General features: G+C 42.1%; 4 protein-coding genes and 3 long non-coding RNA genes across 16 annotated transcripts; 3 read left to right on the plus strand and 4 right to left on the minus strand.

Moving 5' to 3' along the window:
- The first annotated feature begins 12,817 nt into the window (after window positions 1-12,817).
- On the plus strand, window positions 12,818-31,846 carry LOC128838486 (histone PARylation factor 1). Its single transcript, XM_054030707.1, has 8 exons — window positions 12,818-12,899; window positions 13,490-13,649; window positions 15,138-15,324; window positions 16,122-16,220; window positions 24,675-24,825; window positions 28,371-28,458; window positions 29,164-29,336; window positions 31,572-31,846. Exons 1-8 carry the CDS (start codon window positions 12,858-12,860, stop codon window positions 31,701-31,703), a joined length of 1,032 nt encoding a protein of 343 aa, XP_053886682.1. The 5' UTR covers window positions 12,818-12,857; the 3' UTR covers window positions 31,704-31,846.
- Window positions 31,847-35,696: 3,850 nt separating this feature from the next.
- CLCN3 (chloride voltage-gated channel 3) lies at window positions 35,697-156,753 on the minus strand. 4 transcript variants are annotated; one of them, XM_054030866.1, is made up of 14 exons: window positions 156,595-156,753; window positions 116,249-116,424; window positions 71,897-72,054; window positions 68,214-68,313; window positions 67,009-67,196; window positions 65,606-65,728; window positions 63,047-63,253; window positions 60,901-60,981; window positions 58,213-58,755; window positions 52,159-52,345; window positions 47,990-48,388; window positions 44,375-44,591; window positions 40,582-40,657; window positions 35,697-38,871 (listed from the first exon to the last, which is right to left on the minus strand). In XM_054030866.1, exons 2-14 carry the CDS (start codon window positions 116,406-116,408, stop codon window positions 38,713-38,715), a joined length of 2,598 nt encoding a protein of 865 aa, XP_053886841.1. In that variant the 5' UTR covers window positions 116,409-116,424; window positions 156,595-156,753; the 3' UTR covers window positions 35,697-38,712. The 4 variants fall into 4 exon arrangements, with proteins under 4 accessions (XP_053886841.1, XP_053886843.1, XP_053886842.1 ...); XM_054030868.1 differs by lacking the exon at window positions 40,582-40,657; XM_054030867.1 differs by lacking the exons at window positions 116,249-116,424; window positions 156,595-156,753 and adding an exon at window positions 83,874-84,079.
- A 7,901-nt stretch (window positions 156,754-164,654) lies between these two features.
- Window positions 164,655-293,483, plus strand: NEK1 (NIMA related kinase 1). Of its 5 annotated transcripts, XM_054030468.1 has the most exons (36): window positions 164,655-164,822; window positions 167,226-167,254; window positions 168,847-168,983; window positions 169,083-169,179; window positions 172,622-172,719; window positions 174,380-174,463; window positions 176,101-176,168; window positions 176,297-176,383; window positions 177,639-177,693; window positions 180,077-180,277; window positions 182,721-182,781; window positions 187,734-187,891; window positions 195,931-195,990; window positions 196,306-196,365; window positions 196,494-196,541; window positions 196,646-196,720; window positions 210,408-210,586; window positions 210,667-210,798; window positions 222,583-222,685; window positions 226,342-226,425; window positions 226,987-227,070; window positions 229,049-229,126; window positions 231,397-231,492; window positions 233,166-233,339; window positions 234,618-234,683; window positions 234,779-235,007; window positions 251,800-251,952; window positions 254,685-254,870; window positions 255,359-255,482; window positions 255,969-256,072; window positions 259,017-259,228; window positions 272,965-273,119; window positions 281,050-281,261; window positions 284,488-284,621; window positions 284,888-285,020; window positions 290,689-293,483. In XM_054030468.1, the coding sequence occupies exons 2-36, from the start codon at window positions 167,245-167,247 to the stop codon at window positions 290,700-290,702; spliced, it is 3,951 nt and encodes a 1,316-aa protein (XP_053886443.1). In that variant the 5' UTR covers window positions 164,655-164,822; window positions 167,226-167,244; the 3' UTR covers window positions 290,703-293,483. The 5 variants fall into 5 exon arrangements, with proteins under 5 accessions (XP_053886443.1, XP_053886444.1, XP_053886445.1 ...); XM_054030469.1 differs by lacking the exon at window positions 226,342-226,425; XM_054030470.1 differs by lacking the exon at window positions 210,667-210,798.
- LOC128838352 (uncharacterized) lies at window positions 279,078-289,066 on the minus strand. The gene is made up of 2 exons (XR_008445164.1): window positions 288,966-289,066; window positions 279,078-280,780 (listed from the first exon to the last, which is right to left on the minus strand). It is a non-coding gene; the product is annotated as an uncharacterized LOC128838352 (long non-coding RNA).
- A 16,281-nt stretch (window positions 293,484-309,764) lies between the features above and the next one.
- On the minus strand, window positions 309,765-323,582 carry LOC128838350 (uncharacterized). 2 transcript variants are annotated; one of them, XR_008445163.1, is made up of 4 exons: window positions 323,380-323,582; window positions 313,114-314,235; window positions 312,795-312,925; window positions 309,765-312,127 (listed from the first exon to the last, which is right to left on the minus strand). It is a non-coding gene; the product is annotated as an uncharacterized LOC128838350 (long non-coding RNA). The 2 variants fall into 2 exon arrangements; XR_008445162.1 differs by lacking the exon at window positions 312,795-312,925.
- A 110-nt stretch (window positions 323,583-323,692) lies between these two features.
- On the plus strand, window positions 323,693-478,042 carry SH3RF1 (SH3 domain containing ring finger 1). 2 transcript variants are annotated; one of them, XM_054030354.1, is made up of 12 exons: window positions 323,693-323,800; window positions 326,108-326,593; window positions 407,883-408,158; window positions 409,634-409,729; window positions 423,252-423,554; window positions 425,407-425,517; window positions 438,828-438,982; window positions 441,543-441,713; window positions 441,908-442,167; window positions 452,864-453,222; window positions 460,356-460,696; window positions 475,508-478,042. In XM_054030354.1, exons 2-12 carry the CDS (start codon window positions 326,207-326,209, stop codon window positions 475,674-475,676), a joined length of 2,628 nt encoding a protein of 875 aa, XP_053886329.1. In that variant the 5' UTR covers window positions 323,693-323,800; window positions 326,108-326,206; the 3' UTR covers window positions 475,677-478,042. The 2 variants fall into 2 exon arrangements, with proteins under 2 accessions (XP_053886329.1, XP_053886331.1); XM_054030356.1 differs by having other exon boundaries at window positions 452,864-453,129.
- LOC128838296 (uncharacterized) lies at window positions 468,189-486,284 on the minus strand. Its single transcript, XR_008445150.1, has 3 exons — window positions 486,203-486,284; window positions 482,139-482,354; window positions 468,189-468,868 (listed from the first exon to the last, which is right to left on the minus strand). It is a non-coding gene; the product is annotated as an uncharacterized LOC128838296 (long non-coding RNA).
- Between the last annotated feature and the right edge of the window lie 9,054 nt (window positions 486,285-495,338).

Consider the following 495,338-nt stretch of genomic DNA (forward strand, 5'->3'; position numbering starts at 1 on the left):
GGGAAAAACAAGTTAATGGTCAATCCCAGACAGGGAATTTATTATTTAATCAATGGCATAACACAAAAACTAATAGGCCTGTGTACATGCCTCTTATTTCCACAAAGTAAACGCCATACTGACCTGGTTGAGTGAGGGATGGGGGCAGTCTGGCACAATGTGTCACACAAGTGACTCCCCACTTGCTCTGTGGTCTTACAATCAGAGAGTTTAAGGCCAGAAGGGACCACCAGATCATCTAGTCTGACCTCCTGTCTATCACAGGCCACCAACGCCACCCAGCATCCACATGCTAAACCCAACAACCAAAATTGGAGTAAAGTATTGCAGCTCACAGGAGACTAAATTATTATATGCAACAGGGAGAGAATTGATGCTCCTAGCACGTGACCCATACCCCATGCTGCAGAGGAAGGCAAAAAACTCCCAAGGTCACTGCCAATCTGACCTGGGGTATATTCTTTCCGGACCCCACATGTGGCAATCAGACATTGAGCATGTGAACAAGAACCAGCCAGCTAAGCACTGAGAAAGTGAAAGCTGGGTACCACCGCAGAGCACTGGCCCACCCCATCCAAGGTCCCAGCTACAGAACTGGTCATCACTGATGCTTTAGAGAAAGGAGACCAAAAAAAAACTTGGGGAAGGGGAATCCCTTCCTCAGTGGCTGAAGCCCTGAAGCATGAGATTTTAGGAACATAAGACATAAACTGGAAGGGCCTCCCAGGGCTGCTGAGCCCTGCCCCCAACGATCACAAGCAACCCTGTCATACAGTCGCACTCATAAATTTGTCCAGCTCTCTCCTAAAACGAATTGTTTGCCCTCACAACTCCCATTGGGAGGCTGTTCTAGAACCTTCTTCTAATTTCCAGCTTGAATTTGTTCACAGCCAGTTTATCCCCATTTGTTCTTGTGCCAATGTTGTCTCTTAGCTTAAATAACTCTTCCCCCTCCCCCGATTGTTTGGCTCTGTGCCCGCTTGGTGTTTGTGTCAGAATTTGGGCCCCTATGAAAAGTAAGTATGAGTCAAATACACCAGTGTCAAAAGTCCTTATAACATTAGAACAGGGGTGGGCAAACTATGGCCCACCAGCCGATTTACTCCAGCCCTCGAGCTCCTGCTGGGAAGCGGGGTCTGGGGCTTGCCCCACTCCCACACTCCAGCCGGGACACGGGATCGGGCGATGTGCCACGTGCATGTGCTGTGGCTCCGCGCGGCTCCCAGAAGCAGTGGCATGTCCCCCCTCCGGCTCCTATGCATGGGGCAGCCAGGGGGTTCTGTGTGCTGTCCCCGCCCCAAGCGCCATCACCGCAGCTCCTATTGGCCAGGAACTCCAGCCAATGAGAGCTGCAGGGCGGCACCTGCGTACGGGGCAACTCGTAGAGCCGCCTGGCCACGCCTCCAGGTAGGAGCCAGAGAGGAGACATGCCACTGCTTCCTGGAGCTGCATGAGGTAAGCGCTGCCCGGAGCCTGCACCCCCTCCTGTGCCCCAACCCCCTGCCCCAGCCCTGATCCCCCTCCCAAACTCTGAACCCCTCAGTCCCAGACTTCAACACCCTCCTACACCCCAAACCCCTCATCCCTAGCCCTTACCCCCCCCGCACCCTAACCCCCTTCTCCAGCCCCCTCCTGCACCCTGAACTCCTCATTTCTGGCCCTACCCCAGAGCCTGCACCCCCAGCCAGAGCCCTCCCCATTCCTGGATTCCAACCCCAATTTCATTAACATTCATGGCCCACCATACAATTTCCATACCCAGATGTGGTTCTCGGGCAAAAAAGTTTGCCCACCCCTGCATTAGAAGGACTAATCTGTGAGATCTATTAGAAGCAGTTCTTTCTGAGGCAGCCAGTACACTCATCCCAACGGCTTATGATTCCATTTGAGGGAATAGGATAAACTTCCAAATGTGCAGGGTGTTTTTTTCTGTATCAAGAACTACACAGATGAGCCATTGCCATTTATTGGTGCCTTCCACTATGTGTTACTCCCATAGAAACACATCATGCAAGAACTGACCCCACCTCAGAAGAGATGACAGTTAAGACTGTTGTAGGCACTTCTACAATAGCCATACAGCTTTGTGCGGTATTTGTCAGCCCTCACAGCATAAGTAGGAGCAGGCTAGGGCAGCATTTGTATGGAAGCCCTCCTAGGAAGACCTATTATACATCCTGCAGGAAGTGGCAAGTCAGTAGAAGGCACTTTTCTCTTTACTTCATTATGAACCAATGCCTAGAATGGTGCTAGAGAGCACTGTGCTGCTGGATGGGCTATTTTGGGGACGAACAGGAGCGCCGCCAGCTTTTCTGCCGCTCTAGGCGGCGGAAGGTCCCGCCCCGAAATGCCGCCCCACAGAGGCGGCGGAAGGTCCCGCAGCCGAAATACCGCCGTGGTCGCCGCCCCCCAAATTGTAGCACCCTAGGCAACCGCCTAAGTCGCCTAATGGGTTGCGCCAGCCTTGGGGATGAATCATAAAACTCAGGGTCTGTCCACACTGCACACCAGGCTCTGACTCAGGTTGAGCCCCAACCACCCTTCCATCCACATGAAAATCAGGCTGACTCAGGTCAGGAAGCACTCAGGACTCAGGTCCTAGGACCCACAACGGGGGTGGGTCAGAGCCTGAGTCCCACTGTGACTTGGGGCTAAGCCACGTTATTTTATAGTGTGAATGCACGTCAAGCTGCAGATCCTAGTCAGAAAGTCTGCGTAGTGCAGTATGGACATGTTAGCACATCTGTAAGTCCCAGGTCTGTTAGGAATTATCTGCCATTTTTGTTCTGTTGTTTGCCATCCTCCATATTGTCTCACCTTCTTGTTGCTTGGGTTGGCACTCTTTCTTCATTCCTTATTTTTGATTGAGCGTGCTTAAAAGAGTTCTGCCTAGTAACAGAAACAGAGGCTGGAAAACTTGGGAAAGGCAGGAAAGGTCATCTGACCATGGGAGAAAATCTGCCTGGCAACAGTAGATTATATATGGGTTCAGCACAATATACTGGTTGCTGTCTGTCCGAGAGGCAGCCAGTGCTCATTCGCAGTAACATCAGAAGAAGACGCCTACCTGTTCCTGTCATCGAGAGGTTCTGGAACAATCCCACGGTCACCTGATCCAGTGGTGGCGTGTTCTCCTGAGGCTCCTGGTTCCTGAAAGGTTCCTGGGTTTGCTGATCTTGTCTGGTCTTGGTTGTCTCCTGCAACAGATTGAGTAATGTAAAAAATTTTATGATATCTGAAACCCATTTATCTTTGGTTGGGACGTGCCTATTTGCCTATTTGCATGTACCAAACCACCGAGCTATTTTGTTAATAAACCTCAGTTGTTTTATTCCTTAAAATGACTAGTGTAATTCTTAGTATGGCCATAGGTGATGGATACTAATTCAGGATAAACGGGCCTGTCTGGGAGGGGGTCCTTTATAAAGATATCTCACATCCTAAGTTTTCTGGTAACAGGTCCAGTAATTGTAAGGTTTACAGTATGGATGCTCAAGCACAGGCTTGGAAACACCAGGTCCACAAGTCCAGGTCCCAGAGACCCAGGCTTAGTGTGCAGAACAGACAGACCATAATGTGCTCAGTCCTGATCTCATTGAAGGAAATGAGAACTTCCACTGAAGATAGTAAGAGGAGAACCAAGCCCAAAATTCAGACTATTTGTGGTCCATAGCATTTTTTGCAAGAGGACGAGTGTTCTGGCCAAATTTAACTTCTGTGATAAATGTAACTTTTTACTATATTTGATAAAATAGTAAAAAGATATGAGCTTGGGCGAGTATTACACTTTCCAAGTACACACAGTATTTTTGTGTGTATTTTGCTGTGTGCAGAGTGTTTAGTTTTATTTTCAATGTACTTCACATACAGAATATTGTTGGTACTATAAAAAAGTGCTGGAGGTCTCGTAAGGGTACCAGTTTGTTCACAAAGAGCCTGATCCTGAAAGGTACTGTGTACTTGGAATTCCCTCTTGAAGTAGTTTGTTTTAAGAGCTCTCCACACCGTACAGTATCAGCTCAAAATGTATTACGAGCTGAAATATATGCATCTTGGAAGAAGTGTTCTGCATTTTGCAGAATTGAGTCCTTAGTGCTTAGGGATTCCAAATAAAAACATAGTAAATTTTAGAATATATTTGAAATATACTGGATTACTTTCATAAGGCATATTATCTATTAAAACACTGAAATCCAGGTATATTAGTTCATAAGCACTTAGCATATGTCATTCAACAACAGAGTTTCTGTGATTCCTACATCCTAGCCACATACTATGTTTGTTGTGCTCAATGCTTCCCTCACTTTATTTTCCTTAATTCATTCTTCAGAGCTAGCTGAATCACAGAATCAATAAGAGTTGTGTGTCCAACTTCTGTTAGGCCAGCATTGCCTCTTTTTAGTCAGAAAGTAAAGACTCACTAGCTCTCTGGCCACAACAGATTTTCCATGACTATTATTGTTACACTAGCCCTCTAGTCTGGGAAGGAACCTATCCATAATTGAAGAAATCTCTGCAGAAGCAGTTAAATTCTCTTTTTCTTCTTACTTACAGACAGCATGAAAGAGAACAAGAAAGTGAGAGAGAAAAGGAGAGAGTAAGGGACAGAGGTGAAAGTTGGAGAAGGAAAAAAGAGGCCATGGTGAGGTATACTGTCTATCTGGGTACTGGGAAGTCTGTGGGAAGTAGTATCTCAGGTGGATCCAAATTCCCAAATCTCATTTTTCCCATCACATCTGCTGGGGTTGTGAACCTGACATAAAGGGGTTAAATTACTGGGGAACAGGTGCAGCTTGGACTCATTAATCTCCCAGCTGCAGCTGACACCCATAACATAGGGAAAACATGAGGCTAAACTGCATTTAGCTCCATCTCTGAGGGGGGAAAGATGTCTTTCTGAGACTGCTAGCCAAGGAAGACTTTTTATGTGGCAGAATGGTGAGATCTTTAAGCTGGAGTTTGTATCCAGGAGATGGGGATGTTTCATTTAGAGTTTATGCCTGGAAAGGGGATGAACCTTCTTGGGTTCTGTTTTGTGGGGGCTGCTTGTACAAAGGGGAAATTCAATCCTGTGATAGGAATCAATATAGAGAATGTTATTTTCCTGTTTCTGGGAAAGCTGTACCTAAAAAGCCACAAAAGGATATGATGTTTTGGTTATTTTCAGATCAAATGTTGGGGCCTGAATATTTGATTAACTTCCCAGTTATCATTCCTATCTGAGAGAGGGCTAATATTTGGGGGAGAAAGGGAGGTGAGGACCAGGACAGGCAAAACTAGGAGGAAAGTGGGTCTGGTTTACATAACCAAAACCACAGGCAGTCTGGATCTATGTCTCATTGTTACCCAACTAGACAAAGCATAAAGTTATCTGATAAATGGGTTCTAGCTTTGATCCATCTCTAGTAAAAATATCTTGTTTTGAGCTCTGACTCTTCCAATGTGTCCACATTGAAAAATTCTGCCCTCTAATTCTCCATTGGTATAGTTCAGGTGTTTTTTATCCCCACTCAATTAACTACTGTGAGCAAAGATAGGCAAGTGACAAACTGGTAACAATACCTAAGTGTTGTCTAAACTACTGCTTCCACTGGGTTCTAATGTAGACAAACTCATAGTGTGCATCTGTATTAGCAGATTGTAATCTCTTTGGGGCAAGGTTATGTGTTTGTACAATAACTAGCAAAATAGGGCCCAACCTTGCCTTCAGGTGCTACTGCAATATAAATGTTGATGATTTATCATTATTATTGGTATTTCAGAAACGGCTAGCACTGGCACAAATGTACAGTTGCTGACACCCACTACTATCTGGAAAAGCTTGCGTATTTTTACCATCGGGTCACGCAAACCTGCTCAAAATCTGTGCCTCCTCTATGTTAGCATTTACAAAGCTGCTGGCAATTGCTGCAGAACAGTTACTGACCACTTACAAATCCCACTGACTCTAGTAAGAGCTGTGGATTCTCAGCACTTTTGAAAAAACAGGTGATATTGGCACAGACAGCACAGTTTATTTAATAAGACCTTGCTGGTGAACTCTGGATTCCTTCTTCATTGTCTTGAAGAAGTAATACTAGTAAGAGAAGGAAACATTTGTTTTGAAAACTGTAACATTTTTAAAACAAATGTAGAAGAGTGTAAGCAATCAGTGTGTGTTCTAAAACTTCTATTTTTAGATATTTCCATGTAGAAAATTGTGGATTAGGCGAGTTATACCAGGGACAAATTTGGCCTTGGAAGTCTAGCAGACATGTCCTTTCTTCCAGCTTCTAAGGGTGTGCTTTTCAAAAATGTTCACTGACTTCAATGGGACCAGAGTTAAGACAATGTGAGTGTGTTTCTTACTATGTTAGAAACAATTTAGGGTGGAACTTTGAAAGCATGGTTTCCATCATCACTTTGCACTTCTGTTCACGTGTAAAGGTAAGATTACACTTTAGTGCTGTGGATGGGAGTTATTCAAAATCCAGCTTAGCATTTCTTTTCCTTGTTACTTTCAATTCACTTTGCACTCATGGGGGCAGGTAAGAAGTGTTGGCAGGAATGTGATTCTTATGGAGGTTGCTACTCGTAATTGGATTGCTTACGCTAAACTAGATAGTAAATCTGTTGGAATTTAGGGAGCCTTTCAATCAATAAGTATGTCAACAATTCTTACTGTGAGTGGTTTAACTAAAATTGTAGACTTTCTGAGTCTCGGAGTTTACTAAATTCATGTGTGTATTTAAACAAGCTCTTGAATGAGTACAAGGTCATAGAAAATCTCTGGAGCGGTGGATGGCTCAGGAGATTGGTAATGAGGTTCAGACCAATTCCTGCTTCATTTAGTCACTTGACTTGACCCATGTAGACTGCAGTAGAATTACTTGACTGAATAAAATTTGTGGAATTAGATGCATGTAATCTTTGACCTTTATGTCACTGACTCAATCCAGCCCAGGTTGGAAATGACAGTCATGGCCCTTCAATGGATGTTGGGTGATCTCATCTGTGTAAAACAAATCGGCATTTTCAATTCGGTTCCTAGTAGATAGTGCCCATTGCAAGAGAGACACCTAACTTTCACCCTAACGGGGTGTGACAGCAGAGAGTCCAATGATCTACTGTGCATAGAAACTGAATTATCCCCTCACTCTACAGGTGGTCCCTCCAGAACGTGGTTGAGCTAGGGGCATGAAAATGAGAGGAAGCAGGCATTGTTGCTGTCCATGCTACATCTGTTTTATGCAGAGGATTTCAGACTCTAATGCTGTTAATCCAGCACAATTTGTGCTGGTTTTTGAGGTGACAGTACTATCAAGTGTCTGAAATATGCTACCTGACAATCCATGAAGTTACGAGAATAACCCATTAATGGTAAAAATATTCTAGCCAGACGAACTTCTGTGTAAAATGTAGGTTCAATATCTTGGTTTTATCACTTGCTTTCTTGGCTTGCACCTATGCCTGAGTTCTGGTTTATGCATGGAATCACAAAGGCTATATTTCAGTTTGTGCATATATAAAGTGCTTTGTCCAATCTAGTTTTTAAAAGCTGTCATGATGGGGTGCCCACCACTTTGCTTGGGAAAACTATTCAACAATCTAAAATCTCACTGTTATGTCACTTTACTACTTGGATTGAAATTACTCTTGTTAATCCATTTGTACCACCCTATATAAATACTCTTCCTTCTCCAAGTACTTGATCCTCTTGCATGGAGGGAAGAGTGTAGGTTGGGAAGAAGCTAAGGATGAAGAAAGAGGTACAACGCACATAAATGAGCAAAGAACAGTTCATGAATGAAAAATGCATCCTGTGCCAAATTGCCAGGCACAGAGATTTCTAATTATCCCATTAGAAATGAAGATGTGTGAGACTTGCATGTAATTTTTCAAGTGTTACTTTTCTTGGGGGGGAGGAGGAGAATGCAGCCTCTGCTTCCATGCCAAAAAACTGGCTACAGAAAAGAAAACTGTCTCAGGAGCAGAATCTTACACACATAACTTGATATCCTTCATGTGAGATTTTAGGCTTTGTCTAAACTACTAGAGTAAGTTGACTTAAGTTATGCTACTCCAGCTAGGTGAACATAGCTGAAGTCAACGTATCTTAGGTCGACTTACTGTGCTATCTAAACCATGCTGCATCGACAGGTGCTCTCCCGTCGACTTTCCTTACTCTTCTCGTTCCGATGAAATACCGAGTTGACCAGAGAGCACTGTGCAGTCGATTTAGTGGGTCTTCACTAGATCTGCTAAATGGATCCCCGGGGCATCGATCGCAGCAGCTGATCCCCCGGTAAGTGTACATGGCCCTAGACACCTGGTTGAACTGGTCTTGACTAGTGCCTTTAGTGTATTGTATACAGGCCTGCTTTCTAGTAACGTTAGTCATATATGCATGGTGGTGTGCTCTGTATTAGCATTTGTAAGCATCTCCCCCAGCAGCAACTGGTAAATGGCTTCACTTAATGGCAATTCTCAAAAGCCTCAGGAGTCAAAGACCCTTTTAAACAGAGTCGTGAATTTAGAAGAACAAAGTAGCTGTAGGAGTAGGCTATTCAGAGACTTACTTTTTTTGGTGTGATCAAAATGGTATATTTCTCTATTTGGATCAGAGCAGAGGCAAGACTTTGGTTTGGGAGTGGATTTATACCTTAATATGACTTTCTCCCAGCTTAAAATGAGAACCTTCAACATCCTAAAATAATAGGACTTCAGACCACACTTTCCCATATGATTTGGCTTTACTCCAGTACCTTGATTTAAATAACAGCGTAGCTCTTTTTGGATCAGAATGCTGAACCTATAGGAAATATACAAGTAATTCTGAACTGTGAGTTAACTGCTCTTGAGTAATACACTTGGTACAGACTAGTAATTACAGGAGTTGCCAAAATGGATGCTAAACTTATACCAACTGGTACACATAACTCAGAGCAAAGTATGCAAACCTTCACAATGAAAGATGAACCTATTTCCTCACATCTCCATTTGAGTTCTTCTATTTAAATATCTAAAATAAGGCAATCTGAAATGTCAGCTTGAGTCTTAAATTTTTCCAAGGGCAAATGTCTTGCAGTATCCTGATGAGTTGTCTTTTGGGATGACATCATTTTTTATTTTTTCCCCCCTCCTCTGTGCTTGCTTTCTTTATTCAGATGGAATTATACAGTCTGCTGCAGAGGAGGCTGGGCAGAGTTCCAAAATGATAGGTCAGTGTGAGAAGCAGTGATGTGGTGACTCAGCAGAAGCTCTGTGCCTTTGCAGTTTCACTGCAGTGCTGTTCACTCACGATCATCCAGGATACCAGTCTAGTCTATGACAATGGCTATCTCTAAGTCCCTCCTTTATTCTTATATTGATATTAGACCAGGGCAGTGGAAGGGAGTGGAAGAACTCCATTGAAACTGGAAATGTGAAATTGCCCTGCAAAGATAAAAATTATTTTGGTAAATAACAACCCTAGTAGCAGAGTTTACCTACTTCATACAGTTTTTGATTACCAGGCAGGTCTTCATTTGAAACAATATTGTATTTCAAGACCTCTTATTTCATTTTGCGTGTTTGTAAATACATATTCTGGCAGTACAATGAAAGCTAACTAAACAAATTTTATTTTAAAAAAACCTCAATAGCGTTAGTTCTAGTGGCACTTTTTAAAATCTATCATTTCATAGTCATATGCTTAGGCAATTTAATCTATTTTGGTTTAAAGGCAATAGGAAACATACTGAATGCTTCAAATGGAAACCCATCTGCCTGTCTAAACACCTGTCAAAATGCCTTTTTGTATTCAGGTCTTAAACTTTTTAATTTGCTAATCCCTTACAAGAATTGAAATGGCTCCCTCTTGTGGCAAAAGAAAAGCAGCAAAGGCACTTCATATTTCTTTGAACAGATGTGTTCCTTAGCCATAAAAATCTGATCCAGATTTGGATCGGACACTTCATCTCCGTCCAAGATTCAAGGGTTTGGGGTTTGGCAATGGTAGAGGGACAGGCCACACTCCCTATACCCATGTGCAGAGGGAAGTTCCCTGTTTGGTTCTGTCATTCCCCACATGGAATGTGGGAAGGTTATACCCCTCCATGTCCCTGTTCCCCATGGTCCTCAGTAAGTCTGGAGGCCTGCGTGTTGGGAGGAAGAGGGATAGAGGATACATATAATGAAATCCAAACACTTTTGGTAAGTCCACCCAAGAGCTAATGAAGCTCTAGTTCTACTACACCTTGCAGAGAGCCCACTCCACATTGGGGAGTCTCCTCTTAAATGTGTGTCCCTGGGACCAGCCACAAGTACAGAACTTCCTGGCAATAAAACTACAGTTGAGTTATGATACCAGGGAGCCATGTGACTTGGTGCTTCTTCCCAAACTACACTCAAACATCATGGCCGAAGAGTTCAGAGGAAACTTGGTGAAAGAAATCTGAGGTCGTGGATGATCCAAGTCAAAGATAGTAGGCAGATACACAATTCAGATCAGAGTTTGGATTACAAATCCTGCCCCCACTACCCCAGATCTACCAAATTCAATTAACAGCCATAGGCAAAGGTTTGATTCAGGCCCCTCTCAACTCTTGAAAGGTTTCTCCAGAGAACCTGCTGTAATGATCTTCAGGGAAAGGCAGAATTGTAGCATAGAATTATGTTAACTCGCATCCAAAGTATCACACCCCAATGCTGTGTACTATGAAAATTCTCCTGGTGTGTGTGTGTGTGGTGTGTTTGTGGTTTTTTTGTTTGTTTGTTTGTTTGTTTTTCCTCAGCACATATCACTGACCTCTGCCAAGATGCCAATGAAAAGAAACAGATTCCTAGTTAATATTTTTAATAAGAATGACTGACTGTTCAAAATAGCCTTTAGGAAATGTACCTTTTTGTTTCTGTATCTTCACATCTCCTGTGAATGTGACTTGTCCCTCACTGGAATCTCTTAGTGTACTGCAAATTTGTTCATGAAGTTGATGGATACTCCATACGGCTAAATGCAGTGCCTTGCATAATGACAAGATACAGACTAACACGGCTGCTACTCTGAAACCTGTCTTAGTGTACTGATACTCCATAGCAAAAACTCCAGACTGGCCATTCAGAGTAGGATTGAGTACAAAGGTTTTCAATATTGCTATAAGATCAATTATCTTGCCAATAATCATTTCTGAATCAGAATGAATAAATAAAAAATGCAAATTTCATTCTCTTAAATCTTGCTACATCAGATTATTATGGATGGCATTTTCTTAGATTGTGAACCTTTTTTAACTGTACTTAAGAAATTTTAAAATGTTTTTGTGACTTATCCTCATGAACAAGATCTAATATTAAAGTTTACAACAGATTCATCTTTACTAATCTCTCATCAGCCTCAGTGGGTCAAAGACATAATCTCATTGTTACTTCTCCCCAGATTCTATCCATATAAAATTGGTATTCGTCTTAGAAACTAGGATTCTAGAGATGAGAGCATTTTGATTGATACAGATGGCACTAACACTTGTTGTTGACTTGCTGCCCAAAAAACAAACTGCTTTCCAGAGATCGTGCTGAATGATCATTCAGTACAGCCCATTTGATCTATTTTAGATACTTATTACCATAGTCATCTCGATGTTTTTAATGTATTTATCCTGGCCTCATTCCTGTGAGGTAGGGGAAGTACTACTATCTCTAGTTGACAGGTGGGAAGCTGAGGCACAGAGATCCTAGGTGACTCAGCTAAAGTGACTGGTCATACAAGAGCCTTTTGGCAATGCAGGGAAATGAACCTGGATCTCCCAAGTTCTAGACTAGACTTTAAGAACATAAGAATGGCCATACTGGGTCAGAACAAAGGTCCATCTAGCTCAGTATCCTGTCTGCCAATGCTAGGTGTTTTGTCTCTCTCTCATTCTGTTGCCATATACTGATTGGAAAATGTAATGCATAGGAATTGTACTTTTCCTTTTCTTTATAAGGAGGCAGTGTGGTACAGTGGACATGGGCCTGGCCTTGGAGATGGGGGATTCTATTCTTGCTCAGCCACTGACATGCTGTGTATCCTTCATTTTTCCACTTAGACAATGGGGACAATGACTCTATGGAAAGCATTTTAAGACTTGCCACTTGTATGGCATGTTTTGCCTAAGTGTTATCCATATGCAAATAAACACTTGTGCCTTACATCTTGTGTAACTACTATAACCAAAACAGAGGAAATAACTAACAGAAGAGGGCTTTAGTGAAGACCAAAACTTTGAATTTTTTGACATCAGTGGAACTAAGATCTCTCAGCTTCTAATATGCTAGGAAAATACATTCTAAAAGGTATAGGACAGATTGTGGTTAGCTTAGGCATGGCCTACAGCAGAACTCAGGAAGGTGCAAAGATGGTATATTTCCCCTAAAACTAGCAATGCAGAATTGGGGGGGGGGGGTCAGAAGTGCAGTGAGCACATTCTAATGTAAATAATGCCCATCTTTTCATTTGAAAGTGGAATAAGAGGGGACATGATAAAAGTCCTGGAGATAACATGACTGGTACAGCTGTCCCTGACCTGTAACATAAGAATGGGGGGTGGAAGGAGGCGGGTGCAGCTGAATTAAATTATAGGTGGAAAATCCAAAACTGGTAAAGAAATAATGTTTTCAAACCTGGACCTAGGCTGTGGGACTCCTAGACCCTAAAGCTGTAGGGCTGGAAGGGACCGTGAGCGATAATCAAGTCCAGCCTGAGCCCCCTAGCGCCGCCTGGCGGAGACCAAAGGCAGGGCCGGGCTCGCTCGCACTCCGCAAGCAAGGGGCGGTGTCCTCGCGCTCTGACGCGGTGACGTCATCCGGTCATGCCCTCGGAAGTGCCCGGCGGGGCGGGGCGGGATGCTGCCGGCAGAAACATGACAGGAGGCGGGAAGCGGCGACCCCGCGCCGGGGAGCAGGTACCGGCCGCGGGCGGCGAGCTGGGGCAGCCCTGCCACGGGACGCGTGGGAGCCGGGCCTGCTCCAGGGCACAGCCCAGGGAGAGCGGCCCGCGGGCGCTGTCACTGGCCGGGCCGTAGACGGGGCTCCTCGGTCCTCGCCATGGCGCTGTCGCTGCTCGGAGCAGGTCTCGGTGCCGCCGGCGGGGCGGGAAAAGGGGCACGGCGGTGGGGTGGGCTGATCTGCAAGGCCGCTGCTCCAGGCTGTGCCGTGCAGCCCCGCGCCTGCTACCTGCTGGCCTCTTCCCAGGGTCTTCCGCGCCCTGTCAGCGGCTCTTATGAGGTTGTAAAGGTGGGACGAGAATTTCCCGGAGTCCATTAGACCTACTTCTGCAGGTCCTCGGGAGCCTTTACGTCAGCGTGGCCTTGACCCCCTCTGTGTGCGTCTGGAAACTTGCACCCAACCTAAAACCTGTGAAATGCCTAACCTGTGCGTACAACGCCTTTTGAATCCCCAAAGAACTCACTCGCCTACGCTCCGAATTCGTAGAGTCCTGTTAACTCACTCCCCTGAGTTAACGCGTGTGCATTTCGTTGCTGTTTACTTGCAGTGTGAAAAAACTAAAGACGTTAAGAAGAGACGGTCCAACCAGGCAGATGTTCCTGATCAGCTGCGTCAAGAAGTAGAAAGTTGCTATCGGCTCAGGATGCCTGAAGACTTTTATCAGTTCTGGAAGTTCTGTGAGGAGCTGAAGCCTGACAAGCCAAGTGGTGGGTTCTAAAAAAGAAAACTTCTGCATGCTGTATGGCTTAACTTGAGTTTTCAAAAGCATTCTGAAGGCAGTTTAGTGACAAAGGCAAATGAGAAGCTTTTGGAATGATTTTTCCAGTTTAGAGACAGGCTCGTGTTTCCCCAACTTTGGTATAACTTTAGGCTGGGCAAAAGGTGTATTGGACTACAGAACACATCTCTATTTAAAGCTGTGTGTGCACATGTGTTTGTCTGCTTCAATTTGCGGATTGTTAAGAAACTGACCTATTTGAGTGTGAAGAAGTTAAGATTAATTCAGGAACGCTCTTAATAATCTGACCTTGAAAAGAATGAGTAAACTTATTTTTAATGTTTAGGATATACTTGTTAGCTTTCAGACATGCAGCCTTTTCATAATTTTTTTTTTTTTTTTTTTTCAGGTTGGCTAGGGACTGTTTGGGTATGGGGGGAAAATCTGTCTCCTAAAACAGACTGTTTCTAGATGTTTTGGTCTAGACATGGTGTGCCAAGTTCACTGTAATTTAAGGTTTCCCGTGCCAGTAATACATTTTAACGTTTGTAGAAGGTCTCTCTCTGTCTATATTATATAAATAAACTATTGTTGTATTTAAAGAAGGTTTTTAAAATATTTAAGAAGCTTCATTTGAAATAAAATTAAAATGCAGATCTGATCAATTTAGTGTGATCCTTGCCTGGGATCCTTGTCTGTGGTTCCAGCCGGCGGGGGGCTGAGCTGGGCTGGAACCCCAGACAAGGATCTCAGCCCTCTACTGGTCTGGGCTGAGCGGGGCCGGTGGCAGGGACCCCAGACTGGCAGCAGGCTGAGCCGCTCAGCCCGCTGGCAGTCTGGGGTTCTGTCCGCCAGCTTCTGCCAGCCGGGATCCCGGCCACCAGCCCCCCCTAAGCCTGCTACCACCCTGGGGTTCTGCTCACCCGGGAGGCTGAGCGGGGCTGGCAGCCAGAACCCCAGGCTGGCAGCTGGCTGAGCGGCTCAGCCCGCCGCTGCTCTGGGGTTCCGGCTGTCAGCTCCTGCCAGCCGGGGTCTCAGCTGCCGGTCTGCTCAGCCCGCTGCCAGCCTGGGGTTCCTTGGGGGCGCTGAGTGGGGCCGGTGGCTGGGACCCCGGCTGGCAATGGGGCAGCAGCCGGAACCCCAGAGCAGCGGCGGGCTGAGCGGTTCAGCTTGCCGCCACGTGCCATCAAAAATCGGCTCGCGTGCCATCTTTGGCACACGTGCCGTAGGTTGCCAACCCTTGGGTTAGAGTATCTTGTATGAGGGAGAATAAACATGAGGTTGGAGTCTGATTATTTGGCTTTTACACTTGCTGTGTGATATCTAAGCAATGTGAATTTGAAATGTGCTATAATAAGCACAGCTTCAGTTTTGTTCATGTCAGCTTTCCATTTGGAAATGGAAATGCCTTATGGCTGAGATCTTGCTTCCTGCTTGCACAAGAAAATGTCAGACAGTTGATGATTTTGTTTTGCAGAAGCACTCCTATCAAGTATTGGACTTCAGCTAGTTGGACCATATGATATTCTTGCTGGAAAACACAAAAAAACAAAATCAGCAGATCTGAACTTCAACCTTCACTGGAGGTTTTTTTATGATCCTCCTGAATTTCAGACTATAATTGCTGGGGATAGCAAAACTCAGTATCACATGGGATATTTCAGGTATTGCATTTTATATATGGTCCTTCTATAATAAATGTGTATTATCTTTTTCTCCATTTCCATTGATGTATGTAATGTAAGAACTCTGCACCATTGTCATATGATAGAACCTCTACTTATTACCTCACTCCATCAGATAGATGACACTTCAGTTGTTGTTTTTTAGTAGTTAACATTATAGGGCAAAATGTATTGAAAGGACTGGTGATGAGGGTTAAAGACTATCTTACAAACCCAGTTTTAATCATAATGTTTTTAACTACTGCCTTGATGTCCTGGAGCAAATGGTTATCTGCTCCTGGGGTTGGACAATGGGGAAGAGAACTGTGTGTGGGTTTTTTTTGTTTTTCCTTTTCTATACTTGAGTCTACCTGTCAACACTGGAAATATATGCTTCTGCCTTATTTCTTCTGTACAGAGCCACTTCTTGTCAAGATCTCTTTGCTGCTCCAGCTAAAGAAGTGGCTCTGGTATAATTATTCTGTATTCAAATACTTAAAGTTGCATGTGATTCTAGTGTGATTCAATACTGAATTTAAGCTCTTGGTGGTCTCTGCTGTTTATAGTGAAGAATTAATCATTATTCTAACTGGCATTCTCTGAGAGGCAAAGGATTGGAGGCTGAAGTGTGTGGGGGTGCCTAGAAAGGCCCATGGAAGTAAGGGGAGGTTACATTTATCACTGGACAATTAAAATGTAAGACTTCAGACTCCAGTGCTCCATTCAGCATCTCTTGTGCATGCTAACTTCACTTTAAAGAGAAAAACCCTACAGTTTGTATACATTTTGTTTTATAGGGATGTGCCAGATGAACTTCCAACATGGGTTGGTGCAAACGAAGCAAGGAAAAGCTGTGTAATTTCTCAAATTGGTGACAATGTATTTGCTGCAGTCAAGTAAGGTTTACAACTTCTGTTTCCTAACTACACCTCAACCCCGATATAACGCTGTCTCAGGAGCCAAAAAATCTTAACGTGTTATACGTGAAACCGCGTTATATTAAACTTGCTTTAATCCACCAGAGTGCGCAGCCCCGCCCCCCCTGGAGCGCTGCTTTACTGCGTTCTGTACGAATTCGTGTTATATTGGGTCGTGTTATATCGGGGTAGAAGTGTAAATACAATTAGTTTTCCTCTAAGCCACAAAAAAGTACTAATGTGAAATATCTTAACTACCGTATTTTCCGGCGTATAAGACGACTGGGCGTATAAGACGACCCCCAACTTTTCCAGTTAAAAGATAGAGTTTGGGATATACTCGCCGTATAAGACTACCCCTCTTCCAATGCACACCAAATAAAAATTAAAAAAAACATCAGATTTGATTTCAATATGGTAATTTTAATTCAAATGCTTATGACATGCAGGTACTTAGCAGGAAAACTGTCACTTATAAACATAAGGCTGTTTGTCATCAAACATGTAAACATAAAACAGTGCAAGTGGATTAAACTTTTCCTAATTCACTCTAAAGCTGAAAGGAAGGATAAGACAATAAACACATGGGAGCTGCCATGCTGTTTGTTTTCTAAGCTGTCAACCAAACTGGAACTGATGATGATAGGAGGAAGATAACAAACAATAGAGAGAGAGCAAGTGCCGGGCAAGTCCCTGGCGAGTTAGCAACGCCCATCATAACTGCAAGCTACGGTATTTTTACAGGGTTTGCTGGCGTGACAGTTTCCCTTTAAAAGCCTTCAAAATCCTCCTGTTCGTCATCTGATATCCTAAGTACATCAATGACATCTTGTGATACATTTGTGAGGCAGTCATCGTATGGATCGAATTCCGTATCAGATGGTGTGGTCTCAGCTTCGGCTTCCTCTTCATCTTGCCACAAGTAGTCGTCCTCCATACCATCTAATGAATTTGATATGCCACACTTCTTGAAAGACTTGATTACTGTTTCTGCATCAATATCATTCCAGGCTTTTATGACAAACTTGCACAAAACATCCAACTGTGGAGCACGCATGTTTCCTCCTTTTGTGAATGACTTTTCGCCGCTAACCATCCATTCACTCCACTGTTCTCGAATGCGATCTTTAAATGGCTTGTTTAGGCACACATCCAGTGGCTGTACCAACGATGTCAATCCTGCAGGAATAACTGCCACATCTGTGTTTAGTCTTGCAAGCCTTTGCTTGGTGCTGGGAGTTAAATGAGCCCTGAACATATCCCACACCAGTAGACTACGTTTTTGAATAAGTCCACCTGGTCGCCTGCTCCATACATTATCAAGCCATAGCTTTACCCCTTCTTCATCCATCCAGCCTTTTTCATTCACATGTACAAAACAACCAACAGGGAACTTGAGTTTCGGCATTGTTTTTCTTTTAAAAATAATCATTGGTCTCAGTTTGCCGCCATCAGCTGTGCATCCTAGTACCACTGTAAAACTGGACTTCTCATGTCCTGTTGTTTTAATTAAAATTGTTTTTTCACCTTTTTGATGGACAGTTTTATTTCCAAACGTATCAAAATTCATTGGAGTTTCATCCATATTTCCAATACTACTTAACGCATAGCCATGTTTAGTGCGCTGTTTTATTATGTATCGATGGAAACTATTTACTTTGCTATCAAGATCTGCAGGTAATTTTTGGGCAATTTTCGTCTTTTGCCTCAGTACCATATTATGCCTTTCCATGAATCTAGTACACCAGGATACAGTGGCCTTAAATCTGTTGCTGTGATCTGGGTTAGATTTGGCCCACTGAAGTGCAAACAAACGTATTTTATTTCGTGTCACTACATAACCATTTTGGCGATGCTCATTCACCATGTCTGCTACATGTTTTTCGAGTTCTGGCCAATGTGGGGTGCCTCTTCTTAATGCACACTTACCCCTTGGCATACTCTTTAATGCTTTTTCATTTGCTTTCCAGTCCCGAACCATCTTTTCTGTTACTCCATATTGTCTTGCAGCAGCGCAGTTATTATGTTCCATGGCAAAGTTTACAACTTTAAGTTTGAAACTGGCTTCATATTTCTTTCTTCTTGCTGGTGGAGCCATGATGGGGTTTTGACTGTTGGACATTTGTATACTGTACTGTATGTTCTGGTGTTGTACTGTATGAACAGGTACAGATACTGGTGCTGTACTGTATGTGGGACCCAGTATACAACAACCAGCCAATCACGGCAAGCGATGTACCTTAACGGCGATTGGCTGGTTGTTGTATACAAAGCCTGCTTGGATTGGTCAGCATTGCATCCCCTTCCTGTCAGTTCTTTCTCTGCTTCCACACAGCTCTCCCTGCCTGCCCAGCCCTCCCTGTCTCCAAGACCATCAGAGCAGTAGACAAACACGCCTCTTTCACCCGTCTGGCCCGCCCTTGTATCCTATTACCTCCTTCTCTGCCTCTCAGATCTCGCACATGCTCGCCAGGAGCGAGATCTGAGAAAGTAAAAACAGTAGTTTCCAGGCAAGCTTATCTCGGCTAATAGGAAATAAATATAGGCTTGGCATAGCACATTAGGGCTTTGCTATGAGGAAGAAAATCTGTTTGAACAGGGAAGCATGTCTGATGCACACTTTTTTTGCAAGTGTTGTAGCTGTGTGGACCCCAGGCTATTAGCGAGGTAGTATCTTTCATTGGACCAACAGGGTGTAAGAGACAAGTTTTGGCGCATACGCAGGGCGCTTCTTTAGCTCTGGGTTTATTCCCAGAATCATTTATTCCCGGCCCTGGCTGCGCGCTCTCATCCATTAAAAGGCGGGATTCCCGCCTCTCTGCTCTCATTTAGCGCAGCGCTTCCCTGGGGCCACCCTGCGGCACTTCCCATAAGACTCCCAGCCCTGTGCTTCCGCAGAGCTGTAACAGTCGGCTCCAAATCAAGCCAGTCCGCCCCTTGGTTACCTACAAGCAGAGCCAGCCGCTCGGGCTGCCCTGCCCAGGACGTGCACCAGAAGAGACGCGCTGGCTACTTAGGAGCCCTGGAAGCGAGCGGGCTGCGCTGCACGAGCTCTGGCCATGGGCTTGGACTTCAGTAACGTGCCCGGCTAATTCCCCCCCGCCCCGCGCTTCGCCGCAGGGTCGGTGCCGTGCCAGCCTGCACATTACACACAGACAAGAGCAGCACCCCCTCCCCCCATGGTGCGGTGTCCAGTGCGATTGGGCACGTGGCAGTGCCCTCCCTCCCCCCATGTGGGGCTGGTTCGCAGCCCTCTGGGCCCCGCGGGCTGGGGCTGCAGGGGACCCGGCTTGCCTGGCTTCCCGCACAACACGGCGTCCGGCGCACTGGCTCGGCAGCTGATAGGGCTCAGCGCTGTCTCTGGAGCCGGGACTGTGTTCGCTCAGCGTGTCAAGCGAGGCTTGCTGAGGGCTCGCTTTGATAAGCGGAGATCAAAGGCGCCGGGGACCCCAGGTCTTAATCAGCTGAGCCTCGATGGCTCCCGGCTCGCTCACTTTCTCTGTCCGGGAGCCGTCACCCCTTGGGGCAAGATGCCCTCCCGCCCTCCGCTGTTCGCCCCGATCCGCCCCTGGCCTGCTCCCGTGCAGATCGTGGCTCCCTTTCCCCGTAGGGATCCCCCCGCCCGGGCACTCCGCGGCAGCCGCAGCTGGTTCCCACGCTCCTGTCAGGGCGGGAGGGAGCGGAGGCAGCCGCAGCAGCCCGGGAGACATATGTGGTGCCGCAGATTCAGCTCGGAGGTTTCAGCACCCGGCGTATAAGACGACCCCCGATTTCGGAGAAGATTTTCCTGGGTTAAAATGTCGTCTTATACGCCGGAAAATACGGTACTTGTTTAAGTACATTTCTGATTGACTGTTTCAACTCTCTCCTCATTTCTGCCCCCTTCCAATTTTCAACGATTTGGAAAGGGTCAGTATTCTAACCTTCCTCTGCTTTTGAAGGTTGGTGAGTTGTAGCAGCTGGCACTGTTCTTTCTCTCTCTCTCTCTCTCACTCACTCACTCCTCCTCCTCTCCCCCCCTCCCCCCCATAGGTTTTTGACTTTGAAAATAATACTAGAGAAACCTCTACAAATATGGATACTTTTCATAAGATTACTAGACCCAGAGTACATTGGCTGACCAGTCTTGAACTTTGTGGTTGTATTAAAATAGCCAGGGTTGCTTTCTTTATAAAGGCCATTTCAGCAGAAAATGATAGAGGCATTAACAGAAGCATGATTTAAAAAAAAAAAAAATTCATCAGAATGATTGCAGGTTGCATTTTGAAATGAACTTTTGAAGGGGCATGAAACACAATGGTGAAAAGAATTCATATGCAGAACATTTTACTAAACCAAGAGTGTCCATCTCTATCTTATACAAGTGACTTTTTTACATGTTGGCAAGGACATTTGTCATCCTAAAACATAACTAACAAATAAAAACTATCACTACTAAGCTGGGACAGGATAGCTTTCTTTTGCAATTAATAGGAGATCCACAAGGTTTTAATTGCTCTAGCATAATATCCACAAGATGGAACTGTAGATACCTTTTGACCTTCCTGAAATAAAAGTTAGGGAAAACTAGGTAAAATTAAAACTTAAAGCTTTATAGGCAGTGGTGCACATCGGCAAGAAGTATGGGTGTGTACTGAAAGGACACTGTTCCTCAGACACCTAAACAGAACACTTAGTTTATGCAACAGATGGTTGGGCAGGGATGTATCCAAACGAAGATGTGTTTTGTGTTCTGGCCACACTTCCTCCAAAGTCTTGGTAGGTTCCCGCTCTTGGGTTAGGAGCTTACTTTGCTTCAGAGCTCTGAGCCTTTGAGATTACCTTTAGTTTTTCAAATGTACTATGCTTGGACTATAAACAGCTTAGTCATGGTCCTCCCTTCAGATATGTTTCAGACATCCATGTTCTTGTTAGTTATTCTGTTTGTAACTGATTACAGTGAGTTCTTCAGCTGTAAACGATTATTGCAGTGTCGGTTTATTTGTGCATTGTTCTATTTTCACTTAATTGAATGATGACTTGTTTACTCATGCTCATTAACTTTAAATACCTTTTTAATGGCAACATTTATTCTAGATGTTAAACACCATGACTTATTAATTAATAATGCTTAAAAATAATAGCCAGTCTTTTTTTAGAGAGCAGATGCAGTGGTAAGAATCCACATATGTAAAGCATCCTGAAAATTTAAGATCTCTTTTTAAATTAAAAATATATTTTATACTTCTGTAGATACCTGTCTTTTTATATTTTCTTTTCTGTGGGGTTAAAAATGGTATGACATGGCTTGAAGAAAGCAGGGCACTCTTTCAACCACCTTTAATTTTTCTCACTAGAAGCCTTTCTTTGCTGATACCCGTGCTCATGGAATAAGTTAGAAATGCTACCAGTATATTGTGTCTCTGAAAAGGAAGAGACTCCTTTAGGTCACCACATCAGAGATGGCCATCGCTGGAGATGGGACACTGAATGGAGTGTAGCAGTGCTCTGAAGTGGAACCAATCAATTTTTTTTTTTTTCCTCGTGCATGGCTGGCTGGGTCTTGCTCACATGATCAGAGTCTGATTTCCCTATGTGGGGTTTGGGAAGGAACCAGATTAGCAGTGGCCTTGGGTTGGTTTTTTTCCGCCTTCCAATGGAGTGTGGGTCACTTGACAGGATTATCTGGGTATATCTCACTTAACCAATATGTCACTGCAGGGGACTCAGGCATTGGTGCATCTCAGTTCCTCCTAGTCTCTCTGTGTGACACATGATAGATTAGTCTCCTGTGAGTTGTAATACTTCAGTTCTTGGGGTTTATTGTGCAGGGGCTAGGTGGTGGTGGTGGTGGTGGCCTGTTTTATATACAGGAGGTCAGACTAGATGATCTGGGGGTTCCTTGAGCTTATATTTTTATATAATAATGAAATAATGTACTTGAAGCAACACACGGGGACAATAATGGCTAAAATGTTATAGGGAAAGCCAGCAGTGATCCCTGTGTTTTGTTGCCTAACACTTTCTATTAAATGATCTTGTGACCTTTTGCAGCAGGGCTCCTGTCTTTGACAGGGGACAATGCCATGAATTACTGTTCAGATTTGGCTGACCAACTGTTGAAAAATCTCCATTTCTGTGCTATGTCTTACATTGTTACGGTGTAATTTTAGCAGCATACCAAAACCCTTAAACATTTTAAGGTTGGGTGGCTATTTTGGCAGCAGCATATGCTGCACTGGAACTCCCCAATGCAGAGACTCCGCTAGCTGCTGCCAAAGCAACTGCATGGGTGGGGTGGGGAGAGGTGAGGCTTCTCTGCCCACATCACCTTAGTCTATTGGGTTACCGGATGGAACAGAGGCCCCTTAGCTGCTCAGAGCTAAATGAGACCTTTCGAAGAGAGAGACAAATGTCCTGGTTCTCAGTTAGCATGAATGCTAGAGTAATTTCTGTTACTGGTGTCAAGTCTTCACCTGTTACAACTTTTTTGTTAAAATCAGCACCTCATACCTCAGAGAGTTACATATTCTGAAACTAGAATCCCGTTCTCTACTATAGCAGACCCAAATTCTATCAATTTAGATGTATTGCCTCTCAATCTCCTGTCTTTTGTCCTTGACTATGATTTATTTTAAATGAAGCTACTTATGCAAAAATAACCCACTGTTTCATTGTCATGCATGTTCTTCCTAATGGCAGGTTCACTGAAAATAGCCTTGTCCTGCTGTCAGCTAATAAAGTCCTGTAGCTCAAGTGGTAGAAGTCTGTGCTGAACATCCCTGGTTCAAACCTTAGTGGCAATGCATGATGGCAGCATTTTTACAGTTGTGCATGACAGAATTTGCATTTCATTTCCTTTTAAAGGAAGATACATTAAAGAACTTTTTTTTAATGTATCTTTTTGAGTTTGTACAATCAAGCACTCAGGGGAAATAATGCCAAAATGAAGTTGCATTCACAACCTTTATTTGGCCCCTTTGTGTGCATCATGATACTGTCTCTATATGATCATGTATTACCTGTATTTTTTTTCCCCACGAAAATTCTGCCTTGCTCAGTGCACAGGATAGCTGGAGCTCAGGGACTGCCTCATTTACTCTAGAAGTTAGAAAATGTACAGAGGATGAGGCAGAGGACTGCAGGAAGAGACAGGATAGTTTTGTTGGCTGAGCAAAATGAGAGGTCAATGGTTTTTGGCTGTAGTGTGTTTAACTTGTGAATGCCACATCTGATCAATTCTGAAACTTCAGGGAATGTTTTATGTATTGATGAGCAGAACCCTACTAAAGTGGGAAGCTGAAAGGGAAAATGGGGGACATCTGGTTAGCAGACCCAGCAGCTTCAACCACCTTTGTGTCTATAGATAAACCCATTGGTGGCATCCATTAACACCTTCCAGCATAAGAATACCCCATCTCAGCTTGCTTTTCCTGCCAATGCAGTTATAAAATGGTGACCCCTTGAATGACTTGTCTGTCCGACACAGAAAAATAAGAATGGTGGTGGGAGGGGAATGGATGGTAGAGTCAGAACCTCTGGCATGGAGGGAGAAAGGGGACACAACCCCCAGCATGTGGCAGAGAAGGGATTGGGGAAGAAAACGGGGGACAGAGCCGCTGGCATGTGGGGAAGGGTGAGGGGGTTACAGAGAGAAGGGAGTTGGAGGAATGGAAGGAGCCTCTGGGGTGTGCAATGTGCTCCGCCTCCAGAAGCAACAAAATATGCCACCCTCTGGTGGCTAAGGCAGGTGAATGCAGCATAAGAAAATTCAGTTCTGGCCTTGCATCTGACATCAACTTCATATGATGAGCAAGTCACTTACATAAAAAATTTTGTCAGGTTACACACCAGTTGTGTGTTCTTCATTTTCTGGCTAATCAGCCTGAGACACTTAGGGCCTCATTTTCAGGAGCACTCACAACTGCAAGGGATGTCAGCACCTCTGGGAGAGAAGGAAAAAAAGTTAATGTTTGTGAAGCACTCTGAGCCAGTGATAAGCATCATAGAAAAGACCAGAAGAAAATGCTTAACTTTGTATTCCAGACAGGGTTTGGATTATATGTAGCAAATAAGGCATGAAGCCACTCATTGAATGATTACAATAAAAAAAAAAAATCACAGCCGCCTCAGTTGATATGCACTCTCCGGCCCCTGTGAACCTATAGGAACAGGTCCTGTAGAAATAGTATGAGAATATAACTGAAGACTGCATCATAATACATGTGCACAAAACTATACAGGCAACGTTAATTCTAGCATTTCCTAATTTTTGAGTGCTTGAATGTAACCGATAGCATGTTAAAGCTATCTTTTGTGTGAAATGGTCATACACAATCTTTGATTAGCAAATCTTTTGGCTAAGGGATTAGGGGACTAGATTTTTATTTATTTAATTTAAAAAACAAAACTTTCTAGATCCTGCTGTGTAATGAGTCTTCCTTTGTGTTTCAGATTGTTTTTGTCAAAAAAGCTTAAGGAATTGACAGATAAAAAGAAAAGTGGTATTTTGAAAGACATAGATGAAAACCTTACAAGAACAGCAAAAGAATTGGGTTATTCGCTGGAACAGAAAACCATGAAGATGAAACAAAGAGATAAGAAAGTATGGCTTTTTTTTTTTTTTCCTTTTTTCTGACCAACTAGATAAAGTTGCTCTCTCTAAACTAATTCACTTTCTCTCCTGTTCAGCTAAGACACAATCTCCAGAGCATTGACTAAGGGGTGATATTGTCTGAAGAGTTGCTCCCCTTGTTCCTTCCTGTGCCTGAAAGGTGGAGGCTGTTGGCTGAAGTTTTCAACAGTACAGGAAATCAACTCAATCCACTTCTAATACTACACATAGTGGCTCACTGCTACAAGATTGCTAAGACAGCATGTAAATGTCCTCCTGTGGACATCATATGATGTCCGCATTATTCTAAAATGGTGGTTTGGTATACACTTATTTTGGAGGAGAGTTCTAGCATTCCAGTATGGCTGGTTTGGTCACTGAGTCCTAAATCAGTGATTTATTTATTCTAGTTGGGCTGCATAGATGGCAACCTTTCCTATGAAATGTTATGCCATGTAGTGTTACAGGAACCTCTCTGTATCATGGTGGCTGCTTACTGCCTCCTAAGCACCCTGTCCTGACCAAGAGTGCTACTGCAGCTCCCCACTCCAGTTTTCTCCTTCACAAGGTGCCTTAAACTCTACACAGTCCAAAGATTAAACTGGATCCCAGCTGGGGAATGTTTTATTCAGTCCTCCAGTAGACACTGGCCCTTCAGGCCACAACTCCAGTTCAGTGTCTCTCTCCCCTTAGTTAAGGGGGTTCCCAGCCTTGTTTCCTAGAGCTGGCTCACAGTTGAATTTTTCCTGCAGGAGCCAGTCTTACTCTCTGCAGCAGCTTCTTCAGCCAGCTACAGGCTTTTTCAGGCTTCTGTCTTCTGAGCATTTCCCAGTTCACTGTCATGCCTGTTGGCTCTGACAGTATCAGCTCCTTCTCTCAATCACACACCTACTTCCTGCTGCATTTTAAGTTGGACTCATCTGATTCCTCTCAGATAAGCCTCATCTTTAGAGCCCTGCAAATCTGCAAATGTCGCTGTGGACCATGTTTGTGGATTGGATGCGGATACAAACTTTGTACTCGTGCAGGGCTCTACTCATCTTGTAATCCGCGCTGGTTTAGCCCCAGGCTCTCTAGCCCAAAGACAAGCCAACCTGTTACATATTCCAGCCTCCATACTACCAAAATAACAAACCCAAATTCCCTGTGCAATCTACCACTAGCTCAAGGAGGAGTAGTGCTGAGGTCATTCTTCATCTGATGTCTACTGGATGGCAGGATCTGACCTATCTAAGTAAGCCAGCCAACTGCCCACCTTTTTTTGTTCTTTAAGAACTATATAAACTTCCAGTGTTGGGGAAACAATGCTGAGAGAGTACCTGCTGCTTAAACAGCCCCAGCACCTCCATGTGTAGTTCCTCTGTCAGTGAAAGGAGGATCATATTACAATTTAAACTTGCCATTTTTAAAAGCACACATTAACTTTTAACTGGTATTTACTGAAGGTTGCACTAAGAAAATAAAGTGTAGAATTACTGAAGTACAACAGCAATTCTTAATATGTATATCTTCAATAGGCCAATGATGAAGAGCTACTAACATGAGTAGAGAACTTCTAACCGATACCTGCTATCTGTATGGGGGAAGGGATAATCTCAAATTTGATCAATTTTCCAAGTACTACAGATGAACTAAATAATATAAAATCATGTCTGTTACATGTGTAAACTTGAAATAGAAAGTATATCCACCAGTGTGTTAACTGAAAATAGGTGAACACTATAAAGCCACTGGTCAGCAGTCCCTCAGCTTTTAGACAAAGTCAAATCAACCTCCATTATTTAACAAGAAAATTCTTAAACCTCTCTTTATTTTGAGAGGCAAACTGCCTTAAGGCACATGCTGTGAGAATACTTGGAAAAGTTGGTTTGACTAAGGATGTTTAGGGCCAGAAATTAGGTCTAGATTAAAAACTCTTCAAGTTGGAAACAAGCTTAAAATTAGCATACCTGATGGGTCAGTTTTTGGACCAAGAGGGTAATAGTAATTTGAGGATACTGCAAGTGAGATGTCAAGTTTGCAAAAGACACTAGAAGTGGAGGCAGACCAAATGAAGAACAATGCACATGGATTTTGATTATTTAGACTGAGTCAGCACTGTATAGCAGTGCAAATGTGGAATGATGCAAAACAGCCTGGTTTCTTGCTTCTATTCTAATGGAGACAAGAAGTTCTAAATTGTGCTCTTTAGCTCACTGAAAAGAAAAGGCGAGGGAGTCAGGATGTTTGTACATGGTGATGGGGTAACTGATATTCAGCCATGGCTGTAGAAAAAAGGGTTAAATTGGATACCTGGTAGTTAGGAGAGAACCTACAAAACAAGTGGTGGTATTACTTGAACTTGCTAAGCCTTCTGGAATAGCATGAAGTACCGGTCTCTATTTACCCAGGGTCAGATATTCTTCCCTTAGAGCAGTGGTTCTCAAACTCTTTTTTTGTGGACCACTTGAAAATTGCTGATGGTCTCGGCAGACCACTTAATGATCTTTCCAAATGTTGTTTGTACCATTAGTTAACTATTGTAAAGCACTTTAGATAAAAGCACTATATTTAAAAAAAAAAAAAAAAAAAAAAAAAAACTTAATAGTACACGTTTATTTTGGTCTATAAAATATGAGCTGTGTGCTTTTATTTCATCAGTATTACCTTTCTAATGCGATAGATGTGCCATCTCCCCCCTGCCGCAGCATCCCCTGAGCTGGGGCTGGGAAGGGGGTGGGGGTGTCTCTCCCCTGCCACGATAGCTCCTGAGCTGGGGCTGGAAAGGAGGGGGATCTCTTCCCCCGCCACAGAGCTGAGGAGGGGAAGGAGGGACGTGTCTCTCTCTGGCAGCTGCAGCCCTGGAGCTGGGGCAAGTTGCCTCTTTCTCTGGCTTCCACAGCCCTGCACATCCCAAATACCCCCCCCCTTTCTTCTCACCCCACTGCCCCCTCCCAATGATAGGCTTCATAAAGTCAGTACTGCTCAGTCTTTCTCCTGACACACCCCTCCTCACCTAATAAAGGTTTAAGAGCTAGGGTGCACAATCAAGAAACTGGGGTAACCAAGTAAATTGAGATACTGGAAAAAAATTAACAAATGCATACATAGACCTGGTGGTCATTTTTCTTTTAACAAAACGGAAAATGCCTATAAGGGGATAAGAGCCAGTAGCAGTGTGGCTTGTATAGCCTGTCAAAAGGAACAAATTGTTGTAGCATGCATTTAGATTAGCATTGCCTTCCTTTAGTGATTGTAAGAATCCCTCCCTGCTCACCCCGCCCCAGTCCACCAATTAGAATGTTCCATCACTGTAGGATTTACAGTTGGGTAGATGTAAAATGCTGCAGGGGTTGTAATTATTAGATCTGGAGGCAAGAGTGAATGCTATGTGACTTAGTATCTGGAAATTCAGGCTCCAGGACACAAAGTTAGTTTATCTTCTGGTTGACGATTGGGGGTGATGTGCCAATGGTATAGCAGGAGCAAGGTGGTATCTTATGTAGCTGATGTTGCTATGTTCTTACCGTGATGTACCATTTTTTTCCTTTATTCAGGTAGTGACTAAGACATTTCATGGAGCAGGTCTGGTTGTGCCTGTAGATAAAAATGATGTTGGGTACAGAGAGCTCCCTGAAACAAATGGTAAACTGTTTTTTAATTATATATGTATATATTTTTTAAAGTAAAAGCATCCTTGTTCAGATCCTTCTTCTGTTTTAGTCAAGTTGCACTCAAACACTGCTGCCTGATGCAAAATCTAGACTGCATTTATACTAGGTAAGAGTATTAACAGTATTGTGGGGAACAGAAAACAGATGATCTTTTATTGTCATAACACTTGAATATGTAACTTTGGTTTGAATCAACGTTTTGTTTAAATTGGATGAAAACCATAGTCCAGTGAATACTGAGAACTCTCCTGAAACAAGCAATTGAAGCTGACTGCATCATAAATGTATTGCTGAAGAAACCATTTAATTTCATCTGATAATAAACAAGAGCAGGTTTAAGTGTCATAAGACTTCTTTATGACACAAAATTTCACTCAACATGTATACTGAATCTTCAGGAGGCAGCACCTTGCAGTATTGCTCTAACTTCTGAGAATAACCTGAAGTACCCCTGTTCCAGAGCGAGTAAGTTCTCAATTGTTTCCACCCACAACTCCAAAACCAGACTCTCTTCCTATAACCCCGTATTCTAGGATTCATTGTGCTGCTTGAGTGAAAAAGATCATTGTGCTTTCTATGGCTGAAGTTGGTACATACCTAATTCAGATGCAATGATTGAGTTCACATTTTAAATAACATCAGTGTGGAATTTACTTTTCTTTATTTATAATTACAGCTAATCTTAAAAGAATTTGTAAGGCCATTGTGGATGCTCCTAGCGATGACCAGAGACTGAAAGCCTTTGCACCCATTCAGGAAATGATCACTTTTGTTCAGTTTGCTAATGATGAATGTGATTACGGAATGGGGTATGAACTGGGAATGGACCTCTTTTGCTATGGGTCACATGTAAGTACTAAAACGTACACTTAAAAGTTGTGTTTTGGGGTAGAACAGGACTTAATTTGGGGGGCTTTATTCTTGCCAAAAAACCTCAAGTTGACATCATCGGTTGCTATGTTACAGAAGATACAATAGGCCCTCAGTTTGTAGTTGCTTAATGGCTTATTCCTATTCAATGAGGCTGTCTGGTGTTTATAAAGTTGTTTGAAAGAGTGTTCTCTGTGTCCAATATCACTAACTTAGCAAATGTAGTACATGTGACTTGGCAATATATACAGTCATTGTGCAGATAGACACCTAAAAATGCAGATAGATGGGATTTACAAAAGCACCTACATCTTTAGGCACCTGAATGCCTTTGTAAATCTAGCCCACTATTAACACCAAAATTAGTATTTCTTCTTAATTGACTTTTTTCCCTAGCACTAAGACAGTGGTGTCCAAATATGTGTGTGTGTGTGTGACACCCATCCCTTACCAGTAATGGAATCTATCTGCCTCCTGTCCCCTGCCCGTCCATTACAGCACAGTTGGCTCAGCAGAAGAGCCTGGGTTGAAGGTGGAGCTGGGGGCAAAATTGGGGATGGCGGAGGAGCTGGGGCTAGAGGCAGGTTCCTGGCAGCTGCAGTTCCCAGCATACCCTGAGGCAAGGAGAGGATGGCGTACAGGAAACTCTCTGTGCAAGCCTGGGACAGAGGATCAGGCTTTCTCCCTCTGGATCTCTGAGCTGTGCCTGTCTGGGAAAGGAGGGGGCTACATAGCTGGGCTCTGGAGGAGATGGGGTGCAGGTATCTGGCCTGGAGGGATCGGGAGGGGTTGTGGGTGTCTGGTCTGGGGGGAGGGGACAAAGAACCAGGAACTGGGTTGTCATAAGCATTTCTTTACCTCTAGGGGAATTTGTCTCTCTGTTAGACATACTTGCTGACAGGTATTCTGGTAATTTATTTCAAAATAATTGAAACTGGCATGATTATGTAGTGTTTGCAGAATTTTTCATTTTTTAGGGCAGAATGCCCACAGGAGTTGTCAAGGCTGCTCCCCCACTTTGAACTTTAGGGTACAAATGTGGGGGCCTGCATGAAGACTTCTAAGCTTAACTACCAGCTTAGATCTGGTCTGCTGCCACCACTCCCAAAATGCTAATTCCCTTCCCCGGGTAGCCTTGAGAGACTCTTCACCAATTCCCTGGTGAATACAGATCCAAACCCCTTGGATCTTAAAACAAGGAGAAATTAACCATCCTTCCTCCCACCAACTCCTGGTGGATCAACATCCAACCCCCTTGGATCTAAACACAAGGAAAAATCAATCAGGTTCTTAAAAAGAAGGCTTTTAATTAAAGAAAAAGGTAAAAATCATCTCTGTAAAATCAGGATGGAAAAATAACTTTACAGGGTAATCAAACTTAAAGAGCTCAGAGGATCCCCCTCTAGCCTTAGGTTCAAAGTTACAGCAAACAGAGATAAACACTCTAGCAAAAGGTACATTTACAAGTTGAGAAAACAAAGATAAACTAACATGCCTTGCCTGGCTGTTTATTTACAAGTTTGAAATATGAGCCACTTGTTCAGAAAGATTGGGAGAACCTGGATTGATGTCTGGTCCCTCTCAGTCCCAAGAGCCAATAACTTCCCAAACAAAGAGCACAAACAAAAGCCTCCCCCCCCCCCCGCCCCCCCTCAAGATTTGAAAGTATCTTGTCCCCTTATTGGTCCTTTGGGTCAGGTGTCAGCCAGGTTACCTGAGCTTCTTAACCCTTTACAGGTAAAAGGATTTTGGAGTCTCTGGCCAGGAGGGATTTTATAGTACTGTACACAGAAGAGCTGTTACCCTTCCCTTTATAGTTATGACAGGAGTAAACTGTGTTGAAGTGTGTTGTCCTTGCCAAAGGGAAACATCTAATACCCCTTTGCTAGAGTGAAGTTCCAACTGTATGGACAGAAATAACAATGCTTGTGAACAATAGTGTGAAGTCATAGTTTAGATTTTGCCACTTTAAGTGTCACTTTGAACAAGGGCGGGGGGGTAGACAGGAGCAACCTTAACCATAGTTCCTTAGCTTGTATTCAATCCTGCCTGATCTAGAGGAAAGCTACAGGGCTCTCATTGTGTATGACAAGGTTAATAGTTCTTGAAGATGATAGATTAGGGCCTGTGTTCAGTCAGAAGAGGAGATGATCATTGCTGTTCTGTCTGCCAAACTCTGCTCACTCACTCACTTTCCCCCCCTATAATTTGCAGTATTTTCACAAGGTTGTTGGTCAGCTGTTACCCCTTGCATACAACCTGTTGAGAAGGAACCTCTATGCTGAGATTGTTGAATCACATTTAGCTAACAGAAGTGAAGAGAATGTGGACCAACTAGCAGCATGATCCAAAGAGAAGAGGGCTTAAGTATAATGTTTCAAGTATTAGTGATGTTAAAATTGTTTTTGGCATTAAACTGATGTAGGGGTTTTTCCAATAGTAATATAAAGTAATGTTTGTGTGGTAAATAAAATGTTTTTTAAAATAAACTAGGCTAGCTTTCTTTATGTATCCAAAGAAAATAACAGCATTTTTAGCTCTGGCAGAGTTAAAACAGCAATTCTTAAACTTCACTCAAGCCTGAGCCATGCTATGGAAAGTAAAAAAAAAAAAAAAAAAAAAAAAAAAGTACCCATGTCCAACCTGACTTCTCCATTAGATGGGGGTATAATGCGCACATCATAACAACAGGGGACTGTTTTCCATCATGTAACAAGTGTTTTAACCCTTTTCTTTCAAAACAATGTTGAATGTTTTGTGATAGTCTAAGAACAGTATCTACATCTTGTAGCAGAAAATTGTTACTCTTAGTATTCATTCACTTATTACTACCATCAGCAAGGGAGCTGGGTTTGTCCACTCAGTAGAAGTGACATGCTATCCAAGAAGGAGTGGGTACTGTAAGTTTGTGTACATAAGCAATTTGATTCTTCAGCCCTAGTTACTGCATAGCCATAGCCCAGAAAACAACACTCTTCTCCTTCAAAGACCCAGACCCTTTCCCTATGAGGTCTGAATGTTTCCCCATGCTGTCAGTGATTCCCTGCTTTCATCTGCTTCTCTCCTTCATCTGAGGGCAGTTTTAGGAAACAAGACTCATGGGAGAGCTATTGGGGATTTGCTATGGCACTGCGTGCCGGCTGTTGCTGCCTTTTCTGAGCACAGCACCCTGGCCCCTTTAAAGTTAGTTTTTCCTAACACCATGACTCACTAAAGGCAGGGGTAGGTTTATCTACCAGTCAATGAGGAAAGCTTTCTTTCTGATAATTTGCCACAACATGATGGGGGGTTGTTTCCCTTTGTAGAGGTGTATGCCTGGCCTAAATTGCGGTGACTCTACCCTGGTGTTGCTTACCAGGGAAGGTGCTGAACTCACTCTAACCCCACCTTGTGAAACTCATTGTAGTAGCAAGAGTTTGTGCAGGAGCAGAAAGTGTAAAATAAAATAGCACTAAGTCAGACATTCATCCAGAATAGTATCTACAGTTAAACCATCCATTTCAACAGAGATTCTGTTAGTGCTGGTTTAGAACTGCTTCTCAAATATAGCCACCAGGGCTTTCCCTGTAGCCAGGGCAGTTTCATGGGGGGGAGAGAGAGAGGGAGAAGAGCATCAGCTCCTCCCCTTCTGCTGTTGCTCTTACATAAGCCACCTCACTGGAGACACAAGTGGGACACAACCTTTAAGGAGCAAGGTTAACTGCAAGAAGGAGGGTGAGATGAGGAGGCAAGAGGATTGGGGCCTGGCAGAGGAGCAAGGAGGCAACTGGTGAGCCAGCAGCAGGAGAGAGGCTGGCTGCAAGCAGGGGGGAATCCCTGGCAGAAGAGTAAGGCAGGACGGGGGGGAGGGTCAGGCTAAAAGCAGGGGACTGAGGAAGTGAGCAGTGAGCCACCAGCAAGTGGGAGTTCTCACTGCAGGCCTCAGGGTACCTGTGGCAGGGGAGAGAGGAGACAAGCAGCAGGTGGCAGGCTGTGGAGGGAGCCAGAAGATGGGCAGGGAATGAGGTGGTGAGTGGCAGACACATGGGCAGAGCCCCTCTTTGTGGAGGCTAGCCCCCACCTCCACTCCTTCTGCCTGTATGTTCCCCCAAGCAGCCAGAGCCCCAAGATCCTCTGTACCTGGAGCCCCCTGCCCAGAGAAGCCCTGAATCTCCCCCCCCACACACACACCAGCCCAGTGGCGCTCTGGGCTGGCTGAAACCTAGAGTGCACCCCCACATCCAGAAGAGCTACAGACCTCCCTTCCCCAGACCCAAGCCACCCAGATGTTTTTCATTATTTGGATTTATGTCAAAGCATTTTTAAATTTACTTCAGAATTGTTGTACAGACAACCATTTTTACCAAAAAAGCAAAAAAACAAAAGACAAGAAGGTGCAAAGCATCTTAGTTATGTTTCTGTGCTGTTAGGTTAAATCAAGAATAGAGAACTGCATTATTTTTGAGTCTGCAAAAAAAAAAAAAACCCTGGCATACATAAATTACAATGATTTGGATGTATAGATGTGTATATTACTTTAACTTTAGGAAAAAGTGTCAGTGGAAAAAGCACTCGGAGGCCACCAAAAATGTATTGTGAGAACCGCTGGTTTGAACCAACACTTAACATTTTTACAATTCCAATGTCTGGAACATTTCTTTTCCTTTGAAATATCCAAGTCAAATGTCCAGCCCTTTCTTCTGTGAAATATGTAGTTCCACCCACTCCTTTCTTCCAAAACCCAGTGATCTGCTAAAGGCACATGCACAGTATGGTTACTACCGTACAAATGTGAGGTGGTTGTCTTTTCCAGTAATTGGACTGGGTAACCCTCCAGAGAGACAGATATCAATCCAGCAATCAGAGCCACTTCTGTGGATCCTCACTTCATTGATTATGCAGGTGCACAAATGTGATGAATTAACTTTTGCCTCATCTGCTAATATGGTAGGATTCCACTATTGTAAATAAGCTGAAACCTTTTAAAAAGGAACACAAATAAAAGAATAATTATGTTTGAAATAGATTTTACTGGTAAACTTGTGCTTTCTCTGTTGCCATTGCCAAATACTGTAGATTCAAACACACTGCTGGGGTCAATGCTAAAGCCACACTACAACTTTAGTTAAGAAGTAGCCCCAGTTTTCCAAAACCTATTATAAAGTTCTCTAATTAGTTAAGTTGTGACTAAAAAGTTTGTACTCTTCTTACCTGTGTCAAACCAATGCAGCTATGAGGGAGTGAGAAGGATACTAGTGCAGCTTGCACATCATTGATAGAATCTGTAATTAGAAAATTACTTAGTACCATGATAATGTGCTAGTCAGCAAAAGCAGCTCAACTTTCAGATTGCAAGATGAGTTTTGTGCACTAGGAAATGTAACTGTTTCTTTCCTAAAAGTGAGAATTTTATATGGAAATCACTAAGAGTGAACATGGAACATCAATTTTTTTATGGTCACTTGTCAACATATAAATATACATCTTAAGTGTTCATGGGCTTCTGCATAGGGTAAGAATTGTTCATTTTGTGCACACACAGATGATTTAAAACAGGCAGACTTCGGCTGACTTTTCAGAAAGGTACATTTCAGGCTCCAATTCTGAAAAAGATTTACTCAGATGCTTAACTTTACATACTGTTCAGTGGGACTACACAGTGTGTAAAGTTAAGCATGTGCTTAAGTCTTTGCAGGAGTGGGCCTTAATATACATTTTCCTATTTTCTTTAGGGTAAAATTAATTAATAGCCCTAAATGTTTGTTGTACAATAAAGTATATTGACAAAAGCTTTGCCCTCAAGAGGAATAAGAAACATCTATAAAGTTGAACCAATAAATTAAAATTGAAGAGAAGTAATAGTTGGTTAGCATGGCTTAATAGCAGAGGCCCCAGTTTCTGCCACATGATGAATACTGTAATTATCGTAGTTTAAAAGTGAAGTATTGAAGCTGCAGTTATTGAAATACAGAATTGTGGCTTTAAGCCATCAGTTAAAATTAGATGGTTGCATAGTAAAGCAACAATCAGGAACCAATACATTCTACCACTTAAAAGTAGAAATTACTTTTTAAAAAATGAAAATTTTGAAGAAAATCCATTAGTGTTTAATTGTTTGCTAGCTGAATCATAAGCAATTCTCAAAGTGCAACAAGCTCAGCTGAACTGTGCTGCTGAAATCTTATTTTTGTGGCCTTTTTGTTTACAAATTAGTTGATGCTTGTCTATAGGTAAAATTGCTTGCTGCTAATTTTCCTTTGGTGCAGAGGTAGACTCCCTACATAGTCACGTAAATTTCAGAGGGGAAAAGCAATGTGAATAATAGTTGCTAGCACATGGAATTAAAAGTCAAACAAAAAATGGTCATACAGAAATTTTTAATATGTTTGATTGAATCATCACAGTAATCAGTTTTTACTGTAATGATATGCAACTCTACCACACTATTATAAATAAAAACATTAAGATCAATATTAAATACAGCTCTAAGCAACATCACAGATTAACAAACTATGCATTCTTCATGAACCAGTAACTGAACAGTTTAAAAACAAAAAGATGCTGACACCCTCACCCCATCTACTACATCTGCTCAAATTAGTAACTGTAATAAGGCGCTGGAAATTTTACATTAGAAAACAAACCATTTTGTTGAACAGCACAGGCACACTTAGTCAATATCAGAATTTCTAATGTAGGATGACTAGATAAGTGTCAAATATCAATGAAGAAAGCATAGGAGGTGTGAACAGAGGTGCATGAGATCAGCACAATACAAATGTTGCACTTGGATCTACAGTTAAAACAAAAAGACAGCAGGGGCATGAATTATATGGTTTCACTTCATGCAGTGTGAAAGCAGAACTAGGTCTGAATTTATACAATACACACACTGGTGTGTCTTATCGTAAAGTTAGCAGCAGGGGTGGGAGTGGGGTTTCAAAGTGATTAAAAAACTTGGGTTGTTTTTTTTAAATCATGTTATGTTTATATCCTTCAACTACAAGATAGACCAACAAGTTTTAGCTGGATGATGAAAGGCAGCATCAGAGGCATCCTCCTGAACTGCCTTCTACAGGCAAGCCAAATCCTGCGCTCAGATCAGTTGAAATCAGGACTAGCCAGAGAAAACTAGTACACTGCTTCAGACTCATGTAATGGTTCAACAGCTGTAATACAGCATAATTTGACCCATTACATATTTGCTTCAATTAGAAAATTAAAGTTAGTTAGTTGCAAAACTGCCGTTTCAATAGTAGCTTGGTTCCCTGCTTTAGTTCCAAACCAACTTTTAAAAAGGGGCTGACCAGAGTGAGCACACAATAGGCACTGCAGAAAAGTAGTATGTTTTCTACTGGGACCGAATTTAAACATTCATTACAGTTTTATAATCAGTCCTGATTCAGAGAAGCACGTAAACACATGCATTACTTTTAAGCATGCTACTAGTCCTATAGGCTTCAGTGGGATTACTTATGCTAAAATTAAGCACTTATTTAGTGCTTTTCTGAATCAGTGCCCTCAAGACAACAAGTGCTAAAAGTAGCTAAGTTTGACAGACATTTTTTTAACCCGTTATTTCGTAGTTTTAGGGGAATATTAACATTAGGAGATCATTGTCCCTAATTTCAAGTTATAAATGTAATGAACATACCAAAACATGAATTTAATCTACCCACCAGATTTTAACTGCCCCATGATTACTTTATAGTTTTCCTTTTGGGGACAATACTTTCTTGGGATGTTGCCTTTTCTTTGAGTGTGGTATTTTTTTTTTTAAACCTGATAGATAAACATGTTCATCTAATGATTAAGATAGGTTTTCTCAAAAGAAAAAAAAAATGTTCTGAATCTGTCAGCCTGCTAAAGTGTGTGTTGCTGCTGGAGTTTAAAACCCACTCAACATTTCAAGTAAGTTTTTGTTTTGTTTTCTAAAAAGCTACATTTCAGCTGACGTTTCAGCCAGCACATTTCTAGATTCTTAAACAAGAGTCAGTCACAACAGCCCTAATAATTAATTCTATTATTGTTAAAACCCTGCAGTGTTTAAAAAGAGTATTTGTAGTTTTATTCTGTTTTGTAATAATAAACAAACGGACACCTCAAGGTTATGGCAGTGAAAGGGAGGCTTGAAAATGCTATTATGCGTGTGTTGGATCATGAAGAAGTCATTACTTTTTTTAAACTCTTCATCAAGTTGTAAACTTCTTCCCAACCCTCCATTATGTGTAGAGGATTTTGAATTACTCTATAAAAATCAATGGAAAGGTAGAATTAGTTACGTAAGATATTAACTGATTTGTATTTAATATATTTTAATCCATAAAAATATAAATAAAGAATGGTAAAATTTCAAGAAAAAAATATACATTTAGTGCAAGTTATGAATTACATTTCTTTCTTCAGTGTCAGCAGTGGAACATCTTTTTGTGGAAAAAAACCCTAAAGATGATTGATTTTAATTTAATGTAAAAAATATGTCCAGTGTTTCCGCATGCAATTACCATCAGATGGTACAGAATTGTTCCTGTTCTTAGTTATCAGAGTAGCAGTATTTTTTCCTTATTCTGCACAACGTTGGTATATGTCAGTGTTTTCAATAATACAAAAATTGCATAAGACCAGGTCACATTATTGATATATTCTGCAGCAAAAAATTTTCCTAGAAACTCGAGTTTCATCTATTTTTAATTTTTCTGAAATCGCAGCACCTAAGGCTGCAAAATTCACACATGCTTCCTACAAGGTATTACCTGTTCAATCTGCTTTTGCTGAAGCAGATCCATACTGCCCCAAGCATTTCGTGATGTACAAACTATATGTTTAATGGCACAAAACAACTCCCTTCTTGTGATCAAACCTTGGTAAGTCACAGTACATCTCAATATGAGAAACTACTGCTTCCGAAGGGCACACCAATTTTAAAGAGGCTTTGTTACAGCTCAGGAGAGAGAGGGAGAGAGAGAAATAAAAGCTCTTCTGGAATGTAGAAAGGTGATGTGTAATAACTATATATTTCATGAGTTAATACAACAGTTTACAATGGTAAAAAGGGCAAGACCTTGCAGTCTTCAAAAGATGGCTCAATTCAAGTGATCCCTCTGGAAACAGGGACTAACAATGCATCTCTTCAATACTAGGCTAGGGGTTGGAGAATTCGGTCTTCTGATCCAGCTTTCGCATTGCACTATCATGGCAGATCTGTCATCATGGAACGCATCCAGTGCAGGATAGCGGAGGTTCACTCTCCCCGTGTTACAGTGAGGAACATCACTTTTCCTCCTCTTCATACTCCCCCAGACCAACTCTTGAATGCCAACAGCACTGTTATGCAAAAATCCAGCTCTCATTTCCAACCACAGAAGAATCCCTCAGGCTAAAGCGTTGTACTGTTCAACAAATGAACCTCCTCTTCAGTTTCCTCTCTCTCCTCAGCTATGGGGTTCAGTTGAACATTATTGACGCGGGGTCTTGGTTTGCCGTCTGGGCCATATGACGGAGGATATCTTTTTTTGTTATAATGCCAAGGAGGCGCCTGAAAAGGATAAATAGAAAATGGCTATTACTCTAAAAGAGAAAAGAAATAGAACTAAATCTGTAGCCAAGTCCTTTTTGTTGACAGGAATAGACCAAATAGCCTGATTTTCTTGTTTAAATGAAAACATTTTATGAATAAAAATATCAAGTAACCATCATTTTGTTAAAAGAGAGCAGTGTGGAGGCACCAAATAGGATGGTCACTAAGCTGTAATCCATTTTTCATGATATGCAAGTAATGCAAGCAGAGTCCAAGCCCATTTATATTTAATTTTTGTTTCTACATAATGAAATTTTGATTAACATATGCCAACAAAAAAGTAACAAAGAACGAAAGAGGTATGAATAGGAAGTGATATTGATCCCACTTCAAAAAGAAAATATGCTCCAAACTAGCCACCAAAAGTCACAAATTGCTTGATGGCCAAAAACCAAGACACCAAATCAAACTATTTAAAAAAATTAAATTTAGAGGATCTTTCCAGGCTAACAATATTGGCTTAGTCTGGTATCTTCATAAGAGCACAAACAGTTGAGAGCAGAATTTAAGCAAAATAATCAACAGATGTTCTGTTTTCCAGTTTAGAACCTTACAAAGTAAACTGATAAAGAAACTACCAATTTTAATAGACTGTACACATTTTAAAATTTAAATGTTGTGCTTTTATGAAAAGGTCTTAATAGTGATTAAGAATAGAACTGTGTGTTATATCAAAAAGAGTGAAGCTGCCCTAAAGGATAATATCACAGGAGAAGCAGAAAGCAGAAAGCATGAGCTGCTGATCTTGTTAATCTGTTAGTACTTTTTGTTTTGTTGTTTTAAAGGAGGCATGAAATACTTGTGAAATATTAAAATAAAATGTGAAAACAATTAACATGTTTTGCACATAAGCAGCTACATTTGGAGGGCAGGTTTAGTACAGATACAACAACTGCAGAGCAACCAACGTTCAAATTAAGATATTTTCTAAGTTATAACTAACATTAGATCACAACATCTTAGTGTAATACTATATTTAGATTAGGAAGCCACTAGTAAAAATATTAACAAGCCATTCAGCGGCTTAGGACATAACTAGACATCTTAGGAAGGGACACTGATTGCTACAGATAGCAGCAGCAAGACATACAGTGCATAACAAAAATAAAGGACTGCTCTTTAAAAGCATGCAGACACATGGGGCATAGCAGAGGAAGGTCTAATGCTACACTAAGTACAAATTACATTCTGGTTTGGTTGTCAGAAAACTAAATAGATGTTTTTGGCTTGATCAACTACTTAAAGCTGCCAAGATCTGACAAAGAAATATTTTAAGTTTTAATACAAAAGCATCTTAATATGTATTAACAAAAAAGGAAAAGGAAAGAGTTTCCGAGCTTGGCCTTTTCCCATCTGGCATAATATAATCATTTCCCATCCTTTCAAAAATATCAAATAAAGTTTCTGATATTTGATCTCTCTAACTTTCTTTTAATGTTGTGATGAACAGCAAATTTTTAGCTGGTGTAGCAGTATGTCTGTATTAACAGCTTAGTTTTTACAAATGTTTTACATTAAAATCTCCTTAATACAAATTATTGTATTTGATGTACAGGAAGATTTTTGTTGTTCAGCTGATGTCATTGTAAGAGAACACTGAACAGTTCACAAGTTTCATGCTTCCTGACTTCTAACATGTCTAATTAGGAGATCTGATATATCAATCACCAAGGGTTCGACGTGCTGCTTTAGTTGCTCGAGATGCTCTAATATGTTCTTCTTTGTGATGATCCCCAAGACAATCCTGAAACAGATCATGTTATGCTAATAACTGTGTGAATCAAATGAAAAAAAACTTCCAATCATAATGAGAAAGGTTTAGAGTCGAGTAAAATGAAAAAACATGGACTGCAAGAATGCTAATAACGAAGTAGTTAAATGAAGAGTGATTTGACAATCAGTACCCTTTCAAAGAAATTGTTAGTTCATTTTCTACATGGCACAAAAAACGCATCTTTAACCTTAGAGTAATATATTCAAATATGGATGTAAGTTTACCATTATCACATTCACCTGCCTGAATATCCATTCATACGTCTCCCAGTTATAAAAAATATTGGAACTGAAATTTACTTTAACTTCCTTCTTTCAGCAGTTATTTCTAAGCTTGTATAAACATTGGGAGCTAAAATTTTAGCCTGTCACAGTAGATGACCAAGACTAAAATCAAACTATGGATTTTAGAAAGTCAAAGAAATAGTGCGTTTGAAGCTACCCTATGCAGTAAAATCATTCTGAGCTGTAGCACAGGCCATAGTGGGCCTAATTCTCCACTCAAATCAATTTTTAATCAGGAGTGGCTCATTGAATCAACACATTAGTGTAAATCAACAAGTTAAACCTACTCTCTATGCACCCCAATAGTCCTTAATTTACTATCACAATTATCAATTAATGCAAGCTTACTAGTCCAAACTGTAACATGCAACAGAGAGTCCTGTGGCACCTTATAGACTAATAGATGTATTGGAGCATAAAGCTTTCATGGGTGAACCCACCCAATACATCTGTTAGTCTATAAAGTGCCACAGGACTCTTTGTTGCTTTTTATAGATCCAGACTAACACGGCTACCCCTCTGAAACTGTAACATGTTATTGTTGCACAAATTAGTTTTAATAAAATTGTTTTGGTATAGTCGTTAATTATAAAGCAAGGTTAACCAAGCAAAACTAAAGGCTGCCTTTTGAGACCATATTTGATTTACAGATTCTGTTACCAGTTTTCCTTTTGCCAAAATTTAGAGTACATTAGCCCTTTCTGTCTACCTGACAGTTTGCTACTGCCATTACCCGAAGCATCACGAACTAGGTTTAAAATTTGACCTGTAGTGAACACTGAGCTCACAAAGTAAAAAGTTTACAAGCTGAAGCAAGAGGACAAAAATGGTTATTGTTACAACGCAGCTGATTAGTGAAGCATTCCACATTTTCCACTAATTTATGCTGAAAGCAACAGTTTAAAATTCATAATAGTGTTTGACTTTAGTTTTGCTTGGTTAACCTTGCTTTATAATTAACGACTATACCAAAACAATTATTAGGTTCCTGTATTTGAGCTCTAAGCTGCAGTAGAAGCTACTTATAGTACTGAACAGCTCAATATAAATATTTCTCCCAGAAATTTTAGCATTACAGATTTCTTTCCCCAAATTGGGTTCCAGGAATGTAATTAGACACATACACTGACTTAAAATTGATAGTGAGAGTCCCTTACCCTGAAATAGAAAGGCTTTTAGGAAGCTATTTAAGTTTCAGAAAGTTCCCACTATTCTTTCAGTACATGCATGTATTAAAGAACAAATTTGAAGCAAATGCATTTTAATCATGCTTCCAAGTTGGCATCATTTGAATAATGCAATTTAAAAATAAATAATTCATAGCAGCAGTCCATTTGCCAACAACAAAACAAATAAACCCTCCACCCAAATATTTTAGTTCTCAAGTTTATCCTCCCACAGTCATTCATGCTAAACAACATGAAATTAGTAAGGAATACTCCACTTCTTAGGTGTCTACTAAATGTATACTAAAGGGAAAGCATGACAACTGTGTCAGAGATCGCTACATTTAATTATATTTCATATATTTCACATGGAAGGTACGTGAAAGCAAAGTGTAAAGTAAATGAACAGTCCCTCAGAAAGAGGAGCAGTTTATTTTAGAAAGTAGGCAATTATAACAAGCCTTTAAACAGTGCAAAAGGAAAAGTTTATTATTTATTTATTTAGCTGGCAGATCACGATATGATGACAAGCCCCCATAGTCCCACTCATATATACAGTCTCATTCTTAAAGTTATATTTTTGAAGTATGTTTTGAAATTCAGAAAACAAAAATGGTTCTGGCTTGAACTTTTAAAACTAAGTAATAGCAACCTGGCTCCTAATATGCCAGAACCAACGCTCTGAGGATATTTTAAACCACAGGCTTTTAATCTCCACTGTGAAACGTGCAGATATTGATGATAAATGGGCACATTTTCTCTTAAAAGTTTGAGAGCCTTTTTTTTCCCCATGCATTTGCACATATCTACAGCTGAAGCATTCAGCACAATGTGAACACAAAAATACAAAACTGAAAATCTGGGCCTCCTATTGTGCCTCACAGAAGACCAAATTTGTTCTAGACAAATTCTGTCTCTTGCAAATGCAATTGAATTAACTGTGTGTGCAGAACTGGGGGCACTGATTGAGAGACTATTTAAAAAAATGTGTCTATTAATACCTGGTATGTCAACGTTGCAATTAAAAACCCATGGCTGGCCCATGCCAGATGACTGGAGCTTGGGTTAAGGGCTATCTAATTGCAATATAGACACTGGGGCTCAGGATGGAGCGCTGGACCCTGTGAGATGGGAAGGTTCCAGAGCTTGTGCTGCAGCCCGAGCTAAATGTCTATACTGCAATTAAACAGCCCCGTATCCTGAGTCAGCTGGCCTGTCCAATTGCAGCCTAGACATACACTTGGGACATGAGGAAGAGAAAAACCTATAATGAAAGTGACAGAACTCAGACCCTCGGTGGCTTATGGGTATTGCCCTTATTGGCAGTGCCAGAGGGATCAGTTCTAATCCCATGGAAGTCCCTGGTCCTGGGAAATATTCCATGGCCTGTGTTACACAGGAGGTCAGACTAGATTATCATAATGCTTCCTTTTTTGGCCTTAAAATCTGAAAAAATATCCTATAACCATTTTGTATTTTCTTTAAAACAAAGCATAATTTATAAATGGATTTATAGTGTTTATGGAACAGAATATAGATATTTTTACATGGATGGCATTTACTTATTGGTTCACAGTAGAAAGAGGAAGATACTGTCGCTCATTACAAGCTTTCAGTGTAGTAAGTTAGGTATTCCCATCCCCTGCCTCACGAGGAAACCAGTGGGAATAAAAGAAAACATCACATTATCATGCATTTTATACCTATTACTTCAAAATAGAAAAATAAGGCTGTATAAAGGTAAAATAAACCAGTTTGATTCTTCCCCCCCCCCCCCACTATGCTTTTGCTCTCCGCAGCCCATTTTTGACTGGTCGCAAATGGACAATGTCAGAACAGGGGTACAGAGAAGGGGGGCGGGGGAGGAAGTGAGATGAAATGAGCTTTTCCCTTGAATTTGCATGCAATTTTAATTCTTAATGGTTATTTGTCAAACTATTTACTATTTCATTCTGATAGAATTTTTTGTTTCAAAGTCGTTCTTGTTGGAACAATTGTAGTGAGTTGCAGCTTTTTAACTGGCATTTCCAGTCTCTCACCAGCAACTGAAATTGACCAGAAAAGTTCAACTTCTGGCTCAGCTACAGGCTGTCCATTGCAGAGGTCAGACTGCAACGAGGTCATTAAATGTGATAGGCCTGAATCACATAGGAATTAAATTTAAGTTGTCAGCATGTTACACTAGACACCAGTATTACATCTGACCAAACGAACAGTGTTTCTGCTGCTGTACTCACCCATTGTGTGTTACAAGGCATTGCCTCAGACCCAGCTTGCGGAAAATATCCACCACTATCTCCATTGGTGTGTGATCTGTCACGGTGAACGGGCTCATATCAAGAATGCTTCTAAGTTTCAAAGGCCGAGGACTTTCTGCTGGAAGTGATGGAGTATGCTGGGCAAAACAGACTCTGGAACTGCCAACAATACCTTCCTGCTTCTTTCTAGCACTTTCTATAATAAAAAGAGAAAAAAATCATTCTTGGATTTAAAGGATTTAGTGCAACTTGCAAGTTCAGTGAATGGCTCTTTTCTCTCCAATACATGCACTTCACAGAGACCAGCAGAAGAGACATCAGACTATATGACTTTCAGTCATACTCTGTCTTTAATGTAATATAGTGAAGATCTCAAACGTGCATGTTGGCATGCAGTGGAACAAATCTTTACCACCATTTGGGCAATATACATGCTATTTAATAATGTCTTAGGCAGTAGGCAGCCACTATCTGTGTAGTGCACAGAAACAGATGGGTTTCATAAGAGTGAGAGGACTGTCTCAATAGTGTGCACTCTCATTGATGGTCTTATTGTTACCACATCCCTCCGCTGCTGAAGCCAAAGCACATTCCTATGAGGGTGCCAAGGAGATTGAATGAGGTGCTCATATGACACATGAGGAAATTTCATTTCAGTATTCCAAGGAACAAACTATTCATATGGAAAGTCATAAAACACCATCAACTGAGCTTCAAATCTGGAGTAGGTAGGGCACATTGAAAGTTTAGAACATTCTCCTTCCCTGTCACTCCGAGAGAACTTTTGGAAGCCTAAGGAGACTTAATATACAGTAAGTGCCATTAAAAAAAGTAAACAAATATGACTGATTTCCTATTGCTTGTTTACTACACTGATATATTTGTGCCATACCATGGGAATGGTTTTTTGTTTTGTTTTTAAATAGTGGCTGCTGTATACATTGCGTGGGATTTCCCTCAGTACAATAAATAACTTTCGTTTACAATAAAAGGGAGGAGGAGAAGATCTATTGTGGAAGAAGCACATGTCTGACCACTGCATGGAAGAAACTGCACTCACGTAGTGACGCTGCCAAGGTTTGTCATGTAATGTTGGGTATAACAGGGGTTTTAGAGAGCATGTCCCCTTTAAATATATTTCCCGGGGCGGGGGGAGAGAAGTGCTGATTGTTGCAGAAGGAGGAAGTGCTATTGGTGGTAGGGGGAGAAGGAGAGGGGAGAGCAACAGGGTGTGCGTGTCTGGCGCTCCAGACAGAAGGGCTGCAGCAAGCAGACTCTCACAGAGGGAAGCAGTCAAGAACCTCCTGAAGCATGGGAGGGACACAGCTGCCGATCGGGGACACTCCATGACAGGAGCCAGGAGGAGCACTGTGCCAGGGAGGAATCGCCCGACAAGGACAAATCAGAGCTCTTCCTGTGTATGTATGGTCACTCTGGGGGGTTTGGAACAGGTGCGCGGAGGGTGGAAGGGACTTTCCCTGCATGCGCCTTCTCTTGGTCAGATCTATCTGCAGAGCAGACTCCATCTTGACCACGAGGGCACTAAAGTTACACACGTTAAAACTGATCAAATGTTCTCTATTTGTTCCTATGAATCTGTGTAATTTGCTTATTTGTGCCAAATCTTCCTTCCCTTTTCAGTCTTCCCTCATTTTTGGACATAAGCTTCCCTACTCACATCATTTCCAAGAATGGTTCTTTTGATATACAAATTTAAGACTGAATAATTTCCACTGTGTAATTTAGATGGTAAAATGAATCTTGCCTGAAAAAAATACTCGTATAAAGATAAATATCTTTGCCTGTAATCTAGTATTAGGTATTCCAAAACGTAAATGAAAGACAATAGTTTGAAATTAAACTTTCTTTTACATTTTGAGGTACCTAGTCCTAGATTACCGGCATCTTGATAAGAATCAAATATATATAGACTTTGAATTCTGCCCCCTGCACAGATGAATTTCACTTAAAGTGAACAAATTGAAAAAAATGTTTAAAATAACTTATTTTCCTCTAGTCTTTCAGTTACAGGGAGTATTTGGTGTTGACTATAATAATAATAGGTACAACATTTTCAGGCATAAGTGTTATGTCTCTTTAAATGAATAATTTTGCTATGTTCCAATTTACGGCATGTACATTCAAAAATATTACACATCAAATCACTATATTTAAGCGGGTTCAAGCCGAGTGTGGTGTTCTGACATGAAACTGACTAGAAAAATCAATTACAGTATTAGACATTTACTGACAGTACACCTTGTTATTGTAAAAAAACCTACCTGTTTGACATGGCTGTAATGCCAAAACTGGTCTAACCTTTCTAACTTTTGAATCAAAATTCATAAAACAGCCCAAGGGTTTATAGTAACGTATAAAATTTTATATTAAGTTTGAAGTCAGATTCAGGTGGCCTTAGAGGGGTGACTCAGGCAATATTTCCCAGAGAACTCTGCAGCATGAAAATGATGATAATGGGGCTGTGACGAAGCAGAGAAACCGCCAGCCAGCACAGCAGGGGTTCAAGAAAGCCTTTGGGCCCAGTTAGCCCCGCCCCACTATACCTGCAGCCAATGCCAGGCCTGAGGGGATAAAAGAAAGAAGCCTGGCTCAGTTAGGGGCTGACTGATGAAGTGGCAGGAGCTAGCTATCTTTCTGCCTGAAGGGATGGAGGACTGGTTTCCCGGCCAAGGGAGACTGCAGTGGAAATCCCCAGTACGGGAGGTAACTGACTGAGTGAACCACAAAGACAATTGTGGGACTTGCCCTCACCAGCTTGTGGCTGCTCCACCGAAGGAGCCTGGGACCACAGCAAGGTGCGATCTGGACCCCAGAGGGAATCCTGGGGGATGCAAGCTGCCCAGTAGACAGACTAGAGGGGCCACACCCCAAACTGAACCGACTGGTAGGAAGTACCCCAGGAGAGAGGATTCTGACTCCCTGCCAGGAGGGACACCAATCCCCCTGTTCAAGGGTCCTCCCTGGGCTGGGACCTGGGGGAGAAGGTCCCCTGCCTCCCACCCCAGCCTTAAAGGCTGAGGCCATTCAGCCAGCAGGGGCTGAGAGCCAGGCGATCTCACCACTAAGCCACGCAGCCACCCAAGCCCCTGTTACAGGGGTACTGAAGACATGTTCTACCAGTTTCATCTCAGATGAGGACATGTTGGCACAAAGCCACAAAAACTATGGGAGTGGCAATAAATGACATCTTTCTTCCGTCCATGGTACTATATTGCACAATTAGGTCCATTGTTTCATAATTTCTTCTGAAGCATCCAGCACTGGCCATTGCTGAAAATAGAGTATTGAACTAGATGGTTTATTGGTCTGTTCCAGTGTGGCAACTGCCATAGTTTGTATGGAAGTGTGCCCTGTTTCAGAACCTATTATTGCAAGACACCCTTGTAAAAAGAAGTTCTAAGCCTCCTGATCAAGGTGATAGGAGAGGAATAAACAGTCTGTGCTACATATCTGGGCTATAAAACACACAAAACATTCAGGTACAAAATTAAGACATACATAATAAATTCTGTTTTAAAGTATTAATGCATTTGAATGAGAACGTATGATCTTATAGAATTGTAAAATAATTACCTATTGCAATAGTTAAGTCTCTCCTTAAAGCAAATCCCACTAGCCTCTGAGACTCTTTTGACATTATAACAGGAAAACCATTATAGCTGGTTTCATTGATCAGGTTTTCTATATCTTCCACCGTCATGTTATCCTGTGTCAGCACTGCCAAGGGTGGATCACTTCTTCGAGGTCTCATAACGTCAGCAGCCAGTGTTGTGTGAGTGAATTCTTCTTTAGCATCCAAGAAAGGATAGCCATTCAGCCGGATGTGTGCTTCATAGATGCCTTCCCTACCAAAGGCGTCACCCACCCACTTACTGGTCATTACTGCAGCCATGAGAGGTACAATGTACTCCAGCCCACCTGTGAGCTCAAATACAATGACCACTAGGGAGACAGTCATCCTTGTCACACCACCTGCAAGAAAAAAGGAGCCTATCAACATGTTAGTATGAGAGAATATCCCAACTAAGGAATTTGCTGATCTCCTGTCAACTGCCAAGTACTGACCTGTCAATAAAGACATCAACAAATGATTAGTCTGTTAATGGCAACGGGTATAGCAATCAATGCATGCTAAATCTCAAGAAATAACTGAGGACATTTGAGAGACCCCTGAAAAACTGAACATAGATTTTCTTAAGAAAGAAAACATATGCCTGATTTTGTCATATAAATTAACTAATAACCCAATACCTTAAAATAATACTTATAATGATGGATTTATTTTTGCCAAGACACTTTACTGAGTTTTTTAAAGAAAATAATGAAGTAGAAGGTTAAGGAAGCCCACAAAGTTCAACATTTGGCAAAAACACTAAAACTGTTTATAAAAAGGCAACCCATGGTAAGCAATATAAGAGCTGCACATTTAAAGGGATTACTAACTGAATTTTTTTTTTCCAAGTGAAAACTCTAAAGAGAACCCTGAACTGACTAAAATTACCTACTCTCTGAACAACCAGTGAAGATGCAGTAAATAGCAATTTTTCCTCTCTTGTAAATCATGAGGGTCCTGCTGGATAACAGCATCAACAGTATATACATTTATGAGAACATCTGAAATATTCCCTTCCACCTAAAAATTAACTGATAAGATTTTTGCTTCCGCATCCCTGTGGTAGCTAATATTTCTTCATTTGATAGAACGCATTCAGGAAGAACTGGAATTATATCAGATTCTTTCTACAGATACAAGTAAAGAGGTTCAAAGTAAATTTTGGATTTTTTAAAATAAGATTACGATGAGGTTGTTGTCAGCCTGTGAGTTTTGTTACACCCTGCTCATCTGATTATTTACTGGTATGATTTTTTTTTTTAAAGAAACTGTACAAATGGCTTTTCAAAAGTTTAATTAAAGCCAATCTGTTCAAAGTCTGTACTTATTGTGGGTGCCCAACTTGAGGTACTGTACCATCAAAGGGTCTTATTTTCAGAAGGTGGTTGATCAGCATTTCCTGAAAATGAGCTCCTTAATAGCATCTCAAGTTGGACCCTTCAAATCACTAGACCCTCTTGAAACTCTTTGCCTACCTTATTATGTATTCTCAAGAAAACATTTTAGTAACAAATACAGAAACAGCAGCAGGTACAAATCTAATACTTCTAAATAATTCCAACAGCTCTTAATTTACAAACCTGTAACTATGGGGCAAATTACATACCATTCTGAGTAAGGGCTCAGTAACATCTCAATGCCCCAAAGAAAAAGTGGACAGCAGTATTTAAAGTCTTATATTTCACAGCATATAATTAATCTATATATTAAAAGCGATTTAAACTTTGCATTTAAATCCAAATCAGACTGCAAAGAGTTACAAAAGGATCTCACAAAACTGGGTAACAAAATTCCAGATGAAATTCCATGTTGATAAATGCGAAGTTATACACGTGGGAAAGCATAATCCCAACTATGCATACAAAATAATGAAGTCGAAGCTGTTGCCACTCAAGAAAGAGATCTTGGAGTCACTGTGAATAGTTCTCAGAAAACATCCACTCAGTGTGCAGCGGCAGTCAAAAAGAGCTAACAAAATGTTAGGAACCATTAGCAAAGGGATAGATAAGATAGAAAATATTATAGTGCCACTATATAAATCCATGGTACGCCCACACCTTTAATATTGCATGCAATTATAGTCACTCTATTTAAAAAAAGATATATTAGACCAGAAAAAGGTAAAGACAATGGCAACAAAAATAAGGGTATGGAACAGCTTCCATATGAATAGAGATTAGTAAGACTGGCACTGTACAGCTAAGAAAACAAACGACTAAGGGAAGATATGACAGAGGTCCGTAAAATCATGAATGGTGCGGAGAAAGTGAACAGGAAAGTGTTATTTACCCCTTCAAACAACACATGAACCAGAGGTCACCCAATGAAATTAATAGTCAGCAGCAAATGCTTTTTCACACAGTGCACAATCAACAGGGACATGATTCAGGTTCAGGTAAGGGCTTTAATCTCGGAGACTTGCCTTGCTGAAGAGAGAGCCACAAGGAAAGCAACTTTCCCCAGCAGATGTGAAAGAACAGGAGGCTAGAAGCTCAAAGGGAGGGCCAGGGAGCCTCAAGAGGACTAAGTTGAGGTCCCATTGGGGCACTGGGTCCTGTACCGTCGGAAAAAGTCTTTCAAGGCCCTTAAGAAACCTGATTTTGATTTCATGCGAGAATACTGACCTGCCCTGGATGCGGGAATAGAAGGCCGAAATGGCTGCCAGGCACACCTTGATCGAGGAGAAGGCCAGGCCTTGATGTTTTAAGTGAAGCAAGTAGTCCAGAATGCAGAGAAGACTGGGTCAGGGAGATGGTCCTTGTCCCTGTAGAACCTCCAGGTGCCAGGCACCTCTGCCACTACCCGGGATGGTTGGTGGGTCCCTAAGATTGCCGGATAGCCAAGTGGTGATGGAGGTGTCTGGCTGAGCTCTGGAGACATGCTGCCCCACGCACGCCTATGCTCCTCTCTGGACTTTCCCTTCCCAGTATGAGATGTGGGGGAGCACCCTCTCCTGGTGTGCTTTCTCTGCTTTTTAGCAAATACTGGAGACAGGGACCGGCGTCAGGGGCCAGTGCTAGCGGCGCACTTTGCACCAATGCCATGGTGCTTGGTGCGGAGTCCAATCTCAGCAGCTCAGAGATCGGCGCGAGGGCCGACTCCACGAGGAGAGCTCTGAGTCTTATGTCCCACTCTTTTTTAGTTCTTGGCTTGAAGCTTTTGCAGATGTGACACTTATTGCTAATGTAGGTTTCCCCAAAACACTTCCACATCTTTGATGAGGGTCGCTGACTGGCATAGGCTTTTTGCAGCAATCACAAGGCTTGAAGCCCAGGGACTGGGGCATGCCCCATCCCTGGGCTAAATCCCTTAGGGGACTATCTAACTTTTCTACAGTACTGTTAAGCTAACTATTAAGAGAACAATGAAATCTAAGAACTATTTACACAATGAGAGATAGGAAAAAAAATAAACACTGGGTAGAGAATGCTTGCCGAAGCAAGGAGACATTCCAGCACTGTCACTGGCGGTAAGAAGGAACCGAGGGAGGGGGGAGCGGGCAGCGTCCCTTACATCAGCGCATATGCGTGCCACTCCATATAATGCCAGAGCTGGTCACCTACTAAGCCCACTGAGACATAGAAGACCACTGAAGGAAAAACTTCCGGCACTGGTGAATGTGGCAAGCACACACACTTAACATGGAATGGACATGAGCAAGCACTCGAAGAAGAACTAGGTAAATTCATGGAGGATAGGCCTACCCATGGCTATTAGCCAAGATGTTCAGGGATGCAACCCATGCTCTGGGTGTCCCTAAGCTTCTGCCTCCCAGATGCTGGGGCTGCACATAGGATGGATCGCTCGATGATTGCCCTATTCTGTTCATTTCCTTTGAAGCATTTGGCCACTGTTGGAAGACACAATTCTGGGCTAGATGAACCATTGGTCTGACCCTATATGGCTGTTCTTATGTTCTTTTATAGTATTCAGCTCATAATGATTTCCTGTAAAGATATGCACATTTTCCTATTAAAACAAAACATATGTATGCTTCTATGTAAGAAGCTCCTCTAATATTGTACTTGGCCTTCAGTAAGTACAACTTTTTTCCTTCACCCCTAAACTTATCTAGTTCAATAACAGAAAAGAAATCAGGCTCTTATTTGTTGTGTTATAATTTAGTTACCTAAGCATGCAGCAGCACCAACCATGGCATATAGGCCCGGCGTGATACAGTCAGCTCCAACTTCACACCACTCCTTGAAGATAAACCAGTCATGGTGATAATAAGCCAACTGCTCCACTGCAATTCCCACAATCCTTCCTGCTATTGCTCCAATTGCCATACTAGGTATGAACAAACCTGATGGAACCTACAACAGAAACAAAAGAACTGCTAGCATGGTAAAGATTTAAAATACATGGGACTTGTTAGAGTCTTATTATTGGAGAGCTACTTCACACAAGACAAGTACATGGAAAAAGAACTTATATATGTTTGGAAAAGTAAAGCTGACCGGAAGTTTGAAAATGAAACAGACAGAAACATTCCAATTGCTACCTATGGGGTAGTCGGTACATGAACTCCCATTGTAAAGCTAGTAGAATTTAACATAAAAAGATACCCAAATACTCATAATTGAAGGGTCAGTATGTTTATCTTTCCTTTACATTTTATGTATTTTTTATTTAAGGCTCAATCTGTCCTTAAGGTAGAACCATAAACTTGGTTCTCCAGGCAAACACCACAGTCCATCCTATAGTCACAAACCTATTGTGATTTTTGTTGCTTCCTTCATTTAAGCGCCGATTTTCCTATTCGTTACCAGGACCTAGAGATGCAGGTTTGTCTGGCACTGTGTGATTCACAAAAGAAGCAGAGAAAAACCTTACTTATGCCAGCAGCATTAAGAACTGTGATGATTCAGCAGCGTAACTGCTGTTGTTCATCTTTTCTCCTCTCCAAGGAGCAAATGTTCTCTCTGAAAAGACATACTTGTGTCTAAATGTCTCATTAAACTCTGGAAATACACTGCTACTGCTCCTTAAGGCAGTCAGCAATGCTGGAAATGTTACACATATTGGCTGAACTACAAATCTTACTAATCATATATCCCTCCCCTCTTGGCTAAAATAGGATATATTAATGTAATTGAACCCTCCTAATCCTCTGGGGTCTATCTGACCCCAACACACAAACAAAAGTGTAAATACAAATTTTCATGCCAAACCTGGGCCTCTTCATACATTAAGTAGTCTCAAAGATAGTTGAGTTGAGTTGAGACTCAAGATAGTTAAGTCTCAGGCAGACTGCGAAGAGCTACAAAAGGATCTCTCAAAACAGGGTGACTGGGCAACAAAATGGCAGATGAAATTCAATGTTGATAAATGCAAAGTAATGCAAACGTAATCCCAACTATACATATAAAATGATGGCATCTAAATTAGCTGTTACCACTCAAGAAAGAGACCTTGGAGTCATTGTGGATAGTTCTCTGAAAACATCCACTCAATGTGCAGCAGCAGTCAAAAAAGCGACCTGAATATTGGGAACCATTAAGAAAAGGATAGATAATAAGACAGAAAATATCATATTTTATCTATATAAATCCATAGTACGCCCACATCTTGAATACTGTGTGCACATGTGGTCGCCCCATCTCAGAAAAGATATATTGGAATTGGAAAAGGTTTAGATAAGGGCAACAAAAATGATTAGGGGTAGGGAATGGTTGCCATATGAGGGGAGATTAATAAGACTGGGACTTTTCAGCTTGAAAAGAGATGACCAAGGGGGGATATAATAGAGGTCTATACTATACTAATCATTACTAGTGTGGAGAAAGTAAATAAGAAAGTGTTATTTACTCCTTCTCATAGCACAAGAATTAGGGGTCACCAAATGAAATTAATAGGCAACAGGTTTAAAACAAAAGGAAGTATTTTTTCACACAATGCGCATCAACCTGTGGAACTCCTTGCCAGAGGATGTTGTGAAGGCCAAAACTATAGCAGGTTTCAAAAAAGAACTAGATAAATTCATGGAAGGTAGGTCCATCAATGGCTATTAGCCAGGATGGGCAGGGATGGTGTTTGTCAGAAGCTGGAAATGAGTGACAAGGAATGGATCACTTGATGATCACTGGATGTTCTGTTCATTCCCTCTGGGGCAGCTGGCATTGGCCACTGTCAGAAGACAGGATTCTGGGCTAGATGGAGTTTTGGTCTGACCCCGTATGGCTGTTCTTATGTTCAAACTAGGATGAGGTCAATCTATCCGCAGTGGTTTTATCATCCCACTGGTTGTGGTTTTTATATAGCAGAAGAGTCACTAAAAAGGTAATGGTGTCACAGTTAGACCCCTCAATGTTAGTCACTGGGGAAAATGAAAGGTACTTCTCTTCTAAGGTGGGGTCTCTTGGACCCTAAACACACACAAAAAATTAAATAAAAAACATGATAGGCAAACCACCACTGCTTCTTTCTTTAAGTATTCTCATACTGATGACAGGACAACCTGATATCGCCTGGCTAAAGGAGAGAAGATATTTCAGATAGTTTTAATTAGCCACAACTTTATTATTAGATGTGTGGGCCTATCCGACAGATAGAAGTGTACAGCACAGGTAACCCCATGTTCATTCAATGTGTACCTGGGAGTTTCCACCAGCCCCCCTCTTTTTCCATCCAGGTCTTCCAGACAACCCATTGCTTGGACCTTACTATCACCCCTCTTGAATGAGGGTTAAGGTGGGCTATAAGGAAGGGGGGTTGGCTTGCTGCTATGCCAGTCAAGGAGCCCCAAGCCTCCCCACCCCCGATTCCACTCCTTTAACAAACACCTCCTTTTTAAGTCCTTTACCAAGGAATCAGAATACTCAAAAACCAGTGGGAGAACACTTTAACCTGTCTGGTCATTCAATGACAGACCTGTGGGTGGCTATGTTACAACAAAAAAACTTCAAAAACAGACTCCAATGAGAGACTGCTGAGCTGGAATTGATATGCAAACTAGATACAATCAATTTAGGATTGAATAAGGACTAGGAATGGCTGAGCCATTACAAACATTGAATCTATCTCCCCTTGTAAGTATTCTCACACTTCTTATCAAACTGTCTGTACTGGGCTATCTTGATTATTACTTCAAAAGTTTTTTTCCCCCTCTTACTTAATTGGCCTCTCAGAGTTGGTAAGACAACTCCTACCTGTTCATGCTCTCTGTATGTGTGTATATAGATCTCCTCAATATATGTTCCATTCTATATGCATCCGAAGAAGTGGGCTGTAGCCCACGAAAGCTTATGCTCTAATAAATCTGTTAGTCTCTAAGGTGACACAAGTACTCCTGTTCTTTTTATCTGGTCACTGTATCCCTTTACTATGGAGTACCTGCACTGGACATTCGCCCCACACTTACATCATGAGTTGTGACATCATAGCTTAACTTCCTTCCCTATTCACCCTAGCAAATCCCTGTCTGAGGAGAAGGCGGGGGGGAAATAAAAAAAAATAAAAAACTACCTTGGTAGGCAGGCAATCTGGTAGGCAGGGAAAAATTCCTTCCCAGCCCCCCTAGAAAGGAATGTCTAGTGTGATGCCCACAGCAGGTCCTGTCTAAACCTGGCATTTTGCCACCTCGAGGGGAGGGAGGGTGGGTGCTATTTTGGCTGGTCCAGGGAAAAGAGGCTTCCTTCCACTAGGGTTGCCCCTTTTCAACTCCCCAGCCCTTCTGGACCCTCCCCCTTTTGCAGCAACCTCTGAGCCTCTTCCCCCGCACTGCCCATAAAGCGCTATTGCCCTTCCCCTGGAAAGCTGGAGATTGCCCCCCTGCCCTGCTGAAGGTGTGGTGTGGTCATTGGCTTTGTCTGTATACCTATTGTAGTGTTAGTGTAGTGAAAACATCACTTAGAAGGTATTGGAGTCAGTGAGAACCCAAATTAATTGTGCAGGTATTCCTGCATGAGATTATATTCTAACTGCTGCATCAAAATAAAAACAATTATATTAATCTTTCACCATTATTTCTATCATCGTAGTTTCAATAGTTTTTGTTTTTCATTAAAATGCACTGAAAAGGTCTTGAGAGACTGAGATCCCAGATAACATTGGTCTCATAATCACAGTTGTCCAGGAAATTGACTTTCTTTGAAGATGACAGTGACAAATTGATTTTCTGGGATGCCTACAACACTTGCAAGTTGCTAAGAAGAGTTTCTAGGGAAGCCATGTTTGTCAGATAAATTTTTTGGCAAGAACAAACTTGGCAGATGCTGTTGCTGGGGCAAAGACTCTGCTTTGCGTTGCATTACATGTGCACATTGCATGTCTGATTGCAGATATCTGGAGCTTGTTGAATCCCGCATGCCATAATAAATCTTTGAGTAAGAGATGGATGTTTCTCAGTGATCTAGGTACAGAAATGGTGAAACCACTGGTGCGGGAAAGAAACATTGCTGCCTTGCCTCAGGCCTGTAGGGATCAGTATCCGGCAGCAACTTGCCGGATACTGACCCAGAGCCTAGGAAAGTAGAACTATGTAATATCTTTCCTCAGAATGAGAAAAACACATAAAAATGTGCGAAGTCTAAACACTTTGTATGTTCAGAACATATATCACCTATTTGCTCCATTTGTTCAAAGTAGTAGGCCATTTACTGCCACTTTGTTGCATTTGTGCCTTTTATATTGTTACTGTTGATCTGTTGCTATCTATTTTCATTATATAAACCTAGGGTCAGTTAGACCCCAACACAAGCACGGGGTAGCATGCTTTTGAATCTAGGAAAATTTTAAATTGTTCATAGTTTTAGAGTTCACGGGTGACAAAGTCAGTTTTAAATGCATCCAATGTGTTTTTTTCCAATTCTGACATACTCCAAAAACAGGTAGGTGATTTTCGGTCCAATACAAGGTTTAAAAGAAATAAGTAACAAGATTTGTATGTAATAAAACATATCACTTGATTTTTTACCATGGCATATTGAGAGCTCTGTATATCATATGACTGCACAGCCACTAACTTCGCTGCGAAATCTAATTCCTGATACAGAACTCTCTCTCAGAATTTATTTGTTTATTTTAAAGTTATATTTACAACTATAAATGTTGACAATGTAACTTTTGAAAACGTAAACTGAAGGCAAATCAATTCATCAAGCTCTGTCTGAGTCTGCAAACGGCCAGAAACCAAAGCTTTTAGAGAGGTGTTTATTGTTCCATTCATCTCAAAGTATTGTCAACTTTGAAACCTACCCCAATGATTTAACTGCTGTTAGCTATTCACTGCTTATCATTTTAGCAGCAACATCCAGTTAAAGTGCTTGTCCCACAGTGCAAACTGTCTCCCATCACCCTCCTGAGTCCCCAGCCTAGCTGTTAAAACCTCTAGCTTCCCCCCGACATAATTCTTTCCAAGACACAGCTATGGATTGTTATTAAAAACTGGCAGCATATTGAAAAAATTGAGAATCAAATATAATAAAGAAAAACCCTTTGAAGTTGCCACAGAAATTTCCAGTCTGTTGCACCAGTGTGCTGCAGAAACCCTGGGGTCTTGCCACTGAAGATGGGAAACTGATTTAGAAAAAAAGCTGAAAAACATGTTTTTTGGTAACTGTAGATGGAACATTTTACACACACACACACACACAGTCCAGTTCCTATTTATGTCTTTCAGTATAGAAAATGCCAGAAAAGCAAACAGCTTGAAAAATCACTGACTGCTCCCTATTGATTTAATTAGTCAGCTTCTAGTTGTTACATGTATTTGGTAAATTAATCTAAGATTTCTGATACATTTAGAAGGACCAGGCAGGGAATGTGGGGGGGGGGGGGGCAGGTGCAGGAGTGCATAAAGGCAGACCGTTAGCATCACATAATGGAGTTGGTGGACATGATTCTTTTCATTTTCCTGAAATGGGCTGAGCTCAGTAATTTGGGAACACCACCAGTAGTTTGGCACACACCAAAGATCAATCTCTGGTTTCTGCACTACATAAAACGCAATGTACATTTCAACATACCTCTCAGCTGTATGAGCAAAATGGTAGTTTAAAGGTAAAATCAAAGCAGTGTTCTAGGAGGTTTGTTTCAATAATCCTCAAGAGAAATACAGAAAACATTACTTTTGAAATAGTATATTTATAAATAAAAAATTGTTTTTTGGGGTGAAAGACGGAGAGGCAGAAGAGCAGTAATTAAACTATCACAGCTAGAAATCCATTACATTAAAACTTACCTTGATACCAAAGGTGAAGACTGTCATAATTATTTTAAATATAAGTGCTAAACACAGCTGCCATATAGCTGAATAAACTCCAGTGCCTGCTGGACGATCAGGAATATCTACTATCTTACTGGCATTCATGTCATTTCTGTAGTCACAAAGAGAGGAAGATTCTAACGGCCCACAGTCTGTGAAGAGCTCTTTAATAAGCTCACTGGTGTTGAGCCTTGTGTATGGATTAGGAAAGGCAATGACAGCTGTAATTGCTGCAACAATGATGACCTCCAGGACAGGATATTTCCCAAATTTTGTTGATTTGCGTCGGCGACACCAGGCGATGTTTGCACGGATGAAAAATGCTCCCCACAGCCCGCCAAACACCCCCAGAAGAATGAATGGAAATAGTTCAAAAAGGTACCAAGGGGTGTGGTATTCCACATAAAAAAGGACAAGACGGCTGTTACCAAAAGGATTGATGGATCTCAAAACGAATGCAGCCACTAAAGCAGCAAAAAAGGACCTCCATAAAGTTTTCAGTGGGAAATAATAACTGACCTGCAATGGGGACAAGTTAGAATTACTGGCAATTCATTTTAAAAACACTTCAAACTATTTTAAAATGAACCAAAAATACTAGTATATTCCATTGTTGCTCAGGGGTTTATGCTAAATATGTGCACATTGTGTTTTCAATCAATTGTAATAATGGCATTTATGTTCATCACTTTACATTTTTAAAGTGCTTTAAAACATTTCATACTCCTATTGTGTCACCCTCATTGAACATTGCAAAAGCAACACTGAAACCGCCAGCATTTTAAGACTGAGTTGGGCAAAATTCCCAGTAACTGTTAAAACAGTTTTAAAGTTGCTGTGTTTTAAAGTATTTTAACAACCAGAACAATGGTCTCTATGCTCTCAGCTTTGGTCTTGGGCATGCACAATACTCGACTATGCGTCCACTAGTCTTTCTTCTCTATAATTTACTGCTATTGCTAACACTGGTTCAGCCCCACTGGAGGTAGCAAGAGTGGAAACGCTAATGTAGAGAGGTCTTCAGGTAGCTGCTGACATTTTGAGCACTATGGCCAAGATTTTCAAAAATGGATACCTAACATTTGCCTTGTAAACCCATATTTAGGCATTTAAGTAAGTAGCCTGATTTTCAAAAGCGTTCATTACCCAAAACCTGCCAAGTTGATCTTTTTTTCTTTTTTAAGACTAGAGAAGTTCTTAGAATCTTTTAGCAACAAGGCAGAAAGATCTCTTGGCTTCTTCTGTCCTTCAGGTCAAAGGTTCTCAGAGTTTTCAGTAAAATACTACAGCAGCATTCAGACTCTGGCTATGTCTTCATTTGAAATGCTACAGTGGGACAGCTGCAGTGAACTGAACTACTGTAGCACTTTATTGTAGACACTCACTACAGTGACAGGGAGGGGGGCTTGCCTGTCAGCATAGTTAATCCACCTCCCTGAGAGGCGGTAGTTAGGTCAATGGAAGAATTCTTTCGTCAACCTAGCACTGTCTACACTAGGGGTTAGGTCGGCTTAACTATGTCACTCATGAGAATGGATTTTTCACATGCCTGAGTGACGTAGCTGGGTTGAGCTAACTTTTGAGTGAAGACTTGGCCACAGGTTCTTTAAATTAGATGTAAGCAGATAATCAGAAAGATAATAATGATCTAAATAATGCTCCTGCATTTCCCAAATACATATTTCTAGATTGGTATTCATGGTTTGTATTCTTGAGAAAGAGAGAATTTCATTGGCGTGGCGGTTAGTTTTATAGCATACTTGGTTTGTGATTATAATGTACTCCACTGTATGGAGGCTTTAAAATCAAATTGAACATTTAAAGCTTGTTTTAACTAAATTGGCAAATGAGTTTTTAAATGGTCTGTTGGCCCAAGGTAAGCAAAATAAGTAGAAGGAACCAAACCATTATTCCCCCCTCCCTTTTCTTTTAAATTAAACATGATCTGTTCCCAGTGTTAGGAAACAAGAACATCAGAAAGACATTAATAGGAAAGGCATAATTGATGCTAATCTGCACTATCTATAACAGACTAAATCAAAAAGGCTCTCACATCAGCAGATTTTTTTAATGTAAACTGTAGAGGGGGAAAAGCAGGAAAGCAACTGCATGAAAAACCTAGTCAATTTCAAGTCCATATAGGTACTTTTTTTTTTTTTTTTTTTTCTTTCTTTCTTCCTTGGGAGGGGGGGAAGGAAGAACCTGACTTCTGAATTGTCAACAATAACATTTAGTTTAACTCTATTCATTTGTGAGCTATAAAGCTGCAATAAAGGAATCTGCCTTTCTCCAGAAAAAATAAAACAGTAATGAAGAAATGTTGGCCTACAACAGTCACCTGAAACAAAATGCTTTGCCCAAGCCAGAACTCATAATACTGAATCGACTTAATCGAGGCAATACATTTGATGAAGAAAAATTTCCAGAATGACCAATGCAGATTAGTATCCAGACCATAGTGTAAAAAAGTACTTATCAAACTGTGGGCCAAGAAGCTCTCCTTAAGGTGCTGAGAAAGTGGCTTCATGAAGAGCTCACTGCAGTATCAGGCCCACAAGAGGAGCTTCTGTTACAAAAGGCTCCACAGAAGAAAAAGTTTGAGACTACAGGTGTTAAAACATTCATTTTTAAATATATTTCCTTCTGTGCTGTCTCTTTACATACCTCCTCCAAACTAAAAAGGACGCCACCAATTGGCGCACCAAAGGCTACTGATACTCCTGCTGCTGAAGCAGCCGATAACACCTAGAAAAGAAGAATGGTGTAGTTTTATTTTTGTGTTTGTGATGCATTTTTAAAACAAAAAATAGAAATGTATTCTTATGATATACCACTAACTACAGTCAACAGATTTATATGACACTAAAGACCTAAGAATCCTAATATATGGACTGATTACTTTCTTCCCATCTTCCTCTCAAGGACCCATATGCTGCTTCTCTCTTCTTCACAGTTGTACTTCCTCCCAACTTTTCATGAGACCACAGGTATCTGTATTGCCTATCTGCACTGCCTGTGGGAGTGGAACCAGAGATGAAAAAAAGCCACAGAGAGTTGCAATCATATGAGCAACTGTGAAAGGTAGGTAGGTTCTGAATGTAATAAATGTACACTAGAAAATCTAGCCAGTGTATAGCCATAATTATGGAAGTACAACTATTTTAATTAATAGCTCTTGACATAATGATTGGCTAACCGAAATTAACAGACACCCAAGATGGAGGAAGTTGACTGCTCAGGTCTCGGAGTCCAGCAGCAAAGTTCAGGAATGGAACAATGAGCAAGCCCTAGTATTAAAATAAATTCAGAATAAAATGTGGGAGGGAGAGAATAGTAGTAACAGAATTCGCTGGTAGTAAATCTATATGAGATTTTGGAGATGGCAGAGGTTCTCTGATACATTTGAAACATTAATGTTTCATTATTCTAGAAGATACCCTCCCTTCTCTTTCAATTTGGTCAGATCAGTTAGACCTTTTCCATCAATCCTGCACTTCTGGATGCCTGAATATTTTGTCCCTTCAATCTACTAGACAAGATGCTGATAAAATACAGTGTATTTCCTTCATTTTTCTTTCTTCTGTCTACTTTTTTTTCCTGACTTCTGTTTTCTCTCCTTTTTCTTCTTATGCAGTTTCTCTTCTCTATTTCACTTCACCTGTTTTCTTTCCCCTTCCTCTCCAGTCCCACCACAATCTCCTCCAACCTATTTCCACCCTTCCCTTATTGCCCATTCTTTCAACCTAACTCTCTCTGACAAACTGGTCCCCCTCTCCCACACTTCACTGTTCACTACCTCATTGTGTCCCCACAAAACTAAAGTCAACAATGCAGCCCATTAACCCTCCACATCTCTGGCCCTTCCCTACTCCCAATCCTGACTCTACTTCCCCTTTTCCAATTCTTGTACATTACCAGGTCTGCTTTAAAAGGTCTGTAATACTTACAGTATAATTAGACAAAACAGACAAAGAGCGGGACAATTATGCCCATTTTTACAGATGAACTGAACCATGGAGAGATTAAGTGACTTGCCCAGGGTTACAGAGGCACTCTGGGTTAGAGCTGGGAATTGAAGCCAGATCTCCTGAGTTCCAGACCAGTGCCTACTCCACAAGACTAACCTCCTCCAGTGGTATGGGAGCTAAACATACAGAACTACAGCATGGGTGGGCAGAATTTAGAGAATTTTTTCCTGTTAAAATATGGGAGATTCTATTGAAAAGTAGGATTATGCTGCCAAAAAAAAAAAATTATATCGGGATATCTGGCTACCTTCTGACAGTGAACTTGCTTCTGTTAATATGGCATTAGCTGCAATGCAAATTGGTTTCTCTCATTTGTTCCATGGCCAGCAGGGACCGGAAGGGGTGCACAGGACTGTGGTCACCAGAGCAAAGGGGGGACAAGTCCTGAGTAATTTCATCTACTCCTCTGCCTCAGCAGTTTGTTAGCGAGTTCAGAGGTAAATCCATTGTGCTCCTCATTGTCTAAAAGAATAGTTGTTATAATGTGGGGGTCTAGAAGATGGAGTGTAAAGCAACACTAAATGTGGATGAGAGAGAAGAGAAGGATTTTTCAGGGCTCTGACAAAAATGTAGAAAACTTTTGGTGGGGTGTGGTGATCCCTGATCTGAGAATATGATTAATAATCCAAACCTATACAACAGCTAAAAGAACACATGACATGTTTTAGGCTTTGTTTTAATCAAAGGATTTTCATGCTTTACCAATCTTTTGATTATGGGAATTTATTGTAAAAGTGTATCCTTTTTTATGCAATAGGTAAAAGATTTTAAGAGGAACTTACCTCCCTTTTTTTAGCTTCATTTGTACTGTACTTTGGAAAGAGGTAGGAAAAAATATTCCCACAGCAACAGGCAACATGTACCAGAGGACCCTCCTTTCCTAAACTCAAACCTGATGCTACAGCCAAGACTAAAGTGATGGTTTTTATCATCAAGGTCCATTTGCCCAAGTAACCTCGGATGATGAAGCCACTCAAAATAGTTTTAATCTAGAAGGAAAAAATACTCCATGTTAGACTTAATTTTTCTTAAAATACATGCTACTTTTATGTTTATAAGCTATTATCTATAATTTTAGAATCACAACTTAAAAATTACTTGATTGGAAAGAGGACTTTTACCTGCAGAACTTTAAAACTTTAAAACACTTTAAACTTTTGAGTGCTATTTGCACTCAGTTTGTTTGCCAGAAGCATACCATTCACATTGCATACAGTACAGGTACACTATACTGTAAGGAGATAGATCTATACCTAATTCAGCAAAATATAACAACGGTATTCATTATACTGAACAGAAAATAAACCTGCAGTAAATTACAAGACTGCATTAATTAAAGAGTTTTGTTATGTAACCTGACAAATGCAGATCATAAAATTCCTACAACAGAAACAAACTCACTGTGAAAACTATACTCAGAGATACCAGTTAAATATTTACAGATGTTTTAATTACAATAATATAATGTCACCCTTCCCTATATTGTCCCCTATGTTTTATTCTAATTGCACACAATATCTAAGAGCAATGGCTTGATATACTGATAATGAGGAAGACCAGCTGTTTTCACTAGAAAAGAGTATATATTTTTCTAATATATTACTTTGCCTAATTGCTTTGTCATCATACCTAAAATATATATATATATGTCTATTCATCACAGTAAAGAAGAATACATATATGACTGAGCACTGCAAAAAATTCTGGTCAGTTGTGCATATAAAGTAAAGGTTTGTAGAGTAAATTTAGAGACTGATTTGGAATTTGGCTTTTGGACCTCAGACACATACATATTTGAGGAAATACAGAACACTTAGAAACAAACAAGTACAAATTCTCTTAGAATTACTAGAAGGGTCATGCTACTGACCAATTTTTATAATTTTGAAGTTAGAATGGCAAAGAATAGTTGTAAAAAGAACAAGATTTCACTATTTTTGACCAAACATTTTTACCTTATGACATGACTTTATGTCAGTTTATGTTACTAAAGATAGGGTTACCATATCTAATAAATAAAAAAAGAGGACCCTCCACGGGCCCTGGCCCCACCCATTTCCCCACCCCAACTCCGCCCCCTCCTCCCTCCCACTCCCAGCCACGCGGAAAGGGCTGCACAGCTGGAGCCCGGGAGGGGACACACCCAGCCGGGGGCGCAGGGCCTGGAGGCTGCCCGGCAAACCGTGAAGCCGGTAGCGCTTGGGCTTTGGGCAGCCCCCTTGCCTCCGGACCCTGCGCCCCCAGCCGGGCACTTCCCCTCCCGGGCTCCAGCGGCGCAGGGTCCGGAGGCATGGGGGCTGCCCGAAGCCGGTAGCGCTCAGGCAGCCCGGCTCTTAAACAGAGCCGAAGAGTCAGGGAGGAGCAGAGCCGCGACTCCCTGACTCTTCGGCTCTGTTTAAGAGCCGGGCTGCCCGAGCGCTACTGGCTTCGGGCAGCCCCCAGACCCTGCGCCCCCGGACGGGCACTTCCCCTCCCGGGCTCCGGCGGCGCAGGATCTGGAGGTATGGGGGCTGCCCAAAGCCTGTAGCGCTCGGCTCTTAAACAGAGCCGAAGAGTCGGGGAGGAGCAGAGCCGCCGTGGCCGGAGGCTCTGCTCCTCCCCTGACTCTTCGGCTCTGTTTAAGAGCTGAGCTGCCCCAGCGCTACCGGCTTCGGGCAGCCCCCATGCCTCCGGACCCTGCGCCGCCGGAGCCTGGGAGGGGAAGTGCCCGGCCGGCGGCTGGGGTCCGGAGGCAAGGGGGCTGCCTGAAGCCCACAGTGCTCGGGCAGCTTGGCTCTTAAACAGAGCCGAAGAGTCAGGGGAGGAGCAGAGCCGCCATTTTCCCGGACATGTTCGGCTTTTTGGCAATTCCCCCCGGACGGGGGTTTGAGTGCCGAAAAGCCGGACATGTCCGGGAAAAGGAGGACGTAAGGTAACCCTACTAAAGAAGATTATGGCCATGCAACAAAAGATGAACTACTGCATCAAAGGACGTCAGACTCTGACAATTAATTATTGTTCTATCATTGCTAAATTGACAAATGGAAAATAAAATAAAAAAAAAAACCAACAATCACTCTTCAGAGGTTTTCAAAAGAAACCAAAGGTTTCCTGTAAAACTAGGCCAACCAGAAACTGATGGCAAAACCTGAGAATTCAAGCAATATTCTGAAACCTTTAATATCTATTTCAGTAGTACTTAATAATGTCAATATTATTTCAATTTTAATTCTTATATTAGCATAATGCATCATAGATACAGTATTCATTCTTGGCTTCCCCTTTGCCCAGAATGATAAGGCAACAAGACTTTTTATATTAGCCTTAAACTTCCATTATGATACAAAGTCTTCAGACCCTACCTCTGGAATCCCAGAGCCACAGGCATAGGGAGCAAACACTTTCACCAGAGAAACTGCTAGGAAGGCAAAGCTCAAGGCCCAGAAAATGTACATGATGTAGTTCATAATGTATGAACCTGGACCCTAAAAGTAAACAAATAAAAAGCACAATATAATTTGATTAACATATAAACTAAATGTATTAGACATTTCTAAACAAAAGTAATCTGGAAATACTCTTGCTGCAAAAACTCTTACATATATATTCTCACACTAACACAAGCAAAATGTTACTATGGCAAGCAAATATTAGTTTTGTTTGAAATTCCCAGAAGTCATTACATTAAGTAAACTGTACTAAAGCCTGAGCTATACAAGTTTTGGCTGTTATAACAGTCTGTATCAAAATCAAACTATGAGTGCAACAATTAAATCTAGAAGCCACAACACAGGAGGTTTTTGCAACTCAAATGCTAAAATCTAATGAATACAGTATATAAAAATCTATTTTTGTAAGAGGTATGCTGCTAGAAAAGATTAACAAAACCAACTCAATTTTAACTTTATTAATATAATACAAGTCTTATTTTTGTTTATTTTCAATAAAAAGAAAACACGGCTAAAAATTTAGCTTTTTATATATATATATATATATATATATATATATATATATTATATATATAAACACAATCAGAAATACAAATTCTCATGCTCTCATTTAGAAGATGAGCCTTTTATTTCTTTATTAAGAGAAATTTCTATTGTGCTTATAGTATCCGAGCAGTTCACAAGTATTAATTAAGCATCATAACTCCCATGTCAGTTGATTAAGTATTATCCCAATTTTACTGATAAGGAAAATGAGGCAGAAGGAGGTTGAGACCTTGATCCTGTAAGCTGCTCTGCACAGGAAGACCAGACCCCCTACGCTCATGTGCAGCCCCACAGAAGAATACTTGCATAGAGCAGCTTGCATTTGGCCATGTTTAGACTAAAGAGATTTTGCTGGTAAAGCTAGATCAGCAAAAATCACCTACTGCAGATACAGCTATACTGATATAAAAGTGATTTTGCCAATATAACTTATTCTGGTTTGCTGAGTGAAATACCCTGTACTGGCAAAAGCACTTTTATGCCAGTATAACTACACTGGGACGTCTGTCAGCACTATGCTGCAATAAATAAATAAATCAATCAATCACAACTTTACCCAACACACTGATGTCAGCAAAAGTTCAGTGTAGATCTGCCCTAAATGATTTGCCCCAGTTTACACAGAAAGATTGTGACAGAACCAATAAAAGAACCCAGATCTCCAGATTCTCAGTTTAGTGCCTTACCTTAAGACCACCCACCTTTCCTCCCTGTCTCTTAATACTCACCAAAACAACTAAACAATGCCTTCACTAAATGGTTGTACTTACTTCTGCTTGACCAATTATTAGTTCTGCCCATGTTTTCCACTGTGGACATTTGTCTCTCTCTTCAAATGTTGTCTCATTTGATCCCCAACAACACTGTTCATGGTTAAACCACAAAGCACTAAGGCAAATGCCTTCCTTTAAGTCAGTCATCCAATCAGCAGCAATGTCTATCAACCCTGCCAATGCCCCTGTTGAACAAACAGTTATGTATTAGCTTCTAGAAATTTTAAAAATTCAAGAAAAACAGTGACCTCCATTGACATACCCTAAAAGAACAGGCAAACAAAGTAACAGAAATGAGGGAAAATAGAAATACAGACAATTTGCTGTCAAATACAGTTGTTAACGGAGTTTGTGTAGAGATCCAGTTTGCAATGAGGATAAGCTAACTTTTGCTCTAGAATCCAGTATCAGATAAATTACAAATACTCAAATTAAACAAATAATTTCCGATGATTTAAGGCACAGTTTTTCAACAGTCCAAAACATTAAGGATGTAAAGAGACAGATGGGACTGATGTATTTTTCTGATCAAATATTTTATCTTGTGAACTGAACCGTTTTGTATCTCAACTGAATCATAACAGCAACCACAAATATCCACATCACTTGACTCAGCTATGAGGCTCACTGCCACAGGACTTTTTTTTTTTTTGCTGTGTAGGTGAACCCATTGTGAATACTGACACTTGGTTGGGAATCTCAAGGAAGGGAGCTAGAACTGAATGGACAGGAATAATGAACTACCATATCACCCCAAAAAAGTAAGGCTCTTCCAGGCCAGGACTGAGGTACATAGTTCACTGTGAGGGAAGTTTCACCCTGGATGAAATCCTGAACCCACTGAAATAAATGACAAAACCCTCACTGACTTCACTGGGCCCAGAATTTCCTGTTGTGTGGACTAAAAAAGTCTCTAAATCTCTGAAAGCCCATCATTCTGGAACTTTTCACAAGAATTATATTACTCAATTGATTTTTAACCTTGCTCCCCTAAAATGAGATTACACTATTAGCCTGATCCTGTTCTACTGTTATATGAAAATAATTTTCTCCTCATTTATGCATTTACAATAATGGGGTTTTGGACAGATATCAGAACAATATAATGGTAAATGTTAGTACAGGGACACATGTACTATGGAAACTCAGGAATGATCAGAAAAGATTGGAAAAGTTATGAAATTGTATTCTATTGTCTTTACCTGATGCCAAACCAGTTAGTGTGACTACTAGCCATCCTGACCATGCATCATACAAACTTTTTGTCATCTCCCAGGCTGATTCTTTTTTCTTGCTGTTAATCTGCAAATAGAAATCATCATGTCTGTATCATTTTCTTCCCCTGTTCTTGTGGAATTTTCACATTGCAAAAGGAGTGAGAAAAATGTGTTATAAACAGAAAATATAATTGTAAAAGCCCAAAAATATAAAAGCCCTAAAATTATTTTGACTATAGTTTTAAACATAGATTTCAAATTAACAAGATTCCTTTAAAATGAAAGAAACAGCATACATTTTGGCACCCTCATAATAGACATTCAAAGTGTCCTATAAACTAGTCTTTTACCGTTTTTTTTCCCCCCTTCTAAACAAACGCTTACACAATTTATGGTAGCTATATAAATTCCACAGTTGTTCAGTGACTATAAACTCAGTACCCTCTGCTCTAGCTTCTCAAGTCCCTACCACTGAACCTAAAGAAACAACTTTTAGTTATCAGCAATATTAGTTTCAATCCTCTAGACCAGGGGTAGGCAACCTATGGCACGCGTGCCAAAGGTGGCACGTGAGCGGATTTTCAGTGGCACTCACACTGCACGGGTCCTGGCCACCAATGGGGCTCTGCATTTTAATTTAATTTTAAATGAAGCTTCTTAAACATTTAAAAAACCTTATTTATTTTACATACAATAGTTTAGTTATATATAATAGACTTATAGAAAGAGACCTTCCAAAAATGTTAAAATATATTACTGGCACGCGAAACCTTAAATTAGAGTGAATAAATAAAGACTCGGCACACCGCTTCTGAAAGGTTGCTGACCCCTGCTCTAGACCAACTACTACTGTGAGATCATCTTGCAGTTGAGCAGGTCTGGTACTCCATCAATTGGCACGTACTAGCCAGTACATCTTCAATAAAAAGATGACGTTGTGTTAACTATCCACAGAAACAGATAACCCCCATGCAACTCACACAATTAGATTGCACACATGTTCTCAGATCCATTGCAAACACACCTGTTTATCTGAGGGGGCACTAGATACTACAGTTATGGTTTGGTTGTTTTTTTTTTTTAAAAGCAATGTAGGATTTGCAGAAACAGATCAAATCAGTCTACACAGTCTATCTTGTTTCCAAAGCCAACAAATACGTAGTGCTTCAGAGAAAGGACTAGACAACCGTTCAGTGTTGAACACAGAAGGAATTTCTTCCTGACTCCTGAAAGCAGGCAGTTTAGCAGACTGATGTTTAAGATTTAGTTACCCTTAGTTTTTGAACTAAGAAACCTTTAATTTCTTTAGATCAGTTTAAAAAAAAAAAAAGATTTCACATCTTCAAAATGCTTCCTTTTACAGGTACATTAATGGGGGTCTCCCAAAAGCACAGCAATGATCTTTAAAACAGCTTACTTTATTTTAGAGGATACAGTTTTGCCTTATTTAGAATAAAATGATACCTCAGATTAATGGCAGTATCTAATATGTCACTGAGTAATGGGCACTGCGATCCCAATTCATGAAAGCATCTGTAAGCAAAAAACTTAAGTCCCAGGGTTTAAGTAAGTGCTTATGTGCTTTCCTGATGAGGCGCCTGAAGAATTAAGATTTTCAGAAGAGCCCAGTACGAAAAGAGAAAAGATAGGTTTGTGGGATGGGGCAGATTTGGAAGAGGGAAGTGGCAGAGACACTTTCCATTTAAACTAAGGCCTAGTCTACGCAATTTTTATATTGATAACTATTTTGGTTAAGTGTGTGATTTTTTTTAATCGAAATAAGTATACCAGTACAACTCCTAGTGTGCATGTAGTTATACCAGTGCCTTAGGGTATGTTTACACTACAAAATTAGGTTGATTTTATAGAAGTTGATTTTATACAGTTGATTACGTATGTCCACACTAAGCGCATTAAGTCAGCAGTGTGCGTCCTCACTACCGTGTCTAGCATCAACTTACAGAGAGGTGCACTGTGGGTAACTATCCCACAGTCTCCGCTGCCCATTGGAATTCTGGGTTAAGCTCCCAATGCTTGATGGGGCAAAAACATTATCGCGGATGGTTTTGGGTACATGTCATCAGTCGCCCCTCCCTCCGTGAAAGCAGCGGCAGACAATCGTTTCGTGCCAGACACCAGGGCAATTAGAAGAGCATAGCAAGGCGCGCTGCGCATCAGAGAGGCTTTAAAAACCAGTTTCATGACTGGTCAGGCTTCGGTGTGACAGTTGTGTGTGTTTCTCCTTGATGCAAACCCACCTCCTTTGTTGATTTTAATTTCCTGTAAGCCAACCACCCTCTCCACTTCGAAATAAAGTAACGATTGTTTTGAAACATGCATTCTTTCTTTATTAATTAAAAAAAAAAAAAAAAAGAGAGATAACGGACAAGATAGCCCGGGTGGGGTGGGGGAGGAGGGAAGGACAAGGCCACATTGCTTATTGTAGCCACACTAAAAATCAAACTGTTTGAATGACAGCCTTCTGTTGCTTGGGTCATCCTCTCCAGTGGAGTGGGTGGGTGCCCGGAGCCTCCCCCCACCCACGTTCTTGAGCATCTGGGTGAGGTGGCTATGGAACACAAGGAGGAGGGTAGGCAATTATACAGTGGATGCAGCGGGGGTCCGTACTCTTGTTGGCTCCTGCAGCTCCAACAGATGCTTCATCATGTCCGTTTGCTCCCCCATTAGCCTCAGCATCGCGTCCTGCCTCCCTCCGCTCTGTGTGCTCACTTAATTCTTTCCTGGCCTCTGCCACTGAATGCCTCCATGCATTGAGCTGTGCCCTATCAATGCGGGAGGACTGCATGAGCTTGGAAAACAGGTCATTGCGAGTGCGTTATTTTCGCCTTCTAATCTGCGGTAACCTCAGGGACGGAGATAAGGGGATCGTAGAAACATTCTACGTTCTACAATTCTGGGGGGACTGCATGGTTACCTATGCTGCTGAGTTCGCCACGCTGACCAAACAGGAAATGAAATTCAAAGGTTCCCGGGGCTTTTCCTGTGTACCTGGCTAGTGGATCGGAGTTCAAAGTGCTGTCCAGAGTGGTCACAATGGAGCACTCTGGGATAGCTCCCGGAGGCCAATACCATCGATTTGCATCCGCACTACCCCAAATTCAACCCAGCAAATTTGATTTTAGTGCTACTCCCCTTGTCGGGGAGGAGTACAGAAGTTGATTTTAAGAGGCCTTTAGGTCGATGGAGCGGAGTTGGTTGTGTGTACGCATTCATCTTTAAATCGACCTAACGCGACTAAATTCGACCTAACCCCATAGTGTAGACCAGGCCTTATACAAGTATAGTTTATTTCCCTTAGTGTATGGGAAGGAGCTATACTAGTATAAAAGTGTATATACTGGTACAAATGCATCCATGTTTGGAGGCTGAAGGGGGGTTGTTGTGGAGATGGCCTCTGTTTTCACTGCCTTAAATTACTGTCTGCCTTCTGAAGATATAATGCTATCACAGAAATATGATATTTCATTGACTGAGACTCCAATCCAGCAACACACGTAAGCACGTGGGTGAGTTTCAAGCATGTGACTGAAGCCAATGGAACTATTCACGGTTAAAGTTATGCACATGGTTATGTGTTGCTGGATCAGGCCTTAATCCCAATACACAACATTAAGTAAATTCCAATGAGTGTTATTGATCTCAAGTACCCGTCTGTGCCTTTCTCTGTCTTTGCACTTCTCTCGCACCCAGTCAATGGTGTGGAAGTCATCGTATGTTCCAACTCCAGGAATGGGTTCATCCAAGAGGTCCAGTAAGTGTGTTGAACTATTAATGCTTCCTCCATTTGTCATTGTATAATGAGTTCCTGTGGCAGAGAAAGGATAAGAAATTATTACAGTCTGCAATAGAATAATTGTCTGTGTAAACCTTTCCCTGTAAGTGCTTTAATTATCAAAAATTTGTGTATATACAATCTCCATTTGGGAAATTTCTACATATTAAAGTTTTTGATTTGGGGTGGGGGGTATTTCTCCCTCCCCAAATCACCACTATCTTTCTAGACATTTTTTCAAATTAGTAGCTTGTTCGAATATGTTAGTGTAAAAGACTAAGGAAACAGAAAATAATCAATAACTCCAGCAAGCATTTAGCTAGTTTATCATTCTAATATATTTGTACTGCAACAGCACCCAAGGCTCTAGCTCCAAATCAGGCCTCACTGTCCTGCAGCCCCTTGAAAACACTGTATATGCTGGAAGTACTTTATCCCTTCCCCAACTACAAGGAACTGACCTTTCCTCACAGCAGATCCAAGACAAAAGAGAATAGTGGAAATTCCTACAATTGTATTGCTTGCCATGCCACATCAAGACATGGAGAACGGTTTCTACCCCACCTACATGTTTGTGACATCATCAGCACAAACATGTGTGCACCCAGCACTTGCGTGTCTTGCCACAATTCCATTAAATTTGACCTGTGCGGAGATCAGTAAAAGTCTTTATTATTTACAACTCAGTTGAAAAATGTAATAAAATCCCTGCACAAAGCATAATTAAAGGGACAAGAAAAATCAACCTAGCCTTAAAGTAGGAACACAATGCATCCTTGAGCTTGTGTCCCTGACTAATTTTAACCTTTAGCAGAGGCAGTCAATTTGGCTGTTCAGAAAGTCTCACAACCTTTGCCTCCCACCCACCTATGAGGCTCTTTCCCTTTCTCTCATAAATGTGCAAAACGCTGCAAGCACCTATCACATGAGGCAGCTATTCCTCAGCAGCCTCCAGTCATGAGGTACCCCCATCTTCCCTGCAGTCTTCCAAATGTACACACCACTGTCATTCTGCAGCTAGTTAAATAGGTCCTTTCTCCTAACCAAGTGTCAGTAAAAGGCTTCATAGGTCAGGGAAGCAGAGGATAAGACGAGTCTCCAGAATGACAATAGAAATCACAACACAATTAATGTCCACAGTGGTCCTGGGAGCAAAAGTTCTATTCTCATTGCAGAAAACAGGCTTGAGTGGCTAAAGATACTGGTACCAGTCCTTTCCAAACCACCCCACATTAATATTAATGAACCTGCCATGGTGACCAGCCAGGCCTTGCAGCACCATGGAGAAATACCCCTTTCTGTTGATGAACACTGAGGCCTGGTATAGGAGGCAAAGATAGGCACCTGGTTCCCACCAATGGCGCCAATACAATTTGAGAACCCCAACAATACAAACCTCTCAATAACCTCCTGTCCATTACCAAGCTTTATCAATCATCATCCTCTGTTGTCCTTTCACAGCTCAGTACAGTTAAAAATTGCCATCATGAGGTTTGGAAAGCATCCGTGGACCATTTCTAGATTATGGAAATAGGTTATTTAAAAAAAAAAAGTCAGCGCTAATAAGTTTTAACTTATGGGATAAGCCCTCAGTGAAGGAAACTTGTGGGCTCCTGCCCATGAATGCCAGGATGTGAAGGATGCAATTCTAAGGAAGGGTAGAAGGGAGAACAGCAAAATAGAGACAATGGATTTCAGGAAGGCAGATTTTGGGAAGCTCAGAGAGCTGATAGGTAAGGTCCCATGGGAATCAAGACTGAGGGGAAAAACAACAGAGGAGAGTTGGCAGTTTTTCAAAGGGACACTATTAAGGGCCCAAAAGCAAGCTATTCCGCTGGTTAGGAAAGATAGAAAATGTGGCAAAAGACCACCTTGGCTTAACCACGAGATCTTGCACGATCTAAAAAATAAAAAGGAGTCATATAAAAAATGGAAACTAGGACAGATTACAAAGGATGAATATAGGCAAACAACACAGGAATGCAGGGGCAAGATTAGAAAGGCAAAGGCACAAAATGAGCTCAAACTAGCTACGGGAATAAAAGGAAACAAGAAGACTTTTTATCAATACATTAGAAGCAAGAGGAAGACCAAAGACAGGGTAGGCCCACTGCTTAGTGAAGAGGGAGAAACAGTAACAGGAAACTTGGAAATGGCGGAGATGCTTAATAACTTCTTTATTTCGGTCTTCACCGAGAAGTCTGAAGGAATGTCTAACATAGTGAATACTAATGGGAAGGGGGTAGGTTTAGCGGATAAAATAAAAAAAGAACAAGTTAAAAATCACTTAGAAAAGTTAGATGCCTGCAAGTCACCTGGGCCTGATGAAATGCATCCTAGAATACTCAAGGAGCTAATAGAGGAGGTATCTGAGCCTCTAGCTATTATCTTTGGAAAGTCATGGGAGACGGGAGAGATTCCAGAAGACTGGAAAAGGGCAAATATAGTGCCCATCTATAAAAAGGGAAATAAAAACAACCCAGGTAACTACAGACCAGTTAGTTTAACTTCTGTGCCAGGGAAGATAATGGAGCAAGTAATTAAGGAAATCATCTGCAAACACTTGGAAGGTGGTAAGGTGATAGGGAACAGCCAGCATGGATTTGTGAAGAACAAATCATGTCAAACCAATCTGATAACTTTCTTTGATAGGATAACGAGCCTTGTGGATAAGGGTGAAGCGGTGGATGTGGTATACCTAGACTTTAGTAAGGCATTTGATACGGTCTCGCATGATATTCTTATCGATAAACTAGGCAAATACAAATTAGATGGGGCTACTATAAGGTGGGTGCATAACTGGCTGGATAACCGTACTCAGAGAGTTGTTATTAATGGTTCCCAATCCTGCTGGAAAGGCGTAACGAGTGGGGTTCCGCAGGGGTCTGTATTGGGACCGGCTCTGTTCAATATCTTCATCAACGACTTAGATATTGGCATAGAAAGTACGCTTATTAAGTTTGCGGATGATACCAAACTGGGAGGGATTGCAACTGCTTTGGAGGACAGGGTCATAATTCAAAATGATCTGGACAAATTGGAGAAATGGGCTGAGGTAAACAGGATGAAGTTTAACAAAGACAAATGCAAAGTGCTCCACTTAGGAAGGAAAAATCAATTTCACACATACAGAATGGGAAAAGACTGTCTAGGAAGGAGTACGGCAGAAAGGGATCTAGGGGTTATAGTGGACCACAAGCTAAATATGAGTCAACAGTGTGATGCTGTTGCAAAAAAAGCAAACATGATTCTGGGATGCATTAACAGGTGTGTTGTGAGCAAGACACGAGAAGTCATTCTTCCGCTCTACTCTGCTCTGGTTAGGCCTCAGCTGGAGTATTGTGTCCAGTTCTGGGCACCGCATTTTAAAAAAGATGTGGAGAAATTGGAAAGGGTCCAAAGAAGAGCAACAAGAATGATTAAAGGTCTTGAGAACATGACCTATGAAGGAAGGCTGAAAGAACTGGGTTTGTTTAGTTTGGAAAAGAGAAGACTGAGAGGGGACATGATAGCAGTTTTCAGGTATCTAAAAGGGTGTCATAAGTAGGAGGGAGAGAACTTGTTCACCTTAGCCTCTAAGGATAGAACCAGAAACAATGGGTTTAAACTGCAGCAAGGGAGGTCTAGGTTGGACATTAGGAAAAAGTTCCTAACTGTCAGGGTGGTTAAACACTGGAACAAATTGCCTAGGGAGGTTGTGAAATCTCCGTCTCTGGAGATATTTAAGAGTAGGTTAGATAAATGTCTATCAGGGATGGTCTAGACAGTATTTGGTCCTGCCATGCGGGCAGGGGACTGGACTCGATGACCTCTCGAGGTCCCTTCCAGTCCTATAATCTATGAATCTATGAATAAGGCTTCAAGGGAACTGCTGTCCAGTGGTTTTTTTTGGGGAGGGGGGGAAGGGGAGGACATGGCAGGTTCCTGCCCCCACATTCCATGACATGAAATCCCACAGAAGGCACCAATGCATTCTGTTTAAATTGATTTACAAGTCTGAGCCGGGGGAAAAAGGTTTGCACACATTTCAGTAAATATTATTTTAAGCAGAAGAAAGTATTTTTATAACATACTTGCCACTCCCAATCGCCACACCACAAGCATTGCAACACTCCTTCCTTGCTTGCCATATTCTTTCTTGGCTCAGATTACAATGGTGAGCAGAGGGAGGCTAACACCTAGGACACATGCAGTATTCTCTTTAATCAATCAATGGAAACTATCAATTTATCTAGGTGTTTGTAACATTACCCATCACTGTTGTATCTGAGCAGCTACCCAAAAATATCACTTATGTGCATCACTTACAGGTACTGAAAGATACCCCTCTTATTACCCAATAAGGTTCAGTAAAAACCTACTTGTTTTCTGCCCTTGCAGCTCCACGATGGGTGGACAAAACTTAAGGCTGGTGGTCTACACAGGAAAGTTAGGTGGACCCAGCAACATCACTCATGGGTGTGAAAAATTCATAGTCCTGGGAGACATAACCCAACCTAAGCTCCGGCATAGACAGCACTAGGTTCTTCTTCTATTGACCTAGCTACTGCCTCTTGGAAAACTGGATTTACTACAGTGACAGATTTACCACACAGTGGAAGAAGCCACTATACTAAGTATCTATGCTGCAGCATTTCTAGCGTAGACATAACCTCAGGCAAGTGTGGCCTGTGGAGTAAACAAGGTCCAGGGAATTCAATAATGAAGCCCAAGGTCACCTCATTTTTAAAACTGATGTATAACCTCTGATGACCACACATACCAGAATGACTCGGTCCATCTCAGTCTTAACGTATGCAAACTGGATATATCACTCAAACTGTCAATGCATCTCTCAGCTGGACAAAGTTTGTACACACCTATACCAGTCACAGGCACAGTCAGACAGGAATGATACTAATAATGTTTAGCACTTATATATTCACAGATCTCCAAACTTTCAAGAAGTGGATGTGTTATATCCATTTAGAGATGGGGAAACTAAAGAATGGACAACGTCACACAGTGAGTCAATGGTAGAGCAAGGAAAAGGTCTCCTAAGGTCTCCTAAGCAAAAGTCCAGTTACTGGACACACTATCTCTTATAGTAAGGACATGCTTTAAGAATCTACCATGATACAGTTATCACTGCTCAGAAAATATCCCTATTTTTCAGGGACAATCTCTAATGGGAGTACTCTGTCCTGCAAAATGGCTAGTTACTACTGTTCCAGCTGTTAGCATTGAGTGGCCAACAATGCTAGCCCTCTCCTCGTGAAAAAGGAAAATATTTTGACTGCGTGACTTGCTGGCCATTAAAAATCAAGCTAAGAAGTCTACACTGGAGGCAGGGATTAGCCCTCCCTAACATCATCATCAAAACCTGCTGAGTGCTAAAATCAGAAGGAAGAGGGGCTTTTCAGAGGCAGTATACTAACCCCAGGCCTTGCTTCATCTTTGTGTCCCTTGTCAGCAAGTGACAGAGGGGGGTCTCCTGAAGTACAGTGCACATGGTTCCGGGTCATTTAAAATAGAAAAAAAGTCCACAAAAAATAGCAATTCATTTGTGCCCTTACATATGCGTATTTCTATATCAATCCAACAAGATAGCGTTAAGCTTCTGATTAAAGCAGAGAAAAGTTTATTTAAATTTAAGAAATAGCAGTAATGAAGCACTTAAAAACAAAATCTTTGTGGTATGTACACAGGTTGTCATTCTACTTGAGAAAGAGTACCTAGTAAGCCTGATTCACTGGGACAAGGCTTGGAGAATAGGAAAAGCCAGAAGTACACATGTGACAAACACCCACACACACCAGAACAAAAGAAAAACAAAAAACCTAGAGTAAAAAAAAAAAAAAATTCAAGGGCAGTAGGACTAAAAAGAGGTGAATGGCAGCGTAACAAACCAAAAGCCTTTGGGAGAATCACATCCTCTGTCTGTAAGACTGCAACTACATACCCAGAGGCTGTGCCCTCCATTTACCTCCAGTGAGTCCATACAACCTACTCCAACGGGATGCCTAGAGGTGAACATAAGGAGATGAGGAAAGAAGGGGTCAATACTGGAAAGGTTAGTCAAAAAAAACCCTGCTGTACATGGTAGAGTACAAAAATGTAAACCAGGATTATTCAATGTTTGATATTTAGGTGAGGGAAAACACTCACTTATACTGTCATTTTGATGCACTAGAAAATAATTGTTTGTTTTATTTTTCAAACATGGGGGGAAATGTTTATCTGAAGGGTAAATACATGATTAGGAAGGGAATAACTATTCATCTAGTTCTCACACTGTGCTCAGTACCTCACATGCATATATGAGAAGCCATATATGGGTCACCACTCTGAAGAGTTTATGGTCTAAATAGACAAAATGCAGACTATGGATTGGGGGAAACAAAGGAAGATGTAAATAGTACGGAAAAGATTTCACAGATTTATATATTCCAAGGCCACTGTGATCATCTACTCTTCCCTCCAATATAACACCATCCGTTGAACTTCCCCAGAATAATTCCTACAGCATATCTTTTAAAAACACATAAAATAAATTTAAAAAATGTCAGCGATGGGGAACCCACCATGACCAGGTTTCAAAGCGTCACATGCCACATACATATAGCCTACTACACAGTACATATTTATTTACTGTCTTGCAGGGCCAAAGGCAGGACCCAACAGAGGAAAGATCTATAAATGAGCTTATGGCAGTCATGACATTTGACTACATGTCCAGGCCAGATATACCTTTTGAGTATGGGGATACCTATTATAAATGCTAAACATAAAACATTACCAATCAAATAGGCAAAGCATCCAGATAAACTATAACTAAATACTAAAAGAATTCTGGCTAATGGATTCTGTCAATTGACAAAGTCAAATTTGATGAACTTATAGCATAAGAGCCTCACCCCCATTTTGTATCCTGGCAAAGGAGGGGGCATGTTGGGGCTGAGAGCAAGGCCATAGCACAAAGCGGTTGGGTCCAGAGGGCAGCCCAAGAAAACTGACCATTCAAAATTTAAGCCAGACCAGTCCCCCAAGATCTGTAAATTACACTGGAGACCTCTTCAGTCACAGCCTCTCACCACTCATCCTGGCTCTGAATTTGTCATTTCATCCATGGTCAGCCTAAACAACTCTTTTTATAACTCTTCTTCCATTATAGATAAAATCATCCAGGGACAAATTCTAACTTTGGATGGGTGTGTGCACATATCTCCTACACACATGAATATGGAAAGTCACAATGTGGCCTTAAAGCTCTGTGGTAGCTAGCTTCCAGCCCACCCACTCTGCACCAGACATTAGATGTGCCTATAATCAAGAGCCCCATGCCAGGGTAGAGCCTAGCACACATAAGTAGATCTTGTGTACAAAACCTCAGAACAGAATATGTATGAAGAATGTGACTGAAGTTCTTAGATAATAATATCCTCTATCGGATATCTAACTGGGGGTCGGTCAGGGGGTCGAGAGGTTATTACATGGGGGGTTGCAAACTGTCAGCCTTCACCCCAAGCCCCGCTTTGTCTCCAGCATTTATAATGGTGTTAAATAGCTACAAAAGTGTTTTTAATTTATAAGGGGGTGCACTCAGAGGCTTGCTATGTGAAAGGGATCACCAGTACAAAAGTTTGAGAACCACTGCAATAGGAGAATTTGTTGGTTTTGCTCCCTTTATGTGAATGCTGACCATACAATTAAAGCCATGTAAAATATACTTAGGTACCACGGTGAAGGATGCCTCAAATATACATAGTAAATAATAATGCTATCAGTTACTTTGCTGTCTCTCATTGGAAAAAAGTTTCCCTAGATTTATAAAAACACTGACGTCATAGGTCAAATTTGAGACCTTACAGTAAGACAGACACTTTTAACATACACAGTATTCAAGCAGGTACCATAGCTAGTAAATAAGTCACACAAGTCAAACACTAGATCTCTTAAACAGTTTTGTTTGAGAACTTCAAAACACATTTTAAATAAGTTGCTGCACATGTGTTATGTGCATACAGAGCCTGATCCAATGCTTACTTAAGTCAATCTGAGTTTTTCACTGATTTCAGTGATCAGGCCCATTACGTGCATTGCCTTTGTTTTTTAAAATTAGGAATCTGAGTAAATGGTAAAGATGCACACTCCCCTTCGGAACCACTTGGAAACATCAAACTCGGTGAGCACATCTGCGACAAGCTGGCAGGCAAGAGAACTCCTGATACTTTGGAAATATCGAAAGAGTCTGATTCCAAAAATGGTGCAAAACTGAGCTCAAGAGAAAAAAGTGATGTAAATTACCAATAAAAATCTTCATGTTGGATAGTCTCAGTATCATCTTATAATTCAGTACTGTAGTACTTCATGTAAAGCTCCATTATTAGTTTCCCCCCTAGCTGTCATATGCAATTAACAGTAGTCAAGTACTTAAAGGGATAGCTTTCCTAAGAAATAAACCAAACACACTGTAGTCTGAATTTTTTTAAAAACATATTACAGATGAAAGTAACACCTAAGATTATTAAAACTGAAAGATTAGATAAAAGAAAGATTTTTACTTGTGCACTTGACAGTACTTTGCATAGTCAGTTGGTCATGATCCATCAAACACATATGCACTTTACTTCACACACAAGAGCGGTCCCATTTCAGCATCTAAAACCCATTTTCCTGACTGCAGTATTTTTAACCCTTTTTTTGAAATTGGCTGGATTTCAAATTGACAACGTCTCTTTAATGTTAGATTAGCACAACAGGGAGCATAAGAAGAATTGCGGATGAGTCAGGCATAGTGTATGAAGAGTACAGCCTAAAGCGAAGTTAAAGGAAGTTCAGACCATATATTCACTTTAACATTTATATTTACTATAAAGCACATTTGTTCTGAATGAAGAAGGTTGTGGACCACAATCAGCAATTGAAAGATAAATCATAATATAATAAATGGGTTTTTTTATTTGATATATGTCACATGATATATTTGGATTGAAATAACCAAAGCTGATAGGCTCTTTTACAATAGCAAGGACTAAGGAAAATTATTGGGTCTGATTATACTAATAATGATAATACTTGATATCTCATTTCATCAGGAAATGTCAGTAAAGACCTTTGTTGAACTAACTAAGCCTCACAAGACCCCACTAAATTAAATCATCACTTTATAATTGCTCAAGTGCAGACACTTTTGGGGTGAGCCAATGAAGCTGGTTTAACAGTACATAGCAACACTACAAAGCAATTTTGCAATGTGGATATTAATTTTGTTTCCATATGCACATATAGGCAATCTTTTTGAATTGTCACTAAATCGTTTTTTATCTTGTATGTTAGTTATGAAAAAGTCCTCCCCCGCAACACATCATTTAAGAAACTTACTCTCTGTATCAATAAGTACTTTTTATTAATTTGTTAAGAGTTTATACCATTAAAAACCATGCAGGGTAAGTTTCCTGGTACTTTCCCCAGAGATATAGTTAATATAAAAATGTAAGTTTGGTGTATGTTTCCATTTTTGCTGTTAGCATTTCATGCCTCATTTTTATCTCAAGATAACAAAAACATGAAATGTATCTTTTGTACTGAATCTCAAGAGAAAGGAAGCATATTTTTGCCAACTGTGTGCCAACTTTACATTTGAGGCAAGAATTTTCTACTGACTGTTTTTAGGTAGCATGAATTAACCAAATGAAGATTTGCAAGAAGTATGATCTCTTATTCAATGGTAAGCCGATCTTTCAATCTAAAGTCACTCCAACAAACTGAAGTATCATGAATATTGTTCAAGATAATTTGATCAAAAGTTATAAAATGACTTGAATCACACTTGGAGCTTTCTGGTTGGCTGCAAGTGATGTCACCATCTTGTCAATACTCAGTACAGTCCCGGATGGTTTTCTTTAGAGTGTGTGCAAATAGTGTTTTGTAAGAGCAATAACGACATACCAGACAGAACATTTTACAGGATTACTGCCCTCAGTGGGTGCTGCAAGTTCCTCTGCCTTTGGCTTTATGCCCTATACCATCATCCTAAATGTGTAAATTACCTAGAAAACTACAGCCTATTCTGTTAAAATGCTTAATTAAAATGCACAAAGGTAAAACAAATTATACTGAGTGTCTTGAAGCTTTCATCTTTATTTCCTCTTTACAGAATTATTGCAAAACTACATTCTGTGATGTCAGGCAACCAAAAAAGCCAAACAACAAAATATTGTCAGCAAATTTTCACAATTGATTTCTATAAACCAGCCTGCAAAATTATCCAGCACAAAGGCAATTTGGTCAGAGAACACTTGTGTTCAAAAAGTAATAGTTAAGACAAGCACATTTTAATTTCTCCAGACACACACTGTACAAGAGGAAAGGCAACTAGTTCTAATGTAGCTTATTGCACATTATCTAAGGAATCACAAAAGCTGCTCATAACAAGCACTGAAATACAAGCTGCAAATGCTGAATAAGCAAATGCACGGCCTAATTACTTCTCTGTAGAAATAAAAGCTTGAGTGGAAAGATTAAAGAACTTAGAATTTCCATACCATCCAGAAAAACAATTCATTTTATGTAAATCAAGCTATTATTCTCAAGCTATCTGTTCTCAAATTCCATCACAAAACATGGTTTTCTAAAGCAACAAATATTGATAACATTTCAATGTTACGTTAACCAACTTCAAGAGGAATCTAAATTGAGAAAGGCTTACAGTACTTAATTAGCAGAGACCTTTTTGAGCAGAAAAGTTCAACCTGACAGACCTAAGAGAGAACCAATCAAAGGAGCCTTTTTTCCTGACTTGGAAGGTATGATTTTATTCTATTTCCACTGTAATATAATCTACTTCTCTCCTCAATACTACACCAAATCTGTCACATATTTTGCTTTAACACCTACAATGTATTCTAAGAAATAAAAGGCTGTGCCCAGGCACATAAAAAGATATTTTTATCAATGTTGGGAATGACATTACATTCATTTTAAAATCCTGATATCCTGTGAGCAAGAGAATCATAGAAATGTAGGACTAGAAGGGACCTCGATAGATTTAGTTTAGTCCCTTGCACTGAGGCAGGACTAAGCATTATCTAGACCATCCCCAACAGGTGCATGTCTAACCTAGTCTTAAAAACCCCCAATAACAAATATTCTACAACCTCCATAGGTAAGTTGTTCCAGTGTTTAACTACTCTTACAGTCAGGAATTTTTTCCTAGCGTCTAACCTAAATCTCCCTTCTACACAAAGTCCATTACTTCTTATCCTGTCCTCAGTGGATATGGGTAACAATTCACTACCATCCTCTTTATAACAACCTTTTACGTACTTGAAGTGCAAATATTGAAAGCATCAACTGCACAACCATGTATTTCTTTAAAAAACCACTGACGTTGATTTAATTAATATATTGCATTTTGATACTGTTTCTTTTAAATCTCAAACATGCCAGGAAGGAGTTAATTCTGAAAGCATGTACAGAAACTTCCAAGCCCAAGATAATCAGTATTCCCTTTAAGTTATCTAAAAGGATGAAATTGCTTCCTTCACAAATTTCTACCAGTCTGATCATGGTAAGCTACAAAAAAATTGATACATTTATTTTCTTGGTGAAATGGAAAAGAAGTTTAAAAAGGCTATCGCATACTGAAAATGGAGTCACTAGCTGATGTGATGTGAAGCAGGACTAATCTGCCCACAGAGAAAACAATCAAGGACAGTACAAGGATCAGTAAGGGCTGGATTCTTTTCCTACAAGAACAAGCTAAACAAAGTAATGCAGCAATTAAAAGCTCTGCTTCAAATTTGAAAACAACCTACCACACAGACATGCAAACACACAAGAAATTGAATCATACCATAAATTCATTATACCTCTTTTATGCAATTCTCTTAGTGGAATGTTGTCTCCTCCCCCATCGTATGGTAAATAAGGATCAGAAGATACATCCATGAGCGTAACAAACAAAAAGAGTGTTTGTTAGTTTAGAACAACCGAACCATTTCTTACACAACAGCAGCAAGCTGCGAAGCTGCCATATTTGATCAGGATTTGGACTGTGTGCTGGCTTGTTGCAGCAACTGGGTTCTTCCACAGTCGATGATGTCATCAAAGGGAAATTATTGCAGCCTGGTTGCTAGTGGCTACAATCTAGCAGTGCTTAAAGGCGGAACAGCAGACTTAATCAACGCAGCCTGCTATGCCTGAAGGTGACTAAGCTTAAAGTAAAACAGAATGAACTGGTTTTAAGAATATAAAATGCACCAGGCCACACAAGTTAACACTGAAGATACACTGCAACTCTACAGAAAAGGCAGCCATTTCTGCCCTGGGGCTTGCTTTCTACAGTAAAATCCAAACAATACCCCCTAATTGCTTAGAATAAAGAAATGCTTACAGTTCATTTAAGTTATAAAAAAGACATACACAGTGACAGAGAAATCCAACTTCATTCCTAGTTCATCAAATGTGCCTTTTGAATACTAGGATTTAAATATAAACACCAATATGAACTGTAATAATGGCACAAATGTCTGAATGACAGCTCAAAGGCACTTCCAAATTTTAAGACTCAAAAAATATGAGCTTCTCTCACAAAGACAAGTTTACATTTCAAAGTATAAAACACAGGACAAAACAGATACCATCTTGCAGCTTTTGTACTTGTTTCATCCACATTTCTACTGACATCCCAGCGAAGGTGTTTAAACAATCAGACATTTAGATACAAACCAAGGAGGTGCCTAAAAACTCTTGAAGATCTGGGCCTAAATCAATAAATTGTAGCAGAAAACAGAAACTGAGGTCCTGCCCTCCATTATTTTATTATTTATTATTGTTATTATTTTGTGGCATCCAAATTTAGTTCTTTGGCCAAGTTGTTTCAGGAAGAACAATGTAGCTTGGTAGAAATTGGAGAAACAGTTCTGTCCCAAGATCCAATGGATCATCTTTTCAGTCTTAATCCACATTTGCACCCTTAGAGCTTGTTTACACAAAAAAGTTGCACCAGTGTAATTTAAATTGTTAAACTTGTGCAAAACATGATGTAGACAACATTATTATGGTTTTATTTAAACAGATAATGACTTAAGTTAAACTTAAGCTAAAGTCAGTGTCTGTCATTTAGACCTGGCCAATGCAAAGTTTTCTAGGAATAACTACAGTGGTCAGAAGTGTGAAAAACCCATACCCCTACCTGACACAGCTATGCCAGTAAAACCCTGAACAGCTCTTCCTAAGTGGCTGCTCCTAGATTGGTTGCCAAATAGAGTCCTTTCGTTGAATAGCTTTAGAAACCTGTATGCTCATTTTTCTTCTCAATTATGAGTGATTTTTGCATTCCCATTGTTTATAATTGCTCTGTACATTCCCTTCCCTGCCCTCCAACACGATGAAAGTGTTTTTTAAAAGAGCAAGATACAATGCATGCCAACCTGACATAAATATGGACAGGCACAGTACTTTTCTTTTCTCATAAGAGTACTGTATGTGTGTGTAGGATGGGGTATTGATCATCATAACAATGGACATAAGTCTATAGATTATGCATCTGTTGTTATTGCAGACTCTGGTGCCACTTTGATTTGGTGGGTGCTGGTCTGTGGGTAGCTTGTTTCTCTATGATGAGGAGCTTGGGGAAGTGGAGGGGATGTTGTTCAAAGGTCAGAAGAGGGGTGTGCAGGAAAGATTTCTTTCAGGATGTGGTTCTCATCAATTTGCAGTTGTAATTATTTAATGTACCTAAGGGTATCATTTAGTCATGGGTATTTTTAATAAGAGTCATGGACAGGTCACGGGCAATAAACAAAAATTCATGGCCCATGACCTATCCATGAATTATACTATAAATACCCCTGACTAAATCTCGGGGGGGAGGAGGGAGAGAAGAGGGAGGTGCACTGCTGGGAGGAGATGGGAGGGGGGGGGAGTGTCAGGCGGGCGCTGCTGCTGGGAGTGGGCACCCGGGGCCGGCTACTCAGGACCCGCTGCAAGGGGCTGCCCGAGCAGCGACTGGTGTGGCAGTCCCCGGAGTCTCTCCAGCAGCAGTTGGCGTGGCTGTCCCTGGGACCACCTGAGCAGCTGACCTTGGAGCCAGCTGCTTGGGCAGCCCTGGGCTAAGCCACACTGGCTGCTGCTGAAGTCATAGAGCTCTGATACCCCCTATGGGTTCCAGTGTGGGTGGTAGGTGAGAGCCGTGGGTGTGTGCTCAGAAGAGGGTTTTTCCCAGACTGAAGCAGGTTCTATCAGGGTATTTTGGTGGCCCGTTCTAAGAAGGGTGTTTACATTATTTCTATGGTATCTATGCAATTTTGGGGTAAATTCAGAATTAGGAATCTGTATTGTTAATTTCCTAGATCAGTGGTTCTCAAAGCCGGTCCACTGCTTGTTCAGGGAAAGCCTCTGGCGGGCCGGGCCGGTTTGTTTACCTGCCCCGTCCGCAGGTTCGGCTGATCGCGGCTCCCACTGGCCCTGGTTCGCTGCTCCAGGCCAATGGGGGCTGCATCTACCGTAGGGTTAGGTTGACCTAACTACATCTCAGAGCATGTGAAATTTTTCACAGTCCTGAGAAACGTAACTAGGTTAACATAGGTGTTGACCAGGTTTCAGGTGAATAAATCTGCAGGTTTTGGAACTGTCACTACATACACCATTTAATCTTATGCATAGGTTACATTTGAAAAATTACTTCTAAAGGCGCAGTCATTTTCCTCCCTGTTGTTCTTCAAAAATGAAAAGTCTCTCCTCCTTGTTCTACAGAGAATTCCGCAAAGAACAGCAGACTTTCAAAATGACTGCCAGCTCAATTGTTCTCATTGGGACTGAAGCCACATCTGTCGTCATCTGATTTCAAGAATGAGAATGGACATGAGTATATTCACTTCCAGATACTATAGGGGGCAGCCACCATCCTACAAACAGCTTGGCTTCCCTGTCATTAACAATGAAAGACGGTGACCATTTTGAAAATTCAAACCTTGTGAGTTTCTCTGAAGATTTACTATACCAGTATGACCAAAAGCACCCCTGTATACACACCCTATACACTATTGTAATAATCTTTGTATACAATATGCCTTGTGAGCTGTGATGTTATTGACATGAACTGACCATATAGATCATCGTTGCAACCAAGGTCCTATAGTTGCACCAAATCTTGTACAAAGGAGGTCAAGTAAGGTGTCTATGAAAAGGTTGTAATTTGCTGGTTATGATTATGCTGGCTGTATGTGTGTATCATTTTTGTATTTGAAGTTATGAATATTGGCTGTGTACTTGTATCTCAATGTGTTTGATTCTAAGTAGCACCAGTGAAGCATTTGGCCAGCTTTTTGAAAAGGAACTCTTCAGATTAAGCGCCCAATCAAGAAACACTTAACTGACAATGGACCTTGGGAGACTCCAATCCACATGAGAAGCCTTCCTGAGAACGTTCAAGGTAGCATATGAGCAATGCCTGATCTACCTGACTTGCCCATGTGACTCCAAACTTCATCTTGCTGCTGTGATTTTTCCACAGTAAGAACAAAGGGGTGTCCTTCCACATGGCAGAGTATATAAAAGGCGCTGGAAACCCCTCCATTTTGTCTTCAATCCTGCTTCTTACCTCTGGTGGAACTTTGCTACACTGAAGCTCTGAACAAAGGACTGAATGACCCATCCAAATCAGTGGATGTACTCCAGAGACTTTATTTGAACATGCAGTTTATACCATCACTGCTACAAGCCTGAACAAAGAACTTTGCCATTACTGTATGTAATTGATTCGATTTAACCAATTTTAATTCTCATCTATATTTTTCTTTTTATGAATAAACCTTTAGATTTTAGATTCTAAAGGATTCGCAACAGGGTGAGTTGTGGGTAATATCTGACTTGTATATTGACATGGGTGGGCTTGCTCCTTTGGGATAGGGAGAATCTTTTTTCTTTTACTAGGGTATTGGTTTTCATAACCATTCATCCCCAGAAGGAGTGGCACTGTTGGTGATACTGGGAAACTGGAGTGTCTGAGGGAAATTGCTTGTATGACTTCTGGTTAGCCAGTGGGGCAAAGCCAAAGTCCTGTCTGTTTGGCTGGTTTGCTGTGCCTTAGAAGTGGAGGAACCCCAACCTTGGGCTGTGACTGCCGTGCTCTAAGCAATTTGTCCTGAATTCATACTCTCAGTAGTGTCCCGCCAGATGCTGCTTCATTACATGAGGCACCATTCAAAAACTAATAACCCATTGGTCAATAATATGATGAAATGTGTATAGCAACATTAAATGAACAGTTATAAACAAGCTGAAATTAGGTTTGAAATGTATTTATTAGACAAATCCACGTAAACTAGTTTCTCTAAGACAAAGGACAAGATAACACCTCTAACCAGCTGTCAAAGTTGAAGGGCAATCACCTATCCAGTGGCCATTCTTTGGCAAGGAAGGGTGGCAGGAACAAACAGATCTGCATTTTAGAAAACAACAGGATGGAACCTCTTTCACCAGACTCTTTGTCTCCATCTCCACACTGGGATGGAACTTTATATAGGGACAAACCTCAGGAAAAATGTATTTTTAAAGGGTGGCTGAACTATAAAAATGAGGGGAAAACACACTCCAATTTATCTCTCCCTAGCCCTCTCTCTCTCTTTCACCTATGAAGACAAAAGAAACAGCCTTTGGGAGCAGATCCTCATCTGAGAATTTGCTCAGCCATGTTACTGGGAACATGCGGTGAGAGATTTCACCTTGATCCAAGTCTAGTTTGTTAAGTTTTAGCACTAGAAAGCATTTTATCTTTATTTCTCTTGTAACCATTTCTGATTTGAATGCCTTATACTTGTACTGACTTAAGATCGCCCTCTCTCTCTCTCTGTAGTTAAATAAACTTTTTTTTTTTTTTTTAGTTTAATCCAGTGTTGTCTTTAAACTGAACTGAGCAGGTAACTCCATTTAAAAGCAGCAGTACACTGACCCCTTACAGGGACAATGGACCTCCAATATCTGAACTGTTCAGGAAAGGGCTGGGCAGTGCAGAACACATTTTTGGGGAGAAACCCAGAACTGAGAATGAGGTGAGGTCATTCTGCAAGTGGTAACCAAGGCAGATGGAACCCAGAGTGTGAATGGAGCATACTGACAGGCTGCTGGGGTCGGCCTTGCTGGACCAAAGCTGTGGCTTTACAGAGACATTCAGGGTGTGACCTGCATGTTGGTAAGCTAATTGCAAGTGACCCAGGTTGGAAGCTACAACAGTAAAGCACAGTGAGGTACCCAAAGTTGCAGTGTTGGGATGACAGCCAGTCAGTGATCTGGACTGCACAACAGAATGTTATAAATAGCCTCTTTTGGCTATGAAAAATTATAACAAGAAATGACTTGATTCTATATGTTTCAGAGGGGTAGCTGTATTAGTCTGTATCAGGAAAAACGAGGAGTCCTTGTGGCACCTTAGAGATTAAAATTTATTTGGGCATAAGCTATCGTGGGCTATAACCCACTTCATAAGATGCGTTGAGTGGAAAATACAGTAGGCAGGTATAAATACACAGCACATGAAAAGATGGGAGTTGCATAACCAAGTGAGGGATCAGTGCCAACGAAGCCAATTCAATTAGGGTGGATGTGGCCCATTTCCAACAGCTGACAAGAAGGGGTGAATATCAACAGAGGGAAAATTACTTTTTGTACTGCTAATGAGGCCAATTCAATCATAGTCGATGTGGCTCATTCTCAACAGTTGACAAGAAGGTGCGAGTATCAGAGGGAAAACTATTTTTTGTAGTGACCCAGCCACTCTCAGTCTTTATTCAGGCCTAATTTGATGGTGTCACGTTTGCAAATTAATTCCAATTCTGTAGCTCCTCGTTGAAGTCTGTTTTTGAAGTATTTTTGTTATTTCTTTTGAAAACTGCCCTTTTTCACCAGAACTACTCAACAGTGAGGGCAGAAAGGAGAGGAAAACTAGACTGTGTGTAAGAGAACATAGAAGGTGCAAGAGTGAGGAGAAAACTGGATATGAAAGGGGATATGGAAGACAGGAGGAAGTGGGAATTTGCCATGCATATGTAGGAGAATGTGTAAAGATGCAAGATGCAGGAGGAACTTGGAAAATAGGAAGTAGGGGGAAATGAGAGGATAGTACAAAGATGTCGCAATTACGCCACAACTAGGTTTTAAAAAAATAAAAACACCAAGAAATGCAGAGTTAAAGGTTAAATTTAACATATTAAGTTACGGAAACACAGTTAAAGAACCTCTCTCTGTTGTGTAATGATATCACAGCAGGTTGGGGAAATCTAATGTGTCTTTAAAAATCAGTTTAATCTAATCTGGGAACAAATACTAAAATGCCTTAAATCAAAATCACATATTTTTTGCCTTGTGTTACTATAGGGTAGAGTTACGGCTGTTTGAGTGTCCTAACTATGCATTTATATACCTTAAAAACACTTAGATTTCTTTTAAGTTTAACTATCATTCTAAATTCCCAAATTTACAGTGCTTCGTTTTGGAATAGTGACAACATTTCTAATATTTTTTCATATGTACTGTTAATCTTAACACTTTTTTTTTCTGGGAATAGTATAGCAGAAGCTAGTAGTGACTAACACTTCCCATGCTAAAGAGATTCTTCCCACCTTTTCTCTGAGATGCTCTCACACCTCCATAGGTTACAGCAAACCTCTGGTACTTGGCAGAGGGACAGCTCTCAGGTACTGAAGTGCATTTTCTTTGCCCAGTGAAACTTTACTTAGATTTTGCTGAAGATATAAATGATTAAAAAATCATCATTCCCTTCCCTTGATTGCATGCCTTAGGAATGTTTTGGCAAATGCCTAAACAGCAGCTTAACATATGAACATTTCTAGGCTGATCACTCACTGAAACCAAAGCAGCAGCACCCCCCCTTCCTACTGGGAACATCTGAGAGAGGCTGGAGCAGTCTCCCGCTCCCCCAACACCCAGTTTCCCACCTCTTCTTTCCCACCCCATAAAGAACAGGAGTACTTGTGGCACCTTAGAGACTAACAAATGTATTTGAGCATAAGCTTTCGTGGGCCCACGAAAGCTTATGCTCAAATAAATTTGTAACTAAGTACTCCTGTTCTTTTTGCTGATACAGACTAACACGGCTGCTACTCTGAAACCTTTCCCACCCCAAGTTTCAGTATCAGTCTCCATCCCACCCAGGCTCCTTATCTCAATTTACTCCCCCTTCTTTCACACCTCCAGCTCTTAGCTCCTCAGTAATCCAATCAGACAGCTTCTTCCGCTACACTGAAAGAAGGGTCACTAAAAGCACCGGAAAAAACAGACTCCTGGCTCTCCATTCCAGACCTAGCACATCCTAGAAGAAGCTGCAGTTGAAGAAAAAGGCCTGTTTAGCCTCCTGCAGCTGCAGGGGGAGACAATCATCGTCAGGGCCGGCCCACAACATTTTGGCACCAGAGGCGGGGAGTTCAAATGATGCCCCCATACCCCCTCGCTTGGGCCAAAACTTTGAAAGGTCTCAATTCTGCCTTCTTCCTGCTCTACTCCGATGGTACTGCTCTGCTACCTACCCCAATATAGGAGAACTAATAACTTAAAATGTCTTGTTTCAAAATTTTAAGTAACGCTTAACTTTCAAACACCTGAACAACAAATGTAGCTTTTCTTGTCTGCATAGTAAACACTGGCATTTTTATCTGTTTGAACAATCAAAGTGGTGCTTTCCCTGCCTTCCTGGTTGCAAAGATTTGAACTACTTCCTCAAGGTCCACAGTCTGGGCCAGCTCATGCTCTAGGGAGATGGTTGCAAGGCCGACCAGCCTCTCCTGTATCATTGTGGAGCGTAGATGTGTTTTTATTAACTTCAGCCTGGAGAAGCTGCATTCTCCACTGGCAACTGTTACAGGAAGTGTTAGAAGTATGCGCAGAGCAACAAAAGCATTTGGAAAGAGGGTGGGCCATCTTATTTGTGCACATATATTCCAGAACAGCCTTTGGAGTTGATCCTGCTGAAATGCATCTTGAAAGGGCTTTCAGTTCATCACCTAAATCACTCGGCTCAATATCGTGCATGTCATCATGTGTCAACACTGTCTCTAGTGCCCTGCATTGCCGGTGTAGGTCTTCTTCAGGTAGAGTGAGGAGTTTTGGAATATCATACAACATCCCAAATATACTGCTGTGTTCCTTGAGCTGCATGAAACGTTCAACTGACTGTATTGCACAATCTAGCACCTGGTTAAAGAATTCAACTTTGAATTGTTGATTTGGGTCTCTTATGGGATTATCCCATGCCTCGTAATCAAAATGTCATCTTCTTCGGTGACTCTTGTATTCTTGAATGGGTGGGAAAATAGCTTCAGTGTGAAGTTCCTCTGCCAACTTCTGTGCACTCTTCAGAATGTTTTAAAATCTCTCATCTGACCAGTAAGACTGTAGGTATGACTTTGCTTTGTCCAGTTGTTCCATTGCTCCAAATATATCAAGGTCAACACCTTAAAGTCTCTTGCTTACATTTATTTCAAACAATATGTCATGCCACAACACTAAGCCAACAGAAATTTGAAGTTATGTATGTTTCTGGTGATTCCATTTCCCTCTGCCACTGTTCTCCCACAGTTCCTGTCATAGCATTATCCTCCATAAGGGCAACTATGGCATCATCTATCTTCCAAATTTGGTGTTTGATAGGCTTTATCACTTCCACTCAACTTTCCCATCGTGTGGCACTCTGTGGTTTCAGTGTCAGAGAGGATGTTCCCAGATGTTGCTTCAAAATTTGCCATCAATGAGTTGATGCAGAGAAAAATACATAGATGCTTTGAATTACATTAAAAAATTCAGCAGCCTCACTAGAAGCTGATGCTGCGTCACTGACCACCAAGTTCAATGAATGAGAACTGTATGGGACAAAAAAAGCTTGAGGGTTTAACTCTCAGATCTGTGTCTGCACTCTGTTCTTTCCTCTCATGTTGGCACCATTATTGTAGTCCTGACCTCTCATGTCAGCTATCGCAATTCCCATATCTACCAGCTTTTTAAGAAACAGATTTGTCATACCAGCTCCTGTAGTATCATTAATGTCAATAAATTCTAGAAAATGCTCTGACAGTCACCATTGCAGGGACATTTTCACTAGGTTCTGTTGTTGTTACAAAATGCATCGTTAAAGTCATTTATTCCATATGGTTGATGTCAATTGTGCAATCCAGAACAACAGAGTAATATCTTGCTGACTTCAGATCTGCCACAATCTTGTTTGACTTTTGTTGCCAGTAACTGTATGATCTCATTTTGAATTGTTTTTCCAAGGTAGTGGAGTGTGTACATTTCTTGGGTGGTGACTCTTCATAGATGCTCCTGGAGTACAGCATCAAACTCAGCCATCAACTCCACAATTTTAAGGAAGTTTCCATTGTTTGGCACATGCAGCTGATCTGAAGTGCCACGCAGTGCTAGGTTTTGGGTAGCAAGCATTCTCACAATGGCAATGAGCCTTTTCAGAACATTTTGCCAGTAAAGAGACTCTGATGCAATCTTCTCTTGATGCTGATCATTTATGGTGGTCTTTAACCTTAGTCTCATCTCAAGCTCTTTCCACCTATGGAATGCTCTCTGGTGATTTGCTGCCTTCTCATGGCATGCCAGATTTCTAACCAGATTTTTCCAGTCCTTTGTTCCTGTAGAACCCAATGTGGCTGCAACATTAGACTGGAAGAAATTGCAACAAAAACAGTATGCAGCATTCTGGGTTTTTGAGTACATAAGCTATGGTTTCTTCACATTGTCACCATTGGGGATTTCACATCAGTAATGTGTTGGATGGAAACTTCTATTTTCATTGTCTCTGGGGAACATGAAGTTTTTCACTTGCTGTGGCCCATGCAATACAAGGAAGTCCCTCAGGCTACTGCTCAAGTGGGTCCACAGTCCTGGATCATCTAGACTTAAGGAACTAAACTCAGCAGCAGCTGTTTCTTGCACCTCCACCACACTCTTCTCTGATCTACACTTTTCTTCAGGAACGTGCATGGTGACATCCATTTGAGATGGAGATATGGATGCTGCAATAGCTGCCAGGTCACCTGCACTCTAATTGGAAGATCAGGCATCTCCTCACCACTCACATCCTCACTGGGGCCAGAAGGCTCACCGTGAACATTTGTGTCTATGTATCTCAGGAGAGCTCCTTCCTGCTTAGATAGAAAAGCTTCCTTTGCTTTCTTTCTTTTTTCTGAATGCTACCCCAGAGGAGCGTTTTCTTCTTTCACTCATGACTGCGGTTCTGTGCCAGCTATAGTAGCTCTCAACACTCAATTGAAGGGGACAAATAAGCAGGCTGGTAGAAGGGCCTGAGTGAGGGAAGATATCAGCGTCTTAAGGGCCTACTTTGGCTCCTACTACTTCAGTTACTGTCTCTTCTCCTCAAGTGGGTTCAGGGAAGCAGCAGGAAACATGAAGCTCCCTGAGAAGCTGGTGTTAATCAGTCCAGGCTCCTGGGGGGTGCTAGACAGGTACATAAGAGGCTCCTCCTCTCTCTCCCTGCAACTCCTGCTTTCTGTTATTCCCCCTCACTTTTCTCCTGCCTGCCTGTTATGTCTCTTATGCCCTCCTTCCTCCAGCACAGCACTCCATCTCTGTGCATCTAGAGCAGAGAAAATACATACGCACTACCAGCAGACAATTTTCTAAACACTGGGTCCTAGTGGTGCCCCCCCACAGTCCGGCATCTGAGGCAGCCACCTCAGTTCGCCTCATGGTAAGGCCAGCCCTGATCACGGTCAGGGGAGACAATCTTCAGAAAAACTTTAAATGGTTAACTAACAAGCCTCTACTGAGTATACGCCAACTGTGATTTTTCAAAGGCTTCTAAATCAGCCAAATTTGGGTGGGTTTTTACAGGAAAGGCAAAGGCACATCCTTGACACAAAGGCAGCCCCTTGCTAAATGTTAAGTCCCTGCTGCAAAACCAAAGTGTTAAAGCTTCTCAAAGAGAAGGTCACCAGAATTTTTAACATGGGCAAAACAATGCATGTTTCTGTAACCTCCTTGTCAAAAACAGCTGAACCATTCTAACAGAAATAATTTTAAAAAGCCTGACCCAGACACCTGGTATGGAAATTTTCAGCACAAATGGTTAAAAGTTTGGCAAAGTTATAAGCAACTGAGAGCAGGGTCTTATAGCGGGAACAAAACACAGTAGCACTAAAAACACAACTTAAAGTGGAAAATCTAATGTTTGACATTAAAGTATGTCACACTGCCAAAAGTTGTGTTCTGATATTTATTATACAAACTATAGAAGCTGATGCAAATTTGTGGCTTGGGAGGGGGAGGGGGAGGGGGAGGGGGAAGAGGGGTGTCAGGTGGAGTCATAGTAAAATTTTTATTACAGTACTTTGTTTGTATTTCTTATGTTGATTCAGTCCCCATTAACCAATCACACGGCCATTGTGCACAATCAGTGTGGCATAACAAAGAACTCTGTTTTAGGCCCAGCCTGACCTGGGTGCCCTGACCCAGGAGCCACTCAGTAGGCAGCTTCTCCTCTGCCCCAACAGTTCCTTCTTGTTTATAGGAGCCTGAATAGTAGTGACAATATAAGACTCCTCAGCAACTGTTTCTTTTGCTCCCACTGATCAGCTGTGGAAGAAAAATGAAGTCAGCTCTTAACTAGCAAGGGAGTGGGGCAGAAGAGTGTAGGAAATTCCCACATACAATTAATATTTAGACCCCAACAGGGTAGTTGCATCTTCCCTGTATTTCTCTGGACTATGGGGAAGAGGCATATTTCTCTACTGCCTATCAGAACCCTGAATACAGGGGGAGAGAAATAAGAGACAGACAAACTAACAAGGGAGAAACAAGGTGGAACAGAAAAGGTAGAGGAAAGGAGGACCATTAGGCTTCTGAGGGGCTTACTTTTACAGCTTGGCCCAGACCTTATAACTAAGGCTGCATATCTGTCACGGAGGTCACAGATTCTGTGGCTTTCCATGTCCTCCATTACTTCTGCAGTGGCCGTGCAGCTGCCCGAGCAGATCAGGTAGCCTCCGGGACAGCCGCATCAGCTGCTGCTGGGGCAGTCTCAGGCCACCGCGGCTCACCCACCCCTGCAGCTGTAGTTCGGGGCAGGGCAGGGCAGGGATTGAGTGCGGGGTAGCACGGGGCGGGTTTCCCAGAAGCAGCCATGTCCCTACAGCTCCAAGGCAGAGGGGCCAGGAGCCTCTGCGTGCTGCCCCTGCAGCTCCCATTGGGTGCAGTTCCTGGTCAACGGGAGCTGTGGAGCCGGAACTTGTGGTGGGGGCAGCGCGCGGAACCCCCCTGGCCTTCCTTCCTGCTAAGAACTGCAGGGACATGCCGGCTACTTGCGGGGAGATGCGCACAGCTGGGTAGGGAGACTGCGGGGTTTCCGGGCCGCGCGCCACCACCCACTCCCTTAGCACCTGTGGCGCCCCGGACTGCCCCCCACACAGAGCATCTGCAGCCCTCCAGCCCAAGTTTTAGTTAGGGGTATATAGTACAAGTCATGCACTGGTCACAGGCCGTGAATTTTTGTTTACTGCCCGCGGCCTGTCCATGACTTCTACTAAAAATACCCATGACTAAAAAGGTAGCCTTACTTATAACTCCTGGCTGCAGCCCTGCTTGCAATTAAATAATCAATTTTCTCTTCATTGCTGCTCTCAGGAGTTGTCCAAGTTTTTCTTCATGTCTAGCCTGGAAGAAAGAAAATCCCTGAGATTAGCTGGATACCCAGACCTATATGGCAAGTTTATATTTTTCAATTACAGAGGGTCCCCTGTATACATTGGGGTTGCGTTCTTGAAAAGGGCAATGGATACTGAAACAACGTATACAGGGGAATTTTTCCCCATAAGAAATAATGGAATAAGAGGTGAGGGGGGGATGCGTTCACAACATCACCACACTCACCTATGACAATGCTCTTTTCGCCTAAACAGTGTACCTTTTTACAATGACAGGTTATACAGTACACATTTTACACATAAAACATTATTTTATTCAATGTAGAACCCTACTAACACTGTTCAAATACAAACCATTTTAATACAGTAAAAATAGTACAATAATACAGGATAAAACAATGTCAATTATGTTAAACTTAGAGAGGGGTGGTGGGTGGGTTTTCTGTGGCTGGCTTTTTGACTGAAGAAGACTTAAAAAAGGATTTTACCAACATCTGTTCTCCCTCATGAATCTTTGAATGATAGATCTCCCTGTAGCAAGCCACTGCATCGAGAGTCCTGGAGACTTTGGCAGACTGTTCACAAAAAGGATCACTGTTCTCTATGATTTCCATCATCTCATCCAGCAATCCAAAGAAACAAGAGAGATTCTTTGCCATCAGACTCCTGGCTTCCTGCCCTATGTCATCAGCATCATCGTCCTTCCTTTCTTCGGATATCTGTTGTTGGTCCAGCTCAATCAGTCCCTCATTTGTCAGTTGCTCAGCATGAGACTCCAACAATCCCTGTACATCCTCCTCCTCAAAGCCGACATCCTTCGCCAGCTTGACAATTTTTTGCTTGAGAGCAGGAACAGCATCAAACTCCACGAAGCTGTGGACCACATCTGGCCATGCATGGCACCAAATGCCATTCATAAATTGCACAGTGACCTCCTCCCACAATGCGTCAATGTTTTCCACGCCGTTCAAGATGCTGTAAGACTACCAAAACTCTTTACACTGGGCTTTCCTTCACCTCCCATCTCCTTAATCAGCATGGAGAATGTCCTTTGTAGGTAATAAGGCTTGAATGTGACCAGCGGACGCCAGTACTGTACAATAGGAGAACATGTTCCAATTAACATTGGTCCCAATCCGTGTAAATGATGGATATGTGGATCAGGACCAACATAAATTGGAACACGTTCCCTTACTGATGATCGACGGATATCCGAAACAATGGATAAGGGGGAGATGTATATGGGAACTTCCTATAATAAAATTAAGTGAGGTTAGTTCTTATGCTATTAAAATCACTTATTTTCTCAATTTTAATTGGGTGGAGAGAATGTTCCTTTCATTTGAACCATTAAGAAAAAGTAGATATTCTGTTAATACTCGTCTCTACATACAATATACTGAGCTTGGGAGTCTCACTGGGCCATTTAGGGTATGTCTACACTGCAATAAAAAACCCAAGGCTGGCCCTGTCAGCTGACTTGCTCTTACAGGGCTTGGGCTGAAGGGTTATAAAATGACAATGTGGATGTCTGGAACTGGGCTGAAGGCTGGGCTCTGAGACTCTTCTCCATCTTGTGAGGTCCCTCCCAGAGCCCAGACACCTACACTGCAATTATATAGACCTGCCCCCAACTCAGCTGATTGCGTCAGTCGCGGGTATTTAGTGTAGATATACCCTTAGTATCTTTTTTGCTGCAACCTCCTATTCCCTGGACTTCCTACCTTTCATTTCTTCCTCCTCTTGGTCTAGCCAAAATTCTGCTATCAATATAATCTTCCTCTTTTGCTGTTCCGATTATATCCCGATCCTTCTCTGGCTTCTACATACTTTCTGCATCAAGTGCAAGCTCCTAGTCCTCACTTCAAAAAACTATACACAAATCTTCTTTCCTCCTATATCTTGCCTTCATCGTCCACTATACCTCTTCCCATTTCTGCCCAGGCTTCTGTCAAATGATCCCAATTGTCTCCTTTGCCTATATATAACTTTGTGCCTTCTTTCAGTGCCTCTTCTTGCACCTAAAACAGCTTCCCTAATAACATATTTGTTCGCCAAATGTCTTCAGTCAGCTTTTGGGCAACAAGGTTTAGATTTTTGGCCAGATAACTTTCGGAAGGAATGGGTATACATTATCACCCATTTTGTTCTATATTGCATTTTACTCACTTGTGACTTTAAAATATAAGCTCTTTTTCTTATTGTCTTCCTGATATTTACATTAGCAATGCACTAGGATTACAAGTTTTTTCGCATACCTTTGGTCTTTATATTTTATGCTGATAACTCTGGGAGCCTGCTGAGCATATGTCAAAGAAGTACCATATATACTCGTTCATAAGCCAAATTTTTTTTAGTAAAAAAGGGATGCACCAGAGAAGGGGGTCGGCTTATGAATGGGTATAGAGAGAGGTGGACACAGCCCCTCCCCCCAACAGAGGGAGCAAGGAGAGGAAGCACAGTCAGAAGAGACAGAAGGGAAGAGACGGGGCCAAAGTCTCTCTGCTTCTGGCCACGCTGCTCTCCCCACAGCCTCCAAAGCAGCTGCAGCTCTGGGGCTGGCAGGCTGTAGCTGTGCCTCTCAGCCCCGGCCCCCAGAGCAGGCTGTGGCCGCACCACCCGGCCCCCCAGAGCATGATGCGGCCGTGCCGCCTGGCTCAGCTCACTGGAACATGCTGCGGCCGCGCCACCCAGTCTGGCCCGCCGGAACATGCTGTGGCCGCGCTGCCCAGACTGCCGGAGCAGCTCCAGCCAGGCCAGAGACATCCTCCCCTGCCCTCCCCAGATAAGGAGGGAAAGGATGGGATGGGGAGTGTGGGGGTCCCGGGCTAGGGGTGGAGGTTACAGGGGTTACTCCCAACTCCCAGATTCTGCCCCCCCAAAAAATTTCCCCACCAGTTGCTGTCCTGGCCCGTCAGGGTAAGCAGCTGGCACACCGGGACACTTTGTTTATTTAGGTTTACCTCCGTGCCTGCGGATGCTCAAGGTTAACAAACCATCTCGGCTCACCAGCGGCTTATCCTGATGGCCCGGGAGCCAAAGTTTGCTGACCCCAGAATTATAGGGACGGCTTATGAATAGGTTATAAAAAATTTCCATTTTTACTTATCCATCTTGGGAAGTCGGCTTATAAGCGAACCGACTTATGATCGAGTATATACGGTAGTTTATTGTGTGTTTGTAGATAATTCATAGTGCATTTGTAACTATTCTGGAACTTATTTTGTTAAAAAAAGGCTTAGCAATACAAGATCTCAACTGCAGTACTTTATTGTGTATTTACTGAGAAGTTGGCCTTTTGTGCATGTGAATTATAGGATATATGGGTTACTGATGTGTGATTAGCAAAGTTTTGCTGGAAAATAAATACTCAGAGGCTTCACTGTAGCATTCTGTGCTGCCACCTTGGAGGGAAGTCATGCTTTCTCAATGACTGGGATTATTTATTCTCCAACTCAGTAGCTGAATCAGCTTTTGGAATGCTGTCACATCACCTATGGAATGATAGGGGGCATCAAAATGAGCACTCTAATCTGAATGTCTATCAGGCAGTTGTGCTTACAGTCCTTCACTATATAGTTGTGATACAGACAACATGGCCGCCACATTAGAAAACTGGACCAGTTCCCTATGCACGGTCTTCAATCTGTTTGCAGGGTCAATTGGTGGGACAAGATTCACACTATCAAAATCCTTTATCATTGCCTGATGTCTGGCACTCAAAGCATACTTGTGAAAGCTCAGCTGCATTGATCTGGGAATCTTGTTGAGATGGCCAACTCAAGAATACTCAAGGCCATATTTTATAGTCTGCTTCAGAAAGGTGTTCCAATGTATCAATGTGGGGGGAGAAATTAAGGATGTTATGGACCCCCTGCTAAGAAGTCACACGTATGGTTGTCCCTGAATTAGGATCTATCACCTAATTAATCTCAGTGCAAATAAGGATAAGAGACAAAATAAAGTAAACTAAAAAGGGGATTTAACATAAGGTAAATATATGGACAAATATGTCAGTTGCTTGCATGGGCATGAAGCCCAGAACCCTCCCTCTCTACAAATGAGGGACAAAGGTATTTATACTTTACAGATCAAAGTTCACCTAATCGTCTGTCTCGGCCTCTAGATGTTGGATCCGGACCTACCACTGTGCTTGGGAATGACAGGCGGCGCAGGAGGGACTCGGACCTTTGATAACTGCTGGACCAGGACTAGGACTACGACCAGGATCACTTCTCAGGTAAGTGGCTGTATCTCTCAGACATCTTCCGTCTGTTCTTGATCCAATGACGCGAACGTGAGCTGCCGCTAGGGAGAACAGCACTCTAAAGCCTGCGTGTGTGGCTTTTATATCCTCTAGTCCAGAGGTTCTTAAACTGTGGTGGTCCGCAAGCTCTATTCAGGTAGTCCGCGGATAGTTCCTTCTAAAGTGAGCACCTGTGCAGCCATACACAAGAGAATGAAGGGCTGCCCACCTAATTAGTGGAGCCACACAAGCATGGCTCCACTAATTAGGTGCCTGGACCCTAGAGAAGATGCACATGTAAGGTGAGGTGGTGGCCTTGGCGGTGGGGAGGGGGGAGATAGAGGGTCGGTGGGAGGGGGCAGTGGGGTGAGGTGGGGGAAATAGGAGGTAGGTGGGAGGGCAATAGGATGACAAGAGGAGGTAGGGGGAATTTGGGACATGCAGGGCTGCGGCAGCCAGAGAAAAAGAGGTAACTTTCTCCAGCTCCAGGGCTGCGGTTGCCAGGGAGAGAACCCCGTCCTTCCCAGCCCAGCTCAGCGGCTGCCACAGCAGAGGCAAAGAGACTACTGATATTAAAATATGAGTTGTGTGCTTTTATTTGTAGAACAAAAACACATTTATTATTTAGGATTTTTATATAGCACTTTTATCCGAAGCACTTTACAATAGCTAGCTAACGGTACAAACAACATTTGGAAAGATCATTAAGTGGTCCAAGACCCTCAGCAACTTTCAAGTGGTCCACAGAAAAAAAAAGTTTGAGAACCACTGCTCTAATCTCTATGCAGATTAATGACCACTTGACCAGTCCTTTTCCCGCCTTTCCACAAAAGAGTGCCAAACTCAAACTAAAGGGTACCAAAGTTCCAAAGAGAAGGGCAGCCAACATGGCTACCAAACAACAACTACTAGACACCATTCAAGATGGTGATTTTAACAAATTTTTGACATTACCATTTCCCAGGTAAGTAATACTGTTCTGTGGCGATGGGCGAGCGACAAAGCAACAGGTGTGGATACACTGGGAGTTGTAGCCGCAGACCTGCACATAGGCAGCTCAGGCATAATGGTCGTTCCTCACTGACCGAAGCAGCAGTGGAGCTCAGCATCTTCTTGAGCGACTGAGCAGCCCTATTCAGGATTGCACTGCTTACCTCCATAGAATGAGGAGGGAGCTAGAAAAGGTGCCCTAAACATTGCCTGCTTCACCTAACACTGGCCAGCATAAAAGCGGTAGAACAAAAACAAAAACCTTAGAGTGACACCAATCATTATCGGCACATGGAATGTGCGCACATTACTGGACAACATCACGGCAGACAGACCAGAGAGAAGAATAGCACTTGTCGCTAGAGAGCTCACACGCTACAACATTGACATTGCAGCCCTTAGCAAAACTCGCCTTGCTAATGAAGGACAGCTATCTGAGTCAAGCGGTGGCTATACATTCTTTCTGGAGTGGCCGCAGCAGTGATGAGCGTTGCGAATCTGGAGTTGGCTTCGCCATCGAGAATCATCTTGTTCGGAAACTTGCCAGTTCCCCCAAGGGTATGAATGACCGGCTCATGACAATGCAGCTTCCGCTTCAAAAAGGAAAACAAGCTACTTTGATCAGCGCATATGCTCCTACAAATGACCAACCCAGAGGATATGAAGGATAAATTCTATGAAGAACTAGATACTCTGCTATCATCAGTGCACCGCACAGACAGGCTGATTCTGCTTGGCGATTTTAACGCAAGAGTCGGATGCGATGCCGCAGCCTGGGAAGGAGTCATCCGGAAAAATGAAGTGGGGAAGTGTAACAGCAATGGTCTGTTACTGCTGCAAACTTGTGCAGCACATGACCTTCTGATCAGCAATACGGTCTTCCGCCTTCCTACCCGGAACAGGACTTTATGGATGCATCCCCATTCCAAGCACTGGCATTTGATCGATTAAGTCATCATCAGGAGAAGGGATAGACAAGATGTCAGGGTTACAAAAGCTATGTGTGGCGCTGACTATTGGACGGATAATAGGCTCATAGTGTCCAAAATGAAGCTCTGTATCATGCCGAAGAGATGACCACAAGGCTGTAAGGCTTTCAAAAGGATCAACGTGTTGAAGCTGAAGAACAGCCACATCACTGAAAATCTAGCAGAAGACTTAGAGAATGAACTTGCTGATCTTCGTATTGAGGATGACGCTGAGAAAGACTGGGAGCGATTCCACAACACTGTCCATACAGCTGCATCGAAGGCACTGGGGCCCTCCACATGCAGACGGCAAGACTGGTTTGACGAAAATGATGCAGAAATCCAGGTCTTACTTGCTGAGAAGCACCGCCTGCATCATGCATATCAAAACGATCCATCCTCAGTGGCAAAGACGACCGCCTTTATCAACGCTCACAGAACAGTACAGAACCAACTGCACAAAATGCGGGAATTGTGGCTGAGCGCCAAAGCAGATGAAATACAGGCATATGCGGACAGGAACGACTATAAGCAGTTTTATGAAGCCCTTAACACACTCTATGGTCCACAGTCTTCTGGGAGCTTTCCCCTCCTGAACTCTGATGGTACTGTGCTCCTTACAGAAAAGACGCAGATTCTCCAGAGATGGGCTTAACACTTTGAAGCAATTCTCAATCGCTCAGTATGAGGCCATTGACAAGATGCCCCAGGTTGCAGTCAATGACTCCATGGATGCTTCACCAGAAGAGGACGAAGTGAAGAAAGCTATCAATCAGCTATCAAGTGGCAAAGCCCCAGGGTCAGATGCCATACCAGCAGAGGTGTACAAAGTCGGTGGACCCGTGCTGCTACGGAAGCTCACTGAGCTGTTTCAGTCCTTCTGGAAGCAGGGAACCATTCCACAAGAATTTAGTGACGCGTCCATCTTGCACCTCTATAAGAGGAAGGGCAATCGCCAGGCATGCGACAATCACCATGGAATCTCACTGCTTTCTACAGCAGAGAAAGTTCTTGCACGGGTTCTGTTGAACCAATTGATCACTCACCTGGAGAAGGGCTTACTGCCAGAATCACAGTGTGGCTTCCGCGAGGGACGAGGGACTATTGACATGATCTTCGTTGTGCGTCAGCTACAGGAGAAATGTCAAGAGCAGAATCGTGAACTCTACACAACTTTTGTGGACCTCACGAAAGCATTTGACTCTGTCAGTTGCCAGGGCCTATGGAGGATCATGTCGAAATTTGGCTGTCCAGACAGATTTATACGAATGGTAGGTCAATTTCATCCCCGTATGATGGCTCGTGTCCTGGATGATGGTGAAACATCTGAGGCCTTCCCAGTCACCAATGGCGTCAAGCAAGGGTGTGTTTTAACACCCACTTTGTTTAGCATGATATTCTCTGCCACTTTGACTGATGCCTTTCAACTCTGCACTGAAGGAGTAGGCCTGAAGTATAGAACTGACGGGAAACTATTTAATCTGAGGCGATTGCATGCCATCACCAAGGTGAAGGAAACTGTATTTCGAGACTTTCTCTTTGCTGATGATTGTGCTCTGAATGCTAGTACAGAGCCAGAAATGCAAGCCAGTATGGACAAGTTTTCAACTGCATGCAATAACTTCGGTCTCACCATTAACATCAAGAAGACTGAGGTCATGCACCAGCCAGCTCCCCACGCTTCGTACTCAGAACCGTCCATCACTGTAAATGGACAGAGACTTCAGACAGTGGACCACTTGACGTACCTGGGCAGTACCCTTTCCCGAGCAGTGTCAATCGATGATGAAGTGAACTGCAGAATTGCTAAAGACAGCTCTGCATTTGCGCTCCAACGTTTGGGAACGTCGAGGGATCAACAAAGCTGAAGGTCTACCGAGCAGTGGTGCTTCCAACTCTGCTGTACGCCTGCGAGACGTGGACTGTCTATTGGAGTCATCCACGAAGGCTCAATCACTTCCACATTTCCGGTCTGCGAAAGCTTCTAAAAATCAGATGGCAGGACAAAGTACCCGATACTGATGTCCTTACTAGAGCCAGTCTGCCGTCAGTTTACACATTGCTGATGAGAGCCCAGACCAGGTGGGCTGGACATGTTGTGAGAATGTCAGATGAACGCATTCCTAAACAGCTCTTCTACGGAGAACTCACTCAGGGAAAGCGTTCCCATGGAGGACAAAAGAAGTGGTTCAAGGACACGCTGAAGACCTCTTTGAAGTCCTTCGAGATCAACACCGCCACATGGGAAACCTTCGCACTGAACCGTTCAGCATGGCACAGCCTCATTCACACAGGCAGTAATACCTCTGAGGCGAGGCATATTGCTGAGGCTGAAAAAAAGCATGAGCTGCGAAAGTCCAGAGCTGCTCGTACACCATTGACAGTGCCATTATATGTCTGCCCGACATGTGACAGGACGTTCCACACCCGAATCGGACTGATCAGTCATCTCCGGACACACAGAGTCCGGTCATTGAAAGAATGAGTTGTTGAGGTCTTCATCGATAACGATGGACGAACATCAATACAAGATACCACATAGACATGAATCAGAGCATGCATATTAAAACAAATACATGAATAATACTGTAAAAAAAAAAAAAAAAAAAGGCACCTGTTCTCATGGTGACCATTGCACAAACTATAAAGACACAATGAAGTCAAACTTGGACGCATATCAGGTTGACCCCAACGATAGGGAAGCAAAGCGGTGGCAGATCACACCACTCTTCAAAGCGGTTAAAGGTGTATTAACATCTGATGTGAAAAAAGTGAAAAGAGCAAAGCAAGGATACAACAGCATGCAATGGTCATGGACAATCTTGCCTATCCCACTTGGAACTGTGCTTGTGGTTCCTGCATTGGTCTGACCTTGCATATGTGTGTTCACCAACAGCGTTGCTAAATCCTCATATGTCAACATCAGCGTGAGACTCAATCATCAAAAGCACAAAAAACAGAGATGCTGATGGTCCTGGGAAAGTGCAGAACATGTGATGTAAGCCCTGTCAGCAGAGTAACATGCCAGTGAAAGGAAATGGAGTCACACAATCTATTAAGAATTACCAGTACAACAAGAAACACAGCTCAGCTTCCATTATCCAAACTTTAAACTCCCTATTAAACAAAACAAAATCATGTTTCGTGACATCTCTTACATTGAAAATTCCCTGTTACCTGCAAATCTGATTATATGAGGACATGTAGGTAAACTTGGCTGAATTGCACATAGTTTCACAATCCTCTTGCAACACGCATCTATTAGCCAAATCCATGCCAACCACTTCCAGTTGAACCAGTTATCTTCTCATTTATCTTAATCAAATTCTTCCAGAGAAAAAGCATTTATATATACACCTCTACCCCGATATAACGCGGTCCTTGGGAGCCCCCCCCAAAAATCTTACTGTGTTATAGGTGAGACTGCCTTATATTGGGGTAGGGAGAGGAACCGCTCCCCGCCCCAGCTCACCTCCACTCCCTCCCTAAGCGTGCCGCCACCGCTCCGCTTCTCCCTCTGTCGCTCCTCTTCTCCCCCCGTCCCTCCCTTCCAGGCTGCCACGCCAAACAGCTGATTAACGCGGCAAGCCTGGGATGGCAAAGAAGTGCAGCTGCAGTGCGCTTGTGGGAGGAGGCAGAGGTGGAGCGATGAGCTGGGGCAGGGGGGCCCACAGCAAGTAAGGGGGGAGCACAGAGGAACGGTTTGTGGTAACACGAATTTGGATATAATGAGGTAAAGCAGCCCCGCCCCCCGGGAGCACTGCTTTACAGTGTTATATCCGAATTCACGTTATATCGGGGTAGAGGTGTATAATTTCTTCATTAGTTGCCATGGGTCTGCATTCAGTTGTACAATTGGTGCCACTTGGATGCAAGGTGGGACAAACCAAAGGGAAACAGATCAAGGAAAAATTGTTAAATCTCTGGTGAAAAATCCATTGAGTCACCATTGCCTTGATTTGCTTTATTCACGGTTTTAAACTCGTATCTGTTTTTATACATCTGTGTGCAAACCATTAATTTTCTCTGCTTCATTCTCTCATCTTAAACTACTACTTTAAACAACATGCCCCCTTAAAATGCTTATGACTTGTGAATCCACTACATAGTATTACCTGTCAATAAGAAGTGCCTCCACCACATTGCATGATCTGTTATCTATGGAGACAAATTTTAGATAACAGACAGGAGCTGAAGCAGCAGACTGACATTTACATTGAACCAGTTGCCGGAGAAAACTGACTAGCACTGCATGATATTGTGAAGAGAAGTAAAACAAAACACCGGACCTACTAAAGCTGTAATTTTTCCCCCTGGACTTTTGTCTGTGGTTCTAGGTTCAAAGATGCAAGTTTGCCACAACCAAAGAGATGCCATACTACTAGTCTCTGCAAAATTAGAGATCATGTATGACAAGGTAGTATATTTGGAGAGAGGAGGGAAATCTTCACTAGTAAACATTCAATTTCCAGGAAAAATTTGTGAGGCATTCTACTGGCAAATGGAAGATTTACTTTTGAAAACACTATAACCAAAACAAACAGTGACTGGTGTGTACTATATTCTTTATGCAGTTTAAAAATGAACAAGTCTTCAAAAGGTCCCTACCTCCTCCTCATGGAATTTTCTTTTGGAGACCTATATTCAGAACTGTTTCAACTTTCAATAAGATCTGCACTACTATCCAGCTAGCTCAGGAACAGTTGGGTGTGTTTTCATCGCATGTTCTGGTTTAGCTGAAATTCTGGAAAAAGCCACCTGCTGAAAAAGCAAAAAATATAGATACAAAAAAGAGTGCTAGGCCTAACTAGGTAGTGGACTCTGGAAGCAGATACATCTTATTTACAGAACAACAAGTTTTTGATTCTGGACAATGTGTGCCTTTTTATGTTTGAGAAATAAATGTTTCTGAAATGAACTACATAGTATACTGTACTTTTTTGTTTCATATCATAAAAGCTTATGGGTTATCTGGGGATGGGAGGTTCATGTTGAGGAACAATCTTAGAAACCATGAACAGAAGAGGAAGAAAAGCAATTTCTATTTAAAACACCTGCAATTCACAGCTGCCCAATTGATTTAATCAAAGCATGTATTTTCCACCTAATTTTCTGTTCAGAACAAAATTACATGTTCTGATGGGACTTTTAAGTCCAGAATAGAGAAAAAGAGGCCTTCCAACTTTGCTCAGCCAGCAGCACAGCCCAGTAACTTTATTAATGTACATTTGATACACAGTAGCTCATGCTCTAGACAGAAACACCATTACCTGACTACTAATAAAACAATCACAAGGGGACAAACTTTCCTGTACTGTCACGTTGCAGAAGATCCTGTGCTCATATACATATACTGTTCACATACAGTGTGTGTAGCGCAAACTATAGTATGTGATACTAAAAAAGAAATGGGAATGACAGTCAGTTACTGACAACTTTAGTATCCAAATATAGACTAGGAGTTCTAGTTCTAGTCCCAGATGTAAATTCTGTGACTCACTTTGGGTTTTTTTTTTTTTACTTCACAATAGGGATGAGAGGCTTAGTACATTAATGTTTGTAAAAGTCTGAGATCTTCAGAAGATGGTACAGAAATGAAAGGTGTATTATACACACAAAATAACCTATTTACAGAATACAGGTAGCCTTAAAGTTATTTTATTGTTTGTATTCTAATAGAGTCTAGAAGACAGAATCAGGAATCAGATCCCCATTCTGCTACGCAATGTTATATACACAGACCTCTGCAAAAAGATGTCACAAACAGCTTATATAATTTAGTAAGAACTTGCAATCAGCAAATTGCTAAGTAAGGAAGCATACTGGAGATAAATACTAATCTTGGTTTCAAATTTTTCCAATATTTCATCTCATCTAATGTTTATTAACTTCTCTACTTCCCGGAAGCAGGACCCACAGCCCTCCTCCCCCCAACCCCAGCCCACCACCTTTTTTTTGGGTCCTATGATCACAGGGGTGTGAACAAGCCACTGCACCTTGAATCAAAGAACACTAGTACTTGTGGCGCCTTAGAGGCTAACAAATTTATTTGAGCATAAGCTTTCGTGGTCTTGAATGGTTTCTTAGGCCTTGCTACACTGGCGCTGTACAGCGCTGCAACTTGCTGCGCTCAGGGGTGTGAAAAAACACCCCCCTGAGCGCGGCGAGTACAGCGCGGTAAAGCACCAGTGTCATCAGTGCCTGCAACGCTGCACGCTCGCTCGCAGCGCTGCAAGCTACTCCCCTCGGAGAGGTGGAGTACATACAGCGCTGCGAGAGCTGCTGCGGCAGCGCTGTGAAATCCCGAGTGTAGCCAATGCCTTAGAATATGTGCTAACTACTTATGCTAAACTGTTGGATTGACTTCGTATTTAGTTGTGACATTCTGAGTACCTTTCCCAGACCTGAGGAAGAGCTCTGTGTAGCTTGAAAGCTTGTCTCTCTCATCAACAGAAGTAGGTCCAATAGAAGCTACTACCTCATCTACCTTGTCTCTCTAATATCCTGGGATCGACATGGCTACATACAACAATACTGCATACTGTTTATTAATAAACATGTGCAAAGTGTAATGTAGAACTGAGAATTTTGAAGCTCTAGTTACACTTCAGTTGAGACTGTGTAGGGCTGCAGAGTTCATATCCAACGCACTCAATTCAGGAACATACACAGTCTGATTTATTTGGGGTTTGTCCTGCTTTGAGCAGGGGGTTGGACTAGACCTCCCGAAGTCTCTTTCGACCCTAATCTTGTATGATTCTATGTTTAGAGGGCAGAAAAAAAGGCAATTTATGACTGCACTAGGAAACTGATTGCTTGAACCTTCCACTTTCATTTAAGTTTAACCTACAAACCTAAACAATCTACAATCTCGTTTGTATGCAGTGTTCTAGTACTACCTCACCCACCTTCTCACTCTACAATCTTTTTTAGAATTTATTAACTGTTGATGTAACCCAAACCTGCTTGGTGTGGTGCTCTATTCCCCTCTAGTGGCACCTAGACCATCTAGAGATTGATGCGTGCGTTATAGCCTTTGCTAAAAGCCACATAGCTTTTAACTCATGCAGTAGAGGCTCATACATTTAGCTCCAGAGGTTACAGGTTCAATCCTGCACACTGATGACCAGAGTCTGTTGGTGTTACATTTTGTGTTGGTGTCAATGTAACTGAGGCTATGTCTACACAACAGCTATGTCAGCTAAGGGTGTGATCCCTGACAGACATAGCAGTCCCATCGGTTGCCCCTAGCGTAAACACAGTTATAACAGTAAAAGTGTACTTTTACCAGTACAGCTTTCTTCATTTAAAGATGGTTGAATGAGCTATATTAGTAAAAGCACATCTCTGCTGTTATAAACTATATTCACACCAGGAGGGCTTTGCTTGTATGGAATATGTATATTAGTAAAGCACTCCTAACATAGACATGGCTTTAGTGTCCACAAGAGAATGCATCCACATCTGTGGCAGAGAAAAACCTAACAAACACAGTCTGAATCTTGTATAATCAGTTATCCTAATTTGTATGTGATTTTCTTAGTTACATAACAGCTGTGGCTGAAGAATTATTATATGACATTTTATTATTTGGAGGAGTAGAATGATCATATTTAAAAGTCACAAACTATTTTATCTATGTTACTATCACCCCGTAGGCACTGTGCCAATATAGCGCTGTAGTGCAGACTTGCCCTATGATTCACATTCAGTCAGCTGCTGTGCCAGAAACTTTGCTACAGAATTTAGGTCCAGCTGGCTGTAGAGTAAACTGAGCCTTTAGCATAGGTTTTGAGCGCGCTTGTCTTCACAAAAACTATATTTGGGGCAAAGGCTGAGAATATTATGCATTCTGTCTTCTAATTTATATTTCCCTTACTTGAGTGTTTAACAGAATAATCTTCACATTGCATCAAGTTATCAATTCTGGAGACTCCAGCTTATATTCAGAAAATTCTAATTCTTCTAGTGAAAAAAACCTAGATTTTACAAACTCTTGCAATGTAATGAAGTATTTTAGTAACATGGATACATATATTTTGCAATACAAATTAAATATGGTTTTTAAGTGGCATTGTCCATTTAACAAATAGGAGAATGCATTTCCTCCTGCATGCTTTGAGATGCTGACACAGATGGTATAATATTTTGTAGCAGCAAATGATACAGATGGTCCCCAACAGCAAATATGTCAAATTCAGAGTACATATATATTAATTCAATTTAAGCAATAACTAACTAACTAGCTAACTAAATGGGGAAAATCCCTAATGCGTCAGCCTAAAGCTATCTGCAGAAGTACTTCTATAGAAAAACGTGCATTTATAAATGTTTTCCATTCCTAAAGAGGCTAGAATATCAGAAGTACCTGCATATCAGCTTATAACATATCCTCTTACTTCTCAGCAGATATTAACTCAAACAGAAAAAAATATAGTAAATGTAATTTCTACAAATAGATAAGCTTTAACAGGCAACAAAAACCAGTTATTTTTTAATCACAGTTGACAAGCCAGTGTTGCTCCAAGGCAGATATGTGATTCAAGGCATCCAAAGCCTACACACATACAGCAACCTAACTCCTTACCCTGTTATAACAGGATTTCTGAGAGAGTTTACCAAGAACTGCCAGTGGTTTTCCTCCACTACCTGTCTCCAGGCACTCAAAAAGGATTCACAGGTTAGTGATGCTTACTGGCCTCCCTAACACCACCATCTTGCAAACCTCACTTGTACCACTAAAGTCAATGAGATTTGTGTGAACAGAATGGCCACAGCATCAGAGTGTAAAATAAATTTACCCGTGTAAGAGTTAAGATTAGTGAAAATGCCACCATATCTGGCCAGATAGTTTATATTTCACCCATCACCATGGTATCTGAACTCCTGTGATAGATGCTTTCAATTGTTAATTATAGAGACAGCAAAGAGTGACAGAATTACCTAAACAAAACTATCCCACAGTATTAGGTATAGAAAAAAGGAGAAATCCATGAGGAGCTGGAGGAATCAATTCAAACCATAAACTGAAAATCAAAAACATGAATCTCTAACACAAAGCTCACTTATACATATAGTTAATCGAAATATTAAGAAAATATCCAGGACGTCACGAAAACGATTTGTAGACAAATCCTAGCCTATGAATTCAAAATGCTTTATAGACATAGGGGTCAAATCCTACATGCCTTACTCACCTGAGCTAGAGAAGACAATATGGGTGTGGTTGGGTAAGGCAAGCAGGATGAGTCCCTTAGTGTTCCCTGTATCGTCTCTATTTTAGCATGCATTCAATACCCAATACAAAGAATTATCAAATAATGAATGTGTATCACCTATCTTATTCTTAAGTACTTAGCTGACTCAGGGATTGAGTATTGATTTCAGTGGTACTACTCATGTGACTAAGGAGAAGCATATGCTTAAAGGTTCTGCTGACTCAGGAGCCTAGTGGTTAAGGGGGCTGAGCCAGAGCTACTGAAGTCAACAGAAAAGTTTGCATTGGCTTCACTGTGGTTTGGACCAGGCTCCTGAATAAAGAAAGCACTTCCTCCCTCCCACCCCCCTGCAATATGTTTTATTTTGTAAAATGGAGGAAAAGTTAAATTCACAAATACAAGCAAACTAAACATTTCAGGCACAATTTAATTTTTTTAAACTCTTAGAAAAAAGGACTGGCTACAAGATTAAAATTGTCCTCATTTTATTTTTTCTTCCTTGTTTTCATTAATTCAGAATAATCACTTGGAAAGATACAGGGTAGCTTTAGGATGATTAGCCATAAACTATGTAATTTAATTCTGTATGGTGGATTCATCTTGCATGCCTGGATTCAATGAACACAAAAACATTTTTAAAAGTTATAATGGAGGGAAGGTAAAGGACAATCCAATTTAAATACCAGAAGCCAGTCTATAAAGGCAGCAGCAGACAAAAAAAAAAACAAAAGCAAAAAGAAAAAGATCAATGAACAAGCCACAATAATGAAGCCATGAAATCCAGCAGGAAGGCACCTGGCTTGATTTTGGCCCTGTCAGAAACAAGATTAGCATGAAGATTTAAATTCACACACCAAGGATATAGAAAGAATAGTAAATAAATACATATTTAGTGTCCCAAAATATTTTGCTGCATACTTAAAGTTTTTCAACTCTGATCAAAAATCCTCCAGGACTGCCAACGACAGCATTTTACCATAAACAAACCATAAGGTATCTATACTTTAACTTTTTGGTAGTGTGACAGGGTCAGGCCAGATGACTACAGGAGAGTGATAGAAGGCAGATATATTAGCCCCAGGTTAAGTAGGTCCCTTTTCCCTGGGTAAGATAACAGGGAAGGTTCCAGAACAATCAGGAACTTTCTGAAAACAATTAAGGCAGACAGGCTGATTAGAACACCTGCAGCCAATCAAGAAGCTGCTAGAATCAATTAAGGCAGGCTAATCAAGGCACCTGGGTTTAAAAAGGAGCTCACTTCAGTTTGTGGTGCGTGTGTGAGGAGCTGGGAGCAAGAGGCGCAAGAAGCTGAGGGTGTGCTGCTGGAGGACTGAGGAGTACAAGCATTATCAAACACCAGGAGGAAGGACCTGTGGTGAGGATAAAGAAGGGGTTTGGAGGAGGCCATGGGGAAGTAGCCCAGGAAGTTGTAACTGTCATGCAGCTGTTACAGGAGGCACTATAGACAGCTGCAATCCACAGGGCCCTGGGCTGGAACCCGGAGTAGAGGGCGGGCCCGGGTTCCCCCCAAACCTCCCAACTCCTGATCAGACACAGGAGGAGTTGACCCGGACTGTGGGTTCCACCAGAGGGGAAGATCTCTGAGGCGAGCAAATCCGCCAATAAGCGCAGGACCCACCAAGGTAGAGGAGGAACTTTGTCACAGTAGTTTATACAAAATATTTTTTTAGTTATAAATGTAAATATCCCAAGAAACTACTAATTCTAATCGAATATGATTATGATAGAAATTCTTGTTCTATTATACTGACGACCAGGATTTTGGCAGTTAAGGTTTGGGTATGTCATTGATAAAATAAACTCATTGCCAGGAAGAAGAATATCAGATACACTCGAGTGTATAAACCCGCAGATCCATTCTGGGTAATTCTTGTGAAGCACTTCGTGAAATTAGATGCTTATCTGCTCTTTAGCCCAATTTAGAGTCAAATTCTGCTATACTAATTATTGATCATGCCTGTTCCAGTGTGCCTTAAGTGAAAACCCTCCTAATCAGACCAAACCGTGGAGAAAAAATAAAATCCTTCTCTGTCTTAAACAAATGAATAAGACCAACAAATTACATTTAAGTATGTGATTAGGATCCCATTTAAACTATAATCCTCACACACAAACCCTGCAAATAAAGTGCAACCTCCAACACAAGTAAGAGCGCCACACTAAGATGCAGTAATCATAAAAAATGAGTAGACCCATTTCTATCTATAGACAAATCTTTTAATAAGATAGGCAACCTTATAAAAATACCTCTAGATGATCTAACACTTTCCATTATAAGCCCTTTGTTTTCAGTTGCTTAGGTCTTTTCCAAACTAACTATCTGGGCAGAAATTTCCATGATGGGTGTCTGCATCAGGCTAAATTTCTTTCAGGAACTTCCGGTAAAACAGTTAAACGATTTTGAAGAATGATATTAGGAAAAAACACATAAAAAAATTCTTACAACCATTTCACTGAGAAACTATTGCCTCTCCATGGACTGGAGCGAGAACTTCAAATTTGACTTGGGGCTGCCTTTCTGTCGTATGAAATTCTGCCCCAACGTGGCCAACTTATGAGCCTCTGGAAAAAAAAAATCACTGTTGGTGATCAGTAAAGACATTTTTAAAAGAGTTTGACACCAAAACTCTCAAAAGGTTTTTCTGGACTGAGCAAACTCCATCCTAAGGATGCAGAAGCTGAGCAGCACTTGGCCTGCAAGTGATGCTCTGGCTGTGGTGCCATGAATTGGAATGGATAATCGTGCTCTCAATGCTCTGCCTGCTATGCCCAGGAAGTGTAGTGGTAAGGGAGACTACCATACTAGAATACAGCGGAGGGCTGGGCACAAAACAAAAGAGAACGACGGGGACAAAGCCAGGGTGAAGGGGAAAAGGGAAGCAATAGGGGTTGGAAAATACGAATCTGTAAAATGAGGACAATAATACTTCCCTACCCCACATAAGTGTTGTGAAGATGAATTCATTCATGTTTCTGAAGACCTCACATCTAGAGTGATGAGTGGGATCACTTCAGTGCCCTTTTACTTGTGCTCATAGCTTTCTTGAGTAGCAGCTGATGGAAGATGAAAATCTCATCTGTTCCAAAGTAGTCTGAATAGAAATTGCAAAGTTCACATTTACAGTTCCCTCTGCTGTTGCTGATGGGACTCTTACAAGCAACAAAGATATTACTGTTCCCATTTTACAAATTAAAACCTGAGGCAAGCAGAGAGACCTGCTGACATTGCTGGAGATACTCGGGTAGGTACAGACACAAAAGAGATTCCTCATTTCTGCCCACAAGGAAAGGTAGAAGCACAATAAAACTTAGACACTGGTGAGTTTCACAGCTGCTGCTCAAATGGGTCAGGCAACAGTAGAACTGACCCGAATCATGGTTTTTACACTCTGTTGCTGATGGATCTCTTCCCCTTGCCAGTGTTTGCTATTCACCACCATAGAGTGCATATTTGCTCTAAATTGAGTAAGAGCTCTGTGTAGCTTGAAAGCTTGTCTATTTCACTAACAGAAGTTGGTTCAATAAAAGATATTACCTTACCCACCTTGTCGCTCTAACTTAGTCATTTAGTGACAATGTACTTTTCCTGGGATTCTTGGTAGTATGGTCACCAACTACAGAAGAATCATCATTCTATTCTGATATGGAAGGGAATAGTGCTAAGAAGCAGATTACAGTAAACAGTAGGAAAAATAGTTACACCCAATCTAATTCTACTATGTAGGATAATAAACTAACTATTCTCATGAGTTGCTGTTCAGATATGAGAGCTAACTTTGCAGCCTTCTCACTCAAAGAGCCAGATAAGAAAAGAGCAGGTAGCTTTTATCACTCTCTTCCCAAAGAGAAAAGAAACTTGACAAAGATTTTTTTCAGCTTTGTAAGCAATGATAGAAGACATAAGATTATCAGAAAAGTTAGCATTTGTCAGGCTCCACTGTAAGTCTAATATAACTGCTTAGCAAGAGAAACCTTAGTAGACACGAATATACATTTTTCAGTAACAGATTTGCTAACAAGATCTAGAAAATTGTAATTACTGCTTCAAAAACTGTTCCTTTCTAGACTCAAATGAAAGATTATAAACCAAAAAGCCATAAATAGGAATTACTAACTTACCAATTGATGCATCACCATCTAACAAATTGTCATCTTCAGAAGTTTGAAAGTCCATAATGACACCTGCTCCATCTAAAAGTTCCTCATCACTGCTTGCACTGGTTATACTGTTGTAACTATTTCGATAGTAGCCCCTATGGAACAGCTGCTCAGACTCCATTTAGCTGCTTTATAACCTAAGAGAAGGAAGAACACTGTATTAGGAAGCAGCTTTTAAGATACACAATATAGAACAGATAATTCATATTAAATAAAGCAAATACGTTTGAGCTTCGTTTGATAAAAACTCAGATCATACTATGTAGAACAATGTCTAAGTACTATATTTTAATACTTTTTATTAGTTACATATTGGTATAACAATACTTACAATGTAGGACCTCTTAAGCAAGGAAGAATTTCTTTATGGCTAATTCTCCCTCATCCCCCTTCCCAGTACCTTCCTACTTCAATTTCAATTCTCCTGTAACTATCTCACTCTGAAGAAATATAATAGTAATCCAAATAGGCTCCCTTTGGACAGATGCCTAGCCAATATTCATCTCTAAACAAGCACAAGGAAGGTCAATGGCATAAACAACACTCAGTGTTAATATTCTCAGGGTTGGGAGGTAAATGAAAAAGCAAGCTTCCTTAGCCACTAAGGCAGATCAGTGGGTCCAACTATGTTTATATAGTCTACTGTAATACCTACCTGAGTCAGAGCTCAGAGTATAAAGCAAGTTTTAAAACAGATTTTAAAAAAAATCACCTTAACTGTAGTGCATAAAAGAGTTAAGGCTGAATTTACTTAAATGGGGCTAAGTTGTAAATTACTGAAAGACTTTTATTAAGAAGTTGGAAACCAAAAATAGACATTAAGAACTGGTTCCAGTGTAATATAAGTCAATCAACATGAACTTCATTTTTTAACCACACATTCATAATCAAATAGGGTAGCAAAGTTTATCCCTTTGCTAACATGGAGGAATCTGCAAGTTGCAGTGGATCACCTTTTTGCACACTATATAATATGGCAACATTGGTTATGAAAAAGAGGGATGGACACACAAGATTTGCTTGTGTTTACTTCATATTCACGCAGGGAGAGGCTAATTAGTCTGTACTTTCGATACTGCCAAGATGTGAGCCAGTCATTTCTATAGGCCTATCTGGAGAGAAAATGCCACTGAACCTTGATGACTCTCTTCCCTGCTTCTACTCAGAAACAAACACACACACACACAGTTACTAACTTTTCTGTAACTGTTCTTTGAGCTGTGTTGCACATGTTCATTCCAATGTAGGTGTGTGTGAACCCCAAGCACAGTTGCCAGAATTCTTTCCCCTAGTGGTATCCATCGGGTTGGCTCCAGTGCCCTCTGGTGCCATGCACTCATACTGCCGGTACAAAGGGTCCTGCTGACCCCTCTCCCTTTCAGTTTCTTCTTACTGACCGCCTCTGATAAGAGGGAGCAGATGGTGGGTTTTGAAATGGCAACACATCTTGAAGAACAAGTTACGGAAACATTAGTAACAGTTTTTCTTCTTCAAGTGCTTGCACATGTCCATTCCAATATAGGGGACTCTCAAGCAGTTGTACAGGAGGTAGATTCAGAGTTCAAGGACAAGGTGACTGCAAGACTGTGCGACCGAAGCTGGCATTGTCTCTAGCTTGCTAGGTGATGGCATAGTGCATTGATTACATGTGCACGGACGACCAGGTTGCTGCTCTGCAGATGTCCTGGGTAGAGACTTGTGCTGGGAAGGCGGCAGAGGAGGCCAGAGTGGTTTAGCGCAGAATACTGGCAGGAAGATTGCTTCACTGTAGTGGAATTGTGAAACCACCTTTGGGAGGAACGACAAGTATGGGCACGGCTGGACTTTATTCCTGAAGATGACCATATATGGGGGCTCTGATGTGAAGGCCCAGATCTATGAGACTCTTCTGGCCAAAGCGATGGCCACTAAGCCCTGGTCTACACTGTGGGGAAGCAGGAGATCAAGTCTGGGTGTAGCAGAAGCTGTATTGGGGCTGCCACTGAAAGCCCTAAGAGTAGTGAACCAATGTTGTCTGGGGGTTATGAGAATGACCCATGCTTGGTCATGCTTGATTTTCATCAGAACCTTCTGAATCAGCGGGGTAGGAGAAAATGCATAATACAGGTACTTTGTCCATGACAACAGGAACGCATCTGTGACCTGGGCTGTGGCCTCACAGAGAACTGATGACATTTTCTGTTGTTGCGGGTAGCGAACAGGTATATAAGGCGAGTCCTGCACCACTGGGGGATGTCCCTTGGGATGTTCGCTCGGAGAGATCACTCATGGTTAAGGCTACGAGTCTGTCACAGAAGTCACAGATTTTGTGACTTTCTGTGATCTTTTGCAACGCCTGGTGCTGGCTCGGGGCTGCCTGAGCCGGGCAGCCCCTGAGCTAGCAGCAGCAGTTTGGGTGTGTGGGAGGGGGCTCAGGGCTATAAGCAGGGGGTTGGAGTGTGCGGGGGGAGGCTTACCTCAGGGTGGGGGATCCCTTGCAGTTACTAGGCAGGGGAGAAGCCAAGGGGGGTCTCAATGCTGCTCGCAGGCCCCGTCCCCGCTGCTCCTATTAGCTGCGGTTCCTCATCAATGGGAGCTGCAGCAACCAGTGCTTGTGGTGGGAGCCCTTGCCCTGGCCCCTGCCTCCGCCGCCTAGGAGCCGCAGGGACACGGAGCTGGGTAGGAAGCCCCGCCAATACCCCTCCCCCTGTACCAGCAGGGGTCCTGGGCCACATCCCCTAGCACCCACAGTGCCCCAGACACCTCTCCTCCCCCCCCAGAGTACCCACTGCCCCAGCTCAAGTTTTAATGAGGGTGGGTATTTTTAGTAAAAGTCACGGACAGGTCACGGGCCGTGAATTTTTGTTTATGGCCTGTGATCTGTGCATGACTTTTACTAAAAATACCTGTGTCTAAACTGTAGCCTTACTCATGATGGCTGGTTCTGCGATCCCAGAAGGTAGGACACTTCTAAACTGATGGAATGAGCTCCAACAGTTGGATTGCTTCTTGACACAGAGGGGAAGAATGCGCACTGCCCTGTTTATGTAGAACATGGCCATTATATTATCTATGAGAACCGATACAGTCCTGTTCATAGTGTGGGGTAGAAAACCTGGCAGGCAAGGCAGACTGCCCTGAGCTCCCTGATGTTGATATGTAGAGAAAGTTCTTCTTGAGACCAGAGGCCCTGAGTCCTGAGGGATTCTAGGGGGGCTCCCCAGCCGAGGGCTGTTGCTTCAGATACAAGAGACATCAGGAGTTGAGGTCTTGAGAAGGGTACACCTGCATATACCATGCGGTGGTTCAGCCACCATGTTAGTAAGTTGAGGAACTGAGCAGGCATCATGAGCACTGAGTCCAAGTGATGACGTGAGGAGGAGTATACCATGGCCAACCAGGCCTTGCTTGATGCACAATGTTTGTCCATGAAGCCATATGGCACAGAAGGCTTAGATTCTTTCATACAGTTATGATTGGATGAGCCTGGAGGGACCTTATCAGGGATGTAATCAAACAAAAACTATCGCCTGGAAGTAGAGCTCTCACATGGAGTTAAGAACTGCGCTAATGAACAATGTCCTTTGGAGCAGGATAAGGGTGGATTTCTGGTCATTTATCAGTAGACCCAACATGCTAACGGTCCATTGGATGTGAGGGAGGTTGCCTTCCACTTGAGCTCTGGACCGGCCCTTGACCAGCCAGTCGTTGAAGTACGGGAATACATGGACTCCCATTTTCCTGGGAAAGGCTGCCACCACTACCATGCATTTAATTGAAGACCATTCGGCCTGACAGCCGCACCAAAGGAAGGACCACAAACTGATTATGACCTTGGTTCGCTACAAATCTTAGGAATTGTCTGGTCTCAGAAAATTGACATGCGTCTTTTAGATCGAGGGCAGCATACCAATCCCATGGATGCAGCGAGGGAATGACAGAAGCCAAGGAGACCATGTGGAACTTAAAGTGTTTGAGATAGCAGTTGAGATGACGCAGGTCTAAAATTGGTCTGAGACCACCTTCAGCTTTCAGAATTTGGAAGTAATGGGAATAGAACTCCTTTCCTCTTAGGTGGAATGAAACCTCCTCCTCAGCTCCCAGGAGCTGAATGAGGGATTGGGCTTCCTGTTCCTACAGTTGCTCATGAAAAGGGTCCCTGAAGAAGTACAAGAAGGGGGGGGTTGGGAAGGTGCGGTAGACAAAAAATTGGATGGTGTAACTCACTTCTACTGTGCTGAGAACCCAGCAATCTGAAGTAATCTAAGTCCAGGCTCCCAGGAAGTGGGAAAAGTGGTTTGAGAACAACGGGGTTGCTGGATTCGGCGTAGAGGGGATTGCAATGTCAACCTTGAGTGTCTCTGCAAAATAAGTGCTTTAAGGTCCCCAAGTGTCTGGGGCTGGTCTGCGTAGGTCCTGCCAAGGAGGATGGTAGAGGGGGCCTACATTTGAACCCCCTGCTCTTCCTCTGTTGATCTTGCTTGGCTATTTGGGCAAAGTAGCAGCCAGTCTGTTGGGGCCTGTAGTGCTTCCTCAATACTGCTGATGGATACAGCCCCAGCAATTTCAAGGTCTCCTTTGAGTCCTTGAGACCATGCAGCTAGCATCTGTTTGCTCAGAGAAGAGCAATGATCCTTGAAAGGGAAGGTCTTATAAGGTTTATTGCACCTCACGTGGGAGCCCAGAGGACTGCAACCATGAACTCCTGTGCATAGTTACCGCTGTGGCCATTGATCTGCCCGTGGAATCAGTGACATCCAGAGCTGCCTGAAATGAGGCTCGTGCTACCGTCTTCCCTTCCTCCATTAAGAACAATAACTCCTGTCTAGAGTCCTGGGGACAAGGCCCTTAAATTTTAACACGCTCCCACATATTCAAATCATAATGGCACAGCAAAGCTTGCTGCTTCACTAGGGGGAGCTGTAGGTCCCCTGTGGAGTATGCCTTCTGACCAAACAGGTCCAATTTCTTTGGATCTTGCACCTTGGGCATAGGACCTGCTAGTCCTTGTCAATCCCTTTTGTTGGCGGCTGCTACTTGCCGGGATCTCGGGGGAGGGTGTGAAAAGAGGAATTTGTACCTTTTAGCTGGTTCAAAGTACTTGTGTTCTGTATGCTTTGCTGTAGGAGAAGGGGAGGCAGGGATTTGCTACAGGACCTTGACCGGGTCCATAATGGCTGCTACTCTAGAATGACCTGCCACCAAGAGACTGTATGTTGTCTCCTTGACCACCTCTACGTTTACTCCCAAGTTAGAGGCTATCTGCTACAACAAGTTCTGGTACACCTTGTGGTCATCTTGCGGCGGGGACATCCCTGCTGCTGTAATACTGCAGCATCTGGGGAGCAGGATGAAGAGTCTATAATGGGCTGAGGAGCCTCCATCACTTCCTCAATGTCCGCCGGGACCTGTGGGGCTTCCTCCTGAGGCTTGATGCTGGGTTCGGTACCAGAGTCCGAGGTCTCTTGATGCAGTACCAGGTGTGCCCTATTCTCTAAGGCAACAGAATATGATCAGCCCCAAGGATTCCAAAACAGTCATCGCATAGGTGCCAATCCCCACGGACCCAGTGGCCAAGAGTTTGGAGGCACCCTTGTACATGGGCCCGCAGTTGAATAGGAATGGCCCAGGGAGCAGCACAGGTAGCTGTGGTGATTGGGGCAGGGGTGGTGGAAAGAAGAGGAATAAGATTCCCACTTCCGAGTCCATAGAAAAGGATGAGCTGTGGTGTGGAGACCAAGGCAGTGCCGTTCTCTTTGATGGCCGTGATTGATGTTGTGAAGATCTTGAGGAGGTTGCCAATGGAGGTTTCCCTCTAGACAGTGGCAGTGGTACAAGGCAAAGTCCAGGTGACATCTCTGTACTGCTCAGTGGCACTGGCAGTACCAAGTCCTGACCCTCTGGGGATGCCAACAACGGTAGGGAAAAAAGGTCCCTGGCTGCTGCAAACACCTCTGGAGTTGACAGCACTGTAAACTGGCCAGTACGCTGTTGGTCCACAGGAGGTGGCTCCTGTACTGGTATCAGTAGGGCTTGCAGCTGTACTGGAGTTGCTGACACCTGATGCTACAGTGCTGGCTCAATGCAAGTCTTGCTCTATCATAGTCCACTTGTCTGCTTGCCTTCGGCACCGGGGATTGGCTCTTCTCTTGGTGTTTATGGTGCTGCTTCTTAGGCAATGGAGAAGATGATCAGTGCTAGGATTCCCGACCTGTGGGAGGAGCACTTCACACTACAGCTGAAGTGCTTGGTGCTGAGCCAAGTGTGGCTCCAAGGCAGATCTTAAGGCTGCCTGCATGAGGAGGACCTTCAGTCTTGCTGCTCGGTCCTTTTTGGTGTAGGGTTTGAAGTCCCTGCAGATTTATCAATGGTCTTTCCTATGAGATTCTCCCAAGCACTTGAGACAAATTGAGTGCAGGTCACTCAAAGGCATAGATTTATCACAGGAAGTGCAGGGCCTGGTAACCGAGGTATGCCCTGGCACCGGGATGTGGACGACTCTAACTAAACGTGAAGGGACCCAAAAACTTACTATTAAAAACTACCAACTACAATAACTATTTCCACTAAAGTAGAAGAAAAGTCACTCAGAAAAAATTGCCTAAGCAATGGGCGGGTGGGTGGGATAGCTCAGTGGTTTTGAGCATTGACTTGCTAAATCCAGAGTTGTGAGTTCAATCCTTGAGGGGGCCATTTAGGGATCTGGGGCAAAAATCTGTCTGGGACAGTACTTGATCCTGCTGTGAAGGAAGGGGACTGGACTCTATGACCTTTCAAGGTCCCTTCCAGTTCTATGAAATAGGTATATCTCCATATAATAAGAGTTCCAGCAACCATCATGAGTGGTAAGAAGCAACTGAAGGGGATTGGGTCAGCAGGGTCCTTTATACCAGGGGTATGAGAGTGTGGCACCAGAGAGTGCTGGAGCCAACCCAACAGATACCACTAGGGGAAACAATTCTGGCAACTGTGCTTGGGCACACACATGCCTACACTGGAATGGACATGTGCAAACACTTGAATGATATATACGTGCATTAGTCTCAACTATCTTATTAGGTCAACTAGCACACAGCATAGCTCACCATTAGAGATTACTATAGTAACTATACTCTGACATGCTTTACATTCAGTGGTTTTGCTCAAAAGGAGGGATGCTATTTTTGTACACCAAAGGTTAATGCAGCATACAAAACTATCTTAGCAAATAAAAATATATCTGCATAGTGGCTTATTGGCACTTCCACAGTGTAAGAGAACTGGGTTTAGAAGGCTGGTGAAACTGAAACAGCATGGAAAATTGTGTGTGTATGTATGTGTATTTTTTAAATATATAAAATACACACAATATATATATGGTGCTTATGCACATGGGGGGTGGGGCACATAGTGGGAAACTTTGGGATTCATGTAGAATTCACAGTAAAATGCCAAGGAAGTGAGAAGAGAAGCTGCAAAAAGGAAAATAGAAGAAAATTACAATGTTTTCAACCATCCTCAGACACTTCCATTTTTACATGGTACTTCTGGATACCTCAAGATAATGTTCTAAATGCCAGCTAAAGACCTAGTCTTTCTATTTAAATATAAAGATGGTCTCAGTGGAAAAAAGGACACTCTAAAATTATTACAAATGTATATAATCTGTTAAACATTTCCTCTCCACAAACTATTGTTGGTGTCTATCAGACTTGCCTTATTCCATAGTAAAACCATATTATTTGTCCATCTTTTCATGATGAATATCAGAATGAAAAAAAATACATCACATACTCTAATATCAAGTGATTTTGGTTGCCAAGATGTTTCATTGCTTCTTTTATGCCCCAAGATCAAACACTGAATTATACATACTCACATATGACAATGTCAAGGGTGGCATGGCAAAAAATGAGTTCTTTCCCTAGTAACTGCATGTTCAATTGCACATTAGAGACAACTAGGTTGTGATATTAGCTTAATATTGATCTAAATAACACAAGGAACTCTATTACACACACAAAATGACCGACTAATTTGGTGTTGATTCCTGAATGAACACATGCATCAATATGCACCCTACAATGCATTACTTTGTGCATTTGTTTTTTAAAGTTTACACCTTATTTCCACTCAATGTCTAACTTCAACTTCCAACCCCTAGATCTTGTCATACCTCTGTTAAACAGAAACCCTATCATCAATTATTCATTATGCCTATTTTTCTGTTAGACTAAAGAACCATCTATTTTCAGAAATCTCTTCCCCTCAGAGGTATGTAGACACCATGATCAAGTTATCTGTTAACATTCTCTTGGATGAACTAAACAGATTGAGCTTCTTAAGTCTCACTGAATGGCATGTTCTCCAGACCTCATATTCTTCTGTATCTGTTCTGAACCCATTCAAATTTTTCCACATCCTTTTTGATGTATGGATATCAGAACCAGCTACAGTACTCCAGAAACGTTCTTATCATATAGAGAGGTAATACCACCACCCTACCCCTAGTTTATATTCCCTTGCTTATACAGCCAAGGATATTAACCCTCTTAGCTACTGCATCGCACTGGGAGCTCATTTTCATGTGACTATCTACTGTGACTCCTAAATCCTTTTCGGTGTCAGTGCATTCTAGAATACTCCCTTCCATCTCATAAGTGACACCTACATTCTTTGTTCCCTGATGTTTTTTTTATTAGAGACAAATAAAAGGTCATACATGTTGCTCAAATGAGCCCACCTTACCAGGTGATCTAGATTGCCTGTAAAAGTAACTTGCCCCCATCATTATTTACTTCTCTACCAATTTGTATCATCTGCAAATTTTTCCAACAATGATTTTATATTTTTTCCAGATCATTGATAAAGATATTGAACAGCATTGGGCCAAGACAGATTGCCATAGGATCCCATTAGAAATACTCCCATCAGATGACAATTCACCATTCACAATTACTTCTTGTGCTGTATCAGATAACCTGTTTCTAATCCATTCAATATGGACTTCACTGATTTTTAGAGCGCTTTTTTTTTTTTTTTTAGAATGCCATACAGGAATAAGTATATAATATCCCAGTTATATTTAATAACCAACCTTGTGACCTGATCAAAAAGCTACATCAAGTCTGACATCTATTAATGATCCATTAAACCACGCTGAATGGCATTAATTAAGCTACCATTCTTTAATTTTTCACAGATTCACATATTATCCTTCCCATTATTTTATGTGGGACTGATGTCAGGCTAAGAGACCTACAGTTACCCAGGTCATTCCATTTACTCTTTTTAAATACTGAGAAATTAACTACCCCTTCCCCCACTCTTCTGGAATTTCCTCAGTGTTCCAAAATGTGTTTAAAACAAACAATAGTTGACAGAACTTCTCTGCAGTTTTTTTTTTAAATACTCTAGTGTACAAGTTACTCAAGTCCTACTGATTTAAAAATGTTTAACATCCTCCCTAGTTATTGATGGAGTTAGTGGCAGAGTAGAGACAAGAACACAGATGCTTACCTCAGAGTCCTCGTATTCACAACAATGACCACTCTCCCTCTCCCCCACCAACCATCCTCAAAAGTTTTAGGATACCATACCAGTAAAAGGTACATTTTCTAGTTTTAATGCTTCAAATTATAATTTATTCAATGGAATAATGTATAGTACAGTGATAGTCAAAATGGTTATATAAAAATGGCACTCTTATTCAGTAGGTATTTATTCAGTGCTATATCTGCATATGTTGCCAGTAAAATAAGTTTTTAGATTTATTAGCATTTCAGAGTCAATACCGATATCAGAGAGTAAGGTGGAATCTATTGTCTTTTGCAAGTCAACAAGACTGTTAAAGCCCTGCTCCTGCAAAGACTTACACAGATGCTTAACCTTAAGCATGTACTTAAAACTAAGCCCTTTTGTAAGAATCTGCAGGGTCAGGGTCTAAGTTTAAAATGTAGAATTAATCTACTGGTGATGTTTCACAAGGAAAGATAAAGTACAACTTGGCCTTCAGATTTAAGAAGAGTTTCCAAGACTGGTAATCAGAAAATTTGACTTGCACATGGAGCAAATTCAGTACAGACATCACATACAAAAAAATGGAACCCCACAATGCCATTTGTACAGTCATTTTTTCAAGTTCAATTTAAATTGAAACAATACATTATGCTACTGAAATTTAATATTGTGCTTCTACAGGAAGAAAAATGAATTACTAATGGTTTGTTTTCAGTTTCTCCTGTTGAACCAATAAAGCTGTCAAGTTTTTCCCAACGATTTACAATGTAAAAGACACTGATTTAGGGAAATTACACTTCTACCATTATATGGACTGAAGACAATGTCATACTGAAAGCTAAGAATACTCATTGATTATTTTAGTCATATTAAAATATGCCCTGTTTGAGGGTGCATTGTTATCACAAGTCAATTTCTCACAGGCTGTTTAATCTCCATTTTCCCCTAGAATGCACCTGAACATAATTGCTACAATTTATTAAGCAGCTCTACTTGAAATTCTTAAACAGGCATTATTTGTCAAATACATGATCTTGACATTCCCTGTACTAGTGCAACCACCTAGAACATTTAATTTACGAATACTGATGATGGCTTGGTTATGGGATGTTTTCTGTATGACTATGTCAGTTATACAATAGGAGACTAGAGGCAGGGATAAAGCAAAGAATGGCTCAAGATAGCCAGGACTCCGCAAATACTTGAGTGCTAAAGGGACAATGCCAGAACTACTAACTTCAAAGATTTTGCCTCCTCTGGAGGTATCCTGCAAAACTGGCTTGAATCAGGGTGGAAAAACTCCTAGAATGGAAAAGAACAAAACGCTGGCTGGAACTCTCTCAAGAGAGCTTGGGGGTTTGTTGGGGGAACTAGACAGACATGGAGGTCCGAGGGGGGTTTCTAAATAAGTTAGGCCTGCCGAGGTTACAATGAAACCATGGTAAGCCTTTAGATAAGACAGCCATGGAGGCAGACTGTTTTAAAATCCTTATTCTCTAAAGGCTTTGTTCCTACTGCTAAACAAACAATACTATTGTTATAAGAAGGCAGTTTGATCACTAAAAGAACAGGAGTACTTGTGGCACCTTAGAGACTAACAAATTTATTAGAGCATAAGCTTTCGTGGACTACAGCCCACTTCTTCGGATGCATATAGAGTGCAAATTAGACACAACCAACTCAGGATTGAATAAGGACTGGGAATGGCTGAGCCATTACAAACATTGAATCTATCTCCCCTTGTAAGTATTCCCACACTTCTTATCAAACTGTCTGTACTGAGCTATCTTGATTATCACTTCAAAAGTTTTTTTTCCTCTTACTTAATTGGCCTCTCAGAGTTGGTAAGACAATTCCCACCTGTTTATGCTCTCTGTATGTGTGTATGTATATCTCCTCAATATTTATTCCACTCTATATGCATCCGAAGAAGTGGGCTGTAGTCCACGAAAGCTTATGCTCTAATAAATTTGTTAGTCTCTAAGGTGCCACAAGTACTCCTGTTCTTTTTGCGGATACAGACTAACACGGCTGCTACTCTGAAGTTTGATCACTGTACACTGCTGGAAGTAAAGAACAGCAAGTACCTGAACTCAGTCCGACCTGTTGGGTAAGCATGGCTGATACACGGGATATTGTAGCCCAAGACAAGCGTGGATAAAAATATATTATTGAAAAAATGGATTACTTTGATTTAAATTGAATTTTTTGTCCAATTATCGAGCGATCCATCCCATCATCAAGTCCCAGCTTCTGGGAGTCAGAAGTTTAGGGACACCCACAGCATGGGGTTGTGTGCCTGACTATCTTGGCTAATAGCCATTGATGGACTTACCTTCCATGAACTTATCCCATTTCTTTTTGGAACCCAGTAATACTTTTGGCTTTCAGAACATCCATTGATAACAAATTCCACAGGTTGACTGTGCGTTGTGTGAAGCACTTCCTTATGTTTGTTTTAAAAACTGCTGCCTATTAATTTAATTGGGTGACCGCTGGTCCTTGTAGTTTACACCATCACATAACATACTTCCTTATTAATTTTCTCCATACCATTCATGATTTTACAGACCTCTATCTTATCCCGTTAGTCATCTCTTTTCTGACCTGAACAGTCCCAGTCTTTAATCTCTCCTCACATGAAAGCTGTTCCATACTCCTCTTTTTTGAAATAGGGTGACCAGAACTTCACACAGTATTCAAGGTGTAAATATACATGGATTTATATAGTGACATTATGATATTCTTTATCTTCTTGTCCCTTTCCTAATGGTTCCTAACATGGTTGGTTTTTTTGACTGCTGCTGCACACTACACAGATATTTTCAGAGAACTATCCATGATTAATCCAAAATCTGTTCCTTGAGTGGTAACAACTAATTTAGACCCCATCATTTTGTATGTACAGTTGGGATTTTGTTTTCTAATGTACATTACACTTTGTGTTTATCAACACTGAATTTCATCTGCCATTTTGTTGCCCATTCACCCAGTTTTGTGAAATCCTTTCTTCTCTCTTCAGAAGAAGCTTTGGATTTATATAGCTTGAGTAACTTGGTATCATCTGGAAACTTTGCCACCTCACTGTTTACTCCCTTTTCCAAATAATTTATGAATATGTTGAACAGTATTGGTCCCAGTACAGACCCTTGTGGGACCCTGCTATATACCACTCTCCACTGTGAAAACTGACCATTTATTCCTACCTTTTGTTTTCTATCTTTTAACCAGTTATTGATCCATGAAGGATCTTCCCTCTCATCCTGTGACTGCTTACTTTGCGACCTTGTTGAAGGCTTTCTGAAAGCCCAAGTATGCTACATCTACTGGATCATCCTTGTCCATATGCTTCTTCCCATCCTCAAAGAAAATTGTAATAGATTGGCGAAGCACGATTTTCCTTTAACAAAAGTCTGATTGACTCTTTCCCAACATACCATGTTCATCTACATTGTCTAAAATAAACAATGTTTATAATACCTCAGATATAAACCTGAAACTTTTCATTGTAATTATGTACACACACACACTTCAGTAAAATAGAGATGAATTATAGATATTTGCTGAAAATCTGGAAAGTACCAGAATTCTAAGGGAATGTCTACACTGCAATTGGAGGTGCAACTGCAGTACGTGTAGACATACCCAAGCTAGCTTTAATCTATCTAGCTCAGGTATCAATAGCAGTGAAGCTACCACAGCATGGGCCTCAGTCTGGGCTGTATAAGGATCCTGTGTATATAATCACATTCTTAATTCACCCTGAAATCTGTGGTTCTGTGCCTTCATGGTTATTGATTCCCATACTAGCTTTAATCTAGTTAGCTTGGAATGCAGTCAAACCTCCCACAACTGTGCAGACATATCCTAAAAGTTAAGATTCTTACCAGTTAAAGTGTATGTTCTTAACACCATATTTGCTTGGTAACAAATGCAGTAATTGATGTTGTCAAACAATTTCAGTTATGACCCTAGGATATTACATCATCATAACTTTGCAACAGTAAAACTAAATTTTCCATAAAAAAATCATCTAGACAGAATTCCCAACCAGTTCTACTTATCCAATCAAGGAGCTGCCTGGATTAAACAGACATCCTTTCCACTGTGTTAAATAGAGAAGGGAACAGTAGAAAAAGCTGTAATAATTTAGTACCTCATCCAAGATAGTCAATGGGAAAAAGTGGAGTAACCAACATCATACATGGGAGGTAAATAAAGCATCCTTCTTTCCCCCACCCAACACAGCGAGCTGCACCATTACTCCAGTCAGGCAATGCAGGAGCACTTACTGTTCCCCCAGCCTTTACCAGCTACCAAAAAAATGCTCCTTTAAGGCTTGACTCTGCTACCTTTACTCATGCTAAGCAGCATCAGCAATTTCAGCAGAACTGCTTGCAAAGTTAGGTTCTACTAAATGAAAAAGGGGTGGCAGAATTGCATTTGTAATTATTTCAATGTCAGAAGCACAAAGAATGTAGGACTCAGTCTGATTAAAACAAGTAAATGATCTGGCATACAGTGGTAATGCTGTGCTACTGTAATGTTAGGAGTCATATGATTTGGAGCACAACTTTCAAGGTATGCGGCAGGGCCCATGTGTTTTGCCTGACATTGAGGAGAGTTAAGGGAGGCTAGAGCATTCTCTAGTGTGTTGGGGAATTATTTGCATTCACAGCTTCTGTTTCTTGAAGGAGTGAGTTGACTGAAATTTGTATTTGATTTTATAGTTTTAAATAATTGGTAGGGCACTAAGAGTTTGTGTACAGATGCTTTTTATAGTTCAAACTAAGAGGAAAAAAAAGTTACCCTGAAAAGCCTTCTACAGACATATGAGCCATTGAAAACTCTTATGTCTCAAATTGCTCAAAAGATCAAGTAGATTATGTTAGTGGTACACAGTGTAACATCATAAGAAAACACACCACAGTTATATATGACATCCAGTAAGGAAAGGACAATAGCAATAACAATATTAAGTACCAGGGTGGATTGATTTAAATCACCAAGTGGAAAGCCACAATTTATATCACTGATTTTAATCAACTTTTCCATTTGTACATCAGTTATTTTCTAAATAAAAGTATACTCTCAATGGTTTATATAACCATTAAAACATGCTGATTTATAACTAAAGAGAACCTTTTGACTAGATTTGACTAGATTTTTGCTACCTAGGAGAGTACACTATAAACATTTATTTAAGCAATTATATAACTTAATGTTTTCTGATTCTTATTAATTGTACATTTTTAGTATGTTAGAAAGTGGTGAAAGATATACAGCTTATTAACTTTCTGCTCATGATTTGTGTCAAGCTGCATTAGGATGGTAACTTGAATTTAATTGAACACAACAGTAAATTTATTCATTGTTTAAATGTTTTAAGAGATTATAATAAGTTTAAGCCTCGACATATATAAAATTAAACCTAAATCGAATACAAAACAGGTTTATTTTTAAAATAAGTGTTTTTGGGGGAGGGATAGCTCAGTGGTTTGAGCACTAGCTTGCTAAACCCAGGGTTGTGAGTTCAATCCTTGAGGAGGCCATTTAGGGACCCGGGGCAAAAATCTGTCTGGGGATTGGTCCTGCTTTGAGCAGAGGGTTGGACTAGATGACCTCCTGAGGTCCCTTCCAACCCTGATATTCTATGATTATTAGAATTTAAGTAACAAAATAAAGTCCAATTTAAATAAATTCATTTTTTATTTTTTCAAAAAACAATGTATTTTTATCCACCCTGTTAAGTGCTGCTAATAGTAACAGGAAATTGCCATCTGTCATTTGCACTTAATGACAAAAAACACATCAAGACAAGTTTTCATACCAGTTTTAGATAGGGTGACCAGACAGCAAGTGTGAAAAATCAGGACAAGGGGTGGGAGTGATAATAGAAGCCTATATAAGAAAAAGCCCCAACTATCGGGACTGTCCCTATAAAATTGGGACATCTGGTCACCCTAGTTTTAGACCATTTGATAAAGGAGGAATACAGCTATGTTCCCCATATAATTTGACTTAACTTGTTCTAAAAAACACATCAGGCAACATGTAACATTATGAAAATATCAGGCAACTTTCAGCATAGAAGGGGAATATAGTTAGTGCTTTAAAAGTAAATTAAAAAACAACAACTTTACAGATCCTTTAAGTTCTACTTGAAAGAAATGAAATAAAAGCCTCCTGCAGAAAAAAGGGATGTACAATAAGGCAGCATTTAAGTACACACACTATAGATTGGAAAATCATTATATAGGGAAGTTCAGAAATAAAAAAGTAAAAGAGCTGGAAGTTTACCTTTGTGGTATAATGCACACAATTAAATATCCACAAAACATAAAATATAATATGGTATTTTTCACGTTATAACTTTAAGCAGAAGCTAGTATACAGACCTAAGTTATAGATTCCATATTGTTTTCTCTTAAGACTACATTTCTCTCAGACATCAAATCTACTGAACTTGAGTTAAAAAAAGGCTAAAGGACACAGAATAGTGAAAAATATTGAATGGTACATACCAATACAGAATGGGAATTTTACCTCTATATTGAACGTTCTTGTCCTCTTGAAAGCAGTTACAATTAAATACTCATCTCTGAGGGCACTTCTTATGCACTCACTCAGCATTTAAAATTCTGAAAAAGCCACTAGCCTACTTATGATGAAAACTGAACTCGTGCTCCAAATCATATGACTCCTAATGTTAGAATAGAACTGTAGTGCCATTATAGTTAAGGATAAGCTATACTTTGAAAATTTCAGAAGTGCTAAAGTTACTTAGGAGCCAAAGGTCCATTTTCAAAACTGACTTAGGCACTTGGGATTGTAAATCTCACTGAAAGTCAATAGAACTTGGTCTTGTTTACACATAAAAATTGTACTACTTTAACTATATTAGTTTAGTTAAGCAGCATAGCCCAATTAGTGTAGATAATCATCTCAGCGTAAGAGTGCTTATACCTGTATACTGAAATCCTGTACAGCAGAGGTTCCCAAACTTGGTTCATGACTTGTTCAGGATAAGACCCTGGCGGGCCACGAGATGCTCTGTTTACCTGAGCGTCCACAGGTACGGCCATTTGCAGCTCCCAGTGGCTGTGGTTCGCCGCTCCCGCAGCTCCCATTGGCCGGGAATGGCAAACCATGGTCACGAGGAGTTGTGAGCAGCTGTACCTGCGGACATGAGGGATAATACCAACACAAAAATATGTTTAGAGCTACTGATAGGCTCCTTTGGATATTCTACCTTCTCTTCCCTATCTGATATGGGAGTCAGTAGCTTTGCAGGGTCAAAATAAATGTGGTTAAAACTCAGCACACACATTCTCAGCTTGAAAATATTTGTAAACAAGAAAGTTTACACCTACTTGGCTATTTAAGTCCAGCGGGGGGAGGGGGGAATTAAGTTCCTTTGAATCCTTCATGAATAAATATGCATGAAATCTCAGTAATCAAACGTGTATGGGTTTTATGGCCTTTAAAAGTAGGATATGGGTAAAATCCACAAAGCTAAATAAGATTAGAGATGCACACAAAGCATAATCCTATGGCCTGAAATGAATCTTAAAAGGTATACTATCAAGGGGGGGAAAAAAACGTTGGAAGTTTAATATATTGTGTAAGACCCATCTACAAACTCGAAATCCTCTGCATCAGCTAGCTGGAAGTCTTTATTCAGTGTCAGGTTTAAGTAACAGACAAGGTTGGTGAGGTTATCTTTTAATTGATCAATTTCTGTTTAAGAAATGGCATACAAGCCAACAGCACTTATCTTTTTTACTTTCTTAGTTTCATAGGTACCATTGTAGAACTGATGAATGAAATTGTTTTTAATTGTTCACTTTATTAATGTAACTTCATAAGTAAAGTTTTATGAATGAAACAATATTCATTCATAAAACCGGTTACCCCAATAACTGGCTAATTAACAGTTAAGATGCTTGTTAAGAGCCATAGCTGTTCAGTCAGCTGCCTTTGTAAATTTCACTATCAATCCAATTCCTGCTTAAATCACTAAGACTTGCACTGTTTCAGTATTGTAACTTCTGTTCACCATTTATTATACTTGTCTATATTGTAACTTCTGTTCACTGTTTGCCATATTGTAATTCAAACCCCATTTTAAAACGCTTACTCCATTTTGTAAGGGCTTGCTGCAACCTTCATTTTTGCAAACCCTGCTGTAATCTTATTAGTTTAGATGTGTGAATGAGGTATGTATGGATGATGGAATCAACCTCCAGCCCCAGCCTGTCCTGATTAAATAGAGTTCAAACACCAACGGCTGAAGATGCAGACAAGAGCCCTAACAAAGTAAGAAGAATCCACCCTAAAAAGAAAAGGTACAATAGAAGGAAGATCAAAGCCCAGTCCCAGGCTGAAAGTCATGTCTGCAATTGATGGGTGATCAATCACCAAACCCAGAGGCAGCGTGACACAGCAAGACCTATAGATTCTGGATTCAAACTAAAGCCTACAAAAAGGATGGGTGAGATGGAAAACTTTGGAGGAGGGTAACATTCTGCTGCCAACATGGAAGGGCATCGGTGCATGCCCAACAGAGACCCAGCTCGTCCTTGTGCCTGGCTTTCCTGGCCAGTTAGCCGCCACAAGCTACGAACCCAAGCCACAGACTCAAGCAGGACTGGTAACTATGCAGCAGCTGCAGAACATCTGGTGTGTGTGTGTGTGTGTGTGTGTGTGTGTGTGTGTGTGTGTGTGTGTGTGTGAGAACGTGTGTGTGTTTATAAGTATTAGGTATAATGTGTGTGTATTAGGATTAAGATATTAGTTATTGGTCATAAATCAAATTGTTATCATAATAAATGTGGCATTTGTTTTGACCCCTAAAACGATCCTGTATAAGTTTGTGGGACAACACCATTAATGATGGTTGAAAATTTTTGAGAATAAGGTTAATTGGTTAATTTGTATTCCCTCTCGGCAGATGCCTATGTAGCAATGAAACTAACAGTGGCTACTTAGAAACAATATATATTTTGATAGTGAAATGTAACATTTTTAAAAGTTATTTAATTCCCACCAGATGATATTTTACAATATGTAACATGCCTTTAAAAAGAGTTATATTAGTGAATACCAACGACCCCACCCCCAAATCCTGATGTAAAAAGTAACTGCTAAATTCACCTAAACAGAAGTTAACTGCTAGAGATATACATTTGTAATGATAAAAAATGTTTAGCGATTTTGAAAGCAATGACAGAAGATTCAGACAGCTATCCAAGAGGTAAAATGAATATTTTAAAGGGACAGAATGAGAGCAGCCCAGAGATATCATGGAATGGAATTCAATGGAATGTTGTTAGAAATTATCAATTAAAAGGCTTTTGTGAGAAGACTGAAGGCAATTCTTTAAACATATGCACAAAGAATTAGTTTGTCAGGTTCTTGGTCTCTTGATATTAACACAACAATTGCAAAATTCAACTTACTCACATGCCTGTAGAATACAAATGTTTTGGTAAGAAATAAAATATTGAGATTGATGACAATTAAACAATCATGGGGAAAAATTGTCTATGTATCCGCAAGTTTTCATAACAATTTTGCAAAGTTATTGTTTCACATAATATCCGGAATTTGCGTTATGTCTGAGGAAAAAGAAAAATGTACATCTAACGACTCCCCATTATGGAAGACAACTCAACTGAAAAGTCTGTGTGAGACAATTATTAAATATTCTATTCTGTTCACAATCTGATTTTCCGATGGTAAAAATTCAGTACACTTACTCATTCTTTTAAAATTTATATCCAAAATAAATGGTAAGAGAGGCCTTCTGCAAAGCAAGCAGCAGAAGCAATAAATTTAATAAAGAAAAAAGAAATCAGAGAAAAGAGGGAGACTTCGAGAAAGAAACCCTATATTTGTTAGTTCATTTTCACTCACAGGTTCTGTAAAGTTAGTGGGAAACAAAAGGGGAAGTGATTTGACATTTACAAAAGTGACGGCCGATAAAAGAGAACCTCAAGAGAAGTGTTATAGTAAAAATAAAAAGTTCAAAGAGAAGATCTTTGTCTTTAATTAAATGAATAAAGTTAATGTCGAGACCAACAAAAAAATCTACTGAGGGAATAATGATTTTGAGAGGAACTTCCAGGAAAAGAACCTGGGTATAAGACTATCCTTTAGGGAGAATGGGTATTTGAAATAAAAATTTTAACTGGTGGTATGTCAAGACATTTGAACACCGCAATCACCGGATAATTAGTACTATTAAGGTGGTAGAAACTGTCCAAGACTAAGGCAGAGAAGTGATTTTAATTATGCAATTTTGACAGCTACTGTAGCATATCAGGGTTTTTTTAGATTAACAGCTAAAGGACAATTAAGTTTTAGACATTACCCATTCAACCTCTTATTGTTGAAAGAAATAAAACACATTACAGATGCTGCATATACAAAATGAATTTCCTGACTTGTGACTAAGGTGTCAACTATAATATGAATTAAAGTAGTATTTATAGTGAGTCAAATAAAAATTCATTTCTTCAAGTATTTCTTCCACAGAAAATTAGGTTTTCAAATATGCATAGGTTCATTTAATTATCTCGTTTTATTACACATCCACCTGCAATTTGGAAATCCACACACACGCAACAGCTTTCCAGAAATTTTAACTGACTTTTAAGGAGTTTTTTTTCAAACATAGCTCTGCCAAAGTCAGCCAATCAGACTGACGTAATTCATTTAAATGTGCTATAATTTGTTCGATAATTTAAATGAGGCTTAAAATGATCTCTACTTTCTTTTCACTGTTCCTGCTATGTACTTTTTGCACTTCTTTCAGCTTGGAGAATAAATATGGCAATGGTTTGAAAACACAGGAAACAATCATTGTTTCCATGAGAAATGGTTAAAATAGTTAATGAAAATATTTAACGGTATTATTTTTTTTTTTAAACAAAATTTGGGCAAGCGAGACCCCTTAGTGGCCCTTTAATGCATATTTGGGGTAAAGTGTACATGTGTCACCAAGAAATAAGTTTAAAAAAAATAAAGACATGTTTCTTGTGTTTCACACAAACATTCTAGGTGATTTCTACTTTATGGGTTATGTGATATTTTAAGAAGTTCTGCATAGTAGTCAGGGCCTGCATGGCCCCACACCACTTCCAGAAACAGCCAACGGCTGGCATATCTCTGCGGCCCCTGGCACAGGAAGGGGCGGGGGGGGCTCTGTGCACTGCCCCCGTCCCCAGCACCATACCCGCAGCTGCAGGGGCGGCACTGCACACGCTGTCCCCTTCCCCCCAGGGATGCACAGAGATGTGCCAGCAGCCGGCCGCTTCCGGAAGTAGTGTGGAGCTATGGCAGTAGGCAGCCTGAGCCATGCCGCTCTGCTGGCTGGGAGCCACCTGTAGTGAGTGCCTCCTGGCCAGAGCCTGCACCTTGCACCCCTTCCTGCCCCCCAACCCCCTGCCCCAGGTCAGAATCCCCTCCTATACCCAAACTCTCTCCCAGACCCCTCACCCTCTCCTGCACCCCAGCCTGGAGTCCCACCCCTGCCCCCAAACTCCCTCCCAGAAAAAAACTATTAGAACAGCTGTTCTAAGATAAGAAGTAGGCTATTTTGAATTAACAACTATATTCTACATTTTTAAGACTGAAATGTAACCACAGGATGGCTTTATTTTAATTAAAACACAAGTTTAGTATAGCATTAATAGCCTCGATGCCATAATTTTGATCATTTAGTTTTAAATTAGGAAAAAGTCTTGTGTACACGGCCCCCACAAAATCTAATAGCCCTGGGCCCACAGGAGAATTAATCCGCTCCTGATGGTAGCCCACAGCCAAACAGTTTAACTATACACTATATTTCAGATTCTTAAATATGTAAAATGTATAATATTTAAGCTGTGTGAAATGAATGAAGCCTTAACTCCAGTGGAAAAGATAGTACAGCAAAACGTTTTGGTACTCAGCTAGAATTACTGCATCTCATGACTCCTCTGTTGATGAATATCACAGACAATTTTGTTTTGTGCACGTAACTCAACAACATGAAAAGCTGAATAAAACAGTTAAAAGGAACTTCAGGAGGACTAAGGGCAGGGGTTTGAGGTATTGGAATGAAGTTGATGGCTATGTTTATTGTTTGGAATATGAATACTCCAATGCTATTGAGCTATTTTAATTAATTGTACACTTAAATGCTGTTATACCTGAATTCAAGGTACCCTATGCATTGTTTGTGTTTTTAATCAAATGTATAAATAATAAAATCTATCTTTATACTTCCCCCATTTTAGAATATAAATCTCAAAATACAACAGGAGGCAATATTCTTACTAAATTACTAAAAAATTATTTTAGAAATTATATCAAAAGACAAATATCAAATAGACAGTAATGCATAACTAACATTGAGGCATGAAACCATTTATATTTCACTTTTGTATTTTTTTTATCATACCTGCTAGTTTTTGACTACGTTTATTTAAAAAAAGATTACTCTTGTAGTAGTGTCATAATGCCATTTGTGACATTAGACCATGGAAATGCAATTCAACAAATTCAGAATTACGACTTCACTACAGGATCAAACAGAAGGGGAACTATGAAGAAATTTCAACATAACTCTTGGAAAGGGAACCATTTCCACCTACTGATTTATTTCAGTCTTGTGACAAAGCTCAATTAGTCACAACAGAACGTATAACACAACTAACACTGGTCTACAATTTTTGAGAAGTCGTCTGGCTTCAGAGATAAAATGTGCTATTTATTATGTATTTTGATGTGCTGAATTCAAATATGACAATTAAAACAACTGATTGGCTACTGCTTCTAAGCGTATGTCTACACTACGAGAGTAGTTTGATTTTACTTAAATCAAATTAGTGGAACCGATATTACAAAGTCAAACGTGTGTATCCACACTAAGAACAGTAATTCGACTTTGTAAGTCCACACTAACAGGGCAAGCGTCGACATTGGAAGCGGTGCACTGTGGGCAGCTATCCCACAGTTCCCGCAGTCCTCGCTGCCCATTGGAATTCTGGGTCGAGCCCCCAATGTCTGCTGGGGGAAAAAATATATCAAGGGTGGTTTTGGGTAACTGTCATCATTCAACCGTCACTCCCGCCCTCCCTCCCTGAAAGCACCGGCGGGCAATCAGTTCACGCACTTTTCTGGTGAGTGACAGCGCGGACGCCACAGCACTGCGAGCATGGAGCCCACTGCGACCATCGCTGCAGTTCTGGCCGTTGTCAACACCTCGCACCTTATCATCCACCTTTTTCAGAGGCAGATGCTGAGAAATCGGGTGAGGAGGCTACGGCAGCGCGGTGAGGACATTAAGTCTGAGATGGGCACAGACCTCTCACAAAGCATGGGACCCCACGCCGTGGACATCATGGTGGCAATGGGTCATGTTGATGCTGTGGAACAGCGATTCTGGGCCCGGGAAACAAGCACAGACTGGTGGGACCGCATAGTGCTGCAGGTCTGGGATGAATCACAGTGGCTGCGAAACTTTCGGATGTGGAAGGGAACTTTCCTGGAACTTTGTGTGTTGCTGTCCCCTGCCCTGAAGCGCAAAGACACCCAGATGCAAGCAGCCCTGACTGTCCAGAAGCGAGTGGCCATAGCCCTCTGGAAGCTTGCAATGCCAGACAGCTACCGGTCAGTCGCGAACCACTTTAGCATGGGCAAATCTACCGTGGGGGTTGCTGTGATGCAAGTAACCAACGCAATCGTTGAGCTACTGCTCTCAAAGGTAGTGACACTGGGAAACATGCAGGTCATCATAGATGGGATTCCCAAACTGCGGTGGGGCTATAGATGGAACTCACATCCCTATCGTGGGACCGGAGCAAAAGGCCAGCCAGTACATGAACAGAAAGGGCTACTTTTCAATGGTGCTGCAAGCACTGGTGGACCATAGGGGACGTTTTACCAACATCAATGGCCGGGCAAGGTTCATGACGCTCGTGCTTTCAGGAACTCTGGTCTGTTTAGACGGCCGCAGGAAGGTATTTACTTCCCGGACCACAAAATAACCGTTGGGGATGTGGAGATGCCTACCCGCTAATGCCCTGGCCCATGAAGCCTTATACAGGCGCCCTGGACAGTGAAAAAGAACTCTTCAACTACCGGCTGAGCAAGTGCAGAATGGTGGTGGAGTGTGCTACTGGACGTCTCAAGGAGAGATGGAGAAGCTTACTGACTCGCTCTGATCTCAGCGAAACCAATATCCCCATTGTTATTACAGCTTGTTGGGTGTTCCGCAATCTCTATGAGAGCAAGTGGGAGACGTTTATGGCAGGGTGGGAGGTTGAGGCACATCGCCTGGCTGCTGATTACGCCCAGCCAGCCAGCCGTGCGATTAGAAGAGCCCAGCGGGATGCGCTGTGCATCCGGGAGGCTTTGAAAGCTAGGTTCCACAGTGAGCAGGGTAACCTGTGACTATTAAGTTTGTTTAAAGAGAAGCTGAACCTGCCTCCGTTTCTTTACCCAGTTAATGTTGACTATCCTCTCCAGTTACATACCCCCCTCACCCCATTGCCCCCCTTCCAACACACCTTTAAAAATAAAATAAATAGAACTTTGTTCATTAACACCGTTTTCTTTATTAAGGGTTTTGTGGTAAAAGGTTGAAACTGGGACGCAGACTGTGGTGGGGAGCGGGTGTAGTGATGGAAAGGACACTTCTAAACTCGAGGAATGACAGGCTCCTGCTCCTAGAGCGGTCTGTAGTGGTGGACTGGTTGTTTCAACTGAGCCTGCCACCCCTCCTTTTCGGGACTCTGTGTGTGGGGGCTATGTGACTTTGTGGCGGGGGAGGACGGTTACAGATCCCCTGCTGCGTGGCTCTGTCATCCAGGCTAAGGACCACTGCATAAGATCTGTAACCGCCCTCCCCTGCCACAAACTCACGTAGCCCCCCCTACACAGAACATGAAAACCACCTCCCAGACTGACCAGGGTGCCTAGTGACTGCAATGTGTGTGTGACCTGCTGCTGAACCTGCCCCCGTGTCTGTACCCTGGTAAAGGTGACTGTCCTCTTCAATTACCAACCCCCTTTCCCCGCTTCAAATACTCTCCTCTAAAAGAACTTGACGGAAACAGTAATTAACAGAAACGTATTTTTTATTAACTACACAGTTAGGGGATTAAACTGAGACAGGGGCTTGGGGAAGGTGCTTTTGGAGTGAAGGAAAGGATTTATCAAAACTTTGGGAATGAGAGCCGTCTGGTACTTGAGCAGTCAGCAGGGGTGGAGTGACTGTTTTCACGGCCCCTGCCGCCCCTCCTTCTTGGGACTTTGGGTGAGGCGGGGATGGGACTTTTGTGGCGGGGTAGAGCGCTTAGAGATAGACTGCAGCAGGACTCTGTCATCCTGCCTCCGGTCCTGCAGAACATCTACAAGGCGCCAGAGCGTGTCCGTTTGCTCCCTCATTAGGCCAAGCAGCGTTTGAGTCACCTGTTGGTCTTCCTGCCGCCACCTGTCCTCCCGTTCGCTGTGTGATCGCTGGTATTGCGAAATGTTCTCCCTCCACTGGGTCTGCTGTGCCACCTTGGCTCGGGAGTAGCCCATAAGTTCGGAGAACATCTCGTCCCGTGTCCTTCTCTTTCGGCGCCTAATCTGCTCCAGCCTCTGGGAGGGGGATGCCGGGATAGGTCGGGAGACAGTCGCAGCTGTGGGATGGGAAAAAGGGAGTGAATTCCTCACAAAGAAATTTTGTGAACAATGAACATAGTCTTTCTCTGTGAACAAGACCATGCACAGCACCTATCACATGCGCACTCAGGACAAGGTCGAATTTTCGGCCTTCACATTCAGTGCCTGGGGTCTTGCAGTGGAGATCAGATAAGTGGGGCAGGACAGCGGAATTTGGGTAGCAGGCGAACACGGTAAGCCGTAGACTTTTGGCTGCTTAAAACTTAAATTATAGAAGTGCCCTCCTTTCACGTTCAAAGCAATGCTCCTAGCGTTGGCCAGTTCCTGCTGCCAGCAATCCAGCCAGCATGAACTCTGCCCCTCTCCCACCCCCCTCGCGGCTGTCCCCGGGAAAGATCCCTGTATGCTGCCCCTGTCCCGCCTCCACCGTGTGGCTGTAAACCGCTGGTTACAGTTATGTAAAGGAACAAGCAATCAGTCCGAATACTAACATTCCCCTAATTTAAAGCAGGTCACCATGAGTGATATCACTCTGATGAGGATTTCGGACCCAGAGAAAGAATGCATGCTGCGTGAATGCCAGGGCTGTATGCGGCCATGCTGTGCGAGGGACTGATCCCGGAGTACTTGCTGCTAGCCTGGCACGGAAAAGTTTCCTACCATGGAGGACGCAATAAGGCCGCTCTCCCCAGGAACCTAATGCAAAGGCTTTCAAATGATCTCCAGGAGAGCTTCATGGAGATGTCCTAGGAGGATTTCTGCTCTATCCCCGGACATATTGACAGAATTTTCCAGTAGCTGCACTGGCAAGGACTAAAAAGTAGAACGCCTAGGGCAAAGTAATCATGAAAAACCCATTGTTAATATTCCATTCCTGTTCTGATCAAAATAAATGTTTACATGTTTAAAACACTTACCGACTGATCCTTCACCTGATTTAGGGTCAGGGTTAACGCCTTGGGAGGGTTAGTAAGGGATCTCCATGAGGGTGATGAAGAGATCCTGGCTGTCGGGGAAAACAGCGTTGTATGCACTGTCGACTGCCTCGTCCTCCTCATCTCCTTCCTCCTCCGCTAACATGTCCGAGGAAGCGGCCATCGACAATATCCCATCATCAGAGTCCACGGTCAGTGGCGGGGTAGTGGTGGCGGCCGCACCTAGAATGGAATGCAGTGCCTCGTAGAAACGGCATGTCTGGGGCTGGGATCCGGAGTGTCCGTTTGCTGCTCTGGTCTTCTGGTAGCCTTGTCTCAGGTCCTTGATTTTCACGCGGCACTGCGTTGCATCCCAGCTGTATCCTCTCTCCCTCATGGCTTTGGAGATCTTCTCATAGATCTTCGGATTCCGTTTTTTCAATCGCAGCTCCAAAAGCACGGACTCATCGCCCCACACAGCGATCAGATCCAAGACTTCCTGATCAGTCCATGCTGGGGCCCTCTTTCTATTCTGAGATTGCATAGTCACCTCTGCTGGAGAGCTCTGCATCATTGCCAGTGCTGCTGAGCTCGCCACGATGTCCAAACAGGAAATGAGATTCAAACTGGCCAGACAGGAAAAGGAATTCAAATTTTCCCAGGGCTTTTCCTGTGTGGCTGGTCAGAGCATCCGACCTCAGACTGCTGTCCAGAGCGTCAGAGGTGCACTGTGGGATAGCTCCCGGAGCTATTAGCATCGAATTCCATCCACACCTACCCTAATTTGACAAGGCCATGTCGAATTTAGCACTACTCCCCTCGTCGGGGAGGAGTACAGAAATCGATTTACAGAGATCTCTGTGTCGAACTAAATAGCTTCGTTGTGTGGATGGGTGCAAGGTTAATTCGATTTAACACTGCTAAATTCAACATAACCTCCTAGTGTAGACCAGGCCTAAGATATTTAAGTTTTTACATTTTATGTCTATGTATATTGTGTAGATAGAGTTTTAATCATAAATTGTAATCCTATGTCTTTTCATGTGTTTATGGTTGCTTTACATGATAATATTTCAACTGTCCTGTTTATGTAACACTTTAAAAATCAGCAAAAGGGTTATATAAATAAAATTTATAATGAAACAAAAAGGCAAAAAAACTATTCTGTACATAGTTTAGTCCTATTCAGCGTCTACTCGGCGCTTCTTGGCTTGTCTCTTGTATTCATTAAATGGAGCATCTCTTGTCACTGTCCAGCAATAGTCTGCAAGCATTGATGGCCTCCATTTGCCCTGATAGCATTTCTCCATTGTTGTAATGTCCTGGTGAAATCGCTCGCCGTGCTCGATCATTGCTCCGCAGTTCCGTGGAAAAAAATCTAGACGAGAGTGCAAAAAATGTATCTTTAGTGACATGTTGCAACCAAGGCTTTTGTATGCCTTGAGGAGGTTTTCCACCAACAACCTGTAGTTGTCTGCCTTGTTATTGCCGAGAACATTTATTGCCACTAACTGGAAGGCTTTCCATGCTGTCTTTTCCTTGCCACGTAATGCATGGTCAAATGCATCATCTCGAAGAAGTTCACAAATCTGAGGACCAACAAAGACACCTTCCTTTATCTTAGCTTCACTTAACCTTGGAAATTTTCCACGGAGGTACTTGAAAGCTGCTTGTGTTTTGTCAATGGCCTTGACAAAGTTCTTCATCAGACCCAGCTTGATGTGTAAAGGTGGTAACAAAATCTTCCTTGATTCAACAAGTGGTGGATGCTGAACACTTTTCCTCCCAGGCTCCAATGACTGTCGGAGTGGCCAATCTTTCTTGATGTAGTGGGAATCTCTTGCACGACTATCCCATTCGCAGAGAAAACAGCAGTACTTTGTGTATCCAGTCTACAGACCAAGCAAGAGAGCAACAACCTTCAAATCGCCACAAAGCTGCCACTGATGTTGGTCATAGTTTATGCACCTCAAAAGTTGTTTCATGTTGTCATAGGTTTCCTTCCTATGGACTGCATGACCAACTGGAATTGATGGCAAAACATTGCCATCATGCAGTAAAACAGCTTTAAGACTTGTCTTCGATGAGTTAATGAACAGTCTCCACTCATCTGGATCGTGAACGATGTTGAGGGCTGCCATCACACCATCGATGATGTTGCAGGCTACAAGATCACCTTCCATGAAGAAGAATGGGACAAGATCCTTTTGACGGTCACGGAACATGGAAACCCTAACATCACCTGCCAGGAGATTCCACTGCTGTAGTCTGGAGCCCAACAGCTCTGCCTTACTCTTTGGTAGTTCCAAATCCCTGACAAGGTCATTCAGTTCACCTTGTGTTATGAGATGTGGTTCAGAGGAGGAGGATGGGAGAAAATGTGGGTCCTGTGACATTGATGGTTCAGGACCAGAAGTTTCATCCTCTTCCTCGTCTGACTCAAGTGAGAATGATTCTGGTGCATCAGGAACCGGCAGTCCTTCTCCGTGGGGTACTGGGCGTATAGCTGATGGAATGTTTGGATAATGCACAGTCCACTTTTTCTTCTTTGACACGCCTTTCCCAACTGGAGGCACCACGCAGAAGTAACAATTGCTGGTATGATCTGTTGGCTCTCTCCAAACCATTGGCCCTGCAAAAGGCATAGATTTCCTTTTCCTGTGCAACAAATCTTCACCAGTGGTTGAACAAGTGTTGCAGCATATGTGTGGGACCCACCTCTTGTCCTGATCTCCAATTTTGCAGCCAAAATAAAGGGGATAGGCTTTCTTAACCATCGTGGTTATACTGCGCTTTTGTGATGCAAAAGTCACTTCACCACAAACATAGCAGAAGTTATCTGCACTGTTCACCCAAGTACGAGGCATCTCTGCTCACTTTGGCTAAACAGAAATGTGTCCCTTTGCAAAATCAAACACTGACAAATAAGAGAGCACAACACTATGATTTCTAGAGCTGATATAGGGCAATTTGTTCAGCAGAGTGATGTAAGCTTCGTTATGATTGCATCATCCATGACTTCTAGGAATAACATGATGCAATTCATATCATGGATGACGCAATACCAGCTTCAGATTGCATCATTCATTGTTTTGCCTAAAAAGCAAGTCCTGTCCAAACCCAGTCATAGATTTATTCATAGATCCAGTCAAAGATGTATTTTAGTCATTTCTGGTTTAAATTGAGATCCCTTCCCTTTATAACTCACTCATCCTCCGCCATTCCCAAGTCAAGGGTCGTATATACTGACTCAATAGCATATCTTGAAAACTAGAGCCAATCAACAATTTTAAAGCATCATTTTCATTCTCAGTGACCCAGAATTCATAAAGTTTGACTACATTTATTTCAGAAGCATTTTGGCTGTTGAGCAGTGTAACCAGCAGTTATATTTTACAAGTCACTTAGAGTTCAAGATTTAATTTACTATATATTAAGTTGGATTTACTAAGGCATGGTCTACACTAAAAAGTTAGACCAAACCAGCTATATCACTCCAGGGTATGAAAAATCCACACCACTGGGCAACACTATATCACTAGAATTAAAGGCAACAATTCTTTTCCCACTAGCATATTCCCAGATTCCTCTCAAATCCTCTACATGAAAGTAAAACACTTAAGTAGTTTGTGATCAACCCAAAGACACTATTTATGCCACTAACCTTTCCTTGTCAGCAGCAACATGGGTCTTGTCCAATCTAGAATGTTAAAGACCAAATTAAAAATATAATCTTTGATAAAACAAAACTGAGATCAGGTATTAATGTTTGACACAGAAAATTCTCAGTCTACATTTTGCTTCTACATAAAGATGTGATACATTTAGAAAAGAAAATCTCCAAAGATTTGTGTCAGAATATTGTCTTTATACATGGGTTTCTTGGCTTAATTCATGAAGTTAAGATGTTACATCGTTTAAAAAAACTACAGTACAAATATCTTTTCAGTGTCTTGTATAATTAATATGTATTCACAAAAGTAAGATAATTGAAGTCAAATGAACGTGTAACAAACAAAAGGTTTGCAATCAAGAATATTAAATCTACTACAAAAGATTGGCTTGCAATGCATATATACAACCATAGAGCGTGGCAAGGAAGTTTAACTCCAAAATAGATAAAGACACACTATGCAAAAAGTTTACATGAATTCATTTTGAATCACAATTGAGCAGTCACTGTCCACATGGATTAAAGCCCAACATTTAGGTTACAATTTAACAAATCCCAAAAGTTAAGTATTTCCAGTGATTTTTTTTTAAATTAATTTTGTTTGAAGTTAAGTGTTCCCTAGGAGGGCCATGAACTAACACACAATTACCATTTTGTGACTGCATGAAAATCAGAAAATGAAACTGATTAGTCTAGTTCAGTGGTTCCCAAACTGGAATTTGCGAATCCCCGGGGGTTCACGAAATGTTCCAGGGGGTACTTGAGGAAAAAATTCCCTAATGGCAGACAGAGCTGTCCCTAGGATCCCCGGGCAGCATGGGGCCAGCAGCCTGGAGCCCCCGGACTGCCAAGAGCTAAGCAGATCAAAGCAAGCACATCTGTCAATTATACAATGAGTGTTTCTGTTTAGACACAATCAGTTAAGCTTCAATTTCCTTTAAGGAAGAGCCCACAAGTTGCAGAGGTTTTGGGAAGCTGAATAAGGAGTAAAGGCAGGCCAAGCAACTAGAATATTCAAGGGGAAAAAGATGACAACTGGAAGGACAGATAAGGGTAGTAACCATCTTCAAACAGTCTAAGATCCAGAGAAAGGTACAGCTCGCACTTCCATCTCTTTCTTTCCATTCATTTCCAGGTGTCTTTGCCAGATTACATACTAGACAGCAAATAGAGGGCTATATTTACTGTGTGTGTGTGTGTGTGTGTGTGTGTCATGCATAGCAGAATGGGACTCCGATTGCACTTAGGGACTCCAACCACATTACAAATGAACTGAAGGATCGCAAGTGCAATTCTCCAACACTTTCCTCTTTTAGTTCTTAACAGGTCTCAACCTGTCAGTGCTCAAGTGCAAACATCGCCTCCTATTAATTTGATAACGTAACCTTATTGGTGCCAGAATACATACCCCCACCAACTACCTACGACCCTTCCGATCAACCATAGTCAATTTACATTCTCTATTACCAGAGCCAAGTTCAAAAAAAAACTCATGGAAGAAAAAAAGACTCCTTTATATTAAGTACCTACATCAATATTTTAAAATATTTGTTTGAGTTCCAAAACAGGCTGTACGATATACATATTTATTTAAAGAGTCGTCAATTTACAACTATAACTTTATAACAATGTTTTGAAAGTAGAAAGTTTGAAAGCCAGGAAGCTTGTTCCACCAACAAGTTTAACCCCAACCCTGTAACACGCATCCTCCTCTGCCTATTCACCACCAATCTATTTATTTTCAAACCTTTCCTTAATCACTAAGAACCACCTTCTATCAACTGAAGACTCTCCTTTAGTTCATGCAAACATTATGGCCTGACACAGTCTCACCTCCTATCCATATGTAGTACAGACACGACACACTACTCTCTCCCCTTTATTATTCCACTACAACAGAGAGAAACCAAATCTAATCCATCCACTTTATATAAAGATTAAAATGATATTGCCTCTAACTCCATAGGCTTACAAGACCTTACCCTACAGGAACAGGCTTCACATGCACCCTATTCACAATATGGAAGTTGGTTGGTATAATTACATCTGCAAAATCATCTTAACATAAGGAATGCAAGTAGTATTATTTGTAGTACCACAGTGCCTACAACACAAATGCATAGGAAGCCAGCCCCATCTCCAGAGAGTTTACAGTCTAAGGCCCCAATCCTGCAAACACACCAGTGGGACTAGCCACAGGCTTAAAGTAAGCAGTAAATATTTGAAGAATCAGAGCCTACGACAATATATGAAGCATGGTAGAAAATTACAATCATAACATGTACGTTATATAAATGTTCGTATATAAATTGGATGTGTGTTGTTAGAGGAATGTACATCAGTTACAACGGACTATGCCATAGCTTATCCATTGGCCAATGTCTTATAGGCATTGAGGGAAACATTTCAAAGATAACGTTCTATGCAAAGAAAGCAGCACGGACTAAAGTGCAAAATGATTGTAGATGAAAGTCAAAAATGTAGGCAACCAATTAAAGAGTAGATGGGATGGAGGGCAATGCAACAGGTCAAGGGAAGAGTTGAGAGAAACAAAGCTGTGAATGGCTTAAATAGCATGGACAATAAATTTGAACTTGATATGGGAAAAACTGAAGGGATCAAATGGAGACAAGCGCATTCAAATCCCTCCACTAGGCTTTTACAGCGACAGATCGCTGACTTGAATCAGTTATTTCACTATACATATAAGCCTGGTTTCTGGCAGTGAAGACATAACTGAAGATGACTCCAAGGTTATGGGCTGGGTATAAAAATATCACCATCCATCCCGATCAGTTAACAGTGACAGAGAATAAGGGTATTCAGGAAGGTCTGGCAAGGAAAATAAGGAGTTCATGTAACTGACTACAAGTGAAAAAGAAACAAAGTTTCAAGCTGTTGCAATACACATGATACGTGTCCAATCCCCATTAGGTACAAATATATTAATCTTTATATTGTGGTCACACCTAATGGCAAACCAGATTGGGCCCCATTGGGCTAGGTGCTGCACAGACATAGAAAGGGGCACCTTCTTGTCCCAAGATCTTACAATCTAAAACAGGAAGCATCAGAGTTAAGGTTGTTTGCAGACCTTAACTCCAGCATTTTTTAGATTTCTATGTTTATAGAAATTAGTGCCGGCTCTAGACACCAGGGTTCCAAGCATGTGCTTGGGGCACCCTTTTCAAGGCGGGGCATTCCGGCCCTTTCCAGGCAGCACTTTTCAAGGGGCAGCACTTCGGCTTCTTTTTTTTGCGCTTGGGGCAGCAAAAACCCTGGAGCTGGCCGTGATAGAAATGTTTTCAATTAATGGATAGTTGTACTTTGTAAAACAAAATTGGAGCGGGGGGGTGGGGGGGGGGGGAGATTTGGGAATTTTATATTCGAAGCTCTACATATCTAATTCCCTCTATTACATGAAGATGCATTTTTTAATCTTTACAGTATAACACCAATGACATTCCTAGAAAACAGATACATATCAATACCACTTCTGAATTTCAAGTCTTAAAATGAATTTATCATTCCTTTAAAATCAGTGTCTATACTGAATCATACATGTTGCCTTGGGTTACATGTCATGATGCCATCATAAACATCTGCTAAAGGAGAGATAAGCATTAGCTCTAATGCACAGGTGCCCAACCTATGGCCCGCAGGCCATATATGGCCAACCATGAGGCCCGTGGCCTTTATTAACACAATATATTAGCATTTTGTCATCATGTTTACATCATATTAGTTGTGTGTTCTATATGTTTTCCCCATTTTCTATAATTCCGATACATGTTTTATGCACTGATTACTTTGTTTTTAAATAGACAATATTGTACATAGGTTGTTTCTATCTAAATATACACGAAACAGAATTTATTTGGCCCTCACAAGGTTGTGTTTAGGGTTATTGGCCCTCCTGTGTAGTAAGGTTGGACACCACAATGCAATTGAAAACTGACGCTCTGTACCTTGGGGGAACACCCTGTACCCCCATGTTCATCCTTATAATATGATTGTGTGGTATCCAATGCAAAGTTTGTCATGTCTTCAGAAGGCTCATGATGCACTGAGCATTGTTGTTATCGTAATGTTATAGATTATAATTTCATGTATATAGTTATGAGGCTGAAAATGTGTCCCCGTGGCTTAAAACAAGTCCAGGCAAAACTCTCCAGGAGCAAAGGGGCAGTTCACACCTCATCAGGGCATGTGTGGGACAAACCCAGTCCAGCCTCACAGGAACAAAAGCACTGGCCTAGGCAGCAACAAACGATCCGTTGGACCCTCGAGTGAGTTACCCCCCTTCCCTTGGTCAGGTTGGAACTACGATGAGGTAATGCTCACCTGAGTCTGAAAAGGGGGGGGAAGCCAAGAGGGAAGAAAGGACATGATAAAAGGGAGAGACGTTTGCCATGCTCTCTCTCTCTTTCACCTCCATCTAAAAGACACCACACCAAGCAACTGAAGCGCTGGTCAAAAGGGACAACCTGGCTGAAGGGCAACCAGCCAGCCTGTGGTAAGAAGCATCTAAGTTTGTAAGGGCACTGAAAGTGTTAAGATCAGCTTAGAATGTGTTTTGCTTTTATTTCATTTGACCAAACCGGACTTCTTGTGCTTAGATTTTAAGCGATTATACGTCAATCTTTTGTAGTTAATAAATGTATTTGTTTATTCTACCTGAAGCCGTGTGTTTGGTTTGAAGTGTGTCAGAGACTCTCCTTGGGATAACAAGCCTGATACATATCAATTTCTTTGTTAAATTGACAAACACATAAGCGTGCAGCATCCAGCGGGCATAACTGGAGACTGCAAGATGGAGATTCCTAGGGTTGCATCTGGGACCGGAGATATTGGCTAGTGTCATTTGGTTGCACAATCCAAGAAGCAGTTGGCCAAAAGCGTTCACTCATATAGCTGGGAGCAGCTTACATGCTAGAGACTGTGCAGGAATTATCTGGGAGTCGGGGTTCTCAGAGCAGAGCAAGGTAAGGCTGGCTCCGAGAGTCGAGGATTGGAGTGACCTATCAGATCATAGGTCCAGATAACACCAGGGGAACATCATAAAAACAAAAAGTACTAATGCAATTTGAATATGGTACCTCACCTAATGACTGTTTCCCTACTCAAAGTTTTCCCCATAAACTTCAGAGATCTCACACTTTGTAAAAAAAATTTTTTTTTTCTTTTTACTTACAGTTTTTACTTATATTATCTTGACTATTTTAAAATCATATTTGAAGTTTCTTTTCTAAAACAACTGAGTACCAGAAGCTTCAAAAACTTGAAAACGGTAAACAATATATTTGTTTGCTTTCCGCCCTGTTCTAATTTTTGGAGTTGTACCTCATGACCTAGAACTAGTACTTCACAGAAGAACTTGCGAGACCTGCTGTTTCTGGAAGAAGGGTCGGAAACTGGGAGGGACCATGGGCCATTATAGCAGGGATAAGGGAGAGATAAGAGAGAACACAGGGGGGAAATCAAATCAGTGTCTTGGATGTCTGTATACTAATGCAAGAAGTATGGGGAATAAGCGGGAAGAATTTGAAATGCTAGTTAATAAACATTACTATGACATGGTTGATATCACAGAGACTTGGTGGGGTAATACGTATTACTGGAATACTGGTAGAGATGGGTACAGCTTGCTCAGGAAGGACAGGTAGAGAAAAAAAGGGAGGAGGTGTTGCCTTATATATTAAAAATGTATACATCTGGACTGAGGTTGAGATGGAAATAGAAGACAGTTGTTGAAAGTCTCTGGTTAAGGATAAAAGGGCTAAAAAACAAGGGTGATGTCAGGGTAGGGGTCTACTACAGATCACCTAACCAGGAAGAAAAAGTGGATTAGACTTTTTTTAAACTAACAAAATCATCCAAAGCACAGGACTTGGTGGTGATGGGGTACTTCAACTACACAGACATCTGTTAGGAAAATATTACGGCAGGGCACAGATTATCCAACAAGTTCTTGGAATGTATTGGAGACAATTTTTTAGTTCAGAAGGTGGAGAACGCTACTAGGGGAGAGGCGGTTTTAGATTTGATTTTGACAAACAGGGAAGAACTGGTTGAGAATTTGAAAGTGGAAAGCAGCTTAGGTGAAAGTGATCATGAAATGGTAGAGTTCATGATTCTAAGGAATGGTAGGAAGGATAACAGCACAATAAAGATAATGGATTTCAAGAGGCAGACTTCAGCAAACTCGGATCTCCTCGGAAACAAGTCTAAAGAAAAACAGTTCAAGAGAGAGTTGGCATTTTTTACATAAAGACATGATTAAGGGCACAAAAGCAAACAATCCCACTGTGTACGAAAGATAATAAGTATAGCAAGAGACCATCCCATTTTAATCAGATCTTCAATGATCTGAAACTCAAAAAAGGAGTCCTACAAAAAGTGAAACCAAGTCAAATTACAAAGGAAAAAAAAACAAACACCACAAATATGTAGAAAGAACAAGAGTACTTGTGACACCTTAGAGATGAACAAATTTATTTGAGCATAAGCTTTCGTGGATACAGACTAACACGGCTGCTACTCAAACAAATATGTAGGTACAAAATTAGAAAGCCCAAGTCACAAAATGAGATTAAACTAGCTACACACATAAAGGGTAACAAAAAAACGTTCTATAAATACACTAGAAGGAAGAGGAAGACCCAGGACAAGGTAGGCCCATTACTCAATGAAGGGGGAAAATAGTAACAGAAAATGTGGACATGGCAGAAGTGCTAAATGACTTTTTTGTTTCGCTTTTCACCAAAAAGGTTACTAGCATTCTAACAGTGAATGCCAGTGAAAATGAGGTAGGATAAAAGGCTAAAATATGGAAAGAACAAGTTAAAAATTACCTAGGCCTTGTCTACACTACACAGTTTTGTTGGCAAAAAGCAGTTAAGGTGCACATACTATAATGTTCCTCCCGCCAACAAAACTCTCCTGCTTTGCTGACAAAATATAGCCACCTTGACAAGAGGTGCAGAGCTTTTTGCAGCAAGGTTAAATCGACAAAAAAATCAGTGTAGACACTGCATTCATTATTTCACCGTAACTGGCCTCTAGGAGGCCACAATGCTCACTGTGACTGCTCTGCTCACCGTTTTGAACTCTGCTACCCTGCATCCAGCTATACAGGCACATGCCCCTTCCCATTCAAAGCCCCAGGAAGTTTTGAAATTGCTCAGCATGGAGAGTTACTGCCCAGCTAAGCACGCTGGCTCCTCGTAGCAAACACACTCCTCCCTGGACTACAGGGGAGGAGGTGGATCTCCTTGGTCTGTGGGAGAACTCAGATGGAATCATGGAATCAAAACACTAACACAGAATCCTGCTCTCCCTGGCACTAAGACCACAGTGGCAGGCAGGGTGGGCTGCTGTTGGGGAGGGGTGGAAGGAAGACTCCTGATGTGCTGTGCAGAGCCAGGGAGGGAGGTGGGGGTTGATGTCTGAGTGTCCCTCTCCTCCAGCCCCGGTACCTGTCTCTGCTGAGTTGTGTTGAAGGGACAGGAGGACAACAGCTGTCTATGCACCAGCTTATGTCTCAGGATTGATTGCTTCCAGCTGCTGTCTGAACAAGTGTTCAGGCTGGCGAATGCTATACTTAAAGAGACAGCATGCAAACATACTCACTCCCACCCCAATACACACACACACTCTCACTGTCTCTCTCTCTCACATACACATGCACTCCCTGTCACAAACTCTCCCCCTCCCCTCCCAACCCTTCTGGGGGCTTCTTGTGTTAGTGTTCAACAACGTCACTCTGGTCATATTTCTGTGCTACTTTCAAAAGTGATTTAAAATGTGTTACTTTTCAGGCACACACAGCAATCTTTACAAGGTTCATAGCACGGTGCAAACAAACAATGCCAGGCTTAGCACACTACAGCAACACACATTACTGCGGCTCAGTATTAATTTGCTCCTTCAAGGCATCCCTCAGCGGAATAGCTCCCCATTGGGCTCCTCTTATAGCCTTGTGTTCATAACACATGGCACAATGTGAACAGCAATGCAGGATCCATGCTTTATGACAGATCACTGGGTTGCAGATTACCAGGGCAGTTGAAAAGCAGCTGGCAATCTAGCAGGATGCCCTTGGAATGATGGGATTGAGAAACCTTCATCATGTGACACTATATCTGCCCCCGTGAGGCATTGCAAACCCTTCCTTAACCACTCTGCACCCAATTGCACAGTGGGATAGAGAGCAGTGCAGTGGGAGAAGCTGCGTCAACGTAAGAGCTGCTATTATGATGCACTGCACCAACACAAGGAGCATAGTGTGGACATGCAACAGTGGTTTAATTACAGCATTGGCTGTACATCAGCATAACTTGCATGGACAAAACTCTGTAGTGTAGACATAGCCTTAGATAAGTTAGATGTTTTCAAGTCACCAGGGCCTGATGAAATACATCCTAGAATACTCAAGGAGCTGATTGAGGAAATATCTGAGCCATTAGCAATTATCTTCAAAAAGTCATGGGAGAGTTTCCAGAGGACTGGGCAAGGATATAGTGCCAAAAGGAAAATAAAAACAATCTGGGGAATTACAGACCACCTAGCTTAAATTCAGTACCCAGATACATAATGGGGGCAAACTATTAAGCAGTCAATTTATAAACATCTAGAAGATAAGGTAATAAGTAAAAGTCAGAACTAATTGTGTGAAACCAACCTAACAGCTTTCTTTGACAGGGTAACAAGCCTTGTGAATGGGGAGGAAAACAGTAGATGTGGTATAACTTGACTTTAGTAAGGCTTTTGATATACTATCTCACATGACCTTTTCATAAATAAACTAGGGATATGAAACCTAAATGGAGCTACTATAAAGTGAGTGCCTAAGTGGTTGGAAAATGATAACCAGATAGTTATCAGTTGTTCACAGTCAAGCTAGAAGGGCATATCGAGTGGGGTTCCACAGGGATCAGTTCCGGGTCCAGTTCTGTTCAATATCCTCATCAATGATTTAGACAGCAGCATAGAGTACACATATAAAATCTGCAGACAATATCAAGCTGATAGGGGTTGCAAGTGCTTTGAAGGACAGGATTAAAATTCAAGATGATCTGGACAAACTGAAGAAATGGTCTTAAGTAAATGGGATGAAATTCAATAAGGACAAATGCAAAGTACTCCACTTAGAAAGGAACAAGCAGTTGCACACAGACAAAATGGAAAATGACTGCGTAGGAAGGCGTAGTGTGGAAAGGGATCTGGGGGTCATAATGGAGCACAAGCTAAATATGAGTGAACAGTGTAACAAAAAAAGTGAACATTCTGGGGTGTATTAGCAGGAGTCTTGTGAGCAAGACACGAGAAGTAATTCTTTTGTTTTACTCCACGCTGATTAGGCATCAACTGGAATATTGGGTCCGATTCTGGGAACCACATTTCAGGAAAGATATGGACGAACTGGACAGAGTCCAGAGGAGGGCAACAAAAATGATTAAAGGTCTAGAAAACATGACCTATAAGGAAATACTGAAGAAACTGGGTTTGTTTCATCTGGAGAAGAGAAGACAGAGGGAACATAACAACTGTTTTTGAGTACATAAAAGGTTGCTAAAAGGAGGAAGGAGAAAAATTGTTCTCCTTAACCTCTGAGAATAGAACAAAAAGCAGTGGGCTTAAATTGCAGCAAGGGCGGTTTAGGTTGGACATTAAGAAAAACTTTCTGTCACCGTGGTTAAGTATTGGAATAAATTTCCTAGGGAGGTTGTGGAATCTCCATCACTGGAGATTTTCAAGAGCAGATTAGACAAACACCTGTCAAGGATGGTCTAGATAATGCTTGGTCCTTCCTTGAGTGCAGGGGACTGGACTAGAAGACCTCTTAAGGTCCCTTCCAGTCCTACAATTCTAGGTCAATTCCTGTTACCAATCTATTCCCATAAGTTATTTAAGGGGCAAATTGGCATGCTCCAAAGCAAGCGTCTCTAACCAACCTTCCTTCCTGATGTGATGTGAGCAAACACAAGCAGATGGGGTTATTCCTTGCTAAAACCGGGAGCCTGTGCACTCAAGGAACAAATATCGCAAATAATTAGACAATATTCAAGATGGGGAGTTTCTAAGGAGAAAGCCCTTTTCCTATGCATGTAGTGACGCCAGCAAAAAAACACTGTAATTTCTGAAGCAATGAAGTTAAAGCTTTAGAAGAGAAAAATCAGGAATTCAGCTACCTCACTTCAACCCACTGCACGGACGGCAGCCAACCAGCCCGGGGCCCAGGCATGCACTGGGGGGGCTCAGCGGGGAGTAACACATGCACAGTGACCCACTCCCAGCCGCACAGCGCTCCAAAGCAGGCGCAAAGGAGCCCATAGCCCCTGGCAGGCCAGGGGAGCGTGGAAACAGGCACAGCATCACTACGGCCACAGGCGCCACATCCCCGAGGCTCGGGGAACACTGACACCTCCCTCATCGTCTCTAAACCCAAGCACTACCGTCCTCCCCACCCCCGAGCGTTGACTCCCGACCAGACTCTCCCCATCTCGCAGCCCCAGGGCTCAGGCTGTAACTACCGTCATGTAGCTGCCCCGTCCCGTGTCCCTCCGCCAGGCCCGCCGTACCTGGCCGGGTAGCGCCGCCTGCTGCTCCCCGGGGAGACGCTCGCGCATCCTCCTGCTCCGAGTCCTGGGCAGGGCGGAGAAGCCTGCTCGGGGGGGGGTCCAAAAGCGATCGCGGCGGCCGCCGCCGGGCTCCCGCTTCCCCCAGCCAGCACTCGCTTAGTTGGCCCAGCCCCACGCCGCGTGTGGGCGGGGCTTCCTCCCGCACATGCGCACAGCAGCCATGACACTTCCGGCACTCTGCGGCCCAGTTCCGGTGCCTATGGCGGCTGGCGTACCAGCGCTGCCCCTCCGCACAGTGCCCTGCCTCGCCCCTCGCTCTAAGGGGGCGCCCCGCAGCAGCTTGGCCCCGGGGCAGGGAGCAGCGCAAGGTGAATAAGCCCTGGCGCCTAGTCTGGGTGGGGCTCAGTGTGGTCGCTAAGCTGCGCCGCCCCGCCCCGCCCCGCCCCGCACGCTGGGGCCACTCACCGGCCTGTAGTGCGATGGTGACCTTCCTTTCTCCCGCTCTTCGTCCCCGCACGCGCTGTGACAGCATCGCAGCTGCATAAAGCCCTGGCGCTGGCCCCGCTGGGGTGTCCTACCCGCAGCTGTGCGTCCTCGCTGCCTTATTAACTCCCGCATCGGCATTTCCCCTGGAGCCTACGCCGCCTCCAGGCCAGGTCACGTTTAAAACCCCTTCTGCCTCCAGCTGGAGACATTTCGGTGTGCATGGAAGTTGGATTAGGGATAAGACTGGAGTTATACCTAAATTAATGCTACGGGGAAAATGAGCCTTCACAGCAACAGCAGGACTAAAACTAGGGCCCTACTAATTGCAGGGTCCATTTTAGTCAATTTCATGGTCATAGGATTTTTTAAATTGTAAATTTCATTATTTCAGATATTTAAGTATGAAATTTCACAGTGCTGTAATTGTACCAAAAAGGAGTTGCAGGGATTGCCAGGTTATTGTTGGGGGGAGGGGGAGTTGTGGTATTCTACCTTTCTGCCTTCAGAAATGGGCAGCTGGAGTGTGGTGGCTGCTGGCTGGGAGCCCAGCTCTGAAGGCAGAGTCACTGCCAGCAACAGCACAGAAGTAAGGATGGTATGGTTTTGCCACGCTTACTTCTGCGCTGCTGCTGCTGGGGCACTGCCTTCAAAGCTGGGTGCCCGCCCAACAGTCCTCGCTCTCTGGCCATGCAGCTCTGAAGGCATTGCAGAAGTAAGGGTGACAATACTTTGATCCCCCTAAAATAATCTTGCAACCCCCCTGCAACTCCCTTTTGGGTCAGGACCCCCAACTTGAGAAATACTGGTCTGATGTGAAATCTGTATTGTATAGGGTGCTGGTTCTGGCTTGTTTTATTGGAAAAGATCTGCCCAAGGATGTGGGCCAGCTTCTGACCCTGCCCCCACTCGGGCCCAGTAGCCTGCATTCATGAGGGTGTCCACGCAGCATGAGCTGAGACTGCGCCTACATGGTGCAGCTATGTGCAGGCAGGCAAGAAAGCTGGGCAGGTAAACTAAGCCTGACCAAGCTGACCATCCCCATCTAAGTGGATGGGACTGAGGTGACAGGCCTGGTTGACTTAGAGTGTGATCAAATCCTCTCCAGGACCACTTGGTAGAGGACACCCTCTGCCTAATTCTATTGTGACAGATGCAGTGAACTCCTGAGGCCAGCAATATTGTTCTAAGTCCGTCCCTTATGACAGGAATTGGAAGTGCCTTGACTTATTTGGACAAAAGGCCTACTCTTCTGCTACTCTGCAATTTAGAATTGCAAACTACTAAGCCTTAAAAGCAAAATATGATTACATGAACTATACCAAACTTAATGTCTTTATTGACCATCTCCTGGGATCACAAGGGGAACAATTTTGAACCATTATCAACAAAGGGCAGTCGGTGGCCAGAACAGCAGTCCAGATGGTGCTTGACGCAGTGGCTTGGTCCATCTCAACAGTGGTTGTGATGTGGTGAGCTTCATGGTTGCATCTTTCAGGCTTCCCCAATGAGGTGCAACCAGCTGTCGAAAACCATCCCTTCTAAGGCTCTACGCTGTTTTCTAAGAAGACCAGCATGTCACTCCACATATTTAAGGACCCCAGAGCCACGCTTTGGTCACTAGTCAGAGGACTAGCAGAGGACCTCACCCTCCCTGATTGAACTAACCTCGTTATCTCCAGACTGATCCCTGCCTGCATATTTATACCGGCCTCTGGAAATTTCCATTACATGCGTCTGACGAAGTGGGTATTCACCCACGAAAGCTTATGCTCCAAATCTGTTAGTCTTAGAGGTGCCACAGGACTCTCTGTTACATTGGTCACTGGGGATCTGTACTCATGGACAAAAGAGAAAATTTAGTCCTCAGTCTTCTCACAGACTGCATACACCACAGGTCCCACCACAATGTTACTATGAGCTACAGAGAAAGGAATCCAAATTCTAGAGGCACAAACCAATAGGCCTTCAATTTTTATCATCACAATCTGCCACTTAAGTTTTGACATCCTGGTTGAGGCCCCGAGAGACTACTCCCTTTGACATCAGCTGCCACTTCCCGACCCATTGCATCCCTTTGGATGCTACCTTGCTTTGTTCTGCCATAACTGGAGACACATAACATCTGACAGATGGGTTTTGGAGTTTATCTCTAATGGGTATTCAATCCACTTCACCTCTCTCCCTCCCCCTCACCCCTGTCCCCCTCCAGCAACCCTTCTCACAAGAGACTATTATAATAGGAATTCTTGATAGGGACTCTGTGGTAGAGAAGCTACTGAGGGCAGTTTGCCTGTGCAGCACTAATTAGCCTTGAGGCAGAGCATGAGGAGGGGAGAGCACATGTGCAGGCAATGCTACCAAAGATCTCCGATCAGAAGCGCAGGGTCACATATACACCAACAGTGGACCACCCATAGGGAAACACATCTTGAAGAACCATCATTACTGCACAAGGTGAGTAACTTCTTTTCCCTCTAACCAACCTCCCAATTGACCTGCACTCTAACCCCTCCCCTCTCAGCCTGACACCTACTGCAGGTATAGCAGGGTGGGGCTGATTGAGCCCATAGTAACTCAACCCTTTCCTGGCTATTGTGGGGTTTGTATATCTTCTCCCAGTTACCAGTTGTCAGTGCTTGTCATCTTGGGCTTTGGAAACTCCACTCCATTCCTGAGGCAGTTCATTGAGAGAAATGGGAAGAGTAAGACTGACAGAGAGGAAGGGACATCTGGTGGCAATTAAGCTGAAGAGCAGTTTAAGGAGAAAAATATAAAAGCAGTTGAGAGCAAATAAGTTTGTAGACTTATTGGGAGTGATTCTAAATGATGGAAAAAGGAATAATGATACCTGTCAGTATATCAGTACAGAAGTACCTTAAAAGAAGTAGCGGTATGAACAAGTTAGCTGGAGATTCAAGGAAAAGAATAGAATAAGATTCCATGAAAAAAGGACACAATGAATATTAAAGCAGTTGTCTTTTAGATGTTAACAATTATTAGTAGATTAAAAATGTAAGTAACCCAAACCCCATCCTCCTCCTAAATCATCTCTCCAGCAGGTACAAAGGAATAGAATGAGCTCCATCTCAAATGTTTTTAGGCCAGGTTGGGGAACTTGTGGGAGTGTTGCTGAGACTTTATTTGGACCACTGTGAGTGCTGTAAAGGGAAAAGAGCTAGCCTGTAACAGTCTGGAAAGAGGTATATCAGCAGCTTGAGATAACATCAACTGCCAGGCTTTTTGTCTTGTAAAATATAAGAACATAACATAAGAACATAAGAACGGCCGTACCGGGTCAGACCAAAGGTCCATCGAGCCCAGTTTCCTGTCTACCGATAGTGGCCAATACCAGGTGCCCCAGAGGGAGTGGACCAACAGGCAGTGATCAAGTGATCTCTCTCCTGCCATCCATCTCCACCCTCTGACAGACAGAGGCTAGGGACACCATTCCTTACCCGTCCTGGCTAATAGCCATTAATGGACTTAACCACCATGAATTTAACCAGTACTCTTTTAAATGCTGTTATAGTCCTAGCCTTCACAACCTCCTCAGGTAAGGAGTTCCACAAGTTGACTGTGCGCTGTGTGAAGAAGAACTTCCTTTTATTGGTTTTAAACCTGCTGCCTATTAATTTCATTTGGTGACCCCTAGTTCTTGTATTACGGGAATAAGTAAATAACTTTTCCTTATCCACTTTCTCCACATCACTCATGATTTTATATACCTCTATCATATCCCCCCTTAGTCTCCTCTTTTCCAAGCTGAAGAGTCCTAGCCTCTTTAATCTCTCCTCATATGGGACCCGTTCCAAACCCTTAATCATTTTAGTTGCCCTTTTCTGAACCTTTTCTAGTGCCAGTATATCTTTTTTGAGATGAGGAGACCACATCTGTACGCAGTATTCGAGATGAGGGCGTACCATCGATTTATATAAGGGCAATAATATATTCTCAGTCTTATTCTCTATCCCCTTCTTAATGATTCCTAACATCCTGTTTGCTTTTTTGACCACCTCTGCACACTGCGCGGACATCTTCAGAGAACTATCCACGATGACTCCAAGATCTTTTTCCTGACTTGTTGTAGCTAAATTAGCCCCCATCATATTGTATGTATAGTTGGGGTTATTTTTTCCAATGTGCATTACTTTACATTTATCCACATTAAATTTCATTTGCCATTTTGTTGCCCAATCACTTAGTTTTGCGAGATCTTTTTGAAGTTCATCACAGTCTGCTTTGGTCTTCACTATCTTGAGCAGTTTAGTATCATCTGCAAACTTTGTCACCTCACTGTTTACCCCTTTCTCCAGATCATTTATAAATAAGTTGAATAGGATTGGTCCGAGGACTGACCCTTGGGGAACACCACTAGTTACCCCTCTCCATTCTGAGAATTTACCATTAATTCCTACCCTTTGTTCCCTGTCTTTTAACCAGTTCTCAATCCATGAAAGGACCTTCCCTTTTATCCCATGACAACTTAATTTACTTAAGAACCTTTGGTGAGGGACCTTTCAAAGGCTTTCTGGAAATCTAAGTACACTATGTCCACTGGATACCCCTTGTCCACATGTTTGTTGACCCCTTCAAAGAACTCTAATAGATTAGTAAGACACGATTTCCCTTTACAGAAACCATGTTGACTATTGCTCAACAGTTTGTTTTTCTATGTGTCTGACAATTTTATTCTTAACTATTATTTCAACTAATTTGTCCGGTACCAACGTTAGACTTACCGGTCTGTAATTGCCGGGATCACCTGTAGAGCCCTTTTTAAATATTGGCATTACATTAGCTAACTTCCAGTCATTGGGTACAGAAGCCGATTTAAAGGACAGGTTACAAACCTTAGTTAACAGTTCCGCAACTTCACATTTGAGTTCTTTCAGAACTCTTGGGTGAATGCCATCTGGTCCCGGTGACTTGTTAATGTTAAGTTTATCAATTAATTCCAAAACCTCCTCTAGTGACACTTCAATCTGTGACAGTTCCTCAGATTTGTCACCTACAAAAGCCGGCTCAGGTTTGGGAATCTCCCTAACGTCCTCAGCCGTGAAGACTGAAGCAAAGAATCCATTTAGTTTCCCCGCAATGACTTTATCGTCTTTAAGCGTTCCTTTTGTATCTTGATCATCAAGGGGCCCGACTGGTTGTTTAGCAGGCTTCCTGCTTCTGATATACTTAAAAAAACATTTTATTACCTTTGGAGTTTTTGGCTAGCCATTCTTCAAACTCCTCTTTGGCTTTTCTTATTACATTCTTGGACTTTGGGCTGGTCCACACTAAGCCCCCAGTTCGAACTAAGATACGCAACTTAAGCTATGTGAATAACGTAGCTGAAGTCGAAGTATCTTAGTTCGAACTTAAAGGTACTTACTGCGGGTCCACACGCGGCAGGCAGGCTCCCCCGTCGACTCCGCCTACTCCTCTCGCGGAGCAGGATTACCGGTGTCGATGGCGAGCACTTCTGGTATCGATTTATCGCATCTAGACAAGACACGATAAATCGATCCCAGAAGATCGATTGCTTGCCGCCGAACCAGTGGGTAAGTATAGATGTACCCTTAATTTGGCAGCGGTTATGCCTCTTTCTATTTGCCTCACTAGAATTTGACTTCCATTTTTTTAAATGAAGTCTTTTTATCTCTCACTGCTTCTTTTACATGGTTGTTAAGCCATGGTGGCTCTTTTTTAGTTCTTTTACTGTGTTTCTTAATTTAGGGTATACATTTAAGTTGGGCCTCTATTATGGTGTCCTTAAAAAGCACCCATGCAGCTTGCAGGGATTTCACTTTAGTCACTGTACTTTTTAACTTCTGTTTAACTAACCCCCTCATTTTTGCATAGTTCCCCCTTTTGAAATTAAATGCCACAGTGTTGGGCTGTTGAGATGTTCTTCCCACCACAGGGATGTTGAATGCTATTGTATTATGGTCACTATTTCCAGGCGGTCCTGTTATAGTTACCTCTTGGACCAGCTCCTGCGCTCCACTCAGGACTAAATCTAGAGTTGCTTCTCCCCTTGTGGGTTCCCATACCAGCTGCTCCATAAAGCAGTCATTTAAAGTATCAAGAAATTTTATCTCTGCATTATGTTCTGAAGTGAAATGTTCCCAGTCAATATGGGGATAATTGAAATCCCCCACTATTATTGGGTTCTTAATTTTGATAGCCTCTTTAATTTCCCTTAGCATTTCATCATCACTGTCACTGTCCTGGTCAGGTTGTCTATAATAGATCCCTAATGTTATATTCTTATTAGAGCATGACATTTCTATCCATAGAGAGTCTATGAGTTTGAAGATTTAATTTTTTCTTAAACATAAATCATTATTTTATTCCCATTAGCCCTTTGCCATTTGCTATTTCCGTATCTATTTTATCAACAGGTACAAACTGTTCTTTGATATTGGGGTTAACACTCATACCTATAGTACCAGATACACATCCACATGTAAAATCCACAGTGTATCTTACTCTGTCTTTTAGATCGCTGGATAAGCTTAGTGTAAGATAAAATGTATTAATACTACATTCAGTACTGCTAAGAAGCTCATGCGCACACACATAAATACAACTCACCATGCATCCTGTTTATACTCCGATGCATTGACACACACACTTACATGCATAAGCCCATATACAAAAAACTGTTTATATGCTGACAATAATATAACACAGCAAGCAGTTATCTGCATACATGTACAGGAACATACATATACATGCACCAATCCCCATACTTAAAGGCATCCAACACCTAGGGATTCACATGAATTGAATTACAGACACACGGGCACAGCCATGTCACACGTAAACATTTATGCACAAGCACAGAAACATGGGTGGCCACTCAGAAACAAGCATGGAAAGAGACATGGATATACATGGTCATACAGATGTAGCGATATGCGCAGAGACAGATAGCCTTACACCCTTATATGCATGTAGACAGACGCCATGCACAGATGTCCATTCAAAGGCACACATCTGCATGTATGGGAATGCATGCAGACACGTGTAAAAAGCAACAGAGGGTCCTGTGGCACCTTTAAGACTAACAGAAGTATTGGGAGCATAAGCTTTTGTGGATAAGAACCTCACTTCTTCAGATGTAAGTCACATGCTCATTCATGAACATATGTGAACAGATACATATAGAGATGTGTGCATGCACACACTTACTCTGAGGTACGGGTATGTAAACACTACATAGGGTTGCGAACTCTGAAGCTATTCAGGAAGATTTTTTTTTCCTAAATGAAGTAATGTCATTTTCTTAAAATATCCTATTAAAATCTCCCAGATTGCTTTCAATAATCACTGGGAGATGGATGCAGATTCTGAGAGACTCCAGGCCAATCCTGGAGGCTTGGCAACCGTAAATGGCTGGATGGACTCGCACGGCCATTCACAGACACCGATGCAGCACAGATATGCAAATACCCTTCTCCATCAATCATCCAGCCCCTGAGCCCCGCCTTGTCCCGCCCCTGGCCGCGTGGAACTTGCCTCTCTCCGCTCTTTGCTGTCACGTGCTTCTTTTCTCCGCGTTACCACGGTGAAGCCACAATCGCTGCCCCGCTAGCTAGGAGGCGCAGCCGAACCTGCTTGGCTCGCATCACCCAATGGGAGCCGGCGTCGGGACGCGCTCACCCCTTACGGGGCGAGAGGTGGGTCTGTAGCTAAGTTGGATTGAGCAGAGAGAGCGGTGGCTGCTGCTGCGGTAGTAGTAGGGGAAGGTGAGTTGGGGAGGGGGCGCGGCGGCGGTTGTCCGGTCCGGCTGCTGGGGAGCAGCTCGTCTCCTCTGCCGAGAAGGCGGTGGCGCGGGGTTTGGCCGGGGCAGCGCCTGTCCGCCTCTGCGGTGGGGGTCTCCGGTCTCTCCGGTGCGGTTGTGGGTGCTGCTGATCGAGGCTGGCGGGGCGGGTGTGTGAGGTGGGGGTGGTGCCGCGGGAGCCGGTTCCGGGGGCGGGCGGTTCTGCGGCTCCCTGTCCTTATGGGGGCGGTGGTCCTTGGTCCGTAGGTCACCGCGGCCGATGTGGGAGCTGTTTGTGATGTTACAGTTTCCATCTCTATTTTCCCTCCACCTAGCCGTGGTGCCAGCCGCAGTGCGATCTCTGACCCTCTCGCCCATAAGTAGCTTTGTCCCTCAGCGCTAGCTTCCATCATGCCTTTTGTGCACCCCAATGTCTTTCCTGCACAGATCGGCAAAACCATCACCCTCCCTGGTTCAGATCCCTTCTTAAGACACCTGTTTACCATGATGTCTACAAGAAACTAAGCATCTAATTAGGACCAAACTGTGGTGCTTGCCTCTGGTTGGACTGTGGTTAGCCTCGGTTTTTCTCCTCCCAAAAGCTTCTTAGTCACTAAAGGGTAGTTTATCTCATCTTGAGATAGCTCCCAGCAATAACTTTTAAGTATAGCTAATAGCTCCAGATTAGCTTGACTAAAAACAAAGCTTATTAAACTTAGATGATGAACTACAGAAAGTAATAAATGGAAATCTTTATATTGCAGTTGAAGATCACCTCTGTACTATGCTGGGTTGGTAGAAAGACTCTTTGCTGCAAGTAGTACCTAAGAAGAAAATTCTGAGTTTGAACCAGTTCCTCTTTCTGTTATACATTTTTCTCTTTCCCAGCCCTAGGTGGGTCTCCTTTCTCTTAATCTGACCACGCTTAGGCCTGGTCTACATGAGGGGAATCGATCTAAGTTAAACAACTTCAGCTATATGAATAACATAGCTGATGTCAATGTACTTAGATTGACTTACCGTGGTGTCTTCACTGCGGTGAGTCGACTGCTACCGTCCACTCCGCCTGCACCTCACACGGCAGTGGAGTACAGGAGTCGACAGAAGAGTGCTTGGGGGTCGTTTTATCACGTCTAGACTAGATGTGATAAATCGACTCGCGCTGGATCGATCGCTGCCCGCTGATCAGGCGGGTAGTGTAGACATACCCTCAGTTGGTAGATCTCAGTTACTTCCCTGTGGTAACTCTGGCTAGTTTGTCTGACTGCTTGAGTTTGATCAAATGTTCTTACTACCCTTCTGAGTTATTTTAGTCTATCTCAGGGGTGGGCAAACTTTTTGGCCCGAGGGCCACATCAGGGAATAGAAATTGTATGGTGGGCCATGAATGGTTACAAAATTGGGGTGCAGGAGAGGATGTGGGCTCTGGATTGGGGCTGGGGATGAGAGGTTTGGGATGCAGGAGAGTGCTCCGGGCTGGGATCGAGGGGTTTGGAGAGTGGGGTTGGGCCATGGGGAGAGGCTTGGGGGGTGCAGGCTCTGAGCGGCGCTTACCTCAAATGGCTCGTGGTAGCAGTGGCATGTCCCTTCTCTGGCTCCTATGTGGAGGCGTGGCCAGGCAGTTCTGCACCCTGCCCCATCCGCAGGCACCACCCCTGCAGCTCCCATTGGAGCATGTAGGAGCCGGAGCGGGGCCACGCCGTGGCTTTCAGGAGCTGCATGGTGCGGCCCCTGACCCAGTGCCCCGGCAGGAGTGGGGCTGAGCCACATGGTGTGGCCCCCGGTGGGAGTAGGCCAGCTTAAAACGGCTCCTGCCCATGGGCTGTGGTTTGCCCACCCCTGGTCTATCTCCTTTCTGTCTCCATTTCTCAGCCTAAGATTATCTTTCAAACTGGGTTCTCCTCTTCTTTATATATAATGGTAAGTGAAGAGTCTGTAAGCCAAGTCATGCTAATTTGGCCTGCAAAATCTTTATTACTGGTGATTATATGGGAGAGAAAACGAGAACTGACTTTTGGAGCCTAAAGTTGAGTGCAGGCCTGGCAGTTAATAGATTATTTCCTTACTTGTGTACTGTGCAAATTGGATATAGAGTTAACAAGAGACAATAAACATATAAAACTAAGCCTTTTTTTTTTTTTTTTTTTTTACGTACTGCAGTTCTGAAGAGTGACACAAAGTTAGATTTGTTTGTTCCACTGTTTGATCTTAACTTTTGTGAGGTAGCATTAGGTAGGGCTTAGGACTTGGAGCTCAGGTGACGTGAGTTCTGTTCCTAGCTCCAGGACTAACTTGCTTTTTGACCTTGGGTTAGTTATTTAATCTCTTGACACATCTCTGTTCCATTCTTTAAAAATTTATCTAATTACCGGTATATATTTTTTTGCAGAGCATTTTAAGAGCTGCTGATGAACATTGGTAAGTACTATTTTGATTTAAAAAAACCCGTGTGGACCCGCGGTAAGTTCGAACTAAGATAGTTTGACTTCAGCTAGGTGAATAACGTAGCTGAAGTTGCATATCTTCGTTCGAAGTGGGGGGTTAGTGTGGACCAGTTGAATCTTCCGCAGAGTGGACAATAAGGGTAGTGAGACAGGAGTGTGCAGTGAATGAAGCAGGGCTACATTCTGTGAACACTGGAAAATAATATTGAACAGCTGCCTCATGTGTTGTGTCAAAGTCAGACTCAGGACTCACAATTTGTCAGACCACATAGTTTATTAGCAAAAGTGCTCTGCTAATACACCCAGAAAATGGGAGCGCCATACAAGGCTCAAACCACCTTACTTATACAGATAAAAGGGCGCGAAATTAACAAGATTACAAAGGGAGCAGAACTGATAAGTTTACCTGGGGCTAGACACATATCTCATGTCCTTATTAACTCTCACCAATCTCCTGTTAATGTCCCACCATCAGTTTAAGTGGATCCATTTATCAATACCTTAATGTTCCTCTTCCTTTATCTCAACATTCCTCATTCCTGCTTAAAGGAACATACAGCATTTCTTTAATTCATTCTACTTCTAAAATATAATTCATTCTATTTTCACAGTTGCATGGCACCCAGCTTATATACTGAACTGTATAATGTAATAGAGTATGTTGCAATGCATGTATTCATAGGAAGAAGAGTTGAGAATTTGTAGACAATCTTAACTTTTCTACTTCCAAACTTTTTTGCGGGCTTCACTTTTCCACATATACAAAAGTACACATTAAAAGAATGTTTAACACGTTTTTTTGTCTGAGTGTTGATGGAGGAAAATCCAGTCATGGTCTCAAAGGAGTTTGCTGTCCAAATAGACAAATAATACAGTGCAAACACATATTGCCCTAGGAGACCATAAGATGACTATATAACAAAGTGGTGAAGATTTGAAAAGTACATAAATGTCACATGTCTTTTTAAAGAGGATAAGTGATTAAAAACTTCACACAAGTCTTCTGGAAGGTTTTGATGGAAGTGAAGACAGGCTAAACTTCAAGGCCCAGTGCCAGTTTATAGCTAAATAATTTTGCCTAATTTCCAGCATAGGCATTCTGGTGCTTTTCAATAAAATGTATTTAAGTATTCCCACTCTCTTCCTGAAGTGATCTTCCCCAATAATATTAAGGGAGAGGTAAAGGAAGCTAAGTGTTGTAGATCTAAGTGCTGCTCACCTGCTAGCTGAAGCAAAAAGTATGGCACTGAATACTGACTTTACTTGGAGACTGAATGGACTTACTTTATTTGGTATTTTCTGACTGTCTACCTGCATTTCATCAAGATGAAAGAGCTGAACTGTGTATGGCAATATAGTCCCCTTTCTAGACCATTCAAGTGGTGTGGGTGAGAAGTTGAGATTTGGATTCACTGACTTGCAGAGGAGAAATCAAGTTTCTTATGGAATTGGAGAGACAAATGAATTGGAAACTAAAGTGAAATGCATAACTTGATCTGGCAGACACTAAACTTTATTATTCAGTTAACCGAGTATGCTCTGTTTTTTGCCCAACCCTTGTGTAAGGATGCCTTAGAAAAAGAACCATGGAGAAATATATTAAGGTGCAGAAGATTGGTGAAGGATCCTTTGGAAAAGCAATTCTCGTCAAAGCTAAAGAAAATAGCAGACAGTATGTTATTAAGGAGATAAACATCTGTAAGGTGAGTGATATTATTAAGTATCAGTATGTTGGTTTTTTTTTGTAGTCCTGCTCTCAAGAAAAGTGTCCGTTTGTTTTTTTTTTTTTTTTCTTTTTTAAGATGTCCAATAAAGAGAGAGAAGAATCAAGGCGAGAAGTTGCTGTGTTGGCAAACATGAAACATCCAAATATTGTCCTGTATCGGGAATCATTTGAAGGTAAGATTCAAAACTACATAATGGAACCTGAACTAGTGAATGTACAGCAATATAAAAATATAAGTGGTTGTCATTTTTTTAAAATTATACATGATTTGAAAAACAAATCTTCCCAATATTTTCCCCTCATCTCCTTAACTGTCTCTCTCAGTTCCTTCTGGTCTGTACTTTTGTAAGCCACTGCTTCCCAAAAATAACCAAACCAAAACACCACCACCGGCCATATGTTTGTTTCAGGTCCTTCCCTTTACATGTCTAAACATTTGTTTTTGGATGAGGTTTAATGTAAGTGAAAAGTCCATGAGTTCTTGTTCCTGCTGGGAAGGTCCAACCAGATTTTTTTCTTCCAATATGTATGTCTATCCTAAGCTGTACATGGTTGTACTCAAACTAAAGTCAAATATGACTGACCCAACTGACTGACCTCTGCCTACAAGAAATCCATCAGTCCTCAGGACAGTAAGCTACCCTATACCATCACCACCGAGCTTGAAAGATGCATGAAGCATGTAGCTTGCCTTGATGGCTTTTGATTGGCTTGGGGATGGGAATTACTTTCAAAACCAAGGATCCTCAGGGAAGATGTGAATATCAACTGGCTTGAAAAGATTGAAGGTGTTGGTGATAAGCTGTTTTAGAGCACTGCCACAATGGGTATCACAGGAATAAGCAGTCCAGATAAGGAGCCAAACATGCTATTGTGAAACAGTGTTTGAAAGCAGGTGAAAATATGAACGTAACCTATATGCACATCTGGGGTTCCCCTATGATTTAAACAGAATAATCACACATTCCTTGTGATTGTTTGCTTTCTATATTCATTTATTTTGTAACTGTAAATGTACAATTCCATGCAACAATAACTTCATTGAAACGTAGGGCTGGAAGGGACCTTAAGAGGTCATCTAGTCCAGCCCCCTGTGTTGTGACAGGACCAAGTATACCTACATCATCTCTGACAGATGTTCTAACCTGTTCTTAAAAACCTCCAATGATGGGAATTCCACAACCTCCCTAGGAAGTCTTTTCTAGTGCTTAACTTGTCCTAGTTAGTGTGTTTCATAATATTTGACCTAAATCTCCCTTTGTGCAGATTTAAGCTGATTGCTTCTTGTCCTACCTTCAGTGGACATGGAGAACAATTGATCACTGTCTTCATTGTAACAGCCCTTGGCATATCTGAAGATGGTGTTATCAGGTCCACTCCTCAGTCTTCATTTCTCAAGACTAAACATGGCCAGTTCTTTAACCTTCCTCATAGGTCATTTTTTTTCTAAACCTCTTGTCACTTTTATTGCTCTTCTCTTGACTCTCTACAGTGTGTGAACATCCTTCTTAAAGTGTGGCACCTGGAACTAGACACAGTACTGCAGATGAGGCCTCATCAGTGCTGAGTAGAGTGGGACAATTACAGTACCTCCCATTTCTTATGCACGACCCTCCTGTTAATACAAGTTTGAGAGATCTCTTGGTACCCAGTACAGTATCCTCTTGTTACCCCTGCCTCTAGCAAGAGGGAATATTGCCTGTGGTGGCTGGTGTTGGCCTGCTAACACAACCTTCCTGTCAGTTACTCAAGCACTCTCCTCCAGGCTATGCTAGCCCTTTCTTTGCCTTGCAGGTTTACAAGAAGTGCACCTGAGTCCCTTGGAAACATTCCCCTGTTATGTCCTGCCCAACACTGGCTACTCGCAGAAATCCCAGATCCTCTGCTCCCAGAGGAACAGTGTAACCTAATTTACCAGTTTTACCTTAAATTATCACTTTGGTAAAATGCACAGAACTTATGAATAAGGCTGTGTGTTTGTCACAGAGGTCACAGATTCTGTGACTTTCTGGGACCTCCGTGACTTCTACAGCGGCTGGGGCGGCTGGCCCAGGGGCCGCCTGAGCAGCACGGGCAGCCCCTGGGCCAGTCACACCAGCTGCTGCTCAGGCAGTCTCGGGCCACCATGTCTTCCAAACTCCTGCTGCTGCTAGCGGAGTGGGTGTGGGAGGGGGCTCAGGGCTGGGCAGGGGGTTGGGCTGCAGGAGGGGTGAGGGTTCTGGACAGCGTTTACCTCAGGGGGCTCCCCAGAAGTGGCGACATGTCCCTCCCTCAGTTCCTAAGCGTAGGCGTGGCCGGGCAGCTCTGCGTGCTGCCTTCACCTGCAGACGCCGCCCCCACAGCTCCCATTGGCTGCAGTTCCTGGCCAATGGGGGTTGCGAAGCCTGTGCTCGGGACGGCGGCAGCGCATGGAGCCCCTGGCCACAGAATTGTGATCCTTCTGTAACACCAGATCTTTTCTGCAATACGACTGCCTACCGAGTTATTCACCATTTTGTAGTTGTGCATTTGATTTTTCATAAGTGTAGTATTTGTCTTTATTGAATCTCATTTAGGAAGATAACTTGAGGTATTCTGTTTATAAGATAACGTTTCTGCAGTCTTTTATAGCAGTACTAAGAAAACAGATTGTGTGGTCATCCATGAAGTAATTATTTAATGCACAGTAACAAGACACTGTACTACATCTTTCTAGTTGAAACATCTTGATTACACATACTGAACTGATTTGAGGGAATCAAACAATTTATTTAAGGGACCATTCTGCACAGTGGTGGTAACTCCCATTTCTTTTCAGCATCAGACCCTAAATGATTATAATAGTTTATATTGAGCCTAGCCCTTGGGATAGGAGACTGTAAATTCAAATGAACTTTAATGAAATTTAAATGAAATCCGATATTGTTTAAACTCTTCCATCTTGGAATGTTTTTAAAACTATTGGTAATCTAGATATGTGCTTGCAATACTTTGATGTTTTATGCCAAATTTGTGGGTATCATTGTTACATGCAGTAGAAAACTTTAATGGCACTTTTGGCTAAGCATTCATGAAGTATTAGAAAATTTTGAATATGCTTGTAATTTCTGGCCTAATACCTTCCTGCTTCTTTAATCTTTTTTATTGTACAGTAACTTAAGTACTGCATCAGGGTCATAAGCATGACATTTTATTGTATGTCATAATTCTGTAATTGTAAAGGGTGCGAATGTTTGTAAAGCATTGCATTTTATAGGTCTCAAGCCTCTTGAAGAATTATCTCCATACATGAATTTTTTATTTTATTTTTATTCTTCTACCCATCACTGAAATGGAAGGACACACTAGGATGGCCCAGTGGCCCCTAACATCATATTGAAGTGTTGGTTTGTGATATGGAGGGAAGAATGCCACCTACTGAATCATCAATGCCAAAAATGGAAACTGCAATATAAGCAGTTTGCCTGAAGCTTAGCAAATAAATAATTTATAACTGTTTCTTCACTTGTAGATTTAGTCTTTGGACTTATTGTGTCTTCGCTATAACCTACACAAAACAAAATTCATATGTTAAGATTTTCAGAAAGCTTTTACAATATTTCATGACAAATATAGATGTATCTCTTGTTTTTACAGAAAATGGCTCTCTCTATATAGTGATGGATTACTGTGAAGGAGGGGACCTGTTTAGACGAATAAATGCTCAGAAAGGGATCTTGTTCTCAGAAGACCAGGTAGTGGGAATTTTGGGCTGTAATTTACATTATACACTTTCTGAGCAGAAGAAAACTTAAATTGAGTAGTTTTGGATCAGCTTGGTGAATATGGTTATTTTAATATAGATAAAAGCCTGACTGGTACAGCTATAGAATGCTAAGAATTCATACTACTTGGAACATAGACCAAATGCATTAATGGAACTACAATAAAGGAGACAATTTAGGTGAATCAAACATTAAACCTGTTGGATTTTATGGCTCAAGATTTTCTCTTAAATATTTCGATTTTTTTTTTTGACTGGTATTATGATGTTGGGCTTCTGATACGCATTTTGTTACTTTAATTAAATCAGGGATACAAAACCAAACTTTAAGGTTTACATCATATTAAATCCATTAACTCGAAAGTTCTTCAAAATGGAAAATTTCAGTCTTGGAAATGTGTAAACAGGATCTTTTTCTTCATGTGGTCATACGCTGGGACGTTAGTCAAGGAGTTGTGAAGTCTCTGAGGATTTTGTCTTCATGCTACAAATAAGCAGAGAAGAGAATCTGGCAATACTCTTGGCTGGCAAGGGTTGGGAGTACATTGGGCTTTTGCTGGCAGTATAGAGAGAGGCAGAGATGAGAGAAAATCACGTGTCAGAAAAACACTTTTTAATTTATCTTCTAAATCAGGGGTAGGCAACCTATGGCACGCGTGCCAAAGGCGGCACATGAGCTGATTTTCAGTGGCACTCACACTGCCCGGGTCCTGGCCACTGGTCCGGGGGCTCTGCGTTTTAATTTAATTTTAAATGAAGCTTCTTAAACATTTTAAAAACCTTATTTACTTTACATACAACAATAGTTTAGTTATATGTTATAGACTTATAGAAAGAGACCTTCTAAAAACTTTAAAATGTATTACTGGCACACGAAACCTTAAATTAGAGTGAATAAATGAAGACTCGGCACCCCACTTCTGAAAGGTTGCGGACCCCTGTTCTAAATCCTTACCAGTTAATTAGGACTACTACTAGTAGAGATGCTAAATGTCGAGGTAAAAGTGATAACAGAATTATAGCACAATACTGATGTCTGTGTGTATTGGTAATTTGAAAAGATGAAGTGCTTAACTACAGTACTTTTAATTTTTTTTAAGGGTGGAAAAGTTTACCTTTTTTGTTAAAATCGGAAAAGCCATGAAATGAGAACTATCAAACTCAGTTTGGCTTGCTTGGAATCAGTCTCCTAATTTTATGCTGTTTTGTCATTTCTGTAATTAAGATCAGATTTTTTTTTTATATAAAAGTGAAGAATAGCATAATATAAAATTGATAAAAGTATAGATGCTAGTAGGAGAGCTTTAGTCTTTTTTGTTTAATTTCTTAATGGACTATAAGGACACTTTTTTATTATTATTATTATTATTATTTTGGTCTGCCGTTGAGATGCTGTGTTGATGTAACTGAGAGGTATTCCCACAAAAATAGAATTTTAAGGATGAAAGGCCATGTTCTAAAAAAATTATAACCCAATTATATGTATACACACAGCTTTATCATAACTTTTAAAGATTGTAAATAGTCTAGATCAGTAAAATTTGAGTAAGGTTAATCCTTGACTTGAAAACTGCATGTGGGTGTATAAATAAATATAGAACACTAACTCTACCTTTCTCTGTTATTTTTAGATCATGGATTGGTTCGTACAGATTTGTTTAGCACTAAAACATGTACATGACAGAAAAATTTTGCATCGAGATATAAAGTCACAGGTATGCTGGATGGTATTTTCAAGTTGAATTACAGTAGAGTGATTATACTTTATTTTATTGATTGATTGTTATCTCCCAACCAGGTAGGGGAAATAACCTGGTCTTATGTAAAACTACCCAACTCCCATTGACTTCAGCGGGCCTTGAATCAGACCCTGTTGTCTGCTGCACAAGATGTGCTGCACAAATGAACACAAACAGAATGCCACTAAGATGGAACACAAGCTAATAAAAAATATATTTTAAAGTCTAAAACAATCCTGTGGTAGTTAAGTACAGTTTGGCTAAATCCCTAGTTACATAACTTTTTAAAAAAAATAGTTTCATTCTGGAATTTTATATTAAATTCTAAGATAACCAGTAGCACCTGCTCAATGAAGATTTTTGGGACTGGATTTTAGCTTTGAGTTATTTATGACATAGCTCTTTTTCTTGATTGTAAAAAAACAATTAGGAAGACTTTCAAGCTTGGGTTGTGTGGGTTCTTCTGCTCTACAAATAGAGCTGCAATGGTACACAGTTACTACATGGCTTCTATTTGTATAGATGGGATCTTAATACAGGTTTCTTTTTGTTTTTGTCTTTGTTTTTTTAAATAAATATTAGGTATATAGGCTCTAAAAAATTAAGACTGAAACATCTTTAAAGTCTAGTCTACTATGGGTTACAAACCACCACCAACACAATGCATGTATACTTTATTGTCAGGTGTATGCTGGTAAATACACCTCTACCCCGTCATAACGCTGTCCTCGGGAGCCAAAAAATCTTACCGCGTTATATCGAACTTGTTTTGATCCGTTGGAGCGCGCAGGCCCCCGCTCCCCCCCCCCCCATCCCCCTGGAGTGCTGCTTTACCATGTTGTATCCGAATTCATGTTATATCGGGTCGCTTTATATTGGGCTAGAGGTTTACTGAAATTTTATCAGATTCCTGCTTTCTGAATCTTTCAGAGCAGGATACCTGTATATTTCTAGAAGTGCCTGCTTACAAGAATAGAGCAGGCAGAGAAGGGAAAGCATTACAAGGATGAAAACATTGGTCATGAAAAGACTGAGGCCTGGTCTACGCTGCCACTTAAGTCAATTTATATTGCTCAGGGGTGTGGAAAAAATTACCTCGGTGTCCACGCTATGCTTTGTCAGCGGGTGATACTTTCCCACTGACTTAGTTTCCGCCTCTCAAGGAGGTGGAGTACTGAAGTCAACAGGAGAGCGCTCTGCCATCAACCTACTGCTTCTTCACCAGACCTGCTAAACTGACACCGCTGCATCGAATGCAGTGAGGCCGATTTAGCATGTCAGTGTAGACAAGGTCTAAAAGACATTTGCTTATCCCCTGATGTGACTGCATTTGGAGAGTACAGTATATAGAACTGAAATGTCTTGACTCTCTTTGGTGTCAAGACATTTCAGTTCTATATACTGTATAGTACAGTGAAGCGGATGCTTAATATTAGTCATCCCTTCAAACCACCTACACCCTCCCCTCTCCCCCCAGTCAAGTAATAGTCAAAGATGTCAATTTTTATTTTTTTTACATTTCCATGTGTAACTTTTTTGTACAATTAAATACTTTTGTTCTTGCACTTGAGTTGTAACTGACTTTTCTCCCCCTCTCCCCCTCCTGTCTTTAGAATATATTTTTAACCAAAGATGGAACAATACAACTGGGAGACTTTGGAATAGCTAGAGTTCTTAACAGGTAACACTCATTCAGTGCTGCTCTATATACATTAATATGAGTAAATCAATCTAGCAAAAATGGATGCTACATGACTACATAATTTATGTAAGTTAACGTTCATTTTTAGTTTTCCTTTTTTATTCTAGTACTGTAGAGCTGGCTCGCACTTGCATAGGAACACCATACTATTTGTCACCTGAAATCTGTCAGAACAAACCTTATAACAATAAAAGGTACTGTAAAACATTTGACTTAATAATTGACTTTTTTCATTTTGATTTATTTTGTTTAGAAATGTAGAGCTATTCTGTTCATGCAATAGTAAAGAGTTCAGTCTTGATCTCCAGCATGCTGTGCACTTTACTACATGGGTTGGAAAAATCTGAGTGAATGCGCAAGCACAATAACTGACTTCATTAAACATATGAGGGTCTGTGCTGTAGCTGACTGATAGTTACTAGACTGGGTCCATTGTAGTGCTGTCTTATTCCATGGAGGCCATTTTCTCATGCCACCACTGTTAGAAGCAGTAGCTTTTAAAACTGTCTAAATAACTGAAATTAAAAAAAAAAGGAAAAAGCCCACAGTACCTTTAAAATACACCTCTACCCTGATATAACATGAATTCGGATATAACGTGGTAAAGCAGCGCTTGGGGAAGCGGGGCTGCGCACTCTGGCAGATCAAAGCAAGTTGGATATAACGCAGTTTCACCTGTAACGCGTTAAGATTTTTTTGGCTCCCGAGGACAGCATTCTATCCGGGTAGAGGTGTATTTAAATACTTTAGAAATTTCCAATTGTGTAGGACATAAAATCTGTGGTACTTGCATCTCTTAAAAAAAGATTTCTCCCACCATTCACTTATCCAATTTGTCTAAATCAGATATCATGGTGATAAGTGTGGTATTGATTCCTACATAAAGAGAGTCTGGAGCAGAAATATCTGGTGCGTCTTTGTTTGGAAGAGACACACATTTGTTTTTTAAATAGATAGGAAGCTAGTACATCTTGCAAAATGCACAAATGCTTAATTTCTATCACTTGGTTTCAAGAACATACATCTAGAGCAGTGATACTCAGACGTCAGTGGTTCAGGAGCCAAAATTGGGATCAACATTACCCCCAGAAGAGCCATAGTAGCATGAATTCATTGTTTCATTTACTTTAGTACTATTCAGATTTAAACAGTATGACCAGGGAAATATTTAGTTTTTTTTATAATATATATGTGTCTGTATGTATTCTCATGGCAAATATTAATAACTTAGTGCAAGTTGATAACTTGATTGTTTTTACTCTCTTATTAACAATTCTGATTTGGTTAATAATTAAATCACACAATGGTCTTTATATTTTGTGCTGCAAAGAGTCGCAGGAGACGCATTAGAGAGCCACTTGTGGCTCGCGCACCACAGGATCACTGTTTTAGATAATTTGGTATTTTTGGAGCAAAAACTAATTTTTCAGGTCTGTTCTCTTTGTTTAGTGACATATGGGCTCTTGGTTGTGTTCTCTATGAAATGTGCACACTTAAACATGCAGTAAGTAAAACTTTAAAATACTTTGGAATTATTACTCTGTTTTACAAACATACCTCTTTCATTATTTTGTCCATTGCCAAATTTCAGACTGATAAATTGTATTTGAGCTGATGCAGGGCTTATCATGGTATGTGATTACTTTTGAAATTAACTTTACTATTGTAACCACCTCTTCCCCACATTACTGCTGATCTTTGTTGGCCAACCTGCCTCACTTTTTTTGTTTGACTGCTGTCCTGCACATCTGTGCAGTATATTTAGCAACACATTTTTTTACCGTTCCTTTCAGTAAACTATGTTTTTAGCAACAAAAGCAGCAAGTATGATAGCAAAAGTGCATTAAGCAAAGTGTAACGTTCCTTTCCTAGCAATATTGTGAACTTTACATTTAATTAGCTATTGGTGAATTCAGTCTGTATCTCTGGTGCAGTAGCATTAATGAGCTTCCTTTGTAGCATGCAGAAATGGTACAAAGGACAGACAAGTGTCTTCTGTTTCCTAGTTTTTTGTTTTTGTTTTTTTAATATTATACCTTACTTGCAAAGCCTCTAAAGAGCAGTATCTTTTTTGCAGACTATCCTTTTCCTGTTAGTGTATATTGCTCTCTTCCTTACCTTCCCATTCCACTTCACCCCTTTATTTTAGATAAAATTGAAATTAATATGTTTGATTTTGTTTGGGTATTGTCATTAAAAAATCACACTTCTGTCTGAAACTGTTTATCTAAAATTACTGTAACAGAAAGATTAGAGGAAAAATATTTCAGTTAGCTTGTGTAATCCGTCACTGTTTCCCATGTCTAGTCAATCAGTTTTCCCTGTTTGGTGGGTCACTGACATGACAACAGTAGGGAGAGAGACATTTTTAAAAATAGGAAAATATAATTGTAAAATGACAAAATTTGGAAAGGGGCTTCAGAGGCAGATGTGGTGCTGGAAAGTATTTACCGTATATACTCGTTCATTAGCCGAATTCTTTTAGTAAAAAAGGGAAGCACCAGAGAAGGGGGTCGGCTTATGAATGGGTATAGAGAGGGAGAGGTGGGACACAGCCCCTCCCCACAACAGAGGGAGCAAGGAGAGGCAGCATAACCAGAAGAGCCAGAAGGGAAGAGGTGGGGCCAGAGTCTTTCCGCTTCTGGCCACGCTGCTCTCCCCCCACCTCCGAAGCAACTGCAGCTGCAGCTGTGCCGCTCGGCCCCGCCCCCCAGAGCAGGCTGTGGCTGCACCACCTGGCCCGCCAGAGCATACTGCAGCTGAGCTCCCCAGCCCAGCCCGCTGGAACATGCTGCGACCGCGCCGCCCGGTCTGGCCCACCAGAGCAGCTCCAGCCAGGCCAGAGACATCCTCCCCTGGCCCTCCCCAGGTAAGGTGGGAAGGGATGGGATGGGGAGAGTGTGGGGGTCCTGGGCTAGGGATGGGGTCATGTGGGGGGTGGTCACAGGGGTTACTCCCCTGACTCCCAGCTTCTCTCCCCCAAAAAATTTCCTCACCAGTTGCTGTCCTGGCCCATCAGGGTAAGCAGCTGGCATGCCGGGACACTTTACTTAGGTTTACCTCCATGCCTGCGGATGCTCGAGGTAATGGCCCGGGAGCCAAAGTTTGCTGACCTCTGAATTATAGGGTCGGCTTATGAACAGGTCATAAAAAATTTCCATTTTTACTTATCCATCTTGGGGGGGAGGGGAAGGTGGTTGGCTTATAAACGAACTGGCTTGTGATCGAGTATATACGGTGTGCATATATAATTTAATAGACTGGATTTCAAGTGATGTCCCTTTCTAACAGTTGTTCATCATAGATTGCTTCCAAACCTGGGGTCTAATTAGTATTGTTGATTAGAGTGAATTCGAGAGAGGTGCCAGAGTACCTACAGCTCATGTTGAAATCTCAACACTTCTCAGGATTGGCCTTAAGTGAACACAGACCTTTTACTATCATTTTGTTCCTAGAGGAGTTTTCATAAGAGGATTGACAATCTTGTGAACTAAAAGGAAGGAGGCTAGCAAACTATATGCATTTTACTCCAAAACATTGTTTTGCATTACCATTGACTGTTGCCCAGCTCTGGGAACAATTTTTATTGGTTAACTGTAGGTACAGAACTAGCAAAAAGCACAAAACACTTTTAGAATCCAAAAATTAGTCTTATTCTTTAGTGTGGCAGAATTGTATAACATTAAAGTATTTAGCATCAGATTACTCAATACAGAGCAAATTTGAGATCTAAAAGATCTTTTGATAAGGGCCCTTCAAATATTTAAATAGAAGTACCGTTATTTTTTATTTTGGTATGTTTATGTAAATTAAGTCCTTTGTGGCTGTGACAGTATGACAATATAAATATTAATGTATGCTAATTTCTCTCTTTCTGGTAATTATAGTTTGAAGCTGGTAACATGAAAAACCTGGTACTGAAGATAATCTCTGGATCTTTTCCTCCTGTTTCTCTGCATTATTCTTATGATTTACGTAATCTGCTTTCACAATTATTTAAAAGGAATCCTAGGGATAGACCATCAGTCAACTCCATATTGGAGAAAATCTTTATAGCCAAACGGGTGGAAAAATTTCTTACACCACAGGTATGGAAATTATTTTAAAATAGCTTAATAATTCTGCCCCTTTTATTTATTGTGCAGTATTCAGCCATGTGCACTTTTTATTATATTAAGATGCAAATTTAGAATATAAGATACTCATGAGAAATTACTTCCAAAAATACTACAATAGAAAGTAAAGAACTTGTATCTATTTTGAGGGAAAATAGTTACTACTATATTTAGCAAACAGTCACACTCACTATACCAGTAAAATGAACTACCAACAAATTTCATTTCAAGATGTTGAAGTATTGTTTCTGTTCCTGAATTTCAGTAATTCAGTTGTTTAATTTAAGTGCATCATGTCCTGTGTGAATGTATAGTTAAACTTGTAGTTAATCTTTGATTTATCTAATCATGTGGCTATCCATAACATGGGACTGACAATGAATTCAGTAACCTACTAGTAGCAAATGAACTGCTTTGTGACTATTTATTTAAGACTTAACCAGGTTAGGTGGGGGGGCGTTTTTGTTTTTAAAGCAACCAGGAATGTTTAAATCAGGGGTCTCAAACACGCGGCCCACGGGCCGCATGCGGCCCGCAGGGCTATTTCCTGCGGCCTGCCAAGCAGCCCGCCCCCGCCCCACCCGGCCTACCTCCAGGCCAGGGGTGGGCAAACTACTCGAGGCCCCCCTCAAGCCCTGCGCTGCTCCCTGAAGCGGCTGGCATCACGTCCCTGTGGACGGGGGGGAGGGGGGAAGCAGAGGGCTCCGTTTGTTGCCCTGGTTTCCAGGCACCGTCTCCCCGCAGCTCCGATTGGCGGGGAACGGGGAACTGCGGCCAATGGGAGCTTTGGGGGAGGTACCTGGAGGAGCGGCAAGCAGCGTGCGGAGCCCTGCATCCCCAGGGGCCGCAAGGACATGGTCCCAACTGCTTCGCCAGAGCCCAAAGCCCTCCTGCACCCCGCCCCCAGCTCCCTGCCCTGAGCCCTCTGCCTGCACCCCAATCCCCTGCCCTGAGTCCCACGTCCCTCCTGCACCCCAACTCCCTGCCCTGAGCCCCTGCCACACCCTGCACCTCAACTCACTGCCCTGAGTCCCCGCTACACCCCTCCTGCCCCTTCTGGGGGCAGGGAGGGGGGCAGAGTTGGGGTTGGGACTTCGGGGAAGGGGTTGGAATGGGGGCGGTGAAGGGGTGGGAAGAGGCGGGGCAGGGCCTCATGGAAGGGGTGGAGTGGGGGCAGGGCCGGGGGCAGTGAAGGGGGGGTGTCAGTGATGCAGCCCTCGGGCCAATGAACTAGTCCTCATGGCCCTCCTGGTCATTTAAGTTTGAGACCCCTGGTTTAAATGGACATAGGAGTAAGTCTAAGGAAATTGTTCAATGTGCCTCTGTCCATGTGGAATTCCATGATCGGTTTGGGTGATAATCTTTATATTGTTGTTTTAATATAATACTAACAAGAATAGCAGATGGCAAACAATACTGATTTAATTCATTTATATATTTTTGGAGATGTGTAAATCTAATTCATATATAAATTGAAATTCCAAATGAACTTTTTAAACTTGCATTCTTACAGGAGTTGAAAATTCTCGTGGAATTTCTTTTAGAGCTAAAATGGGGAATTAGATCCCCATTGGGAGCAAATATTGTAAATAGTTTTTTAAAGAACTGTTTAGGGGCTTAACTGTCTAATGTTAACACTGGCTTAAGGGTTACCCTGTTCGTTCCTGTGATCTGACTTTGCTTCCTGAGGCCAGCATAGGTTTGGAATTTTCAATGGGGGTCTGAATAGCCATGAGTTAATTAGCAGTAATTTACCATATTCTAAAGGCAGTATTTCCTCCTGAGTCCAGTGAGGGGACTGGATGATGGGACTCTTTCACTGGAAGTTGTGCAAATCAATTGAAGGGATGTTGAATTAAAAAAAAAAATCTGAAAAACTTGTACCAACACTAGTAATTACTAATATCTAAAGATCTGAATGTATATTTTTTCTCAGTTTGTAAGTTTATTTGTGTATTTGACAGCACTTTGCATAATCAGTTTAGCTGTTTTCTAATGTATAGTCGGGTTTTTTTTTCCTTCTTGAAAAGATAAGACCTGTATAAACAACAAGGAAGCAGACAGATGCCCATAATGTTTTGTTTTATTTTAGTAGTTTACGTTTAACACAGTACTGTACTGTATTTGCGGGTTTTTTTCCTTTGTCTCTGCTGCTGCCTGATTCCATCTCACAGTATATAACGTTAGGCATGTATGTAAGTTTTAACAGAGTTAAGACCAAAGTTTGCAAATAAAGTTGAATTACAACCTTTACTTTCACGTGCATTCCCTATGTTTTTTCTAAGAAGGCTTTATCCGTGTGTGTGTGTGTGTTTTCCCTCATTTATGTAAGGAAAGTGAAGACTTTTGAAACACTTTAATCTTTTGCAGGTACATGCATAAAAATTGTAGTAAAATAACTTTGCCTTTTGTTTAGCTTATTGCAGACGAATTCAGTCACAAAGTGTTCCACAAGTTTGACGCCCCTGTTGCACCAGGTAAATATGCACTAGTGCTCTGCAGTTATCTTCAGTTGCAGTAGGATAGATTGTGTTCAGATATGGAATTTATTTTGACCTGATATCAAAAACAACCTGGAAATAACTACAGATAGATTTTTAGGAAAGCATGTATGTGTAACCTAAATATTTAAACTAAAAATGAGCCTCTACTTTTAAAGGTACATTTTACTCTTGCCACGTTATTTTCAAAAGTAAGCAGATTGCTAATATTGAACATCAATCAAGGGATTAATCAGTATTTCTGCTGCATAGGTTCTCTCCTCATTCATAACAAATTGGTAATACTTTACACTTGTGAATTTTGGAGGTGGTCCAGTGTTGTTGTTGCTTGGAGGTTCCAGGTCTGAGCCTTTCAATTCAGGACCCAGAGTTTCTGCCTCTTGCAGAACAAGTTGGTGATTTAATTTCCCCCAATTGCTTTTTGTCTTAAAACTTCAATTTTTATTTGTTTTTATGCAGTAGTGACTTGACTTCATCTTGCAGCTCCCCTCTCACTCTCTCCAGATGAGAGGAATCACTGCAGCATTGAGGATCTAACCCTCTAATTTCTCTGGTACAACACTGTTACCAGAACAATGTAGGGCATCTCCCCCTTCCACGGGCCTGGTGGCCCTCCATGGGTTAGCTGAACCTTTTCCCTGTGAAAGAGCCTTCACACAGTAATACCCTTAATCTATATTTATTAGCAATTAATGAACAGAATACACATGCAAAGGATCTGATGCTCATTGCTCCCCATAAAACAGACTTCTCCCAATGGTCAGTCAGGATTGGATCGTCTGTGGTTCCAGCTTCTGCACAGTATGGTCATGCAGGGTCTCCGAGGTGTAGCAGCTTTAATCTTAGGCTGCATCCCAGAGTTAAGGTCCAACAAACTTCTCTTCTGACTCTCATTATATTGTTAAAATGGGAGTTTTTCTTTGAGGAGTGTCCTTGTGGATGCTCCACTTCAGGTGAATCTGCATCCCTGCGATCAGAGAATTTCAGTAGCAGTGCCTGGTTGGTTCGCACATGCGCTGGCCCCATCTTGTGCCATCCCTGGCTGTTACATAGCACTGTGGGACCAACCCTCACTCAGTTCCTTCTCTACTGCCCTTGGCTTGAGATGGAGCAATGGCAGTGCTTCCAAGTTTACCTTTATCTTAAGAATTAGTCTAGATTAGGAGTAAGTGGAGATCAGAGTTCCTCTGAGGCAATGAAAATCATGTGCCAGGCAAAGAAGAATCTACTGCCCTTTAAGGCAGTCCACATAAAGTAAGAGGTTAAATCATGCTTCACAGGCCCAGAAGGCCAGCTTTTTGTACTCAATAAACAGCCAAGGAACCTCTGCTGCATCTGCAGAAAGATAACAGAACATAAGAAAGGCCGTACCGGGTCAGACCAAAGGTCCATCTAGCCCAGTATCCTGTCTACCGACAGTGGCCAATGCCAGGTGCCCCAGAGGGAGTGAACCTAACAGGCAATGATCAAGTGATCTCTCTCCTGCCATCCATCTCCACCCTCTGATAAACAGAGGCTAGGGACACCATTCCTTACCCGTCCTGGCTAATAGCCATTAATGGACTTAACCACCATGAATTTATCCAGTTCTCTCTTAAACTCTGTTATAGTCCTAGCCTTCACAACCTCCTCAGGTAAGGAGTTCCACAAGTTGACTGTGCGCTGTGTGAAGAAGAACTTCCTTTTATTGGTTTTAAACCTGCTGCCTATTAATTTCATTTGGTGACCCCTAGTTTTTGTATTACGGGAATAAGTAAATAACTTTTCCTTATCCACTTTCTCCACATCACTCATGATTTTATATACCTCTATCATATCCCCCCTTAGTCTCCTCTTTTCCAAGCTGAAGAGTCCTAGCCTCTTTAATCTCTCCTCATATGGGACCCGTTCCAAACCCTTAATCATTTTAGTTGCCCTTTTCTGAACCTTTTCTAGTGCCAGTATATCTTTTTTGAGATGAGGAGACCACATCTGTACGCAGTATTCGAGATGAGGACGTACCATCGATTTATATAAGGGCAATTATATATTCTCAGTCTTATTCTCTATCCCCTTCTTAATGATTCCTAACATCCTGTTTGCTTTTTTGACCACCTCTGCACACTGCGCGGACATCTTCAGAGAACTATCCACGATGACTCCAAGATCTTTTTCCTGACTTGTTGTAGCTAAATTAGCCCCCATCATATTGTATGTATAGTTGGGGTTATTTTTTCCAGTGTGCATTACTTTACATTTATCCACATTAAATTTCATTTGCCATTTTGTTGCCCAATCACTTAGTTTTGTGAGATCTTTTTGAAGTTCTTCACAGTCTGCTTTGGACTTAACTATCTTGAGCAGTTTAGTATCATCTGCAAACTTTGCCACCACACTGTTTACCCTTTTCTCCAGATCATTTATGAATAAGTTGAATAGGATTGGTCCTAGGACAGACCCTTGGGGAACACCACTAGTTACCCCTCTCCATTCTGAGAATTTACCATTAATTCCTACCCTTTGTTCCCTGTCTTTTTAACCAGTTCTCAATCCATGAAAGGACCTTTCCTTTTATCCCATGGCAGCTTAATTTACATAAGAGCCTTTGGTGAGGGACCTTGTCAAAGGCTTTCTGGAAATCTAAGTACACTATGTCCACTGGATCCCCCTTGTCCACATGTTTGTTGGCCCCTTCAAAGAACTCTAATAGATTAGTAAGACATTATTTCCCTTTACAGAAACCATGTTGACTATTGCTCAACAGTTTGTTTTTCTATGTGTTGGACAATTTTAATAATAACAATAAGCCTTTTTGAAGCAGAGATTCCTTCATTTGCACCTGGTTCACCTATGATTAACAGCTTGGGCCTTAAAAGTGAGTGTAGTTCAGCAGGGACTCTGTTGTTCTCATTAATATACTTTGGTAATGAGACCAGCTCAATGAATGAAATTTCCTGGCTGAGTTTTGTCTCATTTTATTTTTCCTTTGAAGGGAAACAGTAAGTACTTTGGGGCATAGACTCTCTGTTAAGTTTGTACTGTGCTCAACACAGTGGCCCTGGCCTGTAATTATTACTACTACTAATTAATAACAATCAAAGTTCTGGTCATCTGAGCTATACTAGTTTCTCCAGGATGGCTGATTGGAGTCATACAACCAGTCACCCCAAAAAAACAAATACCCAGCCCTGGCAGCTTTTTATACAGGTATATTGGACTCCCCATCTTAGTATCAGATGTCAAAATTCATCAGACTAGCCAGATTAGGAAAGCCAGGTGCAGATTTATCTAGTCACCATTATCTCCAAAAGACAGGTTTGGAATTAGTTGCTTTGTCTATGTATTAACACTGTAGTTATCATGATGATAAGGTTATTTTTCTAGCTCCAGGAATCTTTCTGCACAAGGTAAGTTTTTTTTTTTTTTTTTTTCTTTACACAATTCTTGAGAAATAGTTCTCCCATCATTTGGTTCCAATCTTAAGTACTCCTTTGGGAAGGTTACACAAATGGTCATTCCTAGAGCTCTAAAGATATCTCAAGTAAGCACACATCGTTTGTATCCTGTTCATGCTGTTCCATACAAAATGCCAGTGGCTTAAGCTTTCAAAGTTGCTGTAGGCAAGATGTTAAAATACTGTGCTAGTTTGCATGTCAGGTATCTGGGTGACCATTCATAGAGGGAATTAAGGACCTTCCACATGTTTCTAATGGTATTGTGGGAAGGGACTCATCGAAGGAAGAATTGCAAAGAAGGTGTCCGCTTCTCTGTGAAGGTATTACTTGGTAGTAAGGTGCTACAGAGTTCAAGTAATTCCTTAAATTATGAGACTTTTGCTTTATATGGGAAAACTTCTATTTCTCCTTATTATTCTATTGTAGTAATTAAAATTTTGCTTTTTCCTTCCCTCACAACTTCTGTGAATCACATCTGCTACTTGACATTTGTTACGATTTGAGGGGAGAAGCTGTTTACCAGAATGAGAATTTTTGTACATGATGATTTTCATTCTGTTAGTAGTCTCTGTCCTTGTTTTAGCCCACCCTAGTAATCTGATAAATGACAGGAATACAGGGAATTCCATAGATGAGAAGCATTACCCATTTGTTATAAATGAGGAGAGAAACTGCAGGTAAGAAATTTCTTTCTGCTCGAAATTTTGTGTAGTCGAAATTTCTAAACTTGGTAGAGTTTAAGGGGCACTTTTGAGTCTGAAGAGACCTAGATAAGATCATCTCTTTTTCCCGCCAAACACATAGCAAACACAGCTCTCTTAAACTGTGTTTGGTAGGAAAAAGAGATGATATCTGGACCTCTTCAGACGCAACTCTGTGTTTTTTAAAAAAAAAAAAAAAAAAAAAAAAAAAAAAAAAAAATTTATACAGTGTTGCAATAAATGTTGAAAGAAATTATATCTCAACCAAAGCATATTTTGACTGTTGGCAAAATAGTACATGTTCTAAAATATATTCTAGTATTGGTCCTGCATGCAAGCCCAACTACTGTAGAGACCAGTGTAAATGAGTATCCTATGAGCTTCATACAGTTGCATCTAATTTATTCAAACAACTTAAATTGCTGGAGCGGGAGAGGAAGACGTGCTCCAGTAGTGTCTTTGCAAATTTGTGTCCTAGGCCGGGCGTTTTGGGTATTGGAAATTTCTCTTGCTGTGCTTCTGTGGGGAGAGGAGATGATTTTCACTTTTTGGAGGGGAAGTATCTCAACTGTGAAGAAGATGCTATTTTGGTAGTTGTCTAATGAAAGTGGGGAAGGCTTGGAGTGAAGTTGTGCCCCTTTCTCAAATGAATACTCTGAATGTAGTCTGAGACTTTTGTCTTGATAACAGGTCAGGTAACTTGAGACAGAGCATTGCAACAAATCCAAAGAAGACCAGTTATGTAAGTTTAACTATGAGACAAACAATTCATATTTCTTCCTTTGTTGTTTAGTAAAAAGACCAGCTCAAGGACAAATCTGTGCTTCAGCTGTGCCAGCTCAGAAAATTACTAAACCTGCTGCAAAATATGGAGTGCCTTTAATGATCAAGAAATCTGGTGACGCATCTAAAAAATTTCATGAGAAGAAGCCATTAGCTAAATTTAGACAGGTGAGGGCACAGGAGTGGTAATAATGAAGGTACATAATTCCAGAAGTTTGTTTTCATTAACTAATTTGATTTACCTTACTTAAGCTACTTAAAATACTAGTCCACTAATATCCTATTATAGTTGGTTTTCATTTACATCTGTTTTATTGACACACATCTACACAGGAAATAGTTGCATTTAGGTAAACCAAATATATGCCTTGTTTTATTTCTTCTTATTTTGTAAGCAGATGTTGCAGAATTTGGGAGAATACTATCAGTTGTTTGGTTTGGAACGCTACTTAAGTTTGCTGCAGCTTGAATGGTTTCAGTAACCTCATTTTGTGGTAGACCGTCTTAGGAATACAGTAACTTACAAGTGAAGTTTGCAGAGCCCCTTGAACTATTTTTAATAGTCACTATTCAGAGTATTCTCTGTGCCTCTATTTCTTCATTTGAGATCTGTTGATGGAAAAGCACTACATAAGAGCTTGGTATTATTACTTAGATATTTTTCTGGTTAATCCATTTGATGTTCAGATCTATTTCTTTCTGTTAGTAAGTTTACTTGTTCCATATTCAGCACTTTCAAACTTAAACATACAGTGTGATCCGTAGATAAGAACATAAGAACGACCTTACTGGGTCAGACCAAAGGTCCGTCTAGCCCAGTATCCTGTCTTCTGACAGTGGCTAATGCCAGGTGCCCCAGAGGGAATGAACAGAACATCAAGTGATCCATTTCCTGTTGCTCATTCCCAGCTTCTGGCAAACAGATGGCACATTTAAGCAAATTGTCTGTGTTAATACACAATACAAGTCCATAATGTACTGGGCTCTTCAGAGAATGCAGAAGTTGAACTAGACTGAGGAGAAAGGTACCTCTAAATGAGTAGATCCTCTTCTAAAGCAACTGCATTTGTATGGAGGGGGTGTAACAAAATCCTGGCAGAACAAAATTAGGAAGCTAGTTAGACTGTCCTTTCCACTGATGATTATTTAAAAGGTTCCATACGTTTTGAAGGGGGTACCACTGGACTTTGTGAACAAAACCAAATTCGGTGTATGAAATTTTAATGGAATTTGTGATCTTAATAATGGATTTGAAAAGTAGGAGGAGGATAAAAATGTGTTTCGAGAAGAAAATTGGCAATATGGTGTGGCATGGGGCCAGAATGATAGATACATCTGGCAAAGCCATAAATTAATGGAGATATCCTATCTCCTAGAACTTGTTCCTGCTTCTTTCATTGATTGACTGTGATCTTGTATAAAGTGACAGGCAAAGTATATGTTTTAAATATCTGCTTGCCTGAACAGAGGGAGCCAAGGGGACAAAATTATATCACAAAACCATGACCCTTTTCCAACAAACAGAAGAGCACATATCTCTAAATATAGTAGAATCTCAGAGTTATGAACACCTCAGGAATGGAGGGTGTTCGTAATTCTGAAATGTTTGTAACTTTGAACAAAATGTTGTTATGGTGGTTCTTTCAAAAGTTCACAACTGAACATTAACTTCATAAAGCTTTGAAACTTTGCTAAGCAGACGAAAAATGTTGCTTTTAACCATTTTAATTTAAATGAAACAAGCACAGAAACAGTTTCCTTACCTTGTGAAATCTTTTTTTAAACTCTCGTTTGTTTGTTTAACACAGTACCATACTATATTTGCGTTTACTTTTTTGTTTTTGTTTCTGCTGCTGCCTGATTGCATACTTCTTCGAGTGATTGCTCATGTGTATTCCACAATAGGTGTGCATACTTGCCATGTGCACCGGTGCCGGAAGTTCTTCCTCTAGCAGTACCCGGAGGGGAGCCCCCCTAGCAATTCCTGGAGTGGTGCCTCCATGGCGCAGTATAAAGGACGCTGCGCACTCCCCCCACCCTCAGTTCCTTCTTGCCGCCAGTGAAGGTGCTTCAGAACTGCTCTGCTCCAGCTTGTCTGAAGCTTCCCTCCAGAACTCTTGTTCATTCAATGTAGTAGTGCCTGTAGTTGAAGTAGTTAGATTAGTTTAGTTTAGTGCGCCGAAGCCGGGGCATGCCCCGTGCCTGAGGTTTTAAGTCGTGTTACACTTATAGGTGGCCGATGCCAGTGAGTGATCTGTACATGGACTTTTTACGCTGTTTGGGTGAAACCCATCTCAGCGATCGCTGCAAGATTTGCAGGTCTTTCAAGCCTTGGACCAAGAGAGAAAGAGACATTCGCCTCGGGGCTATTCTGATGGAGTCGGCATTGAAGGCTAAGAAGAGGCCTTATGGTGAGGAGCAAAACCCCAGGAGAAGCTAGACCCATGTTGGGCAGTCCTTAGTTCCCATCAGCCTCTAGGCCTCCGACTCAGGTCGAGCGGAGTAGCCTGGCCCATTCGGAGCAGACTTCCACAGATATCTGGATGCCCTCCACGCAGGAGGCCCTGCAAGTGGCCCGGGATGTTATGTCCATGCCTGTACTGGGGCACCGCCAACAGTGGCTCTGCGGTCCAGAGGCAAGCCACCACTGGGATCTCCACAGTTGCCCCTGGCTCAGTATCGTTTGCAGTCAAGGGAATGTTCCCGACGCTGTTCGCTGCTCAGCGACCATCCCGTGCATAGTCCACGCTGGTCACCATCAACCCACACCAGGTAGTTGGAACCCAGACAGACAGGGGCTCCACGCACCGCTCTGCTTCGAGGAGCAGGCCCCATTGAGACAGATGACACCGAAGGTCTTTGTCTCTGAGGGGCTACCGTAGTCATTCGCAACACGAACCTTGATGCCGTTCCCGTTGGTCATCTCGCTTCAGGACCCTGCCATGGTACTGCTCCTGCAGTCCCGGGCATTGATCGCCGTCACAGATCCGCCTGCCGGAGTCGATCACGGAGCAGTTGCTACCGGTGGTACCATTCGTCCACATCGGGATCACGGTCTCGTGGTCGGCACCGTTCCCGATGCCGCCACTCCTCCTGGTCCAGGGACAGCGGCAGGTCGTACGCCAGCCCAGCCTCCCTTCGTAGTCGTGGATCGATGGGACAGGCCAGTCAGGCTGAACAGCCTCCTCCCCAGGTGCCACAGCAGGTGCAATGGCACTGGGCTCCGTGGCCAGCACCGTGGTTCCAAAGGGCCCTGTGGCCCCTGACGCAGTCCCCGGTGGGGGCTCGCTCGGTGGCCAGAACCTCGGAACGGCCGTCGGCCTCCCTGTTCTAGCCTCTGAGAAAGGAGTCGGTGGAATGCGCATCTTTGGTGCCGTGCCCGGAGGGCGACCAAGTGGTGGGTCCTCCGGTACTGGTAGACACGCAAAGTACTGCGCCCACCTCCTCGCCCTCCTCTGATGAGGTGATTACAGCCCCTCCCCCCTCTGTTCCACAAGAGGACTCTAAAGCCCACCAGGAACTATTGAAAAGGGTGACATCAAGCCTCAACCTTCAGGCCGAGGAGGTGGGGGAGCCCTCGGACTCCCTCTTAGGCATCCTATCCACCTTGGTACCGGGCAGGGTGGCCCTTCCACTCCACGAAGGGGTGGCAAAAATTTCAAATGCCTTGTGGCAAACCCTGGCTTCCTTGCTCCCCATCTCTAAGAGGGTGCAATGCAAGTACTTTGTGCCTGCCAAGGGGCATGAATATCTGTACACCCGCTCCCAACTCCCTGGTGGTCAAGTCGGTCAACCACAGAGAATGGCAGGGCCAACCAGCCTCTACTCCAAAAAATAAAGACTCAAGGAGGCTGGACTTATTTGGGAGGAAAATTTATTTGTCCTCGAGTTGCCAGTTACAGGTGGCAAACCATCAGGCTCTCCTGGGTCGATATGAGTTCAATCTGTGGGGCTCTCTGCCCAAATTCAAGGACTCCTTCCAGGAGCGTGACAGGAAGGATTTCAAGGCTCTGGTGGAGGAGGGTACAGCAGCTGCCAGGGCAACCTTGCAGGCACCGTCGGATGCGGCAGATATGTCTGCCTCCGCAGTGTCCATGAGGAGGGCGTCGTGGCTCCTGTGCCTCACTGGACAGCCCAGACAGCAGAACTCCTTGCAGGACGTCCCATTTGATGGCAAGGCCCTGTTTGCGGAACAGACAGATGTGAAGCTGCACAGCCTGCAAGATTCCCGCACTACGCTTAAGACACTGGGCCTCTATGTTCCAGCTCCGGCTAGACCTAAGTTTAAGCCGCAGCAGGCCACCCATTCTAAATAAGAGCCGCCTTATAAAAAGTCATGTGACTATAAAAAATGCCTATAGAGGCAGTCCCGGTCTGCCCCCCCAGCCTGGGGCCTCCATGGAAAAACAGGCAAGAAAATGGCAGTTTTGACAGGATGCCCGGGGGCAACCTACCAGTTCACACCAGGGATCCACCAGCACTAAAGCTTCCCTTTTCCAACCGGTTGTGTGCTTTTCTCCCAGAGTGGTCGTGGCTGATTTCGGACAGTTGGGTCCTCAACACCCTCTCCCGGTGCTACGCCCTCCAGTTTACCTCCACCCTGTCCAACCACCCTCCGCCCCTGTCCCTCCTGGGGGACCCTTCTCACAAGGCCCTGCTCGAGCAGGAGGTGGGGTGGCTCCTTGGCTTAGGAGTGGTGGAAGTGGTACCAGCAAAGTTCAAAGGCAAGGGCTACTACTCCTGCTATTTCCTTATCCTGAAGGCCAAAGGGGGGTTCAGGCCCATGTTGGACCTGCGAGGTCTGAACCAGTACATAGTAAAGCTCAAGTTTTGTGTGGTCTCTCTGGCCTCGATCATCCCCTCCCTGGATCCCAGGGACTGGTACACCGCCCTCGATCTGCAGGACCCGTACTTCCACATTCATATATTTGAGGGGCACAGGTGTTTCCTCCATTTCATGGTTGGGCAGGAGCACTATCAATTTACGGTCCTCCCATTTGGCCTGTCCACTGCTCCCAGGGTATTCACAAAGTATTCACAAAGTGCATGTCTGTGGTGGCGGCCTACCTCAGACTGGTTGATCAAGGGCAGCTCCCAGTTGCAGGTGTGGGATCACGTCATGCTCCTCCTGTCCACGTGTGCCACCCTCGGCCTGTTAGTCCCGGTACAGTGCATAGAGTTTATCGGGGCAGTCCTGGATGCAACATCGGCTAGGGCCTCCCTCCCACCAGACATTCGAGTCCCTGAAAGGACTCATCGACACAACACAAGGTTTCCCGTGATGACAGGCAGAGCGTGTCTCCAGCTCCTGGGTCACATGTTGGCGTGCATGTATGTGGTTTGCCACGCCAGATTCAGGATGGGGCCCCTCTAGCTGTGGTTGGCCTCGATGTTTTCCCAGGCCCGGGACAGGATGGACAAGGTCCTCACAGTGCCCGAGCCAGTGCTCGCCTTCCTACAATGGTGCTCCATCCCGGGGAACGTGCTCCATGGGGTCCCGTTCAGGGGCAAGCCCCTGTTGGTGGAGCTGGTCTCCGATGCATTGGACCTGGGGTGGGGAGCCCAAATGGGGGACATTCAGACCCAAGGTCTGTGGTCCGCACAGGACCTTGCCCTGCATATAAATGTCAAGGAACTCAGGGTGGTCCGGCTGGCGTGCGTAGCCTTCCGCTCGCATCTGAATGGCAGAGTGGTCAGGGTTCTCACAGACAACATGGCCTCAATGTTTTACGTCAACAGGCAACGTGGGGCCTGCTCCTCTGCCTTCTGCCAGGAAGCCCTCAGGCCTCCGCAGCGTCCGTGAGACTTCTGTATAGCCCACAACGTTTGCCTACCACCTACAGGGCGCCCGGAACTCGTGGGCGGATCGCCTGAGCCGAGACTTGCCTCTCAGCATGTGTGGCCTCTACACCCAGAGGCAGTGCACAGGGTTTTCCAAGAGTGGGGAACTCCCCAGGTGGACCTGTTTGCGACTCGGCAGAATCACCGATATCCTCGGTTCTGCTCCAGAGGGGGCTGGGAGTGGGAGCTATCTCCGATGCCTTCCTACTATCCTGGTCAGGCCAGCTTCTCTATGCCTTCCCCCTTTTTCCGCTGATCAGCCAGGTCTTAGAAAAGATAAAGATGGACAGGGCCAGGGTCCTCCTGGTTGCCCCAGCGTGGCCCAGGCAACATTGGTACAGGACCTTCACAAACCTTATGGTCGCCCCGCTGTGGCCGTTGCTGTCCCACCCGGACCTGCTCTCCCAGGACCACCTCCTCCACCCCAACCTAGCAGCACTCTACCTCACGGCGTGGCTGCTCAATGGTTCGACCGGGAGGCAAGGATGTGCTGGAAGGGGTTCAGTGCATTCTCTTGGAAAGCAGGCAACCCTCCATGCACCGGGCCTACTTGGCAAAGTGGTCTCGGTTTTCCCAGTGGGCGGCTCAGCGGGGCATTTCCCCAGTGGCTTCCCCAATCCAGCTCGTTTTGGACTGCCTCCTTCACCTTAGAGCCCAAGGCCTGGTGCTCTCTTCCGTCAAGGTGCACTTGGCAGCCATATCAGCCTGCCGGTGCAGGGGCACACAGTATTCTCCCATGCTATGACTGGCCGATTCCTTAAAGGCTGGATTGTCTCTTCCCGTACGTTAGTCCCCCAGTCCTGCAGTGGGACCTGAACTTGGTGCCCGGTTGACGGGTCCCCGTTTTGAGCCGTTAGCTACTTGCTCCTGGTCGCGCCTCTCGTGAAAGGTTGCCTTCCTGGTGGCGATCATGTCAGTTAGACAGAGCCCCCGTACACTGTGTTTCTTAAAGATAAGATCCAGCTCTGCCCACATCCTTCATTCCTCCCAAAGGTGGTCTTTGCCTACCATGTGAGTCAGGATGTTTTCCTGCCGGTCCTGTGCCCCAAGCCACATGCATCCAGTGAAGAGCGCTGCCTCCACACGCTGGATGTGAGATGGGCTCTGGCCTTTTACCTGGAGTGGACTAGGAAGTCTTCACAGCTGTTCATCGCCTCGGCCGAACACATGAGGTGTCGGCCAGTCTCCACTGAGTGGCTCTCCAACTGGATTACCTCATGCATCTGTACCTGTTATGACCTAGCGGGAATCCCTCCGCCCTCAATTGTGAGGGCACACTCGACTAGGGTGCAAGCCTCGTCAGCTTCCTTTTTAGCCCATGTCCCCATTCAGGACATTTGCAGAGCTGCCACATGGTCTTCAGTTCACATGTTCACCTCGCATTATGCGATCGTCTCCCAGACCAGGAAAGATGCCGGGTTTGGCAGGTCTGTGCTTTGTCCTGACAATTTGTGAACTCTTACCCACCTCCAACAGTTATAGCTTGGAATCACTTATTGTGGAATACACATGAGCAATCACTCGAAGAAGAAAAGATGGTTACCTTTTCCGTAACTGGTGTTCTTTTGAGATGTGTTGCTCATGTCTATTCCACATCCCGCCCTCCTTCCCCTCTGTTGGAGTTGTTTGGCAAGAAGGAACTGAGGATGGGGGGAGTGCGCAGTGCCCCTTATACTGTGCCATGGATGCGCCACGCCAGGGGTCGCTGGGGCGCTCCCATACGGGTACAGCTAGGGGAAGAACTTCTGGCACTGGTGCATGTGGCAAGCATGCACACCTATTGTGGAATGCATATGTTCAATACATCTTGAACACCAGTTACAGAAAAGGTAACTGTCTTTTCCGGTTCCAAAGCAGGTGTGTGGTTGACCAGTCAGTTTGTAACTCTGGTGTTTGTCACTCTGAGGTTCTACTGTACATAAATACTAGTTAGCAGTGTTATTACATAAGAATAAAGTATTAACTATAGTTTGAACAAAATCTGTAGTTGGAAATTTCGAGGCCAACTTGTTTTCCCAGTGAGCACTGTGATTGACATCTCCAGGGACCTTCAACTTGTTGAGGAGGAGGGCATAGAGGATCAGTGGGCATTGATATTCTCAGGGAAGGGAAATAAACAGGAAAGATAAAATTGAGCTTTTAAAAGTATTTGCTCATTTGTTTTGACCAGCTAGAATCTCACCCTAGATCTTAACAGTATCTTCTGTTTCAGGCACGCTTCAGAATAATGAAGCTGCATTGTGAAATATTGTTCCTTTTTAAATTATTGCTCTCTTACTTCCTGACTTTCACTTTCCTGTTACTTTGGGATCTAGAAAGTACCATGCACTGACATACCTAATTTGTAGTTTTTACCTTTTATCTAGGTGCATCCAACTCCAATGAAGAAAGTGAATCCAGGAGAAGAAAGGAGGAAAATGTTTGAGGTATAAAGATGCCCATCTACCTGTTTTCAAGCTACATCAAAAACAAAACAAGAACAAAAAGATTTTTAAAATGCATAATAAAACCTCCAAACCTTTCCTCCTGATTTCTTTCCTCCAAACAACCTCTAACTTCTTAATTTTTGCCTTCCTGGGCATGCCTCTGCCACTGGAGTAGTAACTTTCTTGATCTAAATTTGCTGAAAATAGTGTTCATTGATTAAATTGAGAAATTCATTCTCTCTCTCATTTATTTATTTATTTTTATTGTATGTATGTATGTGTATATATACACACGCACACACACTTATTTTTCAGGAAGCTGCGAAAAAGAGAAGATTCGAATTACTTGAGAAGGAAAAGCGACAAAGAGACCAGGTAGACAAAATACTTTGGCTTTTTTTCTATTTATAATGATGTTTAAGTAATAAAACGTTCCCTTGTGAATTATGTCATAAATTACCTCAGAATATATACTTTAATATTCCAACTGTTCAAATTTTCAGATCAGTTTACTGAGGGCGGAGCAGATGAGAAGACTGGAAAAGGAAAGGGTAAAATATGTTTAAATTTTATTTTTAATGGTGAAATTGAATTTTTATTAGAAAAATGAATCCTTGAACTTTTATTCCCCCCCTTTTTTTTTGGTCTTCTCCAGATGGAACGGATAAACAGAGCCAGGGAACAAGGCTGGAGAAATGTGCTTAGTTCAGGTGGAAGTGGTGAAGTTAAGGTTGGTAGCAGATGCTGAAATATATAGCACAGTCTTTCTTTTCTCTCCCTTTTATTTATCTTCCATAGCATGTTGTTTTCTCCAGAACAGATAGATGCTTATCTACATGTGGGGCTACCCCCAGTACCAATCTATGAACAGTCTTAGCGATACTGAATAATGGCCCCCTTCACATACCCAACTTCTTGGCATTTGAGTACACTTTTCTGATTTCTAAGGTGTTCCATCAAATTTTTGTATCAGTCTTCACACACCCCATTTGTTTCCTTCCTTCTCCCATTGCTCCCTCTTGTCCTTTTTCTATACTGAATCTATGCATGGAACAACCACCTTCTCTTTGTTCAAATGCCTCATAATTTTCAGTCTAGGTATTTTTATGGCTCCCAACAACATATCTGAGCCCCTCCCCTATGAGAGATTTGTGTTGTTCCTTTCTGCCTTTCGAGTCCATAGGAAAAATAGCTTGCCTAATTTATCAGTAGCAAGTGTTTGTGTAAATAACGTGCTGAGAGAAAGTTGAGAGTGAAGAAAAAAGCTTTTTTCCTTTAGTTCTGAAAGAGGTGAGGTCTGTTGTATTAATTTAGATGGAATATAGGAGATTAAAGATGCCAAATAAATTTAGTTACTGTTTAACATTGAACAGTGTTTGGGGTTTGGTATGCAGAGGCTGTAGCTTGCTTCCTATTATAGCAAATGCAGTCTTAAAAATTCTTTTAACTTTTATTAAAGATACAGAAAAGAGAGAAACAGAAAAACATTTGAAATGTCAAGTATTTAGTAGGGCTTTTATTTTAATTTTTTGATACTGGAGTTTTAGAAGAGGTTTGTTTAGGGGGTTTTGGTTGAGATGAGCTGGAGCTGCTGTTTAAAATAAAACAAAATCAGACATTAGTGATGACTTAATGACTTCTTTGTTTCGGTCTTCACCGAGAAGTCTGAAGGAATGCCTAACATAGTGAATGCTAATGGGAAGGGGGTAGGTTTAGCGGATAAAATAAAAAAAGAACAAGTTAAAAATCACTTAGAAAAGTTAGATGCCTGCAAGTCACCCGGGCCTGATGAAATGCATCCTAGAATACTCAAGGAGCTAATAGAGGAGGTATCTGAGCCTCTAGCTATTATCTTTGGAAAGTCATGGGAGACGGGAGAGATTCCAGAAGACTGGAAAAGGGCAAATATAGTGCCCATCTATAAAAAGGGAACTAAAAACAACCCAGGTAACTACAGACCAGTTAGTTTAACTTCTGTGCCAGGGAAGATAATGGAGCAAGTAATTAAGGAAATCATCTGCCAACACTTGGAAGGTGGTAAGGTGATAGGGAATAGCCAGCATGGATTTGTGAAGAACAAATCATGTCAAACCAATCTGATAGCTTTCTTTGATAGGATAACGAGCCTTGTGGATAAGGGTGAAGCGGTGGATGTGGTATACCTAGACTTTAGTAAGGCATTTGATACGGTCTCGCATGATATTCTTATCGATAAACTAGGCAAATACAAATTAGATGGGGCTACTATAAGGTGGGTGCATAACTGGCTGGATAATCGTACTCAGAGAGTTGTTATTAATGGTTCCCAATCCTGCTGGAAAGGCGTAACGAGTGGGGTACCGCAGGGGTCTGTTTTGGGACCGGCTCTGTTCAATATCTTCATCAACGACTTAGATATTGGCATAGAAAGTACGCTTATTAAGTTTGCGGATGATACCAAACTGGGAGGGATTGCAACTACTTTGGAGGACAGGGTCATAATTCAAAATGATCTGGACAAATTGGAGAAATGGTCTGAGTTAAACAGGATGAAGTTTAACAAAGACAAATGCAAAGTGCTCCACTTAGGAAGGAAAAATCAATTTCACACATACAGAATGGGAAAAGACTGTCTAGGAAGGAGTACGGCAGAAAGGGATCTAGGGGTTATAGTGGACCACAAGCTAAATATGAGTCAACAGTGTGATGCTGTTGCAAAAAAAGCAAACATGATTCTGGGATGCATTAACAGGTGTGTTGTGAGCAAGACACGAGAAGTCATTCTTCCGCTCTACTCTGCTCTGGTTAGGCCTCAGCTGGAGTATTGTGTCCAGTTCTGGGCGCCGCATTTTAAAAAAGATGTGGAGAAACTGGAAAGGGTCCAAAGAAGAGCAACAAGAATGATTAAAGGTCTTGAGAACATGACCTATGAAGGAAGGCTGAAAGAATTGGGTTTGTTTAGTTTGGAAAAGAGAAGACTGAGAGGGGACATGATAGCAGTTTTCAGGTATATAAAAGGGTGTCATAAGGAGGAGGGAGAGAACTTGTTCACCTTAGCCTCTAAGGATAGAACCAGAAACAATGGGTTTAAACTGCAGCAAGGGAGGTCTAGATTGGACATTAGGAAAAAGTTCCTAACTGTCAGGGTGGTTAAACACTGGAACAAATTGCCTAGGGAGGTTGTGGAATCTCCGTCTCTGGAGATATTTAAGGGTAGGTTAGATAAATGTCTACTAGGGATGGTCTAGGCAGTATTTGGTCCTGCCATGCGGGCAGGGGACTGGACTCGATGACCTCTCGAGGTCCCTTCCAGTCCTAGAATCTATGAATCTATGAATCTATGAATCTATTAGGTGATGGTTAAGAGCTGGTAGAGTGGCCATCTTTGGATTTTTTTTTTTTTTTTTTTTTTTTTTTTTTTTTTTTTTTTTTTTTGGGCCTAGTTTGGTTAGGACACTTTTTAGGATTAGGATGAAGGTCTGGGGTTTTAGGAAATGATGGAGGAGGCTGTCATGATAGTGAAGCTTATGTTAGCGTCTGGTATTTTATTTTATTTATTTATTTTACTTTTAAAAAAAAGAGGGTGATGTTGGTGGAGTAGCTCATTTCCCTCATTATTTTGTCAACTAATTAGGCTGAGTTTTTGATGCACTCATTTTAGTTGATTAATTTTTGGAAAGTTCTTCACTCTTGCAAGAGTGACTTATGTAGTCTACATCCGGAGAAAGTTCTGTTTTGCATGCTTTTGGGGCTCTCCTAGTGGGTGGGAACATTATTGTTGTGGGAAGTCAGGCACACTCTGTGATTGTCTCTCAGTGTATAGATCAAAGTAATGGAGAGGTGTTAATGGCAATTGATGTTGCTAAACAAATGAAGGCCTGTATTTTCTACTAGTTAGAGCTTGTTCAGAACACAGAGGCTTCACTGCTAGATATGAGACAGGGGTGGATCACAGTGATCAGGTTTTGTGTGTTTTGCTTTTTACAGAACAAGAATGTGAGGAAACTGCATGGGCACATCTTCGTCCCACATGACTGTTTATTCACTATATGCAAACATGCAAGGCCTAGCTATATACATGCTGGTACTCTCATTGCTGGCCTCTTTCCAAACCTAAAAAATGGTGAGCACCGCTAGAGGGCTTACAAACTATTTAAAGCAATACTGCTGTTTTCCTTTACACTACTTATTTCTGCCCCCTTAAATGTAAAAGGACATAAAGTTACAAATCAAATATTCTTAAAATATTAAGAAATAAATGTTAAATGTACAACATGCTACAAAATAAGTCTGAGAGGTGGTTTACATCTTCTCTCTAGATAACAGCTCATAGACATTACATCAGGGTCTGGACTTGGTGATGTAACTGAATCAGAAACATCTTCCTGCTTTGTAATGCAAAGGTCACTTGTAGTAGAAACAGGGACATGAGCCTCACTGGTAACATACAAGTCGCTGTCTACCGTTGTATTGTAGGCTTGGTGCTTGCAATAGGCATCACTGGTGTAGAACATCTTGAAAGCTAGTTGACCTGTTTGGTGGCACTTCTATCCAATAAGACCGAGGACCAGTCTGTGATGTAATCACTCTGGGTTTCCATTAATTATCTCAGTAGTCTTTTAATAAGACACTTTTCCACGTGAAAACCTTGCATCTGGGTGTGCACAATTTGGTTTTTGATCATTGTTTCTTAAGAATCTCTCTCTGTAGATTGAGTTTAATGAGTCCAGATGAAACCTCAAATGACGTTCTACAAACAGTGTTTGTACTGTATGTGATTTGTAGTGGCATGCACTTCCTTTCTAGAAGCCAAGAGAAGATTTGCAATCGTATGTTGTAAACTGCTGTTATCCAGAACCATAGCATGTATCACTTGCTTGAGTATTTGGATAAACCAAAAATGTGAATTGAAATAATCCCTTTACATGTGCTAATTGTGAGGTACTTCTTATCACGGTCTTCAGTTTCCATTTGTTGTAGGTAGGGTTGGGCAATGTCTTACCACCAGTTAAGGATGCAAATGTATGGGTACTTTGAAATAATCACAGCTACTGACTGCCCTGTTTTTCCTCATTACTGGCACTATAGAGGTGCTCCATTAACTCCTTACTCTTGGATAAAATTCTAGAATACTATAAGTGCTGTAGTTATGCTTCTACTTTTGGCTGTATCACAAAAGGTACTGGCTGTGCTTTGAAAAAATTAGCAATCAGTCCCTTTTTAAAGCACAGTTTTTGTTTCCTTACCTTTTAAAGTTCTGAAACCATCCTGAAGGATATCAGCTGCCTTCTCCAACAGTTCAGCTGATTTTTTTATTTGTGCTGGAGTCTGGTTAGTTGAACATGCAGGAATTTTATACTTTGCTAGTCTAGCTGAATCTCAGACATCCTCTGTTAAATAGTGCATGATCCCCTCTCTTTATATCATTGAAGTTTGCATAAATTACAGTAGCGTTTCTGTAATAACAGCTAGGGCTGGCCTTTGGCGGCCTGCCCAAGGGGACACTGTGCACAAGGTTTGGATTCCCACCTGACCTGCTGGCGAGAGGCGGCAGCAGCAGCACGGGGGAGGGGGAAGAGACCCGAGCTGCAGGGTGCAGTTGGACGACCAGCCGTCAGATCCAGTTGACTCCCCTGGAGCAGGGGTGCCCCTCCTCCACCCTATTCCACGTGTGCAGCTGCTGCTGTTCCTGTCCCCTCACCCCCCATTCCTCCCTGTAGTTTCCCCTGGCCACTCTGGACTGGGAGCGTCCTCCTGTCTCCTGTGGGGGAGCTGATGGCAGAGTCTTCCCCTCCATCCCACCCGTGTACCCAGTTTCCACTAAGTTGGGATGACGGGACAGAGGGAATCTGTGTGTGCTGCTGCCTCTCTGGGTCCAGAGCTGCTGGCAGCTGCTTGTGTCTGAATGTGTGTGTGAGTGAGTGAGTGCACTGTTTTTAAGAAAGCACTCATGGTCAGGAGTCTGAACTACACACTCCGCTCAACACCCCTTTTCTCCCCCTCCCCCCCCAACACAGTCCTCCCAACACACACCAGTACTCCCTGCATCCAAGTCACTTCTCCAACTGGGCTGTGCTGAGGCATCTGGAGCTGCTGCTCTCCTGCCCTCCCCTTACGCAGCCCGCAGGGAAAGTGACTTGGATGCAGGAAGCCCTGACATTGCTTCTTGCTCCCCCCCACAGCCTCCTATGACTGCACTGGGCAGAGAGCAGCAGTCCAGTGGGGGAGCAAGCAGCAATGCCAGCTGCTTTGTGCATCTGGTCAGTTTCCCCACGTGGGTGCAGGAAGGGGATGTAAGGGTTAGGGGCAAAGGGGGCACAGTGCAAGAGTTAGGGGCACAGGAGGGGGCAGGTGTTGGGGTGAAGGGAGTATGCACAGTGCTGAGGTTAGGGGTGCAGGAGGGGAGTGCAGGGGTTGAGGTGAAGGGGGCATGGACAGGGCAGGAGGGAGGTGCTGGGGGTAGGAGTGAAGTGGTGCAGGGATTGGGGCACAGGAGGGAAGTGCAGAAGTTGGGGTGAAGGGGGTACAGTGCAAGGGTTGGGGGCACAGGAGGGGGGCAGAGATTGGGAGTGAAGGGGGTATAGGGATTATGGGTGCATTAGGGGGAGCAGGCATTAGGGGCAAAGGGAGCACAGTGCAGGGATTAGGGGGGAAGGGAGGGTGGGGAGCCCATGGGGGGCCGGGGCAGTGGGGGGCACCACACTCACAGGGGCCAAGGGCACCAAAATGCAAGTTTGCCCAGGGTGCCATTTTCCCTAAGGCCGGCCCTGATAACAGTCAGTTGAGCAGGTTTTCCACTGTGTGTGGCTTTTACTAGCACTGAGGTTTTCTGCAACTTCAGTTGCTTAAGTAGTCTGTGATGATGCTGTGAAATTGCAGAAACTGCAAACCTCTGACCAAACTTCATCAGTCTTTCTCCATCCACTTGTAATTAAATCCAAATAACACTTTTTTTGGTTTTTGCATACTGAAAATATATATCCTACTCATGGTGTGTGGGCACCCCAGCACTGCAATTTGGAATATTTTCACAAGCCATGTACAACAGAAGTTGCACATGTGCTTTTCATGCCCTGGCGCTCCCTCCGCAACATAAAGAACGTGGTGACCCACTTAGTTCCTTCAGACCACCTTAAGTTGAAAAGCTGAAACAACCTTAGTGTCACTTGGTTACTTTATCCTGATCTGCACTTGAAAGTAGGTCGACACTGGCAATTATAGGCTAGTGTGACCAGATGTCCCAATTTTATAGGGACAGTCCCGATATTTGGGGCTTTTTCTTATATAGGCTCCTATTACCCCTTTCTCCCCCCCCCCTCCTGATTTTTCACACTTGGTGTCTGGTCACCCTATTATAGGCCAGTAAGCCTAACTTTAGGACCCAGCAAATTGTTGAAGCTATAATAAAGAACAAAATTATCAGGCATGTAGATAAACACAAGAAGTTTGGAAAGAGTCAACATGGCTTTTGTAAAGGGAAATTACATCTCACTAATCTATTAGAATTCTTTGAGGACATCAATAAGCATATGGACAAAGTTGATCCAGTGGATATAGTGTGCTTGGATTTTTAGAAAGCCTTTGACAGGTTCCCTCACCAAAGGCTCTTAAGCAAACTAAGCAATCATCGGATAATAGTTACTTGTTGAAAGCTAAGAAACAAAGGGTAGGAATAAATGATCAGTTTTTACAATGGGGAGAGGTAAATAACAGGGTCCCTGTGATGGGGTGGATCAGCCCCTCACTGGTGCAGCAGGGGCTAACCCATCTGTCTTTGCATAGGGTTACCATACGTCCGGATTTTCCCGGACATGTCCGGCTTTTTGGGCCTCAAATCCCCGTCCGGGGGGAAATCCCAAAAAGCTGAACATGTCCGGGAAAATCGGGACATGCGGGGCCGGTGGTGCTGGGCCGGGGGCTGGGGCGGGGCCGGTGGTGCTGGGCCGGGGGCTGGGGCGGGGCCGGTGGTGCTGGGCCGGGGGCTGGGGCGGGGCGGGGGCCCGAGCCGAGCCAGGCTGGAGACGCTGGGGGGGCCAGATTGGGCCGCGCCTCCTCCCCCCACCCCCACCCTTCCAGCTTACCTGCTGCCTGCTTCAGGCTTCCCGCGAATCAAATGTTCGCGGGAAGCAGGGGAGGGGGCGGAGTTGGGGCGGGGGCGTGGGCAGGGCTGGGGGCGGGGCTCCAGCCCCGTGGAGTGTCGTCTTTTTGGACACTCAAAATATGGTAACCCTGTCTTTGCAGAGGAGGCCACGCCCCCTGGGCTCTGCTAGGCATGCTCCAGCTGGAAGCAGGATATAAAACCCAGCAATATTACTGACTTTGGCACTAGGCCACACTGCCCTGAGAGCAGGGGCCGTATTATTGACTCCGGCCGCTAGGCCACACTGCCCTGATCGCAAGGGTCATCTGACTAAAGCCACAGGGCCATGCAGCCCCGAGACCAAGGGCAACCCTACAGACGCAACTGCGGGACTGTAACGCGCCCCTACCCCCAAAAGGGTGATGGGTGTATTAGCCCCGTGACAGTGCCCCAAAGATCTGAAGTGGGACCAGTGCTCTTCAACATATTCATAAATCACAGTGAGGTGGCAAAATTTGCAGATGATACAAAATCACTAAATATAGTTAAGTCCAAAGCTAACTGTGAAGAGTTACAAAGGGATCTCACAAAACTGGGTGACAAAATGGCAGATGAAATTCCATGTTGCGAAGTGAAAATCAATGTATGCCGGAAAACATAATCCAAACTATACATCCAAAATGGTGGGGTCTGAAATAGTTGTTTCCACTCAGGCAAGCGATCTTGAAGTCCATAGGGATAGTTCTCTGAAAACATCTGCTTAATATGCAGCAGCAGGCAAAAAAGCTAGCAATGTTAGGAGCCATTAAGAAAGGGGCAGACAGGAAAAGAGAAAATATCATAATGCCATTATATAAATCCAGGATACAATTACACCTGCAATACTGCATGCAGCTCTGGATGGCTGGTGTCAAAAAAGATATATTAGTATTGGAAAAGGTGCAGAGAAGGGCAACAAGAATGATTAGAAGTATGGAAGCTGTTCCATATGAAGAGAGATAAGAAAGGCAGGGACTGTTCAACTTGGAAAAGAGATGACTAAGGGGGAACCTGATAGATGTCTCTATCATGAATGGTATGAAAGTGAATAGTAAAGTGTTGTTTAACTCTTAACATAGTACAAGAACTAGAGGTCACCTGATGAAATCAATAGGTGACAGGTTTAAAATAAACAAAAGGAAATAGTACTTCACACAGCACACAGTCAGCCTGTGGAACTCATTGCCAGGGAATGTTATGAAGGCCCAAACTATAATGGTGTTCAGAAAAGAATTAGATAAATTCATGAAGGATAGGTCCCATCAATGGCTATTAGCCAAGATGGTCAGGAATTCAAACCCATGCTATAAGTATCCCTAAACCTCCAAATGCCAGAAGCTGGGACAGGATGAAAGTGCATGGATCACTTGAAGTTGTCCTGTTCTGTTCATTCCCTCTGAACGATTTGGCAGAAGCCATTGTCAAAAGACAGGATACTGGGCTAGACGGACTATTCGTCTGACCCACTGTGGCTGGTCTTACGTTTTTATGTTTTAACGGAGTCACTGATGCCATTCAGTGTCTGAGCTTGAATGCAACATCTACATAGAAACTGGAAAGATAACTATGCTAAGCCTGTGACATGGCAGTTACTATCACAGGCTATGTTGGCACTGGTACATCAATCACGGTCTGCTCCAGCACCGTCTCGCTTGGAAGCTTTGCTTATGGCGCTGTCAGTTTCATCTTCAGTAGCACCTTCAAAGCAATTAGAGGAGGCTCCAGATCCCTCAGCCCAGATACCCTTAAACAGCTCTGAAAGAATTTTGTCTCTTCTTTGGATCTTAAGATGCCCTCAGAGCATGAGTTTCCATTATTAGAGACTTCTCCTATTTGTGTCACCAAAATCTCTGAGAGAGATCTCCGGTACCTGTACTGAAAGTTTATCTCCAGCAATGTGATAGTGAGACTGAGAACAGAAGTGTTACCCAGATATTCAGATCTCCAATTGTTACCCCATCAATGAGGGGCTTTTGTCTTCTGAGTCCAGCTCCTCCTCAGAGTCCGTCAGGAGTCCTTCACATAAGAGGAAATCAGGTCAGCAAACAAATAAAATAAAACCAGACAAGACAGTATAAATGAACCTCATTATTCTTGGTTTCCTCCGAATTGAGTGAATGTCTTAACCATTTGGTCTACAGTTTTGGCCACCATGGCCTCAATATGCACAGTATTCAGGACAAGTTTCCCCCCTACCATGTGGGGAATCATTGTAAATCACTTACTCCAAGTGTCTCATAATTCTCATGTTTTGGTTATGGAAACAGAAGAACATCAAAACTCTAGTGGTGAGAAAAGTCTGCTGCTTCAAGAAGTTTCATCTGGATTCCCATATGTTTCTCCTTCTTCACCTGATTAACACTGTTTCATCTTCTGTACCTATGGCAATGGACAACTTAAAAACCTTTTAAAAAGTATTGATAGCACAAATACTGCGAATCCCATTGAAAATGGTACAGGAGAAGGCATATAAACTTGTTTTTTGATACTTTACAACTGGCATATAACAATAGAGTTGCTCTTCCTATAAATGTGGGAATTTTAGAGCTGGTAAAGACCTTTGGGGTACTGCTGGCTTGATTGTAATTACTTCAAAACATGTTGTTGGTGGACATCAAGTGCCGGCCATAGGTTTTGAGTACTTTTATACTCATCTGACTATCTTCACTTGTCTGTGTTGCCAAAGAAAAACTGAAACAAACAGGAAAGTGAACTCCCCAAGAGAGAGAACCAGTGAGACTAGATATCTTTGGAAGAAAAAAATGTCACGCCTGTCCCCCTTCAATGGGCAGTCTGCTAATTTTAGAAAAAAACTACCCTTAGAATTTAGGAATAAGGCTAGCTCAATGTGTGAAGGTTTATTAATTGTTGAAACCTTTCGGGCTGCACTGGATGCAGCTGATACCGATGTCCATTCAATGGCTACAGCTATTGTTTTGAGATGTGCATCATGGTTGTCGGCATCAAGGTTGCTTGCCTAAGGAAGTTCAGTCAGTTATTGAAGATTATCCGTTTGATGGACAAAATGTATTCAGTGCTAAAATGGATGAGTCTCTTTATTCATTGAAAGACTCAACATTCATTCAGATCACTAAGTAGATATATACCCACTTTTAAAAAGAAGCAATTTCTTCCTCTTCTTTCTTCCTCCAGATATAGGAACACTACGTATTCCTTTGATTTATATCAACAGAGCTCTTCTGACCAATGCAAGAACGTATTAGAATATCCAAGAAGGCTGTCAGCTCCATCATGCTCTTTGGTAATATTGCAATCAGTGTAGACACAGCAGTTTCAGACTTGATATGATGGTTGAGGGTCTTGGAGGGAGACAGTGGAGTGATCCAGAGAGAGCGGTGATGTGTTCAAAATGATGGGCTAGGAAAATGATCTTTCTAGTGATATTCTGAATGGATATGAGAGGGACAAGATTGCATTTGTCAAAAACCGTGTAAAGGATGTTGCTGTAGTCAAAACATGAGGTAAGAGGTGGGATGAGCATTTTAGTTGTGTAGATGGATAGGAAAGGCCATATTTTAGACATGTCATGCAGAAAGAATCAAAAAGATTTAGACACAGCCTGGGTGAGAGGACCTAGAGAGAACTTTGTGTCAAAGATACAGTCCTGGTTAAAGGCATGAGTGATAGGCAAGAAGGTGGTGATGGTGGTGTCTGCAGTGATTGAAAAAGGAGGTAGTGGGGAAGACTTTGAAGGGGAGAGGAGATTAACAGCTCTATTTTAGCCATGTTGAGCTTGAGCTGACTGCTAGACATTCACAAGAAGATTTTTGGATTGACTGAGACTTTAATTTGGATAGGAGACAGTTCTAGAGTAGAGAGGGTAATTGGAATTTTTGTTTGCAGATGAGATTGCCAAAAGATAAGGTGAAAAGGGAACCGAGGAGAGAGCCTTGTTGAAAGTTGGGACTAGATGAGGCTCCTTATCAGAAAGAAACACTAAAGGACCAGTTAGAGAAGTAAGAGGAGAACCAGCAGAGGACAGTCACAGAAGCCAAGGGAGAAGGACATTTTAAGAGGAGTATGGTCAACTGTCAGAAGTGGCTCACAGGCCGAGGATGAGGATGGAGTACTGGTTCTGACCATTAGCTAGGTAGAGGTCATTAGAGACTTTGGCAAGAGCAGTTTCAGAGGAGTGCAAGGGACAGAAGCCATATTGGAAAGTGTCTAGGATGAAATTGGAGGAGAGGAACTCCTGACTGATTGTAGGCAGCATGTTCAGTGATCTTAGAGATGAAAGGGAGAAGAAAGATGGAGCAGTATTTGGAGAGGCAAGTGGGGTAAGGATGGGCTTTTTTAAGATTGGAGAGACTAAAGCATGCTTATATTTTGAGGGGGGGAAGAGCCAGAAGAGAGTGTGTGGTGTGGTGTTTCTCATCAGGGAGATTGTGACCGATTGGGTCACACAGCCCCCATTGGGCCTGCCACCTGATGTGCTGAAATTACCTCTAAACCCTTTTTTCCTGGCAGCTTGGGACTTCAGTATCCTGTCTTGTTGAGCCAAACACAGACCCAGGTCTGAACCACATCTCCCACAAGCTGCAGACTTAACTGAAAACAGTTTAAGAAGTGCTCCTGTCTCTAGCACCCAGACACCCAGTTCCCAATGGGATCCAAACCCCAAATAAATCCGTTTTACTCTGTATAAAGCCTATACAGGGTAAACTCATAAATTGTTCACCCTCTATAACACTGGTAGTGAGATATGCAAAGCTGTTTGCTCCCCCAGGTATTAATTACTTGCTCTGGGTCAATTAAGAAGCAAAAAGTGACTGTATTAAGTATAAAAAGTAGGATTTAAGTGGTTCCAAGTAATAACAGACAGAATAAAGTAAATTACGAAGCAAAATAAAACAAAAACATTCAAGTCTAAGCCTATTACAGTAGGAAACTAAATGCAGGTAAATCTCACCCTCAGAGATGGTCCAATAAGCTTATTTTACAGACTAGACTCCTTCCTAGTCTGGGTCCAGCAATTACTCACACCCCCATTGTTACTGTCCTTCGTTCCAATTTCTTTCAGGCATCTCTTTGGGGTGGAGAGGCTATCTTTTGAGCCAGCTGAAGACAAAATGGAGGGGTTTCCGGGGCCTTTTATATTCTTTTTCTTGTGGGTGTAAAGCAATTTGTTCTCCTGTGCAAAATCACAGCAACAAGTTGGAGTCTGTAGCCACCTGGGCAAGTCTCATCTCTGAATGATTCAGCTTTTTGCATTGTTTACATGTTAGTTTGAACGTTCCAAGGAAAGCTCAGATGTGGATTGGCATCTCCCAAAGTCCATTGTCAGTTAAGTGTTTCTTGATAGGACCATTCTCAGTAAGTGCCCATTCTCAAGAAGCTGACCAAATGCTTCACTGAGGCTACTTAGAATCAAACAAATACATAGCCAATATTCATAACTTCAAATACAAAAAGGATACACACATACAGACAGCATAATCATAACCAGCAAACTACGACCTTTCCATAGACACCCCACTTGGCCTCCTCTGTACAAGAACTTGTGCAACCATAGGACCCTGGTTGCAACAATGATCAATACGGTCACAGTTTATGTCACTAACGTCACAGAGATATCCCCATGTATTGCAAAGGAATATTGAAAACTGCTACCAGTTTTATACATGACCTGCAACTTTAAAGCTACCCATGTGTATTCTTTGAAGCAAGAACTCCAGAGATGTCTTTATAACTGGCATATTAATTGTAATATAAATGGACCCTTTTTGTCCAATAATTGCAGGAAAGAATTCACTCTGGGATTCCAGTGATTCCAGTTACTTTATCCACAATAAAATGACTCTTGCATTACACAGCCACCAAACTTTCAGAATATGCACAGGGTTAAACCACTACTGAAGACTTTAGTGAAAAACAGGGTTTATTTTAAGAAAAAGGCATATGAGAGAGGCTAATTTTTACCACTCTTTTACTTTTATAATGACAGTACTGTCCATCTTTTCTTGATGATTCAGTTCCTTCACTGTGATAAACTACTTAGCCTTTGATAGGGTAGCTTATCGATTTTGAAATGGGATGATTTCCTTTTATAGTAGAGGGTCAGCAATACTGTTATGTGATAGGTATAGCACATATAATTTAACTGCTGACAGAGGATAATAAAATATTAATGTTACATGAGTGTAAGAGTTTAAATCCTCCTACTCTGTGTTAAAACAGATACACTTTGGGCATATTAAACTTTAGGAAGAAATCCTGATTTGTTCTTTTTATTAAGAGTAGTGGACACTGCCAGGGTTTATTAGGAGAAGGATGTGAGAGTTCTTTCTTTAATTCCCAGGCACCATTTTTTGGTGGTGGAGGTGGTGTTGGGCCTTCCCCTGTGCCTGCCAGAGGACAGTATGAACACTACCATGCTATCTTTGACCAGATGCAACAGCAAAAGGAAAATATTAAAGTAGGTGAGGAGAGAGAAACCAGATGGAGAGCAGAAATACGAAGTCGGGAAGCTGTTGAAAGGTATGACTACCTTCCATTAGAGTTGCATGTGCTCTGCTTTGACGAAAGTAATGCAAGTTACTGTACATATTTATCTACAGAGGAGTTCCACCTGGAGTACGTCCAGGATTTCCTAATGGGCCTGATGGTCATCACCATTTACCAGATGCTGATGCAATTAGGAAAAAAATCAAAAGATTGAAGGAGGTGTCTAAACAAGCCAATGCAAACAGGTTGGACTGTGATAATCTGTGAATGCATCCCTACATGTTAGATTTTTGTCCTATGTTGTGTTTAGCTTAATCCTAGACACTTTTAAAAACCATCTTTATCCATTGACGCTGTTTTGTCTGTTCATATGTTGGTTTCTCACAGAATGCCTAACCCTTTTAGAACCGTTGGTGCCTTAGTTCCCACTGAAGATGGCCAATGTGTTATGTATCTTATCATGCTTGCAGCTGATTGTACCATTTCTTCCAGTGCTTATGGGTGAAATCATTAGTAAATCGAGCTACTATCTATGCTAACTATTTGCTTTGGTAAACTCAAGTTGCTAATGGTTATAAATAATTAGTCTGGTAACTAATTACTAGCAACCCTTAAGAGTGCTGTGCTTTTGGTTAAAGCCCCAAAATATAAATTATTAATGAAATGACAGCCTAGACTAACCCATAAACCTCTTTTTCTGCCAGCTGTCCTGGGGTATTCCCTCCATTTCCCAACTCTTCCTGTTACCTGACCTGTTTGATTCTCTAGTGTGGAATATTCTCTACTATATTTCCATTTGCTTTGCTTAAAGCATGTTGCTCAGGAGAAGACTTTGGAGGAGCAGGCTGGGGATGAGTGTAGCTTTCCAACACTGCTGACCAGAAATGGAAAGACAGGGTAATATAGCTAAAAAGAGGGTATGTCATTGTATGATAACAATGTTGTTGAATTTGTGGAAGGGTGTTGTCATTACTACTTCAATTGTGTTCCCCCCCACCCTTCAATTACTGTAAACATTTTTAAAACAAATGCCCACTCCCAAGTTGAGCTTTTTTTATGCTATCCTACTTTTTCCTAGGAGATCTGCTTGGTATGACCCCAAAGGCTATGTCTACACTAGTCAGTTGTGACCGTGCCTTTTTAGCAAGAACAGTGCTCAGTCATAGTTCATTAACCTAGTTTCCCTTGGTAAAGCAGACAGAGCCAAATCCTCTCCCACATCTTTACCTAAATAGCTGCTGCAGGGACGAAGGGCTGAAAAATGTGTTCCTCAGAACCTAATTCCCTAGAGATCAAACTGAGTAGCAGCAACAGGTGGGGATGGGAGAAATAACAGGGCAAAGGTTGGGCTGGAGAATGAATCAATCTTTAGATAACTAATTTAATTGTATTGTATTGAAAAATGTGTGTGATAGTTTGAGTTATGCAATCATAATCAATGTGTCTAAGGGGACAAAGTTAAGCTTGCACGTGCAATCTTAACTTTCCCTTTCTGGCTTTTCAGTCCTAAAATTTGTAACATTAATATCATATTATAAAATCTCTGTTTAATGTAGTCATTTACCATTTTGTGTATTAGCACATAATCACTATCTCTGAATTGTGGAAGACAGATAAGACTGTTGTTGTACTGTGACTGCATAGGCTCTACTAGACCATCTGGCACACTATCTTCATCCTTGATGACTGGAAGAAAGGTGTTTATTCTGCATCTGTTCAAAAAGAATAAGACTGAAAAGAGCAACTACTGCAGGGGTTCTCAAACTGGGGGTTGGGATCCCTTGGGGGTCACAAGGCTATTACATGTGGGGTCACGAGCTGTCAGCCTCCATCCCAAACCCCGCTTTGCCTCCAGCATTTATAATGGTGTTAAATATATAAAAATATGTTTTTAATTTATAAGGGGGGGGGGTCGCACTCAGAGGCTTGCTATGTGAAAGGGGTCACCAGTAAAACAGTTTGAGAACCACTGAACTACAGAGAGATTATGCTGTTGACCTTCCCTAGGACCGACTTTACTTCTGTCTTACTGTTTCAAATCAACAATGCACTTCATGGCAAGTGCTGGGATACTCAGTGCAGCTTTAGACTTGGGTGTTCCTTTGTTGACCAGATCTTTACTTCGATGCAGTGCTTTGAGAAGATAGTTGAATTTAATAAGTTCCGTGCAACATTTTTTTATAGACTTCAGTCAGGCCTTCGATTAATTGCATTGAGCAAATTTGTGGGATATGATGAGGTGACTTGGTATCCCTTGGAAGATAGTGTCATTGAGGGAAGAGGCCTATAATGGAATGGAAATCTGCCTTTGAGTCGGTAACAGATATGTGCCATGGTTTCCTATCTCCACTGGAGTTTGGCAAGGCTGCATTCTGTCACTGTTGTTCAATATCTGCAGTGACTGGTATACTCCTGGGGCAATTCTGCGCCTAAAAATTCTGCGCACAATATTTTAAAATTCTTCAAAATTCTGCATATTTTATTTTGTCCAGATAACGTTGTATAATCAGGCCAGTTTAAATTATTTTGGTAATTTATTTCAAAATACCTCTCAGCAACTATGTCTGTAACAATACAGATGCAAAAAATTTCCCCCAGCAGTAGAGAGTTAAAGAAACCCGTTTCTCTGCCCCCTCCCGCTCAGAGACCAGCAGAGGGGCCAGACATCTGCATCCCCTACCCCCCAGAGCCTAGCTGTGGGTCCCCCCCCCAGCCCAGACACTCGTACTCTCTCTCCCCCTCCTCCAGAACCCAGCTGCAGGGTGCCCCCCAGCCCAGACACCCACACCCCCTAAAGCCCAGCTGCAGAGTCATCTCCCCCCACCCAGACACTCACATGCACCCCTTATCCCCCAGAGCTCACCCCCACCCAGCCTAGACACTTGCACCCTCTCCCCAGCCATGCCCACCCTCAGTGCCCAGTCACAGGGGCCTCCCCAAGGCCAGACACCCGCTCCCCGTAATCCACCCACAGAGCCCAGGGATCCAGACGGAGAAGCAGCCTGATGCTGCATCCTGGACTTGTGTGGAGTTTCCTACATGCTGCCTCCTTCCTTCAGGGCATGCTGAGAACTGCAGCTTCCCGGAACCCTCCAGCTCCTCCTCCCCACTAGCAAGCAGCCTCCAGCTTCAGTTTACACCCAGCTCTGTATTAACCTGCTCGGATAGGACATCAAGTATGTGGCAAGTGCCAAATATTTGGGCAGCATCATTGCAGGTGCTTGAGGATGCTTGAAAGATAGCTGTGGTTCTTCTTTGAGAGCTAGTCCATATACATATTCCATATTAGTTGAATGTATATCCAGTGCATGCACATAGAAGAAATTTCTAGTCAGCTGTATCTAATGGGATGATGCATGTGTCCTTCCCTTCCTTGTATGCTTGGTGAAGGTGTAAAGGGTGGAACTTTCCTGCGAGAGACCGTTCCTTCTCTACCACTGGTGGTACTTGTTGGAACTACTCCCTCCAACAAACTTTTTTCCTTCAGCGATTTACAGCATTTTTTTCAGTAGGCATCTCTTCAGGATGCCTTAGAGGAAGAAGAGTTCTCTTCCTCCGTCGCTGGTGATGTTGCCTACCATGGCTGACCATGGGAAATCCCTAGGCTTTAAGAACTGCTCATCCTGTGAGGTGTCTGTTCTCCCTCGGTAAGGGGCATGTTGCGGAGTGCTGTGAAATTTGTAGGTCCTTCTCAAAGCAGACCCAGTGCTCAAGAGAGGCACGCCAGAGGGTGTTTATTATAAAGCAGTGATGACCCTGGACTCCAAGTGCCTAGGCTTTTGAAGTCCAGAGGGCTTCAACTTCTGCCCTGGCGTCTGCCTAAGACTCTCCCAAGCTGTGCCTTCCTCATCTAGAAAGCATAGAGACACGTTGCATGTCTTCTAAGGAGAAAAGGTAAAAATTACCCTCTCCAGTTCTGACTGCAAGGCCTCAGACCACCGGGCTGTTGGTCATTAAAAGTGTTTCAAAACTTAAAAGTTCCTTGAGCATTGGAGCCTGTACTAGCAGAACAGAACCACCATACTAGAAGCCCTGACAACTGTGTCCGTGGTCATTTTGGTGTCCTTGGTACCAAGGCATCAGAATGGCCACAGGCAGCCATGGTACTGGGCAGAAGCTCTATCCTAGTACCAGGCATATCATCACCTAAGACTACTTTGCCAGGCCTGTCACCACTATGCCTTTTAGAACTGTACCCTCCTCTGATTCCACTAAGGTTCCTGGATTCAGTAACCTTCTTGCCCCTGTCTTTGGGCCAAGTGCCCCTTATGCCTATGGGAGGAGCACCCCCTTTTTCAAGAAGTGGTTCCTTCTTGTCTTTTGACTCAAACGAAGTTGCCAATCCTCTCCAGGAAGGTGTTCGAGCTCTGCAGTATCAGTTAAACTGATCTTGTCCTTCTCGATGAATCTATGGCTGTTGCCAAAACCTAGTACTGATCTAGCCTGGTATCAGGACTGTTGGTGCCAATCCCTATGGAAAAGACTCTACCTATCAACATCAGCCCTTCTTCCAGTATAGAACACTCAAAGCCCAGGGAGGCAGACAGTGGCCCTTGAGAAGGAAATCTGCCAGGGGGCAACCTCTCTGTTACATCTCCCAGAATGGCACTGACCAGGTAGCATACTTGACTTGGTGCTTGAGGACAGCATACCAGTTATTCTATGTTCTTTACCCTCTCTTCCTTTTGACAACTGTCTGGCTTGCTTTCAACAGACCTGATCCAGCATCTCCTCAGATGATTGTGTTTTGGATGTGGTCCAGAAAGGCTGTGCTATCCAGTTCCTTCCTGACCCTCTTAAGGGAGCCCTCTCATGAGACTCTGCTTCAACATGAAGCATAGCCACTTCTGGTTCTGGGTGCGATAGAAGTTCCCCCTCAATGCAAGGGAAGGGGCTTCTAGTCAAGGTATTTCTTTACTCCCAAGAAGTCAGGGTGTTTCGTCTGATTCTAGATGTCAGAGCTTTCAATACTTTTATCAAGCTCAAGTTGGTCTCCCTTGGATCCATCATTCCCTCTCTGGTCCAGAAGGACAAGTAGTTTCTCTTGACCTCAAGGATGCATACTTCTACATCGTGATTCCCCAAGTGCACAAGTGTTTTCTGAGGTATGTGTTGAACAACAAATATTACCAATATTGGGATCTGCCCTTCAGGCTTTTGACAGCACCTTGTGTTTTCATTGAGTGCCTTGCAGTAGTCGCACCTTACTTAACAAGGGTGGGCATTCAGGTGTTCCCAGACTTGGTTGACTGGCTTGTCAGGGGCCACATTGTGTCTAGACCTCCTTGGGAACAAAATGAAGCCTATATTTAAATCCTATTTGATAAATAGAATTCATTGGGACTGTATTCGGCACAGGTCTTGTGACTGCCAACTTGCCGCCTGACAGATTTCCTATAAAATACTATATCTGCTCTCACCTGCAGTCCCCACCCCCTCACATGGGTAAGGATTTGCCTCAGGCTTCTGGGTCTCGTGGCAGCATATATATTTTGTTGTTTCATACACTGGACTCTGCTTCTGGCCACTTAAAGCATGGTTATCCTTGGCTTTCTGGCCAAGAAGATGCCATCCAGTCAAGGTTATCATAGTTCAGAGCAACTGAAACTTTATTCCCTCTTGATCATCCAGCCATCACCTCTGTTGGGCAGAGTCTTGCATCTTCCTCCCTTCTGACTGGGGTATTTCCAGATTGAACAGTTCCCTGCCTACACTGTTATTCCCCAAATGATAGATTGCCTAAGCAGGCCTGATTTGCTTCTCTCAGAGATGGTAAGCTATGTAATGCCAACAGTTAAGTTACCACACAGTTCTTTCTATGCAAGCACTTGTCGTCTTAAGGTAAAAGCATTACAGAGAAAACATATTAAAAACAATAAAATAACTTACATACATGCTAATAAACTTACCAGAAATCTCCCCCGCGCACTCCAACAAGGGCTTTGTTTGGTGCTTAGTCCTTCAAACTTCACTCTGAGATTTTTTTTTTCTGTAGCTTCAAGTTCATCAAAACAAGCACCCAAATGGGCCAAAGACCTATCCCTTCCCTGATTGATGCTTCGCTTGGATCAGAGGTCCTGTCTATTTGCTGGATCAGAAAGAAGACCCTGAGTCAGTTTTAACTCAGGCTGTTGAACCAACAGTCCTTTCTTTGTCTGATGGCCATGAAGAATCCAGTTTAAACCAGCATACCCTCTCCAAATAGTGGTAGCCCTCTGGAGGTGTTAAACTCAAGTGAATTTGCCTAACCACACCCACCTTTATTAGTTCCTGGAGGGCTGTAGTCCCTCTCCCCTATGGAAATACATACAGTCCCTCAATAGTACATAAACACTTTGCATTTTAAATACAATGAATTCCTAAAATTCAGCGTTGCTGAATTCAAGTTTAATTCAGTAAGGTTTATTCAAGATATTTATCACACCTGTCACAGCATCTCCCCTTGTCAATCCTTCAGTCACTGGACTGGGAGAATGACCAGTGCAACATTTGCAAGAGGGATCCTTACAGCCCAGTTCACCCTGAAGGACTATCATCACTGTTGCCTCCTTACTTGGATGTGGGACTCAAATGGGGAACTTAAAAATTTAGGGCCTGTGGTCCATCACAGAACGGGCCCTGCACATCGCTGTTCTAGAAATCATGACTATGCCCACAGCATGCATAGCCTTCTTTCTGGACATTCAGTGCCAATCAGTCTTGGTAATGTCTGACAACATGGCAGCTGTCTTATTTAAACAGATGAGGAGGGGTCAGGTCCTTGGCCTTCTACCAAGAGGCCATTTAACTCTGGGTTTTTGTCACACAACATTACCTTGTCAGCTATCTCCCAGGAGTGGACAACATGAGGGGAGATGGCCTGAGCAGGCATTTTTGTGACAGCCACTAGTAGTTGTGCCACCTAAGAGTCCTTCAGGACACCTTTAACTTTTTGGGGGACTCCGACCCACAAGGACCTCTTGGGGAAAGCAGAACAAGTGTCCCCGCTTCTGTTCATGGGGATGCCACATTCCCAGCTTTTTTTCGGAATCTTTCTCCTCCCTTGAATAGAAGGCCTAAATATGTTCCCTCTCATCCCCCTGCTTCCCAGTGTTCTGCAGAAGAACAGGCAAGAGAAAACCAGAGTGAAGGAACATAAATCCACACCGTGTAGAGGTCAAGCAGAGGAGTTTATTACATACAGAGCGGTCGGAGTGTCACCTAGCTTGTTAGGCTCAGAGACACTGTTACTCAATTGATTACAATAGAATATATGGACTTTTTTATGGGCGGGGGAAAGTGACTGGGTAGGCAGTTCCACAGCCCCGGATAGGTCTAGCAGCAAGACAAGATAGCGCAGCAGCCAATGGTTAAAAGGTTACATAATGTCTCCACCCATGGTCTCAAGTTAATGAGTTAAAATTTAATTAATACTTTGATAAATGTATTAGTATAAAATAAGTAAATAATAAAATATGTTGAATTCTGATTTGGGGTCCATAGGAATGAAGCAACTCCTCTGATTGTCCAACAGATATATTCCTAGGGGTTAAAGCAAAGAAACAGTGAAAGTATATGGCAATGAAGATTGTCTCCTTCGTGTCTTAAGGCAGGCATTGGTCCCTGGGAAAGGGAGGCGGGAGGAGGCCATATTTTATACTGACATGTTCTAACCTTTCATAAACTAAAGGTTGGATATGTGGGAAGAACATTTACCTACAAAAGAAACTAACACAACAGAAACAGGGCTGCTTTGTTCAATTTGCAACTCTTAATAAGACACAATTATTCAGTACTCAGATCCAACACCTGGCAATTTGCTAGCTAGGCTTACTTTAGCAAAAGCAAGGTTATCTGTTTACTCCAGCTTTCTCTTAGTTGATCGCTGTTTGCTAGGCCTCTGGTCTCTTGACCAAACTCTGGACTTTGGGTCTGGAAAAGAGCTGGCACAATCCATATACCAGGTTGTTATATAAAATGCACAGGGATTTTAACCCTTCACATAGTAATCCTCATAGCGTTGTGACTGACACAAATGTGGTTCAGGGACTTCCACAACCTCTCCCTGGTACCATCAGTCCCCCTAGACTCCATCCTCAATTTTGTAGTCCACAACTGGGGCTTGACCTTTTGCACCAAACATGAGTGTTCTCCACCTGGTAGCGTGAATGCTGGCTGGTTGACACTAGTGGAGTTGGTCTGCTCACATGATATTTAGAAAATCCTTATTAATAGCAGGAAAACTTCCACTAGGTCCACGTACTTCTCTAGATTTACAAATGGAGCTTTACAGCATCAGTCTTCCCCTATACTGAAGAGCATCTTGAGGCTATTCTTACTTGTCAGAAGTCTGGCCCCAACTTGGGATCTTAACTTTGTCCTTCTGAAGCTGGTGGTTCCCCCCCTTCTAGCCTGTGGTTACATGCCCTTTACCCTACCTTTCTATGAAATTGGCCTTCCTCTTGGCAGTCAAGTCTGCTAGAAGTTGGAGAATGCAAACCCAGATAGCAGAGCCATCTTCTACTATAAATGTTATACTATCATTCATAATGACAATCTGGAATGTGGTCTCAAAGACTTCTTCCTGAAGTTGGTGTCTGAATTCCACACTAATGAAATCATCCACTTACTTGTATTCTTTACCAAGTGTCATGCTGGTAGACCAGAGCAAAGATTGTGTACTCTTGATGTATGTAGAGCCATTTTATTCTACCAGGACAAAACAAAATCCTTCTGGAAGTCACCCAGGCTCTTTCTTGCTTACCCCGGGAGGGTCAAAGGGCAAGTTGTTTCTACAGGGAGAATTTTTAGTTGGATTGTCCAGTGCATTAGATCATGTTACCAACCAGTGGACATGCAGTCGCCTGACAAGCTGTATGCTCACTCCACCAGGGTACTGTCTACCTCTATAGCTTCTCTAGGGAATGTTCTGTGAGGCTGACAGGCCAGGTGCCAGTGCATGTCAGTGTCTCAGGACAATTAATTTGTATGTGAACATTAAAGAAGTGTTAAGTGTTAGTATGCATTCAAACGAATTAATTCGTATGCTAATAGAAATGAAAGGAGATGTTGATTGTATTGTTTTCATCTGCCTATATCATGCGGTTTTTGCTATTACGTTATTTCTACAGTCTACTTTTAATTAAATAACCCTAGATCAAAGGAGTGTTAATGAAGAGAGTATTCAGGTGTTAGAATCGAAGTGAAACATGGGCGCTGAGCAAGGCTGAAGAACACCAGATTGATGCGTGCAATTCTTCTCGTTTTCATCAGCTTCATATCAAGTGGCAGAAAACGATCAAAAATGAAGCCAAACCCAACAACTGCCTCCACTAGCACTGGTTTGGTTCCAGCAGCTTTCTTGTATGGATGTTAGTGCAACACAGTTGAATTTCAAAGCATTTGTATCAGAGTGCCACTGCATGGCCAGCAACCATGTTGGGCACCAGAAGTTTCGGTGTCACAGTAAGCATTCCAATGTACTGCCAAGATCACCTACAGCACTTTTGCCAGAGATTGAAGTGGGTGGTGTTTGATCTGCAAGGAGGCCATTTCCTTTTAGGATTTGCCATGATGATGGTAATGACATTCACTGTTTTGGTTACTGTTTCCTATGCAGTAACTTGAGTCTTTGTGATGTAGTTAATGTTTTTCCTGCTGCACCCAGTAACTGAGCATCTACTCAGCTACATGTGCTACCATCTGACTTAATTTCTTCCATCCCCTCTCCCCATTTCCCTCCCTCCCTCCCTCTCCCCAGGCCAGACTAGACTAGGAAAATGGGTTGTGGTTTTTAAAAATGCTGGTTAAAACATGTTAGCTAACATATTTTAACCAGCATCTTTAAATACTAGTGTGAATATGACCAGCCAAAATATTTTAAAGGTTTAAATCCTGTCTACATTAGTGCTTAAAAACATGTCCGTTAAACATCTCATGTTAACTAATATGGTTTCAAATGTTAACTATTTTTTTCAAGTCTAGTTAGGGCCAAAAAGATTTAAAGAAATTAAGGCCAACCAGGGTGGGGACAGAATAGGGTTGAATATGATCGCTTCTAGATCTCACCTTTTCAGAGTGTTTTCATTGGATCATTTTTGGACTTAAACCATGATATTATCCTCAAAAATGTGTGAAATGTTCAGTGTATTGCCTATAAGTATTACACTGTTTAACTTAGTAATAGTTCCCTTGTGTGTGATGGTTACAACTAAAGGTGAACTGCAAGGATATGAGAGTAGATGGTTGGTTAAAGCAAGAATCTTGCTAAAAGAACAACAGTAGTTCAGTTGTATTTATTTTTAAATTAGTTCATGCACATATCTAAAAGTGACTGAAAAACCTTATATGTAGTTTAACAGAGCCTTTCACTAGATCTTAAAACTATTGTCTTTGTATAATATATTCCATTCCTGCAGTGCACATTGTGGGTATAAATGATTACAAATTCGTATTACTAGTGATATTTGAGTGAACCTTGCTGCCTGTCAAATATAGACATTTGTACAATATATGATCATAAACAAGCTTCTTCTGGTTGGCTAGATGTAGTTCTAGAGCCTCATAAAAATGACATTTATTTTTAGTTAGTTTTCATCATGCTTACAGCATACCGTAAATAATAATCTTTGTGTGCACTAAAACTTCAAAAAGACTGAACTATACCACATGGTTTTTGGAGCTCAAGATGCTTACTTTTGTAGTAGAACAATGTTTATTTTTTCTTTGGTATTGTATGTTAATTATCACTTTGGCTGTACACAGTACTATTGTACACTAGATATGTACTTTTATTTTATTATGAAATTTGTATTTAGTCTAATTGACAGTTTTCTAGGTATGATATTACTTTGTCTTGCACAGCATCAAAAAACAATGAAATTTCGGACTTACACTATATTTCTGGAGATAGTTGGAACACTATTGTTTCCAATGGCATGATTTCAAGCTTGTCTGCCACCAGAGAAAACAGGGTTACAAATGGGTCAGGGGGTGTTGGAACCTGACATTTTGCAGTTTGATATTACAGCCTTAGGTAGCACAGAGGAATGAGGGAGAAATGCAAACCTAACTGGAAAACATGATGCAACCATAATTGATTCACTTGTAAAATCCTCAGGAATAAAACCGAAATATCTTTGCATTACAACGTTATTTCATTCACCTTTTTAACATTTCTAATGTGTGATAAATCACCAGATTGGTACTGTAACCATTATACTTTTTGTCATTTTTGTCTAAATTCATACTTTTTCTTTTAAAAAAATATTTTATCATGTTATTTTCTATATCTTAATATCTGAGTGCTGCCTTTGCCATGACAGCCTTGTTGTCTTATTTTTAGTCTTTGGAAAAGTAGTTTCCTGTTTGGGAAAACACTTGTGCTGCAAAATTGTAATATAAGCTAACATGATTGAGTGATATAGCATTGAGGCAGAATTTCTTTATCTCACAAGTCAGTTAATATGAAGTGAACAGTAGTTATCAAACTTTACCATGGGATAGACCACATCTCATACACCATTTCCTTTCCAAGTCAGACTTGCATGTACCACGTCCCATTTGCAGTTGCATAACACCCCTTGGCAACTACAGCAATTGTGCTTACACATTAAAGTATTGTATCTTTGGCCATCTTTTAATGATGTTTAGCAGCTGGAAATAAGGAGCAGTCAGTGCCAAGTGACCAGCCAGCTGTCTGCAGACCATCTTCAAGTATTCTATGGACTGCTACTGATCGACACACTACAATTTGAGAACCTCTGGAATAATTTCACGCTCTAGTAAAAATAACCACATTAGCGAAGTTGTAAGACCCCCACTGTGTGAATGGAAAACATTGTGGGTTGTAATTGCTTTTTCAAAAGTGGGGACAAACCAAGTGAGCTTGAAATGACTATGTTTTGTTTTGGTTGGTAAAAAGGTGTTATTAGATGGTGCCTTCGCAGAATGTTGACTTCTTTGTTCTCCTGTTGTTGTTGTATGTGAATACATTCATTTTGAATGTGGCATTCAGAAACTTTTAATTGGGATATGTTCCAATTACTCAGGCAAAGAGGATGGGTAGCAGCAGAAAGAGCAAACCAAGTTGAAGAATTCTGGCAACGAAAGAGGGAAGCTATGCAAAACAAAGCTCGTGCTGAAGGACATATGGTATGGGCTTTGGTCTTCATATTTATTTTACTATATTAATAATGGTTAGTTATGAATATAGATCCTTTTGAAAAGTGAGATATAGTGTTTCATTGTCAAACATTTTACTCTCTGGTTTTATGATTAATTGTCAGATGACATTTTAAAAAAGTACTTTTAACTGTTGCTGATTATCTTATAGTAACAGTTGCATATTGAAGGAGTTTTAAAAATTTTATTTTGAAGTTATAAATTTGAGTAGATAAGAACTGGAAAATAATGTTTACATTGATAGGTACATTTAAAATTCATTATGTTAACTGTGTGCATTGTTCAGCAGCTAGCAGTTTACGATAGTTTGTCCACTATGTCTACTTTTGCTTGATTTACAATAACCTAAGTACATTAAAATAATTTTTACTAGATATACTTTAAACGTATGTATAAACTCTCAACATCAAAGTTAAAATCAACAAATAGTTTTAACCTTTCATGGAGGTTAAAACTTCTGAACAGTGGTACAACATGTAGATGAGTTACCTTTTTGTGTCCAACTAGTTGTTTAATTATAAATGTAATACTCCTTTGGAAAGTTTTTCGCAATACTGCAGCTTCACTGAATAACTTTTATTTACTTAAGACTGTTCCATTGTTCAGTTGAACTATGTTCATTTTTGAATAGGCAGAGGGATTTGTGTTTTCTAACACCAGTCCACACCACAAATACAACCAAATCAGGGGTTCCGTTACAATATTATTGTCCTTTAGACCCAGGTGGAGCTGGTTGTAGTCTTGTTGCGGTTGAGTCAAAGGGACAACGATGCTGTAAATGAGTCCCCTTACTCGGGTATTACTGAATCTCAGAGTATTCTTTTACTGGTCACTTCTTCATTTCAGGGCTAATTTTGCTGCCAGCAGGCAAATTCCTTATACATCTTATTTGTTTCAATTTTGATGATTGCTACACTCCCCTTTGCTGATGTGTAAGGTAGTGAAGCATCCTTAAGAGGCTTCTGTCAGTGTCTTTGTCTAAGGTGGCATGAAGACAGATTACACCTTTCAAAACCATAACTCAGATCAACAAGTGACCTTCATGACAAAAATGGTCTACATTAGTTTAGGAAAAGGCTCACTGTTCAGGGATGAGTTCAGTGTTTGATATACATTCAGTCCTTGGTTTCGGTTGCAATTCATGTAATATAATAGAGAAGAAATCACCAAGATTGCTTAATTAATGTGTGAGATTTAATGATGTGAACACTGGCTTTTTAGGAGTTGGACTATGACTCAAATAAAGATACCAAACCAGACCTCAGATAAATGTAGTAGACCTAGATTGTGTTTTAGCTAAAAGTCTCGAGGCTCAATAACTGAACTGACAGACCCCTCAACCATCCTTACTGTGAGTAATGTGTTTCTGGCCTAGACTATTAATGAATTTGCATTGCTATCCTGCATTATAAAATCCAGTTCCTTGCAATACAGGGTTCTAATATTCATATTCTGAGAGGAACTCAACTGTGAAACACTGAATGAAGTATAATTGAGTGTGTCTAATTAGATACCTAAATAAATTAAAGCTTTTACTTCCACTTTCTCACTTAGAGACAACTTCTAATCTAAAACGCCATGGCTCCAAAGCCACCAGACATAATTTTAAGCTAATTTAAATATAAACATGAAAAGCAGACTTAAGCAATTTGAGGTGACAGTGAGCCTTTTTGTAAAGCCAATAGGTACCATGTGTTACCCAGCTTTATAAGAGTTGGGAATTTAAATCCCCCCTCTCTCTTCCCCTCTCCACTTCCCCCATTGTGATAATATTTGGAAAACTCTCCATTCAGCTCAGCTGTTGTAGTTTGAAAGGGTTAACTGTTAGAAACATTCCTATCCTAAATTGAGATCAGAATTCCATCTGGTCATGGCAGATCTCCATCTTATGTAACCCAGGCTTCTTGTGCTGTGCAGTCCTTCTCTAGTAATGGGATCACTACAGTCTGCTACACTCTTTGAACTACTTGAATCCAGATGTCTCAGGTCTGATCTTCCTCACCTGCCAAAAACTTACCTGCGAAATCACATTACAAATAGTGACCTCTATAGGAATTTGAGCTGTGTGGACCTCTGTTTCCTCAGCCAGTGGGAGCATATAACTTGTACCCAGCATGGTGCTATATTCCTTTCTAGTGGTAGGACCACATAGAGATTTACAAGTCAGTTACTGACTTTGTGTTAACAAATATGGGTTTTTTAGCTCAAGCTGTAGAGACTTATACTTTTAGAACCAGATGTCCCGGATTTGATTCCCCATGCTGATGACCCACCCAGGGGCATCTCATTATATGCACCTCCGTTTTATTTTAAGTTTTTGTTTTGACTAATGGGACAGTCTTGAGTGAATTGGCTGTCTGTGCAAATTAGAATTACTGTTCAGGTTTTTTTCAAATTTCAAGCAGAAGTAGAAGTGACTGCCACCTCACTGTTGAAAAATGTAAACTTTTAAAGTTTTTGTGCAGTTGTCTTGAAGAGCTTTATTATATTGTGAACTCCATTGTGCTTTTAATTATTGGCTTCCTTAGTTTTTGTGTGTGTGTGTGTGTGTGTGTGTGTGTGTGTTTGCAAAAGTTACTATCATGAAACCCTTTCTTGCACAAGTAGTCTGATTTTTGGTGTGGTGTGAATAAAGGGTCGCTAGTTTGGGGCTGCAGTTCCGTAAGAACTGGTAATTAAATTAAGGAGTTTTTAACTTTTGTTGGTAACAGTTAGGCAATATGTTCCCTGGATTTGTCTGTGCAGTCCAGGCAATTTTACTGTGTTTCTTATTTACAGTTCAAAACATTTACTTTCTCTTTCACAGTTGTGACTTTTCTGATTTTAAAATAGGATTTCATATTTGTTGTAGCCAACATTGATACTGGTTGGATTGGTGGAAAAACCAGTGTTCGTATATGCTCTTTGTGTTTTTGTTTAACAAATGTCATGAAACCAAACATTTTAATTGGATTACAAATGATGTTGTTTTTTTTTTTTGTTTGTTTTTTAACAAGAAATACCTCTCTTATTTTTATTTATTTTTCTGGTATGAAAACACTTTGGAAGTGCAGGGAAAAGCAAAATATGTTTCTAGTGGTCAGTTAACAATACAACTCTATTTTTAAATCTAGTAAATGCTGTGATGAGTACTTAGATTAGTATATATAAATAGTTTAACTATTGATATGAATAAAATTTCCATGAGCTATTAATATTTTACATTTAAAACTAAAATAAAAATATTAGATATTCTAGGTTTAGCTGAAGAATGCATTATTATTGTCACCTATGTGCTGAAGATGGTGCAAAAGACAAGTAAAAAGAAAGCCCATACCCCAGAGAATTTATAATATAAAAGATTTAGCTAGAGAAGACTAGACACACAGGGAGATCAGAAGAGGGAGCTAAATATGTATAAAAATCTAATATATTAGAATGCTCTGAGGCTTTCTCTTTGATTACTCAGTGGTTTTGATTATTACTATTAAATGTTTCTTGTAAATAAGACTTTTGTCAGGGAAGTTCATAAGAGCTGAAAGTCATCTATGTTTCCCATAAGAAATTTAATGCAGTTATTGTTGGATAAGCTAGATAATGTTCTGGCCCTAGTCATTCTTAAACTTGATACATTAAATGGTGAACAGGGTACACTGCAAAACCTGGCAGCTATCTATGGAGGCAGGCCCATTTCTGCAAGAGGAAGGAAATCCAGAAACAAGGAGGAAGAGGTATGCTACCCGCATGTTTGCCACCTTCATCACAAAATAGCATCACTTTGACTTTGCCTCTGCCTTGTTTTCCTGCATGGTTTATAATTTATAACAAATATAAGAACTTCATAGATCCCCAGGAATTAATGTGTATATAGTCCTAGAGTTTGTTGCTCAATAGTCTTAGTAATAGCTGTCTACATAAGTCTTCTTTCAAAAAGAAAAAAAAACATTTATTTTCTTTTAAATAAACACAAACATCCCAGACAAAAACAAAATCCCAACCCCTATTTCCATTCTTTTGGTAATAAATACAACTACTCCTAGTTCCCCAGATCTTACCAGTCTTAATAACCTTAAGCCTACCAAATTTAATATTGTGGAACATTAGTTATGGTTTTCGTTCATTTCATTAGAGAAGAAATCAGCTGGATTTCTTTTAGAAATTAATGTTAATTTAGCAATAGCAGTAGTTTTTCCTTTATTTTGACCTTTTTGTGGAACCATATGAATTTAGATACAAAATGCAAAACTCATTGTTTCCTTTTAGTTGAAACTTTTGCTTCCTTTTTCATATAGGAATACTTGGCAAGATTAAGACAGATTCGACTTCAAAACTTCAATGAACGCCAGCAGATTAAAGCTAAACTTCGTGGAGAAAAGGTTGGACAAAAATAACTCTTAAAGGCTTTGAGGAGTTAGTAGTGAAAGGCTCTAGACTATTTGTGAGATCTTTTTATGCAGGTGTAATTTTCCCTTTAAAAAAAAAATACACCTTTTAGGCTGACATTTTCCATGTTGAGGCTTTATCTAGAAGTGAATCTTTTTTCATTAAGTATGAGCAGATCCATATAGCCCTTGTGGAGTAAGAGTGCGAAACTTTCTTATTCTTAAAAAGTAATGGAAAGAGAAAAAACAACCCAGGAACCACTATCTTTTAAAGAAGATTCTACAAAAAAACTGCTGAAGTTTGGAAAAAATACAGCTGATGTACTCTTTGAGTACTAATACCTATTTTTTCATTCTTGTCTGGCTTTGCCTTCTTGCTGTATCCTTAATTTGTGTATTTTGTTCTTTAAACCAGCCTAAGGCATTGAAATGCCATCAACCGATTTAAAATGGAAATTGATTTGGATCAGTTTAAATGGCCAAAAAACTGCCATGATACAGGGTTACAACCAAGGAACCCGGGGGAATCCTAAGGGCCAAGAGGGGCAGAGTACATATTAAGAATTTTTAAACTGCTCTTAAGGCTGTATATTTATGCAGGTCTGAAAATGTTTGATTATGCTAATCAATCTTTTACTAACTAGTGAATGTTAAAGCTACAAGTGTGAAGCTTACCAATTACGTTGGTAAAGCACTATTTACATTTGTTGCCTGTTGCCTATTAGAACTGGGGATTCTTTCCTTTAAAAATACTTGCTACTTTTAAAACTCCATAGAAATGCCATGTGAAAGAACCCTGCCAATGCAGTGTTAAGGTTGTACAGTTAAGCACTCAAGTCATAAAATCTAAAAGTTAAGACTCAATGCTCAATCTGAACTCTGATTCCTTGTGTGTGTGTCTATTAGAATACTGTGTTCACTTAAGCTAACATGGCTTCTTCAAGTAATTGTTCATATGGCTTCTACTTCTGATGTGCTTGTGCCTCACGCATATGAGATCTGATTCTTTTGACCAGGATTGTTTTTGGGGCCACAGCTGCACCCTGGATGTCTTCACACCCCTTTTTCCTCATAAGGCATAAAGAGCAAAGGAGGTCCCAGTTGTCCCTCAGTTCTATCTTATTCTCTGTATCACTGAAACAGAATTCTCGTGGTGTATTCATACTTCTCTGCCACTCTAGTAGTATTTAGTTTTTTGTTAGTTAGCTTATCTTTTAGTTGCCCAGTGGTGCATACAGTTTTTCTCCTAGTTAGTAGGCCCGGAGCCCACTTCCATTACCAAGACTTTAGCTATGATGGCAGAAGCTAAATTCCTGAGGTTTAACATATGCCTCTCCTGTAATGCTTGTGCGCCACTTAGTGATAGGCACTCTGCTGCTTGTTGTGCTTAGGCAAAGGGTATACAGTATCTCAGACTTTGCCCAATCTGCTGCCTTTTTCATAAATAGTTTTATGTTAAATACAGTTTAATAATATGTGATGGCATAATTAGAGATGGCTTTGTAATGTATACAGGCAGAGTTAAAGTTGTGCATGCATGCTTAAATTTCTGATTTCGTGAGTGCTAAGCTTTTCAACCTTAATATTGTGTTAATGTGGTTATTGATCTTATTGGAAACAAATTCTGTATGCATTTACAGTGTAACTGGTTTAAAGGTAAAAAGAACAGGAGTATTTGTGGCACCTTAGAGACTCACAAATTTATTTGAGCATAAGCTTTCATGGGCTACAGCCCACTTAAAGAATTGTTTTCTTTTGGTTTGTAAAAATTCCAAACTTGCAATTTAAAGACTGGATTTGTTCATAAAAGATGTGTTCCAGTTCAACCACAGGAATTACTGAGTGAAATTTTATGGCCTGTGTTATGCAGGTAATCAGACAAGCTGATCACAGTGCTCCCTTCTGGCCTTCAGATCTGTAAATCAGTGAGCTAACTATGACTTGCTCACTTTTAAGAACTCTTACTTTGTAGAATGAAGCTGACATTTCTGATGGACAAGAAGCAAGTGAAGAAGCAGAATTGAGACGCAAAAAAATTGAAGCACTAAAGGTAATGGGAAAAAAGAGGTTTAGAATAAATTCTTTAAAATCCACTTAATATTCTTCTATTTGGATTGAATCAGGCGGTAGAATAGGAATACAGTGGCACAGTTTTAAAATTGTACATTTGTTATTTGCAGTAGCTACACTACATTACCATATATTTGGTATTTCTCATTGTAAGGATAGATAAAACATTAAATACTGTAATGCATGAATCTGTGTTTTAATGACACCCTCTGTATATATGAAGAGGAGTTGTATTTTTCTGTAGCAAAACATACATTCTCTAGAAGTATGCACTATGGACCATTCTTCATTTAGCTTCAGGTTGTTGTGGAGAAGTCTGATGGACATGTAAAAGTAAATTAGTCTGAGTAGTTTGAGTTTAAACTAATCATTTAACTTAATTCTTCCAACACAGACAATAGGTTTGTGTACACTTTTGTGAAAGATAGAATTATTAAATACTTTGAATTGTATTGCAGTAACAAAACTATAAAGTTGACATGTTACACCTCTACCCTGATATAACGCTGTACTCGGGAGCCAAAAAATCTTACCGCGTTATAGGTGAAACTGCGTTATATCAAACTTGCTTTGATCCGCCGAAGTGCTCCCCCCCCCGAGTGCTGCTTCATCGCGTTATATCAGAATTCGTGTTATATCGGGTTGCATTATATTGGGGTAGAGGTGTACTTCAATACTAAAGCTTATTTTTGGTCACTTACACTGTGACATGTTCATTTAAAAAAAAAAAAAGCTACATTTTGAGTGAAGCTTTTCTCACTGTTAGTCTTGGTTCTGAAGACAGTTTGGTGTGGGCATGATGGAAATGCTGTGATGTGGAAAAGGAGGAAGACTGAATGCACCATGAATAATTTGTCTATTTTGTTTTGTGGAGAGAAGGGAAGGGTTGAGTTAATTGAGTACAGGCAAGAAAAGACTTTCCAGATGCTCTTGTATTCTTTGTCTTCAAGCCTGCCATAAATGTTGTTGTGAATAAGGCATCATGGCTTAATTTCATAATTATATTTCTCTAGCAAAGTTTTTAGCTTTCTGTTCTACAGGAGGTCTACAGAGTTCAGAGCTTTTAGTCTGAATTCTGCTCCATGGTCTCTTGTAACAATAACTATCTATATCACACCAATACTATGTATGTGTCCTTTAAAGTTGATGGGGGGAAATGTGCATTGTGAAAACAATGTGACTGTTCTATTATGATTAAAGCAACTAATTTTGGTCTCTTCTGTATATGTATTATATACAGAAATGCAAAATGTTTCATTTAATGTTTATTTTAACATAGTTATGGTTTTCTGTAGAAACCATGACCTTGAACTTCTGTATTGAAAAATTCATCTTAATGCTGCTTTATTTCAAGGTTTTTATTTCCATTTTGTTTGTATTAAAAGTGTACAAGGACATTTTGACATTAGAATCTCCTTTTAAAAAATATACTTGGGGCAGGATGGATTGTCTTGAAAAGACTTACGTAGTTCACCAACTTTTATGTGGAACTATTTTGTATTATTGGGTGTTTTCTGAATATGACATTAGTTCTCATATTTGACATGCGAAGTGTCATATGTTGAGAATTGAAGAACTGAGCATCTGGGACAGAGCTGGGCGAACTATGGCCCACGGGCCACATTTGGCCCACAGGACCATCCTGCCTAGCCCTTGAGCTCCCGGCCAGGGAGGCTAGCCCCCGGCCCCTCCCTGCTGTGCCCCCTCCCCTGCAGCCTCAGCTCACATGCTGCCAGTGCTCTGGGTGACAGGGCTGCAAACTTCTGCCTTGTAGCGCGGCGGCATGGCTGGCTGTGGCCGGGCAGCATGGCTGCCAGTCCTGATGCAGCATGGTAAGGGGGTGGGGAGCAGGGGGCTTGGATAAGGGACAGGGGGTTCTGGGGTGCAGTCAGGGGGCAGGGAGCGGAGGGGTTGGATAGGGGGTGGGGTTCCAGAGGGGTGGTTAAGGATAAGGGGGTCCCAGGAGGGGGGGCGGTCAGGGGACAAGAAGCAGGGGTGGAGGTGGATGGGTCGGGGGCTGTAAGGGGGGCAGTCGGGGTGGAAAGTGGGAGGGGGCCAGGCTGTTTGGGGAGACACAGCCTTCCCTACCTGGCCCTCCATACAGTTTAGGGATCCTGATGTGGTCCTAAAGCCAAAAAATTTACCAACCCCTGATCTGGGATGTTTCATTTGAAGTGGTCTGCAGAATGAAGAAGTTGGAGAACTGCTGATGAGATTGGATTGAAGCCTATTCTTTTTTCTTATTTGCAGGCCCAAGCAAATGCGCGAGCTGCAGTTCTGAAAGAGCAACTAGAGCGAAAGAGAAAGGAGGCATATGAAAGAGAGAAGAAAGCTTGGGAAGAACATGTAAGAAAAAAAGAGCTTTCTTACACAGTATTGGTTTTATTTGGCATGACCACTCCCCAGACTTGGTCTCTCAGCCAAAGAGTACAGTGTTAACTTTTTCTTCATATGACTAAAATATAAGGCCAAGATTTTCAGATCTCTGTAACTGTAGTTTTGGCTTCTAAAACTGAGCTGTGCATCTCTGAAAGTCAGAGCTCTCTTATTTATTATCTTAACTTCAGGCACCAGGTATGAAAATCTTGGCTTTTAGTTTGAAATGTACACTGAACTTAAAAAAAATCATTAGGATCATGTTGAAATATTTACTATTGTTCATGTGTTATTGAAATCCGCATAACTGTTCTTTTAGTCATAAAAACTTTGGAGTGAAAAATCAGATTGGTAAAATAGCAGCAAAAGAGAAAAATGCTTTGATGCTTTTAAGTAGGAAATACTGAAAGAGTACAGCTAGTGATCTTTTTAGGCAGCATGAAATGATGTGTGAAATTATTTGTCCCTTTTCATGGTACATAGAAGCTTGTCAGGTGACAAGCTGTGCTCAACTCATAAAATCTTTAAAGAATGAACAAATGGTGATTTATAATGATGAATTTTAACTGGTTTCTATTGATGCAATGAACTGCAACAGTGGCAAGAATTAATGATGTAATTTATACTTGTTTTCAACATATGACAGGCTATAGTGCTATTTTCAGTTCTTCACTTGGTGGCACTATTGTTGTGAATTTAAAACTAAATTAAATAATGAAATTACCTGAAAATGCTAAAGGCACGTTTGCATAAAATCTAACACCCACTCTTTTTAAAATAGTCAGGCCAAAAAAAAAAAAAGCATTTTGGGCAAAAATTCAAGGAGGAAAAGTACACATAATATTTACTGTCATCTTGTTCCCCAGCAGTAAGTGTAGAAGCTTTTAGTCTTGTGGTGTGATTTCACCCCCGCCCCCAAGTCTTTTTAATATTTCATGGGTATATACAAGGTCTTTTTAAAATAGTTGTCATTAACTATTTTTAAAGATGTCCTGTCAAATTAAATCATGTAATTTAAAAAAAAAGCTATCTATGAGTACTTGAGATGTCATTGAGCCATGTTTTTTGCATGTCTATATTCTGAAACTACCTTATTTTCAAAGGGTTTTACCATCAAACTTTGGATCAGCAGTTTATCATGCCTTTACTATGGTAACTCTTTGGATGCTGAAATCTATCTGTCTTCACCTCAATCTGGCTAATTTCCCATATTTCTAATTGTTTAACCTTTTTTTTTTCTTAATTATGACCCCCGTTAGTGCATACATGCAGAACCTTTTATTTCTCCATTCTAATACCCCTTTCTTTTTGGGTTTTGCTAAGTTTAGAAAGTGCCTTTCTACTATATTGCTGCTTTATTTTACATGAGTTAAGCCTTCAGCATAAAGTATTGGTCTTTAATAATAAATTAAGAATCTAAACCTGCCTTTACAGAGGGAAGATATTTACCACTTACATTTAGTTCCTCAAAAACAAAATTAATAACGCTCGACAGTTTAAGGGGAAAAAAAATCTTCCTCTGTCATAGGATTAAATGAAACTGGCAATCTCAGTTTAGATCCATGGTACATTGATAACTTCGTGCTGTTTCTGTTGGTTTATGTTAAAATAGAATGACTTTTTTTTTTTTTTTTTAAACACAGTTGGCAGCAAAAGGGGTAAAGAATCCTATGGTGCCTTTTAACGTGTCGGCAGCTGGGGTTAGTCCTATGCCTGGGCAACAAGAACCTGGAGGACCACCTGCCAAACCACAACTTCCATTGAAGCCCAGTACACCAGTTATCTCTATGACTTCAGCTTTGAAGTATGTGGGCGTGGTAGGTATTCCGCTAAAATCTAAAATGAACAAAAATCAGCTGAACTGGCACAAGATTTTAAAAGATATATTAATCCAAGACCGTTGGGAATCTATAAACTTTAAGAAGACCACATGTTTTTAATGAGAACTGGATACCTTAAAAATTGATGGAATTAGTATTGGTATAAATTACAGATCTATCAAGTTAATCTCCACAGAGATAATCAATTTATAATTTAGATTGGTCAACTTGATTTACAATCAATGCAAATACTAAAAATCCAGAATATCACCACTTGAGCTAATACATATTGAAGTCCACTGAGGCCAGGATTTTGCCCACAGTCTGGTAACTTCTAGGGAGGTCATTGGGAAGCTGGAGCATCAATAGTTCTTCCCCCACCCCCTTCAGCCACAGACAATGTAATGGTGGTTGCACAACAATTTTTGAATTTACAACTATTTTGTGTTACAATCTTCTAAAACTTCTAACATAGTTAGTAAACTATTTAAAACTCTGAAAAAGGAGTACCTGTTGTCACTATTATTTTTGTTGTCTGAGACAATAGCTAAGACTTTCTTATTGCTCTTTTTTCTGTATTTCAGGGACTTGATCCTGCAAACACTTACATATGAGCTTAACTTTATTATTGTGAGCATCCCATTTAATTTCAGTGGGACTAATGCAGGAGCAAAATTAAGGATGTTTAAGTGTTTGTAGAATTGGGGCTCTGGATAGTATCTTTAGTGACTGGGACACAATATCCTGCAGGATTTTTTTCAATCATATAATCAATGGAAATATGTAAGAACACATTTTTCCTCAATATGGATAGTTCTCATCATGTCTTCTCCTATATTCAACCATCCATCTTGCATTAATGTTACTGTTGATTCCTTTTTTTTCACTTGAAACATCTAGTTATAGAGCTTTCTTGGGTCTACTCATCTCAACAAATTTAAACTCAATTGTTCATATTTCTTTAAATTGTTCACTTTGTGCCACGTTAAAAGCTGTAACTTTTTTAGCAAGTTCCAAGTCTCTGACTGACTTGCAGTTGTTTTTATGGTCTGATCATTGATATGGATCTCTGCCATGTTTAGGTGTTGAAGATGAACAGACACGCTTCCTAAAATGAAGCTTAGATTGAATTGCTGGTGGAAGGCCTGGAAAAAATATTTAAATTAGGGCTGACAGATTTTTAGAAACCTTCTCCCAGTACAGACTATAAATATTCTAAAGATATTTTTGGGACTTCCTTTCTTGCATTGAATTTCGTGCTTCCTGGATCTATAGGATGAAAATAAAACTGCTATCCAGGAAACCACAGAGGAAACAAAGAAGGTAGATCTTGCTGTGCAAGTAAGTCAAATTACGTTTGGTTTTATTTTATTTTCCTGTTCCTTTCCCTTCAGAATTGAGAATAATTTAACTGGTATACTTTTGCCCCTTTTCAGAATAAAAGAGAAATACTAAGAAGATTGAATCAAAATCTTAAAACACAGGAAGATGTAAAAGGAATAAAGGAGCCTAAAGACACCTGTGAGACAGCTGTGGCTGAAGAGAGTAAAGAAGAAGAAGAATATCCTCTTCTAGTAGATCGCAAGAAATGGGAGGTTGCAGCAGCTGAGCTGGTGGTTCCTCTTGCACAGCTAACTATGGAGGAATCGTTCTCAGGGACAGAGAGTAAGGGCTTGTCTTCACTACCCGCCTGGATTGGCGGGTAGAAATCGATCTCTCGGGGATCAAATTATTGCGTCTCGTCAGGACGCGACAATCGATCCCCAAATCGACGCGCATACTCGACCAGCCCAGGTAGGAGTAAGCGCCGTCGATGGGGGAGCCGCGGCAGTCAATTTGCCGCCGTCCTCACAGCGGGGTAAGTCCGATGGGATACGTCGAATTCAGCTACACTATTCGCATAGCAGAATTTGCGTATCTTAAATCGATCCCCCCCTAGTGTAGACCTAGCCTAAGCAAGCTTTCTGCTTTGTCTACCTGAGTATTTCCATGACTGATCTCTAGGTGCCAATCTGTCTGTTCACCAGAATGAAAATGCTCCTAATTATAACCTTTTCACTACCTAAATGGTTACTCTGCCTCTCGGTCCACATCTTTCAAAGACTTGAAGAGGACTATATTCAAGGGCTGTCAAGCAATTAAAAAATAATTGCGTGATTAATTGTGCTGTTAATAATAGAATACCATTTATTTAAATATTTTTGGATGTTTTCTACTTTTTCAAATATATTGATTTCAATTACAACACAGAATACAAAGTATACAATGCTCACTTTATATTTATTTTTGATTACAAACATTTGCACTGTAAAAGAGAAAAGAAACAGCATTTTTCTTGATAAAGAGAAACAGCATTTTTCATGATAAAGAGATTGCAAGTTTAGTAGTGCAATCTCTTTATCATGAAAGTTGAACTTAACAAATGTAGAATTATGTACAAAAAAACTGCATTCAAAAATAAAACAATGTAAAAATTTAGAGCCTGCAAGTCTACTCAGTCCTACTTCTTGTTCAGCCAATCGCTCATACAAACAAGTTTGGTTACAATTTGCAGGAGATATTGCTGCCTACTTCTTGTTTACAGTGTCACATGAAAGTGAGAACAGGCTTTCACATGGCACTGTTGTAGCCAGAGTTGCAAGATACTTATGTGCCAGATGCGCTGAAGATTCATATGTCCCTTCATGCTTCAACCATGCAGATGACGGGTTCTGCTCGATAACGATCCAAAGCAGAGCAGACTGATGCATATTCATTTTCATCATCTGAGTCAGATGCCACCAGCAGAAGGTTGATTTTCTTTTTTGGTGGTTCAGGTTCTGTAATTTCCCCATTGGGGCGTTGCTCTGTTAAGACTTCTGAAAGCATGCTTCTCACCTTGTGTGTCTCAAATTTTGGATGGTACTTCAGAGTCTTAAACACTGGGTCAAGTGCTGTAGCTATTTTTAGAAACCTTCTTTGCGTTTTGTCAAATCTGCTGTGAAAGTGTTCTTAAAAAACAAACATATGCTGGGTCATCATCTGAAACTGCTGTAACATGAAATATATGGCAGAATGTGAGTAAAACAGAACAGGAGACCTACACAATTCTCCACCAAGGAGTTCAGTCACAAATTTAATTAATGCATTATTTTTTTAATGAACATCATCAGCATGGAAGCATGTCCTCTGGAACAATGGCTGAAGCATGAAGAGGCATATGAATCTTTATCGCATCTGGCACATAAATATCTTGTGATGCCAGCTACAACGGTGCCATGCGAACACCTGTTCTCATTTTCTGGTGACATTGTAAACAAGAAGCAGGCAGCAGTATCTCCCTTAAATGTAAACAAACTTGTTTGTCTTAGCTATTGGCTGAACAAGAAGAAGGACTGAGTGGACTTGTAGGCTCTAAAGTTTTGCATTGTTTTGTTTTTGAGTGCAGTTATGTAACAAGAAAAAAATCTACATTTGTAAGTTGCACTTTCATGATAAGGAGAGTGCACTACAGTACTTGTATGAGGTGAATTGAAAAATAGTATTTCTTTATCATTTTTACAGTGCAAATATTTGTAATTAAAAATAATATAAAGTGAGCACTGTACACTTTGTATTCTATGTTGTAATAGAAATCCATATATTGAAAAGGTAGAAAAACAATTGGTATTCTATTGTTTAACATTGCGATTAATCATGATTACTTTTTTTTTAGTCAATCGTGTGAGTTAACTGATTGATCGACATCCCTACTATATTCTATTTTGGTTAAGAATTGATGTACAAGTCAAGGGGTTAACTAGTTTTATTGAGTTTTGCCTCAAAGGAGTTAAGTTCTACTGTTAGAACAAATAGTTAACTGAGCTTGAGAGTTTGTATAAAGTTGTGCTGACTAACTCCCATTGCAGACTATCACTACAAGAATCTTTTTACACATTTATTAATCATACATAAGAAGGTAAAGCAGTTAAGGCATTTAAAACTTAAAAAGTGAAACAAAACCTCACCATTTAAAATTTCCATGGTACCCTTTCCATTTTAGTTAGTATTGAAAGCCTTTGTTAGGAAAAAGAGACTCAGTTATAGGATGATTTGTTGTTACTGAGATCTGAACCCGTTTCTTTTTAAGAGAAGACAAAAAAAATTACAGAAGGAAAGAAAAAGTATCAAAGATGCAGTTTGTCTTTTTCACTTGCATTTTAGCTGCTGGAAAATTTTCAGGCAAAACTCTTGCTTTTTTACGTATCTGGCTAAAGCATTATTTTTAGTTTGCCTCCTTGGTCACATTTTTGTTTTTGGAGGGGGGTGAAGGGTATATCAGCAGAAACCTTCAGTTCATACTTCAGATGTTCAGATGTTGTTCAGTATTAAACCCAGTGGATCTGGTGATGTCATCTGGCTTTCTTCTTCAGTGTGTTAAGAATATCTTTCAGGATCAGGAAAACAGTGTAATGGCAAATTCCTGGGTCCCAGTATATGATGATGAAGCATATTTCCTCCTGTTGTTCCTTCTCAAATAAGCTACCCCAAAAAAACAGATTTCATTCTATTAAAACTGATCATCTGGTGGTCTCATGTTCAGGCACTTACTTTCATTTTAATATCATATTGGCCTGTGCTATAGCATTTTTTTTTTACTTTAATCCTTAAAGTTTCCTAATTATAGATTTTTAGTTTATATAATTTGACTCTAATCTGTGATCATTTTTATAAAACAATTTATATACTGGTCACTATGGCCTCTTTGTTACCTTTTAGCCCCACCTCTTTGGACAGGCTAAAATTCTAGCCCAGAGTATAAGTCTCCACAGAGTTAAACTATCATTCTTCAAGTGCTTCCTCATGTCCATTCCATGCTAGGTGTATGCACCCACACTGCGTGCAGAGTTGTCGGACTTTTTTTCCCTTAGTGCTATCCATAGGACTGGCTCTACCACTCCTTGGAAGCTGCACGCACATGCAGTATAAGGGGCTCTGCACCCTCTGTTCCTTCTTACCGCCTGTGATGGTTGCTTGGAATGATCGCTCCTGCTCTTGCAAGGCTTCTTTCCCAGTGGCTTGGACTTTTCTGTCATATATCATACAGTTATTGTAGTTAGTGTATATAGTTCTTAGCAAGTGTTTGTGTATATAGTGTGGATAGTGGTCCTTCTCACTGAGGAACTTTCACCACTAGGACTGACTTCAAGCTGTGTGCCTGCTCGGGCAAGCCCATGCCTGTGAGTGACCCACACTCTAGCTGTCTAAAGAGCCTCGGGAAAACTCAGATTTAAGAGAAGTGCCAGATATGCAGGTGCTTCAAACATGCACTCAAAAAGATATAAACATTTGTCTGAAGGCCTTCCTCATGGAGGCAGCCTTCAAACCAGCCTCAGAGCTGAGCAGCTCCGAATAGGCGCCAAGAAGTTCAGCTTCTGTGTGAAGTGCTCCATTGGTTCCATGCTCCTCCTGGCACCATTCTCCATCCCTAGTGCCAAAGAAGAAACATAAGAAACAGCATGCCGAGAGAGGGTAGTCTCCAGTGCCAAAAAGGGACAAGTGGGGCGTAGCTGGCATTGTCAGACTCACACCGGGCCACTTGTCCTCCCAAGAGCCACTATTGGCTCCTGCGACTCTACCACAGCTCCAAGTCCAGTCTGGGATCCACCTCTGACTCCCGGGAGCAGCCATGGAACCTCTTGCCTGTGGGCCCCTTCGACTCCAGAGGCTTTCCAGGCGGCAAAGAATCTGATGTCCCTCCCGATCCCGTCTACCCTGCAAGTTCCCCTGCCAGCCAAGGATACCGAGGATAAAAGGGATCCAGGGGTGGTGAGCTCCATCATGGCACAGACCATGATAGCACCATCCAGAGGAAAACTCTCCATGGTACCTTTGCAATGGTCTCTGACACGTCATCAGTCACTGGTTCCCCGGCACTGCCTGGAGGCAGAAGCAGGATACTGCACTGTCCATGATCTCTGAGGGAAGAATCTAGTATCCTGTTATGTATCTCTAACCAGCCAATGCTGTTGGGGAGGTACGATTTTAACCTGTGGGATTCAATGGCTAAAGTTAGTCTCCCCGCTACAGGAGTCAAGGCAGGAGTTCATGGCAATCCTGGAGGAAGACTGTGGCCAGGACCTCCCTCCAGGCAGTGCTGGACTCGGCCAACTCAGCAGCCAGAACGATGGCATCAGCCATGAGGCACAGTTCCTGGCTCCAATCATCTGGCCTCTCTTGGATGCAGCAGTCCATCCAAGACCTCCCTATTCTCTGAATAAATGGACTCCAAGCTCCCTGGTCTCAAAGACTCGAGGGCCATGCTTCACTCGCTGGGCCTTTAGATGCCCCTAGCCTCCAGGAAGCATTTTAGGCCCCAGCAGCCTCCCTGATTCCCTGAGCCGTCTAGGCAGGAGCCCTACAAAAGAAAAGGAAAGGGTTATAAATGTTGTCAGTTTCTGCCTCAGTTTCCCAGTTGGGCTCACATAGATACTCCAGTGGGGCCAGGCAGGCCTTTTGAAGCTATGCCAGAGAATGGCATACCAGTTTTGACTCCAGATCTATTCCCTGTTTTGTTTTGGATCACCTGTTGCTCTTCCTAATATTTACTAATCCCAAAAGCCAAGGTGGGGTCTACTGCCTGTCCTGGACCAACATCGCCCCAACCCATATCTCAAGAAACTAAGGTTCCAAGTGGTCTCCCTGGCCGTTGTCATTCCCACCCTAGATCCGGGAGACTGGTACGCTGCCCTTGATTTGAAGGATGCTTATTTCCACTTTTCCATCTTCCGCAGACACAGGAGATTGCTTAAATTTCTGGTGGGTCATCTGCCAATCACTGCGCTTCCTTTTGGTCTTTCAGCAGCTCCCATGGGTTTTAATGAAGTGTATGATGGTGGTTGCAGCCTTCCTCAGACATCTAGGCATACAAGTCTACCTTTACCTCGACGACTGGCTGATCAAAGGCCACTCACAGGCTCAAGTCCAGCACAGCATCAGCATAGCATAGGCCACCTTTCAGGCACGGGGCCTGTTAATAAATGTACAAAAGTCAACTTTTGGTCCTGGTTCAGAGAATAGAGTTCATCGGGGTGGAGCTTGACTCCATCCAGGCCAATGCCTATTTACTGGAGACCAGATTCCCAACTATGTCAGACCTGATCTCCTAGGTCGCAACCCACCCTTTTACAACCACCTGGGTTTGTCTCAAACTGTTGGGTGACACAGCGGTATGTATCTATGTGGTGCAGTATGCACAGTTATGCCTCAGACCCCTGCAGATGTATCTGAAATCAGTCTACTCCCCAGCAGACACCACTTGGACTCGGTATTCATGATTCTGCCGCCTGTCCTTTGCTTAGTTGGTGGAGAGACCTAGGTTCCATAATGAAAGGGTACCTTTTGCTGCCCCATATCCATTGGTAACCTTGGTTTTGGGCGCATCGGACCTGAAGTCGGGACCCCACTTCGAAAGTCTCAACCTCTGCTCCCAGGAAGAACTTTCCCTGCACATAAATGTCAGGGAACTCAGTGGTACGTTTGGCTTGACAGGTGTTTCTTCCCCAGATCTCATGCAAGGTGCTGCAGGTCTTGACAGACAAAATGGCCTCGATGTTTTACATCAACAAGCAGGGAGAAGCTCGATCTTGAGCCCTGTGCTAAGAGTCTGTAAGACTTGTGCATGAAACATGCCATTCACCTTAAGGCGTCACTTCTCCAAGGAACCCAGTACACACAGAGGGATCACCTCAGCAGGTCCTTTTCCTCTCACCTCGAGTGGTCTCTTCACCTGGAGATTGCCAGTGTTATTTTCCAGAAGTGGGGGCCTCCTAAGGTGGACTTGTTTGCCACCAGACAGAACAGGAAATGTCATCAGTTCTATTTGCTGCACAGGCTCAACAGGGGCTCCCTCTCCAATGCCTTCCTACTCTCTCTTGCCAGGAGCTAGGATTGACGATGTGACAGAGAGACTGCCGAGACTCATCAAGCCCTCAGATCACTACCCCTTCCTACTTCTCCACGTGGGCTCCAATGATACTGCCAAGAATGACCTTGAACGGATCACTTCAGACTACGTGGTTCTGGGAAGAATAAAGGAGTTTGAGGCACAAGTGATGTTCTCATCCATCCTCCCTGTGGAAGGAAAAGGCCCGGGTAGAGACAGCTGAATCATGGAAGTCAACGAATGGCTACACAGGTGGCGTCAGAGAGAAGGTTTCGGATTCTTTGACCATGGGATGGTGTTCCAAGAAGGAAGAGTGCTAGGCAGAGACGGGCTCCACCTAACGAAGAGAGGGAAGAGCAGCTTCACAAGCAGGCTGGCTAACCTAGTGAGGAGGGCTTTAAACTAGGCTCACTGAGGGAAGGAGACCAAAGCCCAGAAGTAAGTGGGGAAGTGGGATACTGTGAAGGAAGCATGAGCAGGAGGGCGCAAGAGGGGAGGACTCCTGCCTCATATTGAGAAAGCAGGACAAACAACGAGTTACCTTAAGTGCCTATACACAAATGCAAGAAGCTTGGGAAACAAGCAGGGAGAACTGGAAGTCCTGGCACAGTCAAGGAATTATGATGTGATTGGAATAACAGAGACTTGGTGGGATAACTCACATGACTGGAGTACTGTCATGGATGGATATAAACTGTTAAGAAAGACAGGCAGGTCAGAAAAGGTGGGGGAGTTGCATTGTATGTAAGAGAGCAGTATGACTGTTCAGAACTCTGGAATGAAACTGCAGAAAAACCTGAGAGTCTCTGATTAAGTTTAGAAGTGTGAGCAACAAAAGTGATGTCGTGGTGGGAGTCTACTATAGACCACCAGACCGGGGGATGAGGTGGACGAGGCTTTCTTCCGGCAACTAACCGAAGTTACTAGATCACAATCCCTGATTCTCATGGGAGACTTCAGTCACCCTGATATCTGCTGGGAGAGCAATACAGTGGTGCACAGACAATCCAGAAAGTTTTTGGAAACTGTAGGGGACAATTTCCTGATGCAAGTGCTGGTGTAACCAACTAGGGGCAGAGCTCTTCTTGACCTGCTGCTCACAAACCGGGACGAATTAGTAGGGGAAGCAAAAGTGGATGGGAACCTGGGAGGCAGTGACCATGAGATGGTAGAGTTCAGGATCCTGACACAAGGAAGAAAGGAGAGCAGCAGAATATGGACCCTGGACTTCAGAAAAGCAGATTTTGACTCCCTCAGGGAACTGATGGGCAGGATCCCCTGGGACAATAATATGAGGGGGAAAGGAGTCAAGGAGAGCTGGCTGTATTTTAAAGAATCCTTATTGCGGTTGCAGGAACAAACCATCCCAATGTGTAGAAAGAATAGTAAATATGGCAGGCGACCAGCTTGGCTTAACAGTGAAATCGTTGCTGATCTTAAACACAGAAAAGAAGCTTACAAGAAGTGGAAGCTTGGACAAATGACTAGGGAGGAGTCTAAAAATATTGCTCAGGCATGCAGGAGTGAAATCAGGAAGGCCAAATCACACTTAGAGTTGCAGCTAGCAAGAGATGTTAAGAGTAACAAGAAGGGTTTCTTCAGGTATGTTAGCAACAAGAAGGTGGTCAAGGAAAGTGTGGGCCCCTTACTGAATGAGGGAGGCAACCTAGTGACAGAGGATGTGGAAAAAGCTAATGTACTCAATGTTTTTTTTTCTTTTTGTTTTTGTTTTTGTTTTTTTGTTTTTTTGCCTCTGTCTTCACGAACAAGATCAGCTCCCAGACTGCTGCACTGGGCAACACAGCATGGGGAGGAGGTGACCAGCACTCTGGAGAAAGAAGTGGTTTAGGTCTATTTAGAAAAGCTGGACGAGCACAAGTCCATGGGGCCAGATGCGCTGCATCCAATGGTGCTAAAGGAGTTGGAGGATGTGATTGCAGAGCCATTGGCCATTATTTTTGAAAACTCATGGCGATCGGGGGAGATCCCGAATGACTGGAAAAAGGCTAATGTAGTGCCCATTTTTAAAAAAGGGAAGGAGGAGGATCCGGGGAACTATAGGCCAGTCAGCCTCACCTCAGTCCCTGGAAAAATCATGGAGCAGGTCCTCAAGGAATCAATTCTGAAGCACTTAGAGGAGAGGAAAGTGATCGGGAACAGTCAGCATGGATTCACCAAGGGCAAGTCATGCCTGACTAACCTAATTGCCTTTTATGAGATAACTGGCTCTGTGGATGAGGGGAAAGCAGTGGACGTCATATTCCTTGACTTTAGCAAAGCTTTTGATACGGTTTCCCACTGTATTATTGCTGACAAATTAAAGTAGTATGGGCTGGATGAACGGACTATAAGGTGGATAGAAATCTGGCTAGATAGTCGGGCTCAACAGGTAGTTATCAATGGCTCCATGTCTAGTTGGCAGCTGGTATCAAGCGGAGTGCCCCAAGGGTCGGTGCTGGGGCCGGTTTTGTTCAGTATCTTCATTAATGATCTGTAGGATGGCGTGGACTGTACCCTCAGCAAGTTTGCACATGACACTAAACTGGGAGGAGTGGTAGATAGGCTGGAGGGTAGGGATAGGATACAGAGGGACCTAGACAAATTAGAGGATTGGGCCAAAAGAAAGCTGATGAGGTTCAATAAGGACAATGCAGAGTCCTGCACTTAGGACGGAAGAATCCCATGCACTGCTACAGACTAGGGACCTAATGGCTAGGCAGCAGTTGTGCAGAAAAAGACCTAGGGGTTTCATTGGGATGAGAAGCTGGATGAGAGTCTCATAGACTTTAAGGTCAGAAGGGACCATTATGATCATCTAGTCTGACCTCCTGCACAATGCAGGCCACTGAATCTCACCCACCCACTCCTGTAAGAAACCCCTAACCTATGCCTGAGTTATTGAAGTCCTCAAATCGTGGTTTTAAAGACCTCAAGGTGCAGAGAATCCTCCAGCAAGTGACCTGTGACTCATGCTGCAGAGGAAGGCGAAAAACCTCCAGGGCCTCTGCCAATCTGGAGGAAAATTCCTTCCTGACCCCAAATATGGCGATCAGTTAAACCCTGAGCATGTGGGCAAGACTCACCAGCCAGCACCCAGGAAAGAATTCTCTGTAGTAACTCAGATCCCACCCCATCTAACATCCCATCATAGACCATTGGGCATTTTAATTTCCTAATAATCAAAGATCAATTAATTGCCAAAATTAGGCTATCCCATCATACCATCCCCTCCATAAACTTAGCAAGCTTAGTCTTGAAGCCACAAATATGTCTTTTGCCCCCACTACTCCCCTTGAAAGGCTGTTCCAGAACTTCACTCCTCTAATGGTTAGAAACCTTTGTCTCATTTCAAGTCTAAACTTCCTAATGTCCAGTTTATATCCGTTTGTTCTTGTGTCCACATTGGTACTAAGCTTAAATAATTCCTCTCCTTCCCTGATATTTATCCCTCTGATATATTTATAAAGAGCAATCCTATCTCCCCTCATCCTTCTTTTGGTTAGGCTAAACAAGCCAAGCTCTTTGAGTCTCCTTTCATAAGACAGGGTTTCCGTTCCTCGGATCATCCTAGTAGCCCTTCTCTATACCTGTTCCAGTTTGAATTCATCCTTCTTAAACGTGAGAGACCAGAACTGCACACAGTATTCCAGATGAAGTCTCACCAGTGCCTTGTGTAATGGTACTAACATCTCCTTATCTTTACTGGAAATACCTCGCCTGATGCATCCCAAGACCACATTAGCTTTTTTAATGGCCATATCACATTGGCGGCTCATAGTCATCCTGTGATCAACCAATACTCCGAGGTCCTTCTCCTCCTCTATTACTTCCAACTGATGTGTCCCCAATTTATAACCAAAATTCTTGTTATTAATCCCTAAATGCATGACCTTGCACTTTTCATTACTAAATTTCATCCTATTACTCCAGTTTACAAGGTCATCCAGATCTTCCTGTATGATATCCTGGTCCTTCTCTGTATTAGCAATACCTCCCAGCTTTGTGATCCGTGCCAAGGTCAGTAATAAAAAGATTAAATAAGACTGGTCCCAAAACCGATCCCTGAGGAACTCCAGTAGTGACCTCCTTCCAGCCTGAGAGTTCACCTTTCAGTACGACCCGTTGTAGTCTCCCCTTTAACCAGTTCCTTATCCACCTTTCAATTTTCATATTGATCCCCATCTTTTCCAATTTAGCTACTAATTCCCCATGTGGAACCATATCAAATTCCTTACTGAAGTCGAGGTAAATGAGATCCACTGCGTTTCCTTTGTCTAAAAAATCTGTTACCTTCTCAAAGAAGGCGATCAGGTTGGTTTGGCACGATCTATCTTTTGTAAAACCATGTTGTATTTTGTCCCAATTACCATTGACCTCAGTGTCCTTAACTACTTTCTCCTTCAAAAATTTTTCCAAGACCTTGCATACTACAGATGTCAAACTAACAGGCCTATTGTTACTCGGATCACGTTTTTTCTTTCTTAAAAATAGTAACTATGTTAGCAATTCTCCAGTCGTATGGTACAACCCCTGAGTTTACTGATTAATTAAAAATTCTTGCTAATGGGCTTGCAATTTCATGTGCCAGTTCCTTTAATATTCTTAGATGAAGATTATCTGGGCCCCCCGATTTAGGCCCATTAAGCTGTTCGAGTTTGGCTTTTGTCTCTGATGTGGTAATATCTACCTCCATATCCTCATTTCCCATTTGTCATCCTACCATTATCCGTAAGCACCTCATTAGCCTCATTAAAGACTGAGGCAAAGTATTTGTTTGTATTGGGCCATGCCTAGATTATCCTTATCCTCCACTCCATCCTCAGTGTTTAGCGGTCCCACTTCTTTCTTTGTTTTCTTCTTATTTATATGGCTATAGAACCTTTTACTATTGGTTTTAATTCCCTTTGCAAGGTCCAACTCGACATGACTTTTGGCCTTTCTCACGTTATCCCTACATGTTCTGACCTCAATAAGGTAGCTTTCCTTGCTGATCCCTCCCATCTTCCACTTCTTGTAGGTTTTCTGCTTTTTCTTAATCACCTCTCTGAGATGCTTGCTCATCCAGCTTGGTCTACAACTCCTGCCTATGAATTTTTTCCCCTTTCTTGGGATGCAGGCTTCTGATAGTTTCTGCAACTTTGACTTGTAGTAATTCCAGGCCTCTTCCGCCTTTAGATCCACAAGTTCTTCAGTCCAATCCACTTCCCTAACTAATTTCCTTAATTCTTTAAAGTTAGCCCTTTTAAAATAAAAAACCCTAGTCCCAGATCTATTTTTGTTTATCCTTCCATTTAGTTTGAACTGAATTAGCTCATGATCACTCAAGCCAAGGTTGTCCCCTACAACCATTTCTTCTATGAGGTCCTCACTACTCACCAAAACCAAATCTAAAATGGCATCCCCTCTTGTTGGTTCTTCAACTACTTGGTGAAAGAATCCATCAGCTATCGCATCCAGGAAAATCTGAGCCCTACTGTTGTTATTAGCACTTGTCCTCCAGTCTATATCTGGGAAGTTAGACTCCCATGATCACACAATTCCCATGGGTGCTTACTTCATTAAAAACCATTAAAGAGGTCTCTATCCATATCCAAATCAGATCCCGGTGGTCCATAGCATACCCCAAGCTCCCAGGGGAGGCTCTAGTAGCTTTTTTCCCCAATGTGTTTTTTGCCCAGACAGACTGTCTTATCCACTCCATCACTTCTTATTGCTTTACAGTCTACTTCATCATTGATATACAATGCTACTCCACCACCTTTGCCTTTATTTCTGTCTTTCCTAAACAGCACATAGCCTTCAATACCTGTACTCGAGACATGACTACTATTCCACCATGTTTCTGTTATCCCTATAATATCTGGTTTCACTTCCTGCACCAGTAGCTCTAGTTCCTCCATTTTGTTACCTAGGCTCCTCACATTAGCGTACAAACATCTTAATTTTTGCCATTTGGCTTCACTGACATTCTTTACCCGATTAGGCACAGACATTCTACCGCCAGTATCACCTATTAGATGGGTATCTACACTACCCTTCCTCCTTATGTCCATTCTCATACCCATGGCTGTATCCTTTCTTACTTTGTTTTCTTCCTTCTCAATGTTAAAATCAAGCGTGGAGATTACCTGGACATCTCCCAACCACCTCTCCCCCGCACCCCAATTCCTAGTTTAAAGCTCTCTTAATCAGTTGTGCCAGCCTCCATCCTAGAAGTCTATCTCCCTCCTTACTCAGGTGAAGTCCTTCCCGAGAGAGTAGTTCTCTGTCCATGAATGCTTCCCAGTGGCCATACATCCCAAAGCCCTCCTTATAGCACCACTGCCTGAACCATCTGTTGATCGCCATAATCTTGTCACACCTTTGTTGTCCTTCTCTAGGAACAGGCAGAATCCCACTGAAGATCATCTGAGCCTCAATTTCCTTAAGCGTCTTCCCCAGCCTGGCATAGTCTCCCTTGATACGTTCCAGCAAGAATCTAGCTGTATCATTTGTTCCTACATGAAGGACAATCAGCGGATTCTTTCCCGCTCCTGTTAGGATCCTTTTCAGCCTGAGGTCCACATCCTGTATCTTAGCACCCAGCAGACAGCACACCTTGCTGTTCTCCGGATTAGCTCTAGTTACAGGCCTGTCTATTCTTCTCAGTGAGGAGTCCCCAATCACGTAGACCTGCCTTTTCCTGGTGATGGTGCGATTCTCTGGTCTATCCCCTGCTCCCTCTGGCTGCAAGTCCTCTCGATTTTCTATTGTCCCTTGTAGTCCTCCGCAACCCATCCCGTATCCTCCTGGGGCTCATATTTGGTGTTATCTCCATTGACTCTTCCCCCCCTTCCTATAGGACTAGCAGCTCTTCTCTTCTTCCTTGCCCTCTCACCTTCAGCAACCACCTGCTGTGCCCCTTCTTCATTTTCCAACTCTGCAAACCTGTTCCTGAGCTCTTTTTCTCCTTCACTAGCCAGTTTTTTCCTCTGCCTGGTTCTCTTAGTCACATGCTTCCACTGTCCACTTTCCTCACGCAGCAGTCTCCCCTCAGAATTTTTTGGTCCTGCTTCCAATTGCAAGTCTGAGCTTTTTCCTTCAGCCTCCTCATGTCTTTGCTCCATCATCTGCTCGAACCCCCTTCTAAACTCAACCAGAGTTTCCACCTGCATCTCCAATACTTGGATCTTTTCTTCCATCAGCTCTATCAGGCGGCACTTCATGCAGACGAAACTCTTTTCAGATACCCCCTCCAGGATCATGTACATCCCGCAGCTTCCACATCCAGTCATCCTCATTATGTCTTCCACCGCTTGGATCACTATCACTGCTGCCTCTGAGTCGACAGTATGCCCTTGTTGCCAAGAAGGCTAACGGCATTTTGGGCTGTATAAGTAGGGGCATTACCAGCAGATCGAGGGATGTGATCATTCCCCTGTATTTGACATTGATGAGGTCTCTTCTGGAGTACTGTGTCCAATTTTGGGCCCCACACTACAAGAATGATGTGGAAAAACTGGAAAGAGTCCAGCGAAGGGCAACAAAAATGATTAGGGGGCTGGAGCACATGACTTATGAGGAGAGGCTGAGGGAACTGGATTTGTTTAGTCTGCAGAAGAGAAGAATGAGGGGGGATTTGATAGCTGCTTTCAGCTACCTGAAAGGGGGTTCGAAAGAGGATGGATCTAGACTGTTCTCAGTGGTAGCAGATGACAGAACAAGGAGTAATGGTCTCAAGTTGCAGTGGGGGAGGTTTAGGTTGGATATTAGGAAAAACTTTTCCACTAGGAGGGTGTTGAAGCACTGCAATGGGTTACCTAGGGAGGTGGTGGAATATCCTTCCTTAGAGGTTTTTAAGGTCAGGCTTGGCAATTGGTCCTGCTTTGAGCAGGGGATTGGACTAGACGACTTCCTGAGGTCCCTTCCAGTCTTGATAATCTAATCTATTCTATGTGGGTAGACCTTCCCACTGATCCCCTTGGTTTACAAGGACCTCCTAAAGATCAACTGGGACAAGGTGAAGGTTATCCTGATAGCTGCAGCATGGCCACGCCAGCTTTGTTCGGCAAGCTTCTGGAGCTCTCAGTGGCAGCTTCACTTGCGCTCCCACACCGTCCAGACTTGATTTCACAAGACTACGGCCAATTGCTTCACCCGAATCTCGCCTCCTTGTACCTGTACCAGCCTGGTTGCTTCGTGGCTGAACTCTAAAGAGCAGGCCTGCTTGAACTAGTTTTGACAAGTCTTGCTAGGTAGCAGAAAGCCTGCCACCATGTCCACCTACTTGGCTAAGTGGAGATATTTCACTTTTTGGGCCTCCGAACGGAATCTTTCTCCATCCCAGTCTTCTCTGTAGTCTGTCTTGGACTATCTGCTCCACCTAAAAAATCAAGATCTGGCGCTCTCATCTATTAAGGTTCACTTGGCAGTCATTTCTGCCTTTCACACTCCAGTGCAGGGCAGATCAGTGTTCTCCCACGAGATGACAATCAGGTTTCTCAAGGGCTTGGAAAGACTCTATCCTCAGGTTCATGAACTGATTTCCACAATGGGACTTAAACCTTGTCTTGTCAAAGCTCACGGGGCCTCCATTTGAGCTGTTAGCATCTTGTTCCATACTGCTTCGCTCTTGGAAGGTTGCCTTCCTCTTGGCGATCACCTCAGCCAGAGGGTATCTGAGATCAAAGCCGTGTTGTCAGAACCCCTTTATATGGTGATGTTCAAGGACAAGGTCCAGCTGCACCCCCATCCAGCCTTCCTACCGAAGGTGGTGTCGCAATTCCACAACAATCAGGACATTTTTCTTTCGGTCGTCTTTCTGAAACCTCTCAAGACCACCGAGGAGCGTTGGTTCCATACATTAGACATTTAGCAGGCCCTAGCCTTCTATAACAAGAGGACTAAGCCCTTCTGCAAATCTACACAACTCTTTATAGTAGTAGCAGGAAGGATGAGAGGGCTGCCAATGTCATCCCAAAGAATCTTGTCCTGGATATCCGCCTGTATCGGGGTTTGTTACGAGCAGGCGAAGGCTCCGCCTCCAGCCATCATGAATGCTCATTCCACAAGAGCTCAGGCTTCGTCAGCAGCATTCCTCTCACAAGTACCAGTCCAGGACATCTGCAGAGCTACAATATGATCGTCGGTCCATACTTTCGCATCCTACTACGCCATCACCTAGCAGACCCATGACAATGCCAGTTTCGGAAGAGCGGTGTTGTAATCAGCACATCCATAAACTCCAAGCCCACCTCCAAGGGGTACTGCTTGAGTCACCTAGCATGGAATGGCCATGACCACGCACTCAAAGAAGGGGGGAAAGAAAAGTTACTAATCTTTTGTAACGGTTGCTCTTCAAGATGTCCATTCCATGACCCACCTTCCTACCCCTCTGTCGGTGATATCAGTAAGAAAAATGGTGAGATGGTGCAGAGCCGGCAGTGCTCCTTATACTGGTGCATATGTGCATGGCTCCAGGGGGCACTAGAACCAGTCCGAGGGATACCACTAAGGGGAAAATCTCTGGCAACTGTGCATGCGGCACACACACCTGGCATGGAATGGACATGAGCAACACATCTTTAAGAACAACAGTTACAAAAGGTTAGTAACCATTTTTTCTTCTGATGCGTGTATGCCATCTCAAAAGGACTAGAAGATATAATAGAAGAAATTTTTCAATTTACATTTATTACTTTTATTTTAGTTTTTTATGTTGGAGCCTTTCTTAGTTTAAGCTTGATAGAATTCCTGATATTGTTGATCAAGCCTAATACTCTTAAATTCTGTCTCCTCCGTGTCTGATGGTCTCAAAAAGTGGGAGTTCCCCTTCTCCCTAGCAACTGATTTTGGCTCTAAACTAAAGTGCAGGACTGCTATTCAGGAAGAATGTTGCAAAATCCTCTGCTTTTAAGCATGCATAAAATGGGAGGCTCAAAGTCTCCCTTTGTAGCAGAGCCTTTCAAAAGATTTTTGTTTTAATTTAAATTGAGTTTACCTAATTTTCTTCTGTTGGGTGCATTTCTCAAAGTTATTTTCAAATATATATTTTTGGAGAGTTTGAGAGCTTCTGAGGCAGCACCTTCCTTTGTGTCTCCACCCCCTCCCCCCTTTTCTTCTGAAATGGCAGACACAGACGCAAAATAAGGTTAAGAAATGTTCCTATTGTCTCTTCCTTCCCCAAAAGGCAAGTTCCTTGGGGCAGAGGTGAAGTTCTTGGTATGAAGTCCAGGTCTGCATAAGCCAGTTGAAAAGGCTGTGGAAAATTCCCCTCTTTGTTTGGCTTACCCACATTGCCTCAGGTACTGAAAACTAACAAACAAAAAAGACACCAGCTCCTTCTGACTAAAAATATTGGTGGGTCTGCTGTTATGATTAAGTGGAAATTTCAGGGGAAACTTTTTAAGCTAGTGGCCAGAGAGAGATTCTTCCGGTGTTCAGATTTAATCAGGGATCTATCTTTACAGGCGCGTGTGTTCAAAATTAAAAAGCAATATACGTAGTCATTCCTTGACTTTTATAGGATTGTGAACAAAGATGATAAACTTATTTGTTCTTCATGATTCCCAACAGGGCAGACCGTGGGGGAGGTAATTAAACTAGATGTTGGTGAACCCCAGAGGAAAGTTTGGGGCAAAAGCCCTACTGATTCAGTGCTGAAGATACTGGGAGAAGCAGAGTTACAGCTTCAAACTGAATTACTGGAGGAAATAACTATCGCAAATGGTAAGCAGGAATTGCGGGTTGTTTGAACTGCAGGGTTAGAAAATTACCTTGCATTGGGCTTATGAGAGTAATGTTTTTTCCTGTTAAACTACTTATCGCAATATAATATCATGATTTGGTGAGTTCTTCTTTGAGTGATGGTCCCTATTGTATTCCACTGAGGGTTCACATGCACCTGGAGTCAGAATTTGACAGAAGTGTCTGTTGGTCCGCACGTATGCCTGGCTCGCCTTGTGCTTCTATCGAAGGGGATAAAGGGTGGGGCAGACTGACTGCGTCTCCAGTTCCTTCTCCGCAGCGCATGGTCTGGATCGAAAGTTTGTGTCCTAAGCTCTGATGTACTTCTAAAAGATGGTTGTAAATAGTTAGATTTTTTTTTTAATAGCAGTTGTACCAGTTTTGTTTTCCTTTTAGTTTTAAAAGTTAATAGTTTTAGCAATTGTTTTAGATAAACTTTGGGCTTTCACCCATGCCTCCCCCCCTGCACCCTCCTCCATATCCATGCACAAGAACTACATTATGACCAGAATTTTGGGCTTCAAACTCTGTGCCTCCGGTCCATGATCCTTCTTGGTCAGTGGTGACCACCAATGCTATCTCTGCTGCCTGGGAGAAGATCATATTCATGTCCAGGTGCAGTATTTGCTAGTCCTTCTCCAGCTGTGCCTGAGAAGGCTGGGCACTTAGTCTCCAGAAGCATCTCATGGAACTTGCCATGAAACCACATTCAGACCCAGGCCAGAAGAACCCCTGCACCCCCCCCCCCCAATATATTGGTCTGATTCAGCAAGGAACACGCTTCCCGCTACTATGGCTGACCCCAGTGCTGGTGGAACCACCCCCCGAGACCCCAGGGTGGGATCTAGCTGGGAGATGAGGAAGCACTCCCGTAAGCATGGGACTAAGTCTTCCTCCAAATCAAAGAAGATGGACGCTCCCTCCACTAGCTTGGCTCAAGGGGATGGAATACTTTCCAAGTCTCACAGGCATGAGAAAAAGACCCATAAACAATGAGATCCAGTGGTTCCAGATGGTACTGACGATTCATTGCCATCTCTGGCATCCCCATAAGATGTGGATGAACATACACTAGTTTCAAATTCTCTGACTTCAGGTGCATGGTGTGCATGCATAACCCCCAGTGGAATACAGATAAGGAACACACATCTCTAATAACATCCAGTTCCAGGTAAGTAACTGCCACTTATTTTTCAGGTAGGATTTTAATTAACAAGAGCGTAAGTTCACTATTCAGCAGAATTCTTTTCAGCAGCTGTTCAATATGGATCACTTGCTTTTGTGTTGAGGACTCCTTCCTGGCAATAGAAATTTATTCTGTCCCTGTTTGTTCCTTCCTCTTTCATCTTCTCCCTCATTCCCACTCTCATATATCAATTGTGATAAATACAAAGAAACAAAATTAAACTTGACAAAGAAACAGGATGCTAAAAAGGACTGAAAGGCAGGAAATTGAATTTTATTGAAGCAAATTTGAAGTTGCTTCAAAATATTAGACTATCTGGACCAGTGGGTTTTTTTTGGTTGTTTTTTAAATGGATAGCCTCCATTAGACAAATAAAAATCTATTATTATTTAGCACCATAATCTTCTTGTCTCTCCTAATTCAGGATTAGACGTCTGGCAAAGTGGAATAGTTTGGACAAAAAAGTAGGAGTCGTTCTTTAAAACCCGTATCTTGCCACGCTTGTGTTCTAATATTAGATAAATATATTGAGCTCCTCACCTATCAATCCTGGCACTTCCAAACCAGCTATCTCTGATAGGATTAATATCTTTCCCCTCTGTTCTTTGGCCTCTGGCTTTTTATTTTTATTCACTCCCCCCGACCCCCCCGCTTCTGCTTCCAGATGCTGATAGTGTTTCAACATCTACTGTTAATTTCTTTCTTTGTGATTCTCCACTGAGACAGTGGACCATGCTGTCCTGGCAGAGAGACACAAATCAGTGTAATTGTACTGGAATTTTCAACTCTTAAATGTAATCCCATGCTCTAAAATGAACTGAGTATGTCTAACTTTTTGGAATGGTACATTGGTGTACTAAGGTAGTAAAAGTTTAATAAATCTTAAGAATTGGGATTTGACAACAATTAATTGTCTTTTGCAGTTGTGCTGGGTAGATCATTAAATACCAATAGTTATTCTCGCCTAATCAAGTAAGCAGAAAATTCATTCAGCATAATATTAAGGCACATAAATCATATTATCTACATAAAAATAATTTGTAATAATGTCAGTTTTGTGTCTTTTGTGATCTCTTTTTATCCTTTCAGGGATACGTGAATTCATGTATGTTTCCAACCATTGTACTCTTACAGTTCCTTAGATTAGGTAAAAAGATTCCTTTGGTAAAACTTGTAATACTGCAAAATAGTATTTTATATTAGTCCAAAGCATACAGACTTACTAGAGCAAGTTGTTCCATTTATGGGCAAATATATATATATATATATATATTTTTTTATTTCCCTGCAATTATGAAAATAGTAATAAATAAACCCGTTACTATTTTTCAAGCATAGTAGATTCACCTTTCCTCTTTATGATTTTTTAAAAAGTTTGTAAACACTGTGTTTTTCTTACTCTTAGTACGGGTAGTTGCTTTTATTTAAAATGCTTATCAACTCTACAGTTTACCCTTTATCATTACCAAAACAGATAACACTCACTTTTTAAAATTGTATAATAAATTTGTATTATTTGATACTATAGAAGTTCCTGAAGAAGGTTCTCAGCCCTTAACAATGAAAGAAAACAGCGAAGTAAAAATTGCTTCTTGTATTGGAAAGAAATCTTCAGCTCCGGTTGTTGGTATCCTAGAGAATGAAAGGACAATACCAGAGGAGTCACAAACATTTGATGCCACCCAAGTGCCATCCAGGCCTGTTGTGCTAGATGGTATGATTTTCATTACTAATTCTAAATAATATAAATATTGTCTTAATCAGTAAGGAATTAAAAATAATGTAATTGATTATTACTTTTTTTAAATAAAAAATTGCCAAAACTTTCATGTATACCAATAAGTTAGTATGTCTTATTACAGTTCTAATATATTAAATGCCCAAAACTTGTAGGCAATGTTAAATTGAGATACTGGGGATAGAATTAAGGAAATGCGGAGTTTTCCTTGGAGGTGGTCTCTCCATATTCCCAGTTTTGGGTTGGGCACCCTGGCACCGCTGTGCTTTGGGAACCTACCGGAAAGCAGTGCCTTTTGGGGCTGCAAAAGTATCTTCTGTTAAAGTCCAGAAGTCACTGAACCTCCAAGAATGTAAATGTAACCTTTTCAGACAAGAAATATTTTTGTGATTATTTTTTTTTCTTTCATTTGAGCATCTGACTGTGATGCTCTGTAGTTGTGATCATGCTTTTATTTACTTTAGAGCTGGATGATTTGGAAGAAGAAATATTGGAAGAAACTGAAAAAAATAAGTGCAAAAGTGACCAGTTTATCATCACTGTTCATGATGTGTGGGTTAAAGAAAGGGAAGCAATAACGGAGAATGGGTGAGTAAGAATTTTCACTTTTTTTTTTTTTTTTTTTTTTTCTTGGTCACTGTCTGTAGAGCCATTCAAAACAATAGCTAGGTTTTGATGGACTAGTACTTTACATATTTCACTTAATTAAAACGTTATACTTGGCTTTAGTGCTGATGCTTCTAATTGTCTTGTTAATGTGGGGTATATCTACACCTGGATAAAAAACCCATGGCTAGCCTGGATCAGCTGACTCTGGCTCTGGGGATCAAAAATTGCTGTCTAGACATTTTGAGCTGGGCTGGAGCCAGAGCTCTGGGAGCTCGTGAGGGTGGAGGGTACCAGAGCCCGAACCCAAACATCTACACAGCAATTTTTAGCTCATGAGTCTGAATCAAAAGATCTGGCTCAGCTGTGGCCGTGTAATGGGGCTTTTACCCCTGTGTAGACCTACCCTTGATGGCTGGCTGATTTTCTCTGTAGATGAATTGCATTAATGGTGATTTTAAATTGTAGGCCACAGGAAGATACTGCCTGTCAGAAAGATGGTGGTGGTGATGAAGCAGCTTTGGAGAAGGAAATGCCACATAATGCGCAACCACATGATGAAGTTTCTGCTGGTCAGTGAGCAGACAGCTACATTTTTTTTTTAAATAGTAGCATTGGTTATACAGTATATGGGTATTCCCTTTTAAATCCAAAAGACAAATCTGTTCTGTCCTATTGCCACTTTCACTCTGTAGTTCTAGAAAATTCATAAAGGGATTCTGCTGATAGATTAAGAAAGCCAAATCTTGGACTTCCCAATCAACAAAATTTTTCTTCCCAAAAAAGTGCCATTGTTTTTCTTTTCAGAAAATACTTTCCATGATTTTATCACTGTACATTAGATATTAGTAAAAGCGCTGTTGACCTGAAGTTAGAAAAATATACTTATCTCTAGTTTGGATAACTACTAATAAATTCAAGTATTGCTAGCTGATTATAACCTTCCTTCTCTGTAGTTGCTAGAAGAATTTCTTCTAGAAGAGTTCACCGGGTGTCTACAGACTCTTCCTTTCATGTTGAAAGGGCTGTCAGCCTATGAGAATGACAGCCCTGTAAACTGTAATGCAGTCCGGGACTCTCTTAGGGTTTGCATTGCCTTTGTCCGACTAGTTTGAAAATCTCAAGCACCTTTCTCGTCTCCTTGGGATTTGCTGCAGGTCTTCTTTTGTTAGGTGTTCTTGTTGGTGTAAATCAGATTTGCAGATGAGGCCAAAATTGGAAAAGTAGCAAATAAACAGGACAAAAGACTTCAACTGCATAGGGATTTAAAGAAATTGGAGCAGGAGGGATGTATAGACAACTAAGGGATATTCAGTATCCTGAAATGTAAAGACTAAATCCAAACAAAAAGGAAGAAATAAATGGGTGAAAGGGGAATGTTAACAATCCGCTATGCCTGTAGCATCAAAGCAGGTTTTTTATATCTGCTCTTCTTAATTGTCCTAATATTTTTTTCATATAAGCAAACAAAAGAGAAGCCATAGGGAAGATGATCACTTTAAGACCTTTATCTGAAGCAGTTGTTCCAATTTTGAAAAAAAAGAGAAACTGCGGTGTCTGATTCATACATACAAACCTATTCCTTGACTGAATGGTACACAAAGGGCATTATGCAATTCAGAGGTCTGCAGTGATGTAGAACAACTTTACAGCCATGGGCTCATTTCTGAAATACTCCGTTAAAAATCCCACAAATTTAGGAGTCAACTTCTATTGACTTCAGTGGGAGTTTAGTATAAGCAAGGATTAAGACTCTAAGATTGGGCCTTTTAAGAATTACAGAGTTCATTTGTCTTCCCTTATGGCCAAGTTGCTGCTTTATTTATTTATTTTGGCAAATGCCTCCATCAAATGAGGTTTGACCTTGTGCACTCAGTTCATCCATGCTGATCTGAGGTGGAGTTGTACATGTCCCCACCATAACAGCAGAGGCAGCGGTACTACAGGGTAATTTTGGGCACTCTATGCTTGTATCAGTTTCTTGTTCTGGGGCATCCATCCGGGGAGAACAGGTTGAATTTGCAGACAAGGCTTCACAAGTCACATTATCGGAGGCTATCTAGTGTATCACTTGGATGTTCTTAAGCACACCCCCTACAGGGTTAATGCCATCCGTTCTTGGAGCATGACTGTCTAGATCTGGATTTCTAGTGTTAAGGTGTGGTGTATGTATCTTCTTCCACTGTGCTTTGGCATTCTTTTGAAGAGGACATCCTCTGTCCTGGGTTATTTCAGCAGAAATTGGTAAACTCTTGGGGAGAACGGAGGTTTCTGTTGCATTTTTCAAACAAACAAAAACCCCAAAAAGTCTTTAGGTGTTTTTTAGTGAAGGTAGAGTAAACATAGATTTGGAAATATTTTTTTATATTTCTTCATCTAGTAAGCTGCTCAGGGAAGTGGCCTGTCTTTTTAGTGTCTTCTATGAAGCACAGGTACACTTACGCCACTAGAAAATAAAAGTAGTAGTAGTAGTAGTAGTAATAATAATAATAATAATAATAATAATAATAATAAAACCTTTATAGATCCAGGATAGAGGAAACTTTAAGGAAATTCTTTGCTCCTGTGAAATTTAGGGCTCCAATTTATATGGTGCACACATAAACACAAAATATTGTATTTTTAATAGCTAGTTCCACATTTCCCATAATGGGTATTTGTCTTACACTATATTGCATACAAGGCTAGAACAGGACAAGGTAGAAATAAAACTATCAGAATGAGTGGACTGTGCTGCAACAGTTAATTATTAACAATTATTAAACAAATATATTCTCACTATCCACACATTTTAGGGATGATTCGGTATCCCTGACATAAAATGAATATTTCAGAACATGTATAGTATTTTACATGATTGTTTCTATATTAAGATTTGTATTGTGATAAAATACTGTCAACTAATTACACTTGTAAATTTCATCAGACTATATATATTAGACTTTTGTGCTTTAAGGTTTTAACATAATGTACAAGATTTTATATAGTAATTTACAAATGAAATGTGGTTGGTCAAAACTTTCTTGCAGTAACTCCTTATGGGAGCTTCTCTGTAATAAACTATAAGCAGTATACCCTTCACAAATATACCTTACACTAATGAAAATGAACCACCTTAGTTTTGTAAGATACAGTTAAGCGGTGTAAAAACATGACAACAGAGTATACACTGTAAAGTACTTCTTTGCATATGGCCAACTTACACAATTTTCAAAAGTTGAATATTGATTAATAAAAATCTTCAACTTAGTAATATTTTGCGTCTATGTTTTTAAAGGTCTTGGTAAACGAAGGAGGGGCGAAACTTGAATTGCATTTCCTAGCATAAACATTTTTGACCATTTATATTAAAACAATATATAAAAGCAAGTGAATCTCAAATGTAGAAATTAGCTGATATGGCTCTTTTTATGATATAATTGGACTATCCTAATTCAACCCTTGTTGCCATTTGCTTAGAGGCTTGGAGTTTTTGTCTACATGGATTTGTAACCTTATTTCTCTCACCATCCCCAGACACTTGTGACTCTATGCAACCTGAACCCTTTTTCCAGAAGGTGCCACAACCACAAGCCATACCAACAACCTCACCAGTTCTGTCAGCTCAGTCTTCACTGGAAGAGCCTTTTCCACCTCGTTCACGATCTGTATCGCCAGCAAAAAGGAAAGGCAAAAGTTCATTACTGATTGGGCTCTCTACTGGCCTGTTTGATGCAAACAATCCAAAGGCAAGTAAACAGTTATGTTACTTTTTATTAAACTAAATCTTATCTTTTCCAGGGCTTATCTACACTAGAAAGTTTTTTTGGGAAAAGTTCTGTCAGTATATAGCTACAGTCATAGCTCTTTAAGAAGGGAACATTCATGAGGGCAGGGGACTGGACTCGATGACCTCTCGAGGTCCCTTCCAGTCTTAGAATTTATGAATATTTGGCTGCCTTAGCTGGTGCAATCTCTCCTCACAGCACCAGGTTACATCAGCTGGTTGTGGTACTATGGGTACGCATTCTAGTGTCCCGAACACCACTGACCAGTGCACCACCTTTTGGGAAATTTCTTCAGTGTACTTTAACTCCCACAATTCCCTGAGAAATGTTCAAATTCCCTCTTGTCCATCCCATAATCTACTTCTTCACACTGAATTTTCAGTCTCAGCTATGTCACTCTCAGAAGCTGCACAGATCGTTGGAGCTCTTTTTGTATTTGCGGACCCACAACTGTGTAGCCAGCTGTGTAGCTGGGATATTGAGATTACTGAGGAGAAGTGGATGATATAGACAGTGAAACTGGTGAGCTGCTGCAGGTATTACTTCCCAGATGCACGTGGTGGAGCAGTGGTTGTGGCCCTGTGAAACGAGCACTGAGTGATGGGATCGAATTATGGTGCAAACTGGGGATGACCAGTAGTGGCTTCAGAACTTTTGGATGTAGAAGGCCAGGTTCTTGGGTGAGCTTGTTAAACAACTCCCAGCACTGCAGTGCAGACACACCAAAACAAGAGCTGCTCTGACAGTGGAGAAATAGGTGGGAATCACTCTCTGGAAGCTTGTAACCTTAAATTGCTGTTGATCAGTGAGAAATCAGTTTGGTGTTGGAAAACCTATGATGGGAATGGTTGTCACCCAGGTGTGCAAGGCCATTTAAGCGTGTCCTACTGCACAACGTTGTGAGTCTGGGCAATTGCAGGAAATAATAGATTCATTCCCTGAATCAGTGCCCTGCCCTCCCACCCATGCTCTTCTTTCTAAGTAGAGAAAGAGAAAAGGCTACTTTTTCATGGTTTTACAAGTACTGGTGGATCACCACGGATGTTGTACTGACATGACATTGGGTGGTCAGGGAATGTACATGAAGCTCAAATCATTAGGAATACAGGTCACAGATCTAGTTGAGCTCTCCCTCCAGAATGTTGAGGGAACCCAAATGTTGAATCCCCATATGCTTTAAAGCTCCGGAGTCTGAACAGTGTCCAGGTACTGCCCCTAGGCTTGGGGTGTCTAAGAACACACTCGGGTTGCAGCTTTCTGTCTAGCACCCTGAGGTTACCTGACCCCCTCTGGAGGACAGCGGACGCGTGTACTTGGTGACTCTTTATCTGGTACATTTGCTGCCACCATCCAATACTCTCACCTTGCCTCTTTTAGACTTAGAGTTAAAAGGTTTTAGCCTTTTCTCCCCAGGGACTGGAAACTCAGAGATACACTCTAGCATGTGGTAATTATTACATAATGTCACTTCAAGAAGCAACATTCAGGTGTCTCAATAACTTAATACAACATCTCAGGCTGAGGCTTAGATCTAGTGAAAATAAATTATTATTTATTAAGTAAGAACAAATATAATATAACATGGAACTGGAAGCATTAAAAATAGTTCTATACACATAAACCGCTCATCTTACCCTGTCTATGTAAGTCTATCTTGAGCTTTTTATTTATTTACAAATATACATACGTAGTGTGTCATAACTTGTCTGATGTCACCTCTCAGTACCAAGCCTTGTTGAGTTACTGGGATGACTTTGGGAATCCTTCACCTTCTCTGAGGAGTATCTTCCCTCCAAAGGCCACCGTGATCTGCCTTTGTGGGAAGTATCTGGGGATAAGGACACCAAGCTGAGATCTCTTCAGGCTCCCGCCGCAGAGGTCTAACTTTTCTTTAGTTAGCCCACTTCTCAGGTAAATCTAGCTAGACCTTCTGTCTGGTCCTCCAACTCCCAGTTCCCTGTGACTGCCCTATTACAATTCCCAGATTGCCCTTTCTTGAGTGCCACTCTCCAGCTGTCACCCTGACCAGTCGCTCCAAAGGTTCCACTCCTGGTGATGTCAACAGTCTCAGCAGTTCCTTCACACACACTCCTCCTGAGACCTGAGGCTTCATGGTCCAACCACCTATCCCTGGACCAAGTTCTGACTTCTCAGACTTCCCCATAGTTTGTGCATCCTTTTAGCTACCCCTTCGCAGAACTCCACCCTTATAGGCATCCTGGATTCATAGGTTAACTCTAGGGGCCCGAGGTAGGTTTAGCACATAACATGCACATGTGTACAATCTATATATAGGATTCTAAAACACCATTGCTCTTTACTTGAGAGAAAGCACAAGAAAATACAGATCATTTAGAAAACAACAAAAACCCTGAATATATGTCACTCACTGTAGCTTATCTTTACTCTGGGCAGCCATCTGAGTTCAGGTAGGCAGAGTTCTCCTCTGCCTCATCAGGCTCCTACAGCAGTTTCCCTGAGCTTGAGCTGGTGGAAAATGGTCAACCCCTGCTCTTTAATATTTTCCAGTCCCCACTGTTAGGTGACTCCTTGATCAGCTTCCTCCGGTGATCAAACCCTTACAGGTAACCTCTTCACTGACAAATGGTTCCTCGGGTTGGGAGCCAGCCTGTTGTCTAGGATGTTTATATTTGAATTGAGGACGTCCTGATTTAATGATCCTCTATTGTCAGCACTGTATCACTGCCCTTTGGAATGACCAGGTGGGTGAGGTAATATTTTTTTATTAGATGCACCCAACTTTTGTTGATGAGAGAGACAAGCTTTCGAGCCACACAGAGCTCTTCTTCAGATTCGGGAAAGATACTCGGAGCATCACAGCTAAATGCAAGTGTTGTGGAAAAAGTCACCCCTGCATTAATTTTAGTTCACAGACTCAAGCCTGAGGCCAGTTTATTGCAATACATATTAAAGCGTTGGGGGTTGCAGTCATGAGCTACACCCACAATCACAGCTCGCAGGCTGCTTTTATTCTTACAAACCGCAAACATAGTACAAATTATACGTCAATAGGAAAATAAGAGTTGGGGTCTGTTCCCTTTTTTCAGTACCTTCCTCATTATTCTTCCGAGAATTGGGTGCATATTGGGTGGGGGGCTTCTCGAGAAGCCTGATGCAGATTGTTTAGCATAAGTAGTTAGCACATATTCTAAGGGATCATTCAAGGTACAGTGGCTCGTTAATACCGCTGCAGTCATAAGACAAAAAGAGGGGGTTAGTGGGTTGCAGATTGTTGTAATAATCCCTAAATCCAGTGTGTCTGTTCAGTCCATGATTTTTGGTGTCTAGCAGAGTTACGAATTTCAGCTCCTAGGCTCATCTTCTGAAAGTGTTGTTCAGGTTTCCTTTGAGGATGTGGACTGATAGGTCAGATATAGAGTGATCACTTTGTGAAAAGTGTTCACCTAAAGGTGATGGGGTGTTTTTTGTCTTTTATCATTTTCCTCTGAGAGTTCATTCAAAAGCGTAGTGATTGTCTGGTTTCACCCACATAGTTGAGACATTTCGGGCACTGGATGAGAGATACCACATGTTGTGATAGGCATGAATAGGATCCAGGGATTTTGTTTGTTTGATACCCCATATGGGTTCCAGTGTGGGGTAGTAGGTGTCAACTAGGGGGTCTGTGATTGGAGGGGGGTTTCTTTCTCTTTTGAAGCAGGTTCTCTTGCAGTATTTGGGTGGCCTGTTCCATGATGCAGTCTACTTTTCTGGTGGAGTGTCCTTGTCTGGCGAAGGTGGTTTTGTGTATGTTAAGGAATATATCCTGGAGGTTCTCCTCCAAGCGTATTCTGTGGTATCTGAGTGCCTGGCTATAGATAACTGATTTCTTGGGAGGATGCGGGGTAGTTACTGGATCTGTGAAGGTAGATGTGGTGATCTATGGGTTTCTTGCATATGGTTGTCTGTAGAGTTCCTTTATTGAAGCTGATTGTAGTGTCCAGGAAGTTGGTTCTAGTTTGAGAGTGTTCCAGGGAGAGTTTAATGGATAGCTGGTGATTGTTGAACATGTGGTGGACATCTATGAAGGCGTTTACGCAGTCTGTCCAGAGGAGGAAAATATCAGCAATGTGTCTTAGGTATGTCATTGGTTTTGTGATGCATTTGTTCAGAAATTCTTTTTCAAGGAGGTCCATGAAGAGATTGGCATATTGGGGACCCATTCAAGCACCCATGGCTATATTTATGGTTTGGACAAAATGTTTGTTTGGTTTAGACAAAATGTTGTTTGTTTGAATGTAAAATTGTTATGGGTGAGGATGAAATGGATGAGTTTGGCAAAGTGTTTGGGGTGGAATATCTGAGGATTGTCCATTGTCTTGAATGGTCTCTTAGAATACGTGTTTAGCATAAGTAGTTAGCAATCTGTTCCACCTTGCATTTAGCTGTAACACTTGGAGTACCTTTCCCAGACATGAAGAAGAGCTTTGTGGCTCGAAAACTTTCTCACCAACAGAAATTGGTCCAATAAAAGATATTACGTTACCCACCTTGTCTCTCTAATATCCTGGGATCAACATGGCTACAATTGCAATGCATATCCTTTGGAATGTCAGCTCAACATGGAGGTGAAAAGACAAATAGCTGCACAATCAAATGAAGTAGGGCCTCATTCTGTTGGTTTTGCCTAGTACAGCTAGTTCATGCTCTTAAAATAAACTGGTTACTTTAAAATATAATTCCTTTGTTGCCTGCCTGCAGTCAGCTACCATTTGAGGGAGTGAGGGAATGTTTGGTGCTCTTGAGAAAGTGGTTCATTGGTTGGATGTTTTGTTTTTTAAGAGCCACATAAATGGGAGTAAAAAGTGCTGTCTTTCTGAGTCCTCTTCCTCAGTGATTTAGTTCGCTATCTGGGCGTCAGAGCTTCTGGCTCTCAGTTGGCTGCGTACTGTCCACATCCCCTGTGAATCATCCATGTCCCCCACCTCAGTGAGCTCTTTTTTATTCTGCAGTTCTGGGGTGCCTTCCTCTGGAGCTCATGGGTGTCTGTTGTCAATAATAGGAATCCCTCCTCAGAATGGCATTGAGTTGCACATAATAGCAGCAATTCTTGAGAGCAGTTCCAGACTTTTTGTTGCTCTCCTTTGTCTCCTGGTAAGCCTGCTGTAGCTCCTTCCCATTTGCCTGGCATTGAAACTTGTCCCTGTTGCACCTACCTTGCATGTCTCCTTTGTCCAGATGGTCAGCATAAAACGCTGATCAGAGCTTATCTTACCATTTGTTGAGTCTTTCTGTATCCTCCCTCATTTCCCAGCGTTTTTACAACCTTGGTGGTTATAAGTCTCGTTAGGAACATTCCTGATGTGGGGGTGCTTTATCAGCATCAGAACGTTCCTTTTTTCAGTTTTAGTGGTGAACTCCAAGTTTCACCCAAGGCTGGTTTAATATTGGGGTGGGGGGTGTTGATCAGGTCTCAGGCCTACAAGGGGGTTTGCTTCTGGTCATTATGACTCCAGGGCAGCAGACTTCTTTGATCAGAGTGGTCACTGCAGTGGAAACAGTTGCATTGTGGGCTTGTTGCTGGAGTACTGTACTGCTGGTACGTCTACTTCAGCATTCACACTGTCATTGTGCTGATAGAACGGTACTTGTGTCACTTGGGGAACTGGTTTAACTTGACCAGCAAAAGTTCAGGGTTTTGTCAGGAGGATTCAAAATTGTGTTGAGATATTTCAAGGCTGTATTTTTAGAATGCCATTTTTCTGGTAAACTTCAGAGTGTAGGCCTTAGAGTTCTTCTTCGAGAGATGTCCCCGTGGGTGCTCCACTCCAGGTGTTGGTGCATCCCTGCACCTTTGCTCGGAGATTTTTATAGCAGTATTCGTAACGGTCACACATGCAGAGAGGCTGCCCCCCTGCCCTGAGTCTTGCTTAATAGTACGCATGCATGGTCGGTCTCCTCAGTTCCTTCTCTACCGTCCCCGGCCTGAGATGGAGCTCAGCAGACTCGTTTAGAAATCCTTTCATCTAGTTACAATTTCCTTCTAGTTAGTTAGTTTGTTGTTAGTATAGTTAGTTACCATTTCTTTCTGTTACAAAATATATATTTTGTTCCTGTCAGCCGCAGCCGCTTCAGACATGCCTGGCTCCACAGGCTTCAAGCGCTGTTCTACATGCAAGGAGGCTATCCCTCTGTCAGATGGCCACTCACAATGCATAAAATGTTTGGGGGAAGCCCACATTCCCCAAAGATATGCCCACTGCAGCAAACTTTAGTTCCAGGGCACGGAAGGACAGGGAGCTTAGACTCAAACTGCTCCTCCTTCAAAAATCTCTGGGTCAGTTTCAGACCCAGGTGCTGATTCCAGCTCGGCTGCCCGACACAGTCCCCTCGCCTCAAAGAAGCTAAAAAAAATCTACAAAAAAGGGCAACCTTCTTCACCAAAGAAGGTTATGAGACACAAGATTTCTTCAGGCAGATCAACAGTTTCCCTGCCTGTGCTTCCCCGCCTGAGCACCTTTGATGAGCCGGGCTCCTCCGGCACCGTGCGAAACCCGCCTGAGGCTGCGGCGCGAAGCTCCGGTGCCGAGGCTTTAGGCTTCCAGCTGCCTGCCTCTCTTCTGGCACCATTTGGCACCGCGACGGACGCGGTGCCGACATTCCAGAACCTGCTTGACCCCCTACCGACTGATGCTGCCCTCCCAGCACCGGCACCCACGGAGCTCATTGGCAGTGAGCCAAGAATTAAAACCCCGGCTCAGAGGAATCGTCCCTCACTGCAACTTCCTCCTGCACAGCCTTAACCTCACACAGGAGTCTCAGCGTTTCAATTTACTCAGGCAAGAGATCTGTTTGTATCACCTATCCCGCAGTCTCCCCTGCTGAATGCCTATTTCTCTCCAGTGGCTGAGTCAGGATCTGAACAGCCTTCCTCCAGTGAGGAGGAAACTGAACCACAGGGGGATGTGTCACCATATCAAGACTCCCATCCCCAGACTCCAGTCAACAGAGGTTATAGAAAAATTACCTCATCCTATTCTCAGGATCCTGCCCCCTGGGGCGTGAACCCCTGGATGGCACCACCTATGGCCCTACCCACCACCATGGCAATATTGGGCACTATGGGCATTGTACCCTCGAGAACACACGCACTACTCCACCTCAACCAGGCGCAACACCAGTCTAGCACCACCACCTGACGAATCTGCCAATGACACAAGACACCAGGCAGCACCGTCACACTTGCAGGATCAACCAAGACCTGCTACTATTCCAGTAGAGCCGGAGGGAACGCCTGAGGAAGCCTTACTTCCCCCTCCTCCAACACCGTCGGATGACTACGCAAAATTCCAAGACCTTTTTAAAAGAGTTGCCAGTGACTTGAGAATTAACTTGGAGGAAGTCCCTGAACAACAGCATGAGTTAACGGACATCCTACAGCCCTTCTTCTTCCTCTAGGATTGCATTACCAATCAACGTAGCCCTTTTAGAACCTGCTACGTCCATCTGGCAGACTCCAGCTACAAGCCTATCTACCTGTAAACAAGCGGACTGGAAGTACTTCATCCCTTCTAAGGGTTCTGAATTCCTTTCTACCCATCCAGCACCAAACTCGGTGGTGGTAGACGCTGCGAACCAAAGGACCAAACAGTATTCCTGCTCCACACAGCCAACAAGGAAAGTAAACGCTTGGACCTCTTTGGTTGTAAAGTATATGCAACCTCAACGTTACAATTTCGTATAGCGAATTATACTGCAGTTCTTGCAAAATATGACCACAGAAACTATAATAAATTCATGGACTTTATTGATGACATCCCAGAACAGAAAAAACTACAATTCACAGCTCTGGTTTCCTAGGGACAAATCTTATCACGTACCGCTCTTCAAGCGGCCCTCAATGTAGCCAATACTGCAGCAAGATCGACCACCGGTGGTCATGCACCGAGGTTCCTGGCTCTCTTCCTCTCTCTTTCCTTGAGAGGTCCAGAGTACCATTGAAGATCTTCCCTTTGACGGTGAAAAACTTTTTTCGCTTCCACCACGAACGATGTGCTTCACTCAATGAAGGACTCAAGGGCAACCCTCCGGTCCTTAGGTCTCCAGACACCTACGACCAGGAGATGACAATATAGATATCAACCTTACCAACTCCCACGCTACCCCACATATACACAACACTTCCATAGAGCACAGGAGCAACAACAGCAACGCCAGAGACCGAGATTCCAGCGTCGTCGTCCCAATTCTGCAGGGCGCCTCAACCCCCTCCAACTAATAAGCAGATTTGAAGCCTTGGTCGAGGGTTTAGAAAACAGCGTTCCCACTTCAGCCAGCACACCTATTTTTGGACCCCGCCTATTCCTATGACCATTTTCCCATCAATTGCAGAACATTATCTCTGACAAGTGGGTTATAGAGGTCGTTACAATTGGATACGCCGTCCCCTTCCTCTCCTTGCCTCCCACCCACTCATCCTCCTCGTCCCTCTTCAGGGACCCTTCTCACAAGCAACTACTCCACAAAGAAGTGCAACATCTCCTTCAACTGGGAGCAATAGAAATTGTGCCAGAACGACACAGAAGGAAAGGTTTTTACTCCCATTATTTCTTAACAGAGAAGAAAAATGGGGGATGGCGACCAATCCTCGACCTCAGGCGGCTCAACAAATTTGTCAAAAAGCAAAAGTTCAAGATGGTTACTCACCACCATAATCCCAGCGCTGGAGCAGGGTGATTGGTTTTCAGCCCTCGACCTACAGGACGCCTATTTTCATGTGACTATCCACCCGGCCCACAGACGCTTCCTACGTTTTACCCTTGACTCAACACATTTCCAATACAGGGTTCTCCCCTTCGGATTGTCCGTGTTTTTTCCAAGATCCTAGCCATAGTTACTGCCTGCCTCAGAAAACAAGGGGTCGTAATATTTCCTTACCTCGATGATTGCCTCCTCAAAGCCTCAACGTTCGACGAAGCTCTCCGATCCACGCGGTTTATCGTCGCTTGTTTGCTATCTCTAGGCCTGCAAATAAACAAAAGCAAATCCACATTATGCCCCACCCAACATCTGGAGTTCATAGGAGCATATCTCAACTCCAGGACAGGATGGGCATCTCTCCCACCTGACCGCTTCAGCTCCATAAGCCTACTGTCCACAAAACTTCGCAACATGCCCCAGGTGACTGTCAGTGACTGTCTACAAATACTAGGTCACATGGCCTCGTGCACTTTCGTGGTCCAAAATGCACTACTCTACATGTTGTGCTTCCAAGTGTGGTTGGGCACGGTTTACAGACCGAATGTGCATGCTCTCAACAAGACTCTCCATACCTTTCCGAGTCAAAGATTCTCTACTGTGGTGGACAGTTCACTCCAACCTCTGCTCTGGAGTCCCCTTTCTTCAAGAGGCTCCATCCCTCATACTGACTACGATGCATCTCTGACAGGCTGGGGTGCACACATGTCTCACCACACAGTCCAGGGGCTATGGTCTTCAACCGAAACCTTTCTGCACATAAATGGTTTGAGCATTGGCTAAACCCAGGGTTGTGAGTTCAATCCTTGAGGGGGCCACTTAAGGATCTGGGGCAACATCCGGGTATCAGCTGCCTATCTTCCCGGAGTGATGAACACCACAACGGACGAACTAAGCAGACGCTTTCCTTGGGATCACGAATGGGAGATAGACGAGAAAACCATTCACAACATATTCCGCATTTGGGGTCACTCAACCATAGACCTTTTTGCAACTGCGAAAAACATGAAATGTCCCGATTTTTGCTCCAGAACGGGACTGGACAAACATTCCATGGGAGACGCATTCATGATCCCCTGGCACCGAAACTTACTCTGTGCATTCCCCCCGATACCGGTTCTCAACAGGGTCCTGATAAAAATAAGAACAGACCGTGCCAAGGTCATCCTGATTGCCCCGGTGTGGCCCAGACAACCGTGGTTTCCGTTCCTCACCAGAATGTCGATTCGACCACCAATCTCGTTGCCTCTCATCCCGAACCTCCTATCGCAACAACACGGCCGATTTCTCCACCCCAACCTGTCCGTGCTTCACCTCCAAAGCATGGTTCCTACATGGTTCTCCCAAAGCGAACTAGATTGCTCTGAACAAGTTCAAAGAGTGCTCCTACATAGCAGAACACAATCTATTCACACCACCAATCTACGAAAGTGGAAACGATTCACACATTGGTGTTCAGCTTAACAACTTTCTCCCACGTTGGTATCTCTCTTGCTCATACTTGACTACCTATTGGACCTTAAGCAATCCGGCCTTTCTTTCAGCTCCATCAGATTCCATTTAGCTGCTATTACAACCTTTCATGACAAAATTGATGATACCTCTGTTTTTGCTCATCCAATCACCAAGCATTTCCTCAAGGGACTCCAAGCCCTATACCCAGACATTAAACCATCTACCATTCCGTGCGACCTTCATTTAGTACTATCTTGCCTAACTCAACAACCATTTGAACCCCTAGCCCCGTGCTCCATTTTAAACCTTTCAATGAAAACAGCATTTTTAGTGGCAATTACCTCCTCCAGATGGGCAGGAGAAATAGCAGCTCTTATGGCAGACCCACCATATACGCAATTTTTCAAGGACAAGGTTACCCTCAGATTGTACCCTAAATTTCTTCCAAAGGTGCTTTCACCATTCTACATTAATGAGCCAATACACCTACCAACCTTTTTTCCAAAATCAGATGCCAACTCGTTTGAAGCCACAATGCACACATTAGATGTACGCAGGGCCTTGTCCTTCTATTTGGATAGAACCAAACCTTTTAGAAATTCTTCTAGACTCTTTGTCTCCATCGCGGAGTGTTCCAAAGGGACTCCTATTTCCACCCAGAGACTTTCAAACTGGATTTCTCAGTGCATCCGGTTGTGCTATCAGATGAAGAAGGTTACACCTCCAGACGGCATCAGAACTCACTCCACTAGATCTCTGGCTGCCTCTGTAGCTTTCTTACGCAAAGTTCCCCTGGCTGACATCTGTAAAGCAGCCACTTGGTCCTCTGAACACACATTTGTTAAACATTATGCTCTTACTCAAGGCCCTCTCTCTGATATATGTTTGGGCAGGGCTGTACTATCTATGGCATTCCTATCAGATCCAAAGTCCCTACCTCCTTGAGACACACTGCTTTTAAGTCACCTGGAGTGGAGCACCCACAGGGACATCTCTCGAAGAAGAAGAGGAGGTTACTCACCCTGTGCAGTAACTGACTTTCTTCGAGATGAGTGTCCCTGTGGGTGCTCCACTACCCACCCTCCTCCCCTCTACTTCGGAGTTGGGGTAGCCTCCGTTGTAGAGAAGGAACTGAGGAGACCGGCCATGCATGCGTACTATTAAGCTAGACTCACAGCTCAGGGGTCAGCCACAAAAACGAGTACTGCTACAAAATCTCCGAGCAGGGACGCACCAACATCTGGAGTGGAGCACCCACAGGGACACTCCTCTCGAAGAACGTCAGTTACTGCACAGGGTGAGTAACCTCCTCCTTTGTTTCAACAAGAATGTGTGTAATGTACAGTATGGTTTCTAGAAACCTAATTATCAGAACCATATCCTTCTTGTTTGAGCACAGAGCAAACAATTACTTTGTTCTATTTTTTTTTTAATTTCTGTTGACAATAAAATCAATGTTTTTAAACAAATATTCTTGGTTTACCACTAACATTCCAAAACACTGCTGTCCATGAGGACCTGACTTAAATGAAACTGACTTGAAATGTACTATTAAAAAAACTGAATTGACTTGTGTTTATTTGCTTTTCCATCTCTCAGCTTAAACAAACACCGCAGATAATGCAAAATAAACTGACATTTAAAATTTTTTTCCAATTTTAATTATACAAGGTTGTTTTAATAAGTTAATTGAGAAATTTGTTTTGTGGAGGTGGTTTTAAGATGGTAGTGAGCTGATAATGACTTTTTTAGGAAATGTCTGTACTTGACCTAATATATGTTGTCCCTGCCAGCAGATATATGGGATCTTGGGGAGCAATTACCACACAGGTGGGGTGCCAATTAATTTCTTTATTAAAGGAAAAAGGAAGTGGTGGGAATTTAACAATGAAATACGATGGGATGGGGTGTATAGGGTGTTTACAATAGACAATGATGGGGGGGGTTCTTCTAGTAAATGGGATAGGGGGTTTCAATAGTGGGGTACAAAACCTAACTTAACTACAGCTATGCAAAATGAAATTACAACTTACCTAGACTAAAAGACAAAATCTAACCTAATGGGTGCACCTTATACTAGGGGTAGTTCCAGAGGGCAGAGTGGTGTGTGCCCAGGATACAGCTCCAAGTGGGGAGGGGGATTTAACTAGTGGTGGCTGCAAGCGAGGGTGGGGGGTGGCTGCAAGCTGGCAGCCCAGGATACAGTCCAGGAAGGCACAGGCTTATTTCTAGCAGCAAAGGCGCTGCAAAGCAAGAAACAGATTACAGATACAGACCAAGGAGTTTAAGAGAGGTTTTAAGACACAGACCAAGGTTTAGCTTGAGTCTGTGTGCTGGGGAAACAGAGCCAGCAGCTAAAGTAATAAAATAAAAGTACAGAAAGTTTCACAGAGGGATTCTTACCAGTCCCCAAGGCAGCAGCAAAGGCAGAAGCAGCAACAACATCAGAAGAAGCAAAGAGGTCTCGGTACGGTCTTGATAATCAGGAGGTCTCTCAGGCAGCAATTCGTTCTTTGTGGGGGGAGGGGGTTAAAAACGGGTACGCTCAAAAATAAAACGAGAGCGGAAAAAGGACCCCCCAGAACCCCTGGCTGATCAGAGCAGATAGCAATGCAGGAACCTTTCTGATGTTTGTTTCAAAAATGCCTGTTCTTGAAGGCAATCTCAGGCAGTTTCCCCACCTGTCCCTGATAGGCTCCTTCTGTCACAGGGGAGGAGATACAGGGAAAAACTGCAGGTGAGCATAGAGACGTGCCTGGGCAGAGTCCTGGACCATAGGCGTGAGTTCACACCTCAGGACTCAGAAGCACATGAGGCCTATGACTCATGCCCAGGATCTCAAAAAAACATTAGGTCTTGCAGCTCTGGATATTGCCTACCCTACACCAAGCCCAAGTTTAACAAGGTGATAACAGGACCAACCCTTTGAACAGGGCAGTGGTCCCACTTAGCACGCAGTACAAGTGGCCATCCCTTTGAGGGCAATGGCTCTTGGTAAACAACCTAAGGGGCCCTCCCTTTGAGAAGGGCAGTGGCCCTGGTAAACAACTTAACAGCCAGGGAGGGGCGGCCACAGGAGGAGAACAAAAACAAAATGGAGTAAGGGGACAGCTGTAAGAAACAAAATGGAATCGGGGGGAAAGCTGTAACAGACATATGTATATATCATTTGTCCAATGTAATTAGTTTTTTACCTCAGTCAAGTTCTTATTTTTTAAAAAGATAATTAGCGAGAGAATGAACAGTCTCTAATATTCTTTTTATATAAATCAGTTTACATGTGTTCTGAGTTTCTCAGACCTTCTCAACACTTACGGAACATTTTCCCATTTTAGTGGAAAGGCAAAACATGCAGTCTCATATGTTCCATACTTAGTTTACTAACTGTATAGAGGGTTTTTTTATATAATATTTTAAATAGGGCATCAAAACAGGTATTCCTACTTTGATTTGATCTTTAATTTCCAGTTCTGTTTCTTTTGTTGTTGAATATCCTAAACTGAAGTTTTTTATGACCTTTTCAGATGTTAAGAACATGTTCACTCCCAGATCTTTCCAAGTTGTACAGAACACTAGTTGATGTTCCCATTGTAGCAGATGTACAACATCAAGACAACCTTGAAATAGAGGATATGGACGATGAGCATGTCAAAGAAGGGCATTCTGATTCTGAAGACATGTAAGCATAAAATATTTATCAACTACTGCAAAAAATATAAAGCCCTCTTCATTTAACTGAAATATACTAGAAAATAACTATTAACCTCATCCACCTATACTTCTATTTTATCTCTTTTATTGGACCAACTTCTGTTTGTGAAAGAGAGAAGGTTTCGAGCTACACAGAGCTCTTCCTCATGTCTGGAAAAGGTACTTAGAGTGTCACGCCTAAGTACCAGGTGGAACAGGTAGTTTAGCATAAGTAGTTAGGTGAAGTGGTCCTTGAATGGTCCCTTAGAATTTGTGCTAACGACTTATTCTAAACTATCTGTTCGACCTTTTACCCAGAGTGTCTCAGCTAAATACCTTACCCAGACATGAGGAAGAGCTCTGGGTAGCTCAAAACCGTGTCAGAAATTGGTCCAATAAAAGATATAATCTCACACACCTTGTATCCCTAATATCCTGGGACTAACATGGCTACAACAACACTGCATAAAAAACAGAGGTATGTTTTAGTCTCTCCCATCTTAAACAAAAACCAAAACCCTACCCTTAACACTTCTTGCCTCTCCAACTACCACTCCGTCTTTTTTCCTTTCATCTCTAAGCTCATTGAATGCACTGTCAGCAATTGTTGTCTGAAGTTCATCTCCTCTAGTTCATTCCTAGATGCTCTTCAGGTCCCTTGCATGTCAGTAAAACCAAACTCTTGTTGACACTAATTATTCCTTTCTACTTGAAGTTCAGAACCCAGTACTCTATCCTTGTTCTCTTTGACCTGGCAACCACCTTTGACATAACTGACCATGTTCTTCTTGAAATCTTGTCTTCCATTGATTTCCATGGCTCTGTCCTCTCCTTGTTCTTCTCCTATCTCTCTAATTGCTCCTTTAGCGTGTTCTTTGAAGGATCACCTACACAGCTCTGTCCTTGGTCATCTCCTGTTCTCCCTCTACACCTTATCTCTGGGTAATCTTATCTGCAAACACAAAATTCAACTACCATTTCTATGTGGAAGATTCATGGATCTACCTCTCTATTCCAGACCTGTCGCCTTCTGTCCAAACTATAATCCTTGCCTGTCTCTTTGTCCTCTCCTAGTGGATATCTAGTTGTCAGCTCAAACAGAACATGGCTGAAACAGAGTTTTTAATCTCTTCTCCTCCCAACCCTCCCACTACAATTCTATCTGCACCTTCCTTTCTTGATCACCGTGGACAACACTAGCCGCCCGTCTATCACTCAGGTCGATAACCTAGGTGTCATCTTTGACATGGATCTCTTTGTAGGTCCGCTCACGTTATGTCTAAATCTTGTTGATTCTTTCTGCACAATGTATTTAAGATGCAGCCTTTCCTCTCCACCTACAGAGCCAAAAATCTCATCTAGGTTTCTCATCATCTTGTGTTTTGATTACTGCAACATCGTTTACTGTGGTTTTGACAAATGCAATCTTGCCCCACGCATATGTATCCAGAATGCTGCTGAAAAGATTATCCTTCCCCATTGCTTCTACTGTCACGCCTTCTCTTTGCATCGCTACCTTGTCTCTCCCTCTTCTCTGTTGCATAAGAACAGCCATACTGCATAAGACTAATGGTCCATCTAGCCCAATGCTAGATGCTTCAGAGGGAATGAATTGAACAGTGCAATCAAGTAATCTATCCTGTTGCCAGTCCTGGTTTCTGGTAGTCAGAAGCTTAGGGACAAACACAACATGGAGTTGTCCCTGACCATCTTGGCTAATAGCCATTGATGGACTTACCTTCCATGAAATTGTCTAATTATTTTTTTAACCCAGTAATACTTTTGGCCTTTACAACATCTCCTGGCAACGAGTTCCACAGGTTGACTGTGTATTGTGTAAAGAAGTAATTCCTTTTGTTTCTTTTAAACTTGCTACCTATTAATTTCATTGAGTGAACCCTGATATTTGTATTATGTAAAGGGATAAATAACACTTCCTTATTCGCTTTCTCAACATCATATCATGACTTTATACACCTCCATAATAGACCCCCTCTTAGTCATCTGTTTTCCAAGTTGAACAGTTTCTTTTTAATCTCTCCTTATATGGAAGCTGTTCGATACCCCTAATCTTTCTCCCCCACCCCTTCTCTGTACCTTTCCCAATTCTAACATATCTTTTTTGAGTGGGGGTGACCAAAACTGCATGCCCTATTCAAAGTGTGGGTATACCATTGAATATGGCATATTTTCTGTTTTAGAAACCATTAGGAAATGAATACATACTAACATTGTTAGCTTTTTTTCACTCCTGCTGCACATTGAGCAGATGTTTTCAGCGAACAATCTGCAATGACTCCAAGATCTTTTTCTTGGGTGGTAACAGTTAATTTAGACCCCATCGCTTTGTATGTATAGCTGGGATTATTTTTTCCAGTGTGCATTAATTTGCACATCTGCTATTTTCTTATCCGGTCACCCAATTTTGTGAGATCCCTTTGTAATTCTTCACAGTTTGCTTTGGACTTAAGATAGTTAAGTAATTTAGTATCCTCTGCAAATTTTGCCACCTGTTTACCCCTTTTTCCAGATCATTTCTGAATATGCTGAACAGCACTGGTCCCAGTCCAGATCCTTGGGGGGAACCTCACTGTTTACCTCTCTCCTCTATGAAAACTTACCATTTATTCCTACTGTTTCCTGTCTTGTAACCAATTACTGATCCAAAGATGACCTCCTTTCTTCTCCTATGACTGCTTACTTAGCTTAAGAGCCTTTGGTGAGGGACCTTGTCAAGGACTTTCAGAAAGTCCAAGTACCCGGTAGCCACTAAATTACCTTTGTCCACATGTTTGTTGACACCATCAAAGAATTCTAACAGATTGATGAGGCATGATTTCCCTTTACAAAATCCATGTTGACTGTTCCCCAACAATACTTCTGAGGGAATTCTGTGCCAAAAAAATTAAAATTCTGCCACAATATTTTAAAATTCTGCATATTGAATTTGTCAAAATAATACAATGTGATCACACCATTTTCAATTATTTGCTGACAAGTATTTTGAAATAAATTACCAAAAAAATTGAAAATGGTGTGATTAATTGTTGTGTTTCTGTTATTTTGACAATTAAAATATGCAGAATTTTAAATTTGTTCAATTTTTTTGGTGCAGAATTCCCTCAAGAGTATCAGGGTTCTGTGTGGCACAGTCTGGGTGCAGGCAGCTCGGTGGGGGGTCTGGGTGGAGGGGGGAATAGGACTCTGCTGGGGAGTCCAGGTGAAGGTGGTTAGGGCTCAGTGTGGGGGGGGGGCTGGGGGAGTGGGTCTGAGGGTGGTCATGGTATAGCTGGTTGGGACTCAGTCGGGGGGCCTGAGTATGGGGAGCTCCTGATGCAGGGGCTGAGGCTTATGGGGTGAGGATTTGGGGGGCTTGGTAGGGGGGTTCTGAATGCGGGGGGCTCCTGATGCAGAGGGGGCGTGAGGGGTTTCTGGGTGTGGGGGGGCTCCTGATGTGGAGGGAGTTGGGGGGAGGGGTTCTGGGTGCGCAGGTGGGGGAGGGGTCACTGTACAAGAAGCTGTTCACACACACACACACACACACCCCGATCCCAATGCTGAGCCTCCCACTGTCATCCTTTTCCTCCGCCCTCTCCTCCCCCGGCGGTGCCGAGCTTCCTGCAGCCAGGGAAAGTTTCTGGGGCTTGATCTGACCAGCCCCGTCTGTTCCATGCAGGGAAGGAGGAGAGGGAGGGGGAACTCCATCTCTGTCCTCCTCTTCCTCCCTCTCCCCCGCAGCTGGTAATGTCCCTGGATGACCAGGACCAGACCCCTCCCCGCCCAAGTGATTTACCTCTCTTCCCCAGCGGCCCGAACAGACACGTCTGTGCTAGGGATGCCAACTTTCTGTTTGCAGAAAACTGAACGCCCCAGCCACGCCCCTTCCCCGAGGCCCCACCCATCACTCACTCCATCCTCACTCACTCCTTCTTATTGGGCAGGAGGTTGGAGTGCAGGAAGGGGCTCTGGCCTGGGGCCGAGGGATTTGGAGTTCAGGATGGGGCTCCAGGCTGGGGCAAGGGCTTGGGGTGTGGGCTCCGGTACGGAGCTTGGGTGCAGGAGGGGGCCGGGCAGGGGATTGGGGCACAGGAGGGGGTTCGGGCTCCGGGTGGTGCTCACCTCAGGCAGTTCCTGGAAGTGGCGAGATGTCCCTTCTGCTCCTAAGTGCAGGGGAGACGAAGGGGCTCTGCGCGCCACCCCCAGCCATAGACGCAGCTCCCATTGGCCACATTCCCTGCCAATGGGAGCTTCGGAGCCGGTGCTTGCGGTGGGAGCCTCCCTGGCTGTCCCTGTACCTAGGAGCCAGAGGGATATGTCCTCTTCCAGGAGTGGCTTGGAGCCATAGGGAGCCTGCCTTCACTGAAACCGGACATTTATCGGCCCGGTCAGCGATGCTGACAGGAGCCGCAAGGGTCCCTTTTCCGGGTGTTCCGGTTGAAAACTGGACATCTGGCAACCCTAGTCTGAGCTGCTGAGGAGGGGTGAGTTGAGTACTGGTGCAGTTTCCCTTTGCTTCCTCACAGGAATCATTTTCTGCAAGGAAGCAAAGGGAATTTGTGGGGAGGGAGCATTTTTCTGCTGCACCATAGTCGCACAGAATTTCTCCAGGAGTACCAACAATCATGTTCAGCTATTTGTCTGATAATTTATTTGCTAGTTTAAACCAATTTGCCTGGTACTGAAGTTAGGCTTACTGGCCTGTAATTTCCAGGGTCACATCGGGAGCCTTTCTTAAAAAATATACATTACATCTGGTATAGAGGCTGAGTTAAGTGGTAGGTTACATACCATAGTAAGTAGCTCTGCAGTATCATATTTGAGTTCCTTCAGAACTCTTAGGTGAATACCATGTGGTCCTGGTGACTTATTTCTGTTTAATTTTATCAATTTGTTCCAAAACCACCAACAACAACTCAATCTGCAACAGTTCCTCAGATTAGTCACTTAAAAAGAATGGCTCAGATATGGGAATCTCCTTCACATCCTCTGCAGTGAAGACTGATGCAAAGAATTAATTTAGTTTCTCCACAATGGTCTTGTCTTCCTTGTGTGCTCCACTTATTGTTTGGTTGTCTTCCTGCTTCTGATGTACTTACAAATATTTTTGCTGTTAGTTTTTGTATCTTTTGCTAGTTGCTCTTCAAATTCTTTTTTGGCTTGTCTAATTATGTGTTTACATTTGACTTGCCAGAGTTTGTTCCTTTCTATTTTTCTCAGTAGGATTTGACTTCCAATTTTTAAAGGTAACTTTTTGTCTCTCACCACCTGATCAGTTATACAGAGTTTGTCTTCACTTACAAGGCCCTTCACAGCCTATTTCCACTCACTATCAAGATGTTGCCTCCTGCCTTCAATTGGCCCACTTGTTAAATTTTCAAATAAGCACCTTTGTGCTTTCTCCCATGCTGCCTTTCCATGCTTGGATGTAAACATCTGCAAAGTTACCTCAGAATCCTCCTTTGCTGTGACTCCTACAAAAAACTTAATAGTTAGGATGCTGGTGTGCTGAGACCACTGCCTATCATGCTGACCAATATTGTTTCCTTGTATTCTCTATCTGTTGTGTCTTGTTGTGACATTTCCCTCTGGTGTTATCTGGACTAGTGATCTGCTAGGTCACTCCGGTCCTTGACTCTGGGAACCAGCCTTACCCTGCTCTGCTGTGAGAACCCCCACTCCCGGGATGTTCACGCTCAGCCTCTGGCACGTAAGCTGCTCCTTGGATTGTGCAACTGAATGATATTAGCCAGTACCTCCGGTCCCAGACACAACCCTAGGAACCTCCGTCTTGCAGTGTCCAGTTACGCCCGCTGGACTCTGCAAGCTTATATGAGTTTGTCAGTTTAACAAAGAAATTAATATGCACCAGGCTTGTTATCCCAAGGGGAGTCTCTATCACTCTTCAAACCAAATGCACTGTTTCAGGTAGAATAAACAAACAAATGTATTAACTGCAAAGAGATTTTAAGTGATTATAAGTCAAAGCATAACAAGTCAGATTTGGTCAAATGAAATAAAAGCAAAACACATTCTAAGCTGATCTTAACACCCCCAATGCCCTTACAAATTTAGATGTTGGTTGCTCTTCAGCCAAGCTCTCCCCTTTGATCAGCACTTCAGGCACTTGGTGTGGTGTCTGTAGATGTAGGTGGGAGAGAAAGAGAGCATGGCAAATGTCTCCCCTTTTGTCATGTCCTTTCTTCCCTCTTGGCTTTGCTCCCTCCCCCTTTCAGAGTCTGGTGAGCTTTACCTCATCGCATTTCCAAACTGACCAAAGGAAGGGGGGTGACTCCCTCGAGAGTCTTTTGTTGCTGCCTAAGCCAGCACCCTTTGTTCCTGTGAGGCTGGGCTGGGTTTGTCCCATACCTGCCCTGATGAGGTGTGAACTGCCTCTCAGCTCTTGGAGAGTTTTTGTCTGGGCTTATTTTAAGCCATGAGGATACATTTTCAGCCTCATAACTACATACATGAAATTATAACCTATAACATTACTGTAACAATAATGCTCAGTGCATCATGAGCCGTCTGAAGACACCCAACATGACAAATTTTGCATTGGATACCATACAATCATTTTACAAGGATGAACATGGGGGTGTATGGTGTTCCCCCGAAGTACAGATTGTCACTCTCATCTTATACCGGAGCCATCTTTTTGTTCTGTGTGTACAGTGCCTAGCACTGTGGGGTCCTGTGACTAAGGCTCCTAGGTGGTACAAATAGTAATAGAATAAACCTAGCCAAGCTGCATTCCTAATTGGGGACAGCGGATGCATGCTGGGGAAACTAATGTGCTGGCCTTTTACCTGTGGTGAACACTGTCTTCAAGACAACCAAATGTATCAAATTGTTTCAATGAAACTTCAGTTTGAACATAAGTTATGGCAAAGCATAAAATACCACCGGAGGCTGAAGACTTGTGGAAAATATTCTGCTAAATCTCTTACAATTTAAAAACGGTTCAGTAAGTTACTGTCATGAGCTGCTTCTAAATTTAAATACTTCTATATATTTTACAGTCTAAATGTATTCTTCCAAGACTGGGGTGTTTTGTAGTATATTATATAGGTATAGAAAACAGATGTGATACTGTCACTGCTTATCAGGTACCTTACCACCATGGAAAATTAAGTTGTACTATTATAGTGAAGGTTCACTCAGGATAAGTGTAACTCTATATCCTGGCTTCTTCGTCAGTGAGAGACCGCTGGTTTGCCCTTCTATTTCTGAAAATGTCAGAGGCAATTCATACTTGTCCACAGGGCTCTGGGACTTGTTTGCTTCCCTTTCATCCTTACCCCAGTTTCTCACTCCAGCAAACAAACAGAGCAGTGGTACAGCAATCCTGCTTTATCCATTGCTATCTTAATTTGGGGGCAGCAGTGAGAGAAACCTTTTTTTTCCCCCACTCTCCTTTTGCTTAGTGGACCAAAAGTTAAGGGCTTTATTCATGAGACAGAACTAATGCCGAGCTGTTTCCCTTCTTCTCCCACACACTTCATTGTGGTGTGGGACAGGCCAAATGGAGCAACCCAAAGACCTAGCAATGCTCCATCTGCAAGATGATCCTCTCAGATGTCTCAGAATGGGAATTCTGCCATGACTGCTCCCAGCTCGAAGGGCAGGCTCTTGCTATTCATTGTATTCAAGCTGCAAAAGAGAAAGAGCCCATCAGTCTAAGTGAATGCAAGATGTTTTCTTTAAGAAAAAATGGTAATGTATCATTTGCCAGTGTAATCGTCTAACTGCCACACAAGTATAAGGTTTGGAATGACCTTTCTACCTAAGATAAGGAGGGGAAATATCACCCTTTTTCCAAGAATATGCCTAAACATTTTGGTTCAGATTTAGGAGAACTTGAGAACTGTCTGGATGGTGTTACCTTTATATATTATTTGTGTATATTTCTCTTCTCCCAGTACATTTGGTGAGGCAGATACAGACTTACGGGCGCTTCAGGCCTCGATGGAACAGTTACTTAGGGAGCAGCCTAGTGAGGAATTCAGTGAAGAGGAGTTGTCAACCTTAAAGGCAGATACTGCAGCACGCATAACAAATGGTACAGAACAGGATGATGAGGATGACAACAACCCCAGCAGTGAAAGTGTACTTAATGAAGAATGGCAGTCAGGTATAAACTTTGTTACTTGTAATTTCTCTTACTGATATAAATACAGAATTCAGTAACAATTCTATGAAGGGCTTTAGCATACAGTCTGTATAAAAGACATTATACAGAATTAAGCTTAATTTTATTGCAAAACTTGGAAAAATCATATTACGATAAGATTTTATTTAGGGTCATAGCATATAACCAGTGTTGAAGGGAAATGTTTAGTATTTGGTGGACAATGATTACAAATGAGTATGAAGTAACTTTGTTATCTAGAACTGTTACCTTCAGGAAAGGTCCGAGACTATGTACTGCTCACATAATCTTTTTCCACCTACTGTGTATGATTGTGTCACATAAATATGAACAGGAAATATTAGCTGGTGTGACTGGAGTAATGAGAAGGTGCATTAGGATAAAGCATACAAGAGACATGAGATTTTTCAACTTTGCCATTACTAGAAATATCTATTAATGCAGTGGAACTGAAAATATGATTTAGGTAGTTTCAGAAAATCCTATTACCTTGCTACTTTTAGGATGTGATGTTAGCAGCATAAAATGCTGTGCTAAAGTCTTAATCTTACACTTTAGGTTCTAAAATTCTGGTTAAAAGCAGAATATTTTAGTACTGCTTAAAAAGGCAAACATGAAAATTTAGAAAGTGGTCAGAATAAATTAATGAATTTTAATGAGTTCTACGTTGTGTGGGAATATAGTATAATTTATGTAAGTGTAAAAGCATAACAGTATTCAAGAAATGAGGTTGTATAGATCTCTATAATTCTTGGATTGATGTAGGGTACGTCTCAACAAACCAAAGATATGTGATGTCCTTGTAGTATAATACTTCGATTTATAATTAGTACCTTTTTATGAGAGCTCTCAAAGGCTTTTCTAGAAATTAAATGAGCCTCACAAACTACTACTTCTTTTCTCCTCCTAGTTCCCACTTGTCTCTATAGATATCCCCATTTTACAGGTAATTAAAAGTGTTGCACACACTTGAATTTTTATCACAAGTCTCTCACTATTGGTGTCTTCTTAACATGACTCCAGGAGCTGGGGCATTATTTCATGAGAATCTTAGGTTTCATTTTTAATGGAAAAAAAAAAAGTTTTTTAGACCTTTATGATACAGAGAAAATCTTGAAAACACAACTCCTACATGCTCAAAATCCAGAGAGCAAAAAAAAAACCCGTATAATATAGTGCTTTAAAGATGTCATGATTTGAAGGTAAGCTTATGATTTTTGAACACTTTAGGTTGGCAATACTGGATTAAGCTTGTAATTTGGTCAAGACTGTAATTTACCACAGTCATGGAAAGAGTTAGTGGTAGAACTGGCAATTAAAATTTGGTACTGGAAGTTGAGATTTCTGGGTTTTAACTACTAGACAATGCTACCTACTTTGCAAAATTTGTTAATGTAAGCTTTATGACATTCCGGGTTTCTATTGACAATTTTAAAAAAATGCACAGTAATAGGTATGTGCTCCCTACATTAAATTGGAAACACAAATCTCCTCTCGAAGTCCATCCATCATGTTGCACAGATCTCTGAGCTATTGTCAGAAGTGAACCCAAGGGTTGCGTGCATGTTGTTTTAGGGGGAGACTTAGGACAATTAGGTACCCACCTTTGAAAATCATCCCTTAATGATAAAGATTGTATATGTTCTGCCTAAATCAGTGGATGGGTACATTTTATTAATCTGTTAGAGTAGAACCTCAGTGTTACAAACACCAGAGTTACGAACTGACTAGTCAACTACACACCTCATTTGGAACCGGAAGTATGCAATCAGGCAGCAGCAGAGACAAGAAGGAAAAAAAAAGCAAATAAAGTATAGTACTGTGTTAAACATAAACTACTAAAAAAAGAGAAGGAAACTGATCCTCTGCTTGTTTCATTGGAAGCAGCATTTTTCTTCTGTATAGTAAAGTTTCAAAGCTGTATTAAGTCAGTGTTCAGTTGTAAACTTTTGAAAACAACCATAACATTTTGTTCAGAGTTACGAACAACCTTCATTCCTGAGGTGTTCATAACTCTGAGGTTCTACTGTATATAAAAATGTTGCTTAACATGTACAGAGCAATAGAGAAAGTGAAGACACATTTGCTGTTCCTGTTTCCTACTCCCGTTGAAAGGTCTCTGAATTGTCTGTTTCTGACCAGATAGCATGTGGTTTTCCATAGATGAGGTATTATCTTGGTTTCCTTAATGTAAAGAAATTCCTTAATAAGGCTTAGAAGCTCACTCGTGCTTAATAGCTCATCTCTCATACGCTAATTCTCTTGGGTTATGTCTCGACTCAAAAAATAAGTTGTTTTTAAAATGTGTTGGCTAACAGGATTTAAAATAATAATTTCTATCTTGTGCAGGCCAGGCAAATAATACTTTAAAAATATATATATTTTATCTGGTTGTGGTTCACTCTAAGCTCCCACTTGGATTGACCATGACCAGCTAAAAAGTTTAAAAACATGACTTGTCTTCACTATGTGCAGAGTCCATCTGTTTTTCTTCCCTACACACTAGGGCTCATGTGGGCTAATTTTGCTACCCAGGATGTGAAGTGAGAATTTGGGAGTTACCTAAATTATGACTGGTTCTTCCCAGAAGTCACCTAGATTTATTGTGGTTCGAGAAGGACTTACGTTAGCACAGAAGGAATCCAAACAGATAATTCTTTATATCAAATCTTTATCTGCAGATGGAAGATTAGATGCCAGATTAAGGACTTGTTTTGTAGGCTTTTGCAACCTACAATGGTGTTTTAGACCCATCTTTGAGATTTATGGAGTGGTTACGTGGAACTTTACCCAGCAATTCTGTATCAGTGCCAAGATTAAGTCAGATGTCTGTTTTGGGACAGCTGTTTTATTGAATTTTTGTGAATTGTTACTGTTGGTTAATCTACAGCATGGGGTGTATGGAGAAGACAGCTACATAACATCACTTCGACTGTGTTGGTTCCACAGAGCCACATTCATTCACCCTCTTTCCTCACAGTTTCTTCAGACCATCCAAAGGAGAAAGAGTCTATTACTGCTTTTAATTAGTGTCTCAGTGCTGTTGTGAATGTGTGGTAGCATGTGGCACACTCTTGAGGTGAACTGCCTTCAATTTGATTCAAGGGTCTGGGTGGACTTCAAAAGTTCAGGTGCATGGAAGCAATATATTCAGAACTGAAGTGGGATTAAACTTCGAATTTTCTCCTTTTGTATTTTCTTTTCCTAGACAACAGTGATGGGGATATTGCCAGTGAATGTGAAGCATATGACAGTGTCTTCAGCCATTTGGAAGAGTTGAGATATAATCTGGAACAGGAAATAGGCTTTGATAAATTCATTGAAGTTTATGATAAAATAAAGGTTTGTGGAGTGCTCTAAGTGAAAAATAGATCAATCTACCTTGAGTTGCTTATTGATGCATAGTTTTGTGACTAGAATTTATGAACATTGCTCTAACTTTGTATTCTGTTCAGCATATTAATGCTAATACAGAAAATTTCATTTTATGTGACCTAAAAGATAAATGTTGTGTTAATCCATGATTCTTTTTATAAATTTGTAAATTGTTTCACTTTATGATCACTTCAGATTTTAAATTGGACCACTTGCATTGTCTACTCTTATAGGCAATACATGAAGATGAAGATGAGAATATTGATATTTGTTCAACAATAGTTCAGAATATTCTGGGAAATGAATATAAACATCTGTATGCCAAGATTCTTCATTTAGTGATGGCAGATGGAGCCTATCAGGAAGGTAATGTTCTTAACACTTTACTGCAATTGCATACTATTTCTGTATTATATTCTCCTACCTGGATAATCTCATTTGTAATAGTCTCTCACAATAATATTTTTTCTAAAACAAACAGTTTTAAACTCATCATTGGCTATTAATTACTTGGATTAAAATGAAAATTCACAAAGGATATTGAAAAAAATTAATCCTTACAGCAAATAGTAGCTAAGGAAATTTATCAGATTTCTCACATTGAACGTTTTTTATTAATACTATGCACATTCCTTTTGTAGCTAATCACAGATATGCTCCTAAAGGTAAAGTTGGTTATTTAGCTCTGGAGCATATATGGATCAGAGCAGAAATGAGGGAGATGAAGAAATGAATAGCTGAACCCAGGCTACTAGAGGTTCTGCCTGAAAGAGATTTGTGTTATCAGACTGTTATCCCTTTGATACCTATACTATCATCCTGTACTTCTGCATCGGTACCAATGGAGTATGAGAAAGATCTGGGTCAAATCAGGCATATGGGTTCTGTGCCATCGATACCGAAGGTGGTCTTCATCATCTAATTCTTATCTATGTACCACTGGTGCCAAAAGAGTTTAGATATGCTAAAAACCTCCATGTCTCCACTAAGCCAGAATCTCTGTTTCTTAACCAAACCGGTCATCTTGGAGTACAACAATCTGCTGAGTCACCAACTCCACATCTGTCATTGAGGCCATTTTACTCACCAATTTCAGTCATCCAGGGCAAACAGTTCTTTCTCTCTCTCTGACACACACTCACACCCCACATCCACCCACCCACCTGTTCTCACCTCCCCCTGAATATGTTGAGGAGGACTCTGACTCTCAAATTTTAGTAAAGTGTTCTCCTGTATATTCTAGGAGGCATAATTTGCCTACATGTATCGATTCTATGAAAGAAACAAGACCTGAACTCCTACCCTCTGAGTATGACCAGTGGTTGATACGCCCTTCCCTATGCCCTTTGGACTCTCCCTCAGTGGCCTTGTTGGGATCCTCTGGCAATTTACCTCTTCCAGTTTAAGTCAGCATCTACTCGCTCCCAAAGGGAGCATACACAATGTCATTCTTCTCAACCTCCTCTCTCACCTTCCCAAACAGGGGAGGGGAGACTTTTGAGGAGCAGGAGGCAAGGGCTGACAAAGAGGTGATAGCTGCTATTAATATTTTGTCGTCATTGCCTGATGAAGCCATCGTGCCTTCACTAACTTCCATGGCGGGTGACTTCAGCTGATGTCAATAATATTGCCAATATGCTTCAGATTCCATTGGAGGAGGTCCAGAATTCTAACCATAAACTCCTGGACGTTTTGCACATCTCAGCCTATATGTGGGTGACCACCCGTCAATGAACTTTGCCAGAGCTTGCTAAGATTATCTGGCAGACTCCAGTTACCACACCACCTACTTGTAAATATGCAGCTAAAACGTACTATGTCCCACTCAAGGATTCTGAGTTTTTATTTTCTGCACTATACCTTTTGGTAGTGGAGGCCATCAATGGATAAGGTAGGCAATACAATTCTAAGTCCGCCCTTTACTCCAAAGACTACAAGAGACTTGACCCCTTTGGTTGTAAGTCCTACTCCTCGGCCACATTACAGTTTCAAGTTGCAAACCAGGTGTTTATGTCAAAATATGATTATTTAAACTACAAGTTTAATTCTCTTATTCAACACTTTCCAGCTGAGCATCAGGAAGGTCAACTTTTGGCAAAAATATAATTACAGACATGCCTCCTTAGATGCTGCTTATGCTGCAGCACAGTTCATAACCACCATGACTGTGATGCGATGAGAATCTTGGTGGCAGCTGTTGGGTTTGAGGTTCAGAGTACTGTTGAAGACTTTCCTTTTGACAGCTACCAAACTATTTGCTAAGTCTACCACTGACTTTCTTCACCCTCTCTGAGGGACTTAAGGACCATGCTCAAATCCCTCAGGATCTATACACCTGTGAACAAAAGAAGGTTTAGCACATCTCAAGATTTCAGAGGTCTCTTCTACACCATTTTTCTAACTTCCATAGGCCACCCGAGTTACCAACCAAGAGACCTAGATATTCGAAGAAGCCAGCTTCTGTCACAGCTACTTCGTCCCACCATTCACATTTTCTAAGCACCAGTTTTGATGGCTTGGACTGGAGTCTCAACCGATTAGTCAACAGGTCTTACTACTATTCCGTCCTACGGTCAATCCCCCTTTTGGATACCATCTTTCTCAATTTTAAGCTGCATGAGAGAACATAACATCGGACAAATAGACATTGGAAACCATAACATCTGGTTAGACCATTTCATTTCAATTCCATCCCTTGCCCGCCACCCCATCCCTTTTCAGCTACCTATTCATGATCAATTGCTGACACAAGAGATTGCCTCTCTTCTGTGTTTAGGAGCCATAAAACCAGTTCCTGTGTAGCACAAGGGAAAGGGATTCTACTCAAAGTACGTTCTGGTTTCCAAAAAGAACAGAGGATGGAGACCAATGCTAGATATCAGACATCTGAACAAATATGTGAAACAAAATAATTCAGGATTGTGACCCTTGCAGGCATAATTTCCTCTCTAGATTCTGGAGGTTGGTTTATGACTTTCAGCCTACAGGAATACATTTTCATGTGGCATTCCAACCTTCTTACAAGAGGCTTCTTCTATTCCTGTTGAACCATGACCATTACCAGTACCAGGTGCTCCTTTTTGGCCTTTCTTTGGCCCCAAGGATATTCTCAAAGGTTATAGCAGTCAACTGTACACCTTCATCATGGAGACATAATCATCTTCTCCTATCCAGGCAATTAGTTGTTCGGGGCAGACCTTATCGGAAAGTATTATCAGCGGTACAGGCGATACAATCCCAATTCTGCAGCCTAGGCCTCCAGGTCAATCTCAAGAAGTCCATTTTGATACCACTTCAGTGACTAAATTTTATTGAAGGTTTTCTGGCAGGCAGGCAGGGCTTGTCTCCCTTCCAACAGATTTCTCACCCTCAAGAATCTTATCTCAAGACTTCAGTGCATTCCCCAATTGTCGGTAAGAAACTGTCTTCAACTGCTGGGGCACATAGCAGCTTGTATTTTGTATTTCAGCATGCCAGGTTACATCTTCGGTGTCTCCAGTGATGGCTTTGGATGATCTACAGACTGAACAAGCACAGTCTGGACAAGCTTGTATTTGTTACCCAGTGGATTCTGCAGTCACTCAACTGATGGGAAGACCCTGTGAATATCCGTGCCAGAGCCACATTTATTCAAAACCACTCTACTGTCATGATAACATCAGATGCATTATTCTTGAGATAGGAGACACAGCTGGGACCCCACACAATTCAGGGCAAATGGTCACTGCAAGAACAGCTCTTCCGCATCAACTTTCTGGAGTTGAGATCGGTCAGAAATATTCATTTTCATTTTCTCCTTCTAATAAGAGCCAATTCAATCAAGATAATGACAGACTGCATGGCCTGCATGTATTATATCTATTGTCAGGGAGAGACACATTCCCCTCTCTCTGCACCAAAGTGATAAAACTCTGGAATTGGTGCACAGCCAACAATATAGTCCATCTCAGCTGAACTGCCCGGTATAAAAACACCATGGTGAATGACCTCTGCAGACATTGCTCCATAAATTACAAATAGGAGCTAAGTCCTCAAAAGACTTCTTAGCTTGGGGATTCCCAGAGGTCCATCTTTTTGCCCCAGCAGCCAATACGAAGTGCAACAAATTCTGTTCCAAGGCAGGTTTTGAGCCTTAATCTCTAGGAGATGCCAGTCTCATTTCATGAACAGGGAGCCCTCTTTTTAAGCGCATCCACCACCACCATTGCTTCTAAAGGTTCTCAACAAGATCAAGCAAGACCGCATGGTAATCATTTTGATTCTTCCACCTTGGCTAAGACAGGTTTGGTATCCTTATCTCATCCAACTTACCTCTTACCCATCTGTTGTCTCAGAATGCTGGTCAGACACTTCATCCCAACCTGGAGGTTCTGCGGCTCCTTGCATGGCTTTTCAGTGGTTCTCAAGGTTAGAGATTTCCTGTTCATTAGAAGTGCAACAGGTATTAATGAATAGTAGAAAGGAATCTATAAGCCATAATTACCTCCAGAAAAGGACATATCTTTGGTGTAATAGGTGAAAGCTTTCACCTGCCCATTCTTATCTTTCCAGAGTCTCGGATTACTTGTTAGAATTGAAAAGACTGGTGTTTTTTGAGAGTTCCATCAGGATTCACTTAGCAGCAATTCCAGCTTTTCACTCTCCATTAGAAGGTTTTTCGATCTTCATCGATCCCATCATAGTGAGATTTCTGAGAGGTCTAGTGAATCTCAGCCCACCAACTAGAGAATCTTGTTGTTAATTGCCTCATGAAACATCCTTTCGAGTTACTAGCTATGTGCTCCTTCTTATCTGTGAGGACAGCCTTCTTTGTGGCCATCACCTCTGCCCTTAGGGTCAGGGAACTGGGGGGCTGTAATGGAAAACCCTCTATTCACAGAGTTCTCTACAAAAAGGTGTTACTTTGACTCCATCCAAAACATTTTTATCTAAGGTTTCTTCTGAATTTAATATTAATCAGGCCATTCACCTTCCAGTTACTTTCCCAAGCCACATCAGACTAGATAAGAAACTTCTTTCCATACCCTAAATGTGAGGAGGCTGTTAGCCTTTTACCTGGATAGAACCAGACACTTTAGAAAAATCTCCTAGGTTTTTTGTGTCAATTGCAGACAGATTTCAGTGATCCCCAGTCTCCATGCAGAGGCTCTCAAGATGGATCTCTGGTTATATTTATATTACCTGGTATGAGTTGGCTGATGCTCAACCTTCCCCTAGAGTGATAGCTCATTCTACAAGATGACAGTCTACATCCGTAGCTTCTCAAATATGTCCCAGTTGCTGAAATCTGCAGGGCTGAAACCTGGACATGAGGAGAGAGCTTTGGGGCAGAGTTCCTTAGGGAGGTACTGTACTGGAGTCACCTGAAGTGGAGCACCCATAGGGATGTAATAGAAGAAGGAGCAATTACTTACCTTGTGCAATAACTAAAGTTCTTCAAGATGTGTCCGCCAAGTGGTGGTCCACTACCCCTCCTCCTTCCCCTTTGATTCATATCATCCCTAGTGGAGCTTTGTGATAGAGAAGGAACTGAGGCCGGTTTGCCCATGCAACACTTCATATCCTTGGTTTGGGGGCACAAGGATGTGAAGGGCACATGGGTTGGCTTAATGGGCACTACTACCAAAAATTTCCTATCAAAGGTGCAAGGGCATGTGCACATTTGAAGTGCAATACCCATAGGGACATACATCTTGAAGAACTCCAGTTACTACACAGGGTGAATAATCTCTCCTTTCTTAGTAGTGAAAGGATTTCATTGTGATAACAGCTTAAGTTGAACAGGCCATATAGAATGCAAGAATCTTAAGAAGTTTATTAGTCCAGTAAAGATGTAATGTTTTTTGCTTTACAGGCTTGTATGCATAGTGCTTTCAGTGCTGTTTTGAAATCTGTTTTAAAAAAAAAAAATAAAGTTCATTTCAATCTTATTTTGTAATAGAATTTTTATCATATATGGTTGCTTACTTAACTATTTATCTTATTAAGTTTTATTGAATCTGCTAAATTTGTCTTTTTTTCCCCCTCTCTACAGATAATGATGAATAAATCTGACTCAGGAAGTGTGATATGTAGGTGTCTGGATTCTGTACAGCAGAATTGCGAGTTACAATGGAAAATGTAATTGAATAAGGAGCAGGGAAGTGGGAGACATAAGTAAAGCATGCTGATTACATGAAGATGGAAAAACATGCCTATATTTCAGATGATATGTTTATGTATTTCCTTTTGTGTCCTCATTTTTAAAGTTACCTGCTGCAGAAATTACACTTTATCTTAAAAATTTCAACCAAAGTATACAGAGGATGGCCCAGAAGATGTTTGTTTTTTTAAATCAAGATAGATTTATCATGTAATAGAGGCCTTGCCATATTAACTGTTGGCTGTTAGGTGTAAGGAGTTAAAAGGATTACCATGTTTTGAAAATACCTGCTTCTAGCTCTTCACTGACACACTAAAAATAATTCTGTTTATCCCTACCAAAGATTGTATTTCATTTTCAGTAGACCAGTTAGACTGTATTTAAATAATCACATTGTATCAGTGGCCCAAGTTTGAATATTTCACATTTTTTAGAATAAAACTGGTAGCATGTTGAAGTTTCAATTTGTCACTTTTTAACCAGTGTCACCTAAACTATCTTAATAGTTTTTGCAACTTGAGGCAAACTGGTCTTTATCACATCACTGAAAAAAAAATTTTTTGTTTTTGTTTTTTCAAAGGAGTAATGGAATTCATTTGGAACCGGAGAGTTTCTGCCATAATCTTTCTAGCAGAGACATTAATACTTCAAATTTTGCTACCTTCTCTAACTATAAAGCTGTGCAGAAGTTAAGGCTGCTCTTTTTTTCCCCCTCCTGCCACACAGAGAAAAACAAAATGGGATAATTTATCTATGTTAAACACTTAAATATAGTGTTACTGTTGTCATTTTGACACTGATGATTTGTTGTGTGATTTCCCAGGACAATATAAACCTAGATTTTCCCTGTACTCTGTTCCTCTGTCAGAGGGAGCACCATACTGGCAAAATAAGGTGTGTGTTTCCCCTCCCCTCCCCCCCCCCCCCCCCCCCGAGACAATGACTAGAAAGTGTTACTAGTCTGTGTGTACAACAGGTCAAATATTACAGATCAAATGAAACTTATAATTTTCAGTTACCCTTTTGGAGACAGATGGATTTTCAAACCCTGAGTAATAGCAATCTCAGTTGGAATAATTTAAAAATCAAATTATTTTAGCACTAAGTGAAAGTTAATTTGTACATTATTTCTAATCTTCATAAATAAATACTTGATTTTTGTATAACTGTTTATTTTTATGTTATTATTACTGTTAAAAATTCCTTTCTTGCCCATTGCAGGGGATAGGGGGTAAAACAATGTTAAATTCTTTTTGCTTCTGTGGAATTGTTTGTTTCTTTACATGTTTTAGAACCAGAGTGTCAAATTAATTGGAGGAAGAGAGTCAAAATCCATTTTTCCCTTGGCTGGGTTATAAATTTAGGAATCCACAGTGATCAGATCCCACTGATGTCAGTGGGAGATTTGTACAAAGATCAGAGGTAAATGGTCATGATGTATTACCTAAACTTTCAGTTATTATTTACTCAATACCTTAATTTTTCTACTAAATCAGACAATACTAACTTCACCTTTACGACCCATGCTCTTCCTTTCTTGTGTTTCTCTTCTTTCCCCATCTTTTCTCTGTTTCTCTTTGTCTTCTTTTTTTTATTCCCTCTGCATTTCACTTTCTGCAACAACTCTGTTCTTCCCTCCAGGCTTTATTCTCTTCCTCTTCCCCATTTTGTCAACTAAAATGATCAACAGTGAAGCACTTAAGCTTGACATTTCAAATGTCTATAGAGATAACTGTACAAAAAAATTAATTGGGAATGGGGGAACTCACCTTTTAAATTCATTGTTTCAAGCTGTCTGCAGACTCAGATGCACCCTTTGACACTGGTTCTAGTTCATATTTTCAACGATATCTTTGTAATTGTTTAGAAACAAGATTAAAAAAAAATCCCAGATTCTTCAGGATCTGAATATGCCATTTAGACCACAAATATACATCAAATTGGCTGTTGGATGCTTTTGTTCTAGAATATTGAACTTCCACAAAATTCTTGAGATGAAATCCTAGCCCAGTGATGTCAACGGAAATTTTGCTATTGACTTCAGTGGAACCAGAATTTCATTTAAATATGTATTACTTCTCACACACAACCTACACTAGGCATGGCTTGCTTCCTATAAAAGTAGGAAGTAAGTTTGGCCATACTGAGTGGAATACAAGCTTTTAAGATGATAATAGTACTTTTGTCAGTTAACTCTTTGTGCAGAATACATGCATATTTTTCACATTTAAAAAAGAGAATAATCTTAAGGCCTTACAACCAATTCTGAGTTCTCCTAAATCCCTCAAGAGCTAATTTAAGTTTGCATGAAATAGCAAATAAGAATATTATTCAAGTGTTGGGAAAAATTAATCTCTCCACATTTTAAAAGATATTAATCTGTCTATTTGTACACTAGAGGAGGATCAATACCAATATTTGCAGGTTTCAGTCTGTGTAGAATAATGAAATGTTTATGTCAATTGTTTAAATACTTGGTTGGCAATTAACATAAAACCCCAGCCAATTATAAAAGGAGGTTGTCCATAGCATGTGTAGTATTTTGAATGTAAGTTATGGCAATTTATTTAAAGAAACACTCTTTAAGTCCCAGTAAATTCTGAGCCTAAAATTATTTAAGGAAAAAGATCGCTTGTTGAGGATCTCATTTTGCAATGACTTTCCATTGTAGAAAAAAATTAAAATAAAAAATTAGTCCACTGTGGGTCTGATCCTTAAGCCCTGTGCACTCAAAATTCCTGTTTACTGCAAATTGAGTTTTGAGCTTCTTTCCTCAATTTCTTCACTCCTTTCCTCCACCAGAGCAGAGTAGGCCAAACTGAAAGCCAAGAGGTGCTTCGTATGCAAAGAAACTTTTAAGAGCCACAGAAAGAGAGTTCTCCACTACTGCTTCCAGTATGGGGACCATCAATCTACCAGGCAAAGGCGTTCTGATTCAGGACATATTGTCAGAGCCTCTGGTCCCAGGTATCATCCACGCTAGAGACCCTCCAAGTGGCACGAGAGATTGTCCCTCCTGGTGCTGCCCACTCTGGCCCCTGCGGGGCCCTGGTCATGGTGTAAACCTGTGGTTGGTCCACCACAATCTCCACCTCTATGGCAACACTTCCCTTTGCAGGGGAGGTCTGGCCAACGATCGCCCTCTTGCAGCCGACATGTGTCTGACAATGATAGGCTCAAGGTGTGGCTCGCCGATAACCAGGTGCAGACATCTGGAGGCATGTGCCCTGCAGCAGGAGTTTCGGAGTTGGCGCCCAGAATCTCCACAGCACTGGTACCACTCCAGGGACAGGTCAAGGGACAATCCCCCAGGGTGGCATCACTGCATGTAGCTGCATCTTTATGACACCAAGCCCGCTCTGGTTCCCGGTCCCACTCCACATTAAGCGTGAGGTGTAGATCGCTGGCCCGGGGCCATTGCAGATCCGCCGGTCCAGGCACTCTTCGAGGTCAGCCAGATTCAACTCCGGGAGGAGTGGCCAGTACTGAGTGGGACAAAGCCACTACTCAGCCCAGTCTTGGTCACAGGGGAGCTACCACTCCGGATCTAGATCAGGTTCAGTGTGAGGGTCCCTAGCTGCAGGACAAGCTCCAATACCTACGTTGACAGCACCACAGCTGGCTCCGTGGCTGGCACAGTGGTACCCAGGGAACCAATGGGGATTCACTCAGGCCTCCTGCTTGGTATCCAGAGCTTTGGAGAGATGGGCTACCTCCCTCTCCTGCCCCCCTCCAGCTGCAGGCACCCCACAGGCACAGGAGGAAGTGGGCGAGCAAGCCGCCGGACCGTCTCTGCTTGTGGAGGACCTCTTGGTACTGGCTTCCTCCTTGTCATCACCAGACAGGAGAACCTTCCACTGGTTCCCCAGGATGATACTAAGGCACATCAGGAGCTGTTAGAGGGTCACTGCCAAGCTGGGCCTCCAGGTGGAGGAGTTAGAGGAGCCCGCGGACTCGCTCTTTGATGTTCTATGCCCCGTAGCCCTGGCCAGGGTAGCTTTGCACCTACATAAGGGGGTTGCAAAGATTACAAAGACCCTCTGGCAAACCCACTCCTCCTTGCCTCCAATCTCCAAGAGGGCAGAGTGCAAGTACTTCATGCCATTCAAGGGTCATGAATTCGTTTATACCCATCCTGCTCCCAATTCCTTAGTGGTAGAGCCAGTCAACTACAGGGAGAGACCAGGTCAATCTGGGGCTACTCCTAAGAGTGAAGACTCAAGGAGACTAGACTTGTGTGGGCATAAAGTTTATTCATCCTCCAGTCAACAGTGGCCGGTGGCCAACCATCAGGCCCTACTAGGCTGCTATGATTTTAATATGTGGCAGGCCATGACCAAGTTGGAGAGCGCCCTTCCTGAGGCTTCTAGGAAGGAGTTCCGGGTGATCCTGGATGACAGCTCGACTGCAGCCAGAGCAGCTCTCTAGGCAGCGTCAGACGCGGTGGACACCACTACCCATACCATAGCATCAGCCATCTGGTTGGCTGCTCCTCTCTGGTCTTTCCTCAGAGGCTCAGCAGTCAATGCAACACCTCCCTTTTGACAGGCAGAACAGACGGACAATAAACTCAATGGCTTGAAAGATTCCCGCACGATCCTGAAAACACTGTGCCTGTACGTCCCCGGCCCTTCCTGCAAGCAGTTTAAGCTGTAGCAACCTCATAGCCAGGGGAGCTGCCCTTGCCAGGAGCTTCCCCACCAAAAAATCCAGGGGCTACAAGAGGCGCCCTGGCCACCAACCCCCATCTACATCCTAGTCCGGCTCAACCCGCAGTAAGCAGACAGGCAAACGCCTGTTTTGAGGTTACACCCGAGGGTGACCTACCAGACTGTTCCCCAGATCCTTCCTCCCCTCTATTTACCAATCACCTTACTTCCTTACGCCCTGTGTGGGCGTCTATAACATCGAACCGATGGGTCCTCAATATGGTGGCACAGGGTTACACTCTTCAGTTACTTTCTACCCCTGCCCCCCTTCCCAACCCATCTCCCCATCCCCCTTCAGGGACCCTTCTCATGAGAACCTTTTCACGCAGGAGGTAGACGGTCTACTGCAGCTGGGTGCAGTGGAGGTAGTTCCTGTGGAGTACAGAACAAGGGATTCTATTCCCGATACTTTTTAATCCCCAAAGCCAAGGGTGGACTGCGGCCCATAGTAGACCTATGAGGCTTGAACTGCTCCTTAGTGAAAATGAAGTTACGCATGGTCTCCCTGGCCTCCATCATCCCCTCCCTGGATCTGGGAGACTGGTATGCCGCCCTCGGTCTGAAAGATGTGTACTTTCACATTGCCATCTTCGAGGGACGCAGATGCTTCCTCTGGTTCACAGTAGGTCTCAACCACCATCAGTTCACGGTCCTTCCATTTGGCCTACTGACAGCACCGCGGGTATTTACCAAGTGCACATGGATGGTGGTGGCTTACCTCAGATGTTGGGGGTATCCAGATATACCTGTCCCTGACGACTGGCTTGTCAAGGGCAACTTCAGGTCCAAGGGAATGTGGTGCTACTGGCCATGTACCTTTGCCTCGGCCTGTTGGTGAACGACAAAAAATCCACGTTGGTTCCAGTACAGAGGATAGACTTCATCGGAGCGGTGCTCGACTCAACCTCTGCCAGAGCATCCCTGCCACTCGAGAGATTCAGGAGACTGACTGACCTTATCATGGAAGTCTCCGCATTTCCCCTGACCACGTCCAAGTTTGCCTGCACCTACTAGGTCACATGGCAGCGTGTACATATCCGATGCCTGAAGCAATGGCTGGCAACGGTCTACTCCCAGTCCAGGGACCACCTTGAGAAGGTGGTTACCATCCCTGCAATGGTACTTACCTTGCTGCAATGGTGGGCCGACCCCGGGAAAATCCTGGAAGGTGTTTCCTTCATCAGCACTCCTCACTCAGTTGAGTTGGTTTCGGATGCCTCAGACCTCAGCTGGGGGGCGCACCTCGGCACCCTCCAAACCAAGGTATGTGGTCCCCAGGGGAATCGACGCTACACATAAATGTCAAAGAACTCAGGGTAGTGCACAGTGCATGCGCAAGTCTTCCTACCTCACCTGTTGGGTAAAGTGGTCAGAGTCCTCATAGACAACACAGCCTCGATGTTCTACATCAACAGGCAAGGCGGAGAACGATCCTCAGCCCTCTGCCAAGATGCACTCCGTCTCTGGGAATTCTGCATCAGCCACGCAATCCATCTAGAAGCGTGTCACCTTCCGGGTGCCAGGAACATGCTAGCAGATCATCGAAGCAGGGACTTCTCCTCTCACCACGAGTGGGTGCACCACCTGCAGGTAGCCAGCATGACCTTCCAGAGGTGGGGATCTCCCCAAGAGGATTTGTTTGCCACCAGGCAGAACATGAAGTGCCACAAGTTCTGCTCCAGATAGGGTCTGGGCAAGGGCTCCCTCTCCAATGCCTTCCTCCTGCCGTGGGCAGAAAGCCTGATGTACGTGTTCCCTCTGATTCTGCTCATCAGCAAGATCCTAGCGAAAATCAAGAGGGACAAGATGCGGGTTATCATGATCACTCCAGGATGGCCGCGCCAACATTGGTTTGGCATGCTGTTGAGCTTGGCAGCAGTCCCCCCATGGCCCCTGCCAGACTGACCATACCTGCTGTCACAGGACCACAGTCACCTCTTGCACCCCATCCTCACGTCTCTCCAGCTTGCGTTGTGGATACTGCGTGGCTGAACCCTGAGGAATGGACCTGTTCGGAGGGGGTCCAGCAGGTCCTCCTGGGAAGTAGAAAACCCTCCATTAGACAGACCTACCTGGCAAAGTGGATGAAGTTTTCCCACTGGGTAACCGAACGGGGCATCTCCCCTTTGCATTCTTTGGTTCAGTCAATCTTAGACTACCTGCTTAATTTGAGGAACCAGGGGCCTGGCACACTCCTCTATCAAGGTGCATCTGGCGGCCAACTCCGCCTTTAATCTGCCCGTCCAGGGGCAGACAGTGTTCTCCCATGAAGTGACGGTCAGGTTCCTCAGAGGTCTCGAGAGACTTTTTCCTCAAGTTTGGTCCCTCAGTGGGATCTCAACTTGGTTCTGTCTAGGCTCACAGGCCCACCCTTTGAGCCGTTGGCCTCGCACTCCCTATCTCACCGATCATGGAAGATAGCTTTCCTGGTGGCAGTGACATCGGCAAGGCGAGTTTCCGTGCTGCGTGTCCTGACCTCAGAACCGCTGTACTCGGTCTTCTATAAGGACAAGGTCCAGCTCTGGCCCCACCCGGCTTTCCTTCCCAAGGTGGTGTCTGCTTTCCACATGTGCCAGGACCTCTTCCTTCTGGTCTTCTGCCCTAAGCCCCATGAGGCTAGTGAAGAGAGAGACCTCCATGCTTTGGACATAAGAAGGACCCTGGCTTTCTACCTAGATCGGACAAAGCCTTTCCATAGATCGAATCAGCTTTTCATCTCTAAAGCTGATAGGATGAAGGGCCTCCTGGTGTTCACGCAGAGGATTTCTAACTGGATCACCTCTTGCCATAAGGGCTTTTTACGAGCTGGCAGGGACCCCGCCACTGCCGATCATTAGAGCCCACTTGACTAGAGCGCAGGCATCCTCGGCGGCCGCTTGGCACACATTCCGATCCCGGACATCTGTAAAGCTGCAACGTGGTCCTCCATGCACGCATTCACGGCCCACTATGCCATCACTCAGGAGGCCAAGTACAATGCTTGGTTCAGCAGAGCTGTGTTGCAATCTTCATGTCCGTGAACTCCTTACCCTCCTCCATGGGCACTGCTTGGAGTCACCTATGTTGAATGGACATGAGCAATCACTTGAACAAGAAAAGACAGTTAGTTATTTTTTTTCTGTAACTGGTGTTCTTAGAGATGTGTTGCTCATGTCCATTCCACAACCCGCCCTCCCTCCCCACTGTCAGAGTTTCTAGCCAGAAGGAACTGAGGGTGGAGGGGTCTGGTGGTGGCCTATATGCTGTGGCATATGCACACCACTCCAGGGGGAGCCAGAGCCAGTCCTCCTATGGATACTGCTGAGGGAAAAACTTCTGGCACCGGTGCATATGGTGAGCACACGCACCTAAGTTGAGTGGACATGAGCAACACATCCCGAAGAACACCAGTTACGGAAAAACGTCCATAGCCCCATGGACAACTTTAAACTGACTTCAGTATTTATAGACACAGCCCTAGACTCACAGAAGAGTGAAATGGTCAGCTCTAGAAAGGAAATCATCAAGTTACAAATCCTCCATTTCTACTACAGTAAAGGGATTTAAAAACAAAACATCCCAAATCCTCATTTTCTGTTTACATTGTGCATAAAGAATTGTTATATTAATAATCGATGCTATAAGCCAAAAAGGGATGCTTTACTACTTCTGTATGAGATTGGACAAAATGTAAAGCACCATGTGAAATTCTGGACAATATTATTTTATGCAAAATGTTTTACGGTTTTTTAATGTCTACTAATTGTAAAGAACTTTAATGTATAACCTCTTTACAAACTATACACTGGCAATGCCACTGAAATGCCACTACATCTAACAGCAGCTTCCAAATGCTGTACTTTACATTGTTCGACAGTCTGGGGGGTGAAAACTTGGGCCAACAACTTTGAGAAATCCCTACTTTTACATGCCCCTCCCCCAACCCACCCCCAAAAAAGGTATTGAGCTCTTCATTGCCTATGCAGAGGAGTTAGGACCTGTGTCATAAGACCTTATCTAAAAGACTTCCACATACAGTGAACTGCAGGAAACTCCTTTATCTACCACTAAAGAATGAAACGGCTGATTCTCTCCTGTTAGGATTTCAACCAATGTTTCCAAAAAGCCTAGGTATTTCAAACCAGAGGTTGAGATCATTACGTTATCCTCTTTCTTAATTTTTGAAATAATGTGAGTTAAAAGATTTTTCAGATAATACAAACATACCCACTGCCTGCCTTCTGTAATTCAACAGAAAACAATTACAATGACAATTTGTTTTGGGGGGGGTGGGGTGGCGGCTTTGGATAGTTGACTCAGTTGTTTCTCTCTACTATGAAATCTGTAATATACTTCCCTATAAATACATCTTGCTGTTGAAGACATGCTTGCCAGTAGAAAATGCAAGTTCACTGCTTTTGCAGTGGCTTGCACAGTAGCTACTATTGGAACTAAGATGTTGATGGATCTGATGCCAAGTTGTCCAAACTGCATTCTAATAGCTATGCTTTTCTGTCCACACCAAGCATTGTACTTTTCCCAAATAAAACTGTGTGATATCTTCAATTCCACGCACTCTCAAGCCCCAGACATCCAGGCTTCTTCTTGCAGTGTCTTCACGATCCTGCCTTTTTGCTTTATGCACACCTAAAACCTTGTCTAGGTTCTCATCTTCACTTTGACTTCTACAGTCGCCTCATCTCGGGCTTTCCTAACATGGATTTTGCTCCCAACTCACGTCCTTTTAAAACATTGCTGCTAAAATATCTTCCGGGCACATTATTTTGTCACCTCTTTTGAGTCCCACCACTGGGTCCCCCTTTCACCATCTCAAGTTCAAGTTTCTTGATATTACCATTCAAGCTCTTCACATCTCTTCTCCTCCCTACTTACCCATTTTTATGCCTTATGTTGTTCTGCCTTCTCTGCTATGCCAGTACTTGATAGCATGTTTTTTACTTTTCCCACAAGCACCCTTGCACTTTCTCCCATGCTGCCTGTTATGTGTGGTAACACACTCAGCAAACTAGTTTGGAAAGCCACTATTCTGTCATAATTTGCTAAATTTAAATCCTTTCTTATTTGCATCATGCTACATCCATTTGTTTTAAAATTAATACTGTTGCATTGTTACCGAAATATCGGGTCCACCTAGCTGAGAGCCAATAACAGCCAGACAGGGATAAGGAAGAGTTGCTTTATTCTGCAGAAGAAAGGAGAGCTTTGCACCTTGGTACAAAAACTCTGTCTTACACACATTTTACAGATCCTTTATACACATTCAGACAAAGGTCCTTGCAGTGTTAACATTTGATTGGTGGTGGTCAGACCCGTGCTTTTGCTATCTGGTCAGTGAAAACCGGCTTGGGACCAGCTCCAACTACCTTAAGGCCTTGAAGGGAAAACCGTTGAAAAGTTCAGGCTACTGTGTACTTGAAGTGTCTGCTTCCCCCTAATGGCCGCTGGTTGACATAAAGGCTGCTCTGTTAAGGGGGGGTCACTAGTAACTTTCACAGCATGCAGCCCACTATTCTTACTCTTATTTTGCAGTTTGGTTGTATTCTGTATTTGCTGACCCTCAGATTCTAGTGGTGCTGGAAAAATGTATTCATGGCTTAACTTTGCATCTCCCTCTAGATTAATAGAGAACAAAAGTAGTCCTAGCCCTGAAATTTACGTTTCCTCGCTTTATAATTTCCTGTGCTGAGGTCTTACCATTAATGAATCTTCCATAGCCACTCTTAAAATCAACATGGATTTATTTAGGTGGGTAGATTATACAATTTTTGAGTTTTTGAAATTATACCAAATGCTGTAGTGAGATCAACAATATAGTTTCATTCTTTCTAGTGCCTTTCTGAAATCAAATATTCTCATTGTAATTAAAGTGTGCGGGATTGAGGCTCCTCAGAAGCATTTGTTAAACAATAAAACCTTGGTTAATTATTGCACATCTGATCTTGCACATCTGGGCTTCCTGCAAAACCTGGAGAGTCCGGGTCCCAAAAAAGCAAAAGCAAGTGCATCCTTTGTGAGGCCGTTATTACTATTGTTAATGAGCAAGTGGGGTGAAAATCAGGGGTTAAACCCCTTCACCTTTGCCTTCTGGCCCTGAGTTGCAAGGGTTTATTTCCTTCAGAGTGTCTTTCTCAGCAGTCACCACCCCACCCTCACCCTGTAGCATGTCTGGGCATGCATAAAAGCCTGTGATACTGCAGCCTAATGAAAATTGAGTTTGTCTGGCCTGTAGTCCAAAGACTGTTGCTATGCCAGGGAAAGGGGTAAGATTTGAGGCAGCAGAAGAATGGGAATTGTGCCTCTTGATAATCAATCATAAACTCTTGGGCTGCCAGGGAAAGGAGCTCTGTCACCCCCCGCCCTCCCTCCACCTGCTGACTCCACTCTAAAGCCTTGTGCACTTCAAGCAGCCTGTGATCAGAACGGAGGCTCATGAGGATTCCCTCCCCATGGAGCTGCACCTTCATGAGATTACAGAGGGATGAATGATAAATCCCTTTCCATGTTCAAAATGATCCTGATTTCCTGAGTAAAGCTCCAAGTAATAGTAAGTTACTCCTACTGTGGGTTTTAGCCAGCCTGGGGAAACAAGCAGGTGGCCTTTCAGGCTCCTGGGGAGCGTTAACAAGCTACTTTCACAGTTGAGTCATCTGTTATGTGGTCTCCAGATGAGGCTGAATTGTATACTATCTCTTCCTGTATGCAGCCAGGGAAAGACGTATCACACATGCAACAACCTGATTAAACCAAATGTTAAATTAAAATGTTGTATGGAATTTCTTTGTTTATATATTTTTGGGAGCCTAAGGTTAGTGCAACAGTAGCTCCACCGGTGAAAGACAGTCATACCTTCAGAAGGGGACTTCTTTCCAAGAGTGACGATTCACTGCACAGCAATTTCAAAGCCTCAGCAATATCTGTTCAGAACAAAGTTTTTTTTTTGTTTTTTTTTGTTTTTTCCCATATACTTAGTGGGAAAGCTTTCTTTGGGGTACACATATCTAGGAATATGACCCTTGCTTGAAGTGAGATGTCTTGGGCCTTGTCTTGGTGAAACCATTGATGTGATTTGTGACAAGTAATGGATTCTAACTTGGTGGCTACAATGATGTCATGTTACACCTATGAATAGTAATCATTCAGCCTCTCTGGATATCTAGTGCATCCAAACTTATGGGTGAGGAACTATTGAGGGAAACATTAGAGAAATCAATAGCTGAGACTGCAGAGAGGCCTCAATTCTCTGTTAAACCCAGCACAGCAATCCATTGGTTGCTACTAATACCAGGGCAGAAAAATCTGGAGTAGAAGCTTCCAAGAAAACTAAGATGAATTTTCCTCCAAATCAACACAATCTTTCTTTCTGACCCACCTATCATACCCCAAGCCTTAACTAGCTGGTGGTAGTCACAACAGGGCACAGCTCACAGGCCACAGTATGCAGTGCCACAACCAGACTCTGGATTGCCTCCAAGCACATGGCTTTGCAATAACTCTAGGAAAAGCTCCTTGATTACCCTTCATAAACTTCATTCACCTTGTAGTAGAGGTAGATACTTTGGTGATATATCTACCCATCACTAGACAGATTCCAGAAAATCCAGGATCTGATATCCATGCTGGACAAATCCATGAGGGCAACCATAGCTCAGTATCTCTAAAAACTGGGCCTGCTGATTTCACACATGGGAGAGGTCACATATCAGGTGTCTCCAGGCCTCTACTCTGGGAGTATGGGACCATTCCCGGGAGCAAATGCAAGACCAGGTACTGGTTCCCAACCATGTGCTGAATCCCCTAAGATGATGGACAGTCCCAGAGAATGTCAGCAGGGGTCTTCCCATATGCCTTCTAGTCCTGCAGGTTCTCACAACAGACACCTGTCTGAAGGGAGGGTGAGCCCTTCTTGGGACCCAGAATGATGTAAGGTAGCTGGAGCTCCAGGGCAAGAACCATAGCTCCAAGCTCTTGGAGCTCACAATTATCAAACTATCTCTACTGAGATTCCAGAGCTCCCTAGAAGGCATCTTGGTCCAGCTATGCAACATGGCCCCTTGGTTGCATACATAACCAAAAAGTGGGTACAAGGAAGGTAGCTCTACATGCAGAAGCGATGGAGACAATGGAATGGGCAGACAAGACTCTCACTTCCTAAAGACAATACATGTGAAAAGAGAGATAAACCAAATGGCAGGCTGGCTCTGTAGATGCAAAGTCAACTATTCAAAATTATGCTTGAACCAGGAAGTCTTCATTCTGGTCTTTCAGACATTGTCTCCCCTCAGTTGACCTCTTTGCCAATCACAAGAATGAAAAACAATCAAAATTCTTCATTTGGGAAGCAGACACCAAGTCCATAAGGACAGATGCTCTATTGCACAGATATTGCTGCATCCCTCCCGCCTTCCCTTTCCTAGGGAAGATGGTCCAAAAGATAATGTGAGAAGAAGCAAGGGTGACAGTGGTAATTCCATATCGACCAAGGAGAGAGTGGTTTTCTGATCTGATAAAAAACTGAATCTGGAAGCACAATTTTAGCTTCTGACAAGACCAGACATTATTTTCCCAAGTCTCACTCCTCGGTCAGATGCAGATAGTCTTCAAGTGACAGCCTGGCTACTGAAAGGAAAGCATTAGCTACACTTGGCCTATCTTTCAATGTGATCAGGACTTTGCTCTCCTCCAGGAAAATTTTCATGCAAAAAACCTACTCCTCCATGGGGACCAAGTTCAGTTTGTTGTGCAAAGCGCGCATCACAGATCCAAGGGCTCCTGGGATTCTGACCACTCCAGACTTCCATCAGGAAGATGCGGATAAGGGCCTTCAGCCCAGAACTATAGCATGCCAAATATCTGTCCTCAGAAGTGTACTATTTGCAGGATCCTCTGACTCCTTGTCAGAATGCTCAGGTATCCAGATTTCTCAGAGCAATCAGACTGGCCAGATTGCAGATCTTCCCTAAGTGTGACCTATCACTGATGTTGAAAGCCTTAACCACCCATCCCCTTGAGCTTCTGACTGCCTTCATTCTGTCCAGCACCAGAGCCCCAACCAAGAAGCAGTGGCACACTCTAGATGTCAGAAGAGCACTGAAAACTTATAACAAACATACAGAATCCAAAACGGCTCCCTGTTCATTTCCTTTCATCTTGAGGTGCTAAGGGCTTACAGTATCCAAGCTACCCCTTACTAGATGAAACAGACTATGCACTGTTGAGGCATGCAAGCTATCCAGTGCACCTATTCAAGAAGGAGTCAAGGTGCATGATCCCTGGCAACCTCATGGGCCAAAAGCGTTTGTGCTTCCACTGCAGAAATCTGCAGAGCAGTCGCATGGTCATTTGGCTAACACCACTGTCATACGCTATATGACGGACTTCCTGTTTCCACCAAGGCCTCTTTGCTAGGAAGATGCTGCAGGTGGTAACATAACTTTGCCATTTCAGCAGTTCAAAAAGGGGTGTGTGTGTGCCTTCCTGATATCTCAAGAAAATAATGGCCACTGGGTCATAACTGTGGTCCATCTAATCCAGTATCCTGTGCCAGATTCGAGGAAATGAACAAAACGGCAATTTCAAGTGATCCATCCTTTGTTGTCCATTCCCAGCTTCTGGAAAGTGGAGGTTTAGGAACATTTAGAACAAGGGGTTGCATCCCTGACCATCTTGGCTAAGAACCACTGATGGACCTATCCTCCATGAACTTATCTAATTCTTTTTTTGACCCCAGTTATACTTTTGGCCTTCACAACATCCCCTGGCAATGAGTTCCAAAAGTTGACTCTGCATTGTGTGAAGAAGTACTTCCTTATGTTTGTTTTAAATCTGCTGCCTGTGAATACAAGAAATAGGGGCTACTTGATTAAGTTATGTGAAGGTGTAAATAACATTTCCCTATTCACTTTTTCCACACCATTCATGATTTTATAGACCTCTATCATACCCCCCTACACACACTTAGTTGACTGTCTTCGGAAATGAATAGTCCCATTCTTTAATCTTCCATGCCCCCAATTTTTGTTGCCATTGTCTGTACCTTTTCCAATTCTAATAAATATTTTTGAGATAGGGTTACCAGAACTGCACATAGTATTCAAAGTGTGGGTGATTTATATAGTGGTATTAAGATATTTTCTGTTTTACTATCTATTCCTTTCCTAATGGTTCCTAACATTGTTAGCTTTTTTCTACTGCTATTACACATTGAGCAGATTCATAGATTCATTCATAGATTCTAGGACTGGAAGAAGGGACCTTGAGAGGTCATCGAGTCCAGTCCCCTGCCCTCACGGCAGGACCAAATACTGTCTAGACCATCCCTGACAGACATTTATCTAACCTAGTCTTAAATATCTCCAGAGACGGAGATTCCACAACCTCCCTAGGCAATTTATTCCAGTGTTTAACCACCATGACAGTTAAGAACTTTTTCCTAATGTCCAACCTAAACCTCCCTTGCTGCAGTTTAAGCCGATTGCTTCTTATTCTATCCTTAGAGGCTAAGATGAACAAGTTTTCTCCCTCCTCCTTATGACACCCTTTTAGATACCTGAAAACTGCTATCATGTCCCCTCTGTCTTCTCTTTTCCAAACTAAACAAACCCAATTCTTTCAGCCTTCCTTCATAGGTCATGTTCTCTAGACCTTTAATCATTCCTGTTGCTCTTCTCTGTATCCTCTCCAATTTCTCCACATCTTTTCTTGAAATGTGGTGCCCAGAACTGGACACAATACTCCAGTTGAGGCCTAACTAGCGCAGAGTAGAGCGGAGGAATGACTTCTTGTGTCTTGCTCACAACACACCTGTTAATGTATCCCAGCATTATGGTTTTTTTGCAACAGCATCACACTGTTGACTCATATTTAGCTTGTGGTCCACTATAACCCTTAGATCCCTTTCTGCCGTACTCCTTCCTAGACAGTCTCTTCCCATTTAGTGAGAACCCTTTGTGACTCTTTGCAGTCAGTTTTGGACTTCACTATCTTGAGTAATTTTGTATTGTCTACAGTTTTTGCCACCTTACTGTTCATTTTTTCCAGAACTTATGTTCATTTTTTTTTATCCCTCCCTACACCTGTTCACTGCTTGCTACTTCTCATGTATGCTAGAATTGTGGGAAAGACTCTGGGCTACAATTGTATCCGGCCTGAATGGCTTCACAGCCATGGGGCAGCATTTTATTTTTATCACATAGGCAGTGGCCTACTGTATGTAGTTAGTATTACTGTTGCTAATCATTTTCTAAGAGTTTTTTCACTGCTTTGGAATGAATCATCTGGTAGCAAGTAGTGGAAGGGGTCATAGCTAGCATAGGGTGTGCTGCAACTTTGAATCACCTCCAGAAACTGCAGACAGGAAAGGAATAGCCCATATGTATCAGAATTGTTGCTAGGAGAAAGAAAATTATCAGGTAAGAAACTTTCCATTCCTCCTCAATTGGTAGGGATTGTCTCTTACTATATCTAAGCACAGCACATTGGGATCTCTGATCTTGGTTGGAGCCTCTAGATGGTATTCTAATAATTTAGAATTAAAGTTTAAAATATACTTTGAAAGGCAAGTTTCTATAATAATATACATACACACACACATAAATACTAAAAAGAACAGGAGTACTTGTGGCACCTTAGAGACTAACAAATACTAGTGATACATGTTGCCAGATAATCTGATCAGATTCAAAGTAGCCAGCCAAAGTTTCAGAGCTTTTATGATAAGTCAGTTAATGAAAACAAAATCCACACATCAAATTTACAGTGTTCTTTACAAGGTTTTTGTATTCCTGTAATGTATAACACCATTTGTCAATAATTCATGTTCTAGCTTCTCATGTCCCTTTAGACTGGCTCTCTCCCTACTCTGCCTGAATATTGTATGTTTGCTCTATATGCATGTTCTCAACTGCCTTCCTTCTAAAATTTACAAACAAATCTTGGACACTGGTGATGGAAATTTTTGATCATAGTCAGACTTCTGGCAGGGATTTTTCCATGCTTGTTTGCAAGAGAAATGATCCACTATATTAAAAAGCTTCTAGAGGAACTTTAACTGTAATTGAGCTGCTAAAGCTCCTGTCATGGTGCTCAGATGATAACCTTTGCCCTTGGTTAGTTTTGTAATTAAAGTAGTCATAATACTTGCTTTAAATTAAGCATGCAAAATACTGTATTTTGGTACACTTCATTGTAATTTTTTAAAATATAGTCCATTAAGGCTGTAACACAGAAAACACATTTTGCAGTGGTCAAAGAAACCTGATATAATTAAAACTGAATAATGTAGTGGCTGATATTAAACAACATGCTTCTACAAACATGCGGTGCTTAGCTTACTGTTACACATTTTAACTTCTCTTACACCATCTGGGTGCCAATAAACACAATACTATATTTAATGCAGTTCTCCCAAATTGGGCAAATCTGAGATAGGGACAGCATATTTAAACAGAATGCTGTCCTGCCCCCATATATTATGGAACTATGGGATGCTGCATGGAGATCATGCAAATATGTATGAACAAGGGAAGAGGAAAGTAAGGGGAAAATACTACTACTCTGAACTGTCGAAATCATTGAAGCAGAACCTAAAATGTTCATACAGGGATGGAGGTAAGACCACTTAATCATAATTGCTGAATTGAACTTAAGTCATGATTTCCAAGAATCAAAAAACACATCTAGTAAATGAAATAGCCTTAATAAAATTACTATAATTTTGGTAAACTAGATTATTTAATTGTAGGTGATTTGTGGCTTAAAACATTAGCTTAAATCACATTTCATGAAAATGTTAAACAGGATAGCCATTCTTGCTTTTAGATCCTTCCCCACTGTCATATTAGAAATGCATTTTCTTGTCTTTTAAAGGATGATATTGAAACACTGGGACTAGTATAGATAGTTGCTTCAGGCTTCCTTCATAAAAGCTCAATGGTTAGCAGATAGTGTCAGAGGTCAAGACTAACACAGAGGAATGTTCTGCATTTGAGGGAGTTATATTCCCAAAGCAGAAGTGTCTAAAGTATTTAGTGATTAGAGAGGACACAAAGCATCCTACTTAGCTGTTCCTCAGATACTTTTAAACACCCTCATCTCTCCTACTAAAGTGCCTCCAAGGCATTTAAAATGAATCCAACTATTAAACTGATGTAATTTCCTGCTAAACTAGCTATGCCCTTATGGCTGGGGTCCAACTCAAAGGCCAGTGGTTCATTTCCAGTACATTCTTAGAAGTAGCATAGTTGATCATTCATGGGAATAAAATGCTAACAAAAACTAAAACTTGCTTGTCTCTGTTAAACAGCTGGGTCACAGAAAAGGAAGTTAAAGTACTGCCCATGAACTGTATCACGGTATTCAACACTCCAGCAGAAGTGTTCATGTTTGCCACTAAACAGCAGTAGCCATAGTTCCCATGGAATCCATGGATACAGACCCTTGCTGTGTGATCAGGTACAATCTTATATAATTCTGAACCACACCATAGTGGTCAGGGGGAGGGGGGAGAAGCAGTCTCTTACCAGTAATCCTGTTTGTCATCTTACATCCCTGGTATAGTATTGAAAAGTGCCAGTCTCCACCTCCACTGCTACCATGTGTTTAAGCAACACAAAGATGGGCCATGAGCTGAGCACTGAAAGGAAAGCAAAGATGCATTTTGCATAAGGAAAATATGCACCTAACCCACCACCCAGGTGTGAAAAATAGCATGCAACTTAACTTACTTAACACTGTCAGGATGTCCAGAATGGGTCACAGCTGAGACCATTTCAGGTCAGACTCTCAGAAAACAGGGTAGACACCCCCAAACTGGAGGTATATTCTATAATTAGATTTAATCAAATCAGCAACAACTGTATGCTGCTGGATCGTTATACTAGCTTACCATGGATCCACAGTCAGTCCCAAGACACTTCAGCCTATATTACCATTCAGGCAAACTGGACTTAATTATGAAAGGTTATTAAAACCAGAAACCATCACACGTTTGATTACTCCCAGCCCAAGACAGCCAGTCACTTACCCCAGGTCAAGGTATACTTCAGATCTCATAGACTCATAGACATTAAGGTCAGAAGGGACCATTATGATCATCTAGTCTGACCTTCTGCACAATGCAAGCCACAGAATCTCACCCACCCATTCCTGTAACAAATCCCTAACATATGCCTGAGTTATTGAAGTCCTCAAATACTGGTTTAAAGACGTCAAGGTGCACAGAATCCTCCAGATCTCCCCAAAGACAATGCTGAAGTCAATTCCTTTAATAAACTAAACTAAAGATTTATTAGTTAAGAAAAAGAAATGAGTTATTGAAAGTTTAAAGCAGCTAAAATACATTACAGGTGAATCAAACTTAGTAGGTCCAATACGATGGCAGAGGGGTAGTAATTTGCGGGGTTTTCAATAGTCTCTCAGGGTTTCCTAGAATGGCTCTAGGGATCTTGGTCCAACCACTCAGAATTCCACCCTGTCAGTATTCATCAGTCCAGAGATGCAGAATCATTCAATTGAATCAGTATTTATAGATCAGGCTCACATAAGGCAAGCTGACAAGCCTCTTCACCCATGTGGGTGCTTCCTTTGCTGATGAAGATTAGGAAATTCAGACTGGGACTGTGAACCCCATTGAATGAAACAATGGCTCTTGCTTTGAAGTCAGCAACCTTCTTCATTTACATTTCCAATGCTCCAAGCTTGCATGGGTAAACATAATATAAACACAATGTGATAGCCAGAAACAATTCTTCATTAGTTTTCGTGCAGTGTTATATATCAAGTACATTTACATCTAAACACTAACACATATTTCAATTTAAATCTAAGTACAGGATAGCAATCACAGGAAACAGATTGGTGAAGACAATAACATTACCATTTCACTAGCTTTCATGCATTTAAACAAATGTAATTACTGGGCACCTGTCAAGTAAATTGTAATGTGATAACACCCTTCTTTGTTCTATTCTAACAAGTGAATTGGCTTGAACATATTATGACCTTTTAGCATTTGTTTGATATACATACATAAGTGAATTGTCCTGTTGCTCTGATCTGAGCTGGTCTGTCTGCGTCACAGAGCTGGTAACCTGTTTAGACAGCATTGTAAGCACATACAACCTTCTCCTGTACACTAAACCTGAAAATAGTTCAATTTGTGGGTAATGGGTCCATTTCTTGCTCTATCACTCACTCATTGTTATGGTAGCTTGCACTGCTCAGTCAACCTCTTTGCCATAATGTTTACCCATTTGTATAATGGTATAATAACTGTTTTGATGATGGAATTTAGAATCGTAAACACCAAAATCCCTTTTGAAAATGAGATTTAGGCTTCTAAATCAGTTGGATTTGTGATACTAAGCACAGCAACACATAAATAGCTTTAAAATCTGAGTCTTAAACTTTGTGTCTCAGTTCCCCATCTGTAAATGGAGATGCTAATATTCCGTACTACACATGGAATGTATTTCTATACACTGACAAATGTGATGCACTTAGATATGATAATATAAATACCTTAAGATAAGCTATAAACGTTTATTTTTCCTCTAAGGGATAAGATGCTGTAAGCATGTTCCTAATGTAAACCATTTTCAAATGACACACACATCCTACAATCACCTTTTCTGAGTTTCAAAATTACCCTCCTACTTCTCAAGTTTCTGGGTATGCTGCATCCTACCTTTTTGGTTTACATTCAGCTGCTGAAAGGGATAGATAACAAGACAAAAAATGTCATAATGCCTCTATTTAAATCCTTGGTACACCCACATCTTGAATACTGTGTGCATATCTGGTTGCCCCATCTCTAGAAAGGTATATTGCAATTGGAAAAGGTACAGAGAAGGGCAACAAAAATGATTAGGGGTATTGAACAGGGATTAAAAAGACTGGGACTCTTGAGCTTGGTTAATTTCATGGTCATAGGATTTTAAAAATGGTAAATTCCATGATTTCACCTATTTAAATCTGAAATTTCATGGTGTTATAATTGTAGGGATCCTGGCCCAAAAAGGAGTTGTGGGGTGGTCACAAGGTTATTGTAGGGGGGGTTGCAGTACTGCTGCTGGCAGCGGCCCTGCCTTCAGAGCTGGGCAGCCTTGAGGTCGTGGCTGCTGGCTGGGAGCCCAGCTCTGAAGGCAGAGTTACCGCCAGCAGCAATGAGGCCAAGAGGATTTTTTGAAGGTAAATTTATTCCACGGCCAGCCTTCAGTTCAGGGTCGCAAACCACTAGGTTCTTTTGGTTGAGATAAAACTTTAACTTATGGGACTCCCTACCCCAGGACTCAGCCCAAGAATTTGGGTCCCTTATTTAGGAGGGTATTACAGAGGCACAGTGCTCCCTCCAAATGGTGTGGGACGTAGCTGATTCGACGGCCAGGCTGGTCGCTTCAGCAGTGATCATGAGGTGCAGTTCTTGGCCTGAGACTGGGGGCTTGTCCCAGGAGATGCAGTCCTCAATGTAGGACCTCCTGTTTGATGGGGTTGGAAAGATGCGAGGCTGTATGGGCTAAAGGACACTTGGGCCACCTTCCGCTTGCTGGGTCTCCATACGTCTCAGTCAGCGAGGAAGCAGTTCTGGCCACTCCCATCGCCAAGGCTGTGGCAATCTTAACAGGGGTCTGAAAGGAGAAGGGATAGGGACACGAGTTTTAGTTGTTGCCGCCCTTCCTCCTCCCACTCACCCACACAACTTGGCCTGGCAAAACATCATGGGGTCCAGAAGCGCCTCATTCTTTTCTCAACCGTCTTCGTCCCTACCGTTCGGCCTGGTCATGGGTCACCTCTGACCATTGGGTGCTAGAAATTGTATTTCTGGGCTACACTCTACAATTCTTGGCCACACCTCATCCCACCCCATCCCCCTTCCCTGTCCCTCTTCAGGGACCATTCTCACGAGTAACTCCTCGTTCAGGAGGTCAACAACCTTCTGTAGTTGAGGAGGAGAGGAGGACCCTTGTGAAATGAGGGGAAAAGGCTCTACTCCTGCTATTTTCTAATCCCAAAAGCAAAAGAGGGCCTAAGACCCATTCTGGACCTGTGGCGACTCAACAAATATCTCAAAAAGTTGAAGTTCCGCATGGTCTCCCGGGTCTCCGTCATTCTCTCCCTGGATCCAGTAGACTGGTACACTGCTCTTGACTTGAAAGACACTTGTTTTTGTATTTCCCTCTTCCAAGGACACAGACGTTTCTCTGATTTATGGTGGGCCAGCATCATTTCCAATTTATGGCACTGCCCTTTGGTCTCTCATTGGCCCCAAAATACATGGCCCCAGTAGCTGCTTACCGGAGACGTCGAGGGGTCCAAGTCTATCTTTATCTCGATGATTGGCTCATCAAGGGCAGATCACAGGATCAAGTGCAGAGAAGTCTTTATCTGGTGTGTTCTACCTGTCACGACCTGGGCCTATTAGTAAACTAAAAGAAACTGGTGCAATGGATAGAGTTCATAGGGGCGGTCCTCAACTCCATGCAGGCAAGAGCCTTCCTTCTGGAGGCCCATTTCCAAGCCATGTCGGACTAGATCTCCCATATAAGGGGCCCACCCACTCACTACTGCCCGCTCCTGCTTGAGGTGGTTAGGTCACATGGCAGCTTGTACTTACGTGGTCCGTCATGCCCGGCTCCATCTCCGGCCGCCGCAAGCGTAGCTGACGTCAGGTCTACACCTGCAACAAGCATGATCTAGACCTGGTAGTCAGGATGCTGGACCACATCTGGTTGTCACTGGAATGGTAGTTGGACCCCAAATCAGTGTTGGAGGGGGTTCCCTTCACAGCCCTGGACTCGTTGCTGACCCTGGTTTCCGATGCCTTGGGCCTGGGCTTGAGGTTGAACTCAGCATGCAAGGTCGCTGATCATGGGACAGTCGCTCCCTCCACATAAATATCAGGGAGCTCAGACCAGTTGGTTTGGCCTGTCGCGCTTTCTGGTCCCACTTGAAGGGCAAGGTAGTACAAGTCCTGATGGACAACACTGCTGCAATGTTTTATATCAACAAGCAGTGCGGAGCCAGATTGACAGCCCTTTGCCAGAAAGCTCTCCAGCTCTGGGACTTCTGTGTGCAGCATGCCATTCATCTTGTGGCCTCCAGGGGAGCAGGAACATACTAGCAGATCACCTCAGCAGGACCTTCTCGCCTTGGACCAGGGTATTAGGCCTGAGCAGGCCTGGGTGCAATCAATCCTGGACTACCTTCTACATCTTAAGCTCCAGGGCTTATCCCTTTCATCAATTAAGGTCCACTTGGCCACTATATCAGCCTTTCACCCTCCAGTCCAGGGCAGCTTGGTCTTCACTCACGACATGACAGTCCGGTTCTTGAAGGGTCTGAGTGACTCCATCCCCATGTCCAGGACCCCATCCCTCCTTCAGACCTGAATCTAGTGCTGGCACAGCTCATGGGTGCCCCATTCGAGCCATTGGCTTCCTGTTCTCTTCTTGTCTCCTGGAAGGTGTCATTCCTGGTAGCAATAACGTCTGCTTGTAGGGTCTCTGAGATTAGGGCGCTTACCTTGGAGCCACCCTATATGGTGTTTTTCAAGGACAAAGTCCACCTGCAGCTGCACCCAGCTTTCCTACCCAAGGTTGTTTCATGTGAGCCAGGACATATTCTTGCCAGTCTTCTTCCCAAAGCTTCATAAGTCTGAAGAGGAGCGTAGATTGCACTCTCTGGACGTCAGCAGAGCAAAAATCTCTGACGACTGTGCTCGGAGGTACATGCACACCTAAAACGGAATGGACATGAGCAACACATCTCGAAGAACAACAGTTATGAAAGGTAGGTTTTTTAAATATAAAGGGAAGGGTAACCTTTATGCAGTAATGTCAAATCCCTCCTGGCCAGAGGTACAGAATCACTTACCTGTAAGGGGTTAATGAGTTCAATTAACCTAGTTGGTACCTGACCAGAAGGACCAATGGGGAAAGAAGATACTTTCAAATCCGGGTTAGGTGGAGGAGCTTTTGTTTGTGCTCTTTGTTTTTGTTCCCTCTTGGGACAAAGAGAGAGACCAAGCAGGTAACCCAACTCCTACTGAAATGATGCATCTAAAATTACAGAAACTGTAAGTAATAGCAAGGAAATGTGTTAGATTATCTTTTGTTTTACCTTGTGAATTTTCCCTATGCTAAGAGGGAGGTTTATTCCTGTTTTGTAACTTTGAAGTTGAGCCTAGAGGAGAATCCTCTGTGTTTTAAATCTTTTTATTACCCTGTAAAATGACCTTCTATCCTGATTTTACAGAGGTGCTTCTTTTACTTTTTTCTTTATTATAAAGTTCTTCTTTTAAGAACCTGATTGGTTTTTAGTGTCCTAAAAACCCAAGGGTCTGATCTGTGCTCACCTTGTTTGGGATAGCTATGCACACCAATGTTTGTAACATGCTTTCTGATCTTTGGACAGAAAACATTGCAGAAGTGCAAATTATTTTTTTATAATAAGAATGTGGGATTTCGGGTTTACTAGGAAAATAAATTTGATTCTTAGTTTTTTAGTTGGAGAATAGATTTTCTAATGAACACACTTTCTGTGACTCAAGTTTTACTATTTATTGGGCATAGAATTAGTCAACCAGGAAAAAAAAGGAATATTAACTGGAACAGCAGGGAGGCCAACTCTCCGTCTCTGGCTCCCATCCCTTACTGTATCACTTTCACGTTCTCTTGCTCTCCCTTTCTAATGCAAGCTTGGGAAACAGTGACTGGCTCAGCAGTAGTCAGATGAAGAAAAACATTAAAAGCAGCATGCGGGAAGGCCAGGGTTTCAACCCCTCTCCCTTCCTTGCTCAGGAAAACATCACATCTTGACATGTCCTATGGGAAGCACATTTTGTGCTTTTAAATATTATTAAATTGACATGAGCATTTGCCAAATAAATACAGAAAACTATATTAAAATAGCATTGTTTCTGTCTTGAACACACAAAAGTCATGGAAAGTCTGAGTTAAGACTCCCACAGCACCCATAACATGCTAAGCCCCTTCTGAACAGTCATTGTAGCAGCACAAATGGATCTGTATCAAAGGATTTCTAATATATGTTTTCAGAACAACTTCATAGCCTACCAAAAACCTTTTTGGAAACGAAAAATAAAAGTATCACAAGTAAGTTATGGCCTGTCCCTTTTTTAGTGTCCCAGAAGACCTGGTGTTCTGGCTACAACTATCTTGTTCAATGCTATGTAACTCTATTTATGGACAAAACAGGTGTCTGCCTGTTCAAATCTCTTGTGAAAATAAGAAATTAAGGTACTAAAAGGAAATTATAGCCTGGAAGTTTACTCTTGTTTTGTCATCTGATTGCTGGGATGGCTCATTACTGAGTGAGTGTTTAGGTTAACACAATATTAGTTTTATTTTCTAGCCCCTGCCACAGTTTCTAACTCTATTTTCCTACTGGTTTGGAGCAGCAGCCAGTATTGTGGTATTCTCTCTTTTTACATTTGTGAAATTTACATGCCCTTTTCATGCTCTGGGGACCCTTATCTAATTTAATTATCCCAATAACTATCTTAATAGATTCCTCAATCTGGTCCAACAGTAAATTAAATATACAAATACGTCCCAACAGACATAATAATAAAATAAAAGAATGCTCCCTCCACAGGAGACATAATGATGTGAGCTACATGCATTTTTTCCCTGACTGAAGAGTTCCTTTGAAATCTTGACACTGAATTTCCTAGCTTCTTTGAGCTTAAGTCAGTCATTATTTCCTTAATAAAAGGGGATTTTTTTTATGACTAAAAATGTAAAGGCAATAGTCTATTCTTTTTAAACTAACAATAATAGTGGCAGTTAACAGAACAGAAAAGGAATTAATGGCAGCTGGGGACAAATATTTATATATACACCTCTACCCCGATATAATGCGACCTGATATAACACGAATTCAGATATAACGTGGTAAAGTAGTGCTCTGGGGGGGCAGGGCTGCACACTCCTGCGGATCAAAGCAAGTTTGATATAACGCGGTTTCACCTATAACGCGGTAAGATTTGGCTCCTGAGGACTGTGTCTGTATATGTGTCTGTGTGTGTGTGTGTGTGTGTGTGTGTGTGTGTGTGTGTGTGTGTGTGTGTGTGTATAATATTTTTTTTTAAAGCAGAATTAGCCCAATATGCCAGTCACCACCCTGTCCACTTACTTGTATTCTGTATCCCTTTCTGCTACCCACTGTCTTCATAGATTTTTAAGATCTTCAGGGCACAGACTGTCACCCTATACATCCAAACAGCTCATTGCATAACACACAAGTAAACTATCATAACTAGGAAGGAGGGCTTACTCACCTTGTAGAGTAACTGGAATTCTTTGAGATGTTTGTTCCTATAGGTTCTCCACTTGAGGTGTGCATGCACCTTTTGATCAGAGGTTTTCGGCAGCAGAGCACATTTGGCCAATGCACGCACTGGGGCCGCAGTGGACGCGGTTCCTTCTTTATGGCACAGTCTGATGGAGATGAGACTCCGAAGGAGGATGGGTAGCAGAGCACCCACAGGGCGATGCATCTCAAAGAACTCCAGTTACTGCCCAAGGTGAATAATCCCTTCTTCTTTGAGTAGTTTCCCTATGGGTGCTCGCTTCTGGTGACCCCTGAGCAGTATGCTCTGAAGGAGATGGATCTAGAACTGTTTGCAGCATTAAAGGTAGTGTCAATCTAGAGGTATGCACTAAGGCCTAGTGTCTCAAGAAGGTGTGAACTGAAGCCCATATGGCAGTTTTGCAGATTTCAAAAGGACAACAGATGTGGACTGAGCTCTGGTAGTATGGGCTATGACCATAGAAGGGCATGGCAGTTTACCAGCTGCATAGCAGGAGAGGATGCAGCCAAACACCCACTTAGAAAGTCTCTGGGTGGAAATTGGTGTCCCTTTAACTCTGTGTGCGATATTTTAGAACAGTGGTTCTCAATCAGGGGTACATGTACCCCCATGGGATATGCAGAGGTCTTCCAGGGGGTATATCAACTCATCTAGATATTTGCCTAGTTTTAAAACAGACTACAGAAAAAGCACTAGCGAAATCTGTACAAACTAACATTTCATACAGGCAATGACTTGTTTATACTGCTTTATATACTGTTCACTGAAATGTAAGAACAATATTTATATTCCAATTGATTTATTTTATAATTATATGGTAAAATGAGAAAGTAAGCAATTTTTCAGTAACAGTGTGCTGTGACACTTTTGTATTATTCTCTGATTTTGTAAGCAAGTAGTTTTTAAGTGAGGTGAAAGTTGGTACACAAGACAAATCAGACTCCTCAAAGCGGTACAGGAGTCTGGAAAGGTTGAGAACCACTGTTCTAGAACCTCCAAGATAGGAGAGTTGAAAGGAAATAGGCAACGGTGATTACACCAGTGGTAACATCTTTTATATTTCTGAAGGTAAGTTTTCTTGGTGGATTCTCTTCTTGTTCATCAGGACTTCTTGAATTCTCTGGAACAGGAGAGTCCTAACCCTGAGAGCCATCCAAGCTCTGAGTTATAGTGTGTTCAGGTTGGGTGGGGTCACAAACATTCCCCAAATCCTGAGTGAAGAGACTGGGCGTCAGCAGGAGATTGATGGCTGGCTGGGAGAAGAGGTAAAGTAGGTAAACAAACTACACTTGTTTTAGCCATATTGGTGTGATTGAGATGACCAAGGCTTTGTCCTGTCTAATTTTGTTTAGAACCATGAGGATTAGCAGTGTTGGAGGGAAGGCATCTAGGAGACTTCTTAATCAAGGAGAAAGTCAACCCCCGCTCCCCAGGAATGGTGACCAAGACATCCCCTTGACAAGAATTTTGCACATTTCCGGTTGATAGTGCTGGTGAGGTGGTGTATGTTTGGAAAACACCAGGTAAGCAATATTTGCCTGAGAATGAATCTGTCAAATATCCACTTGTGATCTTGAGTGAAGTGACTGCTGAGGTCATCAGCTATAGTATTTTAGAGGCCAGGCAAATAATAAGGATTCAATGGGCTATGCACCAATTCTATAACCTGATTGCATTTGAACAGAGGAAGGGGATCTCGCTTAGCCTTGTCGATTTATGCAGTACATACTGGCCCTGTTGTCTCTCATTATGCAGGTGGGTTGACTTTCCATCACAGGATCAGATATGGCAGCAAGTGTATCTCCTGGCTCTGAGCTCCAGAATGTAGGAGAGACTCCTGGTGGACCATCTGTCTTGGATAGCATTATACTGTCAATGTGCTCCCCATCCTAGGAGAGACGAGTCTGAAATGGGATAGTTGAAGGGAATTCCTGAGCACACCTTGTCCAGATTCTTCCACCAGTCATGAGAGATCTAGCACGAGGCTGGGAGCAGAGAGTAATTTTTTCAGGCTGTCTTTGTTGGGAGTATAAACTGTCCTGAGCCAGGCTTGGAAGCACTGTAGGTAAAAGTGGCATGTAATGTGAAGGTAAATGCTGTCACATGCACGAGCAGCTGCAGGCACCATCTGGCAGTGATCTGTGGGCTCACTTGAACTTGTGCGACTATCTGTGTTCGAATGCGAAATCTGTCCTCTCATAGATAGGCTCTGGATGTCGTGCTGTAGAGAGTGGCCCCTATAAACTCTATCAATTGCAGAGGTAAGAGGGAGGACTTTGCAGTATTGAGTTGAAGGCTGAGCATGTGAGAGAGACATAGTGTTCTTTACTGCTGTTTGAACTTTGATGTAGGAACACCAATTGCTGAAATAGGAGAAAATGATTACTTCCCATTGGTAAAGCTGTATAGCAACTATCGTGATAACTTTTGTAAACGTTGTAGGGGTGGTAGAGAGTCAAAAAGAAGGACTTGATACTGATAGTATCAAGTTCAACTCCTAACCAATGACAAAGCATAGGAATCTCTTGTGAGAGAGATGTAGCATATGTAAGTATGCTTCTTGAAAGTCACAGATCTCAAAATAGTCTCCCAGATTCAGGAACAGAATAGTATCTGTGAATGTTGCCATCTTGAATTTCTGCACCATGATGAAGATAATCAGCATTCTGAGATCAAGAATTGGCCTCCACCCACCCTTCTTTTTGGCAACCAGAAAGTGTACTTGGAGTAAAATCTGCTCCTTCTGCACTGATATATTGACTTAAATGGAATATATGGGTCAAATGTGTTAATGTAACCCAATCACTGTCCAAGATTAAATAGTGTTAAATAAGGTTTGGAGTTTGGAATTGAGAGACCTCAGTCTGCTCAGTATCATGGCGCAAACACCATTAAACATGAGGCAGAATAGCCCATCCCCTCATTATTTTGTTCACCAATTAGGCCTAGTTTCTGATGCATGAAATTTGGTTCACTGATGTCTGGTTCCCCTTTTCTTGTTTACCATGCATGGCATTAACACAGTCCTTGAGTTATATCAGTAGGCCTTTTTGTTTGGACTAATTAAGTCGGTCTCCCTTTCATACCCTTTACCATCAATATTTGTTATTATAGGTCTTATAAACTTTCACTTACTTTTTACTGTTGAGCTCACAATTACGGTAAATTTGTAGGCCCAATTATTACAACAGTACTCAGTGGGAACTATTTCCACAGCTTGGAGGCAGAGGGAAAGAATCTCTTGTCTCAGCTGAGGGAAGAAAGGGGACAAAGAATGTGTTTAAGCAGTTGGATTTGTCTTGATTTGTTTGAGAGTTCTGGAGAGAGACAGAGGCTGCTCTCCATGGAACAGGGTAGTGGTGCCTTTCTGTGAATGGGAGTTGTCTGGGTGTAGTTTATCACTATATCTCTGTTTAAGGAAACAAGACTTGAGCACATTTTGTCAATACACAAATTACATTAATATACTTGATGCTTCGTCACTGATTTCTGTTCCAAATGTAAAATTGACTTGCCATGCTCCAAAATCTGCTACCAAAAGGCATAATACTAATAACTTACAATGTCCCCTTGCAATCACTGCAATACCGCTCACATTCACATGCCCAAGTGCTCCCAAAACAAAGTTCTTAACACAATAAGCAGCCTCTTCATCCATCAGAGTAGAAATGACAGAAGGAAAGGAGAGTGGCTGACTGCTTTGGACAGAAGATGGGAATTATATAGTATGTATTATATGTATAATTATAATACATAAATACAGTGATCCAAATGCCACTGTCATCTATACTTGGTTATCAACCTGGAGTGCTTCTATTGACACCAGCAGGTCTGAATTATGCAATTTGTCCAACAGAGGGCAGTGGTACACACACTAGCCAGTTCATTCTGTACATTTGTTTGAAAATTCTTGCATAACTGCTGTTCGTGAATTATTGTATTATCTTTATGTATGACAGCTCTTCTGTGTGAGGCTCTTTATAACTTTAGCTAATATATCAAGATGTGTTAATATTTTAGATACTTTACTTATAATGTATTGGAGCAACAGTCCTGATACAAACAAATAAATAGAAGATCCTCCTTCCTGCTTCTCTGAACTTTCACCTCACTTCTCTTGCATGCCTTCCTGAACATCAATGTCCTTATTGCAATAACAAACTGTTTACAAAACTGCAGCTATGTTGCCTACAAACTATTAAATGCTAAGAAAGCTCAGTACGATGGTACTATTCAACATTGTACCTTGAAAAGGATCTTTTGAGAAAGTTTATGGTTGATAAAGAAGTTTGATTGTGGGATGCACTTATTATAGCAGATATAATAGGAGCCAATATTTTAATCTGTTGATGATCCTCTTCCTTTTTTGTTATGGTGGTGGGACAGGAGGAGAAACAATGGTGAGATAGAATATTCCTAAATGTGTTGTTTATTCTGCTCTTCTATATTATTATTTCTTATATTTATTATAGTTGTGCCTCGGAGCCCCAGTTACAGACCAGACCCCACTGTTTGATCTAGTTTAGCACAATAACAATTGAATACAGATGCTCCCTGACTTACGCAAGCATTCTGTTCCGGAACGCCTTGCGTAACTTGAATTTTGCGTAAGTCGGAAACATATCTTTGACCATTGCACAAAAAACCCACAAAACCTCCTATTTCTAGCTGATGGAACTTTTTCCGTAAACTCAGATTTGTGTACGTTGGGTTTACGTAACTTGGGGAGCATCTGTAGGTGTTTTTTAATTAATAGTGTATATGTATATGGCGTTTAGCATTTATAATAACAAAATTAAATGTGTTCTATTCAGTATTATTGTGTGTATTCAGAAATATTACAGTAATCATTGTTTCCTGTCATTTGAGTATTGGGTAACAAAATATTTTGTGTAAAAGGCAATTTAAAAAATCCTAGGAATTGTCGGATGTGATTTTTGTGGGGGGGGGGGTGTGAGGCGGGGGAACCATATGAAACTGACTTGTAAAAATACATTTAAATAATTTTAAGGTTGCACCAGAAGCCAATAAAAACTAACAAAAAATTTAAAGATATATCTCCCAAACCTAGGCACAATAGGTCCCTCGGGAGGGTGGGGGCGTTCCTTATTGCATCAAGGCAATCAAAGTAATTTAAAACTCGGAATCTCCTCCTTCATATCACAATCTTCATGTTTTTGTTTCGGTTTAAAAAATATCAATGCTTTTCTGTTTTCACATGATATCTGATTTTATGGCATCCTCAAACTTTGTTTCCTTTTTTATTTTGGTTATAGTAAATTGTTTAGAAATATTTTACAGGCAATCTTCCTGCGAGAGAACCACTCAGCATCCTGAATCCTTAATGTGTTTAGATTGTGAGTTGTGTGTTGGAGAAAATACACAATATGGAGAGGGTTTCTCAGGTTATTTAACCTAGTAACATTAATTTAAAAAATTCCATTTTATTTTTCCTTACTGACAGACGTGCACATACACTGGGGTTTATCTCTTTGTGATACATTTGTCTTTATTATCCAGACTGATGCATAGAGGTAAAGAGGAGACAGTATCTTGTTTCAGAGGCTGGTGCCATAAACCTTCCCTCCGGCTGGAACGCCTCCCACTGACTCCCTAACCTCATCCTAGTTTCCTAGGTATCACCAGTTTCAGAGTAACAGCCGTGTTAGTCTGTATCCGCAAAAAGAAGAACAGGAGTACTTGTGGCACCTTAGAGACTAACAAATTTATTAGAGCATAAGCTTTCGTGGACTACAGCCCACTTCTTCGGATGCATATAGAATGGAACATATAATGAGGAGATATAGTAAGACAACTCCCACCTGTTTATGCTCTCTGTATGTGTGTATATATATCTCCTCATTATATGTTCCATTCTATATGCATCCGAAGAAGTGGGCTGTAGTCCACGAAAGCTTATGCTCTAATAAATTTGTTAGTCTCTAAGGTGCCACAAGTACTCCTGTTCTTCTTTCTAGGTATCACCCTAATCCTCCCGTTCCTATCATCAGTTCAGGCTGAAGTCCCAGTTCCGGGTGTAGTAACTTCATCACAGGTAAAAGTCTGAAGGCAGCTGGGCACTTAAGGGAACTGCCCAGGCCAGCTTTCACAGTGCTCTTAGGTTAGGTAATGTGTCCAACCTGTCGCACTAGCAGGTTGCCACATGCTGCCTGACTGTATCAGGGGTTGAGGTTTTGTTCCGTGAGTTCCTTTGCTATTGTCATTTTATGACTGAGTGGCAGGTTAGTACCTACCACAGTACTGTCTCTCAGTTTTGCTCCCCTTTACTAACATTAGGCAGCTTGCTTCACTGCGTTAGCGGGAAAAGGCTTTTCATTGCTCATTCCCCGAGGCCGTGTCTGCCTCCCGCTTGGTTACTGGAGTGGAAAGTGCCTCCCTTCCGGCACGGAGCGGCTCAGCCCCGGAGCGCGGCTGTAGCGTTGTACCGAGCCTCTCCCACCTACCCCTAGTTCCGGGGCTCGCTCCCGAGATGGGCGGGGTGGGAGGCCGCCTGAGCTGTGCGCCGGGGCGAGGCGGGAGTTTTACCTGCGGGGCGCAGGGCCGGGGGCGCTCGCTGCTCAGGCTCTGCACTGACTGTACGCGGCGGTTGGTTTCCCCGGGCGGTACGTGGCGTGGCGGGAGCGGGGCTGCGCCGCTGTGAAGGGCTGGGGGGCTTTGGAGCCGGGGTCTGGTGCCTCGTTCCCCGCACCCCCCCATCCTCCGGGGTGCCAGGCGGAGTTGGCTCCGCCAGCTCGCCGGGCGGGGCGGGCTCCACCCCCAGGGCCGCCTCCTCCAGCCCGAGCCCGGCTCTCTCTGCGGGGCGTTGCGGTGCCGCCTCCCGCGTCAGTACCGCTCGGGGAGGGGGTGAGGAGGAGGCTCCTCGGTGCCGCGTCGGGAGAGAGACAAGCGGGGCGAGCGCGGCGGCGGCTCCTCCCGGGAACAAAGAGGGGAGCGCTGCAGCGAAATGGTGAGTGGCGGCGCCCCTGCCCCGCTCGCCGCGGCGGGAGGGTCTGGATCGGAGGGGCCAGACTGGCGGTGCAGTTGAGCCCAGCTCCCTGCAGGGCCCCCGAGAGGGGGCGGAGAGGGCCCTGCGGAGCCCCCAGGTGGTGTGACAGCCTCGCCCTCTGGGACAGCGGCCCTAGGGACCGTCACCCCTCTCCCAGACGGTGCCACCCCCCCCCCCGAGTCCGTGGCACCCGCTCCCCAGATGAGGTGCGGTGCCACCCCCTCCCCAGACGCTGGTGGAGTACAGTCTCCCAGGGACCTTGTGATGCCCCTTTCCAGATGTGAGTACAGTTCCACCCCACCCGGACTGTCACCTCCTTTCTAGACAAGGATACGCTGCCTCCCCCTAGACGCAGTGTCCTTTCCCTCCCATAAGGATACGATGTCCGTCCCGTCCCCCTCCCCAACCCAGTCACACTCATATACCCCAGACTGGGATATGGTGCCACTCATGCCCCCCCCCCCCATACATGGATACAGTATCACTCCTCCTGAAAGAAGGTATCAGCCTCCCCCCCGCCCCCCCCCCACTGGGATCGGAGGGGCCAGACTGGCGGTGCAGCTGAACCCAGCTCCCTGGCCACATCTCCACATGCCCTCAGAGACAGGAGGCAGTGTATCGGCCATCCACAGGCAGTGATATATTGCTCCCCCAAGTGTGTCCTTCCTCCACAGAAAGAATGCCACTTGCCAAGAGTGTTCTCTCCCCCACCACCTCGCCAGGGTGTGTCACCTCTCCTCCCCACTATGTGTCCTCCCCCATACATGGAAAAGAGGTACACATGCACAAATATGTGCCAAATATATAGTGTTCCTGACGTACATATGTGTAATAAAATATATTTTATTTCCGGAGATATCTAAGTAACTATAACTTTAATAACAAAATCCAGAGAATAAGGTTATTAATGTTGTATGTGCATATGTATGTAATATATCCTACACTCATATGTCTTATATGAAAAGTGAATATTCTCCAGGCCTGAAATAAATTTTGAAAGTAATTTTTAACTCTGTTCCTGAGACAGATTGTGTGTGTCCGTTTTGTGTCTCTTTCTCCTGCTAGACTCACAATGAACTGTAGAGAAGCCCCATGCACATAATAAAAACCTATATTATGTGTCTAGTAGTATTACACCAAACAGCTGTGTTTCTTAGCATCAGTTACTGGAAGCTTTCTGTGACCAGCTAGCCACTCAAAAAGTCTGAGAGGCGGGGAGGGAGAGAGAGAGTGTAAATCTCTATGTATACATATTATATATGTATGTAGCAGTGAAGGATTATGAGCGAAATAAGTGATTTTCTTGTTGAGTGTCCTTGGTGAGCTTCCTGGTGGCATGTTGCCTTTGCTCCTGTTACTGGATACATTGCATTCATGTTTTACTACCAGTATTCCAGCACTCAATACACCATAAAATTATTTTGGTAATAGTTTTCTGGCACTTCTTGGATATAATACCAGCACTGCAATCTATAATTTTGTCAACTTCTTTAGTACACTTAAAAGCTTGTGAATTAGTTTCTGTTTTCAAGACTAAAATGCTCAAACAAACAAACAAACAAAACAAAACCCTTCCTCTTTTGCTTCTCAAAAACTTGACAAATTAGATTTTTTTTAGCTCATTCTAGACTTACACCTGACCCTGCTAACCACTCTCTGATGGTGGACTCTTTAGTCCTGTAGAACAGCTTGCAGAATCAGTCTTATTTTTATTCTCTTTTGTTTGTTTTCATTATGGAAAGGGCAGTTCTGTCTAATAAACAAATTGTAAAAAATATAAATTTGTCTATTAAGTGTGTTTTCCACAGTCATTTATTAATCTATCCTACAAGGACAAACTTATTAAACTCTAAAATGGTTTAAGAATATTGAAGATAGTTAACGGTTAAAAGCAGACAGAACTGCAGTTTAAAACCTTAATTGTTACTCTTGATCACCATGCTTGAGCTAAGTAGCTCACTAATGTAGATAAGATTGCCATTATGATGACCAGAGATAATTCTCTGTTGTTATTGCCTTTCATAAATTGTTCATATTTACAGAAAACTTTTATCTATATGTTTTAAATTATTATTAAACATTTATCCACAAACTGAATATCTGTATGGGCTTGTCTTGAATTAGACTGGAGATCTTTTAATTTTTCATGTTGCTTAGTGCAGAAATCTTGTTAGAGGAAATATTTTTGTGGACTCATTTTAAAAAAGCTAATTTTTTTCCAGATTATTAATGCTTTGTTCTTTTTCTTTGTTTTCTAAACAATTTCAGAGCAAAGTCTGAAGAGGCATGGATGTAACATGAGTCCCTTTAAGTACTCAGAACAGATATGAATTTTGCAAAGTTTATTTTTTGGTAAATTAGATAAAAATGGATGAATCGGCTTTGTTGGATCTGTTGGAGTGTCCTGTTTGCTTAGAACGTCTTGATGCTTCTGCAAAAGTCTTGCCTTGCCAACACACATTTTGCAAACGTTGTTTGCTGGGCATCGTGAGTTCTCGAAATGAGCTTCGTTGCCCAGAATGTAGGACTTTAGTTGATTGCAGTGTTGATGAACTTCCCAGTAATATTTTACTGGTTAGACTACTGGATGGCATCAAGCAAAGGCCCTGGAAACCTGGCACTGGTGGTGGGACTAGTTGCACAAATGCATTAAGAGCCCAGAGCAGCACTGTTGCTACTTGTGGTTCAAAAGACCCACAGAGCTCGCAAGGTGGACAGCAGCAAAGAGTACAAGCGCGGAGTCCCCCTGTTAGGGTAAGTATCCACTATAAATGATAAACCATACCTACAGGTAGCAGTTGTTGTGTTGTTGTTGTTGCAATTATATCTCTTTCTAGACTCTTTCAGAACAGTTGAATAACAACATTTGTTGCTTCAGGGGTTAAAAAAGGGCAATCAAATGTGTCCTCTGCAAAAGCAAAATCATATCTGTTCATTCACAGTTATGATTTAAACCAATTTTTCTGTGTAACAAAAGCTTTGAGCAACTGTTGATAGCACATTTCCAGGGAAAAGGTCAATATTTATCACATTCTTATATTATATACTCTTGGCTTTAGTCTTCATATATTTATATTGCTAGTTACTGATTGCTAGGGAAAATGTTTATAGCCAAAGGGTAGGATGCATTTTTCTGTTTAAAACTCTTAATTTTTGAATTTAAAATAGTTCAGGGGAAGAAAACCAGCACAGGCCCTTAATATTCCCATTGACACTAAAGAGGAAGCTAAATAACTTGAACAAGACAGTTTGTATGAATTGATTGGTTGCATAATGAACAATTATTCAGTTTTGCTAAGAATATTTTAAATTGTTTGCTACTCATTAACTCTAACACTAGAAATTGATTTTATTCTAGGTTGCTCTGTTCTATTGATTTTTCTGTAAGAACAAGTATTGCAATCAGATTTTCATAAATTTTCTATAATGGTTGTTTAGCTCTTAAGGGGAAATTCTTGCCTCATTGAAGTCAATGGGGATTTTGCCGTTGACTTTAGTGGAGCCAGGATTTCACCTCTATCTAAGAACCCTAGAATTGGTGGTGTTTGATAATTTCTCTCTACTTTTTCACTTTATTTTTAAAAGGGAAGATTTTCTAACTATCTTTCATAAATTGTTCTATCACTTAATGGGTTGGCTACTTCCTTTTGATTTTTTTTTTCATTATTTTACTTTTGATTAGTACCATAAGGATCATATTCATGCAAGTTTTCTGTTTTGTTTTCAGTAAAGTAGATAGATTAGCTAAAGTTCAATTTTTAGGAAGTGTTGTATTGGTGAGTACATGGAAAATTCTCTTGATTATCGTATTTAATCTCTGTATGATAATATTTTAACTTGTTTTGTATGTATGAAATCCGTGCACTGAGAATTGAGCTTATTGGCTCGTACCTTTGCTTCTGTTTCTTCTTGGGATTCATTCAACTCTTTCATGCCTTATACTCAAAACTCCAGTAGCTTAATTTATTATGATTTTTTCTAGAACCAGAAATTGAGATCATTTTATGAGCTGATTTGACCCATCTTTGTTTTATCTAATGACAGACCAGATTAGCTTCTTTTAAAAGCTATTGTGGCACATTTAATGAAACTTGTACATGCAGAGCTTCTGGGTATGAACTGAAATTGGCTTAATGATTTATGTGCTTTACCTGTTTGAAGAATGCATTGTATTTTGAGAAATGGCCTGATGAAGTTGAAGAAAGGGATGCAAGTATTAATTTTAGAGAGCTATTCTTTATCTCGGACTACATCTACACTACGGGGGGGGGGGGGTCGATTTAAGATACGCAAAATCAGCTACGCGAATAGCGTAGCTGAATTCTACGTATCGCAGCCGACTTACCCCGCTGTAGGGACGGCAGCAAAATCGACCTCTGCGGCTTCCCGTCGACAGCGCTTACTCCCACCTCCGCTGGTGGAGTAAGAGCGTCGATTCGGGGATCGATTTCTACCCGCCGATTCAGGCGGGTAGTGTAGACCCAGACTCAGGTAAATCATCTATATATTTAGTTTTCTTTGTGGCTAAGGAATCAATGACTTGCACTGGATAACTTAAATAATTACTGCTTACCTGAATTACTGGTATTTCTCAGATACCACTTATGTACATCACATACGTCAAACTGTGTTGAGAATATAAAATGTATGGATTCTTCCACCAGGTTTTATATTTTGGCCTTTATATTCTAATATTCACACTACAATTTTCTTTAGAAATTTAAAAAAGTAATTTGTCATGTCATTCTCTGTAAAGTGTCTAATGCAGTGGTTCTCAAACTTTTGTACTGGTGACCTCTTTCACATAGCAAGCCTCTCAATGCGACCCCCCCCCTTATAAATTAAAAACACTTTTTTATATGTTTAACACCATTATAAATGCTGGATGTAAAGCGGGGTTTGGGTTGGAGGCTGACAGCTTGCAACTCCCCATATAATAACTTCACGACCCCCTGAGGGGTCCCAACCCCCAGTTTGAGAATCCCTGGTCTAATGACTTGTATTGAGTATATCAGTAATAAGTGCAGATACTGATGGAGTAAAAATATCCAAAAGGGTACATCAATTTTTGTTTAAAAACTGAACTTTGTGAAGAAACAATAGCAGTTACAAAAAGGCCCTTAACCTCTCCCAGAACCCCAAAGCAATTTAACATTACCTCCAGCAGCTAGCAAAAATCTTCAATTGCAAAAATACAAAATACCAGTATAATTTCAGTACTTGTTATCTTTTAGACCTTTCTAAACACATACATTTTTAAAAAGGTAATAATTTCTATAAAGTGAGATTTATATTTCATCAATGTGCTGTGAACTTATTCAAGTACTCTTCATAACTTCTCAGGTTTATGGGAAAATTAATATTGAATATTCCCTTTTGAATTCTTCTCTAGGTTTAAATGTACTACAGTATTCTGATGTGCAACATTTGTGTTTCCATGTTGTGCAGAGCAGAAACTGATAACATATGGCATGTTGCATCAGTTTATTAGTTATGTTATACCATGTGCCAGTAGAATTGTGGCCATGTGGTTCCCTCATGTAGTTAACTGACATTGAATGAACATTAACAGCAGACTTGAACATGTACAATATGCTGCGCACATCTTTTTCCAGAGATCTAAGACCATAATATAGACATTCCTGTTTTATCTTTGGTGTGGGGGTGGGGAAGGGTGACCCACAACCACTCACCCATTCTGGCCTGTCGAGACTCTTTTGGTGGAGAGGAGGAACATGAAAATCAGGTGCTTGTTCTGTGAAGGGAGCAGCTACCTAACTTCTTCATCAAAAGAGTTAAAGAACAAAAGTAGAGTGAGAGCGTGCAGAAAATCTATCAACAAAAAATAGGAAATGGCAATTTATGTTGCTACAATTTTAAGCTGAATGTAGCAGTTGTATTAAGAACTGTAAAATAGGGGTGGCTGCACTACAAATATATCAGATGGTTTCTTTACCGGACATTGGGTGTAGAAGAGTCTTTCAAGATGAGTGGCAGAATCAGTCGATTTGTTGAGGTATGAAATTTTGCTAAAGGGGAACTAATAAACTAATGTTGCTCTTAAATTAAATGAAGTGAATGTAGGAGAGGATTGCCAAGTCATAAAACATTCCGCTTGTACCTTAAGGAAATATTAAACCAATACATGCCCTTTCAGAAGATGTTTTATTTTTCAGAAAAGGTTAATATGTCATGCACTGTTGCATGAATTCCTGAACTGTGTCAGTGGCTGTGGAATTGCTAGCCCTTTTATTACACAGTGCTGTGTACTGCGTTCTTTTTGTGTATATGAACACATTGTGCAATAAGCAAAAAAAATGTACTGAGCTTCTACAAGATTCATGATACGAACATAATTTTGAGAACAGTTGCAGATTGTTAAGAAGTCTATCAACAGTTTTTAAGTTAGTTTTCATTTGCAAGTATCTGAAACTGGCCTTTATAGCAGCAGTTGGGAAAGACTGGAGATGTTTCAGGGAATATAAACACTTTAAAAAATGTTCTTGAATTTTTGTATGCATAATACATATGTACACATGCTCTTTTCTTCATTCTCCAAGGTATTTCTATTTTAACCATTTTCCTGGTGGAGACTATAGCCTTAGCTAAAGTTTGTTGCTATATTTCCACTATAACATATCACATGCCTGTGAGTAACATTTACCCTGTAGCCAACAGAAAAGGTGCTGTTTTATTTGAAAATGGTGGGGTATCTGCATGGCAGTCTGGGAGCACTGGTCTTTGTATTCTCCATATTGTGGGACAAGAAACATTCTGAAAACTAGCAGACAATGAAAATGCTGTTGTGGTTGGGAGATCTGTTAGTGATCTCCTATATTTAGTTGCCTGTAGATTTCTGTTCTTAAGGAATTTTTTTTTTTGACACGTTCTGACATCACAGTTATTTGCAGCAACTCTTTGAATTTCACCAGCAATAAAGCTCTTATGCAGAAGTACCTTTTGTTTGTCCCATTAAGTTTCATTCAGGTTTCATTCCGGTTTAGCTGAGCTATAGAGTATTAAATTAAACCTTATCATTTCCATTCTCTCTCCTGTTCTTCAGGAAAATTTTGGCAGCATGGTAAAATAATAATGAACACAAGTTCATTCTGAAGTGCTGGGCCCACGCCATTGCTAAAGCATCAGCAGCACATGCTACACTGAGAATGCCTGGGAGCTGCTGGAGCTGCAAGGGAGGGAGGAGAGTGAGGCGAGGATCTCCCTCCCAATCATACTCTCTGGGAATGGCACACAGCCTAGCATCCCCATTTCCCCCTCTGGGGGCACCACATAGTGAGGGAGCCCTTCGCTTTCTGGGAGGTCAGGAGGAAAGACTCAGGGTGTGCGGGCCAGTCTGGGCTTCCCTGACAGCTAGTTGCACTCAGTACACGACACCAGCAAACCATGCACCCCTCCTTCCTGAATAACCGCTTTCTTATTCTGCCAGCTAATATAATTTAGTCCTGTGCAGGGTGGAGTTGATTTAAATCATGATTTAAATCATTACTCAGGAAGTCTTGATTTAAACATGGATTTCTACATAAAAGTGCATTCTTGTTGGTTGTTATAACCTTAATACATATTTTTCACAACTCAGAGATAGATTTAGGTTTCATTTTTAGAAGGTACACACTATACATTTGTAAGTGACTTATTCTGAAAACTTTTCAGATTAGTTTTACAGCTATATCAGAATATGAATGATTGTTTGGTTATTTCATTTACCAAAGGTAATTGAAGCAGATATTTATGAAGTCATTGGGAGGTGAGCTTTCTCTAGTTCAACAGGTTAATCATTAATATTTGGAGGATTTTCTTGCCATCACGAGACAGATATTTAAATTGTTTTATTTAACTAAAACAACGTTATATATTCTGGATTTTTTTCTTCAACAGCAAACATATAACATTTTAACAAAACAGCATATGCATTTTTGAATTTAGTTAAACATTCAAGTTTTTTAAAATCAGGTTTGTTTTTGTTAAAATCATTTTTAACTAAAATTAGTTAAATGATTTTTTTTTTTTTTTAAACACAAAAATTAAATTGACTATGTCGGCCAGGTCAACATGAGAAACTTAAAATATTGGCTTCTGCAGCTAACTCAGTCGTCTTCACCTTCATTTTCCTGTTTGTTCATAATCTGGAAAAGAAAAACAAGCTTTCCTGCTTTTTTAGGTCCCAAATAATTTCTCAATTTGGAATGAATTAGTCCAAAGGAAGAAAATATTCTTTCTACACTGGCAGAAGAAGCTACTGCTGTTAAAAGTGAGATTATCACTTCAACTGTCTCTGAATCCAAGTGTTTAAGGGACTTCCACCAGTTCACTGGCGTGACTTCCTTTAAAACATCATCAGCAAACATATATTTCTTGAATGGTTCTTATTCCCAAACTGGGTCTTTTTTATGGCCTGTTGCCATTATAGGTTTTCCCTTCTAGTGAGAAAATGGTATGATATAGGGTTACCATATTTAAAAAATAAAAAAAGAGGACACTCCACGGGGCCATGGCCCCGCCCCTTTCCCACCCCAGCCCTGCCCCAACTCCGCCCCTTCCCCAATGTCCCCGCCCTAACTCCCCCTCCTCCCTCCCAGCTACGTGAAAAGGGCTGCCCAAGCGCTACCAGCTTCACGGTTTGCTGGGCAGCCCCCAGACCCTGCGCCCCTGGCCGGCGCTTCCCCAGCGCAGCTGGAGCCCAGGAGGGGGAAGAGCCCAGCCGGAGGCACAGGGTCTGGAGGCTGCCCGGCAAACCGTGAAGCCGCTAGCGCTCGGGCTTCCGGCAGCTGCCGGCCGGGATCTTCCCCTCCCGGGCTCCAGCTGCTTTGCTACGGTGGCTGGGGTCCAGAGGCAAGGGGGCTGCCCGAAGCCGGAGCGCTCGGGTAGCTTGGCTCTTAAGCCGAAAAGTCAGGGGAGGAGCAGAGCAGCCGCGGGAGGGGAAGTGCCTGGCCAGTATTTTCCTGGACATGTTCGGCTTTTTGGCAATTCCCCCCGGATGGGGGTTTGATTACCAAAAAGCCAGACATGTCCGGGAAAAAACGGACATATGGTAACCCTAGTATGATAGATCTCAAATCAATGAAGGCTACACTCAGAAAGACCTCAAGACTTCTGGAATGTGCTGCTCAAACAGTTTCACTTTTGTTTCTATTGCCTGTCCCTCCCTTCTCACATTTATCTCCAGACTTCTTCTCCTTGTCCAGATCTATTCAGCCCCCAACAGTCTTCTATTCATTGAACTTTTTGAAGCTTTGCACTTTTAGAGAGAGGTAAGAGATTGACACTCTGCACACAAATTTGCAGAGGGACAATAGGGTTGAGGTCTGTTATTTCTCACCTCTCTCTTTATTTATTTAACAACACTTTTGCTGTTAACAACCATGTTATCTCTGGAGACACAAATCCACAGTCTGAGAACTGCAAAACTAAGCATCTCTGAATTTATAATCCCTATTCCATGATGAGATATTTTTGAGCTATAATGTATCTTCATTAGAACTATCTTTAGATAGGTTTTTCCTCAAAAAGCATTTTATCAAAAAAAATCTTTTGATTTTTGTCCACCTTGGTCCTGTGGTAGATGACCATTCTGAATGCCCAGGCATCAAACCCAGATAATAACACAAGTTTGCAGGGAGGAGGGGAGGTTATATTGTACATAATATAATTTGTGTTTGCCTATTTCTTTTCAAAAGAATATCCTAGGAAGTCACATTAAAAAAACTACATTAAAATAATGTTATTTAGATAGGCAAAGTGCTTGAAATTTAGGAAATGCCTGATTTCTGGTTGTTCATGCAACATCAATCCCTCCACCTCCGAAGCACACATGCATTATGATAGTCTTCAATTGCAAGATTATATACAATGTTTTTCCACAGGACACTTGCCTCATTCAGTGCAGATTTTGGTCCCACAATGGGACAGAGTTTAGGTTACACAAGCAACCATAAATTTGGTATTTCCTAACTTTTGAGTGTGTGACTTTGCAGCCTAAATAATTTGGGTGTTTATAGTGTGTGTGTGTGTGTGTGTGTGTGTGTTTGTTTTAGAATGTGCGGGGTGTATGATGGGGTAGGGACAAAGCTGCAGTGTGTCCCAAGTTATAATTTAAAGGAGGCTGTGACAGATGCACATAAACATTCAGAAATGAAAATTACAGAACATTTGACAAGATTCTGTTTACCAATATATGCCTACTTTTCTTTCTAACATGCTCTTAAAAAGAGTAAAAACAGTATATTTCTCTTAAGGTTGCTTGTTAGGTATTTATGAATTCTGAAATTGAGTAAGATAATATTTTAACTGTTTCTGTATAACAATTCTTCGTCATGTTATATTCGATTATACCTGAGTGACCGTGGTATCTGTAGCAGATTAATGAACTGTCTCTTGTGTTGTCACTGTGTGTTTTCTAAATAACTATGCGAATGAGGAGGTGGGGGAAATGATCTTTATGCTATGCCAGTGGATTGGCATTCAGAACTTCTAGATTCAATTCCTTGGTCTGACACATACTTCCTTTATAACCTTGCACAAGTACTCAGGTTTCTTTGTGCCTCTGTTTCTCATCTATAAATAGGAATAATACTTCTATTGTCTGACTCATTGTTTAGCTTGTTATGCTTTGTGGGGCAGGGATTGCATCTACTTTCCAAATTGGGGCCACTAGGCACTACGTTAGTAAACACAGTTCACACATTCAGTGTTCAGATTAAATTTCAGTGTAATTTACAGATTGCTTCAGAGAGATGTTCACAGTACGTTTTCTGTGCCAAGGATTGTCCTATGGCTTGTGTTGAATCATTGGAGGGATTTCACATTGGTTTTGGACAATTAATAGTAAATTAGATAAATAGCTCAGCAAGGGAGAGGCAGACTTTTTTTCTTTCTTTCTTTCTTTTTTTTTAAATCTTTAGAAGCTACTATATTTTTTGGCTTGAGAAATTTGTGTCTGACTGCAATACTAGTGTGATAGATCATTGTTTTTTTGAAAATATATACACCTCTACCCCAATATAATGATGTCCTCACGAGCCAAAAAATCTTACCGCATTATAGGTGAAACCGCGTTATATCGAACTTGCTTTGATCCACCGGAGTGCACAGCCCCGCCCCCTGAAGCGCTGCTTTACTGTGTTATATCCAAATTCATGTTACATCAGGTCACGTTATATAGGGGTAGAGGTGTACTATGAATGCTACTGCTAATCCAGAAAGGTTTTATTCATATATTTTGACTCTTGATAGCAAACTTGAACCATCTGCTTGTTGAAACAGCTGAATAATTAGTGTTACCCAATCATTTAGAAGACAGTTAAGTTTTGAAGTAATTTTTTAGCGTAACTTCACAATGCAGGTTATTTTGTTTGAAAATAACATACTGTGTACGTTATATTCAAAAACATTACATCTTTGTTGTTGATAAATTGTTTTTGTGGATATCACTGGACAGACTCTGTTGCCTGAACAAGCACATCTCACCGGCTATCTTATTCATTATCTTAGTATTTCTCTATCTCTCGAGACTATATCAAGAGCTTCTGTGAAACAGGAAATAGTTGAGACTGACATGAAATAGTATTTTTTGGTAAAAGCAGGTGCAATAAATTGGCAAGTGTGGTTACTGCTCTGTACAAAAAGTTTTGATCATTCAGAAAAAAAGATTTAAAAGTTATACTTTAAACATATCCATGAAAGGGACATTTTGTAAAAATAACCTTTCTGTGTTTTTGCTTATTACCATAGAATTTAGGGACTATTAAAATAGCTGGATTGACAAGATACTGGTAAAATACCAGTTAGTCATGTAATTGAGTTATTTTATGTGTGGTGTGTAGCTTTTGTTTGGTACCTCTTAGGCCTGGTCTACACTAACCCCCCAATTCGAACTAAGGTACGCAACTTCAGCTACGTGAATAATGTAGCTGAAGTCGACGTACCTTAGTTCGAACTTACCGCGGTCCAGACGCAGCAGGTAGGCTCCCCCGTCGACTCCGCGTACTCGTCGCGCCGAGCAGGATTACCGGAGTCGATGGCGAGCACTTCTGGGTTCGATTTATTGTGTCCAGACAAGACGCGATAAATCGAACCCAGAAGTTCGATTGCCTGCCGCCGAACCAGCGCGTAAGTATAGACAAGCCCTTATTTCAAAATGTGTATAGCTGTACGAGCACTGGCAGAAGCAGCCAAAGCAGAAACTGATGCACTGGGGTGAGGGGGAAAAAAATGGTGCTTACCCAATGCCATCTATGCCACCGCACCCAGAATTGTGCAAGGGAGACCCCCCACAACACACACACTCTGGGTCCTGGGTGGTGCCTCAACCCTTACTGCCATGTGGTCTTGGAAAAAAAACTGCAAAGAGGAACTATCCAGAAACTCCACCTTTTTAAGAGGAGCTGCAGATGCAGCCAAAGCAGAGACCTACAGACATTCAGAAAACTTTCTACAGTTTTGACTGAACTTTCTCTGCCCTGTGCTGATTGGCTGTTTGTATCAGTTCTCTCTTAACTTTACCTTTACTCTTAACTTGCCCCCTCTTACACTTTTCTTCCTTGCCTTGTCCCCTTCATCCCCTTCCTTTCAATGTCCCCTCTCTCTTCACTTTTCATTTAGTTTTATCCCCTCCTAACTAAACCCACCAAAATAAATACATTTAAAAAATCATAGAAATAACATGAAGGTTGCTGCCATCAGGTTGTTCAATCTGTTATGTTATTTCTTTTTTTCTACCTTGTGTTTCTTGTCTATTCAACCTGTAAGCTCTTTGGAAAGGTACTGTTTGCTATTCTGTGTTTGTACAGATCCTAGTACAATGGAGACCCATGTATGGTGGTCTTTATGCTCTAACACAATAAACATTATTAATAATTGATAAAATAAGCAGAGTATGTTTTTGTTTCTTGGTGTTTCAGTAGATGGATATGGGAGCCTCCCAGTAAAATTTATAGGGTGGTGTCAACTGTTGTATGGATGAAAAGCGCTGTATAGAGTTAACGTTGTTTAATATTTTTGTCTGTATTGCATATTTTGTTTCTTCATCCTGTTCTTTTTTTGTTTGTTTGTTATGCTTGACTTTCTCTTCAAGGGGAAACCTATCCTGTTTGACAGGATGTGAATCTCTCAAAATAGTTATTGGTTAAATATAAATTGGTTTTCTATGAGCTTTGGAATTACCCAGTCCAATTATCAGAATATATACTAAGCTGTAGAGGGTGAATGTGTGATACTGTAGAGTGTAGAAAATAAAATGGCCACTCACCCATCTTCCTCAAGCAACTTGTGACTGCAGCACTCATGGCATGACTCATGACTGCAGCACTATTATCAGAAGTTAAATTATTGTGGAAATCTATGTACATACTTTTAGCAGTACTAAAGAAAACCAATTCTTGTTTAAGTCATGGGTTTTCAGATTTAGATCAAGTGTTTATATCTCCAAAAAATAAACATTTGTGTAGTCTGAAAATTGAAACAGCATACATCTTGCAAGTGCTTCCAAAATGGCCATAAGACTTTTTTCACATGATGCATTGATAATGTTTGAAAAGGTGCTTTGAATATATCTAATCAGCTGAAAGGTTGAATATGACTTTAAAGTATGAAAATGGGTTTATTTTGATATATGAGCTCTTAGTTGGCATGTGTTTGTCTGCCCTTTGAACTTGATAAATGTGTGTGATTCTTTAGACTCTAAAGTTGAGAGTTCACATACAACATACCACATTCATTACTCATGCAGACGTGTGAAGTAAAGTTGAATAATCTCCAATACAGACATTTTTGTTATGCATAAGTACATTTTGATAAAAGGTCATAATTTGAAGAATATTTAGAAATAAATAGATGTGCCTTTCTCTCTTTGTAGTTACCTACATTTTTAATCTGCTGCTAAAAATAAAAACAAACCAAGCCTAGGACAGTAAAAATGTCCACTGGACTGCATATACCTGAAGCATTGAAGAGCAATGGAGCAGTTTTCTGTACAGATGGTGTTCTTTTGTAAGAGAAACCACCTTTGTTCTATGTCACTGATTCATTTCTTACAGGTGAGGTCACTTTGCTCTGGGTATGTTGTTCCTGTTTATAAGAGGGAAATGGATGCTGCACCCTTCACATTCCATTTGTCACATCCCCCAAAAGAAGTTTAAAATGTATATGTTTAAAATGTATAAGCCTTTTCAATAATTAAAGCCATTTTGTGCAGGTTCTGTGAACCATAAATTCACAGAAATTCTCTTAAAAAAACCAAACAAACAAACAAACAAAAAACCCTATTCACTACTACAAGACTTTCAAATTTTTTATATGAAGGAAAGGAGATTGGTCCTCTTGTTTAAGCATAGATGTAATAACATCAGTATTGAATAATTTGAAACAACAGCTCCCAGTTATTCCTCACCAATATACTAACTTGATTGTTTAAGTACACGCAGTGTAAGATGCATTTTCCTATTTAGATCTGGTGTAGAAAAACTGAAAAGTTGAGACAGTTTTAGTTTTTTGGTTATTTTTATCAAGGAAGTCTAAGGATAAAAGGTATTCAAAGAATATCAGATGAGTATCTAATTTGACATAAGTAGGTCATAACTGTTCTAGAAGCTTATTTTAAATAAACACAGTAAAGACAAAGGTACTAGGATAGTAATATGGTTTTGAAGTAGATGTAGCTTTTACACTGGATCTTTCAGTTTGCGAATAATAAAATGAAATCAACTTCATCTGGTGGGCATCTCTCTCTCTCTCTCAATATTTAAATAAAAACTCCATACTATTGCATACCTTTTTCTTTTCTTGCCACATACAAACAATCGGGCGAATCCTGTGGCTCTAATGTTACTGGAGTGGTGGTAGGTCTTTAGAGGAGTCTGTGAATCCCTATCCATACTAGCACAGTTAAGCCATTTAAAAAAAAAACCTTTTTAACTTAAAGCAAGTTTTAAATGCATAACCTTTGTAAGTTAACAAGCCTTTAGCCGTGCTACAATGTTGTGCTACAGGAAAAGATGTTGACTCTGTAGGCTGCTTTCTGGAGTCCCTATGGTGATATTTTTCTTAAAATTTATCATTTTACCAGTGATAGCAATGGTGGAAGTTGTGGTATAGACCAGATGTCAGTGGTTTTGTATCAGTGTAGTGTTTAACCTTGTTTAGAGGAAGTCCTAGATGACACAATGGGTAAAAATGCTGGCAGTCACTGGTACCTTTTCCACACTAGAGCTCCCACCAGAGCTACTTCTCATGGTGCTGGAATAGGGGAAAATGTGGATGAAAAGGTTAGTGTAGATAAGGGGTTAAAGTTAGTACTTGACCAATGACTCAGCATGTTGTTAAGGATTATTGTGCTACAGAAAGATGAAAGACATGAAACCTAGGATCTGTAGTTTTAAGGTTAACTTTTATTTAGTTTGCAGTGGTCTGAGAAGAATGTTCAGCCCCAGATCGGCTACAATATGAGGTTGTCATTAGAATGTCGACCTTGAGGAGCACACAAGAAACAATTCAGTGCTTTTATTAGCAGTTTCATTTACAAGACCAACAAGTTAAAGTTAACTCTAATTTAGCATTTTGCTAACAAGACAAACACAATCATTCGCACTGCAATATAGCAAATCAGAGAGAGCGAATATAGAATGTCCTGAACTTGGATTACTCAGATCATCCCTTGGGGAAACTCCGAAGTAGGAGGGTGATAAAGTTTCAAATATTAGTAGATAGTCATCATCGTAGTGTCTCTCTCAGCACACAGGCTGGGTAACATCTTTTATAATGTATTACACTGATGCCCCCTGTATTTTATACATATTCATGAGGGTTTCAGACCTTTTCTCCTTATCTGAACTTCCACACTCAGCTTTTGTTGAGTTCCCACAATTTCTGTAGGTTAATTAATTATTTACATCCAATTTATTAGCATTTACATCAAATAATTGCCATGGTATTTGTGGTTAATATCTATAATTTTGGTTATACTTATTCCCTAAGCTTATCCTAAAATACCAGTAACCTTTATTTGCGGTTTCACCCTTCATACCAATCAGCTTTCCTATGACTAATCTTAATCTTGTGACTTGCTGTCACTCGCCACTTAGTTTTTTATATCAAGCTACTCATGTCAAACTAGGACTTAGTTATGCTAAGCAACCTATCATACTTGCTTTTGGCCTGCTATTTGTCACTTACATCACTTTTCTTACTCCATCTAATCTAATCTAATTATCCCTTTAGTGATCATAATTGGTCAGATCTGTAGCCTTGCATATATATACATGTATATTGTGCTCACTAAAGGGGCACACTCAGATCAGATTTTGTCCAAAATGTAGGTTCTTTAGAAATAAAATTTTGCAAAACCTAATAGTGAAAACATTGTTTGACTAGGAGACTCCATTCCTTATTTCAATCAGAGCTAGTACAAAAGAGTTTTACTTGTCCATGTTGTTATGTGGGAGCTCAGCATCAGCAAGAAATTGAAGCGTACTCCTGGACTATGGACTGAATTGACCAATTGTGGGTGTGTATCGTCAGCCAAACATGGTTGAATTTGTATTTATGGATTAGATTATACAAAGATAATGTGTAGTTGGGGTAGAGAAGAGGACCAAGGACAGAACCCTGTAGAACCTCCACAGAAAGTTGGGGGTAGGGTTTGAGGAGGGTCCTTCAAATGGCATGTGAAAGGAGCAGTTACAGAGAGGGAAGAGGAGAATCAGAAGACAGTGTCATGGAAGCCAAGAAAGGACAAGATTTCAAGAAGAGAAGAGCATCTTTGACAGTGTCGAAGGTGGCCAACTGGTGAAGGAGGAAGAAGATTTGGCTAGAATAGGTCATTAGAGACTTTGGCGAAAATGGTTTCAAGGCAGTGCAAGGAGCAGAAGCTGGATTGGAAAAGGTCTAGGATGCAATTGGAGAAGAACTCCAGATAGCAACTGTAGACAACACATTAAATGAGTTTAAAGATGAAAGGGAGAAAGGAGATGGGTGGCAGTTGAAGAGGCAAATGAGGTGAAGGATGGGTATTTTTAATATGGAAGAGATGAAAACATGTTTGTTTAGTACCAGTGGAAAGTAAGAGGTCAAGAAGAAGAGTAAGGAAAGGGATAAGTGTGGACATGAGAGAGATCAGGGGATAGGATGGGATCACTGGGGCAACTGATGGTGTTAGAAGAGTAGAGCAATCAAGAAACTTCTGTATCTATGACAAGTGGGGAGGAGGAGAGAGTTGTAGTAGGTAAAGGGGGAAGGTCACCGTATATTTTGACAATTTTCTCTTGGAAGAAACTGATGAGATCCTGTGCAGACAGGGCAGGGGAGCAATGGAGGAGTGAGTTAAGAGATGGTGAAAAAGTGAGAATGGGATTCAGTTGAGTTAGTTATTTAGCTAGGAATACTGCAGTACTGAAGTATGAGAGAATTAATTTGTAGTGGAGGAAGTCAGTCTGGTCAGGGGACTTCCACCAGAGATGCTCTTGCAGAGTCAAAGCAGGAGTGGAGGAAGCCTATGTTGGGAGTGAGCCAAGGCTAAGTGTTGGTAGGGTGGACCTTGTGATGGGAGAGAAAAGAGTTAAGGTCTCAGAAGAGTAAAGCATGAAGAGAATCAACAACCATTTCGATGGAGGAGAGGGCTGAGAGCAAACAAAGTTATCAGTGTTGATGGATTGTCAGTCTTGGAAAGGTAGAGTTACTGCAGGGAAGGTAGAGGGGCTGATAAGCAATGAAAATGATCAAGTTACAGTTGGAGAGGGAGAACTCAGCAACGGAGAAATTGGAGAGAAAGAGAGAGAAATACTTGATGAAGACCAAGTCAAATGAATGGCCCTTGTGATGATTGGAAGTATTGAACCAGGGCTGTAGGTCAAGTAAAGAGGGTGAGGGCAAGGAATCTGGCCGCTAAGGGGCCTGATGTATCATCAACATGGAGGTGAGGTCACCGAGGATTAGTATAGGAGACTGCAAGAAGAAGAGAGCCAGGAATCAAAATCTTATAGGAAGACTGAAAGGGCAGAGTTAGGTGGATAGTAGATTACAACAATATGAGTTAACTCTAATTAACTTATACTCAAGTGACTAGCTAGATTCCCCCATTATATTTAATTATGTGCAGTATTCTTCCTGTTTTAAAATATTGTATAATATTCTATGTACTTTTAAACCTCTGCATTTCCCTTGTGAGGAAGGTGAAGAGTTCTCCTTTAAGGTATATAGAGAATTAAATGAATTAATCCTTAAAATGCTTTGAAATTCTTTGCTGAAAGGTGTTATAAAAATGTAAAGTACTATTGGAAATCATTTATATAACTCTTACAACAGCCATAGGTTATGTTCTAGTTGGATTTCATCTAAAAAGCAGCTCAAATGTACTTTATGTAATGCATAGGATGAAGAGACAATACAATGTAGTTTTAGGCACCTTGAAGTTGCTTGCATTAACTTGGATTTTATTATTGTGAAAAGAATACCCAAAGAAGTGAGGAAAACATGCATTAAATGATGACCCTGGCTTTGTAACATTTTCTAGCATCCTGCTTCCACATTATCTTGAATCAGTCTTCCTTTCTCCCAGGTCACTTTGCACTCTGCAGTGTCCGTACAAGGATGGAAACATTCCTTCTTCTTCGAGTGATTGTTCACGTCCATTACACATTAGGTGTGCGTGCGTCGCATGCAGGGACGTCGGAAACTTTTTCCCTCAGCGGCTCCCGTCGGGCCGGCAGTGTCCCACCTCCCGCCAGAGCGGCGCCTCGCTCTAGCGTATATATATCCCTGCGGGCCCGACACTTCCTCAGTTCCTTCTTACCCTCTGTGACGGTGTTGGAATAACTCTCTCTCGCTTGAGAGTGTACCTTAGCATTAATGGTTAGTGTTCTTCTTAACAGTTATCAGTTCTTTAGTACTTAGTGTTAATCTTAGCAGTTAACAGTTCTTTAGTAGTAGTTAAGCTCCTTTGTTTTAGGTGTTTGGTCAATCCCAACACCAGCCCTGGGGGGCAGGGCATGCCGCACGCCCAAGGCTTCAAGGCTTGTGCGACATGCCGCAAGCCTATGCCGATAAGCGATCCCCACGACTCGTGCCTTTGTTGCCTGGGGGAAGCACACCAAAAAGAGTGCTGCAAGATCTGTAAGGCCTTCAAGCCCAGGACTAAGAAAGAGAGAGAGCTGCTCATGGAGGCTGCATTACAGCCCCCCACTTCGACGCATCAGGCCGCGGCACCGTCAACTTCTGTGCGGAGTGCCCCGGCATCGGTTCGTGATCTGGCACCGGCGGGGCACCACAAGCCGACGGCGCCGACACAGCAAGACCGCCCCCAGCACCGGTCATCTTTGCCGGCAAAATCGAAGGCCAACCCAAGACCCGAGGACGCTTCCCGCATAAGAGGGCAGCGACCACGAAGACCTCGAATGCGCCTAAGGGAGTGGCGACCCCAGGACAGATCCCGGTGCCAGTGACTCCGGTGCCGAGAGGCCTGTCGAGCCCCAAGATAGGCTCATCGGGTGAGGAGGAAGGGCTGGAGGAGCTTTTGGAACAGCCCTCCACCCCGGACACGTTTGAGGCAGCAAAGGACCTCATCGAATTGTCCGCTGAGGGCCCCCTCCAAACCAAAGATAATCCGCCAAGACTGCCATCCAGAGGCAAGTCGGCAATGGTGCGCCCATCACGGTCACCATCTCGGCACCGTTCAAGGCGCCGTTCCCAGTCGAGCTCCGCCTCGGTGGACTCCCAGCTACTCTCGGCGCAGAGGGCAACACAGCCATCGGGCCCCAGCAGCCCTACTCGAGTAGGCACCGGGATGTGTCAGCCACGCTATCCCCAAGACCGACCACTCACAGTCATTCCTCGTCCCGAGGTCACCAGTACCTGTCCAGGTCCAGGTTGGCAAGACGTTACTCCTGGTCCCGGTCATGGAGGTACTACTCTCTGACTCCGGACCAGCACCGTCCCACGGCACCACCGTGGCCATCCAGGTCACCGTCCGTGGTTTCGGAGGCAGACTCGGGCTAGTCCAGCAGATTTGCCCACAGGGCACCGGCCAGTAGGGAACACGAAGCCGCTTGGCACCCACAGTGGGGCCAGCCAGGACAATGGCCATTCTGGACCCCTTGGGTCTACCACCAGCAAGGCCCCCCGTCCAGGACTTCGAGATCTGGCCCCTCGAGACACCACTCCCGCTCCCTGCAGGGGCGCCCCTCCTCGCGCAAGGAGGCCACGGTCTCCAGACCACTGGAGCAAGAAAGAGCCAACTCGGCACCGAGCCCGGCACCATCTCAGGCCCACACTATAGGACAGACCCCAGAGGAGCACCCAGTAGGTGAGTTGCAGGAAGAGGAGGATGCACAGAAGGCCCTAACCTCTTCCTCCTCACCAGATGAAGCAGTGGCAGGCACGACAGTGTCCGGCCCTCCCCCAATTGACGATCGGGCACACCAGGATCTGCTCCGCCGAGTAGCCCTCAATCTGGGGTTGCAGGCGGAGGAGACTGTAGAGCAGGAGGACCCCATGGTTGACATCCTAAGCCCGGAAGGCCCCTCCAGGATTGCACTCCCGCTCATAAAAACATTACAGTCGAACTATAAGACAGTGTGGCAAACACCGGCCTCCAGCGCACCAACTGCGAAAGGCGTAGAGAGGAAGTACTTCGCCCCCTCCAAGGGGTTCGACTTCCTCTTTTCTCACCCAGCACCCTGTTCGCTGGTCATCTCTGTGGTCAACGAACGAGAGCAGCATGGCCAGCAAGCCCCAGCCCCCAAGGCCAAGGAGGCAAAGCGCTTGGGCTTATTTGGTAGGAAGGTCTACTCGTCCGGGGGCCTCCAGTTGAGGATCGCTAACCAACAAGCGATTCTGAACAGACACAATTTCAATTCTTGGGCATCAGTCTCCAAGTTTAAGGACTCCCTCCCCCAGGGTTCACAACCAGAGTTCGCTGCCCTGGTGGACAAGGGGAAGGCAGTAGCCAAAACCTCTTTGAAGGCCTCCCTTGACTCCGCGGACGCAGCGGCCAGGACAATTGCGTCAGGAGTGGTGATGAGGCGCTCGGCATGGCTACAGGCTTCCGGCCTTCCCCCAGAGGTACAAAACACCTTGCAAGACCTCCCGTTCGAAGGGTAAGGCTTGTTGTCAGACCAGACGGATGCCAGATTGCATAGCCTCAAAGACTCTCGAGCAACCCTCAAGTCGTTGGGAATGCACACTCCAGTGACCCAGAGGAAACCCTTTAAGCCCCAACCACCACAGAGGCAATACCACCCTCGTCCTAGACAGGAACCATACTGCAGAAGGGGCAGGAATAACAGGCGTAGACGTAACAACACGCCTAACCAGGGCCAAAGCCATGGCCAAGGCAAGCCGCAGCCGGGAAATAAGCAAGGGTTTTGAAGCTGCGATCGAGGACAGCGTACCGGATCCTCCTCTATGTTTCAGGGACCGCCTGTCCCATTTTTACCGTGCTTGGTCCCGTATAACATCGGACTGCTGGGTCCTTCGCATGGTGGAGGCGGGATACGCCCTTCAGTTCTCCTCACCCCCACCCTCCCACCCCCCATTCCCGTCCCTCTCACGAGCAACTCCTTATGCAGGAGGTGCGGGCCCTCCTCAAAGTAGGAGCAGTGGAAGAGGTCCCTCCGGACCTAAGAGGGAAAGGGTTTACTCCAGATATTTCCTCATTCCCAAAGCAAAAAGGGGCCTCTGTCCCATTTTGGACCTACTCAAACTAAAAAAATTTTTGGTCAAGGCACGTTTTCATATGGTCTCCCTTGGCGCTATTATCCCATCCCTGTATCCAGGGGATTGGTACGCTGCCCTCGATATGAAAGATGTGTACTTTCACATCGCCATCCGCCCGGCCCACCAGTGGTTCCTGCGCTTCACCATCAACCAACACCATTTCCAATTTACGGTCTTGCCCTTTGGCCTAGCAGCGGCCTCGCGAGTGTTCACGAAATGCATGTCTGTGGTGGCAGCCTTTCTTCGAAAAAGAAATATGCGGGTATACCCGTACTTGGACGACTGGCTCCTCGCGGGCAGGTCAGAGGACGAGGTCCGCTCCCACATGGCACTGGCGTTGCAGGTGTTCCATAAGCTCGGTCTACTGGTCAATGTACCCAAGTCCTCACTGATCCCCACGCAGAGACTGGATTTTATAGGAGCAGTCCTGGACTCGGTGGCGGCACGGGCAAGTCTTCCAGTGTCACGGTTCCTGGCCATTCAAGGGTCGTAAGCTCCATCCAACAATTCCCCACTACCATGGCCAGACGCTGTATGCAACTCTTGGGGCACAAGGCGGCTTGCACACATGTAGTCAGACATGCCCGCCTAAGACACAGACCGTTACAATTGTGGCTGGCCCAAATGTATCGCCCCAACAGAGACCCCTTAGACCTAGTAGTAACAATCCCAGCTTGGGTGTTGAACTCCCTCTGCTGGTGGCTCGATCAGCAGCAGATTTGCGAACGGGTCCCTTTCGCCACTGTGCAACCCACTCTGACGTTAGTAACAGATGCGTCGGACCTGGGCTTGGGGGCGCACCTTGGGGACCTGCGGACCCAGGGCTTATGGTCCAGGGAAGAAAAGTTGCTTCACATCAATCTGAAGGAGTTAAGGGCAGTTCGCCTCACCTGCCAGACCTTTCACGCTACCATAGAAGGCCACAGCATGTCAGTTCTGACGGACAACACTACCGCCATGTTCTACATAAACAAGCAGGGCGGGTCCCAATCCTCTCCCCTCTGTCACGAGGCGCTCCTCTTATGGGACTTCTGTATAGCCCATTCAGTCCACCTACTGGCAGCATATCTCCCAGGGGTCCAAAACGGGTTAGCAGACCACCTCAGCAGGTCGTACCACATGCACGAATGGACTCTGAGAGAGGATGTCCTGCATTCAATCTTCCAGAGGTGGGGGGTTTTCCCAGGTGGATCTTTTCACCACCAAGGACAACAGCCAATGCCCTCAGTTTTGTTTATTCCAGAACCTCAGCCCGGGCTCATTGGCAGATGCCTTCGCGATTCCGTGGGGCGGGAGCCTGAGGTATGCCTTCCCACCATTCCCGCTCATCCACAGGGTCCTGTTCAAGACCCGCAGGGACAAGGCGACAGTCATCCTCATCGCACCGGCATGGCCACACCAGCATTGGTTCACGACCCTGCTGGAACTGTCTGTGACCGCCCCGATCGCCCTCCCCCTCCATCGTGAACTCATCACGCAGGACTTGGGTCGCCTACTCCACCCGAACCTGTCATCGCTACATCTCACAGCGTGGTATCTCTCTGGCTAAACGATACGGAGCACAGGTGCTCCCACCAGGTCCAGCAAATTCTTCTCGGTAGTAGGAAGCCCTCCACAAGAGCGACCTACCTTGCCAAATGGAAGAGGTTCTCCCACTGGTGTGAGCCTCATCACATACAGCCTCTGCAGGCCTCCGTCCCATCAGTACTAGACTACTTGCTGCACCTCAAGCATCAAGGGCTCGCCCCTGCCTCAATTAAAGTGCATCTGGCTGCCATATTGGCGTTCCACCCTGGAGGATTGGGGGTTTTGGTGTTCTCCAACCCCACAGTAGTCCAATTTCTCAAGGGGTCGGAGAGGGTGTTTCCCTATTCGCGCCCGCTGGTCCCTGCATGGAATCTTAACCTGGTCCTAACTAAACTCATGGGGCCGCCCTTTGAACCCCTAGCCTTTTGCTACCTCATGCATCTCTCATGGAAGGTAGCGTTTCTAGTGACCATCACATCGGCTAGGAGGGTATCGGAATTGAGAGCCCTCACTTTGGAACCCCCTTATACAGTTTTTTTTATAAGAATAAGGTGCAACTGAGGCCACACTCCAAATTCCTTCCTAAGGTGGTCACGCAATTTCATATTGGGCAGGACGTTTGTTTACCGGTGTTCTTCCCTAAGCCCCATACGGACCCAAGCCACCGCAGCCTGCATACTCTCGATGTCCGTAGAGCCTTGACATTCTATCTGGAACAGACCAGGCCATTCCGCAAGTCGACGCAACTGTTCATTGCCATTGTGGAGAGAATGAACAACGCTTGTCAGCATGGATTGTGCTTTGCATACGCACATGCTATGAGCTCGCCAATGTACCAGCCCTGGAGATCAGGGCTCACTCGACTAGGGCCCAAGCATCCTCGGCGGCTTTCTTGGCGCAGGTTCCACTCCAGGAAATCTGTAAAGCGGCCACCTGGTCATCGGTGCATACGTTCACAGCCCACTACTCAATCCATCATCAGACCAGAGAGGACGTGATGGTCGGCAGGGCTGTGCTTCAATCAATTGTTCCTTGACTCCTACCCTCCTCCAATGGTAAGCTTGTGAGTCACCTAATGTGTAATGGACGTGAACAATCACTCGAAGAAGAAAAAACGGTTACCAACCTTCTGTAACTGTTGTTCTTCGAGATGTGTTGTTCACGTCCATTACACTTCCCATCCTCCTTCCCCTCTGGCGGAGTCACCAGCAAGAAGGAACCGAGGGAGGGTCGGGCCCGCAGGGATATATATATGCTAGAGCTGGGTGCCGCACTGGCGGGAGGGGGGACTCTGCCGGCCCGACGGGAGCCGCTGAGGGAAAACGTTTCCGACGTCCGTGCATGCGACACGCGCACACCTAATGTGTAATGGACGTGAACAACACATCTCGAAGAACAACAGTCACAGAAGGTAGGTAACCGTTTTTTACGGCTTACTGGAGAGAATCACAACTTTAGAGAATGTACATTTGAATCTAGTCTTACATAAAAATAAAATGGAGGTTGTGGCCTACGTTCTCTAAGCATACTTGCAGGAGTATTTTCACTGCATTTCCAGTTTAGCTCACTGCAGCTCAACTTTCTATGAAACACTATATGGGAGAGCTGTCTTTCGAGGATTAAATTTCCCAGGAGTGTGGTTTGTACAACTCCATACACTTTAGCGATGTAAATATTGTTTTAAAAGTTAACTGTTTAAACAACAGAATTGTAATAGTTTAAACGATTAACCGATTAAAGGGAGAGGGGCTGAGATGGGTCGGCAGGGCTGGGGGCCTAATGCTTTACTGGTTAACGTTTTACATCCCTAATACACTTTTACAAATAAATGGAAATATTTTCACAAGAACCACTTGAGTGACTAGTACAATTGGAAGAGAGAGTCTTTGGCATTTGTACACAGAATTGTACATCTCACTGAACATAGGATTGGATATGGGTCTGAAAATAGCTCAAAATTTTACATGAAAGTTAAAGCTTTCAAAAGGTTCAGGGAGGTCTGTTAAACAAACTGCACATTGATCAACATTTTATGTTCTGAAACACATGTGCTCCTGCTGTCTGTCCTTTACATACCTGTTTTTAAGCAATGTTTTTCTTTTTTTCATACTGCTGTCTCTGCACCCAGAAAGAAGAGCCTAGTTGCAAACTTATTTTTAATTATGGCTCATGATATATATCCTTTTATTAAGTGAGGTAAATAAACCTTCTCTCTCATTTTTATGCGTAACGTACGATTAAAGCTGGTTGTTTTTTAAGGCAAAAGTGAAAAAAATCACACCTCAGTGCATCATGGTGCACACCCCTAGCTAACACACAAAAAAAAAAAAAAAAGGGAAGGGGGAAAACTAGACCAAAGTTAATTTTAGCTGGTTAGGGGAAAAACAGTTACCATACACATTTTTCGTATACAACCAGTATTTTTTATTTATAATTATTTAATGTTTTAATAATTTGTCCTATGTATTTAAATAGGAAACAACATTATGTACCTGGATGGAACCCTGTTTGTTCTGGTAATATTTCATCCACTACCTTCTTTATTCTATTCAGCGTAACAGTAGCCAATACTTTGTCCAGGATTGTTAGCAGTATAATATCTCTTCAGTTAGGGCACTTAAGGGCTTGTCTTCACTACTGGGAAAACAAGGCTGCTGCAATCGATGCAGTGGGCGTTAATTTAACACCTTTAGTGAAGACCTGATAAATCGATGGCAGAGCGCTCTTCGGTCGACCCCAGTACTCCACCTCTCCGAGAAGAGTAAAGTAAGTCAACCGGACAGCGTCTCCCGTCAACACAGCGCCGTGAAGACACCGGGGTAAGTTGACGTAAGCTATGTCGACTCCAGCTAAATTATTCACGTAGCTGGAGTAGAGTAACTTGGATAGACTTACCCCAGTAGTGAAGACAAACCCTAAGATCACTCTTTTTTGGCAGTGCCATCTTTCCAGTACTGTGGCATTTGTTCTTTCACCCATATTTTATTACAGAAATTTGTTAGCTGCTCAATCAGAATTTCACCTCCAGCTTTTGGTATGTCTGCTTGAATTCTGTCAACCCCAGGAGATTTCTCCTGTTTGAGGATTTTGATGTCTTCTTTAATTTTGTCAGATGTTACTGGTCCCTCTCATATTTTTAACTTAGTATTGGCATTTCTCTAGAACCTGCACATGATGATTGGCTCTAGACAATTTAATATGGAATAGAAATGTTCTTTCCATCATCTGGCTTTTCATGCATTTTCAGCATCTGTCCAGGAGAGTTCCTGATAGTCATCAGCTGTGTTTTATTCTTTCTGTGAGGTCTTTCACTATAGCTGCTTCAAATTTCTCCTCTGTGTTGCTGCTTCTGACTTTGCAGCCTTCACCTGAACCAGACATTTCTATTTTGCCTGCATCTATTTTTTATTTTTGTCCTTTTCTCTGTATCTTACATCTGCCTCTAACTGCCTGTCTTGCACTGTTCCTTCTTTGTCTTGCCACTCATCGGTTGCTGTCCATGTTTCAGATGCGATCCATGAATCTTTCTTTCACCCTCTTCAGTGGTCCACTTTTTCCTCTGCTGTCTTGACTGCCATTGACCATCTTTCTTCCAGACTTTCATCAGCTTGGTCCTATAAAACGCTGGAACGATTGTTAAGTGCAATCTGGAATCTGATTTGCGTGTCTTTTTCTTTGTCCTTGAACTTCTCTAATGCTATAACACTCGTTTTGTCTGATATCCTCATATTTTTGAGTTTAAGTTGTAACATGGCATTGAACTCACCTATTATCAGCTTGATGTTATGGTTGGGCACATCATCCAATACTTGCTACACCTGCTTGTAGAAGGTATGCTTTTCATTGTTGCATGCTGCATTTGTTGGTGCATATGCTTGGATTATTGTAGCATTTGACATATCTTGTTTGCAGCCTGGGTGATGGTGTTCTGTTCTTCGGCTCCCAAGCCAACAGAGTCTTCGCTGTGTGATATTATCCAGCATAATTCCTAAACATCTTTTGTGCATTCTTCCTCCTGCTTATAAGATTGTAGCATCACCTTGCCACTCCCTGTTCATCTGTCTCACTGTTGCCAAATATGTTTATATAGTATTTTTTAATTTCTTATGTGATCTGTGCCAACTTTCCTGTACTATACAAAATATATACATTCCACATGCCTATTCTTGTTACAGGTTTGATCATCAGGATTCCATATCTAGAGACCTCAGCTTCCTTTTGGCTTTCACTGTCATACGTGGTTTTGAGCCCCATTTGCACCTACTGTCTTCAAGTATTGGTTTAACTGAGCTGTCTGTTGCAGTAAGGTTTTATCTGAGTGGGTTGCAAACCCAACTGCAGAACCAACCCTCCTCTTTTATCCAGGCTTGAGCTTACTACTGTTGCTAACTGTGGCAGAGCTGGGATAGGCAACTCAAAATAAGAATAAAATTATTTTTATTTCTTTTGTTGTTGTTATTATTAACACCATTTTTACAATTGCATTAGGAGAGAGAATTTGAATTTGTGGTACTCGAAGGCTCAATTCTGTGAATTAATACACACAGGAAGACCTGACTCCTGCATCTATATGAAGCACTGCTTATTTCAGTGTGACTGCACATAGGTGCAGTAGGGTCAACTTGGAGGACTGGACCCTAAATTTGGTTATATTAATAAATATTAGTGGCTCAAACAGGGCTAATAATTAGGGCCCTACCAAATTCACAGTCCATTTTGGTCAATTTCACTGTCATAGGATTTTTAAAATCATAAATTTCATATCGTCAGCTATTTAAATCTGAAATTTCACGGTGTTGTAATGGTAGAGATTCTGACTCAAAAAGGAATTGTGTGTGTTTGTGGGGTGGGGGTTGCAAGGTTATTGTAGGGGGGTTGTGGCTCTGCTACCCTTATTTCTACACTGCTGCTGGTGGCAGTGCTGCCTTCAGAGCTGGGCAGCTGGAGAGTGGCGGTTACTGGATGGGAGCCCAGCTCTAAAGGTAGAGCCGCTGCCAACAGCAGCGCAGAAGTAAGGGTGTCATGGTATGGTATTGCCACTCTTACTTCTACACTGCTGCTGGCACTGTGCTGCCTTCAGAGCTGAACTCTTGGCCAGCAGCCGCCACTCTCCAGCCGCCCAGCTTTGAAGGCAGCGCAGAGGTAAAGGTGGCAATACTGCGACCTCCCTAAAATAACCTTGTGACCCTCCTGCCACACCCTTTTGGGTGAGGACCCCCAATTTGAGAAACGCTGGTGTCCCCTGTAAAATCTGTATAGTATAGGGTAAAAGCATACAAAAGACCAGATTTCACGGTCCGTGATGCGTTTTTCATGGCCGTTAATTTGGTAGGGCCCTAGTAATACTCATACAGAGATTATATATTATAACTGTTAGGCATACCTTACACTTTTAAAATATTTCTACATAGCAGTATTTTGTGGCCGCCTTTAACTTTGAAAAACATTTGCTAAAAAGAACATTTGCTAATAAGTCTGCCTTTGGCAATTTGAGCCATAGGAAAAGGAGAACCAAATAGTACAAACTATGCTTTTAAAACAAATCCTAATGAATTGTTTTGATTGATTCTGTTTGGGGAAGCAGTTAGATATCTAATCGTGTTGAAAAAGCAGCTTCATGCTTAAACAGATGACTATGCCCCCTGGGCCTGCATATTTGCTGCAATCTCATTTAGAAATGCCATGGATTCTTTCCCTTTAAACATCATCTACTTCAAATGTTACTGGGTGCAGTTGGGAACAAAAAATATTGGGCTCCATTTGCTGAAAATTTGGATCCTACTATTGGATTCCTACTGTCCACAAAGCTGGAATGTTAGTAGATGTTTGTAAGAGTTATTATTTAAGGTAAGCTCAAAGCAAACTGGCTGTACTAATTTTCCAACATTTTGAGCATAAATGGGTTTGCTTAAAAATACTAGTTTTCCCCATTTTTAATTTTGTGAAAAAGGTGTAGATAGATAAATGTTAGAGTCAAGGTTATGAAACTATTGGTAAAATATATATTTCTTCTTTAGTAAAAACCCGTTGTATTATAAGAATGACAGACCATCAAACTGCAATTGCAGAGTTCAAGGAGTTCAAGTGGAAGTGTCATCAACAGAATTGTGATACAGTAGTTCTAGGTACACTCTCAACCACTGCTGTTTAAGTTGTGTGTTCAGCTGCTGCCGAAGTCATGATTTTCTTTTCAGCTATGACAGTTGAGTTTTATACAGGTAAATGAATATGGATATTTTATAGCAGTACTAAATGAATGAACTTGGCATTTGAAGTATACTGAATTTTGTTTAAAACATAATTCGACTAATTTTTCTATTCAGCATGTTAGATTTTACAGGAAGCAATCCATCCAAGAGGGTCTTATATAAATACCCATTGCATTTATATTTCTTCATATAGGTCTTATAGCATTAGAAGTAGAAATGCAGTTTTGCAATCCATTGTCAAAGTGTACTGTGGAAGTTATGATACTGTTAAGCTGGATGTGTCAATGACTTCCAGGAATCACTGACCTCGTTAAAGTCTATGGGTGTACTAAGCACCCTTCATTTAGGGTAAAGGAAGGATAGTTAAATGTCCCTTTTTGTAGCAATAGTTGGAACAATAGGAGCCATTGCCCAAGTCACAAGCAAACATGGCAGGAGCCTGAGCAGAAGCTAAGCCAAGCTATGTGAACTGAGGGGTTTCCCTTGGCGGCTCATTGAAAATGCAGGGCATAGATTAGTTGCACCTGTGTCCATGTATCAGCAGGAGAAAGAGAGAGAAAAGGGACTGCGGACAGAAGAAGTTGTGAACATAGCCCTGACAGGGAGAAGATTTGCTGGCAAGGCAGGCTTGGAAATTGTGAGCAAGGAAACATGATCATAGTTTTTAAGTACGTAAAAGGCTGTTACAAGGAGTAGGGAGAAATTTTTTTTTCTTAATCTCTGAGGACAGGACAAGAAGCAATGGACTTAAATTTCAGCAAGGGAGGCTTAGGTTGGCCATTGGGAAAAACTTCCTAACTGTCAGGGTGGTTAAGCACTGGAATAAATTGCCTAGGGAGGTTGTGGAAACTCGATCAAATTGGAAATTTTTAAGAGCAGGTTAGACAAACACCTGTCAGGGATGGTCTAGATAATACTTGGACCTGCCATGAGTGCAGGGGACTGGACTAGGTCCCTCTCGAGGTCCCTTCCAGTCTTAAGATTCTAGGAATATTTTAATACACAATCCTATCAAAATTATGTTCTCAGAACAGAACTATCCAGCTTTGTCTACAAGAGAAAGTTGCACTAGTTGAATTTAAATTGGTTTTAAACCTGTTTCCAACGAATTAAGCTAAACTGAAATAAGCCAGTCTTAAACCAAATTAAGAATCCCTTCACAGAAGATTTGCACCAGTTTAACTATATTGATGTAAAATAACACCTTTAATTAAACCAGTCCAACTCTCTCATGTAAATAAGACCTCAAATATTTACTCTGATACACGTATTCCACATTATAATTTTTATTGATAAACTGCAAAGTAATGTGCTCATATCTTAGTTGATTCTGGGGATCATTTCAAGTCAGTGGTTAGATATTCAGGAAAAAGACACATGCTATAGACTATTTATGGTATACATGACGTAAAAGTTTCCTTGACCTGGAATGAGACATATGAAAAATACTCAGGAAAGAATGGTATAATGTCCTTGGTGGCGTATGTGAATTGATGTGATCTGCTTAATTCATGCAGTGTTACCTCATTGTGATGGATGTATAAACCCCACACTGAGCCCGAAGGGTTAAAGGACAATACTGGGCTCAGGTAGCACTGCCTCTACAGAGCATGCTCCAGCTGGATAGCAAGCTTAAAAGAGAGCAACTCAGCTTAGAAGAGGCTGTGGAGAAGACAGACCTACCTTGAGGGCTCCTGAAGAAGGGTACCAAAGGAGCCTACTTGTGAGGAGGAAGACTACCTGTTGAACCCAGTTGAGGCTGAAGGTTTAGTTGTCTTTTTGTTGTTGTTGCCTTATATTGGACTAGGAGCCATGACGGGAGATGGATGGTAGGAAGTGACCTGGGGAGTAATTCCAAGGGCACTCTAAGGTGCTGGACATTGTTGGCTCTCATAGGGCCCTGGGCAGATCCCAATGGAGTGGGAGGGCTTGGGCTCCCTTCCAACTCCCTTTGCTACAGAGGGACATAAGCCTCATTTCCACCCCACTCTTCCTCTAGTAACAAGTGGATAAGGACATAGAACACCCCTGAGGTAAAGCTAAGCCCCATACAAGGGTTAGGAACTGGACTGAATGTCCTTCTTACTGGAAGGTGAGCCTGAAAACTGGGTGCATTACCCACTAGATCATCTGGCCTCTGAGGACTCTTATTACATTCGTACATCATTCCATCCGTGTAATATGTTTTATACAGGCTGTACACACTAGTTTATGGTAGTTGCTTATAAAGTTACTGTTAATAACAAGGGTTGTTTTTCCTTTCCTCCCTGTGATCCTGGTATATGTGCACTGGTCTTAACCCAAGGAAAAGTTATGGCTTCAAGTATGTTGATCCCAGTTATATAATAAATATAGAAGAGCCTTCAGGGGTGGTGCAGTGAAGGGGTCAGATATTTTACAGTGGATTCTTGAATCCACAAAAATGTCTTGAGATACCAGTCTGGGTAGGAAGACATCAGCTGTTGTGTTCTTAGTTTTGTAGAAAGCTCTTCACACCTATCAGAAAGGTTGTACATAATCATCCAAGCTCATTTGTTATGGAGGTGTTTCCAGATTTTTAAAAATTAAATCAATGGATACCAGCCTGGCACCCCAGAAATATGCCTCTTACACTGCTCAAGACCCCCTTGATGAGAGTAAGCTCATTAATTAGTTCATCATTTTATCAAAGGAAATGATCAGGCCACAGTCTTTGTCAACCTGAACAGAGAATTCCAAGATCTTCCAACCAAAACATACTGTTTTAGATAAAACATTAAAACAAGTTTATTAACTAGAGAAAGATAGATTTTAAGTGATTATAATTGATAAAGGCATAAAAGTCAGAATTGGTTACAAAAGGGAAAAAAATAAAATTGCAATCTACTTCCTAAATTTTTCCAGGGCTAATAGTTCTAAAAGCAAAAGTGGTTGTCTCATCATCATAAGCTGCAATACTGTCTCCTTTCAGCCCAGGACCATCCCTCCCATAGTTCAATGATGCTTCTCTTTATTTTCCAAACAGTCTTGCTTCCATATGTCGAGGTGGGGGAGGAGAGGTAATGGGGAAGCTATTGTCTCTTATTTTTGTACACTCCCTCCACTCCTTGAAGAATACTCCCTGCTGGGTGCAGACAATCAGTCTGTGGGGTACATGAGATTTGAAGGGTTTTTCAGGTGAATTGTAAATTTCTTGCTTGCACCGTCTGTGTATGTGACATTTGAAGCATCTTCAGGGATAACATTCAAGGCTTTTGTTTACAATACTGTTATCTTTAATGACCGAGTCTGTGAGTGTTCCCTGGACTCTCAGCATGTTCCAGTAACAAACATATAATAAAATCTCATAACTCCATATACAATGATGATACACACATGTTAACAGGACACAAGGCACGCTTTGTACAAAATATATCATAACCACATACAAATGTTGAACATGGAGTACAGATGGGGAGCAGGGTGTCACTTGGGGTACAGTGTGTCACAGTACCTACTCTGGAGAACACACGTGGAAAACTCAAGGCTGGTGATAAATGTAACGAGGAAAATGGAGAAGATGATGATGGCTAAATGTGAAGGGAGGGGTGTGTGTGTGTGTGCGCGCGCGCGCACATAAATCTCTGTAAGACAGGGTCATGATCTTTTTTTTTTTTTTTTTTGGTGAAGGTTCACATTCAATGTGAGCGTAGTATTGAATACTTAGTAAATGAAGATATCTGATTTTTTTTTTTACTTAAAAATAAAGAAATGCATAAGAGAATAATATTTGTACAAGTGTGGTTCTGGATACTTAAAATGTTTGAAATTTTGTTCATGTTTGTGAGGGAGTTTTTAATGGAAAAATTTCAGTTTATGCTCCTCTAAGTGATGGTGTATTCTAGAAACATCTTTTGGGATGGATTTTTTTTTTTTTTTTTTTTTTTTGAGTTTGAAGAGAATTGATAGATTCCAAAGCCAGAAGGACCATTGTGATCATCTAGTCTTACTTCCTGTCTGACACAAGCTGGAGAACTTCTCCCCAAAAATTCTGAGAGTATAGCATCCAATCTTGATTTTAAAATTTGTCAGTGATGGAGACTCCAGTATAACCCATAGTAAATTATTCCAGTCATTTAGTTGTTTTTATGAGCGCATGAATAAATGATGACTTTTCACTAGCTAAAGTACTTTCATTAAAATATTTTCTTTTGAGCTCAGTAACTTTGGATTTAAAACTTCAGACTTGCTATGTTTATAACCCTTGATCTTTTACTAAGTTTGAAAAAAAATGTTCTATTTAAAAAAGTGATAAATGAGTGAAAGTTAATATGGTGGCTATATTATCCTCTTAGCAATTATAATTGCACTCAGATTATAGGCGCTTACATGCACAGGAGTAGTGTATGTGTCTCTATCTAGCCATACTCATTTCTTGATCTTTCCTGCATCCTGGCAAAGTTTTCCTACTCTGTCATTTTCTTCAACTCAAATTTCTACTTTTCCTGCCTTAAAGATGTCACCTGAAGCAGCCCAGTGTCAAGTCTATCCTGCTAGCTGGGGTGCCAGAAATAGAATATTAAATTTTGAATCCTTTAGATTGCGGTGCATGCAGAGGGCAAACAGTTTGAACTGAATACTAGAACTTGCATTGAAATGTACTGGCCATGCATAATCAAATGCTAGTTTTTGTTTATTAAAAAAAAGTCTCTAACACCCAAGAAAATTAAAGAACGAAAGCTACACAAACACTGTAGTGTTATTGAGAGTTCAAAATCAAGGTAAAAAGTCAGAATTATGATTCTGTTGAACTGTAACTGTTCTTCTTAGAGTGCTTGTTCATGTCAATTCCAATCAGGTGTATGCGTGTGCAAGTGCTAGTTGTCAGGAAGATTTTTCCCTTGGCAGCATGCGTCGGGTCGGCCTGGGCACCCCCTGGAGTTGCACTCTCATGGCGACTAATATATTGCCCTGCCGACCCGCCACCCCTTCAATTCCTCCTTACCGCCAGTGACAGTGGCTGGAACTTACCTTGGCTATTTCTCCGCAAGTTTCTTCTCTGTTCTGTTGTATATAGTTAGTGTTCGAGGTATTCGTTTAATACAGTTTGTGTACTAATAGTGTTTGTTGGGGATTTCTCCCCCCCACACTCCGGTCCCGGCGCCGTGGCATGCCGCGGTCCGCGGGTTTCAGGAACTGCGTGGCCTGTGCCAAGCACATGCCAAAAAGTGACCCGCACTCGTCATGTCTACGGTGCCTGGGGGAGACCCATCAGAAAGATCGTTGTAAGATTTGCTGCGAGTTCCACCCGAGAACACTTAAAGAAAGGGAACAGCGGCTCAAGGTGATCCTCATGGAGGCAGCCCTACACCCCCACTCCGACCCGGGCTCGAGACACCCGACCCCTACGTCACCATCCTTGATGCAGAGTGCCCCAGCATTGTTGGCGAGTTTGGCGCTGAGGAAGGAGTCCTCCAGGGACGGTTGGCACCACTCCGGCTCTTCACGGGGCCCGTCTGACAGTAGGCACCACTCCCACTCGCCGGTGCCTCAAAAGAAGAAAAAGCCGGACAACCATTCCTCTCTGGCTAAGCCACGAGTTGTGTGACCCCAGGTGGACCACTCCTCCTATCACTCGGGTAGGCAGAAGTCGTAGAGCGAGGTCGGTAGAGACAGAAGAGAGCATCAGGCGTGGCCTCTGCAGTGGCATAACCCGCCTCAGTGGCCCTTCTGGACCCCCTGGGCTTATCACCAGGGCCAAGGAGGAACCCGGGGCCCACCCTCAGAACATCTTCAGTGGCCTTTGCCACATTCGTACCACCTTCCACTGTGCATCTGCCCTCGGCGCCTATGGTCCCGACGCCTGTGCTTCTGGCCCCGTCGTCAACTGCGGCACTGTGGTCGGCTCCAACTTTGGCACTGGCTTTCATGGCGTCAATGCACCCGTCTCCCACGCCTGCACCGTTGTTGACATCGACCTTGATGCAGGCAACTAGGGCCCCAGTATCGATGTCGGCATTCCTCCTCCTCATTACCAAACTAAGCGTTGGCAGGGACAGCCATAGCTCCTGCGTTAGAGGACAGCAGAGTCCTACAGCAGTTGCTCTGCAGGGCTGCTCAGGGTCTGGGCATCAAGGCTGAGGAGGTGGTAGAGGAGGTGGATCCCATGGTGGATATCCTAGCACCCTCGGGACCTTCACGGGTAGCATTGCCCCTCATAAAGACATTGTGGACACCACTAAGACCCTGTGGCAGATGCCGGCATCCCTGCCACCCACTGCCAAATGCAATGAGTGGTGGTATTTCGTGCCCTCTAGAGGCTTTGAGCATCTGTATTTCCACCCGCCTCTGGACTCAGTGGTGGTAGATGCGGCTAACCAGCAGGAGAGACAGGGCTTCCAAGGTCCTTCCCCAAAAAATAGGGACGCTAAACGCCTAGACCTTGTGGGTAGAAAGGTCTACTCTGCTGGTGGTTTGCAGCTCTGTATTGCTAACCAACAGGCCATTGTGAGCAGATACTCTTATAACACCTGTGCAGCAATGGCAAAGTTCACAGAGCTTATCCCTTTGGATTCTCGGTCGGAGTTCACCGCCTTGGTGGAAGAAGGGAACTTAGTCTCCCGGGTCCCCTCCCAGGCAGCTTTAGACGCTGCAGACGCTGCCACGAGAGTGATGGCGACGGGTGGCTATGCAGCGGGGGGCCTGGCTGCAAGGGTTGCCCTACGAGGTTCAGCAAACCATTCAGGATCTCCCGTTTGAGTGTGAGACTCTGTTTTCAGAGAAGACGGACAAACGGCTCCACAGCCTAAAAGACTCCTAAGCCACCCTCAGATCCTTGGGCTTGCATAGCCCCGCCACACAGCGGAGACACTTCCGCCCACAACTTCCTCAAAGGTTCCAGCAGCAGAACCGCCAGGACAGCTCTCGGAGGCGGAACCGGAGCGGCAGGAGGAGACAACATCCCTCCGCCAATCAGTGCCAGCCCAAACCGCCCTCTGGCCCTAAACCAGCCTTTTGAAGGTGAGGTCGAGGATGGCGCACCAGATCAGAGACTGGATCTACCTCACCTTACCTTTTCCTCCCAACTATCTCCTTTCTACCATGCATGGTCCTGTATAACCTTGGACCATGCGGTGCTTCGCACAGTAGAGAGGGGATACTCCATCCAATTCTGTGCCCTTCCACCCCTCTTTCCCGTCCCTCTTCAGGGATGCTTCTCACAAGCAACTTCTCATTCAGGAGGTGCAGTCACTCCTAGCACTAGGGGCGGTGGAGGAGGTTCCACTGGAGCACAGGGGCAAGGGTTTCCCGCTATTTCCGAATACCGAAGGCCAAAGGCGGCCTGTTAAGGCTGGATTCCCACTTTGAACTTTAGGGTACAAATGTAGGGGCCTGCATGAAAAACTTCTAAGCTTAACTACCAGCTTAGCTCTGGTTCGGCTGCCACCATTTCAATGGATTCCCTTCCTGGGAAGCCTTGAAAAACCTTCACCAAATCCCTGGTGAAAACAAATTTAAACCCCTTGGATCTTAAAACAAGGAGAAATTAACCATTCCCCCTCCTTCCTCCCACCAACTCCTGGTGAATTAAGTTCCAACCCCCCTGGGATCTACAACAGGGAGAAATTAACCATCCCAACTCCTGGTAAATCAAGATGCAAAACCCTTGGATCTTAAAACAAGGAAAAATCAATTAGGTTCTTAAAAAGAAGGCTTTTAATTAAAGAAAAAGGTAAAAATTATCTTTGTAAAATCAGTATAGAAATTAACCTTACAGGGTAATTAAACTTAAAGAGCTCAGAGGACTTCCCTCTAGTCTCAGGTTTAAAGTACAGCAAACAAAGATAAACACTTTAGTAAAAGGTACATTTACAAGTTGAGAAAACAAAGGAAAACTAACACGCCTTGCCTGGCTATTTACTTACAAGTTTGAAATAGGAGAGACTTGTTTAGAAAGATGTGGAGAACCTGGATTGATGTCTGGTTCCTCTCAGTCCCGAGAACGAACACACTCCCAAACAAAGAACACAAACAACAGCCTTCCCCCCCCTCAAGATTTGAAAGTATCTTGTCCCCTTATTGGTCCTTTAGGTCAGATGCCAGCCAGGTTACCTGAGCTTCTTAACCCTTTACAGGGAAAAGGATTTTGGAGTCTCTGGCCAGGAGGGGCTTTATAGTACTGTACACAGGACAGCTATTACCCTTCCCTTTATAGTTATGACACGCCCCCCAAATCACAGATAGTGTTGGATGTTTGGTTTCACACTGGCTGTGATTTCTTCCTGGAGTTCTAGGAGAAAACAGAGTTAATAAGACACATGTACCTTTAGACATACTACTGATTATATAAAAACTAACAATATGTTTCATTTCAAGAACAATTGTTAACCAGTTAACTCTGGGAAACTTTCCCAGGAGAGTGCATTAGCCACTTTGTTAGAAGCTCCCGAAATGTGTTGTATTTTAAAATTAAAATTTTGGAGAGCTAAACTTCACCGAAGAAGTTTTTTGTTATTTCCTTTGGCGGTATGAAGCCACTGTAGCGCAGCATGGTTTGTTTGTAGTTGGAAACGCCGTCCCCAAACATATGGGCGTAGCTTTTTCAGCGCGTACACAATGGCATAGCATTTTTTTTTGCTGATTGACCAATGGCTTTTCCTTTCAGACAGTTTTTTACTGAGACATACGACAGGATGGAATTTTTGATCCGTTTCTTTCTGCATTAAAACTGCTCCCACGCCTCGCTCGGATGCATCTGTGGTTACTTGGAATGGTTTGTTAAAGTCTGGGGCCCTTAGCACAGGGTTAGACATGAGTGTTGCCTTAAGCTGGTTAAAGGCCTTTTGACACTCATCAGTTCACTGAACTGCATTTGGCTGTTTCTTTTTGGTTAGGTTTGTCAGTGGGGCGGCGATTTGGCTGTAGTGGGGTACAAATTGCCTATAATATTCAGCCAAGCCTAAGAAGGATTGGACCTGTTTTTTAGACTTTGGAACCGGCCACTTTTGGATAGCATCCACTTTGGCCTGTAGGGGATTTATAGTTTCTTGACCCACCTGGTGCCCCAGGTAAATTACTTTGTTTTGGCCTATTTGACACTTTTTAGCCTTAACAGTTAGTTCTGCCTGCTGGATGCGCTTGAAAACTTTTTTCAGGTGCTTCATGTGCTCTGCCCATGAATTAGAAAAAATGGCCACATTATCGAGGTAGGCAACTGCAGATTTTCCCAATCCCGCTAGGAGACCATCTACAAGTTTTTGGAAGGTGGCGGGTGCATTTCGCAACCCGAAAGGGAGTACATTGAATTTATACACCCCTGCCTGGGTGACGAAGGCTGACCTTTCCTTAGCGGGTTCGTTTAGTGGTACTTGCCAGTACCCCTTGGTTAAGTCCAAAGTAGAGATGAATTGGGCATGTCCCAATTTCTCCAATAGCTTATTTGTGCGTGGCATTGGATAGTTGTCAGGACGAGTTACAGCATTTAGCTTACGGTAGTTCACGCAAAAGCGTATTTTCCCATCTGGTTTGGGAACTAGAACCACTGGAGATGCCCATGCACTTTTAGAGGGGCGGATTATACCCATTTGTAGCATGTTTTGGATCTTTCTTTGTATAGCAGTTTTAGCATGAGGTGACTCCCGGTAGGGTGGGGTTTTAATAGGGTGAGCATTACCTGTGTTAATGGAGTGGTATGCCTGTTCGGTTTATTCTGGAGTGGCTGAGAAAATTGGTGCAAAGCTTGTGCACAGCTCCTTGATCTGCTGTTGCTGCAGACGTTCAAGGGTAGTGGAGAGGTTCACCTCTTCCACGCCACCATTCTTTTTTTCTTCGTAGTAGACACCTTCAGGCCACTCCGCGTTATTTGTTTCCTGGGCTGTAAACTGGCAAACGTTTAATTTTCTGGAATAAAAGGGCTTAAGAGAATTGACATGGTATACCTTAGGCTTTATGTTGAAGGTGGGGGAGGCTATGAGATAGTTAACAGCTCCTAGGCGCTTCTGGACCGTGAATGGTCCTTCCCACGACACTTTCATTTTATGGGCCTGGAGCGCCTTTAAGACCATGACTTGGTCTCCTACTTTGAAGGACCGTTTTCTGGAATGTTTATCATACCAGGCCTTTTGCTTTTTCTGAGCATCCTTTAGGTTTTTTTTAGCAAGGGCCAAAGAATGTTGGAGGGTGTTTTGTAGGTTGCTTACAAAGTTTAGAATGTTAGTTTCTGGAGAAAGCGTAAACCCCTCCCATTGCTGTTTTACCAACTGTAATGGCCCCTTAACCTTGCGGCCATACACAAGTTCAAATGGTGAAAACCCTAAACTGGGATGTGGTACAGCCCTGTAGGCAAAAAGCAACTGCTGCAACACTAGGTCCCAATCATTGGAGTGTTCATTTACAAATTTACGTATCATGGCCCCCAAAGTTCCATTAAACCTCTCCACCAGGCCATTGGTTTCATGGTGGTAAGGGGTGGCAACCAAGTGATTCACCCCATGAGCTTCCCACAGGTTTTTCATGGTTTCTGCCAGGAAGTTAGTTCCCGAATCTGTAAGGATGTCGGAGGGCCAACCTACCCTGGCAAAAATGTCTGTTAATGCCTGGCACACACTTTTAGCCCTGGTGTTGCTTAAGGGTACTGCTTCCGGCCATCGGGTAGCAAAATTCATGAAAGTTAGTACGTACTGCTTTCCTCTGGGTGTTTTCTTTGGGAAAGGACCCAGAATATCCACAGCTACGCGCTGAAATGGGACCTCAATTATGGGTAGTGGCTGGAGAGGGGCTTTAACCTGGTCTTGGGGCTTTCCCACTCGTTGGCACACCTTACAAGACCGGACATAATTAGCAACGTCCTTGCCCATTCCCTCCCAGTGGAAGGACTTCCCCAACCGGTCCTTGGTTCTGTTTACCCCAGAATGGCCACTGGGATGATCATGGGCTAAGCTCAAGAGCTTTACCCGATACTTAGTGGGAACTACCAACTGTTTTTGAGGATGCCAGTTTTCCTGGTGCCCACCAGAAAGAGTCTCCTTGTATAAAAGTCCTTGTTCTACAACAAACCGGGATCGGTTAGAAGAGCTGAGAGGCGGTGGGGTGCTCCGCGCTGCCGCCCAAGCTTTCTGAAGGCTGCTATCTGCTTCCTGCTCGGCCTGGAACTGTTCCCTTGATGCTGGAGACATCAGTTCCTCCTTGGACTGTGGACTGGGGCTTGGTCCCTCTGGAAGCGATGCAGGTGCTGGGGCTGTTTCCATTGACTGTGAACTGCTGTCCGCTGGTGCACTATGTGGTAACTCAGGCTCTGGCTGAGCCTTTTGGGTAGGGTTATCTGCTGCTTTTGCCAGTTCAGGCTCGCTGGTGCCCTCTGGCGTTGGAGGTGTAGATGGGTTTGCAAGCGCTGGACTCAGGGCTGGCAATGGTTCTGGTGCTGGTTGCGTTGCCAGTTCTGGTTCTGGGACTGGCTTTGGCTGGGTCTTTGGGATTGGATCCACTACGTCTGTTGCAGTCGTTGGCAGGGGATCCAGTTCCACCACCTTTGTCTGGGTCTCCGGTAACACAGACGGGGCCCTGGTGGACGGCTCAGGAACAGGGATGGGGGTGAAAGCTTGCTTAGCCTGGCTGCGGGTGACTATTCCCACCCTCTTGGCTAGCTTTACATGGTTGGCCAAATTTTCCCCCAGCAGCATGGGAATGGGATAATTGTTATAGACTGCAAAAGTCCACATTCCTGACCAGCCCTTGTACTGGACATGCAACGTGGCTGTAGGCAAGGTTACAGACTGTGACACGAAGGGTTGAATTGTCACTGTAGCCTCCGGGTTGATGAGTTTGGGGTTCACTAGGGATTGGTGGATAGTTGATACTTGAGCCCCAGTGTCCCTCCAAGCGGTAACCTTCTTTCCACCCACTCTTAAGGTTTCCCTTCGCTCCGAGGGTATGAGAGAGGCATCTGGGTTTGGGGATCTTTGGTGTGATTGGGGTGTAATGAACTGTAATCGGTTGGGGTTCTAGGGGCAGTGAGCCTTTATATGTCCCAGTTCATTACATTTAAAACATCGCCCTGCTAAGGTATCACCGGGACGATGTTGGTTGGTGGAGACTGGTGTGGTGGGGTGAGAAGGCGTCTGGGGTTTTCTTTGGGATGTGGGTGGGGCCTTGGGTTGTCCCCGGTGGTAAGGTTTTGTTTCGGCTTGCCCCTTCTGATATTTGCTTCAACTGCTACTAGTTTTTTTCTTTTCTGCCACCTCCACCCATTGGGCTCCAATCTCCCCCGCCTCAGTTACAGTTTTGGGCTTCCTATCTAGGATGTACCTTTCTATTTCCTCAGGAACACCCTCTAAAAACTGCTCCATTTTTACTAGGGAAAGTAGATCTTCCAGAGATTGAACATTTGCTCCTGATACCCAGGCATCACAATTTTTGTCAATGTGGTAGGCATGACGGGTAAATGACACATCGGGTTTCCACTTTAGGGCTCTGAACCGCCGACAGGCATGCTCGGGTGTTAGCCCCATTCTGAGTTTGGCCTTGTTTTTAAAAAGTTCATAACTGTTCATGTGTTTCTTAGGCATTTCAGCCGCCACCTCTGCTAAGGGTCCACTGAGCTGCGGCCTCAGCTCTACCATGTACTGGTCTGCAGCGATGCTGTATCCAAGGCAGGCCCTTTCAAAATTTTCTAAGAAGGCCTCAGTATCATCGCCTGCCTTGTAGGTGGGGAATTTTCTGGGATGGGAAGTGGTACCTGGAGGGGGGTTGTTAGCATTGGCTGGTGCATCCTGCTTAGCCTTTGCTACTTCCAGTTCATGCTTCCTTTCTTTTTTTCTCTTCTCCATCTCTTTTTTTTTTCAGCTCCATCTCTTTTTCTTCCATCTTCATCTTTTTTTCTTTTAGCTTCATCTTTCTTTTCTCTAGTGTCACTGCAATATAAATGATGAATTTAGGTTTAGGTAGAGAAAAATAGATTCCACAAAGGATACAATATTCTAGAAAAGGCTTACTAAATTCATTTATGTTTCACTTATTAACTGTGAAATGTGCTTCACAGGGTGAAAGTTTAACCAGGAAATCAATAAAGTGAATAAAGTACTGGAAACAGGTCTTAAAAGTAGTCCACGTGTATATGAAGCAGGTAATTATAATGTTAAAATATGTATAACAACAGATCGGTAAATTGGGTTTAGCTATAAAACATAAAACTTAAGTGACTAAATATAAGGAAGGGAGCGAATAACAGAAGAACCAGCAACTCTGGTTCTGGCCCCGGGGCATCCGTTGAGTCTGGTTCCGATGAGGATGATGCTGGCACTGACTGTTTCCACACCAGCAGCTTACCAGCCAGCTATGTCTCTGCCTTTTCGTCCCAATCTCTCCCTTGATACATGACTGCCAGGGCTACATCATTGTACTGTTGGCTGGATGGGCTGCTGAATCTTTGGGTCCATTGAGACTGCACCCCAGTGTTCCCCTTCTGCAGTCTGTGGAAGCTGTTGCTGGGATCAGAGAAAGGGACCACCTCCTCAGCACTGTTGCATTCAGCGCCATTGATGTTACCATGGTGTGTCTCACACCCTCCACTTCAGCACCATCAGCTACTTTGGTGCCTTTGCTGACTTTCGGGGTCAATGTAGGTGTACTTGGTGCCAGTGGTATCATTTCCACCATACCAGTCCCTTCTTTATTTTGGGTGATGGATGAATTAAACTGGTTACTCGCCCCCTAAGGATTGGCTCCACCTTTATCCCTGGAAACCAAGGCTCCATGGTGTCGAGATTGGACTCTTCCTCCTCCTGCTTTCCATCACCTGACCCACATCAGGGGCCATTTATGGAGTACCCTGAGCACCAGGATTGGCACTCGTTTAGCAGTTGGGACAGGGGCCCCTGGACTGGTGCCTACTGGCCACCAATGCCCTATCCTTATGCCTAGTGATCTACATGGAATCTTTGGGATGCTCCTCGGTCACAGAGGTCGCACTCTTAGGCTTGCCAGTATCCAAGATATCTTGGAGTAGTTGCTGCATCTTCCATTGTCAGGCCTTGTGCTTTTTATCCACCCATTCATGGAAGATTGGTATTTTCAAGTACCATGGAGGCGAGATTTTTAAAGGGAATCCTTCGTCTCCATCCACTGGTGTGAAAACTGGTTCCCTTGTGGAACCTTAAAATGGTTAGTGGCGCTGATGAGACCTCTGTTTGAGCCTCTGGCATCCTGTCCCTTTCCTCTCTCATATCAAAATACTGCATTTCCTGTGGTGGTGATAACATCTGTGAGGAGAGTGTGAGAGTTGCAGGTTTTAATGACAGAGCTTTCATACATGCAGTTCTTCAAAGACAAAGTGACATTGTGGCTGCACCCGAAATCTGTGTCTAAAGTCATCTCTCAATTTCATTTAAACCAGGCATTATATTTGTCTGTGTTTTTTCCTTAAGCCGCATTCATCACTGGAGGAGCAGTGTCTTCACACATTAGAAGTCAGACGATATCTGGCCTTTTATCTGGACAGGACTAAACCCTTTCGGCTTCGCTTCCTCTGTTTGTGTCTAATGCAGACCATATGAAAGGACTGGAAGTCTTCTCACAGACAATCTCTAAGTGGATAACTTTCTGCATCCAGACTGCATGCATAATAGCTGTGGCTGCACCCTCTGGGTGTGAGCTTATTCTATGATAGCAATAGCACAAGCTACTTCAATAGTGTTCTTAAGTGACATCTCAATATTGGATATTTCTAGCGTTGTCACATGGTTGTCGATACATACTTTTACAAACCACTTTACCGTTACTGCAGCATCCAGCGCTGACCCAGACTTTAGGAAGACAGTCCTGCAGTGCTTGTTTAAATAGATTCCGACCCCCACCTCCAATGGGTACTGCTTGTGAGTCACCTAAGTGGAATAAATGGCTGCATCTACTCAAAGAAAAAATGGTTACTTACTGTAACTATATGGTTCTTCAAGATGTGATTCAGATGTGTATTTCATGACCCACCTTCTGTCCCCTTTGCATCAGAGTCTTGTCTATCGGCGTTTGGTGCACACGAACGGAGGGGGAGGTTGGGGCTGCACTTCCTCATTTAACCAAAGATGGGGCTATGGCCGCGAGGCAAAAGCCCTGCCCCTCTATGGGTACTTCAGCTCTGCTCTGATGCGCTGAGTATGCACACACCTAAGTGGAATACATGTTTGCATCATATTTCGAAGCACCACAGTTACAGTAAATAACCATTTCTACTATTGTTTGAAAAATAATGTGATCACATACTCTTACATTATGGGACAGAGGCAAGTTTGTGTACTCAGCCATAATTTCATTTTCTGACTTTTGAGTGTTTAGCTATACAATCTTGACATTTTCTTCATTTAATTTGGGATGGCATTTCCCAAGTTGCACAGTATTTTTAAGATAAAGAAAAAAAATAGGAAAAATCCAAATGTGGAAATATTTGGTGAGCACCACTTTAAAACCATCTCATGCACTTTCAAGATCTGCAGGATGAAGCCCTATATATACTTACTTCACCAAGTCTTCAGGAGAGAATAATTTGCTTGCAAACCTTAAGAGCTGAGCATTTCTACTTTGCAAGAAGAGCTGGCAATCCCCTTCCCTTATTGACTGTGTGCCTTTTGTTAGTATTTATTAAAATTAGCTGTGTGTACTTTCAGAGTGACCTTCCTCAGCTGAGCATTTTATGAGCATAGTGAGAATTCCTTGCAAAACATACTATGTGTGCTGAGTGCGATTTGTTTAAATGGCTCATGACTCAGTTAAATCAAACTCAATTCTCCAGAATACTCAAAGGCACTTCTCTTCAGTGGGGATTATTGCAATGTTTGGCCCCAGTTGTTTAGATACTAACAGTGGTTTACAACATAATCAACCAAGATTTATTTTTATAATAGTGGAAGTATTTCTTTTCCACACTTAATGCCTGCCAAAGTGTGTTTGCCCTGACAAAAAACAAACAAACAAAACCACCACACCCACAAACAAAAACCAAAGCAAATTAACAAAATTGAATCTTTATGCTGAAAGCATGACTATAAAAAATCCAGGCAAAAGGTGTAAGCAACAGAATGTGGAGTTAAATGTGGAAATGCTTATACAATTGAATTATAGCAGTCAGGACAGCGCATCAAGTGTACTGTCATCTTCAGTTATAAAAATTCCACTTCTTAAAACACATATATGCATCATTTCTCAAGTTGGATGCCTCTTGAATTTTCTTATTATACTTTGAACAAAATTTTGGTTAACAGTCTGTTTAATGCAGAGTTTAATGCTGCATTTTTATGATTGAAGATAGAAAGCAGTAGTTGTGGGAATTTTCTGATTTCGTTGCTGTGGAAACCAGATCTTGAAAGTGGATCCAAATCCGTGACAGCATTATGAAAGAACAGCAGGTTGATTGTCTAGCATGTTTTGTCTTAGACACTCATTTTGCTATTCAGATGTGGTGCTTTGACATGCTATTCTGAGTTCTGTCCACAAAGGCTGTCAGAAAAAGCCAAACACAGGAAATGTCATCCTCTTTCTCTGCTGTTAATCATATGATAGTGCTAAAATTTATAAAGCTTTGGGTAATCTGACGAGGTCTAATTGTTAGCTTCTGATATTAATCTTATTAGGAATTATGAATATATAGGGAAAAGAGCAATGCTTTGAGTTGTTATAGGCAAAATTTGCACAGAAAATGTAAACCGTGAGCTTCAACATCTAATTAGCAACTCTGATTTTGTTTAAAATCAATTTGTATTTAAACTTTCCTGCAAACTGAGGTACAAAAAACAAAACAAACCTCCTCCCCAAAATATAAAAACTGTATCCTATCTGAAATCAGTGTTTGTTTGTTTTTAATTTAGTGAACTTAAGCAATCAGAAAATTAAAAACTCCCTCTCAGTTAAAATCATAAAGTAAATCAAGAGTGAAGGGCAGGATTTAAAACAAAAAAATAATAAAATACACATTTTGCAATTTATAGCCCTCCTAATACTTTCTTGTAGCCTGCCTGCTTGCTTGTCTTGTTCCATTTGTTCACTCGTTATCTGGAACGATTAGTAGACAGGACTGAAGTTAGTTAATTTTTTCCAGATTCATATTTTAAACATTTTAACTATAGTAGAATTGTTTGGAATGACACAATACATCATATTTATTCATCTGCCCAGCAGAACAGTGTCTTTCTCCAAAAAAGAAACCAACTTCAGTACATGAATAAGCCAAACTGAAGTCAGTTCCATAGTCAAATTTCTTCATAAGTAGAAATGCTGTGTTTTAGTTGTATTGTTTGTTCATTTGTATTTCAGTAGTACCCAAACGCCCTCTATTGTTGGACATCATTATGGTAGGCATGGTCCTTGCCTTGAATAGCTTATTGATGATAAAACACATTTTAATTGCTTGCAGATTTTGCAATCTAATAAATAAAGTGGGATGGTAGTGAGGGCAATTACTAGTGGTAACTTCTAATTATTTGTTTGGTGTGAATTTCTGAATTTTAGAATGACAAACAGTGGGTTGCTGCTTGGGATTGTGCAGTCCCTCTCCACCTTTAATTTTTTGAAAAATAAATACCAGAGGAAAGAAATTATTTTCTGGAGGAGGAGGTGAACATAATTCATTTCTGGCAAAAGACAGCCGTAGCATATAATCGGTAACAGAGTTTGTGAAATGTAATATTATTCAAAAGGAGCACACTTTTTCTTGATCTTCATGCCTGAAGGATTTAAGCTTTATTCTCGCTAGCCAGTAAGACTTTACTGTTAGTTGCAAGGGGAGATGCAACCCACACACAGTTTATGCTTGATTAGCTCACAGATATGTGTCTATGGTAAAACTTGAAAATTTAATATAAAGTTTACAATATAAAATCTGTTGCTATAATTTAAAGATATTTTAATGTGCCTGTTAGTCTCAGAAACTGAATAATAGCTTCAAAGAGAGTGGATTACATTTAATATCATAGTACTAAAATGAAGCAACAGTTTTCCAGAAGAAAGACTTGTAGAACAGCAGTTTCTTTATTGCTGACACTTCAGCTGCAGAGAAGATGCATATGATGTTTGTTAGGCCATTCTCTGTTTCTGTTCTGAAGTGTCTTTAGCTTTAAATTATTTTAGCTAAAATTAAATCTAAAATAATCTCAACGTCTTGTGTAGTCCCCCATCCCCCAAACACAGTAGTTAGAATGTTTGTGTGTGAATGGAACCACGTCCCTTTTTTAGCTTGCTCTCTTGGGTTTTTTTTTTTTTTTTTGCAGTCTGATGGATAGAAGAAAAGGTGAGAGAGTAGATGAGATTACCTACTTGAATAATCAACAGGAAGGCAAAAGAGAACTGATTGTTTTTAAATAGGAGGGGGAAAATGCAATGTTAAGAAAAGTAGGATAAATACCATTCTGCAAACTGTTAAATTGTAATTTCATCTTAGTCCTTATTATTTTTAAATACAAAAATATTATGATCTGATCAGAAAATCCACTGGTGAAAACTATCTTAGTTTCTTAACAGTAGGAACCCGCTAGCAAGGTTATTTGAGACTGAACTAGTTGAGTAGTCAAAGCCCGTTGTGAATGGTACTTTGCCTGCACAAGATTGAAGGAAAAAGGATAAAGAAAAAACAAACACAACTGTCAACCTACCATATGCTCTTAAAGATATTTTTGAAAAGTCTGAAAGGAAGGACACCAGTTTTCTGCAACATGGAGCTTTGAATCGTGTGGAAATAACTTCACTAAATAAGATAAGTATGTGTGAGAAAACCCATACAAGATAATAGTAATGTTTAATGTTCTTGCTGATAATTTTCAGCAGTGAAACATGAAATAGGCCTTTGTAGGCAGGGAAACAGGAGGAAAAGGAATAGAAAGAATTTACTTGCTACCATGAAACACTAGGGGAAGTATTTGGTGAACTAAAGGAAGGAGGGAAGGAATATTGTTGCTTCAAGGGACACTGCTTCACAAAAACAAGTGTACTCTTAACTGTCCCTTTAGTGCCTCTTTATCCATATCCTCTAGAAACATATTTTTCCTGTAGTGATTTTAAAATTCCATCTTGTTTGGTTGACCGATTTTGTGCTTATATTCTCTTGACAGCAAGTAGAATCTAGCAGTCTGGACAGCATTGTCTAGCTAGCAATATATTTTGTGCAGCTTTGATGCTTTTGTCTTAAGAATTTCTATTTATTTTTTTGGTAAGTAGGGGGATGCTGAATGTTCATTTTTAAATACTTCAGTGCACATGCACTTAAAAGAGTTCAGAGTCAGTATGTTTCCATGTTACGCTTATTATACGTAAGGTTCCAGGGACTTTAAAACTTTTAAATTATGAATATTGCAGTTTGAGATACTATACGAATCTTGATATTTGCAAATGTTCTTTTAACCTCTTAACTACTCTTGTACTGGTGATCATGGCCAAGGAAAGAGGTACCATATGCCACAACCTTAACCCCATTTTTTGCCATTCTGCCCACATGGCTTTAACAGATTATTTTTTCCACCCCACCTCCCAGCATTAGTAGTGGACATGCAGTGTGTAGTAGTTGACTGTGTTGGGAAAGGGTAATTTGAGTAAAGACTATGTAAAGAGTTGTGCACTAAGTGTAGCTCAAGTGGGTAATTGAAGGCTGGCATCCAGTGGGGATAGAATTAAGATTACAGTGTGTGGTCTAAGGTGTACAGTACTTATGAAATTTGAAAGTCAATGGGACTTAAGTACTTTTAAAGTAAAATTTTCAAAGCAACTGGATATTAAATGCCTGTCATATGCCTGGCTACTCTAGGGAATTATTAAAGAATACCCACCATTGCTAACATGGCTCATCTACATTAGTGTTAGGAACACTGAGATTCCTGCTGCGGGAGTTCTCTGATTGTGGAAGCTTTTTTCAGTACTGTACTGATTAAACTTGCTTGTTCTGCAAGCTCAGTGCAGCTGAAGAACTAGTCAGCAATGATGGAAATATTTTATGAACACTTCTTTGTGTAGAGAAGGCTTAAGTCTTAAACAAACTGATAGTTTCTAAGTAAAATGGGTGTTTATGTGACATGTCACATATTCTTCCCCTCCTTACAAAAAACATAATTGAATGTTAATGGAGATAGGGAAAAATGGAAATATTTTTCTCTGTTAAATGTTTTTTTTTATATATTTTAATGTGATATATTCTATTATTTTTAAACCGGGCATGTTAAACCACTAGTTGAATTCACTTTGTATATTTGTGGTAGATTTGTGGTCAAATTGTTTCAGGCTGAGTTGGAGTAAAAAATCAACAAAGTTAGGCATTTAAAGTCATTGACTATTCTGTCAGACAGTAACTATTTCCTTTGCCTTTTAAGAGAGAGTATTTTCTTTTTTTAAAGAATAGAACAAAAGTGGTAGAGGAAAATAAGGCAATAATGAGTTGAAATGTGTTACAAAAGGACGAATGACATTCCTAAGGGAAACAAAATAGGAGACAGGGCAAAGGTCATTTGAACTCTGGACAGTAGCAGCTATTGTCTTGGAGAAAAATGAAGGCCAACAAAAGAGCATATTTTCTTCTAAAGAGCCTAGATTCCTGTAACAAGTAAATCTAAATGGAACAAAACAAAAACCAACCCCATTAAAATGCTAAATGAGCTTCTCTGTTAATAGGCACTCAGCTATTAACACATCTGTTAAATCTACAGAACCTTAGAAACGTTTACATGAGGGTAAGCTATCCATGTTGGACCTACATATTGCGGTTTGCATAGTATATTAACTACACACTGTTCTAAGAGCTAATAATGGAGAACTATATATCCTGACCAGGTGAAACACCGAAGCATGCAGTCTTCTTCTTGTGTCCGCAAGACACCCAGTACACACCTTGCAAAGTGGCCCTTTCTAGGTCATTCCTTTTCTCATTTTCCAAATTGCTAATAGTATGTTGCAGGTCAGGATTTTAGTAAGTACTGATATTTGTTCCTGTAGCAGTGAATGTTCTGTTTATATTCTGATATTATGGGACAAGTCTTAAAGCTTAACTTTATTTTGATGATTTTTGTATGCTCAAATATATAGAGTGGGTGAGAAGCTGGAGAGTTCAATACAGTCTTTAGAATTTATATCTACTCAATGAACCTTACTGCTATTTGTGGAGCTTTCATGGTCTGTTGTACAAGCAAAATGTTCAGAAGCTTTTTTTTTTAAACAACATATGGTATCTGTTTCCTTGTCCCCTGCTGCCCTTTTTAAAACAGGTGACACGTAGGCATAAATTACAGTTGGTTTGGGGTAATATGTAATTAGGGTTATTTTAACTAATGGCGTTAGGATACTATTTTTTTGTTGAATTTTTTTAAAAAGTATATATAAACATCCTCATGAATTAAATGGACAAAAACCATTGAACTATAGTTTTTATTTAAACTAGTACTTTATATTCCCCTAAACTACTTTATATAGCATTGCCTGTGACATAAAAATGGAAATGTTTTTTAATATATATAAGTTTGAGTATTTTTAAAGCATACACTGTGATTTAAAATTAGGGTGACCAGGTGTCCGGTTTTTGACCGGAACACACGGTCTAAAAGGGATCCTGGCGGCTCCAATCAGCACCGCTGACCAGGCTGTTGACTGTCAGGTTGGCAGCGCCACGCAGTGGGGCTGGCAGGCTCCCTCCTAGCCTCTGCACTGCGCGGCTCCTGGGAAGCAGCCGGCATGTCCCCCCTCCAGCTCCCAGGTGTAGGGGCAGCCAGGGGGCTCCACACGCTGCCCCCACCCCAAGCGCCACCCCCGCAGCTCCCATTGGCCAGGAACTGCAGCCAATGGGAGTTGCAGGGGCGGCACCTGCGGCCAGGGCAGCCAGTGCACTTAGTCACATGGCCGTGCCTCTGCCTAGGAACTGGCGTGGGGACATGCTGCTTGAGGTAAGCGCTGCCTGGAGCCTGCACTGCTGACCCCCTCCTGGGCCCCAGCCCTGATCCCACTCCCACTCTCCGAACCCCTCAATCCCAGCCCAGAGCACTCCCTGCACCCCAAATCCCCCAGCCCCACCCTAGAGCCTGCATCCCCAGCAGGAGCCTTCACTCCCCCCCCTGCACCCCAACCCGCTTCCCCAGCCCTAATCCCCCTCCCGCTCTCTGAACCCCTCAGTCCCAGCCTGGAGCACCCTCTTGGACCCCAAGCCCCTCACCCTCAGCCCCACCCCAGAGTCTGCACCTCCAGCCAGAGCCCTCACTCCCCCCCCCCGCACTTCAACCCCCTCCCACACTCTGAACCCCCCAGCCCGGAGCCCCCTCCTGTACCCCAACGCCTCATCCCTGGCCCCATCCTAGAGCCTGTACCCCCAGCTGGAGCCCTCCCCCCTCTCGTATCCCAACCCACTGTCTCAGCCTGGAGCCCCCTCCTACACTCTGAACTCCTCATTTCTGGCTCCACCCCAGAGTCTGCACCCTAAGCCGGAGCCCTCACCTCCTCTTGCACCCCAGCCCCCTGAGCCAGACTGAAAATGAGCAAGTGAGTGAGGGTGGGGAGAGCTAAACTAAAACATTTCAGCAGTGAGTGACGGAGGGGGGATGGAGTGAGTGGGGGTGGGGCTTTGGAGAAGGGGCGGGGCAAGGGTGTTCAGATTGTGAGAGTAGAAAGTTGGCAACCCTATTTAAGATAGTAGTTTTCAAGTGATTGTAAATTATGCATTTACTATCACATTAGGTGTTTTATCAAAGCACTTATCAGTTTTTCTTAGATTTGGTGGCAGAAATCTGACCGTTTTCAAATAACGGGCACAGTTGCTTCTATGAGTTAAACATCTGGTGGTAATTTTGATTTCTAATTAATAAATCCTTTGAAATGCTAATATATAAACAGTATGCATAAAATAGCTAGGCTGACAGGCATTAGCTTTCCCATTTACAGTTGCCAACTTCAGAAATACTGTAATCCTTGGTAATAGACTTCAAAACAGTCTGTCAGAATTTGAAGATATTGGATCTAATGGATCTGAATGGTCCATTTAATGTGACCATGTTCTTTTATAATGTTTTAATACTTGTTATCATGATCACTGTTGGGCTTCCAACACAAGAAAATTAATTTGCAAAACAGAATTTTTCAATCTTATCTATTTACAAATGTAACTATATGGGTGAAGCTGACAGCAGTGCCGAATGTGGCCTTCCTACAGGCCAGTGTCTTGTGATCCGAGTATTGTTTCATGTTAATATATGCTCCCCCTCCCTTTTTCCCCCCAAAAAAGTTTCCTAAAGAACTTAAGGCCCATTTTCAAAAGAGACTTAAGCTTTTATGTCCCGTTGTCTTTAAATGAAACTTAGGTTCTAAGTACCTAAGACATTTAAAAATGGGACTTTGGCTCCTAAATCAATTAAACTCTTTAGGAATTTTTACCTTTAATTTCAGGTAACCTTTAATATAGGCAATTGTATTAAAACTTTTTTTTTTTTTAAAGGGCTTTATATCTGCACTTCCTTTCATCACTTTTATTGAGATGCTGAACATATGGAATTAGAATCTCACTCTTCAAAATTATGGCCTTCATTTAATTCAGGGTTAAAGTTGTATCTAATATAATGATGAACATATTTTTATATTTTGTGTGTTTGTTTCAAAATACCTCTTCCTTTTCTTTAATGAAGTAGATCTAATTAGTAGTAAACTAAAACATTTCAGCAGCCATTCTGGTAAAATCAAACATATTAAAGAAGCAACAGCTTTCAAAACAGGAATGACCGCTTACAAAAAGCAAGCTAGAATGATAATATCTTGCAGCAGTCAGCCTTTATAATAGTTGGAACTGGTAGCACTATGTATTATTTAGGCTGCCTCATGGTTTCTATTATAAGACCCCTTTCACTTGTCTTTAATTGTACCATACTTTAGCCATAAACTTCAGCCAAAGCAACTGAGCTATTCCTGAGAATGGGCTAGGAAAAAATAGGTTGTTTTGCCTATGTAAAAAAAAATCTGGTGACCTTTTCTTTGAAATGCTCTGGGCCCCCTATGTTTTGTCGCAGGGACTTGCAATTTTGTAGTGGGTTAGCATTTCCATGAGGGAAGTATCTTTTGCCATCCCCATGAAAATCCACCCAGATTTGGCCAAGTTGTACATTTTTTTAAAAACTGCAATTCGGATATGCTCAATAGAGACTTCTTAGATTTTAGCAGCTACATTCCCCAAAGATTCTACCTGGGCTCTAGCCCAGAGATGAGCAGGATTTTGCCTGCAATTGCAGCTCTGGACTGTTATGGACTGTGTCTGCTTCAGATCCGGGCACTATTTTGTGTTGTGTTGTATGTTGTATGTTTTGTTATGGAGTGGGGTTTGTTCTCCATGTAGGTACTTAAAAAATGTGGTCAAGTCACCTCACAACCTTCTCTTTGTTAAATTAAATAGATCGAGCTGCTTGAGTCTTTTTCTATAGGGCATTTTTTCCAGTCCTTTAATTATTCTCGTGGCTCTTCTCTGAACCATCTCCAGTTTTTCAACATTCTTGATTTTAGACTTCAAAACTGGAAACAGTATTCCAGTAGCGATCGCACTAGTACCAAATACAGAAGTATAATCTGCCTACTCTTTCTCAGTATTGCCTTGATTGTACATTCAAGAATCTCATTAACCCTTTTGAATTGATTAACTGCTTGTTAAATGAGAGAGTCCATTCTGTGCACTGAATGAGTCAGAGGCCTTTTGGAAAAAATAGTATGTGATTATGTAATTAAAAACTGTATCATAAAGCAAATAGACAAGGGGGCTGAATTAAGGTTGCATAGACAACCTTAATTCTGATATTTCATAATTTTAAGTGCTTGACTTTGCAACCTTAGTGTGTGTGAGAGTGAGTGAGATACAGTCTATAACGTACTTGAGAGGAAAAACCTGGACATGAAAAAAGAAGTGGAAAACTGATTCATGTTTTGTTAGATTTAAATTTGTCTTGCTAGTTAAGTTGCAGGCTAGCTTTTCTGATTTTTTTTTCTTCCTTTCCTATAGAATTCTGCACTTCAGATCCAATAACACCACCAATAGGGTGAAGAACCAACCCTATTATAGTACCCGTCCCCAAACAGGGAGCGTCTCATTCTATTAGTCAACTGCTATATCTGAACGATGTGAGATTACATTAAGGACTTCTTTCTTGGTTATTGGTTTTTTTTTTTTCTTTTTTCTTTGTATAGAGGGTCATCCAGTCTAAAGAACAGTCAGGCAAGTTGTCTGGCGCACACAGATCCAGAAACTTGTCAGTCCAACTCATTTCAGTTAGTAAAACAAATTATTATGTGATCTGTGTTTGATTCTGCAGTCAAATTTCTGATCTGTGATTAGTTTACTGGCTTGATAACTCTTACTAATGCCTCTTTTTCTCAGGTTGCAGAGAACTAAAGATAACTGAATGTCTTATGATTTTGTTGTTGTTGTTGTTACAATGCATCTTGTCATCAGCCCTTCTCCTGGGGGTGTGTGTATATATATCCTCTATCCTTTTTCCAACCTTGAATTCACCAAAATCAGGTCTTCAGTAATCCTGTCAGATTCTTAAATTTCCCTGATCACCTTCCTGGTTTGCTCAGATACTATCTGATCGGTCTTTCTGTCAGTGCTGCACTTTGGTCAACCTGCTGTGTGTCTGCAGCATTGTACCCCATCATCGCTAAGAGCAAGAAACTAGGACAGAGAGACCTGGTTTTGGCTAGCATTTGGAAGAAATCAATTTATAAACTGAACATATTAATTTCTAACAGTTATTTTATAATGATAATTATGTGCTAAAATCATCAGAAATTTGATTTGTCATTTACTTTGAATGAAATTCATATACTGGACATGGAATATTGTTTGTTGTGGTTATGTTTGCCTTTTCAAGATAATTTCATTTCCTTAATTAAGATTAAATCTACCTAGTCATGTGGAAGTAGAAGTAATTTCCGTAGAGTGAAATAAACTATTATTTTGAACAAATAGCAGATAATATTTTTAAAGGGCCAGTAATAAGATGGACCCATACAGAATCATCTTTGCCTCTTGTTGGAATGAATTAACAACTGAACATATACATATCTTCATGAAGAATCTGTTTAGTAGACATTGCAAAAAATGCCAGCCTTTGAGGATTAAACTAGTATTTTTATAAGTTAAAGTATTTTTTCTGTTGTCCATCTGTAAACTGAGTCAGAAAGGTGTGTAAAGAGAGATTAGAAGGTGTTAGTGCATTAAAAGATGTTAGTACTAATTATGCCAGTAATTTAAGCGGAAACTGAGTTCTGAAGATCTTGGAAACCACTAGTATAATCTGTAGTTATATTGACTAAGAAAGATATCTGTTTACACAAAGGAAATGAGAGATTTTGACTCATATTTGTGTCTATATTCATGAGGATCTCATACACCCATATTTATATTGTAATTAAATTTTCTTGTAGTTCAACATATATCCAATATCTGCAGAAGGTAAAATCCTTATTATTGAAATAATGTCATTATAGACCTTTTTAATTTTTTTAAAAAAGACACAGAGATAAGAAATCTTCTTATCCTTCACTTCAAAGGACAAAAGTTCAGTTTTTAAATTGCCTCGTTGAGGTTTGCAAGTAGATCTAGTTGTATGACCGTATACATACGAATAAATTATAAGAAGTAGAAAATTAGATTAAAGGCAACATGTTGATTTACTTTGGCTGTGGGAGAATAAAATTTAATAGTTCTGCTTTCTTTTTTTCACAGCCAAATACAGTCCTATGTCAAAATGTTATATTCAGTCTTATTTTTTCTTCAAAGTGCATTTTATTAGAGTGATTTCAAAGGATTAGAGATTAGAAAATGTATTGTTACCCATTAATTAGTGCAATCATGTCTGCCACTATAGTTAAGGGTCTCTCATTTTTGAATTATTATTTTTATTTACAGGTTTAGTGGGCAGTACAAATGTAGGTTGAGGCCAAAATGTATCATTCTCATTCTTGCAATCACTTTGTTTGCGTATTATGAAATTAAAAAATAAAAATACTGTTTTAATAGAGAAGTGCAAAAATTCTAGGCTAATTTAAAGCAACTAGTTTAGTAAACCCTTCTCTATAACTCAATAATTAAAAAAAAAAATGAAAATGGAAGCTTGATCATAATGTTAGCCATAGACCCGATCCTTTTCCAACTGAAGTCAGTGGATGTTTGGCAACTGACTTCAGTGGAAGAAGCAGGATTGTGTCCCGTGTGGGTTTTTTGGGGGCAGTGGTGAGTGTGTGCTATTTTTAAAGAAGGAGCTTGAAATCAAGGAAGTAGTCAATTTTCAGAAGAATTGTAAGTATGTGGATTTTCTACTCATAGTCTCTACCGTCACCAACATAATAGAATGTAACAGTTTAGAAAAGGCCATCATAGTCTGTCTGATGTTTTTAGCATGTGGACTTGCTGCATGGATTCTGTGCCTAATAGAACATAACATCTCAGAAGAACAGTTTCAGGTAAATGAGCCGCAATCTAAAAGCCTCTAGATACATTTGTAGAAAACATGTTAGAGTAGAGTGGTCATAGTGTATTTTGTTCCATAAACGATCTGGTGGACTCATTATATTCTAATGCATCAAGAATCCTCCTCCTCTTTAAGGACCTAATCCTGTGAAATGCTGAATGCCTCAACTCTTGTTGAGTTTAGTGAGTATTGATGGACCCTCAGCACCTTGCAGGTCTAAGATCTATCTAGATCTGCCTTCCAACCTGTGGAGGCTCTCAGATCAACTGTACTCTTCAATGAGGAGTAGTTACGGATCTGATTTCAAAGCTGAGATGTTTATTGTAGTATGTGTGTGTAAAACGTTCATACTTTTTTTAAATGGGGAAAATGTTCTCTTCTCTCTCTTGCAGAATTCAGACAGCAAAGAAAAAAAATTCCTTTTGGCCAAATACCAAGGATTGGAAGCTTTCATCCAAAACGGGATTTTTTTCTGATGGTCATGATCAAAGACCAGGGGGTTATCATCCAAACTGTTCAGAAATGTTAACTATTAGTGTGTGCTTGAACACTAATAATGATACTTATAAACTAAAAGAATTGGATACTTTTGAAACACTTTCTAAAGGTTTATTTTAAATTTATTACTATTATAACTTTACTATGTTAAAGTAAAATGAATATTCTGATTTAAAAAGACAAAAGCAAGGAAATTCTGAGCTAATGTAGAGCATTTAGGTTGATAAGTGTATTCTATTATGATGGATGTTTTTCTTCTGTACAGTAGTATTAGTTAAGATTCATGTCTGATCTTTCCATTACGAAATGGAAGAGTTTTATGTGATTGGGTATACTGGTAGTCTGTCAGCATTACCTGCAGATACTTTTAGTACACGTATTTGACTAATTGCAGATAACTGTTATAAAAGGTGATTGAATTATCTGGAAAGAATATCTGGAATTGTTGTGTTCAAGTAACATTTATACAGAGGCACTTGAAGCTTGCATTGGCTGTAGACAGAATTATGAAAACCAAAATATGCTTCATCCTACACATCTGGAAAAGCTTTTATTCTAACTGGTTAATGCTCTGCTCAGAAAAACCATTTAAACCTAAGTTATTTTTACTAGCACAAGACAGTTTAATTGCATCCTCACAATGTTCTTTCTCCATTTTGAAGGGAGGGGCGCGTTGTACTACAGTATCTGGGCTGTTAAAATGTCAGTGTACCTAAATAATTCCATTGAAAAAGTCAGCTACAAGTGATATGTTAATAAACTATTTCCTTAGTGACAAAGGCACCAAAAAATTAGGCAAGAAAAGAGCATGTGTTTAATAATCCCAGATGAAAGCTTGAAGCACATTAAAAAATATAGATGCAAGGAGCATTGAAGAAATCATCTTGCCAAGTCTGGCCTCTTCTACATAAAGTTAGTCATTTAATAATCATGTGTGGACATTTAAACTAAGTTTAATTTGTTAAATTAATGTCTAAGATTTTAAGTTTCGGACAAAATGTTTGATTTCTTTCAGGTAATCTGATGTATTTGTACAATTAAAGGTGTAATTTGTAGATGATTAATGAGAAGTATGGAATTGTATGCATGGGTGGTTTGAGAAGGAAGAATGTTGTAATATTCTCCATTTTTGTAGTTTAGATTTGTATTTATAGTAAAAAGGCAAGATAAGTAGAATCATAGACTTTAAGGTCAGAAAGGACCATTATGATTGTCTAGTCTGACCTCCTGCACAACGCAGGCCACAGAATCTCACCCACCCACCCCTGTATCAAACCCCTAACCTATGTCTGAGCTATTGAAGTCCTCCAATTGTGGTTTAAAGACTTCAAGGTGCAGAGAATCCACCAGCAAGTGACCCATGCCTCACGCTGCAGAGGATGGTGAAACCCCCCCCAGGGCCTCTTCCAATCTGCCCTGGAGGAAAATTCCTTCCCAACCCCAAATATGGCTATCAGTTAAACCCTGAGCATGTGAGCAAGACTCACCAGCCAGACTCCCAGGAAAGAATCCTCTGTAGTAACTCAGGTCCCACCCCATCTAACATCCCATCACAGGCCATTGGGCATATTTACCACTAATAGTCAAAAACCAATTAATTGCCAAAATTAGGCTCTCCCATCAAACCATCCCCTCCATAAATTTATCAAGCTTATTCTTGAAGCCAGATATGTCTTTTGCCCCCACTGCTCCCCTTAGAAGGCTGTTCCAGAACTTCACTCCTCTGATAGTTAGAAATCTTCGTCTAATTTCAAGTCTAAACTTCCTGATGGCCAGTTTATATCCATTTATTCTTGTGTCCACATTGGTACTGAGCTTAAATAATTCCTCTCCCTCCCTGGTATTTATTGCTCTGATTTATTTATAGCGAGCAATCATATCTCCCCTCAGCCTCCTTTAGCTTAGGCTAAAGCTAAACAAGCCAAGCTCTTTGAGTCTCCTTTCATGAGACAGGTTTTCCATTCCTCGGATCATCCTAGTAGCCCTTCTCTGTACCTGTTCCAGAGATTCGCCGTTCCAGCCAATGGGCCACAGGGAGCTTAGGGGCTCCATGCCTGCAGACGCTCCAGGTAAACAAAACGACAATGTATTAGATATTCAATTCAATGATTCCATAGAGTTTAAAATCCTCAAATTTTGGCGTAGACCCGTTTATAAGCCGACCCCCGCTCTTCAATGCGTCACTTTTTTACAAAAAATATATGGCTTATGAACGAGTATATACGGTACTTTCTCCTTAAAAATGTTTCCATATTACAGATGTCAAACTAACAGGGCTGTAGTTACCTGGATCACTTTTTTTCCCTTTCTTAAAAATAGGAACTATATTAGCAATTCTCCAGTCATACGGTACAACCCCTGAGTTTACAGATTCATTAAAAATTCTTGCTAATGGGCTTGCAATTTCATGTGCCAGTTCCTTTAATATTCTTGGATGAAGATTATCTGGGCCCCCCGATTTAGTCCCATTAAGCTGTTTGAGTTTGGCTTCTACCTCGAATGTTGTAATATCTACCTCCATATCCTGATTCGCATTTCTCATCCTACCATTATCCCTAAGCTCCTCAATAGCCTCATTAAAGACTGAGGCAAAGTATTTGTTTAGTTATTGGGCCATGCCTAGATTATCCTTAACTTCCACTCCATCCTTAGTGTTTAGCGGTCCCACTTCTTCTTTCTTTGTTTTCTCCTTATTTATATGGCTATAGAACCTTTTACTATTGGTTTTAATTCCCTTTGCAAGGTCCACTCTACATGGCTTTCTCACGTTATCCCTACATGTTCTGACCTCAATAAGGTAGTTTTCCTTGCTGATCACTCCCATCTTCCACTCCATGTAGGCTTTCTGCTTTTTCATAATCACCTCTCTGAGATGCTTGCTCATCCAGCTTGGTCTACAATTCCTGCCTATGAATTTTTTCCCCTTTCTTGGAATGCAGGCTTCTGATAGTTTCTGCAACTTTGACTTGAAGTAATTCCAGGCCTCCTCCGCCTTTAGATCCACAAGTTCATCAGTCCAATCCACTTCCCTAACTAATTTCCTTAATTTTTTAAAGTTAGCCCTCTTGAAATCAAAAATCCTAGTCCCAGATCTATTTTTGTTTATCCTGCCATTTAGTTTAAACTGAATTAGCTCATGATCGCTCGAACCAAGGTTATCCCCTACAACCATTTCTTCTATGAGGTCCTCAGTACTCACCAAACCAAATCTAAAATGGTATCCCCTCTTGTTGGTTATTCAACTACTTGGTGAAGGAATCCACCAGCTATCGCATCTAGGAAATTCTGAGCCCTATTATTGTTACTAGCACTTGTCCTCCAATCTATATCTGGGAAGTTAGTCTCCCATGATCACACAATTCCTATTTAGTATTTACTTCATTAAAAACATTAAAGAGGTCTCTATCCATATCCAAATCAGATCCCGGTGGTCCATAGCATACCCCAAGCACTATCCCAGGGGAGGCTCTAGTAGCTTTTTTCCCCAATGTGATTTTTGCCCATACAGACTCTGTCTTATCCATTCCATCCCTTCTTATTTCTTTACAGTCTACCTCATTATTGATATACAATGCTACTCCACCACCTTTGCCTTTATTTCTGTCTTTCCTAAATAGCACATATGCTTCGATACCTGTATTCCAGTCATGACTACTATTCCACCATGTTTCTGTTATCCCTATAATATCTGGTTTCACTTCCTGCACCAGTAACTCTAGTTTCTCCATTTTGTTACCTAGGGTCCTCGCATTGGTGTACAAACATCTTGATTTTTGCTATTTGGCTTCGCTCACATTCTTTACCCGATTAGCCCCAGACATTCTACTTCCAGTATGACCTATTAGACTGGTATCTACACTACCCTTCCTCCTTATGGCCATTCTCCTACCCACGGCTGTATCCTTTCTTACTTCATTTCCTTCCTTCTCAATGTTAAAATCCAGCGTGGAGATTACCTGGACTTCTCCCAACCACCTCTCCCCCCCACCCCAATTCCTAGTTTAAAGCTCTCTTAATCAGTTGTGCCAGCCTCCATCCTAGAAGTCTGTTTCCCTCCCTACTCAGATGAAGTCCATCCCAAGAGAACAGTCCTCTGTCCATGAATGCCTCCTGGTAGCCATACATCTGAAAGCCCTCCTTATAGCACCACTTCCTGAACCATCTGTTGATCATCATAATCTTGTTACACCTTTGTTGCCCTTCTCTAGGAACAGGCAGAATCCCATTGAAGATCACCTGAGCCTCGATTTCCTTAAGCATCTTCCCAAGGCTGGCATAGTCTCCCTTGATAGGTTCCAGTGAGAATCTAGCCGTATCATTTGTTCCCACCTGAAGACAATCAGTGGATTCTTTCCCGCTCCCGTTAGTATCCACTTCAGCCTAAGGTCCACATCCCGTATTTTAGCACCCGGCAGACAGCACACCCTTCTCTTCTCTGGATCAGCTCTGATTACAGGCCTATATATTCTTCTCAGTGAGGAGTCCCCAATCACGTAGACCTGCCTTTTCCTGGTGATGGTGTGATTCTCCGGTCTATCCCCTGTTCCCTCTGGCTGCAAATCCTCTCGATTCCTATTCTCCCTTGCAATCCTCCTGGGGCTCATATGTGGTGGTGTTATCTCCATTGACTCTTCCCCCCTTCCTATAGGACTAGCTGCTCTTCTCTTCTTCCTTGGCCTCTCACCTTCAGCAACCACCTGCTGTGCCCCTTCTTCATTTTCCAACTCCGCAAACCTGTTCCTGAGCTCTATTTCTCCTTCACTAGCAAGTCTTTTCTTCTGCCTGGTTCTCTTAGTCACATGCTTCCACTGTCCACTTTCCTCACCCAGCAGTCTCCCCTCAGAGACTTTGGTCCTGCTTCCATCTGCAAGTCTGAGTTTTTCCCTTCAAACTCCTCATGTCTTTGCTCCATCATCTGCTCGAACCCCCTTCTAAACTCAACCAGAGTTTCCACCTTCATCGCCAATCCTCGGATCTTTTCTTCCATCAACTCTATCAGGCGGCACTTCATGCAGACGAAACTCTTTTCAGGTACCCCCTCCAGGATAATGGACATGCCACAGCTTCCACATCCAGTCATCTTCATTGTGTCTTCCACTGCTTGGGTCACTACCACTGCTGCCTCTGTATCTGTCATAGGCTTCCCACCTAAAACCTGTAAATCCGGGAAACACAAACCAAATCACACTAGTGCCTGATCAGTATTGAGACAGGATATCAGGAATGTGTGTCAATAATATACCAATAGCAAATTCATAGTTTTTGAGGTCCCTGAAGAAACTGTGATGTGGATGCATACTTTAGAAACAGTTTGTCTCATCCTACGTAGGCAGGTATAATCTTAGTTCTTGCTGCAATTTACAGACCAGTGAAATGTTGATTCTAGAACATGTATTAAATAATTGAATATATAACAAATGGGAAAAAGGGGGAAATATAGTAATCAAAATAAATTAGAAGTTATGAGGGGTAGAAAATTGATAAGGGGAACTTAAGATATCAGAGAAAATCCATGGCCAGCAGGGCTAAGGACAATAAGGAATATAAAATATTTAGGAACAAAAGATATCTTAGCAATGGTTTAGGCCTGTTACTAGATGGAGATGGTAAAATTGTTAATAATGACAATGCTGGAATGCAGAAGTGTTGTATATCTGGAAAGCATATACTTAATTACTATATAAGGATGATGAAGTGGGCTGTAGCCCACAAAAGCTTATGCTCAAATAAATTTGTTAGTCGCTAAGGTGCCACAAGTACTCCTGTTCTTTTTCCCAGTCAGTAGTAACCAAGGAGGCTGCTAAACAGCATATATTTAGGAATACTTTTTTTTAAATCTGGAGGACCAAATAAGTTTCACCCAAGATTTCTAAAGAAGCTGGCTGAGGAGATCTGTGGCTCACTGTTGATTTTTAATAAATCTTGCAATACTGTGGAAATTCCAGAAGATTGGAGGAAAGCTAATGTGGTGCTGCTATTCAGAATGGGGAAGCAGGATGATCTAGGTAACTATAAGCCAGTTAGCCTGACATTGGTCCCAGGCAAAATAAAGGAAAAGCCAATATGGGATTCAGTTAATAAAGAATTAAAGGATAAGAATAGAATTAATGCCAGACAGAATGGTTTTATGGAAAATAGATCTTGTCAAACAAACCTGACTTCATTCTTTGATGAGTTTACAAGTTTGATTGATAAAGATAACTGCGTAGATGTAATATATTTAGACATTTGTAAGACATTTGACTTAGTACCCAATGATTAATAATTAACACTGTACACTATCAATAAACAAACAATAAATGGATCTCAAAAAGTAAGAAAATAGTCACCGTTGGGGAATCATCACATGAGCATGTTTCTGGTAGGGTTCTGCAGGGATGGGTGCCAAGTCTGATGCTGTTCAACATGTTCCACAGTGACCTGGAACACAATATAAAATAACTGCTGATAAAAGTTGTGAATGACACACAGATTGGTGGAATGGTAAATAATGGTAAGGACAGGGCAGTCCTACAGAGTGACCTGGATCACTTGGTAATCTGTACTCTTTCAAACAGAAAATGGTTTAATATAGCCAAATTCAAAGTTTTGCATATAGGAACAAGAAATACAGGCTATACCTACAGAATAGGGGACTGTATCCTGGAGAGAAGAGACTCTTAAAAGGATTTTAGGGGTCAGAGTGGACAAACAACTGAACATGAGTTTTCATTGTGATGCTGTGGCAAAAAGGGCTAATGTGATCTTGGATGTATAAATGGAGGAGTTGTGAGTAGGAATAGTGAGTTAATATTCTCTGTGCATGGCACTGGTAAGACTGAGGCTGGAATACTGCATCTAGTTCTGGTGTTCACATTTTAAAAAGGATGTTGAAAAACTGGAGAGGGTGCACAGAAGAGCCCCCAAAATTATTTAAGGACTGGAGAAAATGCCTTACAGTGGGAGATATAAAGAACTCAACTTGTTAATCATATCAAAAAGAAGATTGAGGAGTGACTCAGTTACAATGAATTAGTACCTTCATGGAACATAAATACTGAGTTATAACAGGCTCTCCAGTAGCAGAGAAATGTGTGACATGAACCAGTGGCTAGAAAGTGAAGCCAGACAAATTCAATTCAGAAATAAAGCACAGTGAGGCTGTTTAACCATTGGCTCAAATTGCAAAGGGAAGTGGTGGAGTCGTCATATCAAGACTGGATGTCTTTCTGGAAGATATTCTTTAGCCAAATGCAAGTTACTGGATTCGGGGGAGGGGGTTAACTTGGTGAAATTTAATGGCTTGTCATATACAGATTAGATGATCTAATGGTACTTCCTTGCCTTAAACTCTGTAAAGTATACAGGAGATTGACAACACTCAAGAAAAAAATTTATATAATACTGAATAATGTTAGAACAGTGGATAAGTGGATTATATCCCCTCCCAAAATAGTGTAAATACCTTTTGTTATTATGTTAATTACAAAGGATATTTTTTACTTCTGGAATGCTGATGAGCAAAATCACACCTTTTACTTGAAAGATGCTCAAGGTAAAACAAGGAGGAGAGAAACTGCAAAAGGGAAAAGTGAGCCATTGACAGTAGAGCTGGGCTTCTGTGAGGCTGCAGTGTTCAGGAGAGATGACAAAAGTACCTTAGGGACTTACATCTAAGAATGAAGATGGTAATCTAAGTGCATACTTGATTAAAGTACTGATTTATAAATTTGTGTTTTATTTAGATAAAGGTGTTACCCAATTTACCTTATCTATTTTTATTTTAATATAATTTTCTTTTTTCTAATAAATCTTGTTTTTAATTAAAATCCTTTTGATCTTTTACTGTTTTGAGGAAATTCACACAGCCAACCAAGAAATAAACAAAGCTTTCTTGCTCTGAAGAGAGGTACTAAAATAGGGTGTGGAGCTTAAGCCCATTTAGGAGTCCTGGTCACAGGCATGGACCAAGGGGTACTCTCTCATGAGGTACAGTTCATGTCCATGCTGGTAGTGGCACAACACATGGGTAAATCTTAAAAATAGAGGAGTTTAAGGTAGCACTGCTCAGTTCTGTTTTTGAGGGAGATACCAAAAACTTTGGTAGAATCAGTAGTTCAGAGAGAGGGATAAAGAGCCTTCAACTTTTAGTTCTTAACCTGTTTTAACTTCAGTCTCTCATTGTCATGCATCACAGTTGGGTAGTAGAATTAAATACTTTTTTTTCCAAATTAGAAATAAATACTTCAGACAAGTGGATTTCTCAAACAAACTCTCAGGGTCTAGCTGTTCTGTCCACTCGCTATTAATGTCAGAATGATAATTAATACTCAGCTTCCTAGAAAATTCAAAGACAAGAGGTGCAAATGCTAGAATTTGTCAATGAGAATTTATAGACACTTGTGAAGAGTAGTCAGAAAAATTAAAGGTGCACAAAATCTGTTTGGGCATCTTCCTTCCAATGCAGGGTCAGAATGTTTCCTTAGTTCATTCTAGTCCTTAGTTCATTCTAGTCGTAAGTCATTTTATTCAAACCATTTCATTATCTGGCAAGAACAGGTTTTAGAACAGGTCTGAATACAGTGCTGGTACCTTTTCTTAAAGTTTCAGAGTTCACTTACTGTAGTGAGAAACATTTTATTGCTTCACAGAAAGTGTTGAGAGCATTGGGGTGTTCCATTTTTCAGCCTTCTGGGGCTCATGTAAAATGAAATATCTAAATACAAAACATTTTAATTAGTCATCATGTGGATGGAAAAGCTGGGGACTTAATTTACCATTCTTAGAGGTTACAAGTTCTTTGTGAAACTGAAACTTCACAGTTCCATTTTTTCTTAAAAATATCAGATTATCACTACCTTTTGAGATTAATCTAAAGCCCTGAATGAGTAATTACTTATTAATGGAGCCATATAAACACAATCATATTGAGTATGCTCTGTGCATCCTGAAATATTAAAATTTTTAGGACCATACCTTTTAGGAAAGCTAATGAACTCACGATCTATTCTTCCAGCAAGCAAACTGGGGATAAGGGGTGGTATCTGTTTATATGGTCCACGGAATTCTTCTCCCTGCCCCCCCCCCCCCCCCCCAAAAACCCACAAACAACCAAAAAAAAAAAAAAAACAACCAACACCCTCACTAGTTAAAAATAGTTTATGGCACAAAGGTCATAACTTTAATAAATAAAAAACAGTGTAAACAAATGAAGGTGGGAAAGAGTTTTTGCAGAAAATTGTGACGGTAGCTGCTCCACCTTATCATGAGCCACAATCTGTTCTGATTGGCAGACACCGATGTCAAAAGAGCTATCCAGATAGCGATGCTATCTGGCCACCCAGGGAACGATACGCAGTTTGAACCACAAGCCCTATTCCATCAGCATCAAGATAGAGCCACCCTGGAGATAGACTCCAGGCCATCTCTGCTAGTGAGTCTTTCAATCCCCACTCTACACCGAATCCCACAATTCTGAGAGAGAAGTACCTCTCCCTACCTTCTGTCCAAACTCAAACAGCAATTAAATTTCCATTTTTCAAAATCAGCATTCACCAGGAGCTGTTTGGTTGGCATCCCACCACACACACAGCCTTCTGCTATTACTGGAACCAAATAATATGAGTAAGTTAAATACTGTAAAAAGAAGAACAGGAGTACTTGTGGCACCTTAGAGACTAACAAATTTATTAGAGCATAAGCTTTCGTGGACTACAGCCCACTTCTTCGGATGCATATAGCATATCCTATATGCATCCGAAGAAGTGGGCTGTAGTCCACGAAAGCTTATGCTCTAATAAATTTGTTAGTCTCTAAGGTGCCACAAGTACTCCTGTTCTTCTTTTTGCGGATACAGACTAACACGGCTGTTACTCTTAAATACTGTAACCAATATAGGTAAATGCACACCATTCAAAAGGAACAAAACTGGGCAATTATAAGTAATATTTGGATGCTCCAAAATGCCCCCCTTGTAATTGACAGTGTACTTCCCGACTCCTCAGTCAACACCTCTACTAGATCTATCAGTCTCCAGTGCTGAGGAGGGTCCCTTCTAAATCGCACTACAGGTTTTTGTTTGACCAAACCACCCTGGCTACAGGAGTGTATACCCAAAGTATGTTCAATCATGTTTCATCTTAAGAGGACATTCAGTGCTAAGGGAACACCTTTGAAAGGGTAAAAAAACTCCATTAGGGTGAGTAACCTGTTTCTCTCTTTGTTTCATAGTTGCATACAAGCTGTAATAACCTTTTCCAAGAAAAAATAGACTGTTATTAAACCATTTCATCATGCTGCGCTTGACCAGAACCTACAGCACTCAAGTGTCATTCATTAGGGTTATAAACTTTTTTCTGTTGTATGAACAAGTACAAGAAAAATATAAGTACATCTGGCTTTGTGAACAAGATAATACAGATTAAGTGTGACGGATCATATTTTTAACTGCCTATTGCAACAGGAAAAATGATGCTTTTAGTTGGTTCTCCAGTTCAATGTCTCATTTGTGCCTTGGTCACAGCCAAGAAGAAGAGAGTTGCCCCCTTCATCCTTATTTCTGTGTACAGTTTAAGAATAAAAATGTATTAAATATTTCTTGAACAGAGTGTACAGTTTGGTAAATATAATTTTGGAGCTTCTGAATGCAACAGTGACCTATATTTCAGATGTAAATTATTTTATGAAGAGAGCACCAAACTCTTTGCTGGCATGCAGGGGGGAGGGGGAGGGAGGAAAACCTTTAGGAGAACTTGTCTGACAAAATGCTAAAAATGACAAGAACTGCCTTCTGCAGTGAGAGAACTTGTGTTTGTGTAAAGGAGGAAGCACTTGTCCAGATGATGTTGAAAGACTGAAATACCATATTATAATTAATGTCTACTATTTTGAGGCTATTTAAGTGCAGTATGAGGCTGTCTGTCTAATCAAAGAAGAAAATCCCAGATGAAAGTATCTGTAAAAAGAGAAATTTAATCTGTTAGAACTGCATACTAATTGTTCTTTTTAAAAATTCATCATCTTTCAGGAGTACTACAAACATAGCTGGTGAAAAACTGTTTTTTTAAGTAGTTAAAATAGTTTCTAGTTTTGGTGGCAGTGTGGATGTGTTCTGTTTACATGAATCAGGCAGTTACAAAAAATGTCAGCAATTGAAATGAACTGTATGATCAGTATTTATGTAAGCAGTGCAAACTGAGCAGGCTGTCTCAGGAACTAAGCTTTTGTGATTTTTCTATAGCAGGAACAGACAACAAGCCCTTCTCTGGAATGTAACCTTCCTTTTTCACATCACTTTTTTTACCCTTCTTCAGATGTGACACTGAAAATCTTGTTTGGAAACAGGTAAAATTTGAAAGGAAGTAGGAAAAGTTTTATAACACTTCTGTTCAGATGTGTTCTGCAGTACCTACCTCTGCTTTATCTACCCACTGTGCACATCTCCCCTGCTCAGACCTGTGCTATAGCATTACAAGAATGAGAAAAATTAAGTGACATGACTGAAATATTTGAAATAACTGTTATGGTAAAACATAAACATCGTGATCCAGTTGAGACTATTGGATAGACCAGAAAATGGCAACATATTTAAGAAAAATATAAAAGCTAGATTCTGCCAGCCTTAATGAGGTTGAGTGGTACGTTGAAATCACTGGAATTGTTCATGGAGTAAGGTACTAATCAACATAAGATGAGCAGAATCTGGTTCAAAGGAAGTATTACTTTACTGAGAGAATGGTGAACAGATGCAAGTTACTACAAGTTGAGGTAATGGAGTGTTGTACTATTAATGTATATAATCAAGATTACTATTTGGATTTTAATAAATTAATGGGATATCAATCAGGGTTTTTTACTTGGAAATATTTTGACAATCCTTCCTGGAGGTCAAGAAAGCTTTTTTTGCTGATCATTCCTTTTGTTAATCCAAATTTCTGATTTTTTTTAAAGTAGTGTTTTTGCCTTCTTCTTGCATAAAATTAACAAACCTTTTCCTTTTAAAAACTGATTATTAAAAAGGCTACGTTTTGAAAGTGTTACACGATAGTGATGGCTGAGTTGTCATCATATCATTATAGACATGAGGAGCCCATGGGATGTTCTGAGCCCTATACAGTTAAGTTGTGTTCAATTATGCCCTTTTGAGTAGTGCAAGGAAGATTTATTAGAATGACTGGAATGTAGTACACTGTTTCAACATACAGTACCAGATCTGAGTCTGCTTTAGCAGCTTCCCACAGAAGGATTATCTTAGCCTGGAAATGGAGTAATGGTTTTACAGCCTGGCTGACCTTCGTGTAAGGTGCAAATTTGAACTTTTCTGCACAAGGAAAAAAAGTCAATATAACACTCTTCTGTGTTCACCTAGTCTTTTGTTATAATGAGTGCACAGGAATGTATATTTGAGGGGAAATACGTAGTTCAGTTAGAATTAGTTGCCTTTTCAAAAGGCCAACCAGCTGCTTGAAGTAGAATACCATAAAATGTATTCAAACAAAATTTTATTTCAAGCAGTCTCTCACTTTGAAGCATAGGGAATTCAAAGAACAAAAAATAATAAATATCAAATGGAGCGTGTCATTTATTCTGTGCACATAGAATATGTACATTTATGTATAAAGTAATGAGAGCTAAAATTTGCAACTTTTCCTCTCCACAATAGGCAAGTGGGTTTTTCTAGCTCTGTACTTCACTGTAATGTTAACTTTGTTCCAAGAGGACTCCAAGGGAATGAAGACAATCCCTCCCCACAGCCAGATGTCTCATGAGGAAAGACTGGGACTTCCCTGACTATCACTACCAAGCTCCTGTAACACCCAGTCTCAGGCATGGGTCCCAGAAAAAGACATGTTCCTGGGTCCCAAACTTGAATTAGCAAGAGCTTTCCTTCTATTTTTCTCGTTAACCCCCTCTAAACCTGGCAGCCTGGCAAAGAATTTACATATTCCCCCTTGGCCCCAAGATCCGTGATCTTGTGAGCAATGTTTGTCACAGCTAAGGGCAACTGCACCTGTATTTTCCTTCAGTGATCCAACAAGGGGACACACTCTCAGGCTTCCAGCTCCCCAGCTGTTGCTTCTCTTGGGTGGAGACACAAATCTCTCTTCTTTCTGACTAGGGTATCTCCAGGCTGAACAGTTTCCTGCCTTCACTGTGTATTTCCCAGCAAAGACAGTCTGCCTAAACAGATGTGCTTGTCTTCTCTTCAGAGACTGATGACAGAGTGATTGCTACAGAAATGTTACCATGCAACACTTCCTATGCACGTCTCCTTTATTCTTAAGGTAAAAAGCATGACAGAGAAAACATTAAAAACAATAAAAGAACCTGCACATATCCTAATAAGCTTACCAGTCATTATCCACACGAGGGGTTTCTTTATGGTTACCAGTTCATCAGAGCTTCAGCTCAGAACAAGCACACAGTCTTAAGAGGCCCCAGTAGGCCAGGTCCTTGCAATCCTCCCCTAAGGATTGTGGCTGTCCATGGACTTGTCCATTTGCTGGATCAGGAAGAAGACCACGAATCAGTCTAAACTCAGGCTTTGTATCCAAAAGTCTTGTCTTTGTGGGTCTCTGAACAATCCAGTTTGAACTAGTATACGCATATCTCCCCCAGGGGGCTTCAGTGGCTGATAACTGACCCTGCATTCCCCCCTCTCTACTAGAGACGGTACATACAATTCCATAATAACACATACACAATTCTATTTTTAATAGACTCTACTCCAAAGGTGTAAACCCTAATGCAGTAAGGTTGAACTTGTCTCAATAGGTAAGGCCTTATCACATTTAGGGTTCATTCTGGTCAATTTCACAGCTATAGGATCTGAAAATTAGTCAATTTCACATTTTCAGATGTTTACATGTGAAATTTCATGGTGTTGTAACCATGAGAGTCCTGACCCAAAAGTGGTTGGGTTTTTTTTCCAAAGCTATTGTAGGGCGAGTCAAGGGATTGCCACCCTCATTTCTGTGCTGCCTTCAGAGCTGGGCTCTGAAGGCAGCAACCCCGGAGCTTCCTGCAGCTGCAGGAGGTTCCCAGAGGTACTTCCCTTACATGGCCATTTCAGAGATCAGACCCACTTCTAGGTACCTACTCCAGCTGCAGGGTGCTCCCAGCAGCGGGGGTGGGGACTGGAAGGGGGAGGAGATCAGACCCACCTCCATCTCTGGCAACATAATGGGGTTGCAGGAAGCTCCATGACTTGGCAGCAGCCCCAGAGCTTCCTGCAGCTAGGCTGGGTATTTGAAGGTGGGTCTGATCTACCCCCCGAAAGCAGCTGAGCAGGGGAAGAGTAAGTCCTGGCTCTCCCTGGCTGGAGGAGACTAGCATTTGGAGCTGGGGGCACGGTAGGAGCCCCAAGCTGAGGCACCCCTATTTGTGCTCCTCCTGTCTCCTCCAATAGCTAGATTTCACAGGAGGAGGTCTGATTTCACGGTCCGTGACATGTTTTTCATGGCCGTGATTTTGGTAGGACCCTATCAATAACTGATCTTAATTCCCTAAAGTTTGTTCAGTATATTTTGGGATATGGTCAGTCTGTCACAATATTTTTATATTCGTGTAAGAGGCAGGAAGTGCAACTGGTCTTTAATAAAATAGGAAAAATGACTCTGCCCACAGTAAAGAAACAGAGGAGACTTTTCTTCTTTAAGTTATTGAAATCTCAGCAGCTATTTTATAACAAAGTTTGGTTTTAAAAAGCAAATTCAGACAAGAACAATTTTTTTTCAAGTTGACAATGTTCCTTTTAATTTTGGTTGTTGCAGGCTTTTGAGGGGAATAAATTAACTTTCAAAGACAATGGAAAATAAAATATATAATGCTTAAGCTACTGTAGATAAAATTTTGTCCTGTCATCCTTGATAGTGTTCCTTGGAATACTGCAACCTTCTCTTCTGTAGGTCTCCCTTCTAGGGTTGTCAATCCTCCAGGATTGTCTGGGAGTCTCCAGGAATTAAAGAATAATCTTTAATTAAAGATTGTCATGTGATGAAATCTCCAGGAATTCATCCAACCAAAGTTGGCAACCCTACTCCCTGTCTCCCCTCTTCCCCCACTCTCAGCAAGTTAGAGAGACTAAAGAGACCTTTTTTCACACGACTCGGACCAATTCACTCCCTTGTTCAAAGACCTCCAGTGGCTTCCTCTTACTTTTTGCATCATGTTCAAACTTTACATTGTTTTTTTTAAAGCTCTGTGAGAGTTTGCTCATGGTTGTATTTCCTCTCATGTCTTCCATCTCCTCCTTTTTCTCACTTGAATCTACCTAAGCTTCCAGCCTACCCACACCTTTGAGTTCTTCTGGCACTCTCATCTTTGTCCTTTTTCCATACATTTTCTTACACCTGGAACTTACTCTGTCTCCTTTCATGCATGGAGCAAACTCTAGCTCTTTCAAATTACTTCTTACAAAATGCATTTTTATGAAGTTTATCAGTGGTAATCTGCCAAAGACAACTATGCTGCAGAAACACCATCTTCTCTCCCATCAGCCATCCTTCTTTAAGCTACAGATCCCGTGGTCCCGTGAGTACCTTGGTAAAATAGGCAAGACACCACTCTATCCCACTCACCCTCCCAGTAAATAGAATTAAATAAATGTGTGCTTTGTTTATGGATATTATCAGCCCATCTGCCCTATGAACTGAACAGTGGCCTCAATAGTTACCATCTGCATAGATGGACCTTATTATAACGTTCAGCAAAGTCATAGTGAAGAAAAAATATTCATTCAACAGGACATTCACAAAATACCATACTGCTGTAATCCACATACTCAGCAGCACAGATTTCAATTTCAAGTGACAGCTGGTGGGAATCTCTGCAACATATGTAGTGGCTGGATCACATCAACCAGGGGACCCCCACTATAGCAGGGAGCCATCATACAGGGGACAGATAAATTCACCTTTATTTCCTCTCTCTATTTAAGTCTTCTGCTCTTTTTTTTTTTTTTTTAATACCATAAAGGCTAACATTAGAAGGTGGGAATAAAAGGGAGCTCACAAAGCCCTTATAGGGTGGTTCTGTGCTCCAGCAACAGTCCCGTGATTAATGAGATCTAATCAGCATGGTGCATGACAAGGTGTCATACTGTAGCAGTGGCAAGAAACAAGTGTGAATGTATAGCATCAGATGCCCCCCACCGGTCTTAGACTGACTAGTGGGTGCAGTCAGCACAAAGGGTTCATGTTTGAGAAAGTGACATTTCACTTTCCCAAGGCTGATTTAAAGTTGCCTGTCTGAAACCCAATCTTTGTGTCAGGCAGCAAAGCTGTTTTGTTGTTTTTTAAATTGAAAAAAATTTTGTTAAGTCTTCCTAATGTAACTTACACTCTTAGCAAAGTTATAGAAGACACTGAACATGTGACTCTTTTATTGATCACTGACATTGGGCTATACATTCAGCAGACAGCCCTGCCTCTACCTCAAGGAGTTCACATTCTAAAGCTGACAGAAGAGCAGAAGGGTTTATCACAAAAAAAAGTATAAGGACACAGCAATATTATTTTCAGGTCTCTCTGTGTGAAGACTAACATTCAAGATACAGTCATATCTGGATTTTAGGGTGAGGGTAGCTTGCATCCCATATATGCAGTAGTGGCTTAGCTGTTTGTAAGCTAGCATGGATGGTTTTGACAGGGAGACCACGTGCCAGAAATACGTAGGGTATCTGAGAGCTGTGGCAGTGGTAGAAGGGGATCTTCACAGCAGATATAGAAGGCATGCATTATTTCTAGTTCATGTGGCAACTAAAATAAAAATGTACAAATGAATAGGAAGGCTATGGGAAGAAGTGGTTTTGGGAAACAATCTAATATGGCCTCCCTATATGATAATTATTTCAAAATCTTTGTACGCTTTCTGTGGTCAGGTTTTTTTAAAGTTTGCAGTTCTAGTATGGAGGTAAAAATTGTCCAGAAAAATTGAATGATGCTTAGATACATGTACGGCAGTATTTATCATCCTCAGCAAATTAGTAATGATGCATTTAACTCCCTGCCGAACCTTTGTGGTGGAAGGAACAGTTGTTAGTAGCACTTGCACGGTTATTGTTGAAAATGTTTGTGTGTGCAAAATGGAAAAATAGCCTCTGGTCATTGGTAATATCGTGGGTGCTGGAATGATCCAGTAATTACATAAATCACACTGGCAAATCACTTGGTATGTTAATTTCAGACTCTTTTCCAGTTCATTGAGAGACTGTTAATATAGATGTATTCGTTTTATATAACAAAAATGTTTTGTGTTTTATATACAACCATTTCCATCTCCACGTTCAAATCATTCTTGGATCTACTTTCAAAAATTGTTACTGGCCCTTTTGGTTGTAAGATAGATCACACTGGGCAGGCTAAATGAAAAACCTGTCTTTCTGGTTGTGCAAACAACACAATAGCTGTTGCTCATAGCTTTGCCAAGCATCCATCCAAGCAACTCAAAGCCCTTTGCAAACATTAATGATTTAGGCTTCACACCTTTCCTGAGATGTAAGTTTGTGTTATTTCAATTTTTTATATGTGGATTCCCAGTTTATAAATGGGGAAAGTGAGAGAGGATGAGATTTTCAAAACAGATGTCAGTAGGGTTTTACCACTAACTCCATTGGATGCAGAGTTAGACCAACATTGAGAACTTGAAAAACCCAGAGAGGTTAGGTGACATACTAGAGGTCACACAGCTCGCCAGTGACAGTGTAATAATGACTGCAAAGCTAGTAAGTTCCAACCTGCCACTCAATGACCTACTAACTGTTGTCACAATAGGAGCTGGACTCTGACAGATGACCTAGTTCCTTGAGCTGATTGATGGAACACTCACTGGGTGTCCTGAATGGTCCACATCTCCTATTTAAACTCAGCACATGAACAGGAAGTTGTCCATGCAACTGGGTTCTTCCTGCTTAGGACTGAATCCTCCTGCAATAACTGCTCCTACTACCTGGTGCTGATCTCCTGGTAACCTGACCCTGCTTGCCTCCTGAAACATTACTCTTGGTTTGCCCTCTGGCCTGTCTCGGATTCTGACCCCCTGGTATCTGATCCAGCCTGACTCCAGACTCCTGCTCCGACTGCTAGGTCAGACTGCTCACATCCCAGGCATGACATACACTGATCATCCATGCATGGTAAAGGGCCTGTAGCACTCTTGCTCATGACTGAGTTAACTGCCGTAGCAAAGAGTGATCAGCTGTGGTGTAACAGCCCACGCTACAGGAGTGGGATTCCTCTCCGGAATATGAGCAGCCCTTTGAGTTGGGACAGCTTGTTGTTTTCTGTCTGAGAATGGGGTATCAATTAACTAGCTGTAATAGGTTGGTTTCATCTCTTGCCATTTTCCAAGCAGATGTAACAGTAATGGCATCTCGTCAAAGGTCTGGCAGAGCCATGTGTGCCATCGCATACAGACCGGAGGTTGGGGTATAGTTCAGACAGCCGTTAAAATTCACCATGATGTCAACAAGCTGTGTGTGGTGGCTGTGCCCCAAGACTGCAGAGAAGTATCAACTGGAGCAAACACCAGGGCCAGTACAAATGTACAAAGGACCAAAGTGGCTGCTCCCCAGGAGGTTCCCCGATAGTTTTCATATCAAGGCAGTACAGGAAGAGATCTTCATTTTCAGGTGTTCTGGGTGAGGCGGTATAACAGGCTATGGTCAAGTTTAACTCCCACCTATGTGACACTGGACAGAATGGCAGTGGCCATCCTTGGACTAAAGTTATGACTTTCACTGTAACAGACTTTCAAAGCAAATATACTTTGCTGTTGAAAAGAGTTAGTGTATGAGGACCTTAGCGCTACTCAAAATACGCTTTAGGGTTGCTTAGTAAAAGGATGTTGTAGTAAGTAGTGATTTGGGGATCACTTTTTCAAATTAACAAATTGGAGTTAAGCATCTAACCCGTCGGCTTCCCCACTGAAACATCAGTGGGATTTAGACACCTAACTCCCCTTCGTGCCTTTGAAAATTTCCTGCTTAGTCCTTACCATGTATAAAATGTGATTTTTTGATCCAGTGGTGGTGGTCTTTTAAAGGGCAATTTTTGCACAGTGACCATAGTAATTTTATTTGGCAGAAGTGAAAGTAATTAAATAAAACATTACAAGAGATATGTAACTTATTTCCTTTCTACTCTCCTGCCCCAATCTTTCTGCTTTGTATGATGTGGGTTGTGAGGCTGATTTTAGTGGAAAGTGTCCAAAAGTTTCTGTGCCTCTCAAAACTGCAGAATCCTTTATATAGTGGAGAAATCTGGCTCTCTGGTGGGCTAATCAGTGAGGCTGGCCTTCTGTGGAAGCTCATTTATTTATTTTTAAATAAACAAAAATGTAATTATAGTGTGGAAAGCTGTTGAGCTGGCCACAGTGTAAAAGGCTTCTATAACTGAGCATTCCTCTAAACTGCTGTGACGTTCAGGGTACATCAACACTTGAAGCAGTAATTTCCAGCTCAGGAGATGTGCACACGATAGCTTTGCTTCAAGTAGCATGCTAAAAACAGAAGCATAGCCACGGTGGCGAAGGTCATGAGATAGGCTAGCTGCCCAAATAAGTAGCTAGGTTCCCTGGTGGGATTGTACTTGGGGCAGGTAGGCCATCCTGCTGCCTATGCCACCATGGCTACACCTTTATTTTTAATGCACTAGCTCAGTCAAAACTAGTGTGCATACATCTACCTGACCTGGAAATTACCCCTCCAGCTTGACGAGTAGCCATACCCTCATTTTCATAGAATCATAGAAGATTAGGATTGGAAGAGACCTCAGGAGTTCATCTAGTCAAACCTGGACCAGCCCCAACTAAATCATCCCAGCCAGGGCTTTGTCAAGCTGGGCCTTAAAAACCTCTATGGATGGAGATTCCACCACCTCCTTAGGTAACCCATTCCAGTGCTTCACCATCCTCCTAGTGAAATAGGAGGTTTGATTCTTAAGCCTTCATGTAGCAAATTCTGAAGTGCTTTCAGATGCCTTCATATCTTTAATGGCTAACTTTTACTTCCAAAACACCTTTGAGCCACAGGTTTTTTCATAATTGTATTTGGCAAACTTTGGCTATGTCTACACTAGGCACACTTTACCAGTGTGCTATATCAGCAAAGCACTCCTAGTGTGGCACAGTTATTCTGGCAGAGCTATGCTTTGTACCAGTATATTAAACCTCCTCCAATGAGCAAAACAGTAAAAACTCAGTAATGTTGGTATAACTGCATTTATGTTAGGGGCTTCTGCCAACACAGCTATGTTGGCATGGGATCATACCTCTTCACACCCCCTAACTGATGTGGCTACACCAGTCGAAGTCTGTAGTGTAGACTGACATTCCCTTTCTGAGTCCAGCCAAGGAGAAATGGTAGCAAGACTTTTCCATGCATATGAGATGCAGCAGAGGCAAACAAAACAACACAGGGCTTTGGCAAACTGATATCCTAGCTACACTGCAGATATCACATCTGTAAGTCAGGACAGGGAGAATTGACCTCACAACTTCAGACCAGGATTCCCCCCCATTAAAGTGCATCCCTGACTCAGTGAAATCAGTTCCTTTTATCTGCAGGGAGAGTGTCTATCCTTGTGTTATGCACAGGGAACGCCTAGATATCCTATGTCATGGAGTTCCTCTGATGCTATCAAGAGCCAAGTTAACTGATAATAGTGTGTGTGGCAATCAGACCTGTAATGTCATCTAGCCACAGGAATCCATGGATGCTGACTCCTGTCATGTGATGAGAGAATTTAACGTTTGTAACCCTGTGCCATGTCAGGTGATGGCGGCCAAGAAATAGCATTTCTGTGTGTCACATCCACATTACATTTAAAGTTAGTGGTATAAGTTGTCAAATGCAGTGGTATACTGGAACACAAACATAGAGAAATTTTATTATTTACTTTGAAGAATCAAGTTAGGTGGAACTAAGAATCCCATCAGCCCTACACAGAAATTTTAACCAGCAATCATTGAGACTTTTCTTTATCTGAACTGAGTAATAATAAACAATGCCTGATTTTCAAAGATAGCAGTCAGCTACAGTTTTCATTGATTGGAGCTGCAGGAGCTCAGCTCCTTTAGAAAACTGGCCAATGGGGTTGGTTTTTATTTGTTTATTTCTTATGCTGCCTCCTACTTTTTTCTAAACTAGGCTTTCCACAAATGACTGACTGCTGTGCACTATTTGAGAATTTAAATAGCCATACAGATACAAATTTTGATTAAATTAACCTAGATCTTCAAACCAGGTCTCACCTGATTTACAATTATTTTTTCATTAAGACAAGTAATCTTCATTTTCTAGTCATTTTTTTCCTGTACTTGCTAATAGAGTTACTTCTGTTAACCACAGTAAAGGTAATCAAAGTAGTGTCCAAAGAAATTTGCACTCCTTAAGACTCCTACACATTTCTGTAGAACTGGTTAAAAACATGGGGAAAATATTCACAAACCTTTCATGACTTTTCCCCACTCTTTGCCAAATTTTTGTTTGGTGATCATAGAGAAACAATGTACAATATTCACAGAGAAGGGTACCTTACGTTGGTCAGTTATCAGAGGTGTTGATTGATTAATAGTGTATTAAGTTGCTGAGATGGTGATAGGCACACTTGCACATATAGGAAATGGGGAAGGAAAAAGTTTAAAGTCAATGATCAGTCCAAGGTTATGGAAAGAGGAGGCAAGTGGAAGATCTGAGTCAAGAACAGAGTAGATTAAAAAAGACTGGCGTGGTAAGAATGCTCAAGAAAAGCACTACTGTTTGTCAGGCATTTTGTTGAAGGAGCTGGAGCAGGGGATCCAGGCTTTGGATAAGGCTTTGGATACGGCGTGCGGAATTGCCACCCCCGTGACACCGCAGGCCCTATGGCACTGCGGGCCCCGCGCCACTCCTGGAAGCGGCCATGTACTTGTGGCCCCGGGGGATGGGTGGGGAAGAGGCCTCCAAGTGCTGCCCTTGCCTGCAGGCACCCCCCCCCCCCACAGCCAGGAACGGGGAACTGCGGCCAATGGGAGCTTCGGGGGAGGTACCAGCAGGCAAGGGCAGCACACAGAACCCTTTGCCCACACCTCCCCCCACCCCCAGGGGCCGCAGGGACGTGGTGCCGGCCACTTCTGGGAGCAGTGTGGGGCCAGGGGAGGCAGGAAGCCAGCCTTAGCCCCGCTGCACGCTGCTGCCACCCGGGAGCCACTCCAGATAAGTGGCGCCGGGCTGGAGCCCACACCCCGAACCTCTCCTGCACCTCAACCTCCTGCCCTGAGCCCCCACTGCACCCTGCACCCTCTTGCACCCCAACCCTCTGCCCTGAGCCCCCTCTTACACCCAGCACCCCTCCTGCACCTGAACCCCTTGCCCTGAGCCCCTTCCTGCACACCGCACTCCGTCCCACATCCCGTCCCACACCCCTCACTCCCTCCCACACCCCAACCCCCTGCCCCAGCCCTATATTCATGGCTTTGCATGCAATTTCCCCACCCAGATGTGGCCCTCGGGTCAAAAAGTTTGCCCACCCCTGAGCTAGAGACAAAGTTTCAGGTTTACCTGAGCAAGATAGTGTGGATAGGAAGGAGCCACTAAGGCCGGGTCTATGCTAGAAAAGGTTTGCTGGCATAGCTCTACTGGAATAGCAATACTGGTAAAACCTCCTACTGTAGACACAGCTTATACCAGTAAAATGCTGCTTTTGCCAGTATAGCTTATTCTGCTTCCTCAAGTGAAACAATCTATACTGGCAAAACCAGTTTTATCTTGTTATAACTGACCTACACTGGGGATTTTGCCCATATAGAAATGCCATAAAAATCACACCTCTAATTATTTTACTGACAAAGTTTTGAGTATAGCTTGCTTTAAGGTTATGAAAGGAACATACAATTGCCAATTATCAATTTAAAAATGGTAGCTAAGAGTAAAGGTAAAGATAAGATGACTTAAGAAAGATGGGGTAAATATAAAAGTGGAAAATCTGTGAACCTGTAGGTTCTATAGACAAAATATATGAGGTTGGAGAGGGAGCCTCTGCCAGAGAGGTTTTACTATTCAAGATTTTATACGCGCGCGCTCTCTCTCTCTCTCTGACAATACATAACAAATGCAAATAGCATATGATATAGGAGACTTTTTATGATGTCGTAAAGTTTCTGTTTGTATTTGTTATGTATTGCCTTGGATTACTTCTTTTTCCCTTTGCTTTAAAGGCTTGGGTACATGTAATGTCCATTTTACTATCCTGGTTAAAAATAATTAAAATAGTTTGTATAATATAAACTATAGCGTAGAAATTCAGATATTGTTATTTTAAAAAAAACCTGAGGCAATAACACTAAGAAACCTGTATTAGGTACAGTATCTTAAAAAAAAAATTAAAATGCATTTAAGACTATTTTCTTTTTTGCTGGTAGGGGTAAATGGCAGCTGCAAACGTATGGGTAGACTGCAGAGATTTTTTTTCTTAAGCCCTCCTTTCATGTTTAGCCATGTGAAAGACTCAGTGAAATGCAAACTCTGGCTTAGCAGATCTTCAGAGCACTGTAGCTTGATGAACAACCTCTGAGAGTTTAGAGAGAAGGCAGCAGTTGGTAAAGGTTGTTAAAGGCAAAGGCCAAAAAGGCCTCAGCCGTGACTTGGATCTCAGATCATCCATATGAGAGGAATCTGGTTATAGTGCCCTGGTGGGCCGTTGATATATTACACTCAAAGGAATAGTGCTGTGCAATCAAAACCAATTGTTCTGACTTTATCCTTCAGATGTTACAGAAGGAAAAGGCATTTGCTTTATTACTCTTCCGAGTCGTTTAACCATTTATCCTTAATCACTGGCTGTCTGAGTGAGAACAAGAACTTAGTTCATTGAACTTTGTTCTTTTTGAAATTATAGAGTAGAATCCATTTTATCCAATGTGGGAAACCTCCTTTTGAGAAACTTGATGTACAAACTGGCCCACTAAGTCTTTGAGTTTCATTGAAAAGGAACATCATACAAAAAACATAGTCAGATGTTTGATTGCAGATTAATTTGCATTAGTCTTTGATACACTCTGTAGTATATGATTCATAGTTCCAATATCCTGAGCAATCCAATTAAATAATGTTAAATTAATGAGTCAGTTGCAATTACCAAGACATGATTTCAGCACAACCACTGTTGAGTGGGAGGGCAGAGGCGGGCGAGATAGGGGAGGAGAGGAATATTTGCCACTTGAATTTTAGAAACACTCTTCAGTGATTAGTAGTAGTGAGAAAACTAATACTTGGATCAAACTACCTGAGTACAAAGAATATGCATTAACCTTAATATTGTAAATTAATTTATCATAGATTAACTTTTTTTTGCAGTTTAGGTGTGTTCAGATTTCTTGAAAGATCTATTCAAGAATGCTTTCTTCTGAGTTTCTAAATATTGCTTCTCAGTGTATTTTGGACATGGTGGGGGTGGTTTTGGTTTTGTTTCTGTTTAATTGTAATATGGTTGTTGTGATGATGTGGGGAAGCTGTCCATGTGCAACTTATGAATTCTGATTGATATTATGAAGTTGTTTGTTATATCAGGGAATGCCTCTGTTAAGTGACAATATTCCTTCTCTGCACAGTGTATCAAGGGATGGCTCTCCAGGTGAGGTAATTTTACATAAATCATCCAACGAATAGTGACAGAATGGTCACCTGTCGTTTCTCAGTAAGAGAGGGAAAACTGATGTAAAAAAATGTGAGGGAGCTGAAAACAAAAGCTAAAGGTGTAATTTCACCCTCCAAGTTCACATACATACAGTGAGAACAGGTCCAAAGCTCTAAAAAAGGATTTGGGGATTATACTGAATCGCAAGTTGAGTATGAGTCGTCAATGTGAAAAAGGCTAATATAATTCTGGAGTGTATTAACATGATTGCCATATCTAAGACATGGGGAGGTCATTCTTGTGTTTACTCAGCATTGGTGAAGCCTTGGCTGGAGTACTGTGTTCAGTTTTGGGCTCCACACTTTAAGAAGGATATGGACAGGTTGGGTCCAGAGGAGAGCGACAACAATGGAAAAATTGGAAAAAAATTGACCTATAAGGAAAAGTAAAAAAAAAAACTGGGCATGTTTAGTCTTGAGAAAAGAAGACTGAGGGGGAACTTGATCAGTCTTCAGGTATGTTAAGGGCTGTTATAAAGAGGATGGTGATTAATTGTTATCAGGCCCACTGAAGGTAGGAGAAGAAGTAACGGGCTTAGCCTACAGCAAGGGAGATATAGGTTAGATATTAGAAAAAGCTTTCTAACTATAAGAATAGTTAAGCTCTGGAATGGGTTATCAAGGGAGGTTGTGTATCCCCATCATTGGAGGTTTTTAAGAACAGGTTAACAAACACCTGTCAGGTCTAGGTCTGCAGGGTCCTCCCTCAGCACAGTGGAAAGGATTAGATGACCTCTCAAGTTCTATAAGTCCCTTCAGTTCTATAAGTCTATGAAATTAAAAAGATTTTGGAGTGGCTCGAGTGGGGAAGCCAGGTTAGTGACAGTTTAGTGACAGTTTTTTTCAGATAAGTTCATGCAGGCTTTCCACGGTTTTTTGCATTAATCCAAAAATGCTGAAATACAACTAAGTCTGAAATATCATCCTTCATTATACTATGCATGCCAGTGAATTTGTGATTTTGTCTGTTCAAATGGATTTTGCCCTGAAAAAAGTCTCCTGTTACAAAATCATGCTTTTAAAAACTTTTAATGTATAGAATGAATACATATCAAATTTGCAAAAAGAGCAGGAGTACTTGTGGCACCTTAGAGACTAACAAATTTATTTGAGCATAAGCTTTCGTGGGCCACAACCCACTTCATCAGATGCTCATCGGAAGTGGGTTGTAGCCCACGAAAGCTTATGCTCAAATAAATTTGTTAGTCTCTAAGGTGCCACAAGTACTCCTGTTCTTTTTGCGGATACAGACTATCACGGCTGCTACTCTGAAACATATCAAATTCGTAATTACTGTGTGAATTTAACCAAGAGAAGAAGAAGAAAATCCAGCTGTAGGGTAACAAATCTAATGTTAAATGTTCTGCTTTAGTGCTGGACAGATTCACATTAGTTGCCTGCAAACAAAAATACTTGCTTTATTTATTTTGTAAAATTCTGGCCAAATTATGTTTCTTTGAGTCTTTGAAAACTCATTATTATTTCTAATCTTCAGAGTACTGGCTGTTAATGACTCTGATTCACTGCAAGCTGTTTTAGTGCTGAATTCTTGCAAAAAAAAAAAAAAAAGATTTGTATATTAACCACACTTTTTGATGAGGGATAAGTTATATTTTTTCCCTCAAACTCATTATGCTAGAACATTTAATTCTTTAACTTAGCATACTGAAATTCTGTTAGAATCAGTAGTGTGAAAATTGACCATGGTTTTATTGTAGATAATAAATTGTGCTTTATTATATACACCTCTACCTCGATAGAATGCTGTCCTCGGGAGCCAAAAAATCTTACCGTGTTATAGGTGAAACCACGTTATATTGAACTTGCTTTGATCCACCAGAGTGCGCAGCCCCGCTCCCCCGGAGTACTGCTTTACCGCGTTATATCTGAATTCGTGTTATATCGGGTCGCGTTATATCGAGGTAGAGGTGTAATTCTTTTAATCTATCAACCTCAAAGCACTTTTCAAATGTTTGGACAGCATTATCATACCCATTTACAGATAAAATACTAATTTTAGTATTTTTCTTCTTTAGGGTATACCTCAGTTACCGTGTGCCAAAGCATTGTATACCTATGAGGGAAAAGAACCTGGAGATCTTAAATTCAATAAGGGTGACATCGTCATTTTACGTCGGCAAGTGGATGAAAATTGGTACCACGGAGAAGTCAATGGCATCCATGGCTTTTTTCCTACCAACTTCGTTCAGATTATTAAACCTTTACCTCAACCTCCGCCTCAGTGCAAAGCACTTTATGACTTTGAAGTGAAAGACAAGGAAGCAGACAAAGACTGTTTGCCATTTTCAAAGGTAAAAACATGTAGAACTGACTTCTAAAAAAGAAAGGGTTTTCTTTGAATAATTATTCGTTGACTTAGAATATCTTATATTGTTTCTGTTCTAAAAGTCTTGCCTATACATTCTTCTATAGCTCTGATATATTAAGAAGCCAAGGATATGTAAGTTGACAGGACATTTCTTCAATATCTACCACTTCTTTTCCTCGCTTAAACCACAGACACTGTTTCCCCTCTCAGGATTTCACCGTCGAAATTGAGAGCGCAGGTTTTTTAATTGCTTTAATATACATTCTGAATTTGAGAGAGAGTCTGAATTGTGAATTTTAAGCATTCCCAGTCCAGAGGAAACTTTCACTTATTTTTAGTTGTCAGAGTTAATACTAATTGTCAAGTTTTCATTTAATCCAGGACATTTTTAATACTAACCACGAGCTTTGTGTCACTACATAAGAATAAAAATTGCATTTTGGAAAAGAGTCAATTCCTTTTGTTCCTATTTGAGTTATTTTTCTGTCTTAAAAGGTATGAAATGATGTGAAGTTTTAATAGGAATACTAGGATTATGAAGAGTACTCTTAAAAGACACTCAACTATAGCATGGGGCTGGTTTTTTCAGTTGCCTACAAATTTATAGTACATTAATTTTGCCTGACAGCACAAAAAATGTTACAAGATCAGACATGAGAACTAGTTAGATGTCTTTACAGCCCTCAACTATTAAAAATGCAAAGGGCACCTGAAACTATAGAAGTAGGAGGCCTTAAATATTGAGCTCTCCTTCTTACGAGACCTGTGCAACTACATATGAACAGAAAATAACTTTTACTGAACAAAATGTTAGTGCTCCTAAGGATAATTAGCCTTATATTATTATTGCATTGCAGCTTTGATTTTTAAGTAGTGTGCATTGTTTGTAATCTTCAATTGTATATCAGTGCAAGTGTTTCCTAGCACTTCTGAGTCTTTCAATGAAATGTAAATTAATCATGTTTCTAGGGCAAAATAAGTTTACTGAGCAAATAACACCTTCTTTGCAACCATGCTTAAAACTAAAACTCTGTATTTCAATGGAGATGTCAGTTATGCTTTCTAAGTTTGCTAATGTTTTTACATGAATAGAAAAGCAACAGCTGGGAACAGAGGGCAACAAGCTAGCTTATAAGTAAGAAGAGTTTGAGACTCAATTCAGGGATTGATGGAATACACTAGAGTTGGCACAGCAGGCAGTTTGTTGCTCAGGAGAAGCCAAAATAACTGACTGAGATTAGTTCTTGGGCTGCTGTGTAGGACTTAACCAAGATGAGGAAACTCTACTGGAAATTATTTTAATTCCAAAAACTGCAGGTTCACATTGTGAAAATGAAACTCCTTCTATAGAATTCTTCTTCATGTACCCCTTCATCTGACGATGCTTGTGTTGTGGAGAGAAATTAAATGAATAGCTTAATTTGAGCTGGGAGTTATAATTACTTCATGTGTGTACAGGACGATGTGCTGACCGTGATTCGCCGAGTAGATGAAAATTGGGCTGAAGGAATGCTGGCTGACAAGATAGGGATATTTCCCATTTCGTATGTTGAGGTGAGTAAAGTTGTGCCATCCTATAATAAGCCTCATAAGAAAAGTACTTTAAATAAATGTCTTTCTAAAACTGTAAATGCTGACGATAATTCTAAAACATATAATATTAATCCAATATAGGTACATGAGTAAACTGAGTAACCTCCTAAACTTGCTGATGCAATGAATGCGCATCCTGACCATTTTCTCTCCCTACTGTTTGTTGCCTTTGTTCATTAGATCACATTTAATATTACATTGTAAACCCTTTGAGGCAGGGACTTTGCCTTCTTGTGTGTCCTGCGAAGCGCCTGGTCCTTCCCAACCAACACTTGCTCACAAAATAGAAAAAATGAATGAATCAGGTATAAAATAAGCTTCCCTTTCTCCCTAATGCCCCACCACACCTAAGTAAATGAGCATCATTGAAGGTCAGCAAATTTAGGCTATTGTGGACCAAACAAGGGAGTGAATTTCAAAGTTGAGAACCCTTTATGTAAAACAGCCTGAAATCTCTCTTTCAAACCTTGGAGCTGAGAGTGTCGCTGGTTGCAAATGTGGTAAGTTTGAACAGGGAGAGAGGTGGTTTCTTGGGTATATAGGCCCAAACCAGTTAAGACTTCATAGGACAAAGCCAACACCTGACATTCCAGCCAAAAATCATAATGCAACCAGTACAGGCTATGGAGCACTGGTGTAATAATCATTGTTTGTATTGCAGAAGTGCCTGGAGATCTCAACTGACATTAAGGCCCCATTGTGCTAAGCTGGTATATACACATGGTAAAACATACTCCTTGCTGTGAAGACCTTACAGTCTACATAGACCAGACAGAGAGTGGGGGAAAAGAAATGTTATTCCCATATTACAGATGTGGAAATGAGAGAGGTTAAGTGATGTGCCCAAGTACACAGAGGAAGTCTGTGACTCAGCTGGGAATTGGGCCCACATCACTGCTTAATTTCATTTATTTATACATTAGCTTTTCTATGGTACTCACCACTGTAGTGTCTGAACAGTTCACATTCATTCAAGAACTTAGCTTCTCAATACCCCTGTGAGTATTATCTCCATTTTACAGACAAGGAAACTGAGGCATGGGTTAAGTAATTCACATAAAGTTACACAGAATATGGCAGCACCATGTAACTCCTAGTTCTTGTTCGAGTGCTTGTTCATGTCAATTCCAATCAGGCATGGTAGCCGGAAGATTTTTCCCCTAGCAACATCTGTCAGGTCAGCCTGGGTGCTCCCTGGAGTCGTACCTTCATGGCGTTCATTATAGAGCCCTGTCGACCCGCCACCCCATCAGTTCCTTCTTACCGCCAATGACAGTTAGCTGGAACTTTCCTGTACTCTTGTCTCGACAGGTGCATTTAGCAGTTTCTTACATTGTTCTCCATTAGTTTTCCATTGTTCATTAATAGTTAGTAGTTCGTTAGTGTTAGATAAGTTTCCTTTGGGGGGGGGGGGGGAATCCCCTCCTACACTCTCCCGACACCGGGGCATGCTGGGGTCTCCAGGCTTCAAAGCCTGCAGCAAGTATGCCCAGAAGCAATCGTCATCTCGTGTCTAAAGTGTTTAGGAGAGGGCCATCAGAAGGATCATTGTGCCATTTGTAAGACCTTTCGGCCCAGGACCATAAAAGATAGAGAGCAGCACCTGAAGGTCCTGTTGATGGAGGCAGCACTCCTCCCCCAGTCCGACCCTGGGTTGACAAACCCTGCACCGAGTACCTCCTCCTCAGTGTGGAGCTCTCCGGCACCGTCAGCATGAGCACTGCTGCTGGGTAAGGATAAGGACTCACGGCACTGTCCTGGCTCCACTCACAGCTCACATGCCGCACGCAGGCACTGTTCGCAATCACCGGTGCCACAAAAGAAGAAGAGGCTGGAGAGGGGTCACGCTCCCCATGCTAGGCCTAAGGAGTCTGCTGCTGTGAGAACCATGTCAGGCCACACTAGTGCTGCTCCACTGGTGACGGTTGCGCTGACTCCTGCCCTCGTGGAAGGGCGGTTGAGTCCGGACCCTCCTCGCTCGCCAAGCCCAAGCCATGAGCTACACCTCCCTTGGACACCTGAGGCATTTGCAGCGGCCCAAGAACTGCTTCACCTCTCAGCACCTTCCTCTCCTTCCAGATGGGACAGGTTATTGGCACCGGTCGTTCCCCAGGCTCCTTCAAGGGGAAAGCCTGCTATAATGGCCCGCCGATCTCCGACCCCGGCACGCCACTTCCTGGCACTGGAGCACATTCAGTAGCCACGCCAATCCCCGAGCCCTTGGCGCGAAAGCTCAGTGCCTAGAAGTGCCGCTCTCCCGAAGTCATCGTTTTCAGACACTTCGGAGTCGGGCTCCTATCGGTCCCAGAGGAATAGGAGCAGATGGTCCACCTCCCAGCACCATGACCCAGTGGTAGCCCCCATCACAATAGCCCTTTTGGACTTCCTGGGCTTTTCATCAAAGTAAAGGTCTGAGCCAAGGGTCTCGTTCCAGGGCAACGTCAGAGGCCCCAGCCTTGTTTGTACCCCAGCCAGTATCATGGGGGTAGACCCATTACCACCCTGCGCTATCATCTCGAGGCCTCCGGCGCAACCAAGCTCAGGGATCCTGGCAGCCCTGGCATTGGCGACAGCGTCGACTCCAGCACTGGCGTAGACTCTGGCACCAATGGCCATTCTGGCGTTGAGGATGACATCAGCGCCGATGACACGGCGACAGCCCTGGCCCAGGAGGACAACAGGGTTCTGCAGCAATTGTTGCGAATGGTTGCCCAGGGCCTGGGCATTCAGGTGGAGGATGCAAATCCAATGGTGGACATCCTCACTCCCTCCAGACTTGCTCGTATTGCCCTGCCCCTCATGGTCATAAAGATCATCTCTGACACCATGAAAACTCTGTGGCAGACCCCAGCCTTGTTGCCCCCTATGGCTAAGAGCAATGAAAGACGCTACTTTGTGCCGTCCAACGGTTATGAGCATTTATACACGCATTCCAAACCTGACTCTCTTGTGGTCGATGCTCCAACCAACGTGAGCGTCAGGGCTTCCATCGACCCTCCCTGATGAATCAGGAGGTGAAAAGGCTTGACCTTTATGGGAGAAAGGTCTACTCCGCTGGAGGTTTACAACTGCGCATTTCAAGTCAGCAGGCCATTGTCAGCAGGTACTGCTTCAACACATGCAGGGCAATGGCTAATTTTGCGGCGCTGTTGCCGCAGGACTCCTGCGCCAAGTTTTCAGCTCTCGTGGAGGAAGGGAAGCTCATTTCCAGGGCTTCGCTAAAAGCCACACCAGATGCAGCTACTCGTGTGATGACCACAGGCATAGCTATGAGGTGGGGCTCCTGGCTCCAAATCTCAGGCTTGCCATAGGAGCTCCAACAAATGATTCAGAACCTCACCTTCGTGTCTATTTTCCGAAAAGACAGATAAAAGGCTGCAGAGCCTGAAGGATTCGAGAGCCATTCTCAAATCGCTGGGCCTCCATACTCTAGCTATACAGCATAAACATTTTAGGCCATAACCTTCTCCACGGTTCTACCAGCTGCAGAACCATCAGGACAGCTCATGGAGGAGGAACAGGAATGGCAGAAGGCAACTTCACCTGTCCTCAGGCCAGGGCTCTGACCAATCTAAACCAACCTCTGGGCCGAAACAGGCCTTTTGAAGGTGCTGTCAAGGATGGTGTACCAGATCCCCAACTGGATCCACCCCACCTTACCTTCTCATCCTGACTATCTCCTTTCTACTATGCATGGTCCCATATCACCTCGGACCGTTGGGTGCTTTGCATGGTAGAGAGGGGATACTCCATCTAATTCCGTGCCCTCCCACCCTTCCATGTCCCTCTTCAGGGACCCTTCTCATGAGCAGCTCTGTATCCAAGGGGTGCAGTCGCTCCTATCTCTAAGGGCAGTAGAGGAGATTCCTCAGGAGCACAGGGGCGAGGGTTTTTATTTCTGGTATTTCCTTATACCGAAAGCCAAAGATGGCCTCAGACCCATCTTGGATGTGCGAGAACTCAACAAGTTCGTGAAGAAACTCAAGTTCTGCATGGTCTCTTTGGCCTCAATCATCCCATCACTGGATCCAGCAGACTGGTATGCCGCCCTCAACTTGAAGGATGTGTATTTCCGTATTGCAATCACTCAGCCCCACAGGAAGTGCCTAAGGTTTGTGGTGAATGGTACCCACTACCAGTTTATAGTCCTTCTGTTTGGCCTGTCAGCAGCACCTTGAGTCTTCACCAAGTGCATGGCACTCATCACCGTGTTCTTGCGCATGCACCAGTTACAGTTGTTTCCGTCCCTCAGCGACTGGCTGATCAAGGGCCTCTCCAAGACCTAAGTGGAGGCTCAGGTCAGATTCATCAGAGCCACCTTCGACAACCTGGGTCACCTTCTGAACAAAGCAAAATCGACTCTGTCCCCCGTCCAGAGGATAGAGTTTATAGGGGCAGTACTGGATTTGATCCGATCCAAGGTATACCTGTCGCAAGTGAGGTTTCAGGACCTGACGGATATCATTCAGGGCACCAGACAGTTTCCCACCACTACAGCAAGAAACTACCTGAAGCTTCTCGGACGCGTGGCTGTCTGTACCTATGTGTTGCAGCATGCCAGATTCAGGCTTCGACCTCTTCAGTCGTGGTTCGCGTCAGTATATCGCCCAGGCCGGGACAGGTTGGACAGGATCATGACCCTGCCTCGCCCAGTCATCGACTCCCTCCTGTGGTGGCTCAATCCTCAGGAGGTGTGCTCAGAGGTTCCCTTCACCGCTCCGCAGCCGTCTCAGTCGCTAGTGACGGATGCATCAGACTTGGCTCGGGGAGCTCATCTGGGAGACCGCAGGACCCAGGGTCTCTGGTCTCAGGCAGACCTGGCCTTCCACATCAACGTCAGAGAGCTGAGAGCGATGTGCCTGGCATGCCAGACCTTCTGTGAACACTTAATGGGACATTGTGTATCAGTTATGATGGACAATACAACAGCAATGTGCTATATCAACAAAGTGGGGGTGCACGCTCCTCTCCCCTGTGCCAGGAAGCCCTCATGCTGTGGGACTTCTGTGTGAAACATTCAATACACCTGGAAGCATCATACCTCCCTGGGGTACAGAAAGAGCTGGTGGATCACCTCAGCAGGTTGTTTCACGCCTACGAGTGGTCCCTTCGCCCGGACATCGTGGTCTCAATCTTCCAGAGGTGGGGCTTTCCCCAGATAGACCTATTTGCCATGCAACACAACAGGAAGTGCCAGCAGTTCTGTTCTTTCCAGAATCACAGTCTGGGCTCCCGAGTGGACACATTCCTCCTTTCATGAGGAGGCCATCTCTTTTATACCTTTCCATCCATGCCACTTGTTCACAAGGTACTCCTCAAGATCTGGAGGGAAGGAGCTCAGGTCATATTGATAGCACCAGATTGGCCCTGACAGCACTGGTACACATCTCTCCTAGACATGTCCGTGGAAGCCCTGGTCACCCTTCCACTCTTCCCAGACCTTCTGATGCAAGATCACGGTTGTCTTGAACATCTGAACCTTGACTTGCTTCACCTCATGACGTGGAAGCTCCATGGTTGAACCTGATGGAGCTTTCCTCTTCAGACCAGGTCAGACCCGTCCTCTTTGGCAGCAGGAAATCCTCTATGAGAGCCACATACCTTGCCAAGTGAAATAAATTTTCAATTTGGTCAGCGCTGCACCATTCGACCCTGATGCTAGCCTCAGTGCAGCTCATTTTGGACTATCTCCTCCATCTGAAGCAGCAAGGGCTCTCGTTGTGTTCAGTAGGGGTGCACTTAGTCACCATATTGGCCTTCCATCTGGGTGCAAGGGGCCGCTCAGTGTTTACTAACCCTATGGTCAGCCGATTTTTAAAAGGACTCAACAGACTGTATCCTCACGTCCGTCAGCCTGTCCCCACCTGGGACCTCCTCAACCTGGTCCTCTCTAGGCTCATGGACCCACCCTTTGAACCGTTGATGACATGGTCCCTGCTGTACCTCTCTTACAAGATGGCATTCCTGGTAGTGATAACCTCAGCCAGGAGGGTGTCTGAGCTCAGGGCCCTAACATCAGAGCCTGCCTACACCGTGTTCTATAAGGTTCAGCTCAGACCTCATCCTGCTTTCCTCCCAAAGGTTGTGTCACAGATTCACATTAACCAGGACATTTTTCTCCCCGTGTTCTACCCTATGCCTCATTCCAGCGGCAGGGAACAGAGACTCTAATCTCTGCATGTCTGCAGATCACTAGCCTTTTATATCGAGGGAACAAAACCATTCAGAAAATCGGTCCATTTATTCGTGGCAGTGGTGGACAGAATGAAAGGTCTGCTGGTATCGTCACAACGCATCTCGTCATGGACAGCATCCTGTATTCATGAGTGCTACAACCTGGCAGGGGTTCCTGGACCTCCAATCACTGTGCACTCCACCAGGGCTCAGGCTTCATCAAAAGTGTTCCATGCGCAGGTTCCCATTTAGGAAATCTGCAGAACAGTGACATGGTCTTCCGTCCATACTTTCGCCATGCACTATGCGATTATCCAGCAGGTCAGAGACGATGAGGCCTTCGAACGAACAGTACTCCACTCAGTGGACGACTCCGACCCCACCACCTAAATTTGGGCTTGTGAGTCACCTAATTGGAATCGACATGAACAAGCATTCGAAAGAAAAAAAAAAAGTTTCTCAACTTCTCTTAACTCTTGTTCTTTGAGATATGTTGTTCATGTCCATTCCAATACCCACTCTCCTACCCCTCTGTCAGAGTAGCCGGCAAGAAGGAACTGAGGGGGTGGCGGGTCGACAGGGCTCTATATTGAGCGCCAGGAAGGCGCGACTCTAGGGGACGCCCAGGCTGACGGATGCTGCTAGGGGAAAAATCTTCCAGCTACCATGCACGTGAGCGCGCACACACCTGATTGGAATGGACATGAACAACACATCTCGAAGAACAAGATTAGTAATCGGTTTTTCCCAGTCCAGTGCCTTAACCCCAAGAAACTAAGATTATCCTTCTGTAACAAGTAGGTTCCTACATTCTACACTAGTTTAAGTTCTGGATAGTTCTAATGTGTCACTCCGTACAGAGTATGTTATTGTAGTCTGATCTTGAGGGGAGAAAAACAACGATAATTGTAGTGAAGAGACCATCCAAAAGAAAAGATATCACCTTCCTGCCTATGAAAGATAGAAAATCTTGGCCACAGCTACTAACTGTATATCCAGGAGCATCTTAGATCTAACTACATACTTGTACACTTCAAACTTAGCACATTTGAGTACTTGTATTTTCCCTAACATTTGCTTTTGAGGTGTTCTCAGCCTTTCTGTCAAATAAATAATGAACTATTATTTGTGAAGTCTCTCTGTCTGTATTCAAGAGTTATCCACGAGCTTTGGCCAGGTGAGTGTGTCTTCTCTAACACCAGTCAATTTCTACCATCACACTCAGATCAGCTTATGACAAAGTCTTTCTGATGGCCTTTAGCATGTGGTATTTGCTGTCCCTGGATATCTACTTCCACCCATCCCTTATCTAACTTACATAAATAATTGAAAACTTTTCTTTCCCAGTGGGTTTTTCTATGTTGATCGCATTTTTTGTCCTTTGTATTAGCCATTCCCTTGCCCTGCCCTCTTTTTAAAAAAGTTGTCTCTTGTGTTTTCATAGTATTTGTTTTATGATGTTTTAATTGTTTCTTTTATTTTAACTCTTGCACAGTTCTCAGACAGTCTCTGTGAGAGTGTTTTATATATTCATCATTCTTATTACTGTTACATGGTAAGCAAACTAAAGTCAGATGGGAGTTGAGGATGCTGAACATATCACAGAAGATGTTCAGGGTCTTGCAGGTTCTGGCCTATGGCATGTTACAGCATGAATTGATCCAAAACGTGGTATAATGAGGAGCAGTGGGATGTGCAGAAAGCTGTTAGCCTTCACCTTGAATTACTTTTTTTCTTGGATTATATAACAATTCTCATATCACTTTAAAAGGTTTAAGTGATTGATACAAACAAAATTATGTTAAACTTTAATATTATTAATATTATGACAGACTATAACAGCTTCTTTCAAGACAATGATGTATGCAACATAAATACATATTTTTGGACATTTGCTTTTGTGCTTAAAATGTCAAAACCTCCAGATCATAGACATCTTTCACAACAAAGGCTGTTCGCTCAGTCAACGTCCTTTTTGGAGAAATAGGAATGGTTTTATTTGCACCCAGTTTTACAAACAAGTGTCTGAAACCAATAACTGAGGTATAATTAGTGCTATAATGGGATTTCTCTTGTTTTTATTTATATAAATACCATTGGTTTATTCGTATTGTGCAGACATAGGGTGAAATCCTGTCTCCACTGAAGTCAATGGAAAAACTCCTATTGACTATAATGGGACCAAGTTTTCACCAGTAAATGTATTAGAAGATATGGTTGTTACATGGTTAAATTTGGGGCACTCTATTCCACTCTTTTGGATCATTTATATCCGAATAATTTTGCAAAATTAAACGTATGATATAAAAGCAAAGAGTAAATCAATTCTGAGAAGTGTTTTAATGGCAAGATTGTCCAGTCATGTTGTAATTGGGTCTAACCCAAGCTGTTACATTTTTTAACTGTAGATAAATTGCACTGAAATTCTTTCTTGCCTCTGAAAACATCAAAGAAAACAAAACAAAAAAAAATTTCAATTTGAACCTTGCACCAAATTTTTCTTTTTTTAAATCATTGTTTGCTACAGAGGTAAATGTAAGCGCTGGCTTTTGAAAAGTAAGATTTGTTCATTGTAGCTTAATAATTGCTACATGTGGTGACCACTAATATCAGATTCCTCTTTACTGCACATTAAAAACAACTAAACTACTTTCTTGCACATTGAAGGGGAAAAGTTATTTTTGAGCCTAGAACTGTGTGTTTAGTTTCATAACTTTTTTGATTTTATGTCTTCTTATAAAAAAACTTTCAATTCAGAAGAGTAATCAGAACACCAAAGTTATCCAGTCAAGACCAATCAGTATGCATAGACTATAGTGCTGAGTACAATGTACATTCCTAAATAAACTCCAAATTTGATCCTTCTTTCTTTCTTCAACAATTAATGAAATCCACATACGTTTTCCTCCAAATCTAAAGATTTTTTAAGTCTCCAGTAACAGCTAGAAAGTAAAGTGGGCATATGGAGTGTAGAGTTTTTTGGGAAACACTTTTCAGTTATAGGGCATATAGAGAGGAAAATATTATTTTCAAATTTCTGTAATGTGCAGTACCCTGTTGAAACTGCAGTGGAATGAATGGCAAGCATTCTTACAATAATCCACCAGTAGTCTTTTAAAAAGGGAATCTATACCAAATGCACAAAACATACTAGTATTAACAATACAAGTGAAATGTTCATTTTGGTAGAATTTTAAGAAGATAGTATAATTTCGTAGCATTGCATCCATCCTTCAGTTTGCGAATTTAGTCAGTGAGAACTCAAGATTTACCTACCAAATCAGTCATGTTCCTTACTAACCCTCTTCTTCCCGCCCTAGCCCCAAACCATCAAAAAAGTAGTTCAAAACATGTTTCATTTTTTAATTATCTCCATTCCTTTAGGGAGCTTGAATTCCTGACTCAGTACTTTTAAAAATCTTGCATTTATTAGGCTAGACTTGGTGTCAATCACCATTAGACAAAGTAGTCTTAATTATAGTGTTGGGGGGAAAATTAGAGTCTCTTCTAGTAATGTTAAATCAAGAACAGTTGAATGAAACGTTTTATATAAACTTGCCTTCACTTGTCTTGTCAGCCTGGAATGTACAATGGAAAAATTATGCAAAAGTCAATGTTTTTCATTGCTTTCAAAAAGAGCACTTCATGTTCTTAATGGAAAAATCATACTCTGGTACATGTCAAATTTATTTAAAGAGAAGTATTCATTTTAAATAACCTTCTTTACATTCACATTGAAAAGAGAGTCCTCCAAGTAGATAAGCCAAGTGAAATAAATGGGTCTTGAAGGGTGCCCTAAAAGTAGCCTGTATGGGAATTTCACAATCAAGGATCCTTGACCGAGAGAGACTTAGCCCCAGCCTAATGTTGAGTCAGAGTTGAAGTGTGCCATTAGTATTCAGGTTGAAAGTGGGCTGTGGGTGGTAGATGACAGGTAGTTGAGGTTGAGAAGAGGGAACTAATAAATGGAACATAAATGTGGTACAGCTTATTTCCTTGTGCTTTGTAGTTAGGGGTGGGGATGTGTGCTTCACTGATCCTCTGATGTGTCTGAAGCTCATGCACACAAGAGAGCAGATCTGATGAGCTCTCCCTTTCCTATCCCAAGGAAGAAATGAGTAGCTATACTCTGCAACTGTTACTGTCTCCAGATCCTTTTTAAGGAAAGGCCAATAAGCAGTGCATTGCACTATTTAGCCTATATGCCACTCTTTCGTGCGGAGAACCTGTAGGAGAACACATCAACCTCCCTGGCCACACAATAGCAGATGTAAAGGTAGCCATCTTACAGCAAAAAAACTTCAGAACCAGACTCCAAAGAGAAACTGCTGAGCTTCAGTTCATTTGCAAATTTGACACCATCAGATCAGGATTAAACAAAGACTGTGAATGGCTAGCCAGCTAAAAGCTGTTTCTCCTCCCTTGGTGTTCACACCTCAACTGCTAGCAGAGGACCTCACACTTCCTGATTGAACTAACCTCGTTATCTCCAGACTGATTCTTGCCTGCATATTTATATCTGCCTCTGGAAATGTCCATTACATGCGTCTGACAAAGTGGGTATTCACCCACGAAAGCTTATGCTCCAATACATCTGTTAGTCTTAAAGGTGCCACAGGAGACTCTGTTGCTTTTTACAGATCCAGACTAACATGGCTACCCCTCTGATACTTTTTCGTGTTTGTTTCCCTGCCTAAGAGAGTTCAGCAGATTCCTTATGCTTGACTAAACTTGGATTAATCACATAAACATGCCAAAATCTTTCTCTAATTTGGGGTTCCCTCTGTATAGAGGAAGCAGATCCTGCAGGCATTATTAGTTTCAGAAAGTCAACAAACATAATTAAGTGGAACAGTTACCTGAGGGAGCTTTTTGCAGTGGATTTTGAGACCCTTGGGTAAGCCTTTCACTCATTTAATTGCTCTTCCCCAATAGGTGATTCTTGCTTTGTAAATGAAGTATTGGTTTTCTTTCTGTAATTCTGGGTCATCTGGGAACAAAATCTTTATTACATACATTGCAGACAGGGAATAGAAATGGATGGGAACTTAAACTGTCGTTGCCATTATGTAAAACATGTTTTGCTAGGAGCTAGGTTGTGCACATTCTTGTGAATGATAGGAAGAATTTTAATCTGAGATGGAAGAATAAAATGGATAGGAGTACCAAATCTGCAGTATGTCTAATCCTAACAGTGCCTAGCTACTTACCCAGTCTGCAGGATAGAACCATGAGAATTCAAATGGCAGAGCAATTTTCTTCAGCTTCTTGTTAACATTTTTTTCTTGCTTTGTGTTCTCCAGCCCACATATCTGGAATTTAATCAATTTAAAGCGCTATAATAAATTAGCATAAAATGTTTCCCTTAGCTTCTTAAAAACATGGTTTTAGTCTTTTTATAAAATGTTGAATCTCAATACTAAATAAGGAGCACGGTTTTGCAAATTCATTGGCAGAGCTGTGTGTATAACCATTATGGTTAGTCTCTTTCTACAATGGAACAGGAACTGCACTAGGTTATTTTTGGCCTTGCCTGCACTAACAGGCTTCGAAAGATATAATTCACCACCAGTGGTAGCAACAGGGGAAGTTGTAGTATACACAGGTCTTGGAAATGTTTGCCACCATGTTGTTTAATCCTGTGCCTTCTGTGAAATTCATATTGCTCTTCTCTACTCCATTCCAAACACTAAAATCATCTTCAAGATTATTGCACTGGCCATGTCATCCCGCTCTTTTTGAATGCCTCCTCTGCCTTCCCCTTTCCATGGCACTAAGTTCAAATCTTTTGTCCTTGCCTTCCAGGCATTGCACAACTCTGCCCTTTCCTGCTTATCTGCTTTTGTCTGTTTTTATGTCAATCCTCCACTACTCTGATAATTCCAGCCTTTACCTCCATTTGTCTGTTTCTCCCACACTTGTGGGGCTTTTTTCTACACACTCCCGCTGGCATTGAGTTTCCTCCCTGAACAGATCCTTCAAATCCCAGTTGAAGACCTATTTGTATTATGAAGTTTACATGAAATTTGCCAACTAATATTGGCTAAAGTAGAAGGCAGTTGGGGATAGCTAATTTTTGTTAATGAAGTCTGTATATGTATACAAATACAGGCATATTTGTACACATGTACACGCGCACACTATTTTAACTGTATGTTTTATCCCTGTCTCCCACCTTTTGTATAGTACTTATCTTCTTAGATTGTAAACTGTTCAGGGCATGGGCTGGCTTCCTTTGTGTGGACAGCACCTAACTCAGTGTGGGGGCTGCCAGAATACAAATAATACAATAATTATATAGTGAGGTTTTGGTGAAATAAAGCATTTTTTAAACTTCCCCTAAACATAGCAGGAGTCTTATAACTCCCAGGAAAATGGCTAAGGTAAATAAAGAAAAGACTATGCTGAGGTTAAAAAAACAGTGACTCCTTAGTAAGCAATCCTATATTTTCCTCTTGATTGTTCTTAATTGGTTCTTCATGAAAAAAATCCCTCCTCCCCCGCAAAATACAAACAGATTTTCCAAATAGAGGTTATTCACATTAAAATGGGCATTATTTTTAATGTGGGTTAATATGTTTAAAGAAGCGCTTGCCGTCTACTTGTATTGATGTACTTTAGTTCATGAATGAATATGTCTCCCTACACTGTTTCTTACAACAGTTTAAAGCTATAAATAGAATTTCCTGGCAGTTGTTAACGTGGTTTTATGAAGAATAAACTCTTACCCTTCTAAATTTTATTTTATTTTATTTTATCTAGTGTTAATCTGCTGACTGTCAGAAGATTAAAATGCCTAAGATTTTTTACTTCTTTATTGCAGAGACAGGATTTAGTTGCCTACATAATATAATGTAATTTATCATAATGGACAAGATATTAATGGATAAATTATGGATAAATTAAAACAAAAAGTCTGTTGCTTTTATTACTGCTGATGCTAATCAAACATGCAAGAGTTGTGAAATCCATTAGCAGAAGTGACCACAAAAGCATTAGGTCTTCAGGCTTGTGTCACATCTCTTTGGAAAAATCTCAAAAGTCTTACTGTGGAATGGACATTCATCGGGACCATATCAAACTTCACTTAAGTAGGATATAGTGAAAGACTTGTACCTGTAGGACATCTAGTTATAGAGTGAGTTAGTACATCATAAAGAGTTCTGAATTCCATAGTTTTCAGTTTGATTCTTATTTATGAATAAAAGTAAAGTCTAGAAGTGTTTCCTCTGTCCAGTCAACTACTTAATTATTTTTCTTAAATTAAAGATTTCTAAAATAATTTCTTAATGTGTTGGTTGTTTTGCAGTTTAATACAGCAGCCAAGCAGCTTATAGAGTTGGATAAGCCCTCAGGTTCTGCTGTTGACTCTGGAGAAGGTACCTCTGGGGCATCCCTCAACAATTCAGTCCAAAAGCACACTGATACAAAGAAGAACACCAAAAAACGGCACTCCTTTACCTCCCTTACCATGTCCAACAAGTCCTCGCAGTCTTCTCAAAACCGTCACTCAATGGAAATTAGTCCTCCTGTCCTCATCAGCTCCAGTAACCCCACAGCGGCTGCCCGTATAAGTGAACTGACAGGCCTCTCCTGCAGTGCTCCTTCTCAGGTAAGCTACCTGAAATTAAATACAAAACATTTCATACATTTTAATGAATATTCTAAAGCATTTTTGTCATAATAAAGGCTTCTGATCCTTTCAGACTAAACATATGTAATACATTATATGTAAAGGGATGTTTTCAACTAGGTTAGGCTCCAAATTTAGGGGTTTGGGGAGATTTTTGTTTTTGTTTTTGTTTGCAAAGCCTACTGTGTTGTGAATAGAAAGGTTTTTCAGTTTAAGCATTCTGTTGAAGTTCTGTAAATAAAAGAAAACCATCAGCAGATTTATTATAATATATGGAAACCAGAAACTAGACTAGTCAGTTTAATTTTTGTTCTCCAAATTGAATAAAATACTGAAAATTAACAAAGAGCATTCATGGTAAAAGATAAATTTGACTACAGAAACTCTTGGACTTTGAACAATCTCTGATGTCATTTCTGATATTGATAAGGGAGAGTTTTAGATTATATCTGATTCTATTTTTTAAAAACCTCGAATGTTCCTCTAAAGCAGGGGTGGGCAAACCGGATGTGGCCCACAGGACTGTCCTTCCCGGCCCCCAAGCTGGCCCGGGAGGCTCACCCACAGCCCCTCCCCTGCTGTCCTTCCTCCTGCGCAGCCTCAGCTTGCTCGCTCTGCCGCTGGCGCAATGCTCTGGGTCGTGGGGCTGTGAGCTCCTGGGACAGTGCAGCTGCAAAGCCCGGCCTGACCCGCTGCTCTGTGTTGCGTGGTAGCAGCGGCAGGGTGGCCCGGCTCTAGCCGGGCGGCACGATTGTAGTGCCGCCAGCCGCCGGTGCTCCAGGCAGCGCGGTAAGGGGGCAGAGAGCAGGGGGGAATTGGATAGAGGACAGGGGAGTTCGCGGTGGTGGTCAAAGGGTGGGGGTGTGGATGGTGGTTGGGGGGGGGAGACAGGGTTGAATGGGGGCAGGGGTCCTGGGAGGGACGGCAGTCAGGAAGGAGGGGGGTTGGATGGGGCGTCAGGGGGCAGTCAGAGGCAGGTGTTCCGAGGGCAGTCAGGGGACAGGGAGAAGGGGTGGTTGGATGGGGCACCATCAGGAATGAGAGGAGGGGTTGGATGAGGTGGCGGGGGCCAGGGACAGTCAGGGGACAGGGAGAAGGGGTGGTTGGATGGGGCACCATCAGGAATGAGAGGAGGGGTTGGATGAGGTGGCGGGGGCCAGGGGCAGTCAGGGGACAGGGAGCGGGGGTGTGTGGATGCGGCAGGGGTCCCAGATGGACCATCAGGGAACAGGGAGGGTTGGATGGGGCAGATAGGAGGTCGGGGGCCGGGCCACAACCCCCTCTCCTAACCGGCCCTCCATACAATTTACAAAACCCGATGCGGCCCTCAGGCCAAAAAGTTTGCCCGCCCCTGCTCCAAAGTCTTGATTACACACTACTGTGTTTGATGAACAGTCTTCTATATTACAGTACTTGTAAAGTTGACAGTTGTGGGGAGAATATATTAATGAAAGCTATAAAATGCTGAGAGGATTTCACATGAAGTTTACAAACTAATTAAATATTTTATATTTAAACTCATTTGTTCTCTGCTATTTAGAGAAAAATAAATATATAGTGTTTTTCACCCAGATAGTTGCATGTATAGCTCCCAATTTTTCTGAAAAATTATTTCTGGCTTATATAGAGCCTGAAAAATGAGCAGTGTCATGTAATACAAATATTCTATGTAAATTACTATCAGAAAGTCAAAGTAACAAGCTAAAGTTGCTGATGATGGTATTCACAGAAGAGTGCTGGTAGTACATTAATCAAAAGGTGCGCCAATCTACCTTGACAATCTATTGTTTTAGGAACTACCTAAAACTGACATCAATCTTTTTTTTTACAGGTTCATATCAGTACCACAGGGCTTATTGTGACCCCGCCCCCTAGCAGCCCGGTTACAACTGGGCCTTCATTTACCTTCCCATCTGAGGTCACCTACCAAGCTGCTCTTGGCGTAAGTAGCATTTGACAAAACTGAGGCTCCTTGTGCATCTTTTGTCTCCATCGTTGTTCTCCTTTCTGCAATTCTGGTAAACTAGTTAGAAACTTCTGGGTTGTTTGATGTGATTAAATCTGTGATAGGCAGTAGCATACATCGAACTATGGCAAAAGTTTGGCACTAAAGATCCTGAACAGCATCCTATGCCTTTCATTCCCCAGTCTTGCTCTGCCTTGCTAAGGAGTAAGTATGAGAAGCATACTCCTGCCCCTTCCCAAGAGAACAAAATTTTTACTCAACATGAGTCAGAAAGCAGATAAACTAAGAAAAAGGGACAAGAAATGTCTCGTGAAGAGCAACTTGCTTGAATCCTCAACTTCTCGATCTTTGTCCCTCCTGCATTCAGTACCCAGAACTATAATGGAAGAATCCGTGAACTATCTGTTGTTCCTGGGTCTTCCATTTCTAAATCAAATGAGTCTATTTTGATTATCTTGTCTGCCATCTCTGAATATCAAATACTATAGTCGCATTTGCAGCAAAGTCTGTTAGCTCTCCTGTTTTCAGAGATTCTGTTTTTAAGGCCAAAAGGGACCATTCTTATAATTTAGTCTGACCACTGCATAAAACAGGCTGGAGACCTTTCCTGACTTAATTCCTTTTGCAAATCCAATAGCTGTGGTTGAACTAGAGCATATCTGTTAGAAAAATATCTAATTTTGATTTTAAAATTGCCAGTGATGGAGAATCCATAATAGCCCCTGTCAGTTGCTCCAATGGTTAATTACCCTCTCTGTTAAGAATTTGCACATTATTTCTAGTCTCAGTTTGTATAACTTCCAACCATTGAATCTTTTTATACCTTTGTCTGACAGATTGAAGAGGTCTCTATTTTAAATTTTCTGTTCCCTATGTAGGCACTTGTACACTGTGATTAAGTTATCCCTTAACCTTCTCTTTGACAAGTTGTGACATACCAGGGTACAATCCAGACTAATGAGTAGCTGAATCACCCCTACCTTGTAACCTACAGTGCCCTTTATAATGTCTTGCTGCTGTGGCCCCCAACCTAGACTGTGCACAAACCGCCTCCAGCATGTATGTCACTCCCAGCTATGTCTGTGAGTGTTCTGCAGCCAGCCATCCACACCTTGGCTCTTACCAGCCTTAAAAATTATCACAGGGTGACCCCAACACACTCCCAGTCCCATATTTTCCCCCCAAAATGTAAGGCCTTATGAGGCAGGGTCAGTGCAACAGTGTCCCCTTGAACAAACGGGGGCATGGCTCTGGATCACTCAGCTCAGCAGGGCTGTCTGTCCATTCTTGGTGTCCAGGAATCTGGAAACTCCATCTGTTCTCAGATCTATCATGGGGGTTGGTAATGGAACTTAGGCCCACCCACTCCTCTGGGTTCCAGTTCAGGGCCTTCAAGCTAGACAAGGAAAGTCAGCATTCACCAACTCTGACAGTGCCCTGAGCTCCTTTCTACCTTCCCTCAGGCCTCTGTAGGCTCTTCAATCTGTTGGTCGCTTTTCAGGGTTGTTGTCCCTGGGCATGTCTCTAGCATAGACATTCCTTTTTCCAGTCTGCTCACTCCTCCTCTGTTAGCCTTCCCACTCTTCTGCTTTCCAGCCCTTTTATTCTCCCAGCAGCTGTCAGACTGCCGATCAGCAGTGGCCAGCAGTGCCTATATTAACTCTTTGGTTGCTGGGCTAGCATGTGGTACATACACCCCATGATAGTCCTATACTGCCCAGCCCGCTCCTGGACAGTACAAATATATTAAGTCCATTCTTCCTTTAAGGGAATAATATGCCCACCATTTGTTACTCCAAATGACATCACCCAGCACCTCAGTTTGAGCACACTGGATTAGATAAAACAATAAAACTACAAAGAGAGAGATTTTAAGTAAAAGTAATGAGGCATAAAAGTGAGAAATAGTTACAAGAAAAATAAAGATAAAACACTTACTGGTGCCTAGCTTAAGAAACTATATAGATTCAAAGCAAAGTTTTCTCATGACATGCTTTCAGCAGTCTTACTGACCAAAGTCTCCCACAGAGTCCAGTGGCTGCTTTCTTTGTCTCTTCAGGTGCAGTGAATGCGATGGGCAGGGAAAGAAAAAGAGGTGCCATGGGATGTTTGTCCCTCCTTTTTATAGTTTCAGTCCCCCTCTTGAAAAAATTTCCAGCTGAGATCCAGGAGTCTCATTCCCTGCTGTTTTTTTCACCTGTTTGAACTTCCTTTGTCTTCCCTTTCTTCTTGATGACTCTGTTTACTGCTTAAATGCAAATTAAGGCAAGCACACATTTCTTTGTTTAGGACAGATCAGTTTGCCAGCTTCTGTTTGGGCAGGGCTATGGGGTTTGGAACGTGTGTTAATAACACCATACAGGGGGATCTTTTAACTTCATGTACAGTGTTGCCACACATATTTTACCAGGACAATACTGACCAGCAGATTATGAGTTTTCAAATGATACCTACAGGCATGATACTTTGTACAAAGATTATTACAGTAGCATATAGGATGTGAATACAGAGTATATTCCATCATATAAGCTAAATAAATTCAGCTCCTTGCATCTCTCATTATAAGGCATGTTTTCCAATCCTTTACTTATTCTCATGGCTCTTCTCTGAATCCTCTCCAGTTTTTCAACATCCTTGAATTGTGGACACCAGAACTGGACACAGTATTCCAATGGTAGGTGCACCTGTGCCAAATACAGAGGTAATATAACCTCTCTACTCTTATCTGATATTTCTTTGTTTGTGCATCCAAGGACCTCGTTAGTCCTTTTGGTTATAGCGTTGCACTGAGAGCTCATGTTCAGTTTATTATCCAACATGATCCTCGAGTCTTTTGAAATCACTGCTTCCCATGATAACCCCTCTCCCCTCCCCCCCCCCATTCTGTAAGTATGGTCTTCACTCTTTGTTCCTAAAGGTAAGATCTTATATTTGGCCATATTGAAACACAAACTGCTGATTGTTGAGTTCCAGATCATGTCGAACCAGTGCCTATCCTCTTCATTACTTACCAGTCCCCAATCTTTGTATCATTTGCAAATTTTACCAGTAATAATATTCTTTTAACTACTTCTGTTCTATTCTATGAAGATTCTTACACCACTATCATCACTGTAGTATCTGAGCACCTTCCAGTAGTGCGTAAAGTTACATGATTAATATATGTCATGCTTTTGTTCTCTCATCTGTTCTCCCAGAGGGAGAAGTGTATGCAGTGGAGGGTTTTTGTTTTGGGAATATTTTTATATTCTATAGTATTATAAGATTATAATATATAGATAGATATAGAAATATGGGCTGTAAATCACAGTTAACTCAAATAGAACAGGAGTACTTGTGGCACCTTAGAGACTAACAAATTTATTAGAGCATAAGCTTTCGTGGGCTACAGCCCACCCACGAAAGCTTATGCGCTAATAAATTTGTTAGTCTCTAAGATGCCACAAGTACTCCTGTTCTTTTTGCGGATACAGAATAACACGGCTGCTACTCTGTTAACTCAAACAGTGAACCCAAAACAAAATTAACTCGATTTAAAAAAATGAATCCCGATTAGTCACAGTTTTAGCCGCACTGTTAAACAATAATAGAATACCAATTATTTAAATATTTTTGATGTTTTCTACATTTTCAAATATATTGATTTCAGTTACAACACAGAATACAATGTGTACAGTGCTCACTTTATATTATTTTTATTACAAATATTTGCACTGTAAAAAAGATAAATAGAATCATAGGACTGGAAGGGACCTCGAGAGGTCATCTAGTCCAGTCCCCTGCACTCATGGCAGGACTAAGTATTATCTAGACCATCCCTGACAGGTATTTGTCTAACCAGCTCTTAAAAATCTCCAATGATAGAGATTCTATAACCTCCCTAGGCAATTTATTCCAGTGTTTAACCACCCTGACAGTTAAGAAGTTTTTCCTGATGTTCAACCTAAACCTCCCTTGCTGTAATTTAAGCTCATTGCTTCTTTCCTATCCTCAGAGGTTAAGAATAATTTTTCTCCCTCCTCTTTGTAACAACCTTCTATGTACTTGAAAACTGTTATCATGTCCCCTCTCAGTCTCCTCTTTTCCAGACTAAACAAACCCAATCTTCCCTCATAGGTCATGTTTTCTAAACCTTTAAGCATTTTTGTTGCTCTTCTCTGGACTCTCACCAAGTTGTCCACATCTTTCCTTAAATGTGGCGCCTAGAACTGGGACACAGTACTCCAGTTGAGGCCTAATCAGCACAGAGTAGAGTGGAAGAATTACATCTTCTGCCTTGCTTACAAAACATCTGCTAATATATCCCAGAATGATGTTAGGTTTTTTTGCAACAGCGTTACACTGTTGACTCATACTTAGCTTGTTGTCCACTATGACTTCCATATCTCTTTCCACAGTACTCCTTCATAGGCAGTCATTTCCCATTTTGAATGTAAAGAAATAGTATTCTTCAGTTCATCTCATACAAGTACTGTAGTGCAATCTCTTTATCGTGGAAGTGCACCTTACAAATGTTGATTTTTTTTTTGTTACATAACTGCACTCAAAAACAAAACAATGTAAAACTTTACAGCCTACAAATCCACTCAGTCCTACTTCTTGTTAAGCCAGTTGCTAAGACAAACAAGTTTGTTTACATTTACTTGAAACAATGCTGCCCGCTTCTTATTTACAGTGTCACCTAAAAGTGAGAACGTGTTTGAATGTCATTTTTATAGCTGGCGTTGCAAGGTGCCAGATATGCTAAACATTCGTATGCCCCTTCATGTTTTGACCACCATTTCGGAAGAGGTTATGTAAAAAAAAAAATAATAATTCTACATTTGTAAGTTGCATTTTCATGATTGTAACTACAGTACATGTATGAGGTGAGGTGAAAAATACTATTTCTTTTGTTTATCTTTTTTACAGGGCAAATATTTGTAATCAAAAATAATATAAAGTGAGCACTGTACACTTTGTATTCTGTGTTGTAATTGAAATCAATGTATTTGAAAATGCAGAAAACATCAAAATATATTTAAATAAATGGTATTCTATTATTGTTTAACAGTACAATTAAAACTGTAATTAATCACTATTTTTTAAAATCAAATTAATTTAGAAGATGAGGTCAAAGACACGTGGAAAGTGATGAAGTTTGTGATGGCCCTTTTGTCCATAGTCTTGGGCCAGCATCCAAAATAGCTCAATCTCCTTCACAGATAATCTTTACCCTTATAGTTGAGAGTTCAGTTTTGCCAGAGGAGTGTAGTTGTCAACCACGATCTTCATCCCAGAGCTTTAATCGATCTTTTAGGCACCCTTTGTCCACTCCATAAAGTGTCTCAAAGATAAGGACTGTGGTCTTGATCTTGCTTAATTTTTCTATGGGAAACCAGTGTGGGACGTGGGGGACAAATTTGATGTGTTCACGGTAGCTAGTGTTGCTGAGAGTGGACTGCAGCATTCTGTAGCAGTTGGAGTTTCCTGAGTTGTGAAGATGCCATACCCACATTGCTGTAGTTCATCTGAGAGGCAACAAAGGTGCGAATAACTGAGGCCACATCATCATTTGGCAGGATGGGATTGAGTCTTCTAACCACCTGGAAATGGTAGAAATGCTATTAGGTGAGATCTTAGAATTAATTCATTTTAATCCAAGAGCTACAGACTGAATTTTTTGATTGTGGCTCAACCAAAGGAGACTGCACTGTGGCTATGAACTTTTCCCTCAGCCCACAAGCATAAGCTCTGTCTTGCACAGGTTGAGACAGGTCATTGATAAAAACATTACTGATCCCTGTGGGACCCTACTAGAAACATACCAACTCAATGATGACTCCCCATTTACAAATACATTTTGAGAGCTTTCAGCCAGTTTTTAAATCCATTTCATATGTGCCTTCCTGATTTTGTATCATTCCAGTTTCTTAATCAAAATATTTTTACCAAATCAAATGCCTTACGGAAGTTTTAAGTATACTACATCAACACTATTATCAACCAAATTAAATAGTCTCATCTAAAATTATATCAAATTTAGTTTGACAAGATTTATTTTCCTTAAACATATACTAGTTGACATGAGTTATATTATCCTCCTTTAATTCTTTATTAACCAAGTTCCATATCAGCTGTTGCATTGTTTTGCCTGGAACTGAAGTCAGGCTGACAAGCCTATAATTAAGTGGGGTAATCCTGATTATCTTCTTAAAATATTGATACAACATTAGCTTTGTTCCAGTCCTCTGGAACATCCCCAGTGTTCCAAGACTTATTAAAAATCAACTATAACAGTCCAGAGAGCTTACTGGCCTGCTCTTTTAGAATTCTTGGATGCAAGTTATCTAGTCCTGCTGATGTAAATATGTCTAACATTAGTAGTTTTGTCTCTAGTCCATGCCCTGTACTCTGAGGAAGGTGCTTTCAGCTGTTAGAGACAGCTTGATATGGAAGACAGTGCTAGTGAGTACAGGCAACACAACAGTAGTTGCCTAGCTCAGATAAGGGGCACTTAGTGTGTGTTTTCTGTGTTTGGATCCAGCTTTATCTTATCGACATAAAAAAATGTATCTTCTGAGACAAAACATTTCACAGCAAATTTAAGTCACTCTGCAGTCAGTACTGCAGAGCAGTTCTTCCAGGAGAGAAATCCAGATATAGGTGTCTCTACTTAGATTTGTTAGCATCTTTTTTTAATTCCATGCTGCCCTACTACTGCACCTACTGCCACTCTCTGCAAGCTATTCCAGAACATGCCTTTGTAATTTTGGGGCTTTTTATTCTTCTCTGTCTCTCCTTCACAAGGGTACCTGTAAGAACTGGCAGACAGTCAGTACCATAATCATCTGTACCATGCAAGATGAGACGTTGCAGATGTCCACTAGTAGGTCTTGTTTTTGGCTCAGGTACCGAATCTCAAAAAGAAGTATGTGATTCAACATTGTGATTTCAAGAAACTTGTCAAAGTTCTGTCTTAAGGTTTTTTCCTCTGTCATAACCAGTACTCTTCTTTATTCTATGAGATCCAGTAGCTCTGTTTGTTGCCAAACATGCAAGTCATTAAAACTACCCAGTTTCTTTAGTTATATTGGAGTTTCTTCAAAAATGCCTGACAAAGGCCTTGGCATCAGTACCCATCAGCGTTAAACCACAGCAGTAAGTGTAACCCAGATGGGGAGAGACATCATTGGTTCACAGCCTCTAGTGGTGCTTTCTTTTTGACCAGATTCCTGATTAGGCAAGGCATGTAATTCCTATGGGGAATCTGAATTTATTCTCTGCTGTTTGCTTTGAAGTCCTGAGCTGTATGCACTGAAGTCTGTTGACTCTTAATGTTCTTTTTCTTGTTACCTTATTTTCAGTAAGAAGAAACTGTGAGCTGGCAGCTTTATTCATTTTACGTATACAAGCTGCAGTCTTGTGGCCCTTATATTCTTTTACTGTAGATGATGATAGACACTTCTTCACATCAAGCAGCCTATGATCACAGAGTGCACAGTAGTTCTTTTAAAATTCCCCTTTCTCTCCTGCTTCATAACCTCCTGTCTTCTTTGTAATAGTGTGCTAGACAGATCCTAACAGTTCCAGATGGCTGTTTTGGAGTTGCATAAGGTAGATTTTGTATCTGTAAACAATTTTTATGCATCTCTGGACTGATGAGTCTGAAAGGTACCCTCCCTGGTTTCTTGGATAATATTAATATCAGTGATAGGTGCAGTTGGTTCTTGACATTCACAACCTGTTAACCATTGCTGTCTTAATTTCTTTTTTTGTATTTAGAAGTGGGAACTAGCTCACTGATTTTTATTTATTGATTTTTTTTAAGGCTCTACCTTTAACTTTCCTCTTTGATTCTGAATATTATGGAAACAGCTTGGGAATCTGAATGCAACAGGGAGTCTTTAATCCCAAAACTTTTGCTACACTTTGATTGGTGTTTCTGGTTATCATCTGTGATGACCATAAACAACCCAGTAATTTCAGGCTCGTGTTTCTGATACGTTACTTAAAGGTGGTGGCTATTGTTTTAGCTATGGACTAACCCAAAGATGGCACAAGGTTTAGTTCACTTAATACAGCTCCTTTTATGTTACAACAAACTGAGCTGAGAAGAAAAAGGAGGAGGAACTGAAGAGTCAGAACAGGAAGTCCCAACCAACTCCTCTAAGTAACAAGAGTGTCTGTCGTTAAAGAATCTCTGAAACAATGTATCTGTCGTATATCAGTGGGGACTAATGGAGAAAAAGTTAGTCTTGTTCCATCCCCTGTAGGATAAGAGGCACTCTTTATTTTCTAGGGAGGGTATGACAAGCCCTCTTGGTTGAACTGGAGAGCAAATGGCTCCAGGACAAATCTGAGAGAGTTCTTGGAGCTAAGGACCCTGTGGATCTTGTAGCTGTGCTCATGTTTAAGACCCTACTATGATTGAGTGGTTGCACTCTCCTGTCTTGGAAGGTGATACACACATATGGTCCAAAGAATGTCAAGACTGCTATTCTTATTCCCTTTGTAATACTCCAGTTGTGGATGCTGTTTTGCCCAAAGCCAAAAGTTCTATGAAATTTATGACTTTGGGCTAAAATCCTTAGAGATAAGCGTTAGGAATGAGACAATTTTCAAATGGCAGTAATAGCTACATGCATTGTAAACTACTTGTACTGAATGAGCAAAATTTAATTTTAATGTCATCTACTATAATTTCACTGTTTCTGAAAGAAATTCAGAATATGGTTTTAAAAAAGTTGTACCTGGAATGAGAATTCAACAGGAGTTCTCTCTCTCTCCACACTAACAGCAACAAAATAATAATTTAGGTATAATTTGTATGGTATAACTTCTAATAGTAGAAAGATACTTGCCATGGTTTTCACTGAAAAATGCAGATGGTTAACAGGTGTTTTGAAGGAGGTAATTTGCACTAGTAGAATGAGAGAATTCCATTCAGAAGTAGTAGAGGAAGAGAAATGTAATGTGACACCATCATATTGGTTGCCTCATGATCATTCTGCCTTTAGATTTTGGTATAAAACTGAAACTACATTGGTGGGTTTGGGCAACGATTTCCTATCCAGCACTTTCCATGCTGCTGCCTTTTGATACTGCTGAACATGAAGTGGTGTTAACAAGTTTGCAGTAAATAGTAGCACATTGTTTTACTTTGGAGGACTCTGAGGAAAATCAGGGGTATTTGTTAGCCCAAAGGGGGAACTGCAGGATTCTATCCTGGTCACACACACAGCTTGTGTGATTGAATATGAAGCTGTCTGGTAAGGAAGCATGGACTGTCATGCTTTAGTGTGCTAATGACATTTAGCTCTGTATCTCCTTCATGTTGAACCAGCCGATTCAATGGTACGAATAATTCTGCAGGAGGGGGCATAAATAAGAGGCTAGCTGTCTGATGTTTAGTCTTTATAAAAGGAAGATAATTTTGGTAGGCTGGGGAAAACAACCAGAAGTGATGAGGGATTATATTAGTGTGGCTTTTGTTAGTAGTTCAGGTCATAGTTTAGGAATTTTGTTAGACCTGAACCTTTCTCTGCTGCTGGAGCCTTTCTACGCTGCCACCCCCCTACCAGAGCCTTTCCTTGCAGCCAGAGCCTTTCTATATGGCAGGGAAAGGCTCCAGCAGTGGGGAGGTAGTGGGATATTACATTGGTAAAAATATGTGTAGATGTTTGATGTACTACTTAGGCTTGTAGAGACCTATGTAAGGTATATTGCCTAAGGGTTAAGAATGGAGGGCACTCTACTTATCTATTCTGAGCCATGCCTCAGCATCTACACTGTTATTTGGTATACCTAGACTTTAGTAAGGCATTTGATACAGTCTAGCATGATATTCTTATTGATAAACTAGGCAAATACAATTTAGATGGGGCTACTATAAGGTGGGTGCATAACTGGCTGGATAACCGTACTCAGAGAGTTGTTATTAATGGTTCCCAATCCTGCTGGAAAGGCATAACGAGTGGAGTACCGCAGGGGTCTGTTTTGGGACCGGCTCTGTTCAATATATTCATCAACGACTTAGATATTGGCATAGAAAGTACACTTATTAAGTTTGCGGATGATACCAAACTGGGAGGGATTGCAACTGCTTTGGAGGACAGGGTCATAATTCAAAATGATCTGGACAAATTGGAGAAAAGGTCTGAGTTAAACAGGATGAAGTTTAACAAAGACAAATGCAAAGTGCTCCACTTAGGAAGAAAAAATCAGTTTCACACATACAGAATGAGAAGAGACTGTCTAGGAAGGAGTACGGCAGAAAGGGATCTAGGGGTTATAGTGGACCACAAGCTAAATATGAGTCATCAGTGTGATGCTGTTGCAAAAAAAGCAAACATGATTCTGGGATGTATTAACAGGTGTGTTGTGAGCAAGACACGAGAAGTCATTCTTCCGCTCTACTCTGCTCTGGTTAGGCCTCAGCTGGAGTATTGTGTCCAGTTCTGGGCGCCGCATTTTAAAAAAGATGTGGAGAAATTGGAAAGGGTCCAGAGAAGAGCAACAAGAATGATTAAAGGTCTTGAGAACATGACCTATGAAGGAAGGCTGAAAGAATTGGGTTTGTTTAGTTTGGAAAAGAGAAGACTGAGAGGGGACATGATAGCAGTTTTCAGGTATTTAAAAGGGTGTCATAAGGAGGAGGGAGAAAACTTGTTTACCTTAGCTTCTAAGGATAGAACAAGAAGCAATGGGTTTAAACTGCAGCATGGGAGGTCTAGGTTGGATATTAGGAAAAAGTTCCTAACTGTCAGAGTGGTTAAACACTGGAATAAATTGCCTAGGGAGGTTGTGGAATCTCCATCTCTGGAGATATTTAAGAGTAGGTTAGATAAATGTCTATCAGGGATGGTCTAGACAGTATTTGGTCCTGCCATGTGGGCAGGGGACTGGACTCGATGACCTCTCGAGGTCCCTTCCAGTCCTAGAATCTATGAATCTATGAATTTACACCCATGCAAGCTGGGCATGCAATGTCTGTACTCTACACTCCACCATAAGTCTAGATTTACCTTGAGTTTAAGTCAAGAAACAACAGATGGAGACAAAGGCGATACAAGGAAACAATGAGGCCATGTCCATGCTCCGGAGCTTATGCTGGCGTAGCCCTCTATTGTAGATACTGTGTCTGCTGACAGATGTTTTTCTATCAGTATGGTAATACCATCTCCCCAAATAACATTAGCTCTGCTGACAGAAGCACTCTTCTTTCAGCGTAGTTGTGTCTACACCTGGGCTTTTTCAGTGTAGCCTGTGCCCACCACCCCTGCAATCCTTGTGATGTAGCTATATCAGCGTAACTTTCTAGTATAGACCAGGCCTGAGACAATATTGGTCAGCCTGATATGCAGTTGTGTCAGTATGCCAGCAGTCTAACTGTTGTCATAGTTACTTAAGGTGTTGAACTCCATTAGTTTCATTTCATTAACCTTCTTCAGCAAAGTACTTTCCATGGTCTGTTTTTATTTAAAAACAAACAAAACAGAGATTCTGTACTATGGTACTAGTGTGCAATTAAGTATATTAACAGAACAAAAAAGGTACAAGAGATATCTCACCATACACTTCCATGCCAGTGGTATTGTAACATCTGTGAATGTTACAGTTCAAGTGTTAAGAAAGTAACTGAATTTGTAAATTCCAAATGATTTCTTGTCCTTTATATAACTGGACTATAAATAACTTTGTCAACAAAAATAATATAAAGTAGTTTTGATAGTTTTGTTATCCAGTACCAAACATTTTTTAAAACCTTGGGGTTTTTTGTTTCACTGGTCTAGAATCCTAATCCATTATCTGGCCAATGTAAATAACTGTTGCTAGCATAGCACATATTACATTCTTCTGGGAGATCATGTACATTCTGTCTTGGGTACAGTTGATTTATTTGGAAATCACAAGGCTGTATATACAATCAGAAGAAGATTTAAATGAAAATAAGTTATAACTGTTTCACAGCTTATCTTACGGATCACACCATTATTAAACCTTTTGGAGGAATACATTTGAATTATATTGTGCTTATAAGGCTGAATGATATGTGACCATTTCTGCTAGGTTTTGAAAACTATGAACATGTAGTTCATTATTGAATACTGAAAGTGCAAGATTGTCTTTTATTAATACATTGAATGCAGTATGATGATAATCTCGCTGTGTGTGGTTCTATGGCATCTTGTAGGAATGTTTTCTTAGAAAAATGTGAAAGAAGAAACTTAACAAACCAGTGTTCAGCCAAAAAATCTGATTGAATGTAATTTTAATTCTGAATGTCATGGTAGCAATTTATATTTATGTGCTGATGTATTGGAACAGACAGGCATACAATACATTTTGTCAATGTATATTTTTAATTTGCGGTCTTCAAAACTGAATGAACAATGGAATGGTTCAGAAATTTGTTTAGAAATTAAGGGATTGTTTTACAGTAGAGTTGATAGATGAAAATAGTTTATGCTTTCTGTATCATATACTGGGAGGAGAGAGGCGGAGTTGTTTTGAGTTCTTACATGGTATGGTTGAAAGAGGGTGGGGGGTGGGGGGGGACACTGCCCCTGTGTGAGCCTGTTTTCCCAAGAGTGACAGTACACAGGCTCCTAAAGAATTATCTGAGGTTTTATAGATCAGAAGAAGGTAACAATTACTCTATTGATTTTCAAAAGGAACGGAATTCTGTAGGCAGAACCCCCATTAGGATCTGCCTGTAAAGGAACTGCAGCTTTTCATTGGTGTGCTTGTTAAAGATTACCAGTCTTGATAATACTGAATTTCAAAAGCTGGCACTTCTAAATAGAAGAATAAATGAAAGTGGCAACAATAGCACAGTGACTGTGGTCTACTATTGTCTTGCTTTTTGTAGCCCACACATCAAAGGGAATTTTCCACTAGAAGGAGTGGTTTTGGGTGAACTGCAGCTGAATTGTGTATTGCATTTCAGCTTCAGGCTACAAAAACAACCAGGGATTGAAGTCTATTCAACAGTAGGATGTAAAACCTACCTCTTGGAAGGCTTCTGGATTCTTGTTAAGAATTCTCATGAAAATGTTGTTTGTTATAATTAGAAACAATACTTTCAGCTTCCCCTGTGCTGGGAAATTGCTTATCTGTTTCCTTAACTGGCTATGATGAATTCAAGATCTTAAACTGGAAAAAGAGAGACAAACCTAGTTGTCCAGTTATGGCTTACCAACCGATGGTAGAATGCTGTGCTCAACTAGTTTACTGTTAAAATCTTTTTTCAGTATCTTAACACACTCTATTTTCTCTTGCTCTTTTTTTTCTTTTAATACTAGAATATGAATCCCCCCCTTCCGCCACCACCTCTTTTGTCTACCACAATCATTGCTTCAACATCTTCAGGGCTGCCTTCTTCAGGAGTAGTACAAAGGCCTGCATCAGGAACAACTGACCAAACACCACATTTACGACCACAGTCTCGACCAAGTGTGTAAGTGAAATTGAAATGTTACCAGTTGTGAGTTTGGGGAGTGGGCAGAAGGGAGGTCTGAAGGGAAGGGGAAAGAGGAGAAGAAAATATAGTAAGACAAGTCATTTCAGATATAAATTGGAACATGTTCATGACTCACCAGCTGGCCTGAGTCCTGCTAAAATTCCCAGAAAGCAGTGTGTATAATTAGGAAACAAAAGCAACACAATGGAGTTGATAATGTGATCTCCCCTAACAGTCTTCATGCTGAAGGCTATTTATAGCATAGGTAAATATAATAGCATGCTGCTGCATTGTATTATGTGGATAAAATACAAATAAATGGAATATTCATCATGTAGAGAGTGAATGTACTTTTCTTTTCCTTGAGTTAGGGATGAGGACTACCTAATTCACAAGTGGCAATGTCCTGAGTGAGTTTCTTCAATGTCATCTACTATAAAAGGAATCAAAAGACCATCCCCATGTAGAATAATTTATGCTAGAACACAGAAAGCATTGTATCTTGTTTGGCATGTTATATCATCATCTCATTGTCAGGCTGCCTGTGCAGGTTACAAGTGCAGTTCGAATGAGGATTCTACAGTTAAGTTAATTAGTGGGTGGCAGTTTGGAACGAAGACAGAAAGCTGCTAGCTAGTGTTATCCAATACAATAAAATAGGAGTAATATTGCCAGGTGAAAAATATTTTATATATAACATGTGGTCCTGACAACATCTCTCTTTTTGAAAATTTCATTGTATGAGCAATCTGGAAGAGTAGATTATGCAGGTGAGGGACTGCACAAATTGTTGGACCGGTGGAAGCAGTAAAGCTTTGATAGGAAGGAAGGGGACAAAAATAGTTGTAAAATGCATCTTTAAAAAAAGAAGCAGAAAAGGAGAGGACATGACTGACAATCCTCCCTCCCTTCCTCCTCCAGTCATGATTCCATAGTTTTAAAAATTTTATTAAGATGATGTTAAAAAAATAGTGAACAGAGTTTGAGCATAGAAGTTTCTGGTTATCCAGGAATAACATACAGATTATCGAGGGTGCAAAATTTGGTTTAAGATCAGGTGGCATGAGGAATACATAATCTGCAATATCCCCGATTGGGGGTAAAAGGTTGATGAAGCTGTAGCTTCTCAGGAGGAAAATAAGTGGGTTTTAAAAGTGAAACAGCAGCCACTCTGTAGGCGTAAGCTTCCAGCAACATAGCACATCTCCCTCCAGCACTTCAATTGCACTATAGGGACCCAGTTCTCTGATTTAAAAAGAAAAAGTTGATTCAGAAGTATTTTGTTTATTTCTGAATCTGGTCTTTCAGTCCCAAGTATAAATACTCACAGAAAGGAAAAGAAGTGTGTGCGGGGGCAGGGAAGGCGTGGAGAAGAATTTAATGGCTAGGAAACCCAGAAAAAGAAACTACAGTAAATAACAAAATTTACAATTCGTATTTTCAGTTAATTTCTAATGTACATTAATTTTAATAACATACACTAACAAGGAACACATAATAACTGATTAAAAATTTAACATAATACCTTTCCCTTAATAGCACTTCTTTTTATAGTTGCCACAGGATGATTGGTGGTGTGTCATTAGATGGCATGGGCATTTCTTGGGGGTATGATATCCCAGCACCTGTCATGCTATAGTCTTTAATTGTTGCCCTTCATTTTGAACTCTTACCCAATCAGGAAAGTGGAAGAAAGTGATTTTGTACCTTTTTATGTTTAAACTAGGGCTGTGAAACAATTTTAAAAAATTGCAATTAATCATGAGATTAAAAAAACATGGAAATCACAGTTTTAATCACACTGTTAATAATACAGTAGCATTTATTTAAATATTTTTGGATATTTTCTACATTTTCAAATATATTGATTTCAAGTACAACACAGAATACAAAGTGTACAGTGCTCACTTTATATTATTTTTGATTACAAATATTAGCACTGTAAAAAAGATAAAAGAAATAGTATATAATATATAAATATAATGTATATAGTATTATATATAATATCATATATATAGTACATAGTAAATAAGAAGCGGGCAGCATTATCTCCTATAAAGGTAAACAAACTTGTTTGTCTTAGCAATTGGCTGAACAAGTAGGACTGAGTGGACTTGTAGGCTCTAAGTTTTACATTGTTTTGTTTTTGAGTACAGTTATGTAACAACAAAAAATCTACATTTGTAAGTTGCACTTTCATGATAAAGAGATTGCACTACAGTACTTGTATGAGGTGAATAAAAAAATATAATTTCTTTTGTTTTTTACAGTTCAAATATTTATTTAAAAAAGTGAGCACTGTACACTTTGTATTGTGTGTTGTAATTGAAATCAATATATTTGAAAATGTAGAAAAACATCCAAAATATTAATAATAAATTTCAATTGATATTCTATTATTGTTTAACGGTGCGATGAAAACTGCAATTAATCACAATTAATTTTTTTAATTGAGTTAATTACTTTTGAGCTAATTGCTTGAGTTAACTGCGATTAATTGACAGCCTTAGTTGAAACATTAGATAAAGAGAGATTCATGTGCTTTCCTTTCTTCTAGGTATATTGCCATATATCCATACAGTCCTCGAAAAGAGGATGAACTGGAACTGCGAAAGGGGGAGATGTTTTTAGTCTTTGAACGTTGTCAAGATGGCTGGTTCAAAGGAACCTCCATGCATACAAGCAAGATTGGTGTTTTCCCTGGCAATTATGTGGCACCAATCACAAGGTATGATTTTTTTTAAGCAAGTGTCTGAATAGTTTACTTTGTTTCTAGTTGTTCACATTGATTTGTATGTTATACTTAAACCTAAAACCAGCAATGATATGAAGAGCATCGCCTTTTAGTAACTACTTATGTTTTCGTTTTTGTTTTTTTTGTTTTTTAAATAATTGAATCAAAGGGCTTTTTAATTTTGGCAGGACGGTGACAAGTGCTTCGCAAGCAAAAGTCCCCATGTCTACTGCTGGCCAGACAGCACGAGTGATGACCATGGTCAGCCCTTCCACTGCTGGTGGAACATCACAGAAACTTCAGGGGAACAGCATGACAGTCCATTCCAATGTGGTCCCAACTGCTGTCGTTTCTGCAGCACATATCCAAACTAGTCCACAAACCAAGGTTCTTATGCATATGTCGGGGCAAATGACAGTCAACCAGGCTCGCAATGCTGTTAGAACAGGTAAAAAGAACTTGTGCTTCACACCGAACATAGTCAGCCTGTGAAATTCACTGATGCAAGAGGTCAGTCAGATAATGTGGATTTTTTTTTTTTTTTTTAAGAGGCAGATAATTTCTGAAACTCTAATACACTTTTCTGGAATTGCTGAGTAACTTATTGTTCTCAAATTAATGCAAGGCAGAAAAACCAATCCAGTGTAATAAAAAAATTTTGGTACTGCAGAGTCCAGGCCAGGCCCTGTCTCTCCTAAACTTCCCTGTTGAAGCGTTCATAGTACTACAGGAGACGTCGGGGTGCTGGGAGGCGAAGATGGTCTATTAAAGGAGAGCTATTAAAGTATACATATCATTTAGTGACCGTTCCTTTCCTAAGTGAGAGAAAAGACGTCTGGTGCTCTTCTGTGTTTGAAGAGCTGTATCAGATTTGTGAATCATGTCTGTCTTAGCCAGGTAAGAGCGAATTGCTACAATGTTGACTCAGTCTGCCCAAATTGAAAGAAGGGGGGGAACAGGGGAATCAAGAACTAGATGCTGTGGTTACATAGTGTTGCAAAGGGATCCCAATAAGCAGCCTGAAAATGTCACTAGTAGCAGAAATACTAGAGCAGATTGGTATTTGAGGAGAATGTGAACCAACCTCAAAAGTCTATCTGAACTTCAAGTTCCAAAACACTGAAGGAAGGAAGCTGCACTCCCCTAGGAGGATTGCACTGTGGCTAGGTTTGTTCACTGTGTGATTATTTCATGTACAGCTTTGCTAGGTGCAGTTATTAGTCTTCCTATGAAATTTCAGGTGTTGGCCAATGCAAGTGGGTAGAGTACCAGGCTTGGATTAGTTCTTCTTCAAGTGGTTGCAGATGTGTATTCCACTTAGGTGTGCAAATCTCTAGCATGCCAAGGCCAGAGAACTTTGCCTAGCAGTATACTTAGGGGCAGCACGCATGCCTTCTGGCCCTTCATAGCCCCTCCCATGACTATTTATGGGCAGTGCCACCTAGACCCCCTTCAGTTCCTTCTCACTCCCTGCTGCTTGAATTGAAGTGCTCTGTGTGGTATCTGTCTCATGCTTTACTGTCATGGTGCTTTGCTGTGAGCTTGTGTATTTAGCTAGTTTTAATGTACCCTTAGTATTTAGCTAGTTAGTAGTAATTTAGTTAAGTAGGATTTAGTCAGGTTTGATGCCCTTAACAGGTTTGAAACCCATCATGTGGGGTGACTATCCCTAATAATGGCCCCACACTCTGTGTTTGTGTCTTGCAGAAGTGCCCCATTTGTAAGGCTTTCAGAAAGAGAATGCAGGTGGCTAGAGACCTGCACCTGAAGCAACACCTTATGGAGCAGGGCATGAGGCCTGTTTTGGGGAAGGGTGCTTCCACAAATCGTCCAGCCCCTCAGAGAACTTTGGAACCAGCACAGGTTGTTGTTGCATGGCCAGATTCTGATTCCTTTCTGAGGAGAAAGATAAATTGTTCTCCTTTCTCTGGTCCTCTGAGGAGGAGGACTCTCAAAACGGATCAGGGCCAGTCTAGAGCTTGGAGAGATTCCTCCTCCTCTACTGAAAGGAGTAGACTGGCACAGGGATTCCTTCAGAATACAGAACAGAGTTAGGCTATCTAGCTCCTCTCTGGTACTAAGGCGATTGGACACCATACTGCTGATTCCAACATCGTCTGTGGAACATTCATTGAATCTGGTGATGTCAGCACTGACTGTTTCTGCTCCAGTGGCATATCTGGCAGCATCAGACTTGCTCTGCCTTTCTGTTCCTGACTCTCCATTAATTCAGGGGCACTCAGTTTTGTATACTAAGCACTGGCTGGACTGGTTGCAGAGTATTCCCTGTGCCAGCACTGTTTCAGTACCATTTAAAACTCAGCATGCAGAGCTGAGTTCAGCCTTCTGTTCGGTACTTAAAAGCTCATCACGGCAGATACTGACTTCAGTACTGACGATGGTTTCGGTGTAGACCAAGCCTGATGTATTGGTACCAGCCTCATCTCCAGTACCAAAGTCCATTCCATTGCCAAGCATACGTGCAATGCTGCAACCAGTACCCAAGATGCCAGCTACCTTAGTGTTGGCACTGATGTGGCCTGCATATTGGGCTTCAGAAGAGGCTGGATGTTTGCTTGCTCCACCTGAAGTGGCTCCTCCGTTGCCCCCAGGCTCTTGGAAGGTTCATCAAGATTGAGTTTGAGGACATCTTCCACCTCTCCTTTCCCTTCCAAGTACCAGTCTCAAAAATCTTTGAGACTTCCTGGGGCTCACCATCAGTACTGAGATTGGCATTATTCCAGCAGTAGGGATAGGGGCTCTTGGCCCAGTTCCTACTTGCCACCAATGCCATATCCTTATCCTCAGTGGCCTCTCTGGAACCCTCGGGATGTTCCTCAATCTGCGAAGTCCTGATCATCTGCTCAGTCCAGGGCAAGGTCACCAGTCCCTTTGGTAGTCTCCCCTTTTGAACCACCTACACTGCAGACAGGCTGATTATCTTCTCTTCCTTCCTTTTTCTCCTCACTGAATGATTCCATAATCCTCTTCTCCTGTGCCAGAGGATTTTAAGTTGTATCAAGATATCCTGAGGTGAATGGTTACAGCCTAGGGCATTCAGGCTGAGTTTGTTCAGGAGAACATCCATACATTGATGGACCTTCTCCAGCTGTCAGTTTCAGGAAGGGTAGCTCTCTCTCTGTAAATGAAGTGCTTTTGGAACCTATGAAGACTTTGTGGCATACTCTAACTCCCTTGCTGTCCACAGTGAAGTGTACTGATGAAAGGTATTATGTTCCTCTGCAGGGTTTCAAGTGCTTTCACTTACCTTCAGCCCCTAACTCTCTTGTCATTACAGCATCAAGCGAGAGGCTGTGACAAGGGAGGTATAAGTCCATGCCTAAAGACAAAGAGGTTAGTTTTAATGGGAAGGAAAATTAATTCAACTGTGTCTTTACAAATGCACATTTCTAATCAGCAAGTGCTATTATCAAAATATAATTTTGTAAATTAGGAGGCTATATTCAAATTTACGGATAAGCTGCTAGAAATCCTCCAGGGAATTGTTTAAAGCTTTCATTGCAGAAGGCCATCTAGTGGCAAAGATGTCACTACAGTCAACACTGGATGTGGTGTACACCACTTCTAGGATTGTGACCTCAGCTAGCTCTGGCAAAGTTCCTGAGGTCCAACAACGCTTAGAGGACTTACCTTTTGAAGATCAGTTTTTGTTTTATGAGAAAACAGATGAGTTCTCCGAGTCCTGGTCCCTGTGTGTATTCCACACATGGATACGCATCTGTGCCATGCACCCAAGTCCAGAAATTCTAACAAGCAGTGTCCATTGGCCCACACAAGTGCAGTAGATCTCCTCGTGCTCCCGACCAAGGACATAAGAGTCAATGCGGTCCTATGCCTCGCCAGTTCCTTCTTACTGCCACATGGCCTGAGTCAGAATCCCTGTGCCCACAGATTTCTGCTGCTTTTTCTCTTGATAGAATTGGCAAATAGATTTGTAAACAGTTTTTATACTTCATAGTTTTTATATTAGCATATAACTGTGTACTATCGTTAGTATGGCTTGTTTTTCCCCATTCTGGGGACTCCCTCCCCATAATTAGGAACTATGCCCAGAGTCCCGGGGTTGAAGAATTGTATCTCTTGCCCTCACTTCTTCTCTGAGAGCAACCATCACCAATGTTGCTTCTGTGGCTTGGATGATATGCATATTTCTACTAAGTGCAGTATTTGTGTCTTGTTTCCACCAAGAACGCACGAAACTTGTGAGTTTTGTCTAAAGAAACACCTTATGAAGAAGGCTGAGGCCCCATTCTGAACTGGGCAAGGGAGACCCTCTGTACATAGGACCCAGTAGACCGTACTGCATCCCTCCAAGCATGAGCTTAAGAGCAGAGTCTGCAGCTCCTAAGCCCAAGGACTCTTTCTCCAAGGCTTCCCATGAGAGTACAGTGCACTCTCATGGTCGCAAGGACAGAACCCCGTCCTCTACTGTCCACAAGAAACACGATCACTTCATGAGCCTGTCAAAGTCAGGTGAGCCTTTGTGTGTGGGGATCCTAAGGGACCAGCATAGCTGAAAACCCCTAAGTTGGAGGGTACAGCGTGCAAAAAGAAAACTCCTCTGATTCTGTTGGTGACGTCAGCTCCATAATCTGCCATTTCAGTTTAAGAGTGCAGTTCTGGATTTATTGGTACTGGCTTGCTCATCTAAGGAACACACTAGTTCTCAAGACATGCTGGAACCATTGGTTCTGACCATCGGAAACCCCCAACCCAACCCCACCCCAGACACTGGGACATACAGAGACATATACTACGCCAAAGGATATCTTCCTTCCTTGTCTGCAGCTCAGTCTCTCATCCTTTCCAGCCCAGCCCTCCTGAGGGATCTTACAACTCCAGAAGATACTACTACTTCGGTGTCTCAGGAACCCTCTCATCTCTAACCATTGGGCCGGCATGCCCTGGTGCCAATGGCCCCACCATTGGAAGGGGAGCATTTTTCAGGCTTTAATGAGTCAGAATTTCTGGCCACTCCTCCATCTCCTTGGAGGACTCTAACAGAAAGTCAATGAGATCTGGATGCTACCCCTCCAGATGTGACTTCCCTAGGGACCCCTGGTACCTGTTGCCATGTTTCCCCACAAATGGCTGATCCCTCTTTCTGGCCTTATTGGGGCTCATGGGACTCTCTCAGCTGCCAGGGACCGACCCAGGAATCTGGCCACACTTCTCCTTCTCGGCACACACCGGATCTGTCAGAGTATGAGGAGGAGAGGATATTGACCTGGATCCACAGGTATCAGCGGGAATCTCATCCTTGTCTCTGAATCAAGTGGTCACTCTTTACTCTTCATCTCTGCTGGACATCATAACCAGTACCAAGAGCTAGTGCAGAGGATTGCCAATGACCTACCAATACAGCAGGAGGTGGTCCAGGACCCACAACACTGGTTCCTGGATATTTTGTAATCTTCCAGTTAACAAGGTCATCCTGGAGCTGGCTAGATTGGTATGACACACTCCAGCATCCTGTACCCCCACACCTGAAAGAGCTGAGGTGCTATTTCATTTCCACAAAGGGAGCTGAATTTATTTTCTCCCACCCTGCACCCAACTTTCTGGTGGTACAGGCAGCAATGAAGAGGGCTAGGTCGCAACATCTAAGGACCACCCTGACAGACAAGGGCTCATAGAGGTTGGATCTCCTGGAGAGAAAGGTCTTTCATCTATGGGCCTGCCATTCTGTATTGCTATCAGGCTGTTAGCTAAATATGATTTTAACAACTATTCAAGGCTGGTGGACTTTAAGGACAAGCTTCCTACTGAGGACAAAGCCCAATTTCAGTCTTTCATACAGGAGGGTAAGTTAGTAGCAAGATATGGCATCCACAGGACTGACCTCTGGTATAGTCATAAGGAAGGATTCTTGGCTACAGTCTTCAGGTTTCCCTAGAAAATTTCAGAATACCATACAGAATCTTCCCTTCGACGACTCAGATCTCTTCAATGAGAAAACGGATGAGTCCCTACACCTGTCAAAGACTCTGTGCTCCTTGGGGATTTATGCTCTGGCCTCGGAGAGAAAACATTAGAGACAAACATATAGGTCAAGGTCATGCTCTCCTCAAGCCAAGCCTGCAGTGAAACATCAGAGGTTCAGAGGCCTTGCTTTTTGGCTCCCTCGACCACCACAACCTCTACCCATTCCAAGTCTCCTACAAAGGGCTACTTAGGTGAGTCTCAACTGAGACATCCAACCACCACTGATGCTAGCCACCTCTTCCCCTATTATTTAGGAGGCCATCTCACATTCTTCACCCACAATGGGGGCTTGATCATGACAGACTTCGGTCTTGGAAATTATTCATCGAGGAAACTCCATCAAGTTCTTCTCCCTCACTCCTCACAACCACTCTTCCTGATCCCCCTTCAGAGACCACTCTCATGAGATGATTGTTCATCAGGAGGCAGACACCCTCTTACAGTGAGGGGCAATAGAGTGCATCTTTCCTCAGTATGAAGGAAGAGAGTTCTATTCCCCAAATTTTCTAGTCCCACAAAGAGACCCATTCTGGTCCTTTGGCAACTGAACAGCTTTAATAGAAAGTCGAAATTCAAGATGGGTACGTTAGTATCGATAATCTCTTCACTACAGGAGGGGATGTGGTTCGTGGCTTTTGACATGAAGGATGCATACTTTCATGTAAACATTCATCATTCCCCCAGAAGGTTCCTACGATTTATGGTGGGCCAAGAGTATTTCCAGTTCAGAGTCCTTCCCTTTGGGCTAGCAACAGCACCCAGAATGTTCACAAGTTTTGTCTGTGGTGGTAGCCCAAATGAGACACCAGAGTTACAATTTTCCCATATCTGGATGATTGGTTCTTGGTAAGTCTCTCCTGCCAAGAGGTCAAGTCGGCGACAGAGTTTCTGCTCCATCTTCTAGCAGTCCTGGTCACCTGCATAAACAAAGTAAGCACAGATTACTCACAGACCAAAAACTATGATCAGAATATGCCTCTCGCTTTTAAGCCATATGGTCTTGTGCGCTCATGTGAAGCTGTTCACCAGGCTTCATCTATGATGTCTACACCCCTGGCTCTGGTCAGTCTATCACCAAAGATCATATCAACACCAAAGTGACCATTCCCACCAGATTCATCACCTCCCTCACCTGTTAATCAAATCCAGAGAGAGTAAGAATGGATGTTCCCTTAAACACTCCTAGTCCCAATGTCACCATCATAACAGACACTTCCCTTCTGAACAACCACATTGCATAAGGACCCTTAACGAGGCCAGAGTGCACATCAGTATACTAGAACTGAGAGCAGTCCACCTGCCTTGCAGAACCTTGCTTCCACTTACACATTTACATCATATCCAAGTGATGTTAGACAACATCCCCATGGTCTTTTACATAAGCAAACAGGGTAGAGCAAGATCTCTTCCCTTTTGCCTGAAAGCAATTAGGCTTTGGAATTGGTGCATGAGAAACCATATCACTATCTAACTATGTCTACACTGGCAAGTTTCTGCGCCACAAGTTATACCACTTTTATTAAAACGCTGGAATTAAACCACTGTTGCGTGTCCACGTTGTGCTCCTTGTGGTGCTGGAGCGCATCCACATTAGCAGCTCTTGAACAGCAAAGACAGCAGTGCATTGTGGTAGCTATCCCACTGTGCAACTGGCTGCAGGGTGCTTTGGGAACAGTTTGCAATGCCTCATGGGGCAGGCACAGCATCACATGATGCAGGTTTCCCAATCCCATTGTTCCATGGGCATCCTACTACATTGCCAGCTGCTTTTCAACTGCGGTGTCGGGGAGGAAGTGTGTGTGACAGGGAGTTAGGTGACCAGATGTCCTGATTTTATAGGGACAGTCCTGATATTCGGGACTTTTTCTTATATGGGCACCTATTACCCCCACATCCCGATCCTGATTTTCCATTCTTGCTATCTGGTCACCCTACAGGGAGTGTGTGTGTATATGGATGGGGGGAGAGAGACAGTGTGTTTTGGGGGACAGAGAGGGTGTCAGCATCCTGTCTTGTAAGTTCAGACAGTGGCAGGAAGCAACCAATCCTGGGGGAGGGGGAAAACCCCAACATCAGCCCCCGCCTCCCTCCCTGGGCGCGCTCTCTCTCTCTCTCTCTCTCACTCTCACTCTCTCTCACACACACACACACACACACACACACACACACACACACACACACACACACACACACACACACACACACACACTGTTCAACATGGTTTGCTTTGTGTCCCTGAGCAGATCAGCACACCATGCAACAGCTGTCCGTCAGAAACGGTGCTTTGAAAGGGCAGAGGCGCATGTCTCCAGGGCAGCCAAGTTCAAAACAATGAGCAGAGCAGTCACTTGAGGTGTTATGGGACAGCTCCAGAGCCCAATTTTACGGTAGAAAGAAATCAAGTGTCTACACTGGCAATAGAGCACTGGAGCCTCTGTGCAAATAGCCTTACGACTCTCGTTGATGTGGTTCTTTTGCAGTGCTGCAACTGAGGAGTTTCTGTGCACAAAGTGGCTTGCAGTGTGTGCATATTTGCGGTTTGAGCACAAAAAGCTGCTTTACTGCGCAGAAACTTGCCAGTGTAGACAAGCCCTAAGCCACATACCTCCCAGGTGCTCAGAACCCTTTAATAGACCACCTGAGCAGGCACTTCTCTGCAGACCAAAAGTGGGAGATTCACCACTATGTCCCAAGTGAAATATTCACTCAGTGGGGTACACCTCAATGGGATTTCTTTGTGTCCCAAATGAACAAAAACTTCCCCAATGGGCAATGGCTCTCAAGACAGCGCGCTCTTGTTGTCATGGCCAAATGATCTGAGATATGCCTTTCCTTCCATTCCCCTGCTACCACAGGTCCTGAGAAAGATCTGTCATGACGGCCGTTATCATTTTCCTAGAAACCAAATGGCGTAGGCAATTTTGCTTCCCAGAGCTCCTGAAAATGTCACCTCCTCCCATTTCCAGATCTCAGGGAGGCAGGGATTAAAATCAGACACCCCAATCTGGACTTGCTCTATCTCATGGTCTGGTGTTTGGTTGGGCATCGGAAGTAGAATGCTCTTGTTTGACACCCATTCAAGCTATTCTTTCCCAAAATAGGAAAGGTTCAACTTGGACCTGCTATCTTACTTAATGGAGATGTTTCTGTATCTAGATGCAGCGTAATAAGCCTTCTCCAGGCATTGCAAGTATTCTGATCATTTTCGATGATCTCCTATCTCTTAAAAACCCAAGCTTTTCCATTAGCTCCCTGTGGGTCCATCTCACAGTGATTAGTGCCTTCCTCCCTCCAGTGGATGGGCAGGGGACTGGACTCGATGACCTCTCGAGGTCCCTTCCAGTCCTATAATCTATGAATCTATGAATCTCTCAAGTTATTCACAAACTGAAGCTAGATCATGCTAACCCGATTCTTGTTGTACCAGCTTGGCCAAGACAATGTTGGTTCTCCGACCTTAAAAGTCTATCTGTTCAGTCTCCCAGATCTCTTCCCCTTCTTCCTGACCTACTGATTCATCCTCTTGGATGCTGTATGGTTAGATGAGAAGGAAGGAAGATTTTCAGACCCAGTTCAATGAGTCCTACTTAATAATAGAAAACCCTCTACTAGGTGTACCTATTTTCCAAGTGGAAGCATTTTCAGTTTGATCACTAGCTCAAGGAGTCCAGCTGATGCTAGCTCGCGTTTATTTTGGATTACTCGTTACATCTTAAGTCCTCAAGTCTGCCTCTCAGGTCAGTGAGGGGTCCACTTAGCGTTGGTTTCGCATTCCACCCTCCGATCCAAGGGAATTCAATTTTTCCTCATTCCAAGGTATTTAGATTTCTAAAAGGTGTTGTCTGTCTTTTCCCGCCTATAAAGAAATGGTTCCCTTGTGGGAGCTTAACGCTGTGCTGGCTGCCCTCATGGGACCTCCCATCTGAGCCTTTAGCAACTTGTTCTCTCTCCTTCCTCTGTCAAAAGGCAGCCTTTCTTATTGCCATAACGTCCACAAGGAGAGTAAGTGAACTGCAGACCCTAATGGCAAGGCTGCCCTATACACAGTTTTTCAAAGACAAGTTGGCTTTAAGACCACACCCCAAATTTTTGTCTAAAGTGGTTTCACTGTTTTACCTTAAGCAAACAAAATACTTGCCTATATTTTTCCTAAGCCTCATTCAAATGCGGATGAACAGCACCTTCATTCACTGGATATGAGATGATCATTGGAGTTCTTTCTGTAAAGGACTAAACCATTCAGTGCATCACCTCAACTTTTTGTGTCCTGTGTGGATTGGACGGGAGGTTAGGTGATTTCGGCACAGATCATCTCCAGATGGATTACTTCTTGCATTTACAGTGGCATATGGGGTAGCTCAGGCCACACTGCCACAGAGACCAGTGGTTCATTTGAGCAGGGCCAAAGCAACTTTAGTTGCATTTCTCAATGATACATCTATATTGGACATCTGCAGGGCTGCCACCTGGTGTTCACTGCATACTTTCATCACACACTGTGCTATTATAACTGCATCTAGATCAGGTGCAAGGTTTGGAAAGGCAGTTCTACAATCATTTTTAAGTATACTCCAAACCCCACCTGCTGGTGTTTTTGCTTGAGTTATCTGAGTGAAATATACATCGGTGACCACTTGCAGAAGAAAAAGTAGTTACTTACCTGTACTATAACTGTTGTTCTTTGAGATGTGGGTGCAAACGTATTCCATGACCCACCCTCTGTCCCTTCTGTGTTGGTGCAAAGGAACTGAGGGGGTCAGGGTGGCACTGCCCTTAAATAGCCATGGGAGGCACTACAAGGCACCAGAAAGCATGTGTGCTGCCCCAACGGTTACTTCTAGGCACAACTCTCAGGCTTTGGTATGCTGGGCACATGCACATGTGAGTGGAATATATATCTGCACCCACATCTTTTAGAACAACAGTCTCAGTACAGGTAATTTTTTTTCTCTGTTCTGGTTTGGTACATTTAATGTTGAGATATCTGTGTCATAACACCCACATATACTATTACAGTTTTCATGGTTGGAGGGGTGATGGTGGGAGGGAAGCTTTTTTTAATAAGTTGTTATATCATAGTGACTAATGTCTCAGTGTGTATATGTCTTTGATAATGATATTTCCTCCCCTTATCTTAGTTGCAGTACACAGCCAAGAAAGACCTACAGCAGCAGTGATGCCGATACAGGCTCAAAGTTCAGCATGCCTTATCCCTGCAGCTGTGATCATTCCCCACCATTCTGTTGCTTCCCAGCAACTCCAGCCTCAGCTTTCAAATGCTGCTGCTTACGTCACTGCTGTGAATATCAACCGATCAAATGTTCCACTGGCTTGTGCAGCAGCTTCTTTAAACTCTTCCAGCATCACCTCTGCATCTTTGGATGGAGACCTGAGTGGGAGAGCTGTGAGTGTTCACGCTGGGGTTCCTGCTTCTCCTGAAAATGCTTTAGCAGCTGGTGGGAATACTGCAGTCAGTAAACCAGACAAGGATAGCAAGGTGGGCGTGGCATTCTATTTGCGTCCCAGGCAGTGTCTCACTTCTATCACATGAACTTTTTAAAGAGACTTATATTCATGTCTTTATATGATTTTAGGGGTAACATACAGTGGGCTTTTATGGAAGATTGAGCAAGTTGGGCATTCGTTTGAATGACTGTATGTTAAAGCAAGTCCATACTTGTGAGAATAATTTAGGGTGGTGGGTGAATATTGGAGCAGAGGTGCGATGGGATAAAGAGTAGAATATAGGATTAGGAAAGTGAATTGCTGCAGGTCAGAGGGATCAGTTGCTCTGTTGTTGGAATTCTTTATATTTCATGTATTTCTTTCTGGAGCTGAAACATGATTCCTGGATGCTTCAGGGGACTCTTGCATGGTCAGCAACTCTAATCAGTGGCCCTCTCTCTGTAAATTGATAGGTGAGCCTGTAAACACAAATTTATGGGAACATAAATTATTCAGTCTAATAAAATAAAGTTAATATTTAATAAAAATCAATATGTATTTAGTGTGTGCAATTTCCTTCAAAAAATAAGTCAGAGGTGTTTTTTTTCCTGTAAAATATTAGTCATTTCCCTCATTATGTTAATACCTTAAATGAGAAAATTGAAGTTTATGAAAAGTTCAATTTCAGACCATTATTGTTGAACAAGAAAAAGGTAGTGAACTAAAATGTCAGTCGTAGGCGCACGGCTCTTTTCCAGATTCTGTGTTTAGTAGATTCTCAATTAATCCATTTTCTTCCCTGTGCAGAATTGCTCCCTGCAGTGTTCTCCAGTACCACTTTCAATTTTAAAGTCAACCTTTCACCTTTCTCCATGGGAGTGGTTATTGATCTTGCTATTAGGCTGCATTTGAGGCAAAATATACTAAGTTTTCCTTTTAACTGTAGTATATTATTTGTAGTTTATACCCCTTGACCACTTCTTTTAACTCCTAGGTTAAACATTTGTAGACATTTGTCTTGTAACTTTTTCCTCACAGGTATTGCTTTGTCAAGCTTATACATAAGTAGTAGTTGTAATATTTCCCCACGGGCTAATCTCTGCTTCCCTTAATCATTTTTGTTGTTCACATTTAAATTGAGATACCGGTACTCTGCATTCATGTAATTACTTCATTTGCAGCCAACTGAGATTAGACTGAAATGTCTTTTAGGCTGAAGTTTTATTGAACATCTATTGTTTTGGGGGTTCTCTCATACATATCTAAACTTATTAGGTCAAAGGGTTTATGTAAGAAGATCATTGTCAGACTCTTTAAAAAGGGAAGAAATACAAAAGCATTGTGAACAAATCAGTGCTGAAAAGGCTTTGGGGGTTATAATGGATCACAAATGGAACAAGTCAACAATGTCATGCAGTTGCAAAAAAGGCTAACTTTGTTCTGGGGTGTATTAACAAGAGTGCCATATAAAGTGTTGTTGTAGCTATGTTGTGTTATGCTAAACAATCTGTTCAAACCTTGCATTTAGCAATGACATTTTGACTTATTTTCCGAGACCTGAAGAAGAGCTCTGTGTAAGCTCAAAAGCTAGTCCAGTAACAGGAGTGTCGTATTTAAGACATGGGAGGTAATTGTCTCACTTTGCTTGGCCCTGATGAGCCTGAGCTGGAGTACTGTGTCCAGTTCTGAGTGGCACACTTAGGGTATTTCTACACTATGGGATTAATCCGAATTTACAGAATTCGAATTTTGGAAACAGATTGTATACAGTCGAATATATGCGGCCACACTAAGCACATTAATTCAGCAGTGTGCGTCAATGTCCTAGGGCTAGCGTTGATTTCCCGAGTGTTGCACTGTGGTAGCTATCCCATAATTCCCGCAGTCTCCTCCGCCCATTGGAAATCTGGGTTGAGATCCCAATGCCTGATGGGGCCAAAAACATTGTCGCGGGTGGTTCTGGGTACATCCTCCCCCGCTCTCCAGGGAAGCAACGGCAGACAACTGTTTCGCGCCTTTTTCCTGTGTGAACAGTGCAGACGCCATACCACGGCAAGCATTGAGCCCGCTCAGTTCAAGACAGCAGTCATGAACATTGTAAACACCTCGCACGTTATCGTGCAGTTTATGCTGAACCAGAACCTGCAAAACCAGGCGGTGAGGAGTAGGCTACAGCAGCGCGGCGGCAAGAGTGATGAGGACATGGACATGGAATTCTATCAAACCGCGGGCCCCGGCACTTTGGAGATCATGCTGTTAATGGGGCAGGTTCTATCCGTGGAACACCGATTCTGGGCCCAGGAAAGAAGCACAGACTGGTGGGACCGCATAGTGTTGCCGGTGTGGGACGATTCCCAGTGGCTGCGAAACTTTCACATGCGTAAGGGCACTTCCATGGAACTTTGTGACTTGCTTTCCCCTGCCCTGAAGCGCCAGAATACCAAGATGAGAGCAGCCCTCACTGTTGAGAAGCAAGTGGCAATAGCCCTGTGGAAGCTTGCAACGCCAGACAGCTACCGGTCAGTCGGGAACCAATTTGGAGTGGGCAAATCTACTGTGGGGGCTGCTGTGATGCAAGAAGCCAAAGCAATCGCCGAGCTGCTGCTATGAAAGGTAGTGACTCTGGGAAATGTGCAGGTCATAGTGGATGGCTTTGCTGCAATGGGATTCCCTAACTGTGGTGGGGCGAAAGATGGAACCCATATCCCTATCTTGGCACCGGAGCACCAGGGTACCCAGTACATAAACCGTAAGGGGTACTTTTCAATGATGCTGCAAGCACTTGTGGATCACAAGGGACGTTTCACCAACATCAACGTGGGCTGGCTGGGAAGGGTTCATGACGCTCACGTCTTCAGGAACACTACTCTGTTTAAACGGCTGCAGCAAAGGACTTACTTCCCGGACCAGAAAATAACCACTGGGGATGTTGAAATGCCTATAGTTATCCTTGGGGACCCAGCCTACTCCTTAATGCCATGGCTCATGAAGCCATACACAGGCAGCCTGGACAGGAGTCAGGAGCTGTTCAATTACAGGCTGAGCAAGTGCAGAATGGTGGTAGAATGTGCATTTGGACGTTTAAAAAGTCACTGGTGCTCGTTACTGACTCAGTCAGACCTCAGCCAAACCAATATCCCCATTGTTATTGCTGCTTGCTGTGTGCTCCACAATCTCTGTGAAAGTAAGGAGGAGACTTTTATGGCGGAGTGGGAGGCTGAGGCAAATTGCTTGGCTGCTGATTATGCGCAGCCAGACACCAGGGCAATTGGAAGATCACATCAGGAAGTGCTGCATATCAGAGAAGCTTTGAAAAACAGTTTCATGACTGGCCAGGCTACAGTGTGAAAGTTCTGTTTGTTGAAAACCCGTCCCCTTGATTCACTCATTCCCTGTAAGCAAACTACCCTCCCCTCTTAAATCACAGCTTGCTTTTAAAGGAAATAAAGTCACTATCGTTTAAAAATCATGTATTCTTTGTTAATTGATTATAAACATAGGTAGAGAACCGACAAGGTAGCCCAGGTGGGGGTTGGGAGGAGGATAGGAGGGAAGTGAAAGGCCACTGAAAAAATTCAATATAATGACAGCCTTTTGGTTGGTCTGTCCACTGGGGTGGAGTGGGAGGGTGCACGGAGCTTCCCCCTCCATGTTCTTACACATCTGGGTGACGAGGCTATGGAACACGGTGAGGGGAAGGGAGGTTATACAGAGGCTGCAGCAGCACTCTGTTATCCTGCTGCCGTTTCTGAAACTCCACCAGATGCCAGAGCATGTCGTTTGATCATGCAGCAGCCCCAGCGTTGCAGCCTGTCACCTCTCATCTTGAGCGTCCCTCATGACCTCACTTTCACTGGCATCTTTCCTGTACTTAGATACCGTGTCCTTCCACTCATTCAAATGAGCTCTTTCATTGCGGGTGCATTCCATTATTTCCGAGAACATCTCATCTCGCGTCCTCTTTCTCCGCTGCCTTATCTGAGATGGGATGGAGGAGGGGGGCTTGAAAAATTGCAGCTTCTGGAGGGATGGAAAAAAGGAGAGAAGTTTTTAAAAAGATACATTTTACAGAACAATGCTTATACTCTTTCACGGTGAACAACACTATTCACATTACATAGCACATGTGATTTCAGTACAAGGTCGCATTTTGCATCTTAATATTGAGTGCCTGTGGCTTTGGTGTTAGAGATCACAGACATAGGTCTGGGCAACAGAATTCAGCTTGCATGCGGCCATGGTAAGCCATTGTCTTTCGGCTTCTGCACCCTCCTTTCCCACATATCAAGCAAAGCCCATTGAGTTTTCCTGTTAACCTTCAGCAGCAGAAAACAAACTAAGGCCCCCTCCGTCCCCCCATCCAATTCTCTGGGATGATCACTTTATCCCTCCCCCCACCGCGTGGCTGGTATCAGGGAAGATCCCTGCAGAAACCAAACTACGCCCACCCGCCATGAATTATCTGGGATGATCGCTGTACCCCTCCCCCCACTGCATGGCTGATATCAGGGAAGATCCCTGCTAGCCAAACGCAAAAAGCTCAGCGCCAATTTCCCCCCCCCATCTCCCGCACTTGGCTAACTGCAGGGGAGGATTTCTTTTCAGCCACAGGCAAACAGCCCAGTGGGAATGGCCACCTCTGTCCCCTTAATTAAATTCCTGTATTTCAACCAGGTTACCATGAGCGATATCACTCTCCTGAGAATTACACAGCGAGATAAAGAACGGATGTTGCTTGAATGCCAGCAAACACCGGGACCATACGCTGCCAGGCTTTGTCATGCAATAATACCAGATTACTTGCTACTAGCATGGCGTGGTCAAGTGTCCTACCGTGGAGGACAGAATAAGGCTGCACTGCCCAGAAACCACCTGCAAAGGCTTTTGGAGTATCTCCAGGAGAGCTTCATGGAGATGTCCCTGGAGGATTTCCGCTCCATCCCCAGACACGTTAACAGACTTTTCCAGTAGCTATACTGGCCCCGAATGCATCCCAAGCCCTCAGGGCAAATTAATCATTAAAAAACGCTTGCTTTTAAACCATGTTTTATATTTTAAAAGGTAAACTCACCTGAGGTCCCTTCCATGGGATCATGGTCTTGGGTACTGGCTTGGGAGGGTACTTCAGTCAGGCTGAGAAAAAGATCTTCGCAAGCTCGTCCTCGTCCTCCTCCTCCCCGTCCGCAGAATCCTCAGGTGTAGCTGATGAGATTACCCCGGCCTCGGATTCCACGGTCAGAGGTGGGGTAGTGGTGGCGGCCCCCGCCAGAATTGCATGCAGCTCAGTGTAGAAGCGGCATGTCTGCAGCTCTGACCCGGAGCGACCGTTTGCCTCCTTTGTTATCTGATAGGCTTGTCTGAGCTCCTTGACTTTCACGCAGCACTGCTCTGAGTCCCTATTGTGGCCTGTCTCCATCATGCCCTTGGAGATTTTTTCAAAAGTTTTGGCATTTCGTTTTTTCGATCGAAGTTCTGCTCGCACTGAATCCTCTCCCCATATAGCGATCAGATCCAGTACCTCCCGTACGGTCCATGCTGGTGCTCTTTTTTGATTATCGGCCTGCATGGTTACCTGTGTTGATGAGCTCTCTGTGGTCACCTGTGGTCTCCTGTGCTGGGCAAACAGGAAATGAAATTCAAATGTTCGCGGGGCTTTTCCTGTCTACCTGGCCAGTGCATCTGAGTTCAGATTGCTGTCCAGAGCGGTCACAGTGGTGCACTGTGGGATAGCTCCCGGAGGTCAATACCATCGAATTGCAGCCACACTAATCCTAATTCAAAATGACAATATCGATTTTGTCGGGGAGGAGTACAGAAATCAATTTTAAGAGCCCTTTATTTCTAAATAAATGGCTTCGTTGTGTGGACAGGTGCAGGGTTAATTAGATATAACGCTGCTAAATTCGAATTAAACTCATAGTGTAGATCAGGCCTTAGGAAAGATGTGGACAAATTGGAGAAAGTCAAGAGGAGAGCAACAATATGAGAAAAGGTTTAGAAAACCTGACCAATCAAGAAAGGTTAAAAAACATGTGCATGTTTATTTTTGTAGAAAAGAAGACTGAGGGGAGACCTGTTAGTCTTCAGATATATTAAGGGCTGTTATAAAGAGGATAGTAATCAATTGTTTTCCATGTCCATTGAACATAGGACATGAAGTAATGGTCTTAATCTACTGCAAGAGAGATTTAGGTTAGATTTTAGGAAAAGCTTTTCTAACTATAAGGGTAGTTAAGATCTGGAATAGGCTGCCAAGGGAGGTTGTGGAATCCCCGTAATTGGAGATTCTATAAGAACAGATTGGACAAGCACCTGTCAGGGATGGTCTAGGTTTACTTGGTCCTTGCCTCAGAGCAAGAAGCTGCACTTGATGACTTCTTGAGGTCCTTTCTATCTCTACATTTCTATGATTCTATAGTCTTCAGGGGTTTCTGTCTGAGCAAGTAAAAAGAATGTTTACAGTTCTTCCTTGTAACAAGGATACAAAACGCAAACAATTCCCCTCCTGGCAAAATTCTGCTAACCATTCGAGATCCCCTGTATGGGGAATAAGGGAGGAAAAATTGGAGGCACTCGTACAAACCACAGGCTGTGGTGCAGATTATCCTCCCTGCTCAGTTTCAGAGGAATCTCTCCTCTTTCCCAGGAATCCTCCCCTCTAACCAAAACTCTCAGCCTCTAATGGCTATCTCTTAAAGAGCCCTCAGCTGACTTCTCCACCCTGTAAACTCCCTTTTAAAGCATAGTGGTTGGTGCTTAAGGCAATCACTTGACTGGGTTATTTTTCTCAGCTAAGTGAAGGAGTTTAGCCCATTTGTGGTCTTGCTTGAGTGAAGGTGCATACATTCCTTTGCAGCAGAAGTGTTTTTTCTTTTTGGTTACTAAAAAACCAGTACTGTATTCTTACAGCAGAAATTAGAAAAAGACATTTCTTTCTCTAGTAATTTTTGCAGCCAAAGGCATTTATTTAATGGAAACAATTTATAACACTACTTAGTTCGCTAGATTTAATCAAAATGATTGATGATTTGTGGAGGTCTCAAAGTATCTGTCCTTGTTAACTCAGTCCTCTGAGATCAAAATGACCATGTATTTTAAAAAACTGTATTTCAGTTCGTCATTGTCCTCCAAATATCTCTTGTTTTAAAATGACTTTAATTTATACTCTTTATTTTTGCTTAACAGAAAGAAAAAAAAGGTTTGCTGAAGTTGCTTTCTGGAGCATCTACCAAACGCAAGCCCCGAGTGTCACCTCCATCATCACCAACTCTGGAGGTTGAACAAGTAGCTGTAGAGATGGCCCTGCAGGGCGCAGTAGGGCCTGAGGTTCCATCAGCTGTCAGCCATGGCAGAGCTGGATCCTGTCCTGTGAACAATGAAATCTCTGCAGCAGCACTAGCACAGGAGACTCTGCATCGGAAAACAAGTTCTTTGGATTCCAGTATTCCTGTAGCACCTCCCCCCCGGCAGCCATGTTCCTCCTTGGGCTCAGTCCAGAATGAATCCAGGCCTGTTGTTTGTGAAAGGTAAATCATCACATATGGCTAAACTGAGACGAACCGGCAGCATTCAACAATATTTATTAGAGCTGGCAGAAATTATTCAAAATGTTTACATTTTGAAAATTTTAACAAAAAAAATTGACAATTTTCATGGGGTTTTTTTCTGGATGTTTAACAAACTGTAAAGCCATTCATAATGTTTTGATTTTTTTAAAAATTCCATTGATGTTTAAAAAAAAATTCTTAATATTTTTTTCTCAGTTTATCAACTGGCTATAATACATATATATTTTTACTTTCTTTACATTATTTAAAGGTTCTGGGACCTATAAGCACTCAGATACTATAGTGGAGGGCAAAGTATAAAAACCTTGACAGATAACTTATGTATATGCTTAACTTTATCACTATGAATAGTCCCATTTGTGCGTAAAGTTCAGTATAAGTCTTTGCGGGATCAGGTCCTTGCTTCTGAATAGCCTTAAGCCGGAAACGTGTTAATAAGCTGTTGCAAGGTATTATCATTGCCCTAATGTCCTACTACAGTGTTGCTGACTCTGAATCTCAGTGACATAGGGTATCTTCTCCTTTGAGACACCCGTACCTATCTATTTCTGTAACATCTAGAAAAAATATAATATAGTTGCACGATTTGATTAATAGTTCTACGAATGAACACTTGTCTTAATGCAAACTCCAATGGTGTTAGCCAATGTTGGGGGAAATAATTGATGTTTGATAGTAAATGCTTCACTGTGTATAGTTTTAAGCTTTGACCTGATCCTGTAATTCACTACATGCGGGCATGCCACTGTGTCTACACAGAACCCCATTGATTGTAGGCTACTAAAAACATTACACATTACCTGGTGGTCTACAAGTTCCCATTTCTTCTGTTGTCTGGCTTCTGTCTTAATCACACAGTTAAATTTGTGAAGAGGTAATTATTTATTCTGTTTAACTTGAATCCATAAAAATGTCTATTTCATACATGATTCAAAGGTAGATTTACATTTTTCTGTTAGAATATATAGATACATTTTTAAACTGTTTTAAAATCACATCCTTTCATTCTAATTTCTCCTAAATCTACATGGAACAGTAATGATGAACATTTTTTTAAATTAATATTTACATTAAATAACACATTTTAGAAAGATCCTATCTAATCTTATTTACTCTCATTCTATAATTGGTACCAGACTAAACTGCTATCCCAAAACCATGCCCCTTCCAATCATACATTTATTATCTTTCATCAAATGTACTTTAAATGAAGTTTCAACCTTTACACTGGTTTCTCATTGTCCCTTCTTTTGAAGGATTAATTTCTCCCTCTCTGTGGCTGCTCTAGTCAGATGTTTCCATTGCTCTAGGCCAGGGTACTTGTTCGCTATTTCATAAGAATACATTGCTTACATTGCACTTGAAGTCTTCATAGTATTTGACAAGCTTTAATTAAACTTTCTAAACCCTCCGTGAAGTAGGTAAATTGTTACCTTGTGAGGAGAACTGGATGACGGGGGAGAACTAAATTGTTGATACAATAACATGTTTAACAAAAAAGGAAGAAAATGTATTCTTGAAGATAAAACAAACAAAACCAAAATGTAATAAACAGTGAAATATCCAGCAAGATCATACTTTCTTCTGGTTTACAGTTCCAATCCCAGGTGCCAAGCTGTTTTAAAAAGACCTAGGCTTTGGGGTAAAATTATCAGAAGTGCCCAGGACTTTCAGTGAGACTTAGGCCTGGTCTACATTACAAAGTTATGCTCCTAAGTGCCTCAGACCAGGTCTGTGCCTAAAACTTAGGTCAACATATCGACATAGCTCAGAGGTATGAAAAATTCACTCCCTCAAGAGACCTAGTTAAGCCATTGCAAAGTCTAATGTACACTCCGATAGGTCAATGCAAGAATGTTTCTGTCAATTTAGCTACTGCCTCTTGAGGGGATGGATTAACTATAAGCTTGGACAAACCCCTTCCGTTGTTGTAGCAAGTGTCTACGGTGACGTAGCTGCAGTGACGTGGTTGTGCTGTGGTAACATGTCTAGTATAGACATAGCCATAGTCACTTTTGATAAATGGGACTTAGACTCCTTTTTGAAAATGTTACTATTTATGTTTTAATCAGATTTCCCAATAGATGTGCCTTGCTTAAAGGCACAGTAATAAACTCCCACCATAAATCCATAGCTTTTACATACACTAAGACTATACACTTTAATTACACCAGGAAACTTTTCCCATCTATCCTACAGAAAGAAATGGTTTAAAAAAAACAACAACCAACTGTACAATTAGGAGAGAAATTAAATATTGCATTCATAAAGAGTAAGTGATTCAGCACACTTGACATCAAACCAAATCAAACCTACATGGTGAGGGTTTGCAGACAATCCTTCTTGCTTTGGCATCTCTAGCTGTCCCTGGGAAGGAAGTGACAGAAATGAGACTACTTCTTTGAGTGCTTGTTCATGTTGAGTCCAATCAGGTGTGTGAACGCGCATGTGCACAGTAGCCAAAAGATTTTTCCCTAGCAGCAATGATAGGGTCAGCCTGGGCGCCCCCTGGAGTCTAGCCTTCATGGCGCCCAATATAGAGTCCTGCCGCCCCCTTAGTTCCTTCCTACTGCCAGTGACAGTTGCTGGAACTTCCCTTGCTCTTGCTCTGGCAAATGACTTAGCAGTTCGATTCCTGTTGTACTCACCTTGTTTATTCAGATAGTGTAGTTTAGTATAGTTAGTTAGTCAGTTGTAAGTTTTATTTATGGGGATTTCCCCCCGTTTCTTCCCCTTATTTGTTGCAACTGGGGCATGCCACAGTCCCGGGCTTCAAGACCTGCAAGGACAGCACAAAGCGCATGCCAAAAAATGACCCCCACACACACCTCCTGTTTACGGTGTCTGGGCGAGGGTCATCAAAAAGACTGCTGTGAATTCCGACCAAGAACACTGAAAGAGAGAGCAGCAGTTTAAAATCCTCCTCCTGGAGGCAGGTCTTCGACTGCAGTCAGACCCCGGTTCCAGGGATCCCACCATCAGCACGTCTTCTTCAGCACACCATCGCCCTCTTCAAGAGACCAGGTGCCGAAGAGAGACACAGCCAAGGATTCTAGGCACTGTCATGGAGCGTCTCGGGGACACTCCAGCCTTCGGCACCGGTCCCAATCACCAGTGCAGAAGAAGAAGAGGATCGAAAGAGGCTGATCCCCTTTGTCTAGAGCCAGAGACCAGCCATCAGTGGCATCACAGTTGGACCACAGCTCCAAGACTCAGGGAGCAGCCATGTCGACTTTTGCCCAAGCGAGGCAGTTGAGTCCAGGCCCATCCCACTCGCCGAACCCCTTGGAGAGCCTGCCTCTTTCATCCATTCGTGAGGCAGCACAGGACCTGCTCAGACTCTTGGCACCGCTCTCGCCCCTGAGGCAGGAGAAGGCGTAGTCACTGCAGGCTCCATCCCACACTGTGCAGTCAAAGGGAAAGCTGGTTATGATGTCGTGCCGCTCCCCATCGCCTCAGCAACCACAGATGCCAGTGCCTCCCTCCAGGGAGCGCAGTCAGTCCCCAGACTCCCGACACTCCACATTGAGAGGTGCAGCACCACCATGGTCCTCGAATTCAGAGACTTCCAAATCAGAGTCGGACTCGTACTGCTCCGACTACAGCTGGATCAGAAGATCAAGCTCAAGGCACCGCAGGAGGTCCCAGCCGATGCAGTGGGCCCCTCAATGGCAGAACCTAGCACAGTGGCTTAAGTGCATTGCCCAGGGTGTGAAATTTTTCACAGTCCTGAGTGATATAGTTCAGCTGACCTAACTTTGTAGTGTAGACCAACCTTGGGACACAAAGAGGTTAAGTGACTTTGCCTAGCCTTGCTGCAAGTTTGTGACAGAGTTTGGAACGATATTAAGGAGTTTCTGTCTCCTAATGAAATGCTTTAGACCGTGCTGTGTCCCTGTCCACAGGCTTTACTGTGGGTAATAAATCTCCTCTTTCCACTCTGCTGCACTTTAAGGCGGGGAGTGAGGCACAAGTATCTCACCGATGCTGTACACTGCTGTTTCTCTCAGACTAACACAGTTCCTTCAGGTGCATCATTTTCCTGTTTATTAAAAAAAACCCACAAAACAGAATCCCTGAAATAGTTTTCTTGCTGTTTTAGTAAGGCTTATTTCAGAGAAGCATGCTATTTTAAGGGAAGCCATGTTGTACCCTGTCAAGGCTGCTTCCTCACTCTGAACTTTAGGGTACAGATGTGGGGGCCTGCAAGAAAACTTCTAAGCTTAACTACCAGCTTAGATCTGGTCCACTGCCACCACTCCCAATGTGCTAATTCCCTTCCCTGGGTAGCCTTGAGAGAGACTTCACCAATTCCCTGGTGAATACAGATCCAAACCCCTTGGATCTTAAAACAAGGAGAAATTAACCAGCCCCCCTCCTTTCTCCCACCAACTCCTGGTGGATCAAGATCCAACCCCTTTGGATCTAAAAACAAGGAAAAATCAATCAGGTTCTTAAAAAGAAGGCTTTTAATTAAAGAAAAAGGTAAAAATCATCTCTGTAAAATCAGGAGGGAAAATAACTTTACAGGGTAATCAAACTTAAAGAGCCCAGAGGAATCCCCTCTATCCTTAGGTTCAAAGTTACAGCAAAACAGAGGTAAACACCCCCTCGAAAAAGGTACATTTACAAGTTGAGAAAACAAAGATAAAACTAACACGCCTTGCCTGACTGTTTACTTACAAGTTTGAAATATGAGAGACTTGTTCAGAAAGATTTGGAGAGCCTGGATTGATGTCTGGTCCATCTTAGTCCCAAGAGCGAACAACCACCAAAACAAAGAGCACAAACAAAAGCCTTCCCCTGCCCCCCCCCCCAAGCTTTGAAAGTATCTTGTCCCCTTATTGGTCCTTTGGGTCAGGTGTCAGCCAGGTTACCTGAGCTTCTTAACCCTTTACAGGGAAAAGGATTTTGGAGTCTCTGGCCAGGAGGGATTTTATAGTATTGTACACAGGAGGGCTGTTACCCTTCCCTTCATAGTTATGACATACCCTTGTATAAATACAAAGAGAATTTAATTTAGTCAGCAGAATTTTGTTTTAGTTACTTGCCGATATTTTCTATAAAAGTTAAAGCGGAATTTCAGTGTCCAATTTTTTTATGGGACAGATGGGTTAAGTAAGTTTTAGAGTACTATAATTACAACTCACAGATCCTGCAGTGGTGAAAAAGGCCTGATCTTGAACTCAAATACACGTCACTGCATATCCCAAATTATAATACAAGCAAACTCTTTCATCCAGACGCAGTGCAGGGCAGCGGTAATTTTGTTCTGTTATTTAAGTGGCTCCTGTCATTTTATTCGCCACAAAATGACTGGTGTGACATCAACTTCCTGAACATACAAAGCGACCTTAGCTGGCAACAGTTTTCACTAAGGATGTAAGAGCAGGTCTGACAATGTAGAAAACTGTTGAGGAATTAGCTCCTGAGGAGAGTTGATATCCATAGAGGGAGTCCATTTAAGGACTGATTGGGAGGAAGTTATTTGAGACAGTGGGGCAGGGGTGAGCCATGAAGGGGTGTCAAATAATTAGCAGAACCAAGATTTTGGCCTTAGTTGGTGGGAATTGAAAATAAAGCGTAATAAATTTGTATGACGTTAACTTATAATAGCAATATCATGTTTGTCCTGTTCTCTTGCATGTGAGAAAGTGGGACATTTATCTATTTGGATATAAGATTACTGATTCAGAAAACGGAGGGGTACAGATAATATTGCCAAAAAAATCTGGTACAGTTAGCTTGGAGGTAAACCCATGTTTTATGGCTAATGAAACACAGTAATAAATTGGGCGGTAGAGAGAAAACATGCAAGAAATTTATCTTTTTTTCTTATGATGCTGACAGTAGAGATTTAGAAAAGATCAGGAATGTCAATATTGTAAATGAAAAGAGGACAGAAAAAACTGTGAAGACAAAAATATTTCACAAATATCAAGTGCCATGAAGACTGTGAAATGAAACAAGCTCTTTTAGGGACATTGAGGGGAAATGTGTGACAGGTTGCATATTTCTGGGAAGTTTTAAAAGATTTTTCATCATTGACTGATTAAGAGAATGATGAAGACATTCCAGAAACAGATAAATTTCCCTAAGGGGGTCAGAAAAAAAAAAAGAAGGAAAGGAAATGTAACAAAGAAACGGGTTGGGAAGGGAAGCAGGGAACAGTGTTTAAAGGGCAAATTAAGTCAGGTCCCAGGACCAGATAGCTCATATTCCAAAATTCTAATGATAGTAGAGAATGAATTAAAACACATCAGACGCTTCATTCACAACAGAAGAGATATTCACAGGCTGGAAGCAAACTAATATAACAGACATAATTTAAAAAGGGACCAATGGAGACCAGGGTACCACAGACCATTAACTCTGGCTTTCAGACTGGGAAAGATTTTAGAGTTATTCAACAGGGACAGGCAGTAGGACAACACTTGGAAGGGTTCAAACACATTAAAGTAGACATACTTTTCCAAAGGGGAGATCATGCTTAACAAATGTAATTAATTTCTTCAAGGAATTGACAATGAACTGATGGGGTGAACCAGCTGACACAGTGTAGTTGGGCATCAAGAAGTCTTAAAAATTAACAAGTATTTCATAGACGATTAAATATTTAACTTGAGCAGTGCCTGCCATTCGTGCCAAGTAGCTTACAGGTTATCATTTTCCCTAGTGGAAATGTGTCCATAAAGAAATGTTCTCTTGTTATGTCTGTGATGCTTCCTAGGAGTACCCAGGGTTGTGGAATACCTCACTACCACCTGCCCTTAACGTGAGGAATCCTTGACTTCCTGGTGAGGGTCAGCTCCTCAGCTTCATTGGCCACTGGCAACACAAGTCCACCCCTCTAGGCCTACGCAGGCCCCACTATCTCTCTACAGATTAGCCATAGGCACATTCCAACCCCTGAGCCTTCTGAGTATCTCCCCGGAGTGTCCCGCCCCTGTTGACACTCATGGCTTGTCTACACTTAAAAGGTTGTAGATGCTACATAAATCAACAGGAAGGCTTCTCCTGTTGGCATAGATAATTACACGTCCCCAAGAGGTGATAGCTATGTCAAATCCCACTCCTGACATAACCTTTTTATGGGGGGAGGGTGGTTTGAGCATTGGCCTGCTAAACCCAGGGCTGTGAGTTCAATCCTTGAGGGGGCCATTTAGGAGTCTGGGGCAAAAATATGTCTGGGGATTGGCCTAGATGCCCTCCTGAGGTCCCTTCCAACCCTGATATTCTATGATTCTAGTGAATGGGAAAAGCTGTCCCATCAATATAGCACTGTCTATACCAGGAGTTAGGTTGGTATAACTGTGTCGCTGAGGGGTGTCGACTGTAAACCTTATAGTAGTTAAAGATTTGCTGCTTCTCAAGAAGCAATCCACCCTAGCATACCAGTTACACCTCACACCACAGTCTGTTTAACACAGAACACTTAGATACATTTATGGTGAAAACAAATAAAAGTTTATTTAACAAGGTATAGAGATTCAAGTGATGACATGTAGATGTATTGGAAAAAAATTATTACATATAAAATAGAATCATGACACACATTCTAGAACCCAGAGTTACTTAACTAGGTACATTCTTGTCTTATAGAGCAATGCACACCCAAAGTCTTCCCAGCATTTTACAGCCAGGCTTGGCTGTGATCTTCTGTTCAGGGGGAAAAGTCACGTTCTCAGCTTGCCTCCTTGGTGAAAGATCCAGGGTAGGTCTGTCAAGCGATTAAAAAAATTAATCACGATTAATAGCGTGATTTAAAAAATGAATTGCGATTAATCGCACTGTTAATAATAGAATATCATTTATTTAAATATTTTTGGATGTTTTCTACATTTTCAATTATATTCATTTCAATTACAACATAGAATACAAAGTGTACAGTGCTCACTTTATTTTTGATTACAAGTACTTGCACAGGTTGATTTTTCTTTTTTGGTGGTTCGGGTTCAGTAGTTTCCTCATCGCAGTGTTGCTCTTCTAATACTTTTGAAAGCATGCTCCACACCTCGTCACTCTGAGATTTTGGAAGGCACTTCAGATTCTTAAACCTTGGGTCGAGTGCTGTAGCTATCTCGGATTAGTACCTTCTTTGCATTTTGTCAGATCTGCAGGGAATGTGTTCTTAAAATGAACAACATGTGGTGGGTCATTATCCAAGACTGCTATAACATGCAATATATGGTAGAATGTGGGTAAAACAGAGCAGGGCACATACAATTCTCCCCCCAAGGAGTTCAGTCACAAATTTAATTAATGCATACTTTTTTTAACAAGCATCATCAGCATGGAAGCATGTTCTCTGGAATGGTGGCTGAAGCATGAAGGGGCATACGAAAGTTTAGCATATCTGGCACATAAATACCTTGCAATGCCGGCTACAAAAGTGCCATGCAAATGCCTGTTCTCACTTTCTGGTGACATTGTAAATAAGAAGAGGGCAGCATTATCTCTGGTAAATATAACAAAAAAATCTACATTTGTAAGTTGCACTTTCACCACACAGAGATTGCACTACATTACTTGTATGAAAAATACTATTTCTTTTGTTCATCTTTTACAGTGCAAATATATGTAATCAAGAATAATATACACTTTGATTTCAATTACAACACAGCATACAATATATATGAAAATGTAGAAAAACATCCAAAATATTTAATAAATTTTAATTGGAATTCTATTGTTTAACAGTGCGATTAAAACTGTGAGTAATCACGATTTTTTTTATTTAATCGCGTGAGTTAACTGTGATTAATCGACAGCCCTAATCCAGGATTCCTGTTTGCACTACATATATTTCCAAACAATCCATTGTTGTTGTTCAGAAGCTTGATGCCCCCTATAGGTTGTTTTTTCCTGTATTTTCCTTTCTTATAGATTTTGCAATCTCTTAATCAGCATCTGTCTCAGAATGCAAGTAGGGCCATGCACTGGGGGACACAATACACAATGGCCAGACAGGGAGATAATCTGATTACCTGCCTTAAGAACATGTTTTCAATATAGACACAATTGCTTAAATATTATCTCTACATACATTTTGCAATTATTATCATGACTAGTGGGCTACTAGCTCTCAGTAAAGACCTCACATGCCACCCTTTAGTGAATTATTATGCATATATCCAAACCAGGGGATCCCAGTAAAACTCTATGTATCCCTGTGCTCTCTGCCAGTTGGCAGCAAGAGGTTCCTGGGTCACAGTGTCATAAGCCAGGATTTGAACCCAAGTTGACAGAAGTGAAAGGTAATGCATAAACCTGTGGTACTTTTTAGCCTGACTGAATACTTTTCTTTATGAAACTTTCCAGGGTGGATTTAAATCACTAGTCAGGAAGACTCAATTTAATCATGGATTTCTACATAAAAGTTCATTGTTGTTGGTTGTTATAACGTTAATACATATTCTTCACAACTCAGAGATAGATGTAGGTTTCATTTTTAGAAGGTACACACTGTACATTTTTAAAGTTATTTATTTTGGAAACTTTTCAGATTAGTTTTACCGCTATATCAGAAAATGAATGATTGGTTATTTCATTTACCAAAGGTAATTGAAGCAGATATTTATGAAGTCATTGGAAGATGAACTATGTCCAATTCAACAGGTTAATCATTAATATTTGGAGGATTTTCTTGCCATGCTGTATCACGAGGAGAACATCACGAGACAGATATTTACATTGTTTTATTTAACTAAAACAACAATGTTATGTATTCTGGGTTTTTTCTTCAACAACAAACATATAATATTTTAACAAAACAAGCATATGAATTTTTGAATTTAGTTAAACATTCAAGTTTTTTAAAATCAGATTTGTTTTTGTTAAAATTGTTTTTAACTAAAATAGTTAAATATTTAAAAAAACACAAAAATTAAATCGACTATATCAGGCAGGTCAACATGAGAAACTTAAAATATTGGCTTCTGCAGCTAACTCAGTTGTCTTCACCTTCATTTTCCTATTTGTTCATAATCTGGAAAAGAAAAACAAGCTTTCCTGCTTTTTCAGGTCCCAAATGATTTCTCAATTTGGAATGAATTAGTCCAAAGGAAGAAAATATTCTTTCTACACCGGCAGAAGAAGCTACTGCTGTTAAAAGTGAGATTATCACTTCAACTGTCTCTGAATCCAAGTGATTAAGTGACTTCCACCAGTTCACTGGTGTGACTTTGTTTAAAATATCATCAGCAAACATATATTTCTTGACTGGTTCACCCTTAGCTCTGAAGTTTATTATAGTTGGCATTATGGAGGGATGATTGCTGGATGTCCATATCATAGCCAACTCCTCTTCTTCAGCAGTTAAGGTTTGACCCTGGTACCGAATATTGAGAATATTTGCAAGAAAATGAGCTGGAGATAGTGCTTGTCCCATTCGTTTTTTTAATGCTTGTAATTTAACTCTACCATTGCATATTTCTCTTTTTAAGATCTCACTCAGTTCCTTCCAAATTTCAACAGCATCAGCAATAAAACATCTGTTTCCCTGCATTTTGTTCAAGGCTACAGAAATAGGCTTCAGGGTATTCAGCATGTGTTCAACATTTTTCTTAAACCCAATGTTGAGAACTTTGGCTGTGGCAGTGCCATCTATTTTTTCACAATTTTGTTCACAAACTGTCATCAGATTAGGCCAGTTCTAGATATAGTACTCAACACAGTCTACTACTGAATTCCATCGTATGTCTTGTGGGAGAGTTAGCTTGGTTCCGCCCACTTTTTTCAGAGCAGCTGCTGCAAAGTGGTTGTTACAGAAGTATTTTGCAATTTCAACAACTTTAACCTTTATTTCTGGAACACTGAATTCTTTGGCTAGGAGGTGCATCAAATGAGCACTGCAACCGTATGTTATTAGCTTAGGACTCTCTTCTAAATAATTTCTTCTCATCTTGGATACATTTGCAGCATTGTATGTGACCAAGCTGGGTATTAGACATTTGAATGTTTTTTCACAGTTTGTTATAGCTTTTACTGCTGCTACTTGTAAGTATTCTGCTGTGTGTGCATTTCCTGATGTATGAATTGTTTCCGTAAGGAAGACATTCCCTTCTTCTGTTGTCACACAAGCACATATAACAGGATCATTGTGGACATTGGTCCACCCATCAAGAGTCAGGTTAACAATTTCACCCTCTAGACCTTTTGCACACTGCTCAATTTCTCTTTCATACGCTTTATCCAGCAATTTGCCTGCAACATCTGCTCTGTTGGGTGAACTGTATCCTGGTCTTAATGACTGAACCATGTTAATGAAGTGTGAGTCCTCAATCATACGGAAAGGAGAGTTTGTTGCATAAACAAACTGGGCAATTTTTTCATCAATTACCTCTTTTTGTAATCTGCTGGTTCTTATCACATAGTTATCTATGGTTGTTTCTGGATGATGGAGATTTTTTTTTCTATTTGCTACAGGTGATATACTGTGGCTATGTGACATAGAAGACGTGACTGAAACATTATTATTGGGAGATAACTCTGAAACTATAGAAAATGATGGTGCTCAGAATCCTGTATGTTGAGGATGGATTTTCCTAAACAAAATAAGCCAATGCAGTTATTTAATTATTATTACGATACTGCTCATTTAGTATTACTCGTTGCATTCACTGACGCTCAGTACTACTTAAAAGGTGAAATTGTAAAAGGAAGATCTGCCTATTTCAGCTATTTATTTTTTATCACAACTGCATCTAAAATGACAGTACCATAGATTAACTACTATATTTTTTGCTCAAACATGAGAATTCAAGAATAGTCCAGAAGGAAGACAGGCAGTCCTTAAGAAAGAAGTATGAAACAAAAAAGTTTACCAGCTTGAAGATCCTACATGTTCTTTTCATCATCTTCAATACAGCTTCCTCCTGAGAAGGAATACTTCTCAGGATGTAGTTTCAGTCGGGCACCCAGGCCTTGCATTTCTTTGTTGCAGTGTTTGCATTTTGCACGCATGCCTGTCTTACTCACAGGTAGAGGAACTTCATTAAAATATTCCCAAACTAGGTCTCTTTTATAGCCTGCTGTTATATGTTTTCCCTTCTAGTGAGAGAATGGTATTGTTTTCCCAAACTGTACCACAAAATTGGTTTGGCAAATTTTATATAATCCAAGTACTAATACAATAAATCTGCAGTGTTCTAACGGAACCATTTTGGGTTGCTATAACTCAAAGATAGCTTTGATTTATTAAATCAGTATATAAATAAAATTTGACAAGTGATTAATTCCTAATATGATCTTCACCACATACAAGTTTTTATTTAAAGCAGTAAAACTTTGCCAAAAGACTTTAAAAAATGTCTACTATGCTAGTACATGTCCCTGAATATTTTGACTGTATCCATATATTTCGTTTATATATAATAAAGCTCCTTCAATGGTTTTTCTTTTTTGTTTAGCTTTTTTAAAAAAAGAATAAAATATACTCAGACAAATAGCATACAGGTAACGTGAGTCTCTCTCTTACAGTGATGTAGCATATAGTGTATTGCTTGTCAAATTAGTCCTTATGCTGTGGCTATTAAACATAACAAGGTGGGTTGTTGCAGGCATTTCATCTTTACTCTGAATATTTTGGCATTTTCTGTTTGTCAGACCTTTAACATATTATTGTATTTCTATTTAATAGTCTTTATGGTTGCAAATTGTATTTATTTTTGCTGGAAATTCCAGATGCTTTTTGCCAAACATATGGCCTAGTAGTGCACTTAGCTATTTTTAAACTGGAAGATTGAGAGTTCTGCATTCAGTGATAGGCTATAGTTGTATCTGACTTTAACATAAGGACATGAATTGTATAGATAGGGTTGGAGTACAAAACAGTCCTGTGAAACTGACAGAGATTAGAAGCACAGCTGTTTGCAAAGTTGTAACAGATCTAAATTGTAGGCCTTTTTGAACTGGAACTACTGTAAGGGTACATCTATACTTACCTCTGGGTTCGGCGGTAAGCGATGGATCTTCTGGGATCGATTTATCGCGTCTTGTCTAGACGCGATAAATTGATCCCGGAAGTGCTCGCCGTTGACGCCGGTACTCCTGCTCCACAAGAGGAGTACGCGGAGTCGACGGGGGAGCCCGCCTGCCGCGTGTGGACCCGCGGTAACTACCTTGTAGTTCGAACTAAGGTACTTCGACTTCAGCTACGTTATTCACGTAGCTGAAGTTGCGTATCTTAGTTCAAACTGGGGGGTTAGTGTAGACCAGCCCTAAGGGTATGTCTACACTGCATATTTCTTTCAGCAGTGTGTAGTGTACATACACACGTAGTCCCCTTTGAGACAGGTATAAATAACAGTGTAGACCATAAGGCACAGCTTAGGCAAGTAGAGTAAGAAGGGTGTGGGTAAGTTCCTGATAACATACCCTACATGATTCTCCACTTGCCCAAGCTGTACCTCCTTGTCTACTGTTTTTAGCAGAGTAGTGTCCTGCTGCCTTCCCCCCACCACCACCACCACCCTGCGGGAGCCCTCCCCTGCTGTCTGCTCTCTGCCAGAGTCTTTCACTGACTTATGTAGCTACACTCCGCAATATGGATGCACCCTGCCTTTCACTGCAGCCTGTAGCTACAAGTATGCTTAGAGTGGCCATACGTCCAGCCCTAGCCACAGATGGCATGGAGCTTGGGGGCAGGCAGCCCCAGCTGCAGGCAGCACAGGGCTCGGATGCTCAGCCCCAGGGGAGGAGGTGTCCCGTTTTTATTGTTGGAAATATGGTCACCTTACATATGTTACATGCCGCTATCAGTGATGTATAGTATAGACATAGCCCAAGATGGCTGAATGGTCCTATATGTGCTTAAAACAGATTTGGGAGAAAGTGAGTTTTAGGAAATGTTTTTAATTTGGTATGTAACTTGTGAGTGTAACAGTATTAATTTTATATTACAGTGAGATAATTAGAGCTTTTTCTTATGGTATTTGAAGAAAATGTTTATCTTCAACAGTCCATATGCCAGAGGAAAATGCTGATCTACACATTATGTACAGTAATTATTTATTATTTGTGTTACAGTAGCCCCAAAACATGCTAGGCACTGTCTAAACAAATAAGGTAGCACGCTTCTTACTCTGAAGATCTTATAATCTAGAAAACAAAAATAATAAACCTGCAAGCAAGTACATGTCTTGTTAGTTACTCTTTTAAAATATGTCACCACATGATCATGCAATTGGGAAATGAAGTACAGTTACTGCTGTGCAATTTTTAAGTCTGATTATTGTTAAGTAACTGTAGCTGGAAGAAGACAGCACATATATATCCAAAAATGTGTTTACATTTCTTTCCCATTGCCTGTCATAACCCTCTTATATATTTTTACAGGGATCTTAATGAAAGACCATAAGAGGTATTTTATGTACATTTGACTTGGATTCCTTATGTTAACATTCTGTTATTTTCTGTCCAGGGGGATAGATTTATTTTTCAGTTCTTATGGGCTCTGTAACTACAACTCTACCCTGATATAACGCTGTTCCCGGGAGCCAAAAAATCTTACCGCGTTATAGGTGAAACCACGTTATATCAAACTTGCTTTGAATCACTGGAGTGTGCAGCCTTCCCCTCTCCCCCGGAGCGCTGCTTTACCGTGTTATATCTGAATTCATGTTATATCGTATTGCGTTATATCGGGGTAGAGGTGTAGTTCCAGGAAGCTTCCTATTCTGATAAGTTGTAACATGTATAGGAACTTTTTTGTAAACAGTGCAATATTTTATAAAAAATCCTAAACTAAAATGCTTTTTTATTGTACAGATACAGGGTTGTGGTCTCCTATCCTCCTCAGAGTGAAGCAGAACTTGAACTTAAGGAAGGGGACATTGTTTTTGTACACAAAAAACGTGAGGATGGCTGGTTCAAAGGCACACTGCAACGAAATGGAAAAACTGGCCTTTTCCCTGGCAGCTTTGTAGAAAACATCTGAGAAGATCCTTTTCAACAGATGCAAATCACACTACACTATAAAATAGCACAAATATATTAGCAAAAAGAGTGCAGTCATGGAAGACTTTCAAATGACTGTAATATAAACAAAATTATATATATTTCTCCAGTGTTCTATAGCACAATTGCAAGCGAACAAAGATGATGAAGGCATCTGCTATTTTTATCACTTTGGATTCTTAAGTGTAATGTGTGCCTTGTACTGTCTCATTTATTATACAGGGGAACTCTTTTTTCTTCAAAAATGTTACACAAATGAACCATTGTTTACAAGGCTGTAACTAATTTATTCTTTCTTTAAAACTTGAATTTTGTGTAATAGCTAAATTCTTGTGATTATGATTTTAACAAATTATTAATTTATGAAATGGTAGCTAAGGGGAAGCTGGATTCTCTCCTTATGAGTGAGTGATTATCTCTGACATAGAGCCTCCCATTTTTCCTCCTGACTTTTTTCCCCACTGTATATGACAGTGGTATTAGTCTTTGTTTTATGGGTTAATGTTGAGTTGTGGTGTCAAACTGAAATTGCAAACTGGGAAAAAAATGGAATTGTGTGGTTTTTTACTTAGGACAGAATATATCAGTTGTTCTTGAGTCTAATTCTATTCCTTAATAACTGCCCAAGCAGTGTAACATTTCTGGAAGGCAAAGGCATAACAGTGCAACTGAATAAACCTCAACAATCTGAAGGATGGGAAGGAAGAAATTGAGAGGATGCCAATAAGAAATTCCCTGTAGGTTCTGTTTGTTCAAGAATTTGGATAGCTGAACAAAGTTTAACTTTGCATATTTGGCTAGTTCTTTGGGCATTTAGTACTCTCAGGATGTAACTGAGATAAAACGAATGTTAACGCTCAACAGTAGAACAAATTATATTTGGGAAACACTTCTAGTTTGCTAACAGCGACTTACTTCCTAGGGTTGAACATTTGAGTAAAATTCAAGTTGTATTCAATGTCTAAAAATGCCTAAGAAATATAATTTGCTTTGGGTTTGGTTTTTTTCAAAGTGATCTGCATGGCCAGGAGACATTTTAAAATGTTTGAGCAATAGTGATGGTAAGTGATGCACTTGTGTTAAAGTAAAAGGCTGTAAAGAGACACTGTGAAAACTTTGCTAAATTTTTAACTGTTGCTACTTTGATACATTCTGACTTTTTCATTGTCTTGCATGTATTATTGAAGTCTCACAGTAATGTAAACTGTGCATGATTTGTATTTTTAATTCCAATTTCCTGTTGTGGGTTATTTTGCTCTGGAATTTGCCCATTGCAGGGGATATTAAGTAAACCAGAATTCTGTTGTAGTCCAAAATCCACTGACCAAGACTAGTGAGTGACTCACTCTCAACACTGTAGGTGCCCAGTGTTTGAGTCAATAATAAAATATTTTTACATCACTCCAGGTGATAGGTATAAAGAAGAAATCCTGCAAGGAGAACACTACTTTTACTCTTAATGGGTTTTGTGAGAGGTTTGATGCTGGTGAACCCACAGCATATAGCTGGGACAGCATCCAGCTGAGCTTGTCTTTTTTACTGTTGCTTAATTATAATGGTTTCATTGCTCTCACTTGCAAGGTACTAAGCACCATCAATTCCCATAAAAGTCAATGGAAGTTGAGCATGTTCAGCATCTCACAAAGTGGGGCCAGCAGTGTGATGTGATGTTGTGCAACACACAGAAAGAAGAATATACTAGCTGGTGATGAATTAAATCATTGGCATAACTTCTGATTAAAATGCAACTGAAATTTTAATGTTATAAATTACAAAAGGAAGAATAATAAACATTAACCGTAAGGATTTCTTGCAATATCAGGTAGTGTCATGATGGTCTTAAAAATAAATATCTATAAATATATATAGCTGGAAAGACAACATTCCTAAGCTAACCATCTGTATGAAACACTGTACAATTCAATTCTTGTGCTTTTTAAATATTTTTAAATAATTTACTTGAATATTCATGTAATATATTAAGGTTTTGTGAAATGAACTTTAGTTAGGAAGAAGGTGTCATCAGCTTTCATCAGCATAAATTGACACTAATGTGTCAAAATATTCTTATTTTGGGAAATTAGTGCATTTTATATTTTAAAAAAAAAGACTACTAAAGGTTTAAAAAAAACCTTTTTTTTTCTAGCTCTCTACTCTCCATACTTTGTGACTAAAGTACCTCTATTCATAAGGTGTAAAGTCAGTTAAAATATCAGCTGTTACTAGTTCTGTTAGATTAAATACATTTTCTATTGACTTTTTAAAGACACTAAATTAATGTTTTGTAACAAGGGCTTGTTACACAACAGTGCAACAATGATTAAAAATGCAGTTTATCATGCCTTTCTTGTGATCTTTGTAGGGTTGGTTTTTGTTTTTCGGGATTAAGTCAGCGTAAAAACAGACAAACCCTGTGCATTTGTTTTGTGTAATTCCATAAAGAATTTTTGTAAAATATTTTGTGTCTATCTTTGTGGTCCAGGAAATGTTAAGTGTTGATTTACTGTGTTAAGCTCCTATTCCTAATAAATATTTTCTTAGCAAACAGCTTAAGCAGAAAGTGTATGCAAAAATTAAATAGAAATTACTTATAACAAGTTTACAAATAAAACTAACAAAACTTAATTTCAGAATTCACAGGTGGATGTGTGTGTTTATAAAGAAAAAAATTATTCATATACCATAAGATGCATTGCAAGGGGAAGTTCAGAAAAATATAATGATGTAGCAGCAGGGAGGACTAGATGACCTGATTGATCTTTTCCATATTGATGATTTTGTCAATAATCTCACCACAAGATGATTTCCATGCAAAGCTGAACATGTCTAATTACATCAATTTAAGATTGGCAGAGTATCATCAGGTACATATGAATAGTAAAGTGTTTCCCTGGAAGGATAAGTGTCTGGTATATTTGGATAGTCATTTTCAGATTACAACAGCAGGAATTCTTTTGGACTTTATTGCAAAATTCAGTGTCTAATACCACAAGAAAAGAGGAAGTTAACATTGTTTTGTATATGTGTGAATGAGGGCGGTCAGACCAGCATATCTCTCCATTTTTAGAAGCATTTGAAGAAATTATGTACCCAAATCATACTGACAAAATAATGTGATTTGTCTGCTTTGTTATGAATTGATAACCACAATGTTATTACAGAGAAGTGAATGTTATTTACAGTCAGAGCAACATCACTGGTGTAAGTAGGTGCAACTCAATGAAATCAATGCACACTTCATCAGTAGTCTATTCAGCTCTGATTGTCTTAATCTGACCGTATGCATGCACTTTCTAATTTTGTCTATAAATATCCCCCCACGCAACTTGACAAATGTTTACCTTGCATGCTGTTCTGCCCTTTGGACATTGAAAATGTACAGATAATTACAAACATGGGATGGAATTTCAACCCATATTTAATAGTTACTGCTAATTCTGTTTACATGACTCAATAGCCATACAGATTTTAAAATGTAATATACGCTTTAGGCAAATGGAGAGGGATTGTTTTATATTCAGGGTAGAGGGGAAAGGAGTATGTTTTAATGTAAAAGGGACTGTCTATGGTAGGAGACTGGCTGAGAAAAGGTAGAGAGGGAATGAGTAGAGAAGAGGGAAGAGAGGCAAGATGGAATGGTGTTGAGACAAATGAGAAGGAGCTAGAAGAGAACATGAGATGGGGACCCCAGTTTTAGGGATGGCTTGAAGGATGAGAGGGTAAAGGGAAGGGGGTATGATATGCATTCTATGGTATGCATTTCCTTGAACAAAGTGCAATACAAATCCCCTGTCTGGCTGTGGCGTAGCACCAAGCTTTACCATGAGCTGTCTACTCTCAATGCCACAGATTAACAATATGCCTGCCCTACCTTTGACTGCAGCAATAACTGTATCATAATCTGCAATGGTCTGATGCTTAGTATAAGCATTTTTTGTTTTCCTTCTCTTTTATGCAGAGTAGTCTCAGGATGGCCAAATTGCCTTGCCTAATGTCAGACAGTTCACTTTGACTTCACTCATGATGAGTGTCCTTTTTACCTTTGAGGGTTTCAGAGTGCTGTTCTGAGATATTTGGATATTACTTCCCATTTAAGTACCATGATCCATATGGGAGCTGTACTACATACGGCACAGTCTTCCTGTTTGATTTCTTTGCATTGGAACCAAACTGAGATATTGTCTGTTTTGTTGTTTGTTTGTCTTATAAATTGCTTAGTCTTAGAAAAACAAGTTCTTTTCTCCCCCTTCTCTCCGGTGCATTTGATAAATTACTGTGGATCCCCACCATATTTGCATAATTTGAACACGAGAGGCACATTATACCACATTAGTTCAAGCGATAAATAAACCAAACTAATGGGGGCATGCAATAAGTGGGCACAGACTAGGGTTTGTGTTTGGTTTGTGTGTTGTAATCAACTTCAGGCCACGGCCTCTATTTTTTTTAATAAAGAAAAAGTCCTTAATTTATATCACCAAAAAGAATATGGAATTAGGCTTTACAGTGGATGTACAATACATGTTAAGTTTCTTTTCTTGCAGCTGAAGCAAAAGCAAGCCCTTGCTGTGAAATATTGCATTAGGAACACATTTGGCTCATTAATGCTTAATAAATCTCTAATGTCATTTTTGTGCAAATAAAAATTCAAGCCTTAAAATTATTTATTTTATACATGGCATTTAAGGATGTCATGAGAGGGTGAAACTTTACATAACTACCCTAGTAGAACAGACCAAGTTTTACAGATGAATTTAGTTTTCTTATTTAATGTATATTCAGTGATCTCCCTAAAGTCAGGAAAGACAGAAATAAGGTAGCTGCTCTAGCTTTCTTTCATAGTCATGGAAATGCAGCACTTGATTAAGAGAAGATCACATGCTGTTTGGAGAACTTCCTGTACTACTAAAGAGACAACATTTCAGATTGAGAATGAAAATCTCAGCACTGAGTTTTCCAGCTTTTGTGGTTAGTTAAACCTTTAACGTTACTTGTGAATGTGATTTTTTTGTTATGGTTAATTTCCTGTCAACTTTCATGAGGATTTTAAAATAGGTGACTATAGTGGTTATTTATAGCATAGTCATGGACTATGGATGATAGACTCTCTCTATCTTTGGGCTCAGCCTAAATAAATAACACCCACAGCTGTTCCTCATACATAGAGGAAGCTTTTCTTCTCTATCTGCTGCAGGATTCCATAGCTACCTAGGAGCCACATTTCCAAATTTTGCCCAACCCAATGTGTTCCAAGAGTACTCTTTCCTCACCAGGTGACCTCATCTGTTCTTATAGTTCATTAGTACTTCTCTGTTGATGAGTCTCAAATATGCCTCTCCATCTGCTCACATCTCTTCATTACTTTTATTTATTGGATATATTTCTAAAAACAACCTCTGAGAAGTAGAATCAAAGGTTCTTCTTCGAGTGATTGCTCAGGTGTATTCCACTTTAGGTATGCATGCTCGCCACGTGCACCGGTGCCCGAAGTTTTTCCCTTAGCAGTACCCATACTGGGGGAGCGCCGCTGCGACCCCTAGAGAGGCACCTCTATAGCGCGCTATAAGGGGAGCTGCCCACTCCCCCCACCCTCAGTTCCTTCTTGCCGCCAGTGAAGGTAGTTGGAACATCTTGCTCCAGCTTTGCTGCAGCTTCTATAGTTGACCTTAGTGGTACAGTTTCTTCTAGTAGACTTTCGAGTAGTTAGAGTGCGCTCGGGGCTACGTTAGTCCCAGTTCAGCTTATAGAATTCATAGGGGCAATGCTGGACTCCTTAAGGGCCACAGCCTCTCTTCCTCCAGGCAGGTTCGAGACCCTCAGGGACCTCATCGCCTTGGTCACGGCCTTCCCCGTGACAATGGCAAGGGCATGCCTTCAGATACTCGGGCACATGGCGGCATGCACGTGTGTAGTCTGCCATGCCAGGCTCAGAATGAGGCCCCTCCAGCTCTGGCTGGCCTCAGAATTCCCAGGCACGAGACGAGCTGGACATGGTCATCATGGTACCACCCCGGGTGGTTGCCTCCCTACAATGGTGGTCCCTCCTGAGCAGCATGCTGCAAGGGGTCCCCTTCCGGGAACCTCCCCATCATTAAACCTGGTGTCAGATGCCTCAGATCTGAGATGGGGAGCTCATACAGGGAATGTCCAAACTCAGGGGAGATGGTCGGCCTCGGACTTGTCCCTCCACATAAATGTCAGGGAGCTCAGGGTGATACGGTTTGCGTGCATAGCCTTCAGCATGCACCTTCAAGGAAAGGTAGTCAGAGTCCTTACGGACAACACCGCTGCTACACACTACATCAACAGGCAAGGCGGGACTCGTTCCTCCGCCCTGAGCCTATGGGAATTCTGTATAGCCCACGATATCTCCCTGCGAGCCTTTCACCTGCCCGGCATCCGCAACATGTGAGCCAATCACCTCAGCAGGGTTTTCTCTCACCAGTACGAGTGATCGTTCCACTCAGAGGTCACAATCCTCTTTCGAGAGTGGGGAATTCCCCAGGTTGACCTCTTTGCAACCGATCAGAATTGGCGCTGCCTCCAGTTCCGCTCCGGAGGAGGAGTGGGGAAGGGGGCGATCTCAGATGCCTTCCTCCTTCAGTCGTCAGGCCAACTCTTCTATGCCTTCCTCCCCTTCCCCCTGATCGACAAGGTCCTGCAAAAAGTAAAAACAAACAGGACGCGGGTTATCCTCATAGCCCCAGACTGGGCCAACAACACTGGTACGGGACTCTCTTGCACCTTAGCGGCCCCCCCCACAGAGGCTGCCGCTTCGCCCGGACCTCCTCTCCCAAGAAGGGGACCGCCTCCTCCATCCCAACCTAGTCACACTCCACTTGACAGTGTGGTTGCTCAGTGGTTAGATGAGGAGGAGGGGAGGTGTTCGGAGGACGTCAAACGAGTTCTGCTGGAAAGCAGAAAGCCGTCCACATGGGGGACGTACCTGTCAAAGTGGTCCAGATTCTCTAGGTAGGCGGCGGAGTGAGGTATCTCCCCATTGTCCACACCGCTCCAGATCATCCTTGATTACCTCCTGTCCCTTGGGACTCAAGGGCTAGCTCCCACCTCTGTCAGGGTGCACTTGGTGGCCATATTGGCCTTCCACCCGCCGGTGCAAGGTCAATCGTTTTTTTCTCATACTATGACCTCCTGCTTTCTAAGAGGCCTGGATCATTCATTTCCATACATTAGGTCCCCCGTTCTGCAATGGGACCTAAACCTAGTGTTCTCCCGTCTCACGGGACTTCCTTTTGAACCCTTGGCCACGTATTCCTGGTCTCACCTGTCATGGAAGCTAGCATTCCTTGTAGCTATCACATCTGCCTGACATGTCTCAGAGCTCAGGGCGTTGACCTCGGAACCCCCATATACGGTCTTCCACAAGGATAAGGTCCAACTCCACTCACACCCTGCATTCCTTCCAAAGGTGGTCTCCGCCTTCCATATGGAACAGGACATTTTCCTCCCGGTGCTCTGCCCTAAGCCCCATTCCTCCAACGAGGAATGTCGCCTGCACACGCTCAATGTGCGTAGAGTGCTGGCCTTCTACCTCGACCGGACCAAGCCGTTCCGGAAATCCTCGCAACTTCGTTGCATCGGCCAAGCGTATGAGGGGGAAACCAATTTCCACCCAGTGCCTTTCCCGCTGGATCACCTCATGCATACGCACGTGCTATGACCTGGCAAAGGTTCCCCCACCACTGATAGTCAGGGCACATTCAACGAGAGCTCAGGCCTTGTCAGCTGCCTATGTAACCCACATCCCGATCCTAGACATCTGTAGGGCTGCCACATGGTCCTCTGTCCACACGTTCTCTTCGCATTATGCGATCATTTCCCATGCAAGGGATGACGCCGGGTTTGGTAGGGTGGTACTGCGTCCCGAAAACCCTTAAACTCCTACCCGCCTCCATCAAATATAGCTTGGAGTCACCTAATATGGAATACACATGAGCAATCACTCGAAGAAGAAAAGACAGTTACCTGTTCCGTAACTGGCGTTCTTCGAGATGTGTTGCTCAGGTGTATTCCACAACCCACCCTCCTTCCCCTCTGTCGGAGTTGTCCGGCAAGAAGGAACTGAGGTGGGGGGAGTGCGCAGCTCCCCTTATAGCGCTATAGAGCCGCCACTCTAGGGGTCGCAGTGGCGCTCCCCCAGTACCGGGTACTGCTAAGGGAAAAACTTCCAGCACCGGTGCATGTGGCGAGCACGAACACCTAATGTGGAGTACACCTGAGCAACACATCTTGAAGAACGCCAGTTATGGAACAGGTAACTGTCCTTTCTTCCCAGCCTGTTCATTGCATATGGGAATTCACAGATGATGGCAGAGAAGTCTGGGAGTCTACTTACATAAGATCTTCTTTCAGCATCATTCCTCTTGCTACAGCATTAGTATCCATGGACTTTAGTAGCATGAGTGACTCAGAAACCCATAAATGCTTTCTGAGACTGGAGCATAGTAAACATTTAAAAAATTCTCATTAGCCCCCTTGAGCTGTATAAATACTTTCTAAAAATGTTTTGTCTTGGTCCAGCCTTCAGAATCATTAAGTCAGCAAACTATGCTAACAAGCTACAATAATGTTAACCCTGAGACCAGCCTGCACCTCCTCCTTTACACTACCGCTGTCAGACTGTAAAAAAAATGTCTAGGAAAAATCTGTTGAACTATGCTTAAGCATGGATGCACCTCAGATGGTTTAAACGTAGTTTGACTGGTCTGCATGAGCTGGTAGAGCAATGGCAGCATACACAGGGACAGTTCAGGCTTCCCTGCCCTATTCCACTACTGTGTGTCATTCTTAAACTAGAGGAACCGCTAATGTAATAAGCATCCAAGCTTAACCATAGTTCAACAAACATTTCCTAGACATTGGAAAAAAAACCTCATAACTTTTCATATCACTGGAAAAATAAAAGCATTGGTTAGAGCTGTGTTATCCTTTTCTTAAGGATCATATTTTCCATACTAGCATGGGGAAGGCTGTAGATCAAAGGTAATGGCATTTAGCAGTATCCAGTGACACATGGGAGACTTGGTCATGTTTCAATCAAAACCATGTATGTGCAAGTCCAAAATTGCAGAGTGGCATCTGGTTTGCTAGCTGCTGCTAACCCATAGCTGTCTTGTGGTTAGTTATTGCACGGTTTTCTCATGGTATATCTGTGCACACATGGGAGAGGAGATGAGTCAGCAGCTGAATCACTTTAAAGTGGTGACCTTCTATGTATTCCACAATGAGGGACATGCCCTAGGTCAGATTTCTTATTCCAGCCGGATGAGATTTTCAGAAAAACTGAAGAACTCTAGCTCTAAAATGTTTAAATGTAAATAAAAGTTTAAAGGTTTTTGCCCCACTCCCACATTTGGTACCAGGCAGTCTTGCTCTCTTTTAAATATAATGTGATCAGGAAAAGCTGTCAATTTATTACTCCTTATCAAAGGTGGTAGTTTGTGGCTATATCCAGTTTTTAATCTCTAATAGTGTGGAACGTAGAGAACCTCTACTCCCTATAGATCATTCAAATCATCTGACTTCAATAATTCATGAATCACTAGAGTCCCATAGGCAACATGCAGTGTAACTTCCTTATAAGCATGGCATAAGTAAGTCTTTCTTCAGGCTATTTGGAGACCAAACCTTTGTGGGAGCCTTTTTCCAATGCACAAAAAGATACATAATTTAAAAGCTTAACAAAAAGGAGAGTGTGAACACCCTAGATGCCTACCTGGTGCCCTAGAGATTGGAGGATCGTGTTTGTAACTAAGGGTATGCCTACACTGCAAAAATAAATCCACAGCAGCAAGTCTCAGAGCCTGGGTCTACAGACGCAGGCTCATGCACAGCACTAAAAATAGCTGTGTAAACATTCCTTCTCAGGTTTGAACTTGGGCTATGAAACCTTCCCCACACCCAGGCTTCAGAGCCCAAGCTCCGGCCTTAGTCAGGGTTCCTTCCCCACTCTGAACTCTGGGGTACAGATGTGGGGACCCACATGAAAGACCCCCTAAGCTTATTTTTACCAGCTTAGGTTAAAAACTTTTCTAAGGCACAAATTTTACCTTGCCTTGAACAGTATGCTGCCACTACCAAGTAAGTTAGACAAAGAATCAGGGAAAGGACCACTTGGAGTCCTATTCCCCCAAAACATTACCCCAAGCCTTGCACCTCTTTTTCTGGGGAAGGCTTGAGAATAATATCCTCACCAATTGGTACAGGTGAACACAGACCCAAGCCCTTGGATCTTAAGAACTATGAAAAATTAATTGGGTTCTTAAAAGAAGAATTTTAATTAAAGAAAAGGTAAAAGAATCACCTCTGTAAAATCAGGATGGTAAGTTCTTTAGAGAATAACAAAAGATTTAAAAACACAAAGGATTTCCCCTCTAGGCAAAACTTTAAAGTTACAAAAACAGGGATAAACCTCCCTCTTAGCACAGGGAAAATTCACAAGCTAAAACAAAAGATAATTTAACACATTTTTTTGCTATTACTTACTATTTTTGCAAGACTAAATGCTTAGTTTAGATATGGCTTAGGGAGATGTATTTTCCCTGCCCTGTTTCCTTGCTGACTCCAGGAGAGAGAAACAAAAAACCTTCCCCCACAGAACTGTAAGTATCTTTTCCCCTTATTGGTCATTTTGGTCAGGTGCCACCCAGGTTATCTGAGCTTCTTAACCCTTTACAGGTAAAAGAGGGATTAACCCTTTACAGGATAAAGGGAGATTTTATGCTACCCTTAGCTGTATGTTTATGACATACCCCATTTGTAAAATGGGGATCCTAGGACTTCCCATTCCCTAGCTCACAGGAGTCATGTGAGGATAAATTCACTAGTGATAGTGAAGCACCCAGATATTTTGGTGAGGGGGCCACAGAAGAACCTACTAAGTAAGTGTTCATGAGTAAGGCTATGTTTTAGTAACGGGTAATTTTTAGTAAAAGTCATGGATAGATCACGGGCAAACAAAAATTCACGGCTCGTGACCTGTCCATGACTTGTACTATATACCCCTGACTAAATCTTGGGGCGGGGGGGAGGTGTACCATGGGTGCTCAGGGGAGGTGGCCCAGCGCATTGTGGGTGGTGCTGTGGGGGGGAGGGTTGGTGGGGCTGGCAGGGTCTCTACCTGGCTTCGTACCTCCCCAGAAGCAGTAAAATCCCCCTCTCTCAGCATCTAGGGCCTAGGCAGAGATGTGGCCAGGCAGATCTGTAGCTCCCTTTGCCAAGAGCTCTGGCTACACAGCTCCCATTGGCCGGGAACTGCAACCAGTGGGAGCTGCGGGGGCGGGTGCCTGCAGGTGGAGGCAGTGCACAGAGTTGCCTGGCCATGTCTCTGCCTAGGAGCTGAGGTAGGGGGATGTCGCCACTTTAGGGGAGCCCCCCCAAGGTAAGCGCCACCCAGAGACCTCACCCCATCCTGTGCCCCAACCCCCTGCCCCCTCCCAAACTCCGGTTGCTGCTGGGGAAGGATGGCGTGGTGGCCCAAGACTGCCCCAGCAGCAGCCAGTGCGACTGGCCCAGGGACTGCCTGAGCTGGTCAGGCGGCCCCCGTGCCAGGCACACCGGCTGCTGCAGAAGTCATGGAGGTCACGGATTCAATGACTTCTGTGTCCTCCGTGACAAACTCCCAGCCTTATTCGTGAGTCCTAGTGTATTACTGACTAGCATTGATGAAGTTGAAATTTTCCAAGCTACCTTTTCCCTTCTTCCAGTAAAGACTGCATCAGATTCAGCTTTTGAATGTAGAATGGCATGCTCCTACAATTAAGAGTTTGAGATATACTGGTATATCAGTGATACAGCTTCTATTTTTCTTTAATAAGAGCTAAACCTACTTTTAAACAGTTCTGAGGTCTTGATGTGCCAAGCACAAGAGGCACTTGAAAGAGCACTTTGAGCAATCCTGCACTCTTGATCTTACACAACTACTGTACGTTATCATTAGTTAATGCTGGCAGAGGTTTGCAGATAGAAAATCCGCTTCTGTGTGTGTGAAAGAGGAAATCGCTATTTGAGTTTGCTTTGACCTTATCAGAATGATCCACTCCATTTGTTTCAAAACAAAATGTTGTCAAAATTGATATGTTCCCATGAAATGTTTCATTTTGATGAATCCACATTTTCCAATGGAAAATTTCCAAGTACCTCTAATTGTTTTATTATTTATTCACCATTTGATGCCACAACTATGCTTGGTACTACACAAGACTGAAATTTAAAAACAGCTCCTGCCCCAAAGATTCACAGGCTAAAAGTGTTTTAACTGGCACTGTACTGATTTTCTCATTTTATTTAATACTATAGAATATTTCTGGAAGAAAATGTGAACTATAGATGCTTTCATAGTGAGTCCACAAATAAAAGGAGTCTCTAACCAATGTATTTCACATTGTTACTTTACTTTGAATGTTAGTGGCAGCGTCTTTAAGATTGAGTCTGATAAAACATGACATCAGCTCTCTCTGCCTACAAATGCGAATCTTTTAGGCCTTGGTACTGCAAGAAATTGAATGTGCTTATGCTTTGATTCAGCAAACCCCTTGAATGCGTTCTTAAGTGTTTTACTGAATAGGGATGAACTTAAACATTTTTGGAAAGCTAAGCATGTGCTTACGTGCTTTGCTAAGTCAGAGTCTTCATTCCTATTGAAGTCAATGGACCCAGTCTTTAGAACAAAGCCACATGAAGAACCATGCACTGAAAATGCAACTACTTATATGCATCGGCTACTTCCAGCAATCAGTGTAGGTATATTAAATGCAAAAATAAATTCCACCTTTTCTCTAATTAAACAAAAACAATAAGTGTGACATTTCACATGCCATGTCCCCAGGTTGTGCTTAAAGTGTTTTCACCAGCTTTTCAACATGAACTCAAAAGCCAAACAAACCCTGAACTAAAATTTCTGTCCCTATTTATAATACAGTACCTCTGTTATTCAAAGCTGTGCTACTGACTGATTACCACACTCCATCCCAAAGATGGATACAAAATCAGTAGAGCTGTCTGTATGTACAGTGAAAACTGTCTTAAGTTACCACCTGAATGCTCAGTAAAAATCAGTCATTCTGTAGAAGTGATTGTTAAATAGAGGCCAAGCAACTTTGTACTAAAAACTTTGGAGATAACATGTAAATGGTTGTCAGACAGTGGGTTGTTTGACAGATGCTGTCCCTAGCGCAGTTTGTAAAACATCTTGTGGTGAAAGGTGCTATACAAACAAAATATTATTAACAAATAGCAAGAGGTGTTTCAAATCTATTCAGCTGAGGCTGTGATCTGGCTATGAAAGTGAGAGGAGGTGAAGTTCATTGAGGAGCTCACCAAATATTTTCCATTTTCTAGCTTTAGTGTTAATGGTTGTGGCTCACTGAACTCACCTAAACAAAATTAAAATCTGTATGTTCATCATTGAGGCCCTGTGTGACAGGGTGTTCACCTCACAATAGTCTGGAAAGGTTAATGTGGCCCAGAAAGGGTAAACTAACCGATAGGGCACACCTGAGGGAGAATTAGATTTCATAAGCAATCCCTAATTGAGGCTGCAGCACCAGCTGAGCAGGAGTAGGCTGGGCTGGTGTAAGCTTAGGAAGAAAGGGGGTTGTAGTGTGGAAGCTTACAGTTAAGCTCTAGGCTTAGCTGAGTGAAAGGAAGAAGCCTAGGGGGAGAGTAGAAGTTCTGGGATCCTGGCCCTGAAGGAACGGTTTACCAAGAAGGATGGTGGATGAGGAAACCTGATAGAGATGGAGTAGGAAGCAGTCCAGGGAAATAACAACAAGGTTTGGGATGGAGCAGAACTTGGTTGTTGATTGTAGGGTCCCTGGGCTGGAACCCAGAGTAGTGGTTGGGCCTGGGTTCATCTACCAGCCACTAAGGGAAGTGGCATAGTTTTGACTTAGAAGACTTCTAGGAGTGCTACCTGGATAGTCAGTCTGACTTTGAAATCCTGGAGAGCCCAGCAATGAAAAAGGACTATCTCAACTCACAAAGATGAAGCACTGCAACTCCTGCAGCATGTGAGGGATTGCAGAATAAGGAAGAAACCAAAGTGGGTGTCAGACTGGGCAGAGCTTTTCCCCAGAGGCAGCTACAAGGAGGCACTCCAGTGGTGAGTAGAGAACCCCATGATTGCCTGGCTCTAGATAGTGCTTTAATACATGTTTAAGTTCCACTGATGTACTAAGTGCTCTGACTGAGAGAGAGCAAAAATAGGGGCTTCCGTAGGACTTTTAAAACATTGTTTGCTGATGCAAACAGTGAGAGCAGAGGGTCTGACGCAGCCAAGCCCTTTGGTTACTGTAGCATGGCTGGGTACCTCAGCATAGGCAGTGAGATGAATGCTAAATGTGACTGGTTCCAGGAAATCTGGCAACACTTTGATCAGCATATGCCTGTCTGGCATTAATCATGTAGAGACTCATGTCACTAGGGCGGGAAATCTGCTACAGACTGTGTTGAGAAATGTATAGACATGGAAGGTGAAAACTGAGAAAAACCCAGCAGCTGCTAGCAATGTGGGGAAAGGAACTATACTGCTTTGGGTATAAGCTGGATGTTGGAACAGCAAATCTGATCTAATAATGTGTGAGCACACTGGACCTCTCAGAGAGAAGAGGAAGGACCACTACATATAATTTAACAGAAGAACAGAGTCCAAAGGTCTCACTTTGGCTGATTATCAGATATATGTAGGATATATATATAGGGTTGGTTTCTGGTGAGAACTCCTACAGGAACTGGTAGAACTGTTGCCATCCAGTTATCTAGCTTGAGAGATGGGTAAAGCTCTGTCTCAGATTCATAAGGCTCTTATTCCAGGCTAAATAAAGTGTAAATTATATTGACTGGGATTTACCCATAGTTTAGGACTTGCCATAGTGTGTTGAGAGGACTTTGTCTAGGAGGATTAGGATTTGGGTTCAGGCGCAGGGAACACGTAAGGTGTTTTTCTGTGGCTGTGATTTCCTCTCCTAAATTAAGCTTAAGGCTGTCAGACCCACATACGCCCATACCTGCAAAGTTGAGTAAATTGATCATTTCAGGGACCCTGGGCTAAAATTACAATTTGTTGCCATCCTCCAAAGTACATATCAAGAAAGCCATGTCTGCAGCAAAAACAGCTAGGTCCCCAAAAGGAATATGGTACAAGTAAAATGTAGACCAGAGTGCCAAAATCTGAAGGTTTTCATTTACTACTTTTTGAAATGGTGGCTCTCCAGTGTAAATCATCCAAGCACTGGAGTAGAATAGCTGTTGTCAAGAAGGGTTTTCGGAAGGCCAGCCAAAGGAAGCAACTATGTGGGAACATAAGTTGGTAAACATCTTCCCAAAGGGGTTGGGGTGGGGGACCACAGATCCACATGTTCCTTTCTTCCTTCTTCCCCTCCTGGGACTCCTGGATACGTGTGGGGCTCCTGGATATGTGTGTGCACATGCATGTGGTTTCTCTGCCCTTACTAAAGTGATCAGAGTGAGTGCAGTGGAGAGTGTATTCCTCTTCCTCCTTTCCTACTGGCGGACAAAGAAGGGTGGTTAGTCTTCAGGAGTGGGGAGAAGGAGGGTTGTTCCTCTTCTCTTCCCTTCTCATAAAGGGGTGGAGCAGAATTTGGGGCAGTCAGGGGCAGGGCCTGGCTCCAGGTACCAGATGAGAAAGCACGTGCCTGAGGCGGCACATTGTAAGGGGCGGCCTTCTGGCCAATCTTGGGACGGCACATTCTGGCCGCCCTGCCATGGTTCTTTTTTTTTTGCTTTGGCAACCCGGTCCGTAGCTCCGGAGCCCCCGGCCGCGCTCCGCCAGTCCCAGCCCAGCTCTGCAGGGGCACGGACCCCGGCCCGGGGAGGCAGGAACTAGTGGTCACCACCGATCAGAGTGCTGCCGGGCTCCCCGGGATGCACCACTCCCTGCTGCCTGCACCGGCCTCCGCCTCCTGCACCGCTCTGAGCCCAGCCCAGTGGAGCCGCCTTTAAAGGAGCGGCTGAGCCAGCACCTCCTGCAGCCCCCGGGGGCTCCGCCAGCCCGGCCGGGAGAGGCACTCCAAGGCCGGATGGGGGAGCCCCTCTCACCTGGCTGAGAGGCACTGCCCTTCACCCCCCTGCGAGTTGCCTTGACCGCCCTCCACGTGCTCCCTGCGGCTGCCGGGTTTTTGTTTTTTGCTTTGGCAGTCCGGCCGCACTTTTTTGCTTGGGGTGGCAAAAAAACTAGAGCCGGCCCTGGTCAGGGGTGTGTGTTCCTCTCTCTGCTCACAGTGGTTTTGTGAGGGGATGAGACTGCAGAGGGCGGTTGCATGCATGAAAGAGCTAGGAGTACATCAGTACTCTTCTCGCTCAGCTTAACCTAAGATAGGAATAGATGCAGGGGCTGATGAAGTCCTAGATCTGTGATATGCAGATTGAAGTTTGTGAGCACAAATGTCTCTTTAATGTGTGTGCTGCGGCTCTTTGAAGCACATATTAAAACCCTGTGTGATTTTAAGTATTAACCAATCCAGGTGCTTTTACTATGTTATTAACCAATTAAGTTACCAACTCGCACTAAGTTATTAACTTATTTGGTATGAGAATACAATAATTATATAACTAGATATAATAAGTACTATAGTAAATGAAAACAATGAATTCACACTACTGTAAAAAGAAGAACAGGAGTACTTGTGGCACCTTAGAGACTAACAAATTTATTAGAGCATAAGCTTTCGTGGACTACAGCCCACTTCTTCGGATGCAAGTGGGCTGTAGTCCACGAAAGCTTATGCTCTAATAAATTTGTTAGTCTCTAAGGTGCCACAAGTACTCCTGTTCTTCTTTTTGCGGATACAGACTAACACGGCTGCTACTCTGAAACCTGTCACACTACTGTGTCTCTCTTGGGTAATGTTGATTGCTAATTTGGCTCCTTAACCCTGAGGTCTGAGTATCACTGTCCTAGGTCGTCATCAGCAGCAGATTAGACAACTGGAAATAATTTGAGAGAATTTGCTTGGTCAAATATTTATTTACTTATATAGTACAGGTGCAGCAATGGGCTCTGTCTCCCCTGAAATTGCATGGACTCCGAAAATGACAAACAAAACAGAGTTTCTTGGACAGTGCTAGAGATGCGATGACTAAGAAGGCCTAAATCTAAGCTAGATTTGATAATGTCCAAAACCTATGGAATGAGGTTATAAACAAAAAATTGAGAACATATGGAATTTTATGTCCTGATCCTGCAAAGAGAACTATATGGACAAACCCTGCACCCCCTGACTTCAACAAACAGAGGCAATGCATAGGAGGGGCATGTGGGGTCAAGTGTTTCCCCCACCCCCAGATTAGCTTGCTGGGGGGGTGGGGGGGAGAGGGTGTATCCTTCCACTGCTCCTGGCCCCAGCATGCTTGGCCTCTGTCTCTGGCAGCCGGGCCGTGCGGGGAGCGAAAGAGTCAGGACCAGCCACTTCTAACACTGGCCACTGGGTCACTGCTCCTTGCAGCTGCTGATAGAGCCTGGCTGGAGAGGTGGCAGCCACCACCTGCCCAGGACAGGGGCCAAGTGAGCCTGAATCCCCTCCTCTCTGCATGCTCAGCCCCTGTCATCAGCAGCCAAGCCCGGGCAGGGAGTGGGCTGCCACCGCCTCCCCAGCCAGGCTCTCTCAGGCAGCTGCTGCACTGCACAGAGCAGCGACCCAAAATGGCCAGCATCAGTTGTGAGAAGCAGCTCTGTCCTGCTCCCTGCCAGGGAGAGCTGCTGTGGGGACAGGTGCAGTGTGTGAAGGACAGGACCCCGCAGGTAACATGGACAGAGAAGAGGACAAGTGGCCTAGGGGTGGGGTTGGGGTTGGTGTTGTTGCTGAGCAGAGGAGACACATGGGGTGGTCACATGTCCTCCCCTTTAGATTTGTGCCTTCCCATACTGGATGGACACCGTCATGTGTGTCAACAAGGCTCTTTGAGAGCATGAGGGTCCAGGTGCACTGTTCTCTTTCCAGGGATAGGCCCATCCATTGACATCTCTGCCTCAATTAAGCATATTGAATGTGTTTTCTTGTAATATACAGATAAAAGTGTTCTAGACAGGAGTTCCTATTGCTTTTGATTGTGCCAAAAATTATGAGGCAAAAGAATGTTTGCATTCCAATGAAATGCTACAGACTGTGTTGAGAAATGTATGTATGTATTTTTCTCCTTAAGTTTATTTGCATTGGTATAGCTGAAATTGCCTTATACTAGCAGCCTTATATTACAATAGATGACAGGAGTACTTGTGGCATCTTAGAGATACAGACTAACACGGCTGCTACTCTTAAAATGGATGACAGATTGTTCCACTATAACTTGTGGCCTGAATTCATTGGTCACTGTAACAGGGCAGCTGCCTCCCATGTGCCCTGCCTGCGTTTCCCCATCCTCGGGTCTTTTTAAGAACTGCACACCGCCAGTCCAAAGGTGATTTAAAACATTCTCCTTCTGGGGTCTGCTTTATTCAGTCCCTATGCAATCTGGCCCCCAAACTCCTGTTCAGTGTCTTTCTCCTCTTAGAAGGGCTGGAGACTCCCTATCTAGCTCAGGTCTCGGGAGCTTTTCCTCAGTCTCTGCCACAACTACTTGATCTTTCCCTCTTCTCTGCAGTGTCCTGTTACTCTTGTAATCTTATTTCTCTCAGGTGTGTCTCCTTAGGCAGTGTAAGCCAGGGACTCAGTCTCAGGCTGGATCCCAAGCCACCATTTGTTCTACACACAACTCCATCTGACTCTGGCCTCAGCCCCAGGACTCCACAGGGTGGGTTCGAACCCAGGCCTTCCAGCCCTTAAGTTATAGTGGCATTAAAGAAAATACAATTATATCTGAAATTCTGGTGACTTTGGAGGAAAGGATGGAGTAGTGGCCCATGTTTATAAGTATTAGCTTTATGAGTTTGTATTGTCTTGACTTGTTTTTTCATGATGCTGCCTTGTCAAGCAGTTTGCTGTTCTACTTGTTTATTTTCTAAATCTTCATGAAAGATTTGTAGAGAATATAATTATCTTTATTAAAGTTCCATAAAGGATAAAGACAAGCATAAGTGGGAATATTACTATGCATGTTCTTTATTCAATCTAATAGTGGAATTGGACTACTGTATCATAACACACTTAAGCAGACTGGTGGACCAGTGTCAAAATGTTAAGATCAATAAAGAGAAAATTATTTTGTGTGTTTGCTTTTGACAGAACAGATGAATTAGCAATTTACTTGTCAGTTAGGTACAATACATAGCAATAGTTTCTGTCCTTTATAGAAGAATGTTTAGATTTGATTCTTTTTGAATCACCAATTAGTGAACTATATACTACATCCTGCTCTTTATAACTTATTGATTTTTATCATCAAATGAATCTTAACATGGCTGTCTTGCACATGGCAACTGATGTTCATTAAGAACAATTACCCAGCAATAACTTGTCTCTATGCTGGCACATTTATTTGACTCAGACAGTGCACAATGACTTCATGTCCACAGGTTCTCTTCCCTCAGGGAGTAGTCTCTTTTATCAGAAACAGAATGACCCTCTTGTCAATGTAACAGATTTGTAAACTCATAAGAATCTTGTTTTGGAACCTCCTGCTGAAGTGCCAAGTTCCAGATGTCAAAAGACAAGGGCACTGTAGCATT

This window comes from Malaclemys terrapin, chromosome 5 (genome assembly GCF_027887155.1).
Source record: "Malaclemys terrapin pileata isolate rMalTer1 chromosome 5, rMalTer1.hap1, whole genome shotgun sequence".
Classification (NCBI taxonomy): Eukaryota; Metazoa; Chordata; order Testudines; family Emydidae; genus Malaclemys; species Malaclemys terrapin.

What these genes read in the sequence shown, in the direction of transcription:
- LOC128838486 (XM_054030707.1), top strand. Translation starts at nt 12,858, where the DNA reads ATGACAGGAGGCGGGAAGCGGCGACCCCGCGCCGGGGAGCAG. An exon ending in GACCCCGCGCCGGGGAGCAG is followed by an intron (nt 12,900 to 13,489) that starts GTACCGGCCGCG and finishes GTTTACTTGCAG; the next exon opens with TGTGAAAAAACTAAAGACGT. An exon ending in TGAAACAAAGAGATAAGAAA is followed by an intron (nt 24,826 to 28,370) that starts GTATGGCTTTTT and finishes TCCTTTATTCAG; the next exon opens with GTAGTGACTAAGACATTTCA.
- CLCN3 (XM_054030866.1), bottom strand. Translation starts at nt 116,408, where the DNA reads ATGGAGTCTGAGCAGCTGTTCCATAGGGGCTACTATCGAAATAGTTAC. An exon ending in ACTAACTGGTTTGGCATCAG is followed by an intron (nt 67,197 to 68,213) that starts GTAAAGACAATA and finishes TTTGTTCAACAG; the next exon opens with GGGCATTGGCAGGGTTGATA. An exon ending in TAATAATTGGTCAAGCAGAA is followed by an intron (nt 65,729 to 67,008) that starts GTAAGTACAACC and finishes GTTTACTTTTAG; the next exon opens with GGTCCAGGTTCATACATTAT.
- NEK1 (XM_054030468.1), top strand. An exon ending in ATCGAGATATAAAGTCACAG is followed by an intron (nt 174,464 to 176,100) that starts GTATGCTGGATG and finishes TCCTGTCTTTAG; the next exon opens with AATATATTTTTAACCAAAGA. An exon ending in TGACGCCCCTGTTGCACCAG is followed by an intron (nt 182,782 to 187,733) that starts GTAAATATGCAC and finishes TTTGTTGTTTAG; the next exon opens with TAAAAAGACCAGCTCAAGGA.
- SH3RF1 (XM_054030354.1), top strand. Translation starts at nt 326,207, where the DNA reads ATGGATGAATCGGCTTTGTTGGATCTGTTGGAGTGTCCTGTTTGCTTA. An exon ending in CCACAGTCTCGACCAAGTGT is followed by an intron (nt 438,983 to 441,542) that starts GTAAGTGAAATT and finishes CCTTTCTTCTAG; the next exon opens with GTATATTGCCATATATCCAT. An exon ending in TATGTGGCACCAATCACAAG is followed by an intron (nt 441,714 to 441,907) that starts GTATGATTTTTT and finishes TAATTTTGGCAG; the next exon opens with GACGGTGACAAGTGCTTCGC.